The sequence below is a fragment of the Heloderma suspectum genome, chromosome 6 (genome assembly GCF_057233095.1).
Source record: "Heloderma suspectum isolate Gila_16-S chromosome 6, 16-S_ref, whole genome shotgun sequence".
NCBI classification, from domain to species: Eukaryota; Metazoa; Chordata; class Lepidosauria; order Squamata; family Helodermatidae; genus Heloderma; species Heloderma suspectum.
The window spans coordinates 124,441,676-125,002,010 of record NC_139463.1 but is presented as its reverse complement, the minus strand read 5'-3'; the positions used below and the strand labels follow the sequence as shown (position 1 = coordinate 125,002,010).

The 560,335-nt window shown below is 50.2% G+C and overlaps 21 protein-coding genes and 1 long non-coding RNA gene across 71 annotated transcripts in view; 11 read left to right on the top strand and 11 right to left on the bottom strand.

Moving 5' to 3' along the window:
- Positions 1-5,264, top strand: part of TM9SF1 (transmembrane 9 superfamily member 1) — a 7,239-nt gene extending 1,975 nt beyond the window's left edge. For 2 of the 3 annotated variants that reach the window (XM_084806557.1, XM_084806556.1), the window contains 4 exons: positions 264-339; positions 601-1,408; positions 2,184-2,457; positions 3,355-5,243. In XM_084806557.1, coding sequence (XP_084662683.1) covers positions 264-339; positions 601-1,408; positions 2,184-2,457; positions 3,355-3,748 — 1,552 coding nt within the window. In that variant the 3' untranslated portion in view covers positions 3,749-5,243. Of the gene's footprint in view, positions 1-263; positions 340-600; positions 1,409-2,183; positions 2,458-3,354 lie in introns of all 3 variants that reach the window. The other variant, XM_084806555.1, reaches the window with a different exon arrangement.
- Positions 5,265-8,907: 3,643 nt separating this feature from the next.
- Positions 8,908-41,789, top strand: IPO4 (importin 4). 2 transcript variants are annotated; one of them, XM_084806553.1, is made up of 30 exons: positions 8,908-9,296; positions 9,948-10,034; positions 13,256-13,335; positions 13,673-13,714; positions 14,088-14,217; positions 14,613-14,792; positions 15,991-16,056; positions 18,021-18,122; positions 18,235-18,318; positions 18,442-18,603; positions 19,072-19,125; positions 19,214-19,323; positions 20,592-20,700; positions 21,992-22,121; positions 22,547-22,660; positions 23,285-23,398; positions 25,429-25,552; positions 27,333-27,444; positions 28,832-28,953; positions 30,535-30,612; positions 31,075-31,132; positions 31,689-31,794; positions 32,332-32,525; positions 34,286-34,345; positions 35,031-35,156; positions 36,095-36,303; positions 37,238-37,370; positions 38,463-38,567; positions 39,273-39,342; positions 40,004-41,789. In XM_084806553.1, exons 1-30 carry the CDS (start codon positions 9,228-9,230, stop codon positions 40,132-40,134), a joined length of 3,261 nt encoding a protein of 1,086 aa, XP_084662679.1. In that variant the 5' UTR covers positions 8,908-9,227; the 3' UTR covers positions 40,135-41,789. The 2 variants fall into 2 exon arrangements, with proteins under 2 accessions (XP_084662679.1, XP_084662680.1); XM_084806554.1 differs by lacking the exon at positions 22,547-22,660 and having other exon boundaries at positions 8,973-9,296.
- A 3,086-nt stretch (positions 41,790-44,875) lies between these two features.
- On the bottom strand, positions 44,876-64,051 carry REC8 (REC8 meiotic recombination protein). 6 transcript variants are annotated; one of them, XM_084808683.1, is made up of 19 exons: positions 63,820-64,051; positions 61,950-62,018; positions 61,085-61,227; positions 60,805-60,880; positions 59,591-59,705; positions 59,374-59,455; positions 58,379-58,455; positions 58,100-58,235; positions 56,928-56,991; positions 55,902-55,993; positions 54,795-54,883; positions 54,538-54,681; positions 53,725-53,791; positions 52,354-52,502; positions 51,749-51,797; positions 46,822-46,882; positions 46,598-46,708; positions 45,881-45,987; positions 44,876-45,231 (listed from the first exon to the last, which is right to left on the bottom strand). In XM_084808683.1, exons 1-19 carry the CDS (start codon positions 63,921-63,923, stop codon positions 45,140-45,142), a joined length of 1,827 nt encoding a protein of 608 aa, XP_084664809.1. In that variant the 5' UTR covers positions 63,924-64,051; the 3' UTR covers positions 44,876-45,139. The 6 variants fall into 6 exon arrangements, with proteins under 6 accessions (XP_084664809.1, XP_084664811.1, XP_084664810.1 ...); XM_084808685.1 differs by lacking the exon at positions 63,820-64,051 and adding an exon at positions 63,625-63,747; XM_084808684.1 differs by lacking the exon at positions 63,820-64,051 and adding an exon at positions 62,128-63,600.
- A 12,519-nt stretch (positions 64,052-76,570) lies between these two features.
- Positions 76,571-89,278, bottom strand: IRF9 (interferon regulatory factor 9). 4 transcript variants are annotated; one of them, XM_084806548.1, is made up of 9 exons: positions 89,057-89,278; positions 86,065-86,301; positions 85,209-85,395; positions 83,741-83,859; positions 82,853-82,955; positions 81,599-81,667; positions 80,799-81,164; positions 78,307-78,422; positions 76,571-77,194 (listed from the first exon to the last, which is right to left on the bottom strand). In XM_084806548.1, the coding sequence occupies exons 2-9, from the start codon at positions 86,251-86,253 to the stop codon at positions 77,075-77,077; spliced, it is 1,269 nt and encodes a 422-aa protein (XP_084662674.1). In that variant the 5' UTR covers positions 86,254-86,301; positions 89,057-89,278; the 3' UTR covers positions 76,571-77,074. The 4 variants fall into 4 exon arrangements, with proteins under 4 accessions (XP_084662674.1, XP_084662676.1, XP_084662675.1 ...); XM_084806550.1 differs by having other exon boundaries at positions 76,571-77,136; XM_084806549.1 differs by having other exon boundaries at positions 89,165-89,278.
- A 3,261-nt stretch (positions 89,279-92,539) lies between these two features.
- On the bottom strand, positions 92,540-120,264 carry RNF31 (ring finger protein 31). Of its 7 annotated transcripts, none has more exons than XM_084806522.1 (22): positions 120,153-120,264; positions 118,892-119,076; positions 118,031-118,177; positions 116,951-117,106; positions 116,778-116,837; positions 115,053-115,128; positions 113,175-113,370; positions 111,796-112,186; positions 109,626-109,907; positions 108,627-108,890; positions 107,785-107,967; positions 107,484-107,696; positions 102,852-103,025; positions 101,101-101,199; positions 99,738-99,827; positions 98,848-98,962; positions 98,269-98,387; positions 95,864-95,977; positions 95,307-95,364; positions 94,567-94,663; positions 93,694-93,868; positions 92,540-93,563 (listed from the first exon to the last, which is right to left on the bottom strand). In XM_084806522.1, exons 1-22 carry the CDS (start codon positions 120,181-120,183, stop codon positions 93,510-93,512), a joined length of 3,279 nt encoding a protein of 1,092 aa, XP_084662648.1. In that variant the 5' UTR covers positions 120,184-120,264; the 3' UTR covers positions 92,540-93,509. The 7 variants fall into 7 exon arrangements, 6 of the variants coding, with proteins under 6 accessions (XP_084662648.1, XP_084662651.1, XP_084662649.1 ...); XR_014783977.1 differs by having other exon boundaries at positions 92,941-93,563; positions 99,584-99,827; XM_084806525.1 differs by lacking the exons at positions 116,778-116,837; positions 116,951-117,106 and having other exon boundaries at positions 120,153-120,251.
- A 951-nt stretch (positions 120,265-121,215) lies between these two features.
- Positions 121,216-126,855, top strand: PSME2 (proteasome activator subunit 2). 2 transcript variants are annotated; one of them, XM_084806540.1, is made up of 12 exons: positions 121,216-121,395; positions 121,856-121,903; positions 123,534-123,566; positions 123,664-123,726; positions 123,865-123,951; positions 124,070-124,097; positions 124,266-124,363; positions 124,507-124,575; positions 125,000-125,067; positions 125,776-125,830; positions 126,088-126,174; positions 126,290-126,855. In XM_084806540.1, the coding sequence occupies exons 1-12, from the start codon at positions 121,345-121,347 to the stop codon at positions 126,368-126,370; spliced, it is 768 nt and encodes a 255-aa protein (XP_084662666.1). In that variant the 5' UTR covers positions 121,216-121,344; the 3' UTR covers positions 126,371-126,855. The 2 variants fall into 2 exon arrangements, with proteins under 2 accessions (XP_084662666.1, XP_084662667.1); XM_084806541.1 differs by lacking the exon at positions 121,856-121,903.
- A 2,166-nt stretch (positions 126,856-129,021) lies between these two features.
- EMC9 (ER membrane protein complex subunit 9) lies at positions 129,022-133,435 on the top strand. Of its 4 annotated transcripts, XM_084806545.1 has the most exons (7): positions 129,350-129,636; positions 129,760-129,885; positions 130,214-130,424; positions 131,248-131,324; positions 131,418-131,487; positions 132,431-132,525; positions 132,849-133,435. In XM_084806545.1, the coding sequence occupies exons 3-7, from the start codon at positions 130,215-130,217 to the stop codon at positions 133,027-133,029; spliced, it is 633 nt and encodes a 210-aa protein (XP_084662671.1). In that variant the 5' UTR covers positions 129,350-129,636; positions 129,760-129,885; position 130,214; the 3' UTR covers positions 133,030-133,435. The 4 variants fall into 4 exon arrangements, with proteins under 4 accessions (XP_084662668.1, XP_084662671.1, XP_084662669.1 ...); XM_084806542.1 differs by lacking the exons at positions 129,350-129,636; positions 129,760-129,885 and adding an exon at positions 129,022-129,048; XM_084806543.1 differs by lacking the exon at positions 129,760-129,885 and having other exon boundaries at positions 129,350-129,376.
- PSME1 (proteasome activator subunit 1) lies at positions 133,424-145,545 on the bottom strand. Of its 2 annotated transcripts, none has more exons than XM_084806538.1 (11): positions 145,351-145,545; positions 144,453-144,579; positions 143,801-143,863; positions 142,140-142,241; positions 140,677-140,740; positions 139,024-139,121; positions 138,847-138,915; positions 137,836-137,903; positions 134,399-134,453; positions 134,212-134,298; positions 133,424-133,634 (listed from the first exon to the last, which is right to left on the bottom strand). In XM_084806538.1, exons 2-11 carry the CDS (start codon positions 144,537-144,539, stop codon positions 133,554-133,556), a joined length of 774 nt encoding a protein of 257 aa, XP_084662664.1. In that variant the 5' UTR covers positions 144,540-144,579; positions 145,351-145,545; the 3' UTR covers positions 133,424-133,553. The 2 variants fall into 2 exon arrangements, with proteins under 2 accessions (XP_084662664.1, XP_084662665.1); XM_084806539.1 differs by having other exon boundaries at positions 144,547-144,579.
- Positions 145,546-147,294: 1,749 nt separating this feature from the next.
- On the bottom strand, positions 147,295-171,594 carry DCAF11 (DDB1 and CUL4 associated factor 11). 7 transcript variants are annotated; one of them, XM_084806532.1, is made up of 16 exons: positions 171,433-171,594; positions 170,556-170,794; positions 168,252-168,379; positions 166,920-167,041; positions 165,232-165,296; positions 165,015-165,115; positions 163,646-163,792; positions 163,498-163,552; positions 163,353-163,421; positions 162,022-162,079; positions 160,544-160,729; positions 159,876-160,029; positions 159,582-159,734; positions 157,077-157,183; positions 150,924-151,061; positions 147,295-148,005 (listed from the first exon to the last, which is right to left on the bottom strand). In XM_084806532.1, exons 2-15 carry the CDS (start codon positions 170,702-170,704, stop codon positions 150,936-150,938), a joined length of 1,620 nt encoding a protein of 539 aa, XP_084662658.1. In that variant the 5' UTR covers positions 170,705-170,794; positions 171,433-171,594; the 3' UTR covers positions 147,295-148,005; positions 150,924-150,935. The 7 variants fall into 7 exon arrangements, with proteins under 7 accessions (XP_084662658.1, XP_084662660.1, XP_084662656.1 ...); XM_084806534.1 differs by lacking the exon at positions 147,295-148,005 and having other exon boundaries at positions 149,391-151,061; positions 170,579-170,809; XM_084806530.1 differs by lacking the exon at positions 147,295-148,005 and having other exon boundaries at positions 149,391-151,061.
- Positions 147,345-149,109, bottom strand: FITM1 (fat storage inducing transmembrane protein 1). Its single transcript, XM_084806547.1, has 2 exons — positions 148,777-149,109; positions 147,345-148,005 (listed from the first exon to the last, which is right to left on the bottom strand). The coding sequence occupies exons 1-2, from the start codon at positions 149,019-149,021 to the stop codon at positions 147,345-147,347; spliced, it is 906 nt and encodes a 301-aa protein (XP_084662673.1). The 5' UTR covers positions 149,022-149,109.
- A 7,220-nt stretch (positions 171,595-178,814) lies between the features above and the next one.
- PCK2 (phosphoenolpyruvate carboxykinase 2, mitochondrial) lies at positions 178,815-196,925 on the bottom strand. Of its 2 annotated transcripts, XM_084806529.1 has the most exons (10): positions 196,496-196,925; positions 191,532-191,777; positions 191,109-191,293; positions 190,189-190,392; positions 189,023-189,210; positions 185,127-185,289; positions 182,725-182,943; positions 180,556-180,693; positions 180,367-180,462; positions 178,815-179,701 (listed from the first exon to the last, which is right to left on the bottom strand). In XM_084806529.1, the coding sequence occupies exons 1-10, from the start codon at positions 196,690-196,692 to the stop codon at positions 179,247-179,249; spliced, it is 2,091 nt and encodes a 696-aa protein (XP_084662655.1). In that variant the 5' UTR covers positions 196,693-196,925; the 3' UTR covers positions 178,815-179,246. The 2 variants fall into 2 exon arrangements, with proteins under 2 accessions (XP_084662655.1, XP_084662654.1); XM_084806528.1 differs by lacking the exon at positions 196,496-196,925 and having other exon boundaries at positions 191,532-194,111.
- Positions 196,926-215,506: 18,581 nt separating this feature from the next.
- Positions 215,507-222,000, top strand: NRL (neural retina leucine zipper). Of its 2 annotated transcripts, XR_014783976.1 has the most exons (4): positions 215,507-215,634; positions 217,379-217,775; positions 218,296-219,794; positions 219,916-222,000. XR_014783976.1 is itself a non-coding variant. In XM_084806520.1 (3 exons), exons 1-3 carry the CDS (start codon positions 215,615-215,617, stop codon positions 218,674-218,676), a joined length of 798 nt encoding a protein of 265 aa, XP_084662646.1. In that variant the 5' UTR covers positions 215,507-215,614; the 3' UTR covers positions 218,677-221,994. The 2 variants fall into 2 exon arrangements, 1 of the variants encoding a protein (XP_084662646.1); XM_084806520.1 differs by having other exon boundaries at positions 218,296-221,994.
- Positions 222,001-237,635: 15,635 nt separating this feature from the next.
- CPNE6 (copine 6) lies at positions 237,636-264,458 on the bottom strand. Of its 2 annotated transcripts, none has more exons than XM_084806519.1 (17): positions 264,324-264,458; positions 256,753-256,960; positions 255,141-255,329; positions 253,505-253,579; positions 250,068-250,142; positions 249,177-249,260; positions 248,418-248,507; positions 247,397-247,495; positions 245,183-245,269; positions 243,720-243,779; positions 242,822-242,955; positions 242,653-242,707; positions 242,490-242,541; positions 241,499-241,632; positions 240,645-240,878; positions 239,067-239,238; positions 237,636-237,950 (listed from the first exon to the last, which is right to left on the bottom strand). In XM_084806519.1, exons 2-16 carry the CDS (start codon positions 256,903-256,905, stop codon positions 239,116-239,118), a joined length of 1,644 nt encoding a protein of 547 aa, XP_084662645.1. In that variant the 5' UTR covers positions 256,906-256,960; positions 264,324-264,458; the 3' UTR covers positions 237,636-237,950; positions 239,067-239,115. The 2 variants fall into 2 exon arrangements, with proteins under 2 accessions (XP_084662645.1, XP_084662643.1); XM_084806517.1 differs by having other exon boundaries at positions 256,753-256,913.
- Positions 264,459-274,520: 10,062 nt separating this feature from the next.
- On the bottom strand, positions 274,521-347,432 carry CARMIL3 (capping protein regulator and myosin 1 linker 3). Of its 2 annotated transcripts, none has more exons than XM_084806515.1 (41): positions 347,311-347,432; positions 324,803-324,897; positions 319,711-319,761; positions 319,521-319,580; positions 319,312-319,433; positions 317,482-317,579; positions 312,567-312,637; positions 311,648-311,721; positions 310,714-310,789; positions 308,469-308,557; positions 307,455-307,549; positions 307,258-307,344; positions 305,827-305,936; positions 304,015-304,092; positions 303,778-303,854; positions 303,551-303,655; positions 301,827-301,896; positions 300,361-300,442; positions 300,175-300,271; positions 297,101-297,155; positions 295,622-295,794; positions 295,038-295,106; positions 294,393-294,486; positions 294,181-294,279; positions 293,840-293,968; positions 292,971-293,084; positions 291,777-291,952; positions 291,468-291,555; positions 290,917-291,045; positions 290,759-290,822; positions 289,346-289,560; positions 286,372-286,484; positions 285,520-285,850; positions 285,286-285,420; positions 285,132-285,198; positions 281,884-281,973; positions 280,206-280,351; positions 279,227-279,428; positions 276,055-276,165; positions 275,278-275,394; positions 274,521-275,164 (listed from the first exon to the last, which is right to left on the bottom strand). In XM_084806515.1, the coding sequence occupies exons 1-41, from the start codon at positions 347,348-347,350 to the stop codon at positions 275,139-275,141; spliced, it is 4,320 nt and encodes a 1,439-aa protein (XP_084662641.1). In that variant the 5' UTR covers positions 347,351-347,432; the 3' UTR covers positions 274,521-275,138. The 2 variants fall into 2 exon arrangements, with proteins under 2 accessions (XP_084662641.1, XP_084662642.1); XM_084806516.1 differs by having other exon boundaries at positions 279,284-279,428.
- A 13,052-nt stretch (positions 347,433-360,484) lies between these two features.
- Positions 360,485-375,009, top strand: LOC146343027 (dehydrogenase/reductase SDR family member 4-like). Its single transcript, XM_084806491.1, has 9 exons — positions 360,485-360,537; positions 360,805-360,995; positions 362,561-362,738; positions 364,494-364,595; positions 366,431-366,501; positions 367,782-367,833; positions 368,274-368,408; positions 370,378-370,433; positions 374,238-375,009. Exons 2-9 carry the CDS (start codon positions 360,859-360,861, stop codon positions 374,350-374,352), a joined length of 846 nt encoding a protein of 281 aa, XP_084662617.1. The 5' UTR covers positions 360,485-360,537; positions 360,805-360,858; the 3' UTR covers positions 374,353-375,009.
- Positions 375,010-378,562: 3,553 nt separating this feature from the next.
- Positions 378,563-394,342, top strand: JPH4 (junctophilin 4). Its single transcript, XM_084808682.1, has 5 exons — positions 378,563-378,941; positions 380,335-381,124; positions 388,937-389,055; positions 390,644-391,260; positions 394,262-394,342. The coding sequence occupies exons 1-5, from the start codon at positions 378,563-378,565 to the stop codon at positions 394,340-394,342; spliced, it is 1,986 nt and encodes a 661-aa protein (XP_084664808.1).
- Positions 394,343-401,172: 6,830 nt separating this feature from the next.
- On the top strand, positions 401,173-429,968 carry AP1G2 (adaptor related protein complex 1 subunit gamma 2). Of its 8 annotated transcripts, none has more exons than XR_014783965.1 (22): positions 401,173-404,834; positions 406,886-407,090; positions 409,256-409,380; positions 410,064-410,205; positions 411,123-411,219; positions 413,260-413,336; positions 414,866-414,961; positions 415,535-415,615; positions 415,937-416,035; positions 416,305-416,360; positions 418,012-418,125; positions 418,435-418,575; positions 418,714-418,768; positions 419,315-419,437; positions 420,696-420,785; positions 420,905-421,035; positions 422,617-422,721; positions 423,665-423,818; positions 424,471-424,588; positions 426,565-426,937; positions 427,490-427,588; positions 428,805-428,892. XR_014783965.1 is itself a non-coding variant. In XM_084806497.1 (22 exons), exons 1-22 carry the CDS (start codon positions 404,461-404,463, stop codon positions 428,907-428,909), a joined length of 2,391 nt encoding a protein of 796 aa, XP_084662623.1. In that variant the 5' UTR covers positions 401,173-404,460; the 3' UTR covers positions 428,910-429,968. The 8 variants fall into 8 exon arrangements, 7 of the variants coding, with proteins under 7 accessions (XP_084662623.1, XP_084662621.1, XP_084662620.1 ...); XM_084806497.1 differs by having other exon boundaries at positions 401,173-404,471; positions 426,565-426,731; positions 428,805-429,968; XM_084806495.1 differs by having other exon boundaries at positions 422,650-422,721; positions 426,565-426,731; positions 428,805-429,968.
- Positions 428,999-439,911, bottom strand: THTPA (thiamine triphosphatase). 3 transcript variants are annotated; one of them, XM_084806506.1, is made up of 4 exons: positions 439,775-439,911; positions 434,494-434,686; positions 430,928-431,587; positions 428,999-430,492 (listed from the first exon to the last, which is right to left on the bottom strand). In XM_084806506.1, the coding sequence occupies exons 2-4, from the start codon at positions 434,525-434,527 to the stop codon at positions 430,350-430,352; spliced, it is 837 nt and encodes a 278-aa protein (XP_084662632.1). In that variant the 5' UTR covers positions 434,528-434,686; positions 439,775-439,911; the 3' UTR covers positions 428,999-430,349. The 3 variants fall into 3 exon arrangements, with proteins under 3 accessions (XP_084662632.1, XP_084662631.1, XP_084662633.1); XM_084806505.1 differs by having other exon boundaries at positions 434,547-434,686; XM_084806507.1 differs by lacking the exons at positions 434,494-434,686; positions 439,775-439,911 and adding exons at positions 431,734-431,757; positions 433,313-433,337.
- Positions 439,912-439,978: 67 nt separating this feature from the next.
- ZFHX2 (zinc finger homeobox 2) lies at positions 439,979-469,640 on the top strand. Its single transcript, XM_084806492.1, has 10 exons — positions 439,979-440,321; positions 454,204-456,659; positions 457,155-457,624; positions 457,881-458,112; positions 459,625-459,690; positions 460,351-460,397; positions 461,606-461,806; positions 462,561-462,693; positions 463,601-467,014; positions 467,737-469,640. The coding sequence occupies exons 2-10, from the start codon at positions 454,259-454,261 to the stop codon at positions 468,576-468,578; spliced, it is 7,806 nt and encodes a 2,601-aa protein (XP_084662618.1). The 5' UTR covers positions 439,979-440,321; positions 454,204-454,258; the 3' UTR covers positions 468,579-469,640.
- Positions 459,297-504,861, bottom strand: NGDN (neuroguidin). 9 transcript variants are annotated; one of them, XR_014783970.1, is made up of 16 exons: positions 504,771-504,861; positions 502,625-502,684; positions 502,441-502,512; positions 501,148-501,285; positions 500,739-500,823; positions 500,014-500,066; positions 498,827-498,950; positions 498,483-498,651; positions 498,168-498,324; positions 494,668-494,731; positions 482,682-482,782; positions 470,235-470,340; positions 470,066-470,094; positions 469,868-469,893; positions 469,317-469,385; positions 459,298-459,480 (listed from the first exon to the last, which is right to left on the bottom strand). XR_014783970.1 is itself a non-coding variant. In XM_084806510.1 (11 exons), the coding sequence occupies exons 1-11, from the start codon at positions 504,813-504,815 to the stop codon at positions 482,760-482,762; spliced, it is 990 nt and encodes a 329-aa protein (XP_084662636.1). In that variant the 5' UTR covers positions 504,816-504,861; the 3' UTR covers positions 482,600-482,759. The 9 variants fall into 9 exon arrangements, 2 of the variants coding, with proteins under 2 accessions (XP_084662636.1, XP_084662637.1); XR_014783972.1 differs by lacking the exon at positions 470,066-470,094 and having other exon boundaries at positions 459,297-459,480; positions 469,864-469,893; XR_014783969.1 differs by lacking the exon at positions 470,066-470,094.
- Positions 504,862-505,725: 864 nt separating this feature from the next.
- On the top strand, positions 505,726-516,003 carry LOC146343021 (uncharacterized). Its single transcript, XR_014783975.1, has 4 exons — positions 505,726-505,811; positions 510,311-510,427; positions 514,003-514,126; positions 514,584-516,003. It is a non-coding gene; the product is annotated as an uncharacterized LOC146343021 (long non-coding RNA).
- Positions 516,004-517,769: 1,766 nt separating this feature from the next.
- On the top strand, positions 517,770-550,593 carry LOC146343020 (myosin-7). Its single transcript, XM_084808116.1, has 38 exons — positions 517,770-517,961; positions 518,632-518,775; positions 519,182-519,338; positions 519,707-519,734; positions 521,034-521,148; positions 521,585-521,677; positions 521,807-521,870; positions 521,972-522,070; positions 522,663-522,766; positions 522,874-523,012; positions 523,891-524,009; positions 525,339-525,488; positions 525,836-526,006; positions 526,319-526,628; positions 527,451-527,521; positions 528,280-528,367; positions 528,932-529,049; positions 529,629-529,752; positions 529,876-530,012; positions 531,294-531,549; positions 531,754-531,996; positions 532,239-532,415; positions 533,171-533,316; positions 533,429-533,519; positions 533,953-534,342; positions 534,839-534,965; positions 536,815-536,933; positions 537,063-537,259; positions 538,425-538,608; positions 539,572-539,737; positions 539,847-539,971; positions 540,654-540,962; positions 541,072-541,275; positions 542,389-542,514; positions 543,299-543,574; positions 543,976-544,071; positions 546,198-546,332; positions 550,513-550,593. Exons 1-38 carry the CDS (start codon positions 517,776-517,778, stop codon positions 550,591-550,593), a joined length of 5,865 nt encoding a protein of 1,954 aa, XP_084664242.1. The 5' UTR covers positions 517,770-517,775.
- The last annotated feature ends 9,742 nt before the right edge of the window (positions 550,594-560,335 follow it).

The following is a 560,335-nucleotide window of genomic DNA, read 5'->3' as shown; positions in this document are numbered from 1 at the left end:
GGGGTTGTAGCAAAGTTAGTCTTCATCGTGGCTAACTGAAGTCCCATTCCATTCAATGGGGTGACTAAGTAAGACTAACATTGGACACAAACCTATGTGTTGTTCTAGTGAGTTACGGTGGATCAGGCTGGGTGCAGGGTATGCGGGTCTTTTTCTCAGCTGTGGGAGTGAACTGGAAGCTGGTGGGTTAAACTGAGGAGCAGTAGGGAGACGCGTTGAAAGCAAAAGCATCCTGGGCCCATTTCTTTGCTTTCATTCCCAAGGAAAAGAACCAGTCGGGAAGCCCAAGGACCCAGGCTCTCAGTTGCTCTTCCTGGTGTCATGGATCTGCCACAAAAGGTTGGTGGCACAGCCCTCAGTGTGTTCAAAATGACTACTGAAGAAAGTGACTGTTCTCTCTCTCACACACACACACACACACACACACATGCAAAAGCTGCCTTGTGTTGGAGCTGCAAGCACCATGCAATTAATCAGCTATGGGTAGTTAACTAGCAGCCAAAGGCCGCCTAAATGCTGCAACTATTGACTGATAACACTCAGCAAAGACCCAAAGCCGTAACACTGGACCTGTGGTGATGGCTCCCTTCTCTCTGCCAGGTGGAGCGCCTCCGCCAGGCCATCGAGGAGCTGTACTACTTTGAGTTCGTGGTGGACGACTTGCCGCTCCGTGGCTTCGTGGGCTACATGGAGGAGAGTGGCTTCTTGCCCCACAGCCACAAGATCGGCCTCTGGACCCACCTGGACTTCCACTTGGAGTGGAACGGGGACCGTGTCATGTACGCCAACGTCAGCGTCCGCAATGTCACGCCCACCAGCCTGGACGACGTCCGGAGCGTCCTGTCCATCGCCCACACCTACAGCGTCCGCTGGTCCGAGACCTCGTTGGGGCGGCGAGGCGGGCGCCGGGGGAGCCGCAGTGGGGGCGACGGCTTCTTCCCACGCACCTTGGAGATCCACTGGTTGTCCGTCATCAACTCCATGGTGCTGGTGTTTCTCCTGGTGGGCTTCGTGGTGGTCATCCTCATGCGGGTCCTCAAGAACGACCTGGCTCGCTACAACCTGGGCGAGGAGGCCTCCTCCTTGCCCGCGGGCGATGACTGTGACCCAGGGGACAACGGGTGGAAGATCATCCACACAGATGTCTTCCGCTTCCCGGCTTGCCGCAGCCTCCTCTGCGCCGTGCTGGGCGTGGGCAGCCAGTTCCTGGCCCTGGGCACGGGCATCATCGTGATGGCCCTGCTGGGCATGTTCAACGTCCACCGGCATGGCGCCATCAACTCAGCCGCCATCCTCCTCTACGCCCTCACTTGCTGCATCTCCGGCTACGTTTCCAGCAACGTCTATCGCCAGATCGGCGGCGAGCGCTGGGTCCGGAACATCCTGCTCACCACCAGCCTTTTCTCCGGTGAGGTCCCATCTAGTCGAGTCCTTGTGTATTAAGGCAGCCTGGAAATGGAGGCACTCCATCCTTCTTGGAGGAGGCTGTGATTGCCCCGTTCCTTTCCCCAAAGGGTTGGGACACTCTGGCTCCTCCTCAGTGGTGTCTCTATGGCACAACCTTCCCTCTGGCTTCCTGCATGACAGTTCAGTCTTACTAATCCATGCTAATGGCAGCTGAGTTGAGCTGGTGCTCTCTAGTCCATTTACATTCTAGAATCTCTCCTGATACTTTACCGAGGAGATGGATGGTTGGGCCCTGCTTGACTTTCTTCAAGCAGAATGATTTGGGATACCTGAAATCTATGGAAGGCAGGTGGTTTGAGCCTCTGTGTTCATCCTGCAGGAGTTCAATAGAAGCTCTTTGCAGGACTCTGGTTTCTAGTCTCTGTGGTTTGCGAGGGAGGGGGCTATCCACCCCACACACTTTTGGGAAATCTCTATGGCACATCTGGGCAATTTCTTTGTCATACAGAAACACACTGGAGAATGTTGCCATCCCTATGTGGATTCATGTTTGCCCCCTTGAGGACTAGAAAGGTGCTTTTCTCTGTAAAACAAAAGCCGATTTCTCAAGGGCCTTATTAGAGGCTGTGTGCCACACAAGAGGAAAGGGGTGGGGGGTGTTCAAAGTAACAGTCCATACAGTTGAAGCTCTGTAGTTTTGTATGAAAGGGCGTCACCTTTACACATACGCACACACCCATGGTGGTTGCTGACTATCTGTGTCTGTCTCTGCTCAGCTCCCTTCTTCCTGACGTGGAGCGTGGTCAACTCAGTCCACTGGGCCAACGGGTCAACACAGGCATTGCCAGCCACCACCATCTTGCTCCTGCTCACGGTTTGGCTGCTGGTGGGCTTCCCACTCACCATCATTGGGGGCATCTTTGGCAAGAACCGGGCCGGCCCCTTCGACGCACCCTGCCGCACCAAGAACATCGCCCGCGAAATCCCACCCCAGCCCTGGTACAAGTCCACGCTGGTGCACATGACCATTGGAGGCTTCCTGCCCTTCAGGTGAGTGACAGCATGGAGGCAAGGCAGGACTTCTTGTATCTCTGCCCACGCCCTCCTTCCCTCTCTCCCCCTTCAGTTTTTATCAGCTTGGGCTGGTTCAGCAACTGCGGCCCAATCCAGAGAAAGCTGACCTAGCCACAGTGACACATGCCTCGGTTACGCCCAGATAAGAGTACCGCATTGTGCTGTACATGGGGCTGCCTTTGAAGACTATTCAAAAACTGCAACTGGTACAGAATGTGGCAGCCAGAACGCTTCTGGGAGCTAGGCGTTTGGACCATATTACTCCTATTCTGTATTGTTTACTTTGGCTGCCTGTTAGTTTCCAGGGCCCATTGAAGATGCTGGTTTTGGCCTTGAAAGCCTTAAATGGTTTGTGGCCACAATATCTGAAGGACTACCTACACTTGTATGAGCCAGCCCACAAGAGCCATGACACTGACAGGCACTCGGAATAGGGCTTTCTCAGTGGTGGCCCCACACCTTTGGAACTCCCCTCCCTAAGGAGATACATACGGCCTCATCACTGCTGGCTTTAAAAACACACACCTGAAGACACATTTATTCCAGTCTGCACTTAGTGCTTAAAAAACTATTTGCTCTTTCTGCTGTGTGTAGTGTGCATGCATGCGCATGTTTAATTGTAATTGTACATTCATGTTTTTGTAGCATTGTAATCTGCCTTGTGAGCCCTGAAAGGTCGGTTAAAAATCTCAGTACTAACAACAACTGCAGCCTGCTTCACAGGGTTGTAATGAGGACAAACATAACATTACAAAAAAGAGAAGTCAGAAGAGAGGCCTTGGATGTCTCGCCCCAATATTGCTAGAGGTTGGCAGGTCACTAGTTGTGGAAGATGAGTAGCTCTCACCATGTGTGCCTCTCTTCTCTCGGCAGTGCCATTTCTGTGGAGCTGTACTACATCTTTGCCACCGTGTGGGGCCGGGAGCAGTATACACTCTATGGGATCCTCTTCTTTGTCTTTGCCATCCTGCTCAGCGTCGTGGCCTGTATCTCCATTGCCCTCACCTACTTCCAGCTCTCGGGCGAGGACTACCGCTGGTGGTGGCGCTCTGTGCTGAGTGCTGGCTCTACCGGCCTCTTCATCTTCCTCTACTCGGTCTTCTACTACTCACGGCGCTCCAACATGTCAGGCGTAGTGCAGACGGTGGAGTTCTTCGGCTACTCTCTGCTCACAGGCTACGTCTTCTTTCTGATGCTGGGGACCATCTCCTTCTTCGCCTCCCTCAAATTCATCCGCTACATCTACGTCAACCTCAAGATGGACTGAGCAACCCCACCTCTGCCCTCATTGGCTGGGGCTGCAATAATGCTCTGCTTTCCCATTGGCTGGGATAGATGTGGCTCAAAGTGGTACCTTCCATGACGGAATTTCCCCACCAATTGGCTAGCCTAGGCATAGTGCAAGACGCTCTTGTCCCATTGACTGGGATCTCAGCTGAGCTCTGAGAACTTGGGCTGCTTATGACCTTTCCCTCTATTGGCTGGACTTCTTTGAGAGCTTCTCAGCTCATCACAGTGGCACTTGCTTGATTGTGAGGAAGTGGGGGAAACGGTATCCTTAAGTTCTCCACTCCTCTTGGTCAGGCCAGCTAGCCAATCAGTGAGCCCTGTAAATCTAGCCAATTAGTAAACACTGCAACAGATTTCTCATCTCCTTTTTAAATTGGTCAAAACCACAGTTTTTCTGCTGGGCTGAGAGTAATTATTACTCTCTTTTCACTGGTTGAAATGTGTCCAATTGGCAGAGGCCTCTTCCCATTGGCTGGGCAATCTGGCCAGTTGACAGAGGCCAGTCTCAGTTAAACAGACATTCTCCTAAAAAGGAAAGTCCGGCTTCCATTGCTGAGCAGTCGGAAACTCTGAAGTTTTCCCCACCTTGATTCTCTTCCTTCAGAGCTCTTATGCAAATGAATGACAGATCCCAGCCAATCATATCAAAATACAAATTAAAAAACACACTGACCCATAGAAGGACCAGCAGGGCCAGCCTACGCAGATGCAAATTGGCCCAACACCTGGCACTACCCTTGGGGGTTTCCCCTCTCCAGGATCTTGAATCTGGAAGACAATTTGCCGGCTAAGGATAGCCTTCCCCAATCTGGTGGGGTCAATGGGAGTTGTAGTCCAAGACATTTGGAGAGCACCAGGTTGGGGAAGGCTGCCTAGAGGTTTCCTTTGCCTAGATCCCCTTCCTGGGTTAAAAATTGACAGAGGTTAAAATTGATCCCTCTACTTTTGGAGGGGATGGGGGAGAAAGAGTTTGTATAACGTTTTTGGGGTGGAGGGTCCAAGATGGATTTTTTATCCCTGCAGCTTTTCCCTTATCTGCATGCTGGAGGAGAAGAGTAGGGAGCGATAGACTTGCTCTCTTTATACACAAGGGATCTGGCCTCTTTGGTGGCTTCATATAGCTGGCTATTCTCGCCTGGTAGATGGGTCAGTTTCACCCCCGCCCCCAAATCAGGGTGTTCCTCGTTCCAAGTATTGCCAGTATAATTTCTCTCTATGTCCTTTGAGCTCCCAAGGTGCCTGGCGCTATTATAGTATGGGTGGGAGAGAATCTCTCTCTTCCCCTCACACCTGGGTGAAGAAATGCCTATAATTATATGTGGAAAATATATATATGAGGAGTTCTGTATATTAGCAAGGATTGAAGTTGGGTTATTTTTTAATTTGATGTTTTGGTTTTGTTTCTGTTTCAATGGTTCCTTTTTACAGATCTTGAAATTAAACTTTATTAATAAAAGAAAGCCTAAATGCAGACTCTGGTTGTATCAATACAGACTATAGAGGTGGCTTTCTTAGTCTTCCATCCCTTCCCTCAGACTCCAGCTCGTGTCCATGAGATAGTGGATAAAACCAGCGCTGTGTCAATTCTACAGAAGCATCCCACAAGCATAGAGTTTGGTAACGGGTGGAAAATTCCACATATGGAAAATCTCTGCTTTCACTTAGAACAAACAAAAAGGGTTTCTAGTCCTCAACGCTGTGAAAGTAGGCTCAAAATCTTCAAATAGTTTATTTGCACATTTATATCCCACCTTCCTATGACAAATTGGAACCGAAGGAAGTTTACAAATGGACCTTGAATTTTAATTTGTGGGATTCATAACCAAGCCTAATACTAAAATAAACCAAATAGCAGTACAAGTAGCATTATAAAACATAATAGAAACTACATAAGCAACAGCAGAACCAAAAACATGGTCAAAGACTCCTCCAAAATTGCCTGCAGGATTAAAAATGGTCTTATGGGCCTGGTTCAAAAAGTGGGGTGGGGTGACTAGATTTGGAGGGTGGGGGAAGAGTTTGGGATAGCTCCTTCTCTCCCTCATCCCCTGGTGAGCTGAAGAATGTGCTTGTAAGGTAAAACAAATGGACTTGATTTGCCTGGCATATACGATAAGTTCCAGAGGCTCAGCCTTGCTTGTCTTTTGCAGCGCACACAAGCAAGAATCTTCTGTCACCTTCTGTGAGGAAGAACATGTGATGGCCCACATCTTGTGGGAATGTGACACCCATCAGCGCTAGAAAACAGAAGGAGGTGATCATCCAAAGTAGACAAGAGAAACGGGTTCTGAGGATGCAAGATAGAATTTGTTATACAAAGCCCAACATGTTTCGGCCTCTTTTATTTTAGGCTTGCTTTAAGGGGCTGTAACATAAATGGTAATAAAATTTACAAATAGGACAACATATAGTTAAAACATTACTGCAATATAAATTGCCACAAGGGCTAATACATGCATAGCATTATTTTAAAAACCATATAAACCTATTCCTAAAAATAACATATAAATACATACTAAAGAAAAAAGTCTGCAGATTTTTTCAGCAAAAGATTGTCTCCTGTGTCAGTCTACTGGTAACCACGTAGTCTAAATTAAGACCTTGAATTTTTACCACTCCTATGACGTGGGTGATGGAGGGTGCAATCCTACCGGGATAGGCAGCTGCCTCTGAACTTGGAGGCGACCGCCTATCCAATGCAGGGCAGGAGAAGCACGGAGGGGATTGTCCTCTCCGCACTTCAGCCTCCCTGCATTCAGGGCTAGACAGCTGATTTTGGCTGTCTGGCTGAGGGAAGTTGGAGTGGAGGGGGCGGATGCCGGACGACGTACAGGAAGCGTCAGAACGGCTCTTCCGCCCGCCCCTCCATGCCCCCAGGAATGCCCCGTTTTTGCTGCCCCGGGAACTGACCTATCCTATGGCCGTCTTGCCGCTGATTAGCGGCCGTAGGATTGCGCCCTTCCATACACTCCCTAGCTATCACAGCACAGCGCACCTTTGAGACCTTGGCCAGATTACATCAGCGTGGAAACACCTGACGGAGAAAGAAAAAATGGACTGAAAGAATATAAGGTAAGATTCAAGAAATATTTTTTCCAGTCACCAGTATATTGACACAGGAACAATCTTTTGCTGAAAAAATTCTGCAGATATTTTCTTTAGTAAGTACGTATTTATATGTTATTTTTAGGAATAAAATGGTTTTATATGGTTTTTAAAATAATGCTATGCATGTACTAGCCCTTGTGGCAATTTGTATTGCAGGAACGTTTTAACTATGTGTTGTCCTATTTGTAAATTTTATTATTTATGTTACATACAGCCCCCTGAAGAAGGCCTAAGATAAAGGCTGCAACATGTTGGGCTTTGTGTAATAAATTCTGTCTTGCATCCTGAGAACTCGTTCTCTTCTTTGTGACCCATCAGGCCTAGCCTGCATAGCCAATGGTGGAGCCATGATGGAAGTTGTAGTCTGACATCAAGAGGAGGGCCTTGTGTTCCCCGATCCCTGCCTGAAAAGCTCTGCGGTATTTCCAGGGGGTTGGGGGGCTGCCAGTCCAGTCTAGCTGATCCAGCCCAGAGACCTGGTTTTGCTATGCTAGCTTTGAATGCCTGTAGACACCTCTCCACAACTGGGTGCCCTCTAGACTACAGTTCCCATTATCCCCCAGCCAGCATGGCCCAACACATTCGGAGACCCCCAGGGTGGGGAAAGCTGACCCATCAGGAAACTAAGAGCCTAAGATTTGCTCCCCCGCCCCCCCAGCATATGCAGTTTCACATCCTAACTCAAATCAGAGCAGCAGCATGACTACAAGAATAAAATGAAGTTTGCTTCCGCTGCCCTCATCACCTGTTGCTCTTTGGCGCATAGACTTCGGTCCCAAAGTCCAGGCATAGTTGTACCACTGCCCACGAATGGCTCTTCACAACAATCCTGCAAGGTAGGTCAGTAGTAGCAAGCCCACATCGCAGTTGAAGCTGAGCAAGATGTGTCCTTTGGCCAGCCGTGAAAGTGCCCAGAATTCAACTATTGCAAGTTCCAGGGATGAGACGAGTCCTGGAGCTAAGCTGTGGGGAGGAACATCAGATGTTGACAGCCCTGGAAAGCAACTACTTGGTCTCACAACCTCCCCAGGGACGCGGGGGCAGACCTTCAGCTGGTCTTGACAGAAGCCTGGAAGTAGCGGTCAGGTTCGGCTTTCCTTTGAACATGTAAAGAGTTCTTTTCCTTCATCAGGGCTGGATTTAGGGCAGGCAACCCAGCTGACTGCCTGGGCACTGGGTTTGGGGGTTGCTGGGGTCGGGGTGAACCGGTCAACCTGACTCTCGGCTGTGTACTCAAAAGCTGAAACAAATAGTGCACGCCATTCCTGTGGCGTGGATAAATACAGATTTACAGATCCTTGTTTGGTGGCATAATGCCCTTATACCAGCCTTCCCCAACCTGGTGCCCTCTGGACTACAACTCCCAGCATCCCCCAAATCAGCCATGTTTGTGGGCTTCCCGGGGGTCTCTGGCTGGACCCGGTCGAGCTCCAGACCTTTGGTCCGATTCGGTACGGCTCTTCTTCTGTCTTTGGGACAACCAAGGCACGAATGGTGAAGCGAAGGAGAGACTACCTCTGCGCTTGTGCAGAGCGCCTTTCCCCACCCCCTCACATTGAAGGTACGCGGGGCTCCTAGAAGCAAGACGCGGGCCGTGGCATGCTAGTAGACTTGAGCCCCGGCACCTTTCTTCTCTCTCCCAAAATACAGCAAACCCGGTTGCCGTGGAAACAAACAGGGCCGGAAGGAATGAGCCAGCCTTGCCCAGCCTGCGGCCCTCCAGATGTGTTGACTACAACGCCCAGCATGCCCCAGCCAGCCTCGTCTCGCTGGGGCATGCTGGGAGTTGTCGCCCAACACATCTGGCGGGCCGCAGGCTGGGCAAGGCTGGAAACTGAGCAACCCTTGCAGCCTTTCCCCAGACCGATGGGACTACAGCTCCCACCAGCCCGGGCTTGCGTAGCCAACGGTCAGGAGTCCTGGGAGCCGTAGTCCCAGCGCATCTGGGGGGCGGGCCGCCGGGCTGGATGGAGCCAATATAAAGACGAAAGGCGCAAGCGGTCCTCCAGGCGCAGGGGGCGCAGACCCGGAGGCATCCGCTGGCGGCCGCTCTGCCCCCCGGAAGCTGCGTCTCGCCTTCTCCGCATGTGCTGGACGTGCCGCTGAAGCCTCGGCGCAGCTCCTGGCGCGCTGGGGCTGCTCGGCTCAGCAGGCGCCGCGCCGTCGCCCCCTCCCCCGCTGGGGTGGGTGCGCCCTCCCCTCCCCTCCGCCCAGCCCTGGTGGGGCTTCCCCTCGGCTGTCTAGGGGGCCTTCCCTTTCCCAGACCCCCTGAAGGGGTTTTTGCCCCCCTTCCTTTCCCTGCCTTCAGCGCCCCCTTTCGCCCCCTGCACCCCTCCCCTCTTTGCACCATGGCGACGGAGGAGCTAGAAAAAATACTTTCCAACTTACTGCAGCCTGACAATGCCATCATCCAACAGGTGAAGAGTGGAGGGGGGACAGGTGGGTTGGGGTCTGAAAGGGGCGGGGTAGAATCCAAGCGGTCAGGGTGGTGAGACTGGGAAGCTGGGTGGGCGCGTCAAGGGTCAGGGCTTGAATGGGGGGGGCTAGAATGGGAGGTGTACACGGAGGAACATGAAATGCCAGGTGTAGGGAATTATCTGTAAGCTGGTGCTGCAGCTCATCAAATGTGGGGCGGCCTCAGTGGGGCACTGATAGGGCTGTGTGTGTATCCCCAGATGTTGGTTTTCCCAGCGCTGGGGTAGGCAACCTGGCACCCTCCAGATATTGGCTGTGCTTGTTGGGACGTATTTATGCATTTATCTGAAGTACTTCTATGCCAAAGGCTTACATATAGTCAGTTAAGCAAGACAGCCCCTGCCCACAGGCTTACAGTCTCAAAAAGACGGTGCACATGAGGAAAAAGGAATGGGGAGCGAAGGGGTGGGGAGATTTATGGGAGTTGTTGTCCAAAACGAAATCTTATTGGTGGATAGCCCTGTTTGGGTTTGAAACCGTTCAACTCCTCTTCCATTGGGGGCAGTGACTGAACTGGAGCTTTTGGGGGAGGGCCCAGTTTGGGTAGGTTTAACCCCCGCCATTTGTTTCTCCCACACACACACACCCCCCAGGCTACAGCCCAGCTGAAAGAGGCCCTGAAGCAGCCGGTGGCATTGTCCCATCTCTGTCATGTGATGTCAAGCTCTCAAGATCCCCAGGTAAGTCACAGCAGGGCCCAAAGGTCCAGGCTCCAACCTTTTGGGGCCCATGGGCACATTTGGAACTTTGAGGGAGCGTCGTGGGTGCTGTCCACAAAATGGCTGCTGGGGTGGGGGGAAGTTTTGGGTGTCATAAAAATGGCTGCCGTGGGGGATATGGCCAGCCATGAAACGTTGGGAGCCACAGAAGGAATTCAGGGTTGCTCAGCCTCTCTGTGCAACCCGGCTGCACGTCCATACACAACACAGATTAATCCTATGCATGTTGGTTGCATGTTTACTGTGAAGCAAGTCCCACTAAATTCAGTGGAGCTTACTCCCAGAAAAGTGTGCCTCGGATTGCATTCTAAGCCATTTAAGGAGCACCTTTAATGCAATTTACACAAAAATCTTAACACAGATCATAGAAAGGTTGGATGACTGACAACACAAGTTGCTGCAGGAACTTTAAAAAATATAATTTCCATTCAAATGGAATTTTGCTCGTGTGTTCCACCGTTGGGATTTTATTGGGAGAAGGTAGGGAGCAAAGAAATCAGCCTCTCCTGGAGGCAGTGCTTTCAGAGCGATCCTGGGCATGTTTACTCAGAAGTAAGTCCTACTGTGCTCAATGGGGTTTCCTCCCAGAGAAGTGTGCAAAGGATTGAATTCTAAAATTCCCCAAGGAAGGGCCTGTAGGATAAACATTTCATGATATTTTGCATTTAAAAGGTAGTTTCCAGCGTTTGGGGGACATTGTGGAACCTGGTGCTCCACAAAAGTAGCGCGCTCTCTGATTTTGTGGCCAAATGAAAATGAAGTGTAAGGAATGTTTTTTCCCTGGCTGTTCTTGGCACCTTCCTCCTGCCGCCGCCACCATGCCCTGTCAAAAGTTCATGAGAAGCAGACACAGCTTTCCAATCAAGAGCAGCAGTTAACTCCACCTTCCCCAGCCTGGTGCCTTCCAGATGGGTTGAACTGCAACTCCCATCATTCCTGGCCAGAGCCAGGCTGGCTGAGAATGATGGGAGTTGCAGTCCAGGCCTTTGGAGGGCACCAGGTTTGAGAAACACCAAAATCCATATAGCGCACAATACCTTTTATTAGGACAACTCAGAGATTGCCCAAAATGTGCACACTTTTGAAGTCTCCGGATCTCTTTATAAAATCCCCTTTCCTGCCTGCTGGCTTGCAGTCTGGGTCTCTATCTCCCCCACCCCCCTCTCTGCAAAAGGCCCAGAGACAAACATTGCTCTGTGTTTATTTCAGCAAGCACTGATTATTTTTGCTGCATGCAATAAAACCATTGTTTGCAGATGGACAGAGAGAGAGGTTGAGAGGGGGAGCTTGGACAATACATAGATGGGTGGGGCCACTGGGGTGAATCTCCACTGCAAATCTCTAACTTTGCATTGCTCCACACCTGAGCTTTGCCTCCCCCACCCCCATGGAGGAATTAATGCCTGGAGGTTGCTTTGTCCAGGTTGCTTCCTGCTATTGGTGAGTTTGAATTTCTAGCTCCTCTCTAGGAGTTGCTGCCTGCCCATAAAAATACCTGTGGTCTGTGAATAGAAGTACCTCTGATTGTGAAATCTTCCATTATCTGTGAGTGGCTGGCTGAGAGTCCAGATTAGATGCTGCCACTCTGTGGGGAGCCCAGCTGACCTCTCTTCCATGCCCTGCAAGCTGTTTTGGTGTCGTCTTGTTCTTAGGATGTGGGTTCCTGATAAATCCTGTCTTAGCAAGTTCCATATCATTTTAAAAGCAACTGACCATTTCTGAACTTCCCACTCTGCTTGAGTTTTTGAATAAACATACTCAATTTGAATAAGGAGGAAGGTGTTCATTTAAATCTCACTGCATATGTTAATCGGCTGACCTTTGCCTTGTGTTTTCACCCCACAATAATGGCAACTGTTAAGGTGATCATCCCTGTCCTTGCATATCAGTGCCCTCTGACGACACAGTTTACATCTCCCTCCTCCTTCAAATCTGCCAATTCGAGGTTCACCACTTTATCCTCTGATGAAGGGGACAGTGTCCGCCAAAGCCTGTGCCAGATTAAATTTATTGGGCTTTAAGGTGCCACAAGACACTTTGTTGTTTTTGCTGCAATGGACTAACACAGCTACCCCTCAGCAAAATATATGCAGTTGGAGTTGATTTTAGCTCCTTTTGCCTGGCCTAAGGTTGGTCTTAATGGTCTTAAACACTGGACTTGCTTAGCATTTGCAGTAACCTGGTTTACGCAAGGATCAAAGGAAGCACTGCAAAAGGGCCTCTCCTTCATAAGTGTAAAAGTGCTGAATCTCCCACACATTGGAATGTAGACTTGAGATTTCATTTTTTAATTTTTATTACATTTATATCCTGGCTTTTTTTTTTTTTTTACTCCTGTAAGGAGCTGAAGGTGGCTTACGTGACCCTCTCCATTTTATCCTCACAACAACCCTGTCAGACCGAGAGTCAGTGACTGGCCCAAAGTCTACGCAGTGAGCTTCATGGCCTGAGTGGGGACTCAAACCTGGATCTCCCGAGTCCCAGTGCAACACTGACCGCTACGCAGCACTGGTGGCAGCAAATGCCTTTCAATAAGCATCGAAGCATGTCATGCACACTATTCTACCTCGCAGGGTTGAAGTGCCGGATTCCATTTGTGGCAGTTCCCTCTCTTTCCTTAGGCTGTCTCTGGTGCTCCAAAGGGCAGGGGAGAGGTAACTTTTTCAGACCACCAGTGAGCCCAGCTGAGGCATCAAATATATGACTAAGGGTGCAACTGTATGCATGTCTAGACAGAAAAAAGTCCTACAACTCCCAGCATTCCCCAGCCGGCTCTGCTGGCTGGGGAATGCTGGGAGTAGTAGGACTTTTTTCTGTCTAAACATGCCTAGGATTGCGCCCTTAATGTGTCCTGTTCCGTCTTGCACCCCATCCCTTCTGCAGCTCTTCCGGTGAGAGCAGCACTCAACACCCCCAGCCTCCAACTTCTCTGTCCCTGCCCCAACCCTAGCCATGTTAGATGGTGTACGCGGTATTTCTAAAACTTCATTTGACTGCCTAAATATACACCTTGGTATCTCATTTTAAAGTGCTGTGGGGCCGTTTCCTGCCACTGGCCTGCTACCCCTGTTGTCTTCCTCTGAGCCCAGGTCTGCCATTCCTGTTTCCCAGAATCCTTGCTGATTTGCCCCACAGCCCTCGCCACCCTTTTTCACCTTTGTCCCTCACACCTCCCTCCCCAGATCCGGCAATTTGCTGCGGTGCTGGTGAGAAGGCGCCTCACCAAACACTGGAGGAAGCTCAGCGCTGCTGACCAGGACACGTGAGTGCTGAAGGGGCAGGTCACAGTTGCCTGCGGAAGAGACGCCCGTGTCTCCCCACTCTTCGTTGGGCAGATGTCTTGGACTTCAGCTCCCAGCTGCCTCAGCCTGCATGGCCAATGTCCAGGAATGCTGGGAGTTGTAGTCTGAAAGATCTGGAGGTTGCCAGGTTGGGGAAGGGTGATCCAGAGGATCACAGGGGAACCTGCAGTAGGAGATGTGTGTTGTGTGGAGGAGAGGAGGTTGACAGGGGGGCCCTCCTGCATCGCAGCTGGCTGCTTGGGCCCCTGCACCACATTCAGCATTGAAAGCCGGCAGCCGCCCTCTTGTCTCTTCCAGGCTCAAGACGCTAGTGCTGACCAGCTTGCAGCGGGAAACAGAGTGAGTCTCCGTCCGGACCCGAGCCTCGTGCCTGTGGCCAACTCAAGAGCCCCTCCTTTGCATGCCAAAGGCCACAGGTTCAGTCTGGAGGGTCTGGGAGTTGGGTCACGCTGCCTTCAGTCAGAACTGGAATGCCAGGCACTGGGAGCGAACAACAGGGCACGGCTGTTGCCTGCATGTGGCCTTCCCGGGAGCATCTGGCTGTCCCCATGCTGGAGACAGGATACTGGGCTAGGTGGACCCTTGGTCTTCTCCAGGAGGGGTGCTCTTGCGTCTCAACGCCCAGTCCTTCACTCCGTTGTGGATGAGGCTGACTTGTGGGAGCTGTGATGGGCTGAAATGGGGGTTCAGGCCGCCTGCTCTTCTCCCCCAGCCATAAGGTCTCCTTAAGCCTGGCCCAGCTGGCTGCCGTCATTCTGAAGAGCGAGACACTGGCGAAGTGGCCACAGATGCTCCAGCTCATCCAGCACGGGGCCCGTTCCCAGGACCCCGCCCAGTGCCAGGTACGGTCACAGGCTGTGTGCGTTCTCAGCAGCTCTCGAGCTCCCTGCCGAGGGCGGCTCAGTCAGCCCCCTCCCTGCTGTCCTGCCCCCGGTGGGCAAAGGCGGTTTTATTCAGGCGGGACTTCGGCATATAAGCTGGTCTGCTGCTGCTGGGTCTTGTGTTGTTGTTTTTAAATGGTTGTGTGCCGCTTATTTCATTTATTTTGTTCCTAATGTATTTGTTTTTGTTCAAGATCTTGTTTTTAACGTGGATGTCATTGTTGGCCGGCTTGAGTCCATTTTCTGGCAATACATGATTATTCCGCGAGCACTACCGCGGAATGCATCTCGGGATCGCCTTTAAAAACAGGTGAAAGCAGCCATTCTTGCACCACCACTCCTCTGTGTGTCTCCAGGTGGGACTGCTGCTCCTGCATTGTGCCCTGGAAGTGGACCCGGACGTCTTTGCTCCACACTACACGGATCTCTTGCGCCTCTTCCACCAGACGCTCAACAGCCGGGACCAGCCGGCCGCCCTCTACTACTCCCTGCGGAGCCTCACCACCATGGTGCCCGGACTGGGCTCTGACGAGATGGTGGGTCAACACACGCTTCTCCTTCAGGTCCTCGCCAGGCCCGCGGTGTCTGCTTTCCCCCAGCGTGTCTGCTTTCATGAACACGTTCATTCCGGGGCCAGCAAAGCACAACCCTACCAGCAGACACTTCTGAATGGCATTAGAACGCTTTGCGAGTACTACACTGTGGGTGCAGAATCTTTTCTAGCCTGAGGGCCAGGTTCAGTCTCTGAGAACCTTGCTGGGGGCAGGGGGGGAGTTCCAGTAATTGGTGGGGTCAAAGTTGCAGGGCCCAAAGTACCAGCATGTTGAGCTTAAGGTTCCTACTTCTATTAACTAAGCCTTAGAGGCGTTTCAATTATTGAAAGCCTGGAAAGGACCAAATGGTCAGGGGAAAGGAGGCGGTGCCTTCTAGAGAACCCCGGATTTGGCCCGCAGGCCTAGGGTTCAACACCCCTGTACTAGACAGTCCACCCTGCTTTGTTGTTGGAGAAGGGGGTGTCTTGTTAGCGTCATGGGCGTATTGTGTCCCTGCAAAGCAGAGTCATTTGTGGCTTGAGGCAAGCAGCTACTACAAAACATTAGGGCTGTGATCTAATTAAAGAAATACGAGCAAATGCATTTTAATGCATTAATTGGTTCATGGATGCAATCTGCACAGACTTGCATATTACAGATACCACTGCTTTGGAGGATACCGCTGCTTTGTTTTTTAGATGGTGCTTGTATATGTGATCTTGCATCAGCCTTTCACAGCCTAGTACTGTCCAGGGGTGTGGTACTGCAATCCCCATCATCTCCATGGTCATGCTGGCTGGGGTTGATGGGGGTGGTAGTCCAGTACATCTGGAAGGCGCGCAAGTTTGGGACAGAGGCGCTCCCTTCCTCTTGAGAGTGCTGGTGCCCCCTTCTGGAGGGTCCAGAAGGAGTTCTATTTTTTTTTAATTAAGTGATGCCCATTTACTCAGGTTGCCTTCTTAATCGATGTAAGAAAAGGTTTTTAATCAATTAGTCAATTGCACCCTGACAAAACATCCTCTGAAAGGCAAAGTCTCAAATTTCACAGCAAGCTGTTCTGCTGTTCTTCCCGGTTCTTTGCTTATTTACTGTTCTTGTATTTTTCGGTGTACCGAGGCTGTTTATAATTCGTAAAACGTTTCTTCTGCTCTCCCTCCCATGCCCCCCAATCTGGAACCCCCATCTCCTCTTCACCTTCCAGAAGCTGATGTCTTCGATGGTGCCCAAGCTGATATCTGCTATCAGAGAACTGATCGCTGTCAACGAGGTGGGGGTCGTGTGTGTGTGTGTGTGTGTGTGTGTGTGTGTGTGGTGTAATGCCAGCGTGGCATTGCCTACTCGTGTTGAGGAATGGAGTAAGACTCTGGAGAAATGCTCACGCATGCCCTGGGTTAGTGATAGGTGGCACAACTCATTGCACCTGAGTCAACCTATCTGGTGTGCCTGCTTCTGCACTGCGCGGTGTCCTTGGCCACTGTTTCACATGTTCATATTTATATTTTTAAATGGTATTTCTATGCCGCCTTTCTGAAGCCAAGCAAGTGATTTACACAAAATAAGAACATGGTAAAATGCGACCATAATTACCATTTCAAAAGCCACGTTCGAAAGATGACCCCCGTCTGGAATATAGAGAGTGGGGACCCATTGCAGCTCTAAAGGGCATTTGCTCCGGAGTCTGGGAGCAATGGAGGGGAAAATCCTTTCCAGCGTACCCAACGGGCAGGCTTCTGCAAGTGCAGGTGTCGGATTTGTGCCGAGATGGGCACTCCCTCAGACAGCCAGGCTTTGAGCCCTTTGGACCATTAAAGGTTAACACCAATACCTTGAATCAAACTCCGAAAACAAGTAGCAGCCAATGCAGGTATTTCAGTACTGGAGTGATGCAATCGGAAAGCCAGGCACCACTTAGCAGCCTAGCTGCTGCATTTCACACCAAGGAGTAGCCCCACATAGGGTGCATTGCAGTAGTCTAGCCGTGATATAACCAAGGCATGGATACCTTTTGCCAGATCTTAGCATGTCAGTGTGTGGCTCCCAGTGACATGGAAGGAGTGCCTCTTCTAGCTTCCAATGTCTGCTGCGGTGACTGTTTAGTTCTCTCAATCTGTTTGAGCCCTTTCAGTGCTATTGAAGAATTTCCCTGACAATAATTACTTCAAAAAGGGCTTCACATAGGAGCATGTCTTCTGCCTCTTTTTATTACGTACACTCATTAACATTTACATAGCAGCTACTTAAAGCAATTTATGAGAGAGCATGTACAAAGAACATGTGTGGATAACTGTAAAAAATAAAAAATAAAGTTCTGCAAAATCTTTCTTGGTTTCCCGGTGCTCTAAGGGCTGGGCCAAATTAATACCCCCTGTCTTGTCCCCAAAGTCTGCACGCCCAAGCGGGCAAAATCCAGGCTTCCTGCTTCCACGTCTTAATTGTGTGTGCAGTTGTGTGTGTAGCTTATTATGCATGACCTTGTCTGTGTTTGATAAGATGGCTGGCTACCGTGAAAGCCCCTTTGCCCTCCTGCGCCTCTGTTTCCATACTATGCTCCATTTAAGATCAGCCATTCAGGGACATGTTATTTAGAGACTCTGCTCTTCCTGCAGATCTGCAGAGCTTTCCTGGAACTGAGGCTCCAGATGATGCCTTCAGCATGTCTTGAAGGAAGATACTTGGGGGTTCCATTAGTGGAACAGAAATGTATTTTTGGTTGTTATCAGATCAGAGAGCCGCTATGTGACTTGCTCTGCCCCTTGTATCTGGACTCTAAGGAAAAGTTCCTGTCGTATGTTTTTCAGCAAGGCATTGACCAAACTCCTTGTGGTTTGGTGTTGGAATATTACTGGCTGACCTTCGACCCTATCCTACCTATATGGAAAGCCTTATTAGCTGTGACAGACAAGAAGATACGCGTCAGCTTTATAAAATGTCAAAAGCGCTGAGTTATCCATTTAGGATCTCCTTTTCTTCCCTCTCTGGACAGTTCAGCTTAATGGCGGAAGGCAATCCCGTACGCAAGGAGACTATTTTTTGTTTTGCTACTGAAACTTTGTATGTTGGTTATATACAACTATATTTTATAGAACCTGATTTTGTTGTAATGGCCTCTGGAGATATATAGAATAAAGATGACTGTACTGTTCTGACTGTACCATTTTGGTACTTGGCGCATGATAGGCATGTAGACACCATCTTTTCCTCTCCTCTCCCCACTGACCCCGCCTCCAACAGACCCAGGCTAGCGAAACAATGGAGGTCTTTGACGAACTCATGGAGACGGAAGTCGCCATCATCGTACAGCATCTCCCGGCGGTCGTTGGCTTCTGCCTGGAGGTGAATATGATGCCCCTGGGGAGGCTGTCTGCTCCTCTGGCGCCCCTTCTGGTTGGAGGTGGGGCTGCGCCTGAATTTGAAACAACCGCTTTTCGCACCTGCGCTTCTCTAGGTGGCTTCCAATCAGACGCTGGGCGACAACGTCCGAGTGAAAGCCTTGACCTGCATCAGCTTCCTCATCAAACTCAAGGGCAAGGTGAGAGGTACAGGGGCCCTGTGCCCTTCCGTGCACGCACGCGTATCTTGCAGGCGGTACATGCCAGCTTCCTTCCCAGGACAGACCAGCTCAGGGGGCGTCTCCTTCCTTCTCGCCCTCCAGGCCATCCTGAAGCACAAACTCCTCTCGCCCGTCCTGAGCACCCTCTTCCCCATCATGAGTGCGGAGCCGCCCGCGGGCCAGATGGATGCAGAGGATGAGCAGACGGAGGAGGACATCGAAGACAGGGCTGAAGTCCAGACACCCAAACACTACGCAGCCCAGGTCCTCTGTGGGTCACGCCACGTGGCTTGATCGATCCCAGCATGCTTGGGCAGGGCTTCTTGCCACATGCGCCCCCCCCCCCCCCCCCGGACGCTCTGGTGCCCCCTATTCGGCCCTGCTGTGCTGTTGTGGCTTGGGCCCTGTCTGCTTCTGAACCAGTCCCAGCATGCCTCAGGGTTCTCCCTCATGGGGTGGAGCCTCTGCCTCCTTCAACCCCAGCACTGCCTGGGTTCTGGTTTGCTCAGGGCTGCCTCTTCTGGTCCCTGGTCCCTTTCTCGGTCCCAGCATGCCCCGGGGTTCGCCCTCATGGGCTTGTGCCTCTTCCTTGTTCAGTCCCAGCATCCTGCCTGAGGAGCTCCCAGCTGCTCACCTCCTCTCTCCTCAGTCCCATTTCTCTCCTAGAATGCCCTTCTCCCTCACCCCCTCCCAGCAGGCCCCTCTGGTCACACACGCGTCTCTCTCTGACAGGTGGTGGATATGTTAGCGCTGCACCTTCCCCCGGAGAAGCTCTTCCCCCAGCTGGTGAGCATGGGGGGATTCGAGGGCAGGGCCCTGAGGGTAACACGGGAGGGCCTAGCGATGGTCTTGAAAACGCCTCTCTTCCGTTCAGACGCCTCTGATGGAGCCAGCGCTTCTGAGCCCTAATCCTTACCACCGCAAAGCTGGCCTCATGTGCTTAGCAGTGTTGGCCGAAGGCTGCGGAGATCACATCCGGAAGAAGTATGTAGCCCCCCTCATGGGGTCACTTTTTCTGGGGCCATCACTGGGGGTTCCGATCAACTTCCAGTAGTGCAGAGGTGTTGATCCAGCAGGCCGAATCCAACCCAGATGGTCATGCCCCCTTCCCCAAAACTGGTGCTTTCCCAGCTCTTGCACTCTCCCCCCCGCCCCAGTGGTTCAAATGTCTCTCCTGAGGCTTCATTACTGGCGGTTTTGGCCCGGCACCTTTTGCCTCTGGCCCTGCCCACCCCACCAGTGGAATGCGGCCCCCCAAGAGCTTTTCCAAAACTGAATCTGGCCCTCGGGCTGAAAAAAAGTTTGATGCTTTCGTAGTGTCTTCCAAGGCCCAGTCTCACCTGTTGGGGCTCACCTTTGATGCATCCTGACCGGTTCATTTTTAAGTCACTTGCTTAGCCTGTCCAAGGGGCAAGGGCAGTGGCCAAATCCTGGCAACAACCCTGCAAGGTTGGCTAAGGCTCTGTTTTGGAGGAGCTCTCGGGGGGCGGGGGGGGCATTCCAGTGGTGGGCGGAGCCAAAACCACTGGCAGATTACAGCTTCACACTGCTGTCGCCAGTCCCGAAGCCTTCAGTGAGGCATTTTGACCTTTGAGAAGCCGGGGAGCGGGGGGACCACACAGATGTCGAGAAACGGCCAAATGGTTGGTGGCTGGGGGAATGGGGCTGGGCCGAAACTTAAGAGAAAATCTCTTAAAAAATCTCAGGTGCCCAAAAAAGCATTTATTCTGCCCAGCACGTTTCATAAACCAGAGAGCCAGCGTGGTGTAATGGTGAGAGTGTTGGACTGAGAGTTGGGAGACCCAGGTTCTAGTCTCCACTCAGCCATGGAAGCTCACTGGGTGACTCTGGGCCAGTCACAGACTCTCAGCCCAATCTACCTCTTAGGGTGGTTGCTGTGAGGATGAAATGGAAAGGAGGAGGCTTATGTACGCTGCCTCGGGTTCCTTAAGGAGGAAAAAAAGGCAGGATATTAAATGCAATAAATAAAGGACTTTTCTTCCTCGGGGGCTGCTCACCTTTCTCCGATTTGTGTCACAGAGAATCCTTCCCATGCTTCTCTTCCTTCAAAATGCTTAAAAAGAAGGGGTGGTCTTCGGGGGACCCCTTGGGGGCTGAACTCGGCCCCTGCCCCTGAGTTCCTGCTCCCCTGATGTATATATTTGCACCCAACACTGCACGCTGCTTGGGCAGGCCTAAGCTCACCCAGCAATGCATAATAAATCTTGGCCCCGCTCCCCATCCCGTTTCAGGCACCTCCAGCCCATGCTGCAGGTGGTGTGCCGGGCGCTGTCGGACGAGAACCAGGTGGTGCGCAACGCCGCGCTCTTCGCCCTGGGACAGTTCTCTGAGAACCTGCAGGTGGGCCACGTCGGGGGAGAGAGGGAAGCCAGCTGGGGTCAGGGCTGGGTGTGCTGTGCACCAAAGAGGGTCCTTCATTCCAGTTTAGTAGCCTTTCCTTGTTTTGGGGAGCGGGGGTTCTTAGTAAGAAGCTCATTCATGAAGACATCCCACACGCAGTTTTCCTTATGGTAGTGGCAAGAGTCCAGGTGTTTTGCTCCCTTTTTTAAGAGGAAATTTTAGCTAAAACAATGAGAGAAGCAGCACAGCAGACCCTTCCCCCAACCTGGCGTCCTCCAGTTGTGTTGGACTACAGCTCCCAGCATCCCCCAGCCAGCATAACATAGCTGGCTGGAGGATGCTGGGAGCTGTAGTCCAACACAACTGGAGGACGCCAGGTTGGCGGAAGAGGCTTCAGTCCAGTTACTGCCAAATTCTGCCCTTCGTGCCATCTGTTCGGTAAAGCTCTGCTTAGCCGAAAAATAAAGCAGTGTTTTTACCCCCGCTCTTCAGCCGAAAAAGGCTCCCAGAGCGGTGCCCACAGATTAATAATAAGGCAGTCCCTGCCGTCGGGCTTGCAGTCTAAAAGACATGACACAAAAGGAAGAAAGGGTTGGGAGGGAGGAGGAAAAAACCAAAACTCAGGCGCCGGTTCTTAGTTTCAAAGTTCTTCTGGGTGTTCTTTCAAGCAAGGGAAGGAGAAACGCGCTCCCTGCCGCTGTTCCCTCTCTGGCTGACATGTGGGGCCAGGTTAGCCTCCCCATTGCCATGATGCAGCAGGTGCAGCCCTCCAGTGGCCCTTGGTTCTTTTAGCTGCATTGTTAGCGTTAGGATTATTAGCTACTTCTTCTTTTTAATATTTTATTTTTATTATTTAAAACATTTGTATCCCACCCTATATCGTTAAGATCTCAGGGCAGCGTACAAATGAAATCAGTTTAAACAGTATAAAACAATAAAACAGTTAAAAGCATATTATACCATTAGACGGGCTAATACCAATTAGAAAATCCAAAACAAAACAGTTAAAACAGCATGTGGCTTTAGGGAATGCACTTAGCCCTCAAAGGCTTCAGTGGAAAGCCGTATTTTAACTTGGTGCCGAAATGAAACCTGCATCTGAACCAATCAGGCCTCCAAGGGGAGGGCATTCCACAGCTGGGGTGCCACAACAGAGAAGGCCCTCTCCCATGTCCCATCATAGCAAACAGGAACAACTTTATACGTGAGCAGCTTTCTGAAAAACAGAACCAAGACACAACGGACAGAGACCCTGAAATGCCTCCCTCCCCCCTTTCTCTCCCCTCCCTAGCCGGACATTGCCGAGTATTCCGATGACATCATGCCCCTGCTCCTGCACTACCTGGAGGGCGTCCGGCCGGCCCATACCAGCCACATGGCCAAGGCCTACTATGCCCTGGAGAACTTTGTGGAGAACCTCGGTGAGGATTCCTGGCTGGTCGGGTTGGCCCTCCTCTTCCCCTCATCCCCACTCTCTCCACCTATTGCCCACTTCCGCACTCTCAGGCTGTCATTCTTGGACTTTGATCTGCATCTCCCGCCAGAATGGGATGACCACAGCCAGCCCTGGGCACATCTAGCATTAACAACAAGCCAGGAATTGTAAGCCAGGATCAACCCAGTTTGCGATTCCAGTTTGTTAAGGGGACAACCGGCCAGGATCCTGGTTTTAGCTGACGTGCGAAATACACAATTTCTGGTTGGTTGACCCGGCTGGGTTAGTGGGAGGAGCCAAGTGGTTGCCAACGGGCTGCCGCTTGTGTGTCTCTGTGGGGCGTGTCCACCTTTATGGGGCGTAGTCCTTCCTTTGTTACCCTAACCCCCCCTCCCCACCCCCCACGGACAGGAGAGAAGATTGAGCCCTACCTGCCAGCCCTGATGGAAAGGATGCTGACCACCTTAACCTCCCCTGGCAGCCCCCGCACCAAGGAGCTGGCGGTGAGCGCCATCGGAGCCATCGGTATGCAGACCCCCCCCCCTCCAGGACACGGCTCCTTCTCCTCCTCCGGTCGGGTCCCTCTTTAAGTTGAACCAGCCCCCCTGCGCTTGGGGCAGCACCCCCAGGAAGAGGCAGACAGCCCAAGCTTCCTTCAGACAATGAGTTAGGGGGCAGGCCAGGGCTGAGTGTCTGGGCTGCTCGTACTGAAGGGCCGTGTATCAATTCATTATTTTTTAAAAATTTCTGCTGCTAAGGCCCATTTCTCGCAGGCCTGCGTGTTTTGAGGAAATGGCCTTGGGCAGACTTCCCCAAGCCTGGGCCCTCCAGATGTGCTGGACTACAGTTCCTAGCTTTTCTGGCTAGGCTGGGGGAAGGCTGTCTCGGCGAGTTTTCTGCTCCCCAGGTCATCAGTAAAAATCTACGGGTGTTGGTGAGGTCGGTGGCGGAGGTAATGAGCCTGGATTCCTCGGTTCTTTTCAAGGGAATTGGGGAGTGGATTAGGAGGGGTGGATTGTGTCCCCCCCTCCCCCTCCAATCCCTATAGATGTGGGGAAGGCACATGAGGAACTGGGTTCTCAGACCTGTGGACCTCTTCCCTGTGCAAACCTCACCCTCCTCTTCCTCCTCCTCGCCAACGGCCTTTAGCCCAGGCGGCTCAGGGGTCCCTCCTGCCGTACTTCCACACTGTTTTGGAGCACTTGATGGGCTATCTGCTGACCACCCGGGAGGATCTCCGACCCGTCCAGGTTCAGTCCGTAGGTAAGCAAAATCAGGTCTTTATCGCTTCAGAGTTTGCTGTCAAGATTGGAAGCTTCCTGGGGCAGGGAGCGGCTATTTTTGTTGTCATTGCCTCACTGTACAATGCTCTCCACGGCGATGGATCTACTGTTATCAACAGCTGTAATTGGGCGTGTTGCTTTTTAGACCCTCAACTCGGGCTGGCGGAAGGGAGGTCCTCCTGGTAAATGGCTGGGTGACTTGCAGGTGACTGGCACGGGTTAGGGTGCTGGGGATTAGCAGTTGCGAAGTACCTCGATAAGTTCCTGGAAATAAGCACCCCTTTCTCGGACCCAACTGCAGTCCCTCCATTGATCCCTTAGCCCCAAGCCGAGGCCAGGGATCAGCTGAGAAAGACCCTACAGAATTGCGGAAGAAACTTTAGGCCAAGGCTGCAGTCCTACCCTCTTCTCTCTTTCCTCCCTGAGAACATAAGAGCCGTCCTGGATCAGACCAAGGGTCCATCTAGTCCAGCATTCTGTTCATGCAGTGGCCAACCAGCTTCCCACAGCAGGCTAAGGCCTGGCCTGGCATCCCACTGAACTCACTGGGACTTACTTCTGAGTAAATGTGCTTCGGGATTGCATGATGAAAGGACGCGTCACTCAGCGAGAGAGGTTCACAGTTTGGACACGTGCAGTGGAATGTTTTCTGCCGTTCCTTTCCTTGCCCCAAAGGGACGTCAAGAGTCCTTCTGATGTTCCGCTTCTATCTCTCCTGACAGGGCTCCAGGTTTTTTTAAGCCGCTGCATGAGATGCAGGAGTTGAACAGGCGCGCGCGTTCCCCACTACTAACTTTCCATGCTGGGAAAAAGCTTACCCGTTGAATTTTGGATTGTCTTAATGAGAAAGGCATGGGATTTGCTGTAGTAGACTTCCAACTGTTTAGCAACAGCAGCAGTGAAAAGCCCTCTCGCCACCCCCAAATGTGGCTGTGAGATGGAGATGTGTACTCTACATGCAGCTTATACCAGGGTGCGGTTTGGGGGAAGCAGTGGGAAATTTGCCCCCTCTGGTAAGCCTCCATTTTGCATCGGTCTCCTGCTCCCTGTTTCACCCCGTCGGTTCCCCAGCCCCCATTTTGCATCTGGCTTCCATTGGTGGATCTCAGGGTTCCAATTTTTTTTTTTTAAAAAAAGTAGATCCGGGAAGCCTGAAGTTCACCCACGCCTGCTTAAATTGTTGGTTGTGCTTTGCTTTTCTCAAGAAAGCTGCCTTCGACCGTTGGTAGGCAGACAGGCAGGCAAGGTATAAATTGCAATTGTTACTACAGCGGGAGGTGTGCGTTATGTGCATTGGTTGCTGGTCAGTTTCTAGGCCCAATTCAAAGTGCTGGTGCTGATCTTAGCAGCCCTCAGTGGCTTAGGACTAGTCTGCCTGCTTCGCCCGTATGTTCTTGCCCCATTGCTCAGCTCACCTTTAGAGGCTCTTCCCTGGGTGGCGCCACCCATGATGGATCGGGGAAGAGCCTTCTTTCTAGTGGCCCCTTGTCTATGGAATGCCTTTTCCAGGGAAATCTGCTGTATATATTTAGCCTCCAGGTTAAGACCTTCCTCTTCCAGCAGGCATTCAATCTTTAATCTGTTGCTCTGATTATGAACTTTACTGCTGGCCCTTTCATAGGGTTAAGGCACAGTCCTATGCATAAGTCCTACAACTCCCAGCATCCCCCAGCCAACATGGATAGGTGGGGGTGCTGGGAATTGTAGGACTTATTTCGGCATAGGATTACTTGGGTTTAAGAGTAGATTTAATAGGCTGACATTTTCATAGTTGTATTTATTTTAATAGTTTTAGTGTGTTTGGGTTTTGAGCGGGGGGAGAGGAGTTGTGATTGTAAGCTTTCTTGAGGGCATTTCCTAGTTGGTTGGTGTATAAACGTATAAATAAATGGGGGGGCAAATAAATGGGGGGGAAGCCAGTGGGCAAGTAGCTCTCCCCCAAGCCTGCCTGCCTGCCCTTTCCCAGCATCCTCCGCTGCTCACCTTCTCTCCCCCCGGTTTCATCCCCAGAGACTCTGTCTGTCCTCGCCACCACCCTGTGCAAGGACGTCTTCCTGCCCGTGGCCGAGGAGTGCTGTAAGCTGGGGCTGGACCTTTGCGACAAAGTGGATGACCCGGACTTGCGGAAGTGCACGTGAGTCGACGCTGCCCCCCCATGCGGCCTCAGGGAGCCCCGTGGGCTTTCTGGAAAACGAGTGGGGCGCATGCCTTTCACCAGGGGTGTCCAGGAGACAGGAGATTGATTGGCCCAGTTCGGCCAGGTTTTGGGAAAGGGACCCTCACTAGGCAGTAAAGCACATCCTTTTTGTGTAGAGTAGGGGTTGGAAGAGAACCATCGCCCAGGTGGCCATGCCTCCTTCCCCCGGACCCACCTCCTTTTCCCCCAGTCACCAATCACTTGGTGCTTCCCTGCCTTTTGTGCAGTTTTCCCCCTTTCTGAGACTCTGAAATGCTCTCCTAAGGCTCCAGTTCCTGGCACTGAGAGCCCTCAGCTGCAATACGCTGGTAGTTCTTTTGGCCCTGCCCCTCTTGGCTTCGGCCCGCCCGCAACTGGAATGCGGACCCTGGGAGTTTCTCCGAAACGGAGTTTGGGCTGAAAGAGCTTCCCCACCCCTGGTGTAGAAGATCCCAGGTTCAATTTCTGACCTCTCCGCTTTAGGTGATGGGAAAGACTCCGCCAGAGGCCCCAGTGGGCTGCTGCTGATGGGAGGAGCCTTTACTGGCCGAGGCGGAGCAGTGCCCTGACCCAGTAAAAGGGCAGTTTCAGATGGACCTGATCCATCTGACTCTGCAGAGATCACTGTTGCCTTGCTCCAAAGATCCTCGGCACTGGCGAACACATTTTTTGGCAACACCCCCCAACACACACACACACAGGCTCCTATATTCACCCACGCAGGACTGAATCCCTGTTCATAAGAAATGAGAGAAGAGGGAAACTCTGAAGGTGAACTAAAATATGCGCCTGCCCGGACCTTAAGATCATCGTCAGCGGCCCTCCTCCGTGAGCCCCTGCCAAAGGGAGTGAGGCGGGTGGCTACTAGGAGGAGGGCTTTTTCTGCTGTGGCACCCTGGCTCTGGAATGAGCTCCCTAGTGAGGTTCGCCTGGCGCCTGCATTGTACTCTTTTCGGCGCCAGGTGAAGACCTTTTTATTTTCCCAGGCATTTTAGCTTTCTAAATTTTTATCTTTGCTGTTTTAAATCTGTATTTTAAACTCTTGCACTGCTGCTAGGTTTTATTGTGGTTGTATTGTTATATTGTGGTTTTAATGTTCTATATATTTTAAATTGTTTTATTGTGTGTTGTTTGGTTTTAGTTTTTGTGAACCGCCCAGGGAGCTTCGGCTATTGGGCGGTATAGAAATGAAATAAAATAAATAAATAAATAAATAAATAAATACTATTTGTCCAACTGAACGCATTTTGAATGCATCCTTTACCCCTGGTAAAGCGAAGCAATATTCCTCATGGGCTCTGTTGGAGTTCCTTTGCAATAAAGCTCCCAGGAAAAAGTAAATGGTGCTGTCTTTTACCAATGACCCTGACGAAGAGCGTGTTTGAAGTGTGTTGGACTGAATGATGCTCTGGTTTACCTTCGAGGGCCTTGCCCAAACCTGGTGCCCCCCAGCTGTGTGGAATGGCAGTTCCCACCATTCCCAGCCAGCTTGGCCACTGGGGATCATGGGGGTTGTATTCCAGCATGGCTGGGGAGGCACCAGCCTCGGAGGAGGTGGACTTGCAGGCTCAGTTTGCTCTCGTTTCTGTGCCGGGGCCGCGCGCTCCTCCTAGAGCCCACTTCAGCCACGTCTGGGTGGGCCGTTTTGTTTGCACAGTGTCAGCTCTGGGGTTTCCCTTTCCACAAGGCGGGCCGGCAAGCAACCCGGACACTGACCGGAGACCTCTTCTCGCACTAGGTACAGTCTCTTCGGCTCGCTCTCCTCCGTGTTAGGGGATTCCATTGCACCGTACCTGCCACGCATCACCACGCTTATGCTCTACTCCATCAAATCCACTGAGGGCATTGAGGTGAGGATGCAGCACGCGTGTTCTGCAAAGCGTGTCCCTTTCAGACTTTGGACCAACCGTAGATCTTTGTCTTTAAAAAATTTTTAAGGCAAAGGAATGTTCTGTGTTGGTCAACAGAAGGAGGTGTTCTCTGAAGACTTCTAGAGCTGTGAGCTGCTGTGCTCAAAGCAGTACGCCCAGCTAGGGAGGAAGAGAGCCCTGCCATAGTTCTGAGGCTGGGGCAGTGTCTGTTTCTCTCCCCGCGCCTCCCCCAAGAGGAGAGTGAAGTGGCGGAGGAGGAACTGTAGCTAGTGACCAGCTTTCCCCAGTCTGGGACCCGTCAGATACTTTGCATGGCAACTCCCGGAATTCCTGCCCATTAGCCTTGTGGGCTGCGGCTGATGGGAGCTGAAGTCCAGGTCAGGGAAAGCCGGTTTAGTTGACAAGTTAGTGCTTTGAAACTGTTCGCGAATGCAACAGAGCGCATTTACTGTGGCATCAGCTTTCATGGCCATCAAATGCATGGCGTTGGGACATATGGACTAAATTTATTTTATAGATGTGCATGTGGGGGGGGGTCAACTTGTAGCCCTCCAGATGCTTTGGTCTACAACTCCCATCAGCCCTAGGCAGCATAGTCAATGGTGAGGGGGATTCGAACTGTAGGCTAATGTAGCTGGAGGGCTGCAGGCTGCCCACTTGAGGTTGACAGAGGTGAAGCTGCGTGTGTGGATATCGAGAGGAAGAAACGGTATAAACAGCGGGGTGAAAGGGCCATGAATGGCAACTGATTTAACTAAATCTTTAGTTAATAAACTGGGCGGGAGATATTTAGTTAATAATTGGTGGGGACGTGATCTTAAGGCAAGCCGCTTTATTATTTTAAAAAAATGTTTTTGGTTCAGGTTTGCTGCTCTAACGGAGAATGAAAGGAAATAGTTCAGCTGCGGCCTTCTAACCATGACGAGTAGCTTTTGTTGTTAAATTTAACTCTGCTACGCTTTCGCCTGTCAGTATTTTGAAATGAGGCCTGTACTGAGGCCTTGTTGAAAAGCATATTAAGTTTAACTGAGTAGTTAAAAGGCCATTTGGTTAACCCAGCTTTTCTGAACCTGGTGCCCTCCATATGGGTTGGACTGCAAGTCCCATCATTCATGGGAATGATGGGACTTGCAGTCCAACCCATATGGAGGCATCCGTTTGAGGAAGTCTGGTTTAATCATTTAAGCTGTCTTTGACTAAGAACCTCCTCGTTCCAAAAGCAACTCAGTGCCAGGGGTCTCAAGCCAGCACTGCAGTGCTTGGTGACTTTTGCCAAAAAATAAAAAATGAGTGCTCTCTGCTAACTGACGTGCCCTGGTTTCTCTTTCATCTGCCTCTTCTTGCATCCGGCACTGGCTTTGCCCAGCCTCAGTTCGGGACTGGAAATTCTTTCCTCTTGTTTGACGACGAGGAAGAGGAGGCTGAGGTGGAGGGAGATGAGACCTTCACTGATGACGAAGATGATGACGACGACTCAGACCTCACGGGGTAGCCACCTGAGTTGTGGGGGTTTCATTGAGGAATTTTCATTCTGGGAGCCTCTTGGTTGTTGGGAGGGAGTGTCCAGGAAAGAGGCACAGAACCAAATTGAAATAACGTTCCCAGTTATATTACTACCCCACCCCACCCCACCCCACCCCACCCCTGTTTCTGAGCCTGTAGCATGCTTCATGTTTTGAAACCTTTCCTGGCATCCATATGGCCTAGAAACTTGTTAATGAAAGCGAACGCAGTGTTGCTGTTTTTTAAAAATCCCATTTGGGCAACTTTTTCAAAATAATGTCTTCTCTTAATAGACATTAGCCCCTCCAGACTCTGATGCAGTAAGAACTGGGCAGGTGGGAGGAGAATGAATTGGTACAGGGTGACAGATGTAAATTAAAAAGTTGTTAGAAAGGGAACTTTGTAACTTGGGAAGGACATCAGCAAGGCATTAAGTTGCCTGGGGATGCTGTCTAACCTTGTCCCAGTCCTCACAGAGTTGATCAACCTATGGCTGTGCTCTGCCACGTCAAACTGAATACTTGTGTGCTTTTCCACACCCAATTTTATATCCCTGCCTATAGAAAACTAGCAGGTCAGGGAGAAGGCTATGCTAGAACCTTTGCCCTGACAAGCTAGTCTTCTCCATGCAAGGATTTTGATTTCCTTATCTTTTTGTATGGAGGGGCATTCTGTTGTGTGAATCCCCACACCATCTGCACTCCAAAGTGGTACAGCCCCTCAGTGTGAGCTAGGCCACTGAGAATGCCTTAGGTATCGCATTCTGACTTGGGTCTTGGAACCCATTGTCACCAGCAGCGTGAGCAGTGTTGAGAGAGGAATTAGAGAAAAGAAGGCTTCCTTCAGAAACAGAGGCGGAGCCCAAATGAAGATAATGAAAGGAGCACACGCTTACACAAAAGAATCACAAGCAGATGATAAGAGTTGCAAAAAGGGATTTGGGGGTGCATATTGCTAATAACATTAATGATCAAGGGGCTGGAGAAACTCCCTTATGAGGAAAGGTTATAAAGTTTGGGGCTTTTTAGCTTAGAGAATAGGGTAGTAAGGCATGATAAAGGTGTATAAAACTCTGCATGGTGCAGAGAAAGTGGGTAAGGTGACAATTCTTCTCATAACATTAAAATCTGGGGTCATCCCATGAAGCTGATGGGCGGGAGATTCAGGACAGATCAAAGGAAGGGGTTCTTCACACAGCACACTGTTGAACTATGGAACTCGCTACCACAGGATGTAGTGATGGCCACCACTTTGGATGGCTTTAAAAGGGGGTTGGACGAATTCCTGGAGGAGAAGACTACGGATGGCTACTAGTCCTGGTGGCTATGTGCTGTCTCCGGGATTAGAGGCCGGATGCCAGTGCACATCAGTTGCTGGGGAGCATGGGAGGGAGGGCGCTGTTGCACTCCTGTCCTGCTTGTGGGTTTCCCGTGGGCAGCTGGTTGGCCACTGTGTGAACAGAATGCTGGATGAGGTGGACCTTGGTCCGGTCCAGCAGGGCTGTTCTTCTGTTCTAGCCCGTGAGGCAACAGGCACCAACTCCCTCTCTTTCCCTGTCCTACACAGGTTGACTGTGACAAACACCTTTATGGATGAAAAAGAGGATGCCTGTATGGCTCTGGGAGAGATTGCAGCTGCTGCCAGGTACTTCCGTGCATGTTGGGTGTTTGAGCATCAGTTACGCTCTTTCCTCTTTTTTTGTAAGCTGGTTTGAAGACTACTGAGGGAGTTACGGCTGAGCCTTGCGTGGTGGAGTTGGGGACGCAGAAGTGATATCAGAAGGGCCTGCTCGGCTGCTGCTCGGTTGAAGGGCGGAGCGGAGGGCGAGAGCGGGGGCCCGAGCTGGCATAAATCCTTGCTATCCCTTTCTGAACATATGGGAGACAGTGGCGTTTGGATCCCACTCCTTGGGAGGGAGCAGTGCCATCCCTTGAGGGGTTGGGGAGCTCTGCGTCTTTGCCTCATGTGGTAGGGAAAGGAAATGGTGAAAAGAGAGGGGTTGTAGACACAGAAAGCTGGGGCTTGCTAGTGGCAAGAGTAAGTTCCGAGTGGGTAGAAGTGAGAGCTCGTTCCTCACCCGTCTCCCCCTTTTTCTTCCCGTCTCAGTGTGGCCTTCCTACCGTATATGGAGAGCTGCTTCCATGAAATCTGCAAGCTGTTGGAGGTAAAAGGAGCCCTCCCAAATCTTACGGTTGGATGTGTAGGAGGCCGGGGTGGGTGGGGGATGCCTTGGGACGGGAGAGAAGCATGGTGGACAGGGGAAGTCCCTGCGTGATGGGTGTTTTGCCTGGAAAGAGCCGTGAGGAGGTGATTGTTGCATGTAGGGTAGAGCAGTGGAGACTGGTGGCTCCAGCATCAGTACAGCAGTGAATCCGCTCCGATTTTCAGCCAGAACTAGTCAGTACTCTAAAGCAGCTCTCCAAGTTGTGGAAGCTTCCGGTTAGAGATGGGGGGGGGTCCACGCCCCTGCTTTAAAAGGGGTCCACCTTGGCATGACACCAAAGCAGGAGGAGTTGCGGCACAAATGGGGGCTAAGTAAGAAGAAAAAAAAACCAACCTGAGCTGGAGCAGAAGAGGGCTGCCTCCCTCTGGCAAGGGCAGGCCCCACAAACCCCTGTGGGGAAGGTGTGCGGCAAGGCAGTTGGGGGGATCTGGAATGGGGGCTGGGTGGTGTTTGGGGCACAGTGGAAGTAGTCCGTGATGTGCCGCTCCCGTTCCAGTGCCCCCACATCAGCGTGCGGAAATCCGCTTTTGAGGCGCTGGGCCAGTTCTGCATCTCGCTGAGCCGGCTTTGTGCGCACGACCCGTCTGAATCCCACGTTGCTGGTGAGTGGGTGCCAGCGCAGGGGGGGCTGATCTGACACGCACCGCTGGAGAGGAAACGGCGCGCTGGTGGCTTTGCAGAGGAGCCTCCAGTGGGTGAGGGTGGTCACCGCTCTCCTCCTGCGAAGAGCCTCTGCGAAGAGGCTGAGCAGAAGGCACAGAAGACGGGCAGGCGAGGCAGAGGCCCAGTCCTAAATGGGAGAACTGGCTTCCAGAAGCTGTGGTGGTGGCCGCCAGCCTGGATGGCTCTAGAGGGGATTGGGGACATTCTGGGAGGAGGAGAAAGCTCCCGATGGCTACAAGTCCTCATGGCTCTCTGTTCCCTCCAGTATCAGAGGCAGCATGCCTCTGTATGCCACCTGCTGGGGAATGTGGGCGGGAGGTGCGCTCATGTCCTGCTCAGGGCCTTCCCACAGGCATCTGGTTGGATGCTGTGCGAACAACGCTGGGCAAAATGGGCCCTTGGTCTGATCCAGCCCAGGTCTTCTGATGTTCTCACTCTCTTGAAAACGGGACTGTTTCACCCCTTCCTTTCTCCAGGTTTCCAGAAGCTTCTGTCCCTGGTGCTGCCCGTTTATGTCAAAGGGATCCGAGAGGACAAAGAGCGGCAGGTGGTGATGGCTATTTTGGAAACGTTGGAAAAGCTGGTAAAGTCCTGCCAGCAGGAGGCCCTGCACGAACCTGGGCGGCTGGCGGAGCTGTGTCAGGTGATCCGGGAAGTGCTGGAGAAAAAAGTGAGTGTTTCAGGGCGGGGGCAATGCAGCACTAGAGCAGTATAGGGACATAAGAAGCTGCCTTGTATGGAGCCCTTGGTCCATCTAGCCCAGTGTTACCGAAACTGACTGGCCTCAGTTTCCAGAGGTACAGGCGGGTTTTCCCAGCTCTACCTGGAGAGCAGGAACCCGTTTATACCGGGCTGTTTCTCTTCTTGGGCAGCCTGTTTTGCACACTCCAAGCTTTACTGAAAACTGTTAGATGCCAGGGAAGGAGAGAACAACAGCAGAGACCAGATTTCTTTTGTCCTTTTTGTTTTGAGTCTGCTTCTCTTGAGCTCTGAGCGTACTCTGTACACCTTAAGCTTTTTTAAAAGAAACTGACTTTAGGAAAAGTAATTTTTGCAACATTGAATAAATGCAGTAAAATGCAACTTGTATGAATTATTCATATGAAATTTCACCTTTTCTGCATATTTTATTTCTTGGTTCTGAAAATCCAGTCGTCCCATCCTGTCCCCCGCCCCTCTGTGACTCACCCTCTGGCTTCTGTTGTTTTAACAGTCCATAATCCTTGCAGCAATGAGGACTAGAAACCAGTGGTATTCCCCACCCCCCACCCCAAATTCCAACAATAATTTTGCAATTATTTTTCTTGCAAAATTTTCCATTTCAAAAGTCCATTAGTAAAAATGAAAGTATGCCCACTGCAAGTGTGATACTGGGCAAGTCTGGCCATTTCTGAGTTGTAATTAATTTTTTTTCAGGTGATGATCCCTTGCATACGTAATGTCACTGAAATACATCTGTGTCTCAGAGTGAAATGGAACTAATAAATAGTGCCAGTGGAACTAAAGGTGCCCTAACAACCATACTGGAACTCTAAACTCTATTGAAATAGATGAGTGGTTATCAGCATATCATAGGCAGTTCTTTGGGTTGCTAAAATTATCGTGTCAACAGTTTTCAGAACCTTTGTTTGTTTTTCCTTAAGTTTAAACAGTGCACAAATTCACGCATGCAAAAATGCACAAATTCCCCCCAAATGCACACACAGATATAGATATATGATAGACTAACAACAGAGCATTAAAAAAAAAAATATTTAAGGCGTAACGTTCTGGCTTCCGCCCTTGACAGAAGCCAAAACATTTAGCTCTAAATAGATTAATAAAAGAGGCTTAAAAAAAAAAATCCTTTCACCTGAAGACTGACCACATCCATATTGGCTCTGGAGCCTCTGTCTGCCACAAAGTGTTGCAGCATGAAGAGCTTCTATTCAGGATTCCAGCCACTCCGCTCCATTCCCCTTCCCCCAGTTTTCCATTTCCCTCTCCAATAGTCTGCTTTCCTCAGCCACTGAACATGCTCACTATTGATTGGGCTGTTTCTCTTTGGTGGTTCTGTACCCCCTTTAGGGTTTCTTTTCCCCCAAAATGTGTGTACTTCTGCAAATCCGGGGGTTCCCCTGAGCCAGCTGAAAGCTCTCTCTTGTGTGTGGATGGTGCCGTTTTTGGCTACAAAGGCAACGGCACTCGCAATCTGAACACCAGAAATAAAGAGAGCACCCCCCACCCCCACCCCCGTGTGTGCCTGTGTGTGTTGTGTGTGAGGGAGGCAGAGGGAGAGGGATACATAAAATTCCAAGCTAGTTCAGTGCAGCTGGAGACGTGTGGGGTCTGCACAGATGCAGATCTGCACCTCTTGTGGCCTGGAGGTTCATTTTGACAAGCAGAAGCCCGTGTTTTCTCGAAAAGCAACCTGCCACGTCCCTTTTCCAGACCGCCTGCCAAGACACTTCCGTGGATGAGCACGAAGAGGAGGACGAGGATGAAGAGGAGGTGAGTGAGAGGGTCGGCCGCCTCCAACTCCAGCCAGTTTTTACTTTGGAAGCCGGGGCTCTTCCAGATGAGGGAGGCAGCCTGGAGGGGGCAGATGTGCGGATTCCTCAATCCGCCTTTGTATGTGGGGTGCCCAGTATAAAAGCTGCTTTTCAGTGAGGCGCGCTCATTCATTTTTAAAACGTTATGTCCCGCCTCTCCACTGTGAAAGTCTCCAGGGCAGCTTCCGGCTACAGGAAATAGCAAGCAAGGAATGACGAAAAGGCCCCCCAAGCGAAAGCGAGTTGTATAAATCAGCCCAGCAGTAGCAAGGGAGTGACTGCGGGTGGTTGCCCATGGCGTTTACAAGCCAAGGCCCCAAGGCTGTTTGACTGGGGTGTCCTTTTCCCTGGTCCCTCTGCTGTAACACGCCTGACCAGGGGCTCCCAGCATGCCTTGCTTCTAATCCGGCACGGCCTCCTTCAGGAGGAGTGTGTGTGTGGGGTGGGTCCCTCCTGCTCAAGAGTGAGCCCCGTCAGAGATGGCCCCCGACTTGTGAGCACGGAGAGGTGACGGAGTGCAGAAGGCGTCTCTGCTCCCCCGGGCCAGGCCTTTGCACGGTGGAGGAGAAGGATTGGGGGACTGGGGGGAGAGCTGCTTTTTCCTCCCCTCATCCTCCCCCTCGGTCCCCTGTCCTCCTTTGCAGGCGGAATATGACCTCATGCTGATGGAGTTCGCCGGGGAAGTGATTCCTGCTCTTGCCAAAGCCGCTGGGGGAGAAGCCTTCGCCCCCTATTTCGCTGGCTTCTTGCCCCTGTTCCTCAATAAGATGGTGAGTCCTGGGCTGGGGCAGCCCCACCGCCCCACTGCATACTGCCCCTCCCCTCCGGGGCGTCTTGTTGCTTCCTGCCCTGCCGTGGGGCTCCCCGGGTCCCACTCGCCCTGCTGGCCTCCGTCCTTCTGCCCTTCCTTGTTTCTATACTGCCGACTCCCAGCCCAGACTCCTCCGCGTCCTCCCTCAAGGCCCCTTTCTTCTTCAGCAGAGGGTTCCCCAATCCCCCTTTGGGGCTGGGGACAGATGTTGGGCCTCAGCATTTCTGCACTTGTGTTTGGACACCTCCCCCCGCCCTTTCCCCCAAGGTTTTGATCCCCACCGCAACCCTGGGAGGTAAGTCGGGGCTGAGAAAAGAATCTGAAATGCCGTGGGGCACATCAGAGCGGAGCACATTGCCGAAGCCCAGTCCATGGCATCACACTGTAGCAGCCGTCTGTGACTGGGGTGGTCTCCAGGTGAGCTTGAATTACAGCCCCATCATCCCCAGCCAGCAGGGGGTTGTGGTCCAAACTCATTTGGAGGCCGCACCGGTTGGAGAAGGCTCGCCTAGACCTAGCTGAATTGTCTTTTTCCTAGGAGATTCTCCGAGAATTTGGTTGGGGGCCATTCTGGGCTTGTTGCCTTATCCATAGCTCAGACAAGGTTTTGGGGAGGGGTGGGGTCACTCTGTCTTCTTCTGGCAGAGAAGGCTATCAATGGCCACTAGTCCTGATGCTACATGCTGCCTCCAGTATTGGGGCAGTGTGCCTGTGTACACCAGTTGCTGGGGAACATGGGCAGGAGGGTGCTGTTGCACTCCTGTCCTGTTCTGGGTGTCCTGTGGGCAGCTGGTCGGCCACTGTGTGACCAGAATGCTGGACGAGGTGGTCTGATGTACTGGGGCTCTTACGTTCTTTTGAGCTGTGGCTCCCTCCCTCCCTTCTGCCTTTCCCCAGAAACCCTCCTGCACCTGCTCCGACAAGTCCTTTGCGGTGGGCACCATGGCGGAGGCAATCCACGGGCTGGGCCTGGCGTCAAGCCCCTTCGTGCCACGCCTGCTGCCACAGCTGATGGGAGCGGCACGCGACGCCGACAAGGAAGTGCGCAGCAACGCCATTTTCGGGCTGGGCGTGCTGGCGGAGCAGAGCGGGGAAGCCATGTACGAGTATCCTTCCCTACAGCTGGGGGCAGGGAGCGGGGTGCTGCTGCTAGCTGCCCCCAAATCCTAGCACAGCTTTAGAGTATTCCTGCATGAGGGTGCTCCATGAGCATGTCGGTCTGTGTGTCTTGTTGGGGACAGACGTGGGACCAAATAGTGACTGCCTAAATCAGCGCTGTTGATGCTCGGGCCCGTCGGCCAAATCAGGCCCTGCAGGGTCCCCCAAACGGCCATGCCCCATTTCCCCCAACTGGGTGGTATACCGGCTTTTCCGAGTTTTTTTCTGCCCATCCTCAAGTGTCGAGGTGTCTCTCCTGCAGCTTAGTTTGGGTGGGATTGGGGGGGTCTCTCTGGCATTCTGGCCTTGCCCCCTTTGCCTTCAGCCCCGCCCACCCCTGGACTGCGCCCCACCCCTCCTCTGGGCAGCTTCTCCAAAGTGGAATTCGCCCCTCAGCCTGAAAGAGGTTTGACTCCCCCAGGTCAAAACAGGCTCTGTGTGGTGGGCGGGCGGAGAGCTCATGCTTGGTCTCCCACACCTCTCTGAAGACTGGGCTGTCCTCACAACCATTCCCCCAGGCTGAGTAATGGCGGGTGTCGGGGGGTGCAGGGGCAAAGGAAGTTCGGGGCAGACCTCTCAGTCTGACATAGAGCTTGAGAGAGATTAAACGCAGTGTGACGCTGCAAGCTGCCCGGGGCGTTTCTGCTCCCAGAAACCTGGATTCATAACCCAGCTTTCCTCAAGCCAGCACCCTCCAGAGGTGTTGGACTACAGCCCCCATCAGCCCCTAGCCAGCTTTCCTCAAGCCAACGCCAGCTTGGGGAAAGCTGCTTGTAGCCTTCGCCAGCGCTGGCTGCTTTTGCGACGCCAGCTGCACCTGCGCTCCTCCCACGTCGCCCCCCTTTTTTCCCTTAACCCCCCGGCCCTTTTTGCCTGGCGCAGACATTACCCCAAGCTGCTGGGACTTCTGTCCAACATCATCTCCCAGGAGCGGAACAATCGAGTGGCTGACAATGTCTGCGGCGCCGTTGCCCGGATGTTGATGGCCAATCCTGGAGCGATGCCCATCGGACAGGTGAGCGCCGAGCGTGGGTCCTGCTGAGGGCCACAGGGCCCCCTAGGGCATGGGGGGAAGCAGAGCTGCCTTCCAGCCTTCAGCGCCGGTGGCCCTGGCTTTACGCCCAGTCTGTGGGGCCCGGCTCTCACCTTTGCTACTGCACTCTTTGATCTGGGTGAGTTGATCTGGAAGAGCTACCAGGCGCTCTGTTTACCTGGGGCGTGGGGCACAGAATTAGATCCCTTAGAAGAAAAAAGAACCCCGTGAAATATGAAACGGCCCATACCCGAAGCGAGCCATGGGTTTGTCCGCCCCTGCTGTCTGCTCCGGTGGTCACGTGCCTCTCGGCAGCCGTCTCCCCCACCCGAGGCACCTTTCAGCTGATTGAATCTGCGTGGCCCCGGGTGCCAAAGCAGCCGCTCTCCCGCTCAGCTGTGCTCCCTCTCTTTCTGCAGGGTAGGGAACTATTTTTCCCTTCCATGTATACTCAGAATTGGGGCCGGGGGGTCCCCACTCTGCGCTTACAGGCGGTGCAGGGTTTTCTAATCCACATTAGCTATTTCTAGGGTCGTAGGAAGCGGCCTTGTACTTTGGTCCATCCAGCCCAGTGGTGTTGACACCAACTGGCACCGGGCACTGATGGGGGTTTCAGGCAGGATTCTTTCCTTGCCCTGCTGGGAGATGTGGGGATTGAACCTGGGACCTTCTGCATGCCAAGCAGGGGCTCTGCCACAGAGTTACAGCCCCTTTTGAGCAAGCGACTGTGGGTGGTGGACAGGGGCGGGTGGCCGGGGGTAGTCATTCTGGACTTCATTAACAAGTGCAGGGTTCATTAGGTCTATCCTGCCCCACTCTCGGGCCCTCCAGATGTGTTGGACTCTGACGCCCATCATTCCAGCCCCCTGGGGCAAGCAGCTGGCTGGATCCCTCTCTCTGGCTGCATTGTGACCTCAGGGGCATGTGGTCGGGGAGCAGAGTGGCTGGCAAATCCGAATTTAGCGCCTTTTTCTTGCAAGGCTGCCTCGAAAGAGCAGAAAGTGTCAGCCCGAAAGAGCATCCGACCAGCCCCTCACCCAGCGCTTCTGGGCCCTCCCGGCTCTCTCTTCACAGGTGTTCCCTGTCTTGCTCCACGCCCTCCCGCTCAAGGAGGACTTTGAGGAATACGAAACGGTCTTCCGTTGCATCAGCTTTATCTTCGAACGTGAACCCCAGCAGGTAGGTCTCGGCTCCTTCCGTGGCATCCTTAGGTTTGACCAAGAGGTTTCGCCCCACACTGTCAGACCCACATTGGTTTGCAACTAGCTTTCCGAACCAGAGAAGTGGCGGTTCTGAACTGAGGTGGGCAGGTGTGCTGCGTCTTCCTCCAGAGTTCCGGAAGGTTCCGTGCCTCCAGCCTACGTGGAGACAGCCCCACAGGGGGGATTTCAGGGGTCAGCATCGGTTGGCCACGGCAGGAAGATCAGGAGCTGCCTTCTACCAGGTCAGGGTCATTGTCCATCCAATCCAACCTTCCCCAGCCTGGCACCTTCCAGTTGTGTTGGACTGCAACTCCCATCATCCCCCAGGATGGCTACTGTCAGAAACAGGATGCTGGCCTAGATGGACCCTCGGCCTGATCCGGCAGGACTTCTCTTTTGTTCTGAACACACTCGGCACCGAGAAAGATTCTCCAATTCTTCTGCCTCCTCGGCCAGCACCTTTGTTTCCACTGCATGATCCGAGTCGTGCAGCACTCTGCACGCGCACCCATTGGCAGTTTGTGCTTCTGAAGGCGATGTGCTTCTAGGCATTTGGACCAAATACAAATACTGCAGGCTGGGAAATCCCCGCCGAGGGGATCAGAGGGCTGGGTGTTTAAATTACTTTCCGCAAAGGGGATTCCTGTAGGACCAGGGAGGAAACTGCTCTTTTCTTTTTTAGGTATTGCAGCAGGTGGGGGAAATCGTACGAGCCAGCAGCTCCATCCTGGGCAGTAAACATCTCCCGCCAGGTACGTACCTCAGGTGTGCAGCAGGGCTGTTGACCAGCTCCCCATCTGCTCTCCCACCTCATGTCCGTTTTTAACGCCTAGCCAAAACCACGGAGGCGTTTAGAAGAGCGCCAGGGAGCTGCGCTTGCCCCGTGGCCCTATGGAGCACCCTCTGTGCTGCCGAGCATGACTCGTTCTCTGCCCCGTGCTGCAAGAGGAACTAGGTGATGGTGGGAAGGTGATTCAAGGAAAGGTGTCAGGAGTCTCTTGCAGGGTAGGGAGAAGGAGTCTTGGAAGATTCGAGGGCTGGGGTGAGGAGAGTCAAGGAAAGAGTCAGTGGGGGATGACATGGAGTTTGGGTCGCCCATGGCTGCCAGCTGCAAATAGAGCATCCATATACAGAGTTTGTTTTTTCTCTGGCCCCCAAATGCTAGGGACAGAGCGTGGCTATTCCTGTTAGGCCCAGATAGCACACTTAGCCAGTAAGCAAGAGAAATGCTGATTAATCTCTGCTTGTATTAATCAGTAAAAAGGAGAAAATGTTGGAGAGCTTGAATCCCCCCCCAATTTATTTGGAGGCCCTGTTTTTAATCCCCCCCCCCGCATCTGACTGGCTGCTGTGGAAGACGCGGAGCCCTCGCGTCCCCATGGGCTTAATCATGCTGTTCTTGTTTGTCTGCAGAGGGCCGGAACAGCCTGGTGACGCTCCTGCGCAGCCTCTCCGCCCGCTGCCCGGCCGAGTTCCACGCGGCCGTGCTCTCGCTGCCTTCGGAAGCCGGCGCCTCGATTAGCGTGGCCCTCAGCTCCGTGTGAGGTGGGGCGGGGCTGCGCTCCCCGCCGTCTCTGCCAACTGGGCGCGGACTTTGCTTGCAGAGGCCCCTGCCTGCCCCCTACGCGGCACCACTCCAGCCTTGTGTCCCTGTTGCCGGCTGGCCTCTGCCAGCTCACTCTCGAGCCTGGGCTTTGTCCCCTCTGACAGTTGCTTAGACCTTGGGGTTGTTGTGAGGTGTGTTTCCCGGGGTCAAGTTGTTAAGCCAGTTCCTGGGTGGGGTGCCTTCTTCATGAAGAACTCGTGTGTGTCTGAAATGTTTCCCTGCTGTCTGTTGCTTCTCGGGCCCTTCCTGCCACAAAAGGGACTCTCTGGGCAGCACCCTTCACGGGCCGCTCTGCAGCTGCCCCTCAATCTAGCTAGCAGGACTGAAGACACCTCTCCCTGGAGCTTCTCCCCAGTTCTCTGCCTTTTTGCTCTGCCAGCAAGCCTCTTCACCAGCAGGCATCCATTGCCAAGGGATCATTTGCACAGCCAACAGGCGCATGGAGATCTAAATCGAATGGCCCTGCCGGCTTCTGTAGACCCCGCAGTTGGCTTGGCGTGTGCCCGGCTCCAAAACCGCTCCCACGCTTACTGTGGCAATTGCAGGTCTCCTGAGGGGGTGGGGTTAAGTGGAGCGACTGGGCTTGGCGAGAGGGGCCGCGCACTGGCGCACACCTCCACTCGACCCGTCTCTCTGTGCCTCGGCTCAGTCGGCGGGGTGGGGGCAGTGTTTTTCTCAGGCTGAATGTGCTCCTTTGTGGACCTGAGAGTCAAAATGTGCGTTTGGTGAATCGCATTATCAGAAGTGGGGTTTTTATCACAAGTGCAAATAATCAGATGAACTCCCTGCTCCTTGGCCATTACAGGAAGGGGAGTGTGGCTTTTTTGTTTAGCCCATTCTGGCTGTAGCCACAGGAAGCTTGCATGAGCGTTATCTGGTTCCGCTGGCATCTCTCTCCTCCAGAGCTGGGAAAAAGGAGTGTGAGTCATAGCGTGACTGGCTTCATCTCTGATCTCAAGGCCAAAGAGTCAAAACTTTGTTGCACTACACATCATCCCAGTATTAGTTTCCTTTGACCAGTGTGTGGATGGACGCCAAGTTCTGTTAATGGAAGTTGATTGTTTACACGCTGCTTGGTCACGAAACACTTCATTGGGGGATGTCTCAGTAGCCATTTTTCTCTTGTTGGCCTGCACACAGCTCTGTTTTATGGTTCTCCCAACGAGTTTGGGGTTTGTTTTTGTCTCCCTCCTGCTGTTACCAAAGGAGGCAGTTGCGTCCAAGTTCAGTTGTTTTGCCTTCTCTGCCTGGTTGGGAGCCATTCCCAGAGCTGCTAAACCTCCCCTCCACGTTCTTTGCAGGGACAGGGAGGGTGTGATACATATATTTGTTTGCCAAAGTGTAGTGGTCCTTGAAACATCCACTAGAGAGGGGATTATTTTTGCAAGTGTGTGACTCTTGTAGGTTTTCAGCTGGATCCCTGTGACGAAATAACAATGTTAATCAGCTGTACACCCCCCGACCCGACCCCCCCCCACGTACTTTGTATTTAAGATTTTAGCCTTCTGGGTTCGGCATTTTTTGAACGAAAGACTATACAATATATTGTGTATCTTGTAATAAAAAACTGTTGCATCTGAACATGTTTCCCTGACATGTCTGTGTTTGGAATATCTCCTTTTGCCTCCCACACCTTTGTCCGCCGTTCATCTTCCCTCTTCACTTCTCCCTGCTGGATCAGACTAAAGACCTATCCGGTCCAGGCCCGGGGGAAGCCCACAAGTGGAACCTCTTTCCACCCAAAGGCCAAATTCCATTTCAGGGAACTTCTCGGGGCCACGTTCCAGGGGTGGGCATGGCCGAAGGCAAAAGGGAGCAGGACCCCAATTCCCAAAACACCAGCGTGTTATAGCTTACAGCTCTTGGCACCAGCCACCAAGCCTTGGAGGAAGAGGCATTTCAAACTTTTAGAATGGAAAAACTGCAATGCTCAGAATACTGCCCAACAGTCGGAGTGGGGAGAGGTCTGGGGGCCCTACGCCAGGCTTTGCCAACCTGGTGCCCTCGGTGTTTAGGACTACAACTCCTGTCAGCCAATGGTTAGAAACCTTGGCTGTTGTCATCCCAAACATCTGGAAGGTACCCAGTTGGGAGCGGCTGCCTCGCTCCTGCTGCAGGCAGGCAGGGGCTATGGGTTCAGGTTTAGCCCTCTTAAGAGGAGCCAATCAGGATCTCATCTGTGCATCAGGCCTATCTTGAGAGGCAACGTGGCCCTCCTGGCAACTGGACTGGGTACTTGCCAAGTGTTGGCAAGCTCCTGTTTGAGCAAAGGGGAGGTGTTTCCATCATCGTCCAGCAGCCCTCTCCTCTGTGCACAGGTCGTCAACCCAGCCGCCTGCCTTTTCCAATGACCGAGTGATCCTTTGCCCCAAGGAAGGGAGAAGGACGTGACTTCACCCTTCCTTGATGCAAATTCCTGACATCCCACAGCAGCCTTCCCCAGTCTGGTGCCCTCCGCCTGTCTTGGACTTCAACTCCCATCAGCTGGAACGCTGGGCGTGCCCTCTGGAAGGCACGAGACTGCTTCGCCCTGGTGCAGCCATGAGGAGCGCTTTGGAGATTTTCTTCCCGGTGCTCAGCTCTTCAGAAGGCTGCCATCCCCTTTTGGGTGGGTCTGCTTCAAAGGTCCCCCCCCCCCCGTGGATTCAGACCCTCCCCCTGGGCCATTAGCTCTCCACCAGAGCCCTCAATATTTTAATTTCATTCATTCAAAATACATCTTAAAGGAGAGGCTGCCCTCCTGCACCATCTTTCTTCAGGTTCAAAGGAGTGATGTGTTTCGGAGCTCAGACTCCAACCCTGCCTTGCACTCTGGTTCTTGGCGAGTTGTTTCTCACCAGTCTGCCTCTGGGCAATGAGTGTTTTGTGACCTGCCATGCCCACCATAGTAGCCATTTTGTGAGAGCACCCACAACCCTCTTAAAATTCCCAATGTGCTCATTGACCCAAAATCCGGATGGGCCAGGAGCCTGGCAGAGGGCAAGAGCACTGGGTTGAAGACACCAGGTGCACAGGGCAGCCACGACGGGGTGGGCAACTGGCGGCCCTCCTGATTATTGTGTTGTTGTTGTTAATTACATTTCTATGGGCATCTCTACATCCACCTAAACTCCTGCATTTAAAACGGGGCCTTCTGCTTCTGTTTTAAATGCAGGCTCTCCACTGACTCCCTTTACATGCACTCCCTTTCCTCCCTCCCCTTCTCCCCATATCTGAGTCTTCCACTCTTTTCCATTGATCTCACTCCTCTTCTTGCAGCTTTTCAGAGAGGAAACTGAAGCAGACCACAGCGGGGTAATTTGAAAGCTGCGATTAAAAACGGATCAAAGGGCATTTAGTGCAGGAGGGGCCCGGCCTCATGTAAAGAGCCCACAAACCTCCGTGAAGGAGCCATCACAACCGTAGGATAAAAGCTCCGTGTGAGGGTCTAACGCAGCCATGAGCCCAGACTACGGGCCCTGCTTCATTACGCCCCAGAGGCTTGTTCCCAAGACCAGGAAACAGAGCTCGCTCCTTTGCTGGGAGTTCTCCATGTCTGCCAGACAAGGAGGGTCCCTCTCCCGCCCTGCAGGGTGACTGGCCGATGCCCCCTGAAAGGCGTATTGTGTAGGCCAGGGATGGGCAGCTTCAAGGGTCCCGGAGTCCACATTGCCCCCTCCCCCACCAGAAGTGGTGGTCCGGCTGAAATCCCAGCTGTGCAGCGGAGGGGGGTGCAGAAACGGCTGGCGTTGCCCACCCCAGCTTAGGTAGGAGGTGCGAGGTGCTCCCTAAGCCAGCCCCTCCTGCTAGACTCAGATGAGGAAAGAGCCTGCCTCCTGCTGGATGGAGCAGAGCTGCCCATGCCCATCAAGGCCGTGGGAGCGTTCACAGGTGAGGAAAACACTCAGTTCACCCCCCCCAACGCCCATCCAGCAGAAGGTCAGATCCAAGGCCTGCCTTCCGCTCACAGGTCTCGTCTCGCCCACACCCCAGCAAACCCCATTCTGCAGGATCGCCGTGCTTTCTGTGTAGCACTTTTGGGGCACTGGGGAGGCTGCTGTGGGAAGGAGGGAGCAGGGAAGTCCACCGATTCAGCATAAATCTGGATTTAACCCCCCCTCCAGCATGAGCCGCTGACATAACTTGGAGAGCCCGCTCTGCAAGTGCTCGGTTCAGACCCCTGGCAGAAGCCCTCTCCCCCTCCCCCAGTGGCAAGAGCAGCAGGGGCCTTGCCCGTGACTAGCTTGCAGCTCGCTCCCCGCATTGGCCTGGAAGGGGTGCATCTCTGCACAGACAGGTTCCTCAGGCCTGCTTGCTTCTAGGAGGGTCACAGCTTGGGAACGAGCACCTCTGGGACGTGCGGGAGGGCCGAGCTTCAATCCCCAGCCGCTCCTGCTGGAAGGTGCTGGCCTGGAGCGTCATCTAGGCCCGCTCTGCTCATTCTGCTGCCACAATCCAGCCCGGTTCTGGTCCGGCCAACCCTTTAAACATGCAGGGAAGCATCCTAGCACCTGCCCCAGTAGCCAAGGCAGGCCAGGCCGCTGCCGACCAGAGGCTAGGGACAAACAGGCGGCGGAAGCTCAGAGGCAGAGGCCAGACGGCCAAGCCGCAGCACAGCAGCGGCCTTCCTGTCAGCCCCAGCAAGACATGGCTGTCTTATTTCTTGCCTGCCAGGAATTCAAAGTGATGGAGGCTTCTAATGAGTCTGCCCTGAAATATATAGCTGTATTTGTATTTAAACCCAACAGCTTTATTTAGTTATGAGGATTTTTTTTGTAACCAGGATCTACAAATGCATCTTCCTTATGCCCAAACCAGTTGAAATGAACGGCTTTCCTCCCACGCTCAGGAGAACGGGATCACGCCTCCTCTCGTGCGGAGGGAGCAGGCCTCGGCATTCCCCTCCGTGCTGGGAGCAGCCGCACTCTCCGACGGCGTGGGTCCGTGTGAGCGAGGCCTGGCTGTTAGCACACGTGGAGACGGGCTCCGGGCTTGATGACAATCTGTGCGTAGGGCTCCGCTTGCTCGAGGCGCAGGGACTGGGCTGCAGAAAGCACTGTGGGGGTGGGGGGAGGGAAGGACATTGCTCAGGGATGCTGTCCAAGTTGGGCTGCTTATTCTCTTCCGAGCCCAGTTCAAGGAGCTGCTACCGGTCTTTAAAGCCCTCAACGGCTTGAAACCCAAATAGTGGCAGGAGCACCTCTCTCTCTGTCAGCCTGCCCGTCCCGGAAGGTCTTTGGGGAAGGCTCTTCAAGTTCCCTTGCTGGGCATCATGCAACAGCCAGGGAGGGAGGGTTCTGCAGCGGGGTGCATCCTCCCAACAGACTTGTGGCTAGCAGGGATGCTGGATTCTTTTCAGTCTGCCCGGCCAGTTTAAGTCTGCCAATGTGAGTTGCTTATTTTATGTCTTTGCTGTCCTTAACGCTGACTCCAGGAAAGGCTCCTCTGCTCTAAGAGGGCCCTCTGCCTGATTTGAGGGGTCCCTCCCTGACACCCCAGCTCACCCCACTTGGCAGAGTCCTGGGTGGCATTTCCCAGGGCCTGCCCTCAGGAGGAGGCGAGGAAGTCCACTTCTGCCGGTCCAGCAACACACACCTACATCTGTCTCCCGCCTCGTATAGCGCCCTGGATTTTGATTATATTTATGCAAACCGCCACCCTGATATCCCCTGATCTAAAAATACTCTTCATCTATAAATACGCACCCAAACACATGTAGAAAAACCGGCTGGCCACAGCGCGAGATGCGGTGAGGGGCACCAGGTGGTCAAACTCTACCTCACCAACCTGTTCCAGCCTGGCTGCAACCAACCTGCAAGGAGGAAAGGCGTCCGGGTTGCAGGAACATTTCCTTCGCAAATGGCTAAGGTCACTCATTTGACAGGGACACAAAATCGTCACCAGGAAGCAGCAGCAGAGGCAGAAAGTCCTCGACTTCCAGTGTTTTGTCTACCCACCCCTTTCCCAGGATGCCTCTGTCTCCCACACAGCAGAGGACAATTCGCTTTTTTGGAAAGAGTAGAGGGTTTTTATTTATTTTTTAAAAAATGAAATGCTGGTCCTTTCCAGAAAGCCTCAACAGAGCTGGATTCTCTAGGGCAGAACTTCAGCCCAAATCCAACCTGCCTGGACTCCAAATCTGGCCCTTCAGCATTCCCCAGAGGGCTGTGCCCTCTTTCCCAGTCCCTGCCCCCTTTCGCCCAACTGGATGGAGTTTTTTCCCACGCCAAAGGCTGAAATCCTACGGCTTCAGTTACTGGCTGCAAGAACCTGAAGCGCCAATATGCTGGCACTTTTGCCCATGCCCCGCCCACGCTGGAAGGCGGCCCCCGAGAGCTCCTCCCAAACCGAATGCAGCCCTCCAGCTGAAAAAGGTTCAACACCCCAAGCCAGGGCCAGGAAAATTTCAAGTGCCGCCACACCTGCGTACGTAGTCCAGGGTGATCACGTCCTTCTCCGACGGCAGCTCGAAGCTGATTTCTGGGAGTTCAGGGACAGCGGGCAGCGCCGCTTCCTCCGGCTCCAGGAGGATCCTGTGGGAGAGGAAGGCAGGCGCAGGAGAGAAGCAGGTCACCCACGCAACCCCCGGGACAAGAGGCAAAACTCATCTGGGGCCAGAGAAGGCAGGCAGGCGGATCAGCCTCACCTCTCCTCTGCTACCACCAAGCTCGGGCGCAGTTCTTCCTCGGTCGTCTCGAGGGAAATTTCTGCAAGGAGGAGCGAGAAAGAGATATGGCTGCGTGCTTCAAGGATGGCCCCAATGGAGGGGAGATTCAGGGTCTGAGGGAGAAGTGGCGGGCATTTGGCTGAGGCGGGGAGGGGCAGAGAACCTCTAGCAGCCGGAGGGCCGGAGGGCCAGTCTAGAGAAGCTCTTGAGGGCCACATTCCAGTGGTGGGCTGGGCTGAGGCAAAAGGGGCAGAACCAAAGGCAAAAAAGGGCCAAAAACACCAGCTTATTTTAACTTAAAAGCTCTTACTGCCAGCCACTAAGCCTTGGGGGGCATTTCAACATTTTAGAGGAGGGGGGACTGTGCTAAAGCCAGGAAGCTACTGTGGCAGATCAAGCAAATCTTTCACATTTGCATGCCCTTACCTCTGCTGCTCAATTAGGAAATTCTACAATCAAATGCCTCCAAGAGAATTCCGGAATTAAAAATGAGATTCCAATGCCTAGTACCACCCAGTATAGCCTTCTGACCAAGGAATAATTAAAACATCTCATCTCTGAAGTTTGCCAGATGAGACACAATTCTACCAGGCCATTAGAAATAGATCATTAGCAGCCTTTTCCTGATTGGAAGCCCCTTCATGGATCACTGCCTTGTTGTGGCGAAGGGGCTTGCGTAACTCAGTGAAGCCATAAGCTATGCCGTGCAGGGCCACCCAAGACGGACAGGTCATGGCAGAGAGTTCTGACAAAATGTGGTCCACTGGAGAAGGAAATGGCAACCCACTCCAGTATTCTTGCCAAGAAAACCCCATGGAACGTAGCACAAGGCTAAAAGAGATGACGCGGAAGATGAGCCCCTCAGGTCGGAAGGTGTCCAATATACTACTGGGGAAGAGCAGAGGGTATTTCCAAGTAGCGCCAGAAAGAATGAAGCGGCTGGGCCAAACCCGAAAGGACACTCAGCTGTGGATGTGTCTGGTGGTGAAAAGATGCTGTAAAGAACAATATTGTTTAGAAACCTGGAATGTCAGATCAATGAATCAAGGTAAGCTGGAGGTGGTCAAACATGAGATGGCAAGATTGAACATCGACATCCTGGGAATCAGCGAACTAAAATGGACAAGCATGGGCAAATTTAATTCAGGTGACCATCATATCTACTATTGTGGGCAAGAATCCCTTAGAAGAAATGGAGTAGCACTCATAGTCAACAAAAGGGTGGGAAAAGCAGTACTGGGGTACAATCTTAAAAACGATAGAATGATCTCAGTACGAATCCAAGGCAAACCATTCAACATCACAGTAATTCAGGTCTATGCCCCAACCACTGATGCCGAAGAAGCTGATGTTGATCGGTTCTATGAAGACCTACAACACCTTCTACAACTAACACCAAAAAAAGATGTCCTCTTCATCATAGGGGATTGGAATGCTCAAGTAGGAAGTCAACAAATCACCGGGATAACAGGCAAGCATGGCCTTGGTGTACAAAATGAAGCAGGACAAAGGCTAATAGAGTTTTGCCAAGAGAACACGCTGATCATAGCAAACACTCTTTTCCAACAGCACAAGAGACGACTCTACACATGGACATCACCAGATGGTCAATATCGAAATCAGATTGATTATGTCCTTTGCAGCCAAAGATGGAGAAGCTCTATACAGTCAGTAAACACAAGACCTGGAGCTGACTGTGGCTCAGATCATGAGCTGCTTCTTGCAAAATTTTGGCTTAAATTGAAGAACGTAGGAAAAACCACTAAACCATTCAGGTATGACCTAAATCATATCCCTGATGAATATACAGTGGAGGTGAGGAATAGATTTCAGGGATTAGACCTGATAGACAGAGTGCCTGAGGAACTATGGACGGAGGTCCGTAACATTGTTCAGGAGGCAGCAACTAAATCCATCCCAAAGAAAAAGAAATGCAAGAAAGCCAAGTGGCTGTCTGATGAGGCTTTACAAGTCGCTGAGGAAAGAAGGGAAGCGAAAAGCAAGGAAGAAAGGGGAAGATATATCCAACTGAATGCAGAGTTCCAGAGAATAGCAAGGAGAGACAAGAAGGCCTTCTTAAATGAACAATGCAAAGAAATCGAGGAAAACAACAGAATGGGAAAGACTAGAGATCTCTTCAAGAAAATTGGAGATCTCAAGGGAACGTTTTATGCAAAGACGGGCATGATAAAGGACAAAGAAGGCAGGGACCGAACAGAAGCAGATGAGATTCAGAAGAGGTGGAAAGAATACACAGAAGAACTCTACAGGAAAGATCTGAATGTCCCTGATAGCCATGATAGTGCGGTCACTGAACTTGAGCCGGACATCCTCGAGAGTGAAGTCAAGTGGGCCTTAGGAAGCATTAGTAACAACAAAGCTAGCGGAGATGACAGTATTCCAGCCGAGCTATTTAAAATCCTAAAAGATGATGCTGTTAAAGTGCTGCTTTCAATATGCCAACAAATTTGGAACACTCAACAATGGCCGCAAGACTGGAAAAGGTCAGTTTACATTCCAATTCCAAAGAAGGGCAACGCCAAAGAGTGTTCAAACTACCGCACAATTCCGCTCATTTCACATGCCAGCAAGGTGATGCTCAAAATCCTACAAGCTAGGCTTCAGCAGTATGTGAACCGAGAACTACCGGAAGTACAAGCTGGGTTTCGAAGAGGCAGAGGAACTAGAGATCAAATCGCCAACATTCGCTGCATCATGGAGAAAGCAAGAGAATTCCAGAAAAACATCTCTTTCTGCTTCATTGACTACGCTAAAGCCTTTGATTGTGTGGATCACAACAAACTGTGGCAAATTCTGAAAGTGATGGGAGTACCAGACCACCTTACCTGTCTCCTGAGAAACCTGTACGAGGGTCAAGAAGCAACAGTAAGAACCAGACATGGAACAACCGAGTGGTTCAAAATTGGGAAAGGAGTACGACAAGGCTGCATATTGTCACCCTGCTTATTTAACTTATATGCAGAGTACATCATGAGAAATGCCGGGTTGGATGAATCAGAGGTGGGAATTAAGATTGCTGAGAGAATTATCAACAACCTCCGATATGCAGACGATACCACCCTAATGGCAGAAAGCAAAGAGGATCTAAAGAGCCTCTTGTTGAGGGTGAAAGAGGAGAGTGCAAAAGCTGGTTTGAAACTCAACATTAAAACAACTAAGATCATGGCATCTGGCCCCATCACTTCCTGGCATATAGAAGGGGAAGAAATGGAAGCAGTGACAGATTTTACTTTCTTGGGCTCCAAGATCACCGCAGACAGTGACTGTAGCCATGAAATTAAAAGACACTTGCTCCTTGGGAGGAAAGCTATGGCAAACCTAGACAGCATAGTAAGAAGCAGAGACATCACCTTACCAACAAAGGTCCATCTAATCAAAGCTATGGTTTTCCCAGTAGCAACATATGGATGTGAGAGCTGGACTATAAGGAAGGCTGAGCGCTGAAGAATCGATGCTTTCGAACTGTGGTGCTGGAAAAGACTCTTACGAGTCCCCTGGACTGCAAGGAGGTCCAATCAGTCCATCCTAAAGGAAATCAACCCTGAGTGCTCATTGGAAGGACAGATACTGAAGCTCAAATATTTTGGTCACCCAATGCGAAGAGAAAAGTCACTGGAAAAGACCCTGATGCTGAGTAAGACTGAAGGCAAAAGTAGAAGGGGATGGCAGAGGATGAGATGGCTAGATAGCATCACCGATGCAATGAGTATGAACTTGAGCACGCTCCGGGAGAGAGCGCAGGACAGGAAGGCCTGGCGTGCTCTGGTCCATGGGGTCACGAAGAGTCGGACACGACTGAACGACTGAACAACAACTGATTGGAAAGGAATCCAGATAAGGAGGTGTCAATGTTAAGTTTAGGGTTACGACTTTCACTTAGTAGGGTATTGCAAAACTATTAGGCCAGATGGGTCATCAGGTAAGTGACCAAGAGACCTCATCCCAGACCATAAATATGTAAGAAAAACAAGCTCACAAGACAGGATGATGTCTAGGAAATACGCTTGTGTCAAAAACATGCCTGTAACATGTCAAAGAAAGCTAAAATGTTTGGATAAGTATGTTGGTATGTGCATTAATCTCAATAAGAAGCCTCAAAATTCGATAATCTTATTTAGACATATGACAATTTAAAATAGAAAGGTTCTCTTTGGAATTCTTGGATAAGAAATATAAACTGTAATGAAATAGTTTGGACATATCTTATGGCATCCAAAAATATATATAAAAGAGGCGCAACGGTGGGCGCTTTCACTTTGGGTTAGCTACCCCCAGCTTGTTGCCTGCAGAATCAACCTGACAAGCTTGACATGATCACTGGGAACTCGCGAAGGTTCTTGACTCTGCTTAGAAGCCTGGTTTAAGAACGTTACTGTTTCGTGTGTTTGAACTTATGCGTGCTTGAGCTCTTGCATTTAGTGCTGTTATGCTTTGTAGAAAAGGACAAAAACACAACTCTTGGCTGAGGGAGCGCGTCTTAAGAAATAGAGTTCTGTATCCCCCACATCAAGAGTAAAGTACTGCACTTGCTCTTAGGTGGTATCTGGTTTTAGGAAAAATCTGACTGTATTACACAGGAAACAGGGGATCAGTGGTTGGCAACGTATTGATAATACAGTTTGAGAGAATCTCCAAACCAGGGCATATGCCACAGTACCAAACCACTGGTAGTCATGGGAAAGGGATGCGGCCATCCGAGGAAGCCTGGGGGGCCGGCTTGGGGCAGCAGAGCTGAGGTTCGACAGCTCTGGGTTAGTAGTTTTGGAACAACACTTGCAGCCGGCTGCAGCAGTGCCCGCACCCTGCTTATGCAACAGTGCTGCGAAGAAGGGGAGCGGACGGGCTCAGCCCCAGGTGTCCTCGGGAGACCAGCCCCTCTACCCACCTGATGAGCCCACGGCTGGTACGCTCGGTTCTTCAGCCGCTCGCAGTTCCTGCAAGAAGGAAAGACAGAAGGAAGCACTCAGCATTGGGGGATGAGGAGCAGGGACCAGCTTCTTGGAAGGTACAGGGGAACAGAGAGGAAGTGTGCAAGTTTATGAGCAGGTTAGAAAAATGAACTAGCTGTTACCTGTGAGCCACTCCCCTACTCCATTGGCTGAGCTGCTGTGATGTCACTGGAAATTCATAGACTACCTTAACATTAAACCCATAACAAACTGGCACAGCACTCCCAAACCTGGGGCCCTCCAGATATGTTGGACTACAACTCCCAGCATCCCTCAGCCTGGAGGGCCCCAGGTTCGGGAAGGCTGAGCTAGCAATTTCGTGAGGGAAGGACAGTTTGGGCAAAATGACCGTACATGCTGTGGATGATTGTAATTGTAGTCCAACACATCTGCAGGGTGCCAGGTTTGGGCAAGACAGGTGTAGGAACTACCATTAAATGCTGTGTGAATGTGCTGAGGGGCTAAGAGAGGAGCCACCGTTTCCGGCTGCCAACAGCAACAGGGGTTCCCCCTTTGAGAGCTTTCGGGCTTGGCTCTTCACCTCCAGCTCGCTGGGAACCTCGGCCCTCTGCATGTCTTCCTCAGCTCTCCGTGTCTCCTTCTCCTGCAACGCTCGCTGCCTGGCGTAATCCACACGCTGGAGGTTGGCACAGCAGGCCCAGAGGCCGTGGAGGGTGGGATGCGTCCATCCTGGGAGGGTGAAAGGCAGCGCTTACATCTCTCAAAAAGAGAGGTGCGGGGGCCCAATCCTTCCGGCAATTCAGCGTCCTCTTATTTACTCAGTTACTGCCCGTCATCAATAAGGGATCCCAGCGAAGTGTGCACAGCATTAAAAACAACACACAAACAAACCCAACACACAAAAAGCATACAATTGCACATTCAGCAGCAACTCTTGCACCAGCAGGCCAAACAAAAACACAGCACTTCTGTTTAAAAATAAATGAATTGCAAAATCTAAGGGATGTTAGACTGCTCCAGGGTGGTGCCTGTTTCCTCTAAAATCCCCGACAGGCATGAGGAGCCCGAGTGCCTCATTTGCATGTCAGTCGCGACATTCGGGAGTGTCGCGACTGACATGCACTTACGCCCAATTCAACCTGCAGCCAGGGGCTGCTCCCTCAGATGCTAAGACAACGATGGGCAACCTGGTAGCCTTCCAGATTCAACTGGACTCCCAACTCCAACTCCCATCAGCACCAGACAACACAGCCACCCATTAGGAATGCTGGGGGGTGGAGTCCAAGACACACACACACACACACACACACAGGCTGCAGGGAGGAAGATGCACACACCGCCAGTCGAGCCTGCTTGGGGGTCGCAGGTCCTTCCAGGGTCACCGCAGCCATCTCCCCACCCCAGCACTCACTGTTTATCTCTGATCTCTGCCCAGCAGTAGCAAGGGAGGCCCTGGCATACCTCACATCTCTCGCCAGAGATCCGAAATAAACTAGGGAGTGTCACTGCGCTGGCAGATGCAGGGGGTTTGGCGGGCTGCCAGACATGGCTTGGCAGGCCGCATGCAAACCGGTGGACCACACTTTTTGCACCCCTGATCTAGGCCATCTGCCTTCCTGTCATCGTGGGCTGAGTTAACGTGGGGAAGAACGGTGACTTCAAAGCGGCCAGGGAGAGGAGGAGAGATTAACTCTCACTCCCCGCCTCCGCCACCCACTTCGGTTTCCACAGGCTGGCTGGCACAAATGGCGCCTGTATCAATCCAGATTTCAAGGCACCCGAGACATTTCCTTCCCGCCTCCTTGGGCTGTTCCCACCCTTTCGGGTTAGAACCTGCTTTGTCCTTGGGCAACGATGCACAGCAACACGCTCTGCCTCCCGCACGGGGTGGGGATGGGGGAGAGGTACGGCCACGACTGTGGGAGGAACAGAGCCAGAGAGAAGAGCTCACCGTACGTCGGAGTTCCCAGAAGCTCTGCCGGAGTCTTCGGCCTCTTGGGCGGCAGCAGGACCGTTTCCTAAACGGAGGAAGGGGAAAAGTCAAGTATCAGTTGCAGCAGCCTGTCTGCAACCGGATGGCCTCCAGATGTGTTGGACTACAATTCCCAGCACCCCAGCCAGCTTTGCTGGGAATTGTAGTCCAACACATCAGGAAAGTGTCAGGTTGGGAGAAAGTTGAGTGAGAGCAAGTGAGATTGGGAAGCAGTCTTTTGTTCAGGTCCTGGACCTGGCTTTCTTGGAAGCAGAGGGTGCCCAACAAGAAAATGAGGCCACAATCCTGCACAAAGGCAAGATGGAATTCTGTCGACTTCCATGAAGGATGCAATTCAGATCTATGCTGCCTCATAGCGTCATAGAACAGGAGGGTTGGAAGGGGCCTATAAGACCACCAAGTTCCACACCAACGCTTGTGGTGTGGAAGCCTCCAACCCCCGATTGGCTGAGTGGATGTGCATGCATGGAATGTTCACAGAGGCTCAGGCTGGTCAAGGGGGAGGACCCTCAGAACATCTGCAAAGGGGCAAAAGGGGAAGTCTGTTTTTAAGTGTGCCACAATTCTCAGGATCATGCCTTCTACATCCTGTACCAAATTCTAGCCTTTGTCTGTTGTCCAGTCTGTGTGCCCATCATCAAAAACACATCCATGCCACCTTTGTATATCACAACATGTTTTTCCCCCCAACGCTGGAATTAATCCAGGGTGGGACGGAAGCAAGTTTGATAGGTAATTTAACCCTGCAGGCTCAATGATTCTGACACCTACCAGGGGCTGGCACTGGGTCTGCGGGTCCAAGATCTGTTTCTGGAAATCCTCACGGGAAATCTGTGTCACGGGGTCCAGGAAGCGCAGCTGCCTCCGCCGCCTGGTGGGACGGGATGGGGACGGCTCATACTCAGGCAGGCGGAGCTGGAGAGGGGAAAGAGGACTTCCTGCAGATCCTGCGGGGTTCATCCTGCACCTTGCAACAGTTCTCTCCAGGTCGAGAACTGACCTTCCCTCCCAGCCTCCCTTCCTCTTACCTCAGGGCTGAGTGGCGAGCGGCGCTCTAGTCTGGGACTTATGGGGGGCGAAGGCAGCAATTGGGGTCCCTCCAGAATGGGCGTCATCTCTACAGGGAACCAGCAAGGCTTTAGGTTAGTGAAAACAGAGAGAGAGGCTCATGCTTTCATCAGCCACTTCCCAGCACCATTTGGGCATCAGTTATCCGGCTCAGCCAAATGGTGCCAGAACCTTCACCACCCTGAGTGCAAGACAATGGCACTTTCAGGTGCACCACCAATGCTGTCAAAAGCCCTCCCCCCACCCCCGCATTCCTAGGACAGTGGCTTGACCCACAGATCAAACCCCCCCACCACCACTATTGCTGGGAGATTCAGGATTCTGTCCTGAATCTCCCAGCAATCAGCTTCATGGGTTGCCCCATTGGTTTCTAGTATTATGGGAGAGGGAGAACATTGTCTCCCTGCCCACTTTCCCCACACCATACTTAATTCTGTACCCCCCTATCCTGCCTCCCCTCACTTACCCTTTTCCCAAGCTAAACACTCACAGCCCTTGTAACCTTCCCTCATAGGGGATATGCTCTGGCCCCTGGATCATTTTAGTTGCCCCTTTCTGCACTTTTTCCAGCTCTACAATGTCTTTTTTTTAAGTCTGGTTAGCCCAGAGCCAGCTGCTCTGACTGGCAACAACATTTCCCAGGCCGGAGGGCAAGATGCAGGTGAAATCTGCACTCAGATCACCCAAACTTTTGCTTTTCATCCTTGAAAGCAGCTGGGCGGGGCGGGGCGGGGCGGGGGGAGTTAAAAGCAGGGAAGTGGTGCCTTCACTGGCTGAACTCCCCTGTTAAGCTGCCTCCCCTTGGTGCCATGGCCCTGATCCAATTTTTACACACATCCACACACTACAGCCTATAAAGCTAAGAAACGTTGTCATTTCTAGCTTGGGAGTTCCTGAGGAGGACTGAAGCTGGGACCTTCTGCACACAGAGTGAGACTCCCCGTTGAGCCTCCAACCTTTCCAGACAAAGGGAGCCCCGTTTAAAGCTTACACGAACGGAACGGGGCCCCTGGCCAGTCCTGAGGGTCCAGGCCCTCCCCTTCCTGCAAGCAACCAGGACAACTCACCCAAAGGTAGCAAAGGGGCTTCTGCCAGGAGCCGAGTCTCCTCCGTCAACAGGGGTCCTGTCTCCCTTGCAGCTGACAGCTCCTCCCCAACCCTGTGAAATACAAGGGGTTCATTTTGGTGCTGGCGTCACGTTTCCCGTGGCGCCAGCCACTGGCACATACCAGATGAGATGGGCCACAGCCTACAAAGCTTCATGGAACAAAATGTGTGTCAGTCTTCGCAGGGTGTTTATTGATGCGTATGGCACTTCAAGGAGAAACAGACGGTTCCCTGTCCGGAAGAGCTTGCAGTCTCAATTTCAAGAGTGGAAGAGACATAGGGTGAGGCCATAGGGTGAGGCCAGGGCAGGGGGGCTAGGGCAGGGGGGCTAGGGCAGGGGGGCTAGGGCAGGGGGGCTAGGGCAGGGGGGCTAGGGCAGGGGGGCTAGGGCAGGGGGGCTAGGGCAGGGGGGCTAGGGCAGGGGGGCTAGGGCAGGGGGGCTAGGGCAGGGGGGCTAGGGCAGGGGGGCTAGGGCAGGGGGGCTAGGGCAGGGGGGCTAGGGCAGGGGGGCTAGGGCAGGGGGGGCAGGAGTCATGTTCTAAAGCAACGGAGGGCAACCTCAGACCCATGGGCCAAATCCAGCCCTCCACAGTTCCCCAGACGGGCCGGCCCCCTTTCCCCCAGCCACCAATTGTTGGCTGGTTTCCCAGCTTTTGTGCAGTTTTTCCCCCTTCTAAAAGGTTGAAATGCCTCTCTGAAGGCTGAGGTGCTGGCAAGAAGACCTTGAAGCTAAAATAAGGTGGGGATTTTGGCATTTTAAGCTGCCCCCTTTGCATTCTGCCTGGCCCACTAAAGGCAGAAAGAGGTTTCTTTCAACCTCAGGCTAAAGAGATTCAAAACCCTGTTCTAAAAGAAGGTCTTTGCTTAGGACCTCCCAGGGCTTTTGATTTATTAGCAGCCCAATGAGGCTGGAGAAAGGGCAAAACATGCCATCTCCAGGTTTGTCCACTTTTTCTAAAGCTCTCCACAACCCCCCCTTCCTTTACCGTGTGGGAGGTGATGGCCCCACGGACACGAAAGGCTCCCCTTCTCTGACTTCCTCCACAGGCTCTGGAAGAGAGGAAGAAACAGAGCTGGGAAGGTGGTGGAAAGATGGGAGCAGAGGTGGATGCAAAGGCGGGGTGTGATGGGGAGATTGGAAGCAATGGAAAGAGCAGCATATTGTAACAGCCGCCAGGTCCTTGAAAGTTTGACAGCCATTCTGAGAAAGATAAAACTACAGAACGCTTCTTTTCCGGAATTTTTATGGCTTCCAGGAAAGGCTAAGACTTTGAGGGAGCAAGTTCTGTGATTTGGAGGAGGGGGTGGATTGACAGCCTTCTTTGTACCCTCTCTGAAGCACCATGGATGGTATATAGCATACCAAAAAAGAGGATCGTCTCAGGGTGCTGGACAAGGTTTTATTAGTTAAAAGCCAGATGTGTTTCGGTCTCTTTTTTGTTATGAGGCCTTCTTCAAGGGGCTGTAACAAGAACAATAAAATGAGAGAGGACAACACAAAAATACATAAGAATTTTTATAAAAATATATAACAGAAAAGAGGCCGAAATGCATTTGGTTTTTTACTAATAAAACCTTGTCCAGCACCCTGAGATGATCCTCTTTTTTGGGTTCACATTGGATGCTCACCCATCTTTGCACCTCTGATATAGTATACCAGCCTCCCCCAGCTGAGAGCCCTCCAGATATGTTGGACTCCCACTCCCATCATCGCCAGCAAGCAGGAGAAGACACAGAAAACAAAGGCTGGTATAGACACAGGGAGGCTGGTATAGACACAGGGAGGCTCCCCCCACCCCCCAATGGCCACGTGAAGCTGCCTGAGTCAGCGCGGGTCTCCAGTTGGGGTCTTCCCCAGCGCTGGTGCTCACAGCCCTTCCCCCTGGATAGATCTGGGGGGCTGAACCTCTGTATGCAAGGCACGGCTTCTCCACCAAGCCACGACTCTTCCTCCCCACTTATGGGTCTCAGAGGATGTACGAGGCCACTACAGAGGCGGCCATCCCTAGGGAGTTTCCCGTTTTGCAAGGATTGCCAGCGCTTTGAACTTCTGCCTGGAGGAGAAGAGCCGGCCAGGCTTGTGCAGTGCAGTCGTGCTCCTTAGCCAGCACCCCGCCCCCCGGACACAGTTTGGCCACCCCAATTCCTCTCCCCTCACCTTCTTCTGCACGTCTTTTTCGGGGAGAAACCCGGGGCAACGGCAGGGGTCTCTCTTCACCAGGCACCAGAAAGCCCTCCTGCTCGACCAGCATGTCGATCTCCTGCGCGGTGATCTCAGGCAGGTCTCGCTCACCCTGCAGCAGGCAGAAAAGGAAGTTGGGGGTCTCTTGTGCGTGCCCCCCACACCCCGCCGCCACACACACTCATCCAGGGTAACACAACCAGCCGCTTGCCCCATGTGCTCACCCCTAACCTCCCACCCAGGCAGACGTCTTACCTCAATCATCAGCAGCGTGATGGGTTCAGCTTCCTTGAGGGTGATGGCTTCTGGAGAGATCATCATGAGCGGCTCTCCTTTAGAGCGACAGGAATCAGAGATTCATTACTTAGTTCCTTCTTCACTTGATTCATACCCTGCCTTTTGGCCTAGAACAGCCTCACCTAACCTGGGACATTCCAGATGTGGCCGACCACAGCCACAACTTCCATCATCGCCAGCCTGCTGGTCAGGGAAGGCTGCTTGAAAGCCAAACTCTGCAGCCTTCAGAGCTAAACACTTGCTTTGTGTTTGCTGCTTTAAAAAAAAAAAAAAGCTGAGACTACCGGGGCCGTGTTTTCGGCTGCTGCGTGCAGGATACACAAACCTTGCATTCAAAACTCCTATAAGTGTATTAACAACATTAAGGGATCTGTGCACTTTTGGGTCCAGGGCGCCACTTCTGACGCAGCAAAGCATTCTGGGCCTCTGCAGAGCCCAAGGTGGGAGACATCAAGGTGACAGGCACCATTTCTGGTTCAGGAGCTGGCAACCATCTTGCAAGACAAACCCTCTTTCCGTTTGGGCTGGTTCTCACCTAAGGAGAGCCTGTGGATTAAACAACCCATGGACTGCTATGCATGAGCAAGAGAGAGCAGGCACACTGCCTCCCACACACCTGCCACTTCCACTTTGAAGGAACAGCCGGGTCGCAGGCTATGAGCATGATGCATGCACCTGGACTGCTGGGATGTTTATGGGTTAAACAACCCAGTGGTTAGCCCGTGTTTGTCATAGGGTTAACCACTAGGTTGCTCAGTCCATAAACAACCCATCGGTCCGCACCTCCGATCACACCAATTGGAGGTTGTCCCCCATTCACCCCTGACAGCCCATCAGTTACATATGAGCCAGGTCTCTGCCTTAACATTTGGGGAGACAAACGCCTGAGCCCCGTTGGCTGGACAGCTCCCAGCACTGCACCCACATTCTCGGCCTCCCAGTTCCTGGTTCACCTGCCCTTTGACGCCGGGGAGATGGAGGGGATCGTTCCAGTGGGCTTCTTTCGGGGGTAGGCGCTTCCAGGATGCACCGGACCTGGAAAAGGTGGATGAGGAAGGGATGGAACATCACCTGCTTTCCTGATCCGTCATTGGGAAGCTGGGATCCACCAACCGCGGAGAGAGGGAGCAGAGGGAATGCATGGGACAGAGGTGAGGGGACCCATCTTACGTGCGGAATGGATACAGGGCTGGGCAGCACAGGCTCCATCATTCCGAAAAAGGGGTCAGGGGCTTCCTCTAGCGCTTCCATCAGGGCCAGCTGATCGGGGAGCAGCAACCCTGGCCTGGGGTCAGGAAAATCAGAAAGAAAAGATTAAACCCATTTAAGTTTATTTATTATATACCGCTCTACACCCAATAAGTTTCCTGAGTAGTGAGCCATAAGGGATCCCCAAAAGCCGTGGACTCTCCCAGAGAGCCTCACATACATAATTCTAAAGCAGCCTTTCCCCACCTTGGGGCCCTCCAGATGCAGTGTTGGACTACAGCTCCCATGCCCAGCCAGCATGGCCAACACCAAATCCGGAGGGCAACAGGTTTGTTTGTTTGTGTATTTCTTACATTTTTATACTGCCCAATAACCGAAGCTCTCTGAGTGGTTCACAACAATTAAAACCATAAAATACAAGAAAATAAAATACAGATGATAAAATATAAAAGTTTGAAATTAGAATATAAAAATAAACATCATAACCAAACAGAAGCTAGCAGCGGTGCAAAATTTTAAACTACAACACCAGCTAGAAAATAAACTGAAAACCCAGGTTGAGGAAGAACTTTTCTAAGTAATCCTCCCAACAACCCTCTAAGGTTGGCCGATACACTTATTCCAGGGGAGGCTAAGAGACAGTGGCTCTGTAAAGGTCCCTACTCAGCTTATGACAGAGGCAAAATTTGGAAACGTGGACTTCCAGGCTCGCAGGTCACACTCTTCTCCACTAGCTTAGCCTACCACAGTCACACCAGGAGCATTTGAACATCAACATGAGCAGATAAGCCTCTGACGATGATGATTAATAATAGTAATATCCCGCCTTTTCCCCAGTACTGGGACTCAAGGCGGCTTTACAACATTAAAAACTTGCACAGTTAAAACCTATAACTGTTTCTGATGTCAACTTTCATCCATGGAACCACCTCAAAGGATTCTGGGATGTGTTCTTGGGTGCACACCCAGGGCTCCTTGGAAACACAGTTTGAAAAGCACAATCACAACCACCGCCCCGTTTGAGAATGAGGTAATAATTATTCTGTGTACAGAACTGGAAACTGAGGCTCAAAAGGAGATCGACTCACCCACAGCCATTCCAAGAATCTAAGGCTAAGCAGGGTGTAAATCACTCCCCTGCCCCACACTTGTGGCAGGGAAAGGCGATCACTCACTGTTCCAGATCTGTCAGGTCAATACGGATCTGCTGCTGCACTCGGTTGAGCCGTTCCAAGATGTGCTGGATCTCCTCTGAAAGGGGTGGGGGGAGGGAATCAGAACAGGATCAGGGCGACAGGGCCCTTGGGGGGGATTTAGGAGGAAAACATACGGGGTGGGGGAGAGGGGATATAAGTATTTTTTTAAATACTAAGGGAGAAGGAGAGAATGGCCAGGAAGAAGCAGAAAGTGTTGTCAGGAAAGGCCGAAGGGGCAGGTTGCTGGACGGGGTCCTACCGACAAGATACTGGCATTGGCGGCTGTACACAAGGATCACCCCGTACTGCAGCTGAGCTGAGAGGTAGAGAGAGAATCGGGGCCGGGGTGCACCCAGCACGGGTGGTGGGACCCGGACAAGGATGAAGGCCATGATCTCCTCGCTGCAGAGAGAGGGAAACAGATGTCAACACTACACCCGTCTGAGCTGCGCTCCGCTTCAGCTAGCTTTTTCTCCTAGCTACTCCTCCATCCATTTGGCCCTCTTTGCCTTGGGGATGTGCAAAGAACTAAGGCACCAGTACTGCTCCTTCCCTGCCTTCCAGTTGCATTTTGAGGCTTTGCCAGGCATCGCGGCTGACTTTCAAGCCAATCTTTGCCCATCTTGAGGGCTAGAACCTTGCTTTTTAAATAAATAGTTGTAAAAACAACAACCCTGCAAGCTGGATGTGCATGATAACAGAAATACACAAAGTCTGGACCATGAAGTAACAGAAGAAATGCCAGTGTCTCCTCTTCCCTCGCTCTGAAAGGATAGAGGGGCAGAGAGGACACCGTGGCACCTGCATGGCTGTCAGTCACCCATGAGCCGGGTTTGTTCTGCTGATTCTGCCGTTAACCCTCAAGAGCGAAGTATACGAAGCTGCTTTCTATCAGGTCCAGCTACCTCTAGCTCAGTGTTTGGCTGGTAGTGGCTCACTTTTTAACTGGACATGCCAGGGACAAAACGTAAGGCCTTTGGCATGCAAATAGGTGCTCCACCACTACGCTTCACTCCCTTCACCAATCCTTCCATATTTTAAAAAAATATTTTAAAAATCCTTCCAGCCCCCTGCCAGATCTCCATCTCTTGCTCATGTTGTCCTTTCAAGCTGCCACCGCTCACCAGGTTTGTGGAATGTTGACTTTCAGGTACTCTCGCTTCAACAGCTTGGTTGCGCCAGTCGCTGCCAACCTGGGGGGCACAGGAGCGTCAGCATGGGGGGAGTTGGGGGGCAGCTGACAAAGCCCTGCCTGCACAATCAAACCCCCTTTCCACCGCCCCCACAAAGCAAAGTCATTACCAAATCGTAGCAAAGCATCCTGTGTGGCGTTGCAAAACGTTGGGGTAATAGAACATGGTGGAATGGTCGCTCGTTCTTTTCTGGCAGTGAGGTTGTGTGACTTTGATACCCCTAAACTCTTGGGGAGGGGGAGAGTGAGTTCCCCCCACAAATGATGAGCTTTTTCCAGGTGCAAGGCACTATATTATACAGTTGTTATTTGGGTTCACTTCTCAAGCGTTGCAGTTCTTCCTAAATTTAGTAATGTCCCAACTAACCTGCAAAATGCTGGATTTCCTTAACTCCACAAACCTGAGTGATTCAGCATTGGAGCCCCACAATGAAGATGGGAACTTTTCTCCCCTAAAAGTAATTTGAGTTATTTCATTGTGAAGCAGACAGAAGCCTATCAAGTCAGTTCAATCCTCGTGTCCAATTGACACAGTGACCTGCCAAAGGAGTGGGTGCTGTAGGTGACTTTTATGAATGTAGTGTAATGACACAGGCAACTTGAATAAATGAGCAGTCAGACAAGAAATGTATTCAAGCAAAGAATGGCCCATTTAGTGGAGATATTAATTAAAACGGCCCATTGTGGGGGGTCATTACAATCTAGAAACCAATTAAGACTGGTCACAACTAATATATGTGTTCTCTAAGAAAGGAATAGTCAAACCCCAATGGAACACACAATTAAGAATAACTCTTATGATCTTAATTAATGGGAGGAAAATATAGTTATCAGCAAGGACTACTGTTTATATATTAATGAGAGGAATTAGCCAGAATAAGCAAACATACAAGCAGGAATTCATCAGCAATTCTTGAAGCAACAATTAATTAACAATGCTTGAATATGGCTAATTGGAGATCTAAACAGTTAAGAGACAGAAGTATACTGGATTAATTTCTAAGTTCAGTTTATCAAAGAGGATTTAATAAACATATATACTTTTAAGATCAAGGTAGTAGCAAAAGTATTTGAAATGGGCAAATAAATAAGCAGGATCTCAAACACAATAATGAACTGCAGGGAGCAGGGGTTATAATTAACGTTTCTACTAACTAGACACAGGCCATTTTATAATGGAGAAAATTTTAGCCACCGGGTGCTGCGATACCGTTAGGATCAGAGAGATGCCTCAAGGTAAGGAGAATGGTTTGATTCCCTTAAATTACCTGGATCCCACTAGGCTTAGATACTATTGAAAACCCAGGGGGAAAGTGTTTAATTAATAAGGCAATACACCATTAAGGGGCTATAATGCAACCCATACCAGTAATTTATAGGTCCCTAGCACTAAATAAGCCTCCAGGAAATTAATTGGGTCCTATATATATGAATTAAGTGGAGTGAAACTGATTCAGCACCAGTAGGGGCTACTACTACAAGCAAAACTTGTAGAAGAGCAAAATGCTCCTAAAGGAACTAAAAACATGCAGAATTATAACGACCCCACACTTCCTCCTCCCTCCACTTCCCGGGATCAAACTGAAAGCGCCGCCCCGCAGCCTTGCCTATAAAAGAATTCCTCCGGTCCAATCACTACTGTCTTCTGGGGTCCTGGCCAATGAAAATCTCTCCCTCCTTTCACCAGCTTAGCCAATCAATACATAGGAAACCACGTGGAAAACTCTCTCTCCCAGCTTGGAGACACATTGATTACCTCTCCAGCTCCAGCCAATCAAATAGCTGAATTTCCCCTTCCTTACCGTCCACAGGATTCCAACCAATCAGAAAGCTTCGCTGCATGTAGAGGGTGTGTCCCAAAACAACTGCTTCTCATACACGCCCCTGCCCTCCATTCCTTGCCCATCAGACTGGGTTGGGCCAATAAGCACGCAGGCTCCTCAGAATTCTAGCCAATAGGTTCGAGGCAACATTCTCTCTCGTTAATAAATGGTAGTTACCGTCCTTCTTGGAAGTTCTTCGCCAACCGACCTCACCCACTGCCAAGCGTGGCCAATGAGGTGAAGGAAGCTGGTCAGGGGCTTGTCCAATCACAGGGAAAGGGCGGTTTTCCCTCCAGTTTCTCCTCAGGAATCCCAGAGAGAATAGCGTATCAGTTGATGGCAGAGTGTTAAATCACCATCTCTCCATAAACGAAAAGTCACTCACCAAAATTCAAATTACAAAGTGATTACTAATAAAGTATTAACAATTAAAATGTACTCAAGCATTTGGGGTCCATCATTCTCTCTCAGCCCAGCCTACCTCACGGGGCTGTTGTGAGGGCAAGGGTGTGTGTAGGGGTGACATGTGAGCTGCCCTGAGCTCCTCTGAGGAAGAGCGGGAAATAAAAGGTTGTAAACAAATGATAAAGAAGAAGAAAAAAACTGTGCACAGGGGATTTGTTTTCCTTTTACAAATTAGTTTTAATTTAATTTAGATAAAGCCAAAAAGGGTTTAACCGCTTATAAGAGTTTTAAGTATGTATTAAGGGGTTCCATTAGGGCCAGAAATGATAATCAACTGTGATATAATGTGATAACAATGGATAAACAGTTAAAATGTAGGAGTCATTAATTGACAGTACATAGGGGGATAGTCCTGGTCAGTGTTTTTTTAGTTATGAACATAAAAAGAACCACTCTGGATCGAACTAAGGTCCATCTAGTCCAGCATTCAGTTCACACAGTAGCCAACCAGCTGCCTGTGGGAAGCCCACAAGCAGGACATATGTGCAACATCACCCTCCCACCCATGTTCCCCAGCAACTGGTGTACACAGGCTCACTGCCTCTGATACCGGAGGTAGCACATAGCCATCATGACTAGTAGCCACTGGTAGCCTTATCCTCCATGGATTTATCTAAGTCCCGTCCCTTTTAAACACCCTTTAAGGCCACCTTACTTGCCAGCCAGTCGCCAGAAAACAAAGGGCAAGGCCACCTCAGCCATTTTATTTGTACTGCCTCCCGCAACCTGCTGTTCTCCAAATGTTTTGGACTACAACTCCCAGAATTCCTGACTACTGGCCGTGCTAGCTAGGGCTGGTGGGAACTGAGGTCCAAAACATCTGGGGTTTGGCAAAGGCTTGAATTAAGTAAATTAACAGTTCCCACAGACAGAACCATTATTGTAACACTGCATGTCTGATGAGCACCAGTGTCTGAATCAGCCCACTCAGCACAGTAAAACTTGACTCATCCAGTGTTTCTTGTGGGGTTAATAAGAGATCAACACACAACCCCTGACCTTTTACTAGGAATTTGATTAATCTGACTGCAGTCACTTCCTTCCAAATAAGCATTCTCAGAACAACTTTGAACTGGGGCAGAACTGGTAGATTTGGGCATGGTTTTATAGCTATTTGAAGAGACATACACACCCATTTTAGAGATCCTGATTGCAATACTGTTTAGCCACTCCACTTGCTTAGTACTATCACGAAAACCTCCAGCTTTCAAAAGACTAGCAGCCTTTTTCAGCTCTCTATGTTTGGGGGTGGAGAAGTTCAGAACACAAGAGAGTTAAAAAGATATCAATGCAGGATTCTGTTGTTTAAATGAATGGAGAGAGAGAGAGAGAGAGAGAGAGAGAGAGACAGCAAGCAAATGCCTGGAAAATTCATCTCAATGCAAATTGCTACATGAAAACTGTTAATTGACACCCAAGGGTACATTCAATGGGATTAGTTCATTCTCACAAAAACATGGCAGGTTCTGGGTAAAATGGTTTCCTTGGGTGTAGTAGTGTTGTAAGAGCGGAACTTGCTCACATGTTCATTGCCTAGCTGGACAATGGATCACACTAGACAAAGGTAAGACTCTGGATCTGAAAGCGCTTTATTGCATGGCCAGCAAGGCACTCTGTCAGCAAAGGGGCAGAGAGCCCCGACTATTCAGTGAATCTGAACTTGAGCACGCTCCGGGAGAGAGCGCAGGACAGGAAGGCCTGGCATGCTATGGTCCATGGGGTCACGAAGAGTCGGACACGACTGAACGACTGAACAACAACAAACTTTTATACAGAGAAATATGTCACATATAGGGAAGAACTCTAGCCATGCTCTAGTAGCCACATTACTTGGAGGCAGTCACACAGTCTGTTATCTGAAAAGGAGCTGAATGTTCTTCCCCTGGACAGGGGTGGACACTTGCCAGCTACTGACACTCAGTTACCACATGAAGTACAATGTTATCAGCCCGCAGCCTGGAGAGGAATCCATCCTCCCTTACAATTCTCAGAGAAACTGCTGACAGGCTGTAATTTGCTTCTTACAGACTACAATGCCAACAACTTGAAATAACTCTGGTTAACATTTCAAGCTGAAGCATCTGTTGAACAGCTTAAACAGGTGCCAACAGCACTCTTATAACTGCGTTGCCATTCTGGGGTACACACAACACATTAGGGGTGAGGTTAAAGGATTCTTTCCACAGTAGCAGGACAATGCAGATCTGTAATGGACAGCGTTTGGGATCTGTGGAATTGATGTAACAGGAAAAAGGAAGAGAGACATAAAATTCAGTGAGAACAGAATGAGGAGAGAAAACACAGGGATGGAAGGAAGAAACAGAAGAAAAACAAAAAAATATGGTCACGGCTTTGAATGATTCCATACTTCTAGCCGTTGATGTAATGTAAGCTACACCCGAAAACTGCTGGCATTGAATTAGGTTTATAAACTGATGTGGAGAAAGTAGACGGATTTTTTTTCTGCTCTGTCTCATATAAATGCTAGAACTTGGAGTCATCTAATGAAATGGATGGGTGACAGGAGATTGAGGATTCAAATAGACAAGGGTGGGCGATTTCCAGGAGTTGGAGGGCTGCATTACTCCTCCCCCAGGACCCACCAAGGGCCACACCCCTGCCCCACCAGCAAAATTGCTGCATCGGAAGCAGCAATCTTGTTTTCAAACTCCTGGGAGGCGTCTGGGATCCCTGACATAGATCAATTATTTATTTATTTATTTAAAACATTTGTGTCCCACCCAAAATCATTAAGATCTCAGGGCGCCGTACACATAACATCAATTTAAGCAGTAAAAAACAATAAATAATTTAAACACCTAAAAAGATATTAAGCCATTAAGCAAGTTAATACCAATTAAAAACTAAAACAATTAAACAGTTAAAATAGTGTGCTACTTTAGGGAATGTATTTAGCCCTCAAAGGCTTTGGTAAAAAGCCATGTTTTTACTTGGCGCCAAAATGAGACCAATGTCTGCACTCATCAGGCCTCCAAGGGGAGGGCATTCCACAACCAGGGTGCCACAGCAGAGAAGGCCCTCTGCCATGTCCCACCATAGTGTATATCTCGCACTGGTGAGATGCAGAGGAGGGCCCCTCCAACAGTCCTCAGGCAGGCATATATAGGGAGAGGCGCTCCCTCAAATATCGAGGTCCCAAGCCACTTAGAGCTTTAAATGTCATCACCAAAATCTTGAATTCTGACCAGAAGCGTATTGGCAGCCAGTACAATTCCTTTAAAACTGGTGTTATATGATTTTTATATGATCTTCCAGTCAGCAGTCTAGCTGCAACTTCCGAGTCGTCTTCAAGGGCAGCCCCACGTAAAATGCCTTGCAGTAGTCTAATCAGGAAGCTGCCAGTGAATGTACTACTGTGGCTAGGTTATCCCTGTCCAGGAAAGGCCATAGCTGGAGGATCAGCTGAAGCTGGCCTCAAGTACTCCGGGCCACGGGGTCCACCTGGGGCTCCAGTGACAGGGATGGATCTAGGAGTACTCCCAAGCTACGCACCTGCTCCTTCAGGGGCAGTGCAACCCCATCCAGGACAGGTTGCTTACCCAGTTCCCGGACTCAGGAATCACCAATCCACAGAGCTTCTGTCTTGTCAGGGTTTAGCTTCCGTTTATTGGCCCTCATCCAGCCCATTATAGCCTCCAGGCACTAGTCCAGCACCTTCACTGCCTCAGCTGACTCCGACGACAAGGAGAAATAGAGCTGAGTATCCTCAGCGTACTGGTGACACCCCACCCCAAAACTCCTAATGACCTCTCCCAATGGCTTCATATCGATGTTGAACAGCACGGGGGATAGAATAGAACCCTGCGGCACCCCACAGCTTAATAGCCATGGGGTAGAACAGGAATCCCCCAGTACCACTCTCTGGAGTCAGCCCTGCAGGTGGGAGCGGAACCACTGTAGCACCATGCCCCCAACTCCCATCCTGCAGAGCTGATCCAGCAAGACACCACGATCAGTGGTGTCATAAGCTGCTGGGAGACCCAGGAAGATCAGCAGGGTGGCACTCCCCCCGTCTTTCACCCGGAGTAGGTCGTCAGTCGGAGCATCCAAGGCCATTTCAGTGCCATACCTTGGCCTGAAACCAGACTGAAATGGGTCCAGATAATCAGTTTCCTCCAAGAACATCTGAAGCTGCCCAGCCACCACACACACGCTCAAGCACCTTGCCCAAATTTATTTATTTATTTATTTCTATACCGCCCAATAGCCAAAGCTCTCTGGGCGGTTCACAAAAATTAAAACCAAACAACACACAATAAAACAATTTAAAATATATAGAACATTAAAACCACAATATAACAATACAACCACAATAAAACCTAGCAGCAGTGCAGGAGTTTAAAATACAAATTTTTAAAACAGCAAAGCTAAAAGTTTAGAAAGCTAAAATGCTAAAATGCCTGGGAAAATAAAAAGGTCTTCACCTGGTGCCGAAAAGAATACAATGTAGGTGCCAGGCGAACCTCACTAGGGAGCTCGTTCCAGAGCCAGGGTGCCACAGCAGAAAAAGCCCTCCTCCTAGTAGCCACCCGCCTCACTTCCTTTGGCAGGGGCTCACGGAGGAGGGCCGCTGACGATGATCTTAAGGTCCGGGCAGGCACATATGGGAGTAGGCGATCCTTCAGATCACCTGGCCCCAAGCCGTTAAGGGCTTTAAATGTTAATACCAGCACTTTGAATCGGGCCCAGAAATGGACTGGCAGCCAGTGCAGCTGAAAAAGTACTGGCATAATATGAGCTCGCAGGCCAGTCCCTGTTAACACTCTTGCTGCCCTATTTTGGACCAGCTGAAGTTTCCGGACCGTTTTCAAAGGCAGCCCCACATATAACGCATTGCAGTAATCCAGACGAGAAGTTATCAGAGCATGGATAACTGTAGCTAGGCTATCTCTGTCCAGATAAGGGCGTAATTGGTATACCAGCCTAAGCTGATAAAAAGTGCTCTGTGCCACTGAGTTCACCTGTGCCTCAAGTGACAGTTCTGGATCCAAGAGCACCCCCAAACTAGAAACCTGATCCTTTAGGGGGAGTGCAACCCCCTCCAGAACAGGTTGAATATCACCTAGCCGGGCAGACGAACCACCCACTAACAGTACCTCCGTCTTGTCTGGATTGAGTTTCAGTTTATTGGCCCTCATCCAGTCCATTACCGTGCCCAGGCCCTGATTCAGAACAGCCACTGCCTCACCTGGGTTTGATGAGAAAGAGAAGTAGAGCTGGGTGTCATCCGCATATTGATGGCATCTCAGCCCACACCTGCGGATAACCTCCCCCAGCGGTTTCATGTAGATGTTAAACAGCATAGGGGATAAAATAGAGCCCTGTGGAACCCCATGGCACAGAGCAATAATTCCCCAGAACCACCTTCTGGAATCAGCCATCCAAGTAGGAGCGGAACCACTGCAGTGCAGTGCCTCCAACTCCCAACCCAGACAACCTATCCAGAAGGATACCACTGTCGATGGTATCGAAAGCCGCTGAGAGGTCCAGGAGAATCAACAGGGTCACACTCCCCCTGTCCCTCTCCCAGCAGAGGTCAGCCCACAGGGCGACCAAGGCAGTTTCCATTCCAAAACCAGGCCTGAAGCCAGATTGAAATGGATGTAGATAATCCATTTCATTCAACAATGCCTGGAGCTGTCCTGCAACCACCCGCTCAAGCACCTTGCCCAGGAAGGGGATATTGGCCACTGGCCTATAATTGTTAACATCCTCTGGGTCCAGGTTAGGCTTTTTCAGGAGTGGTCTAATTACCGCCTCTTTTAAAGCGGCAGGCACCACGCCCTCTCTCAAGGAGGAATTTACAACCTCCTGGACCCAGCCAGACATCCCCTCCTTGTTTGATTTAATAAGCCATGAAGGGCAAGGGTCAAGCACACAAGTGGTCGATTGGACTTGGCCAAGCACCTTGTCTGCGTCCTCAGGCCTCAGTAACTGAAACTCATCCAATAAAACTGGACCAGACGGTGCTCTGAACGCCTCTACCAATCGAACTGCATTAATCGTGGTGTCCAATTCATGACGAATCTGAGCGACTTTATCTTCAAAGTGCCGTGCAAACTCGTCACAGCGTGCCACCGAGGGTTCCACTGTCTCTCGCCCTGGCCCAGAATGTAACAGGCTGCGAACCACTCGGAAAATCTCCGCTGGATGACACTGAGAAGATGCAATGCTGGTGGAAAAGAACTGTCTCTTTTCCACCCTCACCTCCACAGAGTAGGCTCGATAGTGGGCTCTTACCTGTGTTCGGTCAGACTCAGCACGAGTTTTCCTCCACCTGCGTTCTAGCCGTCTCCCCTCTTGCTTCATTGCCCTCAGCTCAGGTGTATACCAAGGAGCTGGCCGGGCTCTGCTCAGAGGGAGAGGGCGCTTGGGCGCGATCGTGTCAACCGCCCGAGTCATCTCTGCATTCCACAGAGCGACCAGAGGAGCACCAGCCATGTTGTTGTTGTTCAGTCGTTCAGTCGTGTCCGACTCTTCGTGACCCCATGGACCATAGCACGCCAGGCCTTCCTGTCCTGCGCTCTCTCCCGGAGCGTGCTCAAGTTCATATTCATTGCATCGGTGATGCTATCTAGCCATCTCATCCTCTGCCGTCCCCTTCTCCTTTTGCCTTCAGTCTTTCCCAGCATCAGGGTCTTTTCCAGGGAGTTTTCTCTTCGCATTAGGTGGCCAAAATATTGGAGCTTCAGCTTCAGTATCTGTCCTTCCAATGAGCACTCAGGGTTGATTTCCTTTAGGATGGACTGATTTGACCTCCTTGCAGTCCAGGGGACTCGTAAGAGTCTTCTCCAGCACCACAGTTCGAAAGCATCAATTCTTCGGCGCTCAGCCTTCCTTATAGTCCAGCTCTCACAGCCATACATTACTACTGGGAAAACCATAGCTTTGATTAGACGGACCTTTGTCGGCAAGGTGATGTCTCTGCTTCTTACTATGCTGTCTAGGTTTGCCATAGCTTTCCTCCCAAGGAGCAAGCGTCTTTTAATTTCATGGCTACAGTCACCGTCTGCGGTGATCTTGGAGCCCAAGAAAGTAAAATCTGTCACTGCTACCATTTCTTCCCCTTCTATATGCCAGGAAGTGATGGGGCCAGATGCCATGATCTTAGTTTTTTTAATGTTGAGTTTCAAACCAGCTTTTGCACTCTCCTCTTTCACCCTCAACAAGAGGCTCTTGAGATCCTCTTCGCTTTCTGCCATTAGGGTGGTATCGTCTGCATATCGGAGGTTGTTGATAATTCTCCCAGCAATCTTAATTCCGACCTCTGATTCATCCAACCCGGCATTTCTCATGATGTGCTCTGCATATAAGTTAAATAAGCAGGGTGACAATATGCAGCCTTGTCGTACTCCTTTCCCAATTTTGAACCAATCGGTTGTTCCATGTCTGGTTCTGACTGTTGCTTCTTGACCCTCGTACAGGTTTCTCAGGAGACAGGTAAGGTGGTCTGGTACTCCCATCACTTTAAGAATTTGCCACAGTTTGTTGTGATCCACACAATCAAAGGCTTTAGCGTAGTCAATGAAGCAGAAATAGACGTTTTTCTGGAATTCTCTTGCTTTCTCCATGATCCAGCGAATGTTGGCGATTTGATCTCTAGTTCCTCTGCCTCTTCTAAACCCAGCTTGCACTTCCGGTAGTTCTCGGTTCGCATACTGCTGAAGCCTAGCTTGTAGGATTTTGAGCATCACCTTGCTGGCATGTGAAATGAGCGCAATTGTGCGGTAGTTTGAACACTCTTTGGCGTTGCCCTTCTTTGGAATTGGAATGTAAACTGACCTTTTCCAGTCTTGTGGCCACTGTTGAGTGTTCCAGTGCACCAGCCATACCAGCAGGAAAATCCCCCAGAGCCCTCTGGAATCCATCAGAATCCATTAATTTCCAGGGGCAGACCATTTTAATAGGTCCCCCACCCTTGCAGAGGGGAAGGCTGCCAGGAGTCTAAACCTCAGCGGGAAGTGATCTGTCCATGACAAAGGGACAGATGTTAATTCCTCCACTTTCAGATCACCATCCTCCTGCCCAGTCGAAAAAACCAGATCAAGGAGAAAACCAGATCAAGCGTGTGTCCTTTTATATGCGTTTGGCCTGACATGTTGGGACAGCCCCATGGTTGTCATGGCGACCATGAAGTCCTGAGCCGCCCCGGATACAGGGCCTCAGCATGGAAGTTGAGATCCCCCAGGACCATCATCCTAGGGGTCCTCAACACCAAGTCCGAGACCACCTCCGTCAGCTCAGGCAGGGAGTCTGATGGGCAGTGGGGTGGGCGGTACACCAACAGAATCCCTAATCTGTCCCGGGTACCCAACACAAGGTACAAACACTCAAGATCTGCAGTCGAATGAGCAGGAAGCCTGGTGAGGGAGACTGAATTCCTATAGACCACGGCAACCCCCCCTCCCCGACCCTCAAGTCGGTGTTGGTGCTGCACCAAGTACCCAGGAGGGCACAGCTGGGAGAGAGTGGCCCCTCCCAGTTCCCCCACGCAGGTCTCAGTAATACATGCCAGGTCAGCCCCCTCATCCACAATCAAATCATGGATGAGGGAGATTTTATTTTGGGCCGACCTGGCATGCAGCAGCAGCACCACCAGACCCAAGGGCAGACTGGTAAGGCTGCCAGGAACCATCAGGTTGGGGGAAGAACCAGAAGAGGGGACAGCTGTAAGGTGTCTAGCCCCTCTTCTCCTCAGCTGGCCTGTTAATCCCGCAGTGCCATACCTCCCCCTGCCCGTGACCACAATTATAGTGGCACCTCCCCGACCCCCTGAGTTGCCCAATAGTCCTCCCAGGCACATATTAAAATGTTAGGGTATAAAATGTTCAACAGTATAAAAGAATACAAAAGATAAAAGAGATAAAAGAGAACAGCAGCTAAGAAGGAGCAGATAAAATTCACGTTTGCCCCTTTCTCCCTGGTCTTTAAAGCTGCTGCCCTCTGCTGCTGCTATCTGTGGCTGCTGGTGTCTCTGGAGAGGCAGGTGGGTGGGTCTTCAGGCGCTGTTCCGTGCTGCCTCTGGCAGCCCCGCCTTAAGTACCTGCTTGGCGGGGGCAGAAGCAGGCTCAGGATCCACCTGGTGCAGCTGGCTGGTCCTCCTTCCCACAGGCTCCTTCCCAAAGGAAGCAGAATGTATGGAATTCTCAGTCACAGGTTGTGGCGTAGATGGCGCTGAAGGGGTTAAACAAATGTAGAGGCTAGAGCAATGACTCATGAGGGCCCTCGCTCATGTTTAGGCATCCTGCCATTGAATACCAAGTTGTTTGCTGCAAACAGAGAAAGTCCATAGCAGGGTAGACAACCCAGCGCCCCCCAGATGTTTGGGACTACAACTCCCATCAGCCCCAGCCAGCATGGCCAATGACTGGTGTCATGGGAGTTGTCATCCAACACATCTGGAGTGTGCTGGATTGTCTATGGACTAAATGGGCCTTCGGTCCCACTTCCGAATCTCCCTTCTCACATGAATTCATGAAGTGGCATTTGACAGGCCTCTCCTTTGTTTCAGGCCTCTTATCTTCAGTACGGGGATTAAACTGACCTCCATTATGGGGTTGTTGTAAAGATTACAAGAGAACACCTTGTGAAGCGCTTTCACCTCTCTAACCTTTTTGGACCCATGGGCACATTTGGGAATTTGAAAATCTGCTGTGGGCACCACCACAAAATGCCTAATCAGTACATCGCCTGGCACATCCATGGATCGCATTTGGGATATAGGCTTTGCATATTTGTACAGCCTTTTTTCGGAAATCAGTAATGCAACTATAACCCCGTAGTAACCTATGGCTGCGAGAGCTGGACCATAAGGAAGGTTGAGCGAAGGAAGATAGATGCTTTTGAACTGTGGTGCTGGAGGAAAATTCTGAGAGTGCCTTGGACTGCAAGAAGATCAGACCAGTCCATGCTCCAGGAAATAAAGCCAGACTGCTCACTCGAGGGAATGATATTAAGGGCCAAACTGAAGTACTTTGGCCACACAGTGAGAAGACAGGACACCTTAGAGAAGATGCTGATGCTAGGGAAAGTGGACGGCAAAAGGAAGAGGGGCCGACCAAGGGCAAGTTGGATGGATGATATTTTGGAGGTGACGGACTTGACCTTGGGGGAGTTGGGGGTGGCAGTGGCTGACAGGATGCTCTGGCGTGGGCTGGTCCATGAAGTCACGAAGAGTCGGAAGCGACTGAGCTAATAAACAACAACAATGCAACTATGTATGCATGATAAACTGTTGGAACTGCTAATCTATTGTTTTGAACTTTATATGAAATATGTTTATATTAAAATTTGTTACATATTTGTTAGATATTTTTTATATATACATAATTTTCCCTAAACCTTTTGTTTTGTTGTTAACTATGATATTCATTTATTTCATTTCTATACCGCCCAATAGCCAAAGCTCTCTGGGCGGTTCACAAAAATTAAAACCACAAGGTGCAAAATAAAACAATATAAAATATGAAAGCCTAAAACCACAATATAATAGTGTTGTTGCTGTTGTTGTTGTTCAGTCGTTCAGTCGTGTCCGACTCTTCGTGACCCCATGGACCATAGCACGCCAGGCCTTCCTGTCCTGCGCTCTCTCCCGGAGCGTGCTCAAGTTCATATTCATTGCATCCGTGATGCTATCTAGCCATCTCATCCTCTGCCGTCCCCTTCTCCTTTTGCCTTCAGTCTTTCCCAGCATCAGGGTCTTTTCCAGAGAGTTTTCTCTTCGCATTAGGTGGCCAAAATATTGGAGCTTCAGCTTCAGTATCTGTCCTTCCAATGAGCACTCAGGGTTGATTTCCTTTAGGATGGACTGATTTGACCTCCTTGCAGTTCAGGGCACTCGTAAGAGTCTTCTCCAGCACCACAGTTCGAAAGCATCAGTTCTTCGGCGCTCAGCCTTCCTTATAGTCCAGCTCTCACAGCCATACGTTGCTAGTGGGAAAACCATAGCTTTGATTATACGAATCTTTGTTGGCAAGGTGATGTCTCTGCTTCTTACTATGCTGTCTAGGTTTGCCATAGCTTTCCTCCCAAGGAGCAAGCGTCTTTTAATTTCATGGCTACAGTCACCATCTGCAGTGATCTTGGGAGCCCAAGAAAGTAAAATCTGTCACTGCTTCCATTTCTTCCCCTTCTGTATGCCAGGAAGTGATGGGGCCAGATGCCATGATCTTCGTTTTTTTAATGTTGAGTTTCAAACCAGCTTTTGCACTCTCCTCTTTCACCCTCAACAAGAGGCTCTTTAGATCCTCTTCGCTTTCTGCCATTAGGGTGGTATCGTCTGCATATCGGAGGTTGTTGATAATTCTCCCAGCAATCTTAATTCCGACCTGTGATTCATCCAACCCGGCATTTCTCATGATGTACTCTGCATATAAGTTAAATAAGCAGGGTGACAATATGCAGCCTTGTCGTACTCAATATAACAGTATAACCAGAATAAAACCTAGCAGCAATGCACAGATTTAAAATATGTATTTAAAAAAACAAAGCTAAAAGACTAGGAAGCTAAAATACTGGGAAAATAAAAAGGTCTTCACCTGGCACTGAAAGGAGTACAGCGTAGGTGCCAGGTGAACATCTCTAGGGAGCTCATTCCACAACTGGGCTGCTCCAGCAGAAAAGGCCCTCTTCCTTTTCTTAGTGATAGTGATATCACTATCATTATTACTGTGATTGTACTAATTATGGAAACCAGCATTGGACACACGGTTCCGTATCCTGAAAATACTGTATTTTTTGGTTAATGTTGTGGTGTGTTGCTGGTTCTTTAACCCTCATGACTGCAAAAAAAAAGGCCAACAGTTGAAAGGCAAAGGACAACAAACTCTGAGAAGCCAGTGAGTCTGGGCAGGGCAGGGATCAAAACATTGCATTACCCTCTGCCTACACTCTGTTGCTAGAAAAAGCAAATGAATTTTCCGCAACATTCTCTTTGCTTTGTAGCATTCAAACAGTTTACAGAATGTGGCTTTCCCTTGGTTACCTGGGCACAGAATTTTTGCTTTGAATTTACACTGCATCACTGGGGAGCAGGAGCGGAGCTCAGTGGGAGATCACACGCTTTGCAGGCAGAAGGTTCAAGGTTCCTCTCCAGTTACAAGGTTCTTGTAGGAGGTGATGTACCAATGACACAATCTGTTTGCGAGCCAAGAGGTCAGCGTGCACCTCCAATGAAAGGCTCCAGTTTCACAACAGAATGCTCCCTACTTGCTCAAAATTCACACACCAGACATAGATTCCATCACCCATTTCAATAAAACTTTATTATTTAACATCGATTTCACACGCACACAATAAAAGACATAGAGAGAAACAGTCTGAGTATTTTCTAGATACAAATAAAGTGCAAAAGGGGTTGAGAGCATCTAGTAGGCACAGCAGCTGGGGAGGCAAACTTGCTTTTATAAACTGTGTGTATGTAGGGGGTGGCAGAGGGGAGACTTTTCCACCATTCTTCAAACAGGAAATGCAAAAAAAGGAGTAAAGACTCATCAGTGCTACTAGGATTAGGGAAGGAAGTCATAAGTGGGAAAGAAATCATAACAACAAGCCAATCCCTAAATGCTGCCTCTCGGTCATGCTCTAGTGTTTTACATATTATTACGTAACAGGCACAGGTTCACTGACAGAGCTGGTCCACCTGGACTAACAGGCAGTGTAGGAAGTCCTGCCCTAACCAGTATGGAAGACAGGAACTGCAACCCCTAGAAACAGTTCAAACTGAAGATGGTGGCCAAGATTCCAGGTCTCAAGGTGAGATATCTGCAGACCAGAGAGCGGCTAAGACAGGATCGGAGCAGGACACTGTTTCTACAGCAGGAGGGGGAGGAGGAGAAGAGAGCAGCTGAAGAGCAAAGATTTGTTCCATCTGTGAGGTGGAGAACAGGAAAGACACAGACATCATCTCTCCAGCGGAGACTCCTAACAGCCTGAAATACACTTTTGATCTGACCAGGCTCCCCCCAGCCCTTCAAATCAATTTCTACTGCCATTACACAACATCTCTCTGTCCCAATCTACAGTACTGCTCATCTTGCACCTTAATTACCCATAATACCATTCTATTCTGACTTCTGCCTACCCATCATGCATTTCTGCTGTGGTTCCCAACCACCACCCAGAGTAATCTCTTCCCCAGAACCACCACCCGCCCATAACTTGCTACTATTCCACCTACCCATCATGCATTTCACACCACCCTGAGAATCCGATTACTTATAAAATGACAAAATACATACAGCTGTCAACGATTCCCAGCCATCACCCAAATTACACATTCTCTCCACGACCACAAATTACCACCCACACTGCACTTCTATCCCGATTCCCAGGCACTGTGTACAGCAGGGGTGTTGAACCACTTTCAACCTGGGGGCCGAATTCAATTTCAGAAAAGCTCTTGGGGGCCACATTCCAGTAGTGGGTGGGACCACAGGCAAAGGGGGTGGGCCCGAAGTACCAGCATATTTGAGCTTCAAGCTCTTACTGCTGGTAACCAAGCCTTAGGAGAGGTATTTCAACCATTTAGAATGGGGGGAAACTGCACAAAAGCCAGAAAACCACCAGATGTTTAGTGATTGGGGGAAAAGCTGGTGCAGCCATTTGGGGAACCCCAGTGGGCCAGACTGGGACAATCTGACCCCTGCGTTGCCGATTCTGCATTGCTGACATACGATATAACCCAGCTTCGTGCTTCTCTCCCCTCGTCCATCGTTCCATTTGTCCTGAATCCTGTCAATCCATAATGCATCTCTTTCCAATATTCTCCCCATGACATTTCTATGTTCCCACCATCACCGACTCATAGTCTCTGCCCTTACCCTGCACCTCGGCCTCCCAAAGCACACCTATCCCAGCTACTGACACCCTCACACCACGCACTTCTGTCACCGCAGCAGTGGCCTCCCAGGCCACACCGAATTGCTCATCCTTCCTAACCCACATTGCACCTCTGCCTTACCAAGACCTGATCCATCCTACCTGGATGATGATGAGCTTGCTGTCCATGCTGTCATTCTCTCCCAGCTCCTCTCCTACACAGAGAGTAACCTGGTGCTCTGGCTGAGGAACGAGGCCCTGTCGGCACTGCTCCAGCGCTGCGGGCAAAACACACACGGGGTGTGGAGAAGGGTCAGTACTAAGACAGCCAATTAAATGGATTAAACGAGGGGTGCAGAACCCCAGGCACAGAGGCTAAATCCAGCCAACCAGGGTTCCACAGAAGGCCACATCCCTTCCCCTTTCTGCCAGCCACCAATCGTTTGGTAGTCCCCTGACTTTTGCAAGTCCCCCACCCCTCCAGAAAATGGAAATGCCTCTCCTAAGGCTAAGTTACTGAGAGTAAGAGCTTTAAACTAAAATATGCAGGTATGTTTAGCATTTTGGCTCACACCTATTGCCTTTGGCCCCTCCCACCACCGGGGGACCCCGAGAGCTTCCTGGAAATGGAATTTGGCCCTTGGACTGAAAGAGGTCCTGCACCCCTGGATTGAGCCATCTAAAGCAGCCGTCCCAACCTGGTGCCCTCCAGATGCATTCTCTGGACTCCCATAACGGCCGGGAATTATGGGAGTTGGGGGCCAACACATCTGGAGGGCACCAGATCAGGGAATGCAGGTCTAAAGCAAACTGCAGCAGGGCTGACACAAAACCTTCCACCACCTGAGCCAGGACGACACACCGTCACTGCCGCCAGGGAGGTGGGGGAGAGGAGCACGAGCTGCCACAGGGGGCGGGGGGCGATCTCCAAGGCCACCTCCTTGCCAGTGCCTCGCTCTCACAAAGGACCCCGCAGAGCACAGGGGTGTAGCAGCAGCCGCTGCCCACCCTACACCTCACTCTGAGCGCTCCCACGAGCCACTGCGTAGGGCCCAGCCTCAGCGCAGCGGCAGACTCTGCCGTTTACAGAGTCTCATCGGAAGCAGTCTGGAAGGCTTTGGAGCCCAGTTCAGTATCAAGAGGCCCGGGGCTGAAGCATTTGGCCATGCCTCGTTATTCACGCAATGGCGAGAGGAAAGGGGGCTGGTTTGGGCCTAGTCAGGCTGTGGAATGTAGGAAGAAATGTGAGCATCTCTCTGTCCATTTTCTCAGAGAAATTAGCAGAAGGGGAGTGCGTTTCTCCATCCAGATGCTAGTGGTCGACCCTGAATGTCATGCCTTTAGTTAAGACAGCAGTCAGCCTCTCCATGAAAAACTGGCGGGGGGGGGGGGGTCAGTGGGGCCGCACAGGTTGATACGTCAACTCAAGAGGCCAGAATAGAAACACCCTGTTTGCCATAGGCTTCATTTATGGGCTAAGATCCCCTGCCAATTAGATCATTAGGACGTGTGTGACTGCAGCCCCACCTTTGCTTTTAAGTTGATGCCCAGATTGGGAGCCCTTTACTGGGAACGTCGTCTTTAATGTCCATCTTTTATTGTCCATTGTATACTGCTTGTAACCGTCCATGTTCGAGACTTCCCTCCATCTGAGCTGTGAGAAACACTTCTCGCACAGACTTGGTTTGTTTCACCTGCAATGTCTTTCCTTGAAACCTGAATGGTCTGTTTGATCTGTGAATCATTAAAAACCTGCCATGGAAGGTATTGCGATACTTTTCAGAGACCTCGAATTCTTGTTTGCTATGGATTATGTATCTTCATCATCGACAGCCCAGAGTGCCTGGTGGCTTGGACTGATCCTGACTCTTGGACTTTTCTATGTCTGGACCCATGTAACATGGAGATACATGGGGGTTGGACTTGATGGCCTTGTAGGCCCCTTCTAACCCTACTATTCTATGATAACAAGGTGGAAGCTATGGTTGTTGAAATCTCTGTGTGTGTGGGATTACTCTGGATTCTTGAACCTATGTCTTGACGCTTGGATGTGACAGACCTGGGCCTCTGTAGCTCAGAGGTTGCAGCAAAGATTTCAAGGTTGGACTAAATCTCTGCATGTGTGGATTTATTTAGGGTGTGTTCCTAGAACCTTTGTCTTTGATTGCCTAGGTTGGTTTACACCAGGCATAATTCGAACCCCTGGCCCTGTATTCTGAATCGTAGAGATTGTAACGGGGGAACCAAGCTGTATGGATCTCTGACACGGTTATAGCTATTAGCTTTTGACTGTTCTTTGAATTACATAATGAGCTGATAGCTAATTGCCATCAGCTATATGATTTCTGGAGAGTTGCAACCATTAAGCTTATGCTGTGAAAGCTAAGAAGCTCGTCTATGAAACCTCATTAATGTTCTCCATTGTTGTTGGGGTTGGGGGTGGGGATATTAGTTTGCCAGGATTTGTTTGTTTCAGGGGATGGGCTTAGTGTGTTCCCAGTCAGGAAGAAATGCTGTTATTATGCTGCTCCCGCAAGCTGCACCAAAAAACAGTTGAGCAGAGCACCCAGCCTCGATTAGACCAAGAATCCAAAAACCTGCACCATAGGTAATATAGGTTGTTTGGGGAAAGCGTCCTTAGAGGATGGCCTCACCTGATTTAAATGTCCTGGTGCTGAATAGCTGAAGATAAGTGTTAGGCTCCAGTTTGCCATGGGGTTGGGATACCTGGGGTCCCCACCAAGAGACAGTGGCTTTGGCCCGGCACTGGACGAATATCCCTTCCTGGTTACTGGCAGCCATCACGCCTCTTTCCAGATCCTTCAGCAAACACCAAATGGCCTCCTTCTCTTGAGGGTCCTCCGTTCTGATCGGGTGCGGCAGCACCACACGGGTCATGCTATTAGTCGGTGCGCCTGGTGGGGCAGCGACGGACGTGATTAGGAACTCACCCTCCGGGAGCCAGATTCTCTGGATCTCCTCACCTCTGTAGGAGATGGTGAGCCGAATGGAGAAGTTGCCTATGAACACGGAACAAAAAGATCATCCCCTTGCCACTCAGGGGCTCTGCACATGCTTGGATGTATAAAAACGTCAGCAAGCATTGATACAGCAGCAGTCAGGCCGCAGAGGTTTCCCTCATCAGGGCCCAGAAAAAGCAACCATGGCAGAAAAATCCCTGCCACAAAAGCAAGTGCGAGCAGTAACCCATTCCGGGATAACTTCCACCACCCAAGAAAGGTATTGCAAACAATAACATACGCTCTGCATGGACACCCATTCTCTGTTTCCTGTGGACAAGCCTTCCCCAAATGGGCTTGCCTACAGATGTGTTGGACCACAACCTCCATCATCCATGCTGGCTGGGGATGGCAGGAGTTGCAGTCCATCACATTTGGAGGGCGCCCGATTGGGGAAGGCTGCTCAGAGGAAGACACCTGCTCTGTGATCTCACCTGTTCCCACGGCAACAATGGAGATAGGATCGGGCTTCAACTGGAGAACCACCTCTTTCACATCAGGCGCTGGTGTGGTGAAGGAGAGAATGGTCAGGACAAGAGAAAATTGGAGCTTCTCTGCATGGCAAAGACAACCTTTCCGAAAACTGTATACAAATCTTCCCCCTGACCTGCCAGAGATTTCCCTGATATGGGAACAGATGGGGAATGGATGAGGATTAGCCCCTAGTGACAAATAATTCTATGCTTAATTTGGGGCAGGAATCAACCCCAGAGTCTGTTTTGGGGTTTGGATCAAGCACAGTAATAATAAGGAAGAAGGTACCTATAAGCGTGTGCAGAATGCATTTCACACACCATTAAATAACCACACACCCCCACACACCTGAAATTAGGTGTTAAGACAGCAACGCAGATACGAAGCACCTTAGAAATGAACCACTTTGGACTATAATCCATTCTCTACTCCAATGAACCACCCACTTCCAAAGAAGTATTCAATCATAACTTGTGATGTGACAGTTCCTGCCCTCCCCTCTCTACCCCTCTCCAATTAATTTGCAAAACGACAAGGGGAGGGAGGGAATGCAGAAGCCAATCTGGAAGGCCCCCCCACCCCAGAACTCCTGTCAACTGACCACAGGTGGACAAGGTGGAACCAGGATGTGGTGGTGATGCAAAAAAGCAGAAAGGCTACACTGCACATGCTCAGAGGCACCAACCGGAGAAGAAAAAGTAAATGCAAGAAAAGCCCCATATCCTATTGCTGCCCCAGGGAGCCCGTTTGCACTTGCACCTCCTGCCCCAAACCAGACTGGTTTTCTTTGGTTTGCTAAACATTTGACCCGCTTCTATTTCTACTCTAGCAGATGGAGGAGTTTAAGCGAGGCCTACGCCCGATCTCCCTAAACATCTGTTTACGTTAACATTTGCCAAGTCGGACCATTCTCTTGCACGGTGCTTCTGCCTACCATAGCAAGGGGAAGCCCTTCCTCCCTAGACAGCAGAGCGGGAGAGAACTCTGGGAAAGCATCCTGCCGCTGCTCTAAACACAGGCCTCTTAATGGGGAAAACAAGAGGAGGTTCCCCCTTGCACACAGAAGCGTCCACATGGACGGTGCAGAAATAGGACACTTTGCTTCTGTGTAACCCCCTCAAGAACCTCTAATGCAGCCAAGGCTACCCTAAAGCCACATGCCTTTGCTCACGCAAACACAGCCACAACTTACAGGGAAAGGTAAATTCCCCCACCTGTTCCACCGGGCTGAGGGCTGGATTCTCCATTCTGGTAAGCTGAAGGGTCAAATGTGTTTGGAGTGTGGCTAGCCAAGGCCTCTGAACCACAGCTCTCTTCCTGCAGTGGAAGAAGGAGAGATTAAAGTGGGTTTTCACAAGGACTCTGCTCAGAATGTCACTTTGCTGTTGTGCATCGCTGTCCTGTCCTCCGTACATCCGTTTTGCACACACACACACACACACACACATGCACCTCTAATATTGCAATCAAAACTGCTCAAAGCCCAAAATTCAGCACAGTGATGGGTGGCAACACTCAAGCTTCCTCCCTCACTTGATACACTGAATTTTAAGGCTCCAACTGGAGATGGGCAATATCACCCCACCCATGGCCTAATTTTGAAAGCCCGTGGCAGGCAAACTGTTCAGACCTCTGGCATAATAATTGGCCATGCTGGCTGGGGCTTATGGGAGCCGCAGTCCAAAACCTCTGGAGAGCCCCAGGTTGCTTATCCCTGCTCCAGATGCTGCACTGATCAAAACACAAGAAAATACAACCTAAATGTAATTAAACATTGACCCAAACCCAAATTTTAATCAACTAAAAATTATTTGATTGGCAAATGCCTCTAATGGCATTTGCCCAGTTCTGCCCATGAACCTATAACCTCCCCAGCTGCATCACTCACACACAAGTATTTGGCCCAGATCAAATGGTAGAAAAAATTGTGCCGCTTTAACAGAGTACAAGGTTTTGCACAAGAAAAGGGGGGAAAGGAGGCAGAACACATATGACAACAGAACAGCCACGGCCGTGCAGGCTGGGCTCCCCTCCTAGCACAGACCTCAGCGCCTTTAAGCAACCTTTTCGAGGGCCTGATTCTTCTCATTACTGGCACTCACCCTTTTCAGGACGGAAAGGGAGCCTTGTGGCTCAAGGATGCTGCTGCTGCTGCCACTCTTTTTCTGCGAGGACCGTTCCACCTTCACCTTTCGACTCCTCTGGCATTTAGATTGGTCCCCTTGGAAGAAAATGAGGTGGAGGTGTGGGGAGGGGCCGAGAGGATATTAAGCAGAATTGGGGCTGTGTGTACTCCTCTGCACCAAGCCAAATTCCCTCCCAAGGGAAGCCAGATTCTGCCCCGTGAATAAATTGAGCAAACCGACATCTGTTTAGTCACGCTGCATAACTTATTAAGAACATAAGAAGAGCCATGCTGGATGAGACCAAGGGTCCATCTGGTCTGCCATTCAGTTCACACTGTGGCCAACCAGCTGTCAATCAGGAGCCCACAAGCAAGGCATGAGCACAACCGCACTCTCCCACCCATGTTCCCCAGCAACTGGGGTACATAGGCTCACTGCCTCTGGTACTGGAGGTAGCACACAGCCATCAAGATTAGTAGCCATGGATAGCCATTTCCTCCAGGAATTTGTCCAACCCACTTTTAAAGCCATCCAAACTGGCGGCCATCACTACTTCCTGTGGTAGCAAATTCCACAGTTTAACTATGTGCTGTGTGAAGAAGCCCTTCCTTTGATCTGTCCTGAATCTCCCACCCATCAGTTTCATAGGATGACCCCTTTGGGTTCTAGTATTTTGAGAGAGGGAGAAAAATGTCTCCCTATCCACTTTCTTCACACCAGGCATAATTTTGTAGACCTCTGTCATGTTTCCCCTGACCCTCCTTTTTCTAAGCTAAACAATCCCAGCTGTTGTATGCTTCTCTCATAGGCGAGATGCTCCAGCCCCTGGATCATTTGAGCTGCCCTTTTATGCACCTTTTCCAGCTCTACCATATCTTTTTTTAGCTGTGGTGACCAAAACTGGACACAGTATTCCAAGTGTGGTTGCACCACAGATTTGTATAGGGGCAGTATGATGTTGGCAGTTTTATTCTCAATCCTTTTCTTGGGTGGTGGGGGGTGGCAGGCAGGGAAATAGGCCAGCTTCCTCACCAAAACTACAAACCCCAGAACTCTTTGGCGGAAAGCCCCGACAGTTAAACTGGTATAAAGCCAATCCATCTGCAGCACATACAACATGACCGGAGATGCCTGGAAGACAGGGCTGACCCCTACGGTGCAGACTCTAGAGTCAGAATGGTGTGGTGCTTAGAGCAGCCTTTCCCAAACCTGGCACCTTCCACATGGTTTGGACTACAATCACCATCATCCACAGCCAGCACTACAACCACCACCATCCACAGCCAGCCAGCAGCTGGCTGGGGATGGAGGGAATTGGAGTCCAACACGTCTGGAGGGCGCCGGTTTGGGGAAGGCTGTCCTACAGGAACCAGAGCCAACAGGGACTGTCTGAAGTGGGCACAAAGATTTCAAGGGGTGAAAAAATTGAGATCCGTTCGCTCACCCACATGCTGCTCAGACAGCGGCACCAGGCGGTACACCTTGTAGGGCTCTGCGATATCCAGCCGGGAGCGCTCTGGCATCTCCTTGAACTCAGGGCTCTTGCTCAAAGCGCAACGGATGCGCGTCTTCCAAGCAGCAGGGTCCAGGGGCTCCCCCGGCTGGTACTTTCCCTTAAAGATGGCCCAGGCCTGAAAAAAGAAAGCGTCGGAGCTGATCGAAATTGTTACAACTGAACCAGCATCTCAGTTCTCACTTCAGACTGAGAATGCTACTCCGCAGCATGGCCTTCTCTCTTCCCGATGTGATAATTTCTGCGTGTGGGTATCCCCGCCCCGCCGGAGAAGGATTCATAGAATCATAGAATAGTAGGGTTGGAAGGGGCCTACAAGACCATCAAGTCCAACCCCCTGCTCAGTGCAGGAATCCTGGTTAAAGCATCCCTGACAGATGGCTGTCCAGCTTCACCTTGAATGCCTCCAGTGTGGGAGAGCTCCCTAGGCCATTGGTTCCATTGTCGTCTTGCTCTAACAGTCAGGAAGTTTCTCCTGATGTTCAGCCGGAATCTGGCTGATTCCATCATGGAGTCATTCCATCATGTCTGCCCTCACCTGCAGTCGAAAACCCTACAAGGCCAGACACAGGTTTACCCGGGAGAACTTGGCCCAAGTCATGGATCTCTAATCACGACCCAGCAGGCTGGCGAAACAAGAGAGGCTGAGCCTCTTGCTGTGCCGTTGGCCTGCCGCAATTTCCAACTGGCAGGTCCTTCACAGGCCATGATCCTATGACCCTAACGCTGCCCCACTCCTGTGGTTCCAACACAGTGTCGTCCGCACACAACACTGCAGGAACGCTACCTTGAAGAACCCGGCGTCCTCGTCGTGGCGGAATTCCTGCTTCCCGGCGTGTTTCCACGGGATGCGGAACATTGTCTTGGCCAGCGGGTCGTCCCAGACCAGCCCGGGAAACTTCCCGCTCTCCACTTGCTCCACGGTCCACTGACGAAGCTTCCGGGTGTTACGCAAACGATGCCGGGACGTCGCCATCCTCGGCGGGGAGAGAGTTCAGCCAAAGAGAAGAACCTGCTGGCCAGCCTGTGAGGAGAGGTGGGGCATTTAGGCAGAAACAAAGGGCCCAATTTTAAGTTTGTGGCTGCACTTAGGACGTTTGTTTTAAAAAATAACAGCCACTCAGGGGAGGGTGACAATAAGGGCCACCGTGTGGGGGGAAGGCTTTAATTCTCCTGCTCCAACAAGGTTCCAAAGAAAATCTCCCCCCAGCTATTATCTGTTAGGGTAGGGAAGCTGATCACTTTGAGGTGCAATTGTGGTGTGCGCATGAGAGGTCCTGGTTGCTCCACCGCAATGGCACTGCTATGACCCTCCACCAAATGTTAAATGCAATCAGACACTTAGTATCGTGCGTGCTTTGGCCCTAAGGAAAGTTTGAAATACAGTTAGAAACCAGCAGCTCCTCACAAACACGTGAGAAGCCGTCAGGAAGGACACTGTTAGCGACGGGCCTGTTTCACAGCTAAAGACGTCTCCGTTGATTGTCTGGCCTCTGCAGGGGCGGGGAACCTCTTTCACTCCGAGGGCCGCATTCCAGAGGTGGGTGGGGCCAAAGGCAGCAGGCTCAAAATACCAAAAACACCAGCATGTTTTAGCTTACAGAACTTCTTGCCTGTAAATACCTTTTAGGAGAGACATTTTAACTTTTTAGAACAGGGGGAAAATTGCACAAAAGCTGGGAAACTGCCAAGCGGTTGGTAGCTGGGGGGAAGGGAAAGGGGGCAGGACTAAGGGGGCCATCTGCAGAATCCCAGAGGGCCAGATAGGGGCTTCCGGAGGGCCAGATTTGGTCCCCTCCCTTTGGCGGTGGAGGGGTTGTCTGAGGTGACAAACCGGCGTTCACCCTAAACAGCATCATCTTCAACACAGATCCCCCAGCTGGGACCCGGGCTGCCCCTGGGGGTGAGTTGCCAAAGGATTCTGGGAAAGAGAATGTTTGCAGTCTCAAGCCCCACGTCTTGAACACAGAATTCTGGGTAATGTGGCATATTGTTCGAGACAAGTCACTTGTCATAGGGCCTGAGGTTCAACCAGTGATGCGGGAAGGAAAATTTTCCAGCGCTTTATTCTTCTGCAGAAAAATTCCCATTTCATAAGTTCATCAGTAAAAATGAACGTATGCCGATTGCAAAGGCAAACGTGGCAGTTTCAACGCCGTAGTGTTTTCCAGGTGATTTTGTAACAGTATCCTAGGATGGAAAAATATCTTGGAACAACCTTCCAAAACTTTGCTCATTGTTACCCACACTGATTAATCAGCTGGAGGAGGCGGGGGGGTGTGTGATTTATAATAAGTAATTAAAGCTTCAGATGGTTAATTACACTGGTTAAGCAGTTGAAGCCTGCTGCTTTATTCACCTTTTTTAACCCCAGCACTTTACAAGCCAAACACAGCAGCAAAATGGCCACTGTGGTTCACTAGCCAGAATAATTGCATTGGGGGAAGCCTCATCTCAGCACGATGAGCAGATCTAAAGCTGACTCTTACCAACTGCAGATTCAGGAGGTGCTAGAAAAGAGGTGGGGGAATAGAACTCTTATCTGATCTGAGAATGAACGCTGGTAAGAGGCCACACTGAAAGACACAGACCTCCACTGGGGGTCAACACTTCAAAGACAAGGAAATTTGAATTAAGACAAAAATTCTTCCTTGAAGATCATACTCTTTAGGGAAAACGGCAATGACAATAACAGCTTGTTTACAGCAAGCAAAGACTCTTCTGATTCTTGGCTACGATCATGTGTGAATGTTTGGATACTATCTTGTGAATGAGTTTGGGCCCTGTAAAAGTTTTAAGGGGCTGGCTGGCTCTCCAGAGATCCAGTGTGGGGAGTCGTGGACTCCGGCTGTCCCTGGGGAGTATTTACACTGTGCCTCCACCTACTCTCAGTCTGTCTACTGGTAAACAAATGTAACAATACCATGCTTTAATCTGAACGATTTCAAATAAATAATGCTATTGTTAGTAACAACAATGGCACAGCCTGATCCTTTGCACAGCTTCGGCACATTGATTGCAACGAAGCTAGGGCTGCAAGCCAGTACAGAACCAGGCAGAACTCTACAGGAACTCTCCAAGGTCCTGACTGATTCTGCTCCGCACCTCGGAGAGCTCCTGTAGAGTTCTGACGGAAACCCGGATTCACCGCCCCACTGACATCGGGGCCACCAGCCTCCCCTGACAGCACTAAATCCCCTCGGATGTGCCATGCACCCCCCCTTTCCTCCCCGACCGCACAGATGGGATTATTAACTGCAATTCTTATAATTCTGCTTCCGCTTCAATCCTGCCAGCCATTTTTTTAAGTTGCTGTTTGAAGCTACGAAGATCGAGGGGAAACAGCGCAGAAAGAAGAACTGAATAAATGAAGAAAAGTTGGTTGAATCATGAAGAGGTGGAGGGGGGATATAGCAGCCTGCCCGAACCTAGCGCCGCTCAGATGTGTTGGATGGAACGCCTATCATCCCCAGCTGGCATGGGCCCTGCTGGCTGGGGACGATGGGAGTTGCAGTCCAACACCTCCGGGGGGGCCCAGGTTGAGGAAGGCCCCATGAGAGAGCGAGCGAGAAACAAACAAACAAACAAGGGGGCGGGGGAAGCCGCTCCGGCTAAAACGGCCACGGAGCGCTGCAACACCTGCAGGGCGGTGTTGCAACAGGAACGGGGAAGCCCTCCGGGTGCAACAGAACTCTGGGGTCGTTCTCGTTGCAGCACACCCGCCCCGCTCCCAAGCCGCCCCGCTGGCTCGGGCGAAGGCGGCTGCGACCCACTCCTACCGGAGAGGAAGCCCCGCCGAGGTCCACGGCGCTTGCTCCCGAGGAAGCCTCTCAGAGGCGCGGGCTGCCCGTCGGGGCAAGACTTGGCGAGGAGGGAGGGGGGCAGACCTGCAGCAGCGATGCCGTCGCCCCTCTTGCGCTTCCTTCCCCGCCGCCGCGCTCCGCCTGCAGCGCCCCGCCAGCGGGCTCTGCCGGCCGGGGCGCTCGCCCTGCTGGGCCGCCCCGCACAGCGCCCCTCCTCCCGGCGCCCGCCCGGCCGCGCCCATTTCTCCGGCCCTTCGCTCCCTTTCCAAGAAATCACGTGGCGCGCTCGGGCGCTTGCCCTCCAGGGGGCAGCGGAGAGCAAGCGCCGGCGCGCCCGCGGGCGACGGCGCGTAACTGAACGAGCAGAGGCAACAGCTGTAATATCAGTGTTATGGCTATCAGTGATTTCGCAGCTGCATCGGGACACCGGTGTTTGGGTTTTATTTTATTCACAGGTCCCGGGGCTGGCCTGCAAAAAACAACAACAGCCGGAACTCCTCCACTGTATCTCTAGTGTGAGCCCCGCGAAAGGGAGCGTGGGATGGGGAAGCACTTTGCACATGCTTGGAGAAGCCTTTGCTCCTCTCATGTGTTGCAAGGGCTGAGCGAAAATGGGTTCTTGGGCTGCTGAGCCCTGCATGGTGGTGATGATGATTCCATAGTTTGTTTGTTTATTAAATAAATAATGTTGTGTAAGAACATTGGTGTTTGCCTTATTTTATTAAGAGATACCGGGGCTTGCCTGCAAAAAACATAACATGAAACACTCTCCACCACGTCCAGACTCAATTATATGGGTCCCTCAGAGGTGCGTCTGCGAGGGGAGAGGAACACTTTGCACGTCCTTAGAGAAACTTTTGTCAAATGTTGCTGGGGCTAAGCAGCTCCAAAAACAGGCTATTGGGCTGCTGGGCCCTGGCTAAAATGAAGCCCCAAATGTTTCCTGACCAGGATGGATGCTCCACAAATCTTTATGAGAAGCTATCAAAGTGGGGGTGCGGGGTGAATTTGAGGCTTCCTGTTCCCTCCTGCCCAGTTTTGAGTCCTAATACAATTCAAAATCCAGATGCTCTCCCATGCAGTACTGCTAGTACCATTACTATGGGTTACTATAGTCAGGGCCAGAAATATTGGAATGAGGATAACTGTTTTGGCAGTTGGCCTCTGTACACCACCACACTGAAGTTGAAAGGAAACACACCCAGATGGGAGCGAAGTCAGGACTTCCAGCTGTAATTCAAGGGGCTTGACAAAAGTGGGGCACTAACCATTCAGGAAGGACAGCCAGTGGCATACACACACACACATCATTGGTGGCTCATAAGTAATGGAACAAGCCAACATCATTTCAAACTTAAGGGTCGCCTTCAATACCCGGATGAAAATCCTTTGCACTCAATGACTGCCTGAAGTCTGGAACCCATGGACATGACCAAATGCTGAGTTTCCTCCCTCGAGATGCTTTGCCAGGCCTTTACTGCAGCTGCCTTCAGCTGCTGCTTGTTTGTGGGTCTTTCTGCCTTCAGTCTTGTCTTCAGGAAGTGAAAAGCATGCTCTGTTGGGTTGAGATCAGGTGACTGACTTGGCCATTGAAGAACATCCCACTTCTTTGCCTGGAGAAACTCTTGGGTAGCTTTTGCTGTATGCTTTGGGTCATTATCCATCTGCAATATGAAGCAGCGTCCTATCAGTTTGGCAGCATTCAGCTGAATCTGAGCAGAAAGTATAGCTCTATACACTTCAGAATTCGTCCTGCTGCTTTAATCAGCAGTCAGGTCATCAATAAACACCAGTGACCCGGTTCCATTGGCAGCCATACATGCCCATGCCATAACACTGCCTCCACCACGTTTGACAGATGATGTGGTCTGCTTTGGATCATGAGCTGTTCCTTTCCTTCTCCATACTTTTCTCTTCCCATCATTCAGGTACAAGTTAATCTTGGTTTCATCAGTCCAAAGAATCTTATTCCAGAACTGGGCAGGCTTTTTTAGGTGTGTGCTGGCAAAGGCTAATCTGGCCTGTCTGTTCTTGAGCATCACCAGTGGTTTGCACCTTGTTGTGAAGCCTCTGTATTTACATTCATGAAGCTGTCTCTTGACTGTAGATGTTGACAATGACATGCCTACCTCCTCTAGAGTGTTCTTGACCGGGCTAGATGTTGTGAAGGGTTCCTCTTCACCATGAGCAGCATTCTGCGGTCACCCACTTTAGTTGTCTTCCATGGTCTGCCAGGCCTTTTGCTGTTGCTGAGCTTGCCAGTTAATTCCTTCTTCTTCAGGATGTTCCAAACTGTTGCGTTGGCCACTCCCACTGTTTTTGCTATCTCTCCAATGGGTTTATGTTGTTTCCTCAGCCTATGATGACCTCCTTCACTCTCATGGACACCTCTTTGGACCTCATGTTGGGCTTCCAGTGAACAGCTACCAAATGCAAATGTAACACTCAGAACCACCTCCAGGCCTTTTATCTGCTTGAAGGCCTGGCGTGCTATGGTCCATGGGGTCACGAAGAGTCGGACATGACTTAACAACTGAACAACCACCACCACCCAGGACACAGGACACACCTGGCCGTGCAGCTGCTTGTCAGCCATTCGTTTCATTACTTTTGAGCCACCAATGATGTGTGTGTGTGTGTATGTGTGCGCCACTGGCTGTCCTTCCTGAATGGTTAGTGCCCCACTTTTGTCAAGCCCCTTGAATTACAGCTGAAAGTCCTGACTTCGCTCCCATCTGGGTGAGTTTCCTTTCAACTTCAATGTGGTGGTGTACAGAGGCCAACTGCCAAAACAGTTATCCTTGTTCCAATATTTCTGGCCCTGACTGTATGTCTACTGCCTCAAGTGCCCTTTTGGGTGGCTGGTTGCACAGACTGGGGCTTTTATGCCTTGATCATCTTGACCATCAACTTCGCACATGGTGAAAGTCTGCTTTAGTTTTGCACATCTTACTGCAGTGTCATATATTCTCTTCATTGTAATTTTATGCAGAGTCAACAGCGTTGTACTAGAGCCCACCAGGGTAAAGACCGGAGGCCTCAGCACAACCAATGCTGCAGTTAGGACAGCAGGCAGAAAAGAAAGTTGATTCAAACGGCATTGGCCTATGTTGCCTATTTGATTTCCTCTTTAACCATAGAGTAATTTATTGCAAGATGATGACATCTTGAACACCAAATCAAAAGGGGTAAGTGCTTTGTCCACACAATAAACAAACGAAGTGTTAACTTTGGGAACTTATTGCCTTAGGATACTGTGATGACAGCCTCTAGCATCAACTATCTAGCTCAGCCTTCCCTAGCTTGGTGCGCTCCAGATGGGTTGGATGACAACTGTATGGGATGATGGGTGTTGTAGTCCAACCCATTGGGAACACACGAGGTTGGGGAAGGCTGAACTAGATATATGGAAAATGAAACTTTTTCATGTTTAATAAACATGTGGGCAAGACAGCAAGTGAAGGGAGATACCACGTGTTTCAACAATAACATTCCTGGAATTCTAAAGCTTTCAATCTACACAGGAGTCTTCTTCAGGCTCTCTAGCTAACTCACGGTAGAAAGGTCCAGTCCAACAACACAAAAAGTCGGGAAATAGAATACTGACACTGATCTGGCTCACTGGAAGTGAAGCATGATAGCTTCCTCTTTAGATATCTAGGAGACCCTGCTGTTGAATTCCAAACTGGCCCACATGGGGAATGCACAATGTAGCACTTCTCCCGAGATTTGGGCACAAGGAGGAAGAAAAATGTTCTTTTTATTAAATGCTCTCTGCTCAAGGGATGTTGTGAATGTTGGGAGTGAAGGAGACGATATCTAGATCAGCAAAAAGAGTGTCACACTTGGGTGTTTTTTTTAAATCACAGAACAGTTTATTTGGAGTTATGTTTTCCCAAGAGGTATCCAGGCTCAGAGAACAGGTGGAAGAGGAGGAGGAAATGAACCAGAAGGGGACAGACCTGGGACCGCAACAAGAACTTTTCCACTTGATCACTGAAACAGTTTTGTTTTGAGTGTTCATCATTTCAAACCCACCATCAAAAAACCTGCCATAAAATCTAGCTATTCCTTAAAAAATAAAATCAAAAACAGGTTCTGCCTGAACAGGATTATGCAAAAGCTAACATCCTCTCCTTCCCTCAAATTCTTCCAAACTGTGGCTCTGGCAGTTCTGGGATTTGTGTGCAGGAGCATCAGAACAGGATGTTTGCGAAGGAGACCCTCACATCCGACCTAGCAGCTAGGAGAGTTTTACATCGGACACCCCAAGCATAAAGCCACTTCTGAAATGTTGAGGAAGTTCTTCCGCCAGATACAATGGGGGCTTCCATTCAACTTCCCATAGATACACTCCCCTCAACTGGGAGCTGGATCACAGGGCCCAAGTCTGCTTTCTCTCCATGCCACAGGGGCTGCTGGCATCTGGCTACTTCCGTCTGCGTGGAATTTTCGGGCCTAGGGGCACCTCATCCCTGAGAATCTAAGGCAGGAGGTTCGGGGGGGGGGGGAGAAAAGAGAGGTTAGCTAAGCAGAACACATTCCCCATCTTTCCCTGCCCTCAGCCCGGGAACCTTTCCCACTTTCTCCAGCCTCGGCTAATCCTGTTTCACCTTGACCAAGCGCCCGCGATAAGCTTCCTCCTCCTCAGTGGGTCCCCGAGCGGGCAACTGTTGTCCACGCAGGTGGCGTCGGCAGACAGTTTCCACTTCTTGCAGAGTGTACAGGACGGCCGGGTCCAGGGAGTAGCTGTTGATGAGGTTGACCAGGTACTCCTTGTAGTGTGCCCTGGGAGTGAGGGGGACATCAATCACTGTTGCACACACGCCTTACTCATGCCAAATTTACTCATGCCCCTTACTCATGCCAAATGTGCGCTTGTCATCTGAGGTCCTGTTGCGTGTCCCCACCTCCGAGGGAGGCGAGGTTGGTGGGCCCTTATGTAACAGGGCCTTTTGTGTGGCAGCACTGCAGGTTTCAAACACCCTCCCCCAGGGAGGTTAGTCTCGTATACTTCTTAGACGACTGGGGAAGACCATAATGTTCCACTGGGCTTTTAAGAAGTCAACGCCACTCTCTATTTTTATCATTAACCCCAGGTTTTGAAATATGTCTGTGGTTTTTGTATTTTTTAATATATTTTAAGGCGCAGTCCTATGCAAGTTTAGACAGAAAAAGGGCCTACAACTCCCAGCATGCCTCAGCCAGCATTGCTGGCTGGGGCATGCTGGGAGTTGTACACCTTTTTTCTGTCTAAACTTGCATAGGATTGCTCCCTTAATCGTGTTTTTATTGTAGTTCACCTCAAGCACTCAGAGTGGAGGGGTGATCCAAAAATATTCTAAATAAAGAAAGCTTGTGCCACATAACAGGGCCCCTTCCTCTCTACCCACAGCTGATACACTCCCTCCCTGTCCCCTTCCCAGAATAGCTATATCCTTAAGCCCTCTCTGATTCCCTTGAAGTTCAGTGAATGATTTACTCACTGACAGAGGCCGGCGTATCCAGCTTGGGTCTCTTTCCCACAAGGTTCGTCCTTCAGCCCTGCCAGGGTCTCTTTCTGCTCCATTACACGACACCCACCTGAAGCGGGTGGTGGGGGTGGGAGAGTCCATGAGGGTTAAAAGAGTGTAGTTGCTTCTCCGCATTATTGTAATTATTTTTTATTAATTTATACCCTGCCTTTTTACAGAAGTACAGAAGCCACAAAATTGGTCCAAAAGACGTTTTAAAAATACCACCAAAAGAACTAAAACAAAAGCAACCGTTAAAAACAAACGGCAGTTTTAAAAGCAGCCAAACACACAATAAAGTTAAGATTTGGCAAAGGCCGCCTTAAATAATACCACCTACATTGCCCGCCTAAAAGCAGGGGTTAGGTGGATTTAACTGGGCTTTGAAGTTTTGAGGATCCAGTAGGCAGCTTGGGACCCCCAAAAGAAGAGGAAAAATCCTACAATTGTGATGGCCCTCAGTGAAGCTGTTACTGTTAAACTGGTGAAACTTGAATCTTGGGTATAAAGACAGTCCCTTAAGAAAAGGAAGGGGGGTCGCATGGCTAGTTCAAGGCAAGCCAGTTCTCTCCCCCAGCATGCCACGTTACCCAGAATTCTATGTAAGAAAAAGAAAAGAAGCAGCTGTAACCATGTTACCCCAAATTTGTTGTTCAAGATGTGGGGCCTGAGAATGCAAACATTCTCTTTCCCAGGACCCTTTGGCAACTCACCTCCAGGGGTGGCCCGGGTCCCAGCTGGGGGATCTGTGTTGAAGATGATGCTGTTATCCTGGGCGGGGAAAACGTCAAGGGTGAGCACCAGTTTGACACCTCAGACAAACCCTCCGCCTCCAAAGGGAGGGGACCAAATCTGGCCCTCCGGAAGCCCCTATCTGGCCCTCTAGGCTTCAACAGATGGCCCTGCCCTTTCCCTGGCCCTGCCCCCTTCCTTTGGCCCCACCCCCTTCCCCCAACCTCTGGCTTCTGCAGTTTCGTCCCCCATTCTAAAAGGTTGAGATGTGTCTCCTAAGGCTTCGTTACCGGCAGGAAGAGCTTGAAGCTAAAATATGCTGGGGGTTTGGCCCCACAATATTTGCTTTAAGCCCTGCCCACCTTGGGAATGCAGCCTCCCAAGAGCTGGAATTCGGCCCTCGTTTTGAAAGGGGTTCAACGCACCTGCTCCAAAGGAATCCTCACCTTTCCACTTGCGGGCAGCTGCAGCCTACGCTTCTCCTTTCAGTGAACCCTCCCTGTACCCCTTAACCTGTCATGTCTTAGTCTGGCCTGACCTGCAAGAGACGCTGCAAGCGAGGCACATCCCAGTCGCGCAGGTAGAAGAGGCAGTCGCGGGGGTGGTGGCCGTGGAGAGAGCGCCGGATGGGGCAGTCAGGCGTCGGGCATTTCTGGCAGAGATGGAGAGGGTGCTAAAGTGAGGCTGCAAGACAGCTCAACGATATCCACCAAACAAGCATACTTGGCACAGATTCTTCATCATGGTCCTACTGAACACTAGTGTGTAGCGAGGGGATCGACAACCAGGACCGCCTCCCTCCGCCCCCCGAGCCCACCTCAGCTTCCTGAGAGGTAGTGCCCGCTTGTCCCCCCACAATTGCCAAACACAAGTTGAGGGGTGTGTGTGTGTGTGTGTGTGTGTGAGAGAGAGAGAGAGAGAGAGGGAGGGAGAGGGAGAGGGAGAGGGAGAGAGAGAAAATAGAATTGTCTCTGGCCTGGGTTGTATACAACACTAACTCATGGTATGGCTTGTTGAATTCTGGGTTGTCGTGATGTGTGAACACAGATGCCCTAACAAAGCAGAGTTTGATACTCATGAAGAACCCAGAAAGAGAACCCATGGTTTATTGCTGGGTTGTAAACTCTGGGTTGTTTAAACCAAGGGTTGTTGTTACATGCGAACCCAGAACCATGGGGTATTTATGGGTTGTTTCACCAGACTATTGAGGTGGTGGGAAAAAGTGGTTAAAAAAAACAGCTGCTCAACATGCCAGTCCTACAGTGTCACAAAGGTATTTGGGATACAAGGAGGGAGCAGGCGAAGGAGAAGGGAAACAAATAACCCAGGGACTGAGAAAAGAAACCATGGTTTGTTCGATTGTCAGCCAGACCAACCCTGGGTAGGGCAACAAACCATGGGTTAAATAAACCATGGGTTAGCATTATGTGTGAACCAGGCCTGTAGCAATAGCATTTGCCTGCTTGCTGCTGGGAGTGGGGGAAGGTGAAGTCCTGCCCCTTCCCCAATTCCATTCACAAAGCATCCCTCCAAGGACATCTAGCTGCTGGCCACAGATATATAGCCAAAAGATTAAAAAAATCATTTTTCTTGGTGGGAGGGGGTCGAAATGAAGTAAGAGAAGACTTTTCTCTTTTGTTTCTCTGCTCCTTTCCCCATCCCCCCTCACAGTCCTCAAGAAATGCTACAGATAATCTTTCCTCTGTCTGAGGGCATGATGTAACCACTTCCCCAAAGTGGCAGAATTCTCAGAAGTCAGCCAGCCAACCAGCCAAAATTTTCTATGCAATCAATATATGTGGCAGGAGAGAGCATCTCAGGATTTTATTCTGATCTGTGTCTTTTTAAGAACAACAACATTGTAACATGGAACAACATGTTTCTTTTTAAAAATCTCTGAAGACCAAATAATTCGCTTTATAATTGTCAGGATTCGCTTGAAATCTAGCACTCTCCAGCAGCCTTCTTGGTCCTCCAGCTGGCTGGAAATGATGGGACTTGTAGCCCAACACAGCCAGAGCGTGCCAGGTTACAGAAAGCTCTTGAGGAGCATTCCCCCCCCACACACACACACACAGACAGCAGACACACCCTGCCAGATCTTAAATTAACTTTTAACCATTTCCTTATTAGCCTGGCAAAGCCCTCCAATTCCTGTAAGTCTGGGCTTTCCTGCAGCAATAACGGCTGCTTGGCACTCGAATTATACACCCCACCCAACTCCCCTCCATTCTTCTTGCAATTTCTACACCCCCTGCAGAAAATGGCCACATGCACTCAGTTTTCTCCACAATCCATGAGGACTAGAAACCATGTTTTCTTTCAAGGTGAACATTATAGGTCTTAGGATTCAGGGTGGGCATTCCCCGACTGCATCTGATTCACACTGTACATTACAGGTTGTATCCACTTCGATTGATTTCAATGTATTTGGAAGGGAACGAAGTCTAGCCCAGTAGGCTGAGCCCTAGACCTTAGCCTTGACCAAAGAGACCTGGGTTCAAACTTCACCACCACAATGCAGTTACTGTGCAGGTTGGAGCAAATCACACTCTCCCTGGTCCCTGTTTCCCCCATCTATAAAATGGGAATGAGTAAGTGACCACATACTCTGATGGAGAGTGCTGGAGAATTCAAAAGCTTGCACAATTTTGTGGAATTTTGGTTGGTCTCACAAAACTGTGGATTTAGGATTCTTTTTTCTCGCAAACCAGCATGGTCACCTTTGTTTGTGCGTGGGTGCACACGTGTGTTTGTGCACAATTTTGAAAGCACAGGAGAACATTTTGTCAATTAAAAGTGCCATGGAGCAATAAGTAGGTATAATTTCATCCCATTCCATCCTGACGGTTTCGAGAGAGCAACAGGTGAAACGCTGGCGTGGCCTGCCGCTCCGTCCTGCCCTATCACCGCCCTCCAACAAACCCACTCTGGCATCCTTACGTTTGGGGCATAGAAGGCACCGTAGCAGCCGCTGCAGAAATGGTGCCTACACTGGGAACACTGGAAATGCATGCAGCCTCCCCGGGCCAAGGCATATGAGAACTTGCATTTGGGACACGCTGGAAGGAGGGAAAGGGAAAAGAAGATGAGGTTAGGGGGCAGGGAGCTGCAGAGGTGAAGAGAAGAGCCATATCGCCCTTTAGTGGAACAAGGGCTGCTGGGTAGTTGCGCCACAGTGTCCCACCAAGACTCACAGCCGGGAAAGACCAGCCCGGCCCCAACGGGATTCCAGTTCCCATTCAATCCCTTCGCTCCTGCTCTGTCAAACTAGACTCCTCCCACCCACCACACCCCCTTTTCCTGGGGTCTTTCAGGGTGTAAGGTTGAGAGCACATCTGGCGTGCATTATTTTGACATATCCGCCATTTCCAGTTTGTGTAGAGGCACTCCAGGACTGTGGAACTAAACATTATCTACAGTGAGACATGCTGGGGCTCAGGCCTGCCAGGAGGCCACACACTGCACTCTTGGATGCGTGAGGATAAAGGGGAAAAAAACCACAAGAAGGGGAATCCTCACCGATGCCATTCTCCTGCAGGTACACAGCCAAGCCCTGGGCCTGGTATTCTGGGTCGTTGGTTCGCTTCCATTCCAGGAACCCCTCGCAAGACAGGCCCTGGTGCTGAGGCTCCCACTGTGGCCAAGGGAAGGGAAAAAGGATCATCAATATTTCCCTCCCAGGCACAGGGGGAGATACAAAGCAGGCAGAAACCTGTCTGGGCACAGAGATCAGACGCCGGGGGCCGCCGCTGCCGCCACCTAAAACGATGTGGACAGACCTTGCGGAAAGGGCCTTCTTGGCAGGGGCACCCCACTTGTGGCATTTTCTCCCCAGGGAGGCTCACTCAGCACTCATGTTCATATCATTTCGGCACCAGCTTTTGAGCCACGTGTTCAATCAGGAAGTTGGGGCTCCTGAACGCAGACACATTCCCAACATCCCATCACACCGCAGTGTGACCAAGAGACAGAAGCTGGGATGGGGCTAGGCAAGGAGGAGCAGAGGTGATTCTCAATGGCCCCTTTTCTCCACCCCAATGTGATCCTTTACCTTTGCCCAAGGAACAAACAGCAAGCACTGTAAATGGCAAGGGAAACTTACACCCCCCTAAAGAGGGAGGGAGGGAGGGAGGGAGGGAGGGAGGGAGAGGGACCAATGCACAGATACACACAGGGACATCCCCATGGCTCCTTGCAATACACGACCCCTCTCTCTGCACAGCTACTCCCATCACACGCGCGCATATGCACGCACAGGAGTACTCCCGATGGCTCCTTGCAGTACACCACCTCTCCCTCTGAACAGCCCCTGCCAGCACGACAGCAGGTCCTTTGCTGATGTGTAGAAACCCAGCATGGCCGCTTCTCCCTCTCCTCTCCCGCCACGGCCACCCAGAGGCACCACGGACCTGCCGCTTGCACTGGACACAGAAGCTCTTGCGGCACTGCGGGCACTTTGCCTCCAGCTGCTCAGACTCGTAGATGAAGCCAAAGGAACACTGGAGAGGGAAGGGAGAAAGAAGGCAGTCCTGAGGCAGGTTTTCTCCCTGGCCCCACAGACCCCGGGCACTTGCCACAATGGAAAAGGAGGCACTGGATGGGCAGGACGACTCGCACCCTCAGTCCAGTCAACCCGACACTTTGGCTTCTGTGGCTCCATCTGGCAGTAAATCAGCCAAGTCGACTTTGGGGAGCACTTTTTGTTTATTCAGTTTGGAAAACAAGACACAGAAAGCCAGCTGGCGTTCCAGGCAGGAGGGAAGTTGGCAAAGTTAACAAAGTGCCCTCCAGAGGTCTGCCCAGCCTCGCTGAACCCGGAGCCCTCCAGATGTGCTGGACTACTGCTCCCATCATGCTGGCCAGGGGTGATGGGAACTGTGGGCTAACACATCTAGGTGGCACTGGATGGGCATGGCTGCCATCAGACAAATGGGCCAAATGAATAAGCAAACGAATAAAACGGACACAGGTCTGACAACGAAAATGGCCAGCATACAGAAGCCATTCTCAGAAGCCTTGTTCTCCCAGGACATTCTGCTGCTGACCCGAAAGCCGCCACTCCTCAGTGGAAGGACTTCAGAAGGAGAGTCCACCGTGACTGAAATCACAGAACTCGCATTCACCAGCCAGTTTGATTCCACTTGTTTCGGGTTCAACTGAGACCAGGGCTTTCCACTCCTGCTGCAGGAGTAGAACGCTCACTGTACTTATCTTGTATACGTATGAGTTTTGCATAGAAACGTCACAGGCTGCACCACTTGCATTTCGTGGCCTTTTAATTTCATTGTTTACATTCCCCTCCCTCTATACCGATGTGTGTGTGTATATATTTGCCAACTAAAGATAACTGCACACCCCACTCTGAGCTCCCTGGAGGTAGGCCGGACAGAAATGCAAACCAGAACTGTTAGGCTGAGGAAAGCGTTTTCCTTCCAAGTCAGTTCCAGGACGAGGAAGGGAGATGTTTGTGGGACTTTTATCTTTCCCTTGCCCCATCCTGGAGCAAACCAATCCAAGCAAGGGGAAAAACGCTGTGTGCATAGTCCCACTTCTTCTCTCAGTCACACTAAACAAGACACCAAACTCTGTATATGCAAAGGGTTATCTTGCTTTAAAAACCTAGAGCACCAGCCATGGTGTCCTCCAGGCAGGGAAAGACTAATCTAGATTATTCACTGTGTGTCTTTCCTGTCCCTTTCGCTCACACGGACAACCATTTAATTCTGTTCCCCTTTTCTCTGGAAATCAGGGCTGCCCAAACCACTTACTCACATGTGTGCACCACTGAAACTTTGGATCCCGCATGAGCACCCGCTCAGTCAGCTTCTTGTGGAAGAGTTCATATGTCTCTGTGTCCAGGCAGCTGCGCAGCTGGGGTGGGAAGGAGAGGTAATTAAAGAGCTTAGAATAAGGGAGGACAGACTGGCACGCTTCAAAATATTTTTAGAGAGACAGAAAGAAAAAAATGGAACACATTGGTCACTTCCCCCCACAATAAAGACGCAAGGACAAGAAGGAATAGGTTTAAATGAAAGGGAGGCAGATTTGTCAGGGTAGATTTGGAATTTTGAGAGTGCCGTGAGCACTCCTACAAAATGGCTGTCACGGTGGGCACGGCCAGTCACAAAACCCCCATTTCCCAGAAGGCAAGCTGGCGAGAGGGAAAGAAAAGTAACATGCCCAGGAACCTAAGTACAAGGCAGAGGTGGCATCTGAGCTCTGAAACACAAAACCACTCTTTTGAACCCAAGTAATAGTAAACATAAATAAATAAATAAATATTTTAAATCTTAATAAAATAAAAATCAGGAGAGGCAGGGAGCCTGGCAGGCACCAAAGGAAGGGTCTGTGGCCTCACACTGCTGCCCACAGCAGTGGGGTCAGATGAAGGGGGCGTGGCCATCTGTGGAACCCTCCAGGGCTGAATTGGGGCCGTAGGTGTGCCAAATTGGCCCCTGAACCTGAGGTTCTGCACCCCAGAATTAAGCCATGGAACAAGGCCCGTTCTTCCCTCTCAAAGGAGGGCCTTATTCAGTAAAGTTGCCTCATGATGTCCGAATTGTCTTCTATTCCACTGTCCGCACAGGATCCGCCTCTTCCTTTCCACAGTGGGCAAAGGCATCAAGGGAAGTGGGATGGCGCTTGCTTTGGTAACATTCACGTGGGCAGAAACAGCTCCAGAGCAAAGGGACAAACATCATGCCTCGTTGGAAGAGGAATCTGTATTCTTTCTGCTTCCTCCCTCCTCACCTTCTCCCCGTGCTTGGGGCGGCGGGGGGCGGGGGGGAGGAAAGAATTAAAAGCATGCCAGAAGTCTGTTTTCTAGCTGCTCTGGCCGCCAGTCCATGTCCGGGCCCGATTCAAAGCACTGGTATTAACATTCAAAGTCCTAAATGGCTTGGGGCCAGGGTACCTGAAGGATCATCTCCTCCCATATGTACTGGCCTGGACCCTAAGATCATCTTCGAGGTCCTTCCCTGGGAGCCCCTGCCAAAGGAAGTGAGGTGGGTGGCTACCAGGAAGAGGGCCTTATCTGCTGTGGCACCCCGGCTGTGGAATGAGCTCCACAGAGAGATTCGCCTGGTGCCTACCCTTTGGCGCTGAAGGCAGTTGTACTCCCTTCAGTGCCAGGTGAAGAACTTATTTTCCCAGTATTTTAGCATTTTAGTTTCTTAGTCTTTTAGCTCTGTTTTAAATGTCTGCTTTGCTCCTAGGTCTTATTCTGGTTGTACTTCTTTTATATTTTATATTGTTGTTATGCTGTACTTGTAGTTGTAATTTTTGTGAACCACCCAGAGAGCTTCAGCTGTTGGGTGGTATAGAAATGAGGAGAGGAGAGGAGAGGAGAGGAGAGGAGAGGAGAGGAGAGGAGAGGAGAGGAAGGGAAGCAGCAGTCTGCAGGAGCACAGCTTCTGATTCCATGCTGCTACGGATGTTCAGGTGCAGGTAGAATTAGGAATGTGGGTGGAGGTATCTAGAATCCTTGCATCTGAGTAGTGGCGGGGGGACAGGACTTCAGGCACCTGGATGTCAAGAGTGGAGAAGTAGCTGAGAAGTTCCCTCTCGTCGCTGATCTCTGGCTCGGAGCAAGCGGGACACACCAGGTCCGTGATGTGCTTCTCCTTCACAGCAATGGTGAAGTGGAGGGCAAAGCATTCGGGGCAAATGGTGCACTCACACGAGGTCAGCGACTGCATCTGAGAATGTAAGAGGGAGCCCTGTTGGATGAGGCCCATCCTGCCCAGCATCCTGCCTCCACTGGTGGTCGGTAGACCCCCTGCTCCAGGAAGTCCACCAGCAAGCACACCCATCTACTACACCCCCACCATTTCCTTCAAAAGTCAGTGGCCTGGTTCGCACATGATGGCAACCCAGAGCATGGGTTGAGCATGGGTTGTCATTGAATCGTGAGTTGTCATTAGGTGCGGACCCTGCACTATGGTTCAACTCTGGGTTGTTAACCACGCACAACCCAGGAAGAGAACCCAGGGTTTGTTGCTGGGTTGTGAACTCTGGGTTGTTCGTGGTTAACCATAGCACAGGGTTCACACGTAATGCCAATTCAACGACAACCCATACTGAAACCACACTCTGGGTTATTGTTACGTGCGAGCCAGGTCAGAAATGCCCCTGCAAACGTACAGGTTTCTCTCTTTCACCTGAAAACCTTCCTGCTCCTAATAAGTACCACACTCTGCTCAGACTCTGTCCACAAAACACGGACCCCTCCCGTTTCTCTTTTCATAAGCTCCTCCTCTTTCTCAAGAACACACACTCACCCCAACGTCTGCCTCCACCCCTCGCCCAGCATCTCCCATGTAGAGGTAGACAGCTTCTGTGCATCACAGCTAACAGCCACCGGACGACTTGCCTTCCACGAATTGGTCAAAGCCACTTTTAAAGCCACATAAGCAGTGGTCACTGCCACAGTGAGTTCCATAGGCCAATTCCACATTGGACAAAGGACTCCTTTTTGCCGGCTATGCAACATCTGAATCTTTTGGAGGTGGGAGGGAGGGGTCAGTCACAGAATGTACATGTATACATTTGCTGTAAAGCAGGGCTGCAGAACCTCTTCCAGCCCGAGGGCCAGATCCATTTTGGAGGGGCTCTCGGGGAGCGCACCGCCATGGTGGGCAGAGCCAAAGACAAAAGGGGCAGGGCCCCAAATACCAAGAAGTTGTTGTTGTTGTTCAGTCGTTCAGTCGTATCCGACTCTTCGTGACCCCATGGACCATAGCACGCCAGGCCTTCCTGTCCTGCGCTCTCTCCCGGAGCGTGCTCAAGTTCATATTCATTGCATCCGTGATGCTATCTAGCCATCTCATCCTCTGCCGTCCCCTTCTCCTTTTGCCTTCAGTCTTTCCCAGCATCAGGGTCTTTTCCAGGGAGTTTTCTCTTCGCATTAGGTGGCCAAAATATTGGAGCTTCAGCTTCATTATCTGTCCTTCCAATGAGCACTCAGGGTTGATTTCCTTTAGGATGGACTGATTTGACCTCCTTGCAGTCCAGGGGACTCGTAAGAGTCTTCTCCAGCACCACAGTTCGAAAGCATCAATTCTTCGGCGCTCAGCCTTCCTTATAGTCCAGCTCTCACAGCCATACATTACTACTGGGAAAACCATAGCTTTGATTAGACGGACCTTTGTCGGCAAGGTGATGTCTCTGCTTCTTACTATGCTGTCTAGGTTGGCCATAGCTTTCCTCCCAAGGAGCCAGTGTCTTTTAATTTCATGGCTACAGTCACCGTCTGCGGTGATCTTGGAGCCCAAGAAAGTAAAATCTGTCACTGCTTCCATTTCTTCCCCTTCTATATGCCAGGAAGTGATAGGGCCAGATGACATGATCTTAGTTTTTTTAATGTTGAGTTTCAAACCAGCTTTTGCACTCTCCTCTTTCACCCTCAACAAGAGGCTCTTGAGATCCTCTTCGCTTTCTGCCATTAGGGTGGTAACGTCTGCATATCGGAGGTTGTTGATAATTCTCCCGGCAATCTTAATTCCGACCTGTGATTCATCCAACCCTGCGTTTCTCATGATGTACTCTGCATATAAGTTAAATAAGCAGGGTGACAATATGCAGCCTTGTCGTACTCCTTTCCCAATTTTGAACCAATCGGTTGTTCCATGTCTGGTTCTTACTGTTGCTTCTTGACCCTCGTACAGGTTTCTCAGGAAACGGTTAAGGTGGTCTGGTACTCCCATCACTTTCAGAATTTGCCACAGTTTGTTGTGATCCACACAATCAAAGGCTTTAGCGTAGTCAATGAAGCAGAAATAGACGTTTTTCTGGAATTCTCTTGCTTTCTCCATGATGCAGCGAATGTTGGCGATTTGATCTCTAGTTCCTGTGCCTCTTCTAAACCCAGCTTGTACTTCCGGTAGTTCTCGGTTCGCATACTGCTGAAGCCTAGCTTGTAGGATTTTGAGCATCACCTTGCTGGCATGTGAAATGAGCGCAATTGTGCGGTAGTTTGAGCACTCTTTGGCATTGCCCTTCTTTGGAATTGGAATGTAAACCGACCTTTTCCAGTCTTGTGGCCACTGTTGAGTGTTCCAGATTTGTTGGCATATTGAATGCAGCACTTTAACAGCATCATCTTTTAGGATTTTAAATAGCTCGGCTGGAATACTGTCATCTCCGCTAGCTTTGTTGTTACTAATGCTTCCTAAGGCCCACTTGACTTCACTCTCTAGGATGTCCGGCTCAAGTTCAGTGACCGCACTATCATGGCTATCAGGGACATTCAGATCTTTCCTGTATAGATCTTCTGTGTATTCTTGCCACCTCTTCTTAATCTCATCTGCTTCTGTTAGGTCCCTGCCTTCTTTGTCCTTTATCATGCCCGTCTTTGCACAAAACGTTCCCTTGAGATCTCCAATTTTCTTGAAGAGATCTCTAGTCTTTCCCATTCTGTTGTTTTCCTCGATTTCTTTGCATTGTTCATTTAAGAAGGCCTTCTTGTCTCTCCTTGCTATTCTCTGGAACTCTGCATTCAGTTGGGTATATCTTCCCCTTTCTCCCTTGCTTTTCGCTTCCCTTCTTTCGTGAGCTACTTGTAAAGCCTCATCAGACAGCCACTTGGCTTTCTTGCATTTCTTTTTCTTTGGGACGGATTTCGTTGCTGCCTCCTGAACAATGTTACGGACCTCCGTCCATAGTTCCTCAGGCACTCTGTCTATCAGGTCTAATCCCTGAAATCTATTCCTCACCTCCACTGTATATTCATCAGGGATATGATTGAGGTCATACCTGAACGGTTTAGTGGTTTTCCCGACGTTCTTCAATTTAAGCCGAAATTTTGCAAGAAGCAGCTCATGATCTGAGCCACAGTCAGCTCCAGGTCTTGTTTTTACTGACTGTATGGAGCTTCTCCATCTTTGGCTGCAAAGGACATAATCAATCTGATTTCGATATTGACCATCTGGTGACGTCCATGTGTAGAGTCGCCTCTTGTGCTGTTGGAAAAGAGTGTTTGCTATGATCAGCATGTTCTCTTGGCAAAACTCTATTAGCTTTTGTCCTGCTTCCTTTTGTACACCAAGGCCATGCCTGCCTGTTATCCCGGTGATTTCTTGACTTCCTACTTTAGCATTCCAATCCCCTATGATGAAGAGGACGTCTTTTCTTGGTGTTAGTTCTAGAAGGTGTTGTAGGTCTTCATAGAACCGATCAACCTCAGCTTCTTCGGCCTCAGTGGTTGGGGCATAGACTTGAATTACTGTGATGTTGAATGGTTTGCCTTGGATTCGTACTGAGATCATTCTATCATTTTTAAGATTGTACCCCAGTACTGCTTTTCCCACCCTTTTGTTGACTATGAGTGCTACTCCATTTCTTCTAAGGGATTCTTGCCCACAATAGTAGATATGATGGTCACCTGAATTAAATTCGCCCATGCCTGTCCATTTTAGTTCGCTGATTCCCAAGATGTCGATGTTCAATCTTGCCATCTCATGTTTGACCACCTCCAGCTTACCTTGATTCATTGATCTGACATTCCAGGTTCCTAAACAATATTGTTCTTTACAGCATCGGATTTTCTTTTCACCGCCAGACACATCCACAGCTGAGTGTCCTTTCGGGTTTGGCCCAGCCGCTTCACTCTTTCTGGCGGTACTTGGAAATACCCTCTGCTCTTCCCCAGTAGCATATTGGACACCTTCCGACCTAAGCGGCTCATCTTCCGGCGTCATCTCTTTTAGCCTTGTGATACGTTCCATGGGGTTTTCTTGGCAAGAATACTGGAGTGGGTTGCCATTTCCTTCTCCAGTGGACCACATTTTGTCAGAACCCTCTGCCATGACCTGTCCGTCTTGGGTGGCCCTGCACGGCATAGCTTATGGCTTCACTGAGTTACGCAAGCCCCTTCGCCACAACAAGGCAGTGATCCATGAAGGGGACCAAGAAGTACCAGTATATTAGGAGAGCCATTTCAGCCTTTTAGACTGGGGGGGAGAGAAATGCGCAAAAGACGGGAAATCAGCAAATGGTTGGTGGTTGGGAGGGGAGGGGGGGCACAGGAAGGGGCGGGGCCATCTGAGGAAATCCAGAGGGCCAGATTTGGCCCACGGGCCTGAGGTCTCACACCCCCGCTGTAAAGGAATAGAAATGTTGATTTAACTATGTGGGGGGGCGGGGGAGCCAAGAGGTACCTTGTTGCGCGGCAGGGCCAAGCTGCAGACGGCACACTCCCAGCTGAGCAGGCGTTTGATGAAGTCGCGGCTGGGAGAAGCCTTCACCGCCTCCACGATGTCGGCCAGCTCCAGGCCCCCCTCACTGGGCTGCTCCAGCATCAGCGAAACCACCAGCTCCGCCCGGCCCCAGCTGGGCAGGGACAGCGAGGCCAGCAGGCGACGCAGCAGAGCCTGGAAGAGAGGCAAGGAGGGCAGGGCAGGCGTTGGAGAGTGGCAGGCGGGCCCAGCCAGGCGGGACCCCTCTGAAGATCTCCCTCACCTGCCGATCGGGGCTGTGGAAGTCGATGGGGGGGTCCTCGCTCTGCCATAGGCGCTGGTGGAAGGGCTCCAGCCGCTGGCGCTGCAGCTGCACCAGGGCCCGCCACAGGTCACCGTGGTTCTGGTACAAGGCTTGCAGCACAGGGCCACGCTCCGCGAAGCCCAGCGCCTTCAGCTCCCGCACCTGTCCGGAAAGAGGAACGTTCAAGGTGAGACAACGCCCTCCCCCCTCAAAAAACCCAGCCGATTCCCAAGCTTGTTCCGGCCTGCCCCAAGCTTCCGTTCAGAAGGCACTTCGCACATGCTCAGAGGATCTTCTTTATTATTTTGTGTGACCCGGGACAATGACCTAAACAGCCCAGGCTTACATGATGCTGTGAGTGGAGCACTCCCACATACATGCACGACACCCCTAACCCAAAAGCCTGGCTCCCTTCTCTTCCCAAAGTCTCTCCTACCCCTGCAAACATACAGGCCTCTCCTCTTTCCCCTGCAAATCCTTCCTGCTCCTAACAAGTCCCACCCACTGCTCAGACTCCACCTATGAAGCACAGGCCCCTCCCATTTCTCCCTTCACAAGCTCCTCCTCCTTCTCAGGACCCTATGCCAGGTGTCCCCAACCTGGTGCCCTCCAGACATGTTGGACTGCAACTCCCATCAATCCCAGCTAGTACAGCTGGCTGGGGTTGATGGGAGTTGCAGTCCAATGCATCTGGAGGGCATTGGGTTGGGGCTGGCTCACCGACACCTTGAGCATCATCTGCATCAGATCCCCCTGCAAACCTTCTCAAGGGGTCCGTTCCATTTTCGGAATCCCCACCACCCTGCCCCGCCCAAGCTGACCTTGCTGCGCCGTGCGCTAAGGCACCGCCCGACAGCGTCGTCCATATCCCCCTGGCTGGCCACCCATGCGGTCTGGACTTCCTGGCGGGTCACGACGCCCAGGCCGCCCCCGGGCTCCTGCTCGCCTCGCTGGGTGGCCAGCTCCGCCAACCCTTCCAGGACACAGGGAAGCTCCGAATGCAGCCAGGCCAGAGGCAGCTCCGCCTCCGAGTAGCGTAGGGCGGCGGCTACCATCTCGGGGGCCACCCCCACCCCCTCGGCTTCCTGTGGGGAGACAAGGACAAAAGGCCCAGGTCAAATCGCCTCCAGGGCGAGCGGGACCGGGCCAGAGCGAGGGACTCTGAGGCTGGTTGGCAACTACAACGACCGGGGCCGGGAGCACAACGTTGACGCGGGTGGGTGTGCTGGCTCTGCCCCTATGTGACAAGGGGACTACCAGCCCTCTTGCTACGTATCCTATGTCCCCAGGCCCATCATGCAGCCAGAGGCATTGCACAGGACAGGCGGGGGGGGGGGGGGGAGACACAAGCACAGTCTATCAAATACACCCCAGCCACTCAACCAGTGCCCCCAATCCTTCTTCCTTGCCTTCTCACACCCCAGCCTTTGAAAAAAATTCCAAATTCTGCAGGGGGGATAAAGTGCTGCGTTTCACAATACAGCAAAATGGTACAATTTAGGGGCCCCTGGGGGTAAAATTAACTACACAGGGGCCCTTTTGTGGGCCAAAATGTGGAGTAAACATTTTTCATAGGAGATCTCGGAATTTTCTTCGCAGTGCACCTGAAAAGTCTAGCTCTGTGGCTCGGAAGAGGCTGGGATACAGAAATTTAGGCCAACGAAGGCAGACTTCCACAGCATGGTGCCCTCCAGCTGTGCTGGACTGCAATTCCCATCATTCCAAGGCAGGTTGGGGAAGTCTGAACTAAAGGGTGAAGCCTGGATGTCTGTGGACAGTTAGTTGTTCAGGAAATCTGTTTCCAAGGGGAGGCAGCTCACCCGAATCATGGCGACCATCTTCTGCCCGTCCTCACGCAGCTTCTCCTGTCTCCGGTGCTCTGCCTCTTCCGGAGAGATGGAGAAGGTCTTCCACTGACCCTTGTGCTCTGCCTTGACCTCTCTCGGCCCCTCCCTCGGCCGTTCGGCTTCCTCTTTCTCCGGCTGGGAGCACAGGCGCAAGGGTTCGAGCCCCCCATGCGAGCTGGTGCGGTTGCACACTTCGCACACCCGGCCTGGGATCTTGTTCCAGAAGGTGCAGTGTTCACACTGCCAGCCGGGGGGCTGTAGGGGAAGGAAGGGGTTAAATGAGCTAGAACAGTGAGCGGGAGAGCCCCCTTCACACGCACAAAAGGCACTATCTTCCAATATCACCTCCCATGTTTCCAGGCTGAGCCTTGGGACTCAAAATGCATTCAGGGGGAAGCTTCAAATGAAACATTACATCAGGGTGCGGAACCTCTGGCCAGTGGGTCAAGTGTGGCCGGCCAGTGGGTCAAGTGTGGCCGGCCAGTGGGTCAAGTGTGGCCGGCCAGTGGGTCAAGTGTGGCCGGCCAGTGGGTCAAGTGTGGCCGGCCAGTGGGTCAAGTGTGGCCGGCCAGTGGGTCAAGTGTGGCCGGCCAGTGGGTCAAGTGTGGCCGGCCAGTGGGTCAAATCCAGCCCTCCGGGGTTCCCCACCAAACCAGGACCCCTTCCCCTGATCATTTTGTGGTTTCCCACCTATTGTGCAGTTTTTCCCCCATTGTGAAAGGCTGAAATGCCTCTCTGAAGGCTTAGTTCTTGGCAGGAAGATCTTTAAACTAAAATATGCTGGTATTTTAGCCATGCCCCTTTTGCCTTTGGCCCCGCCCACCACTGGAATGTGGCCCGAGAGCTTCTCTGAAATGGCAATCGGCCCTCGGGCTGAAGGAGGTTCAACGCCCCTGCTCTAGATGCATATTGCACATTTGGAATCTAAGCAGGACCACCTGAGAATTTTGATGTTCATTTCCCCCCCTCCTGAAAAGAGACAAAAAGACTAGATCTCGTGAGTGAGTGAGTGTGTGTGAGTGAGAGAGAGAGAGACAGAGAGAGAGAGAGACAGAGAGAGCACACTTAAAGGCATGTTTTTCTCTGGAACTGCCATCCCAGATAACTGCAGAAAACCGTTGCCTCAGCCCTGCTAAGGGTCTCCTAGCCTGCAAGCATCCAAAAGCAACTTGACCTTAAATATCCAGCTACGTTTTGCATTCTTTCTGAAGGCCAGATGAAAAGATTTTTGGATCCTGATGCTGCAGAAACATTTTTAATTGGTATTAAAATTAAAACAAGGGAACCAACTCTCTCAGCCTCCGGAGTTGGAACTTAGCCATCTTTACTGTTCTTTTGAAGTGTTGTTTGGGCTATAGCTGATAAGATGTCCAGGCAGTATGCCAGAGTAAATGCTTGCATATTCTTGTTTTCTTTCTCTTTTTTTGTGTTATATTGTAATAAAATACCTATTTGTGTGTGTATGTGTGTGTACACATATATTTTTAGATACGATATTACTTAAAACAAATGATTTGCTTTTTTATTTTTTTATCTTTTTCTTAAACTTTTTTCCCTCTTTAACTTAATAACTTTTTTATTATTATTTTTATTATTGTTATTATTATTGTTATTATTATTATTATTAATATCATTATGGATTATTATTACTATTTCTTGTTGGCTAAACCTTTAATGTTTATTAATACGCATTAACTGAATGGTAATATATGACCAATGGAAATGGATTGTTTGCTCCCATTCCTTTGCTATAAGACTGAGGTTATGATATTGAAAGATAAGGTTTACTGTTTGTGGTGTAGCAGATTGAAGATTTAATAATACTTGCAATGTTTGGAAGAATGCTGTGTAGGTATAATCTGCAATTGGATTTATATTTGGATATTTGGTTTGTTCTTATTGAAGTTTTATATAATCTTTTTTCTTTCTTTCTTTTTTTCTCTTCCTTCTTTTGCTATCCTCCCTTTTTTCTTTTCCTCAGAATACTGTAATGTTGGAAGCTGAAGATTCTCATTATGTTGTTGGTAGTGTTTATTTCATTTATAAAAATAAAATAAAAATAGATTAAAAAAAACTAAAACAAAAGCGACTTGGCCTGACACAAGTGCAGCGCAACCTTTGCCTGCCCAACGTGCACACTTACCTCTTCCTGCCACAGCCCCGTCTCCTCCCCCCAGGCGATCAAGGGCTTGGCATCACCTGTGCCGGGCCGCCCTGCCAGGCGGGGCCTCTCACAAACAGCACAGAGCACTGTGGCTGCCTCGTTCTCGAAGGTGCAGGATTGGCACGACCAGCGGCCCCGGGCCAGCTGCCCCAGACTGCTGAGCTCATCCTCCGAACTGGGGTTCAGGGGGGTCTTGCAGCCACGGGGGCGGTCGCAGGCCACGCACAGGATGGAGCGGGCGTCATTGTTCATGCGGCAAGCAGCACAGTGCCACGGCAGCCGCTGGGTGGGGAGGCTGCGCCAGGCGGACGGGAGGGAATCCATTGGAGGATGCAAGGAGGAGGCGTCAGCAGCAGTCACCCCGGACAGACTTAAAACAGAATGGAATCGTGCACTTTGTAAATAACTGAACATGAGTAAGCAGTTCATAAGATGTTTTAACTCAACCACCCCCAACCTGACGCTGTCCAGATGTGTTAGACTACAACCCCCAGAATCCCCCAGCCAGCTGGGAGTTGTAGTCTAACACATCTGGACAGCCCCACATCTTGATATCCTGTGCAAATGGGGGCCAGCCCTGACCAAGGGGACATGTCTGTTAGCACAGCAACTGAGAAATCAGCAAATGGGGGGTTGCTATAGGGAGGGGGTTCACAATAGGACATATAAGTGAGGAGTGGGTTCCCGAAGGTCTCTTAGAAAGGAGCAATTCCAAGGTCAAGAGACGGAAGAGAAACCCCCATTTTTGTAGGGGCTGAGGAGAACACAGCATTTTCTGTCAGGAGGAAAGTGGGCCAAGGTTACCAGAGCAACAGGCCCACTTCAACCCTTCCCATGATGCTTCTGTCCGGTGGAGACAAAAGGTCCCCCCACCCCGAGAAAGCAGAGTACCCTGGGATATCTTCACATGACTCCCCTGAACTAATCCACAGAGGAAAATGGGGAACACGCCCTGTTCATAAAAAATGGAGTGAGCAGTATGGAATGAGGGAATCACCTCCTGAGTAACCATTACAATCGCCTTTGAAAAAGCAGCTATGAACATACAGGAGCGAGGGGTGGCAAAGATGAAACACAAGGCCGTCCCTACCAGGAGTCAAGTGTGGCGGCTGCCTCAGGCAGCAGATTTGGGGTGTCGTAAAAGGGCAGCAAATTGTTAGTTATTTACTTTGTGATTATTGCATTCCTACTGCCAGGGACGGGGAGAAGTGCTTGAGGGATTTTCTGCCAAAATAACTTGGCTGGCTTTGGAGACAATGCACCTTGACTTGGGTGGATGAGGGGTGCCCTTTGCTGCTCTGCCTCAGTCAGCAAAATATCTTGGTCTGTTGAAACAGGATCCAAAGCAGAGGTGCTACCTGGGAGGTGGTGGCGGTGGGGGGCTCCGGCAAACTTGGTCCTTGAGGGACACCCGCCGGTGATGCGTCCGCGAAGGGTGCTTGTGGAAGAGGCGGTCGCAGTCCAGACACAGACATTGGGCGCAAGACGGACAGTGCAGCGACGGGGGCTCCAAGCCACAAAGCAGGCAGGCATCTGGAGGCAGGTACCCTACGGCTGGAGAGAGGGAGAGAGAAAATCAGACAAGGTTTAATCCAGTCCTTTGTCTCCTCCAGGACTACAAATCCTTGGCCAATAAAAACCAAAATACTGCTGTCTGAAGAAATTAAGCAAATCGAGACACATTTGAAGAGGGAGCAAAGGCAGCTATCTAGACCGCCAAAGCCACATTTGACACTGAATATTTCACAAGGCCCTTGCGTGCATGTCCGAAAGCGTCTATTTTATTCATTTAGGATGCAATCCTATGCATATTTAAACAGAAAAAAGGCCTACAACACCCAGCATTCCCCAGCCAGCACAGCTGCCTGGGGAATGCTGGGAGTTGTAAGACTTTTTTTTCTGTCTAAACATGCATAGGATTGCATCCTAAGCCACTTAGAGGCCACCTTTAAGAGAGAAAACCCTCTCAAGGCAGCTTACAACAGAACAGCAGTAATCCAAAATTAAAACCAGAATGACCAACTAAAAAGAGCCAACAGAAAAATTAAAATGAGGCAAGAAAACACTAAGATCGAAAAGAAACTAAAGCACCTCCTTAAAATCCTTACGAGAAAGCCACAGAGGAAAAAAATACATTTTAAAAGATTATGAAGTTGGGTCCTAACACAACTCACTTGGTTCCACAGGTGCGGGGCCACTCCTGAAAAAGCCCTGTCTCTTGTGCCTGGCAATCTAGTTGTTCTGAAGCAGGGGTGTTGAACAGCTTGGCAGGGCCTCACTCCAGCTTGGCAGGGCCTCACTCCAGCTTGGCAGGGCCTCACTCCGGCACCCCTGAGATTCCCCCAGGTGGCCACGCCCCTCCCTTGGCCCCAACCCCTTTTCCCCAATGACTGGCAGCTTGGTGGCTTCCCAACAGTGCCCCTCCCCTCTAAAAGGTTAAAATGGCTCTCCTCAGACTTAGTTACTGGCAGGAAGAGCTTTAAGCTAAAATATGCTGGCATTTTTGGTGTTTGGGGCCCTGCCACTTTAGCCTTTGGTCTGCCCCCTTTACCTTCTGTCCTGGGAGCCGCATTCCCGTGATATGCGCGGCTGAGGGGAAAAAGGGGGTGGGGTGAAAATACCAGAAATACCAGTGTATTTTAGCTTAAAGCAATTCCTGCCAGTAACTAAGTCTTAGGAAAGGCATGTCAAGCTTTTAGAACAGGGGTGAAATCCTGCAAAAGCCAGGAAACTACCAAATGATATATGGTTGGGGTGGGGGGAGGAGCGGGAACCATCTGGTGATGTGGGGAAGGGGATGCGGCCCTCGAGGAACTCCAGAGGGGCAGACCGGGACCTGAGGCAGGCCAGATTTGGCCCCAGGCCAGAGTTTTAAGACCCCCTGATCCAAATAGTCAGCATCATCCAGTATTGGAGTGGAGAAGCCACCACGCTCCCCAACATCTTGCCTCAAAATGGGAAATTCAAGCGTGGGCAGCAATTGTCTGAAACCAGAAGAGCGAAACTCAGTTCCTTCAGTCAAGGCCTCACCACTGTTTCCTTTAAAACAGTGGGGACCAAACCATTCCCCCAAGGGGGCATTGACTGCTTCCGAGGTCCAAATGCCCGAACGTGGCCGATTTCACAAGTCAGGCTAGCCAAGGGCTCAGGGAATGAGTGGTAGGCCTCAACCACCCTATCTTCTACCGGGAAAGCCGCGCGCCATTTCCGCACCCAGCCTCGTGGGACCACGCTACCTGTGCGCGATAAGGCCGAAGCCGTCTGTTGAGGCATACGTTCTTGGACAGGGAAGACGTCAGCAATGAGGTTGACCTGGAAAGAGAGAAGGGCGAGGCCCACCTGAGCACACTCAGGCCCGGCTAGTTTCATGCAGGCCTTCGTCACCTCCTTGGGCACTCACTTTGAGTATTTTAAATATATGTTCAGAGACCTTTTTATGTATTTACAAAAGCGTTTGGCTGCTGATTAGCTGGCTTTGTGTTTTCAAGTTAGATGACGATTGTTGTATTTTAATTTGTTTTGTTGTGATAGTAGGATACCTCTCTTGGGGCCTGCCAGGCTCCTTGCCCCTTTTGGTTTTTCTTTTATTTCTTAAGACTTTAAAAAAAATTAAAACAAATGTGTGTGTTTTTTACTGGGAAGCTGGCATGCAGCAAAGCAAAGGGCTGCCCTCCAGCACCCTCGCTATCATTCAAAAGGGCAGCTTTGGGTTTTGGAGCTCAGATCCCCCACCGCTGCCTTGTACTTAAGCACCACTGGCTGGGGAATGCTGGGAACTGCAGGATTTTTTTCCCCATCTAAACATACATCGGATTGCACCTTAAGTTGCTTTTCTTTTACTCTCACCAGTTTGCCTTTGGGAAATGAGTGTTTTGGGACCAGCCATGCTCACCATGGCAGCCATTTTGTGAATGGGCAAGCCTGCCCCCACGGCAGCCATTTTGTGAAAGCACCCACAACACACTCTCCATATTCCAAATGTGCCCAGCAACTCAAAAGGGTTGGAGACCAATTTGCAGTAGTTGTTCAACAACAAAAGCATAAGCCCCCCGCCTCCCAAATGAGGCTGCTAAAACTGAAAAAGAGTTGGGTGGGTGAGAAACCAGGAGGGAATTTATGTGTTTGTGAAAAGACTTTGAGTTCAGATCTAGTACTGAAAACAAATTCTTGGACTGAGTAGATGCTCAGAGGTGCCCTCTTCCTTCATTCTAAGTGTCCACTTGCCCTAATTGGCAGATCTTGGGGTCCTAGCAAAAAACAAGAACAAGTAGATCTTATAACCTGAACTCATCCACCCAGCCTTGGAAGAGAGCAGTCTTTCCTAACCTGGTGCCCTCCAGATGTTTTGGACTCCAATTCCCATCAGCCCCAGCAAGCATGACAAATGGTCAGGAATGCTGGTCGATGTAATCCAAAACATCTCCAACTCCTGATCAGAGGCATCCCAAGACATTTTGCTGCCTGAGGAGAATGACAAAATGGCACCGCCACCCATTCCATGTACAAAAGCTTGGAATCTGTTTCATTTAAAATGTTTTAGGGCGCAATCCTATGCAGGTTTAGACAGAAAAAAGGGGCATGCTGGGAGTTGTAGGACTTTTTCTGTCTAATTTCTGTCTAAACCTGCATAGGATTGCGCCCTTACTTAATATCGTATTTTATGCTTTTATCTGTTCACCGCTCCGAAATTTTTGAAGTGGAGCAGTATATAAATATTGTAAATAAATACATACATACATACATACATACTGACTAGACTGGCAAATCAATCTGCCTTTGACACTGATAGTGAGATGCCAACCTCCCCTGCACCTGAAGGCAGCAGGCCAACTTTGGAGGTGCAGAGCAGGCCACACAGCACACAGGCTTCTCCTGCATCACCTTGCTGCTGCTTCCCGGCATCTGCCGCCTGAAGCAACTGCTCCACTCTAAGGGTGGGGCTGGCCCTGCTCCCAACTCACCTGCAAGCTGTCCCCTCCCTGCATTAACTCTTGCAAAACCTGAGGATGGGGGTGGTTGTCCTAAAAGGAAAAAGAACCATGAACATTCTCCAAGCGGGGACCCTGAGACTTGTCCATCCCACACCTTCCTCCCCCATGACCCGGAGCTCCTTGACATCGCAGTCCTGCCATACCGAAAGGAAAAGGTTCAATTCAGCCCGTAACAGCATGACGTCCATCGTGATGGAGGCCACCCGGAGGATATCCGGTTCCTGCAGATGCTCAGGGAAGCAGAGCCCGTCGGTCTGTTCTTCAGAATAGCCATAGAGGCGAAGAACGTCCCGTCCACCCTGCCAGAAATGCAGGACGCACAATCAGGGCTTGGAAGACAGTGGGAGGGAGTGGGCAAGTGCGACACAGCTTGGCTCCCCCCTTGGGGAGCTGAATCTCTTATTTGAACCCACACTGGTTTCTACTAGAAATAGCGCCTTATCTGTGGTGGCCCCCTTCTCTATGAAACACCCCACCAAGAGAGGCTGGCCAGGCTTATTCTGTTGCAGCTTTTCAGAAAGCCAGGGAGAAGGACTTCGCAACTGAGCAGTGTCTTATATAGTCTGGCACAAAAAAGACAAAGTAGGAGCCAGACAAGCCTCTCTGGGAAAAGCGTTCAACATATGGGGGGTCACCACTGAGAAGGCCCTGTCCCTGTCACCATACACTGTACCTTGGTTCACAGGGGAACCTGGAGAAGAACCTTTGACATTGTCCTGAATGTAGGGGCAAGCTGACGTGGAGGTAGGTGATCCCTTTGGATACCTTGGTCCCAAAACGTGAAGGGCTTTAGTGTTGGCACCAGCACTCTGAATTGCGCCCGGAAACGGACTGGGAACTGTTTAAACACTGGCAATATATTTTCCCATTTCCCAGCCACAGTTAATAATCTAACTGCTATATTCTGAATTAGCCAAAGTTATCAGACAGCCCTCAAGGAAAGCTCCACATACAACATGTTACAGTAGTCTGGTGTACCCTGTTTTGATGACACTTCACTCCAAAACTCCGGATGACCTCATTCAGTGGTTTTCTAGCAGTTTCTAGTACTTTCTAGTAGTTTACATTGATTTTGCTCCTTTTCCCCCATTTGGGGGCTGGTGCAGAGTTTTACTCTTACATGATTAAAAACGCAAGACAACATGAAATTTAAAGAAAGGAAAACATCAAGATAGGAATATGATTGTGGGATGGGGTGGAGGGAAAGGGAATGTCTCTCTCACCTGGATGGTGTCCACCGTGTCCCGGAAGACGGGGTTGTTGAACTTGACAGTCCGCCAGAAACGGGGCTTGTGCGGGTTCAGGAGGTTGCGCCCGTATTTCTCCAGGATGTTCAGGGCAGTGGACAGCGTGCGAAGGTCCTTTTGGGTCTGGGCAGGAGTTGGAAATGTGGAGAAATCCTATCAGACGTTGCGAACACACATACCTTACGGAGTTCCACACCACACCCTCTCTAAATCCCATAATGCTATGCCAAACTCTCATACAGCTGGTTTCTGAGACTTCACCAGGGAGCATGCACAGCATCAACCATCTCTCTTATCTTAAGGACTAGAATCTTGTTTCTGGGGTTGTTTATTTTTTAAATGAAAGCTCACATTCTCAGGATGCTGCAGCAGCCGCTACCTAATGCTACATTCGTGCGATGGAACTGTACTGCATGCAACGAGCTCAAACCTGACCATATTGCGGCCTTGCTCCCTGCCTCCCCCACCAAGCAAGCTTTGGGCACCCCAAACCAACCCCTCCCAACTTTATCTCCACTTAATAGCTAGGACTTGATCCTTCTTTCTGCATCTCAGCTCGCTTCCCCACCTTACCTTGAGCTGTTTTCCTTCTTTCCATTCCCCCACCCCCACCCCGCCAGGTGACAGCTGCATTACAGGCAAGCACTCCCCTGGTAAAGCTTCTGTCTTTCGAATTCCTGCCTGTTAGGCAGCGGTTCAAAGCACAAGAGCCGTTCCAGGGAAGAGGGAGGCAGCCATACCAGTCCTTCCTCCTTTACTTCCAAACTTCCAACTTGTCCCCAGTTTCACTCTCACTTCCGATTTGCAGACACACGCCCTCCCCACCCATCCCCTTACCTGCCCCTGGGTATTGGCTTCTATGATGTCTCTCGCATCGATCTCCCGGTACTTTTGGGCTGAGGGCAAGGGCATCTCCACCAGATACTGCACAGACTCTGGGCTCTGCTCTGCCGGACTCTTGATCAAAGCACTGACCAGTTCCTCCCGGAGGGACATGAACTGGCGCTCCACGTCCCCCATGTCTACCACCGGGGGCGGGGGGAGAATACAGAGAGAGAAGAAAGCACGAGAAGTGAGGCTCTCCCTTACAATACCTCCAGGGCTTAGCTCAGTACTTCTCTCCAGCGAATTTAAGGCAGAGGTAATTGCAGGGGGGTGGGGGGAGTGCTGTCCTTTTGTTTTTACCTTCACAACAACCCTGTGAAGTGGCTTAAAGCTGAGATATCAGATGCCTCCCCATCAGCCATGCAGTGAGCCCCAGCCAGCATGACCAAGGCCAGCTGGGAGTTGTAGTCCAAAACATCTGGAGGGCACCAGACTGGGGAAGGATGGCTCATGCTATACTAAACTTGTTAGTCTTTTAAAGATGCCACAAGACTCTTTGTTGTTGTTTTAAAATAGAAAAGTGATGAAAAACAAATATCTATAAAGTAATGGGGGGGCTTCCTTACGGCTAAAAAAAAAATCTCCCCACTGGGTATATTCCCAACCTTTCCCAGGCATCAAGTATACACTTTAAAAAACTAATAACGTCATTATTTTAACCAGATGTCAGTGTATATGGCAACTTACAAGAAAAACCAGACAAGAGACCCTGCCTCCCAGGAGTTTTCCATTTATTTGTTTATTTATTACATTTCTCTGCTGCCCAGTAGCCGAAGCTCTCTGGCAGTCCGCAACAATTCAAACCATAAAATACAAGGCGGCTGAGAATGATGGGAGTTGTAGTCCAACCCTTCCAGAGGACACCAGGCTGGGGAAGGCTGATAACCAGGAGAGGCGTCCCGGACACATTTCCAGCCAAGCCTTACAGTACAATCCTTGGAGATGCCTACTCAGAAGCAAGCCCCGTTGAGTCCCGCGGGCTTAACTCCTAGGTAAGTAAGCGGGTGTAGGATTGCAAGATCGGGGGTGGTGGTGCTCAAATATTGGGGGTAAAAACCCTCCCTTTCACTTTTGCTTTCTTGTATCCTTTGCGCGCACACTCCCAAACTCTTGACTTGGAGCCCAGGAGACAAAGTTGCAAGTGGGCTTTGAAATTGAGTGGTGGGGGGGATCCTTCTTCTCCTGCGGGGCGGGGGGGGGGGGGATAGCTTACCTTGTTGGGAGGGGGGAGCGGGGCGCGTCATTCGCCTGTCACGTGAAGCTCCTGCAACAGCTGGAGGCAGGAGGAGGAGGAAGGAAGGCAAAAGCAGGAAACGAAAGGCGAAAGAAAGGCCAGCAAAGGAGCGCAGAGCTAAGAGGGACCCCAGGAGACCCGGAGGAAGAACTACAAGCAGCGAAGTCATGCACGAGCGCCTCTGAGCATACGCAGAGTGCTTTTGGCCGCCCCACTGGAAAAAAGCAACCGCGGCCTGCCCCGCCACGTTTCTAGGATTAGGGGAGCCTCCTTGCACCTGCCGCCCTCCAGATGTGTTGGCCAACAACTCCCAGCATCCCCAGCCAGCAGGCTGGGGATGCTGGGAGTTGTCGGCCAACACATCTGGAGGGCGGCAGGTGCAAGGAGGCTGATATATTTTATGTTTTACTCTGTTATCATGTTGTTCACCGCTCCGAAATCTTTCTGCTGTGGAGCGGTATATATATAAATATTGTACATAAACAGTACATTAATAAATACATATATAGCACTATATCAGGAGAGGGGAAGCGAAGGCCCAGGGCCCGAATCGGCCCCTGCTTGGGGATGCTGGGAGTTGGAGTCCAGCACGTGAGGAGGGCGGCCAGGGAAGCTTGGATCGGTGCCCGCAGGGGGGAAAATGTGAAGGCAGGAATTCTTGAGTCCCCAAATTTCTCTCCTTAATAACAATAATAATAATAAAAATTAAGCACTGGAAGGATCGGGGGTGGTGTGTTACAGCTTGGGGTGCAGAGGCAATTTTATTGCATTTTATTTTTGAGCTGGGGGGGGCAAAACTGGGCGCTCAGGGTGTCCCCCACCCCGGAGGTCTTTCGCGTCTTGCAAAAGTTGGAGATGGATTGGATAAGGTGGACTTTTCCCCCCGATGTTCGAAATTTGGAGGCGCGGGGGCCGAAGATGGGGGCTTGTCGTCGTCGTCCCCCCCCCCCCCCGCATGCAGAGAGGCAAAGGTAGCCTCTTAACGGGGGGAGGGGGGAGGCGTGGAAGCGGCCGCGTGGGCGGAACGTGTGAATGTGAAAGTGAAAACGAAGCGGGGGTTTTGCAGCGAGCCGTTGCAGTTCCGCGAAGGGGCAACGCGGAGCGAAGGCTGCTGCTGCTGCTGCTGCTGTTTTGACTCTCCCGTGAAGCCCCCCGCCCCGACAACAGCACCATGGCCAAATCCTGCACCGCCGTCCACGTCAGCAAGGAGACCCGTGAAAAGGTGGGAGAGCTCTGGCGTGCAAAGAGAGGGGGGTTGGTTTCCAAAAAGAGGGGTGGTAGTCAAGAGTGACTGGATCGCACGGCCCCTGGTCAGCAAGAGTACCCCTGAACATGTGCAGAGCGCCCCGTCGCGGCTAAATGCAGCCCCAGGACTTCGCCCACCACCTCATTCTCAGGTTCCAGGCACGTGGGAAACCGTTTTGACAAATGAAGCCTGGCCTGATCCCAGGTGGGGAGGTTGGGGTTCCTCAGTGCTGGGGTGAAAGGCACTCTATGCATGCTCAGGGGCAACTTCAGTGACTATTCACATCTTCTGTATCTCAGCCTGAAAGCAGGGGCGAAAAAGGGCACGCCGCTGTTGCCATCTTCTGATTTCGATGAAGTTGGGGCGAACTCACAGTACAGAAAGAATCGAAGAATCTTGTGGCACCTTGAACCTTTTTTTTTTTTTTGCCTTACAGGTCTACTCAGAAGCAACTCCCACCAGGTTCAGTGGGGCTGACTCCCAGGTAAAGATATACCTCGACCCTTTAGGCAGCAATCCCTATAATCCACTTACCTGGGAGTCAGTGCCACTGAAGTCAATGGGGCTTACTTCTGAGCAAACTTGGCTAGGATGGCAGCGTAAGCGGGGATGACATTTCATGCACCTGATGGTGCAGGGACCACAAGACGCTTGTTTTTCTTGTAAGAGGCCGAACACTGCCAGTAGCCCCCTGGAAGCTGATTAAAAAACAGCCCACATATATTTTGGGGACCAGGGTGGCACAGTGCAGTTTTGGGTCGGGGGAGGCAAGCTTTCCCCCACACATTCGATTTCTAGAAGAGAAATAAACGGTGTATTTCACATCCAGGCTCCAATCCTAAACCTATTTTCTGTGTGAAGGCCTTAGTTTCATTTCCTGTTTAGGAGTCTGTTGTAATATTTATGGGAAAAGTCGTGACTACAGCAGACCTCCAGGAATGGGAAGAGCTGATGTTGGGGGGATAGTTGGTTTGTTGCGTGGGCGGGGTGCTCCTCTCGTGCCACCCATGATAAAAAGGCCTATTGGGATTTCCTCCAAAAAGTCCTGACCTCTTTTGTGTCCTTCAGATTTTATTTCAACACACACACCACCCCCGAGGAATTTCCCCTCTCTTCTGCTAATTATTTCATAGACTTATAAAGGCTATTTTATTTGGTTTGTTTTTTCTTAACCTTATGGGGAGGAACTGAAGTCAATATTACAGCATATTTATTTATTCCTATATATATATACCGAGTCCTTCTGTATCCTAAGAACTTAAGAAGAGCCCTGCTGGATCAGACCGACTCTACAATTTCCTTTTTTAGTTGCCATGACCTGAGCCGTGCACAGCATTCCAAGTCTGGTCACACCATAGATTTAATAGAAGGACAGTGTGATATTGGCAGTTTTAGTTTTGATTCCATCCCAATTATGCCTAACATGGAATTTGTCTTTTTCACAGCAGCCGTGCGTCTTATTTCTTTTTGGATCGTGGTGGCTATATATGAGCAATAAATTTCAGAATGTCACCCTAATCTGACTCTTATGGGAAGATTCCTAAACCTGTAGGCGATTTATCAAGCAATGTGGGATAGAGAATTTTCAGAAAATTGTCTACTGCTGGTGTTTGTGCTACACTGGAGAAGGAGCAGCATATCTCCCTCCTGGGCGTGGTTCATGTATACAGGATTGCACCGGAAATGTGCATTATTGAATGTTTATTCCTAATCAAATGTTTCAGTCCAGCTCCTTTTGGCTATGAGGAAAAAACTCTTGAGAAATAAACATGACACATGTTTTTTTAAAAAAAGTTTTGTTTACTAAATAAAAGACAAATGGGCTAAGTCCCAGTTGATTTAGGACATCAGAACATGGAAAATGTATTGATTCAATTTTTTTTTTTTGCACTGCTGGTAGTATTCACATTTGGGGCATTTGGAAAATTCCAATGAGGTTTTGTGTTATGTAAAAGTGATATAATGGGAAGGGGGGGGGCATGGGAAAAATACATGAAGCTGCTGAGAGGGGCCTGAATGGGGCACAGAGAAAATTGTTCTGTGCTGCAGTTCTTAAATGTTCTTTATCAGCCCCAGAAGCGGCTGCATTTCATCATTTCCTTTTATCTCCCTAGATGTCGCTTTTCAGAGAGTCCCTTTTTAAAGAGGTAGGTCTCTGTTGCTCCATTATGTGACCCACTTCCCCCATCTCCCCCCTCCCCAAAATAACTTTTTTCCCCTTTCTTTGTCCTGCTCACCCTACAGGGCGAAGAATTCCTTTGTACATTTTTGCCTCAGAAAATATTTCAACTGGATCACTTCCTGAGGGTAAGAGACAACCCCCACCCCAGCAAATACCCCTTGGAACAGAGTCTTTTCTGAAGATGAGTTTCTGTAACACCCCCTTCTCTCCCTCTCTCTCCCTCCCTCCCTCCCTCCCTCTCTCAATCCCTGTCCCCTTTCCAGGAAGACTCACTGAATGTTAAAGATTTGACTACTCTCCGGGCCCCCCTGGATATCCCCATCCCAGACCCCCCGCCCAAAGATGATGAGGTGAGTTATTGCAGGGATTCTTCTATACTCCCTCCTCCCCACCCTGCCATGCCCCAAGGGATTTTAGTATGACCTGTAAGGAAAGGACTTAACAGCATTTCTGGTGTTTTCTGTTCAGATGGAGACAGAGAAAGAGGACAAAGAAGGTGAGAGGCGATCTATATTGGAGGAAGGGAGAATTGGATTGTGGGGGGAGTTATTATGGCACTCTGTAGGAGCCTTCCCCTGGCACCCTCCAGATGTGTTGAACTACAACTCCCACCATACCCCAGCCAACGTACCGGACTTACCTCCACTTTCTCTCCCCTTCCCAGCTCCAAAATGTGGCTACCTTAAGGGTAACGAGGCCATTATTGCACTTTTGGATCGCGTCAAGCCCGAAGTCCGGGAGTTCAAAGAGAAATGCATCTTGGTGAGTTGGCAAAAGTGCCCCCTCCTTTCCCTCTCCTTTCCTTGTTTGCCAGAAGCGCCATTGCGGGCTTCCTCGCAGCAGTGTGCCCGGCTGAAAGGTGTATGGGCTTCCTGACTCAGCTTCTTTCTCCTGGTTCCCATCAGGTCACCACCTGGATTCAATACATGATTCCCAAAATTGAGGACGGCAATGATTTTGGGGTAGCAGTTCAGGTAAGGGGGACCGAGGCACCCAGAGGGGAAAATAAATTTATTTTATTTTATTTAAAATATTTCTTGGCCGCCTTTCAGGGCAGAAGCCCTCTCAAGGCAGCTTACAACAATAAAATACATAAAAACCATTAAAATGTTAAAAGTGATAAAAACAATAAAAGCCAACAATTAAAACAACAATGAAAACCAACAATAAAACCAACAACGATGTTAACAGCAGCAACAGCACCAGTAGCAGTCATATCAATAGAAGGCCAAGGTAAAATAATATGTTTTCAAGGCCTTCTTAAAAATCTGCAGTGACAGAGCATGGCAGACCTCCGACAGCAGCTTGTTCCAAAGATTCCCCCCCGCTCCTTGGCCCCAGTCTCGAGTGGATCCCTCGCCATACGCACCATGCATTTCTTTCCCCGTCCTCTGACAGGAGAAGGTGCTAGAACGGATCACAGCCCTGAAGACCAAAGCAGAGGCCTTCCAGACCACCATTGCTAAGTAAGTGGAAAGGGTGTGGTGTAGCGGAAAGCGGATGGGGGAAGAGTGCCTGCTGGCATCCCTGCTCCAGAGGATTATGGGTAACGCACACTGGCCCTTCCTGTTGGCGTTTCTCCACAACGGAGCCGCTGTGTGGTCGCCTGGTATGCTTTGCTGCCGTCGAGCTTTCTGGGTAGCTTGAACTCCCCGCGGTAGCTCCTTTCCAGTGCATTGTGGGTAACGCTCGCTCATTGGTAACCTTGTTCAGGGACGTCATGCGTAATATTTCTTTCATGCATGTCAAGTTGTACTGTGAACAACAATGCATTTGAAGGGCTTGTCAGTTTTGGGACACTGAGCAGTGATGCTCTGGTGTGCTTGATCGAAAACTCTCCCCAACTCCTGCGGCTGCCCTGCCTTAAGTATGCTAGGCAGTATGCTTTCAGTATCCTGGAATTTGGAGGCACCTATGGATAATCCACCGGCCCATTCTGATCTGCTGTGGCAGAGGTGGCCGGATGTTCTCGGACTCCCAGCTGCCATCATCCCTGACAATTGGCCCTGCTGGCCGGAGCTGATGGAAGCTGGAGTCCAACAACGTCTGGACAGCCGTGGTTCCTCCACCCCTGTGTGGTGGCTTCTTTGGCCGAATGTTTGATGGCTAAAAGTCCAACAATAGGCCGCATAACTCCTGCATAGCGACCATCCGCATACTGTTCTTCGTTTTAGGTATTTTTCAGAGCGCGGAGATGCCGTAGCGAAGGCCTCCAAGGACACTCATGTGGTGAGTAACGAAGAAATGGGGGTTCCACCCTTTCAGGATTAAATCCTGTCTTGTCTCCCTGTTTGGGGCATCAGGAGATGTGATGAGATCTCAGCCTTCCCCCAACCTGGTGCCCTACAGCGTTGGACTACAACTCCCAGCCAGCTATGCATCCCAGCATCCCCCCAGCCAGGTCTTCAACCATTGCCAGAAGAATAACGGCCTTGAAATGCCGGCCCTCCTTAGTCAAACTGACCTGCATGCCTTATTCCCTGCAGATGGATTACCGGTGTCTTGTTCACGAACGGGATGAGGCCGTGTACCGGGAAATGCTTTCCATCCTGCTCGATATTCGTGGTTTCTACGTGAGTAAGCTAGGGGGACTGTGATTGGTTTGTAGCAGTGAAAAGATAGAAGTGGGGGGAGATGGAGCAAAAATGGGAAAGATCTTAGTATTTCCTTTCTGCCTCCCCCACGCAGGCCGAGCTGTACCACATCTTGACCGAAAACCTGGAGAAATTGACCAACCCCAAAGGCGAAGAAAAGCCATCCATGTACTGATGGGGGAGGACCTTAGCCGGAGCCTGTGGCTACCACTTCTGCTGAGCTTCCCACCTTCCTTTGGGTGTTTCACTGTCCTGGGGGGTGGGGGGACAGAAAAATACAGAAGTAAAAAGAAAAGGATCAGAGATACCTGAAAGTAGATGCAGTTTTGCTGTGGCTGGAGCAGGGAAAAATAATGAAACAAACTGTGCTTTAGCTTTTTTTGTTTTGCTTTTGCCTCCTCCGTTATCTCACAAGAGTTCTGTGAAACTGAATGTAATTTGAGCTGGGGGGGAAATTGTGCCTGATTTCCCTGTAGTAAAGTTTTCCATCCTCTACTTGGTCTAAAGATTAGCACACTCTACCAAGGAACCCAGTAGCTGAAATTTAAAACAAGGTTATTTTAATTGAATTTCTGTGCCTGATAAGGAAGTGCTATTTGGAAAATTGTGATACTTAGAAAAAGGTCTAGTTGATCTAATAATTTAAAAAGTCTTCTCTCACTTGCTGTCTGCTGCTTCTTTGGAACCAACAGAGGTGATGGTACTCTTGGGCACATCTGCTTTAAATACGAAAATGATCTTCTCATCTTAATCCTGAAATTGACTAAGGGCACAATCCTATGCATGTTAAGACAGAAAAAGTCCAACTTTTGTAGGACGTCTTTCTAAACATCCTAGGATTGCTCCCTTAGGGGCAAAGCAGTCATTGCATGGCTGATTTATGATAGGATCTCCCAGTTTACTTTGACACACCCCACTGGGGTCTCCACCTTTGATCAGAGCAGCAATGCTGAGGGGGTATTTAACCCCTCCCCCCATGCTGTTTTCCCAATCCAAATGCCCCCACTGTTGTCACAGCTGCTTGATCCCCACAAGAGTTGGGGTGGGGGGAATACAAGTAACTGTATCATGCTTGTTTTTTTTTTCCACTGTAGGGCTAATAGCAACTTCAGGAGTAAGTGGTTTAGATTGAGAAAACAACCCCGGGTGGGGGCTAAAGATGCCACCTCCCAGAAAGCTTTCCCCATCCTTTTATCCCATGCCAAAAAATGCTTTCCCTGCTAAATTTCTGAATGGCCTGCCTGCTTTTAAAAGCATGGAAGCAGGATGAGTAAAGGGGAAAAAAGAGGTACTATAACCATGCCATCTGTGGGGACGCTACCAGCTTTGGAACTCCCTTCTCATTCACATCCTGCCATTGCTCCAAGTAGCTCAGAGCAGAGTACATAATCCGCCCCCGTTCAACCCCCATTTTATCCTCACAATAACCCTGATAGGTAGGTTATGCTAAGAGATAATGTATAGTCCAAGATCCCCAGGGAACTTGATGGCTGAGTAAACAAAAGAAGAGCCCTGCTGGATCAGACTAAAGGCCTATCTAGCCCAGTCTCCTGTTTCCTAAAGCAGCCAGTCAGATGCCCAAATGGGAAGCCCACAAGCAGAACATGAGCGCAATAGCACCTCCCACTCGTGTTCTCCAGCAACTGATATCGAAAGGCACGCTGTCAGATTCTGGAGGTAGTATATAGTAAACATGACTAGTAGCCATTGCTAGCCTTCTCCAGGAATTTGTCTAACCCCCCTTAAAGCAATCCAAATTGGTGGCCATCACTGCATCTTATGGTAGCGAATGCCGTAGTTTAACTCTCCACTGTGTGAAGAAGTACTGCTCTTTATGTGACCTGAATCTTTCACCACTCAGCTTCACGAGGTGGCCCCCATTGGGCTCTGGCATCATGAGAGGGGGACAAAAACTTTCTTCACACGTCGCATAATTTTATAAGCCTCACCCCGTGTCACCTCACAGTCCTAGTCTGCCACCACTGCCGCACACTGGCTTCCTTTTGTGTTCGTTCAGTGTTTGGTCAGGCACGTGGCCAATAGCCTGCATGAAAGTCAACAGGTGCAGCTTTTCCTGATCGGGGCAAGGAAAGCTACACCTGATGAATTTCTTCCTATGGTGGGCCTGTTACAAGCACTGGGTGGGGAAGGTGGCAACCCTCTGTGTGACCCTTTCCTGCCCCTGATAATTTATGCTTGTAGGACGGGGGTGGGACACTTCTAACCCTCCAGATTTTGTTGGCCTACAACTCCCATCAGTCCTAGCCAGCAGAGCCCATGGTGAGGGCTGATGGGAGTTGTAGGCCCTCCCAAACTCTGGCGCTCCACAAAGGAACAATACATTTTTATGCCTCAGTTCCGGGGTTGGAACCAGTGGAACCGTTCTAGGATGCTGTTCTATGGTCCTGGGAGAGAAGAGATGAAGGGAAGAGGCTAGAGTGCTACAGCCTCAGCTTCCGGTGAACGTTGAGAGCCGCCATCATGCTTCTCTATGGGCATAGAGTGGTGACACTCTAGGCCGTGGCATCTCTATGAGAGCTCTTCTATACTCGGGAGAAAGTTCAATTTGAGACCGGAAGTGGGTACAAGGACGCCGAGGGTGCAAAAGGAAGTCTGATGAGGTCACATCGGACGTATAGTGGGAGGAGTTTAGGATAAAATAAAATTAACCCCCCCGACCAATCAGAGTGCGGGATGGCCACCTGGGTTGGCTGCTGAGCGGGGCAGAAGTGGCCTGAGGGGAAGAGCGCGCTGGGATTGGCCTTTAGCTGGCCAATCAGGGAGCTCGGGCTGGAGAGAGGGTGCTGCAGCAGGGGGACTTCGAGCAGCGACGAGCTGGGCAGGAGCGCAAAGGTGGGTGAGCGCGCGTTGCGGGGGCAGTGCGCGGGGTAGGGGTTAAGGCGAGCTTCCTCACCCCGTCGCCTTCCGGGTGTTGGACTACAGCTCCCATAATCCCCCGGCTTAGCTGGCTGGGTATTGTGGGAGCTGTAGTCCAACACGTCCGGAAGGCGCCGTGTTGCTGAAGTCTGCTTTAGACTGCATGTGTTGTACTACAACTCCCATAACCCCCGATCCTTCCTTGTAGCGAGAGGGGCAGATCTGGAGGAGTGGGGCAGGCTTCCGGGGTTGGAGTGGGGTGGGAACAAGGGTTTGTGGGGCAAGAGTTGTAGGATTTAGGATGGTGAGGGCGCGGACGAGCTGGGGAATGCTGGGAGTTGTAGTTCAACACATCTGGAGGGCATCAGGTTGGGGAACCTAGGAAGCGGCCTTATGCCGAGTCAGACTGTTGGTCCAACTAGCCCTGTATTGTTGACACTGAGTGGCAGCGGCTCTGCAGGGTTTCAGGCAGGATTCTTTCCTCGCCCTACCTGGAGGATTGAACCCTGGACCTTCTGCATGCCAGACGTGTGCTCTACCACTGGACTCCTTCCTGGGAAGAATGCCATCTAAGCCAGGGGTGGGCAGAAGGTGGATCTCCAGATGTTTTGGACTTCAACTCCCAGCATTCCTGACCATTGGCCATGCTGACAAGGAATTATGGGAGTTGAAGGCCAAAACGTCTAGAGGTCTGCCTTCTGCCCACCCCGGTCAGAGGGAGCTTTATCTTTGCCCCCTTCCTCTTAACATTTTGGCATGACCACCTGCACTTGTCAGAACATCCTCTGACTTCCCATCTAGTTGTTTTCAAAGGTGCGGAAGCTCTGTTCCCCTGAATAGGAGAGCTACTGAGTGGGGGAGGGATGCTGGATGTTTGGAGGGCAGCAGTGTGCGTACAGGGGAGATTTGGGGTCTGAAAAAAAGGAAGGGATGGGGCATTGGGGATAGCAAGCAAGCGCAGCAAAGCTGCCGGGGAACTCAGGAGACGCTTAGATGTGGTGGGGGAAGTGGGGACAAAGAAGCGGCAAGGATAGCGGGTGGGGAGTGCAGGCTGGGGTTCAAAAGGGCCCATGAAGAGAAGGCCACCCTGGGCTGATGGGGTGTGAGGAAGCGTCAGCAGAGGTCCTCTGTTTCTTGGCAGGATGGGTGAAGTGGAGATCTCGGCCCGGGCGTACGTCAAGATGTGCCTGCATGCTGCCCGCTACCCCCATGCTGCAGTGAACGGGCTGCTCTTGGCCCAAAGGCACCAGACGACAGCCAGGCAGCCAAAATGCCTCTGTGTGACAGACTGCGTCCCCCTCTTCCACACCAACCTGTCACTCACCGTCATGCTGGAGGTGGCCCTGAACCAGGTATCCACTGGGGCGGAGGGGGTGAAGTTATGCAGCTAGCAGAGTGCGTGTTGGGCTCTGTGGAGTGGCGCTTCAGGGGACCGGACCGTGCTGCTTTCCCCAATCAATCCCTTCCAGGACTATAACCTTCCATCAACCCACCAGCCAAATGTGTATCGCGGTCTTCCCCAACCCAGCGTCCTCCAGATGTGTTCGACTACAACTCCCATAACCCCCCAGCCAGCATACCAGCATAGCTTGTAGTCCAACACATCTGGAGGACGCCGGATTGGGGAATGCTGGCGTAACCGCCTGTTAAAATCCCCATTGACTGGTGGGGATGACAGGAAGTTAAAAACTCCTGAGATTTGGGACTTTTGAAGGGTTCAAGAGCTGTCTTTTTTCTTTCCAGTTTTTCCTTCAGGGTGAAACTACTTTAGTACTAAGAATTGCAGACATCTGATGCTATCTGAAATCAGTATTAAATGCTTCTTTTAAACAGCAATTAAAAAAAATACGCATGGGTCTTGAACTTGTTTAATTCTTTTTTAATAGCCATTGTGGCTCTGATATGTTACTGTAATGAGAATTAGTCCTGGGTTAAATGAAAAAGAAATTATTAAAGAGGTCTTAATATGAAAACTACTCCTTATTGTTAGAAGCAAGGGTTGCCTTGCGCTTTAGGAGATACTATGGCTTTCCACCCAGATCCCTAAGTCATAACTTAGAAGGAGCTTTATAATATGTACATTGATTAAACATGATCTGTTAATTACTTCAGAGCAAGACACTAGGAAGACTCTTTTAAGTGGTTGCCAACCCTAGAATTTATCCATCTTTGCAGGCTGACATCTGGAGTGCAGAGTCAGATTTGTTCCTTGCTGGATATTACCAGGCCAACTCTGGGATTGACGACAAAAGGTGAATTGGGCCAGTCGAGTTTGGTTGAGGGGCAGATCTCCTTCCTTTTCTCTCGCAGTGTCCCTCACACCATCCTTTCTCTGTTCCGTGCAGCCCTCCCCCTGTTGCACAAAAGACTGCTGGACGCATTGCTGAACTGAACGATGATGCTGTGCTCATCATGGTGAGAGCTGGGATTTGGGCACGCTGGGTCTGGATTATCTAGGGGAACCTGTATTTGTACATTGGAGGAATATGGCTTCATGGGTGCCAGAACACTCTTAAGGGAGAGTTGGACTCGGGTTACCTTCAACTCTTGAGATGTTGATGGAAGGATATGGTAACAGCAGTTGAATGAAGGACATCCATATTTCTCACTTCATATTGAAGATGCCCACAGACATGTTTTCTTTCTTTCAGCTATAAACATCTGTTTGGGGTGCACACTCCAGATCACATAACGCAGATCAATTACAGCACCTGCTTTTTGAACAATTTCCCCCCAAACTTAGAGCTCATCTGCCCACAGATGCCTGTAAACCAAGAGTGCCAAACTATTAAGGGGGGGGGGGGGTCAGATTGCCTCCCACTATGAGCTGAATGATGTCAGGACCCCTGATGTCATATCAGGAGGCATGGCCCCACCCCTGACATCATCCCCCGGCTTTCTTTTTTTCATCATACTGGAAGGAGGTACGGAACTGTGCCTCCTCCCAGCATGGTGAAAGGGCCCAGGCCACCCCTGCTGCTTCCCAGCAGCGCAGCCGAGTTCTGCCGCCCCATATCCCCAGCTGTTATCTCTGATCTCAGATAGGATAAAATAGAGTGGGGGGATGCCCTCCAAGAGACCGGGGTGTCTGTGGGCCAGGTGTTCTGCACCCCTGCTGTAAACAAAACAGAACCAGCATCTCTTGTAGAATTTTCTTGCCTGATCCCCTAGAAGCAACCTAGTTTGCCATGTGCAATCAGAAACATAGCACTTCTGTGCCCTTCTCAACCTGCCTGTTTCTGTTGGGTGGCCCTTCCATACCCTGCTTCTTGCCACCAAGCTATGCTGGGCACAGATGTCTCCCTCCCCAAAAGTAAGACATCTAATTGCTTTCCCCACTCTCTGATCTCTTCCCCAGTTGGATAACCGCAAGTTCATGGTAAATCCTCAGCTCCCTCCAATAACCGTGTTGGAGCAGAAAGATCGACAGTGGGTCCCCAAAGACAAGAACCTGTGAGTTACTGCTATCTGTAGTTTGTATAGCATTTTTTTACAAGCTTTCATTGTATTTGCCCTCGCAAAACAAGCTGGAGAGGTAGGTTGCTATTATTCCCATGATACAGCTTTGGAATGAGCCCTAGAGACAGTGACATGCCCAAGGCTATAGAACGAGTCCTTGGCAGAGGTGGAGCTGAGCCCAATGTTTCCCAGACTGTCCACAGGAACATACTGGCTTTTTATCTGGAGTAAACTGCTGAGGACAGGGCGGGAGGGAGGGAGAGGGAACTGTACACAGTCAACCTACAGAACTCAAAAGTCCCTTTGGTCTGTTTCAGGGTCATGTGGAGTGACTGGGAATCATCTCGCCACATCTGCAAGTCCCTCTTGGAATCCAAAGCCTACTCCCAGTTGGTTGACTTTGATGCCCACCTGGATGACATCAGAGAGGACTGGACCAATCAACAGCTGAACACAGAAATTGCCCAGTTGGTGTCAGTGGCCAATGGCAGTGCATGAGGGAATAGAATTGGTCAGCAGCAGTCAAGGCTGGAGAAGGGCAAGGAGAGGGAGAGAGCATCATTTGGATTGTCCAGCTGCTCCCTATCAAGCACATGGTTTATGATGGCTGAAGAAACCATGTGTGGATTTGTAGCTGATGACTTCTTTTTATTCCTTTTCTTCCCCCAGAAAAGGCCTTGCCCCAAATATTCATCATTAGGTACAAAAAAGGACCCACCAAACCTATGTTTTGCTCAACTGATCATTTAAAAAAAAAAAAAATTAACGGATGCTTCTAGATACAGACTTCTGGATTTTTTTTTGTTTATAAATCCTGCAATTTGTAAGCGATTCCAATTCAAAGCTGTTCCTGCATTTCTTTAGTTTTGTAACTTAATTAAATTTTAAACTCTTGTCAAATTTTAAAATCTCTTTACTTCAAATGTGACAGGGATGGAACTGATTGGTGGAGGGGGGAGGCACGGCATCCCAGCACTTGGGAGAGGGGGCTCTTTCTTCCATCCTGATCCGTGATGAGTCTCTTAATAGATCATCCCCTTGTTTTCATCTCGGGGCTTCTTAATCTTCTCGAAGTTCTTCAGGACAATGTCATAGACTACAGCCTAGGAAGTGCAAAAAGAGAAGTGCGTGTCGGGGCCGAGCCTCGGGGAGCAGTCTGAGAGGAGCCATGAACCACGGAAGGAGCCAGGAGTCAAGACGGAGAGCGAGGTGGAACCAGGGGACAAACCAAGAGGCAGGGCTGAGGGGCAAGCCAGAACCAAGGAATAACCAAGCGTGTGAGAGGGAGCAGCACCTTGTTGCTCAAGAAAAGCTCAACAGGAAGCCCTCTTGGACTCCTTCCTGCCTAGGGGGATCCAATGGCCAGCCTTGGTGGGCGGAGTTGGGGCCACTACCTGGAGGTACTCCACTGAGAAGCTGCTACCCGCAGGTCAGTGGTACACCACGAGGGGCGGTTGCAGAGATACAGCAGCTCCTGACAACAGGAGGAACCTTCTCATTAGAGGTGGGGCTACTTCAGCCAAACAACCTGCATAAAAGGGAGCAGGTGCTGCTACCTGAGGGCCCCAAACATTAGCACAGTCTCTAGGGCAGCCTTCCCCAACCCGGTGCGTTTGTGTTGGGCAGATGTGTCGAGTCACAACTCCCATAATCCCCAGCCTCCATGCCACAACGACTCACGTAAATGTTCCTAAGTTCGTTGACCATGAATCGGATTTCGGCGTACTCAGCCTCGTCAATTTCGTGCACGAGTTGGCGGTAGTCTCCCTGCAAGCAAGGGAGAAGGGGGGAAGGGTTGCGGGGAGATTCACATTAGCCTTGAGCTGTTCCTGCCGCTGCCAAAGGACTTAACTGGGATGGGACTTACCACGTGTGGACTTTTTGCCGCTTTTGACACCGCATCGCCCCGTTCGGAATAATACCTGGGGAACAAATGTGTGGGAGGAAAACAGCGTCAGAACCAAGATGGAGAGCAGATATACACACACGAGGTTGTCAGTGTTCAACTTTTAGGTGTTTGACAGACTGTACAGAACAGCTCTATAGCTTCCTGAGATCTCATTTGGGGTCCTGTGTTCAGCTCTGGACTCTATAGCAGGGGTGGGCAGAATGCAGATTGGGATCTACTGGTAGATCTCTGGATGATTTCCAGTAGACCGGCAAGTTTTTCTGACTCGTATTGCAAACTCCCCCTACCTGCTGCCCTCCAAATATTTCTGACTTCAACTCCCAATATCCCCCAGTCAGTGCCATAAGGTGACTAAAAGGACCAATGTTGCAAACGATACATACGATGAACAAACTACTCCATAAACAAAAACGTAACGTCAGAGTTTTGGAGCATGGAATGCTCTTGTTCAAGGGCCCTGCAAGCCATGGCCTTTCTCGGGACACTCCATTCTATCCTCCCCCCCACCCCAGTTTTCCCATCCTGCCCCCCTCCAAGAGGGGGCCAGCATTCTGTGTCCATTACAGAATGCTCAGTCCTCAATGAGCAGTTTTGGGTCGTTCCCCCCACCCTCCACTTAGGACTTGTTCCTAATTCTTTTTCTCCTGCAAACCTTCCTGCTGGTACCTTCGTCTTGGGCATGGATGGTGCCATTGACTACATAACAATCCAGACTCAGAATTGAGTTTGCTATTAGTATTTACAACCTTTAATGCACACCTCACTTGAGATAGCCCCCTGCCATATTTCAGATGGAGAGGATGCAAAATGGGACCCTCTGAGGAAGATCCTAAGCTAGATCTAAGCATGACGTAGTTTGCTAGAAATGAACCTTGCGTCTGGATGGCAAAAGAGCTGGGTTTAAATTCTGGTAAGTGAAATTAGCAGATGAAATTAAACTATTTGCAGGGAAGGAGCAATTCACCATCGCTTAAAAAAAATAAAAGCTAACAAAGAAGGAAGGGTACAGCCATAGCTAGAAATAGGGTGGGGTTTTGGTCCAAGCCAATTCCAGTAAGAGCAAGACCCACTGGAAATAAAGATACATGCTTAAAAAAAAGAAAGATGCACCCAGGAAGTGGAGCACAAAACCATGAACCGCAGCCCCTCATTTGTGCCATTTTCTGTCACAGGACAGTTTTTTAAAAAATGGATGGTCCTATACACCTTTAAAAGGGATGGAAACACTTTCTCTGGGTTGGGAGATGGCCCAGCTTCAGTGGCGGGGGAGAGAAGTTGTGTGCATTATGTGGGATGGTTTCTTCAAAGAGGAACTGGGAGTGAGAGTTTAGTGCCAGGCATTTTTGCAGCCCCACTTGGCCTTGCTGTTGAGTGGCAGATGTAAAGAGGATGGGCCATGAAAAGCAAAGGAAAAAACCCCTGGCTGGGTTGGTTGAGAACCAGACATGTAGCAACATTTAATTGAGTTTGAAATCAAGATACTAGCATTAAAAACAATTCGTCTGGCCAGATTTAAAAGGTATGTTGCTTGGGAATAAGGAAAGGCATTGTAGATTCCTTCAGCCTTTTACTTACTTATTTTTCTGCTAAAGATTGAGCTGGAAGCGCCTGATCTTGTCTGATCTCGGAAGCTAAGCAGGGTCAGCCCTGGGTAGTATGTGGATGGGAGACCTTCCCATCCACATGGGAAGGGATGGGAGGCTTCCTGCATGGAGCAGGGGGTTGGACTCGATGGTCTTGTAGGCCCCTTCCAACCCTATGATTCTATGATCTATGAACCAGCGTGGTATAGTGGTTAGAGCAGCTTGCTCCAACCTGGAGCCCTCCATATGAGTTGGACTGCAATGATCATCATCCCATCAATGCCCATCCATAATGGGAGTTGTAGTCCAGCACATCTGAAGGACAGCAGAAAAGTTAGGTACAACTGTTGGGGACTAGAACTGGGAAGACCTGGGTTCAGATCCTCACTCCAGCCACAAAGTGGACTGAGTGACCTTAGGCCCATCACAATCTCTTAGATTAACCTACCTCACAGGTGTGTTATGAGGATAAAATGTGGGGGAAGGGGAAACTGTACAGGGTCTTGAGAGGCAAGATGTGAATAAATAAATCTCACCCTTCCTCTGGGGTGGTGCGTGTGGTTCTCCCCCCTCTCCCACTCATTTATTCTCACAACAACCAAGTGAGGTAGGTTACGCTGAGAGAGACAGAGACTGACTAGTCCAAAGTCACCAAGTAAGCGTCACGGCTGTGGAGAGGGGGATTTGAACTCAAGTCTCCCTAGCCTTAGTCAGATTCTCTACCCAGTATTATGGTACTTTTCTAACAGTCTCCAAGTTGATTCTTGACATTTTCTGCCCACCCCCAGCAATTTAAGGGATATCTTTTGCTTTTCATTTCTTTTTTCTTCCATCCTCACTTTCTCTTTGCAAGGTCTTTGCAATCGCTGTAACCTAGATTTTTGAATACGTGGATTCTTTGGGTGTGTTCGCTCTCACACCCACGCATGCACACACACCCCCTTTCCAACTCAAGGAAGCCTTCCCCAACCTGAGGACCTCTAGTTGTGTTGGACTATAACTCCCATCATTCCACTAGGGATTATGGGAGTTGTAGTCTAACACATCCGGAGGCCAGCAGGTTGGGGAAAGCCAGCTTAGGGCCTTCAAAAGGCGTCTGATTCTGTGCTCCTCCCATGTTTATGGCTCCCTGAGGCACTGCCTTGTTAACCTCTGCTTTTCCTCCTAAACTGCACAGAAGGCTTGGATGCTTTTCTGTGCCTGTCTAGAAGTTTTACAGCAGGAGAGACAGGGCAAAGAGAACAGCCACTGCACAGGCAGAAGGTCCAAGGGTCAGTCCTCAGCCTCCCGTGAAAAAGATCGCAGCTAGCTGAGCTGGGGAAAACCTCTCCACCTGAAACCCCAGCAAGCATGTACCGACTGTAGAACAGACAACATGGGACCAGGTAGCCTAGCTGTCTGCCCTCATAAAAGACCTTTTTGCCCAAGCATTTTCAGATGAATTCAGTGCTTAAAAGCCACCTTAGAGCCTAGCTCAAAGATCTCGATTCTCCCTCCCCTGGCAATGGATGGCTGGTGACAAAATAGCTAAGATGTCATGTCACTTTCTGGCAAGGCTACCATGACTTTCAGATACAGGGGCAGAAATACAACAGGTGGGACAGGGAGAACCCTGAATAAAGTTTCTAAGTGGTTCACATATAATTTGGAGTGGGCCCCGGTTGCTGAAGCCTTGTGTTTGCACTTCGCAAACACGTTTTCTCTGTCTGTGAACATCACCGAATCTTCCTCTTGCTGTAATATGAGAAGGAAAACAGATATGAAAACTAAACAGAAAGATCAGCAGCTCCCCGCGTCTCATTTTGGACTCACTTGGCAATATGAGTTTGAAATGCTTCCAGCTTTGTTCGAGCCGAAGTCAGCAGCTCGTACACTTTTTCCTAGGAGGGAGAGGGAGAGAGAGACGGCTACAAATCAGGAAGGCTCTCATGCACCAGTGAGAGACCAAATGGCAATTTGCAGGTAAGCCTGCGCTGAGCTCCAAAACAGAGATGTTGGGGCTAAAGTCTGAGCGACACTCTGCTAGCAGACACCCATTCTTAATCCCAAGTGCAGTTACTCAAGAAGGACAGCGATGCACTCTGCACATGCACTGTGGCACACTTTAACACGTTCAGATTTTCCCAGTGATCTGTGCACCATGTGTTATGTGTGTATAAAACGTGAGCCTTAGGAAGCAGTCCTATGGCTGCTAGACAGCAACTAGACAGCCATAGGTTATCTTGTTTTCTGGGAACCGACCTCAGAGCCTCCGCTACTAGGTCGGTTCCTGGAGAACCAACCTCCTCCCACTTCCGTGCTGCCTCCAAGGCAACGCCAAACAGCCCCGTCCTCAGCGCTCGCAAGAGCAGTGTGGAGCGGCCGAAAAGGGGCATGTCCAGGGGCATTCCAGGGCGGGGAGGGTGGAAGTGCCTGTACGACACATCCAATGTACGACGCATCCAATGTCTCTGTCGTACAGCAGCCTCCTCCCCCGCTCGGGGCCCCCCACAGCTAGACGGCTGAAATCAGGTTGAAATTCAGCTAGACAGCTGAAATCAGCTGTCTAGCACAAAATGCAGGGCAGGAGAAGCGCAGAAAGAACAATCCCCCCCTGTGCTTCTCCTGCCCCACATTGGATAGGCGGTCACCTGAATAGGATTGCGCCCTAAGTATCTTAACCATTTGGGGGTATACTGCTGAGGCCTGCCCCTAAAAATCCATTCCAGGCCTGAGCACTGGTAGACCTTTACTCAAATTAAGATCTGGCCCATATATTTGGGTCAGCTGAAGTATTTGTGGGAGGCGGGGAGGCACATGTGGCCATGTTGGGTAGACACTCACCTGGACTGCAACCCCAAAATTGTTGCCATCTTCAATCCGCGGCACCAGGAGTTGTAGCCACAGACAGATCTGGTGAGGAAGAAAAAGAGAAGGCCGGGTGAGTACGTCTTGTCATGCGTGCTGGCGCGTGTGTGAAAAAGCAAGTGGGGAACAACCTGCTTTCTCTTAACGTCTCACCACGTTCAGTTTCTCCTTTGTGGTCTGGATCTCAGGTTTCACACGATTCAGCAGGGCTGTGATCTTGTCGTTGTGGCAAACGGGGCCACATGGCGGAGCTGAGGAGAAACGGAGAACATTTAAGACTCCAGAACCTTGGAGCTTCACTAAGCCCACCAGCAAGAAGATACTTGCCAGTGGGCCTGTATTTCATCATGATTTTATATTGTAAACCGCTTTGGGATTTTTTTAAAACATAAAAAGTTGTATAGAAATGTCTTGAAATAACTTAATTAAATTAAATATATGCACTTGACACAACAGATGCCATCTTGGAAGAGACATTCTATCCTATGTGAGAAGGGGGCATGCCTCTTCTAAGGTGGTGTCTTCCAGCCGTTTTTTTTTTATAAATACTTGTATTTTATTTATTTTTAAAATCTGCATCTGATTATTTGGGGGCACCAGCCAGATACCCAGACTTTGCTCGTCAACTCCCCTTCTCTGTCCATGTTGTCTCAGGATCCTATTCAGAAGGAATAGAGGGGCCAGGTCTGAGCTAGGGGCTGCCACCTTTTTTTAACAGAGTGAGAATCTGTGCCATTAAAAACTGTGCATCAGGCAGGAATGCAACAGGTGACGCTTTCCTGACACAGAAATGAGCAAAGCTGAACTGACTGGATGCCGCTTAGAACAGCAACTTGTGGCCCTCAAGATGCTGTGGAACTGCAACTCCCATCAGCTCTAGCCAGCACAGCCAATGGCTAGGAATAATGGGAGTTGCAATCCAACATCTGGAAGGCCACAAGTTGCCCATCTCTGTAGTAGAGAAAAGCAGAGTGTCACTGCCAGAAAAACAAAGGATAACTTTAATAAACTCTCAAATCTTTATGGTCAAGCAGGTAATTCAGGTTGGGAGTGTGGGGTCATGAAGCCCCTCACCCCACCCCACAACCCAAAAATGGTCTGCTGGCCGTTTGGCGCTGTCTCAAGTTCCAAGGAGCAGCACATTTTCCCCTCCTCTGGCCCCCACACTCTGGCCTCCATTTCTTTCTCTCCTAATGAGCCAACAAGGAAGGGTTGTGGGAAGGATGGAGACAGGGTTTTTTTTGTCAACCAAGGGTCCAGGGCTGGATTACATTATCTACCACAGACAGTTCCTCACTGTATGGCAAAAAATAAAAAAGGAAAGACATCCACTTCCCAACAGTTCATTCTGATCTGTGTCATGAGGTAAATTCCATACCTCAGGTTTTGACCATGAGGTGTAAAAATGTCCCATTTTTTCTAGTTATCAGTATCTCAGTATCTCATTATCTCACTATCAGTTCTGTGTGTATCACATTTCTGATTTCTAACTGCTAAGGAGACATGTATGTATGTATTTCTATATTGTCTTTCTGAAACTCACCAAGGGAGTGTCAGAACATTCAAATAATGCAAAAAATAAAAAGGTATCAGATAAAAACATAACAATAAAAGCAACATTAAGAACCATAAAAACAATTTAAAGAGCCATGTTAAAGAGATGCATCTTGACCCCTTTCCTGATCACAGAGAGAGTGGGTACCATAACCATTTGAGGGGAACACCTCCCGCTCCCCACTTCTAGGGCAAGACCTCTAACTGTCTCTCTTCAGGATTTCACACTTAATCCTCCACATGCCTAAGTACCTTTATCCTCATCCTCTTTCTTCTTGGCATCTGTCTCTTCTTTTTTCTTATCCTTCTCTTCTTTCTACATAGGGGGCGCAGGAATAAGGGAACGCGATAATGAAAAGTAAATGGAAAGACAGCAAAGGCCAGCATCAGTATGCATTTGTGCGCCAATCTGCTAAAAAAATAAAAAGCAACCTTTGTGGCAGGTTGACACAGAAACTGAGGCTCAGAAAAACAGATCTTCCAAGCCATGGGTGGGCAACATGTGACCCACAGGCTTTTTTCGTGGCGCCCACCACTGCAGCTGAATTTGCCACAGCGGCGGTGGCAAAAAACTCCATCCCTGTTCTAAGGCCCCTTAGATCTGACCCCTCGCACCAGTTCGTATCTGGCCCTAGCCACCGTTCTCCTCAGGTTTTTTGGTGTGTGTGTTTTTTTCTCAGTTGGCAGAAATAAATGTGAAAATTGGCCTGGGGAGAAATATACTCCTGGCTCATAAAAATATGTCCAAGCCTCCCCCTCAGATCGCCTGAAAGAACAGAACGAAAAAGACACCAGCTGAAAGAAGCACGAAATCTCAGTTTAAGTGCCTGCACAAAATGGACACCTTCTCTTACACACCGGGGGGGGGGGGGGGAGGGATTAATTAAAACTAATTAGAAGGAAGGGAGATTATGGAGATTAGGCTTTCTGTCATAGACTAAGAAGAACTGGATGGGAAAACGTATGGGTGAAGGAGGCATATAACCCTCACAGTCTTTGGTATTTCTCAGTAGGGCAGGGAGGGTTAGGGCAGGGAGGAGATACAAGGCATTTAAAATCTCCTCCCTTTATCCCTGCAGGCAGAGAGGAAGGTAGGAATTAAATGAGGGAGAGGTAGTAAGATGACACCTCCTTCCTCCTCCACTAGGACAGTCCAGCTGTGCAAAAGAGCTGGAAACTAGGATGAAAGCCACACCTCTGCCACAGACTCCTTGAGTGGCCTCTCCCGCTTCCCTGTGGAAAATGGGAACCATGCTGGCCTCCCTCACAGGGTTGCCATGAGGGAAGCGTCAGTAGGGATTAAAAATGCATCTAAGGAGGCAAAGGGAAGGCAACCTTTTGCCAACCTGGTGCCATCCAGATGTGTGGGACTGCAACAAAAATCATCCCCATCTGGCGTGGCCTTTGGATGATGGGAGTTGTAGTCCAACACGCCAGATTGGGGAAGGCTGGGATAAGGGAAGGCAGACTCTGGGATGCAAGGGAAGTGTTTACACGTAAAGACCTTCCACACAGCTGTCTGTGGGCGAGAGAAGACAGGCCACAGAGCATGGAGGACTAGGCCCGGCCTGTTTGCGAGAGGCCCTTGAATTAAGTTGCCCATTCTCCGGCCACGAGAAAAGATGACAGCTCCACATGCATGCATGTTGTCAGGAACTGATCTCTTCCCTCCTAACCTCGGGGTTCAGGCCCCTCTGATCCCCTGCCCCACTCACTTCACGTTGTTTGCGACGCTCCTCGTCCTTCTTGGGGTCAGGCACTGGGATGTCTAACTCAGCGCGGAGGGAAATTAGGTCCGAAACATTCAGTTCGGGGGCCTAGAAAACGGAGAAGAAACAGACCTTTTATTCCCAGCTTCTCACTGTTGCCCTCTAACCTCCGCTCCATCCTAGCGTCACTGTGTGTTTTTTAGGTCAGCCTCCTGCAACCTGTTGCTCTCCAGATGTGTTGGACTACAACTACCAGCTGGGGCATACTGGGAGTTGTGGTTCAGTGCATCTGGAGGGCACCACGTTGGGGAAGGCTAATCTAGACTGTAAGCCAGAGTGGGCAACCTTTTTGCTGCAGAGGGCTGCATTGCTTCGGGGGTAATCTGCTGGAGGGGGGGCTTGCTCTCTGTGCCCCCCATGCCTTCGTCCCCACACTGTGGGCTGCTGGGAAAGGGACAGATCACTCTTGCCAGAGGATTGAACTGATCACTTGCAAATGGCTTTTGACATTAGACTGAGAGCCACGTTTGAGTTTAAGGCTGCAAGTTGCCCACCCCTGTCTGTCAGCTCTGGTGTAAAGTCTACAGCCCAGTTTCCGGCTACTGTTGACAAGAATGGCATTTTCTTATTTATGTGCTCATTGTCTTCTGCTTTTAACCTGGGAGCCACTTTGCGTGTCCGCAGACCGAAAAGCAGGATAAATATCTATCAACCAAATCAAAATGACCATTTGTAGCTCTGAGCTAAACTCCCTCAAATGTTGCACATTGGGGCAAGGAATGTATGTGAACTGTGTGGAACTGAAAGCCTGTACTGAAGCTTGAAGGCTGGATTCCCCTGCAAACTCATTCTGGATTCCGCTGCACATTGCACTAAAAATCATTTGAAATCATCAGAATTATAGAGCTTGAATTTGCAACTGATTAGCAAGTAGCATTTTCCAAAGCTGCAAGTTATTGATGGCGGGTTGCTCCCGGCCTCAAAAGCCTTCATCTTCCTGCTCCTCTCCCCACACACCTTTTTTCTTATGGATGATCAGCCCAAAACCTGCACATGTCTACCCAGAAGCCCCACTGAGTTCAATGGGACTAATTCCCAGGTAAGTGCATACAGTATTGCAACCTGGAGTAAATTTAAACCCAGTCTCTTGGTCCCAAAGCTATCCCAATCCCAAACCTTGTTCTGATCCCAGCTCGCTTACCTCAATTTTTTTTTTTTTAACCCGCTGAATTCCCATCCACCCCCTTCAGATTTTAGAACCACAACTCTGTAACACCAAAACTCCCATCAGGTTCCTCCAAACCTTGGCCACAATTTCATCACTCACAGTTTTGAGCTTATTTGGTTTATTTATTTATTTGATTTATAATTTGCCTTTCCACCCAAAAGATGGCACTCAAGGCAGCTAACAGTAATCAAACCAAGACTCTGAAATAAACTTTGTTAAAACTATTATAAAAACAGTTGGTTCTAATAAAGTTACTGCCTGACCAAGGATTTGGGGATTTTTCTTACAGACCCGTACAATTTACTTCGTTTTACATGCAACCTCGTCCTCCTTCACCTTCATGAATTCCCATATTCTCTTTTTGCCTTAGAAGGCTTAAATGCTGCCCCCCCGCCCCAAGATACCCCACCGCATTCCTACCCAAACAAGATCGTGTTACCTTCAGAAAATTATTGAGCTCTGCAATTTTTTCTGGGAAACAGCGGGCTACAAGCTCTTCAGCCTTGGGAGTTATGGGGAGTGTGACAAGAGAAATATGACAAGAGAAACATTTGAACTGATGTGGAAATGAAACTTTAGCAAATTCAAACAAAGGAAGGAGGGGAAACGGACGCACATTTTCACAAGAACTGAAACACCAGAGAACCACTCCATAGAACCTCCTATGGAGGCCTGAGAAACCTTGGCAACAAAGCTAACGAACATTGATCTCCACTTGCTCAAAAGGGACTTGAATCTTGTGCAGTTCAGTGGCAAACTCTGAGGCATAACCATCAAAAATGGAACCTTTACCCTTCCCTCTCGCTAAAAAAAATAATCTAAAAAGAAAATTACCAGGTGGGGTGGGGGCTTAAACCTGCCTAGAGGTTACACCCAACAGATATTAAATCTTGTCCCTTAATCCCAAATGTGTGGAGGGTGAGCTAAAGCAAATGCACTCTGTGCATGCTCCAAGGCAATTTTCTGCTTTTCAGGATTAAACTGATACCAGAGATGTGTTCCAGGGCTGAGATTTGGTGAGTTTAATCCTAATCCCTTCCCCCTTTTTCTGGTTGGGGGATGAAAGGACCCACCTCTGGAGAAAAACTCACAGGTTTGGGGCTGAGGAGGGGCAAGTGGAAGAAGAGGGAATTCCCTTGTTCTGGACCCAAGAACTGCTGTGAGGAGGTTTTAAGCATCTCTCACCTGGGCACAGAGGTCCTTCTTGAAGGAGTTTACCTGGAGAACGCAAGTGAGCAAAAAGAGAAAGAGAAATATTAAACTACTGATGCTAAGAAAGAAAAGTGCACTGTGCAGGACAATAATTGGACACCCAGGCGCCATGCCAGCGCCTCTGATGTGGTGTCACCCGATCCCACCGTGCACCTGTTCGCCGTACCGCTTGGCCTGCAATTTGAAAAGACACAAAATAGGGTGCCAATACCCTGGGGTGCCCCCCCCACCTGCCGCTCTCCTTCGCTTATCTCTGCATCCCCACGCCCACTTGCCTGTGTGGGGGGGTGGTAAAGGGATCTCTCCTTCCCAAACCAGGGTCCAACTCTTAGCGCCCCCAAATCCCTCCCACCTGCCCACTCTTTTCCCATCACATCCCCCGCTTCACGTACCCCCTTCAAACCCCCCTCCTCCTTCTCTCCAAATCTTCCATCTCAATATGGTTGCTCCACCGGAAAGGCACCTTTGCCTGTTAAGCGCTGCCAAAATTCAACAGGTGAATACTCCCCCGCAGACCCCAAATGAACAGTCGGGGGAGGGAACCCTGTTGGATCTCCACCTGTCACCCCACTCTTAAAATAGCCACCGAAGTTCTGCGAGACCCTTATTCAAGCCCAGTCCTCCTCCACCACCATCCGAGTTCTGCAGCTCGTTTCTCTCAATCAGATGCCCCCATATGAGAAGTGGATCCCCAAAAATGCCTCCAGTGCCTTATGTTGAATTTGGGGGGGGGCACACAGACACATCCACCTTTGCCCCCCCCCCCCGCAACTTTACCTTCACTTCACACTCTGGGGAAACTTCCAAAGTAGCCATGTTGTTGAATCCTGCACTGCCAGAGGTGTGAGTCAAGGTTTGGGGGTTGCAACACCGGCCGGCCGAACCCCGAAACCTGGGAGACAAGTTTCAAAGCAGCACGGGAGGCTGTGAGAAGCAAGCAAGTCATGCATTAAAGTGAAACTGAAAGAAGAGGGGGAGGAGAAAGGGGGAAATTAAAAAAGAGAGACTGGCTGGGACTTCCCACTTCACAAATGACGAGAGAGAGGCAGCCCTGCTGCGAAAGAGGGCCTGTCAGGCAGTCATCCAACTGGTACAGCTTCACCTCCACAAACCAGCACGTAGCTACAGGATGGGGGATGCTCTGCCTGTTCTTGCAAAGGAGCCCAGCCAGAGTGGGAAAAGAAAGTGTAGGGCCAGCTTCGGGGAATATGTCTAGAGTGTGCATATTTACTGTGTATTTGTCATGTTTCTATATACCACTTTTCCTCCAAACTACCGGCACAACAGCCCTGTAAGGTAGCCTAGCCTGAGCGATAAATGACTGGCCCCAGCTTACTAGTGGGGATTTCAACCTAGGACTCATCTGTCCTAATCCGACACTCTAACGCTACGGCACAGTCTCTCAAGGAGACATTTTCCCCCATCAGGTGCCTGTGTCCTTAGGAACGTGCGGTGGTGTGTGTGGGGCGGGGGGCAGCATGCATTTCCCAGTGTTTTTGAACAGAAGCTGCCCAGAGGAGGAGCAGGTGCCAACAGCCATGTTTTGGCAAGAGCAAACAGCCTCTCCCTTGGCAGGAAATGGAGGTCGTGCGATCTCCGATAGTGAGCACAAGTTCTGACTCAGCTGGGACTGTGCTTTTCGGGGATGGACTGTGCTTTTCGGGGATGCCAGCCGTCGACATCACACAAATGCATGTGCTGGGGGGGGGGGGTCCCTTTGACAAGCCCTTTCTACTGATACCACACAACATCCTGCAGGGCAAGGAGTTCCAGAGGCAAATCAGGCGTTCTGTGAAAAAAAGTAGTACTGTTTTCTGTCAGCCTTAAAAGTAGCTAAGGGCATGATCCCATGCATGTCGAAACAGAAAAAAGTCCTGCAACTCCCAGCAAGCCATAGTGGCTAGGGAATGCTGAAAGTTGTAAGACTTTTTTTTCCTGTCTAAACATGCACGGCATTGCACCCTCAGAGAGTCACCTCTGCCCACAGGTTGGCTTGGCCTTCGGACCGTACGGGGCAGAGCATTTTCACTTTACTTTTTTTCCCTCTAAAGCAGCTTTCCCCAACCTGGTGCCTCCAGCTGGGTGGGGATGCTGGGAGTTGTAATCTAAAGCATCTGGAGGGTGATAGTCTGGGGAAAGTTGTTCAAAACGATGATGTAAAAGGTTAGCTGGAATTGCTCCATGGCAAGGAAGTGTACTCTGTACGTGTTCAGGATCACACTGCAAGCATCATTGCACATATTCTAACAGAAGCGCTGGAAAGAGGAACTAATGGGGGTCTAGCTCTCAGGGAGTGATAAAAACTACATGACTTGAGATATCAGGAACCTATGATTGAGCGCTGCTCTATTTAAAGATAATCAGTCAAAACCCTGCCCACAGAGAACACGCATGTACCAGAAACATTTCCTCCCACACTCGATTCCTAGTTGCATATTTTCTTACGTACTTCATTGAAAAAAGTAAAAATAAAACCATCCCTAACATTCACAAAAATAGGCAGAGAAGCACTGAAGCGTATGAACCTGCCTCCAGAAGTGATATAATGAGGGCATAAGTTTGCCACTTCCACATAAAACTAGACCTGAGAAGTCAGGCCTTCCCCACTCCGTATCCCATGTGCCGCACATTATTTCCTAGATTTCTAGGTTTCTAGATTTCTCAGGTTTCCTAGATTTCTCACCCCAATAAACCACACAGACGCTCGGGGGAGAACAGAGTGGCTGAAAGGGTCCTCTCTTTATTTGTCTCTCAGGGGATGTGGAACGCCTTCACAGCCTCTTGCCTGGGCATTTGGACTCCGTGAGATGTGTTCGGTTCTGCTTCTTGGTTTCTGCCAGGGCCCCTTTGGCAAAGAGGCCTGCTCCAGGCCTCCCCGGAGACCACCGGCAGCGGTACCAGCCCCGGTATGTGAGGTACCAGCAGAGGGTAGCGATGGCGGCGCCCGCTACCTTGTGACTATATTCATAGAGATACACCACGGTGCAGGCCAACAGGAAGTTCCAGAGCGCAAGGAGGAGGACGTTGAGGAGAAAGATGAGGCGCAAGGGGACCCCAGCGGGGCAGCCCTGGGCCAGGTAGCGCCGGAAGATGGAGGTTTCTTCCACCATGAGGAGGCAACAGAAGGTGAGCAGGAAGGTGTGGCCGGAGACGTCATAACCCCGCCATCTGTGGCCCTCGCGAAGACATGTCCACTTGTCTGGAAGACTGTTCACCAATATGCCCTCAGGCACCAGGTCAAAACAGTAGCCGGTGAGATTCTCTATGAGCAGGAAGGTCTCTGTGGCACCGAGCCACACCCCAGCCCCCACCACCAGACGGGTGAGATGGCGCACGGTGAGCAGAACGCGGGAGGTCGCTAGGTACACGACCAGAAGGATGAAGCCACCCAAGAAAATGCAAGTCCAACCCCAGGCTGACCTGACAAATTTTCTGTGAGGGAACAAAAGACGCAGGAAGGCACGTTAGCAGCGACACAGACACCCACTGCCCACCTCCATCCACACCACAACTTTCCAGACCACAGCGGCTCATATACTACTTTGTATATGAAAAACTCTGTACCTACAAAGTAGTTACCAACAGGGCTAGGTGACTCAGAGAAGCGAACCAAGCTGCACACTACAGAGTAAAGGCAAGAGAAGCCCCAAAGGGCATCAGACAAACCCCAAATACAAGCCACATAACCCACCTATAAAATGTAACTCATCTGAAAACAAGTTAGAGAGGGGTATGTTTCCCCTTAACCATGTATGAGATGCATCAGCCTTTCAACTATGCCATTACATATTTTAACATTGGGAAGCCGTTTTTCAACAGATGATCAAATGTGGCAAGGAAAAAAGCCAAGGATAATGGCACAGTTGTATTCCGCCATTCACCTAAGACAGTCTCCCCCAACCTAGTGCCCTCCAGTTGTGTTGGACTACAACACCCAGCACACTGTGAGATATGGAGACCAACACATCTGGAGGGCACCTGGTTTTTTTTTGGGGGGGGTGATCTAAAAGATTCCCCATTAACTCAGGTCCTGGAGCTCAAAGATGGAATGACATCACTTGACCCCACAATGTTCGGTGGGCTGAAATGGAGATTTAGTCCTGCTGCAATGTCTTTCCTCCAAGCTGGTCTCTGGCACTTAAGCCATGCTCTGCTTCACCCACCCTGCAAACACAGACACATAAGGCTCCCAGGATCACTCACATGTTAAAGAAGTTATGATGATTGGCAAAGATCGCCCGTGGGTTCACGTAGAACTGAAGCAGAGGGCCAAAAATGACAACAACCGCTAGCCAGAGATGGTAAGCTCGCCGGAGGCACGGCACCCCCAGCAGCCAGGCATACTGGTTGCTCCAAAAATACACCAAGCCCCGGCAAAGGGATTGGGCCCAGCCGGCCGCTGTGGCCAGCAGGGAGGAGGGTTTCTTCGGCCCTGATCCCTCTGCCATCCCCCACAGATTAGCCCACTTGCACAGCGTCCCAGGGACGCCAGATGACCCTGCCCTCCTCTGCCTGGGGAGGAAGGAGACAAAAAGTCAATGGAAAAACGTCACCAAAATTGACATTTGACAACAGCTGTAGAGATCATATCTGAGTTTGGAATGAACAGCTGATTGGGAGTAGAAGAGGGGAAGAAGGAACAGCAAAGAGATTATGGGAAGAGCAGCGGAGGGGGGGGAAGAGCAGCGGAGGGAGGGGAAGAGCAGCGGAGGGAGGGGAAGAGCAGCGGAGGGGTGGGGGGGAGACATTGCCCCACAACATGTTTAGAAGCCAACCTTCCACTCTTAAAAACAACAAAGAAAACATGTAGCAGGAAGGAAATTTCAAGGACTTTTATTGACACTGACAGCAATTTGCACAAACACCCTTGCCGGATGAAAATGTGCAGACCCTCATAAAAGGGACCCCTCCTCTCCATTACATCTTGTACAAGCAACTGTATACAATTGTCTGAGAGACAATTCCCTCCTTAACTGGAGACACTAAGTCAAGGCTTTCCCTGTCTACCCCAAACTTAAAACAAGAATCACCACACTTTTTATTTCTCTTAAAAAACACATCACATTGCAGAGGGGCACAGAGGACTACCCTTGCCCTATCTCTCCCCCCCCCCCCATTATATCCACAGTGGTGGTGGGATAACAGCTCTAACAATTCCAGAGGGAGAGCTAATGACATTTGGGTAGCCTCCTGATGTACCCCCAAACTGGGACACAGAATTGGGTCTTCTTTACCTGAGCAGGAAAGGGGTGTAAACCAGGGTGATTCCTGCCGCCACCCATTGGCAAGAGACCTGCCGCTTGAGAAAGACAAAGGGGGGGGGCTGCAGGGACAAATGGCCCTTGGGATGGGAATGACAGTGGATGATGTAGAGACAATGGAGAAGCGGGAGAGACCTGGAGGCAGAGGTGAGGTAAGGACACGGGGGCGAGTGGCAGACGGAACAGAAACAGGCTGAGGGATGCAAAGGAGGAGGCGCACGTATTCCTCAGGAGAAAGCCTCCCCTTGGCTCCACAGTGCCCCTGCTGCAGCCCATTTCTCTCTTGCTCACACCACAGCTGCAGATATCCCCAGGAGATAAAAGTATCTGCAGGCTTGGGGTATCCTAGGAGGAAATGTGCCACGCATGTCACTCCAAAAGAGGAAGCAGGAGCCTTCTTTTGGGTACCTTGCACCCCCACCCCTGAGGAAGGCATTTCTCCAGGATGAGAGGAGACCCTAAAGCTGCCTAAAGATCCCCAGTCCCAAGCTTGCATTTCAAAACAGCCACCAGTCCCAGATGTCCCCCAGAACCAGGTTAACTCTTAACAAGGTACCTAGAAAGGGTTTCCACCTTCCATACAAGGTCAGTCAGCCTAATCACACAGACAAAAGAACCCAGCCCTGCCCCTGGGGGCGGGCGGGACGCAGATGCCGTCTTGTCCCCCAGAGCCAGCAAGACCCGCTGTTGGTGGGGCTGTTTTGCCTCATGATTTTGCATCCCAAGCACTGCAGACCAGGAAGAGTACAGGGCTGTAAAATGCAATCCCACAGAACCCCAGAACGACAAAAGAAACAAAAAACTAGTCCTGTTTTACTTAACCCTTCTTTACCTAATTTTCTCCCCTTGCAGCTGTCTGCCGTCAGATTCTGGCTGTCCTCAAGAGCTGCATATGGGATGCAGCTCATCTCCCCCAGCCCTCAACCCAAGTTTCAGTAACAGCTGAACAGTGACAGACCTACAGCTGGGGGCGGGGGTGAAGTTGCCCCATCCCACCCTTCCAAATGTTCCAAGGCCACAAGCAGCACAAGGTAGACTTTGCTCCTCCCACCCCCCAACAAGTCCAAAATTAAAGAACAGTGATTCTACAGCGAGAAAAGGCTACTGATCAGAGGCTCCTGAGGATCTCGGCCGCAGCTCTCTGGTGATGGGGAACTTGGGGTCCCCAAGATCATCTTCATCGTATTCTGTCTGGTGGTATTCCCACAGCCGTATGTTCCCATCCCACTGTTAGACAGACGGAGAGAGAGAGAGAGACAGGGAGAGGCTAGTTATTAATCATTTATACAGTATCTTTTAGGATCCTACAGCCTTACATAACCTGGCTCCCTCCAGATGTGTAGGACTTCAACGCCCTTCATTCCCCAGCCAGCATAATAGTCCAACACATCTGGAGGGTGCCAGTTTGGGAAAGGCTGTAGTATACGATGTGCCTTATCATTCTTAATTCAAGTAAAAAAACCACCAACAGTGAGTTCTGCTCATCCTGGAGGACAGGGAAGTCCAGAGCATGCCAGCCCCCCAAGCCATCTGGAAGAGCACAACCACCAGACCAGGGTAACTGGCTGCCTGCGTGTTTCCAGGCTTGATTCAGGGTGTTGGATTTGATCTAAAGAGCTCTCAATGGAATGCTGTTTCCCGCCTCCCAGCTGAGCGAAGCAGAGGAAGCTGCTCCAGCTGGTCCAGGGACTACAGAGGCAAGCAAGCTCCCAGAGAGCGAGCGACCAGAGCGAGCAAACAGGGGGAGCAAACAGGAGTTGGCCAGGGGAGTTGAGGAGACAAAGGAGACAGAGACTAAGAGGTAAGTGGGCTGCAGGAAGCCCAGGGGGCTGCCCTTTTTCCTTCTGAGTATCTGTGAGCTCACCAGGTGCACCTGAGAGCTCCAACTGAATTGGGGGGGTGTGGCCTGAGTACTCCCAGCAGCTGGGGGCAGGAAGCATCAGTCTGTTTCCTGCCTCCCAGCTCAGCAGAGCAGAGCAGCTGGTCCAGGGACTACAGAAGCAAGCAAGCTCCCAGAGAGCAAGTGACCAGAGCAAGCAAACAGGGGGAGTAAACAGGAGTTGGCCAGGGGAGGACAAGGGGGAGGTCAAGGGGGAGGCCCCTAACTTTTTTTTTAATTATTTTTCTTGTAACACACACTTCCACACTAGTGGGACTCTGCTTTTAACCTCTAGTGAGTAGAGGAGCAGGCACAGGCTAGTCTAGAACAATCACAAAGCTAGACACAAGAAGAGAAAAGAGTCTATGGAAGGACAAGACTCTCCAGTGGTGGTGACCTGCAAGGTTTGTGCAGTGTTTGTTTTCTTGCCTGAGAACATGACTTACACCTGCAACAAGTGCAAGTTGATCACGCTGCTGGAAGAAAAAGTAAGAGGACTGGAGCGGCGACTGTCGACCCTCCGGGGAATAAGAGAACACAAAGAGTTCTTGGACAGAATGGGGGAACTACAGCAGCAAAGTGAAGAACAGAAGCTTGAAGAGCAACAGCAAGCTAAGGCAGAAGTGGGAAACGCTGAGGTGGGGAAAAATGCAGTAGAGGATACTCCTTGGAAAAGGGTAACAGTTAGGAGAAGAACTAGATGCCCCTCTGCACCAGTGGAAGCAGTGGAGCTGTGGAACCAATTCCAGGTACTTGAGGATGAGACTGGACGACAGCCTGCAGAGGAAGAATTACAGGGGAACCTGCATGAGAGCGAGCAAGAGGCTGAAAGTCAGTCAAGCAGAGGCGATGAAACCCAGGCCTACAACAAGAAGAGTAGTAGTAGCGGGAGACTCCTTGCTGTGTGGGATCGAAACCCAAGTATGCCACGAAGACCCGTGGACTCGCCAGGTATGTTGTCTCCTGGGAGGACAGATTAGAGACGTGACTGAAAGGTTGCCTGCACTCATAAAGCCCACTGACAGGTGTCCCTTTCTTCTCATCTATGTGGGAACAAATGATACCGCCAAGCGGAGCGATGAAGAAATCACGTCAGACTTTGAAGCTTTGGGAAGGAAACTCAAGAACTTTGGGGCCCAGATAGTTTTCTCATCCATCCTTCCAGTAGTTAGAAGAGGGATAGAAAGGGAAAGAAAAATACTCTGGGTGAATGACTGGCTACGATGGTGGTGCTGACGAGAGAGATTTGGATTCTGGGACCACGGGCTATACTTCCTGGAAGATGGGCTATTGGCAAGGGATGGGTTGCACCTCACAAAGGATGGGAAGAATGTGTTTGGCCACAGCACAAAGAACTTCTTCAGGAGGGCTTTAAACTGAGGGAGATGTAAAGTTGGGGGTAACAATGGATGAAGGCTCATGCACCACAATGGAGAGAACAGCTCTGATAGCGCCCAATAATAGTCTTCAGACACATGTAGGAAGAAAGCCAGACTATGAAGCACATGGTCTTCGATGCTATATACCAAAGCCCAGAGTATGGGCAACAAACAGAACAAACTTGAACTCTTAATACAGGAGGGAAATTATGACTTGATAGGTATAACTGAGACTTGGTGGGATGACTCCCATGACTGGAATACAGTAATTGAAGGATATAACTTATTCAAAAAGAACAGGAGGAACAGAAAGGGAGTGGGGTTGCACTGTATGTGAAAAATACGTATCTCTGCACAGAAAGACAGGAGGATGAGCTTGGTAGCCCCATCGAGAGCATCTGGGTTAAAATAAATGGAGCAAAGAATAAAAGGAACATGGTGGTCGGAGTCTACTACTGGCCACCCAATCAAGAAGACGAGGATGAAACTTTTGAAAAGCAAATAGCCAATGTTTCAAGGAAGCATGATGTAGCTGTAATGGGGGACTTCAATTTCCCTGATATTTGTTGGGAGACAAAACCTGCAAAACATGGCCCCTCCAGGAAATTCCTAACTTGTGGCGGATAACTTCCTCCTACACAAAGTAGAGGAAGGAACTAGAGGATCGGCTATCCTTGACTTGATCCTAACCAACAGAGATGACTTAGTGGATGAAGTAACAGTTACAGGAACTCTGGGGGAAAGCGACCACGTTATACTTGAGTTCTTGGTTCTAAGGGAAGCAAAAGCCAAGTGTAGTCAAATGCGTACCCTGGATTTTAGGAAAGCTGATTTTAATAAACCCTGAACAATGATCAGTAAGGTCCCATTGCAAGCAACGCTAATGAGAAAAGGAGTTCAAGATGGGTGGGAGCTTTTAAAAAAGGAAATTCTCAAGGCACAATCACAAACAATTCCAACAAGAAGAAAAGTTGGAAGACAACAGAAGAAGCCAATGTGGCTTCACAAAAAGCTTAAAGATGACCTGAAAACAAAAAAGGACACATACAGGAAGTGGAAAGAAGGCCAAGCAACAAAGGAAGAGTACAGGCAGGTAGCATAGAATTGCAGGGATGGCGTCAGGAAGGCTAAAGCTGAGAACAAGGTTAGCGAGGGATGCTAAAAGCAACAAAAAGGGTTTCTTCAGCTACATGCATAGTAAAAGGCAGAGGAAAGAAATGGTTGTTCAGCTATTAAAAAAGGATGGCAAAATGATAACAGATGAGAAAGAAAAGGCAGAGGTGCTCAATTCCTACTTTGGCTCAGTCTTCTCCCAAAAGAGGGTCTATGACCCCCCTGGCAAAGGCCAAGTACAGGCTGAAGGGGCAGGATTGCAGCTTGAGATCGATAGGCATATGGTCAAGGAACACCTAATTACTTTGAATGAGATCTCCAGGGCCAGATGAACTGCATCCTAGAGTAATAAAGGAACTGGCAGAAGAACTCTCAGAACCACTGTCTATTCTCTTTGAGAAATCATGGAGGACGGGTGAAGTGCCAGATGACTGGAAGAGAGCTAATGTTGTCCCTATCTTCAAAAAGGGTAAAAAGGAGGAACCAGGCAACTACAGACCAGTCAGTCTGACATTAAGCCCTGGGAAAATTCTGGAGCAGATTATCAAGCAATCCATCTGTAAGTACCTTGAAAACAATGCGGTGATTATTTTATTATTTATTTATTTATTTAATTTCTATACCGCCCAATAGCCGAAGCTCTCTGGGCGGTTCACAAAAACTACTACTCGAAGGCAACATGGATTTGTCAAGAACAAATCCTGCCAGATGAATCTGATCTCATTTTTTGATCAGTTCACCTCCCTTGTGGACTGTGGGAATGCTGTAGACATAATATACCTCGACTTTAGCAAGCTTTCAACAAACTGCCCCATGGTATCCTGATGAGCAAACTAGCTCAAAGTGGGCTAGATGAAACAACTCTCAGGTGGATCCACAGTTGGCTACAGAATCGGACTCAAAGAGTGCTTCTCAATGGGATCTTCTCAAACTGGGGAGAGGTGACGAGCAGGGTACCGCAGGGCTCAGTCCTGGGCCCAATGCTCTTCAACATTTTTATTAATGACTTGGAGGAGGAGGTGCAGGGAATGTTGATCGAATTTGCAGATGACACAAAATTGGGTGGAATAGCTAATACTTTGGAAGACAGAAACAAAATTCAAAGTGATCTTGGTAGACTGGAGTGCTGGGCAGAAAACAACAGAATGACATTTAATAGGGATAAATGCCAAGTTCTGCATCTAGGAAAAAGAAACCAAATGCACAGTTACAAGACAGGCGATACGTGGCTCAACAACACTACAAGCGACAAGGATCTTGGAATTGTTGTAGATCACAAGCTGAATATGAGCCAACAATGTGATGTGGCTGCAAAAAAGATAAATGCTATTTTGGGCTGCATTAAGAGAAGCATAGCTTCCAAATCCCAGGAAATACTAGTTCTCCTCTACTCAGCACTGGTTAGGCCTCACCTGGAGTGCTGTGTCCAGTTCCGGGCACCACATTTTAAGAAGGATGCAGACAACCTGGAGAGGGTTCAGAGGAGGGCAACAAAGATGATCAGGGGACTGGAAACAAAGCCCTATGAAGAGAGACTGAAAGAACTGGGCATGTTTAGCCTTGAGAATAGAAGACTGAGGGGAGATAGAATAGTGCTCTTCAAGTACTTGCAAGGTTGTCACAGAGAGGAAGGCCAGGATTTCTTCTCGATCATCCCAGAGTGCAGGACACAGAATAATAGGCTCAAGTGACAGGATGCCAGATTCCGGCTAAACATCAGGAAAAGCTTCCTGTTAGAGCAGTACGACAATGGAACTAATTCCCTAGGGAGGTGGTGGGCTCTCCCACACTGGAGGCATTCAAGACGAGGCTGGACAGCCATCTGTCAGGGATGCTCTGACCTGGATTCCTGCATTGAGCAGGGGGTTGGACTTCATGGCCTTGTAGGCCCCTTCCAACCCCACTATTCTATGATTCTATGAATGGGTCCCTGGACAGCTCAGGGGGCATTTGCCCCCATCTGCACCTCCCTGCAGTCCAAAATCAGCTGAGGTGGCCCTGCGTCCACCTTACTCAGAGGCCAGGCCATCGTCTTGTTCCAGCAGGCTTTTGGTTTCATACTTTACATCAGGAGTGGGAGCCTTGTGGCCCGCCAGATGTTTTGGCCTTCAACTCCTATCACCCCTTGCTACAAGGCTGCTGGGAGTTGTAGGCCAAAATATCAGGAGGGAAACAAGTCTCCCGCGCCCTCCACCCCCCGGTTTATGTTATGCTCCTGCTGTAGGTTACTGTCAGTACCCGGAGAGCACAGAGGTGCAGGGAAGCGTGCGCTGGCCCATTCTGCCCGTCAGTTAGGGGGCTGCGGTTTGCTGGCTGGTGTGGGTTCGGGGTTGCTGTCCATGTACTACTGCAGTCTTCAGCAGTCTTCCACAACCTGACGTGCTCCAGACGTGTTGGACTTACAATTCCCATGATTGGCTGGGGGATGCTGGGAGTTGTAGTCCAGCATACTTGGAGGGCACCGGATTGAGAAAGGCTGCTCTACAGTAAGCTGCTTTGAAGATCATGCGATCGAAAGGTGGGATATAAGCAGGCTAAATAAACAGCGAAAGGCCTGCTGAAGGGGAGGCCGTGACCATGGCTGCGGCCAGGTGCACCTCCTTAAGCACATCCTCACATCATCTGAGCTGATCTCTCTCATGGCCAGCCACGGCACCTGGGACAGCAAGGAAACACTGAGGGGCCCCTCTGCAGTAGAGGGGAAGTTTGGAAGGGAGGAGATGAGCAGCAGCAACCAGGGAAAAGGAAGCCGAGAGCAGGGACTGGTCTCTCACCATCAGGACCAGATATGGCCTTGCTCTGGGGGCCAGAGGCAAGAGGTGACAGCTGTTCCTCCCCCTGCCCACCCCTGTGTCACTTCCCAATACTTGCCGAGCTGCTGACAATCTTCTCCTCGTACGGGTGCCAGCTGACGTCACGGACGCAAGCCCTGTGATTGATGAGCTTCTTCATGATAAGGCCACTCAGGAGGTCGTATACTTTGGGGTGGGGAGGGGGAGAAGAGAAGGGTAATATAGAGAAGCATCACCAGCAGTCAGCCTCCCCAAACCTGACACCCTCCAGAGGTGTTGCACTACACCAGAATCCCCCAGCCAGCTATGCAGCTGGGGGATCAGTCACACAACATTTGTTCCTTCCTGAAGTTACCTCCCTCTCAGTTCCTTGCACCACAGTCATGAAGGAGCGGAAGAGCATTTTAGTTTTCTAGACTTTTAGCTTTGCTCTTTTAAATCTGTATTTTAAATCCCTGCATTGCTGCTAGGTTTTTTTCTGGTTGTATTGTTATACTGTGGTTTTAATGTTTTATATATTAAGATCATGGCATCTGGCCCCATCACTTCCTGGCATATAGAAGGGGAAGAAATGGAAGCAGTGACAGATTTTATTTTCTTGGGCTCCAAGATCACCGCAGACGGTGACTGTAGCCATGAAATTAAAAGACGCTTGCTCCTTGGGAGGAAAGCTATGGCAAACCTAAACAGCACAGTAAGAAGCAGAGACATCACCTTGCCAACAAAGGTCCATCTAATCAAAGCTATGGTTTTCCCAGAAGTAACGTATGGCTGTGAGAGCTGGACTATAAGGAAGGCTGAGCGCCAAAGAATTGATGCTTTCAAACTGTGGTGCTGGAGAAGACTCTTACGAGTCCCCTGGACTGCAAAGAGGTCAAATCAGTCAATCCTAAAGGAAATCAACCCTGAGTGCTCATTGGAAGAACAGATACTGAAGCTGAAGCTCAAATATTTTGGCCACCTAACGCGAAGAGAAAACTCCCTGGAAAAGACCCTGAAAGATTGAAGGCAAAAGGAGAAGGGGACGGCAGAGGATGAGATGGCTAGATAGCATCACCGATGCAATGAACATGAACTTGAGAGCACTCCGGGAGACAGCGGAGGACAGGAAGGCCTGGCGTGCTATGGTCCATGGGGTCACGAACAGTCGGGACACAACTTAATGACTGAACAGCAACATTTTATATTGTTTTATTGTGTGCTCTTTGGTTTTAATTTTTGTGAACTGCCCAGAGAACTTCGGCTATTGGGCAGTATAGAAAGAAAGAAAGAAAGAAAGAAAGAAAGAAAGAAAGAAAGAAAGAAAGGAGTTCGCTGTCCTCTCCTGCACCCAAAGTGGATATTTCCAACTCCATCCCTTCTGCCTCAGATATCAAGGTTGGCCCTGCCCACACCTAGCATCCCCATCAATTTATAAGCCCTGTTTATGTACGTGGCCCTTTACAAAGCAGAAGAGGACAGGACCCTGCCCTGAGGAGCGTACAGGCAAAGGTTCAACTCCTGGGAAACAAGGGAAGGGGAACGACAAACAGGAAAGCAAGAGGCGATGGTTTCAGATTCACATGCTTGGGGTTAGTTGTGGACTCGGCTGTAGTGTACACTGGAATGATGGAAGTTGTGGTCTAATGCCGGGCTGGGGAAGGCTGCATTAGCGGGTGGCAGCAAGGGGGCCATGGGAAAGGGTTTGCAGAAGAGGTGAGTTTGAAAAGTGATGTGAAGGAAGATTGGCAGGGGTCATGCCAGTATGCTGGAAGGACGTTGCAGGCATAAGGGGCAGCAAGGGGGCAAGCGGGGAGGGGGCTGAGGAGCAGGGAACCTTTGGATAGCTGGGGGCAGTAACGCTGGAGGAGCGAAGGGCACAGGCAGCAATGTAATGTCTCTGCTCTCATACACTAATACATGTGTTGGGGGGAGGGACAAAATCACGGAGGGCTTTGAAGGCAACAGAGGAACTGGTGCTGCAGCCAGGAGCTGATAGGAGTCTACAGGGAGATTTAAGTGGTGGGATTACATAATCACATTAATAAGATACTCCCAAAAATACACCTCTGATTTGATCATGAAGGTGGTACTTGCATATTATACATATTTAAGTAAATGAAAAAAACCTTCCAAGAGACCCCCAGGCACGAACATTTTGTATATCTCTTGTCTCTCCATGTTATCCTCATAAACCTTGTCCAAATATCTCAGTCACCCCTCGTCCCCTTATTTGAGAGAACGTTTCATTTCTTTACATTCTCTCCCTCTCCTCCCGCTACTGCCCCAACATACTGACATGACCCGTTCCCTCCTTCCTCTCACTGGACAAGCTCCTCAGGAGCCTTCTGTACCACAGGGCGAGGCTTTCTTGAAATAGTGGTCACTTCCATGCCCATCTTGATGGCCATAAGGGCAAGAAACTTATTTCAAACGAGATAAGGGTTTTTCCCCCCTGCCAGGAGGCCAAATTCTGTCTTCAAGCAAACTGTCGTACTTCTGCAGAAAGATGGAACGCCTGCCCCCTCGCCCACCTCCCTTCTCACCCGGGCCACTCCCTCCCCTCTTCATACAGCCCTGCCCCCTCTGTTCTCGGGTCACTCACCTACTACCTTGCCTGTGGAGCAGCCGCTGTAGATATACTGCTGCCCAGTACTATGAAGTGGCGAGAAACGGCAGCGGATGAGCGTGTGCAGCACTCCGTGGCCCCGGTATGTCATGAGGGAAGTGTCACCCGGAAGCTTCGACTTGCGCCGTGCTGGTGAGGGGAGGCAAGGAGAGGGGGTGAGGGATGCCTCCCCTCCATGCCTTCCATCCCCTCCTGTCAGAAATGCCCAGGGGGTTCCCCACCCCATCCTTCACTTCTCTACTCCCCGCACATGCCTCCGAGGCCGCCCACCTTTTTTGGGCACCTGCTGCCAGCGATAATCCCAGTTCTGCTGGGTGACAGCTTGGCGGGACGCCTCGAGCCCCTCGTTGCCCGAGAACTTTCGCATGTCCCACAGCTTAATGGTCTGGTCCTTGGAGTTGGAGATGAGGTACCGGGCATCGCCCTGGAGGGAAAAGGGGCATGGATGACAGCTGCTGAAGGAACCACTCATGCTCAAGAGGCCCTCCCTGGGCTAGACGTACAACGAAAACTTTCCTCTGCAGGACAGACATCTACAGAGGACGACTCACTGCCACTAAAGGAATCTTACATTTTAGTTCCTCTGGCTTCTCCTCAACATGATAAACATATGTACACACCCATTCAGGCCCCTTAGAGGAATATATGGTCCAACAAAATATATGAACACTCAACAGTCACTGTGATTTCTGTCACGAGTGCAAATGGACTTCATTGAGCATCAGTCCAGTGCCTTGAACCGCACCCTCTGGATTGTTTTTTTTAACAGTATCAACAATCAGTGCAGCCCCTCCACCCCACCCCGTTGAGAAGGATAGCCGTAAAAGGGCACAGATCCTACACAGTTTGGCCCAGATAATCTTTCTGGTTAAATCCAATGCTGCTATCGTCACTGTGAGGATTCATTAGGCCAGGAGGAGAAGAAGGCCTTTGCCTACTTTGCTGTCTATGAAGGTGATGCCATCCTGATGGCCGGCCAGGATCCCCACTGGCCGGGGGTCGTCCTCTCTCATGGTCCGACGGTCCCACACTTTGCAGATGGCGTCATCGCCCCCGGAGAAGAGAATGTGGGAGCTGGTGTCAGCAAAGGCCACGGCATTCACGTCGTCTTCATGGGACTCGAGCTGCGGGGAAAGTGGAGGCTTAGCGCAAGGAAAGGAAACGACATCTCCTAACAGGGTGGTAGGCAGGCAGGCAATGCCCTGCCAAAACCTGATGTACGTTTGGACACAATAGAGCAGCGTTTCCCAGCCTGGTGCCCTCCAGATGGGTTGGACCACAACTCACATAATCCCCCAGCCAGCTATTGCAGTCCAACCCATCTGGAGGGCATCGGGTTGGGGGAGGCTGCAGTGGAGCGTTGAACTGTGCGCCAGGAGCAGCTTAATGTCCTGTGAGAGAACCGCTAGAATGTAAATATTTCAAATTAAGGGCTTTTGGCCTCAAGGGGAGGGACCACTGCTCAGTGGTGCAACACACGTGTCCCAGGTTCAAGTCCTAGCATCCCCTGCTTAAAAAAGGGTGAGATCGTCAGCGATGGGAAAGCACCACCCTTGTCCTGGGGAGCTGCTGCCAATCTGAGATGACAGATAATGGGCTCGATGGGACAAATGCTCTGACTTGGTATGCAGCAACATCCTGTGGTCCTACAGGAACCCAAAGCACCTAATCCCAATTTGTAAGGAAGCTGGCTGTTATCTCTTTGTGTGCTTTGTGGCACTAGCCTCCAGCCTCTGCTGGAAGGCAAGCAATTTAGTGCATTTCTGCACATACTGGGTGTATCTCAACAATCCAGTCATTGCCAATGCAGAATTAAACACTTACACCCAATGCTGGAGAAGGCACAGAATGCTACAGATGGGGAAGAGATGAGGCAGGATGGAGCACTCAAGGAAAGAGACCTAAAAGGGTCTGTGGAGCTTGTCCTAAGGGGACTCTGTTTTGAAATAAGGTTCTTCACACCACTGGATGGGGTGCTTTGGCTACACCACTCCTCGCAACCATTTACCCAATTATTGGGATATGTGGAATTAATTGTTTGGTTCAAGTGCTATGAAATGGCCTGGAACCTTCCGACAGCAGTTGAAATTATAGTTGCCGGTCACTGGAGAAGTTGCAATGTTCCACCATTGAATCATGGTTCCTTAAGACAGGGAACACAGGAGAAAAGGCGAGTGACAAAGGTAAATTCAAGTTAAGAAATGAGAGAAAACAGATTTTTCAAACTGCTTGGCTTACCCTTTATAAGTTTTATAAAGGGCGGAGAGAGAGATCTAGAAGAGGCCAGAAAGGAAATAAGGTACAGAAGGGAGAGGCACATTTTCTGAGACCCAGAGAGGCAGGAACAGGAAGTGGGTGGGTGGGGAAGTGGAAGAGAGGCACACCACAGGAGTGTCAGGTCCCAAAACATAACTACCTTGAGCGTCCGCTTATTCTGTTCCATGTCGAACACGTAGACGCAGCCATAGTTGGCCCTAGGTTTAAAACCAAAATGGAGTGGGCGGGAGAACAAATACAATGCAGGCGGGCAGGGTGGGCGGAAGGGAAGGACAGGAAAGCCAAACCGGCCAATGGACTCAAGGCCGCATTTTCACATGAGAGAAGAGTGCCTGTAAAGCATGTGATCAGTGGAGGCTGGTGGCTGCTATGCCAGTGGGACAGTGAATCCGCTCCAGGTTTCAGTCAGAGCCAGTCAGAACTCTAAGGGAGCTCTCCAAGGTGTGAAGCAGTTGTTCGGACTGAAACCTGGAGCAGATCTGCCGCCCCACTGACACCAGAGCCACCAGCCACATAGAGTTCATAGAATCATAGGGTTGGAAGCAGCCTACAAGACCACTGAGTCCAACCCCCTGCTCAGTGCAGGAAGCCTGATTCCCAGGCAGTCTCCCATCCAAGTACTAACCAGGGCTGACCCTGCTTAGCTTACGAGATCAGGCGCATCCAGCCCTTCAACTGCACTTAATGTGTTCTAACTTAACTAGGGTGCCTTTTATCCCACCTTCGGATAGAAAAAAAGACATCAAGGAAGCTTACAGAACAAAAGAACTTGATCTGCATTGCTTCCTTCTGCCACCGAAAAGGAGGGAAGAATGGATTGTCAATCCTAGCCAAGCAAAAGGAAGGGAGGCCTTGCTTTCTTGCCTATCCCTCTGATGCAGCCAGATGAAATGGGTGTAGGTAGGCCGAGTTCTTAGAAGGGAGGGGTCAAAAACAGGATTCTCAGAATCCTCTTGGCCAAGGGGGGCAAGGAGGATGGGAAAGAGGTTAGAAGATCTACATCATTATAGAACAGGGGTGAAGAACCTCTTTCAGTCCAAGGGCCAAATTCTACTCTCGGGGACCACATTCCAGTGGTGGGTGGAGCCAAAGGAAAAGGGGCAGGGCCAAAAATACCAGCATATTGTAGCTAAAAGCTCTTACTGCTGGGAACTAAGCCTTAGGGGAGGTATTCCAATATTTAGAATATTTAGGTATTTAGAATGGGGGAAAGCTACACAAAAGCTGGGAAACCACAAACTGAAAGGGGGTAGGCCCAAGGGAAGGGACATGGCCATCTATGGAACTGCGGAAGGCCAGATTTGGCCTCCAGGCCCAAGGTTCCCCATCCCTGCTATAGAAGAACCACGTATTTCCTGCATAGACTATATCCAGGTGTCTCCTTAGCCAAAGCACAAAGGGTTTACACACACTATGCATTGTGGGTAATGGGATGGCTTTGGGAAGGGATCAGACAAACGGCTAACTTACCCGCCAAGTACTTCCCTTCCATCCGAGGAGACTGCAAGTGAAAAGACAGCAAAGCGGCGCTCGTCAGGCCTGTGAAGAGAAGAACATTGGAACCAGATGTAGGACCGCTTTTATTCAGCTAAGGTGGCTGGGGTGTCTTTGTTACCTCAGATCCAATGCTGTGTGAGCATCACTCTCACCATAGATGTTGCAGATGTGAACTAAGGAGAGAGAGAAAAGGTCAAGGGGGTCAGCGAGTTAATGCTTTCTGTGGGGTCAGGGACTCACATGGGACACATGGGAGTCACACTCACTATAGTCTGACCAGCTGGAATAGAGGAAATGAGCTCCATCAGGACTGAAGGCTACATCCAGTACGCTCCAGCCCACATCTCGGGCTTTGATGCTCCGGAACTCCCGAAAGGCTCCATAGGCGCAGTCATATAAGCGGATTCTCTGATCTGGAGGAGGAACGGGAAAGGGAACAGAAAAGGTTCTAACCCACAATGCCTAGAAGGGAAGCATGTTATCCTTAACGAAGAAGATGCTTCATTATCCTGTCTTTCTTCATCTACAGTAATCTAAGTAGTTGACTTAACACCAAGGAAGACAACCAGGGAGTTATCTTACAGTGTTTTACTGTGAACACCAGTGGATTCCAGGAGTTTGTTCACTGAACTACAGTGGCTGTGGAAAATGGAATGCCACCTTTGGTTAAGGGTGAAAGTAACCTAAGAAGAGCTGCGCTAGATCAGAGAGGAGGCCTAGCTAATCCAGCAAACTGTTTCCACTGTGCTTAACCAGATACTTATGGGAAGCCCACAAGCAGGACAAGAGCACAAGTGTACCCTCCTGCTATCCTTTTAAAATGGGGAAGGCAGAATCTCTAGGCTGTAAACTGGCAACACAGCCTGTCAACCATGATGTTCACCCACCAGCTTACGAACCATCACTGTCTAGGCCAGAAGCTAGTCACAGCTGATCAACTGAAGATTATTGGCTAATATACCAGTCGCCACCCATACGTTAAGTCTTTGATATAGACAGAAGGAGCTTGGGAACCTGAGTTTGTTTACTGCCTTTGTGAAATGCCTAAGTCATTAAGGGTGCAAAAATGCTGGTTGGGGAATGCTGGGAGTTGTGGGACTTTTTTCTGCCTAAACCTGCATAGGATTGCACCCTTAAATATAGAACTCATCTGAAGGAACCAACTTTGAAAAAACTGTGCAGAATTTCCTCAAAGGGGACAAGGTGAGGGAACAGTTTCCCTTTTTGTGCAATATCAGTTAAATTGCAATGAAGTTTAGTGTTGATAAATAAGGGCTGGCTGGGGAATGTGGGAGTTGTAGGACTTTTTTCTGCCTAAACATGCACAGGATTGCACCCTAAGTCTTGCTGTCCTTGGCTATTTCAGATATAGTAGCCCCACAGGGGACAGTGATATTTTGCAGCCCAAAACTGCTTATCTATTCCCTACAGTGCAAGGAAAGCATTTTTGCTTGGAAGGACCTTGATGGGCAGCATTCTAGAACATTCTAGAATTGCTACCCATAATGCCAATTGCCTGAACTATCGAAAAAGTGTCTGAAGAGAATTCTGGGATGACCCCGACAATACCAAACAAGGAAGCTAGTGTCAGGTAGGAACTGTAAAAGAACAAGAACACTAAAAATTGCAAGGTACCTTGACAAGCAGACATAAAAAGCTGTCCATCATGGGAATAGATCCCACAGAAAGCCTTCTGGGCGTAGGAGTCTGTGAAGGCCAAGTGGTTGGGGAGAAAGCTGGAAGAGGAGCAAAGATTAGCTTTTGGTTACTACGGAACAGGTTCTTCCCGAAACTCATTTGCCCTCATCTTATCTAGGGCTTGACCCCCAGGTCTCCCATGCCAGATACTCACTGTGACACCACCCGCGAACACTCCCCAGGAGAGAAGCTGCTGTTCTGACAAAGACCACGCTCCCTCTGTGGGGGTGGGAAGAGAGAGAAAAAAGGTCAAGCAACTCACAAGGTCTGGATCTCAGCCACAGCAGGGATGGGAAGCCTTTCTTTGGCCCCTGGCGGGCAATCTGTTGGTGGCCACATGCCAGTGGTGAGCAGGGTCAGAGCCTGAACTGACTGTATGCAGACGGCTTTTGAAACCTGGCCAAGGCTGCCCACCCCTATATTAGAGGAGAAATTAGGGAAAACAATCCAGAACAGGCAACAGCCCAGCCCAGTGTCCCACCTGGCCACAGGAGAGAACCATGTTCAGATGGCAGTCAGTCGAACTGCCTCAGAGCTTGCCTGTCCCTTTTTAGTACCAAGGTGGCTGGCTAGGATGCAGCTCCTGCACCTCACACACCCTTCTTCCACTAGTTCATTCACCCACTTTGCACATTTTGCCCCGAGCAGACAGGAGCACCATGGCAGCTGAATCCTTCCCTCTGGCCTTGGCCCTTCTTCAAAGGGGCAGGCAGGATCTCTGGGTCACAAGCTGGCAACCCAGCTTGTCAGCCATGGTGTTCTCCCAGCTGCTTACAGCTGATTGCCGTCTCCAAGCATAACCGACCTCACAAGGATTGTCGGGGAGATGAAAATAAATGATATAAAGATATTATGATGAGCCAGCAGGGGAAGGGCGGATGTGGGAGACCTGGTTTCAGGTTTCTCCTCTGCCATGGACTCATGTGATCTTGGGCTTGGTACACAGCCTCACTGGGCCGTTGTTTTTTTGATTATACATATCGCCAAGCACATATCCAATTAGAGTAAAACGCCACAGACCAAGGGATCAACAGGAGTAACCACACAGTGAGCTGTTCTAACACAATGGGCCCAGATATTCAAATTATCAGCAGGGAGAGAAAACAAGAAAAAGGACATTTTAATGTTTTCACTCCACTATGTTCAGCCCACAAAGGAACATCCACAGCAACCTACAAAATGAAAATTAAGCTAAAAAGGTAAAGTAACAAAGAAAAACTGGAAGCCACAACAACTCTTAAAATATCAACTGTGGGGGTTTTAAAAAGCCAAAGTTCTGAAAGAAGGAAGGACTTTGCTACTCAGCCGAAGGAAACTAGCCAGAATGCCCTCCAAGCACAGCTCGCTAGAGAAGTAGTTCAAAGCGAAGGGACCACCACCAAGGAGGCTCAAGTCCTCGTTGCCTTTATCCACACCTCCATGAATGAGGGCATCACCAGCATAGCATCCTCTGAAGGGCCAAGAGCATGCCGTGGGGAAGTTGATGGAAGGATGGAGTCCTTTCCTTTAGATATCCTGGACCCAGATCCCAAGCTCATTTGCTGACCAGGACTCTGCCTAAACATGTGAAGCAACAGTAAGTAGAATTTGCCTCTGTGCAAGTGCAGAGTGTATTTCAACTGCATCTGAATGTAGAGCACAACTTCAGATCAGAGGCACCACATCCAGACAGGACTGATGCCCAGCTCCTCTCTTTTCCAAAATTAGACACTGCCTGGAACTGCTGGACACCAAAAGGCCTGCTTCCTAGCTCCAACCCTGTGCATCCCTGCAGCTTGAAGCCATGAGAAGCTAATCCCTTCCTAGCCTAATTTTGACTTCCCAAAGAAGTTAACAGGGCACCTGGCAAAGTAGTCTGGGGATGCTATGGTCAGCTTGCCCCAAACCCAGCCTGCCTGTCGCCAACTGGATGCGTGTTTTGATCTCGTTGCACTCTAGTTCACGGGTGTCTGGCGTCAAATCCACTGCAGAAGACAGAAATAAAGAGAGAGAGATCAGAGAGATGAGAACAAGAGTCCCAACTGTTCTGCTGTCCCTGCTTTACCCTGATAGCACCACACATTTCCAAAGCTATCTTTGTAGCCATGAGGATTAGGTACTTTATTTATTTTTAAATGCAGAGATTTTCAGGATGCTGAATTCTGCGTCCAGTGCCAAATTCTGTGCTTACATGGAATTATAAACCACATACAGCACTGGCTGGGACCCACTAGATTCCAGGCCCCTTCAAACTTAGGGCTGAAAAAAGCTTAACTCTCAGAATCCTCAGGTCTGATCTTCCATCAAGCTGCCCACCAGCAATTGGATTTGGAGCTCAGCAGTCATACTAATAACCTCGATGTACTACTACTATTTAAATCAGGGGAAAACAACCCCCAGCCTGTGGGCCTAGTCTATCCCGGAAGAAGTTCCAGTCCAGCTTATGGTGCTTCTCCGGGTCACCATGCCCCATTCACTTCACCGTGTTGCCCCACCCACTTCCCTAAAATCATCCTTTGATCTCTTTCAGGATCACCAATCAGTGATCGCTCCTTTCCCCCTTCTATCTAAAAAACTATTCTTAACAAGAAGAGTTCCACACCCTCTGGGTGTTTATGGGGACCTTCAGTAAAAAGAGAGGACTTTCCCAGTAACTTCTGGTCACTCGGCACTCTCCTCTGCCCGCTTCCATCCTCTCCTGAAGTCCCCAAAGTCTTTCTTCTGTCCTGTAAGTGTCCTTTTCATTTCCAAAACAGCAAAAGTGGGGTGGGAGTATGATTACTGGGGTTGAATGAGCTGAGTCATGGCTAAATCACTGCATTTCTTTCTGTAATTGTTGGAAACGGCAGTTGGGGTGGGAAGCTTGCATTCAGTTTGGTTTCTACTGTGCAGAGCTTGCTGCAGCTTACTTCCAAGTAAACCTACATGGAACCGAGTTGTGCTCCCAATGGCTTTGGCTTACTTCTGAGCAAACATGCATACAGTACATTGGTAAGAGCTAAAAGAAATTATTCCAGTAAAATTAAAAAATAAACTGATTCTGCCTCTTTAACTCCACCACTGCGAATGTGTCCCCCGAGACCCTTCCAAGATTTGGGCCCAGAATGGCTCCCCACCCTTGATTTAAACCTTGCAAAGCATGCCTAACTAAGCCACACATCCTTAGTTTCTGCAAAAAGAAGTCTTGGCTAGTACCTGGGGGTTTATACTGATCTCCTAGCCGCCCTTCCCATGCACTGTCATTATCGTCGTCAGAGTCGGAGAGTGCCTGGAACACCCGAACGCTGGCTGCTTCCCTGCCTTGCATCAGGTGGAACTGTCCTCTGGGTAGGGTGGGAAGAAAAACGTATGAGGGATGACTGACCCATTTTATTGCACAGACCAATCCCCCACATCACAACTCATGTGCAATGAAACAGTCAAGGAATTATTTTAGCTGAAGCTTATGTACCCAAGGATCAAATTGGGGGTGCACAAACTTTGCATAACTCTTCAAGGGTATGCCCTCCCCAGCAAAACTCAATTTTTAAGAGGTTATGGTCTATATTTGGATAGGCCACAACCATTATAAAAACCTAAGGTGGAGGAAGAGGGTAGTCCAGAAAGGAGTCATGATATTTTATTGATTTCCCATACCAAGGCTGGGAATCAATACAGAGCATAGAGTGGCCCTGACTTTACCAAAGGGAAACAAATTAAACAAGAGATTGCAAATGGAAGGGATGGAAGAGGTCCCAATCTGTTTAGAACAGCCTTCCCCAATCTGTTACCCTCTGGATGTGTTGGACTGCAACTCCCATACTTTTTAAAATAGATTTATATTTCTTAAAGTATCCCAGAGTGTTTTGTGGCCCACCCACAGTGACATCTGCAAAGAGGGCTGTAGAAACCACACATGAAGGAGTTCTCTTTCTATGCGACTCTGAAGACTGACTAGATCTTTCTCAGGACTGGGACACAGCACCTCTCAGAACCTTCCAAGTAAGTAGTTACATACTCTGCCCTTCACATGTACTTGTCTCTCTTTTCCCCTTTACCTGGAAGGATACCTAGAATCATGATGCTATGTGTAGAACCTTGTTGTAAAAAACCTAGAAACGTCTCTCATTCTGTACAATATATGTGCGACTGAGGTCCCAAAAATATTTTAACACCAAAGGCATATGCAGAAGTGCTGCCTTGAACTAGTTTTACACAAGAGAATACAAAGCATCCTCCACTTTTAGGGAAGTGGCCATTTTGTTGTTCAGTCGTGTCCGACTCTTCGTGACCCCATGGACCATAGCACGCCAGGCCTTCCTGTCCTGCGCTCTCTCCCGGAGTGTGCTCAAGTCCATATTCATTGCATCGGTGATGCTATCTAGGTATCTCATCCTCTGCCGTCCCCTTCTCCTTTTGCCTTCAATCTTTCCCAGCATCAGGGTCTTTTCCAGTGACTTTTCTCTTCGCAAAGTGGCCATTACATAATAATAATATGTAATAATAATACACTCCATCACAGTCTGGTATGACCTCCCCTCAACTGAGAAGCCATCCCAACTGATTAGCAAAACAGTTAAAAGCTAAACAGTGACCCCGATCTCAAAGAATAAATGCACTCTTCCAATCTACTCCTTCTCTGTGCTTTTACAAGCAACCCTTAACATTCAGACACACTGCCTGCATCATTAAATACACCCATATCTCCTTACAAATATGATGTACTCCCTTCCCAGATACACACAACCTAACTTTAAAATCTTAGCTCCATGCAAAAGCACCTCAAGGGAAAATCAACCAAGATTGGATTTTCCTGTGGAGTCTCATAAGACTCTAGACCAAACTCCACCAGATTCCACTTACTGGGAAAACTAGGCTCTCTTTGTCCAGATTAACAGACCAGACAGGAAAGGCACAACCAGTTCCTCTCCATATCCTGTCTTGCAATTCTGCATAGGACTCCCCTGCCTGAGGCCTCCCTGGGAGAAATCCCCCATATCCCATCCTTGACCTTCTTATGGTGATCATTTTATTTGCTTGTAGGACAATATTTACATTAAAGGAAATTTCTAATCAATGTACTGTATATTATGACTGCATACTGAAGATTTACCTTTCTGGAAGTGCTTGTTGGAACATGTACAGTTTCAGTACAGCTGTGATCAGTAGGCACTGAAAACCCAGAAGGGTTGGCACCTGTCTAATTCTTACTTGTAGGGAATTCCAGAGTGGGTGCTAAGATACTAAAGACCCTATTCCAAGCCTTCACTGACCAGACTGCCGGAATCTTAGGTACCACCAGGTGATTATCATTTTGATCTGGAAGGGGGTTTCATGTCCTGCTTGTAGGTTTTTGATGGGCAGCTGGCAGGCTGCTTTGTGAACAGAATGCTGGTCCCTTGGTCTGATCCTGCATGTCTCTTATGTTTTTACATTCTTACAGTCAGGAGCAGCATCCACTGCCGAGACATCCCCCATATCCATCATTTGACTGAAAAGGGGGGCGGGGGGGTGAGTTACCTGCGCAGTAGATATGCCAATACCTGGGCCAGATCCACATCCTCGTCGTCTTCTTCCTCACTGCGCAGGCTCCCTGAGTCCCTTTGAGACCAGCTGCCCTGGTTATCCCGGCTCCCCGAGCCAGCGTTGCTACTACTGCGGGAGCCCATGTCTTACGGCATTCTCCAGGTTTGTGCCAGGTATGTACTGAGCCTCCTTGTGTTCAGTAACCAAATGAGGACAGGGGGGATGAGTTCTTCCTGAAAAGGAAAATCCTGAGCCACTAATCAGAGAACTTTTTACATGGCGGGAGGGAGTGTTTTCCTCTTGTAGCATGGCCCTGCCACTTACCAATCAACCCCCTCCTTACTCAGGATGCAGTCTCGCTCTTTTAACATACTACAGCTCCCCTCCAATCAGAGCTTTTGACTCAGCTCTGCAGCTTCCAGAAACCAAAAGAAACTCTCCCTTGTTTCCATGAGACACCCATTGCTTTCCATACTCTTAACTCAGCCCCTGCCCATCTTCACCAATCACCGCTTTCTGTACTGAAAGGGCTTACCGGCTCCCTTCAGTGCATAACCCCACATTAGTGAGGGGCCTATCTAGAAATTACCACCGCTGTTTCCCACCGAGCTTGCAGAGCGTTTTCCTACATCCATCAATATACCGCAGCCGCAGGCCTCCAACCAGGAGCCAGTATATCAACTACACAAATTAAAGGTGCTTTTCAGGCGTTTGCAGCCTGCCAGCCAATGGGCATGCCCCATGTTCACGGCTTCTCCAATCAGCAGTTCCCATTCAGGGGGGACACTCTTGCTACCCCCTCAACATTCTACCCAAACTACCCAGTCTCACCACCAATCAGAACGCCTCTCGCATTACTTTTCGTTCTTACCGAACTGCTCCCCTCCTTGTCGCGTGCAGCCCGACCAATCAAAAGCTGCTACTGCTGGTGCCCCCTCCCTTCCCGTGAGCGCGAGACCCTCCTCACCACTCCAACGGCCGCCGCGCGAGGCCTTGTTTACATCTTAAGGAGACAGCCGCCCCTAACAGGACTGGAGTAGAGAGGGGGCGGGGTAAGCCGGCGGCTAATTGATTGGCTACTAGTCACTACCCCGTGTGGGTCATCTTAGGGCTTTAAAGAGCTTTGCGCTTGTTTGATTGGCTGCTATGATTCCTTCCTCGCTCGAAGTGGGGGCAGAAAATAGCGTCTAGCCAAAAGCCAAGTGATAAGGTAAGCGAGTCACTGATTGGGCAAATAAGTGGATGACTCGACAGAAAGGCGGACGATGGGCTGAACAGTCGCTCTCGGATTGGCTCCATGTAGCTTGACTGACAGTTTGTGTTGTTGATTGACGTCTCCGATGGGAGGCGGGCTCGTGAGGCGGATTCGTAGTCTCTAATTGGGTACTGTTGAAGGTGGGCCCTGAGGGCGCAAACAATAAAACCACAACGCAGTTCCACCTCCTTCTTTAGCCCGATCCTTTTACACTCCGCGTGCAACCACCAAACTGTTCAATGTAACATTGTTCAGGAGGCAGCAACTCAATCCATCCCAAAGAAAAAGAAATGCAAGAAAGCCGAGTGGCTGTCTGATGAGGCTTTACAAGTCGCTGAGGAAAGAAGGGAAGCGAAAAGCAAGGGAGAAAGGGGAAGATATACCCAACTGAATGCAGAGTTCCAGAGAATAGCAAGGAGAGACAAGAAGGCCTTCTTAAATGAACAATGCAAAGAAATGGAGGAAAACAACAGAATGGGAAAGACTAGAGATCTTTTCAAGAAAATCGGAGATCTCAAGGGAACGTTTTGTGCAAAGATGGGCATGATCAAGGACAAAGAAGGCAGGGACCTAACAGAAGCAGATGACACTCAGAAGAGGTGGAAAGAATACACAGAAGAACTATACAGGAAAGATCTGAATGTCCCTGATAGCCATGATAGTGCGGTCACTGAACTTGAGCCGGACATCCTAGAGAGTGAAGTCAAGTGGGTCTTAGGAAGCATTACTAACAACAAAGCTAGTGGAGATGACAGTATTCCAGCTGAGCTATTTAAAATCCTAAAAGATGATGCTGTTAAAGTGCTGCACTCAATATGCCAACACATTTGGAACACTCAACAGTGGCCACAAGACTGGAAAAGGTCAGTTTACATTCCAATTCCAAAGAAAGGCAACACCAAACAGTGTTCAAACTACCACACAATTGCTCTCATTTCACATGCCAGCAAGGTGATGCTCAAAATCCTAGAAGCTAGGCTTCAGCAGTATGTGAACCGAGAACTACCAGAAGTACAAGCTGGGTTTCGAAGAGCCAGAGGAACTAGAGATCAAATTGCCAACTTTCGCTGGATCATGGAGAAAGCAAGAGAATAGCAGAAAAACGTCTATTTCTGCTTCATTGACTACGCTAAAGCCTTTGATTGTGTGGATCACAACAAACTGTGGCAAATTCTTAAAGAGATGGGAGTACCAGACTACCTTACCTGTCTCCTGAGAAACCTGTACGAGGGTCAAGAAGCCACAGTAAGAACTGGACATGGAACAACCGATTGGTTCAAAATTGGGAAAGGTGTACGACAAGGCTGCATATTGTCGCCCTGCTTATTTAACTTATATGCAGAATACATCATGAGAAAGGCCGGGTTGGATGAATCACAGGTTGGAATTCAGATAGCCGGGAGAATTATCAACAACCTCAGATACGCAGACGATACCACCCTAATGGCAGAAAGTGAAGAGGATCTCAAGAGCCTCTTGTGGAGGGTGAAAGTGGAGAGTGCAAAGCTGGTTTGAAACTCAGCATTAAAAAAACTAAGATCATGGCATCTGGCCCCATCACTTCCTGGCATATAGAAGGGGAAGAAATGGAGGCAGTGGCAGATTTTATTTTCTTGGGCTCCAAGATCACCGCAGACGGTGACTGTAGCCATGAAATCAAAAGATGCTTGCTCCTTGGGAGGAAAGCTATGGCAAACCTAGACAGCATAGTAAGAAGCAGAGACATCACCTTGCCAACAAAGGCCTGCATAATCAAAGCTATGGTTTTCCCAGTAGTAACATATGGCTGTGAGAGCTGGACTATAAGGAAGGCTGAGCGCCGAAGAATTGATGCTTTCGAACTGTGGTGCTGGAGGAGACTCTTACGAGTCCCCTGGACCGCAAGGTGGTCAAATCAGTCACTCCTAAAGGAAATCAACCTTGAGTGCTCATTGGAAGGACAGATACTGAAGCTCAAATATTTTGGCCACCTAATGCGGAGAGGAAAGTCACTGGAAAAGATCCTGATGCTGGAAAAGATTGAAGGCAAAAGGAGAAGGGGACGGCAGAGGATGAGATGGCTAGATAGCATCACCGATGCAATGAATATGAACTTGAGCACACTCCGGGAGAGAGCGGAGGGCAGGAAGGCCTGGTGTACTATGGTCCATGGGGTCACGAAGAGTCGGACACGACTGAACAACAACAACAAAGATGATATTAGCTATGAGGTAATTTCTACACAAAAAAGTATAAATATGTGCTCATTTTAGAATGTGAGAGCTTCTTAGAAGCTGACCAGGCTTATGTACCTGTCAGTTGAATAGCCTATTCAGTACTGAATGGGGAATTTGGTATTTCAAATGAGATGTCTCCTTTTTAAACTATGAGGATTTAAGAATCTTTAGCAAAGCTAAAGCTAAATCATGATCAGAGGGTACAATCAGCAAAGGAAGATTCCCCTAGCCACACACAAGGTGAGACAAAGCCTGCCCCACTGTCTGTCTTTGCACACTCAGCATCCTGATCCGGATCTCTAGAACTGTCCACTCTTCCACCCCGGAACAGACGTCCATGCTACACTAAATGCTTGGGCTGCTGTTGCTGACCAAGCCCTCCTATGCAGGCAGCTGTATTCCCGAAGAACGAGATATGCTGCTTTGCTGCTTCCATCTTAACCTATAACTTCAAATATGCTGTCATAAAAAAGATTACTCTGCTGTGGCTGAGGGTCAAAAGAGTCAATTGGGCCTTGAGAGAAGAGGCACCTGATAGGAATCTGCATTATCTAAGCATACCCAGCTTTTACTTCTCCCTCCATGCCGCACATGAACTTTCTTAAGGCCTGACAATACTGCCCTCTCAAAGTGGTTTAACAATCATGGCTTCTCCCCTTCCCCACCGTCCACTCTCCCTCACTGCCACTGATGCATGGAACTGCCTCCCAGAATGCCTGCATGAGGCTGTCCCTCTTATGTCCTTCAAGTCCCTCCTCAAGAGACACCTTTTTCTGTGAAACCTTTTGCACAGCCCCAATTCCCAAGCCCACAGGCTTCCCCATTGCTGCGATTTGTAGCCCAACACATCTGGGGGGCACCAGATTTGGGGAGCTGCCCTACCATTGTTGTTGTTTATTCATTCAGTCGCTTCCAACTCTTCGTGACTTCATGGACCAGCCCACGCCAGAGGTTCCTGTCAGCCGTTGCCACCCCCAGCTCCCCCAAGGTTGAGTCCGTCACCTCCAGAATATCATCCATCCACCTTGCCCTTGGTCGGCCCCTCTTCCTTTTGCCTTCCACTTTCCCTAGCATCAGCATCTTCTCCAGGGTATCCTGTCTTCTCATTATGTGGCTAAAGTACTTCAGTTTTGCCTTTAATATCATTCCCTCAAGTGAACAGTCTGGCTTTATTTCCTGGAGTATGGACTGGTTTGATCTTCTGGCAGTCCAAGGCACTCTCAGAATTTTCCTCCAACACCACAGTTCAAAAGCATCTATCTTCCTTTGCTCAGCCTTCCGTATGGTGCAGCTCTTGCAGCCATAGGTTACTACAGGGAATACCACTGCTTTAACTATGCAGACCTTTGTTGTCAGTGTGATGTCTCTGCTCTCAACTATTTTATCAAGATTTGTCATTGCTGTCCTCCCAAGAAGTGAACGTCTTCCGATTTCCTGGCTGCAGTCAGCGTCTGCAGTAATCTTTGCACCTAGAAAAACAAAGTCTCCCACTGCCTCCACATTTTCTCCCTCTATTTGCCAGTTATCAATCAAGCTGGTTGCCATAATCTTGGTTTTTTTGAGGTTTAACTGCAACCCAGTTTTTGCACTTTCTTCTTTCACCTTCATCATAAGGTATCTAAGCCAAATTTTGTGTAACTGGAAGAATGCCTATTTCATCCCATGTATGCTTCCATTTCTTTCCCCCACTCTTTTTTTTAAAAATCTGTGTTGAATTATAGCTTGTTAAACCCCTCGGGCGAATGGGCAGGTCCTCTTGCACTCTGTAAGGCATCCTCATAAAACTTCATCCCCCAGTGATTCCTGGGAAAAATCTGGCAGTTAACCCAGCTGTTCAGACTGGTTTTAACATCAGTGTTGTGTTGTGGATGTGCCTTCAAAATGCTTAGAAATCCAGTGGACGTTGACTGGGGTCTCCAACGTGGAACTTATGGGCACCAACGTGCCCACAGGCACCTTATGGTGCCTGCCGGCTCCCTGCCCCTCCTGATTTTTATTTTATTTCTTAAGATTGTTTTTAAATTACACTTTAAAAAACAAAGTGGGAGGCTGGCATGCTGCAAACCAGAGAGCTGCCCTCCAGCACCATCTTTATTTGGGTTCCAAAGAGCAGTTTTGTGTTTTGGAATGCAGACCCTTGTACTTAGGTTCTCGGGCAAGTTACTTTTCCTTTAGTCTCCTCAGTTTGCCTTCTGGGAAATGAGTTTTTTGTAGATGACCATGCCCACCATGGCAGCCATTTTATGAATGAGCAAGCCTCCTACCCATAGCAGCCATTTTGGGGAAGTACCCACAACACCCTCTCAAAATTCCAAATGTGCCCACTGACACAAAACGATTGGGGTCCCCTGCCATAGAAACACACACACACACACACACAAGCTGAATATACTCCATTTACATGAGAGCAGCACTTGTACAAGACATTGGTTAGAACACTCACATCCTTTTATTTCTTGATACTTCTATTCTCGTTACTGTTTCGTTATTAATAAAATAGTATGTATTTTTATTATTTTTTTAAAAACACACAAATTGGAGTCAAATATCAAGCTCACATTCTGGGTTTGTTTCCAGCTGCTGCTTCATTTCTGGTTGAAATTCCACCACTAAAAGTGTAATCATAGAAGTACATTGACTGTGCATTGAATTTTTACTGTCACTGATATTCCCCTTTTCTACTTCCCTCTCAAGTGTTCTCTCACTCACTTCCTACTCCAACCCTGATTGTCACTTCTGTCACAGATGGAGAGGAAGGAAAGTAAAAGTCCATTCATTATTTGCATATGTTAATTAATTGAAATGTAGGCAAACTGCATTCATGCTTGAGCTTAAAACAGCAGAAGGCTGAGGATAACCGTACTAATTAGGGTCCACATATAGGAACATAAAGACAGGGAAATTTAGATTATAATGGTGAACTCAGTAAAGAAAATACCATATCGGATCACCATCTGGTGGTATTCTTTGCTGGTAAACTGTAACAGACTCATATGGTGAGTGAGAAGAAGGCACACTGTGTAACTCACCTCTCTTTTGGGGCACCCAAAATATGTGGAACAGGGTAAAAATTGCCTATTATTTGCCATCCCCCTCTGGCTATTGGCTGCACTGCAGTGATGTCATGAAATATTCATTGACATTCTAAGCGCTTGAGGGAAATGGTTAGCAATGCAATGTTAAGAAAGAGCAGATTAAAGTTATAGATGGCCCTCGGTTAGGTAAACAGCAGCCTAGCCAAAGGTTGATGATGGAATTATAGTGAGGCAGAAGCAATATTCTGTCCAAATATATAACGAAGGGCAGGCAGTAAGTTTCATTCCAATAGTGTATTTTGCTAAAGAATCATTCTTGTTTTTATCTCATTTGTCCTCACAACAACCCTGTAAAGTAGGTGAAGCTGAGAGTGGTGTTGTCCAGGGCCATGCTATAAGCATGGTTAAGGAGAGACATGCTTCAGGAGTACCCCAATGCAGACCCAACGCTCTCATCCCCGCACTGCTCTCTCGCTTGAGTTTGATTAAAGTTTGACAGACTTGCTAATTTTCCTCAAGCCAATTTGGGCTTGTAACTCTTCGGGAGAAGGCCAAATCCTGTGCAAGACAATTTCATTGTTCTACATCTGTTTAGGATTTGACAACTGGATTCTTTGAAACAGGAAAATGTGAAGCTAGATAGTTCCATTTTGTCTATGGGGTTACTGTTATATTGGAGCTGATGCGAGAGTCTAGACCAACCTTCACACCCATCCCAGCACCCTCCAGATCGTTGGACTACAACTCCCATCAGTCCCCAGCCAACAAGGCCAGTGGAATTGTGGGAGATGCAGTTGAACACATCTGGAGGGCACTATGTTGGGGAAGGCTGGTGTAGACATTAGCAGCAAGTCTTATTGGGCTTAATAGCATTAGGCTGAGTTGCCATCGGGTTCACGAAATGTTCACAAACATTCTGACTTCAGAAGGAAAACTGTCAGCCAGAGAATGCTGAGAGATGATTCAAGTTATAGATGGGTGTTGAGTGTTTCACATTTAGTTAATAAAAAGATATTTCGAAGGAAGGCAACAAAATTGTGCTTTGGTTAAGAGCTTGGAGGAAATGGTTTTCCAATCACACTAGGTTAGCGTCAGGCTGATTTCATGAAATACACATTTGGTGGATGTAGCATCAGAGCAGCAATTGGCTTGTGATGGTATGGGCCACAGCTCAACGGTAGAGCAAAAACTTTGCATGCCAAAGTTCCCAGGAGTGGACAACATTGGACTAGATGGACTAATGGCATAATGTAACTTCATACATCTGTTGTGGACGTCTGAAGAGCAACTGTACTCCCCAACACAGAAAAACAGCCACCAACTTCTTCCACGTTTACAGAATTTACAAACTGTAAAATCTGTCAGGGCTGGGAAGATATGTTGCATATTCAGAAGAAATAGGGGGAGAAACAATGTAGGCATGTATTAGCAACAGGCCTAGAAGTTATGAATTAGCACATACTGTTCAGTCAGACTTGAGCTACTTAACAGGAAGGCTGGTTCTGAGATTCTGCTAAGGAACGGATACCTGATTTGGAGACCTATTGATGGTAGAGCTTCCATTGCTGTTGGTATCACAGCTAACTATCAGCTGGTTCTCCATTCATGCCCCCAAGGTGTGAAAGGTCTAGTGGGCATTCTAGATGACAAGTTGGGATTTGAGGACGCGCACTAAGCTAGCCTGAGGCGTCCCTTTCCACAAAAGTTTTCCAGCATCCTCTCCCCACAAGCTTTTTTTTTCCCAAAGTAGTCTTTCACCAGAAAGAAAAGGCAGTCTGTGAGAGGTCAAAAAATGACTCAGTAACAAGGAAGACACATAGACGAGCAAAGTAGTCTCAAAAGAGAACCAAGACACACATGACAGAACAAGATGGCAGATCCCTTCTGCTCTGTTTCCCTACAACCAAGGAATGATAGTGGCACAGAAGAAAGGAAGGAAAGCAGATGTATCAAGAAAACTGACTCACATAAAGAAAATAGGTACGACTCATGTTGCCTAAGAAGCAAGATGGCCGCCTTGTGACCATAGAAACAAGGCAGCTGCCTCTTGATGGCCAGAGGGGTTTAGCTGGTGAGAAGTGGGGAAGGGAAATTCTGTAAACAAGGTCCCTGCTATCTCCTCCCTCTCCCCACAGGAGATACAGAGGACGTGTCTTTGGTTCTTTTCTTTTCAGGTCCCTCACATCTTCTTCACCCGGTCCTCCAAAGCCTCCAGTTCCTTCATGACTTCCTTGGGCAGGTCCTCAGGCACTTGTTCCGTTAGGTACTGCCTCACTTCTCGGACTTCTTGTTGCCAGAACTCCTTGGGCAGTGAGAAAAGCTCCTGATAGTCCACCTTGCTTAGGCCTGTCAGATCTAAGGCGCCATCTTTCGGGATGTACCCAATGGGCGTCTCCTTGGCGCTCGCTTCCCCGTCAACGCGGCGGAAGATCCAGTCAAGGACCCGAGAGTTCTCCCCAAAGCCTGGCCACAAGAAGTTCCCGGCAGCATCCTTCCGGAACCAGTTGACATGGAAGATTTTGGGAAGACGAACGCCCTTGCGCCCTTCCATGCTCAACCAATGCTCCAGGTAGCGGCCAAAGTTGTAACCGAAGAAAGGGCGCATGGCAAAGGGGTCGTGCATGATGACCTTACCTGTAACGATTGGGGGATGGGTGAGGAAGGGAGGAGAAAAGAGAGATGTGCAAAGCTGTAAATATGTGTACATAAGTCTCAGACTATATAGAGCTGGGGTCTCCAACATGGTCCTGTGACCCCAATGTGCCCCACAGACACCTCTCTTAGCGCCTCCCAGCCACCCTGCCCCTCCTAACTTTTGTTTCTTAATTTTTAAAAAAATATTTTTAACTGATTGGCTGGTATGCTACAAAGTCAAGTGCTGCCCTCCAGTACAATCTTTATTTGGGTTCAAAACAGTGGTTGTGTGGTTTAGAACTCAGACCCCAGCTTCGCCTTGTACTGATTCTTGTGCAAGTTACTTTTCTTTTAGTCTCACCAGTTGGTCTTCTAGGAAATGAGTGTTTTCTGACCTACCGTACCAACCTTGGCAACCATTTTGTGAATGGGCCAGCCTCACCCCTGTGGCAGCCATTTTGTGAGAGTGCCCACGACACCCTCTCAAAATTCCAAATGCGCCCACCAACCCAAAAGGTTTGTGGACCATCAAATTCCTATTGCCAAGACCTAAAGATATTCTCGACAGCCTTATCGCAGCCGCTCTTCCATGGGCTTCAGCCTTCGGAGATAAAATTAAGTCCCAGCCAAACACAGTGAACTGGGATAACCCAGGGAGTCCTCACCTTTGTGTTCGGCTGCTGCAGTGGACTCGGATCTCATGGCACTGCCCACAAAGACTCCATGGTGCCAGTTGAAGGCCTCGTACACCAAGGGGACGCCTGTGGGGGAGAGAATTTTCACAACGGGGTCACTCTGTGGATGTACTTAGGCCCAGGGAATCTGGGGGGAGAATCGCATGGCAGAGGGCTTACCGGCGGGTCTCCTGCCCCCAAAGATGATGGCATCAATAGGGACACCCTCAGGGGATTCCCAATCCGGGTCCATGATGGGGCACTGGCGGGCTGGGGCGCAAAAGCGGGAGTTGGGATGAGCAGCTGCCGCCGCATCACCTTGGGAGGGAGAGATGGAAGAGTTCAGGTTACCAGGTTCTGAATCAGGGAACTCAGGAGTGCCTAGAAACAACAGTTGCTGGGGCTCAAGCACTGTGTGGAAGAGAGATCCTCTGCCATAGAAGTCCCTTGTGCAAATTGCCACTCTGTCGAAGCTCACGGTGGGTATTCGGGGACAAGAGAAAAGGCATTATGGACATGACCAGAGGCACCCTCTTCTTTGTTGCAACTGCTTATCTGCTCAGAGCTGAGCCTTGGTTTGGGAACCGAGATCTGAGGCTAAATCCTGGTAAGCCCAGCCTAGAATCTATGCCATGCTGCTCCGTAACGCCTCTTCCGTGGCAGCTCTCCAACTTCTGAATGTTCTCGCCAGTAATGCTGGCCTCGCGCGTAGCCAACAAACTGTGGGTGCTGCGCTAAGGCGTGTTAATCCACCCAGACCGTTCGCATATAATCCGATGCTGCAGCTGTCACTGAGTTAAGGTTTTATCTATGTGCCTGCTTTACCGTTTTTGCTGCTTGACTATTGCTTATCTTGTCTGTATTTTATTTTAATTTTTTCACATATGGCTTTAGTGTTGTGTTGCAGTTCTGTTATTTGGACATAACATTTTTATTTCTGGAATTATAAGGAGATATGTATCAGGGATGCAGAACCTCAGGTCTGTGAGCCAATCTGGCCCTTCTGGGTTCCTCAGATGGCCCTTTCCCCTGGCCTCACCCCCTTTCCCCTGACCGATCATTGGGTGGTTTCCCGGCTTTTGTGCAGTTTTTTCCTCTGTTCTAAAAGGTTGAAACGTCTCTCCTAAAGCTTAGTGACTGGCAAGAAGAGCTTAAAGCTAAAATATGCTGGTATTTCTGGTATTCTTGGCCCCAGCCCCTTTGCCTTTGGCTCTGCCTACCACTGGAATGCGGCCCCCAAGAGCTTCTTCATAACTGAATTCAGCTCTTGGACTGAAAAAGGTTCTGCATCCCTGAGAGAGAGAGAGAGAGAGAGAAGCTGCCAGGAGCAAGATGTGAAAAGTGTGTGTGGGGGGGGAGAGACATAGAAACAATGAAAGCCTGGTAAAATGATGCAATCTGCTCCCATTACCACAGGACCCATCATTCTTGCTCATCATTCTTAACACTGTTGCCTGAAGCATTATCTTGCCATGTTAAATACGTGGCATCCTTGTTCACCCAAGAGCATCCATAAATGTTGTTGCTCCTAATGTGCTGCAGTACTTTCTGACTAGGCACTCTTGTCTGCCCCAGCCTCCTCCAACCTGAGGCCCTCCAGGAAGTTTTAGTTTTAGACGACAACTCTCAGCATTCCTGACTGCTGGCCATGGTGGCTGGGGCTTGATGGGAGTTGAAGTCTAAAACTGCTGATGTCAGGGCTTGAACCTGGGGCCCTTTGTATGTAAACTGTGCGCTCTGTCCCTGAGCTACAGCACTTCCCCCAAAATAAACGTGGGGAACATGTGGCCCTCCAGACGTTGTTGGATTGCAACTCCCATCAGCCCTAGCCAGCGGAAAGGGATGATGGGAGATATAGTTCAACAATATCCGGAAGACTACGTGTTCCCCACACCTGCCCCAAAAGGTAATATGGAGCACATTATGCTTTATATTATTTATTTGCTATATTTTTATCCTGCTTTTCAGACAACTATTGCCTCCCAAAGCGGCTCACATCAACTTAAGAGAGGGAGAGAGAGAGACAGAGAGGTCCTGCCATCAGTCTTGCAAACTAAGAAGATGAGACACACAGTGGAAGTAGAGGGAAAAGGAAGGGGAGGGAGGTCAATTTTTCAAGGCCAGAATGAAGTGGTGAGGCATTATGCGGCCATTTCAGTGGGCTCTGGGCCAGACTGCTTTTCCCTTGCTGGGGTTCTTTCCTTGAATAGTGATTGGTGGCTTGGATTCCCATCTCCTGGCTTCCAACCCTAAGCCCTAAGCAGAGAGCCCTTGGAGTTGACTTTGCTAAGTGAACTTCTTCTCTGTGACTACCCAGAGCCCTTTGCAACAGGTGCCACAAACGCTTACCTGGTTTCCAGGGCTTGCCTTGCCAAGTGCTAATGGTCACTCCAGCCGGGATCAACTGGTCGATGCCCTCCCAGTAGACTCCTCCTTCGCTGGTCTCGGCGACGTTGGTGAAGATGGTGTTCCGCTGGATGGTGTGCATGGCGTTGGGGTTGGTTTTGGTGGACGTACCCGGGGCCACCCCAAAGAAGCCGTTCTCGGGGTTGATGGCACGCAGGCAGCCTGCAGACAACAGGAGAAGAGAAGATGATGAGCTGCATTAATTTCTGTTCCTTTTTGTGCGAGTCTCATCCTGATCTGACCTGCGTTTCCTGGGTACCCCCTTCAATCAGCCCCATTCTCCTTTGCAGAAGCAAGGAAGCCATCTTAAAGCTGGAGATGTCGTACAATATGATCTCCCAGGAAACTCTGCGGACAAGAGCCAATGACAGACGACCTATTCCATTAGCCTTCTCCAACCTGGCGCCCTCCAGATGTGTTGGACGACAACTCCCAACATGCCCCAGGCTGGCTGAGGCATGCTGGGAGTTGTCATCCAACACATCCAGAGGGCACCAGGTTGGCGAAGGCTGTCTTATATATTTGAAAACTGTCAGCATCTTAGTGCTGTCCCCCAGGTCTTCCATCTTCCTTCCCACCTGAACATCCCCAGACAGGCAAAGATCCAGCAGGCGAAGCTTTTCCAGGCATGGAAACTGAGATTCAGCCAGCGGCACTGAATCAGTTTGGGCACCTGCTGAGGCTCACTTCCTCAGGAGGCCAGAAAACATTTCGTTCTTACATTTTTACCTCACCCACCCTCCAGGGAGCTCTGGGAAGTGTTGCTGGAGATCTGGCCTCAGTGACACATGTCTCAGTTGCATCCTGTCTGCACTACTGTAATGCGCTCTCTGTGGGGCTGCCTTTGAAAACTGTTTGGAAACTTCAGCTGGTCCAGAATGCTGCGGCCAGACTGCTGACTGGGGTCAGTTATAGGGAGCATGTGTCTCCCATTTTACAACAGCTTCACCAGCTACCAGTCCATTTCCGGGCACAGTTCAAAGGGCTTGTTATCACTAGAAAGCCCTACATGGCTTTGGAACGGACTATTTGAAGGACTGCATTCTCCCATATGAGCCTGTCGGGGTTTTAAGATCCTCAGGAGAGGCCTGTCTCTCTCTCAACCAAGCACAGTGCCTGATCTAGGTTTTGGAGGGCCCCTGGGCAAGGCCCCCTCAACAGGCCCCCTCCCTTGGTGGGTCCACTTTCTCACCGCCATTGCCACCAGCGGCTACTCCTCCTCTTCATCACTGCTACCACTTGCGTGCTCCACAGGCAGAGACCCAGGGGGAGAATAGGCCATGGCATCTCCTGCTTCTCCTTCTCACTGCCACTGTTGTCCGGGCTGGGACGAGACGCGGGTGAACTTGCAGGGTGCAATGGGGCAGAGGAGGAGCAACGCCAGGGGGCTCTTGCCAGGGGGCCCCGGCTGGGGTGTGGGCCCTCGGCAGGTGCCCGACCAGGCCTACCCTTGATGCCGGTCCTGCTCACAGTTATCAGAGGCACATCTGGCTGCTCCCAGGCTTTGGGATTCCCGGCCAAGGAAGGCTAGGCCAACTCCATTTCTATTGTCCTTCTGCTGGCAGGCAAAGGCAATTTTATACAGACAGGCTTTCAGCATCTTAAACTGATGTGCTGCTGAAGCAGGTTTTAATCCGGGGGTTCTGCTTTTTTTCCTTCTTACTGATGTGTGTTTATTTGATGTTTTTTGTTGGGATGCATTCTCATTTATTATTATTGACTTTAAATATTTATATACCACAATTAATTATCAAATCATTATTTGATGAGTTTTAATGTTTTAATTATAATTTTGTTATTTCATTTGCATTTTATCGTTAACTGCCTCACGTGCCTATTTTAGTTGAAAGACAGGATTTAAATTTAATAATGACCATGACATGAATACATAATCTTGCCCTCCCCTAAAGTTTATCCATACAACAAACCTGTGAGTTAGATTAGGGAGAGAGAAAGAAAAAGAATGACTTGCCCAAGGTCATTTACAGCTGAGCAGAGATTTGAACTCTGGTCTTCCGGTCTGAATCCAGCATGCTAACCACTAAACTGAACTGCCTCTTGCTAAAACATGACAACCCTAGCTCCAGAGCGGGGAGCATAATATATTTACTTGTATGTATTTATTTCACAAAATTCTATATTGCTTTTCATTTTTTAAAAAAAACCAAAGTAGTTTACAAAATAAAATCATGACAAAATACAATAAAAACCAATAATTAAAACACTGGTAAAAACAACAACACTTCATTCAATTAACCAGGGTAGCTGGCAATGCTAGAAGTCAGGGAAATGTTCTGCTTCTCTTTAGACTTTCTTGGGCCCTCCCGCTCCAACACCCAGCTCACCTTCACTGTCAAACTTCATCCAGGCAATGTCGTCTCCAACGCACTCTACCCTCCAGCCCGACAGCGTGGGATTCATCATGGCCAGGTTGGTCTTCCCACAAGCGCTGGGAAAGGCGGCAGCCACATACTTTTTTTTCCCCTCAGGGTTCGTGAGTCCTAGGATCTGGAAGACAGCATAAGTGGCACATGAAGGCCACAGGAGATCCACTGGAATGGCCAAAGGAATGTTGCACGCAGGTGTCTGCAACATGGCTGCCCACGTTTAACCGTGGCATCTGGCTTCCTCAAAGTACCCACAGTGCTTTGCAACAGACACTTGCTCAAAACACCATGCAGCAGCTTTTCTCAACCTGGAGCCCTCTTGATGTGGTGGACTACAACTCCCATAATCCCCAGCCAAACCATTCCTACAACCCCTTCAGAGCAAGAAACGCTCCACAATGCTTTGCAGGAGAACCTCAGCCTGTCATGCTACACAATCGTTTGCCTGTGAAAAGGTTGCCAAAGGCAGGTGCACAGAGAAATTTTCATCATTCCAAACAATATTCGTTTGTCTTTCTAAAAAAGAAATGATTAAGACTGCAATGTTTAGTCAATCAGATTGATTCATCTATTACAATGGTGGGGAATCTTAGGTCTGAGGGCCAAATCTGGCCCTCCAGTGTTCCCCAGATGGAGGCTCCTTTCTCATGGCCCCACCCCCTTTCCCCAACCACCATTCGTTGGGTGGTTTCCCAGCTTTTGTGCCATTTCTGGCAGTAAGAGCTTAAAACTAAAATATGCTGGCATTTTTGTTTAGTTTGGCACCACCACCTTGCATTCAGCCCTGCCCACCACTGGAATGTGGACCCCGAGAGCTGCTCTGAAATGTCATTCAGCCCTCAGGCTGAAAAAGATTCCCCACCCCTGATCTGTTAGAAACCTTTGGATTGATTAAAAAGGTGCCTCCAATTAACCAAGCAGCACATCTTTAAATGCCTACTTATGAAAGCCGCTGATGGCAGGCGCCGTATGAAAAGATGGCGCGCCCTGCAATGCACGCACACATCGTCAAAAAACAAAGAAACTGTGCTTTCCCCCAAAAAACTATTGTTGTATTCATAAGCACATTCCTGCAGATTTAATTAAATTTGATATTAAAATTCATGCAGTTAGGCAGCTAAGATTGCTTCAATTGAGTAACGACCCAGGAAATTACTTTCATTTGATTCTCTGCTTATACATTAAAAAGAAGGATGTTAAGTAATTGTTTTAAGGTTGTCTTGTCCAGGGGAATTGGGCTTAGATCTAGACTAGGTGTGCAATCCTATGCATGGGGCTGGATGCGCCTGATCTTGTCTGATCCTGGAAGCGAAGCAGGGTCAGCCCTGGTTAGTACTTGGAGGGGCACTGCCTGGGAATCAGGCTTCCTGCATTGAGCAAGGGGTTGGACTTGATGGTCTTGTAGGCCCTTCCACCCCTACGATTCTATGTTTAGACAGAAAAAAGTCCTAAAACTCCCAGCATGCCCCAGCCTGGCTGGGGCATGCTGAGAGTTGTAGGACCCTTTCTGTCTAAGCGTGCAATCCTACGCATGTATAGCCATACTTGTGTAGATCCACTGAAATCAATGGGACCTAAGTTAGTCATGACTAACTTAGGTCCCACTGATTTCAGTGGGTCTGCTCCAACTATGACTAAGTCTGGATTCAACCTTTTGTTGTTGTTTTTACAAATTAATACGGAAATAAATGACAAATGTTAAAAGACAACCAAAAAGCAAAACTGGTTTGCGTCTGGGTTGGCAGTGGATGGAATACTTCAAAATTTCAAAGGAGTTTCTTGTTTTAAGAAACAAATGTTTATTTTAGAAAGTGCATGAGTAATAGGAAAGTTGCCACAAAAACAATGTTCAAGTCATAAAGCTTTGTTTTATTTAATGGGAAATGTTTATATCATTTCCACATTTTTGGGGCACAGTTTTTCCCCACCATACCTTTAACAGAATGCAGAAATTCAACAATGTTGCATCCCTAGCACAGAGATGCAGCAATCGATAGATCTCCACCTGTTGAATTTCAGCCTCTCCTCTCACACAGTTGTTAAATATACATTGGTGTGGGGGGAGGTAGCAACCCTGGCCTTTCAATGATGCCTAAAATTACCACAGACCATCACAGTGGGTAGTATCCAATGTTAGTCCTACTTTGAGTAGACCCATTTAAATTAATGGGTCTTGTTAGTCATGACTAACTTAGTTCCATTCATTTCAGTGGGTGTACTGTAAGTAGGAGTAACATTGGATACTACCCAGTATATGCTATCTACAGTGTTTTGACACATTTTTTTTTAGAAAATAAAATAATGTATTTGCTGTAATACTGTGGTATCTTGTTTTTGAGGTGACCCTAAACAACTCCAAAATGGCTAGACTTGAAGAACTGGATTGTGGGCCATCTTCCCATAATGCAATTCTCACTCGATGGACAGATTTAAATAGCCCTTCTGTCCCAAATTACCCACAATGCTTTGGAACTAATTTCCTCCCTTATTCAGCCTTCTGTTGCACGAAAATTGACACAGCCTCACACAGATCCCACAGTGCTTTGTGCTAGAGCCTGAGGACACAGAGTCCCCTCACTTTCCCCCCACATGGGCCAATGCCCTCCGGTTCCTGATGGAGGATCTCACCTGCTCACCTTTCCCTCCTCCCTCCTTTTGTGCGTCAGACTCATCCTCGCCCATCTGGGATTTCAGCAGGCCTCTGTCACTCATTAACCAATTAATATTTGCTCGTTAAATATCCCTCTGAGACAATGTAAACAGCCATTGTGCTTTGGCCTTGTGCCTGGTGCTCGAACCCCAACCCACCCCCCCGCTCACCCACCCCTTCCCCCATCTCAGTCCTGGCTCCCAACCTATTGCCACCCTTCTGCCCTGTGCTAAACACTTCAAGTTCCCAGAATCCCTTGCTGCAAGCCACTAGACTGGCCTTACCCAACCTGGTGCCTTCCAGATGTTTTAGACCCCAAACCCCATCAGCCCCAGCCAGCATGACCAATGGTCAGGAATGCTGGGAGTTGTAGTCCAAAACAACTGACGGGCACCAGGTTGGGGAAGGTGGTGCTAAACTCTGTGGACCCCCAGAGCAGAAGGCAGAACCCACAAGGAGGGCATGGCTGGGGCTGTGCTCCTCTCCAGGGCCTGTGTTCAGCGCCAGGGCTCAGTCCACAGTAGTAAAGAGTACCTCTGAGTACCTCCATGGGCAGGAGGGAGATCCATGTGTGTGGGGATCCCAGCAGGAGGGAGAGTGGCACACAGGGGGATCTCTGCTGTGATCTCCAGTCTCCAATTGGAGGTAACAGTGGATATTCTTCTGGGGGGGGATTCCTCCACCCCTTGGAGGAACCCCAGGAGGATCAGCAAGCTGGATTGGGGAGATCTCAGGCCAGGATCTGCACCCCTGATCTACGGCCAGTCCATTTCCTTGGGTGATCCCAAGTTCTAGCATTATGGGAAAGGGAGAGAAACCTCTCTCTCTATCCTCTCTCTCTCCCCCTGACAGACACACACATTATGCATAATTTTATAAAACTGAATCATGCTCTCCCTTTGTTTCAAAACTAAAAATGCCTCACAAGGCAGGCGCTTCAGCTGCCGCACCTTGGAGAACCCCTTTAGAGTTCTGACTGGTTCTGACTGAAACCCGGAGCAGACTCACTGCCCCACTGACATCGGAGCCACCAGCCTACACTGCTCTGAGCATTGGCAGTGAGCACCTTCCTCACACCTTGGGTGAGAGGACGAAAGGCTCCTACATCCAAAGCTGCGGTTAGACACTAGCCACTGACACAGTCCCTGACCCCCAGGATCCCCTCACCCTACCCACAAGACTCCTCACACCCCGCCCCTCTCACCAGCATATGCTCAGCCAGCCAGCCTTCGTCTTTGGCAATGCATGAGGCGATACGCAGGGCGAAGCACTTTTTGCCCAGGAGGGAGTTGCCCCCGTAGCCGCTGCCAAAGGAGACAATCTCTCGGCGTTGCGGGACATGCGCAATTAAGGTCTTCTCGGGGTTACAAGGCCAGTTGTTCACCAGCTCCTCTGGCGGGGGGAGCAGAGGAGGAGAAAAAGCAGAGGTCAGCGATTGCACATCACTGGAGAAACTCGACAAATACTTCCGAACAACGGGACTTTAATCTGATGGGCGTTCCGGCAGCCCTGCTTTAGGAAATTAACTAGTGGCACTGAATCGTTCGTTATCTTTACTCGAACTAAATGTGTACCCAGTGGAAGCCATTTCCGCGCCATCTCTCTGCTATTCGTTATGCACAAGGCAGTCTCTGGTAGAAGACTGTTTTGCTTAAGAGACATCCCGAGAATAACAGCGTATCAGGGCCCAGCCCACAGAGTACTCCGCCGGAGGGTTAATCCCGATCCCGTCACTAGCAGTCAGACAAAGGGGCAAAGGCTCGGTGAAAAAAATGAGCAGCATAAACTTTGTTCTTGAAAAATCTGTGATAACTGAGGATGTTGTTGCGCTTTGAAATTGTATTCCTGTGATGTGGGGATTAACAGATGGATAGCAAAAGTGGACTTTGAGAGCCCTAAGAGTTGTAAAGAGACTTATACTACAAGCCTGGAAGGATAAACATCTTCATGCCTCCCTCATTCAGTGGTCTGAGCATCTTCCTGCTCTTGCTACATTGGAATGTATATCCTACAGTCATGAATGTCGTTGCTTGTTTAGATATATGGACTGCTTATATTAAAGTATATATTTGAAATAGAAGTGTCAAATCTTTTTTTCTTTTCTTTTTATCAATGGTGTTGTGAATGATTATTGTGAATGGATATACTTTTATGTCATGTTCTTTCTCTCCCCTCACACTTTTCATTTTGGTTTTCCCCTTTTCTCCTTTTTGTTTTGGTTATATCTGCAAATAGAAAGGAAGGAAGGAAGGAAGGAAGGAAGGAAGGAAGGGAGAGCAGCAGCCCCAAAATGTGGCTCATCCCTGACGAATCGGGAAGACCTGAGCAGTACAGCCCCTCTTCCAAAACCCGCAAAGAGAAAACAGTCACCTTTCAGAGGCAGGGGGCGCCCCACGGAATGCAGGCACTTGACAAACTCCCCATCTCCCAGCGCACGGAGGGCGGTGGCGCCCATACGGGTCATGATGCGCATGCTGGCAACCACATAGGCCGAGTCAGTGAGCTGAACTCCGATCTTGGAGAGGGGCGAGCCGATGGGCCCCATGCTGTAAGGGATGACATACATGGTGCGGCCTGCAGGAGAAGATGGAACAGGTCAAGGGAGAGGCAGATGCTTGGGGATGGAAGGAAAGAGCATTGGAATGTGAAAGGATGGTTTCATGGATGGGTGGGCAGAGAAGAGGGATTAATTGTTGGAGAGAGATGGATGGATTGGTACTTGAAGGAATAAACAGATGGAATATAAATAGGGAGGAGTGGAAATAAAGAGGCCGATAAAAGCATGGCTAGAGAACAAGTCAACTAGGATCAATATATTTGCCCACTAATCTTGCCCCACCCTTCCAAACCGGGGACCTGTTTGGAACTTGCATTCGCTAGATTGGGGTGGGCAACTTTGGAGGGTTGAGGAGGTACCCCAAAGCCCTGCGGGGGCTGCACCCCTCCCCCCCCAAGTGGCTGTTGCCGCTAGAACTGGCTGCATCACCAGAATCCCAGCAGAACTGGGCTCCCTAATTCTGCCAAGAGCCCCGTTCCGCAGAGAAACGACAATTCTGCTGGGAAGCAAGGTATATGGGGGGGGGGGCGCTGTCAGGAGCTCCATTTTGCTGGGAAGCGGCACATGCCCCCACGCACCTTGCTTCCTAGCAGAATTGCTGGGATTTGGGAGGTGGCAGTGGCAACAGGGACTAGATGAAGGCTACATAAATGGCCATGGCAGCTCAACCCTGCCCTAGGTGGAAAAGCCCCCCTGTTATATCCTCTGCCTCCCACAGCTGTCTCCTCTTCACCTTTCATGCAACCCGGGAACCGGTCATCTACTGCCTCCTGGAATGTTTTGGGGTTCATCCAGTTGCCCAGTTGCCCTTTGACCCCTGCAGCAGGGATGGGCACCGTGTCTCTCTGGTTCTCGGTTACAATGACTGTGCGGCTCTCCACCCGGGCCACATCCTTAGGGTCAGTCTTGGCTAGCCAGCTATGGAAAGAGAGAAAGTAGTAAGTGCAGGATTCTGGCCGCCCCCTACCCATTTGACGGCGGCCACCACCAAGTGGAGGCGCTGTGGTACAACAGTGGCTGCAATACAAGTATTCCCCAGTAGGTGGCTCCAGAGAGCACTCACAAGATGTGGTGCAGGCCGGGTATGCGCGCTAGTAATGTGCTTTCTAGCACTCCCTTGAGGCAGCACCCCTATCCAGCCCTTGAAGGCGCTCACCAGTTTTCATATTTGGTAAGGGACTTGATGATTCCTTCCGACTCCAGGAAGTTCAAGATTTTGACATTCTCCTTCTCGGTCCCATCACAGATGTGGATGCTGTCTGGCTGGCAGAGCCGCGCCCCATGCTCCACAAATTCCTGTACACGCCCCGAAAGTTTGCTGAGGTCTCCATGTAGAACCCGTGGGGCATGGGCCCAGCGCACAGGGACTGCAGCCCAGCACTTGAGGGAGCAAGCTCCTAGGCTGAAATGGAGTAGAGAAAAAGAGCAATGCATAAGGAGCCTGCGATTTGTTTCGCCTGCGTCCTTCTGAGCATTCGTCAGAGTGTGTAGATTGTGCACAAGTAGGTACAGGCATGCCCAAAAGTGCAAGAGCTCATCCACAGTGTTCCAAAGCATGTGAGAACTTTGTGCAAACATGATTGGGCAACCTTGCAAAAATGTCTGCGCACACCTAACAAACTGTAAGGCTGCACATGGGAATATACAGGAGTGAATGTGCAAGCCAGTTTTGTTAGCACACCTAAGAAATTTTACAGACCAGTGCAAAAGAGAGCAAGCAAATGTCAGTGTGAGAGATTGCATGCGCCTTACTTATAATATGCATTGTATGCATACATCAGCCTTCCCCAATCTGGTGCCCTCCTGTCATGTTGGACTCCAACTCCTATCATTCCCAGACAGCATGGTCAAAGGGAAGGTTGGCTTACATAATAAATATACGTAAATATCTGTGGACACATAAACCTGTGACCTTGCTTCTCTGAGCATCCGCAGGAATATGAAACTTTCTATTAACATATAAAAAGGTAAGAGGTTCTTCAAAGAGACATGTGCAAGCGTGCAAAGTTGCATATCCCTCTGGGAGCATGCATTAAGGCCGCATAGTCCTGCCCAAGGATGCATACATATTTGTGATTATGAACACAGCACTGTGAATCCGTACAAAAGTGTAAACTCACACGCCCACCTGAGAGCAGGCAGATTATTTTCTCAAGCAGGAGAGCATAAACAGGAGTTTTTGACGCCTGCACACACACCAGGTAAATGCGAGCACATGTCTAAGCTTGGCTTCCATGTGTACTTATCTTGCCAACGATCGCCCCGAGGCAGCATCCCATCCACAGCAAGGTTAAACCAAGGGTACGCACCTTCTGAGAAAACTGGGGGTGTGGGATGATATGGATCTACCTCCAGAATTAGCAACACACACACACACACACACACACACACACACACCGGGTTTAATCTGTGCATGGATGAACCGAGTAGTCTTCTGGGAATATAGTGGAGGTATCCCAGAAGCCCTTGCAGACTTTCCCACAATGCACAGCACCCACGCATGGCAGGGTGAAACACTGAGACCCACACTTCTGATGCGCAAAGCAGCAGGTATCTCTGCTGCAGTGCTGTTCATGTGGGGGTGTCATGTGTACCCCCCGCTGGCAGAGAAACTGCCACTCAGCGTTCCATTAAAAAAACTTGCATGTACAAGTTATCAAAACTTGCCCCTGCTTTTAGTAGCATGCTGTGGCACTCCTTGTGCCAGAGGGCACATGCATAGGTGACTCAGCTCTTACATGTGCACCTCCAGAGTCAAGCAAGCATACAGATGTTCCCCAAAGCCCACTCGATGCCTTGCATGCATTTAGCATCGGTTTCATCATGTAGTCCACATTTTGCTGTGTGCATGCAAAATCCCTCCCCTTGTGAACACAAGTGTGCGAGAGCGGGGTCCAATGATAAAGGCCCCCCAACTCTTGATGGCATGCTGACCTCCGACTCCCATTTGCTGTCCTCCAGTCTCTTCAGTCATGAATTTTCTGCACCCAGCTAGCCTGGGCTGTTTTGTGGCTGCATATGCACAGAACTTCCTGACCCTTGCATGACAGATTTGGGGACTGGGTGAGGGTTCACAGATCCCCTCACCCCCTCAGATTGGCTGACCGCCCAGGAGGGAGTGGAGCAATGTTGGCCTGGCTCCAAACAGCAGAGTAAAGGGCAAAGGGGCAGACCGCATGGCGTGGACTTTCACCCAAGCCATGGTTTCCAACAGAGCGGGGAGGGAGGCCCTGGCCATGCCCTGGGGGCGTGGGTCGGGACAAGGGAACATGTTGTTACCAAATTTACACATAGATTCCCAGATCTCCCTCCCCGCACCCGCCACAGCTTCCATTTATCATCTCCCCATTGCTTTAGGGAGATTTCTTAATTAAAAAAGAAAAAAGGCACGCCACTTTGCTCAGCAAATTCACAAGGCCCTTGCCTTAAAAAAGGAACGTGGAGCTGTTCTCCAGGCTGGCTTGCACACTGCGGCAGGCCCCAGAGTGTCCTGAAACTTCAACTGAAGATGTTGGAAGAGCATAAATAATTCCATTTTGGACCGTTCAGCATCTCCACCTCCCCCACCAACCTAAACATGTGGCCTTGGGCAAGCCACTCTCCCAGCCTCGGTTTCCCATCTGTAAAATCAACCTGCTAACAGCCTTCCTCTCCGATCAGGGAGGATGGGCACATGGATCATTTCTGCAGCGCGCCGCCCGATCCTGTACGTGTCTGCTCAGATGTAACCCCACTGAGTTCAATGGTGTAGGATTCCAGCCTCAATTTGGAATGCACTTCACTTTTTTTATTTAAAAAAGACGCTAGTCCAGAGCAACCCTGTGATGTCGATCATTACCGCTCGCATTTCACAGGTGGGGGAAGTGAGGCTGAGAGAGAAAGAATGTGATTCAACTAAGGCCAAAAAATGACTCCAAGGCAAAGACACCACTGGAACCCAAGACTCTCTCCCCGTTAGATCCTGTTGGCTTTCACTTTTAAAAACACCTTGGGTGAGGGGCAATTCCTAATTAATATTCCACATCTGCCTCTTAAATGTGCACAGTTGCTTTACAGCCTTCATCACCCTCAGAGTCGCAATAATCCCTGGGACTTCAGACTCTGGCTTCCTCCATCGGCCAGAGAACCAAGAGCCACTGGGAAGCTGCACCCGCTGCCTCCACAGGAAGAACATCCCGGCAAGGGGGAGACCAACCGGGCCGCATCCATCGGCTAGAGGAGGAACAGCTGCAGGGAGCTTGTTTTGCCCTTCCCTGCCAGAAAGAACACCCATAAGGGCATTGAAACTAAGAACGGAGGCCTGAGTTTGCTTTTTTCCTCCTCCCTCCCAATCCCTCTTCCTTTTGTGTCTTTGAGATTGTAAGCCGGAGGGCAGGGGACGCTCTGATTATTTATTAATCTATCTTATTATTATTCTGTCTGTTATTATTCATCTGTCTGGGGCCCTTTTTTGGCTGAGAAGCAGGGTAAAAAAATGCTGTGAATGAATAAATAATCTGGTGAGGGAGGGCCATCATTTTTTTACAGAGGGATCACGCCTGCCCAGAAGCCACAGAGGGGGTGTCCGCTGCAGAATGAGATTTGGACAAACGCACCTAGAAATAAGGAACATTTTGATGGTTTCAGACAGGCTACAGGAATTGGAGCAAGAGGCAGGATTGCAACTTGGTGGTGATATCTTCCTGCTTTAGGGCCTAGATTAGCCATACATCCCGGTTATCTGGGCAGGAGCGATTGCAAAGGAAATGAAAGAGAATGAAAAACCAAGCGGACGTGAACAGGCTCACAAGACTGGCGTTTCCTCCTGCGGGTGAAAGGTTGTAGCTGAGGGAGGGGCACTAGTCCCTGGGGAGGAGAGTGGGTGACGTGGAGAAGGAGGAACAGGAGGAAGTGAAGGGCCCGGGAGATTCTGACAAACAAGGGTGGCATTCCTGAACCACACCGCCCCTTCCTCCTGGCCCAGACCCAAACCCAGCCCGGAGTAGCTTCACTTTGGTGTCGTCCCCCCCCTAGCAATTCCCAGCAGATGCACACAACCAGGCGTCCCCACCCTGTTTTGCCAGTGTGTGCGGTAAACGTCAAATAGGAATAGGAAAATGTACAAATACACAGCAGCGGGGGAGATGACAGGCAGGCAGGCAGACAAGAGAGAAGCTGAGCAAAGGACATGGGGATGAGCGGAGGGAGACAGGCGAGGCACGTCAGAGATCAGAAGCAAGAGTGTACCAAGGGTGTAGCGAGAGCACGATCAAACATGGCTAGGGAGGAACACATGCCCGCGGGGGGGAGAAGTTAGGAAGGGCCCGGCAAGCCTGCAGAACAGAACTGGATGTCTTGTTACTATCATCAGAATGTTCTTGGATGTCTTGTTAAGAACATCAAAATTGGAAGTCTTGTTAAGAACATCTGAACGTAAGAAATGTTCCCATTTTGCTGACAGCAAATCAAGGTCGGTGCATCTTGCTCCCATTTCACAGACAGCAAACCAATCAGAGCACGTTCCAGGGGCATCAATTCCATTTTGTAATCATCGCAACCCTTTCGGCCACATTTCCATGCAGATTATGAACCAGAAAGATACAAGGAGGTGTGGCTTGTAGTTGTTAGGTGTTTCTCTTTTTTTAAGGGGTAGGGGAGCCGCCGTCCCCTCCCCACCGCCAATACCTGGGGCCCTCATATAGCATCCTTCTCCTCCAACACCAATAATAGGGAGGAGGGATGCCAAAGGGTTGGTGTAGGGTTAGCGGGGGCGGGGGAGGGAGGATAGAGCAACTTGCCCAACCCGGCAGCCTCCTGATGCATCAGACCCCAACTCCCATTATCCCCGGCCGAGCGTCATGGGAGTTGTAGTCCGACGGCTGGGGAGGGCGCCAGGCTGGGCTGGGGAGGAGAGGGGAAAGCGGGAGGCGGAGGGATGGGCAGAAGGGAGGGATGGCACCGGGCGAGGGATGGGGGCGTCCAAACGGTGACCGCAGCAGGAGGAAGGAAGCGGCCGGCGGCGGCCGCGGAGCGGGTGGGCGGAGCGGGGCGGCGGGCCGGGAGAGATGCGGGGCCGAGGAGGGTCCCCAGGAGAGGAGGGAGGCGCCCGGGCGGGGGCCCGGCCGCCCAGGATCCGCTCACCCCAGGATCCGCGTGTACGGCGCCGGCATGCTGTCCCCCGCGCAGGCAGCCCCTCGCGGCTCCGGAGGATGGACCCAGGCGTCCGGGAGCCGGGTTAAGAAGGCCGGGGGAGGGGAGGCGCGGCGGGGAGGCGCGAGGAGCCCTTCCCGGGCTTGGCGCGGGGAGGCGGCCCGGACCCCGCCCCGCGCCGGCCCCATAGGCCACGGGGGACCGGCCCCCCGCCCGCCCTCGCTCCACGTTGCCGCCTGCGCGCACGGCGAGCGGGTGATGTAACCGCCGGGCCGTCCCGCCGGGGCCGGGCCGAGACTGGGCGAGCCGCGGCGGCGGGCGGCGCGGCCGGACTCAGGCGCCCGGCCCCAGCGGCCCTGGGGCGTGCGGAAGGAGCGCGTGCAGAGCGCCCCCGAGCGCGTGCAGAGCGCATCCCGTCCTCCTCGCCGCCGAGGAGCCCGAGAGCGTCCCCGCACGCTCCCCAAGCGGGGCCCCGCCAGATGCGTTGGACTACAACTCTCAGCATCCCGGGGGGATGCTGGGGGTTGTAGTCCAACACATCTGGCAGGGCCCCGCTTGGGGAAGACCGGATGACGGGGAAGGGCCGCATGCTTGTAAAGGGGGGAGGTCTTTGGCTGCCCCCTTGGTCTTGTAGCCCCGCCCGCTCCTTCGGCCACGCCCACTTAGCGGCATCCTCCGCGTCCCGTGGCCCCCCCTTCTTTCTGGAGCCCGAGCTGCAGGCGTGCGAGATGCCTGTGAGCATGCACAGAGCGGCTGCAGCCTGTCCCCACACACTTACAGTTACGGAGCAGGGGACCCTTTTGGGGCTTCTACATAGGTCGGAGCCCCGCAACCTTTCTTTAAAGGAAAGCCAGCGTGGTGTAGTGGCGAGAGTGTTGGGCCGGGAGTCGGGAGATCCGGATTCTAGTCCCCGCTCGGCCATGGAAGCTCGCTGGTGACCAGTCACAGACTGTCAGCCCAACCTACCTCGCAGGGTTGTTGTTGTGAGGATGAAATTGAGAGGAGGAGGATTATGTACGCCGCCTTGGGTCCCTTAAGGAGGAAAAAAGGCGGGATAAAAATGAAATAAATAAATAAATGTTAAGTGACACACCCACCTCCCTGGACAGCATTTTTGGGCCACAGTCCATAAGTCTGGGGGGAAACTTCGCTTGCGGGTTGACTGCCTTCTGCTCCTCTGTGCGTTTCTTGCGGGGTGTCTGCTAATGCTAGTGAACCCAGGACACCCCGCCCATCAGTTCTGGGTTCAATGGGATCCAGGGATTTGCGCATATCGGGCAGCACGTCTACTAAGAAGGAGCTGGCGAGCTCCGCCAGACACTGGCGACGCAGGCAGATGATATGGGCATGTCCAGCTATGCTGGCTGGGGGACACTGCGACCTATGGACTTTTTTCTGTCTAAACGCGGCTAGGAATGCGCCCTAAGTGTTGATCTTGAAAAATCTATGAAAATCACGGACAGTCCGTGCGCTTTTCAATTACATCGCTGTGATGTGGGGGTTAACTGAGGGACAGCGAAAGTGGATACTGTGAACCCTTACAGTTGCAAAGAGACTCACACTTCAGCTAGGAAGGATAAGCAACCAACCACCACTCGTCACTGAATGGGCTGGAGATCTTAACTCCCTTGCTATTTTTGAATGTTTCTCCTACAGCTGTCAATTTCATAGGGATGCCTGTTTAGCTATATGGCCTGCTTCTATTGAAGTCGATATCTGAAATGATCTTAAAGTCTTAAATCCTTCTTTCCCCCTCCTTTCTGTATTAAGGACCTTGTAAATGACCATTGTGCATGCATATGTGTCATGGTACGTTCTTTCTTTTTTCTTCTCATTTTTTCCCTCCCTTTATTGCCCTCCACCCTTTTTTGTTTTGGTTTTTGTTTGTTGCTGTTGTATTTGCAAATAAAGAATTAAAGAAGGTCTGGATTCAATGCCCAGACAGGCTCAAGCACTGGAGGAAGCGACTGAAACTTAGTAGCAGAGCCCACTGTTTGTCTGTAGAAGGTCCTGGGTTCCATGTCCCCAACATCTCCAGGCGAGAGGATCAGGGAGCCGGTCATAGATCTGTTCCATCTCAGCATTGGTGCTCCTGAGACTCTGGACCACCAGTCAGAGGAGACCAGCCTCCCTCAACCTGGTGCCCTCCAGATTAGTTGGACTACAACTCCCATCATCTCCAGGCAGTATGGCCTCCATGTAGCCCAGGGGTGAGGAACTGGATTGCTCCCAGGGGCCAGATTACTCCCTGGGAAAAATCTGGCAGGCCAGATAAGGTCAGGGGGTAGGTTGGAGCTCCTCCCCTCCCCTGATGTCATCAACTCCCCCCCACCCCCATCTTACCTTTGTCCTTTGCTTTCTCTGTGCCAGGGCTCAGCCACAGCCTCACAGAGCACTCCTCACATTTGCGGCTGAGTTCCAAGCCGATTCCCCTTCTTCGAGGCCAGGTTTGCTTGCTGTCCTGCCCCTTCCACCTTCTGAGGGGGAGGGGCCTCACCTGAAGGCCCCGTGGGCCACATAGGATGGCCTGGCCGGCCAAATTTGGCCCAGGGGCCAAGGGTTCCCCAACCGTGATGTAGTCCAGCACATGTATAGGACTTCATTTTGGGGAAAGCTGGAGAAGACAATATTCGGATGGGTTGGCTGATACTTTGACTAGGGATAAGACTAATATTTATTTATTTATTTATTTATTTATTTCTATACCACCTAATAGCCGAAGCTCTCTGGGCAGTTAAGACTTAAGTTCAAAGACTGAGGAGAAATGGAAGGGCGTGCATTCATTTGTGGGGTGTATGTATTTTGTCTTTTGAGCTTAGGGTCATCGGCATTCCCCAACCTAGTGCCCCCCAGATGTGCTGGACTACAATTTCCATCATTCCCAGCCAGCATGGCCATTGGCAATGGACAATTTTCAAGGGGGTTTGTAGCTGGGGAGAGAAGGGTTAACCCTTCCCTGCACAAATGCTGCAACACCCCCACCCACCCAGCTGCATGTGCATTCAGCTTAGAAAAAAAACCTTTCCCTTGGTGTCAGGTTGCGCAGGGGGCCGGATTTCCAGGGGAATCACAGTTGGGGAAGGGAGGGTCCCCCTCTCTGCATGGCAATTAGACTTAGCAAGGGAAACCTTCCATCTGTGCCCATGGTAAGACTGGGCCCCAAATCTTTTCAGGGCCTAGCAACACCCCAGTTAAAAAGTGACAAAGCACCGAACAAACATTTTAATATAACCTGAGTCATTCAGATTAAACAAAACAAAAAATGGAGGAGAGAGAAAAGGACATTTCAGAGCATAATGGAAAAGTGCCAAAGGCGAACAACCTAAAGACGGAGTATCCCTCAGTGGTGTTTGTGCAGGTTTGCAATGCAATTCGCTGCAGGTCTGCTCAGAGGTAAAACCCATAGTGCTCAATGGGGCTTGTGTCTAGGAAAGTGTGCATCAGATGGCAGCCTTCATTAGGCTACTGGCTGAGGTGGGGACAAAGAGAGTTCAGGGTGCACCAAGGGCTACTGGGACAGAAAAGCCAGTATATTCTTCTGTTGAAAATATTAAGGCCTGCATGGATTAGGATCTGCCTCTAGCACTAATCAGAACACAGAACTGAGAGCGGAGTAAAAAAAAACAACGTTGCCTTTACTTTAGCAAGGCTGGAAGTTTTAAAGGAAGTTATATAATTATTTTAAAGGCCTTGACAATACGTCCACTGAAAGTTACTAGTCCATGACAAAAGGTACCGGCCTTCCCACTAACATAGACAAGTGTTAATACTTAAAGGCCTCAAAGGAATAGAAAGAGCCATCTTTTGTAAGGTTTCCTCCTTTTGGTCACCTGGAGAGAATTCTTGACACACCACAGGCGACTTCGTGAGCTGCTATTTAGAAGCCTGGTCTAATAACAGGTCTGCAAGCCCCCTTTTTGATTGTGGGTCTTCCATAATCCCCTCCCCCCAGGCCATGGGTATCACCTTGGGCACTATTCATGGGTGAAAGGCAAGATATAATTTCAATTAATAAATTGACCCAGAGACCAGGGGGCATTCATTGGAGGGTTCCAATCGTCAGAACACTGGGTCATGGGAAGTAATCAGAATGCAGAGAGAGCATATGCGGAATGCCCAGTTCAAACCTTTGAAAACCCACAAATCTGGCATTAAGCGGCAGAGCTTCTAAGCTGCAGGATGCAACTTCCAGAACGTTTGAGCCCCTGCACTTCTCATTCTTCAAACGGAGCCCTGTTTATACTAGAGTGCCCTGCAAGTCCTGTTTCTGCATCATGCCACTTCTGGCAGCCAGGTGGCATTGCCTGCCTAGAAGAAGGCCTTCCCAGATAGGACTGGTGCGGGGGAGAGAGAGTTATTGTATGATAAATGCACTGTGGCTGCATAGCTGGCGGGGCGGGGGGGACGATCCAGCTGCCCACTCTTCTGGGCGTACTTCATAATACTCAAACTGCAATATTTTCTTGCCAACTTACCAAGTCTTCCCCAGCTAGTGCACTTATTGCAATAGTCTGCAACATGGCCTGCTCTTGCAAGGGTTTCATGGGCACCTATTGGCTAGCGCCTGTCATGTCACTGTTGACCATCAGTGCTGCCTGCAGGGCCTTTGGGCACTGTACACTCAGTGGTCCTTCTTAACCTGGAAAGGGCAGGACAGGAAAACCAAGGATTCTCTTACAGTGCATTCTTGGGTACTCTTTGCAAAGTGGGAATGGCAAGGCTGTGGTGGACCTTTGACTGGGATGGGGGCCCTGGTAAAGCCCCTACTATGTCACCCTCTGGAGCTGGCTGTGCTGATGACAAGGGGTGCACACCCTTCCCCACACCACTCACCTGTGTCATTAAAAAAAAGGGAGGCTGCACTCATTCTGTGGCACCCCAGAAGCACTCTAGAATGAAAAGGGGTGAAAACCAGGAAAGCTATTTCCCCATGTATTGGTAAACATTTCCCCCTTTCCTTTTTGTCTGGCTCAAGGGTGTCAAACCTCTTTCTGCCTAATTTCGGAGAAGCTCTCCAGGGCTGCATTCCACTGGTGGGCAAGGCCGAAGGGCTGGGCCAAATGCCAAAAAATACCAGAATTGTTTTAGGTTAAAGCTCTTACTGTCAGTAATTGAGCTTTAGGAGAGGCAATTCCGCCTTTTGGAATGTGGAAAAGATGTGCAACCAGGAAACCACCAAACGATTGGCGGTCGAGGGGGGGAAGAGGGTCAGGGCAGTTGAAGGGGGTGTTGCCATCTGGGGAACCCCAGGGTGCCAAATTTGGATCCCAGCTTGGCTGGATTTGACCTGTGGGCCTGAGTTCAACACCCCTGGTCTAATTCTCCAGAGGCTGGCCGCACCCTTTCCCCAGCTCAAGACTGTACCCCCCCCCATTCAAAAAGAGAGAGAGAGAGGAAAGTTATCCCTATGGCAGCGAAATTATCCCCTGACCAGATGATGACAGAAGACACACAACGCCATTTGTGCTAGCACTATTAAGAATAAAGAAATGGGTGGGGCTGCGGGGAGTAGTAGTCTGACACATCTGGAGAGCACTAGCTTGAGGAAGGTTGACCCGGGGAGGCTGACCCGGGGATGTCAGTGGGGTGCTCTGGGTTTCAGTCAGAACCAGTCAGAACTCTAAAGGAGCTTTCCATGGTACTCTGAGTTTTGACTGGTTCTGACTGAAACCCGGAGCAGATTCACCGCCCCACTGACATCAGAGCCACCAGCCTCCACTGGGCTGACCTAAACCATCACTTTGCTGTCGTAAGTGGCTCAAGTGAGTGATCCCGCGACTGGCACCCTCTCCAGCAGGGCTGGATTATCCATTTGGCCCAGGGCTTAGGCACACCGAAACCACCAAGGGCCTACGAAAGAGTTTGGGGTCTAAAAAAAAATAAATCAACTCAATTAAAGCAAGTTATTGTCTAATTTAGTAGTTTGCTCAATCTTTACTCGACAAACAACATTTTATCTTATATATATAATTCAAAGTCAGGAGTTAGTTGGCCGTCCCTTTTGGACTGCCTTCCTCTTGACCGATTCTCATGAAGCACACTTCCTTGGAAAGCTCTTGACACACAGATTCCATGAACAGCAACAGTTTTCACTATAATTCAAAATTGGGAGTTTATTTGTGTCTGTAAACTGTGATTTGATTTTTCCCCGCGGAGTATGTTCACATGGAACCAACTGCTTCTTAAATGTAAATTAAATGTGTATGTTTCAGTGTTTGGGGGGGGGGGTATCTGGGGACTCTGGACCATTGTTCTGGAGCTCCATGTGTGTGTTACCACTAGTCCAAGGTAACACACACACACACACACACACCACCCCTGTGTGTAGATCTATGATGATGCAACCTATACAGTGTAAGTACTGATCTATGGATCTATCTAGGGGAGCCTACGGTTATGAGAGCAATGACTGCAAAGACTTTGATCCAGCCCTGCTCTCCAGGAAGAATTGCTTTGGATGCTGGGAATCAACTCATGGATAAGGAACATAGGAAGCTGCCTTATTAGCTGTCAGTCCATTGGTCCATCGAGTCCAGTATTATCAACACTGACTGGCAGCGGCTCTTGAGGGTTTCAGGCAGGAATCTTCCCTCACCTTACCTGGAGAAGCCAGGGATCGAACCTGGCACTTTCTGCATGCAAAGCATGTGCTCTGTCACACTGAGCTATGGCCCCTCAACGGTGCCCCCTTTCATGTTAGTGGAGCAAGAACGCCAATCTACAACCATATAGGACGTGAGGACACCACAGACACCTTGTTGATTTGTCAACGAGGGCCAGATCCAAGCAAAGTAGGTGCTCCATAATACATTCTGTGCGTATCTCACCATCGCTCTAGCAGACTATCTCACAGCAGTAAGACATGCAGGGCAAGAACAGGACCACACCCTGTGAATTTTTGTGAGCACAAATTGAAGCCGAACGTGTCACAAGAGCCCTGATGGATCAGACCAAATTTCCACAAGGGCTATCATTTTATTTATTTATTTATTCATTCATTCATTTCATTTCTATACCGCCCAATAGCTGAAGCTCTCTGGGCGGTTCACAAAAATTAAAACCAAACAACACACAGTAAAACAATTTAAAATATACAGAACATTAAAACCACAATATAACAATACAACCACAATAAAACCTAGCCGCAGTGCAGGAGTTTAAAATACAAATTTTTAAAGCAGCAAAGCTAAAAGTTTAGAAAGCTAAAATGCTAAAAAGTATTTTTGCAGCAGCAGCCTGCCAGATGCCTCCAAGAAGCTTATAAACAAGGCACGAAGGCAATGGCTGTTGCCAAGTCCCCCACCGCCCCCTTGTTCAGCCAAACTGGCCTTTCATTTTCTTCACAAAAAGTGTCCTTGTTGGTCAACATTCTCCAGCTGCAACCTTCTCCTGGAGAAATCAGAATGTTTGTGCATGTTCCGTGATGGCACAGCAGTTCAGCCATCAGGAACACAGCCAGCAGGTGTGCCAAAAGTCAGCACCTACCAGATTGTACACACACATGACCGCTTTCCCCAATGTCTTTCTCCCACTCTCCTCCGCCAGTTGGGACTTGCTCCCCTTTTCTCCTCCAGCGCGCTTTGCATTGCGACACTGTCAGTGAAGAATTCGCCATTTTCTTAGCACAGAATCAGGAGGCTGCTTTGCTGCGAGATACGGCATTTGTTGGTACAGAGTGGAACCAAGCTGGAGCGCTTAGGAGTCTATGATTTTAAATAACCTTTGATGCTTGTTTTTTCACTTCCCCCCCCCCCCCATTTCCCACTGTGCGTGCTGCAAGCCGCCTTTTCTCTCCGCTGCAAGTTCCTCATTTTTCGGCTGCTGACTTGTGCAAGAAACTAATTTCACCCCTTCTCCGCTGAGGTCACCCTGGTCCGGGAGGAGAGATCACGCGGGGCTCAGCTGAGCTGGCCGGACAGCGCAGCTCCCCCGCGCTCACCTCCAGGCGCCCCCCAGCTCGGAAGCGGGAGGCCCGTCCTGCTGCTTGGAAGGTGCGCCTCGTTCCTGCGTCCCCGTCTCCCCGCGGCAAAACTTCTGGATGCTTCCAAACATTCCAGCAGCAGCGGCGGCGGCAGCGGCTTTGTCCAGACATTTCCGGGGCTTAGTCGGGGCTTCGGCTGAGCCCAGCCCTGGTGCCCAATTTTAAATAGGCTCCGCACGGGAATGTGGGGAGCGATGGCTGAGGGGATCTCTAGGCATATGCAAAGAGCAGGGCCGGCTCCAGGTTCTGGAGGGCCCTTGGGCCAGGCGACCCCAGCGGGCCGCCTCCTCCAGCGGGTCCACCTTCTCACCGCCATTGCCGCCAGCTGCTCGTGCGCCTCATCCTCTTCCTTCTCATGGCTACCACTGGCTTGCCCGCCAGGCAGAGAGCATCTCCTGCGCCTCCTTCTCACCACCTCTGTTGTCTGGGCGAGAGGAAGGGGAGCAAGCAGCTTGCAAGGGGGACGAGGAGCAAGTCCAGGGGGCTCTTGCCGGCGGGCCCCTGCTGGGGTGTGGGCCCACAGCAGGTGCTCAACCGGGCCGACCTTGGGCACCAGCCCTGGCAAAGAGCCTCCCCCTTATCACTGAGTATCAACAGGTGGCCAGCTGGGCCCAAGCGCCCACAACGAGAAGAGAAACTCTGTGGGAGACGGGTCCAGTTGAACAAACCTTTCTTATACCGAGCCAGCTCCAGGGCTGAGGAAGCAAAATGCCCTCTGGTGCCCACCCCTCTCTCTGTTGGCGCTCCTCTGGGCTGCGGGCCTACCTGGCGGCCGGGGCAGGCGACAGCAATGCTGCCGTTTTAAAATTCCCACAATGCCCAGAAGTGCCGAAACATAGCATTGTGGGAAATATTACATGGGGGGTGGTGCTAAAGGATAAACTAGGCCAGATACTTTTTTTTTTTTTTCCTGGTAAGCCTTTATTTCATACACGAATGGTAGAAGCGGCGAGAAGACACTACCACCATCATTTTCAGATTGGTGCACAGAACGTGAACGTATATGCAGATAAGCAGTGAACCTTTTCTGTGCCGGAAAAGCTATAGCCGATGCCCAATAGGGGTGACGTACCTGAGGGAGCATCCTGTCATGAAAAGAAGAGTGAAGAATACTCTGTTACTTGTTGTAATGTTTTTTTAGTTAATTTTCTATGGCAGGGGGAGCTGTCATTTTAATTTTGCACAATACCCCAGGGTGATGCAACATTAGACCCCCAAGTATATTGAGGGAAATTCACAATGGCGCCCACTTCTTCCAGACCCAGCCACCTGGTGCAGGAGGCTCAGGGCAGATGTCAGCAGTGCTGGCGGGCCCTTACCCGAGGGTGCCGCCGGATGCTAACCAGGCCTGTTCTTCTAGCTAGGAAGGGGCGGGGAAGGCAGGGGTGGCAGCATGCACTCCAGAACAGATGGATGTGTGTACAGCAGCACAGTTGTGGGCTGTTCCTCCAGAAGCGATTTTTCTCCATGCGCCACTTCCATGAAACCTGCCCCAGTGTCATTCACCACTAGCGTTGCCAGCTTTTTTACTGGCCCCTGCTCCTGCGCCTTCAGCATCCATTTGACTTGCAGACATGAGCAGATGAGACACAAAAGTCTTCACCGGCTGATGGCCAACATCAAGGTGCCACTAAAAGCACAAAAACAGAGCGGGCTGTTCTTTTCCTCCCTGATCAGTTGGCAACCCTGGTCACCATTGATTTCGTTCTTGTTGGAACGTGGTTACTTTTTTTGTAACTGAGTTTACACAAAGTGCATGCTGAGTCAGGGTGGCCAGAGCTGGAAGGCGCTGAGTCACTGTTTGTCCGGCTGCAACCTGTTCTCTATCTCCATACCACCAACTGGTTCCTCTCTCAGCTTTTACTGATTTCTCCCCCATATGATATTTTTTTGTTTTTTTTGGCCTTGTCATGCATTTCTCCCAAGACACCAAAATAGAAGCTACAGAAACCACAGAGAGAGGGAGTGTAAAAGATGTATCCCTCATCCCTCTAGCCAAGAATCAGAGCAGGCACCCCACAAAACTAAAAAAGTACCCCTCTCCAGAGCATAATCCATGCCAAAGTTCACTGGTGTTTAAGGACTGAATGCTATGCATGTTTATACAGAAAAAAACCCTACAATTCCCAGCATTTTCTAGCCAGCCATGCTGGTTGGGGAATGCTGGGAGTTGTAGGGCTTTTTTTCTGTCTAAACTTGCATAAAATCGTGCCCTACATTTCTCATCTGAGTGTTCTGAGCTTTGGAAACTCTGCAGAAATAGAAAGCCTTTGAACACGGACACAGTGCCTTTGTCTCCAGGATTAGAGTTATGGGCTATCAGGACAGAGGGACTTCTCAAGCAGCACCTTATGGTTTGGAAATAGGGCGTAGGCTTTGCTTTTTGATTGCTTTGAATGGAGAAAGCTTGAAGCTGTCTGCTAATAGTCACTCATCCCATTTATTGTTCTTCAGTCCTCAAATTCACCCCTCCCAAGGGCAACCAGATGGCAATATGGCAAGTGGGGAGGGAAAACCCTCTGCGAGGTCCAGGAATCTTTCCTTTCTCCCTTCCCTCCCCAACAGGAGGGCCCATTCCAGGTCAGAACAGTTCATGACCTTGATTCTATATACTGCTTGCCTCTTCTCCTTCGCTCCGTGACTTGACTTGCTTGCCCGAGCCATTCGGAGGCACCTTCCAGCACCACATCAGTTCGCAACTCCACTTCCAGCGATGATGCTGCAGCAGCATCTTGCCTCTGACCAGGTTCGTACTTGCTTATGAAAGTTCTCAGGCCACACACACACACACACACACATATGTCAGTTTTTAAAGTGTCACAGAACTCTTTGGCTCCTGAAATTTCACCACTTTCGCACCCGCTACCATGCCTGTGCAACCATGAGGTCTAGAACTTTGGTTGAAAAAAAGAAGAGAATCGGGGATTCTTGGAAAGCCAACTGATGGGCACGCTGCCCTAATAAGATGTTTATGCAGGGATACCAGTGGAGGCTGGTGGCTCTGATGTCAGTGGGGGGGTGAACCCGCTCCAGGGTTCAGTCAGAGCTCTAAAGGAGCTATCCAAGCACCTTGGATAGCTACTTTAGAGCTCTGACTGAAACCCAGAGTGGATTCACTGCCCCACTGACATCGGAGCCACCAGCCTCCACTGGGGATACCAAATGCCATGCTGTCTGGGAATGATGGGAATTGTAGTCCAACACATCTGGAGGGCAGCAGCTTAGGGAAGGCTGTAGGGAGAGAGACACAAGACAGGGAGCGAAATGGCTGCCTCTGGCTTAGGAGACATGTGTTTGCATCCCACCCCCCTTCAGTGTTCCAGCGTCTAGCAGAGGTGGAGACACCTGATAAGGAACAATAAAAATAACTGAGCCTGTTATGAGCGGATTAACGATAATCGTCCTCCTCCACCCTCACCTGTGGGGAGGGATCAGAGACAGAAATGGGTGATGAGGAGAACAGCAGTGACCCCAGAAGGAGTGTGACCCCAGGAGGCCTTGCCCCCCAGACCCCCCAGGCCCCCTCCAACTCTGTGACCTCCACCTCCCTTTCTCTTCCCAGAGGACCCAAGAATCCTGGCTCCCAGCTCCATCAGGGCGACCCCATCCACTAGGCCCTGCTCCCCTCCCCACAGCCTCCAGCCTGGTAACTGAGAAATCCCCCCTGTCTAATCCTGAAGCGTGTGGCACCTTTAATGAGCTCTGATCTCCCCAGAAGCCGATTGGGCCCCCCGCCCCCTCTCCTCCCACCAACCCAGCTCCTTGATCCCCGCAAAAACAAACAGGTGGATTAGCCTGCTGGGGAGACTTTTAATGGGATCAGTGTCGCAGAGGGGACGATTTCTCCTGCCGGATCAGCCAGGGTCCCTGGGGGTTACACTTTTAACCCCTATAATCTCCCCACTGGTATGGAAGGGGGGAAATTGTCTCTGCAGGGAGGAAGGAGAAGGCTAAACTGTAGGCTTTGCCTTAAGCATGGGTTTCCAGGGGATGACGGGAGCATCCGTCAGGGAGGAACCTCAGTGGCAGAGCACCTGCTCGGCATGTGGAAGGCCCCAGGTTTGATTCCCGGCATCTCCAGGCAGGGCTGGAAAAACACCTGCCTGAATCCCTGGAGAGCCATTGCTGCCAGTCAGTGTCAGCAATACTGGGCTAGATGGACCCATGGTCTCGTTCAGGATAAGGGCAGCTTGCTAACTTCCTAATCCCTAATTCCTGGGTCCTGTTCCCAGCTCTAGCAGGGGGCTGGGGACTGAGGCCTAGAAGCAAGGGATTCTGGGAGTGAGGACTTATGGGAGGGGGGGGCTGTTCCTGCCTGCAGCCAAGGGAGGGAGGGCGATCTGTGGAGCAAGGCCTTCTGGGTCCTGTTCCTCACTGTGGGAACAAATGGATGTCTAGCAGGAGATCAGTGGAGGGTGGTGACTCCGATATCAGTGGGGTGGGGAATGCGCTCCGGGTTTCAGTCAGGACCAGTCGGACCTCTAAAGGAGCGAGCTCGCTCCTTTAGAGTTCTGACTGGTTCTGACTGAAACCCGGAGCACATTCCCTGCCCCACTGACCTCGGAGCCACCAGCCTCTACTGCAGGCAAAGCTCCCAGCTAGTAACAGGAGATGGTTCTGAGCCAGGATTTCTCCTGGCTTATTTTAATCTCTAGTCTAGCCTCCGGCAACCCCGTGGCCCATCCTGGCTGGAGTTGATGGGACTTGCAGTCCAAAACATCTGGAGGGCATCTGGCTGGGGAAGGTTGCTCGAGGCCTCCTAATAAGGAAAGGGTGCAGAATCTCTTGTGCTTGGAAGTGATCACAGTTGTGAACTAGCCCTGATAAGTTCCTGGAAACACACCCCTGTCCTTGGGCCAAAACTGACGCCTCCATTAACATGTTAACCCCCTGAGACTGGCTGAGCGTGATCCTAGAGAATTACTAGAAGAAACTTTGACCCCAAGGCAGAAGTCCTGTATACACACACGCACCCTTGCTAAGGACTGGCACCCTATTGAACTCATGGGGACTTACTTTGGCATAAACATGCATAGGGATTACGTAAGTGAGTAAGATTCATGTTTTGGACTACAGTCATAGAATCAGCTCCAGTAGCTCCTTTCTTCCCCGCAAAGAGATCAGGAGTCCTTTTGAAGTTCTATGTCATTGCACTCTTATCTAAGGTTGCCACTTTATTCTTGGTTTTCTTTTCCTGGCAGGCTTCTGTCTCTTTAAAGCGCTGTATGGGATGTGGAAATTCAACAGGCTGAGCGGTCCCCATTGCTGGAGCTCCATGCTGGGGAAAACTTTACCTGTTGAATTTCTGACTGTCCTAATGCAGCTGCTAAAAAGAAGGCGCAGGAGATAGGTCTCGAATAAGGTGGGTGGAACTGGCCCACTCCCTAGACCTCCCCGTCACCTTTGTGGTCTGCCAACAGGTTTTGAATCTGTAAAGCAGGAAAATAGACACCAGACCTGTTAGCACTACAGAAGCCTTGGTTTACCATGATAACGGGTCCTCACACTTGAAGAGAATGACGTCTTTTAACTTTTACAGCTTTCCCCAACCCGGTGCCCTCCTGATGTTTTGGATGGCAACGCCCATAATCCCTGAGCCTTGGCCATGCTTGCTGGGGCTGATGGGAGACGCAGTCTCGACACACCTGAAGAGCACTACTTTGCCTGCCAATGGGCATACGCTTCTGAATGTTCCCACACGCACTGTCCACCCCCCCTTATCATTCCATGCTTGCACCGTAGCGTCACCAGGCAACATCGAGACACCTCTCCACACACGACTCTGAGCCATTTAGTCAAACGGGCACAGTTCCAGGCTTTCAGCTGGACGGCAGGAATCTGTGATGACATCAATGGTCCGTTGTGTGAACAGCAAGCAACTAAACACTGGCAGATGCAGAATGATAAATGCTGGGTGTGGATGGTTCCCCCGAGTTAAGCGATCTGGAGTCTGCACTCTGGCTTGAGAACATCAGAAACTGCCTTGCCAAGCCGGACCAGTCTCTGCCTTGGCCAGTATCTTCCGCCCACCCACCATGCTTCTGGGGAGCTCACGAGCAGCAGACACTGGTGGGCTGTCTGACTGGAAATTGGCTTGTAGTGGTAGACCAGAATTGATCACCTTCTACCCTAGAGCAGGGGTGGGCGGAAGGCGGACAGGGCGCTATGGGAGATCTCAGTTGATCAGCCTGAGTTCCTGTCTCCCAAGCAGACAGCAACTGAAACGGGTGTGGAACCTCTTTCAGCCAGAGGGCCAGATTCCATCTCGCGGGGGCCGCATGCCAGTGGTGGGATGGGCCAAAGATGAAACAGGGCGAAGCCAACGGCAAAAGAGTGGAGCCAACATACCCAAAACTCAGCATATTGTAACTTAAAGCTCTTACTGCCCAATTACTAAGTCTTAAGAGCGCCTTGGGAGCGCGGTGTAGTAGTTAGAATGCCGGACTGGGACTCAGGAGATCCGGGCTCTAGTCCTCACCCACCCATGCAGCTCACCAGCTACGCTTTGTGCCAGCCGCTGACCCTCAGCCTAGCCGAGCCCACGGGGTCGTTGTGAGGATAACATTGAGAGCAGGAGGCCCATGTAAGCCACCTTCCGCTCCTTGCAGGAGGAAAAAAAGCAGGATATAAATATAATAAATAGATAGATAGACAGACAGACAGACAGATAGAAATAATGTTCAAGCTTCTCGAATGTGGGAAAAACTGCACAAACTCCAGGGAACCACCACATGATCAGAAGTCATGGGAAAGGGGTGGGATCTGCATATGCTCAGAGGCACCCTGGTCCTTCATTCTAAGCATGGAGAAGCCACTATTTTGCATCAGGCTCTGGTCAGATTGTCCCTCCCTGAGTTAGAGCTGTCTTCCCCTCCAGACATGCTGGACTGCAAGTCCCAGCATTCCCAGCCAGGAAGGATGGGAGCTGCAGTCCAACACATCTGGAGGGCACCACGTTGGGGGAGGCTACCCTAGAGTGACTCCAAGAATCCTATCCTGCGGCATCACAAGGCCCCTCTCCCTGCTGCAACCAAAGAGACCCCCCCCCCAGCCTTACTTGCAAACCTTCTGGCTTCCTGCCCTACACCATTTAACCCCTTGCATCCTGGAGAGATAATCTGGCCTTCCTTATCCCAGGTAGCCGGAGAAGCTGTGGAATATGGGGGTTAAAAGTTTAACCCCTGGCTGATCCAGCAGGAGAAATCTTCCCTTCTGGCTCACTCGCCAGATCCCATTAAAAGTCTCCCCGCCCTGCTAATCCACCTGTTTGTTTGCTGGGATCAAGGCGGGGAAGGGGGGGCATCGGGGTTTGGGTAGGCAGCCATGTCGGGATTAGGTAGGGAGAAATGTGGGTTAAGGAGGTCAGGACACGTGGTCGGGGAGGGGGTGGACAGCGAGAAGAGGCCAACATGGCGGGGGGGTGGGGGGGATAAAAAGATTGGCCAATTAAACGGGGCATATACCCTTAAGCGATTAATGGCGCTCCATTTTCTTGACAGACAGCTGGACAACAGAGGGGCTTCTCTCTTGGCCCTTATGTGAGGGCACTAATAACCCTGTTTATCTGTAACAAAATACCCTGCTGAATGGGAAAATTAAAACTATAGTTCTCATTAGGGGGCTTAGCGGTGGGCATCGGCCTAACTCTGTTCTGGAGTTGAATCTGTGTGTCCAGCTCTCCTCCCACTGAAAAAACATCACAAAATAGGGTTGCCAGTTCTTTTTCCCCTGGCTGGGCTCCTGTGTCCTCAATATAGGCGTGGGGGAGCTCTTTCAGGCCGAGGGCTGAATCCGGTTTCGGAGCAGCTCTCTGGAGCCACATCCCAATGGCAGACGGGCCGAAGGTTTGATGGAAATCAGCCAAACGTGTCCTGGAATGACTTCAGGAAAATGGTTTTCCAGAGAGAGCTCCCTCCCCATGCCTGTGTTTCCTCGTGGTTTTGCTCACATGTGGCAGTGTGCGTGTGTGAATTGAGCCTTTGCACAGGACCAGGCCTCAGAAGCCTTTGTTTGTTCGTTTGTTTTCCCCTACTAGGTCTCCTCATTTGTGTGACAGGCAGAAATCACGTAGGCAATGCCCCCTTGTTACGGTCATGGGGGAGGTTTGACCTGTTGACTTTCTGCCTGCCACACAGCAGCTAAAGCAGGGATGAGGAACTTCTGGCCTGTGAGCTTGATCCGGCCCACAGAGGTTATCCGTCTGGTCCGCGGAGGCTTGGGCTCTCTCGAGCCCCTCTGTTCTCCCTGGCCTGGAGGCTACCTGGAGCTGCTAATGGCACAGGATTTCTACTCCCCCTCATCCATGGTGAAATCCTGTGTGGTGAATTAGAGCATGCACACAAAAATGGACCCTTGTGTATAGGCCCCAAAGCTGTGGTTTGGGGGAACCGCAGGGTGGGGGGCTTCAGCAGAGCTAGCAGGAAAGGGGGCTGTGATATTGCAAAGGGGCATATTCCAGAGGCTGCTCCCCACACCTCTATTTTTCCATTTTTTGGCTGAACAACAGGGCACGGTCAGGTGGTGAGGTCACGCCAGGGCTGGCAGGGCCCAGGCGGGCAGTGGGGTGAGGCTGATGACAGGGTGACGTCACCCTGAATAGGCCGAGAATCCCCTGTCACAATGGGTTAGCAACGCTGCCTGGCCCTTTTGTCCCAGCGACCGCTAGATATTAGGAACAGGGTAGGCCAGGACAGAAGTCATGGCAACCGGGCCACGGGGTGGGATTCTGACAACTTGCCGTCCCCTTCCCCCACACTGCCCTCCCAAATGAGCAATGGCTCCTATGCGCCGAAGTGAGATTCCATCCATTTTTCGTGGCCTAATTGATTTGGAATGAGCGCCACTCCTGAATTTCTGACTTCTTCACCATCATCATTATGTTTTATCCTCATAAATGTTTTTTTATCAATGTTTTATATAACTCTTTTAGCAATTATTATGTATTTTAATGTATATTACAATGTATTTAATGGATTTAAATTATCTTGTAAACTGCTTCGACATACTTTAAAATATTTATTTATTTGTTTAAATATGGTAAACAATATAGAAATCTATTAAATAAGTAAAATAAATAAATAAAAACAAGTAGGGAATATGTATGTGTGCGCGCGCGTGTGCTGGTGCCTATGTAAAACCAACCTTCCCCGATCCTGGTGCTCTCCAGATGTCTTGGATTGCAACTCCCATCATGCTGGCTGTGGATGGTGGGAGTTGTAGTCAATACGTCTAGAGGGTGCCGGGGTTGGGAAACACTGATGTAACTCTATGCTTTTGCCCCTTTAACTTTACTGTAAGCACAACCACGATGGAGTCTGTTGAGGAGGAAAACGAATCCAGGTGAAGGGACCAGGACTATGCGACTTGGAACGTCCCCTTTGGGGGGGCTTGAAAGGAGCCAAGCAGACTCAATTTGCCCCAAGAAAGATGGCTGGCAGGCATCTTCTGACTTTAGGACTGCCCAAGTTTGTTTCTTCTGACCTAAATGACTCTGAGCATATACAGAGCATCATTCTCCCAGAGAGGAATAAGCTTTAGGAACAATTTAAAAAGGACAAAAGGAAAAATTACTTCTAAGTATATTTAGAGTGCCTTCCTGAAGGGAACCATATGAAGTTTACCCAAAAAAAGAAAAGAAAAAAGTCTGGAGCTGTTTTTTGTGAGACGTGCAGAGGGCCTCTACCACCACCACCGCCACGGTGAGTGAAAGAAGCGCACTCTGCATATGTTCAGAGGCACTATTATAGCTTCATATGTTTCACAACGTTGCTCTTGAGCCTGGGATGACATGCAGCAGTTGAGGCAGCTGAGGTGGGAGAAATGTTGAGCCATTGTTGGGAAGAGCAGTCAAGCGGGGAGCATAAAGGAAGGCCGGGCCTTGCACGACTCCTGTGCTACCGGAGGAGCATGGGAAGGAGCCACAGCGAAGGGGCTTCTGGCTACGGTAGCCACATCTCAGTCACACGCACTCATACCCCAGGACAGCTACTGAGAGGATGGTTTGTTCTCTCCCTTTGGTTTGTAGGGAGTGTGCAGGATGTCCCCAAGGCCTAGTTGGTGATTATATGACTGGAGAACTACACACAGCCTTGGTTGCTCACAATTAGCGTGCTGTTGGGTCTCCGCTGGCAGAGGTGCAGCTCGGGCTGGACCTCAGAGCTGAACGCTAGGTCCCACAATCCATGACCCCCCAAATGACCCCCCAGAGAGTGGCAGTGATGGAGACAGTGACAAACACGCCCAGCATCAGTACCTGGGCAGGCCTGGCCTGCCTGGGCTGACACTGCCAACCACAGCATCCTTTCTTCATGTTTTTAAAAACATTTTCGAGTCAGGGAGTGGCGGTTGGACATGCGCGACATGCTTACAGATGCTCGTTTTATTATTCTTACTTTAAAATAAAGATTCCTTTTCTACAACAAAATGGTCTTTATTCCCAAGGAAATCCTTTTAGCATCTGGGCCGCAGAAGCAAACTCCGTTTTGTTTCTGTGGTCCTGGTGGTGCTATGATTTAAGTGAGCTTAAAATGCAAAACTGAACATGTTCAGAGTGTGCGTGTTTGTTGCTTTTTTTGCTGTCAGGTATCCAGTAACGTAGAAGCAGCTGTAAAGCCTGGAATGGGAATGGGGGTGATGGGACAAAAGAAATATGAGGTGTGCTTAGCAGCTTAAGTAATGCACATCTCAAAAGGGGTGTGTGTGTGTGTGTGTGTGTCTAAAGTCATTAAGTCCAGAGTCTGTTGCACTGCTGTCTGCTGGAGTGAAACCAAAGAGTGGCACTTTCTGCTACCCACATGAGGAAGTGGAGAAACTTCCTCAGATTCGAGGGAGGAGGGACACCCTGAACTAACTCATCCCACAGCAATGTGTGGGGGGGAGGGCTGTGGGGAGAAAGAGATCGTGGGCCTGTCCGTTCCTTGCTATGCTAATGAAGTCCAAGGTTCTGATTGGCTGACAGCTGATGTATTCTGATGAGCTCAGCCTCCCTGGAGCTTTAAATGGGACACCGGTGTCCTGGCTCTGGTCTCTGGGCTGGGCAGCTGCCACCCTCCCCCTGGTAGCAGTGCACAGGGGCACTGGCACAGCAGGAAAGTCAATAACTGGACCGCAGGAGCTGGAAAAGGAGACCGATGGACACCCAAACCAACAGGTGGGTACAGACGAAGGTTTTGCCACAATAAATCTTTAAGGTGTCTCAAACAGCTTGGTTGTGGGTTTTGTTTTGGGTTTTTTTGTTCACAGCACAACAGAGAGGCATGTGAGGGCATGTAGGAGAGAGAGGGCACCTTGTGGAATTTATTTTCCCCTGAGATCCAGTCATCTCTTTTTGGTTTCGTTCATCCTCTCTCCCCCACAATCGCTTTCATCATGCATTGCGTTTACATTAGATTGTAAGCGTCTTGTGGGCAGGGACCATGGTCGGGGATTGACCTAAGTCTTACAGTGTGACTGTAAGTATGTTTACTCTGAAGTAAGTAAGTCCCTTTGGACTTACCCGGTGGGGCTTCCTCCTTAGTAAACATGTTTAGGATTGCAGCCTTTAAATATTCATATCGAAGAAAGGATGTAGAGATGAGGGAACACAGGAGTTGTGAGGCTGACAGCGAGGTGTGAGAAATGCGCACGAGTGTGAACTGGAAACCTGAGTGTGCCAAGCCAATGTGCGTGGCACATGCGTGCATGATGCAAGGAACATGAAAATGCATTTGAGGCATCTGCGAAGGATCTCCCACTATGGTCCAACAACATGCGATGCCCAGTGACCTTTTAGTCTTTTAGCACGATGATCTCACGAGCTGCTTCCAGTCACAAGAAGGACCCATATTCGGTCTGTGCATAAGAAATGGCGGGGGAGCGGGAGGGGGAGAAGGTCAGGGGAACATTGCTGAGGCCCCTCTGTTAGCCAGGCTAAAAGCTCAGGCGCAGAAGTTCTCGCACGCCCTTCTAACCACATCCCAAATGCACGGGAGGTGGGAAAGGGCTCTCCAGCTACCACCACGGCCACCGATGCCCCATCACGGGCAGGGTGGGGCGACGATCGCTTGGCCACAGAAGCGCGACTCTGCGGCGGAGGGAGGCAATGAACAGGAAACAACCATTCGGCAGTGGTCTCGTGTGTGCGTGTGCGGGGTGGACTTTATTCCAGACTAATTGATGCGTACGGAGTGCAAAGCGGTGATTTTAAACCTCCGGTGTCTTCTGAACTCGCCACCTTCCCCAATCCGGTGCCCTGCAGGTGTGTTGGATGACAACTCCTTGCACCCCCAACCAGCTATGTGGGATGCTAGGACTTGAAATCCACCACATCTGGAGGGCACCAGGCTGGAATGCAGTGAACCAGGCTGGAATGGAGAATCCTTCACTGACTAGAGCATCTCATTCCCACACGGATCTCAGTCTCGATGGGATGCCCTGGACCAGGGAACTATCCAAGGTCTCGTTTGCTGGGCCTAGTCTGAATGAGGTGGTCCATATGTGCTGCTGGTCCATACAACCGGCGCATAAAGAGTGTGAGAGCCCCCTGGCTCGGCCCTGGGTGCAAATGCGTTACGTTACTTTGATGTTTGGGGCAGGGCAGCCCAGCCCAGCCCAGCCCAAGTTTTCCCCACGCACTCGCTCAACGCAGGGGTCACAGGGACCCCAAGTTCCAGCCGCCCTGCACTGCTGCCCATGTGTGCAGGTGCAGCGCAGGAAGCATGGCGGCTGAGACACTGGCTGCCTCCATAAGCCCCAGGGATGCCAAGTGGGGGTTGAGCGCGGACTCAGTCCATCCCACTGGCCCACTGCAGAAGAACAGGTCGCTTGGTTGTTTGTGCCAAGCGCTAATCCATTAATCGGGTCTCCAGGGCTCAGCAGCACTCCCTCACCTTCTCTTCCTCTCCCCACCTGCGCAGGATGAGTGCCCTGCCTCCCAGCCCCCTGGAGCTGGACTACCTGGAGGATTTTGACCTGCTGAGGTTTGAAGTCAAGCAGGAGGGGGCCAGGCCAGGAGGCAGCTCCTCCCTCAACTCCACCCCCTGCAGCTCGGTGCCTCCCTCTCCCACCTTCGACAAGGCCGGGGACCCCAAGTCTACCCTGGAAGAGCTGTACTGGATGGCCACGCTCCACCAGACGCTGGCCGCCACCGCCGCAGGGGCCAACCCGGAGGGCCAGTTGGTGCAAGGTTTGGACGAGGCCGTGGAAGCCCTCTTAGGGGTCCCCGTGACGGAAGGGGGGCTCCGCGGGGGGGTGACCCCCCAGCTGCAGGGATACTTAGGATCTGCTGATGGGCTTGGCGGAGAACAGCAGCAGGTGAGATGAATGGGAACGGGGGGAGGGGGGGACTATGTGTTTGTGGGACCTTAGAGAGAAAAAGGGGGTACTATGAAGTATTTGGGGGGGTGCTGGAGGAACGCTGGGAGAAATGTCGGGGAGAACAAATGCCTTCATTGGAGACCCCAGGCCTATTTTCGATTCCAGAGCTCAGCCCTGGAAATGCGACTTGATAAAGTCTCTGAGCATGTGCAAAGTGCCAAGCTATTAAAGAATGCAGCCCCCGAGAGCTTCTCTGAAATGGAATTTGGCCCTCAGGCTTTAAGAGGTTCTGCACCCCTACATTGATGGTCCCCAGTCTCCGCCACCTGCGTGGCCTTTTTACTGTAGGGTGGCCTCTGACCAAGGCTCCCCGGCCACAAAACTGGCTCTGTACCAACCAGCACAGGTGATAACCGTGGGGCGATTTCCCTTCCTTCTCCTGCTCACGCCCACGCTCTCTTTCTCTCCCCAATCCCGACCCCATCCTGGTTTCCCCTCGCTCCCCCTTCCTCTCCAGCTGCCGCTGCTTTCCGACCACTTCTCCGACGCCCAGCTGGTCTCCATGTCGGTGCGGGACCTCAACCGGCAGTTGCGTGGCTTCGGCAAGGACGAGGTGCAGCGACTGAAGCAGAAGCGGCGCACCCTGAAGAACCGCGGCTATGCCCAGTCCTGCCGCTACAAGCGGGTCCAGCAGCGCCACGTCCTGGAGGCTGAGAAGTCCCAGCTGGCGCAGCAGCTCGAGGCCCTGCGGGTTGAGATGGCCCGGGTGGCCCACGAGCGGGACGTCTACAAGGCCCGGTGTCAGAAGCTGCTGGGGGATGCCGGCGGGGGGCGTTGCAGGGAGGGGGCTGAGCCTCCAGCCCCTCCGCCGGCCTCGCTGGCACAGTTCTTCCTATGAGCGACCCCCACAGCGCTCCCTTCCTGCCACAACGGACTGTGGGAACGGAGCAGGAGATGAACTTAGCGGCACCCCTGTTTTTTCCCACCTGGCCAGTCGGGGGTGCTGTGGACACAGGAGCCGTTTCCCTCTTTCACTCCACCAGAGGGCGACATGAACTGGGGCAGGCACTCCCCTTCTCCACCACCAGGCGGTGCAAAAGAGCTTGGGCATCTGGCTGTTGACCATGAGCATATCTACACTGCAAACATCTCTCAGGTTTTAGAGCTGTCGTGGCTTCCCTTTCAAAGGATCCTGGGAATTGTAGCTGGGCTTGTGTGTGTTGAGAATTCTGCTGGAGCAGGGGTGCACAACCTGCGGCCCGTGGGCCCCATGCAGCCCCCAAGAGCTGTTGTGCGGCCCCCATGAAACCCCACCACTGCTGAGCAACCTGTGGCACGACCGCCGAGCCAGCAGAGACAATTTCACTGCCACTGCTGCAGCTATGCTGCTGGCGACTCCCTCACTTCTGGACTCCCCCTGCCAATACCTCCCTCTCCCCCTTCCTCCATGGCCGTACCTGCCACTACCTTGGACACTTCTGCACACCGTCCTTACCGCTTCCGGGAGGACACTCTGGAAGCCCCAGTCAGAGGGCAGGGGTCATACAGCCCTCTGAGGGCAGCTGCCCCCAGCCTCCCAGATGACACCCGATGCAGCCCTTGGGGTTGAAAAACCTGTGCACCCCTGTGCTAGAGGCTCCCTAGCCCACCTCAGAGGACTACAATTCCCAGGGTGGCCTGAGGAAAAAGGAGGACTCTTAATCCTGGTTGTGTCTGTTGTGTGGATATGCCAGAACCTGTCAGGCTTGTTAGGAAGCGTGCTTTCTTATCACTCTTCTCTCCACCACCAGGCAAAGGAGGGGAAAGGGAAAGAAAGATGTTTCTACATGCTACCATTTCTTCCCCAAAGCACAGTTTGTTGGGCTGTGGTGTTATTGCAGGGCATGGAGAGGCAACTAAGGCTGGCTCTGAGGGCTTGGGAATCCAGGCCCTCCCCCCTGGATCCATGCCCTCCCTCACATGCCCAACTTAGGTCCACCCAGTGGAGGCTGGTGGTGCCGATGTCAGTGGGGCGATGTATCTGCTCCGGGTTTCAGGCAGAACCAATCAGAACTCTTAAAAGAGCTAGCCAAGGTGCTTCCACACTTTGGATAGCTCCTTTGGAGTTCTGACTGATTCTGACTGAAACCCGGAGCAGATTCAGCAGCCTCCGTTGGGTCCACCTACAAGATTGTTTTACCACACATACTCAGTTCTATGCAGGAAAACCGACTTAATGGCGTGAAACCACGTGTGCGTATTTGTCGCGTGTTATTATGGCACAGGCACAGTTTCCCTGCATGGAGGCGACAGCTGTGTGAAGAAAAAACATCTTGCATTCACTCGCCGTTCTTCCTTTACGGGTCACCCATGGCCATCGCCTTTCAGTTCCAGTGGTCTGCTTTTCCAGCTGGGAAAAATGTAAAGGGAAGGGAGCAGACAGAGCGTGGGGCAGCGATGTAGCATCCATGGGTAGATCACTCTGGAAATATCTGTGGGAGGAAGCACATGCTGCAGTTGCTAAGCAACCACCACAGCATTCTTCCTGCCCACCCCACACCTCCTCTGTCCTGGCAGCCCTGTTGTGACGGTGTTGCTATGGGCCCCTGTGGGATTTGGGCAGGTTTGTGGGGAAAGGAAGCAGTTGGGGAAAGCACAGAGGGGGAAAAGTGACTAAAAGGCAAACCTCAATTATGTTTTTGCTCCAGAAAGGAGCCACCATCTCAGCCCCTCTTCTCATCAATAAAATAATATTTTCAAAATTGCCCACTTCCCTCCCCCCTCACATTAATTTCTCCTGCTTCACTGACACCCCAGGATCAAATTCCCATCTGTGAACAAACATGTGTAGCTGTTGAAGACTGAGAGAGAGAGAGAGAGAGAGAGAGAGAGAGAGAGAGAGATCCACCTGCCGTTCTCCACCTCTCTTTCTTATTCCAAGAGTCCAACGTTCAAAGGGTGACAGGGCTCTGGGTGGAAGGAGGAGATGGCACCATGGAATGGCTCCAGTCCAAAACAGAATTCTGGGAAATCTCAGAAGTCCACTTTCCCCACCACCTACAAAGGGATAACTATATTAATTATATTTTTAAACAATAACAAAAGGCAGGTCCTATTATGATAGAAAAAAGTGTGCGTGTGAATTTTCGTGTGCTTGTGAGTATAGGAGTGTGCATGTTCAGAATGGAACATATTATGTGTGTATGTGCATGAAAGTATGGGAAGGAGATGGACGCTGCACCTCTGTGCGTGTGATTGTGTATTCAATTGTACGCACACGCTTGTGCACAACTGTGCAGGATTGCATTGCTGCAGTTGTGAGTTAACTATACTTGTAACTCTGCGTGACATTGTATATCATAAGATTTGGAGTTTTATGCATGCACAATGACACACACACAGAAGCACATGCAGAGAGGCAATGGTGTGTGATGGCCTGTTCATGTAGAGATGCACAAATACAATTGTACGCTCACATCTTCTCAGTTGTGCATTGTATGATTGCACAAAAGCAAGGGTAGCTGTGTTGACCATAAGAAAAAAAAATCCACATTAGGCTAATACCTTTATTAGCCCAAGTCAAGACATAAAAAAAAAAAAGTTCAAGCTTTTGAGATCTTCAGGCAAGAAGTTTTCTCTGGGGAGAAAATATGTTTTGTGACCTCTTGCCCGATGAAGAGACCTGGAGATCTTGAAAGCTTGCCTGTTTTTGGTGACCTAATAAAGGTGTTACGCTAATGTGGATTTTGTTGTTGCACACATATGATGGTGGGTATAAAGGTGCGCATATGAATCCTGTGTGTGATGCAGTCATGTGCACAGTTGCACATGTGTAATAGTGATTGTGAGGGTGTGCACCCAGGCAAGTATGAGTGTTCCTAAATGTCCGTATGGTCTGAGAAACTGTGTCTAGGAGAGTGGTTTGTGGCTTGCTTGCATGCAAAGTTGGGGCGTTTGTATTCTGGGAAGAGACAGTTACAAGGCTGTGTCTGTGTGCACTTGGCGGTCTCCTTCCCAAATGTGCATAGTGTTTAACATGAATCTGTCCCCACCCCACCCCCAGCTCCCTTCTTCTGTTTAGCTTTCTGATATTTTCTACTATTTATTTTTAAAATCCCCCTTTCTGCTCTCCATCTCTCCCAAGTGAAACCACTGAAGGTTCCCAGTGGTGGCACAATGGGGAAAAGTGAGGAGAGACGATTTTCTGATATGCATGGATTTTTTAAATAATAAAAGGATCCTTAAAAAAAAAAAAAAAAGGAAAAATCTGGAGTTGTGTCCATTTTGTGTGGTGAAACGGATGGCAAGATTTTGAGACTGCTTATTTGTACTCAAACAGCAGGTCCAGCTGTCTCATGAACAGCTGAAAAGAAGAACACGGCTAGCTAACAGCTTCCACCACCCTGTACTTTATTCCGTACTTGTGCCAAGACTTTTCCCTTTTGCCCTGGCAATCTGATCTGGATTCAGTCCAAAGGATAGAGAACTGGATGTTAGCTCAAGAGACCGAGGCTCAAAGTCCGTCTAGGCATGGACTTAGCAGGTGATCTTGGGGAAGCCCCATCTGCCTCAGTTTCCCCGCTCTGTGCAATAGAATACTACTCATCTAGGCGGTAGGGTGGGCGTGAGGATCACGCTTGCAAAATCTTGCTCGTTTTTGTAAAGTGCCGTTTAGATGAATAATAATCCTAGGTTCGGCTGTTGGTATAACATATCTGGCAGCATAAGACAGGTTGTTGCCAAACACAAACAGGAGGTGGCACCAAAAGACAAGCAAATCTGTAACCTTAAAACAACAAGGGTTGGAAAGTCTCCTGGGGCCTGCACTAATCCTTGTGTTTGGAGATGCTGATGTTCTTGAAGGATAGATGCACCAGATAAACCATGCCCTCACTCTCTCCTCCCCCTGTCCAGGCTCAGAGGTGTTGGGGCAACAGTTACAGAGAGAGGCCTTCTTCCTATGCTCAAAGGCACTTGTTCTGAGTTCCCATCTTCCCTGGCTGAATTCTGACTCAGCTGAATCCTGGCCTCAGACTCGCTTCATCTGTCTTACGCCTTTGTTCCTTCACACTTATCTCCCAGAGAGTGGCTTGCCACCACTTTCCCCTACCCACACCCCTCTCTGGCCTCCTTTCACACGTATGTGGCGAGCAGAAATTTAGCAGGCCGAGGTTTCTTCCCCAGCAGGGAGATGTTGCAGCAACAAATAAGCTTCACCAGCTGAACTGATGCTTGTCACTGTCTTCCAACAGCAGAGGTGCCCTGGCAGAGAGAAAAAGGTGGCAAGAGCTGTGTAGGATGGCCACGCTCGGCAGAAGACAAAAGCTCTTGCCCCTTTGGGGATTTCAGCTGGTCACGACACAGAGGTGAGATCAGTAACCCAGCTTCCTTCAAGAAGGAGCTCCGGTCCCCCTAGTTCCACCTCCAGCACCTCAAACCCCCTGCAGAGAGATGGTGGCGGGGCACCCTTTTTCTTCCTTGGAGCACCTGCTTGGAGGCGGGCCTGCAGGTGGGTGCAGCGGGCGTGCTCGACAATAGGGCGCTGCATCAGCACAGCACCCCCTGCTGGGCCAATGTCTCCCCCTCCCCTCCCAGGGGGTGACAAGGAAACCGCCCCTGCTGTCTCCCCTGGCTTCTTCCCCCAGTCTCTTACAGCTGAGCCCTGTAATTAAATTCCAAAGCAACGGATCTTTGATTGTGCCAGGGCTGCTTCAGAAATTTGGCCGCCCTCCCAAGGCCTGGCATCTTAAGTGCTTTGGCACTTCTACCCCACAGTTCTGACACCCCCGCAGGGACTGCTTCTGAGGTTTTGCTTTCTTGCCTTCGTCCTGAGCTGCCAGTCCAGGCTAGGAGGCTGAGGATGAATAAATACCATCAACCGAGCACGCCATCCTGCCCCTCAAGATCACGCCCATGTTCCTCGGTCTTTGCCTGCTGCTCTTGTGAAACCAGATTGGTTCTCTGCTCTCCAGACAGAGTCCCTTTCAGTATGCCTTCCAACAGACCCCCCATAAATACGGCTACGTCCTTGAAGACCACCCCATGGAGTCTCCTCCTCCCTCAGCTTTCGCCACCAGCAGCCATTCTAGCTGGGTGTAACAGAGGGAGATGAGAGGGGAAGCGGGGCCGTTCCACCAGCCCTGCTGAAAGACGACTTCATTTTTTCCTCTTCGCTCCCCATCCATTTTCCTTGTGTGTTATGTCTTTTTAAATTGTAAGCCTGAGGGCAGCAAGGGTCCTGTTTAACTGATTTATTGTAAATGGTTCCAGCAGCCTTTCTGGCTGAGAAGCAGAATAAAAAAACATTACTTTAAACAAATAAAAAGAATTCACGGCATGGGAAATCTGTGATCAGCCCTCCTGACATCTTTTTATTGGCTTGAAAGTGGCCCTGGGAGATGTGGGGCACAATTTGGATCAAGGCCATGGCTACAGAGGGGGTTTTGATGGGTTTATCTTATTTGACTGCTCACCACTTTGGAACTTATGTTGAAAGGGTGGGATATAAATCCATACCAAACCAACCAAACATTAGCCACAGTGGTATCCAAGATCAGGGGGAAATTATGCATTTGGTCAATTTCTGGAAGGTCATTCAAGACTGGCTGAGTGTAGGGTTCTTGCAAAGCATCCTTTGCCGCGCTCTGAACTAGCAAGGAACTCTGTATAAGGGTCAGGAGCCTGAACACAGATGAGTTCTGCCTTGGCTGTTAAGAGATTGCTTTCTAAATCAAAACCATAGCACAGCAGGCCACAACGACTCCAAGCAGGGCCTGTGGCAGGCTGCAAATATTTGGCAGGGGTGGTGAGGGGGAGTGGCTATCTGCACATGCTCAGAGGCACTTCCTTATTGCTTCCCACATTCCAGCACCTCAGTACAAATTTAACCCTTGCCTGGTTCTTCAAGACCTCTGAATCCCCATCATCAGACCTTATAGGATAGTTCTCTGTTTGAAGGGCTGTCCAGTCCAAGACCAGTTAAAAGATAAAGAACCATCAGAAGGGAGAGCCTAAGGGCCTTGAAGTTCCTCATCCACAGTTGGCTACATGACAGCTGGTTACTCTTCTCTGCTATAGTGAGACACTTCGTATTTCTATTTAAATTATAGGTATTATTTCTAAATTTGCATTCATGTGTGTATATATATATATGTGTATGCAAATGTTATGCACATTTATTATATTTTTAATCCATCCAATAACCAGTGTTCTCAGATTGGTGCCCTCTTTTTTGGTGATGCGTTTCCTCTTTTTTGGCGAGGCATAAGAGGACGCCCCGACTCGTGGCACCTTGGCTGTCTTTCCTAATATGCCAACACCTTTCAGTCCAGGCTCTCTGCTCCCCATGCCTTACTCTCCAACCCATTGTCCCAATTAAGACCATACCCCTCTCAGCATCTCTGTTTTATCCCCCACAAGGCTTCTTAAAAAAAAAAAAAAAGAAGGTTCCCATGGAGGAGAGGTCGATCAATGGCATTCAGATGTGATTGCTAAGCGCATCCTCCATAGTCAAAAGTAGTGTGCCACTGGGGAACCGTTGCTGCAGCTGGGGGGAACAGGGGAAGAGGGTGACAACCTGATCTGGCAGGGTTCTTCCTATGTTCAGATCTGCCCCTGGCTGTTCCAAGGCCCCTCAGTGCCCCCTCCCTGCCCGCCCCTGCAATATCTCAGCCCCACCATCATGCATTTCAGCAGAGCGCTGTGGATTGCAATGGTAAAATGTGGCTTCTGTTTGCAAAGCTGGCCTCTGGCCAAAGCTGGCATCCTGCCTGGGCTCCTTCTCATAGGAATGGAGAGAGAGGGAAAGAGTGCCATTCTCCATAGCCGCCCTGTCGCCAAGAATCCCATATTTGCCCTCTATCCTCTCAATGAATATCCCCGTAATTAACCTCTCTCCCCGCCCAGCCCCTGCTTTTTAGGACATACTGGCACCCAGGCAGGGTGGTGGGGGGAGATAAGGTGACTGCAGTGCACATCAGAGAGGCCCTGAAAGGCATCCTTGGTTTCCTCCTCCTAGATGCTCCTTCTGTTGAAAGACAAGAGATGGTGGTTTGTTTTGTTTTGTTCTTTCACGTTCTCCCTGACAGTGTCCCAAATACAAAGCTTCCCCATTGGGCTGGCATGTTGATCATTGCATCAAGGGGGGAAAAACAGGTCTGGATTACGAGAAAGAAAAAGAAGAAAAGGAAAGGAGATCGGGCAGCAGAAGCTCCGTTCCCTTGTTGCAGAGCAGACTTCCATCTATTCTGAAATGGGGCCGGGGGGACCGCTGTATCTAGGATATCATCCCTCTTACACCCCCACTGAAATTTAGGACTATTACCGTTAGGGATGATGTCATGGAGAACAGAATACATGGCCCATGAGATATATCAGTTTAGGCAGAAAAGGGAGAATCTCAGGTTTCTTTCTTTTATTTTTTTGGTTAATGCTTCTAGTCCTCCAGTCAATTTCTCCAAAAAGAAGCCCCTGACACAAGCCAGCCTACCTGCCTGGATGCCACATCCTCTCGACATGAGGCTATGCTTATTCAGTGGTGAGGGAAATGCAGTCTGAATGGGGCCAGAGGCACTCTTTATTATTACTTCAAACGTCTCTCATAGCTGAGAGGCCCTTAGGCTGAGCTGTAATCCACTGCTGTCAGAAGAAACAAAATAGAGCGAGTTCCAAATCACCAGCAGGATGCTGTGGGCTGCCAATCATTTGAATGCTTTAAGCCAGTCTTGCCCAACCTGGGGCCCTCTGGATGTGTTGGGACTACAACCCCCATAACCCCCAGCCATATGGCTGGGGGTTATGGGGGTTGTAGTCCCAACACATCCAGAGGGCCCCAGGTTGGGCAAGACTGCTTTAAGCCCTGCCCACATGGGTACAGCTTAGAGCGCATGGCAACAGTTGAAAAATTGCAAACTGGCACCATGGCTAAAATTGCTTCAACTTTTTGTACAGCTTGCTTGGTTGGTTTTGTGGCTGTGATCCTCTACTTGGTGGGCCACTTGCAGCCCTCCAGATGTTTTGGCCCATGGTTCCCATCAGCCCTAGCCAGCATAGCCAATGGTGAGGGATCATGGGAATTGTGGGCCAAAACATCTGGAGGGGGCCACAAATGGCCCATCCCTGCTCTACTTAAATAATTCCTTTCTGATTTGTATCCCACCCTTGCTCTAAAGGAGCTGTGGCTGGCATCGGTAGCGTTTCCCCATTTTATCCTCACAACAACCCTGCGAGGTGGGTGGGTTCGGTCGAAAGAACCCAAAGGGGGCCAATGGGCACCCAGAGGGCATCGTGCCTGAGGAAATGCACGATGCCCTCTGGGTTTCTGGGTGGAATTTGACTCGAGTGCAAATGCGCTTTGGGTTCTCCGCCTTTGCTTGCTGCAGTGCGGCACACACTGGGCAGGGATTCAGAGTGTCCTGCCGTGGCCCCTCTTTCCAACTCCTCGTCAATGATTTTTTCGCAGGACGTTTCCCCGTAGCACACAGTGGCCAATTGAGCTCCCTCCAAGTATCAGGACATCTAGCTAAGCTGTTCTCACTGTGCTAGTCCAAAGTGACCATTGTGCCAGGCTAGCAGGAGGGTGCGAGGGCCAGAGCGCTCAGCGGCCGCCAAGAGTGTGCTCCTGGGCCCAAGGTGGGATAGAGGATGCAGCATCCTATGGTTGCCTAGCAACTCTGGGGCTCTCCCCCCCCCACCTCTCTTCTCATAGCCCAGCAAACAGGCCGGGAGGGAAGGGCAGTGAGGGGCAGCAGAGGCCTGTGGCTGGTGACCAGGCCCAACTGGTTGCCTAGCAACCAGGGCCATGCTGCTTCTCCTTCTCCCAGCTCTGCAAGAGGAACTTATTAATAACCATTTTTGGTCCTCCAAAGAGCTGGGGGGAGGGTTTACATGCTCCCTCTCCCGAAAAGCCCGTCAAGGTTGTCTAAGCTGAGAGAAAGAGAGAGACTGGCCCAAGGCCTTACAGCAAGCTTTTTCTGTCTGAACAGAGATTCGAACCAGGGTCTCCCCTTAATTCCAACAGGGAGAGGTCAGTGGGTCTTATTTGGCCCAGGAGGTACCCTGTCCCAGACTTAAGTTGATGTCAGGAATCCATTTCCAACCCCGAGGCTACGACATCTGATGTGATGATAAAGAACAGACACCAAACATGTACAGAGCGTTTTCCCCTCGCTCCACAATAGCCACCCTTAGAAAGAGCAAGACTTTAGGGCGTGTGTGTGGGGGGGTCATTTCCAGGAAAGCTTGGACCAGCTCACACTTTTCTTCATAAAACTGAAGTGATATCAGGGTGGGTGGGTGTAGGAGAGATATTATCTCTGGTCCTCTATCCCTCCTCTCTTTTGATCTCCACTTCCTCGGACACTGAGCTAACAAATATCAGACAATAATGAGCAGTCCAGGAACATAAATTCACGGCTGCAAGAATTCATAATGCCATCTGGGAGACGCAGACGCAAGCACTATATGTGATGATACCAAAAGAGAAAGAAAGGCGCCACCTTTGCATCTCGCATCTGGGGCTGACACAGCAATAACCCCCACTCTCCGTATGCAAATCCTCCAATATGTTACCCTGCTGCGGAAGCCGTATTAGCAATAACTCCCCCCGCCCTGCCCCCATACCCCCCCCAGCTCTTCATCCAAAATGGAAACATTAGGGAGACAAATCAATACTATTTATGAATCACCGAGAGCGAGAGCGAGATGGGGATCGCTGAATGCCTGGTGGACGGAGAGAGCCATCAGCACTAAATGTCTTAATGCATGGGTGCTGGTGGTGAAAATTGACTGCCCTGAAGGAAAGGGGGAAGGGGAAAAAGACTCAGAGATGGAATTTCCTGTAAACCCCAGAGCTGGCCTTCCAGTCTGGGGAGCCTGCGTTCCCGTAATGCTTATTCTCTCCAGGGGAAATTGACCCTAGAAAGGCTTCCACCACTGAATATCTGGGAAAGCGCAATATGAGCATCCCCCCCCCACTACAATCCACAGTACCCTGCCCCCAAAGCACCTGGGGAATCCTTTTCCTATTTATTTGCCTGCTGACAGACCCCTATATGCTGCAGAGGATTCTGGGAAGCATTGCAGAGGGCACTCTCTCATGTTCTATCTGCACTCCAAACACACACATCGGTTTGATACTGGTTTAACCTTCATAAAAGTAAAAAAGGTAAAGGTGTCCCCAACCAGTCGTGTCCGACTCTAGGGTGCGGTGCTCATCCCCGTTTCTAAGCCCAAGAGCCAGCGCTGTCCGAAGATGCTTCCGTGGTCATGTGGCCAGCATGACTGAACACCGAGGTGCACGGAACGCTGTTACCTTTCCCGCCGAGGCGGTACCTATTTATCTACTTGCAATGTCTTGCTTTCGAACTGCTAGGCTGGCAGGAGCTGGGACTGAAGACGGGAGCTCCCTCCGTCTCGCAGCGCTCGGGTCTCAAACTGCTGTCCTGCCGACCTTCCCGTCTGCAGTTCAGCGTCTCAACCACTAAGCCACCGCGGCCCCTAACCTTCATAGCTGCCTGCAAAGAACTGCAGTTTGGTGAGGGGGCTGGGGACTCTCAGTTTAGACCAGTCTGCGGTGTAGGTGCCCATTTGGACAATCTATACTGGTCCCACTGCGTAATCTTTGTCCTGAGGGAACAGAGGGTATTCCAGGGGTGGGGGCCCACTTTCAGCCCAAGCGCTGAATTCAGTTTGGAAGAAGCTCTAGGGGGCTGCATTCCAGTGGTGGGTGGGGCCAAGGGCAAAGGGGTGGGGCCTGAGCAAAAAGGACACAGCCAAATATCAGTATATTTTAGCTTAAAGCTCTTCCTGCCAGTCACTAAGTCTTTGAAGAGGCATTTCAGGCCTTTAGAATGGGGAGAAAAAACTGCACAAAAGCTGGGAAATCACCAAACAATTGGGAGGGGTGGGGCCAGTGAGGGGGCGTGGCCATATAGGGAACCTTGGAGGGCCAGACTTGGCCCCAGAGCCTAAGGTTCCCCACTGCCAGAGTATGCTCTCAAAGGTGGCTAATAGAGCCCACTGTGGTGCTGTACACTGTGGAAGAACACGGATAACGGTAGACATGGATACTGGCAGTCTTTGAAGGAAGTCGTCTGCCGTTGCCCGTTGCTAAAACACTAACCAAAAGGCATCATCTCTCACTCTACTTCACAAGACATCAGCTTGATAAACACCATCTTCTTAAACCGCAGGGAATTTTTTTAAAGGAACTCATGTGGAGAGCGGGGCTGTGGAAAACTCCCATGTAATCACTGTACAGCCTGGGGACATGGATTTCTCTGAGGCTGCCGGTTCTGTGGCGCACTACTCAGCACAACCGTGAGTCCAATCTGGTACGTGTCGGCCTCGGCTTCCACGCCTGCGCTCTGCATCGCAGGGAAGTGTTGGCAGAGCAAATCGCTCCAGCTGGCCCGGGACAGTGAGCCGGTTTGAGCCAGGGCCTGCCCAATTCCAGCAGCTAGAGAGGCTCAGCTGTGGAATGGATAGAGCAGTGCAATGAAGTTCAGAGTGCCTCTGAGCATGTACAAAGAGCACTTCAAAGTAACTGCTGCTACTGTGCACAAAAGCCTGAGATTGTGGGGAGAGTTTCCAAACAGAATAGGGTGTGTGTGTTGGGGGGGCAGGATCCAGGCCTGTCTATCAATGGCTGCTAGTCCCAATGCTCCTATACTACCTCCAGTATCAGAGGCAGTTGCTGGGGAACACATGCGTGAAGGTGCTGTTGCACTTGTGTCCTGCGTATGGGTTTCCCGTGGGTAGCTGGTTGGCCACTGTGTGAACAGAATGCTGGACTAGATTGGTCTGATCCAGCTTTAGGGCTCTTCTTACAGTCAGGGCCAGAAATATTGGAACAAGGATAACTGTTTTGGCAGTTGGCCTCTGTACACCACCACACTGAAGTTGAAAGGAAACTCACCCAGATGGGAGCGAAGTCAGGACTTTTAGCTGTAATTCAAGGGGCTTGACAAAAGTGGGGCACTAACCATTCAGGAAGGACAGCCAATGGCATGCACACACACCCATCGTTGGTGGCTCAGAAGTAATGGAACAAATGGCTGACAAGCTGCTGCACGGCCAGGTGTGGCCTGTTTCCTGGGTACCCCATGACCAATCAAGCAGAGAAAAGGCCTGGAGGTGGTTCTGAGTGTTACATTTGCATCTGGTAGCTGTTCACTGGAACCCCCAACATGAGGTCCAAAGAGGTGTCCATGTGAGTGAAGGAGGCCATCATAGGCTGAGGGAACAACATAAACCCATCAGAGAGATAGCAAAAACATTGGGAATGGCCAATGCAACAGTTTGGAACATCCTGAAAAAGAAGGAGTTAACTGGCAAGCTCAGCAACAGCAAAAGGCCTGGCAGACCACGGAAGACACCTAAAGGGGATGACTGCAGAATGCTGCTCATGGTGAAGTGGAACCCTTTCACAACATCTAGCCAGGTCAAGAACGCTCTTGCGAAGGTAGGCATGTCATTGTCAACATCTACAGTCAAGAGACGGCTTCATGAATGTAAATACAGAGGCTTCACAAGGTGCAAACCCCTGGTAACGCACAAGAACCGAAAGGCCAGATTAGCCTTTGCCAGCACACACCTAAAAAAGCCTGCCCAGTTCTGGAATAAGATTCTTTGGACTGATGAAACCAAGATTAATTTGTACCTGAACGATGGGAAGAGAAAAGTATGGAGAAGGAAAGGAACAGCTCATGATCCAAAGCAGACTACATCATCTGTCAAACATGGTGGAGGCAGTGTGATGGCATGGGCATGTATGGCTGCCAATGGAACCGGGTCACTGTTGATGACCTGACTGCTGATAAAAGCAGCAGGACGAATTCTGAAGTGTATAAGGCTATACTTTCTGCTCAGATTCAGCCGAATACTGCCAAACTGAGAGGACGCCGCTTCATAGTGCAGATGGATAATGACCCAAAACATACAGCAAAAGCTACCCAAGAGTTCTCCAGGCAAAGAAGTGGGATGTTCTTCAATGGCCAAGTCAGTCACCTGATCTCAACCCAACAGAGCATGCTTTTCACTTCCTGAAGACAAGACTGAAGGCAGAAAGACCCACAAACAAGCAGCAGCTGGAGGCAGCTGCAGTAAAGGCCTGGCAAAGCATCTCAAGGGAGGAAACTCAGCATTTGGTCATGTCCATGGGTTCCAGACTTCAGGCAGTCATTGACTGCCAAGGATTTTCATCCAGGTATTGAAGGCGATCCTTAAGTTTGAAATGATGTTGGTTTGTTCCATTACTTATGAGCCACCAACGATGTGTGTGTGTGTGTATGCCACTGGCTGTCCTTCCTGAATGGTTAGTGCCCCACTTTTGTCCAACCCCTTGAATTACAGCTGGAAGTCCTGACTTCGCTCCCATCTTGGTGTGTTTCCTTTCAACTTCAGTGTGGTGGTGTACAGAGGCCAACTGCCAAAACAGTTATCCTTGTTCCAATATTTCTGGCCCTGACTGTATGTCTTTTTAAGAAATAGACCCACTACATTTGAAAAGCATTCCACTCTCATTGCACATTCAGTTTTTGGTCACAAAAGCATCTCAGCGTCAAAAAAGGCAACCACATATCACCAGCAGATGAATAGCTTCTGAGAAGCTGCCACAAATCAAACATGAGGGAACACCACAATGGAAGAAAACCACGAGACTCGCTTGGGAAACAGGGCCTTCTAACAACAGGCCCAAACCGGCTATTCCGTTTTAGAAATTAATGCACAGCGGAAACTGGTTGTGGCCCCAGAGGGGTGAGGGAGAACCCCTCTGCGCATGCTCAGAGGTAGTCATTTTGATTGCTACTTCAACAGAGCCTTGTTGATGAAAAACAACTGGGCACCAAGGTCTGACTCAAACTGTTGCTTCGAACTCCCCCTTTTCCTCCTAACCCTAAATTATGATCGTCCCGCCACCCCCGGTAGTCACTGGGCGAGGGAGGTTCAGCAGTACCCTTCTCTATCTATCAGCACTGTGTGACTGTGCGTGTTAAGCCAGCAATCAGCTCTAGCAGCCACGTATACAGTCAGGCACTCACCATAAATAAGTAAAGACAATAAGTAAAGTTTGGTCCCTTACTTTGCAGAGAGACGCTACTTATTAAGGGAGAAGGAAAACAACAAGAAAAAAAGGATGCAGGAATCTACTTTCTCCCCCTCCCGCTGCACTCCAGCCCTGCCCCACTTCTGTACCATGGACAAGGATCTTAGTATCTTTTAATGCACTTTCCATCTTGGCTCCCTAGGGAGGAAGCATGAAAAAGCAGCCATAAACTCTTTCTGGCAGATGGGAAATGGAGGAATCAAAAGAGACCGCGCTCTGAGAGCACTTCTGTTCTGAAAGGGTAGGTGGCTGGTAGGATTGCCATGGGCTTTTCCCCCATAGGTGAAGCAATCCCAGCACCCCAGCTCTAAGCTTTGAATGGCTGCGCCGGTTGAATTTCTGCCTGTTGTGTTCAGGGCCTCTGGGTCCTGCCAGGAAAGAACAAAAATTGACAGCAGCAGTAGCAGGTGCCAAAGTTCCAGCCTGATCTGAAAGCCACCCTCTCCTCTGGCTGGCAGCGGGGTGGTTAAGGAATGGCTATGGTCAATGGTGAGACAAAGGCACTCTGCACATGCTCAGGGGCACTCCTTTAATTACTTTTTCGTAGCCTGAACAAGGGGGGCACAATCAAGGTTTATAAAATGATGCAAAATGGCGAGAGCGACCTCTCATAACACGAGAACTTCGGATCAACTGATGAAACAGGCTGGCAGTTGGCTCAGGACAGACGAAAGGAAGCCCTTATTCACCCAACACCTAGGGCTGGGCCTAGACTAAGGTAGCTGAACTTAGTTCCCACTGAAATCAGAGATGCTTAAGTCAAGTCAAGACTAGCTTGTCCCATTGACTTCAATGGTATGAACCTACCCATACACTGCAATCAACATCTGAGGGCCTCCTCCAAGGGAGACTCAGAGGGAGGCAACAGGGGAGAGGGCCTTCTCCGTGGTGGCCCCCCAATTGTGGAGCGCTGACCCCAATGAGCTCTGCTGGGCGCCAACATTGTCATATTTTCGGTGCCAGGTTTCCTCTACTCCTAGGTTTTTGATGGCATATGATGGGACTTTTTGATATTAGTTTTTTATCGGGTCCTGGTAGTTTTACCGTTGATTGTTTTTAACTGTTTCAAACTGTTTCAAAATTGTTGTGTGTTAAAGTTCTATATTACGTTTAATCGTGTTGTGAACCGCCCAGAGAGCTTTGGCTATTGGGCGGTACAGAAATGGAATGAATGAATGAAGTTCAAGTAACATAGTCTGGATCTATTCCAACCCAAAATTAACTGACAGAACTCCCTGTGACAAATTGTGGAACAGTGACTCAGATGCCTTCCAAAGGGATCTCTCCCAGATTTATGAAGGGTGGAACTATCTCTGGGAATGAGGAGTCTTGATGTCTAGATGGGACCTCCATGTTCAGCGCAGTCTACCTCTGAATACCAGTTACTGGGGAGCAACAGCCTTACCACCCACTGTGGGCTTCTCAGAAGCACTGGTTGGCCACTGTAGGGAGGCAGGATTCTGACCTGATCTCACTGGTCTCATGTTCATCGACAACATTTTGCCTCAAATTAAGAGAGATGATCCCTAGACCGGGTAAGCCAGGAGACATTAAGGGCGCAATCCTATGCATGCTTAGGCAGAAAAACACCCCCCCCGCTCTAAATATTTATTTATTTATTAAATTTATTAATCGCCCATCTGACTGGTCACCCAGCCACTCTGGGCGATGTACAACCCACCATAAAACAATTTAAAACAATAAAATTTTACCATAATTTTTTTTTTAAAAAAATACCCTAACCCACCCCAAATGCCTGCCTGAACAACCACGTTTTTAATGCACGACAGAAGCTCATTAAAGAGGGGGCATGACGGAGTTCCCTAGGGAGGGAGTTCCACAGAGTGGGGGCCACCACAGAGAAGGCCCTCTCCCTCGTCCCCACCAGTCTAGCTGTCCTGGCTGATGGGACAGAGAGAAGGCCATCTGAGGCTGATCTTGTTAAGCGGCCTGTCTGGTGTTGCTGGAGGCGCTCCTTAAGATAGGCTGGGCCGGAACCATATAGGGTTTTAAAGGTCAAAACCAACACCTTGAATTTGGCCCAGAAAACAACTGGTAACCAGTGCAACTCCTTCAGCACTGGAGTGATGTGATCTCGCCGGCGGCTGCCTTTAATCAGGCGAGCCGCCGCGTTCTGTACCAGCTGCAGCTTCCGAACTGTCTTCAAGGGTAACCCCATGTAGAGCGCATTGTTGTTGTTGTTGTTGTGAGCGCATTACAGTAGTCTAAACGAGAGGAGACCAGGGCATGTACTACCGATGGGAGCAGATGGTCGGGAAGGAAGGGGCGCAGCCGCCGTATCAGATGGAGTTGATACAGCGCTGTCCGGCTCACAGCTGACACCTGAGCCTCCATGGACAGCTGGGAGTCCAAAATGACCCCCAGGCTGTGGACCTGGTCTTTCAAGGGTAGCCGTACCCCATTCAACACCAGGTCAACATCCCCCAGCCTCCTCTTGTCTCCCACCAAAAGTACCTCGGTCTTGTCAGGGTTCAGCTTCAGCTTATTCCTCCCCATCCAGCCACTCACCGTCTCCAGACATTTGGACAGGGATTCTACGGCCAACCTTGGTGAAGATTTGAATGAGAGGTAGAGCTGCGTGTCATCCGCATATTGATGACACTGCACCCCAAACCTCCTGATGATAGCCCCCAGTGGCTTCACATAGATGTTAAATAGCATCGGGGAGAGGATGGAACCCTGTGGCACCCCACAAGTAAGTGGCCACGGGTCCGAAACCTCCTCTCCCAGTGCTACCCTCTGGTACCTGCCGGAGAGGAAGGACTGGAACCACTGCAATACAGTGTCTCCAATGCCCAACCCCTCCAGGCGGTCCAGGAGGATACCGTGGTCAACGGTATCAAAACCCGCTGAGAGGTCGAGGAGAACAAGGAAGGAGCATTCACCCCTATCCAGAGCCCTCCTCATATCATCCACCAAGGCGACCAAGGCCATTTCTGTCCCATGCCCAGGCCTGAAGCCCGACTGAAATGGGTCTAGATACTCAGTTTCTTCCAAGTGTGCCTTCAACTGCACCGCCACCACCCGCTCAATCACCTTGCCCAAAAATGGCAGATTTGAGACTGGGCGAAAGTTGTTCAGAACTTGAGGATCCAAGGAGGGCTTCTTTAAGAGCGGTCTTATCACTGCCTCCTTGAGGGCTGATGGCATCACTCCCTCCTCAAGGGAGGCGTTCACCACTGCCTTGATCCCCTCACCCAGTCTCTCTCTGCAGCTCATAATGAGCCAAGATGGGCAAGGATCAAGTAAGCAGGTGGTCGGCCTTACAGATGAAAGCACCTTGTCCACTTCATCAGGAGGAAGCTGGAACCGATCCCACAAAACCGGTTTGCCACAGGCCGCCTCTTGCTCACTAACTGTATCCACAGTGTGCAGAGTAACACACCTAATCTGATCATTTTATCTGCAAAGTGCCTTGCCAAAGCCTCACAGGAGGCCTTAGAATGCTCCAGTGGTTCCGGAGCCACAGGACCGACCAGGCTCCGGACCACTTGGAACAGCCTCCTGGGGCAGCACTCTGCAGACACGATGGAGGCAGCATAATATTCCTTTTTTGCTGCCTTCACCGCCACGTGATAGGCTGAAGATACAGCTCTAGCCCGTGTCTGATCGTCTTTGGAGCGAGACTTCTGCCACCGGCGCTCTAGCCGTCTCACCTCCTGTTTCAGAGCTCGTAACCGCGGATTGAACCATGGTGCAGTCCGAGCCCTGTTCAGGGGGAGAGGATTCAGTATTCAGAAATACTGAAATGCCTCTCCTGAGGCTTAGTTCCCAGAAGCTTTTCTGGAATTGACTTCAGGCCTTGGACTTCGACAAGCCTGCTTAAGAGCGTGTAGACAAGACCACGCAACTGTTACCCCAGATTAGTCAATCCAGAATAACTGCCACTTGGTAGGTTTATTTCCCCCATTTATGACCCCTGAAGTGCTGTTCCCCAGGCTGGGTGCCCTGCCTGCAGGGCGTCCGTCTCCCATCTGGGTCCCAGTCCAGGGGAGGAGTTCTGACTCAGGTGAAGCACAGGTAAGATTCTTCCCTCACGATTAAAGGGCTTGCTCGCCGTGTCTTCGTTAAAGTGATCAGACCGCCAATTCAGAAATTTAGCCAAACACATCACATCAAATTATGGTTCCTCATGAGCCATCATAGGCTGGGTCTACACAATAAAATAACTAGATAGGCCGGGCCTGGCTGGGTCCACCCTGAACTTCACCCCTGTCCCAATCCCTCTATGGCAAGGGTGTCCCTATCTGGCCTGCTGAGATTCACCAGACAGCCCCACCCCCTTTTCCCTGGCCCCATCCCTTCCCCCCCAGACACCACTCCTTTGGTTTCCTGGCTTTTGCACGTTTCCCCATCCCATTCTAAAAGGCTGAAATGGGGCTTCTACAGCTTAGTTGGAGCTTTAAGCTAAAATGTGTTGGTAGTTTTAGCCCCACCCCTTTGCCCTTGGCACCGCCCCCTTATTCTCAGCCCCCGCCCGCCACTGGCATGAAAGAGGTTCAACACCCCTGTTCTATGGTTGGCTTAGCATGCCCCATTTGAGGTCACCACCTTCTCCCCAGAACAAATAGCTGTGCTACTGCAAACGTCAGAAATGAGAGATTGTCAACATTCCCTGGTGAATGCTGACAATCTCTTCATTGGCAAATGTCAGCATTTGCTGGCACGTGTCAAAAGATGGATGTCAACAGTCTCCAGTTTCTGACATTCACAGAGATGACAGACAGGAAAACAAAAAGAGAGCACAGGGTGGGAACAAAGTGTGTTCAAGAGAGGTGGTTTATTAAAGGAGATGGGAGTCAACCGTCACAGGCTATCTGGGGTGAGGATCTGTGAGGGGGGAGATGGGGAACAGCCGGGAACATCTGGATGGAGGGTGGTTCCAGCTGCCATCCTGAGTCATGGTGAAGGCCTGAGGCTAGAGGCGAAGTGCTCTGTCTCGCTCTCTCTTTCTCTCTCGCTCTTTCTCTCTCTTCCCCACCGGAAGAGGCAGAAGGGGTGCGGTGGGGTTCCTAAGGGACCACGAGGGCTGGAAGACAGAGGTGTGGGGAAAGAGAAACAGGCACCTGAGCAAAAAGAGAGAGAGAGTGAGAGAACAAACAATGAGAGACTCTGTGCACATGTTGTTGTGTGTGAGTGGAGCCATCTCAAAAGAAGTAGCCCTTCCACTCACGGTCCTCCCCAGCTCTGGCTCCATGTTTGAGGGGGGAGGCAGTATAGTGGGGCCCTCTGCCATGGAGCATTCCTCCCACAATGCTCCTGACACTAGCATCGTTCCAGGGCATTGTGGGAAAGTATGCTGTCCCCACCACCGGCAGTACCAAGGTTTTGGCCCGATCTTCTTGCTGCTTACTGCTATTTTGCTCCCCCACAGAATGGCCCAGAATGACAACTGCATCAGGGGCTGTACGGGGGGGTGAGAGGAGCCTCCCTGAAAGGCACTGGTGGCACGTGTCAATTGTGGACCCCTGCTGGGGTGCTGGGGCCCTGGCAGTTGCCCAGTGATGTCACCCACCAGTGCCAGGCCTATCCCCCCATCCCCTCACACTCTCCCACACCACCCTGCACACTCATATCCCACTCTCCCTCTCTAGTCTTTCCTCCACCCTCTTGGCAGCTCCATCCAACTCACATGCACATTTATCCCGTCTATCTATCCCTGTCCCTCCCACAAGAGAAAGCAGCGTCCATTTCAAACAGGCAGCCATCTTGGGCCACGACTGCCATGTTGCTGCCACGTTCCAGAAGACCCTTCACAGTTTACATGTATCCTTATTGATCTCTCTCCCTTCCTTCACGAGCTTGTGGGGTTGTTACCTCATTTCCCCACAAACACACACCCCTCACAACAGTCCTGTGAGGTGGGTTTGGCTGAGGGAAAGCGACAGGCCCAAGGACACCCAGGGAGTGGCATGGCGGGGGGAGGATTTGATCGCAGGAGTCCCCAAATCCCAACCCAGGCACACTTCCTCTCCTCAGCCTCATCTGATTGTTGGACCTTGCCTCGTTGCATCCGTTCGAGCCTCCCTCCGTCTGTTGACCGAATCATCCGTCTTTGCTTTCCCGTCAACAGCTTTACTGTCCCATCCATCCATCCATCCATCCATCCATCCATCCATCCATCCATCCCCTTTCGTGTCTGTGGGTCTCCCCACCAGCCCTACCGTCACCCTGAAACTCACATTAAGGTGCTGGACAGACCATGCCCATGGGGAAAGGGGTGTGTGGGCCTCACTGGGGCGGTGGGGAGGTGGACCTCTGCGTCACGGGGGCGATGCCTTTGCTGCCGTAGTATTCCACCACCTGCGTGGGCACCTCGGCCAAAACGTGCTTGGCCAGTGCATTGGGGGGTGCCTGGAAGAGAAGAGGGATGTGAGAGAGAAAAGAGGGAAAGCAAGCAGGCAATATTGTCTGTAGCGCTGGAGAGAGCGTCTCAAGCGTCCTCTTTAGAGAGGCAAAACAACCGTCTCTCGAGGCTTTTGCACTCTGCAAGTAGAAGGCGTTTGCTTTGTGGCTTTTGATGGCTGGTGGCTACTAGTGAGGGAGCACACTCCCACATGGATTTCCTGCAGCAGGAAAAGGGATGGAAGAGGCGGTGGGAAAACACAAGGGGGTGACGAGCGGGGGACCCCGATGTCTCCAGTAATATTCTGTGAATGAGGCAGGGCAAAGGGGCAATAAAAGCCTCTGCTGGAAGCACACTGGTAGCCTTGAACGGAGTTCCCAAGCAGCAAAGGAGATGGGAGTTTACATTGTTGCAGCCAGGGGGGACTGGCTATTGTTTTTGGGAGAACTGATGCCGCTTTCAGGAATAGCACTGTTACTCTGAGTGCTCCCCGCAACCCCAAGCTCAACTTATATATATGGAACTAAACAACTATGACAAAACTCCATGTGTTTCCACTTCCTACAGGGGACCTGATCTTAGACAAGGCCGACCCTGGAACTTCCTAATGTTTCAGGACAGCTCGAAGGAAGGGCTTCTTCACACAGCGCATAGTTAAACTATGGAACTCACTACCACAGGATGTAGTGATGGCCACCAATTTGGATGGCTTTAAAAGGGGGCTGGACAAATTCCTGGAGGAAAAGGCTATCAATGGCTACTAGTCTTGATGGTTGTGTGCTGCCTCCAGAACCAGAGGCAGTCTGCCTATGTACACCAGTTGCTGGGGAACATGGGTGGGAGGGTGCTGTGGCGCTCATGCCCTGCTTGTGGGTTCCCGTTGGACAGCTGTTTGGCCACTGTGTGAACAGAATGCTTCACTAGATGGACCCTTGGTCTGATCCAGCAAGCCTCTTATGTTCTTATGTTATGTTCTTGACAGAGCAGGGAGCATGACAGAGTATGCACAGGAAGAATGCCAGACAAGGGAAATTAAAAAATAAGCAAATAATGACACAGATATATAGGAAAGCAACAGAGAAAGAAAAAAGATAAAGGGCAGTGACAGAGAAGAATGGAGAGAATGATGTAGGTGTAAAGCCAGACTTCTCTACCTGGTACACTCCAGACGTGTTGAACTACAACTCCCAGAACGCTCCATCCAGCTATGTTCCCAGAATCCCCCATCTATGCTGGCTGGGGGATTCTGGGAGTTGTAGTCCAACACATCTGAAGGGCACCAGTTTGGGGAATAAGTGAGGAGATGGAATCAACACAGAAGGCACCAGCTTGACAGCAACTGATGGCTGGTGACCTCTAGTTATTGCACACACCCTGCCTGCTTGGAGCGACCATAGTGGGGACGGCCTCTCACCTTCTTGAATTCCCGGACAGGCACAAACTGGACGATGTCGCGGACAGCCCGGCCCTCGTCGGACTCCAGCATGCCGCGGTCGCCATTGAGCTCCCGCATGTCCGAGAAGTCGGCGTTCCCGATGCCCACGATGATGATGGAGAGGGGGAGGCGTGAGGCCCGGACCACGGCATCGCACGCCTCGGGCATGTCGCTCACCACACCATCCGTGAGGATCAGCAGCACGCGGTACTTCTGTTGGGGTGGGGGGAGACATTGGGGCTGGGACCAGGGGTGTTGCTAGGCAACTAAAAGGTCTGGGGCACAGTCCTATGGGCGGGCATGCAAATCTGCATATGTTGATTCATATCTATACATGCAAATGTAGAACTAATTACTAGGATTTATTCAAATGTCACAGGAGTCAAACCCAGCCAATTAATTTCTCATCCAAATTATCTCAAACAAAATAAATTCTTCAATGTGTTTGCACCACGTCCGAGATCATCCTAAACCAAGGGAAACTGGGTTTTTTTTCAAAGTCTAATTCCTACACAGGGAGGGATATTTTTGGATGGAGGGAGTCTGTGGCATGTGGGGTGAGGAGAGTTAACTCTTCCCTCCCCAGCTGCAAGCTCTCCTGAAAATTACCTCCTGCATGGTAATTAAGTGAAGGAAAAACCCTCCCCATGGCACTCAGGGCTCTGGGGAATAGTTCACGGCCCTGGGAAACAGGCCCAGCCCAGCAGCATCCCTCGCAAGGGCCAAGGCCAAAACGTAGCCAAAGCCTCCTTCCTCCACTCCATCCTGTCAGGGTCCAGAGCAGATGCCCCCAAATACCGCCCCCCAAATGCCCCTCGTGTGCCTCGCCATACCGTGGGCATCCCAGTTTTCTCTTCCTCGGCCGCAGGGGCTGCCACCTTGTTGATGATGGGGGCGACGTTGGTGGGACCGTAGAGCTGGATCTGGGGCAGGCAGCGCTTGTAGGCCTCAATCACCCCAGTGATCCCTGAGGGAGAAGGAAACAGGCAGGTGAAAGAAACTTGCCTATATTCCTACCTGGCCCAAATCTGGGGATAAGGCAGGGCTAGGGGTGCTCAATTTCATTTGGCTGGGCTCTTGTGCTTTTAACACCTGTGTGACAGGAGGAAACCCAACAGGTAAAGCTCTCGTAACCCCCACCCCCAGCCAGCATGAAACTACAGGAACAGACATGTTCAGTTTCCAACAACTGTGGGCACAGGACTCTTGCCGTTCAAAATCATGGCAACCCCAGGCTAATATTATACATTACAAAACCAGTCAGGTATTTTTCAATTTCTTCAGTTTTGTCATGCACGAGGTTCAGAGCAGCTGAGGCTTCATAACAGGGGTAGCAGCTGGGGACGTTTGTTAGCCTGGACTCCCGAGTTCTATTCCCAGAGTTGTGGCTAGTGAACTGAACAATCGCAGAGGCTGTTTCTTCTAGGTCACAGTGCAGCGTAGGGACGTGAAGCCCCTCTTTCAGTCCCAAGGCCGCTTTCTATTTCAGAGAAGCTCTTGGGGGCCAGGTCCCAGTGCTGGGCAGGGCCAAAAGCAAAAGGGGCGGGAGCAAAGGGGGAAAGGGTGGGGCCAAAAGTGCCAGCACGGAAGGCCAAATTGGGATTTTGTCCTGCACCCCCCACTTAGCCATTTGCACCATCTGTATCAACAATTTGTTTATTTCTTAAGACCTCTGAATCTTAATCTCTCTCTCCCCCCACATCTTTATTCCAGCTGTTCCACCCCCTCCATAATGTCAGAGATTTTCAGCATCAGCATCTGAGTTGAGAAAGGGTGGATGTGTTAATTAGCCATCTTTTTATCTGCATATCGGAGATCGCCTACTTTCGCATTCTGGGTTGTCCGGCTCAAAGTTGACAGCGAAATCGTGGGACACCTGTCCAAGACAGAAGGAAAAGAACAGAGCGAAATGAATGAGAACAGAGCGAAAGAGATGAATCACCCATCCCTCCATCTAATCAGTTCCCAGAAACCCCTTGGGCTTAACCTCAAAGTCTGGAGGAATCCGTGCGCCAAAACCAAAGGCTGGGAACCGCTTGTCACTGGAAGAGAAAAATCCGGGTCACCAAGCTGAAAGCAGCTCCCTTTCCCGGCGGTGTGTGGTGCAGGTGTCCCTCGCCAGGCCAAATGGGCGGCCGACGGGCTCCTTCCTCTACCTGTCATAATCCTGGCAGATCTCGCCCACAGAGGACAGGGCCTTCAGGTACTCGTTGGGCTCCTTGGGGTTGATGAAGTGCAGGGAATGCTCGCTCCGAGGGTCCCCGTTGGAGGCTGTGAAGTCAATGGCCACCTGAAGGAGGCGAGAGAGCAAAGGGCAGGGTGGTGGTGGTGGCGGCACAGTGGCTGGAGCGGCAGACTTGAACCGGGGGAGACGAGACCCAGGTTTGAATCCCCATTCAGCCGTGAGGCTCCCTGGGCGGCCAAACCTACCTCACAAGGTTGTTGTGAGGCTCAAATGCGGAAGAGAGGAGGACCATGTACGTCACCACCCTGGCCTCCACTGAGGAAGGGCAGAATGAATGATACAACAGCCTCCCCAGCCTGGTGCCCTCTACATATGTTGGACTACAACTCCCACATGTTGGCTGAGGATTGTGGGAGCTGTAGTCCAATATATCTAGAGGGCAACAGGTTGGGGAAGGCTGAGATACAACCAACAAATAATAAATAAACAAATGCTCTTTTACTCCCTTCCTCTCTCACACCACATCCCCTTTGATGGGGAGGACTCATTTCCTCTGGCCGCTCTCTCTACCTCAGTTCCCCTGGCCCCTCTCTCTGGCCGCTCTCTCTACCTCAGTTCCCCTGGCCCCTCTCTCTACCTCAGTTCCCCTGGCCCCTCTCTCTGGCTGCTCTCTCTGCCTCAGTTCCCCTGGCCCCTCTCTCTGGCTGCTCTCTCTGCCTCAGTTCCCCTGGCCCCTCTCTCTGACCCCTCTCTCTACCTCAGTTCCCCTGGCCCCTCTCTCCAACCCCTCTCTCTACCTCAGTTCCCCTGGCTCCTCTCCCTGGCTCCTCCACCCAGTGGCTTCTACCAATTTCTTTATTTTTCCTTACCGTGAAGGAGATTTGTAAGCCGCCCATAATATAATCCAGGAAGGTGTGGACTTTCTCCACCTGCAGAGAAGCAAAAAAGAAAAAGAAAGAAAAGGAAAGATTAGCTGTCTTCAGATTCCTTTCTTTTACTTTTTAAACAAATGTCTAAAACATCACACAAGCCAATGAAGTCAGAATTGTCTACTGCAGTTTTCCCCAATGTGGTGTTCTCCAGATGTGTTGGACTACAAGTCCCAGCATCCCCAGCAAGCATAGCTGGAGTTGTCGGGGATTGAACTGGGAGCCCTCTGCAGGCAAAGCAGGCACTCTGTTCCTGAACTATGGCCCTCTATGCTGAACCAGGGCTTCTGGGTTGGTTTCTCGGTCCAAACCTTGAGGGGTACAGTCCCTCTACCATCCTTGTGTTAGCTCCAGACTTAGTCACATTTTGAGTAGACCCATTGAACTCAGTGGGGCTTCAGCTAGTCACGATGAATCCAAGTCCTGTTTATTTCAACGGGCCTACTCTACATATGGCTACGTTTGGCTCCAACCCGTGACTGGCACTTCACCGGGATTAAGTTGAACTGGTTGCCAGTCTAATTTCCAGAAGCTAAAATGTGCTGGTAGTTTTGGTACTTCGGCCCCGCCCCTTCTGCCTTTGGCCCTGCCCACCACGGGAATGCGGCCCCCGAGAGCGTCGCTGAAATGGAATTTGGCCCTCAGGCTGAAGGAGGTTCAGCACCTCTGTACTAAGGACACAGGAGTCCAGCCAGGGGAAAAGGAACTGACAATGGTGCGTCTCCGAGACAATCAGCCATTCCCCCTCCCTCTCATCTATGCAAGTTCCCAATATATTTCTGTCACGTCCCCTCCTTACTTCCATCCACGCTCCCCCTTTGCCCTGTGACATCCCCTGCCGGCTGGGGCGGTCCTGTGTTCTACACCGTCCCTCAGTCAGCTTGCAGCCAAAATCATCATTTGCAACTTGTCGTCATCCATCTTTAAGCAACGTATTGTTGTTGTTGTTCAGTCGTGTCCGACTCTTCATGACCCCATGGGCCACAGCACGCCAGGCCTTCCTGTCCTGCGCTCTCTCCTGGAGCGTGCTCAAGTCCATATTCATCGCATCGGTGATGCTATCTAGCCATCTCATCCTCTGCTGTCCCCTTCTCCTTTTGCCTTCAGTCTTTCCCAGCGTCAGGGTCTTTTCCAGGGAGTTTTCTCTTCGCAAAGCAACGTATACTTTAGGCCAAAAACGCGGAAAGCGCCGTGTTGCAATTGCTGGCTTTCTCGGTCAGGCAGAACAAACCGGGGAATTCTATCACTAAAGGGTTTAAGCACTGAGAACTAAGTAACGGTTGATACCAGCTTAAAACGTCAAAGGCCATGGCCTGTCGTCGCTGGTGTTTTTTGTTTTTAAATGCTCTGTATTATCTGGACTGGACTGCGCATAAGATCATGACGGCCTGTAAACAGCCTACCTTGCACTGTGTGAGAACAATATACCCGGAGTTCTTGTAATGCTTTTTCTTTTCTTGGTATTTATGGTTAATACACTCCCATTTCACCTACCGAGAAAAAAAAAATACAAGGGGGTCACCTATGCACCACGCTACGATATTGTAAGAACCTAAGGAGAGCCCTGCTGGATCACCAATCCAGCCTCCTGTTTCTCACACAAAAAACAAACTAATAAATAAAGCAAAGTTTTTCTCCTCCTTTTCTCTGTCCTGAATCTATCCCCATCAGTTTCACCAGGCAACCTTGAATTCTAGAACAGCCTTCCCCAACTTGGTGTCTTCCAGATGTGTCAGACTACAACTCCCAGCATCCCCCAGCCAGCCTTGGCTGGCTGGGGGATGCTGGGAGTTGTAGTCTGACACATCTGGAGGACACCAAGTTGGGGAAGGCTGCCCTACTATTATGAGAAAGGGGGGGAGGGGAGAGAACCAAGCCAAAATTTATCTCTGTTTGCTTTCTCCATGCATCATTTGCATAAACTTCTATCATGTCCCCCCTCAGACAACTCCCCCCCCACACCTATACTCCAAGCTTTCAAGATGGTGGAGCAAGGACGCTTGGGGTGAGAAGAGGAACAGACAAGAGCCTGGGAACCCAGGGATGTTGAGCTCCGACACTTTCTCTCTCCTAACTTCGCTTCCCATAGGAGAGAAAATTCACAAGTCTGTTGGCTCCGTTTCTCCCTCTCTTAAGCAAAGTTACGGTGAAGGCAGATGCAAGGTGTTTCGAGCAGAGGGGCCAATCCGAAGAAGTCCGTGCTCCGTTCAAGTGGACCTTTTCTCTCCAGAGTGGGGAAAAATGGGTCTGAAGTTGAGAAGCATATGCAGCTGTGCTCAGCACTGACTGGCCAGCTTCTATAGTGTGTCACCAAGAAACCTCTCCCCTGTCCCCTAATCCCCAGAGCAGGCTTCCCACTTTAAAACGTTTCCTTTATTTTTACATTGTTTTTTATTTTTTGCCAATTCATTATATTATAGTATTCAATATGCAGGATGGAAAAAAAATCTTCTTCCAATATCCTCAGAATAAATTCACATATAAGAATAAACTTGAATGAAATATGTGGGGGGACAATACAAAGTATATACCATATTTGTTAGCATAATGATGTACAAAAAAATAGTATTTCACATTGGGATATCTTAAAATCGTTTTTACAACAATCAGAAAAAGGTTTCCACTTTTCTTTAAATGTTTGCCTATTTTCTAATGTAATGAATTAATGTAGCCATCACCGCTAAAGCCCCCCCCCCCGCCCCAACTCTTAAAATCTTTCTTTCTTTATAATACTTTTATACCACTTAGGGCACAATCTTATGCATGTTTAGACAGAAAAAAGTCATACAATTCCCAGCATGCTGGCTGAGGAATGCTGGGAGTTGTAGGACTTTTTTCTGTCTAGGCATGCATAGGATTGCACTCTTAATTTACTAAAATCCCTAAGCGGTTCACATGAAAAATACAAGATTAAAAACAAGATAAAATAATAAATAATTAAAAACATTACACCATAACATCAATAAAGCAATGCAATACATAATACATTACAGGTCAGGGAAACAAATATGCTATCAAGAAGCATTCAAAACTCGCCTCCCATTTCTGCCTCTTGAACGGCACACAGAAGAGCGTTCCGAAGTCTTAATTAATAAGGTGAAGAATGAACGTATCCATGCATGAACGTCCATGCAGCATTTTAAAAAAATTAAAAGAAAAAAAACGAACAGCCGGCCAGATGTTTTATTTATGCCTGTCACTTCAGTCACAGCGCTGGGGGGAGGCTGCAGGCCAGGTCTCCCTGAGCCCCCACAGAGAGCCACTGTGGTGTCATGTTTAGAGTGTTGGACTTGGATTTGGGAGATCCGGGTTCTAGTTCCCACTCGGCCAGGAAGCTCACTGGGTGACTTTGGGCCAGTCACTGACTCTCAACCTAACCTACCTCACAGGGTTGTTGTGAGGATAAAATGGAGAGGAGGCGGACCACGTAAGCTGCCTTGGGCTTCTTGAACAAAAGGGGGGATATAAATATAATAATAACTCAAAGAGCTGAAGGACCGTCTGTGAGCCCTGTTGCTATATGAGGCCTGTCTTTGCTCAGATTTGCTTCCTGCCCACCTCGCCCCGCCCTGCCACCCTCCCACCCAGCTTTGCTTTCCATCTTTCCATTTAACTACCTCCTCTCCTGCGGAAGCCGGCAGCATCTGCTGGAAGTTGGTACTGAACTCGCCGATGTAGTCATGCTTTCCGCTGGAGTCGTGATCATAAATGACACACTGGAAAGGGGAAAGAAGGAACGAGAAAGTGGATCAGAAACACACCGGGCTCAGGAGTCCTGGTTCCGGGTATATCTGCAACTATACTTTGCCTAGATCCTTCAAAAACAAACAAGTTCAAGCCCCATAAGTACTATGGAGGCTCCCAATGTGAAAGACAGACAGACATCGATTTTGACAGAGCGAGGTTTGCTCCTGTCACTTGTGGCTCTGACTGTGGGAAGGAAAGACCTCAGCAATACTGATGGCACTTGAACTCGTTTATTTTGAAGGATGCTGGCATGGACAGACATATGGAAAGCAACATGCAAAGCAATCCTAAGCACAGGGTAGCCATATGGTGAGATACGCTGTATTTCTATTTAAATTATAATCATCACTTCTAAATTTGCATCTAGGCATATAAATTAGCATATGCCAATTTTATGCAAGTATGTGCCTTCTTTTCTGCCGATTCATAAGCAGCCTCCCTAGTACCACTGGGTTTAATGGGCTTTACTCTCTGTTAAGTGTCTTTAAGATTGTACATCCCTGCACCAGTGGAGACTGTTAGCTCCGATGTCAGTGGGGTGGTAAATCCACTCCGGGTTTCAGTCAGAACTCTAAAGGAGCTACCCAAAGTGCACATTGGAGAGCTCCTTTAGAGTTCTGACTGGTTCTGACCGAAACCAGGAGCGGATTCACCAACCCACTGACATTGGAGCCACCAGCTGCCACTACCCCACACACTCCACATGATAGATATAGCTTGGCCATTATGTTACCTCGGCTCCCACATTTTTTACAGAGAATCCCACTGCCTGGGGCTACATGTTCCAACTCAATGTGCCCCGGTCTCCTCTCAGGCCCACGTCACTCAACTCTAACCTCCCTCAACCCTCCCAAAGTCCCCAAGGGTGGCCACTGCTGGGCGGAAACTCACCCGGATGTTTTTCTCAGGGTCGCAACTACACAAAGACTGCAGGGAGACACGGAACGGTTCCCACCGGGGACTCAGGTTGTTCTTTACCACCTGGTGCATGATGGGAAGGGAAACACACACAATGGCAGGGAAACCCAGGTCATGTTGTTGGGAATATTGCAACCTCATCTGCAAGTTACTGGAAGGGGGCAGTATTACAGTTAGTTAGTTCATGGGAATTCTGACCGCAGCTAGCCTTGGGAACTCTATGGCCTACAGTGTGGTTTCCTGCGATTTCTTCCTTTTGCTCCCCCACTTCCTCCCCTCCCCCCCCCCCCGACTTCCACCATTGCTGGGAGCTCTTGTGTTTGCTCTCTCGCTCCTGCCTGTGTAATAGAACACAAAATAGACTAAACAAACTTCTTTTTGAAGCGCTGCACTGCCAGCTGGTTGGCCGCTCAATGTGAACAGAATGCTGGACTCTTGGTCTGATACAGCAAGACTCTTGGTCTGATACTGCTGATGTTCTTCTCTCAGTTAGCGAGTTCAAAGCCAAACATTTAGGGATTTGATCAGATCACAGCCCTAGTTTTTGTACATCTCTTTCTGCTTCTCTGAACCTTCCCTTCCTTGTAGTTCTGTCATCACTCCACCTCTCCTTCGGTTTATCTCCATCCAGCCCCAACAAAGCTGCATAAACCTTCCTCCTGTCCTGGGAGTTCCATCTTCTCCTCGTCCAGCCCTCCATTAAGCAGCCTGGGCAGCCCAGCATATCCTCACCTCTGTCCTCCAAACCAGGTTCTCCGTCTCATTGTTGCTGACCTTATATATCTCCAGGAATGGGTCAGATTTGCTGAAGAAATCCTACACATGGAGTCAGAAAACAGTTCAAGAATCAGAATACTATGGGGAGGGACGCAGGAGCAAGCACAAAGGCATGTGGTCCAACTTATACAGCAGGGGTGCAGAACCTGAGGGCCGTGGGTCGGCCTTCCAGGGTTTTCTGGAATGTCACGCCCTCTTCTTTTGGCCCACCCCCTTTCCTCCAACCACCAATCATTGGGTGTTTCCCTGGCTTTTGTGAAGTTCCCCCCCCCTTCTAAAAGGCTGAAACACCTATCCTAAGGCTTAGTGACTGGCAGGAAGAGCTTGAAGCTAAAATATGCTGTTTTTTGGGCCTGCCCCATTTGCCTTAAGCCCCGCCCACCACTGGCGTACGGCCAAAAGCATCTCCAAAATGGAAGTCAACCCGCGCGCTGAAAGAGATTCTGCAGCCCTGATCCGGATTGACTGGAATTTCATAAAATCATCGCTCTGCATGGAAACCTTTTAACACCTTGCCAGCCGCCCCCCCCGCCCCATGCACACTCTTCAGCTCCGCCGGCTCTCATTTCCCGCACTTAGGCTGAGATTCAGCCTCCCAACCCACAAGTAAGTGTGACTCTGAATCCCAGACAGGCGGAGGTTATCAGATGCTACAGAGATTGCACAGTACCTGCTCTTAAGGCCTCTTTAAAAACATTGGGTCAACTCCAGACTTAGGGTGCAGTCCTATGCATGCTTAGGCGGAAAAAAGTCCTACAACTACAATCTTTCTCAGAGCGAAGAGTTCTGTGGAACCCACAAACCATCTCTTATTTCTGTAGGGTTGCCGCTCTGATCTTTGCCCACCTTGTCGTCCAGCTCTTGCCCATGAAATTCCAGCTGCACAAACTCGTTGGTTGTGGAGACCTCCTCAGCTTCAATCTGTCAGTAGAAATGACCCAAGGAGATAAACACATCTCAAAAGCGATATGCACATGGACGTTACTGATGGAGAGGATGGATGGAAAGGCAGGTTGAAAACCCCAAAATGAGGTGTGACAAAGCCCTGTATTCTGATGTCGATCAACAGCACCCCAATGGCACCATGCTGGGACGCCTGAATAGGCTTATCTGACCTTTTTATTCTCCAGTACATAGCCAAAAACTGACACTCTTAACAAGAAAAAGGCTAACTGGTTTAAACCAGCTGGGTGTTTTGAGATGTAGGTTTAGAGTCATTAGGAAGGTGGGTCCAGCCACAAAGTAAATTTCCCTCCAAATCGTAAAACACACATGCACACACCTTCTGCCCTTGCCAGTGCCATCCAGCAGAGCTGTGGATGAAATGATGCACCTGCCTCATTGCTCCCTCCTAGTCCCTCTGTATGTCTGTATGTATGTATGTGTGCATTTATTATTACATTTATATCCCATCTTTTTTTTCTCTATGGAACCCAAGGCTGCTTTTGTTCATAAGGCTTTTAACCCGCATCTTTACCAAGGATTCTGCTTCCGTGTTCTTTGCGGGATTAAGATCGGCTCCTTTACATGTGTTTTTTTCTGGGGGGGGGTGTGTTCCCCCTCTTCCTTTCTATATGTTCCATTGCACAACCACTAGCTGGTGCTGTGGTATAGAAGAACTGCACAATTACACTAGATTTCTATAATGCCATTTAGAAAAAATACTGGACTTTCCTCAGTAGGAAAAAACCTGTGATAATGGTTGCAAAGCACAGGAGAGACCCTGGAGGATGATGACATCGTGTAAAGGACCTGCAAACTAACATGAGTGAGCAATCACAAGTGCACAATAAAAGCCTCATGTAGAAAGGCTCATGATTCTCCCCCTCTTCATTTTATCCTCACAACAACCCTGTGAGGTAGGTTAGGCTCAGTGACGGGCCCAAAGTCACCCAGTGAGCTTCATGGCCGAGTGGGGACTATAGCCCAGGTCTCCCACGTCCCAGTCTAATACTCTAACTACTACACCACACCAGCTCTCACTTTAGGATTCCTCTGTTCCTCGTTTACTTTATCCATGGTGCAATAACTGTCATTCTCTGGGCGACTTGCAAAATGTAAACAATTTAAAATTGCAGCCTTGCCCAAAAATTCCCCCACGCCAAATTCTAAACAAGAAGTTGTGTTTTTAAATATAGGAGAGACTGTGAGTAGTGGGTAGGGTCAGTGTGGGACTGGGAAGACCCAAGTTTAAACCAACTCCCCACTCCAGCCAAGAAGCTGACTGGGTGACCATGGGCCAGTTGGGTTGCTGGTCTTTCAGCCTAACCTGCCTCACAGGGTTGTTGTGAGGATAAAGCAGGAGAAGGGAAGGATCATGGCCTCTTTGGAGAAAGGCAGGTTATAAATGTAAACCACCAAAATGAATTAGCTATCTTCGTTCTGGTGATCAAAGCAAACCACGCAAGAGGACTCGGGTAAGAAAGCTGCACGTGGGGTTGTTGTTCAGTCGTTCAGTCGTGTCCGACTCTTCGTGACCCCATGGACCACAGCACGCCAGGCCCTCCTGTCCTGCGCTCTCTCCCGGAGCGTGCTCAAGTCCATATTCATTGCATCGGTGACACTATCCAGCCATCTCATCCTCTGCCGTCCCCTTCTCCTTTTGCCTTCCGTCTTTCCCAGCATCAGGGGCTTTTCCAGGGAGTTTTCTCTTCGCATTAGGTGGCCAAAATATTTCAGCTTCAGCTTCAGTATCTGTCCTTCCAATAAGCAGTCAGAGTTGATTTCCTTTAGGACTGACTGATTTGACCTCCTTGCAGTCCAGGGGACTCGTAAGAGTCTTCTCCAGCACCACAGTTCAAAGGCATCAATTCTTCGATGCTCAGCCTTCCTTATAGTCCAGCTCTCACAGCCATACGTTACTACTGGGAAAACCATAGCTTTGATTAGACGGACCTTTGTCGGCAAGGTGATGTCTCTGCTTCTTTTGATTTCATGGCTACACTCACCGTCTGCGGTGATCTTGGAGCCCAAGAAAATAAAATCTGTCACTGCTTCCATTTCTTCCCCTTCTATATGCCAGGAAGTGATGGGGCCAGATGTCATGATCTTAGTTTTTTTTAATGTTGAGTTTCAAACCAGCTTTTGCACTCTCCTCTTTCACCCTCAACAAGAGGCTCTTTAGATCCTCTTCGCTTTCTGCCATTAGGGTGGTACTGTCTGCGTATCTGAGGTTGTTGATAATTCTCCCGGCAATCTGAATTCCGACCTGTGATTCATCCATCCTGGCGTTTCTCACGATGTACTTTGCATATAAGTTAAATAAGCAGGGCGATAATATGCAGCCTTGTCGTACTCCTTTCCCAATTTTGAACCAATCGGTTGGTTCCATGTCTGGTTCTTACTGTGGCTTCTTGACCCTCGTACAGGTTTCTCAGGAGACAGGTAAGGTGGTCTGGTACTCCCATCTCTTTCAGAATTTGCCACAGTTTGTTGTGATCCACACAATCAAAGGCTTTAGCGTAGTCAATGAAGCAGAAATGGTACAGAGGGGGGATTTAGGCTGCCAGAGCATCTGGTCTGAGGGCAAAAAGGCCTCTAATGGTTCTAGATTTTAGCCATGTCCAGCTCATCAGGGAGGGTGCCCCCCTCTGACCTGCAAGGCCTCCAAACCTGGCCTGCAACACTCTCCCAAGCCTACGCTCTGTTACGGCACAGCTTGACACCTGGCCCCTGAACGTCTGAAAGGATGCTGATGAAAATGGACATTGGCCATGCTGCTTGGGGATGATGGGAGTCAAATTCCAACACATCTGGTGGGTGCTGGGTTGGGAAGGCTGTGCTGGACTATAATAGAGGCTGTTCGGCTCTGAAGTCCCCTGGGCCTCCATGGCCTCTCCAGCCAAGCTACCTCCCAGGATGGTCATGTGAGGCTAAAATGCTTCCCCGAGTCCTGGGAAGGGAGGGCAACGACCTCCTTTTGCATTCCAAGACCATTTCCATGAACATTCAGCTCAGGGCTCTCGGCTTTCCTTATCGCCGTCCTTCTCACAACAACCCTGGACGGCAGGCCAGTAGGATTACAAACACTACACCTGGAGTAAAACTCTGCAATTTCAGCTGGAGCCTGGTTGCCACAGCACTCTCTGCATGCTCAGAAGCACCCTTGCAGCCTGCAGGTTCCGAGATCGCATGCTCTGGGCGGGGCCACCCCCATCTCTTGCTCCTGTTGATCGCCACCAGCCTCTTTTCCTGCCCTTCATTTCCCCTTGTCCTTCCTTGTCCCTCAACAGGCTCTACCGCCCTCCTCCATCCCTCCCATCCCACCCAGGGGATTATTGTACCGTGATAGTTGACTTTTCCACAGTCTCTCCGCTTGTCAGCACCAGCTGCTTCGTGACCTTGGTCTGGGAGACAATCTGTGGAGTCGGTTGTTGAGTCACCGTGAGAAAGGAAAGGACAGAATTAATGACCCACCAGGGAAAGGCAGAAAGAGAAGGATGGAAAGAAAGATGACTCTTCCCTCCTCACTTCAGAAGAAACCAGGCTGTGGGCAAGCCAGCGTCAAGGGGCCCACTGACAAGAGCCCCCTGAAGTTGCTCCTCCTCTTTGCCCTTGCAACCTGCTTGTTCCCCTGCCTCTCGCTCTGGCCCAGACAGCGGAGGTGGTGAGAACGAAGGAGGAGCAGGAGATGCCACGGCCTGCTTGCTCTCTGCCTGTCGGGCAAGCAAGTGGTTGCGATGACGAGGAAGAGGGCGAGGCACAACAGCCTCTGGCGACAATGAGGGGGTCTTGCGCAAGGGTCCTCAGAAGCCTGAAGCTGGCGTCGTTGTACAGCACACACATGACAAGTGGTTACCTGAGAGTTCCAAGCCTACTGCACAATTTGGCTCCCTGGAAGTTTCCACTGTCCATTAAAAAAAAAAAGCTTAACCAAGTTTCTAGCCCTCATGAGCTTCAATCAGGGATATCCAGCCAGGTTCAAATCCCTGCTCTGCCACGATGCTTATGGGGCGACTTTCTCTATTAGCCTAAACGACCTTACAGGGTTGTTGTGGGGATAAAACGGGAGGGGACTGTATACCCCACCCTGCGCTCCTTGGAGAAAAGGTGGGACAAGAAAGAAATGTAAGAAATAACATTAGAACTATAAGTCATGTCTAGAGAGTTTGCCGGCAGGCATTAGAAGGTGGTGAAGTGGCCTGAAGAAGGATCTTTCCAGACAACAAGGTCTTTCCCCAGAGACCACTCAGGGATGATTCAGCAGCTGGAAAGCATCCCACCAACATACCCCACCCCACAAATAGAGCAAATCTGTTGAATGTGTAAATCACATTTGCTTAGCAATCGAAACTCCCTTCATCCCCTCCCTGCATGTGAGCTTGCTGGAGGCATCCAGCTGACCACTGTCAGAAACAGGATGCTGCACTGGGCTCAATGGACCTTTGGCCAAATCCATCGGCCTTTCCTAGTTTCTTCTGCCTGTGATGAGCGCCTCCTGCTCTTTGCTCAGCCCGTAAGAGAGTTGCGCAAGGCTGGGAAACTATTTTTCTGTCAAGGGCTGCATTTATGTATGTATTATTTATTTATTTTATTTGTGCTCTGGCTTTCTACCAAACAATGGCACTCAAGGCAGCTTCCCTTGGAGGTAATGTGTCAGGGGCTGCATGCTGGCAGTGGTGGGTAGGGCCATAGCCAAAAGTGGGCAGTGCCATAACTTTTCCCTCTGCCTCTCTTACTGACACCCCCTTTTCTCTCTCTGATACCCCTTTTTCTCTCTCTCTTTCTGACACCCCTTTTTTCTCTCCACCCAATGGTTCCTGGGGGAAGAGACAGATCCGAAGTCTGAATTGCTTGCTTGCATAGGGCTTTTGAAACAGGACCAAGGAGCACATGAAATTAAGCCAGGGTTCCCCCTCCACCTCCCACTCACACATGTTACACAGAAAAGCATTTTCCCAGCAACAGAATTAGCCTTACCTGACCCAAGGTGCATTCAACTGTCCCAAGGAGGACTCCAGCTTCGTCCCCCACATTCTCAGCGTGCTCCCCATCAGCATCGAACACCTCAAATCTCAAGACCTGCATCTCCTCGAAGAAATAGTCCAGTGCAAAGACATGAGCAAAGACTGGGTTCTGGGACCCACGGAGGACCTCAGAGCGCCCCACCTGGGGAGGAAAGGAGAGGTGGGTACTGGGAGAGGGCGTCAGATGGTTTTAGAATGAAACGGAAAATACTGTTATTTCAACTGGTTTTCCACGCATGATTCTGCCTCTGGTTTAAACCATTGTGTCCCATTTCTCTGAGTAACTCAAGACAGTGTAGATGGTCCCCCCATTCCTTTAATCTTCACAGAAACCTTGTGAGGTAGTCTGGGCTGAAAGACAGTGAACAGCCTGAGATCAGGCAGTGAGCATCGTGGCTGAGTGGGAATGTGAACCCGGGACTCGTAGTTCTTGGTCTGACCCTCTAGCTCCACTTTCACCAACCTGGTGCCCTCCAGATGTGTCGGACTGCAATTCCCATCATTCAGTGGAGTCTCAGTCCAACACATCTGGAGAGCAGCTGGCCAGGGGGGCTTTGTCTAGCCAGCACAGAGGAAGTAAGGTGGGTGGCTACCAGAAAGGGGGTCTTTTCTGCTGTGGCACCCTGGCTGTGGAATGAGCTCCCTAGAGAGGTTTGCCAGGCACCTACGTTGTACTCCTTCCGGCACCAGGTGAAGACCTTTTTATTCTCCCAGCATTTTAGCAAGTCAGCTTCCTAGTCTTTTGGCTGTGGTGTTTTAAACCTGTATTTTAAATGTCTGCATTGCTGCTGGGTTTTATTCTGATTGGTTTTAAGCTTTCATATTTTATATTGTTTTATGCTGTGCTTTGTGGTTTTAATTTTTGTGAACCGCCCAGAGAGCTTCGGCTACTGGGTCGTATAATAAATACATACATACATACATACATATTTACATTATGAATATTTAAAAAATGATTACAAACAAAAGATTTCGGTTTTATACTCCCTAATACAATAAACTGACTTTGGGGGGAAGTCATGAACATTCAAAGATAAAAACAGAGAATGTATTAAGGTGCAATCCTATGCCTGCTTAGAGAGAAAAAAGTCCTACAACACGGCTGGCTGGGGAATGCTGGGAGGTGTAGGACTTTTCTCTCCCTAAATATGCATAGGATTGCACCCTTAACCTATTATAATACTAAAAATGTCAGCTGAAACGTTCATCTGTGGGCTAGCATCTAATAAACTTTTCTCAATGTACAAAAGTCCTTTTGCTTTCCTTGGCCCTGTCCTTGGTTTTAAAAGGCTGATCTTTTAGGCATGACCTTAATGTACTAAATTAATAGAGATAAACTGACTGCGAAACCCATTCCTAGGTTTTAAATAAAGGTTTTTGTTCTTGTTGTTACAATTTGTGTCCTCTTTTTCTTTCCAATGTATCCTGCTCTGAGCGTTTTTATTAGCAATAGGATGTAATAGAAATATATAACACCACCACCACCACCACCACCAAATAAATAAATAAATAAATCATAATGAGGCATCCAGCCAGGAGTGGGCAGAGTGGAGTCATGCCTGTACCTCACTCCATTGTCCGTCGCTGAGGAGCTGGAGCACCAGACATGGGTCGGGCTTGGCAGCACCTTCGCGCTCAGAGAGGCTCCAGCAGGAGACGCGGAGCTCCACCCGGGACGCCCCGAGGGCCACGGGCTGAGAATCGACGCCTTCCGACATGGTGCAGCCTGTGCGAGGTCGAGGGTCACGGGCAGAAAGAAATGATGGCAGAAGACTGAGTGACGGACAGACAGATGCAAATGCAAAGATGACAATGAGGAGAGAGGAGAAAAGAGTTAGAGCAGAGCGAGAGGAGCAGGGGTGGGGCGGGGCAGGGGCAGGGGCAGCGTCAAGGGTAGGCCTGGGAGGGCAGCTGCCCAGGGCCCACGCCCCAGCAGGGGCCCACTGACAAGAACGCCCCCGGAGTTGCTCCTCCTCCTCACCACACTGCAACCTTCTTGTTCAGCTGCTGCAGCCCAGACAAGGGTGGTGGCGAGGAGGAGGAGATGCCCCGGCCTCCTTGCTCGCTGGCTCCCTGCCTGTCCAGCAAGCGAGTGGTAGCAATGATGAGAGAGGGGAGGAGGAGCGAGAGCCGCTGGTGACTATGGGGGCGAGAATCGTAGAATCATAGGGTTGGACGGGGCCTACAAGGCCAAGACTCATTGAGGGAGGGGGCCCACCGAGGGTGTCCTGCCCAAGAGCTCCCCCCCAAACCTGGAGCTGGCATCGTAGTGGGGGCAGGGATGGAATACGGAGAGATCCAAGTGTGTGGATGGACAGAAAAAAGAAAGGAAGGTACCCAGACAGAACAAATAACCGCACAAGTAAAAATTGCAGTACGTGTGTAATTCATAAAAATTCAGTACGTGGGGATCTGTGCATGCCTGGAAATAGTCTCTCCCCTCTGATCAGGGACTCCCCAATGTCTGTCTGGTGTGTGAGGGCACTGTAGTTTCTTCATGGTGAGGGAATTGCACTCTGCACCTGCTCAGGGGTTCCTTTCTTGTATTGAGGTGATCTTCCATGGTTGAGCTTTGGCAGCGATATCGGATGTGGTGACTGAGTCTTTGTGGAGCCCAGAGCAGGACTACTGCACGGGCAACAAAGGACAGCTTAGCCATTATTTCTGGGTGATGGACGCCTCCCCCACCCTGGACAGCCTGCCACCATGAGAGGTTCGAGCAATAACAGCAACAAAAATTAAAGCAGGAATTAAGTGGAATGCCAGCCTATGGCAGAGATCAGACCTGAGGAGCACTGAAATGACAGGAGTTGACCTGAAAAGCCAGCCTGGAAAGTGGAAAGCACAGGCCTTCGCCTGGGATCCCGGCGCACTAGACCTGGCCATAGTTTGGGACAGGCACTCTGTGCATGCTGAGAGGCCAACACCCGCAATCAAGGGATGAAGAATGGCACGGCTTCCAGACCTGCAGGGAAACGGGTATGTTTCCTCCCGCCGCCGCCTTTACCCTCTAGCCTTCTTCCCAGCAGAAGCTGGAGAGAGGAGGAAGAGTGGAAGTGGATACTGACACATCCAAACTGGCACTGGAGCCTTCGGGCCCAAATGGTGCTGAGTCAGTTCCCCCACCCCCCACCCCGTGCCTCTGATTTATTACATTGCAGCCTGGACGGCTCTTCGGCTCCCGCTGGGACCTGAGTCAGGTCAAATCCGGGATGCTCCAGCAGTGGAAAAGGCCTGGAAGAAGGGGGCTCCAGGGAGAGAGGGAAGCCGGGGCTAGTGAGGGGGCGGGAGGGAAGGGGCATCCAAGGAGACGCCATGGGCCCAGTTTCAAGCGACACTGTGGATCTTTGTGGTTTGTGAAAAAAACGCACACATGTCCATTCACAGAGCTCTGGTGAAGGGTCAGTTGGCTGTTAGCTGTGGTAATGAGATGGAACCTCCACGTTCAGGGGCACTGTCTCTTAGGCTGGCCAGGTGTCCTACTTTACAGAGGGCAGTCCTCTGTTTGAAGGGCTGTTCAGCTCTGTATTTGAAGGCATCCCCTATTGGAAGGGCTGTCCAATTTAAAGATGAAGGATCGTAAGACGGCAGAACAAGGGCCTTGAAGTTGGCCCATCCATAGTTAGCATCTGGGCAGCAGACCCAGCAACCATATGGGGAGATGGACTGTATTTCTATTTAAATCATAACAATTCATTATAAAGGTGCCACAAAACTCAGAAAGGAACATATGCAAATCTGATGCAAATCCGTGTCCTCTTTTCTTTTTGGTGTACCGCTTCCTCCTTTTCAGCAATATGAAAGTGGCCACCCCGTTCCAGATGCTGGGGCTACGGGGGAGGGGGGAGCAGAGGAGGGCTGCAGTCTCCACTGGCCTTCCTGGAAGCATCTCGCTGCCCACACTCGGAAACAGGATACTGGACTAAATGGGCCTTGGAGCTGAACCAGCAGAGCTCTTTCTGATGACAGACCTGCTTCATTTGCATCTATGCAGACGGCCTCAGCAAAAAAAATTAACATGTGCACATCGGGTATCTCTTGGAACAGGTGAGGAAATTAGGGTGTGCATGAACTCGTGCAGCACCCTTGCGCTTCGGCTCAAAACCTATTCCTAATGCCATGGCTCAGTTTCAGAGACACATGAAGTTGTGGCTCGTCTGCGTGAAATCTTTTAAAACATCCCAAACCTCATGCAAGGAAAGTTTGTTGTGCGTGTGCAGGTAGCACATTCAACAGCCTTCCCAAACCTGAATGACACCCCCCCATCACCCCCTATTTGCCTGGGGATGGTGGGAATTATAGTCCAATACATCGGGAGGGTGTCCAGTCAGAGAAGGCAGAAATAAGAGATCTTCATCAGTATATGTCTTCTGAGATGGTACAGGCCTGGGGGGAGGGCTGTACCATGTGCCTGACCGCATGTGTATTGGACCTGGTGGAGGGAGAGACTGGATCCATCCAGTTCAAAGTCACTTCCTTCCTAGCGAGCTAAGTAAAGATTTAAGCCAGATAGGAACTCAGTGCTTTCTGTTGCTACTGCTATTCCATACTAGCTTTCTCTGCTCCTTCGAGGCTGCTTTTAGCGGTGTTCAGGTGCATGAATGTGTGCGCATGAGGGGTATGTGTGAGAGAAAGAATTGCTCCGAACCCAGGTAACGAAGTACAGCCTTGAAGTGTATGCACTCCACACGCACACGCAGAGGAGTTCCCCTGTAACACTGCATGAGTCACGGTTCTCAGAAGGGAGGCGATTCCGCTCCACCTTTGCCTCTGTGTGATCCGGTCCCACATACCCAGAACCGCTTCCCTCCTGCCAAATGATGCTGATCAGAGGGAGACCAGATCAGAGCAGATGCTCATACAGAGAGTCAAGGGCAGCCTCCTCTGAACACAGATCCTTTTGTCGCATGTCTGCACGTGGGGACATCATGCTGAAGTAATTGAAGCAGTGTCGGCTGCTGGCTCCGATGTCGGTGGGGTGGTGAATCCGCTCTGGGTTCAGTCAGGCCCAGTCAGAACTCTAAAGGCCCAGGGCCTTTAGAGTTATGACTGGGCCTGACTGAACCCAGAGTGGATTCACCGCCCCACCGACATCGGAGCCAGCAGCCGATACTGAATTGAAATAACACATGTTACCATCTCCAGAGGGCTGCGCAGAAAGACCATTAAGCCCAGAGCCTAAAATTACCTCACTGCTCCTCTAGGTATGGAGTGCAGGGACAGTAATTTCTCAGGACCAATGAACCTGGGACCAAAGGACTTATTTTGGTGTCTCTGAGAAATGTAGCAATTCCTGAATCGGGCCAGAACCCCACCCCTCTGAGGCAGAGCGCTGGAAATCCAGCCTCCTATGGTGTGACATGTGCTTGCTGCGTCCCTGTCGAAACTGGGACGGCGTCCTGCTTTGAGCACTCCGCCTAAGCCAGGGATGTCGAACCTCTTCCAGCTGAGGGCCGGACACAGTTTTGGAGTGGCTCTCAGGGCCTGCATCCTGGTGGTGGGCAGGGCCGCAGGCGAAAAGGGCCTAAAACACCAGCAGATTTGTAGCTTAAAGTTCTTAGTGCTAATAATTAAGCCACAGGAGGCCTTTTAGAATGGGCAAAAGACCGTGCAAGAACTGGGAAGCCACCTGACGGTGGGGGAAAGGGGGACCAGGGAAAGGAGCAGAGTCATCTAGGGAACCCGAGGGCCACACCGACATCCTGGGCGGGTCGGATTTGGCCTGCAGGCCTCAGGTGCAATACCACTCTCCTAGACGTCCACCAGGGAGATTTAGAAAGTCAAATGGGAAAGGGGGCAGCAAACCACGCAGGGAGGAGGGATGGCTAAGGGGGCGCAATGGGGCACAGAGATCAAGGGGCACCCAAAAGGCATTGCGCATAAGGAGGCATCCCTGAGAGACAACACGGAGCACAGGAAATAAAAAGCAGGCCAATCGAATATTTCATTGAACCAATTTCAGTTAACGTTTGGGTCCGCATGCAAGCTTTACAGGCCTACAGAACACTTCATCAGGCAGAATTCACACAAATGGAAATGCCTCACTGGATTGCCCATCGCACTGTCTCCAACGGTAGATAGCCACTTGCCACTGGGAAGCTCACAAGGAGAGCGGTGCCTCCGTTGATTGTCCACAGCAGCTGGGGCACACTGCCTCTGAACATGGAAATGTCTTTTAGCTATCCTGACTAAATGTGATGGTTACATCTATCCTCCATTCATTGCTCTAACCCGGACTTCCACAAACTGATGTCCTTCAGAAGTGTTTGACTGCAACTCCCATCACTCTCAGCCAGCATGCCAACACATCTGGAGGACACCAGTTTGGGGAAGGCTGGTCTAAGTGAAGCTAGTGAAGGTCGTGGCCAGCACGATATCTGGCGTCGATTTTGCATCGCATGAAACCGATTCCATTTTCTGCCAAATTCTCCTTGGCAAAGAGTTCTGTGGATCCCCAAAGCTTGCACAGTCCTACACGAAATCTAAGCTATGTGGAATCCCAAAGTTTGCACGCATGCACACGCACACAGACATGAAATCTAAGTTCATCCAATGCAATACAACTTTACTGACTTCGTATCGCCTGTCTTTGGGGACCAAGAAGCTCTCGTTTCCTGCATATATCTCCGGCGTGCACCGAAAATAAATAAGAGGGAGATACGGAATCACAGCCTAGGGCACTCAGCCCCTTGAGGAGCCAACAACAGAGGCATGTCAAGATCACACAGCAGGGCATGTTAATTACGCAACACCATCTGTGCAACTTCCCCACAACGCTATTGGGGATGGGGAATGCGCCAGGAGTGTAAGGATGGAATGTGTGCAAGGCGCTGGCATACGCAGAGAAAGGCTGAGGTGCCCAAACCAAACCCAACGCAGAGGCACTCTCCAGATGTGTTGGACTACAAATCACATCATCCCCAGCTGGCTTTATACATTGTATACATATATACATTGAGCTACGTGCTTGGGTGTAACACACCCAGAGGATAAACTGGGAGATGGAATGTTAACTACGGAGATGCAGAAACGTAGAAAAAATGCAGTGCACACACATACGCACCATAGGAAGCACGCATCTGAAGCAACAGCACGCCCACCACAGCTCTGTACGACACATACACGCAAGTACTGGGACGGCAGAGTTTGGTACAGTGAAACAAGCATTGGACAGGGACTAGAGTGACTCCCAGGTTCAAATCCTGGCTCAACCACAAAACTTCACTGGGTTACGCGGGGCCCAGCACTGTCTCTCAGCTTACCTCACCTCACAGGGTTGCTGTAAGGATTTTTTTTTTTAAAGGTTAGTAAATTGATGGAGAAGAGGTTGAATATGGCAGCTATAAGGATGGCAAAATTAGAGCCTCTTGTGCAGAGGCAGTCTATCTTAGGGAACCAGAGAAAACCCATGGCCAGGGGCGGGATAGCCATTTGCCCATGGAGGCGTGATACAATACAACAAGGGAACCCCAAAAGGCCAAAAGAAGTGTAAGGGTATGAAATGCGTATAAAAGGAAGCCACAATAACAGACGGGGCAGGAAAACATCCACCCCCCCAAACTGCACGAAGGTCTCGCAACGCCAAGGTGCAACATGTGCTCAAGGAGTAAGCAGCCGGTGTTCGGGAGGGGGGGTGCATCACACAGCATGAAAAGGGACGCGTCATGTTGCTGGATCAGGCCAAAGGTCCAGCTAGCCAGCTGGATGCCCCTGGGTTGCTCTCAAGCGAGACAGAAAGAGGCGGTGGCCATGTATGGTGCCCCCCGGGCATCTGGGACTCAGAGGATTACTGTCCCTGCCAAAAGACCAAAAGATCCAGCACAAGCCAGCCAGCCCCTTCACCCCTTTTTAAAGCCGGCCCAAGTTTGTTTATTACCTTTATATCCCACCCTTCTTCCTCTTGCAAAGAACCCAAGGCGACTTACTTGGACCTCCTCCTCCTCTCCATTTCATCCTCACAACGACCCTGTGAGGTGGGTCAGGCCGAGAATCGGTGGCTGGCCCAAAGTCACCCAGTGAGCTTCATGGCCGAGTGTGGACTGGAACCTGGGTCTCCCGGGCCCAGCCCAGCACTCTAACCACTGCACCACACGTCCCTCCCATGGAGGGTCTCATGGACCCTCTCCCACTGCAACTTTGGGAAGCGAAGCCAGGCGTGTTGTGCGAGTTGTGCTTTCCTCCGACTCGCCCGTCCCTCGCCCGGGGGCGCGCAAGAACCGAGCACGGTTCCAGGCAGCCCCAAGGAGAGAGCACGCGGGGCCGCCGGCCGTCGCAGTCCGGGCAGCGGGCTCGGCTCCAGGGCGCACAGAGCCTCGCCACGGGGCCAGCGCAGCACCAGCAGGCTCGGGCGCTCACGCCGCCGCCAACCGCGTCGCACACCCGGGCCGGGGAGCCCCGAAGACCGACACACAGGCAAGGCCACGGAGCGGGCTGACGGCTGCGGGGTTCGCTCAGCCTGACCCAACCTGGCACCTTCCCGAGGGGCTGGACTACAGCTCCCACCCGGCTGGGCAATGCTAGCTGGGCCTGATGGGAGCTGTAGTCCAGCCCCTCTGGTGTGGCGCCCAGCTGGGGAGGCCCGGGCCAGAGAGGCTCAGGGCGGGCGGGGGCGCAGCCCGGGGGCGGGCATCGCGCCGCGGAGCGCCGTCCCAGCGCGCAAAGGGCGGGACGAGCCCCCGGACGGCCCCGGACACAGGAGGGGCTGCGGGGGCTGGGGGCGCCGCGCGGGGCGCGCACCGCTGGCAAGGGCTGGGCGTCCCCGCGAGAAGGGCGCAGACGCGCCGCCACGGCCGTGGGGGAAGGGGGCGGCGGAGCCCCGCGGCCGGGCGACGGAAAGCCCCACGGAGGGCTGCGCGCGGGACGCAGCCGGCTCCCCTAGCGCGAGGGCCACAGCTCCCGGCATCGCCGCCCGGCGCGGCCGGGTGGCGGCGGCCGCAGCCCAGCCCGGCTGGAGAGGCGCCCGGCCGGCGAGGCCGTCCGGGGCACTGCGGGGCCTGGCGCGCCGGCGCAGGGGTCCCCCGCGCGGGGCAAGCGCAGCCGCACCTCGGGGCCGGCGCGTCTCCGGGCGCGGGCGGCGTCCGCCTCCCTCGGCCCCGCGGCAGGGCTGGCCGAGGGGGCGGCGCGGCGCAGCCCTTACCTCGCGAAGGGGCCCGCGGGAGGCGAGCCCGCCCGCCCGCCTGCCGTCCCCGCTCCCGGCGCCGCCTCGCTCGCCGCCCGGCCCGGCCGCCCGCGCGCTCCTCGCGCTCCGCTCCGCTCCTCGCGCTCTGCGTCTGCCGCGGCCGCGCTCCCTCCGTCCCGGGCGCCTGGCCCCGCCCCTTCCCCGACGCCGCAGTGCCGGGGCGGGGGGCGGCCGAGCGTGAAGAGCCGCGGCGGCGACGCCCCCCGCGCGCGGGCGCGACAGCCGCGGCCCCGTCGGCGGGACGCGCCCGCGCCCGGAGCGCCTCCGCCGGCCGGCCCGGCCCGAGGGGACGCGCCGGGGCTGGCCGAGGGGCGGGAAACGCCGCCCCCGAACTGACCCCGGGCGTGGACCCTCCTCCCCAGGCGGAAGGGAGGCCGGGGGGTTGCGGGCCTTGGACTTTACGGGCGGGGCAGGGCAGGGCAGGGCAGGGGGGCAAGTGCGGGGAGGCCAGGGCAGGAAGGGGAGCGGGGTGCGGAGCGGGAGACGTCATAACATGGTGCATGGGGGAGAAGGCGGGCGCGAGCGTGTTTCTCTGCCCCGCTCAGAATGTTGCTGGAGCGCAGAGCCCTCCAGGGGTAGACGTGGGGCAGGCCACAGAAAGCCCCTCTTCACCCGCGGGGACGGATCCGGAGGGGTCACACTCGGGGCAACCGTTCCTAGAGGGGCAGCCCTTAAGGCGCAATCCTATGCATGTTGAGGCAGAAAAAAGCCCTACAAATCCCAGCATGCCCCAGGCAGCTGGTGCGTTTTGTATTTTTTTTTTAGCCCTCCTAAAGAACGTACCATGGAACATATCCATACACAATCATCATTTACATCACCCTTGCTACAGAAAGAAAAAGAGGGGGAAAGAAGGATTTGAGACTTCCATTTCAAATACAGACGTTAATAGAAGTAGTCCAAATATCCCAATTGGCATCCCTATGAACTTGACAGCCGCAGGAGATACATTCAAACGTAGCAAAGGAAGTAAGATCTTCAGTCAGTTCAATGAGGGCAGGCTGGGGTTTGTAGCCGTCTAAACATGCATAGGGTTGCACCTTTAGTCTGCTACAGCAAAAAAAGTGTCTTGTGGCAGCTTAAAGAACAACACATATATGTATTCCGGCATCAGTTTGTTAGCCTGGAAGGTGCCACAGGTCTCTTTGTTGCTTATCATTTGGGTAGAGTTAGACCCATTGAAATCAATAGGACTGAGTCCCGAGTTACTTGTCCCATCAATTTCAAGGTGCCTCCTCTAGGTATTTGTGTACCTGGATCCAACCCATCCTTCCTTTCCTTTTGTTCCATGGGGATTCACTGCTAAAAGATGTGGGGGTGCCCTGTGGCTTTGATGACTTTGATGGGGAAGGCAGCTTTAAAAGGAGGAGGAGGAATAGCTATTAGCTCTGCAGCCCAAACTTCCAGGTTTAGATGTAATTTACCCCTGAATACCAGCTGGTGGAGGCAACAGAGGAGGGCCGGGGTCTATTGCCTGTTTGAGGGACTTGGGCCATGAATCACTTCACCTGACTTTGAAGGGTTAATATGTACCTGAGTGAGGTGGGAGGGGATCTCTGGGAGGGATTCCCTCCCACCTTGTCTCCTCCATCTTCTGTCTTCCTCCTTCCTCCTGCAAGGGATGCTGACCATGGGGCTGACCTCAGCCGGCTTGCCTTGAGATGTAAATTTGTTATATCTCCAGTAAAGTCTGTTCCTAACCCACCACTCCAGTTTGTTTTGCCTACATCCGTGGCTACTGATAGGGGGCTGACTCAGACTTCATTGCCTCCATGTCCATTTGGGGGCAATCGGCTTTTGCGGACTAGACAGGCTGCTGGTCCAGTTCTCAAGGCCCTTCTTCTTCTCACTAGAGGCCAGGCGTTGCATGGGAGGGCACCTGACCCCACGTCCGTTGTAGCCCCCCCAGGCCAAAGAACGGCGCACCAAGCCACGCAAGCACATCATGTGAGCAGCAAACACCGCCCCCTTCCCGGCAAGGGAAGACAATGGAACAGATCCTCAGCAACGCTGCCTGTGATTTAGAGATGCCGCAATCCATAAAACGGGTCTTCTTGAACCTATTTCAGTCCGAGGGCCGAATTCCGTTTCTGAGAAGCTTGCGGGGGCCGTCCTGTGGTGGTGGGCGGAGCCGAAGGCAAAAGGGGGCAGGGCCCCAAAGCCAAAACTGCCAGCATGTTGTCTCTTGAAGTTCTGACTGCCAGTAATGAGGCCTTTGGAGAGGCATTGCAGCCTTTTGGAATGAGGAAAAAACTGTTCAAAAGCCGGGGAAACCACCCAATGATCGGTGAATGGCAGAAAAGGGGGTGATTCCAGGACAGGGTCTGGAGCCATCTGAGGAACCATGGAGGGCCAAATTTGGCCCATGGGCTGAGGTTCTGCAGCCCTGCCTTAAAAGCACCCTGGAGATTAGAACACGTGCAACCCATGTGAGCACACGACGATGGGATGAGCAAAAGTTGCTGCCCTCAGGCATGCAACACCACAGCCATTGCCACCACCATCAGAAGTCCACGTGGTGTTTTGCACACTTATTCCCAAAAGGCTCTACAAGACAGAGCCAGAGAGCTAAGTGTGCAAAATTGGCTCACAATCTTGCGCTAGACGACCAAGCAGTAGTGTAGTGGCAAACTCAGAAGTGTAGGGTCCCTTTGTGACAGTCACAGCCACGCCCCCTCACAGCCACGCCCCCTTCTAAGATTGTACAACCTTGTAAGATATACCAACTTCAGCTGGGATCCAAAACAGTGCAGCTGAGAGTAAGGCAGTGGCATTTCAATTGGATGTCTGAGAAAAAAATGCAGGGGTGTTAAAATCTTTTTCACTCACTCACACATTTTAGGTTTTCAAAATATGATACTCTATGGAAGCTTCGCCCTCTCAACCCAGCCCTCATGGACAGATCCCTTCTCATTTAAACAGCCCCCTTGCACACTCCTTAGTACCCCAACATTACCCATTAGCCTTCCCTAAGCTCCTTATTTATATCTCTCCCCTCCCCTTCCGACAGAAATGTCCGTACACCCATCTGGATTGAACTACACACACACACACACACACACACACACACACACAGAGTGGTGTAGTGGTAAATTTGGAAATGCAGGAGCTCATTGTGACAGTCTCCAAGGGCAGTCCAAAAATTTCAGGCTGCTGTGTCGATCTATATCAACAAACCAGTTCTAGGAGTTTTCATCTCCACTAGGAGCCCGTCTTAGGTAAAGCAAATAGGTCTTCATTGCCCATTCCAGACCGAGTCATTCCAAATACTTTGCATTCCAACATGGAACAATATATTGTTGCTTGGAAAATTCATTCGCCCCACAGCTACAGTGGGGATCACAGCTAAGCTCAGAGGGAACAGGGAATTCTGGGGGGTGGGGTGGCAGATGACATCAGAATCCCTGCTGATGAAAAAGTGCCAGGGCTGCCCCCCTGCGAGCCCTGCCTCCACTACACCACTGCGACCAAGTGAGAACCCACCATGCCCCAAAGGCAGAAGCGGCATACAGCATGCCACACACCTCACCCACCATGGATTCCGACTCCAAGTTTCACCCAAGGAGGAACAGAGTATATATATGTGCACAGCAAAATAACACAACCTCCTGAGAATTTGTATGTTTTGTGTCTGTTTTTAAAACAAGTTTCTAGTTCTCATGATGACAGAGGAATATCTGAAGCTACATGGGCAGCTTTTCCTGAATGATTCTAAACTTCTGGGGTTTGGCAGGGGATCTTGGAGTAGCTGTGAGGGTGGGGTGGGTATCAGACCTTCAGCAAGGCATGCGAAGGTGGGCAGGATCCCCAGTGTTGACCTCTCCTGGGGTCAAACTTCCTTGAAGACCTCCCTCTTTCTAGGCATTTTATTGAGAGAGGGAAATAGAGTGTGCAGGGAGCCAGATTCTGCCCTGGACCTCTGCAATCCAGTAGGCTGGAGTTACAGGGCACATCGAGTATTGGGGTGGTCTGTGGGGGAGAGCCCTGCCTTGCAGAAGAGGGTCAGAGACTTGTTGACCTAAAGCTTTTTCCTGCCTTTTGCTTCTGCTCTATCCAGCCCTGAGGAGTCCAAAACCAGATGCTCCACCCGTCTCAATTCCCTGGCCTCTACGTTTGCCTTGCGGGGGGGGGGGATGTCCCCTTAAAACAGGAGCGTTGAACCTCTTTCAGCCCAAGAGCCAAATTCCATGCCGGAGAAGCTCCAGGGGCCACATTCCAGTGGTGAGCAAGGCCAGGGCCGGCCCTACCATTAGGCAAAGTGAGGCAGTTGCCTCAGGCAACAGATGTTGGGAGGCGGCAGCAAGGTGTTGGAAGAGAGAGCTGAGTGCCAAGCGTCCTGCCCTGAGCCCCCTAAGCTAGCCTGCTGCCTTCAGGTGAAGTGAAGGGTGCTGTCACATTGTCAGTGTCAAAGAAAAGTCCAGTCGGCTTTTGTACATGGAACGAGAGAGGGTGCCATCCTGTTCTTTGCCTCAGGCAGGAAAATGTCTTGGGCTGCCCCTGGCGGGGCTGAAGGCAAGAGGAGCAGGGCAAAAAAAAAATAAACACAAAAAATACCAGCATGGTTTAGCGTCAAGTTCTTACTTCCAGCAACAAAGCCTTCTGAGAGCTGATTCAACCCTTTTTAAATAGGGAAAAAGCTGCACCAAAGCTGGGAACCCACCAAACGACAGGTGGGCAGGGAAACGGGGGCATGGCCCTCTGGGGAACCACAGAGGGCTGGAAGGGCACCCAAGAGGGCCAGTGCTGAGATTCTGCATCCCGGCCATAACATGTCAGTCTGCTTTGCTAGTGCCGCCGCACTTCAGGGTTCGCCTCCCTCTTCAGGGGTCTCTCTCGCAGCCAGATCCTGGAGTGGGGCGGACGCATCTTGCCTCCCACATTGGCATACGTGCACAGAGACCAAGGCGCCGTGGGGCGCCCAGTTTGCCATTCCCGCCCTGCAGCTGCCAAGGCATCTCTTGAATGGTTGATCACCTCTTGCGGGACAAATTATGGTTTTCCTAGCCTATCTTTATCCTGAAGAACAAACGCCCTCCCAGCTTTTAATCGGCAGGCAATGCAACAACAAAATACAGAACACATCAGTGGCATGATAGTCACTGGAGGAGATTCAAGCAGCAGCCCTCCTCAGTACGAGGGTTGGGGGACCACACACACACCCCAATTTTAGTTCGTGAAAAGTTGGAGGGAGCCGTTCAGCTCGTTCAACCTGCGGTAGAGCTTATCCCTCTCTTGTAACTCTCCAGATGTTTTGGCCTGCAGCTCCCATCAGCCCGCGCCACCATAGCCAATGGTGAGGGATCATGGGAGTTGCAGGCCACAAGTTGCCTGCACCTGGAACCAGGCACAACCAGGGACTTGGCTGGCCCCCAGCAGGAGGGGCTGCTCTTTGAGGCACCGTCTGAGTCACTCTGTGCGGCAGCTGAACAGGGGCGGCAGGAGCTGTGCAAAGCCGGGGCTGCAGCTGGCCATAGGAGGAGTAGCTTCCCCTCCCTACGCTGGCCCATTTTAGCCTTTCTCCATACCAGGAGAGGCACAGAACCCCATGGGCAGGAGGGAGATCCATGCGTATGGGGATCCCAGCGGGAGGGACAGTGGCACACAGGGGGATTTCTGCTGATATCTCCAATCGGAGATAACCGTGGGGATTCTTCTGGGTGGGGGGATTCTGTTCCTCCTGTTCCAGGAGGAACAGCGAGCTGGATTGGGGAGATTGCAGGCCAGGTTCTGCACCCCAGATCCACAGCCAGTCCATTTCTTTGGGAGATCTAGTATTATGGGAAAGGGAGAGAAATCTCTCCCCCTCTCTCCCCCACACGCACATTATGCACAATTTTATAAAACTCAATCATGCTCTCCCTTTGTTTCAAAACTCAAATGCCTCACAAGGCCGGCACTTCAACCGCAGCACCTTGGAGAGCTCCGTTAGAGTTCTGACTGGTTTGGACTGAAACCCGGAGCAGACTCACTGCCCCACTGACATCGGAGCCACCAGCCTCCACTGGTCAGGTGTTACCTCCCCCCCAACTCATGGGTGCTGAACATCGGACCTGTGGGCTAAATCTGGCCTGCCTGGAGGTCCTGTCTGGCCCCCTGGGGTTCCCATGCCCACACCCCCTCCTTTGGCCTCACTCTCATTCCCCCCCCCACCGCTGACCATTTGGAACTTTCCGGGCCTTTGCGTGTCATTCCCCCTCAGAAGGGACTTGCGTGTTCTGCTTAGCACCTGAGACAGATCTGGTGACTGCTGGAATTTATATTTTAAAAATAAAAATAAGCCAAGGGGGTGGGCAGGAACGGCCCCAGTTGTGCCTCTGTCCCAGAAGCCCTCAGTGCAAACTGAAATGTTTGGTACCTAGCAGAGGCTAATCCAAGGACATCTTCCAGACAGCCTGGACTACAACCCCCATAAGCCCCAGCCAGTATGGCCAATGATTGGGGTGATGGGAGTTGTAGTCCAATGGTTGGATCCAGATTCACGCTGGATCAGCTGCGCTGATGGAAGTGGAGCTCCCCCCCCCTCCCCCCCCGGAAACATTACACAGAGAGTCAGGAGACCCTGCTGAATGGGGTGATCTGTAGTATGGAGGGAGGGGATCCCCCCAAACTGGGCAGGCCCCTTCCTCTTGCTGAAAGCTGATCTGGGATCCAACCCCACAACATCAGGAGGACATCAGGGCTGCACCTGGGCTAATCTAATCTCCTCTTGTTCTCCACCTTAAGACTGGGTGCAAAAAAAAAAAGCCCTGCAGGCTTTGGTGCTTCATCATTAGGCTCAGCTCCCCCCCCCCACTTTTTGCTTAATATCCCACCTAATGAAGAGTTCTGGAGAACTCAAAAGCTGGCTCACGACGTTGACATTTGAGTCGGTCCTAATAAAAAGCTCACCTTTGCCATTTCGTTTTTCAATTGTTTAAGCCTAAGGAGCTATGCAGCCAGGGATCCGCTTGTGGGTACGTTGGAGAAAGGGCCAAATCATTATTTATTGCATGGCTGCTGCCGGACGATTGGCAGCGGCGGCCAGGTGGCTGGCCATGTGCTTGAGCATGGTTCTTGTGAGGCTGCTGGTGGCCTTCTTGGCTGGAGAAACTTTGAAATGAATCGAATGGCGGGCCGTCCCAGGGAATCGTCCTGCAGGACTTTGTTGGTATAAAGCAGGGCTGGACCCTGGGGAGCTCCATGGATGGGAGTGCAACATGAGAGGGGGATACACATGATGATTTTAAGTGAAGAGCACAGAAGTCTTGCCTGAGGACTGGAAGGGGCCATACCTTGGGGGCAAAGCCCCTGCTTTGCACACAGACGTTTCAACCCCCGCTATCTCCAGTGGGAAGGATCAGGTAGGTGCCCTCTAGAGATGCTGGACAGCAACATTCCCAGCCAGCGTGCCCTATAACTGGGCCCATAATGAAACCTACGCGTGTGTAATCCTGCTTCCTTGTTTGACTGTAAGCTCCTTGGGGCAGAGACCTGCCCTCCTGTACTTTGTAAAGGGCCACTGCACCTAAAATGGATACTTCCAACTCTGCCCCTTTGGCCTTGGATATCAGGGTTGGTGCTGCCCACACACTTGGCACCCCCAGTGACTTATCGGCACCATTTAGGTATGTGACCCTTTACAAAGTACAAGAGTCCCTGCCCCAACGTGCTTACAGACAAAGGTTCAACACCTGAGAAACAAAGGAAGGGGAGGGGCAAAGAACCCACAAGATGTGATACTTTGAGTTGCTCGTGCTTATGCTTAGCTATGGGCTTGGTTACAATGGAGCATGCGGGCTGATGGGAGTTGTAGTCCAACACTTCTGGAGGGCACTAGGTTGGGGAGGGTGGAGTGGACAGTCCTGCGCTAGATGGACAAATGGCCTCTGAGAACTTATATACAGGTGTTTCAAATCCTCCTATAAATGCAGATGGGCTGGGGGTGTTGCAGCGGAGAAAGAGGTGCTTAAAAAAGAGCAACAAACAGAAAGACCTGTTTAACAGACCTGGGCCCGTGGAGCTGTGGCACTCCACCTATTTCTCAGGGCTCCGGATCTATTTTACAGAGTCTCCGTTGGCACCCACGGCAGGTTTTTTCTGCAGCTTAATTGCCATCCCAGGGGGCAATTTTCATGAGGGATTGCAGCTGGGGAGGGAAGGGTTAACCCCCCCACTCCCCAAAAAATCTTCCCCTACATGGCAATTAAGCTGAGAAGAAGAAATTCTCATTGGTGTGAGAAGATCTAGCTCAGAGTACAAATTACTTGAAACTTTTATTTGAGATTATTTAAATGAGAACATAATTGACCGGCTTGGCCTCCTGTGAAATCTAAATAGATCCTTGTAACTATTTCTATATTTGCAGATGTAGAAAGAAATGGGCATATGCAGGTTTCATCAGTTTTGCGTCCAGCCCCGAATCTTTGAAGTGCCTAGCAACACCCAGGTGAGAAAGGAAGAGAAGAGAAGCAGGAGATCAGAGATATCGGAAAGAAAGCAAATGGGAAGAGACTGAGCGAGCATAAATCCACAGGCAAGACAGCGTGCTGTCCCTCAGTATCCTTGGGGCATCTATGTTTCTTCCTATGGCATCAGTGCTGCCACCTGCTGGCCATGTGGGAATAGCACAGCCCTGCCCCTCCAGCTCTCTTCTCCAGCCTCCTTTTGGGGGCCTTCTCAGTGTGGGGCTCATCTGCGCCTCTGGTTGTCTGCATGCACACACACAGCCACCTGCACCATCTCTTGGCGAGATGCACATTGTCTCAAGGCAATGCCCAGTTTTTCCTCCTCCGGGTCCATGGTGAACCCGGGTATCATTGTTCCAGAACACGCAGGGGCCCACTAATCGGAAGCTGCTGTATACAGAGTCAGACCATGGGTCCCTCTCATTGGGGCAGCTCTCCAGGCGAAATTGCCTTACCGAGACCCACTGAACCTGCAGGAACCTCCGAATGCCAAGCCTGCATTCTGCTATTGAGTTCTTGTCTTTTCCTGTTGGAAACAATCAACAAATTACGTTAGTGTCTCCATGCCTTCTTCCAAGTGGCTCAGCGCAGCATCATGGGGCTTGTGGCCTGCCACATCTGGAGGGGACCAGTTGGGGGAGGGCTGTCTTCTGCTATCTGGTTCCTTTCAATAGGGCAAGAAGCCAGGGGAGAGTGATTCATCTGGAAAATGGAGCTGTGGAGAAGAAGGGCTGTGGCAAAGGCTCCACATGAAAGCTGGGTTTTCAGATGTGGAGAGAGAGAGAGTCAGTGTCATGCAAGTTTTGCAGGCATACATTGAAGAATCCCCGATAAACTTGGTTTGCAAGCTTGCCGTGATCCCAGAGGGAGAGAAAAGGGGGACACTGCCTTCCTGCCCTTTACTTGTGGGCTTCCCAGAGGCATCTGGGTGACCACTGCATGGAAAGTTGGAAACAGGACACTAGGCTAGATAGAACTTTGAACGATCTGGCTCAGCCAGCTTCTCATGTTCTTAACTCTGCTCCTGGAGCTAGGCTGGCCCGATGGCCACTTCATCAGGGTCCAGTGGCAGACATTGCCCAGAGGAGGATCAACTCAACTCATCAAACCTCTTCTGAACTAGTTCTTTTCCCTCCCCGTCCCTTTTCCTTGTGTGCCGTGTCTTTTTAACATTGCTAATTGTAAGCCTGCAGGCAGGAACTGTCCCATTTCACTGAGTCTAAGCTGTTCTGGCAGCCTTTTTGGCTGAAGAGCAGGATATCAAGATTTTAAATAATAACAACAGAAATAATAGTCTCTCTGTACACAAGAAGGGTTAAAATACCCCAGGACTTAGCAAGAGAGCTATGTGTGGTGTAGTGGCGAGAGTGTTGGACTGGGAGTCGGGAGATCCAGGTTCTAGTCTCCACTTGGCCATGGAAGCTCACTGGGTGACTTTGGGCCAGTCACAGACTCTCAGCCCAACCTGTCTCACAGGGCTGTTGTTATGAGGGTAAAATGGAGAGAAGGAGGATTAGGTACGCCGCCTTGGGTTCCTTGCAATAGGAAAAAAAAGCGGGATATAAACGCACTCAATCGATCAAGAGGCGAGCAGGGAACGGAGATCTGCACCCGCGAGGAGGCTCCCATTGGGAAGCGCCCAACAGCTTCCTGGGAGAGGATGCTGCAACGCCACCACGAAGACACCAGCAGCCGGTTTTTGTTTTTTTTTAATTTCCATATATAATTTATTATGATTTTCTTTTCTTTTGTACAAGCTGAAAATGGAATGGTGAGACTGCGGGAGGGAGGGAGGGGTGTGAAATGCAGGGCCAGCAGCAGTGGGCGTGGGGAGGGGGGGAGGGAGGAGTCGGGTGATGAGATGAACACAAAATGGAGGGCAAGCACAGGTGTCCTTGGAATCTCTCTTCCAGAGAGGAGGCATGTTTTGTTCAGTCTCAACACCCCAAATGTGTTGGGCAAAGGGAGGGGGGAATCAATTGTGGCTTTTCTCTCACCCCCATGGCTTAAAAGGGGAGCGTTGAGTCCCTCTAGGGCACAGGGGTGGGTCCGACCCAGAAGCGAGGGAAGAAAACAGGCACAAACGGAAGAGTGGGAAAAGAACAAGGGGTCAGCAGCACTGGAGACCCAGCTGGTCCCAGACAAGACGGTTTCTGTAGGGGGAGGGTTGGCCCCTCTCTGTGGGAGGGGGAGAGCTGGCAGGGGGTGCTCCCGCGTGCTTCTCTCTCCCTCTCAGTTTGGAGCTCTCATGTCCCCTCACTCTTTCCGCCAGGAGAGGAAAAGGCATCGCAGCTTCTGACAGCGGCAACGTCAAGGGAGCGTCTGTCCATCATTCTGTCCCAGATTCGGGTGTTCCTGAAGAAAGAAGGAGCTATAAAGGGGGAGAGAAGGGGAAGGCGGGGAGGGAAAAAGCACTTGTGAATCTTCTGTCCTCCCGCCGCGGGGCACAGGAGGGCATCTATACCTACCCGCGGTCTGGTCCGCCGGGAGGAGAGGGTGGGAAACAGCGGGGCGAGGTTTCCAGCCGGGTGGGTTGCACTCAGGGGGGGCAGGAGGGGGGTCAGGCAGGGGTGTGTCTCTGGCACCTGGGGGACGTGGTGCGGGGGGTGGGGGAAGAAAGGGAGAAACGAGAGGAGGTTAGCGATGGGGACCGGGCACTGAGGGCATGGTCACAACAACACTTAAATAAAAGCGTTTATGAAGTGTCCTCCAGGGAGGATTCATGCAAGCCAGGCAGGAAAGGAGGGCTTCTTCCCCAGCACGCAGGCCCTCTTCAACGCCCCACCGCCACAACCAAAGCCCTGCCTCACCTGCTCCCGTCGCCATAGACCCTTGCACTGCTCCAGGGGTGCTGAACATCCGGCCCACGGGCCGAAACCCGCCCCTATCCAGTGGCCACCCCCTTTCCCCTGGCTATTGGGTAAGACTTAGGCACAGGGTCATAAGGAAACATGGCAGCCACAGCTCTGCAGCCCAAGATGGCACCCACGGCTTGAAAGACCCTCAAAGCTCTATGTGCTGCAGTGCCCCCCCCCCCAACCCAGGGCTGCATTCATCCCACGATGCTTCTGGGATTATGGGGCTTCCCAAGAGTGCCCCTTCCTTAAAAATCCATCGACTGGAAGCACCAGGCAGGCTGTGGGGAAAGCTGCAGCACCAGAGTTTCCCTTCTGGGCTGCAGCAGCCCTCAGCACCCCTTTAACATCCCAGGCGGGGGTGTGTGCATGTGCGCACGCGTGCATCACCTCCAGAGCCCAGATTTCGGCTCCGATCCGACTCCAGCTTGTCACACGACTGTGCCCGCCGCGTCCTCTTTGGTTTGAGGGGGGCCGCCTTCCTCCCCACCTCAAGGTCCCCTGGAAGGGAAACGGGAGTGTCAGAAAGCCCTGTACCCCCCCTCCTCCCCCTCCTCTGAGAGATCCAGTCCTGGTGAACAGCAAGATGGGGAGGAGGTGCTCCACGGCTGGATCTGCACTCAGGGCCTCAGAGTATTTAAAGGTACAGGCATCATCTCTGGTCAAGGACCCAGAGAGCCTAGACAGGGAGTCCTACTCTGGAGACACTCCCAGGAGCAAGCAGATTGGGAACAGGGGATGCTTCTCCCCCTCTGAGGAAAAGTCGACAGGCCTGCTCTTTTTTCAACTCCTCTGTTCATGGGAACAGGTGGGTACAGGGCTGTCCCCCCCACCCACACCTACTTGCCCAGCCACTGAGACCTTCTTCGGACGCCCTTCTCCAGGCACCCCTCCCTAGCGAGCCAAGGTGATGGCTCCCAAGGAGAAGGCATTCTCAGCGGTGGCACCTCATCTCTGGAACACCCTCCCCAGAGAGTTCCAGGAAGTTCCTTCTTCGATTTCATTCAGCTCTTTCATTGGGCTTTTAATTGAACTCTGCTGCATTATTGTCCTTTTAAAACTACTTCTTGGTTGGCAAGCTCTATTGAGGAAAATCACGGTATCAATCTTTTAAATAAATAAAGACGCCATCACAAAGATGTTTTGCTGACCATTTCTATTCCGCCACTTTTGTGTCTTTCAGCTCAATCTGCAGGTCATCGCTTTGAAGTCGCCATCGAAAAACGGCGTGTGAATCTCCAAAACAAGGGAGAACAATGACAGGGCAGGAGTTACAGCAGGTCTGGGGTCGGTTTGGCTGGGGTAGCTGTTCATGTGAATGCAGCAGAGGCTGGGGGCTCCCATGTCAGTGGGGCGGTGAATCCACTCCAGGTTTCAGTCAGAACCAGTCAGAACTCTCAAGGGGCTCTGTTCACACCAGCCTCCGCTGTGTGAACACAGCCAGCGGTTTCGGCGGCAGTGATGCATGGGCCAATTTGCTCCCTGAGCCCCCGAACGGCCTGGCTCCAGGCTCAATGGGGGTTCTGTACCTGAAACCGCTGGCAAGTGGACAGATACAGAGCACACACTGACAGCCAGCCAGCTCGGTGGCCTGTACCTTACTACAGAAGAAGAGAAGTTTGCCACACATCTCCTGCTCACATATGGCAGAACAGGGAATACACTGGTGACCTGCAACTGCCTACCATGGAAGTGGCCCACAGCTCGGGGGTACAGCACCTACCTTGCATATAGAGGGAAAGGAAAAAAGCCCCCACTTTCAGGAGAGGGAGGTAAATGACCACAGACAAAGAGCATCTCTACACCAGCCTGAAATCCCGCATTTAAGGCGGGGCTTTCTGCTTCCGTTTTAAATGCAGGATCACAACGGACTCCCTTTACACACACTTCCTTCCCTCCCTTTCCCCCCTCCTCTCCCTCCTTATCCGAGTCTTCAATATGTTCCATTATACAGTCACTAGATGGCGCTGTGGTCTAGCCCCTCTTATTGTGATTTTACTCTTTTCACTGAGGGAACTGAAGTGCTGTGATTTGATAGCTCATTTTATCTCCAATCTTTTAAACAATGGAATAAAGGTCATTTAGTGTGGGAGACGCCCTGGAGGTTGACGACGTCATCTAAGGCAGTGGTCTCCAAAGTGGGGTGCGCAAGACAAGCCATTGGGGTGCATGAGCTGCCTGACAGTTGAGCAGCCTCCTGCTGCCCCGACGAGCTGCCACTGTCAATGATGGCGGTGGCAGAGGCAGCAGGAGGGGATGGGAGCCGAGAGGGAAGCTTCGTGGCATTTCTCTCTCGGCTCCAGTCCTATCCTGCCTCTGCCGCGGCCACCAAGAGCAAATGCGCCAGTCTCTGCCAGGCGTAGCAGCGGAAGGCAGAGTTGCTTGCTATCCTTCCAAAGGAGAGGAGATTTGCTCCAGATGTGCTGACCTTTTCTGTGAAGACAAGTGGCTGTCAGTAGTCTGCTACCTAGCAGATACTTTTGAAATAAACAAACATACTTAACCTGTCCCTTCGAGGTAAAGGTGGCATTTTAACAATGAGTGAGAAAATAACTGCTTTTCGAAAGAAACTTGTGCTATGGAGATGGCATTTTGAAAATGGATGTTTGGAAATGTTTCCATCGGTCAGTGATTTTGTTACCAAAAACGATGCGTGTCACCTATAAAAACTCTGATATCTGCATACTTGAAAAACGTGGACACGGAATTTTCTAACCTGTTTAAAAACCTTCCAAATGAAGAGTTTCACTGGGTTCTGAACCCATTTGTTAAAAACATAAAATGCAACACCTGATTAGTTTGCAAGAACAACTGATTGACATCAGGGAAGATGGAAGTTTACTAGCTGACTTTCAGCAAAAACCTTTGCATAATTGGTGGATGGGATTGAAAAATGAGAATCATGATTTAGTAAGTGCAGCCAACAATGCACTTCTTTCATTTGGATCTAGGTATCTTTGTGAGGTGTCTTTTTCAGCTATGACAGCCATTAAAACCAAGTATTAAAATAAAATGAACTTAGAACCAGGCCTTCGAATCGTTGTATAACAAAGTGTTAAACCAAGATTTTCAAAAATAACGAAACATATTCAATCACATTGCTCTCACTAAAACATAATAACAACAACAACATTTTTAGTGAGAGCAAAAAGGGGTTTTATATGTTAATAAATAAATTATTTAAAAATATTGTTTATTTCAACTTAATCTCATCCTTTTTTAATTTCTATTTTTGTGTATGTTTTATAATGGACATAGTACATGTATATCATTTATAAATAAATATACATATATTGGGGGTCCATGCTCAAAAGCATTTTACTGATAGGGGTGAGCAATCAAAAAAGTCTGGAGACCACTGATCTAATAAGGTGACCGCAAACGTCCGTGAGTAACCAATCTCAATAGCAGGATAAAAGCTCCGAGTGGAGAAGCCCTGAGACCAGTGCTCTCCGGAAGGGAACACTCCCTTATACCCTGCCCTATTCAACCCTGCAAGCATTAGTCCCAAATCCGACCCTAGCAAGAAAGGTCCCTGCCCGCCGCCCTGATCTCACTTCACCTTCGTTTTCCTGCTCCTTGGGTCTGCGCCGGGGTTGGGCTATTGGGGGGGACGTACGTGTATCTTCCGGGATGGCCCCTCCTGCTCCACCAGCTTCCTCGTTGCTACGGCTTCTCTCGGGTTGGCTGGGGGGCTTCCGGCCCCGGGGCAGGGCAACTGGTTTGGGAGGCCGCGATGGGACGGATGAGGGATCCCTGAATTGCTGCAAAAGGGAGAAGGTGGGTGTGTGGGTGTGCGTGTGACGGTGGAAAAAGAGACACAAAGAAGGCTCCCCAGAGCTCTCTGGAGCTAAAGGGAGTGCTGTAGGATATCACCACCCTCCTTCTCTGTCTGGTGAAGAATTCTGTGAAAGTCAGAAGCTTGCACGTGCCTACATCAACCTAGGTAGGTGGACCCAATGAAAGGGACACTCCCCAACTTGTGCGGCATTCACAGCAGCCCCTACAGGGCGAGTTTCCTTCAGAAGAGGAAGCACTGAAGTCTTACAGTGTCTTGCTAATAAACCAGCCAATTTTCCAGTGCTTCAAAGGTGAAGAGGCCTTAGGGGCGACACAGAAGCCAGCAGGCAGAAAAAGTGTTGCGAGTCCCAGAACCCTGGAATCGTTTTGGTTAAAAGTCCTTCTCCCCCAGGAACCTCATCGCAAAGAAACAGTTGCAGCTTTACTCTGGCGTGCAGGGGTGATTCAATGGATATTGCAATGTAGCTTGAAGCGACCCAATTGCCCCTTAGTGCCCATGGCCCTCCACTGATGACTGGGCCATGCCTTGGAGAAGTCCAGTTTCCCTCCTTGGCATCTGACAGCAACATCTGACTCATTTGCCTCTCTCGTTCCTCGGAGCTGCCCCGATCGCTCAGTGCTGAGTTGGGGTGAGATTTTGGGGGGTCGCAAAGCCCGCAAAGAGGAGCCAGCCCTCCATGACCCGAGCCCCCCTCTCTCTGCCACCCCTCGGATTCTACGGGACCCGTCCGCTTGCTTGCCTTGGCAGGTGCCGTAGCTTGGTCCTTCTCAGCATTCAGCGTGGCCATGGCAACACCCCTCTCATCCGTCCCGCTCTGCATTTCTTCTGAGGGGGGGTCATGGAGGGGCTCCTTGCCTCTGCTCTCCCGCGGGGAGCTTTCTTCAGCTGCACGGGTTCAGGAGCAGGAACACAGAAATGGATGAACGTGGCCAAGCCTTCAACAATTCTCCCCTGCACCTGCTGGAAGTCTAGGTGGCTTCGTTCAGGTGACCTGTTAACAGCCTTTTGATCAGGGGTGTCAAACCTCAGGCCTGTGGGCCAAATCCGGTCTGCCTGGGGTCTAAATCTGGCCCTCGGGGTTCCGCGGAAGGCCATGCCTTTCCCCCTGGCCCCACCCCCTTTTCCTGACCACCTACTGTTTGGTGGTTTCCTGGCTTCTCCCAGACTGTCAAGAACATACAAACTGCTTTGCTACATCAGAACAAGAGTCCACTTCGTTAACTATTCTGTTCACAACATCAGCTAGACAGATTCCTCCCGGAAATCTATCAGATGAGGACAATGAAGGCAGCCATCTTAGTTTGTTCCTAGCACCGAAAAGGTACACTGTCTCCAGACATGGAGGTTCTCTCTCTGGCTAACAGCGATGGGCAAGCTCCCATTAACATTGAATTGGCTCAGATTACGCCACGTGATTTCCCCCCTCTCCAAAAAAATCAACTTAACCTGAGCCCTTTCACATTGATTCAGACCCCCATCATACCTTCAACTGGGGATGTGCAAGGATCTGATCCTTTAAGACAGTTCGAACCCTCAATTCTGAGTTTGGATGTCACCCTGGGGAAAACTACATTTCCCAGGTCTACTTGCATCTCAGCGTGGGAGGAGGGAGACAGCAAGCGCTCCTTTCCCTCCCTTCCTCAAAACAGCCGTGGGTGCCAGGTAGTGGGTGGGAAAGAAAGGTGGGGGAGGCAGTGTGGGGGCCAGCTGAGTATGAGGGGGGTGGGGGGCTGAAGTGGAATTCTTCTGAATCCAAGCTAGAGAATAATTTCAGGGCTGTAACACTTGCCTCGTATCTGTAGTAGTGATGTATGGATTTTGTTAAATTCATTCTGGCTGTGTTTTGCGGATTCTCAGGTGACTTTGGTTCTGTCATTCACTCATGGGCAGAATCAGATTTTTTTAAAACCAGGATTTCCTTGTACTTGCATTAATTCACATCAGTGCTAATTTGCATTAGCATTAATGCACTTGTGCAATCCACATAAGTTAATGTCAATCAGCGCTAGTCTGCATTAACTAATGCAGATTAGCGCATGTGCGCAAGAGCGCATTAGCACTAATGTGAATTAGCACAAATCCCTCCCCAAAATGAAAAAATGGTCGGCAAGTCCATGAAATCTGCATGATTCAGAAAATGCTGGTCCAGTGCAGAATCAACAGGTCGGGTTCATAGAAATCCGAACTCATTTGAATCTGTTGTGGGTTTCTCTGACATCCCTAATCTGAAGTGAGCATTACAGGCCCAGAAATATGAGCCTCAGAGACATCTTTCATCACAGCTGGTAGGTGTCAGTAGGTCTGCCCTCCTCCATGAAGGTCTCCGGCCTTTTTAAAAACTAGCAGCCATGCCATACCGAAGAGCAACAGAAGGGCCCTTCTCGCCTGTCCGTGGTGCTTTTGACCTACATACCCACCTATGTCCCAGCTGGCTTCTGCCCGACGAATGGTGGCAAAGCTTGGCTTGGTACTCTGCGGTGGGGGATGGGGCCTCCACCCTCCTTGCCCTGCACAGTTCAAAAACAAAAAAGTGAACCCTTCGATACCATTTTTGCCCAGCCAAATCAAATTTATGCCCATTTTACAGACAGCAAAGAGAGGAATTGGGCCTACAAAGGCCACCCACAAAAAATCAATGTTGAGGCAGGATTTGAATACAAGGCTGCACTTGCGACTAACACTGCAGCCCTATGCATGCTTACGTGGGAGTAGGCTCAACTGAACACAGTGGGACTGGATCTGAGGAAATAGGTGTAGTCCTGTAACCACCACCAGCCATTCCACCAGCCCTGCTGAAACACGACTTCCGTCTTTCCTCTTCCCTCCCCATCCATTTTACCTCGTGTGTCATGTTGTTTTAGATCATAAGCCTGCAGGCAGGGCTGTCTTGTTTTACTGATTATATGTAAGGCACTCCAACAGCCTTTTGGCCAAGGAGCGAGGCAAAAACACTTTAAATAAATGAATAAATGTGCTGCATATCCAACTGAATAAAGTGGGCCTTTGTTGTTGTTGTTGTTGTTCAGTCGTTCAGTCGTGTCCGACTCTTCGTGACCCCATGGACCATAGCACGCCAGGCCTTCCTGTCCTGCGCTCTCTCCCGGAGCGTGCTCAAGTTCATATTCATTGCATCGGTGATGCTATCTAGCCATCTCATCCTCTGCCGTCCCCTTCTCCTTTTGCCTTCAGTCTTTCCCAGCATCAGGGTCTTTTCCAGGGAGTTTTCTCTTCGCATTAGGTGGCCAAAGTATTGGAGCTTCAGCTTCATTATCTGTCCTTCCAATGAGCACTCAGCGTTGATTTCCTTTAGGATGGACTGATTTGACCTCCTTGCAGTCCAGGGCACTCGTAAGAGTCTTCTCCAGCACCACAGTTCGAAAGCATCAATTTTTCGGTGCTCAGCCTTCCTTATAGTCCAGCTCTCACAGCCATACATTACTACTGGGAAAACCATAGCTTTGATTAGACGGACCTTTGTCGGCAAGGTGATGTCTCTGCTTCTTACTATGCTGTCTAGGTTGGCCATAGCTTTCCTCCCAAGGAGCAAGCGTCTTTTAATTTCATGGCTACAGTCACCGTCTGCGGTGATCTTGGAGCCCAAGAAAGTAAAATCTGTCACTGCTTCCATTTCTTCCCCTTCTATATGCCAGGAAGTGATAGGGCCAGATGCCATGATCTTCGTTTTTTTAATGTTGAGTTTCAAACCAGCTTTTGCACTCTCCTCTTTCACCCTCAACAAGAGGCTCTTGAGATCCTCTTCGCTTTCTGCCATTAGGGTGGTATCGTCTGCATATCGGAGGTTGTTGATAATTCTCCCGGCAATCTTAATTCCGACCTGTGATTCATCCAACCCGGCATTTCTCATGATGTACTCTGCATATAAGTTAAATAAGCAGGGTGACAATATGCAGCCTTGTCGTACTCCTTTCCCAATTTTGAACCAATCGGTTGTTCCATCTCTGGTTCTTACTGTTGCTTCTTGACCCTCGTACAGGTTTCTCAGGAGACAGGTAAGGTGGTCTGGTACTCCCATCACTTTAAGAATTTGCCACAGTTTGTTGTGATCCACACAATCAAAGGCTTTAGCGTAGTCAATGAAGCAGAAATAGACGTTTTTCTGGAATTCTCTTGCTTTCTCCATGATGCAGCGAATGTTGGTGATTTGATCTCTAGTTCCTCTGCCTCTTCGAAACCCAGCTTGTACTTCCGGTAGTTCTCGGTTCGCATACTGCTGAAGCCTAGCTTGTAGGATTTTGAGCATCACCTTGCTGGCATGTGAAATGAGCGCAATTGTGCGGTAGTTTGAACACTCTTTGGCGTTGCCCTTCTTTGGAATTGGAATGTAAACTGACCTTTTCCAGTCTTGTGGCCACTGTTGAGTGTTCCAGATTTGTTGGCATATTGAATGCAGCACTTTAACAGCATCATCTTTTAGGATTTTAAATAGCTCGGCTGGAATACTGTCATCTCCGCTAGCTTTGTTGTTACTAATGCTTCCTAAGGCCCACTTGACTTCACTCTCTAGGATGTCCGGCTCAAGTTCAGTGACCGCATTATCATGGCTATCAGGGACATTCAGATCTTTCCTGTATAGTTCTTCTGTGTATTCTTGCCACCTCTTCTTAATCTCATCTGCTTCTGTTAGGTCCCTGCCTTCTTTGTCCTTTATCATGCCCGTCTTTGCACAAAACGTTCCCTTGAGATCTCCAATTTTCCTGAAGAGATCTCTAGTCTTTCCCATTCTGTTGTTTTCCTCGATTTCTTTGCATTGTTCATTTAAGAAGGCCTTCTTGTCTCTCCTTGCTATTCTCTGGAACTCTGCATTCAGTTGGCTATATCTTCCCCTTTCTCCTTTGCTTTTCGCTTCCCTTCTTTCGTGAGCTACTTGTAAAGCCTCATCAGACAGCCACTTGGCTTTCTTGCATTTCTTTTTCTTGGGCCTTACTTCTGGGTAAACATGTTTAGGATATGGTTCTGAATCTCCCCCCGACCTCAAATTTGCTCACAGATTTGTTTTAAAAAAAGGATTGCCCTAATTCTCATGTTCAGAACATTCTCAGCTATAGTGTTTGGTGTTCTTGATGTTTGGGAAGAGGGGGAAAGAGGCTGTAAAATATTGAGTTTGGCAAGTAAATTCTAAACTAGATCGTTTTCACATCTTTAAAAAATAAACAAGACTTTAAAAAACCTAGGGGCATGATTTGGCCAGATTCATGTACCCCCAAGTCCCCATTGCAATTAAATTGCGTGCTTAACTCTCCCACCGAAATCAGAACTTTAAAGGGCTTAACTTTGGCCAGGTTATGCCCCAAGGGCAGCCTCCCCCAACCTGGTGACCTCCATATGTGTTGGACTGCAACTCCTGCTGGCTTCAGAATGACAGGGCTTGTAGTCCAACACAACTAGAGTGCAGCTGATTGGGAAAGACTGCCCTAGGGTTTCATGTAACCCTTGAAAATTCACTTTGAAAACGCCCCAAACCCAACATTTCTAATGTCAATATTGAGCATGCAGCAAAAGTCCAAATGTGTGCTCAATTCTGTTTCTGGACTGATGCACACTCAGGTCCAGTGCACTGCATCAGATTAGGGCGAGAGAGAGATGTTGCGCGGGAGGAGCAGGGAAGGAGGCCCGAACGGCGAGGGGCTGGGGTGGTGCCACACACCTGAGTCGTCCGATGAGCGCCTTCTCTGTCGGTCTTGCATGCCCCCTCCTCGCTCCAGGTCAACGCTCTAGAGCAAGACAAGGCACGTGAATTCCATGAAAGAAATAGCATTCTTGGTGTCCTGTAGTCCTGCCTCCAGTCAGCCTCCAATTACCTCCAACTTGGCATCCAGGCTCCACCCCTTGGCACGCCCCATTCCAGGCAAGGGCACGCCTTGGACCCGTGCAGGCTGCAAGAGCTCCGCCCCTTTGGAGTCTGGCTCCGCCCTCTCCGTGTCAGGATTGGAACCCTTTCCGTGGAGAGAAGGGGAAAGGGAAGTAAAAAAGAGGGACCTCCTCTAAGCCCCCCTTCTGCTCTGACTCATTCCCCTGAGCAAAGCCTTCCTTACCTGCCTTGTCCTGCTGGGCAGACCCTTCACCCCGCTCCCCGGGGCCACGTTTCCCATTCCCGGAAGCAGCATGGCCATCCCAGCAGTGTCCTGCCCCAGCTTCCTCTCCTCCTCTTGGCCAGCAGCAGGGTGCAGGGGGGGCCTCTGTTCGTCCCCCCCACCCATTGGGGGTGGGGGAGGACTCGGGGGCAGCTCCTCCAGATCCCGCTCTCCCTTGATGCTGCGATACCTGCGGAAATGGAAGAGCCCCCTCCTCCTCTTCTTCTGCAGGGGTGGGAGGGAGTCGGAGGGGCCCGGCCTCACCCCGCAACTCTTAGGCGTCCGAGGATAGCTGCGAGAGGGGAAAGTGAGGGGACTGAGCTCAAGGATTGTGCTCCTCTTCTCAGGCACCGCTGTGGCTAAGGAACAGGGGAGACCCGTAAGGGCCGGGGGTGGTTCCAGAAGAGGCTTTTATCCGGCCATCGCACCATCACATTTGCGGAATTTTATAGGAGGTCCAGAAGACGTCGTCTTCAACTGGTAACCTCCCTGTGTTTTCCCACTGCTTCCTCTGTCTTTTTTTATTTTCCACAAAAAATATCAGTTAAGGAGGAAATGTCTGAATAGCAGTGTGATGCCTTTTGACTACTCGTGCTACGAGTCCTCTTTGTGGAAGCACCCTCGGTTGCAGAGCAACTAGGGGTGCAATCCTATGCAAGTTTAGAAAGGAGAAAGGCTGACAACTCCCAGCCTGCCCCAGCCAGCTATGCATGCTGGGAGTTGTCGGCCTTTTTTCTGTCTAAACTTGCATAGGATTGAGCCTTAACTCTGCGTTAGGGACAATGCATGGGAGGGGGGGTACACTAAGCTCACCCGGTGTTGTCAGCAAGCACCCTCCTGTTAAAAAATTCATCGAGGCCTTCATCCAGCCGCGGCGCCGACCCGTTCTCCTGTTCTCTGGACTCAATAGACCCCAGAATTCGGTTCTGAAGGGGGGAAAAGACTGACCTCTTAATTCTTCCCACATATTTTTGATTGAGCATCTCCTCTTTATTCATAGTCTAAAGCGGGGGGGGGGGACGTGTGGCCCTCCACATGTGTTGGCCTACAACTTCCATCATTCTCCACCACTGGCTGTGTTGGTTGGGATGGATGGGAGTTGTAGGCCAAAAACCTCTGGAGGGCCGCATGTCGCCCACCTTTCCAGTAAAGGAAAAGAGGCTGCCCCATCTCCAGTGGGCGGAACCCCATCTAGGAATGTTTGGAAGAGGACTATCTGATTTGCTTCCTTGTGTCCAATTTAATGGTTCACTTTCCTCCGCAGCACAGTCAAAGTAGGAAGTGCCACCCGCAAAAGAGGTGGGACTTCCTGGTTTAAGAATGGTTAAACTATGTCAGTTTTGGAGGGTTTGGGGGGAGTCTTGTTCCAGGTTGATGAGCAAAGAGTGGAACCAAAAAAAAACCCCGGAGTGTAAAGGAGTGGCTTTAGGCTTCTAAAGTGTAAAAAAAAAAACAGAGTGTAAAGGAGTGGCTTTAGGCTTTAGGCTTCTTACACTCTTTAGGCTTCTGGCTAACACTACTTTATTAGTTAAGGATTAGCTACTTTGCAAATGCAGATTCTAGGAAACTCTCAGACTGCAATGAAAGAGGTAATCCACACATCCACGAATATCAATAGAGGAGACTAAGCGAAAGTTAGAAAAGCTGCCAGCAGTCTGGACAAGAACTTCTCAGCCAGACTTGCTTGGCTCCAGACTCCCTTAGGGTGGCTCCCTCCTACGTTGGCTTCCACGGCTGGCCAACCTGGTGGAGCGCCTGAGCCCTGCCCCTCACTTTTCCCGCCTCACTCTGTGACGGACCCTAGCGTCCCTCGAGTCACACCTCTCACTCCCCTCCTCCTCCTCCTTTTCCTCCTCCTCCCGACCCTGAGTTCTCATGGTGGAGGAAGGGGAGAGCCGTTCAGGCTGGGCCATCTGTGTGTCAAGGTCTTGGGAAGAAAGTCTTGCCGTACCTGGGCTCACTAGGGAGGATGTCTTCCCCTGTTCTGGTGTTCCCATTCTGAATCTGAGCTGCCAGACATCTCCACACACCCAGATGCATTCCTGGCATGCAGCTCGCTATGAGCAGTGGCGTGGTAGAGGCAGGGCTTGCAGGGTCAAACTGCCAGCACTTTTTTATTAGCAGGGTCTCCGACATATCTACCACCCCACTCAGACTTCCCTGTACCCTCTGAGATTACCTGCAATTCCTACAGTAACACGGAGGAGGAATGGATTTTCCCAGGAACAATATATTGTAATGCAAAGTATTTGGGGATGGCCCAGTCTTGAATGGGCAATGAAGACCCATTAGCTTTACAAAAGACCTGCTCCTGGTGGATAAAAGAAGGACTAGAACTGGTTTGTTGATCCAATCAGCACAGCTGGCTGCAGTTTTGGGCTGTCTTTGGGACTCTGGTGATGAGCACCAGCATTTCAAAAGGTATCATTGCACCACTGGCTGCAAGTGACACAGAGAGCAGACAGAGGAAACGTGGCAGTGAAGATACTGTAGACAGTAAGTGAATGCAGTGGAAGCTGGTGGCTCCGATGTCAGTGGGGTGGTCAATCCGCTCCGGGTTTCAGTAAGAACCAGTCAGAACTCTCAAGGAGCTATCCAAGGTGCTTCTCACTGGTTCTGACTGAAACCTGGAGGTGATTCACTTCCCCACTGACGCTGGGGCCACCAGCCTCGACTGACTGAATAAGAGCATTAACTGGATGAAAGGAGAATGAAATCAAAGGGTTATGAAATGGAAAACAAGGGAGGTAACATTGGTTACATCTCTCTCTTCTTGTGATTTCAGTGAAATCAGTCAAGTTGTACAAGGGTCCAAGAACTTGGCCAAATTGCCAGATCCGCACACAAAAAGGCCAAAGGAGGGATGAGAAACTAGGGATGTGTGAACCCGCCCCTTTCTGGGCACCTGTTCGCGAGTCCCCTGACCGCACTCGAGTCCATCCTGCACTTGGTGAGCAGCCTGTGCTCACCCCAGCGGCTTCATCGAACTCCACAGTCGCCATTTAAAAAAAAACAGAATGGCAATCGCAAAAATGCACACATTTGTGCATTCGCAAAATGCGCATTTTTGCATATGCAAATATGCGTATTTGCAAAAATGCACATTTTCTTGCATACACAAATATGTGCATTTTTGCAATTGCCATTTTATTTTTCAAAAAATGGCCACCACGGAGGTCACCGAGGCCACTGCGGTGAGTGTGGGCCACTCACCGAGAGCGGGCAAGGGGCGAGCGGGGGCAGTAGCTCGGTGAGTGGGCCTTGGGAGTGCAGGCGGGGGGGTTCCGTCAGACTCCCAGACAGAATCAGGTGCCTGCACCATCTGTTTTTCTACATGAAGCTTTTATCCCACACCTTTACCAAGGCTTCTGCTTCTGGATTCTTTGCAGGGTTAAGGCCGGCTTTTTTCTGGGGGGTTTCTTTCTCTGCCTTTCTATATGTTTCATTATATAACCACTATGGTGCTGTGGTATAGCAGAATTGCGCAATTATACAAAACTCTCCATCACTTCTAAATAATACTGGACTTTCCTCCTTAGGAAAAAACCTGCAATAATGGTTGCAAAGCACGGGAGAGGCCCTAGAGGATGATGTCATGTAACAGACCCACAAACTACCATGGGTGAGCAATCATGAGCGCACATAAAAGCTTTGTGCAGAAAGGCTCTTGGTGAATGGAGCAATTAACACACGAAAAGAAGAACTGGGAGATTAGAGGAGGGGGCTAACAGGGAAGGTTGTGGGAGGAGAGAACCAAACTCCAGGGACTCATGTGTTATATACTCACGTGGGAACGGAAGCCGCTGTGAGGAGTGCTGCGGGGGGGTCGGGGCCTGCCCCGGGTGCGGTGCTCCAGCCGGGCGCCCTCCGTCGGCAAGTCAGAGAGTGCCTCAAAGGACGTGCTGCGGGAGTGGGCGTACTGGCTGCTGCTGGCCAAGGATATCCAGCCGAGGGGAGAGCCCATGCTGGGACCTGTGAGGTCGCCATCCTGCTCTGAGCCACCTGCAAGAGGAAGCAAGTCTATGGATGGATGGACAGGCCTGGATTGGACACTTACAGGGTGGGGGGGAGGAGAGTGCATCTGGGAACATTTTTGGACATGATGGAAGAGAGTTTAATGGTAATGGACCTTCCTAGGGATATGGATATATATATATATATTTTGCCATGTTATTGCATTTTATGGTTTTAAGTTTTGTTTTGTGAACTACCCAGACAGCTTTGGCTATTGAGCAGTATAGAAATGTAATCAATAAAAAACAAAGCTAGAGTGTATAGCAGGGATCCAGGATCTCTGGCCTGGGGAAAGTAAGAGCTTTAAGCTAAAATATGCATTTTTGGCCCCACCCTGTTTGCCTTCAGTCCTGCCCACCATGGAATACGTCCCCGCCAAGTGTCTCCGCAATGGAATTTGGCCCTCGAGCCAAAAGGTTTCACCGCCCTTAGTGTATAGGAACAGTAATGCAAATAGATGGACAAGGTATAGGTGAAAATGTATGTTTGGAGAAGGCAGAAGCAGCTGCAACACAACATCCAAGAGATCAGGCTGGAGGGATCATAGAATCATAGAATCATAGAATAGTAGGGTTGGAAGGGGCCTACAAGGCCATCGAGTCCAACCCCCTGCTCAATGCAGGAATCCAAGTCAGAGCATCCCTGACAAATGGCTGTCCAGCCTCGTCTTGAAGGCCTCCAGTGTGGGAGAGCCCACCACCTCCCCAGGTAATTGGTTCCATTGCCGTATTGCTCTGACACTCAGGAAGTTTTTCCTGATGTTCAGCAGGAATCTGGCTTCCTGTAACTTGAGCCCATTATTCCGTGTCCTGCACTCTGGGATGATCCAGAAGAGATCCTGGCCTTCTTCTCTGTGACAACCTTTCAAGTACTTGAAGAGTGCTATCATATCTCCCCTCAGTCTTCTCTTCTCAAGGCTAAACATGCCCAGTTCTTTCAGTCTCTCTTCATAGGGCTTTGTTCATAGGGCTTTGTTTTGGGTTTTGGGATGTTGGGGGCAAGGGGGCACCTCGAACTGCTTGACTGCTGCCCTGGAAAAATGTCTATGGCGGGCAGCCACCTGGGTTGCCCTTTCAGCTCAGCTGTCCTTCATGGGTTGCAGGATGCGTGGATGGGCTTGCACCAGGAGAGATGGGCAGAAGGAGCCGAACGTTATGGCTGGGAGGAGGATGGCCAGGGCACTCACTGATGAAGGCAGAAGCGGGCCGGATTCTGCGGCAGTTCTTCTGCCTCTTGATGGCCATGGTGTCCTGTGAGAAGAGATGGTCAGGTGAGCCCAACAGGGGAGCCTGGAATGTGGGAGCAGACTCGGGGTCTCCCCAGAGCCAGCCCACAGATGCTTACGATGCTGGAGCTGAGCTCATCGTCCGCAGCCTCCTCGTGATCGCGGAGCCGGGGCTTCCCCAGCTGCTCTGGGAGGGCGCAGTTGTCTTGTCCCTCAGAAAGCCGGCGGAGGTGGGTGATGTGCTGGGCCTGTGGTTGCGGAGGAGAGGAGGCATTACCGGAGCAGGGAAGAGAGGGGCTTGCTGTGCATGAGGGAGGTGTGTGGGAGTCCGACTGCGGTGGCACAACCCTTTTGTGATACTGAATTTGTTTCCCCCAAATGCCCACGGTCCCTCCCAGCATGCCTGAAAGTTACGTCCTCTCGGCCAGGCTCAGCTATGTAGGGGCTTTGTTGAGTTCACTCAGCGGTGACAGGAAAGTGCTCTGCACAGGCTCTTGGGGACTTTTGTCTTTGTTTTTCTTTTTATATGCCGGGGCTGAAATGTGGCTCAAGCAAACAAAGAAAAAAAAAACCCACAGGAATGGAGGCTCATTAAATTAAGCCCTGGAAGTGTGGAGTTTAGGATAGTGGTGGTGGTGGTGGTGGTGGTGGGAGGAGGGGCGGTTCTCACCAGATTCTTGTGGGCATGGTACAGCTCCTGCAGCAGTTCTTCCACAATGGTGTTGGTGAGATACGTCACCACGGACAGTTTCACCTCACTGGGGAGGGGTCAGAGGTCAAGAGGGTCAGAGGTCAAGCAGACGTAGGTACAGGCCCGTGTTTGGATACTCATGTTTGTATCCTCCCTTCCAAACCTGGCCCCAATGGTACTCTCACATGCTAATCTTGCACCCGGTTATACCCTCGTTGGATGTGTTCCCCACTGCCATTTTCCCTCCCCGTGGGCTGTATTTACACCCCATGGCCTGCTGTTTCTCACTTGAGCTTGTTCTGAATATCCTGGCCGGCCTGTTCCAGCAGAGCTCCCCGGACAAAGTTTCGGGGCACAGCGACGCGCTCCGAAACAGCTGCCAAAATCTTGTTATGCTCTTCAGCTGCCTGGACAGCATGTGGGCACAGCTCCTGCGTGAGGGTGACCATCGACTCCAGAATCACCTGGCAACGAGACAAGCAATGGAGACAAGCACAACAGAAGAACATTGTGCGATACAGCACCAACCCAAACACTTGCAGCGTGTTTCTCTCAGGAATCAACCCTGCTCTTTCCCAGAATGCAACACACTTAGAATCATAGAATAGTAGGGTTGGAAGGGGCCTACAAGACCATCGAGCCCAACCCCCTGCTCAGTGCAGGAATCCAGGTCAAAGCATCCCTGACAGATGGTTGTCCAGCTTCATCCTGAATGCCTCCAGTGTGGGAGAGCCCATCACCTCCCTAGGGAATGGGTTCCATTGGTGTACGGCTCTAACAGTCAGGAAGTTTCCCCTGATGTTCAGCCGGAATGTGGCTTCCTGTACCTTGAGCCCATTATTCTGTGTCCTGCACTCTGGGATGATCGAGAAGAGATCCTGGCCTTCCTCTCTGTGGCAACCTTTCAAGGACTTGAAGAGCGCTATCCTATCTCCCCTCAGTCTTCTCTTCTCAAGGCTAAACATGCCCAGTTCTTTCAGTCTCTCCTCGTAGGGCTTTGTTTCCAGTCCCCTGATCATCTTTGTTGCCCTCCTCTGAACACACTCCAGTTTGTCTGCATCCTTCTTAAAGTGTGGTGCCCAGAACTGGACACAGTACTCCAGATGAGGCCTAACCAGTGCTGAGTACAGGGGAACTAGTACTTCACGTCACTTCTTGAACTCGATTCACCACACAGTTCTGGCCAGCTACTACAGGTGCAACAGGCCCTCTCGTCAACTGACTTGGTTCCCCTGACAAGCACAAGGGACAGGGCCTGGGAGTCTCTTGATACAAAGGCTTCCAAACCATCTTTGTCCTAGGCACTGGCAAGATATTGTCCCTCCCGTCCTGCTGCCCCCGCTTAAAAGACACTCCCCCTGCTTAGGACACACTCAAATTGTTTTCTCACAGCAATTACAAAAAAAAAAAAATAAGATAAAAATATGCCTGCCAGTTCTGCGCCCTGAATGGAAAGGAGACTGGGACAGATGCTCATGTTACCTGCAGCTCCTTGTCCACGGCTTTCGACACCTCACTGGCCACTGACTCTAGTCTGTGTCGGACCGGCCCGTCACTGGCCAATATGTGCCCAAGCTCATACAGGCTGGGGAAGAGCTGAGGGAGAGAGAGACCCGAGAGGGAGCTTCATTGGAACAGGGTTAAAAGCGTGCACAGATATGAAAATGTCGACAGAGCCTTTTTTCAGCTTGGTGCTGAATCCAAATCTTCACAGGTGAGGAATATTTGGGAGGGAAACTGATTACAGACTCATGGATGTTAATTCAGGCCAAAGTGATTAAGGGTCAAACTACATGTGACTTTGAGCACGTGATGAAAAAAACACGTTGAGACTGGCCAGGTCTTTTTTGATTAAAAAAAAGCAGCTGACCTCCCCCAGTGCCATGGTCCCAATCCAGATGCTGGGGCGGTGGAGGCACCATAGCTGCTTTTTGTAAACATAGGGACATGGCCGGTTTTTAAATCCCATGCTTCAAATCACATCTAGCTTGATCCTTGTGCCTGTGAAAAGAGAGGTGCTAAGTCTGGGTGTCCTGCCTCAGACGTTTTGGGGTGGAGGTTGAAAATGATTGCTTAGAGGAGAGGAAAAAGCACTTTGCATATGCTCTGAAGCACTCGTTTTATGATTACTTTACATCTTGCCAGGTTGGAGCCCCTGCATTGGGGAGCAAACTGCAGTCCAGCGATAGAGCACCTGTTCTGCATGCAGAAGGCCTGACTCGGTATAAGGCCATTATAATATGTTCCAAATCGGTTCTGGGGCTGAATCTTGGCTCAAATTAAGCTGGCTGGCAACCTCCAAGATAGGGAGAGGGCATTCAGGGACAAGAGTTTCTGGCTATGTATCTCACCGCCCGTGAATTCTTGGCTTCCTTCATGAGTTCCCGGGCATACAGCACTTCCTCCTGAACAGTATCAGCAGAGCAGGATCGCAGCACCCGCACTTCTTCCTGGACCCTCACGCACAGGCGGCTCATCATCTAGGGAAGGGTAGGACACAGGGCCATTATCTCCTGCCCTACCAAAGATGCCAAGTCCCAGACTCCCTCACCCCAGGCCAGCCAATCAGCAACCCCAGCAGTGGAAAGTTGCTCATCCCACCCAGAATCCTGTGACGTTTCACATCCCAGAGTCCCACAGCATCAAGAAGAGTGGATGGGTGGGGGTCGTACAGGGAGATGGGAACGTTTACTTGCTCGGCGCTATTGGTGACGATTCCTTGGTGGAGGCGGAAGGCTTGCTCCTGGGGGAACTTCTGCGAGTGGTTGTTCCTGAGGAGACACCACTGGATCTGAAGCGGAGAGTGAGGGGAAAGAGACGAGGGAAAGTGACAGCAAAGCTGGGGTTGGTGACCCTCCTGCATGCCAGGGGCGGGAGGTTGTACATGCGTGGGACAGGACTCACCTTTTGCCACACCTCATCCGTCCTCTCGGGGGCATTGCGGTAGGCTGCAGTGATATCACTCATGGGGAAGGACATGAACTTGAGGGTGTAGTTGCTGAAGAAGAGGAAGGGGGAGTGAGAGGCCACATTAGCATCCTGCCCTGTACCCCGGGCCCATGGCTTTCACAAGTGAATCTAAAGGCCCAAATGACACATTACCTGCAAAGCCATCCATCAGTAGCTGGCAGGTCCAGTGGGGGCAACTGGAAGCAGAGAGCGGGAGGGGCTGTGGAGTTCTTAACCCTTTCCTCACCAGCTATTTCCCCAATATAAATTCCACCTCAAGGGGCTTTTCCCCACATGAGGTTTCTAATGTGTGTTTCCCCATACAATGAGCAGGAGGGGTGCTATTTTAGACAAATGCCTCCCTCTCTACCCCCGACAAGGGTGTGAGAACACGGCCCCTGCCACATGAAAAAAAATGACAGACATGATATTTCTATCATTGTTAATGTGAACCCATTCAACATCAGTTGATTTGTGTTTATGTTATGTTTTCATGAAGATGTTGTATTCAAGCTGCATCTTATTGTTAGCGCCTTGATAGTAACTTTTGGGTGGGAAGGTGGGATATACGTAAATTTCATAAATAAATAAGTTACTCACTTCTCCAAGGCCCGGGCAATGTCCTGAAAGCCTTGTGCCGTGGTATTGTTCCTGTCCCAGGAAATGCTCCTGGAAAGCAGAAAGAGGCAGTGACAGTCATCTTTTTTCAGGTTACACCTGTGAAATCCTTACCAGCACCAGCAAAAGTGCTCCTTTGCTGCATCAGACGGCGGTGTTATGGGAAGCATTTCCCGTTACACGGTAAGCCCATTTGAAACTAAGGCTGGGTTTGCAGAACACACTAACCCACACTCAGTGGTTGAGTGTGGGCTGTTGTTCAACCATTGGTTGTTTGTTGAACTGTGGGTTATTATTAGCCATGCAGTGTGGCTTATTTTTCTCAAACAAGCCATACTGAGAAGCCACAGTTTGTTGTTAAGTTGTTCAGGGTGGTTAACAAGCCACCCTGTGGAAAATGTCCTGCGTTTGGACCATGCTAATTAATTGTGGGTTTGCGTGTTGTGTGAACACAGCCTAAATTTTCATATTCAGGGGTGCAAGTGCACTTTCAAATTCTAAGTGCTGGGAAAAACAACGAGAGAGCGCCACTCCCCTGCCCCCCCCCCACACACCAGCTTTCCCACCTCAGTGTGCTGTTGATCTGTAAGGCTTTGGACAGCATCTTGGCCCCGATGTCTTCCATGCAGTTCCCACTCAGGTCCACTTTGGTCAAGCAAGTGTTGCTGCCCAGGGCGTTGATCAGGATGCTGGTGCGGCTTTTCAGCCGGGAATCAACAACTGAGAAAGACTGCAGGGACTTTGGAGGGGGTGCGGGTAGGGAAAAGGGGCTGAGCAGGGATTTCAAATCCTCCACAAAGCCCCCTCCATCCACCCACCCAGGTCTGCTCACACTGCACTTGGGGCCCTCTGGCAAGCTCATTTCTCACGCAACTTGTACACCTGCCCTGTTCAAATTATTCTTCCTCCCCCCTGCTCCCTTGTACACACTACAAATTCTCAGACTGCTTGTGAACATAAGAAAGGCCCTGCTGGATCAGACCAAAGGTCCATGTAGCCCAGCATTCTGTTCACACAGTGGCCACCCAGCTGCCCACGGGAAGCCCACACGCAGGACTTGAGTGCGACAGCACCCTCCTGCTCATGTTCCCCAGCCACTGGATCTGAGCCTTATCCTCCATGAATGCATTTAATCCCCCTTTAAAGCCATCCAAGTTGGTGGCCATCCAGTGGAGGCTGGTGGCTCCGATGTCATGGGGCGGCGCATCCACTCCAGATTTCAGTCAGAACCCGTCAGAACTCTAAAGGAGCTCTCCAAGGTGCTTCTGATGGGTTCTGACAAAACCCAGAGTAGATTCACTGCCCCACTGACATTGCAGCCACCAGCCTCCACTGTGGCCTTCACTACATCTTGTGGTAGCAAATTCTAGTTTCACTATGCGCTTTCAGAAGACAGACTTCCTTTTGTCCATCCTGAATCTCCCACCATTCAGCTTCATGAGAGCCACCCTTTCTCTGCAACTTGCATAATTGTGTACACCTCTACTGTGTCTCCTCTTTCCGCTTCCCAGGCATTTAAATCTTTAAGTTTCTGTTGTTTTGAATCTGTTACTGCCTTCTAAATCTTTGCACTGCTGCTAGGCTTGATTTTGGCTTTTAAACTTTATTTTATACTGTAGTGTTAAACTTTTGTATTATATTTTATTGTGTTGTATTTTATGGTTCAATTGTTGTGAACTGCCCAGAGAGCTTTGGCTATTGAGCAATACAGAACTGTAATTAATTAATTAATTAATACCTGCCTTCCCAGGTGAACAGTCCCCATCTGGATCAGGTCTCCTGCTCCTGCTATCTGCTCCCAATGGGAGCTTTTCCCCCAGTGCAAATAGGAGATGAAAGGGGCCCAATCTGAATCAGTACCACAGTGGGGAGGGTTTTTTAAAAAAGCCGACCCCTAGGACTTGATCTAGATGGGGACCCCCTGCCCCCAGGTGTAATGCCTCTTTTGCCCTTGGGTCACAGTTTGTAACTCACACCACCACCCAGCGTCATTTTCAGCCTACATATATCACACAAATGTCTGTCTCACAGAGGAAAGGACTTACACACTCCTCCTCTTGAATAAGCTGCACAATCTTCTGAAGAATTTCCTCCAAGGTTCTGGGAAGAGAGAGCAAGGGATAGGTCACCTTGAGGACCAACAGCAGCAAGAGAACAACGTAATGGGAACTTAAAATAATGGTAATAATAAATTAAAAGATAAGCCATTTTCTGAATTCTCATATTTTGGGCATGGGGTCTTGGACTGGCCGCGAACAGCTTTACACCTCAGGTGATGCGCTGCTCCAACGAGGAGGGAGACCACCATCTGAGGCTCTATAGGTCCAGGTGGAACCCTGAATGGCCCCCCTGTGTCACCCGGTGCCTTATACTGAGTTCCAGATGCATTTCCATCTGTGAGCTAGACCCAACTCTCACCAAGTTACACTTCCGAGGCTTCTTCGGGGAGGGAAACATTATGATTTGTCCCATATAGGTCTAGAACAGCGGTGTTGAACCTCTTTCAAGCCAAGGGCCAAATTTCATTTTGGAGAAGCTCTCGGGGCCTGCATTCCCATGGTGGGGACAGAAGGCAAAGGGGGCAGAGCCCAAAATGCCAGCATGTTTTAGCTTAAAGTGCTTTCTGTCCATAATTAAGCCTGAGGAGAGGCATTCCAACCTTTAAAGTGGGGGGGAAACTGCACAGAAGCAGGGAAATGTGTCACGTTCTTTCATCCTCTCCCTTTGCAATCAACACACTCCAAGATACCAGGCTCCAGGCTCATTACTTTATTAGCTAACGACCAGGTTCCTTACAAATGCAAGTTCTAGGAAACTCTCAGGCTACAAAGGGAACAGCTACTCCACACAATTACAAATACCAGTAGAGCAGCTGAAATGGAAGTTAGAGAAGTTGCCGGCAGTTTGAACAAGAACTTCCTGGCCAGACTAGCTTAGGGGGGATGCCCCTCCCTTACAGTTGTTCCCGCCTATGTAGGCTATCATGCATAGCCAACCTGGAGGAGCGTCTGAGCTCCGCCGCTAACTTTTCCCGCTTCGCTGACAGACCCTAGCGTCCCTCAAGTCACACCCATCACTCCTCCTCCTCCCCCAAGAACTGGGTTCTCTTGGAGGAGGAGGTGGGGACCCTTCAAGTCGAGCCATCTGTGTGCCAAGGTCTTGCGAAGAAGGCCTTGCCATATCTGAGCTCACTAGGGAGGGAGCCTCCCCCAGTCCTGGCTGTTCCCATTCTGAGTCTGAGCTGCTAACTATCTCCACACACTCAGATTCATTCCTGACAAAATGATCCGTGGTTCGGAAGACGGGTGTGGGGCCAGGAGAAGGGGCGCAGCAACCTAGAGAACACTGGAGGGCCAGATTAGGACCTCAGGCAGGCCGGATTTGGGCCCCGGGCCTAAGGTTTTGCACTCTTGGTCTAGAAGACCAGCCTTCCCCAACCTGGTGCCTTCCAGGTGTTTGGGACTACAACTCCCATCAGCCCCAACCAGCATGGCCAATGATTGGGTATGATGGAGATTGTAGTCCAAAATGTCTGGTGGGCAACAGGCCAGGGAATGGAGGTCTAGGCCTCTACATCACTGCCAACTCTACTGCTTTCTGGGTAAGCCATAAGGCCAATGCACAGGAAGCAGAAGACGTGATTGGTTAATCAGACTGATTGCTCTCTTGGTTCAGCCACTGGCATTCTTGGCCATATGCCATTTCCCAGATTGCAGTGTGGCCCTCTTTATAGTGAAGGCTAGAGGTCTGTCGAGGAAGGCATCAGTCAGGAACAGCAGGATGGCAGCTCTGACATCAGTGGGGCGGTGAATCCACTCTGGGTTTCAGTCAAAACCAGTCAGAACTCCAAAGCTCCAAATCTTGGATAGCTCCTTTAGAGCTTTGACTGGTTCTGACTGAAACCCAGAGTGGATTCACCACCTCACTGACACTGGAGCCGCCAGCCTCTACTGGTTGGGCAGCTAGACAAAAATCCAGATGGTCTCTGAGTGCCTCCAGATGAGGCTTTAATTGTGCAATTGCCCTGCCCCATTTATAACATTTTATGGGGGAGTCCAGACGTCATTGTCTTCCGTTTGTGACATTCCCGTGTTTTCCCATTGCTTCTTTCGTCTTTTTTTCTTACCATGGAAAAACCACTGGGAAGGAAAAGATGGAGCAGTAATTGCGTTTCTGATTGGGAATGGTAGGAATTGCCCACCTGGAAGCACCCTCCCTTAAAGAATTGCAGGAGGACGACTAAATCTAATTCCACCTCATGGCTAAACTACATAGAGCATTTTTACACAAAGCATTTATTGTGTGGCCATCATGCCCTATTCATGGTTGTTTGTAGGGATGGCGGAGAATTCCGCCACGGACTCCAATGAGGCTGGATTCTAAAGAATCCGGCCCCCTGGAGTCCATGGCAGAACAGAACACTTACCTCCGCCTCCCCGCAGAATACTCTTCAGCCGGCTCCTCTGGCTCCGGATTGCCAGCGATACAGCCGCCATGCCGTATCGCTGGCTGAAGGGGACTGACTGTGGACGCAAATGGTGACCCGGACGCTATTTGCATCCGCAGTCAGTCCCCTTCAGCCAGCGATATGGCATGGCGGCCGTATCACTAGCGCTTTGGAGCTGCCTGGCGGCTCCACGGAATCACCATGGAGCAGAGCTGGCCGAAGAGGATTCTGGGTGGAGGAACGGATCGCCTCTCCCCCACAGGCAGTTTCCCCATGGACTGGCAGGTATGGAATCTGCTCATCCCTAGTTGTTTGTAGGTTCTTTAGATGACATCGTGACCCTCCAGTTACACTTCTGTTTTTAAAAAGCAGTTTCCATTTACTTTTTTTAGAGCAGGAGAAATGCGTTATTATTTGTAAAAGTGCAAGAATTTTTTTTTCCACCTGTACATGTGCTATTTCACTATACAACGGTGCCACCTAGAGGTTATGCAATGGAAAAGCAGGAAAGGAAATGCTAGTGTAGTGCTCAGATCCCAATTCTGCAATGAAACCGAATGTAGATACAATGGATTAACAGCCTCATGTAGAAAAGCCCATAATGACATGACGCGCACAGCCTTAGCACTGGATGATTCTAGAACACACAACGCAGGGATGGTGCAAACCAACCGAGATTTGACGTTGAAGTTCTTCCCCAGCCAGAGGTGTTTCAGCGACTTGTTCTTGCTGAGTGCTGGGACAAGGGTTAGCAAGTCTGCATCGAAGCCTAGAGAAAAGGAGAACAGCAGAATAAAGTCGGGAAGGAAATGCCAGGGCAAGACCTGAGCAACGGCTGGGGAAAATGCAGGAACTCACTGTTGTCAGAAAGGTCTAGACTGCTCAAGGCGCTGATTCCAGACAACTGCTCTTGAAGCACCTGGGCCCCCAGGGAGCGCAGCTATGAGTGAAGAACAAAAAAGAAAGACTGAAGGAGTGACTCGGAGGAAATGGGGAAACAGCACCATAAAGTGGATAAGTTACTATATTCAGCAAATACTGAAATGCTTTGAAAGAAACCATGGCAGCTTCCAAGCAAGGCTTTGATTGTGCAATCGCACCGGCACATTCATAGAATTTTACCGGAGGGGTCCAGATAATGTTGCATCTTCCATTTTTAGCCCCGCCCCCCCTGCTGGTTCCATTTTTTTAATCAGAAAAAAAACTGTTAGAGAAGAAAAGATGGTACGAGGGGGGGGGGTTAAAAATGGAAGATGCAACGTTATTGCGTGCTAGGGAGTGGACAGGATGTGGCCTTCCCCTCTCCTTACACTCACCTTCTCATAGAGGAGGGGTCGGGGGCTGTATCATGTGGGGTGCTTCCAGACAGAGGTTCCCTAGAGCTGCTGAGCAAAATGTGTTTTGCAGCTGCACTTTTAATGAGCATCTACACGATGTTGTCATCCTGAAGTTGTTCTCCTGCATTTCCCTTGTGCTTCTTCCATTTCTTTAGAGAGCTAAGAAAATCTTGACTTTTTTTGGAAGGAATAGAAGAGCAGCACAGTTTCCACTGGTGTAGATCGCCACAGCATTGCGTGAAGCTAAAATATGCTGGTACTTTTGGTACTTTTGGGTTTTTGGCCCCACTGGAATGAGGCTCCTGACAGCCTCTGCAAAATTGAATTTGTTTCCTGGGATGAAAACGATTGCATTACTCTTCCATCGTTTTAAACAAGTATTAAAATATCGGTACTGTAGCACTTAAATGAGAAAGTGTTTTGGTGCAAATTTTAAAAACGAGTTTTAAAAAACCCTGCTAAAACTGCATACTTAGGGTGCCTTGTTAGTGTCACATTCACATAGCTAATTTACATCTTCTATTTTGGATGGAATATAGCAGGATGTACACATAGATCCACCAAAATGTGGAAAGTCAGTTGGAATTCCACATGAAGCTGACAGTGTAAGAACCTACATTCTGGAAACATTTCCCTGATAAAGAATAAAAGGCAGGATACATGCTCCTCCTGGACCACTCCAGACACCTACAGAAATATGAGGGGAGGAAAATAGATGGAGACTGCCAGTATGGTGTAGTAGTATGGACTGGGACTGAAGAGCCCGGGTTCAAGAGCCCATTTGGCTATGAAGCTCACTGGTGGCTTTGGGCCAGTCACTGACACTCAGCCTAACCTACCTCACAGGCTTGTTGTGAGGTTAAAATGGAGAGGAGGCCCATATACGTCGCCTTGCAGGATATAAAAAGTGGAATATAAATGTAACAAATACATAAAATGAACAAGGTATCTACACAATAGAAGTACATCATTGACTACCCCATTTACCTCACATCCACTCAAGTCCAAGTGGAGCTCACTGAGGTGAGTGTTGGCCGACAGACCTTGGAAAAGAGACCTGAAGGAAGAACATAAAAACGTATTCTTGTTTTTAAATTGTTTGTTTTTATCCTATAAGCCTCCCTGGTCATTCTTTTGATAAAGGACAGCCTGTAAATATTGAAAATAAAACAAAACACCTCCAATGAGGGCGTGATGTCTCCCCAGGACTTTCCTGGCATTTAAACTTCTATAAGAGACACACCAGATCATCTTCCAAAAGGATCCTGCTCCTATTCTTAAAATAGCCCACATTATGCTCACATTCCTAAAATGGATTCTCTCCTGCTATTCACATACAAAGGGAACATATTTTTCTTCACACACCAACCCCTCAGGAGCAGGCCGAGGGTGGCAAAGCCCACAAATGCAAAACCACCACATGGTTTGAGACCTGTCATGGTGACTCCCCTCGAAGAGTGCTGCTAAAAATGGTAGTTTTCCAAAATGTATACTTTCCCAAGTGTGCTAGTCCACCCAGGGTTCCCAGAGAGCAAGCCTCCATGGCAGTTTGGGCCAGTTCAGGCCACTGTTTCCTTAAGCCCACCCCTAAGTTGCCTTTTTCTCAGTGGATTTTGCTGGAATATCCAGATGCTAGATATGAAATAAAACTATTTTATTCCAGTGCTACTGCAATGGCTACTTAGAACATACAATGGCTGCTGAAACATTCGCTTTATTATGAAGTGCCCTTCGTAACTGCTTCCCTCCATACAACCAGCACAGAATACTTTGGTTCCTATATTATAGCACCATTACTACCTGAGGGAGAGAGCAGGTGATAACGGTCAGGGGAGCAAGGAGTGGATGGATTTGCCATCAGGACACAGGGTGGCAGAGCTGCCAAGGCTCTGTTTTGGGGGTCCATTCTCAGCGCTTTAGGGTGGCATGTTTTAATCTTGGGGCCATCAGTTAGTCTCAAATTACTGTCTTTGAATTTTGGGTTGAAGAGTTTTGCCGTGGTATTATTGTTAAATACTACTTTTTAAGAAGTTCACTCATCATTCCAAAAGTGAAAATATTGCAGGAAAGGCTCTTATTTTGATGTTTCCCCAAATTTTCCATTTGTTCAGTATAAAAACTATACTGAAAATTATCATTCACACACACACACACACACACGCACGCACATGACAAGGCCCAGGAATGTTCACATTGCCCTGGCCTTCACATTTTTAGTTCTGCCCTTTTATGACTGGAACACATCCCTGAGTCCTGCCCAAGTTTCAACTTTTTTTAGCCTTTTAGGGTGCAGTCCTATGGACGTTTGGACAGAAAAAAGTCCTACAGCTCCCAGCAATCCCCAGCCAGCCATGCTGGCTGGGGAATGCCGGGAGTTGTAGGAATTTTTTCTGTCTAAACATCCATAGGACTGCACCCTTACCTTATGTAGGTATTTTAATGTTTTACTGTTTTTAATGTTCTTGGATTTTGTTTTAACTGTGTTCAGGTTTTAGTGCTTTAAATGGTTGTACACTGCCTTGACAGCTTTTTAGCAAATAAGGCAATATATGCATAATCATCATCATATTGTCTTTTTAGAGTCAGGCAGACCTGACCTACCCCATGAGTCTCAGAGCTGCTGGAGACTTGGCAACCCTAGAGAGGGGCTGGTTGACAACTGGGGTTTTAGACACACGTGCATGGTCTTTTGCAGTGTACTCACTCCTCACCTTAACGCCTCCACGGGCATTTTGATTCCGGACAAGTTTACATAGCTGAGGGAGTAGGCACTGCAGAAAAACTGCTTGAGAGAGGGCTGCAGCCCTTTTCCTTTCCTGCAGAAGGAAACAAACAAAAAAATGCCTTTTTCCCCCGGAGCATTGATAAGGGGACCCAGCTGCAGGACCTCTCAGTAGGAGCTGCGGAAGTGGAAAGACGAAAGGAGCCAGTTCCTTACCGGTGGGAGAAGGTGTTTCGTGCGAGGTTGAGGTAGCTAAGCCGTGGGCAACAGCCATGCAACAGCGCCCCGAACAGCTATAGGGACAGACAGACAGATAAGACAGACCCATACCAAGGAGTGAACGTTCACGAAAGCTTAGGCTGTCACCAACTCCCCCACATCGGTCCCGCATAACGCAGTGCACTTCCCACAGCACACCCCACTGCCAAGCGTGCATCTCTCTTAAAATCTTACTGTGTCCACTGCACAGTCTGTGGAAGACAAGTCCAGGTGAATCAGAGCATTTGGCTGGGCCAGGAATGAATAGAAACCCTGTGGGGAAGGAAAGCAGAAGGAAAGGGGTGAACAGAGGATCTGTCTATGGAATGCTGATGACACCAGACCTAGAGAGGAGGGCATCTTAGTTAAAATTCTCTTTCCAGAGGGCCTTGGCATCGCAACCTTGAGTTAGGTCACGCTGTTTACCATCTGCTTGCATGGAACTGTAAACAGTTCAAGTTCATCTCTTCTTCTGAAATGGATTTGCTGAAGTGATCGGAACCATGTAACAAAGCAGCGGACTTGGCCTTAAACTGTATTCTAAAACAACAACTACCACAAGTGTTCACTCAAGTTTTTGGAGGAGCCTTGGGGAAAGCACCTCCATGGGCCCCTCCCACAGTGAGTCTACCTACTCAGCACCACTGTCACCAGCTGCTCTTGCTCCCGCTCCTCTTCCTCGTCATCGCAACCACTTGCTTGCTCAACAGGCAGAGAGGAAGCAGGCCGTGGCATCTCCTGCTCCTCCTTCATTCTCACCACCTCCGCTGTCTGGGCCAGAGCGAGAGGCAGGGGAACAAGCAGGTTGCAAGGGCAAAGAGGAGGAGCAACTTCAGGGGGCTCTTGTCAGTGGGCCCCTGCTGGGGTGAGGGCCCTCAGCAGGTGCCTGAACGTGCCTACCCTTGACACCAACCCCAATAAGGATGATGATTCATTTTAAGACATTGTCAATAAAGGCTTTTATAATTGCAGGACCGTGAATAATGAGATCAAGTCTTGTCAGATGATGTATTTGCAGGGAATTCTAAGATAATAAAAGTGGGGGCGCTGCTGGGGAATTAATCGTCTTAATGTTACTAGAGCCAAGTTGCTTATGGTGAAAATCTAGCATTAGTACTGATGTACAAGAAGTGGTAAAACATTGGTGGCGACAGCCCTGTACTGAGAGCTTATCATGGCGTTTTAAAAAATTGTTAGGTAAGTTTTTATATTGTCTGCTTTCTTTTTTATATTATTGCATTTGTTGTTATAATGTAAATAACATTTATTGTTAGCTGCTTTAGGTTTCCTTTTGGAATGATAGGTGTGGTACAAACATTTAACAGAATGGTTCACACATAACACTAACCCATGGTATGGGTTGCTAACAAACCAAGATTTGTTAACCAACAACCACCCAGAAAGAAAACCCATGGTTTGTTGTTGGGTTGTGAACTCTGGGTTGTTTAAACCATGGGTTGTTGCTGCATGTGAACAGAAATGTGGGTTGTTCGTGGGTTATTTTGCCAGGCTACAGAGGCAGTGGGTAAGAGTGGTAAAACAACAACAACAACAACAACATCTACTCTACATGCCAGTATTACAGCATCACAAAGGCATTTTGGATACAGGGAGGGAGTGGGCAGAGGAGGAGGGAAACAAACAACCCAGGGAGTGAGAAAAGAAACCATGATTTGTTTGATTGTCAGCCAGAAAAGCCCTGGGTAGGGCGACAAAACATGGGTTAAATAAACCATGGGTTAGTGTTATGTGCAAGCCAGGCCAATGGCAGTCTCTGGGTGTGGCCTCTGCTCCTTCCTCTGCAGCAAAGAGGCCTCAGCCACCCACAAGAATCCGATACTAACAGTCCATCCAACTCGGCATTCTCACCAATGGCTGCTGTCTGTCTTTCCCCGACAGGGCTCCTGGGCTTTTTAACAATGGCATGAATGGCCCTGGGTGACTTTGTAAGCTAGGAAAGCTGCCCCTTTGTTAGGGCAGCTTCTCAGCAGGGTGGCAGCCACTCACGTTTGCCTCATCGGTCCCCAGCAGCCCTGGATTCTTGCTCAAGTCAAGATGGCGGAGGGAACTGGTGAAGGCTGGGTTGGCACTGAAGCTCTGGCACAGAATGGCGAGTCCTGAGGAAGGAAAGAGACCCCCCCAAAGGTCATCAGTCATTTATGCAGCCCTTTAAATGTTTGATTGCCTTTTGTTCATTCACAACAAGGGAAAGAGCGCTCATTTTTAGGGTGGCCAGATGTAAAGGATGGCAGGGCTCTAGTTCCATTTTGCAGAGAAGAGAAAGCTCCTTTGGCAGGTGTTCCTTTTCTCCCCCCTGAAGGAATGTGACTTGAGAAGCAGCACATGCCAAAATTCTCTCTTCTTTACAGTTCCTAAAGGCACAGCAGCTTTGTCCTTTATTGCAACCATTTAAGGCTGTGTTTTCCTGTCTTAAGGAAAGTTTCCTGGCAGTTTTCAACAGGGCAGGATATACATACACACAGACATTTTTCAGATTGGTGGTCTGAGGTTGCACAAGGGACCTGCTCAGGTGAGCCCCAAGTGAATCTGGGTATCAGAGTCAGCGTCTTGAAAACCCCAGCTTTCATGTGACAGAAACAAACACACACACACACGTTTCTAGCCCTCATGAGGATAAGTTTCAAAAAGCATGAGCTTTCAGTGAAACTTCAGACTGCAGAGATGACTGTGAGCAGGATGTCACGTGGGTGGGACTCGTAATCAGTGTAGCTCTTTGCCCCTTCCAGTGGCTAGAGCAGCCTTCCCAAACCTCGTGTCCTCCAGATGTGTTGGACCACAACTCCCAGCATGCCCCAGGTTGAGGAAGGCTGGGGCAGAGCAGAGGTGCAGACCTCAGGCCCCGGGGCCCACTTCCTCTGGCCTACCCACTTTCCCCTACCCACAGATTGTATGGTGGTTTCCTGGCTTTTGTGAAGTTTTTTCCCCTATTCTAAAAGGCTGAAATGCCTCTCCTAAGATTTGGTTACTGGCAGTAAGACCTTTAAACTACAATATGCTGAGATGTTTTTGTATTTTTGGCCCCACCCCTTTTGCCTTTGGCTCCACCCACCCCTAGAATGTGGCCCCCAAGAGCTTCTCCAAAATGGAATTTGGCTGTCAGGCTGAAAGAAGTTCAACACCTCATGCTAGTGTGTTAAGAGTATTGGGCTGGGGAGACCCAGGTTCAAATCCCTACTCACCATGAATCTCCAGGTGAACTGGGCCAATCACTCACTCACTCACTCACTCTTTATTTTTCTCTCCCTCTCTCAGCCTAACCTACCTTACAGGGTTGTTGTGAGGATAAAAATGGGGGGCAGGGAATCAAGATCACTGCTTTGAGCTTCTTCAAGGAAGGGAGTATAAAAATATAATAATCAGGGGCCCTTTCTTTTGTGTCTTTAGCCCACTGAACTCACCCAGCTACGTGAACAGTACCTTTCGCAGTGATGCTGGCCTTGGAAAGGCAGAGTTTGCTGAGGCCTTTGGGGAAACACAGCAACTGCTGGCTCAGGGCGCTGAGGCCTGTTGAGGGGGCAGAGAGGCAGTGTGGGGTGAACAGTGAACGACTGAGAGTCTCTTTCCCCCAAAAGGCACCCCTGTTCGAGGATCAGCCAGGCTGAGAAAACCCTCACCTTTGTCCTCCAGCGGGTTGTGGGAGAGTGTGAGAGCGTGGAGAGCCGTGTTCGGGTTCTCTGCCAAGACGCAGGCGAGTTTCAGGGCAAAATCTCTGCACACACACAGATAGGGGAGAGACATGGAGAGAGAAACGGTGAGAGAGCCTCACAGAAGGAAGGTCACTACTGGGAACAAGCAGTTTTACAGGGTGCAGGAAGCGAAATCTTGGCAGGATCAAATCTAGGATAGCATTAGATCAGGGGAGGGGAACCTCCAATCTGCAGACATTTCCCACCTGGCCCATGGAGAATTTGGCTCCCTCCGTCAGGCCCACCCTCTGCCAAAGGTCCACCCAAGAAGTCTACTGGGGGCTTGGGAAGGGAGTAGGAATCCCTGTGTTGTCTCTGCTCATTGGTCACAGTTAACAGGGGGAGTCCTTCCCCACCCTCGCCCCAAGCCCCCTGGTAGCTACCAGAGGTGGTGGTGGTGGTGGGGAATTCTCCTGTTATCTACGGTCAATGATTGGAGATAACAGGGGGAATCTCCCTAAGCATGACACTCACCCCCACCATGCCTTCCCTCATCACTGAAGCAGTCCCGACAGAAGAACGATAGCAGGGCCATCCCACCAACCCAGCTGGAATAATTAATTTTCCCCTCTCTCCCCTCCCCATTCCCTTTTCCTCACATGTCGTGCCTTTTTAGACGGTAAACCTGTAGGCAGGGACTGTCTTGTTCAATTGATTATAAGTAAGCCCTTTGGGAGCCTTTTTGGCTGAGGAGTGGCATAAAAAAACTTCAATAAATAAACAAACAGTGTGACGCCTTCTGGTTGCTAGTGCTAGGAGTGGAGCCATAAGAAGGCAGTGGGGCCATGAGAAAGGCCTCAGAAGCGGAGCAAAGTTGCTGAGCTTCAAAATGGGGTTCAACGCATGAATACGTTTGCTCATGAACGGAAAACGCTCCACAAATCTTGCTCGGGCCAAGCACCAAGCAGAAATGCAAATGTCCAGAGTCAAGCCAAGCCTCACGTTTTTAACCCTGCGTTGTCCAGCACCAGCTCCTCCAGGTGATGGGACTTGCTCACCGTGTGCAGGACCTGTTCAGCTACTTCAGAGCCCTGAGAAGAGAGGAAACACAGGTGGACAGGAGTGAGGAAAGGGCCGGGGTGGGGGCGGCAGGGGCTTCACGTGGGGCAGTGCCGGGGGAAGCGGGAGGACAGGCTCCCAACACCGGCCTGTGTGCAGCAGTTTCCAAGCCCAGCCAGACTCCCAGGGTGGTGGGTTTTGCTTATGTTAAAGCTTTGTGACGGGAGAAGCCGGACCTGATGAAATTCTCAGTTCTCTGGAACCCTGAAAGGTACAAGAGCCCTCACAGGGTCTGGTCTTGGCAGCCCTCAGCAAGAGGCCTTCCTTAGGGTTGGAGAAGTCAGGGTTGCCATCAAAAAGAATGCAATGTATTCCTCTCTCTGTGTGCTTTTCTCCTTCTCTCTCTGTCTTGCTCTTTTTCACTCCTCTCTTTCCTACATTCTCCTTCTCTCTCTCTCTCTCTCTCTCTTTGCTGCTCTCTCCTTCTCTCACATACTTTTTCTTTTCCATACTCCCTTGTTTTTTCCTCTTAAAAGACAGCAACCAGTGCCTGCTCCAGGTTTTTGAGGGTCCTGGGCAAGACACCCTCAGTGAGCCCCAGTGAGTCTACCTTCTCGCTGCCATTGTCAACAGTTGTTCCTGCTCCTCATCCTCTTTCTCGCCATTACTGCCACTCACTTCCTCGACAGGCAGGGAGCCAGGGAGCAAGCAGGCCATGGCCTCTCCTGCTCCTCCTTCTCACCACCACTGTTGTCTGGGCCAGAGCGAGAGGCAGGGGAACCAGCAGGTTGCAACGGGGCAGAGGAGGGGCACGTCCAGGGGACTCGTCAGTGGGCCTCTGTTGGGGTGTGGGCCCTCATCAAGTGCCCGACCAGGCCTACCCTTGGCGTTGCCCCTCACAACAACCTCCCCACACACATACACCCCCAAAAGTTAACAAACGCAGGGCTACTGGTGGAACCCATTTTACTTAGGGGTTCAACTGAGTTGCGGTTCCAACTGACACATTAATGTCATGTCATATCAAGGATCAGGGGCACTGATGAGGTTGTAGGGCAAAATCCTGCTGTTACCTTAGCAGGTGCTGAGGTAGGACTGGGTACCGGCTCTGTCAATGGATAAATGGGACAAGTGGCCAAGGTTACAGCCTGTAGGGCAGTGTTCCCCAACCTGGGGCCCTCCAGATGTATTGGACTACAACTCTCAGAATGACAAGGCTGCATATTGTCACCCTGCTTATTTAACTTATATGCAGAGTACATCATGAGAAATGCCGGGTTGGATGAATCACAGGTCGGAATTAAGATTGCTGGGAGAATGATCAACAACCTCCGATATGCAGACGATACCACCCTAATGGCAGAAAGCAAAGAGGATCTCAAGAGCCTCTTGTTGAGGGTGAAAGAGGAGAGTGCAAAAGCTGGTTTGAAATTCAACATTAAAAAAACTAAGATCATGGCATCTGGCCCCATCACTTCCTGGCATATAGAAGGGGAAGAAATGGAAGCAGTGACAGATTTTACTTTCTTGGGCTCCAAGATCACCGCAGATGGTGACTGTAGCCATGAAATTAAAAGACGTTTGCTCCTTGGGAGGAAAGCTATGGCCAACCTAGACAGCATAGTAAGAAGCAGAGACATCACCTTGCCGACAAAGGTCCGTCTAATCAAAGCTATGGTTTTCCCAGTAGTAACGTATGGCTGTGAGAGCTGGACTATAAGGAAGGCTGAGCGCCGAAGAATTGATGCTTTCGAACTGTGGTGCTGGAGAAGACTCTTACGAGTCCCCTGGACTGCAAGGAGGTCAAATCAGTCCATCCTAAAGGAAATCAACCCTGAGTGCTCATTGGAAGGACAGATCCTGAAACTGAAGCTCCAATATTTTGGCCACCCAATGCGAAGAGAAAACTCCCTGGAAAAGACCCTGATGCTGGGAAAGACTGAAGGCAAAAGGAGAAGGGGATGGCAGAGGATGAGATGGCTAGATAGCATCACGGATGCAATGAATATGAACTTGAGCACGCTCTGGGAGACAGCGCAGGACAGGAAGGCCTGGCGTGCTATGGTCCATGGGGTCACGAAGAGTCGGACACGACTGAACGGCTGAACAACAACAACAACATCTGGAGGGCCCCAGGTTGGGGAAGGTTGCAGGAGGGAACACAGGGGCACAACTTGCGGGCACCTACCAGCCGCAAGTCTTTGCAGTAAAGCTTGGTGAACCACTGGTTGTAAGCCAATGCAGCTACGATGAGAGCCAGGTCCCTGGGACGGGGAAAAGAAAGGCAAAGAGCAAAGATGGCTTAGAAGACAGAGGGCATTACAACCATTCATCATCACAAGGCACTCAACTTACCCTAAAATCCCAGGAATTCAGATTAATGGGAAGGATGGTGGGGCAAAATCGGGGAGGGGAAACAGGAGGCGGGAGTCCTGACAGTATACAGAGAAAACAGAAGGAAATAGGGACTTTCTGTTGTCTACACAGAGCTAAGAGCAGATCCAGAGAAGAAGAATTATTGGCACTTCTATAGTGCTTTAACGTGCTTCACACACAGTGCCGTATTGGCGTGGGGAACTACTTTGCTCCTGGAGGCCAAATTGCCCCCAGGGAAACCCCCTGATGGCCGGATGCTGGCAGTGGTGGAGCCACTCCCATAGTAGGCGGGGTGACCCCAAAGTGGGTGTCAGCTTGGTGCCTGGGCCACCCTGTGCCTTCCTGGATCGGGGAGGGCGCAGGGCGGCAAAGCACTGAGTCGTGTGGCCCGGAGCAGCTGTCCTTGAGGCCTCATGGCTCCACTGGGAGCCCCTCTAGCTTTTAATCTCCCTCTCATGACCAAACCCAGGGGGAGATCAAAACTAAGGAGGCATGGGCTGCAGAAGGTGGAGTTCGTCACAGGTCGGGTTGGGGAATCATGCAGGCGGGAGGTTTCCCACCACTGGCATAACCCTCACAACAACCCAGTATGATAGGCTGGTATTCTTAGGCCCATGTTCCATATGGAAGACCTGAAGCTTGCCTGAAGTCCCCTAAGCAGCTCATGGGAATCAGAGGATTGATCTGAGCAGAGGGGAGGTTAAGTGAGCAGTAGACAAAGGCGACTTCAGGTTGCCTCTTCTCACCGGCTTTCCAGGTGACAGAAATCAAGCAGGTTGAATTCCCGGTTGTCTTCAGAATGATAAATCGTGTCGACGTCCTGGAGTGGGAGGGGGTAGATAGTGACAGGAATAAAATATTGATTGATTACATTTATCAATGTAATAAACTCCCCCTAAGAACGCAGGGTGGCCTATGTCGGTCTTCTCCCCCCGCCCATCAACTTTTTTCTCCTCACAACAACCCTGTGAAGTAGGTTGTACTGAGAGACAATGACTGGCCCAAGATCACTCAGTGAGTTTTGTAGCTCAGATGGGAGAGGACGGAAACTTTGGCCTTTTCACTACAAAATCAAGAGAAGATATTCATCTTCACACACATACAAACACGACAGACGAGACCCATCTACAACCAGATCCCCTGCCCACTGCTTCATTTCCAGACTGGAGTCAAATCCAGTCCCCAGCACACACACATTTCACTCCCATCGTCGGCTGTGGCCTGGATTTCCTTCTCACATTTGACCACCTCTCCCTTTGCTTCGTCTCAGAGTCGGATTTTTCACCAGAAAAACAGGGCATGACTTTTTCAAAACCAAATAAAATTTGCATAATCCTTTTGTGAGGTGGAAAAGCCACCACTTTGTGAGTTTCCCTCAACCCTTAAGAAGCTTAAGGGTTGTTTCTAAGAAGCTTGGAGACCATATGGTAGGCGAGGAGGTGACAAAAGCTTTCATGAGCATAACCACATCCTCAGCAATTGCTACTTTTTAGAGTGGTTTTTCAGGACGTGGTGACTCACCACCTTGCATGGGGCAGGTCTTTCCACAAGACCATTTTGGTCAAGTACAAACAGAGGAGAAAAGGTTGCTGCAAGGGTGACTTTTCCCACCTCAGAACTGTGTTGTGCCCGTCTCCCCACACTCTCCTCGTCCCCTCAACTTACCCACTGCACCTCCTCACGGCAAGAGTGCCCATTGTAGTCACAGAGGGCTGCGTACGTTTCAGAAAACCCTCCTGAGGAGAAGCAAACAGAGTGATCTTATCACTCAGCCGCCTTCATAGTAGGGAAACCTCTCTAGGGACCTCGTTCTCACAAACACAGGACCAGGTGCTGAACTTGGGTCTGGGCTGTACAAGTATCTACATGATTGTCTTCAGAGAAATGAATGCTTCTCTATAGAAATAAAAAAATACCTGCACCTGGAAATGTAGCATACTGGAGGGACGTTTAAGCTAGGTTGCTACTGTCAACTAGGGTGGCCACGTGTTCTCTTTTACAAAGGACTGTCCTCTATTTTGAAAGTGTCCTCTGTTTGAAGGGCTGTGCAGTCCAAGTCTGGTTTAAAGGTAAAGAACCATCAGAAGGAAGAGCTAAGGGGCCTTGTAGCACCTGGACAACAGACCCAGCAAGGTACACAGGCCACCTGGTCAGTCTTCCACACCATGGTGAGATGCACTGCATTTCTATTTAAATGAGAGCAATTATTTCTAGATTTGCTTCTATACCTGTACATTAGCATATGCAAACTCAATGCAAACAGGCTTTGTGGTGATTCAGAAGTGGCCACCATACTGTCAACATTGGGCCACCACCAAAGGAGTGTGCGTGCCTTGCCCAGGACAGAGATGTTTCTGAGTAAACAGCTGGATTTTATATTTTCAAAATGGGAGGATCAAAGTTATCTCTTCCTCCCGGCAGCTCCAAGGGCGGCTCCAGCATCACATCGCCTGCTTCACCTTCATGTGAATGTCTGCAGGCTTTTCCTCCCACAGACTGTGGTTATGCAGAGGCCACGACTTCAACCTCAAGCCAGGCTTTCTCTCCCTCCCCACAACCCTGCCAACCTGCTTTTTGTAACATCTCACCCGATGGAGAGAGATCAGGCAAGATGTTACAAAAGAGATCTCAAAAGCTTGCACATTTTTTGTGATCTTCCGGCTGGCCTAATCAAAGTATTGTACTAATATGGATTTTGGAATTTTGCTTATGGCCAAAAAGCAGAGACCATTGCTTGTACTGTCAACCAATGTCACTCCAAGCCAAACAGCATAAAATCTGGCAAAATGCCCTTTCTGAGCTGTCCCTTTTTGGTCACTCTTTTTTCCATCCTTGGCCAACCCAAGACACTTTGCCAATTGCTACAGGGGCCCTGTGGCAAGTCTAGTGCTGTCCTCGATCACACGGTATAAGCAGTGTTCTCCAACCCTCCAGATATGTTGGACGACAGCTATAATTATGGGAGTTGTAGTCCAACACATCTGGAAGGCACCTGGTTGGGGAAGGGTGTTGAACAGGAATGAAGGTAGACCAGTACTTTGGTACTTAGGTTTTATGTACGTACGTATGTATGTATTTATTTACAATATTTGTATACTGCTCCATATCTAAAACAGATTTCGGAGTGGTGAGCATAAAAGGTAAAATAGTATTAATAGTATTTACTATTAATTAAAGAGTAAAAGGATAAAAAGATTAAAACACCAAATCAAAATTATGCTTTTAAAAAACAGAATACCAATACAACCAAAAAGGGTTTGTTTTCACCTTTTTATTCTGCATACTCACTGCTTTCCTTCACTATCCTATTTTTTATCTTTAGTTTAACAAACTTTACCTGCTCCAGTTGGACTGCCTCCCCCCAGCAACAGGAGATGAGAGGCAAAGCAGGACCATTCCACCAGCCCTGCTGAAAATCTACGTAGAGAGCAATCCTATGGGGATCAATGGTCGCCTCCAATCCCAGGGGCGACTGCCTATCCACTGCAGGGTAGGAGGAGTGGTGAGGAGCGCATCTCCTCTGTGCTCCCGCCACCCTGCTTACGTGGCTAGACAGCTGATTTTGGCTGTCTAGCCACGGGACCTCAGAGCGCGGGGTGGGGAGGCCGGACGACAAATAGGAAGTGTCGTACTGGCACTTCCGACCTCCCCGCCTTGGCCCGCCCCCAGGAATGCCCTGTTTCCCCCGCTCCACACTGCTCTTCCGAGCATAGAGCGTGGGGCCAATCCATGGTGCCTACAAGTCATCACGGGAGGGGGTGCAGGTTGGTTCTTCGGGACTCGACCTTGGAATGTGGGCTCCGAGGTCGGTTCCCAGGAACTGACCAATCCTATGGCCAGCTAGCTGCTGCGGCCATAGGATTGCACCCTTAATTTTTTTCCTTTTCTTTCCCCATCGCCTTTTCCTTACATGTCGTGTTTTTTTAGATTGTAAACCTGCAGGCAGGAAGTCTCTCATTCAACTGATTGTAAGCTCGCTGTAAGCCCAGGAGCCTTTCTTTAACTGAGGAGCAGGATAAAAATACTTCAAATAAATAAATATTTATACCTTCAAGGGTCAGTTTGTCCCCTCCACACTGTCTAGACCATTTGGGTTATATTTTATTGGTTAATGAAAGGAGGGGATAGGGTGGCTGACCACCTCTGCTTTGTTTGTGAGACCACAGGCCAAACAGCTTGTTCAGATGATACACAGTAAAGATGGGGGTCAAAATGGGAAAAATATCTGGTGATGAGATACACAATCTCTCTATCCAGAGCCAATCCTTGGCTTTCTTAACAGAGGGGAGCAGATTAAAAGTCAAGGTCAACACAGCCTGTATTCCTGGAGCAAGACAGCAAATCAAGATGGTGACCTGACATTATTCATTCAAAGAGTAATTGCATAAATGTTTCTTTTTTTAAAGTAGATAGCAGCTGTTTGTATGTGTGGCAGTGCCCCAATTCAGATTGGAACCATGATGTGGGGGGAAGAGGGAGACCTTTGCCCTTGCTGCGGTCCCAACCCGCTTTAAAAAAACTCCCAATTTAAGCCCCCTTCTAAGATGTTGCTGACCAACTATGAGAAAATAATTTCAGCTTGAAGGTTTTGCAGTTCTGTACTGTGCCTCCTAACTGAACTGGGTCATGTTTGATTGTTTTCTTTAACTTTTTCAGGCTATGCTTAGCCCACGTTTGTGGGACTGGAAAAAAAATGATCTAAAAATAAAATTAAAAACCAATCCACCCCGCCCAAACTTTCACACAGTTACTGACTGCGCAAATAATATCGCCTGGAGTTTTGCCCTGAGTAACTAGAGCAGGCTGAGTCTGTTCAAAGACAGACTGCCGAGTCTGTTCAAAGACAGACTGCACTGAAACATTTGAATGTTGTGATGGGCAGGTGGTCCAGTGCTAGATGGGAAGCAATGGTTCCTCTCGCCAAACACAAGAACCGGAGAGCATCTAAAGCAGCTCTTTCCCAGGTTGGGAGGAAGCTGAACAAAAGCAAAATCTTGGTAGGAGGTTCAGGGGCCTTCTGACCCACCCAACTGAATGTAGTGCACCAGCCCAGCTACCAACTACTGGACAACCTCACCAGCAGGTAGCAATCTGCCCCCCACCAACACACACACACACACACACACACACACACACACAGAATTTCTCTAGCCCCAGTGGGCCACCATTACATGGCTGGTAGGCTGTATTCAGCTTGGTAGGTGAGGTACAGGCCTGCGCAGGAGAAAGAAGAAGCCCCTTCCCATGCAAGCAATAAGCACTTGTGTTAGTCTGTTGCCACAAAACGACAAAGAGTCTTGTAGCACCTGAAAGACTAACCAATTGATTGTGGCATAAGCTTTTGTGGGCCAGAGACCGCTTCATTAGATGCATGGAATGTCGACCTGAGTTGACAGATATATAAACACCTGAGTGTGGGGAGAAGAAAAGACCTGACTGGATTTCTTGCATGTTATTCCCCTCAGACCCCACTGCTAAAATATTTTTCTTCTCCTTTTTCATACAGCCAAGCATTTAGGTATCTGCTGACTTAGGATGACATTCTGTGCATCCGATGAAGTGGTCTGCGGCCTGCGAAAGCTTATGCCATAGTAAATTGGTTAGTATTTAACAGAGGTCCCCAACCTTTTTGGGGCGGTGATCACATCTGGAATTTTGGGGGGGGGTGTTGTGGGCACTCTCACAAAATGGCTGCCATGGTGGGGGCTTGCTCATTCTGAAAATGGCTATTACGGTGGACATGGCCGGTCACAAAACACTCATTTCCCGGAAGGCAAACTGGTGAGGCTAAAAGAAAAGCAACTTGCCCAAGAACCTAAGTAGAAGGCAGAGGTAGAATCTGAGCTCCAAAACACAAAAACACACTTTGGAACCCAAATAAAGAGGGCATTGGAGGGCTGCTCTTTGCTTTGCAGTATGCCAGCCTCCCAGCTAAAAAACATTCAGTTTAATTAAAACAAAATTGATTAAAAATAAAATTTAACGTATCGTAAGAAATCTCATTGCCATAAGATGCAGCAATTGACACTGGTTTGGACCACTTGAAGAAAAGGATTAGACCAATTGATGGAAGATAAGTCTCACAACTTCTATCTGCCATGGATAGTTAGGAAACGGAACCTCTGTACTTAAATAGTGCAAAATGGAGTTCCGTGTCTAGATGCTGAATACCTTTGATTACCCAGTGTTGGAGGCAAACAGCAGCAGGCAGAAATCGCTGCCAGACCTTATGTGTGAGCCTCCAAGGCCCATCTGGCTGCCCGTGCTGGAGACAGAACACTGGGGTAAGTGGGCCTTCAGTCTGATCCAGCAAGGCAATTTGTATGCTCTTATGAGAACCCTTCCGGGATTCAGGTCAGTGGGTTAAGTGGATAATGCAGCAGCTGTAATTGAAATTTCATATAATATCCTATGAATGAAGATCGTGCCGCTTGACTCTCTAGAACATGACCGACTAAACTGGAGGCCTCGACGAGTCTGGATCATTCCTCCCCACCACCACCCCACCCCACCCCGCCTCGCCTCGCCTCGCTCTGCCTTCCTTCAGCTGCCAATCTGGGCGCTCTCTCCCCCTTCTCACCGCAAATGCTGTGGGTGGTGGAGTTGGAGCTTTCAGAGTTGGGGGACATGTCCCGTGGCGTCTCTGGGGTCTCCACGTTCCCATGGCGAATGAGGCAGCTGTGGGGAAAGAAAAGCAGTTGACGTGAAGGGCTGGAGGGCCTGGGTTCTTATGCCAGAGGGAGACAATCTGGTGCCCTCTGGATGTTTTGAGCTATCATTCCCTTTATCCCTCACCATTGGCTCTGTTGACTAGGGCTTGTAGGCCAAAACATCTGGAGGGTCACACATTGGGCACCCCTGAGGCACAGAGACACATGGACCTCAGCTATAATTCTCTTTGGGTGCAGAGTGGTGTCATTCTAAACCAGAGGTGCAGAAAATCAGGCCCTGGGGACAAATTCAGCCCCCTGGGGTTCCCCAGATGGCCACATCCCCTTCCCCCCTATGCCAATCATTTGGTGCTTTTCCAACTTTAGTGCAGTTTTTCCCATATTCCAAAAGGTTGGGATGCCCCTCCTGAGGCCTAGTTACTGGCAGGAAGAACTTTAACCTAAAATATGGTGGTATGTTTGGTAGTTAGGCCCCACCCCTTTGCCTTTGGCCCCACCCCCTGTGCCTCAGCCCCACCCGCCACTGGATTGCAGCCCCCAAGAGCTTCTCTCAAATGGAATTTGGCCCTGGCGCTGAAAGAGGTTATGCACCCCTGCTCTATTATTAATTAATGAATTACATTTCTATATTGCCCAACAGCCGAAGCTCTCTGGGAGGTTCACAACAATTAGGCATCTGTATGGTACAAATGTGACGCATTGGTATATTTTTCTTTAAGAATTCTGAGTGGGAAGGTTCCTGCACATGCTCAGTAAAGGAGCAGGATAGAGAGTGGCCACTATTTTAGGCAGTTACCAAAATTCAGTGTAGAAGAAGTTTGCTTTCTCCTCCCTGTAAGACTCTGAACTCTTGAGACAGGTTAGTAGGGAGGGTTTCGTTTGAATTTTATGTTTAAAGAGTTAGGGGTTTTTTTTTTACAAACACTATGAGTTCCTTGTTGATTATGTTCTTTTATATTATACAAAGGGCTGTTCATCTAGTTGTTTCTGTGTTGCTGGGCCCTGGTCCATTTTGAGAAGATTGCTGCGGAGCTGGAGGGAACCGAGTAGGGACTGTTTTCTTTCTTCAGCCAGCAGAAAAATCCAGCTTCAGAGAGAAGTTTCATTTATACTTTTGTTGTGGACTCAAGCTGAAAGACAACTTTGGGAGGGCTGTGCTCTGTTTTATTGTGTTTTTGATAAGTGAATTGTTACGCAGGTAAAATTATTACATGTGCATTATTATTGCTTTTAATTAAAATGAGGTATGTTAATTGTCCCAGCACAAGGCCTTTGCTGTGAGTCCCTTTAGAGACCCTGAAGAAAAAATGTTACACAAACCCTACATATTTTGCATTGGAACTGAAAAAACGTTCAGTTTTAAACCAGAAGTACAGGGAAGGACTGTGGCAGTGTGTCATTCCAGTCTTTTTATATCTCTACAATGGTTAAATCCTTGAGAACACCAGTCTGCACCCTTCATAAGCCAGCTGCCCAGTTCCACTTCTCACACTTCGCTGGGGCCCATTTTCTGCTGTCATCTAAGGTTGCCAGCTGACCAGACAACAAACAGTTCAGCTTGCTCTTCCACCTTTAAGAACAGAGCAATGTGCAGAAATCAGCTGGAGCTTTCCAGGGCATGGAAATCAACACATTCCTTTGCTAATGTGTCTGCACAGCAAGGAGCTGTTAAAGGCACAGCCACAGTGAATGCCTGAAAGTTAGCACCCGCATTGCCCATGGTGCTACCAGCTACTCACACAGAGGCCGGGCTTGGGAAGATTTTGGCTAAGGCGGTGTTGACATGTGTCGTGACCTGGTCGGCACTTTCCGAGGTGGGGAATTTAAAGTTGTAGCTTGCTTTCTCTGTCTCCACCAAGATCTGAATGTGGGAAGGAGAGCGATGTTATGAATGCCCATCCAGAAATCCACAGGATATTGTCCCTTTGTGGAAAACGTGCCCCCTTACCTGGTTGTGATTCAAGGCGTTTAATGCTCGGATCTCTAGGACATTGAAAGAACACTCAAGCTGGGTAGTGATGGGGTGAGAAGAGAAGAGACAGATCAGAATACTTGGTCAGTGTTGCAGGAGATGGAATAGCAACAGAACCCTCCCCCCCCACACACACACACACACTCTCTTTCCTCTATCCACTCACCTTGGCTGGCACCTTAAGCGCAAAGAGATAGATACGCCAGGTGGTAAGAACCTACCAGAAAGAGAGAAAAACACAGAGGAATGAATGATGCACAAACCTTTGTGTTTCACTGTAAGAGATGGACACAATCATAGAGTGGGTGTGGGAGTGTTGGTTTATACCTCGGGGCAAGCAACCTGGGGCCTTCCAGATGTTTTGGATTACAACTCCCAGAAGCACCAGCCAGCATGGCCAATGGTCAGGGATTCTGGGAACTGTAGTCCAAAACCATTTGGAGGGCACCAGGTTGCTTACCCCTCATTTACACAATCTGGGGCTGTAAACCAGGGGTAAATAAATATAAATAAATATAAATAAATAAAGAAACTGTTTTGACTTGGCATCCTGTCTTTTGCTATCACGGTGCCTCCCCTGGATGAAGCGGTCTCACCATACTCTGAATTGATGCTACACGTGTTCAGATATGCCTTCTTAATCTGGATTTTACAGAATGCTGATGGGGATTGAATTTCTTTATTTCTGAAGCTATTTTGCTTCTGTTGTATTATGGCAGTGTGGAAATAACCTATGATCCCAACTTTGAAGAAAATGGAAATGTTAAAGATGGGCTTGCTTTCTTACCCTGGGTGGTGGCTCCTATGGATTAAAGAGAACCTGGTCTCATACCAGCCATGCAAGTGAGTTGCTGTATGAAAGCTGCTAGCCCGCAAAAGTTTGTTTATTTATTTATTACATTTATATCCTGCCTTTTTTCCTCCTTAAAGAACCCAAGGTGGCGTACATTAACCTTCTCTCCATTTTATCCTCACAACAACAACCCTGTGAGGTAGGTTGGGCTGAGAGTCTCTGACTGGCCCAAAGTCACCCAATGAGCTTCCAGGGCCAAGTGGGGACTAGAACCCAGATCTCCCAAATCCCACTCTAGCACTCTAGCCACTACACCACACTGGCTCTCAATGTCTAGCTGGCCCATCAGCCCAGTCACTTATGGCCTAAAAGAGAAGAACCAACTTTTGGAAAGCTTTGTCTGAGATTCTTCCTTGCCACAGGTGACCAAAGAAGAGGTGACCTACAGAGACAGTATGGTGTAGCGGTTAGAGTGCTGGACTAGAACTTGGGAGACCCAGGTTCAAATCCCCACTCTGCTATGAAGCTTATTGGGTGACCTTGGGCCAGGCACTACCTCTCAGCCTACCCTACCCTACAAGGTTGGTGTGAGGATGAAAGGGGCAGGACAGAATTTTAAGCTTTTTTAGCCACTCTAAGAGCTTTTGGGCTGAAGGGTGGGATAAAAATTGCTTAATTTAAAAAAGCAACACCTGCACAATTTTTTTTGTTTCAAATGGACAACTCTTATTTGCAATTATTAGATTTGCACTTGCAATGACCTTGTGAAGGTAAGCCTCTCATCTGTGTTTTACAGACAGGAAACTAAGGCAGAGAAAAATAGCACTTAGCCTATGTGTGTCATATGGGTTGAAAAGACAGGAATTTTGGAGAGAAAGGAACATTCAGAGAATGGTTCCTTTTTCTATGACCCCACAAATTCCTAATTACCTGCCCCCAACCAGGTCATGGGGGTTAAAAAATGGGGAGGGAAACTTTCTTGGAAACTTTGTCTGGAAACATTTGTCCCCCCCAATCCCCACCTCTTGGACATTCCCATCTGAGGTCTAGGGAGTAAGGCCGAGTTCAAGACGTGGTCAGGTCCGAGCGTGAAATGGTTTAATGAAGGGTTCTGGCAACCCTTGGGGATGGAGTAGGGTAGAAGGTAGATGTGCAGAAAAGTCGTTGTGAGTTTGAAGTTGAGAAGAGGAGAGAGAAATAGAGCAACGGACTGGTTTATACTGGTGGACTGGGGCTGTGTGGATAGAGCCATAAGAAGATCTTCGGAAGGAGAGGGGGAGGAAGTGATCCAATGGGAGGGGCTACCCGCTTGCAATGAAGAGAGGCTGGATCGATTTTTATTGATTTTTAGACCCACTGACCCCTTTCTCTCCTGCTTCCTCTCTAACCCATCATGCTAAGATCATCCCCAGAACTGCAGAGATGGAGAAAAGTGAAGCAGCCTTGCCCGACCTGGTGCCCCCCAGAGGCCTGGGACTACATCCACATCACCCCCAGCCTGTCTGGCTGGGGATGATGGGGGCTGTAGTCCAACACCTCTGGAGGGTGCCCAGTCAGGTGTGGCTGTGATGGGAAAACAATGTGCATGCAGTGTGGGGGTCTGGGAGAGCCTTGCTAGAGTCGCTGCCCAGAGACCCATAATTAGGGTTGCCATGCCTTGCTTCCATGCCTTTGATAGCGGCAGCCCCCCAAAGGAGCCATTCCACAGGTGCTGCTTTCCCCCTGCCTCCTGGTGGAAGCTGTACCTGTTGACACAGCGGTCTGAACACCTGGTTGCCTAATGCCACAAGCCTGGCATTAGGGAATGAGGGAAGGCCTCCGCTCAAGCTAGAACCTAGGCACCCATTTTTATATTGAGAACATAAGAAGAGCCCTAAAGGCGGATCAGACCCAGGGTCCGTCTAGTCCAGCATTCTGTTCACGCAACGGCCAACCAGCTGCCCACGGGCAACCCATAAGCAGGACATGAGTGCAACAGTGCCCTCCCACCCATGTTCCCCAGCAACTGCTGTACATAGGCAGACTGCCTCTGACACTGGAGGTAGCATATAGCCATCAGCACTAGTAGCCACGGATAGCCTTCTCATCCAGGAATTTGTCCAATTCCCTTTTAAAGCCATCCAAAGTGGTGGCCATCACTACGTCTTGTGGTAGCGAATTCCTTAATTTTACTATGTGCTGTGTGAAGAAGCCCTTCCTTTGATCTGTCTGGAATCTCCCACCCATCAGCTTCATGGGATGACCCTGTTGGGTTCTAGTATTATGAGAGAGGGAGAAAAATGTCCCCTTATCCACTTTCTCCACACCATGCATAATTTTGAACCGCTCTATCATGTCTCCCCTTATCCTCTGTTTTTCCAACCTAAACAGACCTAGATGTTGTAACCTTTCCCTGGAGGAGAGTTGTTCCAGCCCCTTGATCATTTTAGTTGCCCTTTTCTACACTTTTCCAACTCTACAATATCCTTTTTAGCTGCAAGGACCAGAACTCTACACAGCATTCCAAGTGTGGTCACACCATAGATTTGTATAGGGCAGTATGATATTGGCAGGGTTTTTTTTCCAATTCCTTCCTAATTATACCAAAAGATCATGTGCTGATTATGCTTCCCCTCCTAATTTCAGCCCATGGCCCTCCCCACAAATAGCTTGAACCTGCCCATGGCTTTAAAAAAATGCTTCTTCCAACCTAGATCCCTCAATTTGTCCCTCCTGTGTAAATGTGACCTCCATCCAGCATGCCCCAAGATACCACTTCCTTATCATCCACTCACATATTGGGTCGCACCCCTCCCAATTTTTTTTTCTGTGGCCCCTCCTAATGTGATCGATTCCCAGCACTCCTGCTATCAGATCCCTGGAATGGATCAATCCAGCTCAATTATTTTAGCCCACCCTCTCCCCAAATTGGCCCAGCCTGGCTCCCAGACCCCTACTGCTCTTCCAGCCCTGCTCCTCAAATAACTCCTTCCCTCCCGCAGCTCAGCTGATGCCTTCCAAACCTCCCCCCACCCCACCTCCATCACAAGTTCTGCTCTGGTCCAGTTCCTATATCCCTCAGGACCTACCCTCTTCCAAATCCTGGGCAAACACAGGGCCCTATTGTTTTGACTGGCATGACTCCCCCCCCACCTCCCCAGGCCAGGCCAGACCACCACCCCCTTGCCTGCTCCTGTCTCTGACTTTCGATTTTGCTGCCTGTAGCAAATTTGCAAACTCTGACCTAATTTGAGAGAATAGGATCCGAGAGCTGGAGACAGGGAAAGGGGGGGGAGGGGGAGGTCCATCTCTGGCAGGTGTATAATTATGAGGAGGGGGCAGATGTGTCCCCAATTCAGAAATTCCCCACCCTGCTTGGGATCTGACAATCACAGGTTTTACCCCTTCTATCTGCACAACAAACCTATAAGGTAGACTAGGCTTAAAGACAGTGACTGGCCCAAGGATTGGAATCCAGATCTCCGCAGTCATAGTCTGATTACACCATACTGGCTGATAATTGATTTTGCTGCTGTGATTGTCAGATCCCAAGCCCTGCAAAGTAGGACATTGCAATTATCCTTACAAGCCAGGGAACCAAAGCTGACTCCCCAGAGGTTGGTTTCATGGTACCAAATGGAATGTCAAGAGGTAAGCTTTACCAGCTGCCTATCAAGCACAAATCCAACAGGTAAAGCTCTTCCTGCCATGGAGTGATAGGAAGAGATATACCTACTGGATTTCTGCCTGCCACATAGGTGTTCCGGAGACTGGGGGTTTTCCTGGCAGTGTGGAATGGCTGGCTAGATCCCCCCAAAGGATTCTGGGACGATCAATCGGAGAGACAAATGATACTGTTGGACTGTGTCTGTGAGTGTATGGTCTGTAAACCAGTGGAGAGGTGGGGACCCTCTTTCAGCCCTTTTTCAATCTGGGGGAGCTCTCAGGAGCCACATTCCAGTAGTAGGTGGGGCTGCAGGCAAAGGGGGCAGGGCCAAAGAAAGGGGGTGGAGCCAGAGAAAGGGTGGGGTCAAAATAAAAAAATACCAGCGTATTGTATCTTAAGAGTGCAATCCTATGCAAGTTTAGGTAGGAAAAAGGCCTACAGCCCCAAGCATAGCTGGCTGGGGCATGCTGGGAGCTGTGGGTGTTTTTCCTGTCTAACCTTACATAGGATTGCACCCTAAAGCTCTTACTGCCGGTAACTAGGAGCCTCAGGAGAGGCAGTTCAACCTTCTAGAAAAATGCAGAAGACCTGGGCAACCCCCAAATGACCGGGGGCTGGGGCCAGGGGAAGAGGAAGGGGTGTTGTCATCTGGGGAAATCCCACAGGGCTGGATTAGGTCCCCAGGAGCCATGATTTGGCTCATGGGCCAGAGTTCCCCGCCTTTGAACTAATAACGGGTTGTAGGGCAGCCCAACCACCACCACCATCGTCACCAGAATGACGGTCCCGCCTGCTCCCAAATCCCAAGATGGTTCTCACCAGCACCCTTTCTTCATTTTTCTTGGGTTTGGTTTCTAGCTTCACCCGCACCAGGAGGTGGATGGGAGGCCGGTTCAGAAACTTCCGGATGCTGTCTGTGAAGGAGGGTTGCAAGGTTAGAATAGGAAGGAAGGGCTTCCACTCAGCTGCCGCGTCCTCCCCACCCACCCACCCTAAGCTTTGGATCTGCTTCCAAGCAAAAGCAGGGCTTAGAATGCAGTCTCATCCCTGGAATCTGCAAAATCGATAAATCAGATTGAGGTAGAAGAAGGTACCGCTGGGCATGTGCGGAGTGTCTCTCCCTCACCACCAAGATTAATCGCAGTAGAACTGAAATGAAAAAGTCACAAGCCAATTTTCTTACCTTGAACTGACTTGCAAACAGAAAAGGAAAGGGATTTATATTTTCCTAACTGAGAATTGTTGGAGTTCTGCATTGAGGATTCTATTTAGATTTCAAGAAACCATTTAAACTGGTCTTCCCCACCTTGGTGCCCTCCAGATGTGTTGGACTACAACTCCCAGCATCCCCCAGCCACATCTGGAGGGCACCAGGTTGGGGAAGGCTGGTTTAAACTATTGTTTAAGGTTATTGCTGAAAAACTACATGAAAGGGCTTACTATTTAAGCTTTTCAAAGGTGTCCCTGAAAAAGAAGTTCCTAAAGCAAAATGGGAAAAGCATTCAAAAAGTCAAATTCCAAAGATTTGGCCAGATAATGCAACAACAACAAGTTTCATTTCAGCCTCTGCATATTCAAGACAAACGAGACAAGTTGACAGAGATCTGGAGAAATTCAGCACAGTCCAGACGTTCTGCCCTGTGGATTAAACCTCACAGACTGCTAATCTCAGGTTCAGATTCCCACTCCAGCCATGAAGGTCACTGGCTGACCTCAGTCCAGTCTTTCTTATAGCCTAACCTACTTCATAGGGTTGTTGTGAGGATAACATGGGGTGGGGGGTAGATGGAACCATGCCTAAGACCTTGAGCTTCTCGAAGGAAAGGTGGGATATAAAGGTACCAAAATAAAAGGGAATTGAAAATAATGAACTTTTGCTTATGGAATCATAGAAACATGAAGGCCGCCCAAAGTTCATCCAGTCCAACCCACTGCTGATGCTGGAAATTTACTGCCACAGCACCCCTGCTAGGTGGCCACTCACCCTCTGCTTAGAAACCTCTCATGAAGGAGAGTCCATCACTTTCCGAGGCCGTCTGTTCTCCTCTCAGACAGCTCATACAGTCAGCAGTGGAGGCTGGTGGCTCTGATGTCAGTGGGGCAGTGAATCAGAACCAGTCAGAACTCTAAAGGAGCTTCACACCTTGGAGAGCTCCTTTAGAGTTCTGACTGGTTCAGACTGAAACCTGGAACAGATTCACCCCACTGACATCGGAGCCCCCAGCATGCACTGAAAGTCAGGACATTCTTTCTAATGTTTAGGCAAACTCCCCTTTCTTGCAAATTGAACCCGTTCACTCGGGTCCTATCCCCTGGAGCGATGGAGGACAAATTTGCTCCATCATCTGTGTAAGAGTCCTTCAGATGTTTGAAGAAATTGTCTTTTAATCGTCTCTTCTCCAGGCTAAACTTACCAGCGTCTTCAAGCTTTCCTCATAGGATTTGGTATTTTAGGCCCGTGACCTCCCTCTCACCCTACTCTGGACATATTCCAGTGTACCGATATACTGCCTATACTACAGTTCCCAGAACTGGGCACTGTACTCCAGGTGAGGTTTGTTATTAGGGAAGGGGTGGGCAACTTCAGAGGGCTGCTTTGGCCCCCTGGAGCCCTCCAGGGGCCGCCACCCTTCCGCCGCCACCGGAAGCTGTTTGGCAGGCTGCGATGAGCCGATTTTCGTAGGAAACAAGGTGCATCTTCCCCGCGTGGCTTGTTTCCCAGCAGAATCACTGCGGCATGCTGGTGGTGACTGGGGGCAGGGTGCTGCTGCTGCAAAAATGGCCTTGTTTCCGAGCAGAATCGAGCTCCCCATAGTCTGCCATGTCACCTACCCCTGTATTTGGGTTTCATGCCTTTGGGGCCTCTGTCATTATAATGAAAAAAGATTCTGGAGTTCAACCCTTGATCAAATTAAACTCTACATCCAATCGACGCAGATTGTTCTACTCCTAAAAGGCTTCACAAATGTTCGATTCTCTGTTCTCGTATCTCAAGTGTGAAAGGGGCCAAATGGAGAAGGAAGGCACTCTGCACATGCACTCTGCGCATGTTTTCTTCATCGTCTTCCTTCATTAAACCTGGGGAGCTGCACCTTGAACCCGAATTAGGTCACACACATGCACACAGATGTAAAACAATCCATTTTTCTTGCTCTGGGTAATTTCTCAGCTTCAGCTGAGCAAAAGTGTATGGATGAACAGTCCCCAGTAGGTTTGGTCTCAACTCACAACACCTCAGGGTAAACTGAGGCCACTGGCCTCCTCTGCCTGCTGTGAGCCAAAAGTGAGGGAGCGATGTCTCCAGCTGGGTACGCAAGTAACTGGGGCGAAGTATTGGAGGCGACAGGCTCAGCAGAAGAGATGGATTGGTCCTGACAGCTGAGGAAGGGTGAACTCGTTTCCACAGGAGAAGGGAAAGCTGCTTCAAACACTCCCTGAGGTCCTTCCCCTCACCCTCCTGCCACCGCATTGTCCTCAAAATGGCTGTCCTAGGAGGATTCACTGTCCACAAAGATCCGAGCCCTGACATGTCCCAAGACAATCAGGACCGCTAAAGCATCCACATCGCTGAAAGCCAGTGTGGTGCAGTGGTGAACATAAGAAGAGCCCTGCTGGATCAGACCGAGGGTCCATCTAGTCCAGCATTCTGTTCACACAGTGGCCAACCAGATGCCTGTGGGAAACCCACAAGCAGGACATGAGTGCAACAGCACCCTCCCACCCATGTTCCCCAACAACTGGTGTACACAGGCTCACTGCCTCTGGTACTGGAGGTAGCACATAGCCATCAGAACTAGTAGCCATTGATAGCCTTTTCCTCCAGGAATTTGTCCAACCCTCTTTTAAAGCCATCCGAATTGGTGGCCATCACTACATCCTGTGGTGACGAATTCCACAGTTTAACTATGCGCTGTGTGAAGAAGCCCTTCCTTTTATCTGTCCTGAATCTCCCACTAATCAGCTTCATGGGATGACACCCTTGGGTTCTAGTATTATGACAGAGGGAGAAAAATGTCTCCCTATCCACATTCTCCACACCATGCATAATTCTGTAGATCTCTATCATGTTGCCCCTTACTCCCCTTTTTTCCAAGCTAAGTGTTGAGTGTTGGACTTGGTCTCGAGAGATCCAGGTTCTAGTCCCCACTCGGCCATGAAGCACTGGGTGATCTGGGGCCAGTCACTGGCTCTCAGCCTAATCTACCTCACAGGGTTCTTGTGAGGATAACATGGAGAGGAGGAGGATCATGTAAGCCACCTTGGGTTCCTTGCAGGAGGAAAAAAGGCAGGATATAAATGTAATAATGAATAAGATAAAATAAACTGTCCAAATGCAGGATAGCAAAACACAGTACCCCTCCTGCAGCCTAATCAACAGCAGACAATCCAGGCCATGACATGCCCCAAACCAAGAGAACATGACAGATTGGAGTAAATCACCAAAAGTGGCTCATGCAAGTGAGCCAAGCTATATGCTGTGGAGGCATACGAAAACCCCGCCTCCTCCTTGTCTGGGTCACGAGTCACTCTGAGTTGTGTGTGCGGAGGAATTCCTTCCTGACCCCAAGTCCGATTCAAAACCTTAATTTTTAATTTGATTTTGCCTTATCAGGGCTTCTCCGCCTTTTAACCAGAGGTGACTCAACACATTTTGGTGTCTAGAGCTGAAAAATCCGAACGGAGCCCTCATGGCTCTTCTGGAGTAATACGGGTCACAGTCCATCAAAAAATTATTACTTTTGAGTAGACATGGCTAGGGTTGCACTGTGACCCTGGAACAGGGGTGGGGAACCTGTAGCTCTGCAGATGTTGTTGGAGTCCAACTCCCATAACCCGCAGCAGCAGTTCCAATAGTCAGGGATGATGGATCCAACCAGTGAAACTTCCCTGCTCTTATCATTTCCACATTGGGGAAAGCAGGGCCAAGTTTATGCGCTCAGTCTTTAAAACTACGATGCTTAGCCTTGGAAAAGGTGAATAAAATAACAGCCAAATGAATCCGGTCGATTGACTGATTAATTAGTAACAAGGCCTCAACCCACTTAAAGAAATTGTTAGTCGATTAATTGCAGGAAGTTAGTCGATCCATGAGTTCACCAAACAAGACAGGAATCCCATGCATGCTTACTTCAGAAAAAAGCCCAATTGAGCACGGCCATGGGGATGATAGGAGTTATAGTCCAACACATCTGGAGGGCACCAGGAAGTCAATATTTTCCATCATCAACCCCGCCAGATCCTTCATCTTGTGTGTCACCCCCAGGAAGACCCAGGAGCTGCAGAGGGCCTAACTGCCCATGTGAGAAGATGCCCCATCCTCAGAAAACCTTCTCGTGCTACCTGCCCCTGGTTGCTAGCTAGGTAGCACACATCAGGGGCGGGGCTACTTTCATCTGTGGTCTGTATGGCAGGGGTGGGAAGAGAGTAGATCCCCAGATGTTCTGGAATTCAACATCCAGCATTCTTCACCACTGGCATGCTGGCAGGGGCTTCTGGGAGTTGAAGTCTAAAACATCTGGAGATCTACCGTCCACCATCTCCTGCTGTTTGGAACCTTCAAGGAACAGCAGTTGAAACCACTGCAATATCACCACATCTGACAACATCTCCTAAGGCAAGGGTGTTGAAGCCAAGGGCCAGATTCCATTTCAGGGAAGCTCTCAGGGGCCTCATTCCAGTAGTTGGCGCGGCCAACAATACCAGCATATTGTAGCTTAAATCTCTCACTGCCAGTAATGAATCCCTAGGAGAGGCATTTCAACGTTTTAGGGTGGCTGGCTGGGTGGAACTTCACAGAACCCAAGAAACTACCAAATGATCGGTGGTCAGGGGGAAAGAGAAGTGGGGCCATCTGGGAAATTCTGAAGGGCTGGATTGGGACCCTAGGCTGAGGTTCTGCACCCTTGTTCTAAGGCCTGGGGAGTGGACATTTTCTACCGGCGTGCCCTCAGAGCCTTCCCCTCACAGCCTTCCATATATACCTGCCCAAACCCTAAGATCATCTTCAGAGGCCCTTCTCTGGGTCCTCCTGAATGAGGTAAGGCAGGTGGCAGCTAAGGAGAGGGCCGTTTTAGTGGTGGCACCCCAGCTGTGGAATGACCTCCCCAGGGAGGCTCGTCTGGTGCCTGCATTGTAGTCTTTTCAGCACCAGCTGAAGACTTTTTAATTTCCCCAGGTTTTTTAGCCCTTCAGTTTTAAAAATGGTGTTTGTGTGTTTTCAGATCTTTGCGCTGCTGCTGGCTTTTATCTTGGTTACTACTTTGGGTTTTTTTCTGTTTTAAACTTACACTTCTATATGTTTTACTATGTTATTGTATCCAATGGTCTTAAGCTTTTTCTTGTAAACCGCCTAGAGAGCTTCTGCTAATTGTGTCCTGTCCCTTGTTTCTTTTCTCAAACAAGCAACATACACTCTCTAACAATAGGCAGTAGAGAAATGTAGTAAAGAAAGAAAGAATCATATCATAAATCTTATTATATATTCACCAGCTGCCTCGGGGACCTGTCATCAGGCAGAAAGGCAGGCTATGAATATTTTAAACAAACAATACACCATTATTTGCCATCAATTATAGAGCCAATGTCGAGATGAGAGGGGAACCTTCAGCTTCTGTAATTTTCTTCTTAGAAACTAACCACTGTATTATTATTTCAGGCCGATGCCTTCGCTCGTTGTTTTGGGGAAAAAATCCAAGCCACTGTGGTTAAATTAATGTTACCTGAGACAGCTTCTTGTGCCTCAGCAGTTTCAAAACCTGTTTTCCCCTGGCCAATTTCCCCATCTTGGGGAGTCTGACGAGAGAGAGAGAGAGAAACCAATATGGCCACAATTGCTGACATGACATAGATGGGAAACTGAATTGGGAGGACGATCGTTATGGATGGTTTTGGCAAAAGCCAGGGGATGTGAAGGTCGGCAGGACAGCAGTTCGAGACCCGAGTGCCGCGTGACGGAGTGAGCTCCCGTCTTCAGTCCCAGCTCCTGCCAACCTAGCAGTTCGAAAGCAAGAAATTGCGAGTAGATAAATAGGTACCGCCTCGGCGGGAAAGGTAACAGCGTTCCGTGCACCTCGGTGTTCAGTCATGCCGGCCACATGACCACGGAAGCGTCTTCGGACAGCGCTGGCTCTTCGGCTTAGAAACGGGGATGAGCACCGCACCCTAGAGTCAGACATGACTGGTTGGGGACACCTTTACCTTTACCTTTTTTTTAGGGGATGTGAAAGGGAAATTCCATTTACCAGCATGAGGGTCACCATGCTACTCAACTGCCACTTCCCCCTCGTGTACCCAGCACGTGGAATGCAAAAAGTGGCCTTCAAAATAGCTCAGATTTCATGGCTCCAGTCAATGGACCTCCTCGGAATTGTGTAATTATTAAGAATGCTGAAACCACAGAGAGAGGAAAGGGTTCGAGTCAAACCCCACTGCAGTTCCTTATTGCCCGTTCTGAACGAGTACTGAATTGGTTTTCCAATTCAGGATGCGGTGGAGATGCAGCTTTCAGTTTTAAACTGGAGAGGCAGGCTATGGGTCACTTTATATTTTCCTATCTCTATGGCTGAAACTTCTCCATCTGAGCGCCTCTGCCTCCCTCACAGAACTACCATTCCCAGAGTTCCTTGGGAAGAAGCCATGACAGTTACAGTGGTCTAAGGATGCTGTATAGACATTGTGTTGATGCATACTAGGGTTCAGCTTGAGGTAAGTTTAAGCCCTTAGGAGCATAACCATATGCATGTTTATATAGCAAAAGTCCTACAATTCCCAGCATTTCCCAGCCAGCCATGCTGGCTGGAGAATGCTGGGAGCTGTAGCACTTGTTTCTGTCTAAACATGGTGTAGGATTGCGCCATAAGTGTCTTTCCAATGCCAAAGCTCAACCAGCAGCCCCCGCCTCAGTCCCCCCACCCCACTTTCTACAATGCTAAACTGAAGCTCTTGCTAACCTAGAAGTTCTTCCTTCCCCTTCTCAACGAATCCTAAATGCTGATGGGTTTGCTGTATTGATTCATCAATGACAGGCTCTACACATGCTCAGATGCACTCTAGTCTTATTACATCACCTGTTCCAGGGCTAAAGCCTAATAAACCCCAGTTCTGATTAAGCCCCGATCCATTCCTTTCTACCACAAGACCATACTCTTCTACTTAGTTCTCATTAACCTGGGATAAAGTACAACCACTCGGTACTATACTCACAACCTTTCATTTGAAGAATCTCCCTCTCCATCCATCAATCCATCCTTCCACAGATAACCAAGCAATCTGAGTTTAACTGAGATGGGCGGCAGGGCCATTCAGCCAGCCTTGATCCACTTGCTTTTATCCTCTTCCTTCCCCATTCTCTTTTCCCTTTGTGTCATGTCTTTTGTGTTGTGTCTTTTTAGATCGTGGGCAGGGATTGCCTTGTTTGTATGGATTGTATGTAAGTCACTCTGAGAGCCTTTTTTGACTGAGAAATGGCATACCAATGTTTAAATAAATAATCATTTCCTGAACCCATACAGGGCTAATGGCAAAAAAAGTGTCAATGAGAATACACAGCATGCTCTTCCCTCAGTGTGGCGCGGGGGGGGGGGGGATGGGACACACAGATGACAGGACATGGCTCTGTGTTAGGGGACTATACATTACATATATCTATGGTCTTAAATCCCCTCCCTGCTAGAAGGCAGACAACACTCCAACTGACCGTTCCCTGGGACTACAGAGTCTGGCCAGAGAACCAAGAGCCACTGGGAAGCTGCACCTGCTGCCTCCACAGGAAGAACATCAGGGCAAGGGGGAGACCAACTGGGCCGCATCCATCGGCCAGAGGAGGAACAGCTGCAGGGAGCTTGTTTTGCCCTTCCCTGCCAGAAAGAACACCCATAAGGACGAAAGGAAGAACTGAGGCCTGAGTTTGCTTTTTCCCTCCTCCCTCCCAATCTCTCTTCCTTTTGTGTTTTTTAGATTGTAAGCCTGAGGGCAGGGGACGCTCTTACTTTTTGTAAGTTGCTCCAGGGGTCTTTTTTTCAGCTGAAAAGTGGAATAAGAATGCTGCAAATAAATAAATAAATAAATAGGGGCAACTCCTGGCATATCCAGGCAAGGGATACCAGAATGATAGCAGGGATGAAAAAGGCCTGTCCCTTAGGTCTTGGAGAGCTGCCACTTGGAGTATACCAGCCATTCCCAAGCTGTGTCTGTGTGATCATTCATTAACACCTCCTATGAGCACAAAGCACCCATCCTCCAGAGCTGCCTGGTGAATCCGTCGTTGTCTCTTTCAGTAAGAACATAAGAAGAACCATGCTGGATCGGACCAAAGGCCATCGATAGATTGGGGCCCAATCCTATGCATGTTTAGACAGAACAAAGGCCTACAATTCCCATGCTGGCTGAGGCATGCTGGGATTTGTAGGCCTTTTTTTCCATCTAAACATGCATAGGATTGCGCCCTTCTCCTCCATGAATTTGTCAAATCCCTTTTAAAAGACGTAAGAATATAAGAAGAGCCCTGCTGGATCAGACCAAAGGTCCATCTAGTCCAGCATTCTGTTCACACAGTGCATTCCCAGCTGCCCAAGGGAAACCCAGAAGCAGGACTTGAGTGCAACAGCACCCTCCTGCCCGTTTTCCCCAGCAACTGGTGTATATAGGCAGACTGCCTCTGATACTGGAGGTAGCATGTAGCCATCAGGATTAGTGGCCATTGATAGCCTTCACCTCTATGCATTTCTCTAACCCTCTTTTAAAGACATCCAAATTGGTGGCCATCACCTGTCTCGTGGAAGTGAATTCCATAGTTTTACTATGCGCTGTGTGAAGAAGCCCTTCCTTTTATCTGTCCTGAAATTCCCACCAGTCAGCTTCATGAATGACCCCATTGGGTTCTAGTATTGTGATAGAGGGAGAAAAATGTCTCCCTGCCCACTTTCTCCACAGCTAGGGATGGACAAAAGTCACTTACCTGATCCCGAAGCTTGCTTCGCGGTGGGGGGGAGGCGCTCCGTCCGTCCCCCCAAAATTCTGGGCGGGGGGGAGGCGCCCTGTCCCTCCCCGCCGAAATTCTTGCCAGGGGGGAGGCGCCCCATCCCTCCCCACCAAAATTCTGGCCGGGGGGGAGCGCCCCGCCTCTCCGGCTGCGGAAGTTCTTCTCCTGCTGGGATGCAAATGGCGGCGGCCGTAGCCGCCGCCGTTTGTGTCCCTGGCCTGCAGTCAGCCGTGTTAGGCTACGTAAATCTTCACGTAGCCTATCACGGCTGACTTTGGGGGGGGGAAGCATGTACGCAAATGGCGGCGCCCATGGGCGCCGCCATTTGCATTCCTTATTTTGGCACGGGTAGTCTACGTAAATATTTACGTAGACTACCCGTGCCAAAATAAGGAATGCAAATGGCGGCGCCCATGGGCGCCGCCATTTGTGTACGCGTTGTTTTTTTCCCCCAAAGTCAGCCGTGATAGGCTACGTAAAGATTTATGTAGCCTATCACAGTGTTTTTTGAAAATCTAGCCGTGATAGGCTACGTAAATCTTTACGTAGCCTATCACGTTTGTTGTTGTTGTTTTACTTGGAAATGGTGGTGGCGGCAGCCGGTCGGAAGACTGGCCGCCGAACCGCCGCCGGGAGCCGCCGCCGCCAGGGACATTCGCCGAAGGTAAGTCCCATCCCGGGGGAGGGGGTGGCGGACCGTTTCTCCACCAATTTTGGGGGGCCAAATGCGTTGGCATTTGGCCTCCTGGAGATTCGTGGAGAAATTCTCCGACATCCCTACTCCACGCCATGCATCATTTTGTAGACCTCTATCATGTCTCCCCTCACTCCCCTTTTTCTGAAGCTAAACAATCCCAGCTGTTGTAACCTTCCCTCATAGGAGTGATGCTCCAGGCCCCTTGATCACTTGGTCACCCTTTTCTGCACTTTTTCCAGATCTACAATATCCTTTTTGAGGTGCAGTGACCAAAACTGCACACGGTCCTCCAAGTCTGGTCGCACCATAGGGTTGTAGAAGGGCAACTGGTTATTGGCGATCTTATTTTCGATTTGTTTCCGAATGAGTCACAACATGGAATTTGCCTTTTTCACAGCAGACGCACACACTGGGCTGACATTTTCATCAAGCTGTCCACCACAAACCCAACATCCATTCCTCGGTCAGTCACTGCCAGCTCAGATCCCATCAGCGGATATGTAAAGGTAAGATTATTTGCCCCAAGGTGCATCACTGGAACCCCCCTCCCCAGCCAACCTACTCACAGGGCTGTTGTGAGGGGGGAAAGGGTGGAGGACACCACATACACTTCCCAGAGGGCGGTAAGATGGGGCATTTGCCAGGGCCCCAAAACCAGGAGGGCCCCAAAACTGCAGGGCTCCCCAAATATTCACAATGTTACCCATTCCACTTTTCATAGAGTATCCAGAAAGATCCAATGTAGCCTCAGAAAACTCTCCGTTTGTATGTCCCACCATTTCCAGGTTAGGGTGCCGGGCCCACTGAGGGTGCCATGGCCAAGAGTCCCCAAAATATACAGTAGTAGCAATAACGGAGTTAGGGACCAGAGCTAGGATTGGGGTGCTGTCAGTGCCAACTCCAGGTGCTTGAGGACCCTCAGGCAAAAGATCCCCTCCCTCAGCAACTACCCTCTCACCACCATTGTCACCAGCTGCTCTTGTTCCTCATCCTCTTTCTTATCATTGTTACCACTTGCTTGCTTGACAGGCAGGGAGCCAGCGAGCAAGGAGGCCGTGGCATCTCCTCCTCCTCCATTTCACTACCACCATTGTCTGGACCAGAGCAAGAGACACGTGAACAAACAGGCTTCAATGCTGAGCGGGACGAGCAACTCCAGGGGGCTCTTGTCAGTGGGCCCCTATGGGGATGTGGGCCCTGGGCAGGTGCCCGACCAGGCCTACGCTTGACGCCGGTCCTGGGTGCCGTGATCTCATTTCTCTTATGATCAATTGTGCTCAAGGGAAAGGGGAAGCCAAGTCCGTTTTTAGGCCTCCATGTGTCGGCTTTTCCTGTCTGTTCAGCTGTGTCTCAAAAAAAGAAAAGAAAAAAGAGGACACACACACAGAATAGCTCTTAGGCAACAAAACCTCAAGATGGGAGGAAGTTTTGCCAGCACACATCACAGGACTTGAAGCAACAGGGCCACCTTGCCTCATATGGAAAGCCTCGTCAGCTGCCTGCAGTCTCAGCCTCTAATTTAAACAGACCAGCGTATTTCCTTTACTGCCATGTTGGTAGGGTCACCTTTGCAAACTTGTTGTGAGGAGGATTTAAATGGGTGCTTAAAGCTGGTGTGTGCTTTGGTTAAAAGCAGCATTAATGCTGTATGTGTATGTATGAGCATTACAGACAGCAAGGGAGGGAGGGAGAGAGAGAGAGAGAGATGAGAGAAAATATTAGATTGATTTCTGTTCACCCCATTTGTACATCTGCATTTTCTGAATACTTATAGAACCAGTCTCAGCAGAGGGCCGTGTTTTGGATGACTGATAGTATCTTTATAAATTATTCGTTCATACTGGCATACCGAGGAGCGTGGGCGTGAGCACCGAGACATTTTGCAGGTCTCGATATTTCAGATGTGAGTATGTGAGAGCCTTGTCTCTTTTTATTATGATTACAGTGGTCTGGGTTCAGGGATAATGTTCCTTGGAAAGCACTTCACACCACAGCAGAGTGGGAACATGGCATACTCCCCTTTCCGCTTCCTTTATAATATGTAAATTCCCCTCCACTCTTCCATGGTTTGCTATAATCATAGCTTAGTTTTACATCTGCTCTAAATATGGTTAGAGCTAACCCTAGAGGCCTTGGAACCATGGTTTGAAGCGGATTTGCTAACCATGGTTTCCTTTTGAGCGCTAACCCTAATTAGCTCTGATGAAGATGTGCTGCTAAACTAGTTATAGGACATCCTAGACAGGAAGACAGAATTCGTGTGTGAGAGGAAGAGGGAGGAGCAAATTAGCCTGTCGCATGTTTCTCATCTCCAGACCATGGTTTGGAGATCAAGAATGTTACATCTCAACCAGACCAGTATGACCTTGAAACAATCTACGTGAGGGCCTGTCTCGTGGCCTGCCAGGTGTGTGACAAGACAGCCAGTATGGTGTAGCGATCACCATGTTGAACGAGGACAGGACAGACGTAGATTCAAGTCCCCACTCAGTCGTGAAGCTCATGGCTTGATCCTGGGCCAGTGGTGCTCTTTTAGCATAGCCTACCTCACAAGGTTGTTGTGGGGATAACACCAGGGGGAAAGGGGAGAGAAGCATGTATGTTGCCCTAAGTTCTTTGGAGGAAGGTTGGATAAAAATCAAATGAATGCTATATAACTGCCCATGCCTCTGTAGACCACCGTAGATCTTGGTGGACCACCATACGTGGTTAGGCAGCTGGCTTAGGCCTGGTGTGTCACAAGTAGGGCAGTCCTTCTCTATGTACCCTTACTCAAGAGTAAGCCTTATTGGGACATGTAGGCTCACGCTGACAGGCATACCTGATGAATTAGTTCAACTGAATACCGACAAGCTCTACAGAAAATGAATAACAATGACGGATACATTTGGCTTTTCTTTCATTCTCCCCGTTTGTTTCTTTCCCCCTTGTGATTCAGTAGCTGAGTAATTGGGGTGGCCATGTGTCCTGCTTTACAGGTGACAGTCCTCTGAAGGGCTGTCCAGTCCAAGTCCAGTTTAAAGATAAAGGTTTATCTTTAAACCGTTAAAGAAAAAGACCCATAAGAAGGGAGACCCCAGAGATCTTGAAGGTGCCCATCCACAGGTAGCACCTGGACAGTGGACCGAGCCGGGAGGCACACAGGTGACCTGGCCACAGTCTCCCACACTACAGTGAGATATATTGCATTTCTGTTTAAAGTACAGTCATTATTTCTAAATGTGCATCTATGCCGATGAGTGAGCATATGCCATTTTTATACAAATCTCTATCCTCTTTTGCCCTCTTTTTTATGATGTGTCAGTAGGCACCCTCTTTTAATTGCACATGCAAAGACATCTGGTGACAGATTCAATGCATAGGTGTTTAAAGGGCCGGTGTCAAGGGTAGACAAGAGCCCCCTGGACTTTCTTCTCCTCTTCACCCTTGCAACCTGCTTGTTCCCCTGCCTCTCGCTCTGGCCCAGACAGCGGCGGTGGTGAGAAGAAATGGCAGTAGATGCCCTGGCCTCCTTGCTCACTGGCTCCCTGCCTGTGGAGCAAGCAAGTGGTCGCCGTGACGAGGAAGAGGAGGAGTAATAGCAGCTGGTGACAATGGCGGTGAGAAGGGAGACCCAGTGAGGCCCTGTTGAAGGGACCTTGCCCAAGGGCTCTCAAAAACCTGCAGCCAGCACTGGGTGTTTATATGCTAATGGTGGAAGCCAAGACAGGGAAGTTGGGAGTGCTTGGCTCTAAACAAAAACATAGATATAGGCTCGGTTCGCATGATCACCCCAGTTTAAATAAACCACAGTGGCTTCTTTAAGCCATGGTGCGTGCCAGGCACCATTTGCCTAATTACCCACCTGGGCATGGCTTGTTGTGTTGTCCATACCCAGGCGGCATTGCTTGTTTGAGGGGGAAACAACCTCAAATAACCCAACAACAGGCCATGGGTTATTTGAGGGTTGTTTCCCCCTCACACAAGCCCTCCCGCCTGGGTTCCCACGACACGACAAGCCAGGCGCCTGGCAAAACACAACAGCCCCTGTAGGTAAATTAAACCATGGTGAGCTGTCATGTCATGTGGACCGGGTCTGTATGTCAGAAAGGGCCCAAGGTTCAATAAACTGGAAAACCTAAGAGGAGTCAATTCCTCCATGGAATCATTGTGACATGAATACCAGATCTGAGAAGTAATCTGTTGTCCTCACCCAAAATGCTCAGGGTGGTCTTGAGATGGAGAAAGAAATCAGGAACACATCCAAAGATGAAAGAGTTGCCATAATCAATTACTTTGGTTCCATGGAGGCTGGGGGCTCCGATGTCAGTGGGGTGGTGAATCCGCTTCGGGTTTCAGTTCAGGTTTACCACCCACTGACATAAGAGCCACCAGCCTCCACTGGAAGATGATGTTTTCTGGACCCCTGTAAAATTCCACGCATGTGGCAGGGTGACTGCACAATAAAAGCCTCCCCTGGAAACTGCAAGAAAGGTATAAAAGGGGAAAAGGCTTCCTTCAGAAAATGGAAGTCTTGCCTTAATGTGAAAAAGGAAAAGGAACACAGTCCTCTAGAAAAACATATGTAAGTTGACCATCAAGCTAGTGGAAAAAGAATTTGAGGAGCATATTGCTAAAGACATGAAGACCAACAACAAAAAAATTCTTTATGTCAGGAGCAGGAGGTGGCTGGACCATTAGACAACAAGGGAATCAAAGGTGGGCTAAAGGAGGATAGAGAGACTGCCAAGAAACTGATAGAATTTGCATCTATACTCACTGGAGAATATGTAGATAACTGCGCCTGAGCCCATTTTTTCAGGGAGGGAATCTGAAGAACAGCATGAAATAAGGGTACCAAGAGGTGAAGTTCTAAGTCTTCTCATCAGATTAAAAACTAACACATCACTGGGTCCAGATAGCATTTCTAACAAGAATAGGGAACTTGCCCTAAAATTGGTCTCCATACCAAAAAGATTGGAAAGTAGCCAATCTAAGAGTGTCAAGAAATGTGTGGATAGGTGTGATCTGGTAGATATTGTATATTTGGACTTTCATTAAGCTTTTGACAAAGTCCCTCACCCAAAGCTCCTGAGTAAACTGAGCAGTTATGGGATAAGGCTCCTTTTATGGATCGGTAACTGGCTAAAGAACTGGAAATCGAGAGTAGGAATAAATGGATAGTTCTTGTAATGGAGGGAGGTAAAAAGTGCAGGGCCTCTAAGAACCTGTATTGGGACGGGTGCTTTTTAACTTGTCCATAAATGATTTGGAGTTAGGGGTGAGCAGTGAGATAGCCAAGCAGCTTGCAGATTACAGCATATAACCCAGGGTGGTAAAAACAAAAATGGGTTGCAAAGAGCTCCAAAAGGGTATCTCCAAACTGGTGAATGGGTAATAAAATGGCAAATGAGAGCCAGTGTGGTGTCATGTTTAGTGTTGGACTGGAATTCGGGAGACCCACGTTCTAGTTGTCAGGGTGGACACTGAGCCCATAGAATCCCAGAGTAGTTCTGATTCTGAGGAAGAGCAGCCGCTCCTGGGAGAGGAGCGCGCTCATCCTTCCCAGGGCCAACAGCTGACAGAGATTCCTCCCACCGGCATTCCTAGCATAGATAGCAGGCCCGGGAGTGAGAGAGCGCGGGAAGCAGACTTGCTGGATGCGCGACGCCGACGCAGGCAGCGGCGCCAAATAGAGGGTGTGTTGCGCCCAGAGGATCCAAGGGAAAAGGGGAGGGACTCTCCCTAGCCCATAAGTTCAGGGTCTGCCAGTGATTCTCCTTCAAACGGGGACCAACTGGTCCAACGTAGGGCATAGGTACTCTGCTGCTCATATCTAGTTGCTAACAGTAGAGTTAAGTTGTAAAAGAGGAATAAAGTTTTGAAAAGAATCCCTTGTCTGTGTCTGGACTTGGCTACTGGATTAGACTGAGAGAGGCCTCCAAGGAGCCCTCGACACTAGTCCCCACTCAGCCATGAAGCTCACTGGGTGACTTTGGGCCAGTCACTGACTCTCAGCCTGACCTACCTCGCAGTGTTGTTGTGAGGATGAAATGGAGAGGAGGAGGATCATGTAAGCCGCCTTGGGTTCCTTGCAAGAGGAAAAAAGGTGGAATATAAATGTAGTAATAAAATCAAATCCAGTTCATTGTAAGTAAGCGTAAATCCTAATTTCACACAAATACAGATGGAGTTGTAAGCTAGCAGTGACTGACCAGGAAAGGTACCATGAGGTTATGGGGATAGTTCAATGGTCCAGTGTGTGGCAGCTATGAACAAAATGGCAGATTCCATGCCAGGCAGTATTAAGAAAGAGAATTGCCCGTAATGCCTTTATACAAATCTCTGGTGTGACTACTCTTGGAATACTGTGTACAGTTCCTGGTCACCGCATCTCAGAAAGGATATTGTAAAGCTGGAGAAGGTGAAAAAAAGGGCAGCCAAAACAGTCAAGAGAGCAACTCCCCTATGCAGAAAAGTAATACCATTTGGGGCTTTTTAGCTTAGAAAGAAGGCAAGGAAAGGGAAACACGATAGAGGGATACAGAAGTATTTATGCAGTGGCGAAAGTGGACAGATACGTTTTTCTCCTTCTCTCATAATACTAGAATGTGGTGACATCCAGCATTAGTCTGATCCCAGCACGGTTCTTCTGGCGTTCTTAAGAGTTAACCCCCCAAATGATAAAAATTTTATCAGATCAAGCTGGTGTTAGCTAGTGCCAGCTTGCAGGCATTACAGACCTCCTGTTCAATGAAGAGTTCTGTGACACTCTGGAGCTGGCGTACTCCTTACACCAACCTAAGCAGTCCAGTTAAAGGTGTCCTTTTGCTGACCATGTGGTATCTCTCTTTTCCTTCGCCTGCTAACAGTTACCTGCCCACCCTCCTCTTTCTTCTTTGCCTTTCTTTCCTCACCACACAAAATCCTGCTTAGAGTTAGTCCCATGGAAATGAATGGGACTTACATTAGCCATGACTAAGTTCATCTCAATGGGTCTACTTTAAGCAGGGCTAACATTGGATACAACCCAAAGTATGAGCTCTCTCCTCCCCATGCCTTTGTTCTCTTTGATTCATGGGACCTACGTGATACATGAGCACAGAAAGAGTAAGAGTACCTCTATAATAGCATCAGTAATAAGAATGTAGTCTTCACCAACCTGGTACCCTCGAGACATATCTGACTACAACTCCCATCATCCTCAGAGATTATGGAAATTATAGTCTAACACCAACTGGGGTCGCTTGGACTAAAAGTACATCTAATCCATCACTCTCTTCCTCAAGTAATTCATTCCCGCTTGTTTATGTGTGGTATCTTTTATTTTTAGGCCTGTAGATGCAGAGACGTCATTCTTAGCTGTCACTGACAGGCCTCATCCTCCATGAGTTTCTCCAGTCCTTTTCGAAAACTGTTCTTCCAAACTAGTGGTCATCACCACCACTTGTAAGCAGTCAGTTCCATAAGCTAATGGTGCGCAGTTATGACGAAATGCTTCCTTGGTTTGTCACGGATTTGCTGCCATTTGATTGCACTGGATCTTGCGGAAGAGGGAGGATTCCTATCCACTCTCAGCACTGTTCATAATCTTGTAATCCCCTCAGCCCTTTAGTTCTAATTCTTCTCAATTTAAACCCACCCACCCAACTCACAAAAAAGTTGTTTTCACTACCCTGATAAACTGTCCATCTGCATAAGTTCTGCAGCGCTCATTGGGGCCTCCTCTGCACATGCAGTGGAATACAGCAGTAGAGTCCAGAGATAGTAGAAAGGACTGTACTACTTGTCATAAGATCACACTTACGAATGCTTCCCTACATTTAAAAGAAACTTTCCTAACTAGAAAACTAGCACAACACGGGAGGTGAGGGGCTAATGTGGAAGGAAAATAGCACCCTAGACACACCTGGAGGCTGAAGTGGTACAGTTGACTACCACATCAGGATTACACCCTCTCATTCTGAGGCACATGAAGGCCAGGGCTGAGATGGAGCAACCAGAGGAGTCACAAGTAGATGCTCACCACAATTGCTCACTATGTGCATCCATGTCTTTCAGTCTTAAGAATCTCCATTCCTTTTATTTACTATCTGGCAGTGCATGTGTGCGCATGAAAGAGAGAGGGAGGCAGAACCTGAAGGGGGAAGTGTGACAACGCCTTCGCACCTTCCATATGTGTGTGGCGTGTGACGTGCCTGTAGTGTTCCTTCTTGTGTTATGAATGCACAACGCTCAGGAGCACACGGTTTACTTAACGCACACTGCCAGGCTCTGTGCAGTAGTAACAAGAGGATGCTGTTGAGCATGAACAGAGAGAGCCTCCCCTTGCCACATGGCTGAGAGTACAAAGTCAGGTGTCTTAGTAGGCGCAAGCCCCGGAAACTCTCATTCCACAGATTAAACACCACATTCTGTGTTAGCTAGGAACGGGACATGCATGCTCATGGGGTGTGACATGGCAGTGGCTGGCCGGGAAGGGGATTTGGAGGTTGTGGTGAAGAGCTCGATGAAAATGTCAGCCCAGTGTGCAGCTGCTGTGAAAAGGCCAATTTCATCTTGGGGATCATTAGGAAAGGAATTGAAAACAAACCACCACTATCCTAATACCCTTATTCGAATCTATGGTGCAATGACACTTGGAATATTGTGTACAGTTCTGGTCGCTGCCCCTTAACAAGTATATTGTGGAGTTGGAGAAGATGTAGCAAAGGGGAGCCAAAATGATCAAGGGGCTAGAGCAATTCCCCTGTGAGGAGAGGTTATAATGTTTGGGGCTTCTTAGCTCAGAAAGAAGGCAAGTAGGGGGGACATGATAGAGGTGTACAAAATTATGCTTGATGTGGAGAAAGTGGAGAGGGAGATGTTTTCCTGCCTCTCTCATAATACTAGAAGCCAGTGGGGTCAATCCATGAAGCTGAATGGTAGGCGCTTCAGGACAGATAAAAGCAAGGACTTCTTTGCATACAACATGGTTAAACTATGGAATTCACTACCACAAGATACAGTGTCAGCCATGAACATGGACAGGTTTAAAAGGGGATGAGACTAACGCATGGAGAATAAAGCTATCAATGGCTACTCGTCCGGATGGCTCTATGTTACCTCCAGTACCAGAGGCAGTGTTCCTCTGTGTGCCACTTGCTGGGGAACACGAACGGAAGGGTGCTCTTGCACTCATGTCCTACTTGTGGGCTTCCCACAGGCAGCTGGCTGGCTGTGGTGGGAACAGAATGCTGGACTAGAGAGCCTTTGGTCTCTCTGATCGAACACAGCTCTTCTTATGTTCTTATGCTATAAACAAGGAAACACAGTCAATAGACCTTTTGTTGCTGTTCTGCAATGTGGGGTGTGTGTGTGTGTGTGTGTGTGTGTGTGCGCGCGCGCCTTTGTGTGACTGTATGTGTGTGTGCGTGTGGATGGAGATGCCGTCTGTGCTCATTGCCTTCCCTGCGGTCGTCTGGAACATTCACAGACGTTTCCTTTTTGCAGATGAGGTCGGTCAGAGAGGCTGTTGTAAATGTATAAGCTTGAATGTCTTTGTATACACCAAGGGAACACGCTGGACTGGGTGCAAAAGAAAGCCTTTGCGTATTTCTTTTGAATACTGGCAGCTAGGCAAGGAAGACTCATTCCTTGGGCTTACTTGAGGAAAAGAGAGAAGGGTGGAGATTGGAGTGAACTGCAGGCCAGTGGTGGAGGGGAAAGGAGGTTCTGGATGGCCCCAGTGTGTGTGTGCATGCGTGGGGAGATTTCATGGCCCTCTGATCCCTTTGGAGAGGGGCCACAGCTAGGGAAATATGGGCTTTCTTAAATCTGTTCTGTTTGTGGTTCGTGGATTCTCAGGTGTCTTTCATTCCATCGTCCGCTCGTGGACAGAATCAGATTTTTAAAATCAGAATTCCATTCTACTTGCACTAATTGACACTAGTGCTCATGCGCAGTCATGCAAATGCACCAATTCACATTAGTTGCTGTGCATTAACACTCATTCCCTCCCCGCCAAAAAAAAAAACCAAAGTGAAAAACCATTCTACAAGTCCACAGAATCCATGTGACTCAGAAAAAGCCGGTCTGCTGTGGAATCTGCAGGTCAAATACAAAGAAATCGGAACTCATTTGAATCCGTTGCAGATTTCTCCCAAGCCACCACTCGATAGCAAAGCACCTGCTTTGCAGACAGGGCATCCCAGGTTCAACGCCTGGCACCTCCAGTGAAAAGGATTGGACAGGAGGGCTCTCTGGGGTCTCTGGCAGAGACCCCGGAGAGCCACTGCTGGTCAGATTAGATGACATGGTGCCAGATGGACAAAAACCATCTGGAATACAGCTGTAAATTCTCTGTGACACAGAGCTAAAATGGGGCTAAACAGGTAGACAGATCAAAATACAGAGGGAATCTGGGCAGAGCTGAGCAACAATGTAAGCTTTGGGTGTGTCAAATGTGTCCTCCTGCTTTTCAGATGTGGTTGGGGTGCGTGTTTTGTTCAGTGTCAAGAAACCAGTCCTGTGCACCCATCTTCCCCAACCTGCTGGCTGGGGATGATGGCAGTTGCAGTCCAACACAGACAGAGGGCATCAGGTGGGGGAAAGCTGGAGTGTACGATCTGTGGGTGTGTTGTGTGTGTGCACGTGTCTTTCTGCCTGTCCCTCTGTCTGCTTGGGAGATTCTTCACGCATGTGTGCATTTTTCTCTGCAATAGGATATTGCAACACACCTACACACACACACACAATCTCAGTTGTGTCTCAACACCTTGGCTTCCTCCCTGTGCCTAGCCCTGGGGATCCCAGCCGTCAGCTCGAATAGCTGGAGCACAAAGAGGGACTTTGAGTATCCCTGTAGGGACAGCAGGAAGTGGGGGTTGGGAGGGGCCGGGGAGAGACACACCAGCATCTACAGCTCACGTGCACACACAGTCCTGAGCCTCAAGAGACAATCCATTAACCAGCAGGCAATAATCCACCAGCAAGCACAAGGTGGATTTTCAAGGAGATAGACAAACAGCTTCCTTTCCAGAGCTGCAGACTGCAACCCGGGGAGTCCTTCACCAGACCCACCAGACCTGCCTCCCCTCCCCCACACATGCAGGAAAGAACCCAGGCGTTCTGGCTGGCTCCTTCCCCCAACCAGCCCCCTTATCTCCCTTCGCAAAAGCCAGGGCCTTCCCCTGGGGACCCCACTCTCTGCTGAAGAGCCATTAAGCGATCAAGGCTGGGAAGATGGAACGCCTGTGAAAGTGGTAGTGGGAGGGGGTTGGGTATGAAATACCATGGACAGTGATGGGGGAAAGAAGCCAAGCCGGGGCCCTTTTCCTGTAACGGGGGAGTGGGGGAAAATATTGAGGTGGGCATGCATGTGAAAGGAGAGAGAAGGAGAATCCAGCTTTTGTGGAGTGGGGGGCACCCTTTTCCCTTGGAGCAAGGGAACAGAGGGAACCGGAGAGGGGGCAGAAGGGGTAATTGTTTGGGGGCCTTTTTCAGGAAGAAACAGGGGTGGGGTGGTGAGGGCGAGAGAAGACAAGATATATACAGATCTCTCTGATTCTTGGGTGGTACGGAGCAGTGTGTGTGTAGTGGCGGGGGGGGGAGACCCCTGGAGCTGGAATTGTGGGCAGTGGTTATGTATGTGTGTGTGGGGGGTCACACAGCCTCCCCCCCGCTGTGTGGGGCTGTGTCTCACACACATACACACACACCCCGCCACAAGGTTGTGGTGGTACTGTGGTGTTTATGGTTGTGTGGGAAAGGCAGAGTTGGTATGGGGCAAGAGGGATGAGAAGCAGACAGAGGGCGGGAGAGACCCACACCTGGCGGGGGGGGGCGTTTCGAGAGGTGGCCACAGGGGAATCTCCCGGCTCAGGAAGTGGGGGGAGACAAGGGCGTGGGAGCAGCACAGCGGATCCTCTGGCGAACTGCAGGGAGAGCGGGGAATCCAGGTGTGGGAAGGAAGGGGAGCTCCGCAGCAGTGGGGGTTTTTGCAGGGGGAGCGAGACTGAGGCTAATAGCCTTGAAATGCGGGCACGAGTGGGAGAAAGGGGAGTTGTCTTTCCTGTGTGGGGAGGGGGGAAAGAGCAGGGGGTCTCCTAGATAGACGGGGAGGGGGCAGTGTGAGAGGAGACTGGGGCAGAAACCAGTAATTACCCTGGGACTTGGTGGTGGGGGGAGGAGGTGGTATCATGGGAAGAAGCCCATTCACCTGTTGGTGGGTGGAGCAGGATGCAAGAAAGAACAATTTCTTGTGCCTGAAAGAAGTCACGGGGGGGGGGGAGATTTCCCAGGGGGGGGGGTTCAAGAGGAGGTGGCAGGGGAAAGAGATGTATCTGTGCTGGCAGAGTCCCTTGGGTTGAATATGGGGGCAGTGGGGGTACTTAATAGGGATCGGGGGTCCAGGAGCAGAGGTGAAGTATTTTTAAGGAGGGGGTGTTAGCCATAACTCTGGGGCAGAGAAGAGATGAAAAGGGGCCCGATCTCATCCCGGGCGGGGGCGGTTGCTTGGAAGGCCCGGGTGAAGGGAGGTCACGTTGCCGTTGCCGTGGAGAGAGGGATGGAGAGAGACAGGCAGGGATGTGGCCAGGACGGAGTGGTCCAGAGAGAGGGATGCTGATGCTGGGGGAGGGGCCCACCTCCTGCATCCCAAAACCAACCGCATCCCCCTGGGCAGGTACCTACCTTGCAGCTCCCGGGCGAGCTCTCCTCCGGCCTGGGCCATCACGGCTGCGGCAGGAGCCGGCACATGCCCGGCTGGGGCGGCGGTGGCAGCGACCGAGGCTGCGCAGACTCTTCCTCCCCCCCCTCCTTCTTTCTCTCACCCGCTGGGGGACCCGCTGGGCGGACTCGAGACAGCCTTCCGCCCCTCCTCCCCGCCCCCCGGACGCCTGGGTCCCTCCCTCCCCCCCCTCCACCTTGCCAAGCGGCCTCTTCCGAAACGGGGAAACTGAAGTCGGCTTCCCTGATCTGCAGTTCTTTACAGGCATCCAGAAATTACTCCCTGGGACTGGAACTGCCCTGCCACCCCCAGAAATACACCTTGATTTGTGGGGCGGGGGGGGCTAGGACAGGTGCGCCCCTCCATCGCATCCCAAACAGAAAGGAAGCCTGAGGATTTATGGCTGCTGCTGCTGCTGGATTTTGTTTTGCACTTTCCTTCCTTTATCATCCTTCCCCAGTGGCCACAAATGTCAGCATTTCAATTGTAAGCTCCTCCAGGCAGAGACCCTGGAGGTTTTTGCTTCTGTCACTCTGGATGCTTCCACACCAGGAGTTGAATCCATGGGTGGATTTGTACTAAAATGGCATTTTAAGTTTGCTTTTTTAACTGGTTGTAATCCACCCAGAGAAAATTTGTTATTGGACGGATTAGAAATGTACTAAATAAATAATAACTAGCAGTGGGGGTGGGGAAACGTGTGGCCCTCCACATATTGGCGGACTGCAACTCCCATCAGCCCTAGCCAGCACAGAGAGTGGTAAAGGATGATGAGAGGTGCAATCCAATGACACCTTGAAAGAGAGACACGCCACCCATTCCTGCTGCTAACAGAAGGCGCTTCATCTCACACGAGTTGGGGCACCTGATTTTTCCTGGTTCCCCCCTATTTAATACAGCCCTTGTGCCCCACGAAAAAGCTGGAAGTTGGCCCCTCCACAGCATGGCATGGAGTGCTGCAGTACGTAGCGGGTTTGGCAAAATCAGATACCCTGCCTTGTGCAAGCAGAATTCCGTTTCACTAGTGCAAAGCCATCACGGGATGCACAACCCAAGGCATTTTACTCTGCCAAGGGTACCTCCATCATTTGTTACAAGCCACCTACATGATGTTGTCATCATAGCTGTGATGCACTTATGGGCGTATGATGATGAGTTTTAATAATAGTACATACTTTGGTGGGGCCTCCAAAGGAGAAAGAGTTGATGCAGACACTGAGTTCACCATCTAGTCAGAGTTCTCCCCCCTCCCCCGCTTTTTATAACACATTGCCTGATGAAGAACTCTGGAGATCTTGAAAGCGTGCACGTTTTTTGTGAGCTTTTAGCTGGCCTAAATAACGGTATTATGGGTTTGGAAATTTTACTTTCAGTCAACACAGCTACCTTTGCTTTTTGATCCATGTAGGAGATCCTAAAGAAGTCTTCCCCAAGCGGTGCCCTCCAGAGATGTTGGACTACAACTTCCATTATCCCCCAGCCAGCCATGCTGGGAGTTGTTGGCCAATGGCTTTGGAGGGCACCAGCTTGGGGAAGACTGGGTCCTAAGGCAAACTTATATTTAAGCATTCCCCTAGTCGCCATAGGCGGCAAGAAATTCTGGGCAGGTGAGCAAACAGGCTGGTGGAGGAGGGACGGAGTTCTGACTCCCTTGCACCCAGCATAGAAACTGGTTGCCAAAGGAGGAAACCTCCCTCCTCCACCACACCCAGTGCAGAAAAGCATCCGGCTGTTGGAAACAGAGATGGGTCTCTCCATTCCTCCTCTGCCGGCCTGCAGTAGACAGGCTAGTAAATGTCTTTTGCTGGCTAGCAGCTTTTGTGGGTTCATTTACAAGGCTCTGTGGATGTGTCTGGTGGTGCAAAGAAAGTCCGATGCTGTAAAGAACAATATAGTTTAGGAACCTGGAATGTAAGATCAATGAATCAAGGTAAGCTGGAGGTGATCAAACATGAGATGGCAAGATTGAACATCGACATCTTGGGAATCAGCGAACTAAAATGGACAGGCATGGGCGAATTTAATTCAGGTGACCATCATACCTACTACTGTAGGCAAGAATCCCTTAGAAGAAATGGAGTAGCACTCATAGTCAACAAAAGGGTGGGAAAATCAGTACTTGGGTACAATTTCGAAAACAAAAGAATGATCTCAGTACGAATCCAAGGCAAACCATTCAACATCACAGTAATTCAGGTCTATGCCCCAACCACTGATGCCGAAGAAGCTGAGGTTGATCGGTTCTATGAAGACCTACAACACCTTCTAGAACTAACACCAAAAAAAGATGTCCTCTTCATTATAGGGGATTGGAATGCTAAAGTAGGAAGTCAAGAAATCACCGGGATAACTGACAAGCATGGCCTTGGTGTACAAAATGAAGCAGGACAAAGGCTAGTAGAGTTTTGCTAAGAGAACACGCTGATCATAGCAAACACTCTTTTCCACCAGCACAAGAGGCGACTCTACACATGGACATCACCAGATGGTCGATATTGAAATCAGATTGATTATGTACTTTGCAGTCAAAGATGGAGAAGCTCTATACAGTCAGTAAAAACAAGACCTGGAGCTGACTGTGGCTCAGATCATGAGCTTCTTGTTGCAAAATATCGGCTTAAATTGAAGAACGTCGGGAAAACCACTAAACCGTTCAGGTATGACCTAAATCATATCCCTTATGAATATACAGTGGAGGTAACAAATAGATTTCAGGGATTAGACCTGATAGACAGAGTGCCTGAGGAACTATGGACGGAGGTCCGTAACACTGTTCAGGAGGCAGCAACTCAATCCATCCCAAAGAAAAAGAAATGCAAGAAAGCAAAGTGGCTGTCTGACGAGGCTTTACAAGTAGCTGAGGAAAAAAGGGAAGCAAAAAGCAAGGGAGAAAGGGGAAGATATATCCAACTGAATGCAGAGTTCCAGAGAATAGCAAGGAGAGACAAGAAGGCCTTCTTAAATGAACAATGCAAAGAAATCGAGGAAAACAATAGAATGGGAAAGACTAGAGATCTTTTGAAGAAAATGGGAGATCTCAAGGGAACGTTTTGTGCAAAAACGGGCATGATAAAGGACAAAGAAGGCAGGGACCTAACAGAAGCAGATGAGATTAAGAAGAGGTGGAAAGAATACACAGAAGAACTATACAGGAAAGATCTTACTGTCCCTGATAGCCATGATAGTGCGGTCACTGAACTTGAGCCGGACATCCTCGAGAGTGAAGTCAAGTGGGCCTTAGGAAGCATTAGTAACAACAAAGCTAGCAGAGATGACAGTATTCCAGCTGAGCTATTTAAAATCCTAAAAGATGATGCTGTTAAAGTGCTGCACTCAATATGCCAACACATTTGGAACACTCAACAGTGGCCACAAGACTGGAAAAGGTCAGTTTACATTCCAGTTCCAAAGAAGGACAAAGCCAAAGAGTGCTCAAACTACCGTACAATTGTGCTCATTTCACATGCCGGCAAGGTTATGCTCAAAATCCTACAAGCTAGGCTTCAGCAGTACGTGAACCGAGAACTACCGGAAGTACAAGCTGGGTTTCAAAGAGGCAGAGGAACTAGAGATCAAATCTCCAACATTCGCTGGATCATGGAGAAAGCAAGAGAATTCCAGAAAAAGTCTATTTCTGCTTCATTGACTACGCTAAAGCCTTTGATTGTGTGGATCACAACGAACTGTGGCAAATTCTTAAAGAGAATTTAAGAATTAAGAATTTAAGAACCAGACCACCTTACCTATCTCCTGAGAAACCTGTACAAGGGTCAAGAAGCAACAGTAAGAACCGGATATGGAACAACCGACTGGTTCAAAATTGGGAAAGGAGTACGACAAGGCTGTATATTGTCGCCCTGCTTATTTAACTTATATGCAGAGTACATCATGAGAAACGCAGGGTTGGATGAATCACAGGTCGGAATTCAGATAGCCGGGAGAATTATCAACAATCTCAGATACGCAGACAATACCATCCTAATGGCAGAAAGCGAAGAGGATCTAAAGAGCCTCTTGTTGAGGGTGAAAGTGGAGAGTGCAAAAGCTGGTTTGAAACTCAACATTAAAAAAACTAAGATCATGGCATCTGGCCCCATCACTTCCTGGCATACAGAAGGGGAAGAAATGGAAACAGTGACAGATATTATTTTCTTGGGCTCCAAGATCACCACAGATGGTGACTGTAGCCATGAAATTAAAAGACGCTTGCTCCTTGGGAGGAAAGCTATGGCAAACCTAGACAGCATAGTAAGAAGCAGAGACATCACCTTGCCGACAAAGGTCCGCATAATCAAAGCTATGGTTTTCCCAGTAGCAACGTATGGCTGTGAGAGCTGGACTATAAGGAAGGCTGAGCGCCGAAGAATTGATGCTTTCGAACTGTCGTGCTGGAGAAGACTCTTACGAGTCCCCTGGACTGCAAGGAGGTCAAATCAATCCATCCTAAAGGAAATCAACCCTGAGTGCTCATTGGAAGGACAGATACTGAAGCTGAAGCTCAAATATTTTGGCCACCTAATGCGAAGAGAAAAGTCACTGGAAAAGACCCTGACGCTGGGAAAGACTGAAGGCAAAAGGAGAAGGGGATGGCAGAGGATGAGATGGCTAGATAGTATCACCGATGCAATGAATATGAACTTGAGCACACTCTAGGAGACAGCGGAGGACAGGAAGGCCTGGCGTGCTATGGTCCATGGGGTCACGAAGAGTCGGACACGACTTAACGACTGAACAACAACAACAACCTCAAGTCCAGCAACTTTTAAACATCCCATTATGGCCAAAGGTGGGTTTAACCAAGTTACATACGAGGGACATCTGGCATGGAACGCGGCAGCAAGAACGCTTGCGAGAGCGAGGAGTTCAGACGATACCCCCCCTATTCTGCATTGTTTACATTGGCTGCCTTTTAGTTTCCGAACCCAATTCAAGGGGCTGATTTTGGCCTTGAAAGCCCTAAATGGAATGGGACCACGTTACCTGAAAGACCATCTACGCCTCTCTGAGCCTCAGTACTGCTGGCTTTAAAAACAACAACATCTGAACACAAATTTGATTTGTGCTTATAAGCTCCTTTGCTGCTGCTGCTGTGTGTGTGGAGTGCGTGTTTAACTGTAATTTGCACATTCACGTTTTTGTAACTTTGTAAGCTGCTTTCATAGAATAGTAGGATTCGAAGAGTCCTGCAAGACCGAGTCCAACCCCCTGCTCAATGCAGGAATCCAAGTCAGAACATCCCTGACAGATGGCTGTCCAGCCTCTTCTTGAATGCCTCCAGTGTGGGAGAGCCCAACACCTCCCTATGGAATGGGTTCCATTGCTGTACGGCTCTAACAGTCAGGAAGTTTTTCCTGATGTTCAGCCGGAATCTGGCTTCCTGTCACTTGAGCCCATTATTCCGTGTCCTGCACTCTGGGATGATCCAGAAGAGATCCTGGCCTTCCTCTCTGTGACAGCCTTTCAAATACTTGAAGAGCGCTCTCCTATCTCCCCTCAGTCTTCTCTTCTCAAGGCTAAACATGCCCAGTTCTTTCAGTCTCTCTTCATAGGGCTTTGTTTCCAGTCCCCTGATCATCTTCGTTGCCATCCTCTGAACCCACTCCAGCTTGTCTGCATCCTTCTTAAAGTGCAGTGCCCAAAACTGGACACAGTACTCCAGGTGAGGCCTAACCAGTGCTGAGTAGAGGAGAACTAGTACTTCCTGGGATTTGGAAGCTATGCTTCTCTTAATGCAGCCCAAAACAGCATTTGCCTTTTTTGCAGCCACATCACATTGTTGGCTCATATTCCGCTTGTGATCGACAACAATTCCAAGATCCTTCTTGCTTGTAGTGTTGTTGAGCCATGTATCCGCCATCTTGTAACTGTGCATTTGGTTTCTTTTTCCTAGGTGCAGAACTTGGCATTTATCCCTATTTCATCCTGTTATTTTCTGCCCAGCGCTCCAGTCTATCAAGATCACTTTGAATTTTGTTTCTGTCTTCCAGAGTATTAGCTATCCCGCCCAATTTTGTGTCATCTGCAAATCTGATCAGCATTCCCTGCACCTCCTCCCCCAAGTCATTAATACAAATGTTGAAGAGCACTGGGCCCAGGACTGAGCCCTGTGGTACCCCGCTTGTTACCTCTCCCCACTTTGAGAAGATCCCAGAAGCGCCTTTGTGAAGGCATGCCTGAAAGGCAGGTTCAAAAGCCTTAAGGGCACAATCCTATGCATGTTTAGACAGAGAAAACATGCTGGCTGGGGCATGCTGGGAATTGTAGGCCTTTCTCTGTCTAAACATGCATAGGACTGCACCCTAAATAAATAAATACATGATCATCACACACACACACACACACACCTGTATCCCAGCTGCCAAAGCCTCCAGCCTCAGTGCCCATCCGCAGCGCCCTCGATACTCCGCTGATATGAAGGATGCTCCTTCTTGTCCCACAGCCCTGTGGAAAAGGTGGTGAAAGGGAGCAGGCCCAGGTGATGGCCTCTCCTAAGCCTTAGCAGTGGTATAGTAGAAGTCCTGCAATGAGCTCTCAGTGTATTCTCAGAGTGTTCTCAGAATGCTGAAAAGAGAGAGAACGGGCAGTCAAGGCCGGCATCAAGGGTAGCCTGGTCGGGCACCTGCCGAGGGCCCACACCCCAGCAGGGGCCCCCTGGCAAGAGCCCCCTGGCGTTGCTCCTCCTCTGCCCCATTGCACCCTGCTAGTTCACCTGCCTCTCGTCCCGGCCCAGACAACGGTGGCGGTGAGAAGGAGAAGGAGGAGATGCCACAGCCTATTTTCCCCCGGGTCTCTCCCTGTGGACACGCGAGTGGTAGCAATGAGGAGGAGGAGGAGTAGCCGCTGGTGGCAATGGCGGTGAGAAGGTGGACCCACCGAGGGAGGAGTCCTGTTGAGGGGGCCTTGCCCAGGGGCCCTCCAAAACCTAGATCAGGCACTGTGCTTGGTGGAGAGAGAGAGAGCGAGAGAGAGACCAGTCACCTGGCAGGGGTGTGGGGGGACTGGGGCCGCCATTTCCCCCTGAAGGATATTCGCACCTTGGAGAGCTCCTTTAGAGTTCTGACTGAAACCCGGAGCACATTTACTTCTCCGCTGGCATCGAGCCACCAGCCTCCACAGCCCGAAAAAGAGGACAGTGATTTGCATAAAATTTGCATTTGCTAATTTGTATGCCTCGATGCAAATTCGGAAATAATTATTGTAATTTTATTATTATTATTATTATTATTATTATTATTTGCATTTCTATACCGCCCCATAGTCGAAGCTCTCTGGGCAGTTTACAAAAGTTGATTTAAATAGAAATACAGCACATCTCTGACCAGGTGACTGGTGTGGCTGCCTGTCTGGTCTGCTGACGAGGTGCTCACTGTGGATGGAAAACCCTTCTTACGGTTTCATATTTTTAAACCAGAATTGGACCAGACAGCCCTTAAAGAGAGGACAGCCCTCTGTAAAAGAGGACGCATGGCTCCGCTAAGTCCCACTCCTTTCCCCCCCATATTCAGGGGCAGGCAGAGTGTGATGAGAGGAGGGCTGTCTGTATATGCTCAGAGGTTTGCTTCTTTTACTGGAAAGGGAAGGCCCCCAAATTGGAAGGGTTGTGGCCAGGTGGGTGTGGTTAAAGGAGATGGAGCGGAGCTAGAAGATCAACAGTATTGGCAAGATACTTTTGATTCCTGTCACCCTTCCTCTTTGATGTGTCTTTAAAAAGAAAAAAAATCAGCCTGTCTCATCTCTTTCTGACTCGTGACTTCCTTCTATTCCTTTCTGTGCCACAATTCCACACACAGCCACTTCCTCTTCTGCCCTAAATGGTGCTCTGGATCTAGAAAAAAGGCTCAGCCTTGGTTTGACAGAACCACATGTTCAGCTGGGGCAGCTGAGAAAACCCTGCCAAGCCCGGGGGGGGGGGCTGGGAGTGCTCTTAGTCATTTTCACCTGATCAGTTCTCTTTACCCAACCCACTCCAAAATGACTGACTTGCCCTGAAGAAGCCTTCCCCCAACCGGGCGCCCACCAGGAGTGTTGGACTACAAGTCCCTTCCTCCTTACCATGGTCCTGCTTTCTGAGGATGGTAGGAGTTGTAATCCAACACATTTGGAGGGCACCAGGTTGGGAAAGGTTGCACTGTGTCAAATGACCAAAGACAAACCAAAGCACATTAAAACTGTAGCTGTAATTTGGGCTTTCGCTGGGACAAGCAGCCTGACAAAGAATTCTCTTGTGTCTCAGAAATTTGCACCCTGCATTAAAAAAAAAAAGCCTGTTAAATCTGCATTATCTCACTAGTTGGTCATTTCTTGCACTGCGAGTCCCAACACTTTTCCTGGATAAGTTGCGCCACGGGGGCCTTTGTTCTGGCCATGCTAGCTGGGGAACGATGGGCATTGTACTCCAACACATCTGGATGGCACCGGGTTGGGAAAGGCCGGCTTATATATTCCAATAGTCACATTGAAAATGATAAACTTGTTCAGTGCTTACTACGGATGCTAATATTCTTGCCTCTTCTGTTGTAGAGAGGGAACACAGCGCTTGGATTCTGAGAAAGGTTGAATAAGTTTACGAGGTGGGGGTCCCAGTTCAAAAGGGTGGAGAAACATCGCCCAAGTCGTCAAGGCCAAGCAGGGAGGGGGACGGGGAGGGAAGAGAGGCTGGCTGTGGGTTGAGGTGACCTCTAGTGGATGCTTCTTTTAAAACCTTGGTCTTGTTGAAGATGACGAAAAACAAAAGGCAGCAGCTCACAAAACAAAACTTAGAATCATAGAATCGTAGGGCTGGAAGGGGCCTGTAAGACCATCAAGTCCAACCCCCTGCTCAATGCAGGAGTCCAGGTCAGAGCATCCCTGACATGGCTGTTCAGCCTCGTCTTGAATGCCTCCAGGGGGAGAGCCCACCACTGCCCTAGGGAATGGGTTCCATTGTCGTACGGCTCTAACAGTCAGGACGTTTTTCCTGATGTTCAGCCCGAATATGGCTTCCTGTCATTTGAGCCCATTATTCCATGTCCTGCACTTGGGGATGATTAAGAGATCCTGGCCTTCCTCTCTGTGACAACCTTTCAAGGACTTGAAGATAGCTATCCTATTTCCCCTCAGTCTTCTCAAGGCTAAACATGCCCAGTTCCTTCAGTCTCTCCTCACAGGGCTTTGTTTCCAGTCCCCTGATCATCTTTGTTGCCCTCCTCTGAACCCTCTCCAGCTTGTCTGCATCCTTCTTAAAGTGTGGTGCCCAGAGCTGGACACAGTACTAAAAACTTTTTGTTTCAAACAGAATAAACCAAAGTAAACACCAGGGTAAAAGCCAGCAGCAGTGCAAAGATATAAAAATGCACTACCACCATTTTTAAAACGGAAGGGCTTCAAAGCCTAGGAAAATAAAAAGGACTTCTCCTGGCACTGGAAAGGCCACAACATAGCTGCCAGGCGAGCCTCCTTGGCAGTGGGGTGGCTTTGCACCTTGGATTGCTCCTTTTGAGTTCTGACTGGTTCTGACTGAAACCCAGAACGGATTCATCGCCCCACTGACATCAGAACCACCAGCTTCCACTGCTCTTTCGGGGGGTCAATCCACAGTGCCAGGATTGAAAAAACCCTTCCCGTAGTGGCCCCGCCCCTCACCTCATTTGGCAGCGGGGACCTGGAAAAGGGCCTCTGAAGATGGTCTAAGGACGCAACCCTATCAAGATAGGCGGCCGCCTCCGAACTCGGAGGTGACCGCCTATCCAAAGCAAGGCAGGAGAGGCACGAGGAGGATCGTTCCCTCTGCGCCTCTCCTGCCCTGCTATTTTCCGGCTGTCTAGCCGTGGGGGGCCGACTGGGAGAGGAGGCTGCGTGTATGACGCATAGGATGTGTTGTACACGCAGCTCCGCTTTCCCCACCCCGGAGTGCCCCCAGCCCCGCCCTCTTTCACTTGCTCCATGCTCCCCTTCCAAGCACGGAGGACAGGGCTTCTCTGCGCTGCCTTTGAGGCAGCACAGATATGGGGGGGAAGTCAGTTTTCCGGGAACCGACCTCGGAGCATGGGCTCTGAGGTCAGTTCCCAGAAAAGAGCATATCCTATGGTACTCTAGACAGTGTCTAGTGGCCATAGGATTGTTCCCTAAGGGTTTGGTCAGGTATATATGCACAGTGTCCTAAAGCACTAACCAAGGCCTCTCAATGAGGTTTAGTTATAAATTAACTGCAACGGTATGAAGCAACAGAGCGTAATTCCTCTTATCCCAGTGTTTACCTGCTGTGAAAAAGGCAAATTCCATGTTGAGGATCACTAGAAAACAAAACTGCCGATATTGAAATGTCCTTATGCAAATCGATGGTGTAACCACACTTGGAATACTGTGTATAGTCCTGGTCACCACACCTCAAAAAGGATACTGCAGAGCTGGAAAAGGTGCAGACACAGGCAGCTAAAATGATCAAGGAGCTGGAGCAACTCCCCTATGTGGAAAGAGTACAATGCCGGGGGCTTTTTAGTTTTGAAAAAAGGCAAGTAAGGAGGATGTGATAGTGCTGTATGAAAAGATGGATGGTGTAGAGAAAGTGGATACAGAAATGTTTTTCTCCCTTTCTCATAATACTAGAACCCACTGGGGCCATCCCATGAAGCTGATTAGCGGGACGTTCAGGACAGATAAAAGAAAGGCCTTCTTCACACAGCACAGAGTTAAACTGTGGAATTCGCTGCCACAAGACGTAGCGATGGCCACCACTTTGGATGGCTTTAAAAGGGGACTGGACAAATTCATGGAGGATGAGGCTCTCAATGGCTACTAGCCAGGATGGCTAAACATTATCTCCAGATTCAGAGTAAGCATGTCTCTGTGTACCAGTTGCTGGGGAACACGAGCAGGAGGGTGCTGTTGCACCCTTGTCATGTTCACAGGCTTCCCAGAGGCATCTGGTTTGCCACTGTGTGATCAGAATGCTGGACAAGAGAGGCCTTTGGCCTGATCTGGCAGAACTCTTCTTCTGAGAGGCATCACTTTCTCAAATAATTTCCGAGCCCTTTAGAACAGGGCTGAGCAGCAAGTAGATCCCCAGATGTTTTAGACTTCAACTCCCAGAACCCCTGGCCAGCATGACCAATGGTCAGGAACGCTGGAAGCTGAAGTCCAAAACATCTAGAGCTCTACTTTCTGCCCAGCCCTGATTAAGGGTGCAATCCTATGCATGTTTAGACACAAAAAGTCCTACAACACCCAGCATTCCCCAGCCAGCACTAGTGGCTGGGAACTGTGGGACTTTTTTATGCATAGAACATGCATAGGATTGTGCCTTAATTCTTTCTGTCCTGTCCAAACTTCCAGAATTTTGAACATGCTCAGGGGGCTGGAACATCTGTCCTACGAGGAAAGGAAAAGTGTGTTGGGGGTAATTATTTTAGAAAAACAACAACAAGGTGTGGACATGGGAAATGCTATTTTAAATGATACGTTTCAGCCTTCCCCAACCTGGTGCCCTCCAGATGTGTTGGACTACAGCTCCCATAATTCCCAGCCAGCATGGCAAAGAGCTGGCTTCCAGGTTGGGGAAGGCTGGAGTGGAGAAAGTGGAGAGGAAGCCAGTGTGGCATCATGGTTAGAGTGTTGGGCTGGGGAGATCCAGGTTCTAGTCCCCACTTGGCCATGAAGCTCACTGGGTGACCTTGGCCCAGTCACTGACTGTCAGCCTAACCAACCTCACAGGGATGTTGTGAGGATAAAATGCAGACGAAGAGGAGGACCACTAAGCCGCCTTGGCTTCCATTCCATGGAAGAGGAAAAAAGGCGGGATATAAATGTAATAAAAATACATAAATTTTATCCCTTTCTCTCATAGTACTAATAGTACTAATCCAATGAGTAGACTTTGTTGTTGTTGTTCAGTCGTTCAGTCGTGTCCGACTCTTCGTGACCCCATGGGCCACAGCACGCCAGGCCTTCCTGTCCTGCGCTCTCTCCCGGAGCGTGCTCAAGTCCATATTCATCGCATCGGTGATGCTATCTAGCCATCTCATCCTCTGCCGTCCCCTTCTCCTTTTGCCTTCAATCTTTCCCAGCATCAGGGTCTTTGCCAGTGAGTTTTCTCTTCGCATTAGGTGGCCATAATATTTGAGCTTCAGCTTCAGGATCTGTCCTTCCAACGAGCGGTCAGGGTTGATTCTATGTTCTATGCATAAAAAAGTCCCACAGTTCGAAAGCATCAGTTCTTCGGCGCTCAGCCTTGGGATAGACAAATTTGTGGAGGATGAGCAGAAGGCCTGGCAATGACTATTAAATCACAGTTTATGAGTCGAACCTCCATGCTCAGTGGTAGCGTACCTCTCAAAACCAGTTGCTGGCAGTGGGAGGACAGCACTGAAAGAAGGCTGTTGCTTCTTGCACACATCTCTGGCTGTGGGAAAGAGAATACTGGAGGCAGGCCTTTGGGCTTTTCCAGCAGAGCTTTGCTTGTGTAAGGATTATCCCCACAACTGCTGAGAGGACGACCCCTCTCCATCCCGTTTTTCTGAACGTCCCACTGATTTGGTTGTGCCTCCTGATTAGGAGACCCAGAGTAGGGACTCGTCCAGAGATGCAGCAGGCAGCCTCTTCTGAGGGCCAATAATGACGCTGGGTCAAAGTTGTGCAGGGGGTGTAATTAAAAAGAAGAAAAAAGTCTGAGCTAACCTGGGACTGATCTGAGCAGAGACTCATTCAGGGGCGCGACGGACAACTCCCGCGGGCCTTTGGCGAGATGATTCCAAGAGCCCGACGGAGTTCTCGCGCGGCTGGGCCACCGCCTCCTCGCACGCCTCCCTTGGAGCAGTGCGGGCTGGTGGCTCCGATTCCGCTGGGGCCGCGTATCCACCCTGGCTTTCAGTCAGAACCGCCCAGAACTCTAAAGGAGCTATCCAAGGCGCTGAATCTATCCCCGGGATAGAGCTCGTCGCCCTGGAGAGCTCCTTTAGAGCCTTGGCTGGTTCTGACCGAAAGCCAGGACGGATGCGCAGCCCCACCGAAATCGGAGCCACCAGCCCCCGCTGCCCTCGAGGCTCCCTTGGGCCGCCCCAGCCGCGATCCCCGCGTGCCGCCAGGGGGCGATCGCGCCCCTCCCTCCCCCCCCTCCAGGCCGCCCCCACAGCCCTGAGCGGCGCGTCCCCCCCGCCCCGCCCCGCCCCCACTTTGCTTCCTGTTTCTCCCCACGGGGTGGTGGGGATCCGGAGGCGGTGAGGCGTGGGGGGGGGGCTGCCCCCCTTGTTGCTAAGAAAGCAATGCATGGCGAGAAAGGAAGCAGGGAGGGGGGAGCAGGGCCAGATGGTGGGGGGGTGGGGTGGGGGGGTTGCAGAGCAATGCAGCTGGGCGCATTTCCGCCGTGCAACGCTGCCGGGGGACAGCAGCGCGCGAGGGGCGAGGGGGCGCCCGAGCGGGGAGGGGCCGAGAGCGGGGGGGCCGGCGGGCGCCTCCGTTTCTGACGCGCGGCCTTCGCATTGCAGGCGCTCCGGGGCCGGGGAGCCGAAGTCCGGCGGAGGCGCGGCCGCCGGGCCGGGATGCTGCGAGCCCTGGGCGGCGCCTTCCCGCGCTCCAGGCGCGCCGCGGGCCGCCTCGTCGGGATGAGCAGCGCCAGCGCCGCGGCACGGGGCACCCTCGCCGACAAGGTGGCCCTGGTGACCGCCTCCACCGAGGGGTGAGCGGCGCCCCGGCTTCCTCAGGCGGCGTGTTGCCCGCGCTCAGCTTTCTCTGGAAGAGGCGCCGCCTTGGGAGCGCCTCTGCCGGCGCGGGAGAGCACTCTGCACTCTCCCAGGGGCGCCCTTGCCTTACGGCAGCTCCCGCGGGGTGCAGAAGCCGAGCGGCGGAGCTGCGGGTTGGGGGGAAGCCCGCGGCTCACGCCGAGGCCCTGGGATAAGCTTGAAGAAGAGCCTCGCCGCTCGGCTCGAGCGGTGCTTTTTTGTTCCTCGGTTGCAGCCCTGTCGCGTTTTGGCCGAGCGTTCGGATTTTAAAAGCCCTCCAAAGTACCGGATGAAATGTCTTAACGTATCCTTTGCAAATTTTATCCCGCTCTGCCTTGCACTTCGAAGGACAAGCATGCTTAGTGTTTTTTATCATGCATTGCTAATGTTTGGAGTGCTTTGTGCGCCTCATTTTAAGGATCGTTATGACAACCCCGCAAGGAGGACCAGTTATGGTCTCCAGGCGGCAGACAGAAAGTCAAAATGCTCATTTGAGACCACTAGTAAGAGTCGGTGGCTAAGGTGACATTTGAATGGAGGACTTGCATGCTTAGGGCACAATCCGACGCATGTTTAGACAGGAAAAAGTCCTGCAACTCCCATGGTCCCAGCCAGCATGCTGGCTGGGGAATGCTGGGAGTTGTAGGACTTTTTTCTGCTTAAGCACGCATAGGATTGTGCCTTACCTGACTCTAAGGCCTGTTGAATATAATGGGGGACTTACTTCTGAGTAAACACGACTAGAATCTGTGCCAGCTCTCAAAAACTACATCTAATAAGGTGTTGGTGACAGGAAATCCTAACATAGCTGAGATAAAGTTTCCACTTCTCTGCTCCTCCGGCAAAAGCTCTGGGTCATGCCCTGGCCCCTCTCTCACATCTCACAGCCCTCTTCTTCCTTGTGGCCTTCCAACATCACAGCTCAACCCCCTCGCATCTGACCAGAACTCTGATGCCAAAGTGCTGCACATTTTTCTGCGCTTTGATCGCACAACGACCCTCTTTGATGCCTTCTAAAGCCTCCTGTCCTCTCCAGTGCTGTGGTAAATTTGAATTCCAGACACTCATCATGACAGGGCCTGTAGCCACACCCCCAAGGAGACACCCAAAATTTAGGCGGTGGGGTTGATCCAGATCAATAAACCAGTTCTAGCCGTTTCCATCCCAGGTGGCCATGCCCTCTTCCCCTGGCCCCACCCCCTTTAGCCCAACCACCTATCCTTTTGTGGCTTCCTGGCTTTTGTGCAGTTTTCCCCACTCTAAAAGGTGGGAATGCCTCTTGTAAGGCTTAGTTATTGCAGTAAGGGCTTTAAGCTAGAATATGCTGGTAGTTTGGGTATTTTTTCTACACCCCCTTTGCCTTTGGCTCTGCCTACCACTAGAATGTGGCCCCTGAGACCTTCTTCACAACGGAATTTGGTCCTCTGGCTGAAAGAGGTTCGACACCCCTGTCCTGGGAGACTGTTTCCCCCCCTTATCTTTTATAATGTTCCTCAACGCCCCCCCCCCCATTTCTTGCTAGAATTGGCTTCGCCATTGCCCAGCGCCTGGCCCAGGATGGCGCCCACGTGGTGGTGAGCAGCCGAAAACAAGCCAACGTGGACCGGGCTGTGGCCGAGCTCAGAGCACAGAATCTCAGTGTGTCGGGGTTGGTGTGCCACGTGGGGAAGGCTGAAGACAGGCAGTGCCTCATTGATGCGGTGAGAGACGGGGTTGTCGGGGTTGCGCTTGTGGGAGACAAAATGGTGATTTTGGTCCACTTGAAGAGCATGAGACTGAGGACAAGTGGGTTTTGAATTGCGCGCTCCAGGCTTCCACAGACCATCAACGGAGTTCCCCCTTGAGAAGATCAGTAATGGTGGACATCTTTCTCTGAAAGAAACTTGTCCCTCCATTCATTTTCTCCTACGATACTTAGCCGTAAGACTGGTCTGTGCCATCCATACTCCATATGGGGCAACAGGAATGACTGTAAGCCAGGGGTCCCAATCTGCCCCCTCCCCCAGGGCTTACCCAGATGGCCATACATCCCCTTTCGCTCTACCACTGATGCAACTGCAACTTTTTTGCAGTTCCCTGCACCCATTCGAAAAGGTTGAAATACCTCTGCTGAGGCCTCATTACTGTCAGTGAGAGCCTTAAGCTACAATATGCAGGTGGTTTTGGCCCTGCCCCTTTTGCTGTTAGTCCCTCCCACTACTGCAGTGCGGCCCTTGGAAGCTTCTCTGAAGTGGAATTTGGCCCTCAAGAGTGAAAAAGGCTGGGGGGTATTGGAGTTTAAATTTAATTTTTTAAGGGGGGGAAGGGGAAAGAATCTTCTTCCTTTTTCGTCACCTCCTTTCCTCCTCCCTTTGCTTTTTTTCCTTTTCCTTTTCTTTTTCCTTCTCTTTTTGTTATTATGGTGTCCTCATCAGAATATTGTATTGTTGGGAAATTCTAGTATTGATCAAGTTGTTGGTATGTTTGGCATTGTATATTTCATTTATAAAGATAAAATAAATACAAATATATTTTAAAAAAAAGAGTGAAAAAGGTTCAGCATCCTGTCTGTAAGCATAGTTGGCATTCTAGAAAACTCCCCAGAATCCTTTGCAGTGGGCAGGGCTTCAGGGGCAGCCATTTGCAGGCCTCATGGAAGTGGCCCTACCATGAGGCATGGAGAGGCTGAACAGGAGAACGTTTCGGTGGATGGCACAGCGTGCTAAATAATGGAAAGGTGTGGCACTGTGTGGATTTTCCACCTCGGGCACCAACATCTCTTGGGCCCACCCTGAGGTAGTCCCTCCCTTTCCTCCCCCTCCCCCCACAAGTTAATCTGCTCACATTACGCTATCCCAGAATCTTCGTCTGCTCTGATTTCAGGAGAAGAACAAGCACTCCTTCCTGTGGTGAGCAGAGGCGCTTTGGGAATGTGGCTCCAACTTTGATCCCCTTCACAGTTCAGGGGGAGTAGGGCCTATGTAATTCAAAGGCATCTTGATGGAAACATTCGAAGGTTAACTTCACTGTTTCTGTGAACCTCGCCTGGCACAGGAGGAGCAGAGGCAGAGAACTGGGTTGTAGAATGGGTTGTATTCTGAGGTTGGTTCACAGGGGCGGTGGGTGGAGGGGAGAGAGAATCAGAAGAGACAAGACACAAAGATGCTTTGATTTTAAAATTAGGAGTGGAGTTGTGCGGTGTTGGGTGGAGCCAGTCTCTCTGTCCCAGCAGCCTGGATTCAAAGATCTTTTGCTAGACCTGTATTTCCACTCTCGCCTGCGATGGCTCCCAAGAGCAAAAATTACCATTATGCTGGGGGCAGCGCAGCTGTGCAGCTATGTGTTAAATCTGCATCCCGTGGAATTGAAATACTCATAAAGTGGGGAGGGCTGAGTATTCTGTGCTGGCCTGGCTTTTTAAACAGACAGTTTTTCTTCTTATCATTATTTTTTAATTCTGGCCTCTTTTGCTCTAGGCCCTTGAGCGCCACGGAGGAATTGATATCTTGGTATCCAATGCAGCTGTGAACCCCTTTTTCGGCAGTACTCTCGACGCCACAGAAGAAGTCTGGGACAAAGTGAGAGGCTGTGCGGGTTGGGATGGACAGTTTTTTAAAAAGGCCTGTCCAGAGAACAGGCCTATGTTTGTGATCAGAATAGGATGAGTTGGTGAAGGGTAGCATTGCCAACTTATCAGGTGGGGGGAACCTAATCTGACCAGTCCTGTTTCACAGCAGATTGATGGAAGGGAAGCTCTTCAGTACATGGAGAGAAGCAGTGTCACTCCCTTCTGCAGAGCAAACTGATGTTAAAGGAGTAGTTTAAAAAGTTGGCAACCCTAGGGAAGGGAAATAGCAAGTTGAATTGAATATACTGATGAGGTATGAGCTGGTGGTGACTGAACAAGAAAGGGATCTTGGGGCTGTGGTGGACAGCTGAATGACAATGTCTCTCCAGTGTGTGGCCACTGTGAAAAAGGCAAATTCCAAGTTGGGGATCGTTATGAAAGGAATCGGAAGCGCATGCCAGTGTCCCAATGCCCTTATACAATTCGATGGTGCAACCACACTTATAATACCGTGTGCAGTTCTAGTAACCACACCTCAAAAGGAATATTGTAGATTTGGAAAAAGGGCAGAAAAGGGCAACCAAAATTGTCAAGGGGCTGGAGCACCCATATGAGGAAAGGTTACAACATCTGTGAAAGTTTACCTTAGAAAAACAGCAAGTAAGGGGAGACATGATAGAGGTGCATAAAATTATGCACGGTGTGAAGAAAGTGGAGAGGGAGACATTTTCCTGCCTCTCTTATAATGCTAGAACTCAATGGGGTCACCCCATGAAGCTCAATGGTGAGAGCTTTATTCAGGACAGATAAAAGGAAAGGCTTCTTCATACAGCACATAGTTTAACTGTGGAATTCGCTACCGCAAGATATAGTGATGGCCACCAATATGGATGGCTTTAAAAGGGGGTTGGACAAATTCATGGAGGAGGAGGCTATGGATGGCTACTAGTCCTCCAGTATCCGAGGCAGGATGCTTCTCAGTGCTGGAACACGGGCTGGGGCAGTGCTATTGCACTCATGTCCTGCATGAGGGCTTCCCATTGGGGCTCCTGGTTGGCCACTGCAGGAACAGAACCCTGAGCTTGGTGGGCCTTTGGTCTGATCCAGCACCGCTCTTCTTAGGTTCTTCCCCAAGGGTTGGGGAAATGTGGACTGCATCTTGGGATGCGCTCTGGAGTAGTTCCACTTGGTGGGCACAGCCAATGGGATGAAACTGCCCAGTTGGCATAGAGCAAAGACTTGTGGGAAATAGAACCCTGCTCAGACCAAGGCCAGAAGCTGCATCATGCCAGGTCAAAGTCTTTGTTCACCTAACCCAGAATTGTCCACTATGACTGGGAGTGCCATCCCAGGATCTCAGGCAGAGAGATCCCTTTCAAATCCCCTGTGGGAAGGATCCTGATTATTGCTATTTTTTTAAGTTAATAGCATTGATTGTGATTTTTATTATCTTTGTTACTTCTTGTAAGCTGCCTTAGTAGGGTTCGTATCCTGAAAGCCGGCACATAAATAATTGTAATAGGTAAATAAATAAAAATAAAATCACCTGCTACCGGATCCTTTTAACTGGAGGCTCCGAAATTGAACCTGGGACCTCCTGCTTGCAAAGCAGGGGCGCTGCTGCTGAGCGGGCCCTCTTTCTGTAGCTAGGTTGGGAATGCTGCTGTGACTGCCCATGATACGGAAACTAGGGTATGAGCAGGGTGGCCCTGAGGGGTGGTTTTGTGGGCCATCCTCCCCGATCCACAAGCCCACACTTTTCTGGCCCACTGGGAAGGCCAGATGGCCCGTTCACCTGGCTTAGCCCCTCTTTCAGACAGCGGCATTCTCCTCTCCTCGTTTCAGATCCTGGATATCAACGTCAAGGCCACCGCCCTGCTGATCAAACTGGTCGTTCCTCACATGGAGAAGAGGGGGTGAGTGGCAGAGAGCGCGTCCTGAGGAAAGATTGACTGTGTGTGTGTGTGTGTGTGTGTGTGTGTGTGTTTAGCAGCAGCACTAAAACTCTTTTGTCCACGTTCTGGTCTCCTCTGCTAGATAACCACATGGTTCTCCTTACATTCATGACTCCTTTCTGGTTGATCTAGATGAACCTTCCCCAACCTGGTGTCCTCCAGATGTGCTGGACTACAACTTCCTGCATCTATGCTGGCTGGGGGGTGCTAGGAATTGTAGTCCCACACACCTGGAGGGCACCAGGTTGCAGAAGCTGATCTAGACAGCCTCTATAAACCTCATCGTTCTCTCGCGGTGTTATGAGCTTTTGCTCCTTCAACCACTGCACATCCAATTCAAGTTTCTAGTCCTTATCCTGAAACTCTCCACCTCTGTGGTCCCTTCTGACCCCAATGGGAGCAGAAAAAAGAGACCTCAATTATTATAAAGCACCATGAATTGTATAGAAGGTCGGCTTTTTACAAAGAGGCAGCCACCTCTTGGCAGTGACACTTGGGAGAGTTAGAGGGCAGCTCTGCAGAGCTGTCACGGGAGCCCTCAGTGGCCACTTCCCCCGTGTAGAGCTGGGACCAAGTTCCTAGTCCTCATGGCCAACAACCTGGTCTGAGCCTGTCTTGGGAGGTGACAGCTTCGGTCATCCCGTGGGCTCACAGAACAGTGCCCACCCTCCATCTTCTGAGGCTGTATTTCTCATACACGTTTGCGTTCTTCCGTGTAGATCAAGGTGGCTCACAACAACCCTGCGAGGTAGCTTTGAACGAGATGTGGAGGTTGGCCCAAACTCGCTCGATGAGCTTTGTGACTGAGCAGTGTTTGAACCCAAGACTTGGTGCTCTAAGGCAGCCTTCCCTAACTTGGCACATAATTGATGGGAGTTGCAGTCCAGCACATCTGGAGGGTGGGGAAGGCTTACAGGATCAACTTTGTTTCTCGCTGGAATCCCAAGATGCAGCAGTCAGCGCAAAACAGCGGTTTGAGAAGGCAGACGTCGAATGGCAGAACATGGTGCCCCTGAGCACTGGCTCCGCCCAGGAATTGTTCCCACTGCCAGAACTGGAGCCGTGGCCTCTCATGCCATGTGTCATGCAACAGGCCGCGCAGGGGCAGAGCATTCAGCCCCGCCCCAAAGCGCTCCTCGCCCCTGGAATGGAGGACTGTGAAAATGGGGGGAAGAAAGAGAGGTGCAATGGAAGCAGCTTTCTGTCTGTCTCTCTTTTCTTTCCCCCCCTCTTTCTTTCAGAGGCGGCTCCATCGTTATCGTCTCATCCATTGCTGCGTATGCGCCGTTTCCGGTGAGTCAGTCAGCTGCAGCTTTTCTCCGCCCATCTTTCATCTGTCCTTTTGAGCCTGGAACTTCCTTGGCTGGCTCCTGGAGTTTCTGAAGAAACTTCCAAAAGATGGGTGGCAGAGGTGGTGCGTGGAGGACAGACACCACTGAGGTTTATGAAATGAATATATTTTCTGGAAAAAAAGTGGATTGGGTAGAGGGAAAGGGGTTTTTTCTCCGCCCACCACTGATCTGTGGCCCCCGACAGATTATCCACGAGGGCATGTGGCCCTTGACAGGAAAAAAAGGTTGCCCACCTCTGCTATCCAAGTGTCTTCTGAGGATGCTAAGACATCACCATCACCACCAAACCATGCTGGCTCAGAATGATGTGTTGCAGTCCAACACATCTGGAAGGTTGGAGAAAGCTGATCTAAGCTCTTTTCCTCCTCCTCTCTCTACTAGGGTTTGGGCCCTTACAATGTCAGCAAGACTGCTCTTCTGGGCCTCACCCGCACCCTGGCCCCTGAATTGGCCCGCAGCAATGTCCGCATCAACAATTTGGCGCCCGGCCTGATCCGCACCAAGTTCAGCTCGGCGGTGAGTATCAGAGGACGGGAAGGAGAAACAGAGAGTAGCACCTCCTCCCATATTATCCCGCCCACCCCTTGAGACCAACTGGGGGAGGCTGTTTTGCATGCCCCGCCTTTATCTGAGGTAGCCCGGCTGGGGCATAGAACGGAGCCTACTCTGTGGTGATTCCCGGCCTGTGAAACCCCTTGCCTCAAGAGATCCAACCCACTTCCCCCCTGTTCTCTCTTTGCCACCTCCTTACAACATTTTCACTCCAGCTGTCCAGATTCACTTTTCCTCTTTGTTTTATGTGGATTGTTTTATCTGCTGCCCTGTCTGCCTTGTTCATGTGTCTTTTTTGAAGAAGTTGGCTTTTATTTTACTTGAAACAGTTTATAGACACCACCCTTCAGTTTTAAGAGAAAGTTCTCTTGGGCTGTTTACGACATATCAGAGAGACAATAAGAATGCCTGTCATCTGAAGTACAAGAGTAGCAGTGAAAAGGTAGCAGCGAAAAACAGTGGGTTGGATCCAGACTAACTTAAGTCCCGTTGACTTCAGTGGGAAGCAAACCATGATTCGTGTGTCCCATTGATTTCAACGGTCTTAAGTTCAAGTAACTTAGCATAGTACTGTGGAGTCGGAAGGGAGTTTGGAAGTCATCTGATCCAGCCTTCTGACAATGCGGGAACTGCGCTGCAGGGTTCAAATACAGCATCTCGTACTAGCCTCTGCTTAAAAACCACAAGCAAAGGAGAGCTCATCACCTCCCTATAGCGCCCACAAAGGGGTCCCAATAGCGCCCGCAAAGGGGTCTCCAGGGTAGTGCCTGCAGGCACCCTAAATAAATAAATAAATAAATAGGCTTTAAATCAAATTTTTAATATACATAAATGGACTTGGATGAAACCCATACAGTTTTCTAGCACTTATACATAGGCTTCAAAAACAAAAATGGATCAAACATCCAAATAAGTCTCCATTTCAAGGTGGCATCTATATTCCACCCTTTCAAATACTGAAAATGTTGTAAGGCCCTCAATCCATATAGGAAGTGAGTGTTTATCCTTCCCGTGTTATAATATCAGGCTTTTAGCTGTGCAGAGAATCCATTTACGCCAACCGTTTGTTAATTTCCATGAAGCAGACAAATAATTTAAAAGAGCACGTACATCAGTCAACATTTAAGACTGTTCCAGCACAAAATTGTTCGGTGCAATAACCTCCCTGCAGAAAGAAGCAACTACTGGATGTTGCCAAAACATATGTTTAAAAGATGCATTAGCTGTATTGCACTGCCAGCAATTAGCTGCATTAGACAATCCCTTATGAAAGAGACGTTGTAGTGTCCAACAGACAGGAAGCAGACTTTTTGCAGAATAAGATGCAGCCTGAGTTCCGTAGATGCGAAAGCGAGACACCACAGGGGCGATCCACTGGTTAGGCATGTTGTGGTGGTGCCCACAGCAGTATCTCAAATGCCCAAATGTGCCCATGGGTCCAAAAAGGTTGGGGACCCCTGCCCGAGGTGGTCTTCTCCATGGTCAAAAAGCTGATATCCTTAAGACTTGCGTGTCAGGTCCAACCCAAAGTCAGTGGAAGTTAAAACCCATCATAATTGAAGGTCTGGGCAAATTTTTAAAAAAGGCTTTTCCCAGTGCCTAAAAGAGATCAACCTTGGCACCAGGTAAATCTGTCTGGGGGAAAGAACTCCATAAGCTGGGTGCCATGACCAAGGAGGCCATGTCAGCATTCACCACATGCGTTACATCAGGTAGTGGGGGCAGTCAGGGGGAGTTTAGTCTATAAACACACCGATATGGGGGATGGTGTTTTCCCGGGTACCGAGTTCTGATATTATTGCTTGTTATTTAGCGGGGGGGGGGGGGTCCCACTTTGGGAGGTTTTCTGTAAACAGAAAGATGGGGTCGTGGTTCTCTAACAGATACAGATAGACCAAGCAGACGAACTGATGGGTGTCTTTTACCTTTCCAGCTCTGGCAGGACAAAGCCATGGGGGACAAATTGATGGAGGCCATGAGGATACAGAGGTAACCTTTCCATGTATCCAGCCTTTGCAGTAAACCAGCAGTCAGCAGCTAAAGGTCTGTCAGCCTGCTGCAGACCACAAACAAACCCTGAGAGGACTGTGCCGTGTGAGAAACAGCAGAGTTGACTTGGCTGCTGGGCCGCAAGTGTGCTTTCAAAGAACCCCTCATCCCCCGTTCGTTGCAAAGGGAATGGCCCTGAACGTGACTGCATGCATCATCCCAACCGTGGTCTCCGTGGCCTTCCTTCTGTATTGTTCTAGCACAGGGATGTAGAACCTCAGTTCCATGGGCCAAATCCGGCCTGCCTGGGGTCCCAATCCTGCTCTCTGCTGTTCCCCAGAAGCCTACACCCCTTCCCTTCATCGCACCCCATTTTCCTTGATCGTCGCTTGTTTCGTTGCTTCCCGGCTTTTGTGTGGCTTTTCCTCTGTTATAAAAGGTTGACATGCCTCTCCTAAGGCTGAGTTACTGGCAGGAAGAGTTTGGAGCTAAAATGCGGTGGTGTTTTGGGCCTGCCCGCTTTGCCTTTGAGCACGCCCACTTGCCTTTGGCCCTGCCCCATTTCCCCATCAGCCCCGCCCACCACCGGAATGTGGCCCCCGAGAGTTTCTCCAGAATGGCTGGAAATGGTTCTGCACCCGTGCTCTAGCCGAATGGGGCTGGAGGGGGCTACGACTCAGCGCCGTGATGTGGGCTTTGCATGCGAAAGGTCCCAGGTCTCAGTTACGACACAGCCCTAAGCATGTGTACTTGGAAGTAAATCCCACCAACTTTATGTATCGGACATATCTGTAGGTCGTCTGTCGGGGCCATGCCCTCACAAAATGGAGTACACCATAGAGACACAGATAAAAGATTTTGAAATACCAGATTAGCATCTATTTTTAAGAGACCGCCACTTGGCATCTTTGGCTTAAATGGAGCCATAGGATTTCAGTATAGGAAAGGGGGTGGGGTGGGGAAGGGGAATAGCTCAGAGTTGCATAGGGTAAAAGACGGGTGGGCAGAAAGTAGATCTCCAGATGCTTTGGATGTCAGCTCCCAGCATTCCTCACCATTATCCACGCTGGCAAGGGCTTCTGGGAGTTGAAGTCCAAAACATCCAGAGATCTTCCTTCTGCCACCCCTGGCCTAAAACATATTATGGAAAGGCAGCCTGGAAGAGAGATGTTTTTAAGGCCCGTTTGAAAACCCACACTGAAGGAGCCTAGGAACAGTCATTTGGCCACCACCAAGAAGGCCCCATAGCTTGTACCTGCCAAACAAATACATCTTACCAGCAGGCACAGGACTGGGATCTCCAAAACTAATCTTACGGTATTGGCAAGTCATGGGGATGAAGGCAGACATTTAGATAACCTGGTTCCTCAGTGGGATTTACTGTCAGGTCGGCATGCATAGGATTGCAGCCTTAGCTCCACACCACACACACATTCATGGGCTCCCTAACCCCAGCACTTCCAGACATGTTTGGTTAGGTTTAGGCCAGAAATGTGTATGAGAAAGAGACTGTGAAAGAGACTATCTTGGCTGCTTCCCCTTGCTGGTTCCTTGCCCTTTTGTTTGCCTTCCCCTGTCAAAGGATTCCAGGGCTTACATCTGGAACTTCCTGCACCTGGAAGCTAGTCAGAAATGCTCACAAAATTGTCCCCACCAAAATTACTCCCCAGATTTTGGGGTCCTGAATGCCCTGATCTTGTTTGCGGAGCAGCGCAGATGAGTTAGCAATCCATCTTCCTTCTGTTTTTGATTTCTGGATTCATTCCAGCCCAGCGCATGCCCACTTTGCCACAGGGGGATTCCAGATGAGGCATTTATAGCACATCATCCTTCCTCCAAACAGAATTTTATGGAGGGTCCAGACATTGTCATATTCAACCTGTAACCCTCCCGTGTTTTCCCACAGCTTCTTCTGTCATTGCTTTTAATGCAAAAAAATCCCTCAAGAAAGGAAAGACTGAAGAGCCACGTAGCATCTTTTGATTGGTAGTGCTAGGAACCATCTATCTGAAAGCTCCCACAGTATTTTTAGCTTGCGTCTTTCCCCCTCTCTTATAGGTTACTAATGCGCACAAGCACACATGCGCATTGACTGAAACCGAGTGCCAGAAGGAATCACATAAACATGTCAGGATTCCTTTTCCACCCTGTTGTTTAATCAAATGCATGTGTGCGGATGCATATGCTGCTTAAATCACAATGCAAGGAGGAATCCGGATATTATCATGGGAGCACACCAGTGTTCCCTTCTTGCACACTGCTTTAATCAATGTGCATGGCCGCTCATGCCCATTGGTAACCTGTAAGGGGGAAACAAAATGGTGACAGCTTGCTCATGTGCCAATTCCGGAATTAATTTTAGAAATCCTTCAGGTTAAAACTGATAAGCAGGCAGACCAAATGGGGAGGGGGTGTGTGCAAAGCCGAGCCACAACAGTAACAAAATGGAAAGAAGGACATCCACACATCGCTGGCCTGAGGCTAGTGGAGTGTCAGCTCCAACTGACCTCAGTCATCCTGGGTTGAACAACACATTCTCCAGGTCTGGATTTGGGTTCCATCACTCACAGACCTGAGAGTCTCACTGGGGAAAATCCCACACACACCATTGTTCTTAGCTATTTAGATTCACCTTTCCTCCTTCTGTTTCTGGCCATCCCTTCCCTAGCACTGCCTGTTTTCCACATCCTGGCTATGGCTCCTCCCATTTCCTTGCCCTGCCTCTGGCTTCCTTCATACCTCTCTGGGGTCTCTCCTGCCACTAAGCTTCCCATTCTTCCCATAATCTGCTCCCACTGTAGGTCTCATTAGCATAGAATGGTAAACCAGGATTCTGTGGAATCCTGGTTTACCATGAACGAGCTGGCGCATATGGCCCATTGGCTCCTTCAGGTGGCTAATCAAATGAGAAATGGTTTCTTTCACATGTCATCCAAACCCAGGATCTTTGTTTGTTGCTTCCAAACAAGCCAAGATTCATAAACCAAGCTCAAACCCTGGTTTACGATTCTTGCTTGAAATGGGTGCAACTAGCCAGGATCCCAGGTTTGGACAACATGCTAAACAAACTCTTTGGTCTGGTTAGCTGCTTGCGCTAGCAGGAGGAGCTAAACAGGAGCAAATGAGAGGTGTGCACAGCGTGCATCTTGGTCATAATGTAAGTCCCCAGGCCTGAACCAAGCTATCAGTAGTTGTAGAGGGGCTTGGATGATCCATAATGCTCTCTGACTTTGGTTCAGAACGCTGCCGCTTTCCCTAACAGGCCTCTTGATTTACCAAGACGAGTCAAAGAGCGATAAGGCCGAGAGAGCAGCCTCAGTGCATTCCATACTAACAAACTAGAGAATGTTTTATCAAGATGTGCCTGGGAAGTGAAGTTTGTTTGTCTTAAAGCTGCAGATGACTGTGCTGAGAACCAAGCACTGCTAGTGTATGCTGAGAATGAATGCTAGTTGGCGCTTGCTGGTGTCGTGCTGCCTCACTGCTAACATGTATGGTATAAGACCCATTTTACCCCATGGCTCTGGGTTCAGAGAAGCTGTCTGATCCAACCACTGGGTACGCCTGTTTGCTGATTGTACTCAATAAACTATCTCCTTGTAAGTAAACCTGGGTCTGAGTTATCACTATCTTGGCACCTCTGAATTAAGAGTTCGAAGCCCACGGCCGGGGCAATACACATGGTAAGCCAAGATTCCCAGAATCCTAGCTTGATGTTCTATGCAAATGCAGCCAGTGAGTCCCCTTGAATTATCCTCTTTGCCCGCTAAACAGACCGCTCCCTTTTTTCCCTTTTCTCTTCAGGATCGGAGTCCCATCGGACTGTTCTGGCATAGTCTCCTTCCTTTGTTCCCCTGATGCCAACTATATCACTGGGGAGACCATGGTGGTGGCCGGAGGCTCCCCATCCCGTCTCTGATGGGGGCCCAGCCTGCTTTCCTGCCTGACTACATGGATGGACAGATGGATTGTTGCAGAAAGTCCTCCCCTATCGCAGGCATGCGATATGGGACACCGGTGCCAGAGGGTGTCGTAGCGACCAACAGACATCTGTGTAGTTTGAAGGGAGGAATGCTCAGTTGGGCAGGGAGGGGGCAAGACAGACATCCCTCCAAGAAGATCGAAAGGGGAGGGGCAGAGGAGAATGCATCTCACACTCATTTTGTGTGTTTGTATGTAAAAATATAGGAGGATGTATGCCAGGCTGAATTTTAGGGACCCCTTTACACACCCAGAGAATATCCATTTACACACCAGGGCCATTGGGAAGAACTGGGCTGGTGGGGTTCTCCTTGCAGTGGGGGTGACCCAAACCCTCCACATGCTTGGCTGGACACGTGCTGTGGCGGGGAGGGGGGCTTTTTGGGGATAGAGCATTAATTGGAGAGAGAGGGGAGCAGTTGGGGGTGAGGCTATGGATTTGGGGGATCATTTTTTTCACAGAAAAACAGGTGCAGAAAGTTTTTTGTGGGGTGGGCAGGAGGGTCTGCAGCACCAGTAATAGTGTTTCTGTGTCATTTCTTAGTGCCTTATAATTTTGACTAAAATAAAGGAGTGTCTCTGACTGAATCCTTTTGTGGGTGTCTCTTTCCATTTTTGGAAGGGGGGAGGGAAGCCCAGTCTCATGATATAGGGGTTCAGCAAGGGTGGAGCCCGAAGTGAACACAGCCTCTTCTCTCCCCCACCCTACTGACACTGCAACTCCACCACTCATGGCGAGCCATACTGGGGGGGAGGTGGACAGTTTCTGAACACAGGGACTCCCCCTTTAATAACAGGGTACCCCCTCCCACGCTTCCACCCCCGCAGTTCCCCGCCACCCTGCCCCAACCATTTCTTCATCCCCAAAGGAGCCTTCAGGGGTTTCTGTGCACATTCACTTGTGAAACCCCGATCAGATGATGGGAGCTTTTTCCCGCACGCCCCCCCCCCCCGCTGCTTTTCACTCGTGCATGGTTGATTTTCTCTTCCCATCTGACAATTTATCTCTCCTCTAGGGGTGGGGAGGAATTCACATTTGTATCTTTTCAGCTCTGACTTCCATTCCTCCACCCCAGTGAGGTTTTTAAAAGAAAAAAAATATTGTAATATGTAACTATTCCTCCATTTTGGGGAGGGGGAATATCTACAGCGTGCCCTTTCCCCCCTACTGTTTGGGTGAGGGTTTTCCCCCACCCACACACACAGATATCTTGTCTTGGATTTGTTCCTTCTGTGATATTTCCCTGCTGCTACATGCTCAATTGTATCGCCACCTGAGGTCCCCAGTCTTCTACCGTTTCCATTATTCTGGTTCCTTTTCCTCTTCTCTCTGGTATTGCTTTTCATCTTCCAGCTGACATTTTCCATCTCTCTGTTCCTGGATTTCCACTTGCACTCGACTTCTCTCCCCCGACCCCACCCCCGGCCCCAGCTAGATTTCATACTATTCCCACCTGATCTCTACATTTGGAATCTACCACTATTCATTTGCCTCCGGCTGGGCTTTTTCACCCCCCTTCTCTCCCCCCCCCCGCCAATTTATGCTGACACATTTCAGCCTTTCTTCTTCTCTCTTCATCCTCCAGCTCACGTTTCCAGTGGCTATTTTTCTACACAAACCATCTTCATCTTCCTACATTGGCTTGTGCTTTCTCCTGAACACGGCCAGTGATACTCCCAGCGGAGATTTCTCCCCGTCTATGCGCTCGCTCACGGCTTGGGTGTGTCTGTTATCTCGATTTTCTAGAAGCGTGTGCCTCTTATTTTCCTCTGCCGCTTCAAGAATAAACACACGGTAAGTGTGGAAATAATTCTTAAACATTCTATAGATCGTGTTTGTGCATCTGTGAGCTGTCGCTCCTAATTTCTCTGCATGCAGTTATGAAATAAATAAGACCTATTTTTCCCTGTCTCCACCTAATGTTCGGAGTGCTGTGCTTATCCCTAAATGTATTGCTTCTCTTCAAGAGGTTAATTTTCTGTTTGCCAGGCTACCTATTTGGCATTTTATAGCTGTGGATTGGTAATTTGTGCTTATGTGAGCATTGATAGGAGAGGGTCTTGTTTTTCATACCCTTTTCTGGAGCTCATTGCTGTTTGTATGTATCAGAAGAGTTGTGTGTGGTTGTATCTGCAGATGTCTAAATTATGTGTACGTGAAAAGGTCATCAGCAAATAGTGAATGCAGGGATGTATGTACACTGGTCCTCTTCTACACCTTTGCTGAAACAATGTTTTGTGTGTCCACATTTCTATATATATGAGGTGTGCGTGCAGTGCTGACTTAGCATGCATTAGTACTTCCTTCTGTGCCTTGCATGCATATGGGTTTGGGTGCCCTGCTTTTTTCAAGATCTGTTTGAGCACCTGTGTGTACATCCTGCGTGTGTTGTTTGAGTGATTTTTCTACAGTAGTGTCAACCTCTCTCCTGTCGTGAACATGTTCCGTTCATGTTTGAATGGGCTTTTTTTTATCCTTGTTTACAAAAATGTTCATATGGGTGTGTGTGTGTGTACGCACACATTTACTTATGCATCTTGGATACCTGCTGTGGGAGGGAGGAAACGTGTGGTGTGTGTGTTGTTTTCCGTATCTGGTCTCAGTACCAAGCGCTGAAGGAATTTAGTGTAGGGGGTCTTTACATGCTAAAAGATGCCTTCCCAAGGCTCCCTGCCTCTGCCTGTCTCTCTTTTCTTGAAAAGTTCAGTTGCATTAGCCTAATCCATGTGTCTCTTGGCGCAGGTTGTTTCCTACCTTTTATACCATGCGGTCTTCTTTGGCAGCTCTGCTGCCTGTCCTCCACCCTTTGAAGAGGCTGCCTGGTTCCTGTAAACACCTAGATTTCCTCTGAGCTGCCTCTGATGAGCCTATCCAGGCTCGAGCAGGGAGAACACCAGAGGCCTGCAGTGTTGCCTGTTGCTACAGATGCCTGTAGCTGGAAGATCCCAGACCCTGTGGCCTGACACCGCTGGGACCAGCCTGAAAATTGAAGCTGAGGGTCCCAAGAGGCCCACTAAGCAACGCCAGCGCCACTGCCCCTTTCTGTCCAGTGACAACTAGACAACACCGCACAGCTGCCTGTGTGCGCCCAGGCGGCCTTCTGTCTGTGAGTCGCCAAAGAGCTGTACTCTGATAACTCTGTGATCCGAGACCACCGTATGCCTGTAAACCAAAAGCCTCCTGGCCCTTCCATGCCTGTAACAAGACGACGTTCTCAGCCCTCGGTCTAATCAGCGACACCAACTGTGGGACACTGTATGCAACTGCAAACAGCCAGCCGAGTGCTCATCTCCTGATGCTGAAGAACTCTAGAAACGCTGTACTCTGATAACAAGGAGCCTCTAGGAACTCTAGAATGCTTGGTGCTAACCAAAGAAACTCGAGCACCCCTCATGGTTTAGAGCCCTCGTACGACTGCAGCCAAAGGACAACTTGAAATGCCTGTAGCTCCGCCACACACCTGTACCATCAACAGAGGTTCAGGCCTTGCTGTATACCTGTAGCCAGACAGCTCCCAAAACTCTGTGGGCCACTAGCTAGAGAAGGCTGGGTCTTGATAGACTTCTAATGGCTGTCTATACCTATGGCTAGAGACCACTTGGAGTACTGGTATGCTTGTAGCCAGAAACCCCTGAGCTGTGGTACAACTCAGGTGAACCACATATTTTTGTAGGCAGAAACATCAAGACCTCCACGCTTCTGTCATTGCAGATGAGCCACAGAGTTGTTCACATAGAACCAGAGATCTTTGAGCATTTCAACACCTGTAACATGAGGGGTGTAAACTTTATAGGTGTAGTTGTACTTCGTCCCCGTATCCCCTAAGTGTTGGCCTGGGCCCACAGTCTAGTTTCTCTCTGTTCCAGCAAACGCAGCAGCTCAGTAGATCTGTAGTCGAGAGGCCTCTGACAGCTCGTAGCTCCTTACATGTCTGTAACTAAAAAAAACCAGGCATTGGTCAAGTTGTAGCTGGAGACCTCCAGGACCAAGAAAGCTTCCAGATGCCTGGTTGTGAAAAAAGTGTGCAAGGCTGAAGTTTGTCTCTGTAGGCAGCGCCATGTAGAGGCGCCCCAGAGGGGGAGCGGAGATGCACGCAGGGACTTGTGGGTAATTGGCGCCCGATTGGCCGGGGAGAAACGTTACATGAATGTCCAACGGAGGCAGGTTCGAGTTTGACGATGGTGGCTGCTATGTGGGTGACTGGGAGGAGGGCCGGGCACATGGCTACGGCGTCTGCACAGGTCCCGGAGCCCAGGGGGAGTACAGTGGGCGCTGGAGCCGTGGCTTTGAGTCCCTGGGTGTCTACACTTGGCCCAGTGGGAACACCTACCAAGGTCACTGGAGTCAAGGCAAGCGCAGTGGACTGGGTGTGGAGCGCAAGAGCAAGTGGAACTATAAGGGGGAATGGAGCCATGGGCTGAAGGGGCGTTCGGGCGTCTGGGAAAGCCGTTCAGGAGTCATCTATGAAGGCATGTGGCGTGAGGGCCTGCAGGATGGATATGGCATGGAGACGTACGCTGATGGAGGTGAGAGGGCAGACTATAGCAAGAAGGCCAGGGTTCCACTCTTGCCACCTGTCATTTGCCCTGTCATTAACATGCCAATAACGCCATTCTCCACTTCCATACATCCAGTTAAATGCTGTACCTCTCCATTCCTGGGCTTGCTCATTTAGTATGTTGCATGGCTTCTCCACTTCTCTAATTTCCTACATCTCTCCATCACTCTTTCCATGCCCTGTGCTACTTTGCTTCATCCGGTTGTGTATCTGCTGAGAGCCAGTGTGTTATAGTGGCTGGAGTGTTGGACTGGGAGTCAGGAGATCTGGGTTCTAGTCCCCACTAGGCCATGGAAGCTCACTGGGTGACTTTGGGCCAGTCACAGACTCTCAGCCCAAGCTAAGGTGGTGGTTGTGAGGATAAAATGGAGAGGAGGATTATGTATTCCGCCTTGGGTTCCTTAAGAAAGAAAAAGGCGGAATATAAATTTAAAAATAAAGTCTATCCGTTCAACACTGAGAGAGATGGGGTGGTGCAGTGGAGAGATGGTTGGATTTCAACCAGCGGGACATAGGTTGAAATCCCTGCTAGGTGACTGAGTTCATTCGATAGCCTTGAACGCATCACAATCTCTCTCTCTCTCTCTCTCTCTCTCTCTCATCAGATCTACCATTTTAAATGTGAAGAAATTTATTATTCATTTCTTTAAAAGTTTTATAGGCTGTCTTTTAAATGAAACCACCCCCAAGGTGTAGTACAAGATTAAAACCACAAAACACAATAAAACTATGATAAAACAATACGAACAAAATACCAGCATTTTAACCATTTAAGCCAGATAACCCCATATATGCAATGGCACCCAATCGAGTCCTAACTCAGTTGTGGGCCAAGGGCCCGCTTGAAGCGCTGCCAGGATGGGGGCCTGGTGGGTATGAACTGAAAGAGAGTTCCGCAAGCAGAGGGCTACTACCCCATAGGCTCCTTGAAGGAAGAGTAAGATGCAGAACTGGATAAAGAAAATGACATTCATTACACTTATCCATCAGGTGTTGTTGTTGTTGCTGCTGTTTGTAATCAGCCCTTTCCAGTTCTACCCATCTATGGCCAGGTTGCCCATCAGTTCAGAAAAGGCTGATGTTCTGCATGAAGTACCGCATTTGGGTCCTTGCATCTTATCCTTGACCTTGCCTTATGTCTCCCCAGAACTAAACACTGGATCTCTGACCCACTTTCCATGCACCTAAAAGCAGCTCATTGTCATTGGTAGCCCTGAGAAACCATGCTTCTTCTTTGGGGCCTATTTCCCCTTCTTTTTTTCTTTTCTTTTTTTGGTCATCCCTGCTTCAGCTTCTCTTTGTATGTCTTCCATATTCCTCACCGGTTCTTTTGGGTTAACCTCTTTTCCCCTCCTTCTCAGGTACCTACCAGGGCCAGTGGCAGTCCGGCAAGCGTCATGGATACGGAGTGCGTCAGAGTGTCCCTTACCGTCAAGCAGCCCTGGTGCGCTCCCCACGCCGGACCTCTCTGGAATCGCTCCACAGCGAGACTGACCCTAATGCCCTCCCTCCGCCCCTCCCTCCTCCTCCTCTGCCCCCTCCACCTCTCCCTGGGGATAGCCCAGCCTCAGGATCGAGGGGTGGTTTTGTCTTGGCCTTCCCTGGCGACCCAGACTTCCCCAAGGGAGCCAAGAAGAAAACAGGGGGCTTCTTTCGGCGTTCCCTGCTCCTGAGCGGGCTAAGGGTGCGGAGGGCGGAATCTAAGGCCTCCCTGGGCAGCAAGCGAGGTTCGCTCAAGAGTGAGGCAGGGGTAAGTTCGGCTGGAAGTGAGGCCACCACGCTCAGCTATGCCGAGACAGAACCCCCAGAGCTTCCTTCGACTTTGACCATTGAGGGATCTTCCACTGAGGTCTACGCTGGAGAGTGGCGCGCCGACCGCCGCAGTGGCTACGGGGTGAGCCGCCGTTCCAACGGGCTGCGGTACGAAGGCGAGTGGCTGGGCAACCGTCGGCATGGCTACGGGCGCACCACCTACCCCGATGGCTCCAAGGAAGAGGGCAAGTACAAGCTCAACCGTTTGGTGAGCGGCAAGGTGAAGAACCTGATTCCTCTTCGCCGGAGCAAGGTCAAGGAGAAAGTTGACCGGGCCGTGGAAGTGGCCAGAAGGGCAGTCAGTATGGCCCGGCAGAAGCAGGAGCTGGCCATCGCCAGGTGAGAGGAGCGAGGCATTAGGGGGAGATGGCAAAAGTTGCTATGGGGACACAGATATGAGATTGCTCCTCCATACTTTAATGGCATGGAAAGGTAGAGCTGGGGCTGGAAAGAAGCAGCTGGCAGGTCCCACTAGAAAACTCCTTCCTGTGATGGTTTCAAGGAATGCAATGGGAGAAAGATAACTTGGGATGTGGGTGGGGTGATTCTGAAAAAGTGGAAGACTGTATGGGGACGGGAGTGTGAATGAGTGTGTGAGAAGCCAGCGAAGGCGGCTCGTTTGAGAACATTAATATATGTAGACACATGCAAATGTAAAATGGTTCATTGCCTAGCATTAAAGCTGAACTTATGGCAAGAGTAATGTTGGAGAAAGGTCAATTGGTCTGAATGGGGCCTTTGGGATAGGAGGAGAATTGGTTATGATCATACCTATGCATATACAGGATTCAAACAAAGGGGCTGTGTCTTTGAGCTAGGCCTGAGGGGCCTCCTCTAAATTAAGATGTGCCTGGGATGTGGTGACAAATTAGTTCCTTCCCCTGCACCCTCCATTCCTTTCGGATTCTAAAATTCGCCACGTAGGAACGGCCCAGTTCAGATGCCGGCTTTTGTCTTAGAAAATATATCTAGATGATGCCTGCATTTTTCTTCAAACTTGTAGGCCTTTTTAAGGCCTAAACTCTTCCACTCCCTCAAATAGGAGTTAATTAAGTCTATGCTCATCTCTTGGAGTCTCCAGTCTGCCTGTATAACTTGCATGTTTTCATCCTGTTGGAGGGTGCGAGATTATAATGATATGGTCTAGTCAAAGTTAGGGTATTGCTAGCAAGCTGTGTTTGACTTGTGTTTGTTCAAGATAATCATCTTTCCCTTCACCAAATAGAGGAAGCCATTTTAAAATGGCCTGAAAGCGCCCCTTCATTGGATCCCCTATCCCAGACAGACTTGGATGGCTGCCTTTTAAACTCTTCTCAGTATGGCTCCCAAATGAAAATTAATTATAAAAGTAATTAATCACAAAGAGGGGTGGGGGAAGAGGACCAAAAAAGCTGTGTGTGCAGTTTTCCCCCATTTGGGACAGGAAGGCACAAGGAGTGCCAGGCCTTGGGGGGCTGCCCATATGGATCGAAAATCAGACATTGGCGGCAGCCACTAAGGCGAGGACATGATGACTCTTCTTGTCTGTGTGCTTGCCTACAGCTGGCTTCTCATCCCTGCTGTTGGCCACTATATTTTCTCCTTTTTTAAATCTTTTCCCATTCACATTCTCCGTCTGCTTTCACTTGTCCCCTTCATCCATCCATAGTCTGCCTGCCTGCCAGCCTGCCTCCTTTCCTTGCCCCCCTTTCATTCTTCCTTTCTCTTTTGTCTCCCTTTCCTATGCTTCTTTCCTTGGCCTTCCTTTCTCTGCCACACATTCCTTTTTTTATGTTCCTGTCCCTTAACTTTCCTTTCTACTGGTCCTTCCCTTCCTTCTTTTGTCCCTAGTCAGGGGCTTGTGTGTGTGTGTGTGTGTGTGTGTGTGCGCGCGCGCTTAAAAGAGAGAGAGAGAGAGAGAACGCATGCAGGAAGAGGAGCTGTGTGTGTGTTTTGGCAGGAAGGAGAACAGGGAAGTAGGTTCCACCAAGGCCAGGCCTGGTGTAGGCTGCCTGGTCTCCTAGGCAACTGGGCAATGGCAAGGTGATTGGCTAGCGGCTGCTATGGCAACAGCTGAGCAGCAGCATCTGCTGGGCATGGACCAAGGATGGGATGGGATGGAGAAGGGGGGTTGGGGGATTGGGCAGGAATGACCGAGTAAGTGTAGTGTGCATTTTCCTGTGGGGGAAGAACATAGGATATACTCCCAGAAGCATGGGGGAAAGTTAGCCTGGAGGCATGGAAACCAGAGGGCAAGATATAGACTACCAGGAGGAGCGGGTGTTAAGTTGTTATGTTGTACATAAACAGGCTGAGATGTAGGTGGATTGCAGGTTGCTGCGTGGGTGATCAGAAACACAGTGTTGTGAGGGTGGGTACAGAGACAAATATGCCATTGTGGGCGGATGCAAGGAGCAAAGCGCCCGGGAGAGTTGTCTGCAGCCAAATGAGGCAATATTAAAATATTGCAGCAATATCCACATTTCTTTTTACCCTTTAAGAATTGTTTTGAAATGTACTGGAGACATGTGACTATTAAAACAGCACCCATAAATGCTGACTCTGAGCACATACATGCTGACTCTGAACACCTCTGTGGGGAAGTGAGCTTCACTGAAGTCACTGGAACTTACTTTCAGGCATATGTGCTTAGGACTGATGTATCTGTGGGATCTGGGGTTGTTTCTCTCAGAGTGTGGCAGTGGTTAATGTACACCTGTCCCCTTCTAGAATGGTTAGATATTTGTTGTATTTCTCAACCTTGGAATTTAAAATGATGGTAAGAAAACCTTTTATTAAATATGGACACATTATATGTGTATTGGGGAGTGGGAGACATCTGACTTTCTATCAAAAATGAAACGAAGCAATACTCTTGAGAGAGCTGTGGGCCTTCTGTGAGAGTTGTTTCTAGAAAAAAACTGGGAGTTGCTAGGAATTGAGGCTGCTTCACATGTGACAGACACCCTTGTTATGTTAATATTTATTTATTTTTATGCTGCTTTTCAGCCAAGGGCTCCCAAAATGGTAGACAAGACATTAAATCCCATAATGAAACAGCAGGATAGAATTACAAATGAACAAATCCAAAGGACAGCAGCAATATCAGCTATAAAACTTAGGCAACTGACAGAGATACAAAAAGCGGGGGATAGGAACAACAATAACAAAAGGAATGTAGCAGTAATAGTTGTTTTTGTTATTATTTATTTCAAGTTTATATTCCCTAATAGCTGAAGCTCTCTGGGCAGTTCACAAAAATACACACGACAACACAAGATCGTAGGATCAGAATATAAAATCTCTAACATACAAAATTTAAAACAATGTAAACAGCTGTAGTGTGTAGTTTTTCCCCCATTCTAAAAGGCTGAAATGCCTCTCCTAAGGCTTAGTGGCTAGCAGGAAGAACTTGAAGCTAAGATATGGTGGCATTTGGGCACCTCCCACCAGTGGAATGCACCCCCCCCTTCTCCAAAATGCAATTTGGCCCTTCGGCTGAAAGAGGTTCTGCAGCCCTGATGTAGGGGATTGTGAGTACCACATGTGGACATGTTCTATTCCAACCAAATATGGGCCAGCAGCACACCGTGGCTGCTAAAAAGCTAATATAATCTTATGCTGCCTTAACAGAAGCATAGCGTCCAGGTCATAAGTAATAGTCCCGCTCTTCTCTGCATTAGTCAGGCTGCATTTGGAGTACTGTGTCCAGTTCTAGGCACAATCTTTTAAGAAGGACATTGACAAATGAGCATGTCCAGAGAAGAGCAACCGGAGGTGGTGATGGGTCTCGAAACCAAGTCCTATGTGGAACATTTGAAAGAGCTGGGTATGCTTAGCTTGGAGAAGAGTGGATTAAGAGGAGACGTGATAGTGGTTTTCAAATATCTGAAAGGCTGTCATGGAGAAGATGGAGCAGACGTGTTCTGTATTGCTCCGGAAGGGAGGACTAGAACCAATGGGTGGAAATTTTAGGGAGGCAGATTTTTCTAACAATGAGGGCTGTTTGAGGAACAGACTGCCTCGGGAGGGGAGATGGTGGACTCTCTGTTGTTGGGGGTATTTAAGCGGAGCCAGGGTGGCCGTATGTCAGGGATACTGTAGCTGCATCGTGCATTGCAGAGCCTTCATGAAGCAGGCGGTAGGACTACATGATCTCTGAGATCCCTTCCAACTCTATTATTCTATCATTGCTTTTTCTGGGATGAATGGACACACACACACACAGGTCTTCTTGTCATATGTATAAGCTGTGGGAACCTGCTTCTCAGTTGGGACTTACACCCTGCCCTAAACAGGAATGATAAGCATTCGTCAAGTCCGAAGGAGCCCAGAGAAACTGTCTGTTTTGTGGGAAATATTTTTTTTAGAAGAGGCATCTTTTCTAACAATTAGGCATTTCCGAAAAATGGGTAGAATAGTTTGAGGTGTCAGAAAGGGTTTCAGAAATAGTTTGATGGGCACTCAGCAGCTTCTAACTGCTTTGAGACACGCCCAGTTATTCATTCCATCTATATCCCTCTTTCCCATAGAATCTATGTCCAAAGCATCTTACCCCCCCCCCAAATTAATAAGAAAGACTAAGATATATGCAAACCACAGAATCTACAATTAAGGCAACCTGAAACAGCAGCATCAGATTAGTATGTTCTTAAAATGGCAAGTTATTGAATGTTAATAGCTTGTCTAAACAAATGAGTTTTCAGAGTGCTTCTCACCACGAGAAAAGAAGGCGCCTGATGGACCTCAGCAGGGCAGGCCTCCCCAAATGTTGGTGTTCCCACCAAAAGGACCATGCTTCCTCACACCCACCCATTAAAACTTTGATTGTGATGGGGTGCAGAGTATTGGCCCCGGAGCCGATTTCAAGCAGGTCGATGTTACCATTTTATTTATTATTTATTAGACACACTTCTATACTACTTTCCAGAGGAATCCCCAGGGTGGTTTACGGGACCAAAAAAATATGGGAGAAGGTGGTTCTTGAGGTTCCAGGTTGTTTGATTGCTGGCATAAAGCCTTCTTTGCACATCCAGTGAGTACATCTGGGGGGGGGGGGGATTTGGACTGTGCCTACTGCCCCTGTTCCCAGCCTTCACAGGTTCATATAAAGGTCTGAACAAACAAAGCCTGTGTGTAACCGTGTTTGGAGAACTCTGCTTTTTATGGGGTTCCCAGCCCGCAGCATTGGCTTTCATGCACAGAACATAGAATCATAAAAAAGTAGGGTTGGAAGGGGCCTACAAGACCATCGAGTCCAACCCCCTGCTCAATGCAGGAATCCTGGTCAAAGCATCCCTGACAGATGGCTGTCCCTGTCTTGAATGCCTCCAGTGTGGGAGAGCCCACCACCTCCCTAGGTAATGGGTTCCATTGTCATATTGCTCTAAGAGGACGTTTTTCCTGATGTTCAGCCGGAATCTGGCCTCCTGTCGCTTGAGCCCATTATTCTGTGTCCTACACTCGGGGATGATTGAGAAGAGGTGCTGGCCTTCCTCTCTGTGACATCCTTTCAAGTACTTGAAGAGGGCTATCCTATCTCCCCTCAGTCTTCTCAAGGCTAAACTTGCCCAGTTCCTTCAGAGTCTCTTCATGGGGCTTTGTTGCCAGTCCCCTGATCATCCCTGTTGCCCTCCTCTGAACCCTCTCCAGCTTGTCTGCATCCTTCTTAAAGTGCGGTGCCCAGAACTGGACAGAGTACTCAAGATGAGGCCTAATGAGAGCTGAGTAGAGGGTAGAGTAGAGAACATGATGTGTTACGTTCTATTTAAAGTAGACATTCAGACGTGTACACACAAATACTTGGAGTACAAATGGCAGCCACCAGCCTACTCATCACTCACTTTTAATTTATGTGCCACTTTCCCATACAACATGCCCAAAGCAGCTTACAGCACAAGAACAGCCGTACAGAACCAAGAATGCCTCTCAATATATTTATTGATTATGTTTTTATACCGCCCAATAGCCGAAGTTCTCTGGTTAGTTCATAACAATTAAAACCATAAAATACAGCACAATAAAGCATCATCTATTTTTTTAAATGTAAAACTACAGTATAGAACCAAAGTTTAAAAAAAACACACCCAGCAGTGGTGTAAACATTTAAAAATACAGCAACAGATTTAAAAACAACAAAAACTAAGGGCACAATCCTATGCATGTTTAGAGAGAAAAATGTCCTACAACTCCCAGTATTCCCTGGCCGGGGAATGCTGAGGGTTGTAGTATTCTTTCCGTCTAAACATGCATAGGCTTGCGCCCTAAAGAACTAACTCTGGGGAGGGCAATCCGCGACTGGAGTGCCACTGCTGAAAAGGCCCTCTCCTTAGTCGCCATCTGCCTCACCTCATTTGGTGGGGACACCCAAAGGAAGGCCTCTGAAGATGGTCTTAGGGTCCTGGCAGGTAACCTGGCCCCAAGCCATTTAGGGCTTTGAATGTTAACACCAGCACTTTGAATCAGGCCTGGAAATGGACTGGCAGCCAGTGCAGATGGAAAAGTACTGGCATAATATGATCATGTTGGCCAGTCCCCATTAACAGTCTCACTGGCCTATTTTGTACAAGCTGAAGTTCCTGGACCATTTTCAAAGGCAGCCCCACGTATAGCACATATCAATACATCAATTGCAATTACGCCTCCTTACCCTAACCCAAACAATTCATTTCATTAATACTAACATAGCATTTTAAATTAATTACAAAACAGGCAGTATCTACCGTTAAGACACAGTGCCAATTTATATCCATTGGTAACGCATAAGCCAAAGACAAATACACCTGTGGTCAGGAATGCTGGGAGTTGAAGTACAGAACATCTGGAGATCTATTTTCTGCCCACCCCTGATGTACAGTACAAATCTAAACCAGTTTGATATCAGGTTAAATGTCCTGGCTTCTCCCAACAACCCATGGGAACTGTAGTTTTTTGCAGATGCTAGGAATGCCTTCCTGAAAACCCTCTTCAGGGACCAGTATTTGGCTGGGAAGTTATGTAAAATAATAATAATAATAGCAACTTATTTATTTAATTCATTTACTATTTCTTTTATTTAAAATATTTCTAAGAGCCCTCCCAAGGCAGCATACACAATAAAGTCCCATAGAGTAAAAACCCATACAATGATAAAAACAGCAAAACTTAATAACAACAAACACCAGCAACAAAACGTCTAGCCTAGACAGCACTAAAATCTAAAATACATCTTCAGCTAAAAACCCACAACAGCCCAAATCCACATAATCAGGAAAAGGCCAACGCAAACCAGCCAGTTGTCAGGGCCTTCCTAAAAGCTTGCAATTATGGTTTTAACAATAAATAAAAATAGAACCGCAGTTGCCAGGGGTCCATATTTTGGGATCATGACAGTTGAATGAGTTTGAAACTAGCTTTAAATGTATAGGGTAGAAATGCCCCTTGGGCCAGCTGGATGCTCCAATAAAATAAAATGGAGAACAAAGGCATTTCTGTGACATTGCTTGGTATTTTTACCTAGTTTTCCAGTGTTTACAGCTCAGTGTTTCCCCTGTGTCCCAATGTGAACAGAAGAAGTTGGAGAAAGAAGTTTATTACATTAGACACAACCCTTGCTGATAAGTTACACAGTGCTTCGTTTCCCCCCTCCTCCTCCTCCTCCTCCTCCGTTGTCGTCATCTTCTTCTTCTTCTTCTTTGCCTGAACAAAGCCATAAGGAAAGCCAAAGTTTTACTGTGAAATATAAGGAATGATAGCAAGAAGACAGGCCGTATTGGGAGGACCGCTTGGGCCTCGGAGGCAGAAAACAGGGGTGCAGAAGCAACTCTGATCATAGTATTTAGAAAAGCTGGAAAGGTACATATTTGGAAGCTGTGGGCTAGGAGGCCGCATGGCTATTAGTAGCGTGAGGATGATGCCTCAGGCGGCTGATTTGGTGTGTCACAAAAGGGCAGCAAATGATTAGTTGTATTTTTGCAGCCTGGGGTGGTGGCGGGAGACGTGTTTGTGGGGTTTTCTGCCTCAGCTAGGCTGAACTTGGGTACTCTTCACCTTGACTTAGGGCGGTGGGGTGGGGTGAGGGTCCCTGCTCGGCCTCAGGCTGCAAAGTGTCTAGGGACGACTCAAGGAGGTGGGGGGAAGGCCCAACTCTCCACTTCAACTGCGCCTGCTCATTCAGCCCTCTTTTCCTCGCAGGGCCGCAGACGCTCGCATCAAGGCCGCTGGTGCGCTCGGCGCAGCAGAGAAAGCCCTGGAAGCTGCCCGGCTGGCCAAAATTTTGGCCCAGGAACTGCAGCCCATCCTTAACGAGCCAGGTGAGTTTTGCTTTGGATGGCTGGGGCACCCCAGAAATAAAAATGGGAAGTTTGTGGGGAAGGGATGCTTTGGGGGTTACTCTATATTGTTCTGTCCGCCTTCCAACGCCACCCGTTTTGTTGCCTTGGGGATGTTTTCTGGATGGAATCATTTTTATGCCGCACCTCAGGACAAATGAGGTACGTAAAATCCCTGCATTAAGTAGGGCATTTCTTAACCATTCCCCCACCTCCATATCTTTCTGCGCATCATAGCCTCTGTGTGACTGTCCCTTCCCCCCTGCCCTCCCCCTCGCAGCAATTACCCTGTGTCTCAGTTGGCTGGAATTTCTTCACTCCATACTTAGAAGGAGTTTAGCTCCGAAACCAGGCAGCTGGGGCTAGCAAAAAGGGGTGATTTGTCAACTTCATGCCCTCCTCGTGGGATACACACAAGTGCATGGCTGTCCACTGTCAGAGGCAGAATGCTGGGTGAGATGGACCCACCGGGGATGTTCTTAAGTAGACTTTTGGTGGAATTAGCAATGGGGAAGGGGTGTCGTCATCCAGTTGGTTTCTTTAGCGATTGAATCCCTGGGTTCCACAGCTTATCCCCGGCTTCGTCCTGTGCGGGGCTCCTGCAATGAATCAGGTTCTACTGTACACTCCTCCCTGCGAACACACACGTACACACACACCTGCTCCCCTCCAAAAGACCCCAGGAATTCTGGCCTCCGTCTTTCGGGTGCTTCCAAACGTGGCTTTTAATGTGCAACTGGCTTGCCTCCTTCTTGGAATTTTACTGGGGTCCAGATGACTCTGTCATCCACTTGTAACCCGCCATGTTTCTTGCTGCTGCTGCTTCTGTCTTTTTTCTTACCACAGAAAATCAGTTAAGGAAAAAAAGATGGAATAGCTGCACGGTTGTTAGTGCTAGGACCCCTCTGCCTGGAAGCACCCTTAACCCTGCTGAAAGTTCCTTGGGACAGGCAGCTGTTTTGCTGGAGTGGCTGAGGATGCTATGTAGCTAAATTAATAGTGATAACTCTAAACTACAAGCTACTTGCCTCATGGAATCCAGGATGCAGGGACAGCGCCAAGGGTAGGCATGGTTGGGCAGTTCCCAGGGGCCCACACCCCAGCAGGGGCCCACTGACAAGAGCCCCCTGGGCTTGCTTCTCATCTTCCCCATGCAGCCTGCCTGTTCCTCTGCCTCTCGCTGTGACCCAGACAAGGGTGGTGGCGAGAAGGAGCAGGAGATGCCCCGGCCTCCTTGCTCGCTGGCTCCCTGCCTGTCGAGCAAGCAAGTGGTAGCAATGATGAGAGAGAGGAGGAGGAGCGAGAGCCGCTGGTGACAATGGGGTGAGAAAGTAGACTCATTGAGCGGGTCTTGCCCCAGGGCCCTCCAAAACCTGGAGACTGCACTACCAGGATGCTAGTTCTTAGCTCTGCCCTTCTCGATGCTTTCAAAGTGGAGACAGAATCCAGAAGGTCTCCTCCCCTACCTCATTTTTAATTTGCAGTGCCCTCCTATTCATTCCCTCAAACCCAGGGCTTTTACAACCCCCGATCTTCCTGCTCTAACTGCTTGACCCCTCTCCTTTCCCAGAGTCGCGGGGCCGGTTGGATTCGGAAGGCACCGACACTGACTTCCAGGAGTACGACAGCCCCCAGGTCTACGAGAACGGCATCACCCCCTCGGACGTTACCCCAGACCCGAGCCTCCCGCCAAGCTACCCTCCGACGCCTCTGCAGCCCTGGCGGGGGGACCCTCGGCGGACTTGGCCCCCGTTGGAGAACGGGGGTCCCCGCCAGCTCCTCCCGGAGGCCTCCGACCCCGAGGATGAGTGGGGCTGCCGGGGCAGCTTCCCATCTCGGACACCCGGCTTTGCTCCCGAGGGGCTATGGGAGGGGGAGGGGGAGCAAGGGCAGCTCAGCAGCTACGAAGCGGAGGAAGAGGATTACGAGGGGGTCCCCCGGCGCCCCCAGCTGGGCAGCCCAGCCAGTGGCAGCTCCAGCAGCCTGCGGGAGGAGGAAGAGGAGGAGGAGGAAGAAGAGGAAGGGGCAGCTTCCAGGCCTTATTCCGGGGAGACCCAGCTGGAGCCCGCACCAGCAGGAGTTTCTGGGGGCCCAGAATTGGAGAACGAGGAACTGCCTGGGGGTGCAGGGGCCTTTGTGGTGCAGAGAGAGGAGGCCCTTGGAGCGGTGTGGAGAAGGGAGAGACAGGTAAGGGTGCAGAGGGGACGTGATGGAGGGCGCTGGGAAATTTGTTCCCGCTGAGGGGCCGGCAGCCGGGCACCCTCCAGATGTGAGGGACAGCAGCTCCCAGAAGCCGCAGGCGGCAATGCCAGCGGTCAGGGGCTGTGGTCCCAAGCATTGGGAGGCCTCCAGGTTTCCTACCGCTGTACTAGGCTGTGTAAGATTTAGAAAAGAGCCCACAAATCTGGGCTTGCAGCCCCATCTTCTTCTACAGCTGCTGCGCCTGACTCCCTAGCGGAAGTTGCTCAGAGGTATGCAGATCATCCCAGGGTCAATCCCTGGTGTCTCCAGTTAAAAAGATCAGATACGGATGATGGGGGAAAAGACCTCGCTCTGTGGAGACCTTGGACAGCCCTTGCCCATCAGAGTACCAACAGGCTGACCCGGTCGAGGGCAGCTTCCCGTGTCCCCTTTCTGCAGCTTGGAAGAGATTTGAGTGGGATCGTGCGTGTTTAGAGTGCAGACCACTAGGTACTGGGACTCTCGGGTTCCATCCTCCAGGGAGCGAGGTGTAGTGATCCCCTGGAGAGGGATGTGTAGGTCTTGCAGAACAGAAGCATCGTCTTTCTGCAATACTGTACACACACACACACACAATATCTCCACGCACCCTTGTGACGATTTCCAGAGAGGCGTTCCACCTTTCCATAGTTATGGACAGAAGCTATGGGCATGGCAGACAGGCAGGCAGGCTGCAACCGGTGAAGTTTTCCCCTCGCAACTGTATGCTGGGGGCAAAACTGACCCAGCTGGATCTCTGTCTGTCACACCGCTCTTGAAGGAGCAGTGCCTCTGTCTGTGAAAAGGGGGCAAGGCAATTGCTGCAGCAGTGGAGGATAGAGTAGAGAGAAAGTTTGCCTGTCCCCTTCATACAGCTGCCACCTCCTCCCTGGTGGTCCATCCCCAGCCTGCCCACCTCGCTCACCTAAAGGACCATCTGCTGCCTCTACTTCGCTTTGGCTTGACACCCACAAATTCCTGGATTCTCAAATGCTGCCACAACAAACGTCCCCAAACTGAATGACAACAAAACCCCCAAAGAAATTGGGGCAGTAGAACTCATCGCTGCTCTTCAGCGTCCCGAAGGCAGGGCTGCCGGGAAGTCTCCGAGCCCTGAGAAGGGAGACTTGGAGACAGACGCTGTTGGCTTGAAACGCGGAGTGCACCCGGGATTGCAGCACCCAACTGGAATCTACAAAACGAAGCTACCTGCCTTTTCTGCGCAAGGTCTCCCCCAGTTCTGGGCCGAGCTCCCCTTTACGTGGCAGGGGACAGAAGGACCCCAGAGCCTCGATCCCCAGTTCTACTCCAGTAGGGAGTCCGCTCCCAGAACTAGGAACAGGACCAAGAATCCTGCTCAGGAGTTCCCCAGGCTAGCCTGTTAAACTCCCTTCCCCAACCGGGTGCTTTCCAGTTGTCTTGGACTACACCTCCCATTATCTCCAGCCAGCTTGGCCATGATGGGCTTCGTAGTCCGACACATCTTGAGGGCCCCAAGGTGGGAAGGCTGCATTAGGTCCTAGCTCTCTGGGTGCACAGCTAGAGAGTCCTCATTCCCACCTTTTAACCACAAGATCTTGGTTCTCACAATAGTGATATCATCTTCTAGACCCCACCAGCCTAAAAAATTGAGCTTTGGGCACACTGGCCCCTCCCCTTCTTTTCTCCCCCCCCCTCCCCTCCCCTTTCGCTGTTCACTGAGCTGCATGTTCTGTTCTGGTTTCACTCCCCCCACACGGACACACACTTTATCTGGACCTAGAAATGATGCTGAAAAAGTGGTGTGGGAGGGACCGGAGGGGGAGCCTCGCAGCCAGCCTCCAATGGGGATTGGCTGGCATTCTTCCTCCCGTCTCATAGCAACCAGCATCCTGCACACAGCAGCAGCAGCATCCTTTCGGCCCCGCCTTCCCCACTGCAGCATTGCTGCCCCGCCCAGCGAGACAGCCGCAGTGGGGGGCACTGGGAGGCATGACTGCAGGTCATAAATAATCCAGAGGCCCTGGTTGGAACAGCGAGATGGCAGTCTGAGAGCCACGTACCCTGGGCCCCCTCTGCCCTTTCTGAGGGCTGAGAAGGAAGGACAGGAACGGAGCAGGATAAAAGATGCTGGGGGAGGGGGTGCGTCTGGGCAATGGGGTGTTTTAAGTAAGATGATCCCATCAGCGTTGCTGCCAGAAGCTGCGCCAGCTCCTAAGCATGACTTTTGCGAGAAGGGTTTCGGTTAATGCCCCTCACCCTTTATCAGAACCCCCCACCTGGTTTAGTGTGGCTTCGCAGCCAGTCCGGAATGCTTACCCACGAGTAATTCTTCTGCTCTTCGCTGATGGTGTGAACCAGGAGCAGGCGACATGGTGCCACCGGTGTGCCCCCGGACACCTTTCTTGGCGGCCACCAAGGTGCCCTCCCACACCCAGTTTTCCATTAACACATTTTCTTTCCAGCAGCTGGGATTGCTGTGAGATGTTCCTGCTGGTGCTGAAAACTGTGGGTTCAAAGCAGTTGTTTCGTGTGTTGCGGCTCAGACCCCACCTGTGCCTCGCACTCAGGCTTTGGGGCAGGGTCCTTGTCCTTTGCCATGCCTCCCAAGGCAGCCATTTTGTGGTGGCGTCCAAGACAGCTTTTCAAATGGTCAAATGTGCCCATGCCCCCAAAGCTTGCCTACCTCTGGTGCAAACTGCCCGCTTGAAAAGAACAGCAGACGGGCACTTTGGTGGGAATGGAAGGGACAAGGATGGGCAGCTCGCTGCTCCTTTTCCCAGAAAGGGGCTGGGGGGGGGGTGTGCCATTTATTTCACCCCCCGCCCCAAGCTCACTGCAGCAAGGAAGGGGAACGGGGGCTTCAGAACATAGCGTGACAACGGCCAGGCTGCGTCAGGTCAAGGTTCATTGTTCTGGTTTTGTGCTCCGGGCTTGCGCCCGACGCAGGCCGGCCTCTCTGCCTGATGCTCCCCTTTTTCTCTTGCAGAGAGCCCATCCGCTGGTTGTTGCCGCCGTCCTGCTGGTTGATGTGAGTCTGGCGTACCTGTTCTCACTTCTCCTCACTTGAGAGGTGCAGTGGCAGGGGGCTGCTGTTGACCCCGTTTCCTCCTCTCTCAACCACGACAACGGTTTGGTAACAGACTCTTATCCATCCTCTGCCTTTCTACCTGTCCCCTCCTTCTCTTTTTTCACCTGTTTTACCCCCACCCCGTTGCAGCCTCCCAACCCTTGACCTTTCTAGATTGTTTACATACGAAGGGCTCTCTTTCTATCGGAGATTTCTCTGTTTTTTCTTGCTGTCTCTCCGAAACTACGACGACCTCCCATCCCCACCTCACTTTCCCTGGTCTTTTCATCCAGCTGCATCCATGGTTCTAAACCACACTTTGAAACTCTGGGGCATTCGTCTTCTTGTCCTTTTAATTTTGGGAGGGGACCGTCATAAGACTGGACAGGGGTATTGGGATGAGCTTTAGCCTTGTGGGGTTGCAAAATCTGGTTGGGGCCACTCACTGCAGGGGGTCCCGATCTGCCTGCCTGCCTGCCATGAAGTTGCTCCCCACCCCTCAGCCCTAAGGGGTCGATTCAAAACTCTCTCCAACGTTAGGAGGATTGCTGGGGGTTGGGGGCTACTCAATGAAGTCCTCCTCCCCAATTCTTATAGTGCACATGAACATTAATTATCTGTCTCACACACATACACAGATAAGACGCTTCCCTGAAATTCTGTATTGGAGAGAAGGGGCCGATGTAGTTCTTTTTTTAAAAAAAGGTACAAATTCCTATATGTTCCTTGTCTCCTTTTCTACACTGTTGGAAGGAGGAGAGAAAAGGGATGCAAGGGAATCTTGAAAAAGTTTGCAAAATTTTGAGAACATTCAAGGGGAAGGCTTTGTCTTACTCTCCCTTTTCCATATTCATATTTTCACTCCTCTCTCTCTCTCTCTCTCTCTCTCTCTCTTCATCTCTTTCTATTTGCCACCTCCTTTCCCTGAGGGAACTGGAACCTTCTTTTCAAACAAAAACAGACAAAAGAAGAAACAAACAAAAAAAGTTAACTTTTTATTTACGCTTTTATATACATTTTTCTCGCAGCGTTTGAATAAAAAAAACATTATAAATTAGCGAGAGGGTGAAAGGGAGATTCCTGTTTCTTGGGAGAAGGGAATTTCACAGAGGGACTGTGTGATACCCACAAACAGGAAGTCTAAGATGTACGAAAGTGGGCATTGCTCTACCAAACGAGGAAATGCCTCTTCCAGCAGCAAAATTGTGTCTGGGCAAAAGGTAGGATGTCCTGCTGTGTATATGGGTGGGGGGAGCACCTCCTTGAGGTGCCCCCTCCAGCAAAATCGGGGAAGGATCCCAAAGTATTGGCTGAAGCACCTTGATGGTGTAAACTGGAAATTCCGGAGTTAGGACAAAGGGACCAAAGAAAGAAGGCCCACCTCACAGAAGGTCTGAAGGAGGAAGGAGCTGACAGTCGAAAAGGAGATAACTTGCCTTTTAGAGGGTAAAAGAGTTGACCCCTATGGGGGAAAAAACAAGAAGTTTGTGCCTTTGGAAAGGAAAAGTGCAATAGGAGAGACCCTGCAATGGGGGGGGAGGGAAGTCCCGCCTTTTTTCAGGGCGCTCAGAGTGCAATACAGGAAGTCCTGCCTTCCAGATGGCAAGGAGAGGCATTTTAAGGGCAAAAGAAGCTAAAAGAGGGCTTTAAAGGGAGCGGGCTCTGTGGCCCCTGATATATCCGTTCATTTTGTGGGTGACTGGGAACCAGAGAGGACAATGGATAGAGACAGGATGATGGTGGAGGTCCTCTGGTATATAACGGGGTGTCCTCCACAAGGAATCTCCCACTCAGCCCCTCCCTGGATTCTGCATGAGGGAGCGACTGATCCTTTGCTGTGTGCTGTGTATACTGAGAATGTCTGTATAGCCGCCAAAAACAGGAAAGAAATTAACCCTTCCCTACGGTTTTCTACTGCCTGCCCCCTTTCTTCCAGTGCTTCGCTCCAGCCTTGATCCGAAAAATTCCCCTCCCACCTTATTCCCTCTCCTCTTCCTGGTTTGCCTTTTTGACTGGATATTTCTTATTTCGTGTCTTTGGGATTGAAAAAAACATTAAGTCTTGCAGGAAAAAAAATAATTTAATAAAATATATTAATAAAAAAAGTTTGAAACTGAGAGGGTTTTTTTGTGGGAACCAATCCCACCCATTCCCTCACCCACTGGTATTTCACTAGACAAAAGGGTTTAATTGGCAGTAAGGCTCAGTCTCGGAATGTGTGACATACTGATGAGAAGGGTGGCTCTGAGCATGTGCACAGTGTCTTTCTATCTGCTGTGAGTAAGCAGCCCACTGCCATACATCCAAGAGTAGGGCTGTGCTTGTTGCAGGTGTATGCCCATATGTCTTTATATACAGTCAGGGCCAGAAATATTGGAACAAGGATAACTGTTTTGGCAGTTGGCCTCTGTACACCACCACATTGAAGTTGAAAGGAAACACACCCAGATGGGAGCGAAGTCAGGACTTTCAGCTGTAATTCAAGGGGCTTGACAAGTGTGGGACACTAACCATTCAGGAAGGACAGCCAGTGGCATACACACACACCCATCATTGGTGGCTCATAAGTAATGGAATGAACGGCTGACAAGCAGTTGCGTGGCCAGGTGTGGCCTGTTTCCTGGGTACCCCATGACCAATCAAGCAGAGAAAAGGCCTGGAGGTGGTTCTGAGTGTTACATTTGCATTTGGTAGCTGTTCACTGGAACCCCCAACATGAGGTCCAAAGAGGTGTCCATGTGAGTGAAGGAGGCCATCATTAGGCTGAGGAAACAAAATAAACCCATCGGAGAGATAGCAAAAACACTGGGAGTGGCCAACACAACAGTTTGGAACATCCTGAAAAAGGAGTTAACTGGCAAGCTCAGCAACAGCAAAAGGCCTAGCAGACCACGGAAGACAACTAAAAGGGATGACTGCAGAATTCTGCTCATGGTGAAAAGGAACCCTTTCACAACATCTAGCCAGGTCAAGAACGCTCTTGCGGAGATAGGCATGTCATTGTCAACATCTACAGTCAAGAGACGGCTGTATGAATGTAAATACAGAGGCTTCACAACAAGGTGCAAACCACTGGTAACACTCAAGAACAGACAGGCCAGATTAGCCTTTGCTAGCACACACCTAAGAAAGCCTGCCCAGTTCTGGAATAACTTGTACCAGAATGATGGGAAGAGAAAAGTATGGAGAAGGAAAGGAACAGCTCATGATCCAAAGCAGACCACATCATCTGTCAAACATGGTGGAGGCAGTGTTATGGCATGTGCATGCATGGCTGCCAACGGAACCGGGTCACTGGTGTTTGTTGATGACCTGACTGCTGATAAAAGCAGCAGGATGAATTCTGAAGTGTATAGGGCTATACTTTCTGCTCAGATTCAGCCGAATGCTGCCAAAGTGATAGGACGCCACTTCATATTGCAGATGGATAATGACCCAAAAGGGCCGCAGTGGCTTAGTGGTTAAGATGCTGAACTGCAGACCGGAAGGTTGGCAGGACAGCAGTTTGAGACCCGAGTGCCGCGTGACGGAGTGAGCTCCCGTCTTCAGTCCCAGCTCCTGCCAACCTAGCAGTTCGAAAGCACGAAATTGCAAGTAGATAAATAGGTACCGCCTCGGCGGGAAAGGTAACAGCGTTCCGTGCACCTCGGTGTTCAGTCATGCTGGCCACATGACCACGGAAGCATCTTCGGACAGCGCTGGCTCTTCGGCTTAGAAACGGGGATGAGCACCGCACCCTAGAGTCGGACACGACTGGTTGGGGACACCTTTACCTTTAATGACCCAAAACATACAGCAAAAGCTACCCAAGAGTTTCTGAAGGCAAAGAAGTGGGATGTTCTTCAATGGCCAAGTCAGTCACCTGATCTCAACCCAATAGAGCATGCTTTTCACTTACTGAAGACAAGACTGAAGGCAGAAAGACCCACAAACAAGCAGCAGCTGAAGGCAGCTGCAGTCAAGGCCTGGCAAGCATCTCATAGAATCATAGAATAGTAGGGTTGGAAGGCGCCTACAAGGCCATCGAGTCCAACCCCCTGCTTGATGCGGAAACTCAGCATTTGGCCATGTCCATGGGTTCCAGACTTCAGGCAGTCATTGACTGCCAAGGATTTTCATCCAGGTATTGAAGGCGATCCTTAAGTTTGAAATGATGTTGGTTTGTTCCATTACTTATGAGCCACCAACGATGGGGGGGGGGGTGTATGCCACTGGCTGTCCTTCCTGAATGGTTAGTGCCCCACTTTTGTCAAACCCCTTGAATTACAGCTGGAAGTCCTGACTTTGCTCCCATCTGGGTGTGTTTCCTTTCAACTTCAATGTGGTGGTGTACAGAGGCCAACTGCCAAAACAGTTATCCTTGTTCCAATATTTCTGGCCCTGACTGTGTGTGTGTGTGTGTGTGCATTTGTGTATATAAGACGAGGGAAGCAGTGAGTTTTATGCATTGTATTACATGCTGTTAACTATAGTCAATCCATCTGTGCCAGCTAAAATTTCCCTCCCATTTGTTTATTTATTTGAATATTTAGAGCCCAAAGGGGATCCTCCGGGCAGCTCACATCCATCAAAGTAAAAACAGTAAAAGCAGCAAGGCAACAAAACTGCTAGAGAAATCAAATTGTAAAAAGTAGTGCAGTACTAATATTAGCAGATGAGCCTAAATCAAACTGCATCAGAGAACAGTCTGATAAAAAGTGTGCCTAAGCAGGTGTTTTGATTTCATATCTCTGACCTGAGCATGCTTATGGAAGGTTACCTAGATTTCCCTGGAGAGGAAATTTCACAGCTTGGTGCCACCAACAAAAATGCTCATAAACTCGTGGGATTGGTGATGCAGAGAAGACTTCAATTCTCCCATCGCAGTGCTCTTTGGGATATACATTATTTTATTTTTTCTTGGCACTTTACTTCTTCCCAATATCTCCTGCAAGAACGTTTCTGGGAGATGACACGAGTTGAAATCATGCTTCTGTCATAGAGTCATTAGGAAAGATGTCCCTGTGAATTTACTTATTCATTCATATAATGTATATACCCCTCTTTCCTCCATTACACCAGCCCAATCTAGCCAATAAACTACAAGCAGACAAACACAATCAATTTGCCAACTGTGAAGTGGGAATAACAGTGGTCTGCCTCCCAGGGCTGTTTTTAGGCCCACAGGCTGCAAAACAGTTTTCACATTCCGATGTGCAGGTTGTATATGTGTTTTTAAATGATACATTGACTGGATTATTTTGTGCACACAAAAAATCCTTCTCTAAATTGCAACACCATATCTGCCCTCAGTCTAATTTCATGCAGATGGGGGAGCCCAGAGGGAAGGAGGGGAAAAATTGGGGTGAGGAAAGCAGAAATGGATGGAGAGATGGAAGGGTGGGGTGGGGTGAACCCTCTGGAAGTGATTGGTTCAGACCTCTGGGAAGAGCAATCTTTCCTTCTCCCTGCAGCCTGCTGGACAGGGAGGGAGAGCAAGAGAAGGGGGTGGCAGAAAAAGAAGAGAAAAAGGGAGTGGCAAAAAGAGAAAAGGGGGTAGCAGAACGAGAAAAGGGATGGCTGGGAGGGAGAAAAAAGGTGTGGCAGAAAAAAAATTAAAGACAAAAAGGGGTGACAGAAAGAAAAGGGGTGGCAGAGAGAAAAAGGGGTGGTAAAAAGAGAGAGAAAAGGGTGGTAAAAAGAGAGAAAAGGGTGGTAAAAAGAGAGAAAAAGGTAGAAAGAGGGTGGCAGAGAGAAAAGGGGTGACAGAAAAGAGGGTGGCAGAGAAACGGGGGTGGCAGAAAGAAAAAAAGGTGGCAGAGAGACAGAAAACGGGTGGCAGAGAGAGAGAAAGGCTGAAAGTGAAAAAAAAAAGGCAGAAAGAGAGAAAAGGGGATGGCAGAAAAAGAGGTGCCCTACCCACTTCTGACTGTCTCCACCCACCCGCCACTGGCATGCAGCCCCTGACAGATTACCCCGGAGGGAATAAGGCCCTTGACAGACCCCCCACCCCCCGGTTACACAAAGGGGAGCCAATCCATTACGTGAATATATGCATTTTGCTTTTTAAACGCAAACGAAAGAAACTACTCCGGTTGGATTTCTGCCTTAACTGCTCACCCAACCCTGAAAGAGCTGCCTGCCCCCTTCTAGCCCTTCCTCTTGACTATCGATATTGGGATGGCTTTTCTAGCCCTGTTCTCTATGCTTAGGGAAGGAGGGAGACGTTCTGGAATGTGGCATCTCTGTGGTTGACCTGGTGAGAAACCATAGAGAGAACTATCATAGAGCCGCCCACTGGTGAGCTTAGAGCCCTAAACGTGCAGACTGGACTACTTCATTGTTCAGATCAGATATTTCCGGGTTCAGCGTGAGAAGCCGTTTTTTAAATGTGCCCCGGCGGCGAAGTAAAAGCTGCCCATAGAAACCAATGGAGAAAACCAGGATGTTAGTGTTGTGACGGGGTAGCAGCGTATTCACGCCCAAATAAATGGTACCATCCGTTTCTGGACATATGTTATTAAATGGGAAACATATAATTCCCCCTCCCAACATCTAAAAATAATCTTGCCAATGCAGAGTTCCAGTACAGCCCATAAAATCCATTGTGGAGATTGAAGAGGGCTTTGGCTGGGAAAGAGCGGCTCACCTCAGCCGTGCAGTGTAGTCCACTCTAATTACTGCATGCCGGCCGCGAGGCTGAAGTTGAAAGAGTGATTTACGACAACCCTGCAATGTGGTCCAGTCAGATCGTAACCCTACTGCGGGTTAGTGCTCTGGCTGAGGCCGAGCGAGGAGCTTGCAACAGCCCTGCAGCGTGAGCCGCTGTCATCTCACGTTGCAGGCTGGGCTCAGGCAAAGAGAGAAGCTTTGCGACGGCCTCGCAGTGCATTCCACTGGGAACACTGCGAGGCCGAGGTGGGGCTGGTGAAACTCCCCCCGTACAAAGCAGCCCTCAGGTCAGCCTTCCCCATCCTGGCGCGCTTTAGATGGGTTGGACTACAACTCCCACCACCCTCTGGTGTGCTGGGAAATGTCCGACCCTTCTGGAGGGCGCCGGATTGGGGAAGTCTGGGAGGGTCTCCGGAAGAGGGTTGCCCTCCGGACGCGTTGGCTGGGGGGTGCCGGGAGCTGCGCAGGGCACCAGGTTGGGGGACGCTGCCTCAGCTTGCGGCAAGGGGCATCCGACGAGTCCCCGGCCAAATCCAGGGCTCCGCTGCCCACGCGGTTCTCGCGGCCCAGCACCTCTGGCCGCTAGCCCCACTCGGCCATGGACGCTCACTGGGTGACGCTGGGCCCGTCACACACGCCCACCCCACCCCACCGGGTGGTGGTTGTGAGGATAAAACGGAGAGGAGGAGGGCAACGTAATCCGCCTTGGGTTCCTTGCAAGAGGGGGAAAGGCGGGGGATCAATGCAATAAGCCCACTGGCACGCAGGCGTGCCGTGCGGCGCTGTGACTGGCGCCGCCCGATGCGCGGCTCCTTGACGTAAGCCCCGCCGAGCTCGATGGGGCTTGCTCCCGGGTGAGCGCGTTTGGGGGCGCGGCCTTGCTCCGGGCCTGCAAAAGTTACACGTGAGAAATCAGGATTTCTCGTTGATTCCTATGGGCAGAGCTCGCTTCCGCTACGGGGGGGAGTTTTTTGTTTCCGTTTGACGACCCACTGACACCGGTAGCCAGCCTACTGGGTCAGTCTGCCTTTCAAATCTATGGCGGAGAGAGACTCGGAGAACCGGGCCGCGAGCTAGTCCTAGACTACCCCCGCGTATTGTGACGCTCTAGACACTTCTCTATGGCCTCTGCTCATAAGGCCGTAGCGCCCCCGGCGCCTTTCCACCTCCCTCGGAGTCCTGCTGGCGGGGCTTGGGGCCTGGCGAGCGCCGCCCGAGCGCCGAGGAAGGCGCCCGGGGGTCCTGGCTCCCAGCCCCTCCAAGCCCGTGGGACGGCGCCCCTCTCCCAAAGTCTTCAGCCCATGTAGTCAGAAGCGGGCAGGCTTTCCTTCTGGCCAGCTGCCCCATTCTATGTGCTTTCCCCAAGCTGGTGGCCCCCAGAGGTGTTGGACTGCAACGCCCATCGTCCCCAGCCAGCGTAGCCGGGGAAAGCAGCTGCAGAAGGAACAGCCGCAGACACCCCTCCTGGCAAGGTGTCAACAGAAGTGCCACCGGCACAGCCTTCCTGCTGCCTGGTGGTGCCGTGCTGCAAAAAGAGAATTAAGAACGCGAGAAGATTTCCCCTCAGCAGGGGTTAGGCCTCACCTGGAGTGCTGTGTCCAGTTCTGGGCACCACATTTTAAGAAGGATGCAGACAAGCTGGAGAGGGTTCAGAGGAGGGCAACGAAGGTGATCAGAGGACTGGAAACAAAGCCCTATGAGGAGAGACTGAAAGAACTGGGCATGTTTAGCCTGGAGAAGAGAAGACTGAGGGGAGATATGATAGCGCTCCTCAAGTACTTGAAAGGTTGTCCCAGAGAGGAAGGCCAGGATCTCTTCTGGATCATCCCAGAGTGCAGGACACGGAATAATGGGCTCAAGTGACAGGAAGCCAGATTCCGGCTGAACATCAGGAAAAACTTCCTGACTGTTAGAGCAATACGACAATGGAACCCATGACCTAGGGAGGTGGTGGGCTCTCCCACGCTGGAGGCATTCAAGTTGAGGCTGGACAGCCATCGGATTCCTGCGTTGAGCAGGGGGTTGGACTCGATGGCCTTGTAGGACCCTTCCAACCCTACTATTCTATGATTCTGTCATTCTAAGATCAGACCTAGTCCCACATTCTGTTCCCAAAGTGGCCAACCAGATGCCTATGGGAACCCCAAAGCAGGACATGAGCACAATAGAACCCCCCACTTCATGTTCCATAGCAACTGGTAATTTGTTTTCTGATGGGGGTGTGGGATAGTGGTTAGAGCAGCTGTCCTCAACTTGGTGCCCTCTTGATGTGTGTTTTTTTTTTTATTTAAAGCATTTTCATCCCACTCCACCACCAAAAAAGGGTTCCAGAGCAGCTTCCAATCACTAGAAACAAAATAGCCCTTACAAGGCAGGCTTACAATCTAAAAAAAAACATCACAACACAAAAGGAGAAAGGGATAGGGGAGGGAAAAGTGCTTGACTACCACTCCCATCATCCATACTGGCTGTGGATGATGAGAGTGGTAGTCCAACACATCTGGAGAGCAGGTTGGGAGAAGGCCTAGGTTTTTTCCAAAATATATTTGGTTGTGTGATTCTGCAAAACTTGAGATAATTTGCTGTCCCTCCCACAAAAACTGCACAAATGCCAGGAAGCCATCAAACGATCGGTGGTTGGGCTAAAGGGGGCTTGGCCATTTGCAGATCCCAAGAGGGCCAAATTGGGGCCCTAGGAGGACTGGATTCCCCCCCTCCCGCCTGAGATTCCTCTACTATACAGACTTATCTGGGAGTAGGTCCAATTGCACTCAATGGGCCTTGCTTCTGAGTAGGCACGTGTAGGACTGCAATTGTAAATGGCTTTAAACGCTAAAGGGAAGGGATGCTCCCACTATAGATAAGAGAATTTTATTTCATAGAATCATAGAATAGTAGGGTTGGAAGGGGCCTACAAGGCCATCGAGTCCAACCCCCTGCTCAATGCAGGAATCCAAGTCAGAGCATCCCTGACAAATGGCTGTCCAGCCTCGTCTTGAAGGCCTCCAGTGTGGGAGAGCCCACTGTTTAGCTACAAACAGTGTTTAGTTTAATTTGTTTAGCTACAAGCCATTACAAGCATGAAGACATTCAAATTTGGCCCACAAATCGGGCTCTATTTCCTGGCTGCCAGCGCAAATTGAGAAACACACATTGCAACATAATTGTCCTTGTCTAATAACAAAAAATATACTAACTTGGTGTAATAACATTTTTCCTGTGACTAAATTTAAGACAGGTATTTGTCACGGAGATTGTTATAGGGGGGATACTGGGTAATATAGCAGACTGTGTCTTCTACAGCTGTTTTACAGAGACTCAGAAACACTGTTCAAAAGGTAATTTCTTATAACGACCAGCCAGAAAGGCAGAAGGCATAGCATTAAACCGACTGGGGAAGGCAATGGCAAACCACCCCGCTGCAGTCTGGTGCTTGCACAGGAGGAACCTTTCCTTTCTCTAAAGGCATGGAGCTAAGGTGATTGCCTCCATATAATTAGATTTCTGATTGTCAGTCTTAATACATGGATACCACCTAGAAAATCTCGAGGAATGGGTAGCTAGCATATCAGTCAAGAAGCTTTCCTATACACAAGGAGCCTTAACTCTGGCTTAGATATTGACTGGATCGAAATCAGCTCACAAGCTTACTAGCAAGTATATGTAAAGCAGCAACTCAGTTTTGAGAGTTTATGGGTGAGCCAGAGGCTAAAGAGACCAGACGAGAAAATGGCAAGGTTGATATTCTATTATGGAAATTTAAGAGCCGAGCTTGTATTCTTGCCTGGACAGCATGGCCAACACAGTTCTGCACGGACAGACACAGCAGGCGTACCAGCAAGTAAGGCCAATTCTTTCTTTAGAAAGGAATTTTGAACCTTCTCAAACTCCTGTACTAGCAGACAGCTGAAACCCCAAAGTTCTGCACCACATAACATGGAGGGAACAACCTTAGCCAAAAACATTTGTAGGGCTGGGAATGCTCCCATTGTAGTACTAATTGCTGATCATCACAACTCCGCCCTCAAATAAAAGTCCCTGAGTGAGAAAGTCCTTTTCTGGATCTAGGCAGCAGAGGGCGCCCTGGGTCCAGATACCTCCAGACGCTCAGGTGAGTTTACCTGGCTGGAGAGCAGACTGTTGCCCGGAAATGAAATAAGTTGACTAAGCAGAAGGGGAGGTAAAGGGGGGTTGCCAGCTCTGCTCCCCCCCCCACCCTATTTTCCAGAAATATCTGAGGGTGTGAGCTGAAAGAGAGCCTGCGAGGTGGACCTCTAGACAGGTGAGGAGGGGGAGAGAGAGAATGCCAACAAGGAAGGAAGGAAAGAAGAAATGAGTTAGGAGAAGCGGCTGGACTTCATTAAAAAAGAAGGGGTGCTAGCATGGGAGAGTGAAATAGGGTGGGGTATCTGGTGGCACTATATCTTTGCTTGTGGATCATTTGTATATATGCAGATTCATTCAAAATATTCACATTTTAAACTGTCCACCAAACTGGAAAAGGGGGGGGGCACAGGTGGGTGGCATTGGATTGGGGGGGGGAAACCCTACTCTGCTCAATTTAAGGTCAGTCTTTGGAGGGCCTGTACTGAAGGGAATGTTGAGTGTGTGGAGGGAAAGGGGGAGGCTGCGAAGAAAGTGTGGGACTGAGTTCTTCAGAATAAAATGGTGCCATCCGGGACTGGTGAGTGAAAGATATTGTCTGGGGTGGGCTGGGGTAGTTTAAGGACCTCACAAAAGTTGTTACGTTCTGACACTCCACCAACAAGATTTGACTCTGGTATTCTGCTTTGGTTTGTCTGGAATAATGGCCACTGCCAGGGTCAGCCATGATACTTTGCAGGCTGAGGTGGAGTGGCCCTTTCCCCACCAGGTGGATAGCACTGACACCTGGCCAAGTTATTTTGGCACCTAAAGGAGACAGTTCCACAAGCACCTCTCCCTGGGAGTAAAAATACAATATCAACAATAATAACCAAAGAACTGACCATTTGCTGCCCATTCATGACAACCCAAACCATCTGCCTGAGTTAGTCCCTTGCTCTGCCCTAATAGCACCCATAAACATGAAGCAAAAGTGTGGATGAAAGCTGCCGTTTTACCACTCTTCAATCAACCTAATTGTGGGTACAGCCAAAGGACATTAACTAATTAGCATCAGAGGGAAATTGTTGGGGTCCAGCCTTAACGGGAGGCCCCATACAGTCTGTCAAGGAAGCCTAATCCCAGATGTGTGGAATATAGGGAGAATAGACACTCTGCGCAGTCTCAGAGGCACCTTCGTTATTACTGCTGCTGCTCCCTACTTGAATCCCCTGTGTTTTGCAAAGAGTTCCACTTAGGCCCGCTTCCCTAAGTGTGGTGCTTGGGGCATGGGCAGGCAGAATGTAGATTGGGATCTCCTGGGAGATCTCTGTGTGGTTTGCAGTAGCTCTCCCGGGGGTTCTGTCTTTAATGAGAGCAAACTGATAATACAACAGCAGACTTCTGCCATGGCTGGGCCTTGTGCTAATTGCTTCTCTTTCACCCTCTGTGTTCTTCATCTGTAAAATAGGTATCCTAATTGGTAGCTTTTGCTCAGATCTTAGGTCAGCTCTGCTGGTCAGTTTTAGAGTGCTGTGTTTGAATCCCTGATCCATGATAACACAGATGTGGATTTCTATATATCCCAGCGTATGGTTCACGTGTGGCATATAATTTACCCTGCCCCCTGATCCACCATTGTGTGTCTGGCCCTGGTTGGCAGACCTCAGCATTTTAGTAAAAGAACCAAAAGCAACACAGGTCCCATAGGCCTGAAGTCTGCCCACCCCTGGGGTCAGACGGGTTTCTGCGGATGCTGTGTGCCAAATCCTCTCCCACCACCTCTTTAATTCCACTTCCCCTTTTTAGGATGCCGGAAGCACCCCTCACGTTACCAGTCTTAATCCGGACCATCCGGAATGCGCGGACCCAGGCGGAGGAGCGGGAACTGGTCCAGCGAGAAAGCGCCAAGATCCGGGGAGCCTTTCGAGGCAACGAACCTGACACGCGGGCCTCCAATTTGGCCAAGTTGCTCTATATTCACATGCTGGGCTATCCTGCTCACTTTGGACAGGTGCATAGCTATATGAGTCACCTTACATTTATTAAGGTGCAATCCTATGCAGGGTTAGACAGAAAAAAAGGCCCTGGCTGGGGCATGCTGGGAGTTGTAGGCCTTTTTTTCTGTCTAACCCTGCATAGGATTTGCCCTTATTTGCTTTATTTATTTTTACATTCTTTTTTTACATTCTTTTTACACACACCTCAGAGGCAGTTATAGGTGAAGAGATGGTGATTGGCCCAAGTGAGGTTCAGGGCTTAGTGGGGATTTGAACGCAGATCTCCACGTTCCTGCTTCGGGCATTCTAACCACTATATCACATTGGCTGTATAAGCAACTACTCCACCCCAAACCTCTGCTAATACCCCCAAATGCCACCATCCCTGTCCAACAATTCATAAAGGTCCAAGTGATGGGAGCTACACTTCTCTCACCAGGAAATTCTTCTTCCTTAGCCTGGATTTGTGGAGGCTAGTTGTGCTTTCCCAGTGGTGAAGGGAAAAACACACACTTCACATGCTTAAAGGCACTGAGCTCTGGCATGGCATTGAAAAACAGGTTCAGGGACTGAGGCCTACTAAGTGCTGGCTGAAGTAGAACCCTACCCAACCCCAAGCACCCCCATGAGTCCTGGGAAGGCTTCTGAGATCCATTTGTGTAGGCATTCACCACGCCCACTCATGGTTTTGTGGATTGGGGCCCTTCCGTGGGGTGGGGATGGGGTGGTGTTAATATAATGTTGGGCGCTTGCTGGATTAAAGAAATCGTGAGTTGTAATCAATGAATTTACTTGTTACATTTGGGTGTGACTAAGGGAGCAATCCTATGGCCGCTAGACAGCCATAGGATATCTTGTTATCCGGGAACCGACCTCGGAGCCCACGCGCCGAGGTCGGTTCCCAGAGAACTGACCTCCCCCCACTTCCGCACTGCTTTGGAGGCAGCACGGGACAGCCCTGACTTCCGCGCTTGCAAGAGGAGCACAGATCGGCCGAGAAGGGGCGCATCTGGGGATGTTCCGGCGTGGGGAGGGTGGAAATGCCTGTACGACACATCCAATGTGTTGTACAGCAGCCTCCTCCCCTGGTCCGTCCTCCCGTGGCTAGACAGCTGCAATCTGCTGTCTAGCCAAAAATGCAGGGTAGGAGAAGCGCGAAGGGAACAATCCCCTCTGTGCTTCTCCTGCCCTACATTGGATAGGCGGTCGCCTCTGAGTTCGGAGGCGGCCGCCTATCTGGATAGGATTGCGCCCTAAAAGAACCATTATAAAAGCGGGGGGTAGGGGGTGGGATACTTTCGTTTTTAGATGGTGCATGTATCTGTCATGGCATGCCCCATCTTCAGAGAGGCATCCCTTTCTGTGTGAGAGCCAAAGGGGACCTCCAGGTTTAAGGGGGGCCCTCATAGAAGTGCCCCTTCTCTGGTGGACCTTCTTGGCTTTTCTTGGTGGCGGCAACAGCTGGATCCGGGAGCCACCATTTTAATTCCCCACAATCCCCCTGACTTAGCATTGCTGCAGGGCACTGTGGGATTTAAACAGTCTCTCCCCACCCTCACTGCAGTGGTCTGAAAGAAGGTGTGTGGGGCCTTCTCAAATGGGGCCTGCCATCCAGGGCCGGCCCAAGAGATTTTGTTGCCTGAGGTTTTTATGCTTGATATAATGTATTTTAATGGTTTTTAATTTTTGTGAACCATCCTGAGAACGTCAGCTATGGGCTGGCACAGAAATACAATGAATGAATGAATGAATGAGACGAAGGACAAGATGGCACCCTCTCCCCAGTCCACATACAGAAGCTGACTGGACTGGCAGCTGAACTTTACTTCAGTACTGGCAATGAGGCGGCATCCTCCATCACACCTGAGGCTGCAGGCTAGTCCAACAGAGGGGAACTGACAGAGTTTAATGAGGAACAGCCTGGAGGCTGCTGCTGCTGCCCCCCCCCCCAGCACCTGCCACCTGAGGCGGTTGCTTCACTGTGCCTAATGGTAGGGCCGGCCCTGCTGCCATTTGTAGTTTTTATAAGGACTAACATTAAAGATAACCAACACTGTTTAAAAGAAAAATGTGTTGCCTGATGATTTGGTGATGCATTTTTAGTTGATTCTAAACAATTAATCAATTAAAGGTTGCAACCTGACTATAATTCAGTTTTATTCCTCCTGCTGCAACCCAGATGGAATGCCTGAAGCTCATCGCGTCCCACCGATTCTACGAAAAGCGGATCGGCTACCTTGGCGCTGCCCTCCTATTGGATGAGAAGCAGGACACTCACCTTCTACTTACCAATAGTCTCAAGAAGTGAGTGGGGGGACATTCTGAAGGGGGGCTTATAGCGGGATCAGGTCGTCCCATAGCGGGTGAGATCAGATATGGGGGGAAACACAGCCCCGTTTTTAAGGTTATGATTAGCTGAATGAGAGCACTGTGGAATTTGGGGGTGGGGGATTTGGGCTTCCACAGGGGGTGCGAGGAGTCCGGTTTGGGGTGCTGAGGATATTGGGGGAAGGCACCTGCAAGGTGGAGGTTGGGGGAAACCTTGAGTCAAGGGGAGCCAAGTTTGGGGGTGCTTGGAAGTATGGCTTTGGGATATTGGCTAGCCCTAACCAATGCCCTCCAAATGTTTTGGAACACAACTCCCATCATCCTCAGTCAGCCTGGCCAATGGGATGATGGGAGTTGTTGTCCAACAAATCTGGAGGGCACCAGGTTAGGGAAGGCTGGTCAGGAATATGGTTGCTCACTTGAAAAACATCCAGCGTTCATGACATGAAAAAATGGTGGCCATTGTTGGAAAGTCTGAGGGGTGGAATTTGTGGCGGAAATAGATTGAAGGGAGAGTAACAGAGAGTCTGGAAGCCCCACCTGGAGGGAGTGAGGAAGGAAGCATTTGCGTGCCTGTAGGAAGTGATGACAGCTGAGGGTCAGGTGTTTGGGAGGATCCCTTGTCCTCCATTCTCACCCCTGTCTTTTTCTCTCACCAGCGACCTTCTGCACCCCAGCGCCTGGGTGCAGGGCTTAGCGCTGAGCACCCTCGGTTCTCTGGGGTCTGCGGCAATGCTCCGGGACTTGGCTGGGGAGGTGGAACAGCTGGCCAGGGTGGGGCAGCCCTCGGTGCGAAGGAAGGTGAGAAGCTATGAATGCACCCTGAAATCCTGCTGTCCCCCTCTTTTTCCTCTGAAAGCCTCTTATGAGGGAGGCGTTTGCCTCAGAGACTCTACCTGCCTTCCTGGGGTCCTCCAGGTGTGTCGGACTGCAACTCCCTTGCTGGCTGTGGGATGCTGGGAGTTGTAGTCCAACACATCTGAGGGCATGAGGTCGGGGAAGGCATCACTCTAGTAGCCCCCACTCCTTGCTTCTTGAACCCATCAGTTTGACCAGTGGTTAATTTCTAACCCATTGTTTAATTTTCTATATTTGGTTAGGGTTTTTTTAAGTTGTTGTGCTTTTTTTCACAAGAAGGGTCTGAAAGCTGCTCACTAGCCTCCAAGGTGGGGTTGGCTAGATGTGGGGAAGGAGAGGCTCTCTGCTCATGTTCAGAGGTACTCCTTACTCATTCAAAGGGTGGCTACAAATTAAGTGTTGCATTCAGGATCTGATGTCCACAAGAGGAAGGGATCAGTTTTGGGGGATCCCCGTTCCCCCCACTCACACATACCACAGCTCGCCCCATTCAACAGTGCCTCCTGACTCTCTGTGTAACATTTTCAGGGGGGTGGAGGGGCTGCCCTAGGAAGGAGGGGGCAGTGGAAGTCCACTTCCGCCAGTGCAGCTGATCCACTTAAATCTGAATCCAACCCAAGGACTGGAAGCTCTTCCCATTAATTCTAGACGGGTGAGGGATTGTCTGTAGCCACTCAGCAGGAAAGGAAAATGCTCTGCACATGTTCAGAGGCTCTGATCTTTAATCAAAAGCTGAGATCTGAAGGTTTCTACTAAACGCCAAGCCTGCGAGGCAATCCTGGAAAAATGTGGGATGAACAGGCCCCTGCCCATCGATGCCCCCACCCTTTAACAAACCTCTTTTGCTTTCTCTCCACTAGGCCGTGATCTGTGCTGTACACCTCATCCGGAAGGTGCCGGACCTCACAGATGCATTCACCCCCCTCGGCGAGCAACTCTTGACTGAACAAATTCACGGTAAGCGCCCTTCTCTGTTCGGCTCAATACTGAATGCCAAAATCGATAGGCTGATGAATGCAGGCCATTGGGTATGCTTCAGTTACTCAAATGCTTGATGCCTCACCACTGATTGTGTGAACAGAGTTGGTGGTGAGGAGGGTTGATGGGAAAGTTGTGTTTAGGGAAAGTTAGGTAGCAATGGAGGAGGCAAGACATGTCTGGAGAGGCTTTGTGTAGATCGGTGAAATTTCTAGAAATTTTGAGGCCATGGAAAACAACCCAGGCTTTTTCTGGTGGAGGGAATTGGAAATTTTGGAAAAATTGAAAAATGGGCAATACTTGTTTTTTTAGTGCTCTTTACAGATCTAAAGCCACTTTGTTGCTTTACGACAGCCTTCCCCAAACTGGTGCCCTCCAGATATTTTGGACTTCAGCTCTCATCAGCCTCAGGCAGCATGGCAAACGGTCAGGAATGCTGGGCACTGTAGTCCAAAACATCCGGAGGGCACCAGATTGGGGAGGGCTGCTTTAGGGACATAAAGCAGCCTTTCTGTGCCTAAAGTTATTTTATGTATGACTTTGCTCATAACATTATCATTATATTTTAAAACTTTTAAAAGTAAACTCAGTAAATTTGTAATTATTGTCTGAATAGATTAGAGATACATTAAATGACTGCTACAGGATTAGAAACACAGGACTCTAAGGAACAAAACCCAAACTGTCAAGAATGCACATTTACTGTCAAGAATGCACAATGGTGACTCTACTCACATGTTGGGAAATGAGCATAAATGTCTATCAGTAAAATGTACTTTAGATCAATAACTTTAATAAGGAATGAAAGAAATAACTATGCTGGGAATCTTACAGAGAGGATTAAAAACATTTTCCCCCTTGGCTTCGTTATTTCCAGACATTTTGCATCTCTAGCCTTTCTGTAAAAGTGTTCTTATTACATAGTTTTTAGAAGTAATTGTGAGGGGAGTATATATAAATACTTTGTCTTAAATTCTAAACAGAAATATTTCATAATTTGAAGCTGTTCAATTTTTCCAGTTTTTCAGAAAAAAACAAAAATAGTCCTCAGGAAAAGACAGGAAAAAATAGTTTTCCCCCCATATTTTTCTGGTGTGTTTTTTCCCGGGCCTTCACATCTCTAGCTTTGTGTGACTTGGCAGAGGATCGGAAGCATTGCCGTCCCGTCACCAGTAGTGTAGTGAGCCAGGGCTCACAGGGTCAAAGCCCTGGGAGTTTTTGATTAGCCAGGACAATGACATCATCTGCCACCCCCCTCAGGCTTCCCGGTTCCCTCTGAGCTTCGCTGCGATCATCCTGGTAAATGGATTTTCCCAGCACAACATATTGTTGTGAGCTCCCCACCTTGTAATACAAAGTATCTTGGGGTGGCTTGGTCTGGAATGGGCAATTAAGGGAGCAATCCTATGGGGATAGGCAACCGCCTATCCAGTGCAGGGCAGGAGAAGTGTGGAGGGGATCGTCTCCACACTTCTCCTGTTCTGCATTCGCGGCTAGACAGTTGATTTCGGCTAGGCAGCAGGAAGTCGGAGAGGTGGCGGTGGTGGCCGGACAAGATATAGGATGCGTTGTACTGGCATTTCTGCCCTCCCGCGGGAAGACCCCTTTTATGCCGCTCCGCACTGCTCTTATGAGCGCAGGGCCATTCCACACTGCGTACGAGGCAGTGCGGGAGGAGTGGGGGTCGGAACCGACCTCAGAGCACGGGCTCCGAGGTCAGTTCCTGGGAATATCCTATGGCCACCTAGCTGCTGACTAGCGGCCATAGGATTGCGCCCTAAGACTCATTAGCTCTACAAAAGACCTGCTCCTGGGGCAGATGAAAATAGCTAGAAGTGGTTTGTTGGTATGGATCAACGCAGCTGCCTGCATTTTTGGACTCTCCGTGGGGGCATGGCTTTGGGGACTGTCATGATGAACGCCTGCACTTCAAAATTCCCTGCTACCCTGCTGCCCATCGTGCCAGCCCAGGGAAACCAGGGCTCAAAAAACGATCAACGCCTGTCTGTCTCTCCCCAGGCATTCTGCATGGCACCGTCATGTTAATCGCAGAGATGTGTGAGCAAAGCCCTCAAGCCTTGGAACGCTTCTGCAAGGTGGGAAGCCATGGATCTCATCTCACGGCCTCCCCTGCTGCTAATCCACTGGGAAGAAGTACCCTTGGCGAATGTGGAACCAGGGGAGTGGAGCAGCCAGGGGTGGGATGGGGGACCCAGGGCTCAGCACCAGGCTGGGTGAGCGGCTGTAGAGGAGGTCAGTGAATCCCCTGCCTTGAAAAATGGGGTCAAAGAGGGGATTTTGACCTGTGCTGCTTGTCCCACTGGGAAAAGGGAAATGTTCTCCCTGTGCCACTGTGGAAAAGAGCCCCCCTTTGCACCTGGTAACTCTTATGGTAGGTCATGTACTTTGCATGGATCATGTCCTGGGTTCAAGCCCCATGTAATTGGTTTTGGGTGGCAGGGCCGGCCCAAATTTCTGCCAGGGAGTAGGAAGAGCACTGAGCTAAAAGGACTGTGGCAGGCCAGAACACTCAACGGACAGGAAAAGGTGATTTTGTTTGTCCCTAACCATAAACAGAAACAATGTGAGGTCAAGGGAAAAAAATTACTGAAATCTTTCAAAGTATAATATATACCCCTAAGAAATTATTCACATGAAGCAGAAGATGTATCAACCAGGCTGCAGCCCTATAGCCCAGGGGGTCCCCAACCTTTCTGGGCCGGTGGGCACATTGGACATTTGAAGGACTGTCATGGGCACACTCACAAAATGGCTGCCATGGAGGGTGGCTTACCCATTCAGAAAATGGCTGCCATGGAGAGTCACAAAATACCCATTGCCCAGAAGGCGAAATGCTGAGACTAAAAGAAAAGTAACCTGCCCAAGAACCTAAGTGCAAGGCAGAGGTGAGGTCTGAAGTCCAAAACACCAAACCACTATTTTGAATGGAGCTAAAGATAGGTGGGCTCTCCCACACTGGAGGCCTTCAAGACGAGGCTGGACAGCCATTTGTCAGGGATGCTCTGACTTGGATTCCTGCATTGAGCAGGGGGTTGGACTCGATGGCCTTGTAGGCCCCTTCCAACCCTACTATTCTATGATTCTATGATTCTATAAAGATGGCGCTGGAGGGCAGCACTTCATTTTGCAGTGTGCCAGTCTCCCAGTTAATTTTTTAATTTAAAAAATGTGAAGAAATAAAGTAGAACTCAGGAGGGACAGGGAGCCTGGTGGGTGCCGAGAGAGGTGTGCACAGGCACACTAGCACCCGCAAGCACCATGTTGCAGGTGCCAGCTAAACACACATACCTGGGAGTAAGTCCCATTGAAATCCATGCGCCTTTCTTCTGAGGAGATATGCCAAGGAGTGGGCTATTAAACAAGGCAAATACAAAGTGCAAATGGGAAATTTCCATTCCTAGATCAAAAATCCCTTCTCGATCAGAGTGGTAGGTACAGATACCCTGATGCCAAAGAGGTGCTGTGCAATTCCTGGGGAGGGAATGTGGTTAGCCGGAGGGGACCCCGATGCGTTCCAAGAGATGGGGATTGGCTTTGGGGATGATACCCTTGGAGGGTTCTTCTGCTCTACGAACCTGCCCTTTTCCCTTTGTTTGCCCTACAGTGTGTGCCCCGGTTGGTAGGGGTGCTGCGTAACCTGGTGGTGGCTGGGTATTCTCCGGATCACAGTATCTCAGGAATTAGCGACCCTTTTCTGCAGGTAAAAGGTCACCTTTCCCAAGCCCTGTGTCTTCTCGTGAACTCAAGCCTTCTACCTCCTTTCAGAATCCAAGGGAGATTCAAGAGAACTTGCCATCTCTATCCTGTATTCCCCAGGGCAGGGATATGTGGGTGCCTTGTACTTCCCTGCAGCATGCGTGTGAACACGTGAAATACGGCTGACGCTTTGTGGTAAGGGGCAACATTGCATGTATACGGTTCCAGGGTCAACCCCCAGTTTGAAGGATCTGGGGCTGAGAAGGGCCTCTCTCTGTCCAAGAACTAGGAGAACATCTGCCAATCAGAGTAGACGATACTGAGCTGGACAGACCAATGATCTGACTCAGCTTCACAAGTGGCCAGGATGACCATGCCCGCGACCATGGTAAGCAGCAATAGGACATCCCTGGAACAGGCACCCAGCGGGGTGAATTACCTACTCAGAAGCTGAGTGAAGCAAGCAAGCTATGGGTTTCCTCTCTTTGCCATCTTCTCGAGTCACAGCCTCCCTGTCTCCTCCTCCTCGCCTCTCTGTACCCGCTCCTGTGTTTTATGATGTCTCCCTGCTCCACAGGTACAGATCCTGCATCTGCTGAGGATTCTGGGACGAGACAATGAAGACACCAGCGAGGCCATGAATGACTCCTTGGCCCAGGTGAATGCAAGAGGGGCTGGAGACCGTGCCGCAGGCAAGGGAGAGAATATTTGGAGGGCTTCTGAGAACAAATGTTCAGCTCCCATGAACAAAACTGTGGGCAAACAGTTCTCCACGTTTTGACAAACATGTGGTAGGCCTGGTCTAGATCATATGACCCAGAAGCTCTTTGAGGAGGGACTGTACCATTTTATGGCTCATGGTTGGACAATGAAGTGGGGCAGGAAGAGGCCAAGATGAAGATTTAGGGGTCAGAGAGAAAGAAGGGGGGCATCCTTAAACTACAGCAATAATGCCTTCCATTTTTCTGCTTCTTCCCAGGTGGCCACCAACACGGAGACAGCACGGAACGTGGGTAACGCCATCTTGTACGAAACGGTTCTGACCATCATGGGTGTACAGTCGACCAGCGGACTGCGGGTACGGCAGAATCTCAGAACACACTCATTTGTCCGGCCTAAATGAGGCCCTTGCGTGACTCCTCTTCCTTCAGCCTTGTTTGGGGACGGCTTGGTTCCGTGGAAGCAAATCCAACATTTAGCACTAGAATCAAGGGTTTGGCAGTTCCATTTACTACTCTTGGCTTGGTCTGTTACTTCTCCGCTTGTCCTTTGCTCTTCCACTCCTATGTACGATACGTTTTGGGAAGTAACAGTAAGAGTAACAGTAACTCTTTTTTCCAAACACAGGTTCTTGCTATAAATATTCTAGGACGCTTTCTCCTTAACAAGGATCGGAATATCAGGTAACCCCCGGCAAACAACAATGAAAACGAGGAGGAATGACCCATGTAGGGCCAGATAAATTCCACCCCCCGCCCCAAAATTTACTTTTCGTTTGTGAAGATTTTTGAACCTTCACAAAATTCGTGAAGATTTTTGAACCTCTTGTAGGGATGGCTGCTAAATGCTTTACACCAGCACCTTAAAACTTTGTGATTTGTTCCCGGGAATTTGTAGTCTTCTCCAGCTCAGAACTCTGATAGCTGGTGTATCAGCAGAGATCTTAATGGAGGAGCGATCAGTGAGGAGGAAAGGGAAATGGGTTGGAGGATGGAGAGTCCTTGACTCACATTTGTTGCTGGGAGGGGATGTCCCCTGCCCCTCACCTGCAGATCTCAATCTGCCTGCCTTCCTAATTGCCAAAGGTCCATTTTGTTATGTAGACACAGATCTGGGAGGCGGAACATTCCGGCCCTCTCATGGAAGGTCTGGAGTTTTCATAGCAGTTGTTGTTCCACGCAGGTACGGAGCGCTTGCACTCAGACTTCTTGATTTATTTATTACATTTATATTCTGCCTTTTTTCCTCTGTAAGGAACCCAAGGTGGCATACATAATCTTCTTCCTTTCCATTTTATCCTCACAACAACAACCCTGTGCGTGAGGTTGGGCTGAGAGTCCATGACTGGCCCAAAGTCACCCAGTGAGCTTCCGTGGCTGAGTGGGGACTAGAACCCAGATCTCCCGGCTCCCAGTCCAGCACTCTAGGCTCTCAGATGGCATGAGGAGCGGGGACGAACTGAGGAATGAATGCAATTCTGGAAAAAATCCCCTCATGAGGCTCCCTTCTCTTTGTAGAGTGTGCATGAGGCAGCAATGCAATAAAAGGGCTATTAAAATTCATACAAGGAGACTCATTGCATCTTTTATTTTCCCCATGAAACTGTGTGCAAGATTAATTTACTGTACCTTTAGTTAGAATTTGGTTGGATCCCAATGCCTCTAATGGAGATGCTTTATAGGCCACCTCTGGCTCCAGAATCCTCAGCCATTTGGCCAACCCTGCCCTAGAGCAAGGGTGGGGAACTTTTTTCTTATTGACCCACTGAAAAAATCAGCCAGGGGCCTGGGCTGTGGGTGATGGTGATGGTGGGCAGAGCCAGAGGCAAAAAGGGTGGAGTTTGCAGGCCTTCCCCAACCTGGCACCCTCCAGATGTGCATTTGTTGACTGTGGGTGATGGGAGTTGTGGTCTGACACATCTGGAGGCACCGGGTTGGGGATAAGTCTGGCTTTTCTCTCCTTGCCTCCCTGTCCTTTCTCTGCCTTTCAAACATACACACATGAAGCAGAGGAAGAAGCCATTCCCAGAGGGTGGGCTGTCAAGCAAGAGAGCATCATCCAGAGAGCTGGATGACGCTGAGGGCTGCATGGAATTAGGGCGAGAGCTGAATGTGGCCCATGGCCTACAGGTTCCCCAGCCCAAGGACACTTTCTTCCACCTGGCTGTATCTCCTCTCCTCCCTTAAGGGAAAGGGGACACAGGAGAAATGCGTACGACCCTTTCACAGATCCGTTGTGGGTGATCTCTGTGGCCCAGTTTCCTGCTGTCACCTTGCTCTCCACACTCCCACAAATGTAATACTGTACATTTGGGGGGTTTCCCCCTCCCTTTAGGTATGTGGCTCTAACATCTCTACAGAAACTGTTGCAAGCGGAGAACAGCGCTGTGCAGAGGCACCGGGCCACGGTCCTCACGTGCCTGGCCGACCCGGACCCAACTGTGAAGAGGTGAGAGAGGCAGGGAGGGGCTCCAGAAATGAGATGCTGATTAACTTTCATAGCAAAGAGCAGTGGAAGCTGGTGGCTCCGATGTCAGTGGGGCGGTGAATCTGCTCTGGATTTCAGTCAGAAGCAGTCAGAACTCTAAAGTTGCCCTCCAAGGTGCAGAGCACCTTTAGAGTTCTGACTGGTTCTGACTGCCCCATCGACATCAGAGCTACCAGCCTCCACTGGTAAAGACCAGCCTCCCTCAACCCAGTGTTCTCCAGATGTGTTGGACTACAACTCCCATTGCTCCAGCTGTCTCTCTCTTCTCAGGCGTGCCCTGCAGCTCAGCCTGGCCCTGGTGAACAGCAGCAACGTGAGGACAACCATTAAGGAACTGCTGGCGTTCCTCGACACCTGTGCCCCGGACTTGAAGTCAGACTGTGCTTCTGGAATATTCCTAGCCGCTGAGAAGTGAGTCTGCTGTGGTCACTGCCTGCAGGGGGTGCTGTAGAGCTCCGGCCGAGGAGAACTGTTGGTTGTGAGGTGCGCTTCTATACGGGGAATGGTCCTGAGTCTTTCCTGCTTCTTCTCATTTTCTCCCCTCTCCAGGTTTGCACCTAACAAGCGTTGGCACATTGACACCATCCTCCAAGTTCTGACCATGGTAAGATGGAGGAGGACGACTGGGGAGGTGCTAGGATCTGCGGGGAGCAGAGAGCGGTGTAGGTGATGGAAGAACCTTCCTCTCAGTGGGCTCTGTTCACCTCGCACATTTTTAAAGAAGTTTCTCCAAGATCTTGTGAACTAGAAACTTAAAAATCAAAAGCTAAGATTCCCAGGGAACCATATTCTTTTCAAAACGCAAACTGCCCAGCTTTTGAAGCCTCTCTCAACGTGCATCGTCCTCCTGTGCTTTAATATTTGTTTTCCCCTCCCTGTTTCCAGCACCCCATTGGAACTGCCATTCTAGGTGTGTGGAAAAAGTGAGTTTTGAGGGCCCCCGTCAAATTGCACCCCTCATATAGTTCCCCCAAGTAGCAGTCCAGTCCTTTGACAATGCCCTCAATATGGAGAATTTGAGTAATGGGGGGGCGGGGAGAGGGAGGAAGATCTGTTTAACCCTTTCAGGAGAAGGAAGGGCCAAGCAGAGAAAGATCTCTGGGAGGGGGACAAACATGGCATCCTCGGTTCCTCCTTTTCCCCATTGCAGGCTGGCTCGTATGTGCGTGATGACGCAGTGCCCAATCTCATCCACCTGATTGGTGGTGCAAAGGAGCTTCACGGTTATGCTGTGCAGGAGCTGTACAACGCAGTGGCCCAAGACATCTCTCAGGTGAGTGTGTGATTTCGGCGCTGCAGTGAGGGGGTCTTACTTGCCAGCTTTGGGAGACTGGAAAAGAGAGAACGGGGCTGCATTCCTACACACGCGTACCTGGAGCAGGGCCGGCATGGAGGGTGGTCATGGCTGGGCACCACCCGAGGGCCCCCATCCCAGCAGGGGTCCCCTGGCAAGAGCCCCCTGGAGTTGCTCCGCCTCTTCACTGTTGAAACCTGTATGCTCCCCTGCCTCTCGCTCTGGCCCAGACAACGGAGGTGGGGAGGAGGAGCAGGAGATGCCGCGGCCTGCTTGCTCCCTGGCTCTCTGCCTGTTGCAAGTGGGAGCACCGATGGGAAAGAGGAGGAGGAGCAATAGCAGCTGGCCGCAGTGGTGCTGAGAAGGTAGTTGCTGAGGGAGGGGGCCCATTGAGGGGGTCTTGCCCCAGGGCCCTGGAAAATGTGGAGCCAGCACTCCCTGGGAGAAAGTCCCATTGAACACAGTGTAACTCAGCTACCAAGCCCTCTTGGAGTTACCATCTGTCAGCCTGTGAAGGCCTACAGAGGCAAGGCAAGGAAAAAGGTCAGGCCTAGAGGCCTGGAGTGTTTTTGTTGGGAGGAGGTACCTCTGAGAGGAGTAGTTTCATTTCCCCAGTTCAGGTTGAGGTTCATTTCCCCAGTTAGGTTTCATTTCTTCAGGTTTGAAGCAGTTCTTTTGGTTTTGCGGGAGGAAGGTATAAAAGGAGAGAGTCAGAAAGACCAGAGCAGTAAGAGCAGAGTCAGGGAAACAGGGAACAGGAAGAAGCAGCCTGGAGAAGTCTAAGTACAGCTATGGTAAAAGAACTTGCATTTGCAATTTTTATTTTCTCTTAATGCCTTTTGTACCACTCAGCTCTATTATGTTGTGATTTGCTTGCTTTAATTGACCAGCAAACTGTTGTGGTTAAACCCTATGTCTAGACTGACAATCACCCCACGCCTGCAGCCTAAACCCCACGTTATTAAAAAAGGGAAGGTAAAAGAAGGAAGGTGGTACTTTTAAGGAGGCAAGAGATCCTTAAGGAGTTGCTCAGGGGGGTCCAGGTCATAAGGGGGACCCTGACACAGCCTAAGCTACCTCACAGGGTTGTTATGACGATAAAATGGGATTACCCCTATGTACACCACCCTGAAATCCCTAGTATTAAAAAATAAAATAAGAGTGAAGGGTTTTAATATGAGGTCTAATATCTTAGGGGATGTGCATTTCCCATCATCTCCCCCCCCCGCCCCCCCAGCAACCCTTGGTTCAAGTGGCTACCTGGTGCATCGGTGAATATGGCAACCTCCTACTGGATGGCAGCTGCGATGAAGTGGAGCTTAAGCAGGTGAGGAGTCAGAAATATTGGGTGCACAGGTGGCGGCTAACATCAAATGGGGACATTTGCTCACCTGCTGCCCCCAAATTCCCTACTCAGGTTTTTCTCCACCTCCTTGCCCCCTGCAGGTGGACCCAGAGGAGATGCTCTCCCTGTTGGAGCGGGTGCTCCAGTCACACCTGTCCCTGCCGGGTACCAGGGGCTATGCCCTCACCGCCCTCATGAAGCTTGGGACCTGTCTCCAGGGCAGTGCCGTCAAGTGAGCACACGTCAGCAGCCTCCCCGAAGTCCCGGCTCCGCCATTCACAACAGATTAAAAACCTCTCCGAGATGGGATTCTCTCAGGCCTGTCTGCCTTACAGATTTAAGCCAGTTTTAACTGTCCTGGCTCCATCTCCTTCCCCACAAGAAGCCTTGGGACTGGAACTTTGTCAGGTCACAGAAGAATGATTACTAGAGGCCTGTACTGCTTTCATAGAACTACAGTCCTCAGGGTTTTTGTTTAAAAAGTTGTGCTAATTAAAACGGGTTCGAAGTTGTCTTAAATGTGCAGGGTAGATGTGCCCTTGGAGACCTCTCCCCTTCCAGGCCTGAGCCCAGTGGTGCAAGAGATGACACTTCCAGAATGCACCTAGCAGCTGAGAAGCATGTCCAGTCTGATCATTGCCAGCAGCGGGCGCAGTAGAGAGCTGGGTGACCAGAGAACAAGCTTTTGAAAATATTTTAAATTACTTAAAAAAATTATATTAATGTTGTTTTTTTTATCATTAAAAAAATCAATTGCTACCCTGGGAAAAATCTTTTTGAGGAAGGATAGACAAACGTATGATAAATAACTTCAAAATGTATCATACATACACATAAGTTGGGGCACAATCCTATGCTTGTTTAGACAGAAAAAAGTCCTACAACTCCCAGCATTCTCAATCAGCTGTCATAGGATTGCACCTTTACTATTGCTGACTGTTCAGTGTTTTCAGGATAGACTGGGGCTTAAAAAAAAAAATCTATATAAGTCCCAAACCAACTGCCCCTTCTGCACTTCACCTTAGGGCAGCCTGGGGATGATGGGGTTTGTAGTCTGACACATCTTGGGGGCATCAGGTTGAGGAAGGGTGGAGAACACCTCAGGGCAGTGGAGGCTGGTGGCTCCGATGTCAGTGGGGCAGTGGATCTGCTCTGGGTTTCAATCAGAACTCTAAAGGAGCTCTCCAAGGTGCTTCCGCACCTGACTGGTTCTGACTGAAACCTGGAGCGGATTCACTGCCCCACTGACATCGGAGTCAACAGCCTCCGCTCCCTCAGGGTGTTTGAACAAATGCCCCTCGTGCACTGAGAGTGGCGGTTGCACCTTGTAGCCATGCCCAGCTGCATGCATCACACGCATGGGGCCCCTTCTCCTCATCAAACATGATTGGTGGGATGTGTGGCTGCTAGTGTGGGGGCAGTGTGTGTGGGGGGGTGAGGCTAGCCCATGTAACCCATGACCACCTCACACATGCTTTGTGTGTGTGTGTGTGGGGGCTTTGAATCCCCACTTGTCCTTTCCAGTGCTTAATCTTTCCCAACGCCCTTATGTCCCTCTTCTGTGCTTAAAATGAACTCATCGTGTACTTGCTGCTTTCATTCTGCTTTTATGCCACTGCTGGTTTTATCTTGTTTTTAAAGATTCTATTGTTGGTATTTTACTTCTTTTCATGGTCTGAATTTGTAGTGTAAACCACCCAGAGAACTTCGATTTTGTGGAGGTCAATCAATATTATAAATGCAAACACAAAAAAATAATCACATTCTTTCTTCTTCTCTCTCCCCCCCCCCCCCCCGGCCCCGCACCAAAAAGCCGGATCCGGAGTTTAGTTTCCATTTATTGCAGCTGCCACGACATTGAACTGCAGCAGCGGGCGGTGGAGTTCAACGCCCTTTTCCGGAAGTACGACCACCTCAGGTACTTGCTAGAAGCTGGTTGCTTGGCTTTGGGGGTGTCATTGAAACTGAGGCAAGATGGGGAATGATTTTTTCCACACCTGTCGGATGAGAGCGAGTAGAACAGGTCTTGGGTGTCAAGACTTCTGGGTTCTATCTATGTGATGTGGCCATATGGTGTGGCGGTGTAACCTTCACGTGCAAACATCAATCCCCAGACTGTGTTTGCAAACATTTATTTGCACACACACTCGCCCTCTCTCTTGGATTGGAGAAACTGCATTTGTGACTGCCAGCCTCACAATAGGGGGCTTCTTTCCAGAGGAAGCTTTTCTTGTGCGATCGATCGCACTGCCTCGATCACAGAACTTTACAGGGGGTTGGGTTTCCAGATGTCTTCGTCTCCAATTTGTAGCCCTCCCATGTCTCCCCACTGCTTCTACCGGGGGAAAAATTTGTTAAGGAAGAAAAGATGGCAAGGCTGTGTGATGCCTTCTGAATGCTAGGAGCCCTCCGTCCAGCAGTAAGAGGCCACTGAGAGATCAGCCTGGCCTGTGCATAGGAACCGTGTAACAAGGAAAGGGCAGAAATAGATGGGCTAAATCAGATAAGGGACGCAGCTTAGTGGTAGAGCACCTGCCTTGCATGCAGAAAGTCCCAGGTTTGATGCTCAGCATCTCCAGGTAGGGCTGGAAAAACCCGTGCCTGAATCCCTGGAGAGCCATCGCTGCCAGTCAGTGTCGACAATACTGGGCTAGATGGACCATCGGTCTGGTTCAGTATAAGGCAGCTTCCTATGTTTCTGTCAGCCTTCCCCAACCTGGTGCCTTCACAATGTGTTGGACTACAACTCCCATCATTCCCCAGCCCAACATATCTGGAGAATACTAGGTTGGGGAATGCTACCCAAAAACATCAGCAGATCTAATCTCTTTGCACACCCTTCCATTTTTCCATACTCCTAGAGCGTCTGTCCTGGAAAAGATGCCCTTAGTGGACAAAAGTGGTTACGGTGAGGAAGGAAGCGAAAAAGGACCGAGGGACAGAGAGGCCCTTGCCCCTAATGTCCCGGAGGCGGCGCCATCCAGCAGTCCCAAGCAGCCAGGGGAATCTAACCAGGTGGGAGCGGCATCATTAAACGGTTGGCTTCAGGGGACACTGCAGAGCTGGGACAGCCCTGACCCTGGTGTGAAGCAAAACTGGAGCCGAAGCACTTTGCGGTATTTTTTGCTTGAGCTGGGAGCAGGGTGTGTGTGTGCATGAGAGAGAGAGAGAATGGAACTCAGGGTACCAGCTACAGATAAGGATTATATTCAAAAGCAGAAGGGGCCCTGCCCCCTAGACTGTGTTGCCCCCGAAGGGCCAGCACCACAAGATGTAAGCACATTAAGGACAACAGCTGGGAGGGCTTTAAACAAAGGCTGCCAGGTTGCCGACCGGAGCATCTTGGCCTGTCTAATTTTGTAAATCAGCGTCATTATCGTCTGCTCTTACATGTGTCAGTTCAGGGAACACTAAACTGGTTATTGCACCCTAAAAAGGCTGAGCTTCATCAAAACAGAACAAATTTGCTCAAACCTGTATACGAGTCCGGGTTTGTACCGGGGCGTTGGTGGACGCTGTGTCCCTTTCAAACTCCTGCTCCTCTGACTTGTTCAGCCTTTGCAGCCCACCCCTAGAAGCTATGGCAGTGTTCTGTCCACGCCTCCTCTCCACTCCTGATAGGATCCCCATGCTGTCTCCCTCTTCAGTGCTGTCTGTTTCCCTCTAGGTCTGTGATCTCCTGGATCTCCTTGGGGGACCCATAGATTCCTCTCCAGCCCAGCCCAGCACAGTCACCCCAGTAATAGGATCCTTCCTTGATTTGCTGGAGGATCTAAAAACCTCAGGTACGTTGATGTAAGAAACATGGGCGGGACTGATAGAACATATAAAGGTGTGTGTGTGTGTGTGGGGGGGGGGTGTTCCCTTCCACAACCTCATAACATTCCAGGTTGATATCCCATTCCAGTTGATTCCTCCCAATACCCTTTCAGGTGTGTGGCAAAGCCACCCCCACCCCCATTCCTTCTTCCTAATGTCTGTGCGAAGAAACCTACTAGCATCCCATCACTGCTCTCTGGTGCATCTGTCACGTCTCCCACAGTCATAGCAAGAGGGCTCTTCTAAGCATCATCTCTGGACTATATTTTGATTTTCCATGGGCAGTGAGGAGTAGAAAGCTGCTGTTTTAATTTTAAAAGCACACACACACAACGAAGTGGAAATTGCTGAGTCTAATGAAATCCCTACCACTGTTATGAACATTTGTATCATTCCCAGAATATACAAAAAGTATCCTTTCCCCTCAGGATGCACCCACTCCCTTACTGGGAAGCTGGCTGTTCAACCAGCCTTGCCCAGGCTGGTCCTTGTTAGCTACATGGTTTACAGGGTATCGTGCTGGATCAAACATCCTGTTGCAAAGATGGCTGTATTTTTCTAAAGAGCAGAGTATCCAAGGCCTCAAACATATCCAGAAGCTGCCACCTCCGGTCGGGAAGGTCACGTAGTCCTGTGTGTGTGTGAGGGCTGGCTGGGATTCCTCAGCAGCGATGGCAGGGCCCTTTGTACATGTTCAGATGCACCCCATTATGGCTCCAACTTCCCAAGGTCAAGCCCCGCCATTTAGAAAGCATTCTTGGCTGGATTCAAATTATAAAGCAAGGCTGTTGAACTTCAGGCTTGTGGGCCAAATCCGGCGTGCTGGAGATCCTAATCTAGCCCTCTGGGGTTCCCAGATAACCACACCCTTTCCCCCAACTGCTAATTGTTTGGTGGTTTCCTGGCTTTCAGCCCTTTTTGACCCATTTGAAAAAGCTGACGTGACTCTCCTAAGGCTTAATTTCTGGCAGCAAGGGCATTAAGCTGAAGTGTGCTGGTATTGCTCGTATTTGGCTCTGCCCCCTTTTGCTTTCAGCCCTTCCCACTACTAGAATGCAACCCCCGAGAGCTTCTCCGAAATGGAATTTGGCCCTCGAGCTGAAAGAGGTTCAACACACCTGTTAGAAAGCCTTCACTGGGAATCCGTTTGGATCTTGAGCACAAGAAGAGCCCTGCTGGATCAGGCCCAGGGTCCATCCAGCCCAGCATTCTATTCACACAGTGGCTGACCAGCTGCCCACATGAAGCCCACAAGCAGGACACAAGTGCAACAGCACCCTCCCACCCATGTTCCCCAGCAACTGGTGTACATAGGCACACTGCCTCTGGTACTGGAGGGAGCATGTTGCCATCAGGACTAGTAGCCACTTATCCTCCATGACTTCGTCTACACCCCCCCACACACACACACACACACTTTAAAGCCATCCAAATTAGTGGCCTTCACTACCTTTTGTGGAAGTGAATTCCATAGTTCAGCCCTGCGCTGTGTGAAGAAGTCTTTCCTTTTATCTGTTCTGAATCTCCCACCCATCAGCTTCATGGCTTCTTGAGAACTTGGGTGCCTCACAGTGTGGTTGACTGGGGGAGGGAGGGAACCTGTCCTGAAGATGAGGCCCGCCTGGCGCCAACAGTGTTATCTTTTCGGCACCAGGTCAAGAGTTTTCTCTCTTCCCAGGCATTTGGCAGCACGTGATGGGTTTTCATTGATCCTGGATGCATGTTATAGTTTAGCTGATTGCTCAAAGTTGTTTTTAGATGCATGTTGTCTCTGCGTGGACTGTCTGTTTTTTAGGTTTTTAAATTTTGCATATTGTACGTTTAATGTTTTTAACCTTTGTAAACCACCCAGAGAGCTTCGGCTCTGGGGTGGTATAGAAATATTATTTTTAAAAATAACAACTCTGCTGACTGCCCACGTGTCCTCCCTCCTGTTCCACAGCCACCGCTTCCTCCCGCATGGCTGTATATGAACGAGACGGTCTGCTGGTCGAATTCTCAATGGAGCGCCCCCCGCTGGAACCCACCTTGCTGTTGATCACGGCCACCGCCTCCAACAGAACCCTGGATGACATCTGTGGGTTTGCTCTGCAAGTGGCCGTTCCCAAGGTGACGTTTGGTTGATGCCAGGGGCTGCCCACAACACCCCTGCGCTAGGACGCAAAGCTGCCGTGGAACGAGTCAGGGCACGGGTCCATCTGCCCAGTACCGTCAGCGCTGACTGGCAGCGTCTTCCTGGGATCTGGGGCAGGGGTTTTTCCAGCCCTACCTGGAGATGCCAGGGATTGATCCTGGAACGTCCGCATGCAAGATAGGTACTCTACCACTGCGTTACAGCCCTTCCAAGCCATCCTGAGATACTTCGTCATGCCTTGAACTTTAAAAAAAAAAAAACCTTTTCAAGGTGTGTGTGGGGGAATGGCCCAGGTTTTTTAGGGGGTCATTTAAAAAAAAGGAAATATACTTCCTTGCTATAAGACTGATGATACGATATTGAAATGTAAGGTTGACTATTTATGATGTATTGAATTGTAATATTGCCAATGTTATAGGTATAATTTTTAAGTAGAATGGGATTTGAAGTTTCTGTGTAATGGAGTTTAAATTTAATCCTTTAAAATAACTTATATATTTTTTTCTTTTCATGCTTTCTTCCTTCTCCTTCTTGTTTTCTTTCTTTCCTTTTCTTTTTCTCTTTCGTTACGGCTGTGTCCTCCTAAGAATACTGTATTATTGGGAAATTGTAGTTACTGATTCGGTTGTTGGTACTGTTTATTTCATTTATAAAGATGAAAAATAGAATTAAAAGTATTTTTAAAAAAAGGAAATACACCTTGCTTGAACTCTTGTCTGTTTTCTTGACACAGTCATTCCAGGTGGAGCTCTCAGCCCCCAGCAGTTTGACAGTCCCAGGCAAGGGGGGGGCTCCTGTCACTCAGCTTATTCGAGTGCTGAACCCAAGGAAGGTAAGAATCATGGGGAGGTGGGGGTATTTCATTTAATATATTGCTATACTGCCCCATAGCCGAAGCTCTCTGGGTGGTTCACAAGGGTTAAAAACCATTAAAATACATTATGTAAAATATAAAAACCATTCACATAATCACATAAAACAAACACACACAATAACATATATCTAAAACAATTTAAAAACAATCAGCTAAAGACAATCAAGAGACTCATTATATGCTGCCAAATTCCTAAGAGGGCAGTTTTAACCTGGTGCTGAAAAGATGACAATGTTGGTGCCAGGCGGGTCTCATCAGGGAAATTATTCCATAAATGGCTAGCCACCACTGAAAAGGCCCTCTCCCTTGATGCCACCGTCCAAGCCTCCCTCAGAGGAGGCTCCCGGAGGAGGGCCTTAGATGTAGAGCATAACGTACTGGTTGGTTCATGCCAGGATGAACTGAGGATGTCACAGTGATGTCATTTCCTACCTGACTTTTCACATCAAGACCACCCACCATTCTTGGTGTTCATTGAGCAGCAGTAAAGAAGCAACCAGTGATGTAGACAGTGGAGACTGGTGGAGGTAGAGGCAAAGTTTGATCAGGACAGACCTGAATCACAATCCCAAGGAGAGTTGAAAAATTCAGGCAGTGGTGTTGAGCCATGTCAACAAACCACTTTTAACCTCCTCCAGGACCAGGTCTTCTGTACCTCCCATAAGGCAAGGAGGGAGGCGTAATGCAGACGGCACCCTGACTTCCTGTTGGCCACTTTATTGGTGACCTTCCAGGAATATTTCCAATGTTTTCCTCTATAGAAGTTGCACCATCTCACTCACTGCTGCAAAGATAGCATGATGTCACTTCCCCCTCTGCTCTCATAGGGTGACTTCATCCTGGTAGCATACCAGCCACCATCATGACATCACTTCCTGTTCCTTCAGTGCAACTACCTTCCCTAGACCCTGTTCCTTCAGCTGCCTTGGTACTGGCTGCCCATCTCAGCACCTTTCTTTTCCTTGGTGATGCCAGTACACACACACTGCCCCGACTGCCCTAACTATGTTAAGGACTAGGGACTTGGCTCTTGTAAAAATGAAAGCTGGTATTTTCACAGTGTTGAATCCTGCACCCAAAGTAAAACTTACAATTTTGCAGAAAGGCATTTTTCTTGTTTGTAAGCGCATAAAGGACACAGCGTTACGTATGTTTTCTTCCTTTGTCACCCCAGCTCCCGCTGCGGATGAGGTTACGGCTTGCCTACACCCTACCCTCTGGGGCTGTGGTGCAGCAGATTGAGGAAATCAACTCATTCCCAGAGACAGCCTGGAAATGAACAGCATGTAATGGACTGTACCCCACCTGCACCAGGGGTTTCCCCACAATTCTCTCTCTATGTCAAGGACTAGGGACTTTTTTTCTTTTGCAATTGCAGCAGCAAACCACTGGGTGGTGACTTTATTCCATCTGGATCCCCTTATTAATACATACACATGCACACACATGCACACACCAGCCAGTACTGGGTGCACCAGAGGGTGTGCTATGGAGAGAGCTGCGGGGGCTGGATCACTGGAGCAGGAGAGACTGGGGGAAGATGCACAGATCTTTGAGGACAGATACCAGAACAGACAAGAGAGCCAAAGTAAGGCCGGAGAAATGGGGAGGGGGAAGAAGAAGGGAATCCCTACCTCCATCAGCCCTTTTCTCCCTCCTCACTCCCAACTGCCAGGAAATCAATTCAATTGATCAGCTAGACGGGGAAATTCCACAACAACCAAGCGAGACTAAATGGAAATCAATGAAGATAAAGAGCGGGAAGGGGGGTGGAGACCTCTCCAATAAAAACAGCCATGACAACCACGTCATTGCCCAATTCAGCTTTTCTACCCGGAGAGCACTACACAGCCGGCGCCGGCATGCCCAGCTATCTCCTCCTGTTCCACGAGCCAGTGCTGGGGAGACTCCCTGTTCACAGCCCCTCCAACAGGAGCAGAAGAGCCACTCCGTGGAGCCAGGGTGAGGGTCTGTCTCCATTAGCATTCTGTGGCCAGCCAGGGGCTACAGAAGGCAGCTTTGGGCTTGGTGGTAGTATCCACTGTTTTGGACTAAACTCTCATCAGCCCCAGGTCAGGAATGCTGGGAGTTGTAGTCCAGCACAGCTGGAAGGCTGGTCTAGATATTTTTCTGATACAGTCTTAAAGGCTATTTCGGGCTAGTGGCCACTATTGCAACATGCTGTGGCAATGAGTTCCACAGATCCACAGTACTTTACATGAAGATGGTGTGCTTCCACTGGGTGTTTGCAACCCCCTCCCCCCATCTCTTAAATTTGCTCTCAGTCACTCCCTGATGATCTCGATGTTTAAGCGTGAATAAATGTTTTTCCCCTTTCATTTTGTTTGCTTATGTAATAGGTCAAAACCTGGCTGTTGCCTCTCAGTGACCACTTCCAGCTATTGGCTGGCCTGCTGTGAGGTCACACAGTGCTCATGAGGATTCTAACTGTGGTGGGGAGAGGGTCGGCTGTGGAATGCTGAAAACCAGTGCTGTTGCTTAGCTGGATTTGGAAAGGCAGAGGGAGGAAAAGAACACACAGGGCCCAGGGAAAAAAATACAGCAGGGAAAAGATGGGATTTCCCCCCTCTTTTTCTTTACTGTTTTATTCACATCAATTTCTTCTCTCCTATTTGACAGTTACACTGGCCCAGGGTGTAAGTAACTTAGGCAGGGGTCTCCCCCCACTCCCCAAGCCAAGCATAGTTCCTAGCCCCTGTCAATCTTTTGCCCCTTCCCCATCCACTGCATCTCCCACTTTCCCCAGACTTTCATGTTGCGCTAGGGCCTCGTACAGTGCAGGTCTGAATTTATGCAGATAAGCAGACATCTTTCCAGGAATTTGCGTTTTCTCATCAAAGCCTGCCAGGAAGACAGAAAAAGAGGCGAGCTTTAATTCTACAAATTCAACTAGAAATGGAACAGTACTTTGAACAAATTCAGACATTCCAAAATGTGCTAATCTGAAATTCTGATTTCAGGTTTTGTTTTGCGAATCTTTTTCGGAGGGACACTTTTAAGGAAAAAAAAACACCTTCTGCATTAATCTTTACAATGTTTAAAATAGGGGAGGGCAACAGGCGGGCCATATGCCGCCCCCCCAACACGCTGCAGTGACGGCAAAACCATGGTGATTTTGCAAGGAGAATCGCGCGCCCAGAAGTTGGACCATAATTGCAGTCGCAGCAGCATTCCGCAGTGGGGGTGGGATGTGCCCCCCCCTCAAATTTACCCACTCAGTTTAAAACATGTAAACCCCACCCCTGTTGGAGAAGTTAAGTCTCCCACAGTCCTCACCCAGGTGGCTTCCCAGCTGCCTTATCCTCTCTAAAGCCTCCGGCACCTCCTGCTGCATGACCAGGGCTTCCACCTCTCCCACGGCATAACCAAAATCCATCTCGTCCAGGTCCACATTCAGGTTGCCCAGATGGTATTTGCTCCGTCGGGTTACAAAGCTGGCAAACTCCTGCAAGCCGAGTTCCTCCACTGCTTTGGCCACATCGTCATGCCAACCCACAGCCGGGTCCACTCCAAGCAGTCCACAGACACGGGCCACAATCTCTCTGGGGCAAGCCACTTCTAGGTATTGTGTGGCACAATGTGGCTTGCCAGCTGCCTTGATTGGCTGCAGCGGATGCCGCAGCAGGGGGCTCTCTGCTGTTTGTGGCAGACGCTGTGGCTTCTGGCTTTTCGCGGCCAGGCTACTAGGGGAGCCTGAAACGTTGGCACCCTCTCGTGGCTGCGGAGGACATTTCAGCTCCCAGCCGGCCCCCTCACGCTCCCGGAGCCAGTGGTCGGCTAGGATGAGGCACGAGTCTGGGACGTCATAGTACCGGTCGCGGAAGGAGAAGTTGCCTTCCAGGGTTGCCCCCAAAGCCACCAACTTCTCCATAGTGCCAGGCCCGGAAAGGAACTTCTGTTCCACCTCGATTAACTGCGAGCGCAGGCCTGCAGCATCTGTGGGAGAGAGCAGAAGCAATTAATGTTGACAAGAGCCAAAGAGGTGTTTTGTGTGTGTGTTTGTATCCAATTCCCTTCCCTGTACATTTCTCCAAGGTTCCCTGCTAACTCTGCATCATTTCCATGCTGGTATGAGCACTTACCTTTTACGCAATATCTATATATTTCTGGAAAGAGAGAGAGAAATGCCAGGCTCACATCTGTGCGACAGCCACCGCATCTAACCTTAAAAGATTCCCCCTCCCCTAATCCCAGATGTCTAGGGTCTTGGGCGGCAGTGGAGATCTCCGGCCCACGGTCCTAATCCAAGTAGTTCCCCATCTGGTCTGTGAAGGCATGGGCTCCCTCCCCAATCCACTCCCCTCCCGCAAACCCTGCCCGCTGGTCCATTATAGACTGGAAATAACAAGGGGGTTCTGAGAGCACCGTTCCTGCTGCTGATTGCAATCCCCTTGTTCTCTCCAATGTGATTGGACATGCCACAGGGACTCCTCTCTTCCCCAGTCTCTCAGAATCCCCTTGTTATCTCCAATCTGTAATCAGAGATACCAAGGGGATTCTCCTCTGTACCGCTCACCCCCAGATTCCCCTTTGCAGTGCTCACCTTCCCTTCAAACAGAGCGAAGCCTGCACACTGCAAAGCTGGGGCCCAGCCAAGGCACCAGGTCCAAATGCTGCACTGCCCATCAGGGGGTGTAGCCACCCCCCTTGACACCCAGGGCATGGCTGTGCCCCTGGTGTCATTTGGCCCACTGAGAGCTGGGGAAGGGGGTTGTCCGGCCTCCCACCAAAAGGCTGTTCTCCTCCACTGGTCAAGGGGTCACTGGTTAGTTATCAGGGAAAGGCACTCGCGGCGTTTCCCAACCAGGCCGAGGACGGCTGCTCTTAATCAATGCACTGGCAAACTCAGGCCTGGGATTTAAAAACAAAAAGCATGTTGTGCGGCAGAGGAGTAGTGGAGGTTGGATCCAAGTAAGATTTTTTGTTTATCTCCACAGTGTTGCCAAACCTATTGCCTCCCTTTTCTTTTCACCTCACAGACCTTCCGATCTCTCCTGTTACTGTTTGCTTGTTTATTTAATTATTTATTTGCATTTATATCCCACCTTAACTCAAAAGAGCTCAAGGTGGTTCCCTCCTCCACCATTTTATCCCCACAACAACCTTGTCAGGTAGGCTAGGCTGAGAGATGGTGAGCAGCCAGTGAGCATCGTGGCTCAGGGTGGATGTGAACCTGGGTCTCTCCAGTCCTACTGACACTTTAATGGCTAGGCCGCACCGTTGGCCTCTTCTGCCTCCCCCATTCGCTGCCGTTCCCACATCTTCTGCCCTGGTGCTTCTGCTCCCCCCCCCATTCCCTCAGTGAACCCTTCCCTCGGGACTTGGCAGCTGCCCACAGTCCAACGTTGTCCTAAGCAGCCACCTATGGGAAGCTCAGCCTAGGAAGGAGAAGCCAGCGGTAACCTGCACCCCACCCTGGCACACACACATACCACACTCCACCTTGGTACCCATCCCATGCCACCCTTGCATATATGCTCTCTCACACACACATTCTTGCACATACCGCATACTCCACCCTGGCATACAAAAACACACATCCTTGCGCACTTCACCCTTGCACATACCCCTCCTCCACCCTTGCACGCACACCCTTGCGCACTCCACCCTTGCACGCACCCCCTTGCGCGCGCACGAACACCCCCCCCCCGCACACTCCACCCTTGCGCATGCCCCATCCACCCTTGCGCATGCCCCCTTCCACACTCCACCCTGGCAGATGCCCCATATTCTACCCTTGCACGCACGCCCCCTTTTCACACGCCCCGTTGCGCACGCCCCACACTCCACCCTTGCGCGCCCGCGCGCCCCCCCCCGGGACACGCTTCCTTCCTGCGGTGAGGGGGCCCTCCCGCTCGCCGCCTCCTCGCGCCGCCCCCGCCCGCTCGCCGCGGCGCCCCCGGCGCAGCGCCCGGGCCTTGCGCGGGGCGAGGGGTCCCGCGCGCCACCGACCTTCCCCCGCCGCGCGCGCCGCGTCCCCCTCCACGCCGAGGCCGGGCGGGCTGCAGGCAGAGGCAGCGCGGGAACTACAGCTCCCAGAGGCCTCTGCACGGGGGCCAGGAGGGCAGAGATAGGGAAACGGACGACTGTTGTTGTTGCTGCATTTTTAAAGAACCAGACAACAGGCCGTGTGCTCACTCCTTGTTTAAAACACTAACGGAGGGGGGAAGAGGAATAGCGGGGGGGGGGGCTGGCAAGAGGCGCAAAGGCACGTGGGAGTTGTAGTCTCTCCGCTCCTTCCCCCCAGCAGGTGCCTCTCCCCTCCCCGCGCCCCTTTGATTCCCTCCTCTCCCAGTTCTATTTTTTATTCCTCTCCCCCAGCGACTGTCTCGCTCCCTCGATCACCGTTGCCAGGGCAACCGGAAAGCTGCAATTAAGAGCAGCGGGGGGAGGGGGGAGTGCGTGGCGGGGGGAGACACACGCAGGCTTAACCCCTTCCCAGCCAGCACGCGGGGCGCCCGGGCTCTCTCTGCAGCTGCGGGGATGGGGAGCGGGGCCGCCGCGCTGGGATAAGTGCAATAATCGGTAGGTCTCCTCTAACACCAGGAGAGTGTCCGGCTGCTCTTTTTACCGGCTCTTCCGGGCAAGGAGCCGTGAGGGAAGTGGCTATGTTGTGCTTCTTAAACTGAATTAGTCAAAAGCGCCTTACCACGTTAACAACAACAACAACAACAACAGGGCTGCAAAGTTTCATTGATTAATCGATTAAAAACTTTTTGTCGACTGCTTAGGTGCCCCTGATTAAACAGGGAGCAAAAGCATTTATAATCCATAACAGCATTGTGAATGTCATTACACGGTATTATTAAATTATCCGAATATTGAAATACGAGTTTCCTTACCTGTGGTAGCAGACACTGCATCGGCATGCGCCATCTTCCAAGAACCAACCTACCTTCCTTCCAGGTGTGAGAGAATCCCTCTTCTAAGAGGATAGCCATTTCAGCACGCGCGTGCATGGCAGGCGGGCTGGCGGGCTTCTGCTTCCAAAATACTGAGTCAGATCCAGACTTCGTCATGCTTGGTGCAGACTCACTGAAATCAATGGGATTTAAGTTAGTCATGATTAATTTAAGCCCCCATATTGATTGCAGCGGGTCTACAAATACGATTAAATCTGGATCTAACCCAGTGTTTTACCCATATGCAAGCTTGTGCTAATTCACTCAATAAGTTAATTGATGAATTGAGTAAAGTTCATCTGATTAATCAATTTAAATGTCTTGAACTGGGTTGCAGTCCTGTATAGTGATGTTGATAATTATATTAATATTTGGAGGAAGGAAATGGCAGGGCCAAAACACTGAGATTGGGCTGAGACAGCACCAAATACTTGAGGCTCCCTTATGGCGGGGGCGCAGAACCTCTTTCAGCCTGAGGGCCGGATTCCGTTCTGGAGAAGCTCTGGGGGTTGCATTCCAGTGATGGGTGGGCCAAAGGCAGAGGGGGGGTGGCCAAATAGCCAAACTACCAGCACATTTTAGCTTAAAGCTCTTGGTGCCTGACTCAGCCTTAGGAGCGGCATTTCAGCCTCGGGGGGGGGGGGGCTCCACAAAAGCCAGGAAACCGAACAATAGGTGGCCCCAGCGGAAAGGGGGTGTGGCTATCTGGTGAACCTCAGGTACCCTGGCGTTAGGTCCTGCACCCCAGGTTTATGGAGTTGGGTAAAGGGCAGGCGGGCGGTATTGCAGGGAGTGTGGAAGTCTGCTACCCCCACGTCCCGAACGTGGAAGAAGGAGATGGTAGCATAACAGCTGCCAACTTTTTCTCCTGGCTCTGTTCCTGTGCCTTTCACAGAAGCCTGACGCAGCAAAGCTTATCTGGAAAAGCTTTCCCAGGCAAGGAAGAGGCCTAACTCACTTGCAACCCACAAGGCCCTGGGCCAGCAGAAGGCAGCTCAGAAGTCACTGTTAGGTCTTCAGGCGGTCTCCAGCAGACTGGCAAGGGCTTCTGGCTCCCAATTTTTTAAGTGTAGCCAATAAAGGAAATCTCTGCTGTCGCTGGGCCTTGTGCTCATCTCTTCTGGCTTGGCCTCAGTGTTCCTCACCTCTAAAATGGGAATGTTAACAGGCTGCCTTTGTGCAGCTCTACTGGCCAGTTTTAAAGTCAGAGCTGCAGTAATACGGATGTAGGTTTGTATTTATACGTGCTGGTTATCCTGGAGTTTTATGTCCTGCTCCACCACCCCCACCTCCATCGTACCACTTTGCACCTGGGGCTACCACAGACCTGCAGACTGCCCCCCCTGCCCTATGCGAAAAGCTGGCCTGCCCTAAATCTGTTTTTGCTGCCTTCCTGAGACTGTAAAATACAGGGCGCTTGCCCAGCATCTGGCAGGCCATTATTCATGGGTGACGAGCTACGTTTGGCTTGAGGAGGTTGCAAAATGGCCCGGCAAGCATTTACCTGGCTCATAACCTGAGCCATGCTGACCGGGCCACCTTGACTCAGAGAGAGAAGCCCATGATCTCAATGGGGCTTACTTCCAAGTAAGTGTACAGCCAGGTTGCTGTTAAAGGCATAGGAACAAGGTCAGAGCAACGTGTTGGCAACCCCTACCTATGAACGACCCCAAATACATCAGAAAGGGCATATATGACTGGGATGTCCCATCATTCCCTGTTCTACAGATGGATTTGGCAGGGGAACGATGGAAGGTCTGAAGGGAACAATATAGGGCAGTGGTCTATTAGGGGTAGTGGCTCTGTGGAGGACAGAAAATGGGGCGCCAGTCCCTTCCCCCCAAATACTTCCTATTCTTTCCTCCTGCTTGACAAAGAAATAGACTACTTTTCCCAGCAAACTGTGCCAGACGGTCTCTACAGATTTAAGGCCTTTGCTGAAAAATTGGAATTTAGAACTGTGCTGCTGTTCACACCCCAGCTCTAAAAGCTGCCCCCCCACCAGCTTTTGTTTATTTCAGTGGGGTTTGTGCAAAACATCCAAAGGCACTGGGCCCCATGGACTAGATTGGTGTACCACCCTTCATGACAGCATGAACCCACCTCATCTCATGGTGGGGCAGAAGGGAGCAGTTGTGTGTGAGTGTGTGGGGGGTGTAATTTCAGCCGTGGCTTAACTTCAGAACTTCTTCCAATGCCAGGCCTAAGCCTAGAATATGACATAACAGAGACAGACTCTGAGCATGTGACAAGTGTCTTTCATGACGGTGTAACCACAACCAGCTCCCAACATATCTGGGAATAGGGCAATGGAGCACACTTAAAAGTAAGTGCACACACTTACCTTCCTAATTATTATGCAGAGTTGAAACCAAATATTTAAGAGAGTCAAGGTGCTAGTCCTGTGTGTCAATTGGTGTGGTGAGTGTTGAAAATTTGTGCTGTATGGCAGTGAGAAGGAAAGCTTCTTTGTAATCACCTTTGACAGAGTCTCGGAGCACGTGATTTGCATGTCGCTGATCTTGGGTTCAAACATCTCTGTTTAAAAACACCTTAAGTAGGACAGCTGGGGGAAAATCCTGCCTCAGAACTTGTAGAGCATCTGGATTACACAGTACTGAGCTAAATTTGAGAAGATAGGTGTGTCTTGCTACAGTTGACTAGTCTCTTATTGGTGGTATTTATGTTTTTAGCTTCTGGGTGGCTTTTACATTGTCATACATTTTTTGTAATGTGTGTTTTTTTAATATGAAGGCAGCCATCTTAAGGGTTTTGTTTGAGCTTTAGGATTAGATACAAGAAAACAAAGGGCCTTACCTCCGTTTCAGTTTGTCAGTTCACTGTCTACTCAGGAGTAAATCCCATTGAGTTCAATGGGGCTTACTCCTAGCTAGGTAAGTTTGCAAAAGGTTGCAGCATATGTTGCTTAAAAAAACGTGGGTTTTAAGATGGGAATGAGCTATCCTGAGGGGGCACTGTTAAAGCCATACAATGTCCAGGTGGATTTTAAATATAACAGTTTTTTCTTTTAAAAAAAAGATGGGCAGACAGACAGGTGGTTTGACTGAGGCATAAGGCAGCTTCTTATTTTAAATTTAAATCCATGTTTTAAACAGTGGCATCACACTTCATTTCTAGGGGAGAGGAAACGAGATGGCAAGGCATGAGTCTGCCTGGGAACAACCTTACTGGCCCTGTTGTAAACCACCCAGAGAGCTTTGGTTATGGGGTGGTACAGAAATGAAATTAATAGTAATAGCAATAAAATAATAATAATAATAATCCCCTCAAATCCCTGAGGTGTGTGGGACTCTGTTTGCTCCATACAATGAGGAAAATGTACTCTGCACCCGCTCAGGAGAACTTAAGAACAAAAGAAGAGCCCTGCTGGATCAGACCATAGGGAAGCCCATGACACAAGCAGGGTCCCTTTGATACTGGTTTCCTCTAAGCTGCTGATATTCACGGGTAATATTTTATTTATTTAGTATGTTTTTAATCCACCCAATGTTCTCTGGGCAGAGTACAACCAGTTAAAAACCAAAAACACATTTTAAAGCCCCATTAAAAATATAAAATACAATACAAATATTTAAAAGAATAAAATAGAATATAATAAACAATGCACAGCACAGGAATCGATAAAACTGCCACAGTAACCTAGAACTAGGTCTCTAAAATGCCTGGGGGAAAAGAAAGGTCTTTGCCTGGCACTGAAAAGATAATAACATAGGTGTCAGGTGAACCTCTTTGGGGAGTTTAGTCCAAGAGGGGTGCCACCACTGAAAAGGCCCTCTCTCTTGTAGCCACCCGCCTAGCCTCCTTTGGTGGGGGCATGTGGAGAAGGGCTCCCGAAGATGACCTAAGGGTCCGAGCGGGTACATGCGGAGACGTGCCTTTCGGTGCTCCATTTAGCTATAACGACTAACAAGCTGTCCATCAAGCTGTCCTCCTCCATTAATAATTTCCTTTAAAACCATCTCAGCCAGCGGCTGCCCTCATCACTACATCTTGTGGTGGCGAGTCCTATAAATCAGTGATGTACTGTGTGAAGAAAGAATTCCTGCCCTGAATCTGCCCTTTCGTATGTTCCAGGGTTGGGCCAAAAGAGGCCAGGATAGATCCCTGGTGAACCTCGGCAGAGAGTGGGTGTACCCTAGGGCAGCTTTCCTCAACCTGGTGCCCTCCAGATGTGTTGGACTACAACTCCCATAACCCCCAGCAAAGCTGGCTGAGGGATTATGAGGATTGTGGTCCAACACATCTGGAGGGCACCAGGTTAGGGAAAGCTGTTGTAGGACAATTGTCTTGTTGAGTAAAAAAGCGATAAATAATTGTCTGCTACAATTACAATGGGAGGAGCTGTAGCGCAGCAGTAGAATTTACGCTTTGCTTTGCAGGTGGCCCCAAGTTCAATCTCCGGGCAGTTCCAGTTAAGATGTTGCTGCTGCTGCTGCTGATGATTCATAATAATAATAATAATAATAATAATATACTAGAACCCAGGTTCATCCTATGAAGCTGATTGTTAGGAGATTCAGGACAGAGAAAAGGAAGGGCTTCTTCATATAGCACAGAGTTAAACTATGGAATTCTCTACCACAAGATGTGGTGATGGCCACTGATTTTGATGGCTTTAAAAGGGGGTTGGACGAATTCCTGGAGGAGAAGGCTACGGATGGCTACTAGTCCTGGTGGCTATGTGCTGTCTCCGGGATTAGAGGCCGGATGCCTGTATACATCAGTTCCTGGGGAGCATGGGAGGGAGGGTGCTGTTGCACTCCTGTCCTGCTTGTGGGTTTCCCGTGGGCAGCTGGTTGGCCACTGTGTGAACAGAATGCTGGATGAGGTGGATCCTGGGTCTGATCCAGCTTTAGGGCTCCTCTTATGCTCATGGGATGAGAAAGCTCTCTGCCTGAGGGCTAGCAGACCTCCCGCCAGCCTGAGTTGAGCGTCCTGGACCAGACCGGCAAACAGGCTGGCCTGCTATAATGCCATTTCGGCTGTCGATGGCTCGGCCTACCTAGCAGGGCTGTCATTAACAATTCCAAGCGGGCCATGTCTCCGAGGCTTTTTGAGCTCTCAGAGTGTGCCGTCCTGTCCAAGCAACAATAGGAACAGATCAATAATAGTAACCATGATAACGACGTTTTGTCCTTGCTTGCGGGCAAGCAGTCTGGCCCGCCCCAGTGCCGTTTCGCATATCGATGATGTGGCCTACCTAGCAGGGTTGTCAGTGAGAGTTCCGAGCAGGCCATGGCTCCGGAGCTCTTGGGGCTGCCAAAGCGCGCCGGCCCGTTCGGGCAACAGGACGAGCAAATCAGTGACGACGACGACGACGACGCTCTGGCCTTGCTCGGGTCCCGAGGACTTCATTTCCCATGCTGCTCGGCTGCACCTGTCCAGCGCTCCTCCCCCCGCCCCCCCCGCTCGTATGTATGCGTGTGTGTGTGTAAATGTGCGTGTGCGGCGGGAGGGGGGGAGGAGGGGGACTGAATTGATTATTCCATTGTGTTGGAAGGCAGCCGCCAGGTCCGCGGAGCGAGGGAACGAGGCGGGCTGGGAGGCGGACGAGTGTAAATCAATGGGGAAGCCCCGGCGCGGCGAACCCCATCGATTTTTGCCTGCCTGAGCCGAGCGAGGCGCGGCGCGGCGCGGAGGAGCAGCCAGGCGGAGGAGCGCTGGCAGCTGAGCCCGCCCGCCCCCGCGCCCCGGCGGCCACGAGCGGCAGCGGCGCCGGCTGGTCCCCTCGCTCTTCCCGCGGAGGAGTAAGTGGCATCGATTTCCTATCCCTCGCTCCGAGCCGGCGAGCGGGCGGCGAGGGGGGCGGGCGGCGGGCCAGCCAGCCAGCCAGCCCGCGGGCGGCGGGAGGCGAGCGCGGCGGCGGCGGCGGCGGCGGAGCGAGAGCGAGAGCGAGAGCGCGGCGCCGGAGGGGGCGCCGGAGGGCGGCGGGGATGGCGAGGCCGGGCGGGCGGGCGGCGCGGCGCCCGGGCGCAGGAGGGACGGGACGGGACGGGACGGGACGCGGAAGGGCGGAGCGGAGGGCGGCGGGGCCGGCGGCGAGCGGGGGCCGGGCGGGGGCCGGCCGCCCGGGGGAGCGCGAGCTCTCGCTGGCCCGCGGAGGGAGGGAGGGAGGCAGGCAGGCGCGGCGCGGCGCGGCGCAGGATAAATGGATGCGGGGAGCGAGCGAGCGAGCGAGCGAGGGACGCAGGGAGGGAGCGCGAAGCGGGCGGAGAAGGGGGAAGCGGGCGACGGAGGAGCGGGTCCGGGCGGCGGGGCGAGCCAGGGGTCGTGGCCAGGAAGGTGCCGGGCCGGGCCGGGCCGGGGAGAGGAGCTTGGCAGGCGGGCTGCGAAGGGGGATAGTGATGGAGAGGAGAGGAGAGGGGCGCGGGGTGGGGGCGGGCGGGGGGAGAGGCGAGGGGCGCCTGGCCGCTCGCGCAGTTTCCGAGTGTGACAGGAGAAGGGGGGCCGCGCGGAGCGGGGCGGGGAGAGGACGAGGAGTCTCTCTGCGCTCCCGCATCGGGCCCCCCAGCCCCATCTTGTTCGGAGGCAAGTCGTCGTTATCGTCTCTGCCTTCCCCTCTTAAGGCATCAAGAAGGGAGGGAAGGTGGGGGCGCACTGGAGAGTATTGGGCACCTCAGAAGTGCTGGCGGGGGGAGGTTAAGGGGGGAAGGAGGCAGGGAGATTGCGCGGGGGACCTCTCCTCCCTACTGCCCACCCTCCACGCCTGCCTCCCCCGCTTTCTCCTTGCCCCCATCCCCTGTGGCACCTCAGGGCTGAGTGAGGGTCTTCCACCATCATTCCCGACCCCCCAGCTCACCCTTTCTGGGGAGGGGGGTGTCAAGGCGCCCTCCCTCTTCCAGGAGCTTCCTCGGGCACGATCCCCCGGGTCAACCTAGTTGCCTTCCCGACACGCTCTCTCCATCCCTCCTCCCTCCTCCTCCTCACCACCGTCTCTCTGCCCCACTTGCCGCCGCCCCCGGCCCCCATTTCTCTTTCTCCCCATCGCACATTCCTCCCGCCGGCTCATGCTCAGCCTCCATCCACTTCTCCGGCGTTGCACTTCCCTCTTCCCCTCCTCCCCCCCCCTTTCTGGTCCTTGCAAGCACCCTGCGCCGTTCCCTCTCGTCGCGCTGCCCACCTCCCCAGCCCTCCGTCCCCGCCGTCCCCCGGTCCGTCCCACGCTGCCGCCCCCCTGCTCAGGCCAGCCGCCCACAACAGCCCTCCGGCTCCGGCTCGGCTCGGCTCCGGCTCCCCGTTCTCCGGCTCCCTCCCGCTTCCTTCCCCCGCCGCCTGACCCTTTGGCCTGGATCTCCCCTCCCCTCGCCTCGCCTGGACCTCTGACAGGAGGCCGCGGGAATGATGGAAGGACCCGGGAAGGCGGCTAGCAGAGGTGTGGAAGGCAGGAGTGTATTTGGGCAGCTCATATTTTCCACTCAGCGACAGATTGTCGACACGACGCTCCGTTAGCAACTCATTTAATTGATTTTACAATCTTTCTTCCTTTCTTCCCTCCCTCCCTCCCTCCCTCCCTCCCTCCCTCGCTCGCCCGCCCGCCCGCCTCCTTCGCTAGCTTGGTCTCGCTTGCTCACCTCTGCACTCCCGTGTTTTCTCTCCCTGGACTTGGCTTGGTGGGCAAGGGAGGTGGAAAATGAAAACTGGAATTTGAAAGTTCACCCCCAAATGGATTTGGGCTGGCAGATGTTAGACTGGGACTCCTGGGTTCTCCAGAAGTGGGGGATTTAGAAAGATCCACAGGGGAAGTTGTCTGCTCCGTTCTCTAGAATACGGTCTAGTGGGTTAAAGTGCGGGGGCACCAAGGCACTCCCTCTCCCTGCATTCCCTCTCTGACTAATGGGCGTGTGTGCTTCTGTTCCATGTATATTTGGGTTCAGTGGTTAGCGCCAAGGCTCAAATCTAGACCCTCTGATTTGGATAACCCTCTCCATCCCAGAAATAGGGGGAAGGCAATACTTGGTGAGAAAATGCACTTTTTACATGCTCAGGGGCACTGTGGTCTTTTCTTTTAGCATTCTAGTTGCATGTATTCAGATCCTGATGATTAAGTCCTGATTGGATTTATATCTATGTTTCCATGGCTGGTTTTTGGAGTACTTCTTAAACTTGCAAGAGTGCTTTATGATACTTAAACCGCATTTGCCCTTATGGCATCCCTGTGAGATGGGTCGCTGTTATTCCGATCTCATAGATGGGGAGACTGAGTCTGAGAGGGTCAGTGGCTTGCTCACAACAATATGAGAATGCCAAAGCAGAAATTGGGTTTGTTCTTAGGTCTCTGAGATCCATATTCAGCTAAAACAGATGCGTGTGTACGTGTGAAATTCTCAAACCAACTCTCTTAATTTGGATGTGCTAGCAAAATTTTAAATTCTAGTGGCTCTGGGTTAGAGGGAAGGTGTAAAAAAGCACTGGGATTGTTGAGCTGATAGGGAACACACAATTAACAAGTATTTTTCAAAAGTTGCCATTCAAAAGTGAATTTCAAGCTCCTGCAGACTTTGAAAAGGTTCCAAGGCATCTGCTATGTTTTCAAAATGGTGTGAAATTTTGTCTCTGTTTTTGCTCCACGTCTTCCCCCACCGAAGGGGGTGGCTAGGATGTGTTTTACTGCTCGAACTTTCTGAGCATCAAAACAGAAATCTGTATCAAGCAGCTACATTTTTTTTTTCATTTTTACTCTACAGTAGGCCCAGGGGCCCCAGTCTGGATCTTAAAACCCCCCTACTTTTAAGGATCCTAATCCTGACCAGCCTCTGGGCCTACTGTAGAGGAAACAATTGAGCAGGGGGAGGGGGGAATGCAGCTGCTAGATATTGATTTAAAGTAATGTCTGTTTTTGGCCCTTGGTGTCACTTCAGGAATTTCAGCTGAGCTGGGCCCAAAGGAAGAGCACGTTGGACAGACAGGCTCAACAGGGTCATGCTTTGAAGGGGAAGTTGTGCTGATGTGGAAGGGGATCCGCTAATATATGCAATACTGCATGGGTCATTGTCGTTTCTCGTTCTGTTGGTTCCTCTTGCCTTAGTTGGATGTTGTGTTTGGAACATGACAGGCCATGGAGTATCTTTTGCTGTGTTGTTTAGAGATGTAGGCTAAAGCAACCTTTGTGTGCTTGCTTTTTAAAATGTGTAAAAGCATGATGTGCACCCTGTGCAGCTACAGGGCAAAGGCAACAACAACAAAACACATGCGCGCACGCACGCTGTGATGCTACAGCCAAGGAGATGATAGCCCCTTCTCCCAAAATTGCACAGCATCGCTAATAGCACGGTGCAAAATCAGGCACTGAGCTCTCAGTAACAGCTCAGTTCCAGAGAAAGCAATGCATCCGTGGTGCAAAGAGGCTGCCTTTGCACAAGCAGGAGCTTTACCATCGACCATATTTAAGCATCTTTTTACAACAAACCTGTGAGGTGGGCCCCTTTCCTTCCTGTTTTACATGGGGAAACAGAGGCCACGTGTGAGTGGCTTTCCCAAGCCCTCACAACGAATCCTTGGCAGGGATAGGGCTTGAACCAAGGTCTCTGAGTTCCCACTGAAACCAACTACCATCTTGAGCATCGAAAGCCAAGTCTCCTCCCCTTTGGAGCCCTGCCTCCATCCCCAGATGTGTGTGGTCTGGCAGTAGAGCAGCCTTCCCTAATCTGGTGCCCTCCAGATGTTTTGGACTTCAACTCCCGTCAGCCCGAGCCGGCATGCTGAGAGCTGTCATCCAAAATATCTTGAGGGCACCAGTTTGGAGAAGGATGCGGTAGAGAAGAGATATTGTTATTTTCTCATCTGTCACCCTGATAGTTTTTACTGAAGGTGGCCTAAAACCCTTTTAAACAAATAGAAGACACTCTGTATGCAGTCAGAGGCCCTCTTTTTTTATTACTACGTGCTGCAGGGCTCTGCCCTGGCATTAAACATTTTTTCTGAGGCTAACTTAAACGAAGCCCCAGGAACTGTAAAATCCCACACTACTCAATAAATCAATGAGGCACAATCCCAAACAGATGCTGCGCAAGCTACCACCGCGGTCTACTTCTTCACACAGTGCATAATTAACTTCAAGCTCAAGATCCCTAAGTCACAGGCTTAGATGACTTTAAAAGGGGATTAGAGAAATTCATGGAGGAGGATGCAGCCTATGACAGCCATATTGAACCTCCATCTCCGGAGGTACTCTATCTCTGATAGTGGAGGCTGGTGGCTCCGATGTCAGTGGGGCGGTGAATCAGAACCAGTCAGAACTCTAAAGGAGCTTCACACCTTGGAGAGCTCCTTTAGAGTTCTGACTGGTTCTGAGTGAAACCCGGAGTGGATTTACCGCCCCACTGACATCGGAGCCACCAGCCTCCACTGACCTCTGGTTGTTTGATCCTGAAGTCACACAGCTGGTGACACTGCTCTCATGGCCTGTTTCTGAGGGCCAAGAGGCATCTGGGTGGCCACTGGTGAAGAAAATATCAGACTAGTTCAGGGGTTTGCGCCTGTGGCCATCTGGACGTTGTTGGAATATGACCCCCATAATCCCCTATCATTGGCCATGCTGGCTGGGGCTTATGGGAGTTGTGGTTCAGCAACAAGCGGAGGGCCACAGGCCTCCTGACCCTGAAGGCTAGATGGATCTCTGATCCCATCTTGCTGCGTTCTTCTAATGTATTGTTCAATCCAAGAGAGCATTTAGGCACTGAATGCACAAAAGGACAACCAGATGGTTGTGCCGGCCTCGGGCGCAGCCCCACACCAACCATGCACCTCACCATGTCACTGACACAAAATGGCCTCATTTCACACATCCAACACGCCCCATCCAAGCCTGTACGAGCAAACACAAGCTGCGAGCCAAATCCACACACGCGGCAGAATCTGCCATTAGAGCTCACATGACAGTCGCAAAGCTGAATGTCGGGAACATGCGAACCGCAATTCCCCCGTAGCATATGGTGGAGCCATAGAATGAGAGGGGGGGGGCTGTGTAGACCATCTAGCTCGACACTCTGCTTTTAATGCTCCAGCAAAGATCTCCAGCAAGACCCCACTGTGTTAAGCAACAGCCAAGTCATACATGACCAGCTTTCCACCACCTGAGGCCGTCTAGATTGGTTGGATTGCAAACCCTGGCATCCCCACCAAGAATGATGGCTGGCCCAGCTGGCTGGGGATGATGGGAGCTGCAATCCAGCCCATCTGGAGGGCACCAGAATGGGGAAAGCTGCATTCCAAAATGCACAAGCAAAAAGCGTGGTGACGTCACTATCCCTCAAGAAACGACAGCCCTAGCAGCAACCACATACTTCAAAAATATAGAATCCAGGTTCATTGTTTCGAAGGCACAGTCAGCACCTTTATAAATCTTTGGGAGTGTGTGTTGTGTGCACATTTAAAAGAAAATGAGGAAGGCTATACAAGGCAGCGATATGTGCAATGACCCAAAGTAACGGTTTGTGTGTAAAGACATAATGGGTCGCATATGTCAACTGGTTGTCTTTGCAACAGTCCTGTAATGTGAATCGGCATTATCACCTCCATATTACAAATGGGGCACTGAGGCAGAGGCTGGCTTGCCTAGTGAGTTCTGTAGGGGGGAACAAAAGTGGTACCTGAGTACTTCCTTGCACGTATCAGATACATAATAAATGCAGCACTTCACACATACTGCGTGCACACACTACTGCAACACACCTCACTCAGCTCTTCACTACCGCAACACCCCTGCCCTTCATAACTCCTCCTCTGGCCATACACGTTCCTGACAATAATGCACAGCCAGCCCTGCCAATGCAGTTTGGCTCCCGTCCCGTCCCGCGCTTTGAAATGCTGTCATGAGTGCACATGCACCCCAGATTGGTGCTATAAGACCACAAGTCCAGTGGATGTGCCCAGAGTTTTGCCACAAGTCTAACTTGCAAGTTAATCCAGGTTAACTGTGTCATCAAAAAGCTGCCCAAACTGTATGTGAGCACAGTGTGGCCTGGTAGACAAGTCATGCCATGCTCTTGCTGTGAGGCCTTAGTTAAGTCACTGGTTTCTCAGGATTGCTTCCCTCACACACATGTTGCAAGTCTGATAATGCACACCTTTTCCTTAACCATACCACCTGCTGTTAGTACCACAGAACACATACAACTTCTAGACCCAAACATACTGACGTCCCTGATTCACATCCCCAAATAACTCCTTTAATTTCCAGTTCATGCAACTTTCCCTCTCCCTGCCCAGTGCTTGAGGTAAACTCAAGTTGGACTTCTTATGTCAAAGCAGTCTTGTGAACAGTTCAACACATATAAAGGTTGTGAAGCAATGTGACTTTCTTGCAATAAATGAAAACCAAGTTGCTAGTCCTTATGGATGTAAGATAGGCTTGAAAGACCATGGGCATCGCTAAGTGAATCTATTGGAAGTCAGATGGAAATGACTGGAGAGGCTTTCTAGTGTTTGCTGTTGATGTGTCAAGCATAGCGCTCCTCATTGCTAGCACAAGCAGAATAAGTTAAGCAAATATATGTTTTAAAAAAGTGTGATTTATATGGACCTCAGAATTGGCCCTTCTTGGTGCAGAATTTAGGTTTGCTTTTCAACAGCCTGTCTCTACTTTGCCCTTTTAGTGATTAAAAGGATAATTTTTGCCCACCCGGAGGTGAAAAACATAAGCTGCTCTACCCATATGCCTCCTAAATTCATATTTGGCTCTCGCTCAAGTTTTTTGTTCATTTGAGTTTGTGTGTTTTGTTTTTGCTGCTCTAAAGATGTCCCTGCCCAAACAGAGATGGTGTCCCAGAATCCCTCTGTGGCACAGCAAAGGATTCTGGGAATTTTTTTCAGTTTCTGCAGGGAGCTGACCATTCTTTCTGGAAGCCACAGGGAAGTTGGAATCTGACGTGTTACTCTTGGTGATGAACTCCCCATGACTAGTGCTGCCCTAGGCGATTGCCTAGTTTACTGGGGTGGTCAAACTAGTGTGCCTCCACCTGCCATCCCAGGACATGGAGTGGAACTTTGGGCCTCCATAGTGACAGTCTGCACTGTGCACGAAAAGCTCTTCCAAATTATGCCGCTTGAAAACTAAAGCCACTTTAGGATAATGCAGTACCAAGAGAGCAGAGAAAGGGGCAGAAACAGAGGCCAACGGAAAGGGTTCATGCTCAAACACTTGGCTGTTGCCCTGGGGGATGCTGGGATACCTGGGCCCTCCAAAGGTATGCATAGACACATTCATAGAGGATAAGGCCATCAGTTGCTACTAGTCCTGCTGGCTATATATTACCTCCCAATATCGGAGGCAGTGTGCCTCTGAATACCAGTTGCTGGAGAACACAAACAGGAGGGTGCCATTGCTTTCATGTCCTGCCTGCAGGCTTCTCATTGGGGCATATGGTTGGCCACTGTGGGAACAGAATGGTGGATGGGGTAGGCCTTTGGTCTGATCCAGCACTGCTTTTCTTATATTCTTATTTAAAAGCCTTCACACAACTGTTATGTTACCATAATTTGTTCTTTGAACAGCACCATCAATGCACAAGTTGTCAGAGTAACATAAGCACACACACACAAAAAGAGAGATGGCTAGATCCTTGCCCTGAGGGGCATACAATCTAAAATATGCCAGTGTAAACGTCTTAAAATGCCTCTCCTTCGAACTGTTTCATCCTAGAGGCCTGTCCCCAAAAGATAGCAGGGAGACTAGATTAGTGTCCCCCCCCCGACCCACTATATCTCTTCCTCCCCTATTTCTGTGCTGCCGGATCCTAGCATCCATTCCCAGCCCTATGTCGCCCCATTTCCTTATGATGTTGTGCAATTGTCTTTAAGTCATAGATGCCCTTGGAGAGGACATGAGCCTCATGTTACAACCATGCATGCACACGCGCCCACACGCAGCTGTAACACATGCACATTTTCTGCCTTTCGCATTCACAAACTGAGCCGAAATTTTACGCCAATTCAAAAACGCGGCAAAACCTCACACTTCAAATTCACCTTCTTAAAAATAGTCAAACGCTTTCAAATGTCATTTTTGAAGTTCCACTTTGATACTTCAAACAAACAAGCAAACAGATCCCAAACGTCTTTACACCCTATGTTTTATTGCTGAATTCTTAAGGCAACTGTGCTCAAGCTCAGCTTGTGAAATTCAATAATTTTCACACTGACATCTCTTCCCCCAATGCATGCACTCACACACACAGCTGTATCCATAATTGGTAAAATGCCTAGGGGCAGGGGAAACCATTTCAGGGGCATATCGGTGGGGAATTTATTTTGCTTGCGAAGATCCCACACTTGGAGACTTTTTCCCGAGACTTCTTTTTCCCCCAGACTGGTCCCAGTTCTAGCACACTTTGGAAAGGTTGGGTCTTGATGGACCCTCTCCTTGGGCCAGGTTCAGGGGAATGCTCACATCTGTCCTTTATCTGGACTCCGAAACTTAACTTCCACACTTTGCACACCAGTCTCTGGTGCTCCTGATGGTGCAGAATATATTTGTGTACAGCATTTGAGGGAGGTCTCTGTTCTGTGCCCCCACTTCCTCCTCCATTTTCCCCACAACAAAGCAGCAGAACTGAGGGTGCAAGAAACGCGGAATGTCTCTGTGAAATATTGTATGCAAATCACATACAAATGAAATCCTAAGTGCATTGCGGGATTAAACAAAAGCAGGGGGTTGGGGGAGGCACAGAAGTCTGTTTCTTTGCATAGCCCAATCCTGCATGCCTCCCCACAACACCCCCCCCACACACACACAATTGCCCCTTGGAGGAAGGACAATATCTGGGGACCCGTCCTTCCCAAGCACCCTACAAATGATGGATCTCCATATACAAAAGGAAGACACACACACACACCCCACTCCCACCAGACCACGCTGGGAATCTGTCAGAAACAACCTTTAACACCCCCCCCCCACCCACCCCCAGTTGTTAACATTTCTCTTATCAACCTGTTTAGCAAATATTTGATGGTGGCGGCGGGAGAGAAGAGATGGGGGGCTGGTGTGTGTCTGTGGGGGGGGGGGACAGATGTGGGGGGGCCGGGATAGACGGTATTTGAGGACCGAAGGGCATCAGCCCGAGAGTGGGAGGGGGGAGGAGCGCCTTCTCTCCGCCTCCCCCCGCCCCGCTGCGCAGGGTGATTTAAAGCGCTGCCTGTCACCGTGCTTCTCGTTTTATTGACTCTCGCTGCCTCCCCTGCCACCCCTCGGCATTAATCTCCCCGTTAATCGCCCCGCACGGAGCCCCTCCCCCTGCGCCCGCAGCCCCTGCGCCCCCTCGTGGCGCCCCCCGCCTCCCCCCCTCCCCGGCCGGTCTTCTCCTCCTCTCGTTCTCTTCCACCGACTCCATCGATCTGCCCCGCAGCGCGCACACTTTCATTCTTTCATTCCCCTTTTCCGCTCCCCCGTTCCTTTTCAGCTCCGTGCTCTCCCATTCTTTCTCCTTTGTTTTCTCAAATCTTCCTTCCTCTCTCTGGGCCATTCCAGAGGCCTGTCCCCCTCCCCTCCCCTCCCCTCCCCGCCTCTCTTCTCCTCCTCCTCCTCTCTCTTTCCTATCCCACCCTTCTCTCTCTCCGGGTCCCAGTCTTTCATCTCCTCCACCCTCTCTCTCTCTCTGCTGCCTTTTCCTCTTGCTTTTCCTTCCTCATCTGTCACGCTTTGTCCTTCGCATCCCCTCCATCCCATCATGTCGGTTTTGCCCCCTTCTCCCCCCCCCGCTTCACTCCTTCCACTAATCTTCTCCCCACACCACCTTTCTCCCCCCCCCCGTTTTTTTGCTGGGCCTGATGCAGGCACTTGGTTTACCTGGAAGTAAGCCCCACAGAAATCTGTGGGGTTTCCATCCAAGTCAATGTGTTTAGGGTTGTGCTATGCATCTTTTTCTCTTTCGCCCCCTCAACTCTGTCTGCTTCATTTTTCCTCCTTTTTTCATTATCTGCATTGTATTTCCCTCCTTGTTTGATTTCATCTCTCATTTTTACTCCTCCCCCCCTCCCCCCCTCCCCCTTTCTTTCTTTCTTTCTTTCTTTCCATCCATCCATTTTCTCTCTCATTCCTCCTTTTACACTTCCCCCCCACCCCCCAATGCCTTTGTGTCTCTGGCTCCCTCATAATAAATATGCAGCAGCCACCTAATTATGTCTCCCGCCTCCTTTTCTCCTTAATGAGACAATTTGCATTGACTAACCACCCTCCGAAAGGGGGAGGGGAAAAGAAACGGGGGGGGGGTAAGGCGAGAGAGAACACATTTCCTCCCCCCTCCCTCCTTCTTCCTCCTCTGAGTGGAGGAATGAACAAAAAATATTAAATGTTAACAGGGTGTCTTTACTCCTGGGACACAAAGATAATAATGTTAAAGGGCTGAGGTGGGCAGAATGTGTGTGCACGTGGGGGGGCTACATAGGGACTGTAGGATAGACAGACATGTGCAGGAAGGAGAGCTAAGTGGGGAGCGTTTGCCGTGATTATGTTGTTGACACAGCCGCCACAAGGTTGGCCCGACTGCTGTCCCCTGGGCTATATCTTTGCTTCCCCTTGAAACCGGCCTGAAGACTGTTTAACCGCCATGGCTCCTGCCAAGGAATTCTGAGGTTGGTCTTTCTGTGAAGGGGGCTCAGGAATCTCTCCCACAAGTCTCACCATCTTCACTTCCCAGCATTCTGTGATGGAGGAGGCCATGACAGTGAACACCCGTGGCAGCCCGGTTGCAATGCATCATTTAGGAGGCACTTTGTTTAGTTATTTATTTGCAGGATTTATATACCACTCTATAACTTAACAAGATTTCTGACTGGTGAACGGTAACAATATATATTTTTTAAAGAATCAAAATACAGCAGTAACATCATTTAAATTAGACTATGTTCATAAAAGTGTGGCTGGTCAATCAGGGAAGGCTTGTTTTAAATCAAAATGCCTTCAGCAGGCACCAAAAACAAGATGATGTCAGTGCCTGCCTGACATCAACAGGCAGGTAGTTCCACAGAGAGGGAGACAATACACAGAAGGCTCCGTGCTGCTGAGTGGACTCCAAACAGACCCCAGGTCCATGCAGAATCATCCAGTGCCTCATCTGATGACCTCAATGCTGGCAAGTGAGAAGGTGCTCTCCCAGATATCCTGGTCCCAAGTTGTTTAGGGCGTTATACGCCACTAGCAAAACCTTAAACCTGGCCTGGTAGCGAAGAGGCAGCCAGTGCAGTTCCCTCATGCTGAAAAGGGACAAACCCTAGAAACAACCAAGCTGCTGCATTCTACACTAGCTGCAACTTCCGGACCCATCATAAGGGCAGCCCCATGCACAGCACGTTGCAGTACTCCAGTCTTGATGTTACAGCCTTGAGCTATGAAGATCCGCATGAGAGGGGTCCAGTAAGGGTTAGGAATGTACATGAAGCTGAAACCAAGTTTTGCTTACCTGAGGAGCTCTCCACTGCCCCAACTTGCAATGGCCCACAATCTTGGTTAAGGCTGGACAATCCCCATGACCGAGGCTCATCTGGATCACCACTTCAGTGTAGGGAATACTGGTTGTGTGGATCCATTGCTATGCTGTCAGGGATGGCTCGATGGGAGATGGTGAATGTTGCGAGGAAATAAAAAGGATTTGCAGCAGAGTTGATGGATGGGTTGTATTGTTTTCAGGGATGGGAAAGGAGAGGTGTTTGTTGATGGACAGGTAGATCAAGGATGTTCTCAGCATTGCAATGTTGCTGAAATTCGTAGAGGCAGGAGTTGAGGACAACCCAAAGGAGGTACTTGCTACGCATCATGCACTATTCACCTGTGGAACTGACTACCGCAGGACTTTGCTGGCTGCTAGTATTCACCCCCTGCCCCAAAGGAATGATGAATACGTGGATAGATCACTTGTTGACTACTGGTCATAACAGCCAGAAGAGGAGCCTCCATTTAAAAAAATGTGAGCCCTCACCCCTTTTTCGCCATCTGGCTAGCTGATGATGGAACACAAGACAGTTGGGCTTGATAGATTTTTGTCCATACCTGGCAAGGCAATTCCTACATTAGTATGTTTGAGGAAAGGATGGAGGGTGGAAGGTGGTCAGGAGGAGCAGGGGAAGAAAGGGATAACTGGATTGATAGATGGACAAGTGGCAGAGAAACATGCAGGTCAGATCTCTAGACAATGACTTGCGAATGGAGGTAAAGAAAAGATGAGAAAAAGTACATGGATGAGGGCACAGAAAACGCATGTAAGTGGCTCGTCCTGTAGGCAGGCTTGGGGCAAGCTTGCGATTCAGGTGGGATGCAAGGCAGGCAATGAGAAGTGTTACTCTCGAGCCACCCCACCAAGCTCTGGTCCTGTACCATGGATCCAGCTGTATTCAGTTATAGACTAGCCTGGAGTGACTTCTGGATAGGTGTGTTTTTTATTTCAAAACCCCAAGCTTTCCTTGAAAGCCCTTCTCTGCCCCCACCCCAGCCCCAAACGTGTGGAGAATGAGCTGTGGCAATGAGGAAGAGGCACTCTGTGCATGCTCAGCAGCACTGGGCTAAACTGAGTGTCACATGGAGGAGGGAGGAAGCTATAGTTTCTGAACATGGAGAGGAAAATGGGGAGCTGAGTGGAAATGGTGAAGGGCGTGGCAGAAGGGGGACGCAGGCATGGATGCACGCTGCAGTGCTTCTGCGGGGCAGAACAGGCGGATCCCATTCTCCCCACCCCGCTCTTCCCCCACTTTATCAGCTGCGGGCCTGCTAATTTGCATTGCAAATCTTCCCCAACCCAGAGACACCATTTCCAGTGGCCCAGGCCCAGAGACCAACAGCCGTTGCCTCTCCTCTCCCCCATAGCTCACTCCAGGAGTGGTCCCCCGAGCCAGCTCCTCCTTCTCCCGGCCCCCCTCTCCCCATAGCTGGAGCCGAGTCACACGTGGCTGTAAATTGCTTGATGGCGGCCAGCTGAACATGTGAAACAACCTTCCCCAACCTGGTGCCCTCCAGATGTGTTGGACTGCAATTCCCATCATTCCCAGGCAGCACAGGGAAGGCTGGTGGGAAAGGACTCCATTTTCATGTTTCGATGTGAACTTGGGGTCTTCTGCAAGCAACTCATCTGTTGTGCCACTGAGCGATTGTCCCTCTCATAGCGTTTTCTCTGCCCGGGCTTCTCCACACATACAAGACATCTCTTGCTGTTGCAGGCATCAAGCGGCGAACAGTATGAGTGAACCACGGTATGCGTGAGCCAGGGTACTGTCCGGGGGGGCGGTCTTTTCAGATGTTCGCTAGTCACTCTGCCATCTGGATACAGAGCAAGGGTGTTGGGCCTCTTTCCGCCCAAGGCCCAAATTCGATTTTTGAGACGTTCTCGGGGGCTGCGTTCCAGGGGTGGGCGGAGTCAAAGGCAAAAGGGGGCAGGGCAAAGCTCTTATTGCCAGCAGGTAACCCTTAGGAGAGGCATTTCAAAATTTTAGAATGGGGCTAAAAGCACCACATGATTGTTGGCTGAAAGGCGCTGGGGGCCGGCGGGAAGCTGCACAGCCACCTGGCTAACTCTGGAGAACTGGATTTGGCCCCCACACAAGAGGTTCTCTATCCCTGTGATACAGAGCGACACTCCTCTTTTCTTGCCTCCGGAAAAGAGCAGCAGCAAAAAGGTTCACACATGCTTGTATTCTGTTTCCCTGCAGGGTCTCGGCTCCTGTGCTGAGATGACCCCTCCGCGCCCCTCGCGCTCGCACCGCTATGGACGCCCCCTCTAACTCTGCCTCCTCCTCCCGCTCCTCCACTGCTGTTCCCCCGGCCGACGGGCAGGATGACAGGGCCGTGGTTCGGCCCCCTCAGGGCTCTCCTGCCTCTCCAGCCACCAAAGAAACCCCCCTCTCGGACCGTTCCTCCTCCGCCTCCCCGTCTCCCGATGAAGTCACAAGGCCCAGCTCCGGCTCCCAAGCAGCACTTGGCTCTGTGAAGCTCCCGGCAGCCATCTTATCCACACCACCGCTCCAAGCAGACTGCGGCCTAGCAACACCAAACACGTCCCCCGTCCCTCAGGCAACACCCCCTGCAGAAGATGGGATTAAGCAAGGAGCAGAAGAAGGTGGAGAGGAGGAAGAGGACAGTGGACGCGAGGCCCAGCTCTTCTTCTCCGCTGAAGGCTCAGCCTATCTCCTCAGCGGTGGCCACGTTCTCTTACCAAAGGGCTCCCCTAGCACCACAACTCCCCTGGTGTCCATCCTCCACATCCAGCGCAGTGGAGGCCCTAACCAAGGCTTTATGTCTACTGACCAAATGTCCCAGAATACCTCAGCGCCAGGTGAGTGGACCCCTCACGGCGCCTTCAACAGTTACCGACTGGCCGGGGCCCCCGCTCAAACCACGTCTGCCAAAAACGCTCCCACCAAACCCAAAGATGCCCCCACCGCCCATGCGGAGGATGAGGAAAACCCCAAAGGGGAAGCCAACCTTGGCCAGGAAGAGGAGATACCCGGGCCACCCATCTGGCTTTGCCTCATATGCCGCCTCTCATTCTGCCAGGGCCACTCCTTGGCAACACATGCCCATGCTGCCCATGGGGCACAGCTGAGCACCAACGAATGCCAGGCCCTCTCCAGAGGGAATTCTGCCGTGTTCCAGGGTACCACACTTGGCTTCCTAGAACCAAATAACCCCACCAAGGCAGACCTCAATGCCAGAATGTGTAGCAGATGGGTGAATGTAACAGAAGAGAAGGAAGAGGAGAAGGGGAGCTCAGAAAGACAATGCGAGCCACCCGATGCCAAAGATTCAAGGGTCGGCGGCACGCACTGGGAAAAGGGGGGTATGGAGGACAAACCAGAAGAAGAAGAGGAGGAGGAGGAGGAGGAGGCAGCAGCAGCAGAAAACAAGAAAGAGGAGGGAAGGCTTCTCCCAGACCAAAGTTCAAATGGCCAAAGCCCACCCATGGGTGCTAACACCCCCCTCTCAGAGACACTGCGGATGATGGCTAGCAGCGTTGACACCACAGTTAACGTTGGGTTGCCCAAGAAAGACGTCAATGTGGAGTTGGCCAAAAAGGCTGTTGGGTTGGCCAACGAAGCCGTTAACGTACGACTGGCTCACGAGGTCACTCGCATCGAATTAGCTGGCGAAATCACCCACACTGGGTTAGGCACCAAAATCCATAGCGACCACCTAGACAATGACACAGACGTCGGTGGCGTTGGGTTGGCCCATGACTTCAGCACTGCTGACTTGGCCCACAGTGTCAGTAATGTCGGGACAGCCAATGACATCACTAACATTGGCTTTGAGGTCAACAACGGGGTCAGTAACAACAGTCACAACGGAGGACCCCCCCTTGCCTTTGGAGAAGACTTTACCACCATGGCCTACTCTGGGTTGACTTTATCCGGTCACATGTCCCTGCTTCATTCGCGCAACTCCTGCAAGACTCTTAAATGTCCAAAGTGCAACTGGCATTACAAGTACCAGCAGACCCTGGACGTGCACATGAAGGAGAAACACCCCGAGAACAACAGCCACTGTGCTTATTGTAGCACGGGGGGGCCGCATCCCCGCCTGGCCAGAGGCGAGAGCTACAACTGTGGCTACAAGCCCTACCGCTGCGAGGCTTGCAATTACTCCACCACCACCAAGGGCAACCTCAGCATCCACATGCAGTCCGACAAGCACTTAGCCAACCTGCAGGGCTATCAGGCCACGGGGGCTGGTGGGGCCCCCTCGGTGGCCCCTCCGGTGGCCCCCTCCCCGTCCTCCCCTGAGGAGAAAGAGTCGAAAGGTAAATCGTCCTGGCAGTGCAAGGTGTGCAGCTATGAGACCAACATCTCCCGCAACCTGCGGATCCACATGACATCCGAGAAGCACATGCAGAATATGCTTTTGCTCCATCAGGGGCTGCCCTTGGCACTGCCTGGACTGCTGGGGCAGCCCCAGGCCCCGCCAGGAGGCAAGGCCCCACCGGAGCTGTTCCAGTTCTATGGGGCACAGGCCCTCAGCCATTCCCATCACCCCCACCCCCACCATGTGCATCCTGGGGGCAGCCCAGCCCTGCGGGGGGACAAGCCCATGGAGCAAGCCCAGCTCTTACTCAACGGAGGCTTCCCACACCTCAACGCCACTGGCAGGAAGATGGCCGCCTTGGGGCCAGGTAAGGGAGGATCGCTGTTCCCCGGGGCTCCCTGCCCTGCCGCTCCTCCTTCAGTCCACACAGGACCTAAAGGTCAAAGGTGTTCTGTTCGCTCCTCTGTTCTCTCATCCACTTGTTTCTCTTCCTGTTTCTTGTCCATTTCACACAGTTGTGTCTCTAAATCCTGGTGTCAGTTCCCTTTTCTCCCCCTCAGCCTCAAATATTTAGCCAACTTCCTTCCTTCCTCTTCCTTCTCTCCTGCTATGCTCTTTCTCCTGTTTGCTTATTTTTTTTCTTAAAAAATAGCTCTTATTCAGCCTTCCCAGCGTTGTGCCCTCCAGATGTGTTGAGCTACAACTCCCAGCATGCCCTGGCCAGCCATGGCTGGCTGGGGCACGCTGGGAGTTGTAGACCCACACATCTGGAGGGCACAACATTGGGAAGGCTGCAGTCACGTATGCGTAGTCATTCTGTATTGTCCCCACTCGTTTTCTCCTCCCACCCTTCTTCCTGCAGCCCCGACGTCGCTCTCCCCAGAGCCCGCCCCACCTTCGCCATTGCCGCCCCATTCCGGATCCGACCCGGCAGCTCCCCAGAGGCTGTTTGGCTGCCTGGTGTGCCAGGCATTCAGCACAGACAGCCTGGAGGCGCTCCTGAGGCACGCCTCGGCGCCCCGCTCTCTGCCCGAAGCGGAGTGGAAGGAGGTGTCGGGCGACTTGCACCGGTGCCGGCTCTGCGCTTATGGCACCCAGCTGAAGGCCAACTTCCAGCTGCACCTCAAGACCGACAAGCACGCCTTGAAGTACCAGCTGGCGGCCCACCTGCGTGAAGGGGGCAGCCTGGGAGCCCACGTGGGGGCAGAGCTTCCCCTCGGCCCGCCCCTTCACCTGCACTGCAACCTCTGCGAATACGAGACCAACAGCAAGGAGAAGCTGCGGCTGCATGTGGCAGGGGCTGGTCACCAGGAGGCCCTGCAAGGGTACAAGGTACCTAGCTGGGGGGGTGGGGGGGTCAAGGGAAGTGGGCAGGGCCCAAGGATGATGGAAAGGGCCAACATCAAAGGGGAAGCCAAATGCAAATGGACCTGAACAGCCTGTGAACAGGGGGGACTTTAGAGATATGCAAGCAGGTATTAAAATGGGGGGGCCAGGTGGGCCCCAATTCAGAGAGGACCACCTGGAAGGTTGGGTGGCAGTGGAGAAGACCCCACGCTCTTCTGCCATTCTCTGTCTCTTCCGCCAGTTCCTCCTGGAAATGGAGGCCTCATCGGCACCGCCCGCAGGCCCCGAACCCGCCCAGTTCCGCTGCCTCCTGTGCAGCGTGGACACTCCGAACCGCCTGGTGATGATCCAGCACCTCCGGTCCCCCCAGCACCGTGACACCCACGGCCAGTGGCGCCTCCAGCTCCTCCAGAATGGGGAGGGCACTCCGGGTCTCGAGAGATACATCTGCTTTGCTCCTGCAAACCCCGCCGGTAAAAGGCCTGCAGGTGGATGGGTGGTGGCTGTGGCGGTGACTTCAGGGTTACAGAAAGACAGAAGGCTGCAGGTTGTAGATTTGCACCAAAGGGTTATATTTATGACATATGGAGGCAGGAGGGGCAGCATTTGGGGGATTGATGGGTGGGGGCAGGGGGAAAAAATACAGCCAATATCCAGGGTGGCTGCAATAAGGCCGTTTTGCTGGATATCGGGAGCCCGGGGGGCTGGGGGTATCAAAGGGGAGGTATCACACACCCTGCCATTCCTCTGTTGTCGTCCCCTCAACAACCCCCCCCCCCCCAGCCTGGCTTCCCCTTGGCTCTGTGTTTAATGCATGCCTGTGTCCGTGGATACTGAAGCGCGAAGTGGCTGAACGTTTCATCCTCCGCCTCCTTCCTCTTCCACAGCCGCCACCAACCTCACTCCCTCCTGCCCTCCCTCCCACCCCCCCTTCATAATGGATTATGACAGATACTGGGGTGGTTGCCTAGCAACCTGCAGGAAGAATGAAGGAGAAGAGAAATGAGAAAGAGAGATGTAGGGACCACAGCCAGGCCGGGGGGGGGGGAGCGAGCGGGGAGGAGGGCGAGAAGTAGGGAGGAAAGAGATTTCTCTCTCTTGCTCCCCCCTACCTCCCCTCCCCTCTGCCCGGGGGACCCTGTCCAAGCGATGCCAGTTGGCTCCGTTCCCAGCTACAATTTATCTTTCAAAACACCAGTGACCCAGCAGCCTTACCTGTGTGCAGATGTCAACATGGATCAGCTTTATATGATAAAAATGGGGAGGCGGGGAGAAGTCTGTGTGCGTTGCTTTTGAAGGCTGTGGGTCAAGACTGAGGGCGGTTGAGATGTGGGGGTGGAGTACTTTGGCTATAGACGGGGTGGCATGGCTACAGCTAAGCAGAGGCCAGGCCAGGCCAGGCCAGAATTTGGGTGGGCCACGGCCAGATAACAAGGATAAAATGGGATGGGAGAGTTCCTGAGGGAATGAATTGGGTGGGGACATGGAGGGAGTTTTGAGGTGGCTAGAAGCACAGTTGCAAAAGGTGTGCATGTGGGGGACACCCTATGTAGTGAGAAATGGAGGTCTTCGCATCTTGGCGGGTGTATTGAATAGTGTTAATTGAGTTGCCAATGGCAGTGAGGTTGCTACTACCAGGCGGGGAGGCGAGCCCGTTCGATATTAACGATCCCACTTGGGTTGAGAGTTTAATTAGTCTCTGACGAGGATAAAGTCCTGGATTGTGCGTCATTCTGACTCTTGCAACGTCGATGGTGGGATTCCCTTCCTTCCCCACCCCTCCCCTGTTCGATCTTGCTCTCTTTCTGTGTGCATTTCTTGGTTTCCGGCCTTCCAAATGCCTAAATGAAAGAGAGGAGGAATATGAGCTCATCTGAGAGGGAAAAATGAGAAAGTCGTCGTGTCTAGAAGGCCGGGGCGAACAAGTGCGAGCAACCAGCTCCCCCATTTCACTTTTTCCCTTTTGGTCCCCTCCCCATCTCCAGGGAAGGAATCTGTGCAGGAGACCTCATCCCCCGAAAAAGAAACGCTGAATAAAGCCCGGACCCCTGGTGAGTAACTCCTCCCCTCTTGAACAAGCCACACCCCCTTATAAAGTTCCCTTGTTAGCCACACCTTTGACTCCTCCCCTCGTGCGTCCACCACAGCCAGACTCCTCCCCTTCACAGCCCTCCTCCCCCGAATATTTTTATCCTTCTCACCCCTCCGCCCGCAACTCCATTCACCATTTAAAAACACATTCTGTTCAAAGACTTGACCCCTGGCAAATATCCCATGCCCAGGTGAGGGGGCCAAACACTATTCCAGGCCAGTGGCGGGGGCCTTCTCAGAGGTTAGACAGGTCCTGAAACAGGTGGGGATCGCCCCCCCCCCCAATTTCGGAACTGGTCAGCATTGTCACGACGCAGCACTTCACAAGAACGTGCGAGAGAAATTCCAAGCCCCCATGACTGAAGCTGCTTGCACTGGATAGTGGCTCCCCAGCTCCTTTCAGGGGCGTGTTGTTGTGAACTTGGGGTCCCATTAAATGCTTCCCTTGCCCAGCCATCCCCATCAGGCTCCTTGTCATGGCGCACCCGCTCTGGCATCCTCGCTCATCACATCTGGAGGCCTCTGACCCACTGGTATTGTTAAACCTCCAGTCACATTTCCAAAACCTGTGTAGGAAATGCAGTGAATCTTTCCTTTCTCCCCCTTGCCACCTTTTACAGGTTCTGATGAGACTGAAACGAAAGCTGGAGGTGTGGGCGACACTACAGTGAGTGGGGTTTGTGGTGGGGGTGGGAGTGGGAGTTGGGGTGTGTGTGGATGAATCACATAGAAGTAAAAGGGCACTCCCATTACGGCTGACTTTATAAATCTGGAGCATCCCTTTCCTCTATTTTATTCACCATCATAGGCGAAATGCACCCCATCCACTCTCTCCACACATTTCAAGTGGGGTTGCCATAAAAATCCCAATAAAACTTTATTTGCTGGGTGCAATTTTTGCCCCTGGTTGGGCTCTGAACGTGGGTGAGTTAAAACAGGAATTAAGTATCTTTGTTGGAAAGGGGGAGGGGGTGAGGACAAGATCCACCCATATGACACAAATGTAGGAGATTAACAACTGAGTGTTTTGAGTATGCATAGTACGTTACTTACATCGGATTGCCCATCTGCTAGTATTTAAAACTATTCTGTCCTATAACCTGTTACAGGGGTTTCAAAAGCCACTTTAAGCCCTCAGATTTTCTGTCTCGGCATGTTCTGACTCCACCCTGGCCTCGCTCAGACAGTAATTTTAAAAATTAAAAAATTGGCAATGCTACAGATACATTATCAGAATTACCCTAAACAGCCCTGTAAGGTAGGCTAGTACTCTTGTTACACTCATACTGCAGCTGCTTCCAGTGAGTGCACAGGTTCGAGGCTCGCTCAGTGCTGGCGGTCTAGGAAAAACCCTTCCCATGACCCTCTCTACATTTTGGCTGACGATGGGCAGGAAACTGAGTCATGCAAACAAATCCATCCCAAGATGAAACTTCCGACCCCGAGCAGCGAGGCCTTTTAAGCTGCGGATGTTCTTCTCTTGGCCACTTGGGGCACCAGTTTGTTTGTTTATATATAAGGAAGAGGAAAGAAGGGAGAGAAAAAGCAGTTGTGTGGGAAGGAAGGCGGTGGCAGGGCGTGGAACGTTTTCTGCAGAATATGTCCCGGAAGGAAGGCAAGCGGGTAGGAGCAAGGAGCCGGTACATGTTAGCTCTGCTTTATTTTGCTTTTGCAGTTTGCCTGTTAAAACTCTTTTGTTCTCCTCCTTACAACCCTCCCTTCCTCAAAACCCTTGCAGCTTTAATGGTCCATAAAGATATATATGCAAATTCCCCCTCCCTGGGCCCAGGAACAGGGCGTTGTGTCATCTGCGCCTCCTTCCTTGAACCCATTCTCTCTTTTCTCATGCCCTCCTCACCCTCTCCTGCACTTCAGGTGTTCTGCTGCCCATACTGCAACTATGTCGACCAATCAGCTGAAGCCGTGCGGGCTCACACTGTCTCCCAGCATGCTGTGCAGCCCAAGTTCCGTTGCCCGCTGTGCCAGGAGCAGCTGGTTGGCCGCACCAACCTCCACTTCCACCTCAGCCACATTCACAACGTGGTGCCTGAATGTGTGGAGAAGCTACTGCTGGTGGTGAGTGTCGGCTCAATGGGCGCCTTTTCGACTCTTCCCTGCCACCACCACCACCCCCACTTAATGTTGGAGCAAGGGAAGGGTGAAGGGAACAGAATATAATTGTTCCCCCCCACCACACACGCACTCTTTCTCTTCTGGCTGGGCTCCTCCTGTGCCTCTAAGTTTGCATAGCAGGCAGTCATTCAGCAGGTGAAGCTTTTCCTTCTAGTCAGCTGTAGGGATGGGGAAAAGCTTAACCGTCTGAGCCTGTGCCTGTCACGCTGCTGTTTAAAGGGACAGGGGTCCTGCCAGACAAATGAGGGCAGGGAAGACGTGAACATCCAACAGTGAAGACAACACATCACCAAGAGCCTAACAAGTTGTCATTGGTGGTGTAGTTTGGGGGAGGGGGGGACTTGTGGTTCTGCAGGCTGGTGGGCTTCTGCCTCAGTTCCACCAGCCATGAAATGGGGTGCTCTCTAAATTGGCCTTCCCCGACCTGGTGCCCTCCAGGTGTGTCGGACCGCAACTCCCACAATTGGCTGTGCTGGCTGGGAATGATGGGAGTTGCAGTCTGACACATCTGGAGGGCGCCAGGTCGGGGAAGGCTGCCCCTTATGTATGGCTGCATTTCTTTATTTGTGACACTTATATACAGATGAATATGATAAAATCCCTCAGCAGTTGACAGTAAATATATGACCAGTAACGGCCCATCTATTTGGTGCTCCTGTCATTCTGGCTTGTCTCTTTCCTTCTTGCTCTTCCCCAGGCCACCACTGTGGAAATGGCCTTTGCCACCAAAGTTGTTCCTGGCCTCAGCCCCCCTCCTGACCCACCCAAGCCAAGCAGGATGCCCAGTTCAGAGCAAGGGGCTGGAAATGAACCTAAAAGCCCCCTCACCGGTAAGCAGTGTTCTGTACTTCTATTAAGGATCATATGGAGATGCCAGGAATCAGCGCTTTGCCTTGCCCGCCAGCTGCCAGTGAAGCTCCTGACAGCGGTTTTGGTTGCTTGGTCCCAGCTTCCCCTCTCAGCACCCTTGCAAAAGCAAACGGGAAGCACCGGCTGCTGGCAGGCTGAGCAATAGCTCCTGCGCTTCCTCGTGGCGCTTATTCTGAGGCTTTCCTTTCCGGAGCCATGAGGGCTAGAAATATACTCACTACTATTTTTAAAAAACCAAAGCTCGAAAGATGCCTAGGATGCTTTAAATCACCAGTAGGACTGAGATACAAGGCAGTGGTAGAAGTTACAGCTAAAGCATAACAGCAGAAGTTGCTGTTGCACACCTCCCCATCAGGGCAAGGGCACAAACTTCCCTACGTCCTAAACGATGACTGGGGTTAAGGCTGAGGCCGTGCTCACCTTACAGCCCCCCCACACTGTGCGGCCAACTGAATCATACAAATCTACAGATATGCAGGGGTGTGGGAGGTTTAAGTATTTTAAATTCTTATCTGGTCTTTCATGTAACTGGGAATTGAATTCTCTCCCAGACAGCAAATGCTACATTTTATCAGGAAAGGTGTCCACCCTCAGGGTGACCCCAGATGCCTCTGGGGATTCCCAGCCATCTTTGGACAAGCCCCTTTCAAATCTACCACCTCCAGGTTCTTGTACAACTGGAGCTCCATTGCAGAGATCCACATGGCCCATGGCCACACTTGCGCACCCAGAATCTGCATGCATGCACATTTACACCAACGTAGAGCACAACCCGGTTAAGGAAAGACAAATTGAGTCTCAGGCTGTGGGGGAAGTCACTGAATGTATGTAATCATCATCTCTGTCTTTGACCTCTCCCTTCGCCAGCACCAACCACGGGGGAGAAAAGCCCCCCGGCCCCTGTGCTTTGCCCTGGAAGTCCTCCTCCTGCTGCCGTCTCCCCAGCTCCACCTGCTGAGCCTCCAGAAAAGCCACCTCCCGCATCTTTGACTCCTCCTCCTCCTCCTCCTCCTCTTGCCCCTCCAGAGTCCGAAGAGGAAGACCCTCCTCGTCCAAACGCCCCAGCTGAGGAGCAGCTGCTGCCGTTGCATCTCCCAACTGAGACCCCAGAGGCCTCACCAGTTGCCCTTCCCAGCCAAGATCCCCGGCACCCCCTGTCCTACCGCAAGGCAACCAATTTTGCCTTAGATAAGTTCTTGGACCCAGCCCGGCCATACAAATGCACTGTATGCAAGGAATCCTTCACCCAGAAAAACATCCTCCTGGTGCACTACAACTCCGTCTCCCACCTACACAAGATGAAGAAGGCCTCGGCTGACCCTTTGGCACCGTCCCGGGGTGAACCAGGTGCCCCGGGGGCTCTCCAGCCATCCTCGGACAAGCCGTACAAGTGTACCACTTGCCGGGTCTCGTACAACCAGAGCTCCACCTTGGAGATCCACATGCGCTCAGTACTGCACCAAACCCGCTCCCGGGTAGCCAAGATGGAAGCTGCCGGGAAGGCGGAGCTGCCGCCTGCCGAATCGGAGCACCCGGGCGAGGCGTCGTTGGAAACGGAGGCCCCCGGCTGTGTGCAGGTGCCCACACTCCCATTTCTGGCACCGTCTGCAGCAGAGCTCCAGCGCTTCCCCACGCCCTTATTTACGCCGCCACTGCTGCCACCCTTCCCGCTGGTGCCGGAGTCCCTCCTGAAACTGCAGCAGCAGCAGCAGCAGCTCCTGCTTCCTTTTTATTTGCACGATCTCAAGGTGGCCCCCAAGCTGGCTTTGGCAGCCCCAGCCCTGACCCTCCCAACCACCCCGCCGGTGCTGCTGCCGCCCCTGCCAGCCAAGGAGGAGCACGCGGCGGCAGCGGTGGCCAACGGCTCCAACAAGCCGGAGCCCGTGGAAGAGGCCGAAGCAGAAGAAGCCGAGGGGAGCCAGCTGGGGAACGAGGCGTCCCGCACAGCAGCCAAGGCCCTTCTCGAGAACTTCGGCTTTGAGCTGGTGATTCAGTACAACGAGGGGAAGCAGCCTGCTGTGGCAGCCCCAGCCATGCCCCCCCGCCCCCCCGCGGGCAAGCTGCAGTGCGGCACGTGCGGGAAGCAGTTCTCCAACATGCTTATCCTGAAGACGCATGAGGAGCACGTGCACCGGCATTTCCTGCCTTTTGAGGCGCTCAACCGCTACGCCGCACAGTTCCGGAAGAGCTATGACAGCATGTATCCGCCCCCACCACCAGCACTCCCCATTGAGGGTACCGCTGCCGCCACTGCCACCACCACGGTGGAGACCACCACAGTCACCGTGACACCAGCCCCTGTGCCCTTGGAGATCCCCCCCCTCTGCCCTCCATTTTTAATGCAACCCATGCCCATGGTGGTGGCGACGCCAGAAAGCGAGACTCCCCGCGTGTCTCCTGAACGCTTGAAGTCGCTGTGGTTTCGGGGGGAGGACGAGGAAGGTGGGAGCGGTGCGCCTGGGGCTCTTGACCCTCCCCGAGGGGGCTTCTCCAGCACCCGGCGCTTCTCCCGCACCAAATTCACCGAGTTCCAATCCCAAGCGCTGCAGTCCTTCTTTGAGTCCAGTGCTTACCCCAAAGACGGCGAGGTCGAGCGGCTGTCGGTGTCCCTGGGCTTGCCAAACAGAGTCATTGTGGTTTGGTTCCAAAACGCCCGCCAGAAGGCTCGAAAGTGTGGGGGGAGCGAGGCCGGCATGGGCAGCGGAAGCCCCGCAGTGCAGCCCGCCTGCAAGAAATGCCGGACGTCCTTCCGCTGCATCTTTGAGCTTGTGCGCCACCTCAAAAAGTGTTACAATGACCAGCCGGAGGAGGGGGACGTAGATGGCGCCGAGGAAGAGAACGAAGGCGCCGAGGAGGAGGACCAGGAGGAGGAAGAGGAAGAAGAGCGGCAGGAGCCTTCAGGGACTGATGGAGAAGGTAAGACGGAGAGTGCTGGAGAGAAGCCCCTGGAGGAGGAGCAACCAGCCCCTGCGGCCCCAGCGGACAGCTCCGGCAGCCATCCCTGCGACCAATGCTCAGCCGAGTTCTCAAGTGCCGACCTCCTCAGTATCCACCGCGTCGGTCACATGCCAGCAGCTGGCCCTTCACTGGCCCCCACTGGTCCCCCACCCTCCCTGGAGTTGGCCCCCGTGGGGTTTGGCGAGCGTGTTGCCCATCTGGATTCCTCTCGGGCACAGAAGCGGAAACACGAAGACGGGAGCTTGTCGCCCACCGAGAGCGAGTGTGCCAGCGTGGCTGGCGGGGATAGTGAGCCCCCGCGGGACAAGCGCCTGCGCACCACGATTTTGCCGGAGCAGCTGGAGATTCTGTACCGCTGGTACATGCAGGATTCCAACCCCACCCGGAAGATGCTCGACTGCATCTCTGAAGAAGTCGGGCTCAAGAAGAGGGTTGTCCAGGTGTGGTTCCAGAACACAAGGGCCCGTGAGAGGAAGGGCCAGTTTCGGTGCAACTCCGGCACTGCCAACTCAAGCAGCAAGCTCTCGCCAGCGATCCCCACTGCCTTTCCAAAATTCAACCCCCCACCACGAGACCCACCTGTCCATTACGGAGCTCCCTTTCCCCCCAGCCTGCCTGCGGTGAACTTACAGCCACCACCGGCTAAGCCAGAAGCTCTTGCTGAGCCTCAGACGCAGGAAGAAGCAGCCGAAGAAGAGGTGCCCAAGGAGAACGAAGACCGGAGCCTGTCCGGAGGGGAGCTGAGCGACTCTTCCTCCTCGTCTTCATTGGCTGATCTGGATTTCTCCGGCAGCCGACGGAGCCGGGCGGCGGACAGCGGGCCTGGGGGCATGCATGACTCCCTGGGCCAACGGCGGTACCGCACACAGATGTCCAGCCTCCAGCTTAAGATCATGAAGGCCTGTTACGAGGCCTACCGAACTCCCACCATGCAGGAGTGTGAGGTGTTGGGTGAGGAGATAGGGCTGCCCAAGCGGGTGATTCAGGTGTGGTTTCAGAACGCCCGGGCCAAGGAGAAAAAGGCCAAGGCTGCCAGCGGCGGGACCAGTGGTGGGGACGAGGGCCCCCCTGGTGCCAAGGCGCAGACTGAGTGCCCCTACTGTGAAGTCAAGTACGATTTCTACGTGTCCTGCCGCGGACACCTCTTCTCCCGTAGCCATCTAGCCCGACTCAAGGAGGCGATCAAAGCCCAGCTCAAGAGCGAGAGCAAATGCTATGAGCTTGTGCCAGACAAAGGAACATCATCCCCGACCAGGCTGGGCACCTCTATGCCTCCCACCACCGTGCCATCTTCCCTCGGGAGTGTGGCCACCTTTGTGCCAGGTGAGTGCGTGGTGAAGAAAGGTAAGGTATGTTATGTCCAAGACGAGGAGTGAGGCCTTGTTATTTAGCCATGTTAAGGCTTCCCACTTTACTCCACCATGCCCTCTCTACAGCAGAAACATCTCAGCGACTCTACAGACGTATCACCAGTTCTCCATCTGCCATGTCAACCCTTACCCTTCAAGTCACCCTATCTGCCATTTTAAGTTGAAGCTCCCAAAATGGCTGCCCCGGCAACCTGCTTGTATAATTTTTATTTCAAGTTGTAATTCCCTTTTGGTTCTTTCCCTGTCTGTTTTCCCTCCCATCTGGTCTTTGCCCTCTCATTGGCATCTTCCCTCCTTTGCCCTTCCCATCCCTAAGATTTCTGTTGCATACATTGGGGTGAGGGAGCCTGTTTGCATGGAAAGAGCACAGGGATCTCACCCTCTGCCCCCTGTATCTGCACTGGCTTACCAAGGGCTGCAGATGGAATCCATGGGCAGAAAAAGAGGACATCAGCCTCAGCAACTGAAGAAAGCAGGTACTGGATTGGCGGTGGCGGGGGGGGGGGGGGGGCTCACCTGCATCTCATGAAGATGCTCGCCCTTGAACTTTAATGGAAAGACTGGATAGAGGTAGTGGTAGGAGGGGAAAATTGAGAGACCTGGAGAAGGATGGTGGAAACTAGTGGAAGCAGAAGGACAACCAACTCACACTTCTTTTCTGTCCCACCCCCACAGGCCCTTCCTCTTCCTCCTCCGGGGTTCTGAGCTCCCCTTTGGCCTCTACGCACCCGGGGCCCTCCTTACCTCAGCGCCTCACGCCGGAACCGGCCCAGCTTGGCCCCTCAGCAGAGCCTGCACCTGCTCCAGAGACCTCCCCGAGCGACAGCCAGGCAGACCCTGCTTCAAATTCAGCCCAGGAACCCTCCTTGTCCTCCACTGCCACGCTGAAAAACCTCAAGACGTTGAAGGCCGCAGTGCCGGCCCTTCTGGGTGGCCAGTTCCTGCCCTTCCCGTTGCCGGCAGCAACAGCGGCAGCAGCAGCAGCCCCCTCGCTATTTGGAGCCCAGCTGCCTGGGGCCTACTTCCAGCAGCTTTATGGCATGAAGAAGGGGCTATTCCCCATGAACCCCGTCATACCTCAGACACTTATGGGACTGCTGCCCACCCCCCTGCTCCCAACGCCCACGCCCGAGCCGCCCGTCGAGGTGTCTGAAGCCCCCGGCATCTCTACGGTTGACGTGACTCACCAGTACCTTTGCCGCCAGTGCAAGGCAGCCTTTGAGAGCGAGGGGGCAGCTGCCGCCCACCAGGCCGCTTTCTGCTACTTCGGGCGCCAGCCCCCAGCAGCCCCACCCCCGCTGCGTGTGCCAGTGTGCACATACCACTGCCTGGCCTGCGAGGTGCTTGTGAGCGGGCGTGAGGCGCTGGGGTCTCACCTGCGCTCCAGCGCTCACCGGCGGAAGGCCGGATCCAACGCAGCAACCGCATCGGTGTTTGCCAAAGAGGAATCCAAATTACCTCACTCGGACTCCAGCCCAAAAAGTAATGCTACCTCTACGACACTACTAGCTTTATAGAGACGGATGCTACACTGCCACCAATTGAGAGAGAATGACTAACGAACCAGCCGGCGGAGAGACCGACACCCACTTGGGGGTCCCCTCTGCCTCTATCCAACCCCCATCGCCCAACCCCAACCCGATCTTATCGCCAGCAAGGAAGAGTGATCAGTAAACGCCAGAGACAGCTGCTTGCCACCTGCCCAAGCTGAGCCCAGCCCGCCCAATATTTGTCACAGATATTGCCCGTCCTTCGCAGTCTTCCTTGAGGGAAGACCAGTTGACCTGATGTTGAATAGAAACGCAGTCCACCCGCTGAGGAGGCCCGGAGCTAACAACACTCACTTTGGAACTGCCTCGTACTCTCTCTAGGGCAGCCTTCCCCAACATGGTACTCTCCAGCAGCGTTGGACCGCAACTCCCATAATTCCCAGGCCACATGGCCTCATGCTGGCTGGGAGTTATGGGAGTGCAGTCCAACTCCTCTGGAGGGCGCCAGGTGAGGGAAGGCTGCTCTAGGGTGCCCACTTCCTTCACCAAGCCCTTCTGCTGCCCCACATTTACACCAACAAACCATGGCCAACACAACTGCTCTACAGCTCAACCCACTCACACACCACCCTGCGTATCGGCTGAGGCCGAGTCCCTACCTCGTCTCCCCACCCCGGAAAACTGGATCCTATCTGTCCAGCCACAGCTGCCCAGATTTAACACAGATGCCAACCCATTCCCCCCGACACACATACACACACTTACCACTCACGGTTCTCCCCCACCCAGCTGTGTAGTCCAGAGTCTTCCATCTCCTGTGGCATACACACGTACCTCATGTAAGAGAGACAGGAAAGGGTCTTGTTTTTCCACACGTCTACATTCAGGACTCGGTGTCCTCTTCCACCATCCAGAGATCTTTTCACATTTTCTGCTAGGAATATCTCAAGATGGTCCCAGCCATTTTCATGTCTTCAGATGTCCCTTAGCCACCGGGCTTTTCACCTCGGTGGATGAGCTCTCTCTCCCCTCAGGCTTTTTGCATGTCAAGGCTGCATGTCGAGGCTGCAAGTCTCCCCTCATGTCTATGGAAGTGTTCCAAAACTCCTTCCTCTCACATCCCAAATCTCCCTCTCATTTTGCCACACGTGGCCCAAAGCTCTCCCCCTTGCCACACGTGTGCGAACCCTCACCGGTCCTCCCCACCCCCGCCCCACTTGTGACAGATGCTGGCACACTCTTGACACCCATCGTGTATCCAAGTCTCCTCTCTCTCTTACACACACCCCTGTTCGAGCTCCCTCTCTCACACTCACCTTCCACCCTTTTACTGTGTTACCGACTGAAAAAGGCCAAAAAAAAAAAGCAAAGCAAACAAAAAGAATGGACAGAAAGAAAGAAAATTATTAACCCAAGGAGACAAAACTTAAGGGGGGAGGGGGGCAAAGATGAGGAACTGAGTCCCCCCCACCCCCCACCCCTCCCAGAGCATGCCCATTGTGTATAATAATTACCGTCAAGAATGGATGGACAGACTCCAGAACTGTTGATGGATTTGAACGACTTGAACAGCAACCAAACAGGGAAAGAGAGAGGCACCTCTCTCTTCTTTCCCATCATTTCTCTCTCTCTCTCTCTCTCTCTCCTCCTCCTCCTCCTCCTCCTCCCCTGTTGGGTCTTTACCTGCACTGGGGAACCAAATAAAACCGACAACCTCGCTGTCTTTTTCCTCCTGATAGACGTGACTTCCGTCTCTGCGCGGGAAACGACACAAAACCTATTCCGATGGCTTTAAAAAAAGAAAGAAAAAAAGAAAACCAGAAGGATCCTCCCGTCACACACACAGACACACACCATGTGCCGTGTGCCGACGTCCTTGCAAAAAAAAGAAAAAGAGAAAAAAAAGAAAAAAAGAACACAAAAACCCTCTTATGAATCCAAAGCTCTTAAAAACTTCTATACAATAACCAAAAAAAGAAAACCAACAGTGAGAGAGAGAATACCCACCAACAAAAAAGAATAATAAAAAGCAAACTGGAAATAAAAATTTAAAAAAAGACATAAGATGAAGAAAAAAGTTAACCCCTCACATTTTCTCTTCTTCTTTGTGTCAATTCTTTTGGGGTTCCTTTTCCTGTTCTTTTCATTCCCTCCTGCTAAGTGTTTTTTACACCCTCCCAACCAACAAAGATGGACGTGAATTTTAAGAAGCTGATGAAAGTGGAAACCTGTGGGGTAGAGAAGGGGATACAACCCCCCCCACACACACACACACACACAAATAACCAAACGAACTACATATGGGGTGTTAAGGAGGGATGGGTTTATACAGTGGCTTGCCCTCTGCACCACCTTGTTTTCCTCACACACCCCTTCTCCCCCTGACTCTACACCCCAGAATGGGGAAAAATGTCTTTCTGTTGTGTATTTAAATGGGGGGATGGGGAACGATAAAAAAGAAATAAAAAGAAATAAAAATTATATTAAAGAGATGATCTGAAAAAATCCAAATGTGCTTTTGGCAGGAGGTTGTTCTACAAATATTGGAGACAAGGAGGGCGGGAGGGGGAATAGAAGAACTATATTGATATTTCCCAAATTTGGCTGCTCTTGTGTAGCATACTGTGAGAATTACCTTCAAATGCACCCATTTTAACTGGCCACGCTCATTTAGCTCCACCTCCTTCGCCCAAGACATACCCCATTTTTCTTTCTTCACCCTTAATCTACTTTTCTGTGCACCTTTACACTCACATACATCGAACACAGCAATTTTTTAAAATGTGCTTTGACCTTTGATTTACACAGCATAAATGGAAAGAGTTAGCAGGGTGGAACAGAGCCCCTAAACAACAAGGGGCTATTGGTTGCCCCTGTTTCACTCATCCATATAAATGGGATAGTGTCAGGTGGAGTTCACAATTCAAAGTAAGCCAGCTCAAAGGATTTTAAGTCCCGTGGGTACAAACCCAAGACAAAATTGTGGAGTAACTAGAATCCTCCATTATCAGCTTTTTATTAAGACAAAGCCTACTCAGATCTGTGCACTCTCTCAAATCTTGAGATGCAAAGCAAAAGTTCCCTACAACACTTTTGCTTTAAATCCCCCAAACAAGTAATGTTCACAGAAAGAAAATTATTATTTTTCAACCAACATCAATTTCAAGGCAGGCAATCCAAGTATACTCAAACGATTTGGGAGAAAAACCCAACAGCAAACAAATCCAAAATAGCTACTGGCTTAAACTAGGTAAACCATTATGTTGTTAGATATTACTCTGCTTCTTTTATTTCTATGGTATCAGCTGCAGGATAGCCCTTTTAAAAATAAATTAATATGGGCTTGAGGTCTCTGTGTCAAGCTCCCTGGCCTTGCTCTTCTAGCTGATCTTTCAATCTAAATGTCAGTTCCCCAAATTCTGTCACACTATAGTGTGACCAAGGAACAGAAGTCAGGTACGGCACTCAACAATATTCCTCAAGGGGCATCCTTTGATTTTTATTTCATAGAAGTCAATGATAAGATAAGATCTGAGGATGCTATTGTGGTGAGGGCAATGCCTGTTTAACCCTCCATAAATAGGGAGGCCACCAGTAGAAACTGGTGGCTCTGATGTCAGTGGGCGTTCAATCTGCTCCAGGTTTCAGTCAGAACTCTAAAGGAGCTATCTAAGGATTTCTGCACCTTGGATAGCTCCTTTAGAGTTCTGATGGGAACCTGGAGTGGATTCAATGCCCCACTAGCATCGCAGCCACCAGCCTCCACTGGAGGCTACATGGGGTTGTGCATACATGCGCGCAATGCACTTTCCAAGGGCCTTTGCAGTTAACACGTCCCCCGGTATGGATTTTGCTTGCGCATATCAATGAGGTGCAACTATACATTCAGCAGTTAGTGGACAGAATACTGGTCATAGGCTGAGGGAGACTTGGGTTTAAATCCCCCCTCATCCACAAAGCTCACTGGGTGATTTGGCCAAGGCACACTGTCTCAGCCTAACCTACCTCACAGGGTTGTTGTGAGTTTTGGCGGCTGTGGCTCCACAGCCCCAGCCCATAAAGTGTCTTGCCTGTCTACTTCCATCCTGCCAACAGTGCCCAGATCCCACCTCTCCCTTGGCCCTGTGTGCAAATTTCTCACACATCATCAGCCCTGCTCTTCCCAACCCTTGTAACTTCTGATAGTGGGAGATGGAATAAGAAATGGCCAAATTAAGCGGCGCTCTGTCTGGTTTTTAAGATCTCTCAGCAAACTCCCTATGTCAGCATACCCTCACAAAATGCCTCCCTTCCCCACACACAATCTTTTTTTAAATGTCGAACAGAGATGAATACAAATATGCACATAGCAAAGGAAATATGGACACATAAATACAATTTTGGAGGATGGCCAGCTAGGACGTTTACGGTGAAGATCACTCTCTATCACACGGTTTGGGTTTCTGAGAATCTCAACATTCTATTTTATAAAGTTGTTTCTAGTCCTCATGGAATGGTGTGTCTGGTAGAAGCACAATGTTCAAAAAATTAAAAAAGAAATTTTGCAACCATGTGTGGGCAGGGCTTAAAGAAAGACAGGGAGTGAGCACCGAAGCTCTGGATACCATCTAGGATGGTTGCATCAGCAGGCCTGCCTCAACATCTTCCAAATGAAGTGGAGGTGGGAGGGGAGAAGGGCTTATGCTCTGATCCTGATGGGGCCCCCTGGCAGAATGGGGCTTTCCCCCTTGTCCACATGTGACTTCTTTTCAAGGGAAACAAGACCCCAAGTTTATTTTAAAATATTCAGAAATAACACATGGTACAGTCCTTCCTAGACTGTTAACATTTCAGACATGTTTGGAATGTTCCAACCCACCCACCCCCCATAACATGCCTCCCTGTGCATAGAAAACTAGTATGTCAGGGGGAAGGTTTCTGACCTAACCCTCTTCTTGACTTACTGGATTCCCCCACCCTACCTCCCGATGTGGAAGCATTCAAACAGGCAATCTCTTATCAGTATTCCACAGTGGTACAGTCCAGAATAGATTTTACCACATATTATTTCCACACTTTTGGCTTGGCTTGGTGTAAAGCGTAAAATTTTACAAAGAGTGTAAAATGCTCTGTGTTTCAGCATGCTCCCAGGGCTGAACCTCAGCCATGGAAAATAGGTTCTGGAGATAAACAGTGGCACACTCTGGCTCAAATCAAGCCCCACCTCTTTGCAATGGCATATTTATCATTTGCTCCTCCAAAGCCATCCTAAGGCGGGCGGGGAAGATATACCTTCTCTCTACTGACAAATCCTAGACCCTTCACCCACATCAGTGCCAAGAAAAGAAGACTAATTTCTCTCCGGTTCCTGTACAAAGCCTCCTCTCTTGCACATTTCACATTACAAGGATATTGAAAATCATTACCAGCACTGATTAGCAAAAATATTTTGCCACTTACTGTGGACTAATTAAAATAAAACCTCCCGAATTCAGCATAGGCAAATTAACAGGATCATCAATGCTCTTTAGCTATTCTATTAAACAAGTGAGCGGACCTGGCTTTGCACGGGTTGGAATAGGCCTCTTTTGGCACAGAAAAGCCTTCAACGCAGCTGTCAGAGCTGGACACATGGTGCACGCCCCAACTGAGTGAAGCCACCCCCCTTAGCGTTCCTAGGCACAACCCTTGCCATGGGGCATCCTTATAGCTCCCTGAGGGAGGGGTCTGTTTACTTCATTCCCCTAAGGGGGGCTGCCCCATAGCAGTGGGGACTCTGTCCCTAGGCCTACTATTCTCCCCTGGCTTCAAACTGTACGGATTGCAAAGTTATGAGCTGGTTAGGAATGTCTGCCCCAGTGGCTGATGATGTTACTGCAGGCTTCAACCACATGAACACACTTAACTTAATTAAAATTAATTAATGCATTTTTTAAAAAATCAAAATAACTCAGGGGCGCAAACCCCTAGGATCACTTTAGTAAGCATGCTAAGTTTCAGGTGTCTAGGTTTCAGGGCTATGGTGCTATGGACTGACAGACAGACATTAACACATGCTCTCTGTCTCTCACACACACAGTATATATTTACATACATACAGAACACACACACACAGAGCACAGGTAATCTAAAAAGTACATCTGCACTAGAGATCTCAGCCACTTCAAAACTTACGCAACTGTCAGTGTTTCTTGCAAAGAATCCTGGGGAATGTGGTCTTGTGAAGATTACCATTAAATAGATTTGAAATGCCCAGGAGTCGTTGTTTAGTTATAACATCCTACAGACTTAGCACCTGGCATGCCATTTCTTCACCAGTAATTAAATGTTAAAATGTTGATTTCTTTCTACCAGTGGACCCCTGCCCCACTATTATGTTCTAGGCCAGCCTTTCCCAACCTGGTGCCCTCCAGATATTTTGGACTACAACTCCCAGCATGCATGACCATTGGCCATGCTGGCTGGGGCTGATGGCAGCGGAAGTCCAAAACATCTGGAGGTCACCAGGTTGGGGAAAGCTGTTCTAGGGGGAGCAAACAATGCACCATAACCAGGTCTGTGCCTCCCCTAACTCCTCGAAGCAGCCCCCCAACACGAAATTTGCTTTAAGCATTAAGCACCGTCTATTGCTATGATGTGCAAATAATGTACTTTTGCTGCTAAAAACCTGCTACAGTGTGTGTGTGTGTGTGTGTGTGTGTTTGGAGTAAAGGTAGTGCCAGTGGGCAACAAAATGCCACCAGACACCTTTCTTGGTGCCTGCTGAAATGTTCTACATCTCCCGCTTAAAAAAATACAAATTAACACATTTTCTTACTGGCAGCTTGGATCGCTGTGAAATAGGTTTTTCTTGGGTGTTAAAAACTATGGATTCAAATGAGTTAATGTGTTGGATCTCAGACCCCACCTCTGTCTTGTATTCAGTCTTTTGGCCAGGCTACTTGTCCTTTTCCACACCTCTCGTGGCAGCCATTTTGAGGTGTTGCCCAAGAGAGTTTCTCAAATTGCCAAATATCCCACGGCTCATAAAGGTTACCTACCTCTATACTATAGTATAGATTTTCAGGAAAGAAAGAAATAGGTAGAGGCAAGAAGTGATGTAGAACTATAGGCCATATTAAGAGGATGAGCATCAGTTACGGATGTTCAGGTTCACAGCATGAGATTTATTTGTATATTGTGTCTGGCTGTAGCTCTCAATTTTGCTTAGTTGGCTGGTTAGATCCATTTCTATCCAACCCTTCCAAAGGACTTAGGAAGGGTAACTGCAGCTAAAGAAACCAAAAATACCATGAAGACAGGCTAGTTTACAGATGCACGTTCATTACATATCCACAACCACAGAGAAAACTCTATCGTCATTGGGTGCTGAGGAATCACATATGCGTGAATCAGCCAGCCATGTCTCCATCAAACAAAAGTAACATAGTGCTTAACCCTGGCTACTGAATGCCAGCCCAAACAACAAAGGCCAAGGGTAGACACAACTCTTAACTTAACAAACTAACTCTGTGGCCTTAGCACCCGATTATGATCTCAAATATATAGTAAAACCATAGCTTGGGTTACCAACCTAAGCTCTGGTCCCAGAGAGTATGTACAGGGAGATACCAATGGGGCCTGTTTGTCACCTTGCAGTCCTAAACCATGGTTTGCTGGATGCAAATGTAACAGTTAATTATGGTTAACACACCCCATCATTTGCAAACACACTTCTGACCACAGTTTCACAATCTGGATTGGTGACTGATCCATAAACCATGGTTTAGGATGTATCCAAGTGTAAGATTTAACCCCGGTTAAGGAAAACAAACTGTGGTTATGTCTGCACAGAGCTGAAACTTTAACAGCACTACAGGAAGGCATTCACACTCAGACTTTCATGGATGAGATGTCGCGATCCCAAACACATTTACTAGGCAGTAAGCCTCGCTCCCCCTTCATGGATCACTGCCTTGTTGTGGTGAAGGGGCTTGCGTAACTAAGTGAAGCCATAAGCTATGCCGTGCAGGGCCACCCAAGACGGACAGGTCATGGTGGAGAGTTCTGACAAAATGTGGTCCACTGGAGAAGGAAATGGCAACCCACTCCAGTATTCTTGCCAAGAAAACCCCATGGAACGTATCACAAGGCTAAAAGAGATGACGCCGGAAGATGAGCCCCTCAGGTCGGAAGGTGTCCAATATACTACTGGGGAAGAGCAGAGGGAATTTCCAAGTAGCACCAGAAAGAGTGAAGCATCTGGGCCAAAGCCGAAAGGACACTCAGCTGTGGATGTGTCTGGTGGTGAAAAGAAAGTCCGATGCTGTAAAGAACAATATTGTTTAGGAACCTGAAATGTAAGATCAATGAATCAAGGTAAGCTGGAGGTGGTCAAACGTGAGATGACAAGATTGAACATCGACATCTTGGGAATCAGCGAACTAAAATGGACAAGCATGGGTGAATTTAATTCAGGTGACCATCATATCTACTACTGTGGGCAAGAATCCCTTAGAAGAAATGGAGTAGCACTCATAGTCAACAAAAGGGTGGGAAAAGCAGTACTGGGGTACAATCTCAAAAACGATAGAATGATCTCAGTACGAATCCAAGGCAAACCATTCAACATCACAGTAATTCAAGTCTATGCCCCAACCACTGAGGCCGAAGAAGCTGAGGTTGATCGGTTCTATGAAGACCTACAACACCTTCTAGAACTAACACCAAAAAAAGATGTCCTCTTCATCATAGGGGATTGGAATGCTAAAGTAGGAAGTCAAGAAATCACCGGGATAACAGGCAAGCATGGCCTTGGTGTACAAAATGAAGCAGGACAAAGGCTACTAGGGTTTTGCCAAGAGAACACGCTGATCATAGCAAACACTCTTTTCCAACAGCACAAGAGGCGACTCTATACATGGACATCACCAGATGGTCAATATCGAAATCAGATTGATTATGTACTTTGCAGCCAAAGATGGAGAAGTTCTAAACAGTCAGTAAAAACAAGACCTGGAGCTGACTGTGGCTCAGATCATGAGCTTCTTATTGCAAAATTTCGGCTTAAATTGAAGAACGTAGGGAAAACCACTAAACCATTCAGGTATGACCTAAATCATATCCCTTATGAATATACAGTGGAGGTGAGGAATAGATTTAAGGGATTAGACCTGATAGACAGAGTGCCTGAGGAACTATGGACGGAGGTCCGTAACATTGTTCAGGAGGCAGCAACTAAATCCATCCCAAAGAAAAAGAAATGCAAGAAAGCAAAGTGGCTGTCTGATGAGGCTTTACAAGTAGCTGAGGAAAGAAGGGAAGAGAAAAGCAAGGGAGGAAGGGGAAGATATATCCAACTGAATGCAGAGTTCCAGAGAACAGCAAGGAGAGACAAGAAGGCCTTCTGAAATGAACAATGCAAAGAAATTGAGGAAAACAATAGAATGGGAAAGACTAGAGATCTTTTGAAGAAAATGGGAGATCTCAAGGGAACGTTTTGTGCAAAGACAGGCATGATAAAGAACAAAGAAGGCAGGGACCTAACAGAAGCAGATGAGATTAAGAAGAGGTGGAAAGAATACACAGAAGAACTATACAGGAAAGTTCTTAATGTCCCTGATAGCCATGATAGTGCAGTCACTGAACTTGAGCCAGACATCCTAGAGAGTGAAGTCAAGTGGGCCTCAGGAAGCGTTACTAACAACAAAGCTAGCAGAGATGACAGTATTCCAGCTGAGCTATTTAAAATCCTAAAAGATGATGCTGTTAAAGTGCTGCACTCAATATGCCAACAAATTTGGAATACTCAACAGTGGCCACAAGACTGGAAAAAGTCAGTTTACATTCCAATTCCAAAGAAGGGCAATGCCAAAGAGTGTTCAAACTACTGCACAATCGTGCTCATTTCACATGCCAGCAAGGTTATGCTCAAAATCCTACAAGCTAGGCTTCAGCAGCATGTGAACCGAGAACTACCGGAAGTACAAGCGGGGTTTCGAAGAGGCAGAGGAACTAGAGATCAAATCGCCAACATTCGCTGGATCATGGAGAAAGCGAGAGAATTCCAGAAAAACGTCTATTTCTGCTTCATTGACTACGCTATTGATTGTGTGGATCACAACAAACTGTGGCAAATTCTTAAAGAGATGGGAGTACCAGACCACCATACCTGTCTCCTGAGAAACCTCAGGAGGGTCAAGAAGCAACAGTAAGAACCAGACATGGAACAACCGATTGGTTCAAAATTGGGAAAGGAGTACGACAAGGCTGTATATTGTCGCCTTGCTCATTTAATTTATATGCAGAGTGCATCATGAGAAACGCCGGGTTGGATGAATCACAGGTCGGAATTAAGATTGCCGGGAGAATTATCAACAACCTCAGATACGCAGACGATACCACCCTAATGGCAGAAAGTGAAAAGGATCTAAAGAGCCTCTTGTTGAGGGTGAAAGTGGAGAGTGCAAAAGCTGGTTTGAAACTCAACATTAAAAAAACGAAGATCATGGCATCTGGCCCCATCACTTCCTGACATACAGAAGGGGAAGTAATGGAAGCAGTGACAGATTTTATTTTCTTGGGCTCCAAGATCACCGCAGACGGTGACTGTAGCCATGAAATCAAAAGACGCTTGCTCCTTGGGAGGAAAGCTATGGCAAACCTAGACAGCATAGTAAGAAGCAGAGACATCACCTTGCTGACAAAGGTCCACATAATCAAAGCTATGGTTTTCCCAGTAGTAACATATGGCTGTGAGAGCTGGACTATAAGGAAGGCTCAGCGCCGAAGAATTGATGCTTTCAAACTGTGGTGCTGGAGAAGACTCTTACAAGTCCCTTGGACTGCAAGGAGGTCAAATCAGTCAATCAACCCTGAGTGCTCATTGGAAGGACAGATACTGAAGCTGAAGCTCAAATATTTTGGCCACCTAATGCGGAGAGAAAAGTCACTGGAAAAGACCCTGATGCTGGGAAAGACTGAAGGCAAAAGGAGAAGGGGACGGCAGAGGATGAGATGGCTAGATAGTATCACCGATGCAATGAATATGAACTTGAGCACGCTCCGGGAGAGAGCAGAGGACAGGAAGGCCTGGCGTGCTATGGTCCATGGGGTCACAAAGAGTCGGACACAACTGAATGACTGAACAACAACAACAAAGCCTCACTCAGCTCAATAGGACTAATTTCTGAGTAAATACACTTAGGATTATGCTATAAGGGAGGGATACTCTGTGTTTGTGACTGAGCCACTGAAAACACCTCTCTATGTTTAGGTATTTATTTTTGTTATTAAAAATATTCCTGAACTGCCCTTCATCCAAATGGCAGTGTACAAAAACATCCATAAGAATAATCAGGCCAATGTAAGTACAATATAATAAAGCATCAATAACGATATGAACAAACAAGAGGCAGATAAAACTGTAAAATACCTCAGCAAACAGGGCAACATGACCATTTAAAATCCCTTGACAAATAAAAAATTCTTAACTTGGCACTGAAAAGATTGTACTGCCCTTTCGGGAAGGTGTTCTAAAGTCATGGTGCCACCACAGAAAAGGTCCTCTCTTTTGCAGTTACATAATGTACTCTGTGGCCCTGTTCAGACGTCACATTAAGCCATGATGGTTAGGCGTTTTTTGCTAACCACAGTGACTTAGTGTGTCGTGTGGGGGGAGAAAACCACGTTTCTCATGGTTAGTAAACCATCCCGGTTAACCACCCCCCTGCAACAGGGTTAAGGGGCCCCAGGGTGGCTTACCGTGTCATCTGGCAGACTCCCCAGTGGTTAAAATGGACTTTCAGGCTGCGACCATACAGTCTGCTGGCTAGAGCATCTGCTTCTGCCAGCAGTGCTCTAACTGCCACAGACTTTCTCTATGGTCATGCAGCCATTTCGGATGCCGGGAGCCTGTTCACAGTGTGGAGGGCAACTGGATGTGCACTAACCATGCTGGGATGATCACTAGGCAACTACGGAGGGGGGTTGTTAGTGGAACCACGTGGCGCCATGTGGTTTTGTGATTGTCCGGTGGGCCGGTGCATTGTGGTTTCATTACCACCCCCCTCCAAAGTTACCCTAACCACCCCCTTCCCAAGCGCGTCTGAACACAGCCTACATGCCCATGATGTTTGAAACCGGCATGGGGATGGTAGAGTCAAGCAGGTACCCATAGACTGATCTTAAAGGATTGGATAGAACAAAGGAGAGAAGGCAGTCTTTGGGATATGTAGGAGCCAAATTATTAAGGGCTTTATATGTCAAAAACAACACTCTGAATTTACTAAGGAGCCAGTGAAAACACAGTGAGGTATGCAGCTTTAAAGTTAGTCCTATAACTTTCAGATAAACGTTGATTTTTTTTTTTTACAGCATATTACTCTCCCTGAAATAAAACACACATTTAAGTAATGGGGCTTGTGGGTTCTTTTTGCATTAGAAAATTTGTGTCAAAATAAAATTCCAACTCTTCACACAAATAATTGGTTTGTGTGTGGGGAGGTGCGATCATTTCCCACCTGGCAGACAGACCGTCAACTGAAGTGAGCAATCAGGATACAGGAAAAGTGGATTTCTGAAAGGCCACGGAACTGGACAGAAAGGGACCCCTTCTCACACACAGTATGTTCAGACTGGACCTCTGCCTGGCAATGATTGGAGATTTTGCTTTAGAGCTTTTGGAAATTGAAAATAATTCCATCTGATGAAAATGGTCTCTTAGAGTTTATTAGGGCTGAAGACTTGATAGACATGATTAATCAAGTTATTTATTAATCACAGATTAAAATGTGGGGATTTAATCAGATTTTAATCAGCTGTCCGTGCAGGCATCTTTTTTCTAATCCATCTACATGTCTCTTTCCACTCCAGCAACACAGTTTAGATAAATTCCTAACCAATGAGGACCCTTAGGTAAGCCTAGCTAAAACCTATTGATATTATGTTGTGGATGCGTTGCTTTAGTCTCCAGCACTAACTATTTTGCTGAGCTTCTGCGATGGTATGGAATGTCCATGAGCATTTCAAGTACTCGGGGAACAAAACTGTTGGAATGTTTGCAGCATGGCTTTTGTGACGGAAGGGGAAACTGTCAGTTTGGCTGGGCTTTAAACCTCACATAGACCTTAGGGACAGTAGCTTTGGACAGGCTGAGGGCTGGGCAGTAAGGAAGCTAAGGGGCCAGGAGCCAAAAGGCAAGGTGGATGAAAGAAGGTTATGAAATGGGCAAAATAAGAAACAACAACAACCAGATAGGTGAAGGATTTTAAAGGTGCCCATTTAACTGTACACTGGATCAGACCATTTAAATTATTAGCACATACACCACAAACGATTATTATCTTCATCAAAAAGTTTTTAATTAGTCATGGGACAGTATTTTTTCCCCCTTTAAAGAATTATGGCTGCGCTCCTACACTCACTTAGCTGGGAGTAAGTCCCTTTGGATTCAGTAGGACTTAATTCTGAGTAGACACGTATAGGGTTGCATTGTAAGGCACTTGGAAAGTTATAGGTTGTCACCTCAGTTGTTTCAAAGAACAACATTAATGTGTTAATGTAATTAAAATATTTAAAGTGAATAGGAACGTTTAAGAAGAAAACATTTTTTAAGCCCAAAAAGTCATGGAGGTTCTATTTTTATTAATATTCTTTTTAATCTCCATTGTCATCAAGTCAACAAAGAAGATAACTGAAAACCTGCTTTTCCCCACTAGTAAAGGGAAGGAGGGAAATGAAACCAAAGCACCCTGAAAAATTCAGGATCTTAAAAAAGAAAAGCTGAGAAATCCAATTGCAATCTTCAAAAATTAAGATTTATGCGGCCATTTGACCTTCCCTTCCCTCAGCTGATAACTACTCACTGTTTCTATAGAACTGAAAGAACGACTTGTAGCCAAAGTGACACACAGCTAGCCACCGCAAGGATCAAAATCTGCCTTGAGTATGCAAGAGACAGTTCCCGTCAGCCTCCCACCCCGCCAATCAGAACAAAGCATTCTCTGAGCCTTTCATGAAGGACAGTTGAGTGTCCACCACACCCCTCCCATAATATTCCCCCACCCAACACACACACACAAGCACTACTCACATCAGCTCCCTCAAATTTGCTATCAGAGAACCCACAATTCCTATTCCTGAAGGCCTAGGAGAAGAAATTTTGAATCTAACCTCGAACGTCCACGAAGGAGACCAGTGGAAGATTCCAGATCCTTTCAGCTTCTGGTCTTGACATTCCCAATCCAAGGTTTAAAGTGAGCAGATAGATACTTCTGAGAAAGAGAAAGGAGATGATAGACAGACAGATGATAGGATGGAACAGGAGAGAGAAAGATGTCTACCCAACGAAATTCCACCCAGGCTACCCCGTCTCCCATGCCCACACTCCTCTGTGCCGCCGGCGTCTCCACTGCTCCTCCGAGGCTGTGCCTGGGCAGCAGCAATGGCAGCAGCTTCTCATTCCCCTCTTCTTCCCGCTGTTTGCCGCAGCACCAAGCTCAGCGACTCTATTCATGCGCCAATGCGGGCGCTGCCCGCCCCAACGGGCTTTGACTCAGTGCCAACTTCAGATGGGCACAGGTGTGCCAGTGTGAAAAGGCGAGCTGGGAGGAAGACACACAGAATGCAGCACCGGCCGGGGTGCCATGCCCACGTTTCGGGGGCTCGGTTGAGCAGCTGCCCTGCAGGACACACCCAAGGGGTCCCTTCCCACCCTCCCCCAGGCAGCTGATCCGCCTAGTCGCCTGGCCATCGCCCGACAGCCCTTTCTGCCCAGGGTTATTTGTCTGCGTAGCTTCTTTCCCCCTCTATAAAGCCTGTTCTTGTGTCATCTCCGGTCTCTCGTGCCCCCGGCTCTGCCCGGGTCCAGGCTCGGACGCCTGTCGCCATCAAAGCCCACCGACTCCTCTCCCCTTCCCTTCCGGCTTTCTCCTCCCTTCCATGCCTGCCAGAGCCTCGCCACCCGCCGGCAGGTGCCAAGCGACGTGGCCGGGGCCGGGGGCTCTGTGCCAGCACTCGAAAACACACACGCTGCCCCAGTCTCCACCCGGGCGCCAATTGCTGGCACTGGCCCTCTCTGCCGCCGTCTCCCCGCGGGCACAGCCGTGCCAGCTGCTGCCTCCGTCCTTCCCTTGTCCCCCCCCCAGCACCCGCACTTTGCTGTAATCATGCACCAACCTGGCATCTTGCACACTCTGCCTCTCCCCCCCCCCACACACACACACTCCGCCCGGTTGGCATTAGAGCTGGCGAGCGAAGCAAATGCCGCAGAGGGAAGGGAGGGTGGCAGGGCGCGCGGCTGCTCCGTGCCAGCTGTCATCGCCCCTCCCCCGTGCAGAATCACTCCGGGTATCAGGCTGGCATATGCCACCTCCTCTCCTTCCTCCCCCCGCCCCATCCTTCTGTCTTCATCCCTCCTTAACACCGGCTTTCTCGTTCTATCCATCCTCTGTTCCCCTGCCCCTTCTGTTTCTGCTCTCTCTTTCTTTTCTCTAAAACCTTGGTACAACATTATTCCTCTATACTCTCATCCTTTCCCACTGCCCTGTCCTTTCCCTCCTTGCTCTCTGTCTCTCTCTCTCTCTCCTGCGCCCAGCTCATTCTAGCACCCACTTCAACTACCTTCTCTGGTGCAGGTACCCTGCTTTTGATGCCAACCACGGCCGGGGGTGGGGGTGGGGGTTGGGGGTGGGGGTGGGGAGACAAGGGCTGTGTGTGTGTGTGCGCGCGTGACCAAGCCCGGCATCCCTTCCGGAGAAGAGATGCCCCCCCCCCCCGACACTCACACACGCACGACTCCTTTGGCTCACCCACCCCAACTGCCGTTAAAAGTGGCACACTGCCAGCCCATAAAGAACCATCTGTGCCCCCCGTCTGCAGCACCCCTCCCCCGCCACAGCACTAATTGGCAGTCGAATTAATTAAATCCTGGATGCTAATTAACATTCCGACGGTGCTATGCTGGGGTGGGGCGGGGGTGGAGGGAAAGAGGGGTTAGGCGGAGGGAAGCTGAACTGGGCATCGAGGCAGGGGAAATTGTGGGGAAGCAAAGCCCAGGACTCCTGGGTCCCTTCTGTGGGGGTGGGGTGGAGAGGCTTTATCCTTAGTCCTGGGAGGAGAGTCTTTTCGGTTAGCAAGAACAGGGCATTTGGGTAGGAAAAGCAACATAAACAAAGCTTTAAAAATTAACATTGGGTTCAGTGTCTTGATGTTTTGACTTAACCAGGATACTTGTTGGGAGGGGGAGGGGTGAAGACACGTTTTGGCGAACTAGCAAAAGGTGACCCAAATTTGAAACAGCAAATTGTTTTTAGCTGTTTTAGGGTGCAATCCTATGCATGTTTAGACACAAAAACCAAAACCAGTCCTATAACTCCCATCATTCCCCAAACTGCCATGCTGTATGTTCTGTCTAAGTATGCACAGGATTGCGCCATTAAATTGTTTTAAAGTTTTGTAGGGTTCCATCCTTGTTGTAAGAGCGGTGAGCCTTTTGCTGAGAAAGGTGTCTTAAGAAATGTAATAAATAAATAGGAATAGACATAAATAGAAGCATTCAAGCAAGAAAATTTAAGTTAAAAAATGAATAAAAATAGAGCTAAAACATACTTCCTTCCCCGCAAACTGGCCACTGAGCATTGCATTTCTTTAAAATAGCAAAACAAAATCCCAAAGTTCTATCACGGGAAGAAAAAAAAACCATTTGGTGCTTAAAAAAATATATAGCTGACTGAAATACCAATTATCTAAGAGCACAATCTGACAAGATCAAGCCCTTGTGAGCCTGCTGGTTTCAACAGTACTTAAGTGCATGCTGGATCTGCCCAGTAGATACTGAAACTTTAATGTACTTTGTTTTGGCTGGATCACACCGTGAAGGGCTACAGCATGCCCCGCCCCCTTTCTGAACCTGTGCGCACTTTTGGGAATTTGAGAAACTGCTGTGAGCACCACCACAAAATGGCTCCCACTGAGGATGTGGGTAGTCACATAATGGCTACCAGGCCTGGGGGCTGGCAAGTCAAAAGAGAGCTAAATAGGTGGAGGGAGAGAAAGAGCAAGGTTAAGGTTAGAAGCCGGGAAGGAAGAGGAAACAGGAAGGCCGGGGAGACAGAAAGAGGAAGGCTAGACACTGGGGGCGGGGGAGAACAGTGAGCTAAAGAGAGGCAGGGGAGAGACAGCGGGGCTTGAGGCCGGGAGGGGGGGAAAGAAAGGCAAATGGGTAGAGGGGAGAGAAAGACTAAGGCTAGAAAGGGAGAGAAAGAAGACCGTCCAAACATTTTATAAGCTTTTTATTCTTAAAAAAAAAAAGCATTTTTGAAGGGGATTCCTGGGCTATAGCATCTTAGCTCTCAACTAGTTTCATTGTGGTGGGAAGCTTAGCTTTCTTTAATAAGTACTAGAAACTTTCTTTCTTGGACTCATAGTCCTGATGCCTGCAGAGAGAAGCTCAAACACTTATGGCCAAAACTGACTGACGGAGAGAAAACATATGGGTTGGGATCTAAGCTTTCTGGGCTCAATTCCAAGTACGGATAATTACATTCAGAGCCTTAAACCACCTTTCCCCAACCTGGAGCCCTCAGATGTGTTGGACTACACCTCCCATAATTGCTAGCCAGCATGGCCAGGGCCTGGCTATCTAAAGGACCATCTGCTCTCGTACAAATATCACCTAGAGAAATGTTGTTCTTGGTGATCTAATAAATGGTGTCAATAAACAAACCCCTAAGGGTGCAATCCTATGCAGGTTTAGACAGAAAAAATTCCAACAATTCCCAGCATGCCCCAACCAGCCATGCTGGGAATGTAGGACTGGCTGGGGCATGCTGGGAATTGTTGGAATTTTTTCTGTCTATACATGCATAGGATTGCGCACGAAGTAGCTGTGGGGGATCTCTTGCACAGCCCACCGGTCTCGGAGGTGCATTTCGCAGGAGAGGGCTTTCTCCGTGGCTGTACCCAGGTTATGGAGACTTGTTCAGAACCTGCTTTGCTGGTTTTTCAACACCTTTTGAAGACTTATGGATTCCGATAGGCATTCAGTGAGGCTGTTCACACAATGCACTAACCCACACTTGGTGGTTGAATGTGGGTTGTTTGTTGAACCGTGGGTTAGCATGTTGTCTGAGCCCTGGCCATTTTCCATAGGGTGGCCTGTTAACCATGCAGTGTGGCTTATTTTTCTTGAACATGCCACCTTGAGAACCCATGGTGAGTTGCTGAGTTGTTCAGGGTGGTTGGCAAGCCACACTGCATGGCCAACAAGTCACCCTGTGGAAAATGTCCTGGGCTAGCACAATACGCTAACCCACAGTTCAAAAAACAACCCACAGTAAACCACTGAATGTGGGTCAGTGTGTTATGTGAACAGCCCCACAGTATTTGACTGCCTTTGTTTTATAGTTTACCAGATGTTCTGCCTACTTTTAGAATTCAATGTTTAGCTGTATTAACTGCTTCTTGATTGTTTCCAATCATTGGGAGGGCGGGGGTTCGATTTTATACTTTTAGCCCCCCCAGGCACCTCTGGATGGAAAGACAAGACACATCTGCTAAAATAAATAAAACAAATGAACAGTTACTTTAGATGAGACCAGGGAAGACCAGTCTTACAGAATCTTTTCTTTTTTTCCTTTTTTTTTTGGCTGTTGCCACTGTCGAACTCTTGGTAGTCAGAAACACTTGCTGATCCGCTTCAAATCATCCAGAGCATTACCAGTAGATTCTGATCTCCTTTCTGCCCACCTCTGCTTTAGATACACGCCAATAGCTTGGGGGAACCCAACAAACTGAACACGTACGCAGTCATACCAGCAACTGCTTTTGAAGCAGTCCAGGGCTTGAGAAGGATGGGGTGCTACCAGTGGAGGCTCGTGTCTCCAACGTCAGTGGAGCGGTGAATCCACTCCAGGTTTCAGTCAGAACCAATCAGGGCTTTAACTGAAACTTGGGGCAGATTCACTGCCCCACTGACATTGGAGCCACCAGCCTCCACTGCATGCCACCAGGAAAGTAAGCCCAAACCCTGAATGTTCAGAATTAGCGACACGCCTCTTAGGATCCCACCCTGCAGCGCAGAAATACTCTAAGCAGCCCTTCTCACAATTGCCACATGCACCACTTTCCACTGTTAATTTATTTGAGTCTAAGGACAGAAAAACAGTCCAGGGGCAGTGGGTTAACCCAACCGAGGCCTCAAATGTATGCCCCCTTAAACAGCAAATCAATATCCAAACCCCCAAACCTATCTTCATCTGCAGTTCAAGGAATTCGGCTAAGGTGCAGAACCTCAGTTCCGCGGGCCAAACCCGGGTTTCCCAGAGGGCCAAGCCAGCTCCACCCCCGGCCCTGTCCCATGTCCTTCCCCCACCCCCAATCAACAACTGTTCGATGATTTCCCAGTTTCCCCCCCATTCCAAAAGGCTGGAATGCATCTCCTATGGTTTAGTTAGTAGCAGTATGAGCTTTAAGCTGAAATATGCTGATATTTGTATTTAAAATCTGTATTTTAAACTCCTGCACTGCTGCTAGGTTTTATTGTGGTTGTATTGTTATATTGTGGTTTTAATGTTCTGTATATTTTAAATTGTTTTATTGTGTGTTGTTTGGATTTAATTTTTGTGAATCGCCCAGAGAGCTTCGGCTATTGGGCAGTATAGAAATGAAATAAATAAATAAATAAATATTTTTGGCATTTTGGCCCCACCCTGCCCCATTTGCCCCACCCACCACTGGAATGCAGCCCCCGAGAACTGCTCCGAAATGGAATTTGGCCCACAGGCTAAAAGAGGTTCAACACCTCTGAACTAGACCCATAACCAAAGTTAGGGAATGATGTATTGACACATCTTGACAGCGTAGGACACACACGTTTTGATTAATTAAGCAAGGCAAGATGGCACAATGTGGGAAAATATGGGGAATTTCATGAAGCAATATCTAAACCTTCACTGTTTTGATTCTACTCACACACAGCCCATTTTATCTTTGGCTCAACTGTAAAGTGTCTAAATGGGGGGATATACGCGTTTTCTATTTCATGTGTGTTATTCTGCATACATTCATATAGACCGGCTTCTCTCATACATGGCTACCTGGGTTTTCAGATATTCGGGGGAGGCCCTTCCCTTGGTCCTGCTGCCATTGGAGGCATGTTTGGTGGGGACGCAAAACAGGGCCTTCTCCACGGCCGCTCCCAGAATCTACAACCCCCTGCCGAAGGAGGCTAGGTTGGCCCCCTCCCTGTTGTCCTCCTGCCAGCAGACAGACATTTTTATTCAGGCAGGACTTCAGCATGTAAGCTGGCCTGCTCTTGAAAGGTGTTTACCTGGTTGGGGACTGGCTACAACTTTTATTGTTGCTTTTAACTGATTTGTTTCAATATTATGGTTGAACCAAGATTTCATTTTAATCTGTATTTTATAATGGCGAGCCACCTTGAACACCATTTTTGGCAGGATATATATCTTATAAATATATTGGAGCATAGAAGCCAGACCTACAACAAAATGTTGTAGCATAGGCTGCTCCTCTTCAAGATTCCTTTCAACTGGCCAGCCATGCCCTTTTTCAGAATATTCTACACTGTCCCACATTCAGGTGTTTCCATTTCTCATCCTGCATCAGTCAGACAGTGTTCCATATCCGCTGAACATGCTCAGCCCTCATCGGGCTATTCTGATTTTTTCTCTCTCTCTTTCTTGAGGAAAAAAAAAACCTAAGATTTTTTTAGACTTGTGCAAATCTTGGGGTTTCCCCAAACCAGCTGTGGATAGTGCTGTTTTGGCTTCATAAAGATCCATACTCAGCAGAGAATGAGTTTGCTATTAGTATACAGCAGGAGCCCCCAGTGTGATGCCTTCCAGATGTGTTGACCTACAACTCCCATCCTCCACAGGAGGCTGGGGGGGGTGGGAGTTGTAGGCCAGCACATCTGGAGGACACCAGGTTGGAAAAGATTGATACATAGAATGATATTCTCTCCGTAGTGGGGGTGTTGAACTTCTTTCAGCCCGAGGACCAAATTCTATTTCAGAGCAGCTCTCAGGGGCTGCATTTCAGTGGTGGGTGGGGCAAAAGGGGCGGGGCCAAAACACCCAAACTACCAGCATGTTTTAGCATAACATTCTTTCTGCTAGTAATTAAGATTTAATGGAGGCATTTCATCATTTTAGAATGGGGGAAAACTGCAAAAGACAGGAAATAGTGGTTGGGGGAAAGCGGGCATGGTCAGCTGGCCCTAAGCCCCCCAGTGGGCCAAACCCAGCCTGCAGGCCTGAGGTTCAAACCCCTGCTCTGTAGGATGGCATTCTCTGTCTCTCTGCTTTCTCCAACATGGTGCCTTGCAGATGTTTTGGATGTCAATTCCCATCAGCCTCAGCGGGCATGGCCAATAGTTAGGAATGCTGGGATTTGTAGTCCAAACCATCTGACGGGCACCAGGTCAGGGAATGCTGGGAGTGACAAACCTTTGGTGTGGCCCACCAGGGTACCGCTTATGTCCTGGAAGTCATCATGCTTTAGTCGACAAGGCATCCAATTACCGGCTTTGAATCCCAAACAGGCCTCAGGCTAGAAGGGAAGATATTTGTAGGATGTTGGCCGGCTCTAATTCAGAGCAGGGGAAATTGTATACCACTGGGGGGGCAGGGGCACAGAGCATTTGGCATGCTGGCAATCTCCCCGTTGCGTGTCTGGTTCTCCAAGGACTAAAGGCAGGCGTTGCCCTCTCTCCTGTACGTGTACCGAGGCCACATCAACCTTGGGTACGGGATGGGCTTCGCTTCGCAATGAGGCAGGCTAGAAAAACCACGGAACTTGGCTTCCTGGCAATCAGATTCTATTTATTCAAAGCAACATGCCAGTCTTTGTGGGCGCTCAAAAGCAGGCAGCCAATGCCCAGCAAATCTCCGATGGCTGAGGAAAGCCTGGCTCCGGAGAGTGGTACGTGCAGGCACTTGTTGGGGCAACGGGTCTATGCCAGCTTTCCCCAACTGGGTGTCCTCTAGATGTGCTGGGTTACAACGGCACCACGGCTGGACCGGCTCACGGAGCAGCACGAAGACAGCAGCAGCACAAGAGAATGCTGCAGGTCGCCTGCCCTGCCTCCTGTAGACAAAGTCCCGCCGCCCCCTGTGAAGCCTTGCCCAAGGCTCCCCACAAGCCCAGAGCCAGCCTGGCCCAAGGAGCCGCAGAGGAAGGAAGCCAGGCCACAGGGCTCCCCTCCTTCCTCCCTCATCATTAGATGAAGCAGCGAGCGATAAAATCACAAAGCCTGCCAAAGAGAATGGCGCAGCATACGTGAGGCCAGGCCGGCTTCCTTAATTCCCCTATTTTGCGCAGCTCACATTGCTCAGAATGATGATTGCTTCCCTGCCTTCCTTCTTTTTAATTCAAGCCCTCGGAAGGCACAGCCCGGGCCACGTTAGTGAAGAGGCAGAGGTGTTTGTAAAACCACAAAGCCGCTGCTGACAACTGGAGGGAGCGCCCGTGGCGGCCAAAGGCCTGCAGCAAAGTTAACATAGACGGTGAGGTAATGGCTGTGGCCTTTGGGCTGGCCTACGGGGCTATTAGCTTGCCAGGGAGGGCATGCCATTCCTGCCCGCAGCACAGTACGCGGCAGCACAGCTGTCATTCCTGGCCATGGATAAGTTATCCCCCAGCATTATAACAATGGTTTAAAAGGCCCAGATCAGCCTTCCCCAACCTTGTGCCCTCCCGGAGAAACCTGCCATAGGTGAAGCGCACGCCTTGTACGCAGAAAGACCCAGGGGAGCTGTCGCCTCCAGCAAAACCTGGCAAGTGCCGTCTCGATTTCCTCAGAATGACGCACATCAAACTTCCCCCGCATGCATTGGACTACAATGCCCATGCTGGCTGGAATGATGGGAGTTGAGTTCCAAAAGCCAGGAGGGTGTTGGGTGGGGGAAGGCTGCCCCTACATCATTGATTTATTTTACTTATTTAAAAGATGCCTTGGCCGCCTTTCAGGGCAGAAGCCCATCATGACATGGCATTGCCCTAACAGCATTTTAGAAAAACCAAAATGGCATCCGTTCCCAGCAGCAGCGAGGCATATAGGTTGAGTGTCTGACACTCCCGCTTCAGAAGTAGTGGGACCCCCATTAGCCCCAGCCAGGGGTCAGGGATGATGGAATCTGTAGTCAAAGAACAGCTGGAGGGCCATGGGTTCCCTGCTCCTAGCTTCAACAAGGCTTGGGGAGAATGGGATACTTGGTGGCTTCTCTCTCAGTCTAAACTACCTCTCAGTCACTCACTCCTAGGCTAAACGTCCTCGCAGGGCTGTGGTAAGAATAAAGCAGGGGGAGGAGAACCATGTATGGCTCCCTGAGCATCTTGGGAGGACATGCAGGGTAATAGTACAACCCTCTTTGTGTTCACTCAGAAGCAAGCTCCATTTGAGTTCAATAAGACTTATTCCCAAGGAAGCAAGAATAGGATTGCAGACGTAAATAAACGGTGCAAATGATCCATGCAAAAATGAAGAACAAATCCACAGAAGGTAAGGGGCAACGGGGCCCCGGCGTGAAGTAGGGAGTGAAAAATTGGGCTTGAGGGGAGGGGGCCCACTGACAGTTATCTGAAATGCAAAATCCGCATTTAATGGCACCATGCGTAGACTCACACTGGCCCTGCTGATAAATTATAAAATGACTTTGTCATGCTGGCTTTCCGTTGCACCCCCCCCCCCCCCCAGCTCTTACACACTCTCTTTCCTCCAGCTCCTGCTTTGCAAATGCACCCTCACTTGGGGAATGTAACATACAGAACTGAAAGGAAACAGGAGAAAGGCACAGAAAAAGCTGCAATAGATACACACAAATATACGGAAGGAGAGGGAGGGGGAGGAAGGGGAGGGGGGAGAGGAAGGAAGGGGAAAGAACGAATGGACAGAACGCGGCAGGCAGGGAGGCGGGGAAGGGATGCAGTGAGAAAAAGACACTGCAGCAATACACGGCACCAAATTAATTTGAGGACAGGAGCAGGAGCCTGCGTGGATGGAATGAAAATGAGGTTGGAGGGGAGGAAAGGAGACGGGATGGCGGGGGGGGGGGGACACCCTGCAGCAGTGCCACCTGGAGGCAAAGCCAAATCAATGCATTGGCATTACAGTAGAACTGGGGTGGGGGAATCTCTCTGAAAAGCAGCAGTATGGAAGGTCAGCGGGGGGGGGGTGCACAAACACTATCATCAGCTCCATCAATAGGGAACTGCTCACCCTGATTTAAAAGAAGTTGCTAGTGTGGAATCCCCTCTTACCCCTCAAGATCCAGCATGGCACCGAGACCTCTCCCCCAGGCCTGCTCAATCCCTGTCTTCTTCCCCATTTCACTCCTGGCCTTCTCTTCACCCATTCCCCCAGACCTGCAACTTTCCCCCTAGCACCCCTGCCCCCAACCACAGTGTTATTTAAGCCTTAAACCCCCCTCTTCCATATCCAAGGCTGCCCACCAAATTTGCACCTGCAATCCCTCACACCCAGTCCTGAAACACCCTCCAGCACCACCACCCTGCTCCAAATGTGCTAATGGATGAATCTATTTCTCCTTTGCACTCCGCTAAAGGTCATGTAGCTATGAGGGCGTGTGGGCCCTGAGCCAAAGTGGGGAAGGGTTTTGGCCGGTGGAGGGGGCGAGACCCCCCCAACAACCCTCCTTCCTCTGTCCTGTTCCACTTGCTGGAGAGGCGGCTCCCCCCACCCCCATTCTTCAAGCGTGTCGGGCGATTGATTTCCTCCTCGTGTTTATCGGATTCCACTTAGCCCGATCAGGGTTTAAAGCAGCCAAGGATTCCCTTCTCTGCTCTGGCCCCCCCAAAACCAGGTCGATGGCATTGATTCTGCCACTAGCTCTAAACCAGACAAGGGGGGGGAGGAGAGAGAGAAGCACGGGGATTCCCATGTTAAAAAGCAGTTTCCTTGATCCAAAGACAGAGCATTAAGAGTAGACGTGAAAGCAAACTTAAATGCCTCTTTCCCAGAGAGCCTGAATGGTTCTCCCTCATGCTTTTTTTTTTTTGGGGGGGGGGGGCTCCACACATACCAGGAAAAGGGGGTGGAACCAGACCTTAAGAGGTATCCAGTTGTTATGACCCTTGCAAAAACACATTAAACCAGCCTTCTCCAGATGTGCCCTCCAGACGCGTTGCCTGGGGGATGATGGAATTTATAGTCCAGCACATCTAGAGGGCACCAGGTGGGGGAGAAGAGTCTGCATTAAGCTATGTAGAACTCCATTACGAAGCAATCTCCTCTGCCCCTTCCTCTCCCAATTGCCATGAAGGGAACGGGGGCAGGATTAAGGGTGAGTGAAAAGCATGGGGGGGCCTTCAAACTGACCAGGTCCCAGTCCTACACAAATAAGAAAAAACACCGACAAATTTTAGACAGGGGAAGATGGCACTCAAGTTTTATTGCCGGCAAATGTCTCCCCCTCACCCCATACATGGTAACAGGTGAGGAAATCCAAGGGATTGGGGGGTTGGCAGAGATCGGTCCCCACGTAGTGAGGGGGTTATCGCCTCCTGTGGAAACCTGGAAGGAGGAGGGGGGGTGGGGAGAAGAAAGAAAGAGGAAGAGAATGAGCCAGTTTAGAAGAGAGGACAGGATCAGAAAAATCTCATGCAGCTAGACATCTTTGAGGAACTGGCCTTAACAAGGAGGGGGAAAGTACAAAATGCTACAGAAAGACTTCCTGTAAGGGCTTTTCAACCTGAGGTGGGTGGGTGAGTCACTGGCATTACAGCATACTTCACACAAGGAGCTGACGAGATAAGAATTGTCTGTGGAATGTATTATTTCAGGGGTGCGCTCCCCTGCTCTCTCCCTCCACTCTTCTCACACAAACACCCCTACACCTACCAGGGTGAAGGCTGGTGGCTCCGAGGTCAGTGGGGTGGTGAATCCGCCCCGGGTTTCAGTCAGAACTCTAATGGAGCTCCTTGAGAGTTCTGACTGAAACCCGGCACCCCACTGACCTCGCAGCCACCAGCCTCCACTGACCTACCTTCTGTTAGAACTGCTACCGTCCAGGAACAAGTTTTACCACCCTTCCTTCGCTCTGTGGGGGCTAGGATGAGCTGAGGCATTGAGGTTTGTCAAGAGAAAAAGAGCGCACATCTTTTCATCCGCGCTTACCTTTTTTCTTCTTTCCCTTCTTCACGCTGACTGTCTTCCTTTTCTTCTTTTGGGGGCTTAAACCCTGAAAGGCAGGAAGACAATGAGAGAAGAAATGGATTAAAAAAAAAAAAATTAAGGAGAGGGGAAACAAGCCACAGAACGTTGCGTCCCCTCCCAAAACGGCACTTTCGTCACTTTCCAGTGCCCAGTCTGAGATGTCTGGACTGACAGGTAACTATTCAGAAGAACCACAAACTGACTGCACCTCTTGGAGTTTACGGACAAGAAGCCTGATCTGTGATAGCGCCCCTCTCCAGTAGTAAGCAAAATGGGGCATTTCCCTGAGGGTGGAGCATCACAAAACTGGGGGTGGGCAAAACCAGTTCCAGAGGCAGTCAAACTATGTTTTGGGGAACAGAAACCATGCTTTGCCGAAAATTAGTTTGGTCCTCCGTGGCTAATCTTGCCATGAGACAACAGGAGTGCTGAGTTCACAGGGGCAATGTGGAGGCCTGGCCAACACTCTGGGCAAGCTTCCTGTACACCCTGGAACATCTCCCAGAATCCTTTGCAACATACAGGGATTCTGCAGCAGCAGAAGCCAACGAAGCCCAGCAGCAGCATCACGTAGCACCTGACATCCCTCTAAAAAAACAAAACACTACCCCTCCAACCAACGCCGGGCAGTTGGCTCCAGGATAAAGGTAAAGGTGTCCCCAACCAGTCGTGTCCGACTCTAGGGTGCGGTGCTCATCCCCGTTTCTAAGCCGAAGAGCCAGCGCTGTCCGAAGACTCTTCTGTGGCCATGTGGCCGGCATGACTGAACACCGAGGTGCACGGAACGCTGTTACCTTTCCCGCCGAGGCGGTACCTATTTATCTACTTGCAATTTCTTGCCTTCAAACTGCTAGGTTGGCAGAAGCTGGGACTGAAGACGGGAGCTCACTCGGTCACGCAGCACTCGGGTCTCGAACTGCTGACCTGTCGACCTTCCAGTCTGCAGTCCAGCGTCTTAACCACTAAGCCACCGCAGCTCCAGAATACATCATTTAAATTTCCCAGTAGCATCATTCCGGGGCATTGTGGGAGATTCAACTGGTATCTCCCAGACCAACTGCCTGGCACTGATCAGAGTGTCACTGCTGTTATCAGGCAAGCCCACGAGGGCCACCCACAGCAGGAGAAGGACTGTAAAATCTGGCAGGCAGTCCTGGTAGAGTAAGAATTCTTCAAGGACGAAAGTTGGACTGCATTGGTAATTCAGAAACCAGGACAGCCCTGCTTGCTTCACCCAACATGTTGTTGACTGATGCTGACCACCTGTCGATGTCTTTATATTTTGAATTGTAATGTTTATGCTGTTCACCACGGGGAAATCTCTAATAAAAGAGGATGTCTTTCCATCTGTCCATGGCATAGCACCAAGAATCCTAGACAACTAAAATTTGGTATGTATGCTAAGGAGAGCCTAGGGGTGTGCACCTCAGGGATTATTATGTTTTTAAAATGCATCAAGTTTAATTAATTTGTGTCCAGTTGAAGCCAGCAATAACATCTTCAGTCACTAGGGGACACACATCCCAAACTAGCATTTAGCTTTGCAGCCCATATAATCTGAAGCCAGGGGAGATTAGGATTACATGCCTGCCCCCTGCTGTGGGGCAATTCCTCCCCTATGGGGAATGGAGTGAACAGACCCCGCCCTGAGGGGGCTCATGGGGGGGCACCATGGCAGAGGCAGAGCCAAGGGGTGCCGGCGGGGGTGGATTCACTCAGTCAGGGCGGGCACAATGAAGTCAACTCTGACAGCTGCATACGTTTGCTTGAAGGCTTCACCGTACCAAACTAAGGCCTATTCCAACCCATGTAAAGCTGGGTCCATTCACGAGTTCTTTTATAAAGCAGCACTTATGTTTGTGCAATAAATAAAACAAGCATGCACCCTCCCCCTCCCCAATAGAACCATGCCCTATCCTGGCCACACATAATATTCAGCCTGTTTGCTGACTTGCTCATTAAGTTTGAAAGCATTCATGCTGATTGCTCTAGCCATCTCGCACATTCACAGAAGACAATAGGACACCCCAGATTTTTTGCTCTTTAGAGCTCTCGCCCAGTTTCTTCCCCAGTTTTTATTTTATTTATTTTATTATTAAATTTATTAATCGCCCATCTGGCTGGTCACCTAGCCACTCTGGGCGATGTACAACATACAATAAAACAGTTTAAAACAATAAAATTCTACAATAAAAACATTTCCTAAAATACCCTAACCCACCCCAAATGCCTGCCTGAACAACCACGTTTTTAATGCACAACGGAAGCTCATTAAAGAGGGGGCATGACAGAGTTCCCTAGGGAGGGAGTTCCACAGAGTGGGAGCCACCACAGAGAAGGCCCTCTCCCTCGTCCCCACCAGTCTAGCTGTCCTGGCTGATGGGACAGACAGAAGGCCATCGGAGGCTGATCTTGTTAAGCGGCCTGTCTGGTGCTGCTGGAGGTGCTCCTTAAGATAGCCTGGGCCGGAACCATATAGGGTTTTAAAGGTCAAAACCAACACCTTGAATTTGGCCCGGAAAACAACTGGTAACCAGTGCAACTCCTTCAGCACTGGAGTGATGTGATCTCACCGGCAGCTGCCTTTAATCAGGCGAGCCGCCGCGTTCTGTACCAGCTGCAGTTTCCGAACCGTCTTCAAGGGTAACCCCACGTAGAACGCATTACAGTAGTCTAAACGAGAGGAGACCAGGGCATGTACTACCGATGGGAGCAGATGGTCGGGAAGGAAGGGGCGCAAAGACAAAACCACAAAATGGCAGTTGCGGAACCAAGACAGAAGGTCAAGCACTGTCTGTTTATGATGAAAGCGCGCCCAGGGCTGCCTTGGACCTCCTTTCACTTACTTCCATGACCCCCCAAATTCTTTCCTTCATAAAGGGCCAGATCAGACACATCACTTGTGCAGGGATGGGGAACCTTCAGCTGCCAGGACTAATCTGGCCCCCGAAGAGTCAGTCCCCATGCGGCCAGTGGAGTCTTCACAGGTTCCTCCAGGGGGCCCCTCGGTATCTCCGAGCCTTAGGGCACAATCCTACCCGTGCTTAGACAGAAAGAAGTCCTACACCTCCCAGCACTCCCCAGCTAGCATGAGAGGATCTGTGAGGACGATTTTTTCAACTGTCAGACATCACTCAGGCATCAACAAGGGAAGAGCACTGCCAGATCAGGCCAGCCAGATATCCTGCTTTGCCACAGATCCTTCTGAGAAGCCTGGAAGCAGGGAAGGGACCCTTCTGCTCCTCACCTTGGGCTCCAGACCATTTGTGAGCAAGTTAAATTGCTCCAGCCCCCTCGCAGACCCTTGCGGGAACCCACAGCTCGCATCCCTCCATTGGGAAAGCCTTCTGCTTCTTGGTGCAGAGAAACGTGTGCCTGCGTGCAATTAGATCTACATACAGCCACCCGCCACCGAACCACCCTCCCTGCTGACCAAACCGCCACATCTGCAGAAGACCCACCTCTCCCAAGGGGGCCACTGCCCCAGTCAACGCGCTGATGTCCCCGAAGTAGGTGAGGGAGCCAAGCTGGGAGCCGAGGGCCGCCTCTCGCCGCCGGCGGGCCTTCTCCTTCCGCGTCACGTTGAGACGGACCAACATGCTCTCCTCATACTTGGTCCTACAGGAGGGAGCCACAGAGGGGGAAGAGCACGTTAGCAACGCACGCAACACGTGCCGGCCAGGGCCACCCGCTCCCCAGGGCGCCCCCAAACCTCCCAGCATCCCTCCCCTCCCCTCCCTCTCGTCCCCAGGACTCCTCCCTGCCCCCCCGCTCACCGGTGTTCATCCTCTCGGCTCTGCCTGGTGGCATGAGTGTAGCGTCCCTCCCGGAGCTCCTCTGGAGCATCCGAGCACTGCTCTTTCAGCTCTCGGATGATCGAGCTGCTGAGAGCCCGCTTCCTGGCCTGCTCCTGCACCTTCTTCTCCCTCTCCGCCTCTGTTTCGTCTGGGGCAGAGAAGCAACAGAGAGGCGGCTGTTTAATATGCCAAGCTGCAGCCATTTCTGGGTGGGGCAGACCGGCTCAACACAGAAATCCTGTGGGACAGCTGGATGCCCCACCTCCCATCACCAACTCCAGACCCCATGCCCCGCCAACTCCTCCATCAAGCATCTTGCATACTGTAATGCACAGGCACCAGGCGAGGTGGAACGTATTTCCTGCTCCCGCCTTTCGACATCCCTTTCCCAGAATTCTTTGCGCCATCAGCAGCTTCTCCCTCTTCTCCCTCTTCCAAGTCGCTGAGCTGGGGTTGCAGGGGGGCGGGGCGGGGGGAAGAATGGAGAGAATCACAACTGTTGAGTATCACTTAAAAGTCTGTTCAAGCCAAGACCACAAACCGCCCCTCAGCAGTATCATGCTGCTTCCATTTCTGTTCAAATCTTCAGCATGGGCCAGTTTAAAAACAAGATAAACACCCACCCCGCCAGTGAAAACCAGGATGCAAACTCAGGAACACTTGGGGTAGGAGACCACGAGGAAAGCTTTGGGATAAACGTAGCCTCTTCCATAATTTCTTTTAGGCCACAAATTAACACACCAGCAAAAAATGGAGTTCCAGTTTCAAGGGTGATTGGCAAACCTGGTTTAAAAGGCTTGTAAAAGAGGGTAAAAAAAGAGGGTAAAAAAAGAGGGTAAAAAAAGAGGGTAAAAAAAGAGGGTAAAAAAAGAGGGTAAAAAAAGAGGGTAAAAAAAGAGGGTAAAAAAAGAGGGTAAAAAAAGAGGGTAAAAAAAGAGGGTAAAAAAAGAGGGTAAAAAAAGAGGGTAAAAAAAGAGGGTAAAAAAAGAGGGTAAAAAAAGAGGGTAAAAAAAGAGGGTAAAAAAAGAGGGTAAAAAAAGAGGGTAAAAAAAGAGGGTAAACGTTACCCTGTTTACTCATAAGCAAGCCCGATACTAGACAAATGTTCCCACAAAACTATGATCTTCAGTCAGTGTCAGAAAGTATACTAGGGAGCAAGCCTCTCTCAAGTTGCCCAGAAAAGGAATTCCAGAGAGCTGGTGCGACCCCTGAAAAGGCGTTGCTCAGCAACTCCTGAGACCTTGTCTGTGATAGGTGCTTTTGCTTTGACATTTAAACGGCACAGAACCCCAAGCTGGAGCCCTCCAGATGTGTTGACTACAAAACCCACCATCCCCAGCCAGCAGGGTCACTGCCTGGAAATGATGGGAGTTGTAGTCCAACCCGTCTGGAGGGTGCCGAGTTGGGGAAGGCTGGCATAGGCGTATCTCCCCTCCAGGCTGACACCAGAAGTAGGACTCTGAAGTAGGTCCTTGCTCCGGAACCATCCCCGGTACCCTTTTTTTCATACCTTGCTCATCAGGTTGCTGGGATTTGGCTTGAACCTCAGTGGGTCATTTTCACCTGTAAAAAAAGGGCAACTAAAATGATCAAGGGGCTGGAGCAAATCCCCTATGAAGGAAAGTTACAAGAGCTGGGAGTGTTTAGCCTGGAAAAGAGACGAGGGGAGACATGACAGAGGTCTACAAAACTATGCACAGTGTGGAGAATGTGGATAGGAGGACACTTTTCTCCTTCTCCCATAACACTAGAAGCCAAAGGGGTCATTCCCATGAAGCTGATTGGTAAGAAATCCAGGAAAGATAAGCGTACTTCTTGACACAGCGCAGCGCTCAGCTATGGAATTTGCAATCACAAAATGTAGTGATGGCCACCAATTTGCATGGCTTGAAAAGGGGGTTGGACAAGATTCCTGGAGGAGGCTATCAATCTGAGGGCTATGTGCTACCTCCAGTATCACAGTATGCCTATGTACAGCAGTTGCTGGGGAACATGGGCGGGAGGGTGCTGTTGCACTCCTGTCCTGCTTGTGGGTTTCCCGTGGGCAACTGGTTGGCCACTGTGTGAACAGAATGCTGGACTAGGTGGAACCCTGGTCTGACCCAGCAGGGCTCTTATGTTCGTAATGAGAATGCCACCTGAGAAATTCAGGTTAGGTTAAGCCTCCAGGAGTGTCCCCAAATTGCACCCTCCCCCCCTTCTCACTTTAAATCTGCAAAGGTCCCCATGACTCACCCAGGGCCCCCGTCACGGCCGCCTTGACCAATTTGTCCACCTGGTACTTCAGCTTCTGATCAATGGGGCGCATCTTCTCCAGGACCTACAGAGATGCAGCGGGGAAGACAAGCTAATTATAAGGGGCTGCCATATACAGAGCCAGACCCATGGGCCACTTGGTAGCAGCTCTCCTGGGTCTCATAGCTGTCTCGTCTCCAGCTCTGCGACCCAATGTTTTACCTGGAGCTGCCTGGGATCGAACCTGGGACCCTACCATGTGCAAAACACATATGCTACTACTCAGCTATGGCCCCTGCAATGATAGCAAGGTGGATGAGGACACTAATAGGGATCTTTTGCCTCCCCCGACCCAGTGCCCCACTGCAAATGCTCCCCACTCTAGGCCTCCCCAAAGCACAGCGCCTACCGTTCGGGCTTCCACCAAGCGCAGTACGGCTGGGTGCTCAGCCATGGAGCGTCCCGACGTTTTCTCCAGGATCAGGTGAGAGAGATCTTGAAGGTAGAGGAGGAGGAGCTGGTCTTTCACTTCCAGAAAACTGAGGCCCTGGGGGTGACAGAAGGGGGAGGGCTGGGCTGAGCTGTAAGGAAGGAGTGAGGCCTAGAAAGCTGAGGGAAGGAGAGAGGGGTGTGGGGACAGTAAAATGCAAGAGACAAGAAAGGGAAGTTGACAGACCTGTCTTCCCCATCCTAGTGCTCTCCAGAAGTGTCGGGACTACAATTCCCATCATTCCCAGCAAGTATGGCCAACGGACAGACACCTGGGGATGGAAAGGTGGCCTGAAAGACCAACTGAATGTGGGAAAGAGCAGCAAGGGGAGAGCCGTCTGAGGTGGCTAAATCCCACATTTGTATGGTGTGGGGACTCAGGGATGTCCCCACTGCACCAAGGACACAGGAACAGGGGCCAGGCCCAGAAAGGGGGCAAACGTGCCTCTGCGACAGATGACCCAAGAGGAGTCTGCAAGGATAAGGGCTCGGCGGGCCAAATGCCGCATGCCCCAGCCCCACTAGGAGCCGCAAGGAAGACCTACTCGCAAGTAGGAAGATGGGGGAGGGAAGAGGAAGTAGGCATGGCTTGGAGGCTGCTCATAAGTGGCAGGAGGGTCTCCTCAGTAACTCTCAGAGGAAGGCTGATGACAAGGGAGAGAGGAGGATTGTGGGTATTTATCAGCCTTCCTCCAAAGGCCTCTGGCAACTGGCTGAGATGGGCCTGAAGGCGTGCCCAGTTCTGTTGGATTGCAATTCCCATCATCTCCAGCCAGCATGGCCATTGGAGAGCACAAGGTGGGGGAAAGCTGCCATGAAGAGACGAGAACACAAAGAAAGAGGTGGAAAATGACAACACAGAGGCCTGGGTAGAGAGGGCTAGAGCCAAACAGGAGACTCCCAGGGCTAAGGTCTGCCCACAAGCTGAACCCAAGCCATGGCAAAGGCACTTTGCACATGCTCAGAGGTGCTTGCCTTTCCATTTTACATTATGACACTAAAAGGCACCATCCTCTGCACGTTTAGACCGAAAAAAGGCCTACAAGTCCCAGCATGGCTGGCTGGGGAACACTGGGAGTTGCAGGACTTTTTTCTGTCTAAACATGCAGAGGACGGCACCCTAAGAGGCTGGGACTTTACACAGAAAACTGGGGCCAGGTTCAAATTCAGCCCCATCTCTCTTCCTCCCCCTGTTCCTTCAAAAGAAACTCACCTTCTCTGTGGGGTAGGCCCCTGCCCGCACCTTCTGCGCTAGACACTGTACATGATGGGTCACCACAACAACCTACACCCCAGTGAGGGAGAAAAAGGAGAAAGTGAGGGAAATGAGAGAGGGCGCTAAGTAGAAAACTGGGGATGAAGCACAGTGTGATGGGAGAAGCAAATGTATCTCTCACCTGGTCTTGGAGGGATTTCAACAGGGTTAGTGCGGCGGGCAGGTCTGCGTCTACTCTCTCCTGGAACATAACGCAAAAGATTTACAATTCTGTACTTCAGACCAGCCCACACCCAAGGGCAAGTGTGAATGAATTCATTTATTATGGTCACAGACCAGCAAAATCAATATAAAACATATAAAACAGTTTCAACCATGCTTTAACCCCATTCTTTCAAGTACGACACCGCAAATCTAAGTGGCCACAAAAATGAACAAGCAGCATGCACCAAAACACCCCACCGCCTCTCCCTCTCCCATATTAAACCCCAACCTCAAAACACATCAATTTCCTCCTATCAAAGACCTCTTCACCCCAAATTACAAGGTGGCAGGACAAAAGACCTCTTCTCCTACAGTCTTGCTCTCCCACAGCACTCAGCATCCGAGGCCTTGCTCTGTGGCCCACCTCCTTCGGATAGACATCCAACTGGGACAACAGACTGGGTCTTTTCTACCGCACCAAGGCTGTGGAACTCCCTCCCCGCCACTCCAGTTTTATGTAAGCTGTTACGCCCTTTTTATTTCACCTAGCTTTTGGTTTGGTTTGAATGCTTCTCCCCTGCCAATTATGCTTTGGTTATTTTATTCTGCTTCTGAGTTTTGTATGAGGTTGAAATTAATTTTTATTCTTTTATAATTATTTTATTACAAGCTGCTTGAAGGGCCCTTTTTAGGGCTGAGAAGCAGCATGTACATTTCCTTACAAAGAAATAAACACAAACACTGTATTTTCCTGGGCACATCCATCCCAGCTCTGCCCTCTGCCTCCCATCCGATCCCATCCTTCTCTCAGACCCCTTTTTGGTCTACATCTTCCCTGCAGTTGCCTCTTTGTTTTCCTGCCTGCTCTTTCTAAAATCGGTGCCCTCCTGCTGTGTCTCCTATCTACTCCAGCCAGATATTCCGGCCTCCCTTCAAACCTTTCCAGTCCATCCCTTCTTTCCATGCCCCCCCCATGCGCCATTGTCTCTACACCTTTTAATCTTGTTATTCTTCTCCCCCCATCACCACCACGTGTCCCTTTTCCAGATTTTCCCACTCCCATCCAGATCCTGCTTTCCCCCATCACACACAATATGTTTACCCACCTACCACTCCCACCCTCCCCATATACTCTTCCATGCAAGCCCCATCTCCCTTCTCTGTGCCTCTCTCTCCTGCCCAGGGTTAGCCTGAAATTCTAGGCACAATTACATGGGAGTAAACCCCACTGAATTCAGTAGGGCTTGTTTCCAATTAAGCATGCATAGGATTGCACTGCTAATTTCTAAAGCAGGAGAGTTTAATTTTTTAATTTATTTTTTATTAATTTTAGCATTTAGCTGCCAACCAACAAAATTAGCTTTAAGCAACTTCACCTAAGTACAGCCTTTCATTCTTATTTAACCCCCCCACACACACACACCACCTTTCTTTTTTCAATTCGAAATCCTTCCTAAAACTTTCCCCCAATGAGAAAAACAAAACACCCTTATGCATCTTAAGAAACTTCGTTATACATCCAAGCACGATTCATTCCTCCACACGCACAACAAAGAAACAGATCGAGTAAGGGGGAAGAGTCCAAAAAGAAGAAAAGCATTAGACAGCGGGAGGATGGAGTAAAAACAGATTAAATAAAAATACAATTGAGATGGCTCAGTCTTGCCGGCGGCACATCTGAAGAACATAAGAGTCCTGCTGGATCAGACCAAGGGCCCACCTAGTCCAGCATTCGGGTCACAGGGTCCAACCAGCTGCCCACGGGAAACCCACAAGCAGGACAGGAGTGCAACAGCACCCTCCCGCCCATGTTCCCCAGCAACTGCTGTACATAGGCATCCTGCCCCTGCTACTGGAGGGAGCACAGAGCCATCAGGACTGGTGGCCTCATCCTCTGGGAATTTTTCTAACCCCCTTTAATGCCATCCCAAGTAGTGGCCATCGCTACATCTTGTGGAAGCGATGTCCTAAAAGCCCACCAGAACCCTGTTTTTGGGTCTGCCTGAAGTCGCCCAGAGAGCAAAGGAATGTACTCTGCACATGCTCAGGAGTGCCCTTGCCGTCCGGATGCAAGCGTGTCTGTTTCCCTCTCTACCACCCCTCCAAGCGCGCCTTCTTCTCACCGCCAAGCCCAGCGGTCCGGGCGGCGGCGGCCGACTCTCCGCCATGGCCAGCGCCGCTCCTCCCACGTGGAAAGGAAACAGCCTCCGCTCTGTGGAGGAGAAAGCCCGCCTCCCCGAAGAGCATTGGCCAACCCATGGCAAACTTCCGCCTCGGAGGCGGAAGCTTTGGACCAATGGTTGAAAGACTTTCGTCTCTCCGAAACCGCTTTAGCCAATCACGCAGGGCCATGGCTGGGATCTGTTTAAGGCGGGGCCGGCGTGAAAAAGGTTCCTCGGCGACTTCCGCCTCTTTAAAGGAGGCGTGCCAGTTGCTAGGGTAATAACTAATAGTGCTCAAAAGCCCGCCTTCTGCGGAGAACGCTTGGCCAATGAGGCAACGGGATTGGGTCTTCTCTTAGGAAAGTTGGCTAATCAGAAACAGGGAAAACGTGACAGACTCGCAAAGCCGAAGCTAGTTGGGATCCCCGCCTCTCCCTGAATCCAATAGCCAATCAGAGCTTGAGTTTGGCCACGCGGGAAAAACTGGGCCCAATCAGCAGCCTTCTTTTAGTCCTTTGCAAGTCTCATTGCTAAAAACAAAGTATTCGGTTGAGATTCAGCATAATACAGCTTCACCCAACCTGGGGCTCTCTAGCTTTGTTGGACTACAACTCCCAGAATCCCTCAGCCAGCTATGTGTTGGACTACAACTCCCAGAATCCCTCAGCCAACTATGTGTTGGACTACAACTCCCAGAATCCCTTGGCCAGCTATGTGTTGGACTACAACTCCCAGAATCCCTTGGCCAGCTATGTGTTGGACTACAACTCCCAGAATCCCTTGGCCAGCTATGTGTTGGACTACAACTCCCAGAATCCCTTGGCCAGCTATGCGTTGGACTACAACTCCCAGAATCCCTCAGCCAGCTATTGTTGGACTACAACTCCCAGAATCCCCCAGAGAGCTATGCTGGCTAGGGGATTCTGGGAGTTCTAGTCCAACAATCTAGAGAGGACCAGGTTGGTGGAAGCTGCGTGCGTGTAATGGAGCCCAATTCAACAAGTAAGGAGCTACTCTGTTTCTATGGAGCTATGCTGGTTGTGGATGGCGGGAATTGTAGTCTAACAAATCTAGAAAGCGCCAAGGAATTATTTCAATCTTCAGTTGAGATGGAAAATGGGGCTCTTCCCCCACCTGCCCAGATTAAGCTGCTCTTCTTTAGTACGCGGCTTGTTTTCGTTAATTCATATTAGAACAATATACCTTTATTAGGCCACCTCAAAGGTCACAAAAATGTGCAAGCTTTTGAGATCTCCTGGTCTCTTCATCAAGCAAGACGTTACCCCCAAAACAAGTTGTGGGGAGAGGAGAAAAGTAAAAGGCTGAGTTGATGTCGAAGTCATGAAGTCTGCATGGCCTGTCTGAAGATGAAATATGGGAGGAGCGGGCAGGCATTCAAACTGTGCTGAACCAGATAATAGAATCGGAATAGTAGGGCTGGAAGGGGCCTATAAGACCATCGAGTCCACCCCCCTGCTCAATGCAGGAATCCAAGTCAGAGCATCCCTGACAGATGGCTGTCCAGCCTCGTCTTGAATGCCTCCAGTGTGGGAGAGCCCACCACCTCCCTAGGGAATGGGTTCCACTGTCATATTGCTCTAACAGTCAGGAATTTTTTCCTGATGTTCAGCCGGAATCTGGCTTCCTGTCACTTGAGCCCATTATTCCGTGTCCTGCACTCTGGGATGATCGAGAAGAGATGCTGGCCTTCCTCTCTGTGGCAACCTTCCAAGTACTTGAGGAGCGCTCTCCTATCTCCCCTCAGTCTTCTCTTCTCCAGGCTAAACATGCCCAGTTCCTTCAGTCTCTCCTCACAGGGCTTTGTTTCCAGTCCCCTGATCATCTTTGTCCCCCTCCTCTGAACCCTCTCCAGTTTGTCTGCATCCTTCTTAAAGTGTGAGGTGGTTTCAGGTCATGCCGGGCGCTGCCCTAGGACTGCTGGGATGAAGAAACAAACAAAGAATGGCGAAATCCCCCATTGCCAAACATATAAAATCCAGCTTTAAAATCCAGAACGGTCTCCATCCTTAATATAAAAACTCTCTTATTTCTGTGTATTTCTGTTTCTTTTATCGCCAAAGGATGGAGATTTCATAACTAACTGAAGTACCATTGGTTTTAATGGGTCTGCTCTAAGTATTCCCAAGTCTGAATCCAACCCTTGATTGTGGCAGGAGCTTTCCTGGATCATACGGGATGCTGGGTTTAATCCAAGGACAACACCGCTGATCTTTCCATTCACATATGGAAATCAGCAACGGCCCTTCCTTTGTTTCGATATTCACAAAGGGTTTGTGGCATCAAGACCACATTCTAGTACACGGCCTTCCAGAAGATCTTTTGTCCCACAACACCCTGCAGCCTTAGCCAGCATAGGCAGTGGTGAGAGGTGAGGGGAGTTGGAGGTCAAAACATCTGGAGGGCCACAAGTTGCCTACCGCTCCTGTGATATGTGGTGTATGTTGAATGCTGAACTCTTTCTGGGTTCCCTGAATCCTGCCCCCCCCCCCTTTACCTATTTGCAGCTGCTAGCATTCTCATACAAAATTGGACAGAGGCAAATTATTACTGATTACATTTTTTAATCCTACCCCTCCTTTGAAGAACATGAGGTGGTATACATGGTGCCCTTCCCCACCCTGTTTGTCTTCACAGCAACCCTGTGAGGTAGGTCAGACTAGCTCAGGATTATCCAGTAAGCTTTGTAGGTCAGTGAGGATGCGAACTTGGATTTCCCTGTCCCTTGTGTCCAACACTGTCCACTCAGCCACCCTGGCTCAAATTCCTTCCTAGCAACAATGGATTGTTCCCATTCGACTTGATCTTCTGTAAAGGCAGTTCTTTTAGTCCTCATTTTTCTTTCTTTGGAAAAACGGCCACTGCCACCCCCATGGCTTTTGATAAGTGAACGGCCACCGTGTTACAATAATCCGCCATATTTTATTAGTAGCATTTTTCAGGAGTATGCAAATAATACTTTTGGCACTGAAACTATTTCCAGAGGAGTAGCTGTGTTAGTCTGTGGCAGTGAAAGCATCAAAGAGCCTTGTGGCACCATGCTGGCTGGGGAACGCTGGGAGTTGTGGGACTTTTTTCTGTCTAAACATGCATAGGATTGCACTCCAACAAATTATTCTGGCAGAAGCATTCCTGGGCGCTGCTGCATCTGAGGAAAAGGACAGTTTTAAGAACGCTTTTGCCAGAATAACTGTGTCTGTCTCTATGGTGCCACTTTATACTGTTGTTTTGTACTGAGACACCGCAGTGTAAATTACAGCCTAGCTGGGCCTGATCTGTTGCGTGTTTAGCATGACATTTAATTTGGACCTTGGACTGCCTTCCTCTCCGCTCTCCTTGCCAGGCTTCCAGCAGAGAGGACAATGAGCAGGTAGAACTGGAAAAGCCCAGCTGAGAATGCGCCTGGCAGGAATTCCCTGGGGTGGGAGTTCCCATGTTCTGGCACACTGTCTCCCTCTGAACAATAGGCAAGTGATGACACACACACACACCCCAGAATGGAAACTCATAAAAAGGCCGAGAGAGAGAGAGAGAGAGAGAGAGAAAGAGAAAGAGAGTGAAATCCTAGGCATGCCTTCGCCTCACGTCCCTCTCCCCTCTCATAGCCAGGCTGTCATTCCGCCCCCAGCACCATCGTGTCAGTGCCCCCGACCCCACCCCAAATCTCATTCCCCGTCCGGACCTCATCTCCACAGTTATGATTGGTCATCAGCTCGTTTCAGACGGATCCAGCTATTTTTCTCCCACTGACCATTCCGCTGTTTTCTTTTTATAAGTTTGTCCCCTTCTGCAATGTCAAACAACATAGAGGGAGATTTGAAGAAGAAGGGAAGGCAGGAGAGATGTTGGAGAGATGGGGTTATAGACAAGAATAACTTTGTCTTTGTTTTGAACTTCGTATATGATTGAAAACCTTCATAAAGTGTTAGTAACAAAACAAAAATGGTTGCACATATTTAAGTATACCAGCAAGGGCAAATCAGAAGCACTGACTGGGTTCACCCAACACAGTAACCCACACTCAAAGGTTAACTGTGGGTTGTTGTGTTGTCTGAACCCAGCTGGGCTAACAAACCATGGTTTGTTAATCACAAACAACCCACAGTTCACAACCCAACAACAAACCAAGGGTTCTCTTCATGGGTTGTTTGTGGTTAACAAACCATGGTTTGTTAGCATGGCTGGGTTCAGACAACACAACAACCCATGGTTCAGAAACGACCCATGGTTTAACAACAACCGACACTCAATCCATACTCAACCTTTGAGTGTGGGTTATCGTGTTGTGTGAACCCAGTCAGAGTTGGAAGGGGCCTTAGAGATCATTTAGTCCAACCTCTTGTTCACTGCAGGATCCACAATGCAGGATGCAACCTCCATGATCTTATACCCAGGTGTAGCAGCAACCTTAATTTAGGGGCCTACAATATCCCACATCAACCAGTGATTCCTGCTCCCACTCCACATTCCACATCTACTCCCTTGGTATCTGCTTCTCCTTTTGCTTCCCCCCAAAAGAAAACAGTCTTCTACCTGGCTCCACATCTTGCCTGATTCCCTCTTTTCCTGAGCTCCTTCGGAACTTGCTCTCCTCCCAGAAACGCCTCTTTATATGTTAGGGACAAATTAGATGTCATGTTATTCGTGTATTATTCATGCGCCTACTTGTGGACTTCCCACAGGTAGCTGGTTGGCCACTGCGTGGCCTGGTTTGCACATAACTACAACCCAGAGCATGAGTTCTGTATGGGTTGTTGTTGAATCATGGGTTGTTGTTATGTGCAAACGTTGCATTGTGGTTTAACTATGAATTGTTAACAACAAACAACTCAGGAAGAGAACCCATGGTTTGTCCTACGAACAGCATGGCAGGTAGGTGGGTGTGTCTTTCTATTTCTCCAAGAACTATGAACTAGTTGGCCATGAATCAATGTAGACAGGCAATCGGAAGAAGATTGATTATTTCAGAGTTAAACGAGAACGTTGTGATGTCATTTGACTGCTCCAGCTATGTCGATCCAGCTGAATAGACAGGAGACCTCTGAGATCGTCCAGGTTTAGCCTGAGTTCTTCAGATCGGAGTGACAGCAAGGGATACTAGGTAAATAACGGACTATTAGAAGTGGTGTGTTCCAGAATACTCTTCCTGGGACAGTGGAAGCAAATTAGTCCCCCCACCATTCCTGACAAAAGTCAGAACCAGATACATTTGGGAAGAATAACGTGAAGATTTTATAGTGACCTCTGATGTATAGTGACCCAATGATCAGGGTTAGGAAGGTGGTTTTCTGGTCCTTCTCTCCATCTAAGATTATATGTCTTAACATCACAGCCAAGGGAATCTAGCTTGGCCCCCTCTCTGTTTTTCTTCTGCCAGCATTTTTATTCAGCCAGACCTTCAGCACATAAGCTAGTCTGTTCTTGAAGGCTTTTTAACTGGTGCTGTTTATTTCTTTTATTGTTGTGTTTTTAATTTATTGCAGGGTGGTGGTTCTGTTTTAATGAAGATTTTGTTTTAAAGAGGCCTGCTGTTCAATCTAAGAAAATAAAAAGAAAAGTCCAAGAGGTTCCCTGCTTCTTTTGGAGTATCAGGATGCCAGGTGATCTACAGCGGTTTGCTGCCTCGTTTGTCTGGTAACATTTCTTGTGGTTCAGGTACCGTTGGCTGGTACTTTGGGCGAATCCTCTGTCCTCTGATGGTGGCACACCAGAGGCTGGATTTTGTGAGGCTGGATTTTGTGGGCCAATCTATGGCCAGGGGGAATATGCTTCCTGGATGACCTCCTTTTACAGAGGCCTGTCCTCTCTTTGAAGGGCTGTTGTGTCCAATTCTGGTTTAAAGATAAAGAACTGTAAGAAGTGTTGCCCACTGATAGCTCCTGAAAAGCCGACTGAACAGGCAAGCGCACAGGTCACCTACTACTATGAGATGTATGGTATTTCTGTTTCAGTGATGATAATGATTTCTAAATTTGCATCTACACGTAAAAAACAGCAGATGCCACTTTTATGCAAATCACTGCCTTGTGTTGTCCTTTGGGAGGGGGCAATTCATAAGTGCCCCCCCCCCCATGTGCTTCTGTGTGGCAAGGGGGTGAGACCATGTGGATTATGAGTTTGAGGGCACAATCCTATGCATTTAGCCAGGAAGAAGGTCCTACAACTCCCAGGGAATGCTGGGAGTTGTAGGACTTTTTTTCCAGCTAAACATGCTTAGGATTGCACCTTTCCTCTTTCTCTATCTGTCTGTGCAGACCGCTTCGTACGCTGTGGTTCTGAAGCAGACGTCTCGGCTGTTTTAAGTGTGAACACGCCCAAAATGCATATAGGAGAGCCAGGCTTGGCTGTGGTTCTCTGTTGAATTAAACATACCAAGTGACAAACCCAGGTTGGCGGCCTTGTCATGTGTGAAAAGGCCTTGCATTTGTACCACATCCTTTTCGATCTTTTCCTGCTTTGTTTAGCCGCGCACCCTCCTGACTCTGAACAATAGCCCGGCACATTCTGATGGACAAGCCAGGAACCGCGTGGAATCCCATTGTCTCATGCCCAGTTTCCTGTTTCCGTTCCGGGTCCCTGTGGTTCACCTGCCCATTGTTTTGAAGGCACAGGGCATGGAGCCAGGGCCGCTCCCCCTCCCTCAAGCTGGGGACTCCCTCAAGCTGGCTCTTTTTTTATGGATTCTGTGCCAATTACATTCCCAGCTGGGCTTCCTGAGCTACCTTTCTATTATCCGCACAGCTGGAATTCTGCCACTGAAAAGTCATCAGCTGCCCACCAGGCCAGGGAAGGAAATGGCTGGTTTGGGGACGCCAGATAATTGGCTTGTAGGAAGTGGGGGGGATGGATGGCTGAGTTCAACGTTCGGGTTTAGAGGAGCAGTGAAGCCTAGTGGTAGGTGTGCTGAAAACCAGAACTTCTGGGTTCTAGTAGAGAGCGCGTGGGAAGATCGAATGGGTTAGAAGAGGTTATGGGGCAGGATGCGGCACTCCTGAGTCCTATCCCAAATTCCATGATGCAGTCAGCAGAACCAACACGCAATGTGTTCAGGAGTCAAGGAGATTGGGCAGCAGGTCTAGTGGTTAGAGCAAGGGGGCTGTGATGGATTGTGACGTCTCCTGCACTGCAGCTCACCCTTGGGATGGCGATGGGTTCTTGAGACAGCAAAGACAATTTGAGGAGCTACGTGGTTATGGGACAGGACAGCTGGGTAGCAGAGTCTAGTGGTTACAGCAGAAAAGGGAGAGCCCGAAATCTTTGCCAGGCTTCCTCCTCAAAAAGCCACATCCCGAATTCTGCCTACCCACGTTCCCGTCAGCCCTAGAATCTCACACCCCTCGTTGCCCCTCTTCCCAGGGCTCCGCCCCGATGCTCTTCAAGGCTTTGGGGCCTTCTCGCCTTTAGGAAATCGGTTCTGAGAGGCGAGGGAAGATCGAATTCTTCTGAGATGTCTGTCGAGAGTGTCCTCCCTCTCTCTTTCCGGAAGGGAAGCCGGTGTTATCGGAAGAACCCAAGGAGAGGGGCACCCTCGTTTTGCATCCAAAAACAGCCATGTTTTCTCCGCACATTTGGGCATACAATAGACGCATGAGAGCGGGGGCCTCGCAGGCGAGAGACAAAGAGGGATCAAGGAGCAGGTGTGAGGGGGAGACCGGAGCCAAGTGGTAATCCAGGGCAGGGCCCAGCGCCAGCGCCAGGCACCGTGCCAAGGGCCGCCACCTTCCGGGCCATTAACCCCATCCAGGCCAAGGCTGTAGCCCCAGTGACGGCCTCCCTCGGTGGTTTTCTCCCCTCCATTATTCTGCCTGGCCTTGCTTTATCTCTCCCTCTCTCCCGCCCTCCCCTTCCTTTCTTTGCCTTCCATGACACGCTCTGTTCCCTTGTGGTATTCCCACCGCAAATGTCAGCCCCTCGCCTCCCCCCACCGCTCGCCACCAGGCTGGGCCGTTGTCACCCGATCTGGCAGTGACGTGCACAATAGCCCTTGGCCCAGAACAAAAGGCAAGGACGGCATTGACCTTCGCTGCCGGCTCCGGGCCTTATATAGCAACTGCCACGCTCCACAAAGACTCCTTATTATAGCCGCGGGCCGCCAAGTCCTCCCAGGGAGACTGGAATAGAACCCAGGAGTCCGGCCTCCCAGCATGCCCTGCTCTTAACCCAGCCTGCCCTTCTCCGAGCTGGCCAAAGGAGCAGAGGAGTCCAGGTTCCACAGTCCAATCCCCGAGGTCTGGAGAAAACCCAGGTTCAGATCGAAAGACAGGCTGACACACTGGTACCAACCCAAGCTGTCTGGGCACCGAGAAGTAGCTTTCATGTTGTGAAACTTCTTGTGGAGTTTAATTTAAAAAGGAAAACAGGTGGCAAGGCTCAGATGTACCAGGAAGCTCTCACCCATGATTCTGGACACGTGGGTCCCCAGGTGGTTACAAAACAGCAAAAGAAAGGCACTTGGCACATGCTCAGAAGCATACCTTGCTTGACAATCATTACACGTCTGCCCAGAACTGAGGCCTGATATTGAAAATGGGTTGGGGGTGGGGGGAGGCTAAGCCCAGGTGAAGTTGGGCTCAAAATATGACAGGTGCCTCCCTCCCCCAAACAGAAAACAAATCTGATGCACGCCCCAAAACCAAACTTCCAGGTGTTGCTATTTATTTTTGCAGTTTTGCAAAAGGTGATATAGGGGAAGAATATCACTTCTGTTGTTTTTATGTAATCATTTAAAAAATGGTCTCCTGGCCAGAAAGGCTTACAAATTACTGCCAACAGTATCTAGAATAGCACATTGAGCTTTGGCTAGTATATACATGTAATAAATAAAAAAAAAATTATGCCATCGATGTACAGTTCTAGATACTTTCAGTAGTAATTTACAAGGCCATTTGGGTAGGAGATAAATCTTTGCTGTCTAGGCAAAACCCCTCAGAGTTGCTCAAAATACCTTACCAGGGCAAAGGGACCCACATGCCATCTATATTTACTGTTTGGTAGCCCCCTCAAAATAAAAGCCCCTTATTTGAGTAAAATAATGCGTACAAACTAGTACAGCTCCCCATAAACCTCTTTGCCGGGGTTCTGTGTACTTAAGGTCTCTGAGGGTGGGTTTGGGGGTTTTTTTAGATATCACCTTCTTCACTTTCATATGCTTAAATAGATTTATATTTTTGTCTAGGTACAACAGAATTATGGATCAAAAGATCACCAGGGCATTGTTTGGCTGTCTTTCTCTGTGAGGAACCTGGGATCGAGTCCCATTTACACAATTTCTCCACTATTGTAAAAAAGAAAAAAGAAAGGTGTGTTTGTCAGTTCAGATTTAAACACCTCTGCTACAGACTGATTGTGCAGTGTTGGGCAAGTCATTGTCTCTTGGCCTCAGTTCTCCGGCTGTACAATGGGACTAGTAGTTGCATGCCTATAAAAGGGAGGACCATCTGTGTTTGGATCTGTGAATGGTTTTTTCTCCCTTTACTTTAAAGCAGTCCTAGGAGGCTTTTGTTTTGATCAGAGTTGTGTTGTGGGCAGGACGCTCTTTGTATATCATTTTTCTGCTCTCGATCCCCCCAAAACTGCTATTAGCCCCACGGGGGGTGGAGAGAATACCTCTATCATACCTGTATAATTTTTTTTTTCTTATATCAACTTCCGGGGGGGGATTTAGACTGGGAAACCAGCCCTGGGAGAAAGCATATAATGGAGCTATCCAAGGTTGCTCATCCAAATAGAAAACTCATCTTTGGTTTGTGTTTACAGGAGTGCAGACTGCATGAGCTAATCTCAATTGAGAAGCAGAAAAGAAAACACACAAAAGATGGCAACGAAAGGTTATCCTGAGAAGATGTTCCCCTAATTTGCCTCCTCCTTCCTCATTTTGTTTACTGGATCAAGGGGAGAATCGGAAGTGTTTTAACACTCAAGGAAAAAGAGCCCCTGGATAATGTGAGGCTTTTGACAGCCCAGTAATTTCTTCAAAACCATCCCATAAACATGTGAGATAATCTTGAGGTCCCAGTGAAATCAATGAGACTTAATCGTCTGCTAAATTTATATAAGGTTTTACTTTGTTGCTGGGGGGGTTGAGAGAGGGCAAGAAACTATGGGTAAGGGTGTAGGGGGGAGTGTCACGGAAACTAGATGAGAGAATGGAGTGTTTGCGGGGACACTCCTAGGTTGCATAAAACGTATGCTGTTCCTCCATCTATCTCTCAACTCCCTGGAGACTCTCCACCCCCCCCTACCGGAATCTCAACCCCGTTGTTCCAAGATATTTTGATGTCCCCCCTTCTCCCCCCGCCTCTCCCTGAACCTGTTCTTATTCTTCATACCACAACAATGACGACTGGTTCCAATTGTTCCAGGGCATGCACGAAGAGATGGGGGGGGGGGAAATGGGTCTGTGTCCATATGAGGCTGGCCAAGGGGAGGGGGCGGGGGGATTGGGGGTTTATAACAAGGGCTCTAGCCAAGCACCCTGCTTAGAACCCCCCCATCTGCACTGGTCTCAGGTAAGGCCCCGCGCCAGCTATCCACACTCGCCTTCCTCCCGAGTCCTGGGCACCTGCATCTTGGGGCTGTGAAGGTAGAATTGAGGGCTTTGTAAAAAGGGGGTGATTTGGGGGGTGGGGTGCTGGTGCTGGTCTCCTGTTTGCTTGCTCCTGAGAGTTGAGATTCTGCATGTGTGATATCAGAGGTGATATAAGAATGCATATCATGTCATGCACTTTCATGTATCAAGGCATGTGATTGTAAGTTGCATGATGCGCTAAACGAGTTGCATGTCCAGCACCAATGACATTGCAAGCACAAAAAATCTGGGTGCCTTTTTAATACGAAATGGTGTCCATGTTAGTAGGGGCGAAAGCATCCGCAATGCATTTGTAGCGCACCGGCAGACATGCAAGGTAGATGTGGCACATGTGCGAAGAAAGTGAAGGGTGCGAGCTCTTGCAGGCTATCTGGTGGGAGAAACTGTGAAGCATACGTGATGGTCTTTAAAAATATATGTGGGTCTGTGTGTGTGTTTGTTCTGTCATTGCGCAAAAATGGGGTTCTGTACTTGTGGGTCTTGCATTTGGGGGAGAGATTTGCACATGTGATGGTGTTTGCAAATAAAGACATGTCCTGCGTAGGGCTTGTAAAAACGTCGTGCATTAAAAAAACAAAGTGTCGTATGTATGAAGTAGTCTCGGAGGTGTGTATGCATGCAGCCTTGTCTGGGTTTGGGTTGGTGTCGGAGTACATGAGGGGCAAGTGTGTAGCCGTGTCTATGCCCGCAGGTATGTGTCTTATCAGTGAAATTAATGTGAGTTGAGTTTCCTTTTTGCAAATCCTGACATTCGCCATGATCCCAGTGGTTATGTAACATTCAGATATCTAGGCAATCTAACCCAAACCATTTGCACATCTCTCTTCCTTTTCAGGAAGGACTCAAAAATATTGTGCACCAGCTTTCTCCAACCACGGCTGGCTGGGGGATGCTGGGAGTTGTAGTGCAACACATCTGGAGGGCACCAGGTTGTCTGTTATATGCATGCGTCCTGGGAATAAGTTGTGTTTAAAAGAGCAAAGATATTTCACATTTGAATTTTGGGGCCAGCCTCCCCTTTTCCTTTCTGCTCAGATTAGTTTGCAGACGTGAACACCCGCCAGGTCTCCCAATGCTGGAATCTCCCCCACTCCCCCAAACTAGAACGTTAATTGAATCTTAGGCCTTCAGCTTGAAATTCAGAGGTTGGAACCTTTGAGGTTTTCAGCTGCCCTGCTGCCCTTGTGCAAATCTGAGAACCTGCGGCAAGAATTCTCACAGGCCTATTTGTAAAGCGGATGCTTTTCCTCCCAGATTTCCTTCGGGGCAGCGGGTGGGGGGAGTCATGAAGAATGTGGCGTGACAGCGAGAATTCTGGAAGGTGTTTATCTTATCATAATGGAGAATGAGTGCTGTTCTTGTGCTCGCCACAAGACCCACTTGTTTTAAGGCTGGAAGGAAAAAATGTGATGGGTGATGGTGGTGGGCTGGTTGCGCAGACACTTTTGTCTGGAGAACAGATCGTGTGGAGGGCACTAGATTGAGGAAATCTCCCTCGGTCTCAGTATGTGAGACTGAAATAATAGTATAATCTGCCCCTGTCCCCCCTGTCCCTTCCTCTGTCGCCTCCCCTGAGTTGAATTTTAGATGGGAAGTTCTTTGGGGCAGAGACCTTGCACTTCATAAAGCACCGATGTGCGTTGATGGTTTATATAGAATAAAACCAGCGCCATCGCAAGGTTCTGTGTACCCCCACCCCATGCCTTCTCTCATTAGAGTGTATTGGGAACATCATGACAGAACCTGTAGGTGTGTTTGTGATCAAGGGGAGGGCCTCTGTGCATTTGGTCTTGATTCCACGGCTCTTTCCAACAGGAGTTCGGCCCGAGGTGTCACCCGATTGTAGAACTCCTGTGGAATCCTAGGAAAAGAAAAAAGGTAATAATAGAGAGCTTTCGTCTAGGTGTAGCCACTTCTGGAGTGCAAGGCAGCTAAATGAACCTTTTATCTGGTGTCCACTTGCAGCCTCTTCTAGGGTGGAGCTTAGGAACTGTTTCTAAGGGGTGCAGTTTTGCTAAAGCCCACGCAGCAGAGTAGCAATTAGGCTTGGTGCAGTCCTCCTGTTGTCCACTTGGGGGCAGCAGCACCATCACTTCCCTTTTGGAGAGCTGAGTTGGGCAATGTGGAGCTGCCCCCTGGTGGGCAGTTTGTGGACCACAGATTGCATAATGGCTCCTCTATGGAGAGACATGGCTGATGCTCCCCCTAGTGGCCTGTTGGTGAATGACACCACGCCCAAAAGTCACCAGTTCAAATCCTACGCTGGGTTGACGAGGCCTTGCAAGAATGTCACTGTCTGCTGTGTGCGTCACCCTTGGAAATGTTCTGCTCCAGCTCCAGCCATGTCTTCGGATGCCGAGATGGCCGAGTTTGGCCCCGCCGCACCTTACCTGCGCATGTCAGAAAAGATGAGAATCGAAGTGCAAAACCGGCCTTTCGACATGAAGAAGGACGTGTTCGTGCCGGACGACAAGGAGGAGTTTGTCAAGGCCAAGATCTCTTCCAAAGAGGGTGGCAAAGTCACCGCGGAAACAGAGACGGGCAAGGTGCTACCCTCCGCTGGGCCTCTCCTTGCCCCATGGCATGGCCCAGTATTCCCCCTCCCAAAGTATTTAGGAGGGAACACTGCCCCGTGGCATCTCTTTGTCCCCCAGATCCAAAGGGAGATTCTGGAACCCCCCAAACTCTTGGATTCTTTCACTCCACAGTGGCCTCTACAGGCACCCATTCGCACACCCACAGGGCTTTAAACACCCCCCCTCTGCCTTCCCTTTGGCCCCTAGTTATGCTCCCATGGTATCCCCCAGTCTTTCCAAATATTCTTTCGCAGTGGACCTGGTGGCCTCTACGTCCGAGAGGCGGTGAATCCGCTCCGGGTTTCAGTCAGAACCCGTCAGAACTCCAAAGGAGCTCTGGAGAGCTCCTTTGGAGTTCTGACGGGTTCTGACTGAAACCCGGAGCGGATTCACCGCCTCTCGGATGTCGAAGCCACCAGGTCCACTGCTGTTCCTGCTACCTCAGCAACCCAGCATGGCCAAGTACCAGCTGCGAGAGCCTCGTAATCTGTCCTCCATAGAGAGCTCCATGCCCTCGGCCCCCATGCCCTTAACTTATTACGTTTCCGGAGCAAGGGGCTGAGGAGCAGAGGGAGGGGGAGCCCTGTCCTTGTGGTAGGCCTGTCCCACTTAGAGCATCAGTCTTGTTGGCTCTTGGCAGACGGTGACGGTGAAAGAAGACCAGATCATGCAGCAGAACCCGCCCAAGTTCGACAAGATCGAGGACATGGCCATGCTCACCTTCCTGCACGAACCAGCCGTCCTCCAGAACCTGAAGGACCGCTACGCGGCCTGGATGATCTACGTAAGCCCAGGGGGTGGTGCGGCGGCCTTCGTGTAGCCGCTAAGGTTATTCCATCCACACTCCAGGAACCAGAACCTTATCCAGATAGGGCTGCATGTTAGCGTGGATTAAGCCAGCCTTGCAGGCGTACATGGCCACTGATAAGTAAAAACAGAAGAAGAGCCCTGTTGGGTCAGACCAAAGGCCTATCTAGCCCAGTGTTCTGTTTCCGACAGTGGGCAGTTGCCTCCAAGAAGACCTCAAGTGGGGCATAATGGATCATTCAGTCTCCTGAGAATCTCAGCTCCCTGTTGCAACCGCCCCCTCAAGTTTCTCGCCCTTCAGGCGGAGAGGTAGGGAGCATTCTCCAGAGACAGCTAGAATATCATCTCACTCTTTCCTCTCCCTCATCTGGCTTCTCCTCTAGACCTATTCCGGGCTTTTCTGTGTGACTGTAAACCCCTACAAGTGGCTGCCAGTCTATAACGCAGAAGTGGTGGCCGCGTATCGGGGGAAGAAACGAAGTGAAGCCCCTCCCCACATCTTCTCCATCTCTGACAATGCCTATCAGTATATGCTGACAGGTAAAGAAGTGGGGCGGGGCGGGGTGTTGGGAGAAACTGGGGCCATGGATGTGTGGGAAGGAAGACGGGATGGCAAGTGTTTGGGGACGAAACGCCATTGTATTATTCACCACCTAATAGCCAGAGGCCTCTAAGTGGTTCACAAAATAAACTGTATTGTACAGATCCCCCTTTCTCTCTCTCTCTCTCTCTCTCTCTCTCTCTCTCTCTCTCTTTTTCCCTTTTTGCTTGCTATTACTTTCACGTTTTCTTCCCCTTCTATTTGGTTTCCCCCCTTCTTTTCTTTCATTTTTGTTTCCTTCCTTCTTGCTTATATGCTTTCCTCTTCCTGTTTTAATCCTTCTTTGGCCTTCTCTTTTTCTCTTTAGATCGGGAAAACCAGTCTATTCTGATCACGTGAGTTCCAACCTCTTTTCCTGCCTGTCCCTGCAAACCCTTTGGAACACCCTGTACTTCCATCACTTTATCTAAGGCTGCCTCCTTAGATAACTTTATTTATTTGGTCCATTATTTGGTCCATGGAGCATTATTTGGTCCATGGACTTATTTGGTCCATGGAGTCTATGCCATCTTTTGACTGTCTTCGTTGAAACCCATCTATTCTATCCCAAAATCTTTCCCACCTTTCATTTGCCCCATTCTGTCTCCTGATGGGTACTAACAATTCCTTCTTACCTGGTCCCTTGCAGAGAGTAATAAGAACTGGCTCCCAGTGACTGACTGGACATGGAAGCTTTACAAAATTGTTGGTGCTCCCTTTTTTTGTGGGTGTCACCCCACATTTTGGGTGACTCACGTTCCTTGACTTCTTTACAAAGCTGCAGTAATGTACCTCATTTGCAACGCAATGGATTGACAAAGCTGCAGTAGGAAAAAGCATTACCTGTATTTTTAAGAACAGCTACAGTATATTAGACGACAGAGCCATCCCTACTGTTAGGCGACACATTATATGGTGCAGCTGGCCCTACCATTAGGTGACAACTTAGATGACAGAGCCGGTCCCAACATTAGGCGACATATTAGATGACAAGAGTCGGCTCTTCTATTAGGCAACAGATTACTTGACAGAGCCAGCCATACCATTAGGTGACAGATAAGATGACAGAGCCAGTCTTACCACTAGGCAGAGTGAAGTGGTTGATTTGGGGTGCCATGAAAAGGCAGCAAATTTAATTTATTGTAATTATTATATTTTTACTGCCAGGAAGTGGGAGAGATGCTTGTGGGATTCTTTACCATTCGGCTGGCTTTGGGTAGTTATTTGTTAATTTGTTAGTTATTTAATTTATTTGTTAATTTGATTATGTGTTAATGTGTTAATTTGTTAATATTAAAAGTTATTTGTTAATGTGTTAGTTATTTAATTTATTGTAATTATTACATTCTTACTGCCAGGGAGTGGGAGAGATGCTTGTGTGATTCTTTGCTGTTTGGCTGGCCTTGGCTCCTGCGCACCTTGACTGGCAGGGTGGGGTCAGGGAGCAAAGTGTCTTGGGCCAGCCCTGCTGGACAAGTGACGTGCATCGCCTTGGATCCCTCGTGAACCACTTTGGGAGCCTTCCTGTACAGGGAGAAAGGCGAGACCGGAATGCCTTAACAGACAAGCAAGCAAGCAGCCTCCCCTCCATCCACCGAAGCGCCTGACACGCGGTGGTGTGGACCCACTTGGCAACCTTGTGTTTCTACCCACAGCGGAGAATCTGGTGCAGGAAAGACAGTGAACACCAAGAGGGTTATCCAGTACTTTGCGGTGATTGCTGCCATCGGCGACCGTTTCAAGAAAGACCAGGCAGCGGCTACTGGGAAGGTGAGCATTCCTGGCTCGAGTTCAAGCGTGATTGCCAGATTACTTGTTACACCAGGTGTCCCCAACCTGGTGCCCTCCCGATTTCTTGGACTACAACTCCCATCACCCCAGCCATACTGGCTGGGGGATGGTGGGAGCTATAGTCCAAGACATCGAGAGGACACCAGGTTGGGGAAAGCCATGTTACACCAACCACATGAAAAAAAAACCCTGGCTCCAGCTGCTTAAGAGTTTGACGGCACTCCCTGGGCAGCCCACAAAAGCTAGAGGGAGATGGAAGGTGAGGCTGCCTTTGTCCATCTTTCTGCTTCTGTTGTTGATCACCCATTCTCCTTCTCCTCACGGATCGTCTTTCTTGCTCTCCCCCGCCCCCCTGCCCCCCGCCTGCCTCCAAACTGCTAGGGCAACTCATTCTAACCTTTTCCATTTCCTGCAGGGGACTCTGGAAGATCAAATCATCCAGGCCAACCCTGCCCTGGAAGCCTTCGGCAACGCCAAGACCTTGAGGAACGACAATTCGTCCCGCTTTGTGAGTGTTGCTGAGTTGGGAATTTGAGCCTGGGAGGTCGGGGGGGGGGGCACTCTTGCATATGTCAAGGTCATCTCTTGTCTCCACCTTCCTGCCTGCCCCCCCCTTCATTTCTCTTTTCTCCCTCAGGGTAAATTCATCCGGATCCATTTTGGGGCAACAGGGAAGCTGGCATCTGCTGACATAGAGACCTGTGAGTGCTGAATACCTATATATATGGAACATTTATTTCACACTTGTTCACCCCCTCAGCCATCCCTCTCAACTGCTTCATCTTCTCTTGGCATTTCTTAGACCTCCTTGAAAAATCCCGGGTCATCTTCCAGCTCAAAGCTGAGAGGAACTACCATATCTACTACCAGATTTTGTCCAACAAGAAGCCAGAGCTCTTGGGTGAGACTCACCTGACAAGTTATTCCAAAGAATCTTCAGCTCTAGTCTGTTCATACATGCCTTTAACATATCTGAGTAAAGTAGCCTGTCTCAGTTGAAGCACAGCCCTTCCAGCTTGACAAGCTGGGTGGAATACCCAAATGTCGTGGGTCTGACGTGCTAAAATATGTTGAGGCCTTAAAATGGGGTGGGGGGGTTGGGTTCCTGAAAGCTTTGTTTATTCTGGGTTGACCTCTCTCCTGTCTTGTTGGGTTGAGTTGGTGTTTCCCTTCGACTTGTCATTAGCTTGAGTTGGATCTTCTCTACCTGGGCTGGGTTGAACTGAACCTTCCTTCACCAGCTTTCATAGGTTGTGGTGGTGTCCTTCCAACCTTGTTAGGGCTGAACTGGCAGCCACTAAGACTTGCTGGGCTACCTCCTGCCTTAACTTGAACTTACCAAGTTAGCTTGAGTTCCATCTTTGTTCGGATGAGCTGTACTAATCCGGGGTCATGCTTGTTTCCCGACAATGGAAGAACCATTTTGGGAGGGACCTTCTTCTACTTGCCTTAGTTCCTGCCCTGCTAAGCTATCCCAACTCTTCTCTTTCCAGACATGTTGCTGGTCACCAACAACCCATACGACTATGCCTTCATCTCCCAAGGAGAGACCACGGTGCCATCTATTGACGATGCTGAGGAACTATTAGCAACTGACGTGAGTACTGCGGACAGAATGATATTCTACGTCAAGCAACTCATGAATGACCCACCTCTGTCACTGCTTGGTCAGTACAAATCTCCCTTTTGTTTCTCCAAACCCAGAGCGCCTTTGACATCTTAGGCTTCACCCAGGAGGAGAAAAACTCCATCTACAAGTTGACGGGAGCCATCATGCACTATGGAAACATGAAGTTCAAGCAGAAGCAGCGTGAAGAACAGGCCGAACCTGACGGCACCGAAGGTGGGGACGGGTGTTTCCTCATTACTGAGTGCAACTGAGGCAAAAGAAATGAAAGAGCGCAAGGCAGGAATGGGTGCTGTATCCCATGGGCGAGCAGAGGAGATACAGTGCGCACCGGCCCATTTCTGGTGGCCCAGCTCACATCAGCTGAGTGTTGGGATCCTTGCCAAAAAAGGCTGGACTAGATGGAGCCTTGATCGGATCCAGCAAACTGGCCAAAGGACTCCTGATCCCATAAATCAGGGGTGCAGAACCTCAGACCCGGGGGCCAAATTCACCCCTGATCCCATATGTCAGGGGTGCAGAACCTGAGACCCAGGGCCCAAATCCAGCCCTCTGGGGTTCCCCAACGGCCACCCCCCCCTAGTCCCCAGTCACCGGTCATTTGGTGGTTTCTTGGTTTTTGTGCCATTCTTTCCCCATTCTGAAAGCTGAAATGCCTCCCCTGCAGCCTTAGTACTGGCAGTAGGAGCTTTACGCTACAACAGGCTGGTAGTTTTGGAATTTGGGCCCCACCCTATTGCCTTTGGGCCCGCCCCCTCCCGGAATGTGGCCCCCAGGAGCTTTTCCAAAATGGAATTCGGCCCTCCGCCTCTAAGTGGTTCGACGCCCCTGCCTTAAACCACTCAGCCCGCTCTCCCTTGCTTTCTCCCCCATACACGGAACGGCTTCCCTGAAAACGTATGCAGGACCACCTCCCTGCCTGCCTGTCTGCTGCCTGCCTGCCTGCCTTCCAACCCCTTCCTCAAAGCCCACCTTTCCCATCCGGCCTTTGGCATCTCTTCTTCACCCTCCTTCCCCTCTGTTCCGACTCGTCTGCCGTCATTCCTGTGCCACGGCGTGGCTTCATCGAGCGCTTTGTTGCTCTCTGTTTACAGAAGCAGACAAGTCGGCCTACCTGATGGGCCTGAACTCGGCCGACCTCCTCAAGGGGCTGTGCCACCCAAGAGTCAAGGTGGGCCATGAATACGTCACCAAAGGGCAAAATGTCCAGCAGGTAAGAATCCAGTCCCAGAGGGGAGGGGGACTCCTCTGCCCAAGCTCTTGAAAGGAGAAGCAGGGAGGCCCAGTCGAGGCCGGTGGCTCCGATATCAGTGGGGCAGTGAATCTGCTCCAGGTTTCAGCCAGAACCAGTCAGAACGCAAAATTTTAGAGTTTAGAGTTCTGACTGAAACCTGGAGTGTATTAGTGTTGTTGTTGTTGTTGTTATTATTTTGATACAACCCAATAGCCAAAGCTCTTTGGGCAGTTTACAAAGATTAAAAACATTAAAAATACAGAATGCAGAGATTAAAAGCCATTTACATAAAAACATACAAACAGACAATTGAGATTGCTTGCTTATGTTCTCTTGTGTATATATATCTAAAACAACTTCAAGCAAGCAATCTCGAGCAAACAGCCATAACCATAAGACAATCCAGGATCGATTAAAACTTACAATATGCTGCCGAACGCCTGGGAGAAGAGAAAGGTCTTAACCTGGTGCTGAAAATATAACAATGTTGGCACCGGGCAGGCCTCGTCAGGGAGACCATTCCAGAATTGGGGGGCCACCACGGAGAAGGCCCTCTCCCTTGTCGCCCTCTTCTGAGCTTCCCTTGGAGCAGGCAGCCAGAGGAGGGCCTTAGATGCTGAGCATAGTGTACAGGTAGGTTCGTGTCAGGAGAGGTGCCCCATTAGGTATTGTGGTCCCAAGCCGTGATTCATTGCCCCACTGTCATTGGAGCCACAAGCCTCCACTGGGGTGGCCATGTGTGTCCTCTGTTTGAAGGGCTGCCAGAGGGCCATCCTCTATTTGAAGGCGTCCTCTGTTTAAAGGGCTGCCCAGTCCAATTCTGGGTTAACGACAAAGAACCATAAGAACTGTTGCCCATCAGCAGGTAGCAGGTAGCAGCTGGGCAGCATTCCAAACAAACAGCACTCTGGTCACCTGCTTGCAATCTTCCCCACTATGAGAGATGAAATTTATTTTTAAATTAAAATGATTTCTAAATTTGCATCCATACATATAAGTTAGCATATGCAAATTTTATGGAAATGGGCATCCTCATTTGTCCTCTGTTTTGGTGATGCATTTCTTGTTCTTTTTTGAGCAGTTCATAACTGGCCACCCTAGGAGGAACCTACTTTCAAAATGTAGCACCATTTTGCCACTGGGATGTGAAATGTCAGGTTTTTCGAGATTTCGAAGGTCTCTTTAAAACACACATGGGCACCTTGATGTCCTCCTCCCCCTTCCAGAGTTCCCTTACAATTCTTACTTGAAAACCTAGTGAAGGAACAGGGTGCATCTCTTCCCACTCCTAACCCCCTTTTTGAACAGGTGTACTATGCTACTGGGGCCCTGGCCAAGTCTGTCTATGAGAGGATGTTCAGCTGGATGGTCATGAGAATCAACACCACACTGGAAACCAAGCTGCCACGACAGTATTTCATTGGGGTGCTGGACATCGCTGGTTTTGAGATCTTCGATGTGAGTAGCTCCTCCTTAGATAATTTATTCTGCATGGTTTATTGTACGGATGGATGGACAGATGGATGGACTAATGGATGGACTAAAGGATGGATAGATTGATGGTCCTGGTGGACACTGGATAAGATGGCCTCAAGATGACCAAAGACCACCCTGTCCAGTTCCATCCATCCATCCATCCATCCATGGACCTATGCAAAAACGACCATTTAGCTCCCTGCAAAGGCTAGCAGTCTTTGGCAGCGCTCCCTGCCCAGAGGCTGGTCTTCGGGAGGTACTCCATGCCAGGAAAGCTATGGCTCATGGGCCCTTCATTTTATTCCCCTGCCTCCTCCTCATCCACCCAGTTCAACAGCTTTGAGCAACTCTGCATCAACTTCACCAACGAGAAGCTGCAGCAGTTCTTCAACCACCACATGTTCGTGCTGGAGCAAGAAGAGTACAAGAAGGAAGGCATCGAGTGGGTCTTCATCGACTTCGGCATGGACCTGCAGGCCTGCATTGACCTCATTGAGAAGGTTAGTCATTGTCTTCCCTTCTTTTACGCCAATGGCCTCCAGGAGTGTACAGGGCTGCCAGTTGGGGTGGGGGGAGGGGGATCTGGTCTCATATAGAGCAAGGATGGGGAGTCTCCAGCCCATGAGGGGACTCCATCCGGACCACCCACTTCTTCCCCAAATGTATGGATCTCTGCATTCGGCCTGTTCACACAGCCACAGCGCCCCTCTCTCAGGCTGCCAGTGGTGTTTCTGAGGAATGCCTCTTCTCCTAGCGAGTTACCCAGTGGTGTTTCCCGTTCAGTAGGTGACATCTTGTCTCCTCTTCCACAGCCAATGGGCATCATGTCCATCCTGGAAGAAGAGTGCATGTTCCCCAAGGCCACGGACATGACCTTCAAGGCCAAGCTCTTTGACAACCACCTGGGCAAGTCGGCCAACTTTGGGAAGCCGCGGAACATCAAGGGCAAACCAGAGGCCCACTTCGCCCTCATCCATTACGCCGGCACTGTTGACTACAACATCAACGGCTGGCTGCAGAAGAACAAGGACCCCCTCAACGAGACGGTGGTGGGGCTCTACCAGAAGTCAGCCCTCAAGCTCCTGGCAAACCTTTTCGCCAACTACGCCGGAGCAGACGCACGTAAGGGAGGGAATGAGAGGGGGGACCAGCGGGGGTCTTGCTCGTCTCGTTGTAATCCTACAAACTCCAGTACAGTTCATGAGCTGGGGAGAAGAGCCCAAAGGCCTGAGCTTTGAGGCATCAATTACAGTTCTATGCCCTCCAGATGTTTTGGACTTCAATTCCCAGTGTGGCCAATGGTTGGGAGCTGTTGTCCAAAACATCCGGAGAGCGCCAGGTTGGGGAAGGCTGTACTGTGGTGTGGTACAGGCAGCGGCCTTAACGGACAATGTGGGACTGGACTGGGCTTGAATCTCTGCTTAGCCATGAAGCCAACATGGTGCCCTCAGGACAGCCACTCTCTCTTTCTGAAGCCTAACCTACCTCACAGGGTTGTTGTGAGGTTAAATGGGGCACAGCGAATCATGCTTGCCACCCTGAGCTTGCTGAAGAATTAACAGGGAGGAGCCATAGCTCAGTGGAAGAGCGCCTGCTCTGCCTGCGGAAGGGAGCAGGTTCAGTCCCAGGCACCGCAGAGTAGACAATTCTGGGCTGGGTGGACTATCAGTCTGAGATGCTACAAAAGACAACTTCCGGTGTCTCCCTGATCAATACATGCATGCATTGATTTATAAATAAATGCTAACCCAGCCTTCCCCAATGTGGCAGCCTCCGGATGTACCAGACTACAACTCCCATCATCCTTGGCCCTGCTGGCTGGGGGTGATGGGAGTTGTAAACCGACACATATGAAGGGCACCACATTGGGGAAGGCTATACTGACCTACTAGGCCCAAACGTGGTCTCCACATCTTTCTCTCTCTCCCCGCACCTATCCAATAGCCATTGAAAAGGGGAAAGGCGCTCACAAGAAGAAGGGGTCGTCCTTCCAGACCGTATCCGCTTTGCACAGGGTAAGGACAATCAAAGGACTGCTGGGGGTGGGGGACACCCGCCCCCTTTGGTGGCTGCCCTTGGGCATTGCTGAAGTGGCCGTGACCCCTTTGGCTGCCCCCCCTCCTTCCTCCGAGGACCAAGCCGCTTCCTCTCACACCATCTGCCGGCCTCAGCCCCAGAACAGGAGCAGCTTCCTTGCCATGATGGGCCGTTGACTCCCTTCAGTTGCACTGTTTCCTGGAGAGGCACACGTCCTGCCGTGCATCCTGTCACCTATCCTACCAGCCTCCCGAGAAAGAAATGGGGCGGCAAGGACAATGGGGGTAACTGTACGAGGTCGGAAGCGGGGTTTTTTGTGAAAGACCATGCAGCTGCCCAAATGGAACATGTCTCCCATCCCCCAAGCCTCCCTTTGGTGAAGACCCCTGAAAGGTTCCACAGTGAGGACCAAGATGGTTATTGAACCTTCATTCTCCTGCTAAGTTATTTCTTTGCCTTCCTCCTCCTCTTTGTCCTTTTTGCTTTCCAGCACCCTTTTCTCATTCACCTACCTGACTTGTTCCCTTCCTTGTTCTGTCATACTTTCATTTCTCCTTTTCTCTGTTTACTTCCTTCCCTATTTATCTGTCAATTGCATCTGTCCAGCTACCCTTTTCCTGTCCTCTCTCCATGCCTCATTCTGCCCCTTTCTGTCCCACTAACTCCATACCACCCACCTGTTTCTCCATTTTCCCCCGCCTCAACAAGCCTGCTTTTCTTTTCTTTTCTCCCCTAGGAGAACCTCAACAAGCTGATGACCAACCTGCGCTCCACCCACCCCCACTTTGTGCGTTGCATCATCCCCAATGAGACCAAGTCTCCAGGTGAGATCCCAAGTCTCACCCTTGAGTTGTGCCTTGGCCTCCCATTGCCACCTTTCCCCAAAACGGCAGGAAATTCAGATTCCCTGCATCCTTCCCTGACATCTCTGGTCAAAAGAACTGTATGAATCAGAGCTGAGAAAAGACCCTCCAAAACCCTGGCTAGTCAGAATTCAAGGTTAGAAGGGCCACTAATACTGATCGGCACTGCCAGGGCTGATGCTTGGGGCACAGGTCCAGGGGGCCCTACAGCCCAGAGGGTCCCCAAATGACATGGACAATGCTGTCTCTCCACTTTTGTCTTGCTTGCCCAAGGCCGCCTCAGGCTTGCCAGCACCACCGTTGCAGCTATGCAATCCCTTATAATTTTATACCAGGTTTCCCCAGTCTGGTGCCCTCCCTGGTTCCAATGACCGTGCTGGCTTGGGGATGATGGGAGGTGCAGTCCAACACATTTGGATGGAAGTCAGGCCGGGGAAGCTTGCCTTATCCCTTTCTTGTCCCTCCGTGATAATGTCCGATGCCTTCCTTTCGCACACGTCCTCTTCTGCTCCTTCTCTCCTGCAGGTGTGATGGACAATGCCTTGGTCATGCACCAGCTACGCTGCAACGGCGTACTGGAGGGGATTCGGATCTGCCGGAAGGGGTTCCCCAACCGGATCCTCTATGGGGACTTCAGGCAAAGGTGAGCTTGTCCCTCCATGAATGGGAATGTGTGTGTGGGGGAGGTCTGATGATGCTTCAGGGAAGCAAAGAATGTCGTCAGGGAGGGCACACGGATGTGGGGAAGCCCCTCAGCACAATGGGGCAAGGTTTTAGGGCAAACACTTGCACAGCAGCTGGATGACAGGGTTACATTTACTCTGCTCAAAAATAAGTGTAGCCCCTGCACCACAGTTGCATACATTTGTCTTGTGTTCTTGGGGTCACTTATTCTTCGGACAGCCACGCAAAGAATACTGTATCCCCCTGGCAATTCCTACCCATCCCCCTTCTATGGCTGCTGGAATTCCACAAGGCATGGGAACACATCTCTCCAGGCTCATCTTCACAGTCACAAGGACTAGAAACTTGGTTTTAAAAGAAGATGGAGAAAGTGAGAGAGAGTGGAGTGTCTCGGGGTTCCAAGTCCTGTGTGGCAACACAATCACCAAATGCACACGGCCCTGGGCTTGGACGGGGGTAGCAGCCACTGCTAAGAGCATAGAGGTGGTGAAGGGAAGCTGTCAGAAGTATCCAGCACCCTTACCATTCTTCTTCCCAGGTACCGCATCCTGAACCCATCTGCCATCCCTGAGGGCCATTTCATCGACAGCAGGAAGGGGGCAGAGAAGCTGTTGTCCTCCCTGGATATTGACCACAACCAGTACAAATTCGGACATACCAAGGTGAGAGGAGGGTGGAGCCAGAAAAGTGTGCCAGTCGTCAGTCATTTCCCTCGCTAGTTCTTCTCACATCGGGCACTAGGGGATGCAGAGACCTTTAAAAAATAGTCTCTCTCTTCTGCTCAGGTGTTCTTCAAGGCTGGTCTCCTAGGGTTGCTGGAGGAGATGAGAGACGAGCGGCTCTCCCGCATCATCACCCGCATCCAGGCCCAGTCCCGCGGTGTCCTCGCCAGGATAGAATTCAGGAAGATCATGGAACGGAAGTAGGTGCCTTACCGGGTGCTCCAGGATTTGTGGGTGTAATGATAGGAGCTCTCTTCCAAAAATGCCATCATCTGAATGCTGTATTGGTATCCCAGAAGGAACAGGGTCTTCTTGGTGGTAGCTCTGGAAAGCTCTTCCGTAGGCTATTCATTTGGCCAATCCCCCTGTGGTTCCTGCTGGTTTTGTTATATATTTCAGATGTCGTGTGACATTTACCCAAGGTCTTACTTTGTATGTTAACTCCACTCAGTTTTTTCAGGGGGCCTGTTTCCCTTTGCGCTTCCCTAACTGGGCCCTTAAGTGAGCATACTTATTGGCTGCACTTGGCAGTCACTCAGCTCTTAAAGGAGGGAAAGGGTCCAATTCAGAATTAAGACAGTTTCATCCAACCTGAGATTTTACCAGCACATACTGTCAAGCCTATCTGCACAGTCTTAAGGGCTAGAAACATTATGAAAGATGAGATTCTTGGGAAGCTGAATTTTGCACTTCCAACATCAAATTACCTTAAAAAAAGGATATTGTGCAGTTGGAAAAGCTGCAGAAAGAGGCAACTAAAATAAGCAAGGGGCTGGAGCAACTCCCGTATAGAAAGGTTATAATGTCTGGGACTGTTTCGCTTAGAGAAAAGGCGAGGGAGAGAAGATATGATAGAGGTGTACAGAATTATGCATGGTCTGGTGAAAGTGGATAGGGAGACATTTTTCTCCTTTTCTCATGATACTTGAGCCCAGGTCACCCCATGAAGCTGATTGGCAGGAGATTCAAGAGAGAACGAAGGCAGTACTTCTTTGCACAGCACATAGTTAAACGATGGAATTTGCTAGCGCAAGATTTAGTGACAGCCACCAACTTGAACATGGAGGAGAAGGCTATCAATGGCTACTAGTCCTGATGGCTGTATGCTACCTTCGGTGTCAGAGGCAGGATGCCTATGTACACCACTTGCCCCAGCAACAAGGGTGGAAGGGTGCTGTTGCATTCATGTCCTCCTCGTGGGTTTCCCACAGGCAACTTGTTGGCCACCGTGTGAACAAAATACTGGATGAGATGGACTCTTGGTCTGATCCAGCAGGGCTCTTCTGATGTTCTTACATTCTTTGCTCACATGGTCCAACTGTGGAATCACAGAATACATACAACCTCATTTATAGGGACTAATGCAGACGAGCTATCCTCCTGTTTTGAGGTGGAACTTTTACTCAATGAAATGAGGTCTTTCTTCTGTGTTCTGTATACACTGATGTTCTCTTTTGCCCTCCTCCCTTTCCTTTTTGCAGGGAATCGCTGCTTGTGATTCAGTATAACATCAGGGCCTTTATGGTAGTGAAGAACTGGCCTTGGATGAGACTGTTCTTCAAGATCAAGCCACTGCTGAAGAGTGCGGAGACTGAGAAGGAGATGTTAGCCATGAAGGAAGAGTTTGGCAAGCTGAAAGAGGCCCTGGAGAAGTCAGAGGCTCGGCGGAAAGAGCTGGAAGAGAAGATGGTGTCTCTACTGCAGGAGAAGAATGACCTCCAGTTGCAAGTTCAGGCAGTAAGTGATAGGATACCCTTGGAGCCCTGCCGGAGTTAGCACACAGGGGTTCAGATTTTGATCACATTGAATATCCCAGAGGCAAGAAAACTATTGTCTGAGCTTCTCCGGGTATGAAAAACTCAGCACCAAAAGCAAAACAAACTTGGGTGGGTAAAGACTTGGGTGTCTCAAACTTCCCATTTTTTAAAATGTCCTCCTTAGGAGCAAGACAACCTTGCAGATGCTGAAGAACGCTGCGACCAGCTGATCAAGAACAAGATCCAGCTGGAGGCCAAAGTCAAGGAACAGACCGAACGTCTGGAAGATGAAGAGGAGATGAACGCCGAGCTGACGGCCAAGAAACGAAAGCTGGAAGATGAGTGTTCTGAGCTCAAGAAGGACATTGATGACCTGGAGCTGACCCTGGCCAAGGTGGAAAAAGAGAAGCATGCAACGGAGAACAAGGTGAGGATGGAGAAAGGATGGCAACATTTGGCGCGAGCCCCAAATTGTCTTTGCTAAGCAGAACAAGAAGTTTTGTTGACATAAGTTGGATTGGGCGAGGATTGGCTGGGTGGTTTCTCCTTGGAAGTGTTAGATTTAGCGGACCCAAAGTTTGCTCTGGAAGTCTTCAATGTTCATTTAGTCAATCTAGCCCGAGGGCTTGAGGTTCAACACCCCTGCTATAAACTATAATGTGGCCATAGGTTAAGAACCTCACAGAGGAGATGGCTGGCCTGGACGAGATCATTGTCAGGCTGACCAAGGAGAAGAAGGCTCTCCAGGAGGCACACCAGCAAGCCCTGGATGACCTGCAGGCTGAGGAAGATAAGGTCAACACCCTAACTAAAGCCAAGGTCAAGCTGGAGCAACAGGTGGATGATGTAAGTACACCAGCCCTGGCACTGGCACTGGCATGCCACATGGGTTGTATTTTTAATCATTTGGCTGGAGAAGCAGGGGGTCCTTGGTAGCAAAGCGTCGGCTCCTGCCAGCTGACAAAAGCTGGCAGTGATAAATCACTGGCTGATAACAGGGCCGTAAACCTGTCCAAGGCTTGGGGACCGAAAAGCAGCTGTGGCAAGGAATATTTTACCGGGCAGTGAATCCAGAGTGTTGCAGCAAAGAGAAGTCCGTTGTCCAGTCCGAGGTTCAAAACACACAAGGGAACACGAGCAAGGCAGTGGGCCAGGTCCGCGGCTGGGGCTGAGGTCCGGCGTGCGATACGACGTTGCTCTTCGGCAGCCTTGCCCCAGCCTGCCTTCCACTTTGAACGGCCACGACTTGAGGCAGCTGCATCCCATCAGCCCTCCTACCTCTGAGAGCCTCTCTGTCTTCAATGGACAGAGGCTGGCTTACGCTGCTCCCGGACATGCAGCTGCCTTCACTCTGTGGGGGGCAGTGCCATTTTGCCTTCCAAATCCTCTGGGGGGACTGCAGCTGGGCATGGAACCACCACAGGGGGCGAGGGCTCCTTCTATGCTGGTCCCTTCCCCTGGGTCCGGAGCCTGCCTTTCCCCTTCCTCCTCCTCGGAGGAGTCTGAGGGGGGCATGACACAAAGGAGCCTTGGTTGCACTTAGGAATCGCACGTTCTTGCTTAGCTTCCGGGCTCCATGTCTTCCTTGCTTTGCTCAACAGCTGGAGGGCTCCTTGGAGCAAGAGAAGAAGATCCGAATGGACCTGGAACGGGCCAAGAGGAAGCTGGAAGGGGACTTGAAGCTGACCCAAGAGAGCATCATGGATCTGGAGAATGACAAGCAGCAGCTGGACGAGAAGCTGAAAAAGTAGAGTGCTGACGTTGCCTGACTAGCCCCCTTCCTGCCCCCCCAGTTATGCGGTGCATGCCGAAACCTGCTGCTCTGTGGCTGGACCCAAACAGGTTCTTGTCTTCCCCAGGAAAGACTTTGAGCTCAACGCCTTGAATGCCAGAATCGAAGACGAGCAGGCCTTGAGCATCCAGCTGCAGAAGAAGCTCAAAGAGTTACAGGTGAAGGGCTGACGGCAGAGATATATGGGCATTTATACTGTCCCTAATTTTAAAATCTGGACCAAAATCTGGTCCAGAACACAGCGTTTCGGGGTAGTGTGTAGATCAGCCTTCCTCAACCTGGCGCCTTCCAGATGTGTTGGTTGGAATTATTGGAGTTGTCATACAAGACAACTGGAGGGTGCCAGGTTGGGGAAGGCTGGTTTAGCTGGTTCTAATGGGTATTTCCTTTCTAGAAACAAGGTTGTTGCTGCCTTAGCAAAAGCATCAGCTGCTTGCAATTGAGATATGATTACCTTTGATATCTCCGTGCAAGCTTTTTAGAATCTGGATCAACATCCGGTCTTTGGAAAGGAAGATGTCAGTTTCATTCCTGGTGTACGCTTTTTTAGCTCTTACTAAAGGAACAGCTTCCCTTCTCTCTCTGTTGCAGGCCCGGATCGAGGAGCTGGAAGAGGAGCTGGAGGCCGAGCGCACGGCCCGGGCCAAGGTGGAGAAGCAGCGCTCTGAGCTTTCGCGGGAGCTGGAGGAGATCAGCGAGCGGCTGGAGGAGGCGGGCGGCGCCACCTCGGTGCAGATCGAGCTGAACAAGAAGCGGGAGGCCGAGTTCCAGAAGATGCGGCGCGACCTGGAGGAGGCGACACTGCAACACGAGGCCACGGCGGCCACGCTCCGCAAGAAGCACGCCGACTCGGCGGCCGAGCTGGGTGAGCAGATTGACAACCTGCAGCGTGTGAAGCAGAAGCTGGAGAAGGAGAAGAGTGAGCTGAAGCTGGAGCTAGACGATGTCGCCTCCAACATGGAGCAGCTGCTGAAAGCCAAGGTGCCCCATGGGTGGGGGAGGCAGAGCTATGTTTGCGGCACAGCAAGGTCCAGTCGGTGGGAGAAGTCGAGATTTGAGGGTGGGGTCAACGTTCGGAGAAGGGATCAGGAGACATTAAAAGAATGAATTTGGGGAGGGGGGGAAAGGATACAAACTTGGGGAGGGCTTAAAGTTTGGAAGTAGCACCCTTCATCCCAAAATTAAACTATCCCCGTGCCTGGCTGGGTTCTCCTTCTCTTTCTCTTCTTCATTCGTAAATGTTTTCCTTGAGCCAGCCAGCCAGCCAGCCTTCCTTCCTTCCTTCCTTCCTTCCTTCCTTCCTTCCTTCCTCTCTCTCTCTCTCTCTCCCTTCCTACTACATTTTCTTGTTCCTCCTGTCATTCAGCTTCTTTCTCTTCTTCATTTTTTCTTTCGTATGGCCACCTAAATAGCTGTTGTCTTCCCAATCCACCCCCTTTGATTTCGTCACCAACTTCCTCTCATTGTCGGATTTCAGGCCAACCTGGAGAAAATGTGCAGAACCTTTGAAGACCAGATGAACGAGCACCGGGCCAAGTCCGAAGAGACTCAGCGAATGGCCCACGACCTCACCACCCAGAGAGCCAAGCTGCAGACGGAGAATGGTGAGGGAGGGGCACATTTTAGAACATAAGAAGAGCCATGCTGGATCAGGCCAAGGGTCCATCTAGTCCAGCGTTCTGTTCATTTTACACATAGCTTCCTTCCTACCCATCCATAGGAACACAGGAAGCTACCTTCTACTGAGTCAAACCCTTGGTCCATCTAGCCCAGTATTGTCAACACTGACTGGCAGTGGCTCTCAAGGATTTCAGGCAGGAAGATTTCCTCACCCTACCTGGAGAAGCTGGGGATCAAACCTGGGACCCTCTGCATGCAAAGCATGTGCTCCACCACTGAGCTATGGCCGTTTTCCTATGGCTCGCTCTTCTTCGTGGTTTTGTAGTTTGTCCATTACTCATGACTTCATCCTTACTCACATGCAACCCAATCTCCATCCACTTATACCAGAGGTGCAAAACGTGCGGACCACAGGTGCCCCCCCAAGCGTATCTGGAGGCTCCCAGAACCCCAGCATCTGCCGCTGCTGAAAAAAAGGGCAGGAAGGAAATAAAAGCTCTAGGAACAGGCTCTATGATCCCTGCCATAGATGCCTTGTTCCTAGAGTATCCCTGGAGCATCCTTAGAAGCAGTGCTTAAAGGTCCCGGCTGGCTTCCTAGAAAGTTATAGGAAGGAGTCTTCTATGGCAGATACCACAGAGCCTGTGCTTAGAGGGGGTTTTCTTCTCTTTTTTGGCAATCAGGTTGGGGTGGCTGGGGAGGGGAGAGGGTTTCAAAACCTTGTTGCTGTGACATACATCCCCTTCATGGATCACTGCCTTGTTGTGCCGAAGGGGCTTGCGTAACTCAGTGAAGCCATAAGCTATGCCGTGCAGGGCCACCCAAGACGGACAGGACATACATACATACATTTAGTTAGTTAGTTAGTGACACTTGTATACCAGTGTGGTGAGAGCCAGCGTGGTGTAGTGGTTCAGGTGTTGGACTGGGAGCCGGGAGATCCAGGCTCTAGTCCCCACTCGGTCATGGAAGCTCACTGGGTGACTTTGGGCCAGTCACAGACTCTCAGCCCAACCTACCTCACAGGGTTGTTGTTGTGAGGATAAAATGGAGAGGAGGATTACTTACGCCGCCTTGGGTACCTTGGAGGAAAAAAGGCAGGATATAAATGCAGTAAATAAATAAATGCAATAAATATACCACTGAACATAATAAAATCCCTCAACAGTTCACAAAAAATGGAACAGATGCTGGTGCTGCAAGAGCAGGATCTATTGCTGCTGGTGTGAGTGTGTGTGTGAATGTGTGATTGAGAGTGGGGTGTGAATGTGTGTGCATGCGTGTGTGCACACATGTGCAGCCCTTGCCACCCCAACAGGCACCTGATGCAGCCCTTGGGGCCAAAAAGGTTGTGCACCCCTGATCTATACTTTCATTCCTCCATACCCATCCTTCCTTCCTTCCATGCCCCACTTTCACTGTCCTTTCTTCTTTCAAAATGATTGTCCATACAGTCAGCAGTCATTTCCAAACTAGAAATAATATTTTACTCCTTCCCCAAAATCAAGCACATACGTGGCCTGAGCCATCCTTCTTGCCCTCAAATCTCCCCAACATGAAAAATGTATTAAAACATCTGCTGACCACCCATTTTTATAAAACCCGGTCCACAAGATCTTGTATGGTTCTTTGATTGCCCCCATTTAGAGAATTTGTACTGAGAAATCCACAGGGTTAGGGAGGCCAGATGGTCAGTGGAATCCCTTTGTGCCCTGTTCAAAATGGCTGCCTACTCAGAGGAAAATGAGACCCATAAAAACCTCCGCCTCCGAGGTAATGGGATGTTCCCAGAGATTCCTCTACCCCAAAGTGAGGGACTGTTCTCCTTCCTAGGGGAATTATCCCGCCAATTGGATGAGAAGGAAGCTCTGATAAATCAGCTCACACGAGGGAAGTTGTCTTACACCCAACAGCTGGAAGACCTGAAGAGGCAACTGGAGGAAGAAGCCAAGGCAAGAGATACATGGAGGTTGTGGGTTAGGGGCATTGGAGGAATCAAGGGAGTTCAGAGAGCAGATTAGATCCAGGTCAGGACAGGATTGAGGGCCACACAGAATGTATGTCTATTCCGGCCCCCTTAGGCCAAGAACGCCTTGGCACATGCACTCCAGTCGTCTCGCCATGATTGCGACCTGCTGAGGGAGCAGTACGAGGAGGAGACAGAGGCCAAAGCAGAGCTCCAGCGCCTCCTCTCCAAGGCCAACTCTGAGGTGGCCCAGTGGAGGACCAAGTATGAGACTGACGCCATCCAGAGGACAGAGGAACTGGAGGAGGCCAAGTAAGTGCCCTCATCTGCTGCTATCCCACCTCACGGCCAGACCAACCACATGACCGTTGCATCACCCGCCCCAACGTTTTCCCATTTTAGGCTCTCTTCACCCCTCACCTTTTCTCTATACCACTTTTGGGGTTCCTGTCTTTCCTTCCCTCACCCATCTATCTTTTTACCTCCCCTCCCTTTCTTGCTTCTGTCTCCTCCATGCTCCCCAATTTCACTTTCATTCCTCCAGCAAGCCAAAGGAGTCGTGGTTATACTTGAGTTCACCCCCAAAGCAGCAGTAGTGTAGTGGAGCCAGGGCTCACAGGGTCAAAGCCCCAGAACTTTATAATCAGCAGGGACTATAACATCATCTGCCACCCCCACCCCCGGCTTCTCTGTTCTCTCTTAGCTTAGCTGCAATCCTCACAGTAGCTGCAGCAAAATTGATTTTCCCAGCAACAATATATCCTTACAAACTATCCCTGTTGTAATGCAAAGAATTTTAGGGCAGCTTGGTCTTGAATGGACAATTAAGACCCAATAGCTTTACAAAAGACCCCCTCCTGATGCGGATGAAAACCACTAGAACTGATTTGTTGATATGAATCAACACCGCTGCCTGCACTTCAAAATTCACCACTACACCACTGTAAAGTGGAATGGGCCAACTGCTTCTTCCCTTTTCCCCTTTTTTTAGCCCTGGAGTAGGGATGTCGGAGAAATCCGTTTGCAAGGTGGAGTTGTTTTCCTAGGTTCGGGCCTCTGGACTTGGTTCCAGTTCCCACTGTGACGCCCACCCAAGTCAGGCCAGCTTGCGGATTTTCTGGGCATTTTGCACATTTGGGGGGGAGGGGTTCTGCAATTTGCACAAATTTCTGAGCAATTTGTGCAAATTATGGATGAATTTGCACAAATTACAACTGAACTTTGCATAATTTGCGCAAATTTGGCTGTAATTTGCGCAAATTGCAGAACCACCCCCCTGATGTGCAAAAAATTTCCCAGAGTTTGGGGAAAAGCCTGCAGACGCAAATCGAGTCATACACACCATGGAACTCCATTGAGACAAAAAAGAATCAGATTTCCCAACAATGGACATCCTTATCCTGGAGGTTCCCTCCCCCCCCTCCTCCCCTTCCTTCCTTGGCAACTGACTCACTGTCGCCCCGTTCTTGTGTGTCAGGAAGAAGCTGGCACAGCGGCTGCAGGACGCCGAGGAGGCGGTGGAGGCCGTGAACGCCAAGTGCTCCTCGCTGGAGAAGACCAAACACCGGCTGCAGAATGAAATCGAAGACCTCATGGTGGACGTGGAGCGCTCAAATGCAGCTGCAGCTGCCCTGGACAAGAAGCAGAGGAACTTTGACAAAGTATGACGGGAAAAGCAGAGGGAAGAAGGAACAGGGAGCGCGGGGTGGGAGCGCATATTACAGCATGGGCAGTCGGCTCTACCTAAAGGTGATACTGTGCCATACAGAAGGTTTCTGAAACTTGGCCACAGTGGGCCTGCTCAAGGCAAAGAAAGACTTTTGGGGCCTCCCTCATGGAACAAGGTCAGAATAGCCTGGTGGGAGAGAAAGCACAAAACCCATTTGGATAGGAGAACGTCTCAGGTTCAATTCTCGCCTTCCCCAGCTGGAGGATCTCGGGTAGTAAGGTTGGGTTGGGTTTGCGTTTGAGATCCAGGAAAGGTTGGACCTTGTCACATGCCTCATCCAGTATAATGCATATATTCTATAGGCTACATTGGTACATCCCAGAACCAGATTCCAGCGTGGGAACAGGTGGCTGGCTCCATCTTCCAGCCTTGTCCAAACATCCAGAGAGACAGGCTGTGTGTCTGTCCCCTAGCAAACATTCAAGATGCTATGGGGGGGTGCAGAACCTCTTTCAGCCTGAGGGCCGCATTCCATTTCAGAGAAGCTCTTGGGGGCCACATTCCAATAGTGGGAGGGACCAAAGGCAAAAGGGGTGGGGCCAAAAATACCAGCATATTGTAGCTTAAAGCTCTTACTCTTAAACTCTTATGCCTAAGGTATTTAGGCCTTAGGCATTTCAACCTTTTAGAAAGGGGGGAAAAGCTATGCAAAAGCTAGAAAACCACTAAATGATTTGCAGTTGGGGGAAATGGAGCAAAGGGAAGGTGGTGTGGCCATCTGGCAACCCTGGAGGGCCAGATTGGGGCATTAGGCAGGCCAGATTTGGCTCGCTGGCTGGAAGTTCAACACCCCTGCTCTACAGGCTTGCTTACTTTGAAAACAGTAGCCGCAGAACCTCTTAAAACCATCCACACCTGAACTTTATTTGCCCTTCCCTCTCATTGACACACCTAGCTCCTGTCCGAGTGGAAGCAGAAGTTTGAGGAGTCCCAGACTGAGCTGGAGTCATCGCAGAAGGAGGCCCGTTCGCTCAGCACCGAGCTCTTCAAGCTGAAGAACGCCTACGAGGAGTCGCTGGAGCACCTGGAGACCTTCAAGAGAGAGAACAAGAACTTGCAGGGTGAGTCTTTCCCGCTCAGTGGCCAAGGCCTCCTCAGCCATCCTCCCCTGAATGGATCTTTTTCCCCTTGGAGGTGAGCTGACTCACACCCTTTTCTTCCTTCTGGTAGAGGAGATTTCGGATCTCACGGAGCAACTTGGGGCCAGTGGCAAAAGCATTCATGAGCTTGAGAAAGTGCGAAAGCAGCTAGACGCGGAGAAAATGGAGTTACAGGCAGCTCTGGAGGAGGCTGAGGTGAGAAGGGCCATCGGTCGTAACCCCACAGAACCCCGTAACCAAATTCTTCATCACATGGTTTTCTGCTTACCTCACTTTGTGCACAATGTAGCATTCTTTCTATCCTTCCTGTCTCCTCTCATTACCTCACATTTCTTTCACGTTCCTTCACCTTCCTCCCAACATTCAGCTAAACGGTGAGGGAAAGCTGGGAGATACAAGCTCCACCTCTCTGGCCAACAGAAATGTCACCCACTTGGCAAAACCTCCGCCCCACCCGCTCTCAAACAGGAAAATGCCCTGTCCACATGTGGCCCCATAACCACTGACATTGCCTGAACCATAAAACCCAGAATGAATAGATGTTTATTTTTCTACAAACATGGTTTCTTATTTTTATATTAAAAAACTGAGTCAGACGTGGGGGTGTACCATTACTATACCCACCATGTCTGACAGCTTTTTTAAAAAAGAAAGAAGAGAAAGCTATTGGCAGATAGCATCATTCCTTTTCTACAAGAACGTTGGGTGGATTTATTGTGACTGAGAGCTCTCCAAAATGAGTGTGGGTGTGTAGTAAATATAATATTTCCCTCTCAAACAAAACTCTTTGTTCTCCCATACAACTTTCTTCATTTAAGCATTCACCTGCTCTGCCATTTTGTTCTCTCCCTCTACCCACAATTCCCTGCCTCTACAGGCCTCTCTGGAGCATGAGGAAGGCAAGATCCTCCGGGCCCAGCTGGAGTTCAACCAGATCAAGGCCGAGATTGAGCGCAAGCTGGCCGAGAAGGACGAGGAGATGGAGCAGGCCAAGAGGAACCACTTGAGGATGGTGGACTCGCTTCAGGCTTCCCTGGACGCCGAGACCCGCAGCCGCAACGAGGCGCTGAGGGTCAAGAAGAAGATGGAGGGCGATCTCAACGAGATGGAGATCCAGCTTAGTCATGCCAACCGCATAGCAGCCGAGGCTCAGAAACAAGTCAAAACTTTACAGGGATACCTCAAGGTACCTCCAGGGCGTTTGGCTTGGGCATCCTTTCTTTTTCCCCCCACCTTGCAATATGGCCACCCTCAGTTTTACCTCATCCCTCCCCTTCATCCCCTTTTCTTTCCAGGACACCCAGATACAACTGGATGATGCTGTCCGAGCCAACGAGGACCTGAAAGAAAACATTGCCATTGTTGAACGGAGGAACAACCTTCTGCAGGCTGAGCTGGAAGAGCTGCGTACTGTGGTAGAGCAGACTGAACGGGCCCGTAAACTGGCTGAACAGGAACTGATAGAAGCCAGCGAAAGGGTCCAGCTCCTCCACACACAGGTAAGGGGAGCCTCGGATGCAAGACACCTTATGTTCTTAAGCCTTGTGGCTTGTGTGCAGCCAGAAACAGAAGATGTTGCCCTCAAACATCCTTTGGTAGAATTATCTGCAGCTTTATCTAGCCTACAAGGCGGTGAGGGGTGAATTTCAGGCCTCCCGGCCCCCTGAGGTTTGCCAGATGGCTGTGCCCACTTCCTCTGGCTCCTTTCCCCTGACCACTGGTTTGCTGGTTTCCCAGCTTTTGCACATTTTTTCCCCATTCTAAAAGTCTGAAATGCCTCTCTTAAGGCTTAGTTGCTGTCAGTTAGAGGTTTAAGCTAAAATATGCTCATATTTTGGCCCCATCCCCTTTGCCTTTGGCCCCACCCACCACTGGAATGTGGCCTGTGAGAGATTCTCCAAAATTGAATTTGCCCCTCAGGCTGAAAGAGGTTCTACTCCCCTGCTCTAATGGCTTTCTAGGACATTCTAAACAGAGATTCCTGTTTACCTCAGAACTTCCTTGAGAAGCAGAATCCAAATGTGGTACAAATGGTACAATTGGCTAGTAGGAGATGGGGGATTGTCAACCACAGGCCAGAGTAAGGAAATTATTTCTTGCCTAATAGGCTATACCACTGTCACAAGATGACAAAGGAACATCTGGATTATGGGAAAGTCAGGTATAGGCCATGTAACAGGAAGGAGAAACTGGGAAAGCATTCCCCAAGAACTGGTCTGGCTACTCTGGCCTGGTGTAGAGGGTGGAGTCACCAGAGCATTCCAGAAAGTGTGGTACCAGGGAATTGTAGAATTTGTTAGGATGGTCATCATTTGGGGTGGGAGATCTAGGTGACCAGCAGGAGGCTAGAAAGAGTGGCCAGTGAATTGTATGAATGATCACCTCAGAATTATCACCTCAAGCTAAAAGGCTGAGGGTGGCAGAGTGAAGCAATCCCACCCGGCTCTTTTCTCAGGCCACTTAGTGAGCTTGTAAGCCCTCATACATCTCTCGAGGACCACCAGAATTCTATGATACAATCCCAGCCCTCAACTGCAATTGATCTAAATCTAAAATGAAAATCCCAAGCATATTTCCTATTTATTTATTTATTTCTCTATTGCGTAATCCAGAACACCAGCCTTATCAACCAGAAAAAGAAGATGGAGTCTGACCTATCCCAGCTGCAAACAGAGGTCGAAGAGGCCGTGCAGGAGTGCAGAAACGCCGAGGAGAAAGCCAAAAAAGCCATCACTGATGTGAGTGAAAGAAGTGAGATGTTGGTTTCTAAGAAAGCACCAATTCCTCCCTGGGATTATCTTGAAAGGATTGGCTCTGGCTGGCTGCATTCAAACAAACAAATATCAAAAGCATTAGTTACTTATGTACAATTTATTCTGGAGTGGATGTCTTAAGTGTGCACTATAATATAATTTTCCCCCACGAGCAGGAACACAGTCAGTGAAGTTAATGTGAGTGTATCGAGAATTCTCCTTTCCTTCAGTGTACTGAGAGGAAGTTAAATCCTCTTTCTGGCGGACAGAGGCATGCTGGGTGTAAAGCGGGAGTAGCCCATAATATTCATGGGAATGTGGAGGTTATAGCTATCAGTGGCTACCAGTCATGATGGCTATATATTGCCTCCAGTATCAGGGGCGGTATGCCTCTGTATACCAGTTGCTGGGGAACACAAGTGGCGGGGGGTGCTGTTGCACTCATGTCCCACTTGTGGGCTTCTCATAGGCGTGTTATGTCCGGTTGGCCATTGTGGGAACAGAATGCAGGACTAGTTAGGCCTTTGGTCTGATCCAGCCCAGCCATTCTTATTTTCTTATGTTTATTTTCTTAATAAGCACTTAATCAGTTTGGGGTGTAGTTACCTGTATAAAAAGAAGTACAGACTCTTGCTCCCTTCTTCTCCTTAACTGTGTAGAGTTAAAGCACATGATGGGTTTGCCTAAGTGAAACAATTCTCTCTCTCCCCCCCTCCCTCTCTCTCTCAACCCTGGCCTGTGTTTCTCTGTTGCCTCCGAAACGGGGCAGGCGGCCATGATGGCGGAGGAGCTGAAGAAGGAGCAGGACACCAGCGCGCACCTGGAGAGGATGAAGAAGAACATGGAGCAGACCATAAAGGACCTGCAGCTGCGGCTGGACGAGGCTGAGCAGCTGGCCCTGAAGGGGGGCAAGAAGCAGCTCCAGAAGCTGGAGGCCCGGGTGCGAGAGCTGGAGAACGAGCTGGAGTCGGAGCAGAAGCGCAACGCGGAGAGCGTCAAGGGCATGCGCAAGTGTGAGCGGCGCATCAAGGAGCTCACCTACCAGGTATGGTGTCTCAGAAAAACTCATTCTTTCTGGAATGGCATTGGTTCTGCGCAGAGATCTTTATGTGCAGTTGCCTTGTTGCTGTCCAGCCATTGTTTTAAGAGGCATTCAGGCATCTTGTTTGCCTCAGCTATTTTGCCCCATTTTAGAGTCCAGAACACTGGGTCTCCATCAGGGCTCCAGAACATGCATGCATGATTGCACAGTTCTGAAGCAATACCTTGCCAAGGAGTTTCAAAACACAACCACTGTCTTTTAAGTTTAGAACAGCTCAAAAAGAATTAAGATTCACAGCTGTGACAGGAGGCAGCAAAGTTGTAAACACAGTGCCATGAACCAGTTTTCTAACTCAGCTAGATGGATTCCATCTTGTTTTTCTCCCTCTCTTTTTTGTGTCATAGACAGAGGAGGATAGGAAGAATCTTGTCCGCCTGCAAGACCTGGTGGATAAACTGCAGTTGAAGGTGAAAGCTTACAAGAGACAAGCAGAAGAAGCGGTGAGTAGCCCATGTGCTAGACTGCCCTTTTCCTTGGCATCTCTGAGAATTTTCCATTATGTGGCCCTTAGAAATCAAGGAGGCCTACACAGGGGATTCACTCTGCACCCACCTTTTGTCCCTCAACTTCCCATCATTACTCCCTCTTACATACCTAAAAAATTGACATGTGGGCGAAAATGTCCTGGCCGCTAGGCGACTACAAAGAGTGCTTCCTGTTTCATATGCCACCTGCCTAGATTTTCCTTCATCCTCCACATGCCTTGCAGTATTATCTTTTTCATTATTTACGCCTTGCCCCATGGCCTAACAAGACCCACTCACGGCAGCTGAACACTATAAATGAGAACAGAAACACATGAAAATCCAATATCCAATTCCATTAGAATCAAAACTTACAAAGAGCGTAAAATCAAATAAAGTGACATGTCAGCAGGAAGGAAAACGACAGATTAAAAACAGACGCAGTCTTAAAATCAACCATCACCCTGCCAAATGCCTGATGAGACAGGAAAAGTTGTGTTTTTTTGGTCAGTTTTCTAAAAGTCAGGATGTCCATCCAGCATCTCCAAAGTTTGTTGCCTTTTGGGAATGCAGCAGGCAACAGTTCCACCAATTAACAATGGGTTGGATTGCCTCAGATGCCTCATGTGGAGCTAGGGACACCCCCCCACACACCCCAAATTGCAGGGTATAAAGGTTCATGGTGCAGAAGCGAAGCGGGTTTGCGACTGGATGTGCCATTAATTCAAATATGTCTGTGTGCTTGAAGCCTGCAGTGACATCTTCAGGCACTCTGGGCAAACTTCCCTATCCAGCACACAGCTTTGGAATCCATACAGTTTGAAGCCAGGGGAGATGAATAGGCCGAGGGAGGGACTTATATGGGGCAGCTCCCCCCTCAGGGGAATGGAGGGGACAGACCCCTCAGTCACGGGCTTTAGGGGTGTACCAAGGCAGGGGTGCCAATGGGGGGTGGCTTCACTCAGTTGGGGTGGGCAGAATGTGTCCAACTTTGATAGCTGCGTACATTTGCTTGAAGCCTGCGCTGTATCAAATCAAGGGCTATTCCAACTCATGCAAAGCCAGGTCCATTTGCTAGTTACAGCTTAAAACTGCCCAGGAGAACAAAAACGTCAGCCCGGCACTGGAAAAGCTAACGATGTGAGCCCTAGGCAAGGTTCCCAGGGTGTGGAGTTCCACAAAAGGATGCTGCCGTGAAGAAGTCACCACCTCCCTCACCTCAGAGGACGAGGCCACCCAGAGAAGGGCCTCCAAAAGTGAGCTCAGTGCAGGGGTAGGCTGATATGTGAGCAGCTGTTCCCAGACAGAATTTTAAAAAATGAACCCACCTCCTGTCAAGAGTACTGCTTTGCTCCTGACATACAACAAGTGTAGCTCTCCATACCAGAGCTGGCCCATGTCATCTTGCTGCCTGAGGCAAAGCACAAGATTGCAGCCTCCCCGCCTCCAACCCGAAAGCCATTTCAGCTGGCAGTTTAATCTTATCTTGACGCTCGTGATGGCACATTGGGCATTTCTACACCAGCCTAAATTTCTACATTTAAAACTGGGCTTTCTGCTTCCGTTTTAAATGCAGGATCATGCCGACCCCCTTTACACGTGCTTCCTTTCCCCGCTCTCCTTCCCCCTCATCCTCCCCGTATCTGAGTCTTCCATTATCTTTCATGGGTCTCGCTCCTCTTCTTGCCGCTTTTCATGGAGGAAACTGAAGCGGAACACAAGTGGAGTAATTTGATAGCTCATTATCTGGGAGCTGTTTAAAAACGGAACTAAGGGTATTTAGTGCAGGAGGGTCACAGCAGGGTCACGGCGTCAAGGAGCAATCTCAATCGCAGGAGAATAGCTCTGTGTGATGAAGCCCCTTGTCTTCCTGAGGGCAGCAGGCTAGTTTAGGGGGCACAGGGCAGTCCCCATGGCCTATAGATCTCAGTCCCCTAACAACGTCCTGTCACTCCCTGCCCCGCCCCCAGCATCTGCCACCTAAGGCAACTGCCTCATTCTGCCTCGTGGTAGGGCCAGCCCTGCTCCACAGCCTTAACCCCAATTGCAAAGCATTCCCCCCTGTGTCTTAACACATCTCTTTATTTCCACTCTCTCCTCAGGAGGAGCAGGCCAACAGCAACCTGGCCAAGTTTCGGAAGGTTCAGCATGAGCTGGATGAAGCCGAGGAACGGGCCGACATCGCCGAGTCCCAGGTCAACAAGCTGAGGGCCAAGAGCCGGGATATTGGGGCGAAGGTGAGGACCCCTGAAATGCTATCCCCTCTGGTCTAGCTACCCCCTTCCATAATTTCATTTTCTTCTCCCTCCCATGCATTTCTCCTCTGATGCCTTCCTTTCTCTCTCTCTTTCCCCGTTCCCTTGCAGAAAGGTCTGAATGAGGAGTAACTCCTTTGAAGATCAAATGCCCTGTTCTTCTATAGAAACACACACCTAACTCCACACCTAAAAGGCGCTGGAGAAACTTTTCCCCACCTCCCACGCTCTGTATATCAGCACTGCTCCCGAACTGTAGAATAAAGATGATCAAACAGCCATATCTGTTCAGTGTTCAGCCTTCCTCAACCTGGTGCCCTCCAGATGTTTTGGACCACAATTCCCATCGTCTGCAGACAGCATGGCCAATGGCTGGTATAGATGCATGGATGTTTGGATATTATGTCCTGCTTGTGAGCTTCTCCTTTGACCACCATGGAAAGGGAATGCTGGACCAGAGAGGCCTTTGGTCTGATCCAGCATGGCTCTTCTTACATTTGTAACATCCTATGGCACTGAACATGCTCAGTCCTCACTGGATTGGTTTGGTGGAAGGTTGCCCCCTTAGGTTTGTTTTTAAAGCTTCTTTTCTCCCCCTTTTTTTGCACTTCTGCAAAACTTGGAGTTCCCCTGAGCATGCTGATGCCTCCCCCTTGTCGCTCGGTCACCCTGTTGTATCGACATAGCACCTCTGAGTTTGCGATTAGTATATCCACTTGGGACCTGCAACAAAATGTTGCAGCATCGAGTGTTCCTGTTTGGGGTCCCAGCCAGCCACACTCTTTTCTGGGATACTCCATTCCATTCCACCCCACCACCTCCAGGGAAGGCTGGTGGCTCCAAGGTCAGCGGGATGGTGAATCCACTCCGGGTTTCAGTCAGAACTCTAAAGGAGCTATCCAAGGTGCTTAGCTCCTTTAGAGTTCTGACTGAAACCTGGAGCAGATTCACCGCCCCACTGACACTGGATCCACCAGCCTCCACTGACCAGCTCCTAAGCTTTTCCTAAAGATCGTTTGTACTTCCCTAAGCCTGCTGATGCCTCCCTCTCATATTGCGTTAGTGCCATTTCAGCTGCATAAGTGACAGCACTCAGAGAGTGAGTTCGCCATTAGTATATAAGGTGATGATTTCTACTGTATCCAGCGCCATCAATATGCAGGGTGGCTGACAAAGCACAAAAGGGCGGGTCTCTGCCCCATGGAGGTTACAGTCTCTGTGTTGCAGCCCTCCTTTTCCCCATAGGGCATTCTGCTGAGCTACTACTAGCTTGCTTTCCTCCTACTTCCAGCATTTCCACCCTTATCTGAGCATCAAATTCTGAGGAACAGGGCAAAGTTCCATTTTGTCCAGCATGTTCCAGAGTTTTGGTATAGAGTCCTGCGTTCTGGTGGTAACTTCCTGTACAACTGCTGCCACCTTGTGTTTTTCGATTGGTAGTAGTCATTTAGGCCTAATCTCTCCCTCTGTAAGGAAAAGAGGCTTATCTAAAGCCAAGACAGACTGTGTGGATTCTGTTGGGCCATTAGTCACTTCCCCAGAACTCAACAGCTTGAGAATTTCGTGGTTTAACTGGAGGAGTTCAAAATGGAGCTGAGGTGAATTTGGGACAGGGGTGGGGAGGGAACATCAGAAGCTGCCTTATACAGAGTCAGACCTTGGTCCATCTAGCCCAGTATTGTCAACAGTGGCTCTCCAGGGATTCAGGCAGGATCCTTTCCCAGCCCTACCTGGAGGTGCTGGGGATTGAACCTGGGACCTTCAAAGCCGGTGCTCTACCACTGAGAAATCAGCCCCTCCATCGCTAGGGGACTCCCCTAGCTTGAATTTGCTTGCAAATATTCAAATACATATCTCATTCCACAATATTAGTTATTATAGATACTGTTAGATTTTGAGGTGGTGTGGGGAAAACACCCAAAGTCTTGTGACACCTCACAGACTAACAAATGCATGGCATAAGTGTTCAGAGGGCTTGAGTCATTTTGTTAGATTTGGGGATTTTAGGGAGTGGGAAAACAAAGTGTAAAAGCACCCCATTGAACAAGTTGGTGCTTAGCAGCCTTGCCTTGAAATTCATCAGCAACAATTTACGTGGCACAGGTGCAGGGGAGGCGGGTGGCTGTGATTTCAGTGGGGCTGTGAATCCATTCTGGGTTTCAGTCATAACCAGCCAGAACTCTGAAGGAGCTATCCAAGGGGCTGAACCTAGTTGGGGGCTGGGGTTCAGGACCTTGGATAGCTCCTTTAGAGTTCTGGCTGGTTCTGACTGAAACCCATAATGGATGCCCAGCCCCAACGGAATCAGAGCCACCCGCCTCCCCTGCAGAGGTGAGTTTTCTAAGCATCCTTCAAAAAGGCTTGCCGAAGGCATTTTGCGAACTGAGTGAAAAGACAAGTTGGCAGCTCCCCCCACACCACCTCCCCCCGCCCTTCATGTCTTATCCACCCTTGTTTTGGAGAATACATCCACATGTCCCAGCAGGTGCCATCTCAGATGGGGTATTTCCTGCTGTGTGGGAGAGAAGGGTGGTAGATCCCTCGTCCAAGATGGAGCCCGCCATTCACAGTTCATCCGAACACTTCTATTACAAATAATTTGCCGTTTTTATTTTTAAAAAATCTGCTGCCTGATTTTAATCTGGGCCACCTTATTAATTGGTCCAAAATATTTTCAATCGATTAATCTAACTCAGCCTCCCCCAACCTGGGGGCCTTTCAGATGGGTCGGGCTACATGCTGGGATGATGAGGTTTGTAGTCGAACACATCTAGAGAGCTTCCCAGCTGGGAAAATCTGATCTAATTGATTGAAGGCGCAATCCTATGCATGTTTAGACAGAAAGAAGTCCTACAACTCCCAGAAAAGGTCCTACAATTCGCATGCTGGCTGAGGAATGCTGGGAGTTGTAGGACTTTTTTTCTGTCTGAACATGCATAGGATTGCGCCCTAATTGAGTAAGCATTGCAAAGTGTGCCCTCAATGGGTCACCTCGGAAAACATTTAACTAATTGGAGACGCCATCCCATTTTGCACCGAGCAGAACATCGGAATTTGCTGCGGATGCAGAAGGAAACAGGGAGGCTGGTGTGACCTGACGAACAAAAGGCAGATTAAAATATGTATATGTGCAAATGAGATTTGGCCAGGCTGGTAGGTGCCTAAAAGAGATCAGAGGCTTTGACTTAGATTGGGGGTTAGACTCGATGGCCTTGTAGGCCCCTTCCAACCCTACTATTCTATGATTCTATGATTCATTTAAGTCCGATATTGAAGGAGATTAGAAGAGATGAAAGCACACAGATGTATAGATTAGGCTGGCTTATGCCAGATCTCTTGATTAAACTGATTAAAATAGGTCGGTGCTATTAAAATCAACTTAGAAGGATTAGAGTGGGGTGGAGTATTTATAGATTTTTAAAATATAAACACACATACAGGGAAGGGGGTGATTCCTGAGCAAGTCCATCGGACTTGCCGAATAAGCCAAGACATTTGCTCTGAGACATTCCTGTCTGGAAAGATGTCAAACAGTTCTTTGCATTCTAGCACTGCTTTGCTACCACAAGGAGGAACCACATCTGGTTCTTCCAGAACACTGCATAGAGAAAGACAATTGTGAGCTAATAGCTCTGTGTCACTCGAGTGAGTGAGCCAAGCTATGCTCTGTATAGGAAGACAAGAGGGCTTATGATGTAGCTAGAAATCTCCACTGCTTCTCCTCATCCATCAGTACCCCACAGACTGGGGGATGTAACCCCAGGTACTTTCCACACTGTGGCATGTAAAAAGCTCTAGAGCCTTTGCTGTTTAAATCCTCTCACATGTATCTGTGCTACAACCCTTTGAGGTAGTTTAGGCAGTGAGATGGTGACTTCCCTGAGGCAACCCAGTGAGGTTTGTGATTGGGAAGGGGATTTGATCCTGGGACTATAATGATCAAAGCCGTGACCCTTTGCACACTGCATTTTGCTGGCTCTCTTACCCTCCAGCATTTCTCTACAAACTCTGCCCCACCTTTTTCTTCCTAGCAACACTTCCCCAACACACACACACACACACACACACACACACACACACATCTTCTTGTACTTTGCTCCTGGCTTTTATCTCCTCTCTTGTTCCTTTAAATATAATGTTGAATTTGTCTAATATTCTTCAGTCACCTAGATCTGTGTATGTGGCAGAAGAAGAACCACTAACATGTCTTGTGCTAAAGATTTCTCTTGTCCGTTCATCCTGAATTTAGTGAGAGTCAGTATCTTTGGTTCACCCTATGTTTTAGTTATACAAGGGGGGCAGGGAAGAGAAGTTCCCTTTGTGCATACAATGGTGGCCACACCAAGCTGAACCATCTACAAACACACCAATACGCACCCGTCCCGTTCCTGTCGGCATAGGTGGGAGTCTGCAACTTTTCAAGCTGCCCTGAACATCAGGAGGCATGGGGAAGAATCTCATTCACAATTCCCTGTCCAGAGGCAAGATAACTCTGAATACCAGATACTGGAAACAACCAGCAAGGGACTGTCACCACCTTCATGCTCTACTTATGAGCTTCCCAGAAGCGCCTGGCTGTCCACTGTCGGAAACAGGTTGCTGGGCTAGGGGGACGTTTAGTCTGATCCAGCAGGGCTCTTCTGCTAGGCTTACTTATCAACATCCATGGTGCCTATCAAGAACTTCCACTCCTGCAAGATGCGATCCACGGATGGGCTACCTGATGGAACATAGAAAGTTACCTTATGTCAAATCAGACCCTTGGTCCAATTAACCCTGTATTGTCGACACGGACTGGCAGCAAAGTCTGTCCAAGGTTTCAGGCGGAAACTTTTCCTGCCCTACCTGCAGATGCCACCGATCAAACCTTCTTTGGGACCTTCTGTACACCAAGCAGGGGCTCTATCACTGAACTACGCCCCCCCAGCACCCCCCAGATGTTTTGGATGGCAAGTCCCATCATCCCTGACTACTGACCATGCTGGCTTGGCTTTATGGGGGTCGTAGTCCAACACATCTGGAAGCTGCCAGGATTGTCTATTCATAAATCCTGGAGGGTTCCTGGGGGGCGGGGCTAACCACCGAGGGGCGCTTACACCAATCATCCAGGTAAGCATCCTCCTTCATGCAGGAAGGTGACACTCATAGCAAGTATCACTGCATGATCTGGTCTTCTCTCACTGACACCATCTGCCAAGAGCCAACGATTAAACCTGTGAGTGGGGCAGGCCTGACTGCAAGGACGGGGCGCCTCCTCCTAATGGCTTCTCCTTGTTCCCAGAACTTAAAGCATTTGGGTGGGGGATATCGGTAGAAGGAAACTGATGGGGGAAACCCCCCCTGGAAGAATCCATTGCTCCAGCTCCCCAGGAAGCCACGTGGGTTATAATGCACATTAGCCATGGCAGAAAGATAACAGCCCAATCGCAAAAACATTTATTGTCCACTTAAAAATGCATTAAAACTTTGATGAACATCGACGAGATAATGAATTTGAATCCCGCCCACAATACCCTCGTTTTAATCAGCCTTGCTCTCTCGAATGGATCAAGTGTCGATACAAGTGGGAACGGGGGCTATTTCTCAGCCCACGTGACGAAGCGCTTAGTGGGACGCAAAACCTTGCCAGTTCTTACACAAAAGGAAGAAAAAGTCCCATGCACCGCCTATACTGTACCTTGTTTCCTCTATGGCCAATTTATCATCTGTGGTGGGGGAGGGGGGGCAAAGGGAAGCAGAGCTTTTAATGGGGGTTCCCCCACTCCACACACAAAACTTCTCTGAGCCTTCAAAATGCTACTCTTTTCCCAGTAGACAAGCTGTACATCTTTCTCTCCAGTCTCTGACATCTCTCCCCCCAGCTCACTCTCACACACCTTGATAAATTCCCAGTGCTGACAGAACCTGATGGCCTGGGCAGGATCCAGAATTCCACTCTCTGTGCCTCTTCTTACTTGAAATGAAACTGACATTAGGAACCGGTGTGTTTTCTTGGCTGCTTGGAGCTTTTGAGGGAAGGGCACAGGAGACAGCCTGGGGTGGAGAGAAAAGGGGCTGGGGTGGGGGTTCTGTCCTTGTTAACCCTTTGCAAACCCATTTACTTATTTATTTATTACATTTCTAATCTGCCCAGTGACTAATATTCTCTGGGTGGATTACAAACTTATTCTAAACTTATTTGATGAAACTCCAGCGGGAGAAATAAGGATTGTTTTCTTACCTGCTGATGGATTGTCACCTGCAGAAAGGGGGGATAAGATTAAATAGGTGGACCCCACACACACGCACAAAACCTCGAGCTGATGCCCACTTAAAAAAATAGGTGACCTCCGTTGCTTCCTCAGTGATATTCTGTCCTGCTTCATCAGACCTGCATTTATTCTGTAATGTCCCTCTTTGTACCCTACCATGCCCCAAACCACTGAGATTAGGGGTGGCAGGGGTGGGGTGGGGGGAGGGATGGGGATAACGGCAAGCGCCCACCCTAAGCTGCCTAGGCGGGAGGTGTGGCTGACTAAATAAGCATTGTTGTGAAGTTCCAAAATGGAAGGGGGTGATTCATATTTGCCACCGAGGGGCGGGGGAGGCAGAAATCCTATCAGTGGCCTCACCCCTCAGCATCCCACCTGTCACCCTCCCACACGGCAAAATTGTGCTAATGACGTTACCAGAGACTTTCAGTCCAGCAGGTGCACCAAATCTCTGGGAACTTTAAAAAAAAACCTGTTTTCCTCCACCCTCAAAGACAGTTGTCTCTCTATTATCATGCCCCCCCAGCCCCTCCTTCTGCTTCCCACCTCTTCTGTGGATTGTGGGATGGACATATGAGGCATTATCCCCGCAAATGTGGATCTGGGGGGGCGCAGAGCTCTAGAGAGTGGGAGTGGAGTCAGGGGTGGGATATTTGGGAGCCTGAGACCAATCTGCAGAGTCCTGGCTTACCACAATGCAGTCCTTTGGGATACTGGGCAGGGGCAGATAATTGTGGGGTACTGCAAGAATATGGGGGCACTGTGGATCAGGGTGAGGGGCTATCTTAGCCAAGCAGGGGGGTAGGGATTGTTGGGGGTGTGGGGGTGAGGGCCAATATGGAGGAACACAGGCACTGTTCAGTGGTGTCATTTGGTTGGGGGCTCAGAATCGAAGGGCAATGGGGAAGGTGGATATGGGTCAGAATGAGGGGAATAGTCAGAGCAGGGGAAGAGGTTCAGCTACAACGGTGGGAGTTCAACAGAATTCTGTTGCAAATGGCATTAGACTTTGATTGCACAGACACATTTTCACACTCTCTCTCTCTCTCCCTTTCTCTCTTTTGTGGTGGTGGTGGGGCCTGCCACCAAATCCCCGGAATGTGTCACTTCTTTTGGGATAACAGTTGTACTCCTGTTGGGGTATCCACTTTATACTGACTAAGTGGACATTATGTTCGAGGAACAAAGCCAAATTTAATTCCTCCCAGCCTCTCTCACTCGTGCTCTTTTGATTCGGCCTGATGGAGGAGAGAAGGCCCGGAGATAATTAACTCTCCCCCAACCCTGCCCACCCGCCAGCCAGCCCCACCCACCCCCACCGCCCCAAGCTATTCCCCGAGTCTTTTTGTCTCAATATAGTAAGGCCAGGATTCCAGAAAGCGAGCCAGGGCTGGAAGTCTGTCAACAGCAGCTGGGTGTGAAGACAGATATTTCCCAGAGACAAGAGAATGCAACACTCCCAGATAACGAACCAAGGATGCCCTCCACTCACCCGCCTGCTCCCTCTGTCTGCCCCCCCACTCCCATTTTGCTGGTCTTGCTCCATTTCAACCCCAAAGCCCCCCAACATCCCATCCTGGAGCAGGGACGGCGGCCAGGACTTTTTAATGTTCCTTTTGTGCGGGACATGGACCACACAAGTGGTCAAAGGGCCTTGGGCAGTTCCCAGACTTGCTTGATCACTGCAACCAGGGAACACGCAGCAAGTTGCCGAATGTGTAAGGTGGTGGGTGAGGGAACGTGCATGCTCTGTGCATGCTCAGAGGTGCCTTTGCCTTCGTCGTTGGTTCCAGCGTTGTTGGGCTGTGGTGGCTGAAGAGGAGAGCCTAAGTAAATTTAAGCTCTCACTCATCGCCAGTTCTAGACAACGGACATCCCATATCCTCAGTATGTTAAGAATATTAGGTTAGGTTAACATACATCCTCAGTATGTTAGGAAATGACCTCTGATTGTTAGGAATCAAAATTGAACCTAATGTTGGAAAGTAACCATTTGTCCCTTTTTAGCCTCACAGCATTGTCCCCAGCACCATGTTTTCTGTTCATCTGGGTGCAACTCCTAGAGGCTGTTCCACCAAAGGTGAGCAAGGAAAGGGCCTCAGTTCAGTGGCGGAGCACCCACTTTGCATGCGGAAAGTCCCTGGTTCAAGTCCCAGCACCTCCAGTTAAGGGCTAGGAAAGACTCCAGTCTGGAAGGCTCTCAGAGCCATTGTCAGTCAGCGAATGGGCTCCTTCACACCGGGCTTTGATCCTGCGATTGAGATTGCTCCTTCACGGAAGTTTGTGGGCTCTTTACATGAGGCAGTGATCATCCCAGCCATCTCCTGCACACTAAATGCCCTTTGTTCCATTTTTAAATAGATTGCAGATAATGAGATATCAAATTACCCTGTTGTGTCCCTCTGCAGTTCCTCCATCAAAAGAGTTAAAGCGACAAGAAGAGGACTGAGATCAATGAACGATAATGGAAGACTCAGCTATGGGGAGAAGGAGGGGAAAGGAAGCGGGTGAAAAAGGGAGTCCTCGTGACCCTACATTTAACACGGAAGCAGAAAGCCCCATTTTAAATGCAGGGATTTAGACTGGTGTAGAGTGTCAGGGTGGGCACGTTTGGGAGGTCCAGGTCCACTTTTGCCCCCCAGACACCCCCCCGGGGCCGCACTCTTGCCGCGACTGCCCACAAAATGGGGCAGCGGCAAAAAGATCACAAATTTTCAGCAGCAAACTGCTACAGAAAATGGCAATGGCCAAATTTAGCTTGAAAGCAAGCTAAATTTGGGTGTCATAGCATCCTGCAACGGTTCGTTGCCAGTTTTCAGCAGCAAATGAGCTATTCTTTTGCTGCCACCACTGCAGGCTTCGGCAGCGTGGCAGCTGCAGTGGCAGAGGGCTGCAAGAGCTGCGCTGAGCGTGGCAGAGGATGCATACAAGGCATGGGCCGTGTCGTGCCCACCCCTAGTGTGTGTGGCCCATTCTGGACATGGTAGACAAATGGTCTGACTCAGGAGAGGTCAGCTTTCAATGACCAAGCACAGCCCCCCCAACCGAGCGCCCTCCAACCGAGCGCCCTACAGATGTATTCGACTACAACTCCCGTCATGCCCAGCCAGCCTCCCCCAACCTGGTGCCCTCCAAATATGTTTGGATGGCAACTCCCATGATTCCCAGCCAGCATGGCCTGGCTGGGGATGATGGGAGTTGTAGTCCAACACATCTGGAGAGCGCCAAGTTGGAGAAAGCTGACCGAGCACAATACCAACCGCCTGCCATTTTGTTTTATAGAGCAGGGATGGGCAGAAGGTAAATTAGGATCCCCTGGTAGATCCTTGGGTGATTTGCAGGAGCTCAGCAACAGGATTCTGAATCTTGTTTTACAACAGCAACAACTAAAAGGACTTGCTGCTCCTCTCCCCCCAAATTGGATTGATATAATCAAGAAAGCTGGGGAGAAAACCAGGAGTGGATTTTGGCATCATGCTGGACTGTGAGCTCAGTTCTGGCACTGAAAACAAATGTTTGGGTTGAGCGTGCACTTAGAGGCACCCTGTTCCTTAATTCAAAGGCTGCAATCCTAAACAGCTACTAGGTGCTTACTTCTGAGTAAACATGCCCATAATCTCCTCCCCACCACCACCACTTTGAGCTGTGATTTCCTGCCTGGGTCCTGTAGGTCAGCCTTTGCCAACTCGGTGCCCTCCAGATGTCGACTGCAACTCCTATCAGCTGGCTGGGCTGATGGGGGTTGTAATGCAACACATCTGGAGAGTGCCAGGTTGTGGAACACTGTTGTCAATGGACCTTGGGGATATATATCTATAGATATAGATATATATAAAAAGCAGGTCACACAAGCCTGAAATCTGCCCACCTTCATTATTACATTTCTATTTCTCTCTTCCTCCAAGGAGCCCCCCCCCCCTTTAATTCTCAAAAAAAACCCTGTGAGGTAGGTTAGGCTGAGAGATAGTGACTGGCTCAAGCTTACATAATGTGCTTCATGGTTGAATCAGCACTTCAACCTGAATCTCCCAAGTCCTAGTCCAGCACTCAAACTACTATACTACATTGACTGAACGGGTCACTAGTTGTGCAGACCTACACTTAAACTCTCAGTGAAAGACTTTCAGTCACCTCCTGCAATCTTATCTTCAGCTGCAAGGGAGAGTGCAATGAATAGGAAACTGTTACCTCTTTCTGTGCTTAAGATGGTAGAACCACAGAATATTCACACAGCTCCAACATAGAAAATTCTAATGCATATTCTCTGTTTAACCTTCCCTCCATTTCCCTCCCCTCCTTTGTCTCACCTGTGTTGAATTTTAGACTGTAAGCTCCTCAGAGCAGAGACCCATCCTCGGGAACTCTAGAGTACCATGCAGACTGATAGCGCTACCATTTCTTCTAATGCCCAACTTCTGTGGGGCGTGCCAATCATTAAAGAGAACACACATGCATGACAGGTCTCTGCATGCTCAGTGGACACCTAAGATATGCAGAGGTATGTAACATTCCAAATTAGGTCACCAGAAGGGGACAACCTCTCTCCCTCTCACACACACACACGCAAAGCAAAACTGCGTAGTGCATATGTGTGTGAGCGCTGCACTAAAGTCCAACACTGTTGATACCTGGGTGAGATAGAAAGTGGGCACACACCTGCGAACCAACTGCAACATTCTGTTGCAGGTCTCACATGCATTCTGATTACAGTGAGCGCCTTTCATTTGCTGTCATTGTGCCCAAATCCTGATCCCCCCCCATGGTCCAGCTCCATGTAGCAATGATAATGTGTGTGTGTATGTGCGTGCGTGCCAGTCACATGGTTTTTTCCGAAACCCTCCAACAGTTCTAATAGAGGAAGGGATGCGATGGTGGAAAATAACCTCCTAATTTCAGAACGTATAAGTTAACAATGCAATGTGCAACCAGACCATGGGGAAAGTGTTTATTGCCAATGTTACTGCACTGCAGCATTAACATGTGAATTGAGCACATGCAGAGTTCCTTCCTGTCACCACTTTCACAAAGATCCCCTTTGCCAAATTACAATTCCCAGGTTCTCTGGGGGAAGTCATTGCAGTTAAATTGTAATTTAAATTTCCAAACTGTTTTAAATTAATGGTGTAGACCGCAGCTTCCCCAATTTGGCACTCTCCAGATGTGGTGGACTACAAACCCCATCATGAAGGGAGGTGTGATCCATCACGCTTGAGTGGCGCCATTTTGGGGAAGGACAGAAGGTAGATCTCCAGATGTTTTGGATGTCAGCTCCCAGCATTCCTGACTATTGGCCATGCTGGCAGGGGCTTCTGGGAGCTGAAGTCCAAAACATCTGGAGATCTACCTTTTGCCCACCCCTGCTGTAGGCTAACACAATGCTATTTTTGCACAGGGCCTTTGAGAAGTAGGGACTGGCTTGGATATTGCCATTCACTCATTCACTCTGTCATGGCTTTGCAGATAAATCTTTCAACCCTGTGCCTGAACAGAGCCTCTGAGCATGTGTAATGTGCCTTTCCCTCACTGCTGAGTCTCAACAGGCAGCCCCTTGGGAAGTGGGAGACAGGGTCCCTGAAGTCTGGAGGAATCAGAACGATCACAAATAAAGTCCGAGATGTACTCTGTGCCAACGCTGCCGCTTCTTTCAATCTAAATTCTCCGCCAGGAAAAGTTGAGTTCAGTGATTCTAATGAACTGTGCAAATTACCATGCATTCTGCTCCTACGATCCATGGGGGTGGGTCAAGGAGGTATGTGAAACAGTGACGGCCCACCCCCTGACTGCAGAAGACCTCCTGTGCCACCCCCACTTCTATGATCTCCTCAGCAGTGAGGTCTAGAACCTTGCCCCTTGAAAAGATGGAAGCCAAACTGCCCTAATACAATCACAGAGGCAGAGGATACGCAGAGCCACTGAAGCATGAGGGTTGCTCTTTGTAGAAACTGAGCGCTGCAACCTCGTCCCCTATCCCCAGCTGCCCAGCTCTGAGCCAGCCAGCCCACCCAGCACCCCAGTTCAGCCACCCATCCACTTCTCCCGCCTAAACGGCATTGCTCTTGCTTCTGCAGGCCCTGCTGGCTCCCCTCCGGTGCTACTTTCCCTGCTTTGGGCTATAACAAAAGAGAGGGCCTAGGAAATGATCCCCAAGCATCCCAGGGACACAAACAAAGCAGGTGTTAATCTCCAAACCCCGCCAAGACTGCAGGGCTCCTCTCCCACCCGCCCCACCTTAATCCTACCCCTGGGCTTATCCCGGCTCCCAGCACCTGTCTCCATTCTCCATCCCTCCCTCAGCCAGTCAACAATAGCAGCAGCTGAGAACCGGCACCGGTCGGAGAGGCCTTGAGAGGTGTGAAGTTCCAGGGGGCAGAGCTAATTCCAGCTCCCCAAGTCCAACTGCCCTCGCAAGGCCCAGTCCCCTTAAACAACCCCCTAGTCTGACCAAGGTCACAGAAGGTGATCATGGTGGTTTAGATTAGTTGAGGTGGGCAGAGGGCAAATTCAGACATTCCCTCACACTCCAGCGGGCATTAGGTTTCAGCCTACCTTGACAACGGCATGGATGGAACCAGGGCCAGCCCTACCATGAGGCAGAGTGAGGTGGCTGCTTCAGGCGGCAGATGCTGGGAGTTGCTGAAGGAGAGAGTTGTGTGCCTCATGGCCTGCTCTGTGCCCCTAAGCTAGCCTGCTGCCTTCAGCTTTGGTGAAGGAGGCTGTCCCATTTCCAGTCCAGAACCCTTCAACATCCAGTCCTGTCAGCTTTTGTACACGGAATGGGAGGGGGCGCCATCTTGTACTTCACCTCTGGCAGCAAAACACCTTTGGCCATCTGTGGATGGAACCAGCTTGTTGGACGTAAGGTGGCCAGGTTTCCTATTTAACAGAGGACAGTCCTCTATTTGAAGCCTTCCCCTGTTTGAAAGGCTGTCCAGTCCAAGTCCAGTTGAAAGATAAAGGACCCTAAGAAAGGGCAACAGGAGCCTTGGAGTTACCCACATACCAGTAGAAGATGATGGCTTCGATGTCAGTGGGGTGGTGAATCCGCTCCGGGTTTCAGTCAGAACCAGTCAGAACTCTAAAGGAGCTCAAAGCTCCTTTAGAGTTCTGACTGGTTCTGACTGAAACCCGGAGGGGATTCACCACCCCACTGACATTGGAGCCACCCGCCTCCACTGCCACCCATAGCACCTGGACCGCAGCCTGAGCAAGCACACAGGTTGTGTGCTCATAGTCTTTCTTACTATGATCAGATGTATTTTACCTTTATTTAAATGAATCATTTCTTAATTTGCATCTCTCCCTGTATGAGCATATGCAAATGATAAGCAAGTCTGTGTGTCCCCTGTTGTCCTCTATTTTTGCTGATGTGTTTCCTCTTCTTTGAAGAGACTTAAGCGGCCACTTTAGCTGGAGGGCATACAATGAGGCATGACAGCCCATGCTCCCGCAGGGCAGGCTAGATTTTGGCAACAGGGAAGGGCGGGTTTTTAAACAAACCAGTTCCAAGTTCTCATATATAGGACCATAGAATCATAGAATAGTAGGGTTGGAAGGGGCCTGCAAGGCCATCGAGTCCAACCCCCTGCTCAATGCAGGAATCCAAGTCAGAGCATCCCTGACAGATGGCTGTCCAGCCTCGTCTTGAATGCCTTCAGTGTGGGTGAGCCCACCGCCTCCCTAGGGAATGGGTTCCACTGTCGTATTGCTACAACCAGCTTTGCCCTTGGCAACCAC

Coding starts and splice junctions, on each gene's coding strand:
- IPO4 (XM_084806553.1), top strand. CDS start 9,228: ATGGCGACGGAGGAGCTAGAAAAAATACTTTCCAACTTACTGCAGCCT. Junction 18,319..18,441: donor TCATCAAACTCAAGGGCAAG/GTGAGAGGTACA, acceptor CTCGCCCTCCAG/GCCATCCTGAAGCACAAACT. Junction 25,553..27,332: donor CCGGACTTGCGGAAGTGCAC/GTGAGTCGACGC, acceptor TTCTCGCACTAG/GTACAGTCTCTTCGGCTCGC.
- REC8 (XM_084808683.1), bottom strand. CDS start 63,923: ATGGGCAAGGAATGGAGGGCAGGGGCGTGTATGAGAAGCAGTTGTTTT. Junction 61,228..61,949: donor GTCAACATTCCACAAACCTG/GTGAGCGGTGGC, acceptor CTCTCTCTGCAG/CGAGGAGATCATGGCCTTCA. Junction 51,798..52,353: donor AGGTTCCCAGCGAGCTGGAG/GTGAAGAGCCAA, acceptor TCCTTCTTGCAG/GAACTGCGAGCGGCTGAAGA.
- IRF9 (XM_084806548.1), bottom strand. CDS start 86,253: ATGGCGACGTCCCGGCATCGTTTGCGTAACACCCGGAAGCTTCGTCAG. Junction 85,396..86,064: donor AGGACGCCGGGTTCTTCAAG/GTAGCGTTCCTG, acceptor TTCTTTTTTCAG/GCCTGGGCCATCTTTAAGGG. Junction 77,195..78,306: donor GCAAGCTCATCATCATCCAG/GTAGGATGGATC, acceptor TCCACCTCACAG/ATGGAACAAATCTTTGCTCT.
- RNF31 (XM_084806521.1), bottom strand. CDS start 120,183: ATGACGCGCCCCGCTCCCCCCTCCCAACAAG. Junction 117,107..118,030: donor ACACGGTGGACACCATCCAG/GTGAGAGAGACA, acceptor CATTTCTGGCAG/GGTGGACGGGACGTTCTTCG. Junction 98,388..98,847: donor CCTGCAGGAGAATGGCATCG/GTGAGGATTCCC, acceptor CCCTCCTTCCAG/CGTGTCCCAAATGCAAGTTC.
- PSME2 (XM_084806540.1), top strand. CDS start 121,345: ATGGCCAAATCCTGCACCGCCGTCCACGTCAGCAAGGAGACCCGTGAA. Junction 123,952..124,069: donor CCCCGCCCAAAGATGATGAG/GTGAGTTATTGC, acceptor TTTTCTGTTCAG/ATGGAGACAGAGAAAGAGGA. Junction 125,831..126,087: donor CCTCCAAGGACACTCATGTG/GTGAGTAACGAA, acceptor TATTCCCTGCAG/ATGGATTACCGGTGTCTTGT.
- EMC9 (XM_084806542.1), top strand. CDS start 130,215: ATGGGTGAAGTGGAGATCTCGGCCCGGGCGTACGTCAAGATGTGCCTG. Junction 131,325..131,417: donor TCTGGGATTGACGACAAAAG/GTGAATTGGGCC, acceptor TGTTCCGTGCAG/CCCTCCCCCTGTTGCACAAA. Junction 132,526..132,848: donor GTCCCCAAAGACAAGAACCT/GTGAGTTACTGC, acceptor GGTCTGTTTCAG/GGTCATGTGGAGTGACTGGG.
- PSME1 (XM_084806538.1), bottom strand. CDS start 144,539: ATGCTTAAAACCTCCTCACAGCAGTTCTTGGGTCCAGAACAAGGGAAT. Junction 138,916..139,023: donor CAAAGGAGAAACTGAACGTG/GTGAGACGTTAA, acceptor CTTCCTCACCAG/ATCTGTCTGTGGCTACAACT. Junction 134,299..134,398: donor CGGCAAAAAGTCCACACGTG/GTAAGTCCCATC, acceptor CCTTGCTTGCAG/GGAGACTACCGCCAACTCGT.
- FITM1 (XM_084806547.1), bottom strand. CDS start 149,021: ATGGCAGAGGGATCAGGGCCGAAGAAACCCTCCTCCCTGCTGGCCACA. Junction 148,006..148,776: donor CATCATAACTTCTTTAACAT/GTGAGTGATCCT, acceptor GTTCCCTCACAG/AAAATTTGTCAGGTCAGCCT.
- DCAF11 (XM_084806532.1), bottom strand. CDS start 170,704: ATGGGCTCCCGCAGTAGTAGCAACGCTGGCTCGGGGAGCCGGGATAAC. Junction 167,042..168,251: donor AGATCAGTATAAACCCCCAG/GTACTAGCCAAG, acceptor TGTCTTCTGCAG/TGGATTTGACGCCAGACACC. Junction 159,735..159,875: donor GCAGCAGGTGCCCAAAAAAG/GTGGGCGGCCTC, acceptor TCCCCTCACCAG/CACGGCGCAAGTCGAAGCTT.
- PCK2 (XM_084806528.1), bottom strand. CDS start 192,118: ATGCAATCTCTCACACTGACATTTGCTTGCTCTCTTTTGCACTGGTCT. Junction 189,211..190,188: donor GCGCCCCCTGCCTCTGAAAG/GTGACTGTTTTC, acceptor TCCCCCCGCCAG/AGGAGCTGGTGAACAACTGG. Junction 185,290..189,022: donor GGCTGGCTGAGCATATGCTG/GTGAGAGGGGCG, acceptor GCTGTCTTCCAG/ATCCTAGGACTCACGAACCC.
- NRL (XM_084806520.1), top strand. CDS start 215,615: ATGGACACCCAAACCAACAG. Junction 215,635..217,378: donor ATGGACACCCAAACCAACAG/GTGGGTACAGAC, acceptor CCACCTGCGCAG/GATGAGTGCCCTGCCTCCCA. Junction 217,776..218,295: donor TTGGCGGAGAACAGCAGCAG/GTGAGATGAATG, acceptor CTTCCTCTCCAG/CTGCCGCTGCTTTCCGACCA.
- CPNE6 (XM_084806519.1), bottom strand. CDS start 256,905: ATGTCGGAAGGCGTCGATTCTCAGCCCGTGGCCCTCGGGGCGTCCCGG. Junction 242,956..243,719: donor GCTTACAAATCTCCTTCACG/GTAAGGAAAAAT, acceptor CGCCTCCTTCAG/GTGGCCATTGACTTCACAGC. Junction 239,239..240,644: donor CTGTCCGGGAATTCAAGAAG/GTGAGAGGCCGT, acceptor CTTCTCTTCCAG/GCACCCCCCAATGCACTGGC.
- CARMIL3 (XM_084806515.1), bottom strand. CDS start 347,350: ATGGCCCAGGCCGGAGGAGAGCTCGCCCGGGAGCTGCAAG. Junction 297,156..300,174: donor AACTTCAACGTCAAATCTCG/GTTGGTTTGCAC, acceptor CTCTCTTCCCAG/AACCTTGGAGGAAATTCTTC. Junction 294,487..295,037: donor ATTGCCCGGGCCTTGGAGAA/GTGAGTAACTTA, acceptor CCTCTTCTTCAG/CAACTACACCCTCAAGTTCA.
- LOC146343027 (XM_084806491.1), top strand. CDS start 360,859: ATGCTGCGAGCCCTGGGCGGCGCCTTCCCGCGCTCCAGGCGCGCCGCG. Junction 368,409..370,377: donor GCACCAAGTTCAGCTCGGCG/GTGAGTATCAGA, acceptor TTACCTTTCCAG/CTCTGGCAGGACAAAGCCAT. Junction 370,434..374,237: donor GAGGCCATGAGGATACAGAG/GTAACCTTTCCA, acceptor TTTTCTCTTCAG/GATCGGAGTCCCATCGGACT.
- JPH4 (XM_084808682.1), top strand. CDS start 378,563: ATGTCCAACGGAGGCAGGTTCGAGTTTGACGATGGTGGCTGCTATGTG. Junction 381,125..388,936: donor CAGGAGCTGGCCATCGCCAG/GTGAGAGGAGCG, acceptor TTTTCCTCGCAG/GGCCGCAGACGCTCGCATCA. Junction 389,056..390,643: donor GCCCATCCTTAACGAGCCAG/GTGAGTTTTGCT, acceptor CTCCTTTCCCAG/AGTCGCGGGGCCGGTTGGAT.
- AP1G2 (XM_084806494.1), top strand. CDS start 404,686: ATGGGTGAGCCAGAGGCTAAAGAGACCAGACGAGAAAATGGCAAGGTT. Junction 411,220..413,259: donor CTTGACTGAACAAATTCACG/GTAAGCGCCCTT, acceptor GTCTCTCCCCAG/GCATTCTGCATGGCACCGTC. Junction 416,036..416,304: donor AGTCGACCAGCGGACTGCGG/GTACGGCAGAAT, acceptor TTCCAAACACAG/GTTCTTGCTATAAATATTCT.
- THTPA (XM_084806505.1), bottom strand. CDS start 434,670: ATGACGAAGTCTGGATCTGACTCAGTATTTTGGAAGCAGAAGCCCGCC. Junction 431,588..434,546: donor CTCTCACACCTGGAAGGAAG/GTAGGTTGGTTC, acceptor TCTCTCCCACAG/ATGCTGCAGGCCTGCGCTCG. Junction 430,493..430,927: donor GCAGCTGGGAAGCCACCTGG/GTGAGGACTGTG, acceptor TCTTCCTGGCAG/GCTTTGATGAGAAAACGCAA.
- ZFHX2 (XM_084806492.1), top strand. CDS start 454,259: ATGGACGCCCCCTCTAACTCTGCCTCCTCCTCCCGCTCCTCCACTGCT. Junction 456,660..457,154: donor GATGGCCGCCTTGGGGCCAG/GTAAGGGAGGAT, acceptor TTCTTCCTGCAG/CCCCGACGTCGCTCTCCCCA. Junction 460,398..461,605: donor GAGGTGTGGGCGACACTACA/GTGAGTGGGGTT, acceptor CCTGCACTTCAG/GTGTTCTGCTGCCCATACTG.
- NGDN (XM_084806510.1), bottom strand. CDS start 504,815: ATGGCGGAGAGTCGGCCGCCGCCGCCCGGACCGCTGGGCTTGGCG. Junction 498,951..500,013: donor CCAGCAACCTGATGAGCAAG/GTATGAAAAAAA, acceptor CTGCAACCCCAG/CTCAGCGACTTGGAAGAGGG. Junction 482,783..494,667: donor GAAGGGAAAGAAGAAAAAAG/GTAAGCGCGGAT, acceptor TCTCTTTCTCAG/AAGTATCTATCTGCTCACTT.
- LOC146343020 (XM_084808116.1), top strand. CDS start 517,776: ATGGCCGAGTTTGGCCCCGCCGCACCTTACCTGCGCATGTCAGAAAAG. Junction 529,753..529,875: donor ACAAATTCGGACATACCAAG/GTGAGAGGAGGG, acceptor TCTTCTGCTCAG/GTGTTCTTCAAGGCTGGTCT. Junction 533,317..533,428: donor CTGGACGAGAAGCTGAAAAA/GTAGAGTGCTGA, acceptor TGTCTTCCCCAG/GAAAGACTTTGAGCTCAACG.